Here is a 550,846-nt window from a genome sequence, read left to right on the forward strand (position 1 = left end):
CATAGTTTAAAAGAGGTCAAACAAGCTGCAAAGACAAGCATACCAGTGGTCAATGAAATGAAGTTACAACTCCAGATATTGTAAAGAAAATACACAAAGAAGCACTGGTGAATCGTCAAATGAAAGTGTGCAAGCTAGCAGCCATTGTAGGCATTTCAAAAAGGGCTGTACAGGCCCTATCAAAAAAAAGTTTGGATAAGAGAAAACTGTTTAAATAATGGGTCTCGCATTTGCTCACAATTGAGATAAACAAGCTTATAAAGAAGTTTCAATGGAGTTTTTGTCTAAATTTTACGAAGTAAAGCATTATTTTTAATGTGTATAGGGCTGTCGAAAAATGAACCCTTTTTTTTTGTTGGTTGGAGTACTTCTTGGTATTTGTATTATGTGAAATTAAAAAATGAGGCCTCCACAGACATACTGGGTGGTCCATTGAAATCTGAATAAATAAAGGTTAAGTGATGAAATTTAATTCATATTTCGATATATTGAAGCATAAACAATTAGTTACAAAACAAACAAAAAAATCCTGAGTTCTCTAGCTTACGTACAAGTCGAGAAAATGACCGGTGAACGTGATCAACGAATTTACATGCAAGCACTCAAAACAGTTGGGTGTCTCCAGGACCACCATCTACGCCGTCAGCAAGTCCGAAACGTTTGAGAGGAAGAAATCCTTTGTCAAAAAAGCCACGCTGGCCTAGGAGGAGTTAAATAAAACAGCCACGTCAATCCCCTCAAGTTCCTCAGGGACCATGACAGCGATCTTGTGGTTTCACACAAGACTGCCCACATCTATCAAAAAGTGGGTGGAAAGAGCCTTGTGAGGGTAGAAAGAAACCCATCTTTGACAACTTTTAGATTTGATTGAGTCTTTTGACACTTTTGGCCTCCCTACAGCCCTGACACCGACCCCGCCGACTACACTATATATGTGCATGTCGAGGGGAAGGCCTATAGTGTCGTCATTCAAAAACCAAGGCCCTCAAAGCTACTGCCTGCCACCAATGGGACGCCATAACAGATAACTTCATCCACAGCGGGTGCCAGGCCTTCCGCCTCCGCTTGGAAGCCATCTTTGCTGCTAAGGGCTACATTAATGATTAAGAGAGGTCAGACACTCATCTATTGATAGTATTAATTTTGTTGAATTTCTATTGTTGATTAATAAATTATATCTTGTTGAAGTTTAAAATTCAAAGTTTCAGATTTTAATGGACCACTTGGTTCACTGTTTTATTAATAAAGTTAGCCTGTCAAAATTTAACCCTAGTTTAAGTGATAGTTATTAAATAACAAGGAGTAACGTTCTATATCATAAAACAGGGGGAAACTGGGGCAGTCTAATATATGTATGTTTTGGGTAGGGTAGCAAGACATGAACTGTTAATTAATGTTTATTTGGTAATTTGTAATTTAGTGATAATTTTTTGATATTCTGTTTCCAAAGTCTTTTTACATAAAGAAAGCTATACCAATCATTTAGTCATATTATTATCTTGAGTGAGCAACAAACAAAAAGAAAGTGTATCTCAGATCTCCTAGATGCTGGAGTTGATGTGATACATATTACGGACATTGTTAACTGTTCTAGGAGCCTGGCTTTAAGTTAAGCAAGATGAAAAAACAAACGGAGAAGACCTCTCCAGGATGTCAGAAATCGGAGGGCATAATTGAAAGAGGGATACAAAGTTCTTCTTAAGTTTGGAGAAGAATATGAAGGAACATCCCATTAAGTTGATGAATCGCGTTGCCTACGACTTCTCTGTGACTCCTAGGATCATCAGGATGGTTATAAACCACAACTTGGGATTAGTTTCTTTCACAAGGACCCCATGCCACCTTCTGACAGAGGGTATCAAAGCCAGTAGGCTCTAGAGGTGAAAGAAAATTCTCGCATGGATCAAGGCAAATGAGGGTTGATTGTGAAAATTTTCTCGGACAAAAAGATTTTCACACCTGATCAATTTCACAACCACCGAAACGATCGCTGGTAATGCGGGAAAAAAGGAGAGCCAAGAAATTGACCACACCAAACAATGTTCCTCGGCGTTGTGGCCTCGGATAGAAAGAAGATACCTCATTTCTTTTTCAAGGCTGGACAGAAAATCGGCAAGGAGGCCTACCATAAGGTGCTTACGTACACGATCTTTCCATGGCTGGAGACCAACTACCCGGAGGGTAACTACGTGTAAACTCAGGACTGTGCTCCCCCTCCCACGACGTCCGCCAAGTACCAAAAGAACTGCGGAGATAACATGGCTCTATTCATGTCCAAAGAGATATGGCCCCCTTCCTCACCAGATTTGAACCCACTGGACTTTTCTAAATGGGACACATTGGGAAGGAAAACTAACAAGATTTCACACCCAATGTGGACTCACTAAAGTACTCCATAGTGGCTGCATGGGACAACTTGTCAGATGAGTTTGTCATCAACTCCTGCATGCCCTACATACGAGGAGTAAAGGCTGTGATTGATAATGAAGGTGGCCATATATAGTTTTGCAATGCCTTGTCTACAGCTTTTGTCAACATTTTTGAAAATATAAAATTATTGATGCATTTCTAAATCCATCTCTCGAGCCCATGTTTTGCTGCTCTAGTAGACTCTAACCTTTTTCTCATAATAAAGTGCAACAATTCAAAGGAATTTGCATTATTGCTTACAGCAAAAATATATTTTGTGAGATATAAGAAATTTTCATATCTCGCGTTGATAGACACAGAGTTTATTTTTTTATTTGGTATGTAACCATACGTACATTGTACACTCTGTTTTAGGGTGTCCCAAGGCATATAAATAATAAAAAAATCTTGAAAATCTGACATGAATACCTCTTATTTTCTGCATGTTTGATATCGACTATGCAAAAATGAAAACACAATTTCAAATAAAAGAATGCTCATCCGAATGAGGAACTGCAATACTTTATACTCAAATACAAAAGAAACTCTTTACACTTTATTCAATTACTCAAAGATAATTTTGATAATACAGAGATATTAAAGTTTTACAAAAGAAATTTACATCCCCTTAGGTGTCAATCCAATTAAACGACACCTATAATTTGATATTTTTGAGCATGAAAATGTCCATGTTCCTTCTATGCTCAAATCATAATTGAAATTTATGCTCAAGTTGAGTTATAATCCAAATTTTAGAGGAATAATTTTTACCTCCGCAACGAAGTAGATATGTTTTTGTCTCTACTTCGTTGGTTTTTTTAAGACATGGGGGAAATGGGGGGTTTTTTAGGTCAAAAACAGCCTGTTAAAAACCTCAAAGGCAAAAAAAAACAAAAAAACATAGGAACATGCTTGGTTATTTTATACGTCTATTTGCTAAATTTCAGACTGATTTATTCTACCGTCGGGATTCCATTTGGGATATATTAAGGTACAGAGCTCCAATTGGTGTCATCATGTAGGTTAAACAAAGATGGTTCATTTAACCACAAACACAACTGTGGAAAATTTACTATTGACAGAGGTTTGCACTCTACCGAGTGCAAATTTTAGTCTTGATTTTTGTTACCTCCTGAACAAAGTTGAAAGGAGGTTATGTTTTTGCCTCCGTTAGTTTGTTCGTTAGTGACCAGAAATACGGCAAAAGTTGCCAATATACTTTGATGAAACTTCGTACGAAGAATATACATATATGGCCACAGTAAGAGGCCATTAAATTTTGAGAAGTCAAGATCAAGGTAACACATAACGTACAAAGTGCATTATCGACCATAACTTTGGAGCAACTTTTAGATCCTTTGCTCAATTTGATTTTAGGCGGAGGGTTTACAATCTACTGAGTGCTCATTCTAGTTAATATATATGTATATAGTTGATGTCTAAATATAATTACATATTATGTCCCTTAAACGCCGCTTAAAAGCCCCTTACATATTATATTAGTGGACTTTTATAACCCTGTGAAACACAATCACTCTACTTGCAAAAAAAAAAGAAAAAGAAACAGATAAATGTCTTTTGTGACTTTGTTTAGTAGAGAAGAGTCTCTCATTGTGTGAGTCTCTCTTGGGGGATTGTAAATCTACATTATTATGATGACTATTATAATAATCAACTACTACCAACACCCTTAGCGAATAGTGGTGTCTACTAGAAGAGAGTCTTATTGAGTTGTTTCACTCCTTGGATATCTACAAATTAAGAGTGTCAATGATGAAGAAAAAAAATAAAAACTACAATAATACTGCCAATTAACAGATAGTTATTATGTTATAGTTTTTCTATTCATTGTCACCTTTCAAGAAAGAAAACGTTTGTATCTTTGTATTTTTAAAGAAGGACATCCATGGATTGGAAACACAGAGTTCAAACACAATGTAACACGAAATCGTTTTGATTATCTCCGAATTTACGTGGATTTGAGGGATCATTTCCTTTATAACTACATATAAGAAAGGATTCATTTTATGTACTAAATGTGTCATTAATGCATGTGGATAGACAATATGAAATAATTGTAACTGGAATGTGCACTCGTTAGAGTGCAGACCCTCTTCCTAAAATCTAATTATGTATCTTAATATGCTCCAAAACAATTGCCAATTTTGATGCAAAATTGACCTTTGACTTCCCAACATACAATGGCCTCTTCCTGTGACCCTACCAGGTGGTCCATTGAAATCTGAACACTTTCTAATTCAATAATTTATGAAGGTTGAGTGATTGATATTAATTCATATTTTGATATATTAAAGCATAAACAATTAGTTACAAGACAAAACAAACTTGACCTCTTTAGATTACGCACAAGTCGAGAAAATGAGACTTGAACATGATTGACGAATTTTCATTCGTAGACTAAGCAGTTGGGCGTCTCCAGGACCCCCGTCTACGGCGTCAGCAAATCCAAAGAGAGGAAGAAGGTGTCTGTCAAAAAACCCAAACTCGACACGGAAGGTTTAAAGCAAACAGCTTAGGCCAATCCCATCAAGTCCAGGAGGGTCCATGTAAGAGATATCAGGGTTTCATAACAGACTGTCCAGAAGGCTATCAAAATAGTGGGTGGAAATACTCTTGTGAAGGCGGAGAGGGCACTTCTAACACCAGCAATGCAAAAAATCTATCTCCTCCTTTGCACGACTCAGAAAGACTCTTTTGAACTCTTTTTAGACACTTTTTGGGTGAATTATAAATACACAATAACTATATAATTTGAATAGATCAAAATGAGATGATATTTTCAAGTTATACATCGTAATTATAATGACGAATGTTGTAATTAAATTAGACATTCTAATACGATGAAATTGAACTTGTACAATTTACGTATACAAATTACAACTCGTACATACATTGCAACTTGTACACAGTATATTTATTCGTACCAGGGACGTTCACAGGGGTTGGCTGGAGGGTTGGGTTGTATCCCTCTCCCCCCCAAATTAAAGAATTTTTCCCTTTTAGAAGAAAATTTAATATTTGAAATTTTTGAAAAATTTTCTCCAAAAATTTAATTTGCTATTAATAGCAGTAGATTTTTGAGATTTTTGGCGACAAAAATTAATTTTTGGAAAAAATCGATAAACCTAAAATAAATATAATCTTGCGGACGCCCTTGCATACAGCCCAATGTTTTACAGATATGCTTTGGTCAATTACAGGCTTTATAATCAAATTCTTAAGAATATTATTTATAGAATCTTCATTTTATTTATGAGACTTGATTTGGCATCGTTATGCTCATTTTAATAGATTTTGTATCCATTTAAAATTATAATTTATTTTGGCAATGAATTTTGGCTACATTAAGTACAATTTGTGGCGTTTCCGAAGGATGAACCAGTACAATTTGTTGATACAAATAAACTATAACTAATCATTATAGCTTGAATATATTAATTTTGTATATTGTTATAATTAGTCATCTTAGATACATATTTGGTTAACACTATAGCAAGATAGAATGATTTAATAAACTATTCTTCATTTCTTTCAACAAGTTATTCTGCGACACCACAAATTGCAAATTAAAGAAGCCAAAAAAGCATTGTCACAATTAATTTTTAACTAGACATTCATTGATTTTATATAATTAAATGGCAATATTAAGGCCAAAATAAGTATCATTGATCAAATGAAAGCTATTGTTAAAATAGGTAATATTCTTGAGTATTTCAACTCATCTAAGAAATTTGAATAGAAAGATAGAAAGCCTAACTAGGGATCCAGGGTGCACCGTTTATCCCTCTGCAAATATCTTATCTAAGAAAAAAAAAGAAAAAAAAACTCATTCAAGATATCATAAAAAAATGTTAAAAAAATTAATTATATACAGAGTAGTCCATTGAAATCTGAACACCTTGAATTTTAAAATTCAAAAAGATTTACTTTATGAATTTACAATAGAATTTCAACCAAATCAATACAACAAATAGATGTGTGTCTGAGCTCTCTGAATCGTTAATGTTGCCGCCCTTAACGACAATGATGGTTTCCAGGCGGTAGTGGAAGGCCTTGCACCCGCTGTGGATGTAGTCCTCTAACATCACATACCCGTGCTGTCTGACAGTGGCATTGAGGGTCTCGGTGTTTGGATGACGAACACTGCAGGACTTCCCCGTACCATGTACCCAAAAGAATAGGGGGCCAAAATTTCAAATAATAAACCAAAAGAGTCATGCAAAGGATAAGGTGGGATTCTTTCATTGCTGGTGTCAGAGGTGGTCTCTCCGCCCTTGCAAGACTTTTTCCGGCCGCTATTTTGATAGTTATCTGGGCAGTCTAGTGTGAAACTCTGAGATCTCTTGCATGGGCCTTCCTGGACTTGATGGGATTGTCCTGGGCTGTTTGCTTTAACTCCTTCGTGTCTAGTTTGCCCTTTTTGGCAGAGCCCTTCTTGTTCTCTTTGGACTTGCTGACGGAATAGACGGTGGTCCTTGAGACACCAACTACTTGGAGTGCGTGAACGGAAATTCATCGATCAGGTTTTATTGTTATTTTCTCGACTTGTACGTAATCTAAAGAGCTCAGGTATGTTCTGACTTGCAACTAACTCCTTATGCTTTAATATATCGAAATATGAATTAATTTCAAGCACTCAACCTTAATTATTATTGAACTAGTAAGTGCTCAGATTTGGATACCAAAATTACTCCCCCAAGATGAAAATATTGAGAGACACCGATGTAACAAATATAGACATTTTCTCCTTTTCTTGATTTTTATTCGATATTGTTTTTATGTTGATGTACCACGAATGTAAAATCTGACCATAATTACTTCTTCAATCGTCTTTGATACATAACATTATTTCAACAGATACTCTATCAATGAATGTATCACTTTAAGAGTACATCTGCTCTTTATTTTTCCTTCTCTCAACTATTTTTAAACATTCCGGTTCATTGTGCCCTTCAAGAGTTTTAAATGAATTATGAGCCCTCCTTATTATTGTCTTCACAAGGTATTCCCTACAACATACTTACGATAGGTAATACCTACTGATGAAATTGAAAAAAAAGAGCTTGATAAATGGGGGATTTTTAGCATCATGTATGTGCTGTAGTTATTTCAAAGATATTGTTAATGGTTCTCATTAACCGTTTTGACCTTTCTTTTTTGTTTTAGTGGGGAAGAAATGCTAGTGTATTGCATTAATAGATAAATAAGTAAAAAATCATATGGGAGTCACGAAACCTCTTATAAAGGAAGAACGTCCGGGGTATATTGTACCCTATAATAATAGTGTACTGGCTGTATATATATTATAACATATTATGAATATTCATGGTAGATGATAGTCTACTAAAAACAGAGATGAAGCGAGAGAGGCATTTGTCATGGTTCTTAATATCCATGGAAATAATAGTGATTTCAAGCCTTTTCATAAATGAGATATATTATGTGAGTATTATTATTATAACTCAATATCAATGTTACCATAATACGGGAAGGGATTTCTGAATCCCTTGCAACTAATTAATGAATCCTTATTATCACCAATTAAATTTCCTTCAACCTAAATTAGTGTTGGATTCTAGCAGTACTTGAAATCCTGCATAAAACGTCGACTTTACTCAAACCCACAATTTTCAGAAAATAAATAAATTTTATAACTAAAAGCTAATATCTTTTAATTTGTTATAAAATAAATAAATAGGGATTTTAAATAGTTGTAAGTACTGAGAAATTTAAGTAATTTATTTTATGCTTTAAGGGCAAAAACCTCCATTTTAAGATACTCTAAATAAAGATTGTCAATATATTTTGGTTTCTTAAACCATAAATGGTGAAGCTATTTATATTAATAAAGTAAGGTTTGCCTGTTTCTTGTCTGAAGAGGACTTATCCTTTAACATGGAGAATGTGTCACCGATATCTCCGCTCCTCATATTAGAAATGAAAAAAAAGTGCACTATAAAAGAAAAATATGAATGTGACTTTAGATAAGGTTTAGCAATCATCGTGTGTAGCTGCAGATCAGTGCTTCATATAAAAAATAAGAGTACTTATATTTATGGTTGTAAATCCTAAGCATGTTTTTAGCGTGCGATTTTTGTTGTGGTTGGTAATCTGAACAATGGTTTTTTTTCTTTCAAGCTGTTATAAATATTCTCTCATTCTTGAGGAAAGAACATATATGTATTGAGGCACTAAGTGTACTAATTGCTAGTACTAACTAAATATGAATTTGTTTGTTTGTTATAGGTAGAGTTATAAAAAATAAGACCAAACACAAGTGCGATATTTTATTTTGTGGGTAAGCTAAACAGTGTTTTTATTTATGCTCTAAAGCTGTTATTAGTATGCATCTAAGTTCAAAGTGTGAGTTGACAGGAATGACGGAGAGTAAGTAACCTCTCATAAATTATAAATGTAATTTCTTATTGTTCTCAGTGTATAATTGAAGATCAATATTGGAGTCATTCCTGCCTATATCCTAGATTTGTAATTATTTTATTTCATTTAAATGCCATGACAGCTTAGCTACTCTTCTGTCAATCAATATTCAAATTGTCAGGGTTTTTATTCTTCTAAATAATGGCCGGTCATGTGATGTACATTATTGTAGGTGAATCTTCAGTATATGAACTCAACTTTTCATATAACGAGTTACATAAAAGAAGTTTATACTATAATGAAATGCTGTATTTCATGGAAATATCTCGAGAAATTCCGGATGAACTGAACTCTAGGTACTACAAAATAGCTACACTGAGTTATAAAATATATATATATAGGTATAATCCTGCGGACGCCCCTCAATAGTCAATTGAAAGTAAATCAAATAATATTTCTTTTTTTCTTTTTGCTGATCATTCCTCTCACGGACTGGACTCTCTTAGAGCTGCTCATCATAATGAAGTATTTAATGGCCTAAGAGAAATGCACGTCTCTGGCTATGTATGAATGGGCATGGAGTAAACATGAATCAATTACAGAGCATCATTTGCAAAAAAACAACAAAAAAAACTCATAACCATAAACATTTTGGTTATTTCATACATAGAGGTATGTGCATCATACATATATTAGTATTTTACGGAGAGCTCTCGGCAATCTGCATTCATTTGTTTAGTCTTATTATTTTTTGCAGTTATTGAATGACACACTTTTCTTTGTGAGTGTGCGTCTAGCTAGGTATTCATGTAACATTCCTCTCAGAGGATGAGAAGAATGATTTGAGTAATATTTTTAATTAACTAAAACAAGAACAACAATATGTATATATATTTATGAAAGGTTCTACCTATATAAATATTTATACAATTTATTATACCTTCATACAACAAGAGACATACAGAGGTGTTAACCCTCCATTATTCCCCTGGGGTGTTTATCTACCCCAGAGAATTCCTTGTATTACAAGGAATAGACGTCTAATAATTAAGCAGGGTTGTCCTACATGTCCGGTCCTAGTAAAATTTTTCATTCATAGGAAATGTTATTATGGGTCTCTTATGGTAACTAGAGGAGAAAAGATAACTGTCTTACTAACTTTGTATGTCTTTGCACCTTCCAACATAATCTCTTTCAAGAGACAAGATAACTGAAGTTTAAAGTGTGGGTAGAACTTATTATTTTACGTTCTGGCTATCATTTATTATTTTCTTTGTTTTTATATTATTAAATCCTAGCTAGGAGTGAAGAAAACAGTTGTAAAGATAGCTCGGGACCATTGGACAGAGATATTGTTCCTTAGGATTTGTGAATGGTAAAAAGGATTGGACCAAAAAAAAAACAATAACTGGGTATGTTGAATATTTTTTTTTCATTTCAATGAGAGAAGGATATAGGTAAGAACTAGACCAACGTCAGTCCTCAATTCTACTCTGAGTCCAACAAGGATTTACGATGTCAACTCTGCAACAAATCTTCAAATTTACTCACCTTTTTAAGAGCACACACATATGTTTAATCCGGTTTCGTAAGGATCAATGATAGCTAGTGCTTAATAGTAAATGAGGTTCACTTCTCAGGAGTTAAATAATCATCATAACAGCTTAGAAAAGAAAAATCATCAAAAAGGAGAGAGATAAGGCATGCACCCAAATTTCATCACTAATCCTAAGGACCGGTTTTAAGACCGGACCGGAGAGAAGAAGTAAAGACCAACACAACACTACCAGTAGGTCATTTTTTTATACAACTCTATTGTTATATAATATTATAAATTATTACAGGTTTTTGAGGAGACATTTCTATATATATATATATATATGTCAGCGTGTCCCTAAACTCTGTACCTTCGTACTTCCGTCTCCATCTGTCTTTCCCTCCATCCTTTATTGTAATTACCATTAGAGAGAGTTTAATATAATTATTCTTAGGATACCTAATAAAGGGAGGAAGGGAGAGGAAATAACATAGCCCTCCACACTCAGCGAGGAGTGAGAACAAATCTTCACACGAAATTAAAGCCCTTTTTCCGCTACTTAGTCTATGTAATTTCAATTTATAATAATAGAAACATATCCTGTCTACTGAAGGGTAGAGGGACTGAAGACCTAAAAACAACGAGTTTATTAAATTCATCCCCCAACTAGCTTATCAGTCACTAATTACACCTTTACCACGTCCTCACGAAAAGCAACCACTCTCAACTGCATTTTCATAAAGGATCCTGTGGCTTTAGTGGATATATGTAATATATTTGTTATGTACAATACATTTGTTTATTCAAGAAAATAATAATTATTTATTTATGTAGGAACTATTTAAGGTCTTGGTTTTGTTTTTTAAAGCCTTTTGGTTGCATTTTGTATATGTAGTATGTATGTACGATATAGAAGAAGAAAAGAAGAAGAAAAAAAACCTCAGGTTTGCATGACTAAAGAACATCTACTAGAGAAAAGTAGTTAATATATTAATAATAAAAAATTTAATTCGCCAACTTGTGATATTTGTTTAAGAGGAGTAAAGTAGGCAATGTTCTAGAGGGTGCGGTTTTACAATGTAGAATTTTCGAGACCAGGACATAAACCTTTTTATCTCTTAAATTAGTAGATATATATACAAATCCATTTATATACAAACGTAGGGACCCTCTATGAACCTAATCATTCAATCCAACCACACTCAGCCTCAACCACGGCCTCCAACCTGGCTCAGAACCTTCTGGGCACCTTGATCAGGTGATCTTTATTCATATTGTTCATAGCCTCAATAATGGAGGCTCTCAGAGAAGCCAAATTGTTGTGAGCACGCTTGTTGGAAACCTTCTCCAAGATGCCCCACACGAAATAGTCCAAAGGATTGCAGTCCGGGGAGCTAGGGGCTACATTTCCTTGGACTACAAATTGTCCAAAAGCCAATTTTGAACACAAACAGATCTGCCTTCTTCCGTACTGGTGTTCTCATCCCTCCAAACTCCTTGAACTCTTTTACAACATTCTACTCGGTGGCAGAGGACAACTTGAAAAATCGATGATTGCTTTGGGGGCACAGCCTTCACGGACGGCGACAGTGATCGCTGCACGGCGGTCGTACTCGGAGGACATTTTTAAAGGTTTCTAAACAGAATTTATACAAAATTGTCTGCCGAATCTGATCAACTGGTGTTTAAAGCTGTACGACTAAGGATTCCTGTGAAAACCTGGGTTAAAAAACTATTAATTGTAAAACGGCTCCCTGTATACACACATTGTTCATGTTGTTTTTTATGACTGCTTCCAGACGATGTTTGTTCGATTCCACAATCTTCCTGCTTATGTCCAGTGGAATGTTTCTAGACAAAGGTCTGGGTTAGGTTGGTCGGTTTTACTTTCGCCACAAGTTCACGATAGGATTCAAGTCTGGACTTTGACTTCGCCATTCTAGAATGTTGATATTATTATCCTTGAACCATTTCTTCACTACCTTAGCATAGTGTTTTGGATCATTATCCTGTTGGTACGTCCAGTTGTGGCTTTTCATAAAGTATCCTTCTTCATGATTCCTTGGAGCTTGACGAGGTTGCCTGTGCCACTGGAAGAGGCACATGCCCATAGAATTATACAACCACCATGCTTCAAGGTAGGGACAGTGTTCTTCGGCTTGTATGCATCTCCTTTCTTCCTTTAATCATACTGAACATCCATATTGCCAAAAAAAAATAAAAAATCATGAAATCAAAAGTTCTTTGAATTGTGTATTGATATCATTCCATAAACAAACTTGACAAACAGGCATTAGTTTCTTCAAATAGATGAAAAATCACAAAAATTAACAGGGGTATGAATAATTTTGAGGACAACTGTATATATATATATTTTTTTTTTTTGGGGGGGAGGGCTTAGTTTTTGGATTTTTTTTTTTTTAAATAATTCAAACAATCAAAAGCTATTCTGAACAGAATTAAATAATTCATTTTTTGATATTTTTTTGGCAAAAAATTAATATTTGAAACTGTAGTTTTTTGAATTTATTTTTTTTCAAAAAATTTAAGTTTTTGATAATAGTTATGGATTTTTGATATTTTTTTTTTGAGAAAATTTAATATTTGAAATTTTTCTCTTGAAAATTTAATATTTGAAATTTTTCTCTTGAAAATTTAATATTTGAAATTTAATTTTCCAAATATTTTTCCAAAAAATGTTATTTTTTGAATTTTTTTGGAGCGAGTAACGCTCGGAAAGAAAGTCTTACCAATTTTTCAAAAAACTCATAATTGTAGTGTTTTACTGTTTTACAGAAGAAATGGGAGATGCAAGACTTTGTAAGAAAAATTTCCATTGTTAAACGGGCATATAAGATATCATGTTGTAGACCTTTTGGTCTTAAAAAGGGAGCATATTATTCGTCTTATTTGAATGATAAATGTACTTCGACGGCTCACCGTGAGGGATGGATATATTCACTCACAAATCAACTCCTATATATAATATTCATTATGAAAATTAGAGGCTACTAGTTGTAAATTATATATATATATATATACAATAAAGTCCCCACATAGTATTTCACTAATAATTGTTATCAATCGATATATTTAACTATGAGCCCCCTTCCTTGGTTCGTTAATTACAATATTTAATAAGATAATTTTAAAGGATTACTTATTTGTCAAAAACAATGGAGAATTAATGGATTCGTTCAAATATACAATATAGAATATATGAATGTATATTTTTAGTTGTGTTTTTCTTCAAAGGAGGTAAAAGCGTCTTTGAGTCTGATTAAGAAACGCCGAGATGTCTAAGAGATTTCATTTGACCCATATACATATAATAATAATTATTACACACTGATATAATATATGGATGTGTGTAGTAGGGATCTTACAGTCCCAAAATTTTTTACATTCTCTCCTAAAATCTTAAGGAATCATACATAGAACAAGCTTTGACCATATATATCCTCTTGTGACGTCTCAATCCATCTTTTCTAAATGCTTAGAAGAAGAATAAATACCTGAGTTGTTTTGGTTAAATGAATAATAATGGCAAACCATTTTACGTACTTGAAAGATAATTAAAGTTTTACTTAAGTAATTTGATTGACAAAGTGATTTTTTTTAAAACTATAGTATTTGTGAAAAGATGTTTTGTAGAGGGCGCTCTACAATTTGAGTCGTTTAACAAGGAGGGTACCGATTTTAAGTCCTATATGAAGTACTCATACAACCATAGTATCCTTACAGAAGATGAGTATCTGTCGAACGGTTTGAATTTGACTCGAGTCTATATACATTTTGAAGTCATACTTCTCGACTGGGTCTCAAATTGAAAACTCGATACTTAGCTTAAACTCGAAAGCTAAGGCTTTAGATTCGTAAGTAACTCTTTTCCATTGTTTGATTGGATATAAGGTACTCTTTAACATTTATTTATATTTATAAGGAATCGAGTTGGACTTGATGCAAATATTTTAGACTTGCAACTCGGTTTGGACTGTTTGTATCATACGGACTTTTCTCCTACCTCTGGTAGTATCCATGAATATTTAGTGTTAATTTTTGACATTCTGGTTCATACTGTCTTTCTGAATAAATAAACTATAATAAACATTTCGTCAACTCGCCTCCTCCTCCTCCTTAGCCCCAAAAATATTGAGGTCGTTATATAATTTCTTGGATAAATGGGTTTATTATATATATAAATAACAGTGTTCCCCAACTTGTGGGTCGTGAGCCCAACTGGGGTCACCTAATGCCGTCTAAAAAGTTTTTGTAATATACTGAACGTCGTTGTTCTTTATTCTCGTGTTAATATACATATTCTCTGATTATAATAGTCAACTAAACTGAAATATATTTGTAAAATTATAGATTGCCTATGACGTATCGAGAAACAAATATTAGGGAAATAAAATCTAGTCATGAATTTTTAAAGTGTGGATTTACTTTTATAGTTGAAGCAGAAATTGAAAAGCTACAATGTGTCATTTGCAAAGAAATTATGTCAGGCCAATCGATTAAGCCCAACAAGACTATCAAATACCACCAGCAAAATATAACAGTCATTGAAACTTCATAATTGGTGGACCTCAGAATCGACAAAGCCAAGAAATCTCCCACCATTGTCAAGAAGTTTTCTGCAGGTAGGAACCATTAATATTTTCCGAGCTATGTTTGGACTTGAATATGCTAAGAAATTAAATACAATATCATTATCTAATAACACCCTCACTAGTTAGCTCCAAGATTGCAGTGAAGGAGATTCAACTCAACTAATTATGTTTCTTTGGGGTCACCAGAACTTGACAAATGTTATCAAGTGATCACGGAACTAGAAAGGTTCGGAATCGCTGCTATATCTTTTAATAATTTATGGAGGGTTCATAAACTTTAAGGGAAGTCCCAGAGCACTTAATATTAGTGGAAATGATGCCCTGTAGTGAACGCTTTAAAATTCAGAACTTTTTCAAGGACAGATAATAGAAACGAGGCGGGAAGGAGGATTCTAAGTCCATGGAACCATGGAACGGTACAACTATCTATGATGTGGTATCCTCGAATGTTTGTCTATAGATATATAGAAAGGACAAGAAGAAGGCTTCAAGGTGGTGGTTGCGAAGGAGGGATATCTTTGTACCCATGTGAGTAAATTCGTCCCTTTGTTTTACTCTTTGAGAGCCTGTCAATGAAATATGTAGTACATACATTTGTACACATTATGTATGTATCTATGTGTTTCTCTCTCGAGGGGAAAAAGGTATTAAAAAAACCGACATATTTTTGGATTGTTTTACAACGTTTTTTTTTGTTTTTTTTTTAAACAGCGTCGGCTTATAAACTCTATAATCAACACCTTTCCAACTGCCTATTTTTTATTTTATTTTACTATGTATGTATGTATATATGTACCTGATCTCCTTCGGGCAGATCTCTTTCTTTCTATCTCTCCTCCTGAGAAGAAGAAAATAAGGAAAAGAAAGATGGACGTCGACGGAGTTATCTTTTGAGTTAGTAAAAATATCATTAAGTACAACAATGGAAGAAAAGGAAGAGAGTAAAAAAGAAAACTCATTTGTAAAATCGTTGTTGTATACACACATATGTTTAAAGCAAATCTTTTCTTCAATATTCTTCTTATTATTTTGGTTGTATAAAAGTTAATTTATTTGTTGTTGCTGTTTTGAAGAGGATCAGGAGTTATTATTGATGAAATGGCTCCTAATGCAAAGGGACAATCATAACAATAATTTAACTATAATGGCAAAGCAAGAAATGCTCTTTTTTCCTTTTTCTTTTTTAAAAAAAAGGAGAGAGATATATACAATGATAAAAGTGACGTCATTCAATAGAAGAACAAGGACCTCGTGCGCCCCCTAGTCAAAGGGATTATACATAATAAGAATATGATAATAATATAAACAGTTTACACACCTCACAATGCGCGGACGACGAATGAACTCACATAATATGAATAAATAAATAAATAATAATGGACCTCTCGTGGACAACAATAACTCTAAGGAAGGAAGGATGATGATGAACTACTCTCCTTCTTATTCATAGAGGGGACACAAAAGGGAAGAGATATATATACATAGAGCATGTTCACGTGTGACATTAGGATTGTTGATGTCGGCCATTTCGAAGGAGGCATAGACAATGGGAGAAGGAAACTTTTTTTTTCCTCGTTAAGATTGAGGTAAAGGAGTATACTTCTGATTAATTGTAAGAACACAAAATGATATAAATATATAGTGTTTTTTTCGTATGACGTCAAGATTGTTAATGTCAGTCATTTTTGGGATCCTAAAGAATCTGATTTGATAAGAGTAAGGCTCATTTTTTCATTTAGAGGAGGAAAATGAGGAATTCAATGACTGGCATGAATTTGTTACTTTTTAATGAGAGGCAAAGAATCAAGGGGCTCGAGCCTTTACCGTCAATCGAAAATCTATCCCTTTAATGTTTAGTTTTATTTAAATAACAGCCGTCCTTATATTTACTTACTCCCTGGGGACTTTTGTATGAATTCAAAATGTATACAGTTTTTTGTGGGTTAAGTTTTATTTATAGTTCAAATAGTTTTGAATACAAACTGGTAAAAGTCTGTTCTCGTACTTAATGCCCATTGCAGAAGTTTATATATATTTTTTACTAAATTCATTCCTTCAATTTCATTAATATATCATATATTAATATACGTGGTAATCCTGACAATTATATTTGAAATTTAGTTTTTGGAATTATATGTGAATATAAATGGATTTTTAAATTTTTTTTCTCTATGAAATTTAATTTTTGCGAATAGCTATTTAATATTTAAGAAACAAAATTATAAAAAAACTAATTTTTTTGTGAATAACTGTGTATTTAAAAAAAAAATTTAATCATTTTAATTTCTGTTTTTTTAAAAGAAAATCCTAAAACCAATCCCCCAAAAATATAATCCTACGGATGCTCCTGTATGGCCTGTAATTATTCCAATTTAGATTCTCAATTCTATTCCGATTCCAACACAAAGATTTATAACTCCCAAAGCAAAATTACATTCGTAAATGTTCCTTTCTCGAGACTGAAATGATTGTGATAATATCATTGGAGATTCAAATTCCAAACTAAGAAAACCCGCTGACTCTTTCTAAGACATTCGGTCTAGTCGAGTCATAGTACCGTCCCTTGGAGTCTCTCCTCAAAATGTCAATGGTTTATTAAACAAAACAAAATATATGGAATATGTACTAAGGTTATTGCAAATATCTTGCAAAGAAGTTCTTCGTTTTCATTATTATCCAATATAAAATGAACCTATTATGTATATTTTGGTGGTTATATATTTTATTCAATTAAATGACGAAATAATAATAATAATAAAAACCTCACTGACGTCAATTTTACCTTCTTTAAGGACCAACGGATGGGACTAGACCGGACTGCGGTCCTTGGAACTATATAAGAACCAAAGCAACACTACTTACTGGCCTGGGAAAAATTATTATCAATCCCACAGTTGCAAAGCAGATCTTCTATAAAGATATAATCCATGACTTTGCATCAAAGAAAGAAAGCCGATTTAGGCAATAGAGGACAGTTGTGATGTTTATGTGTTTCTTATTTAACGTATTGTATTGCTCCCTTGGGTATTGGGTCCCTTGGGTGGAGGGAGGCAGGGAGGTGAGGCTTATCCAGGGGGTCATAACAATTAGGACCGCCATTTGTCCCAATGTTAGGAACTTACTCAAGGACTGGATTGGACGGAATAAATAAGGACTGACACAAACCAGGGACGTCCACAGAGGTTGAGCTGGAGAGGCTATAAAAAAAAAATTTTTTTTTTTGTTTTTTACTAAAAAAATTAATATTCGATTTCTTTTTTGCAAAATTTAAATATTTGAAATTTATTGTTATTTTGCAAAAAAAAAAAAATTACAAAAAAATAATTTTTCAAATTTTTTTCCCAAAAAAATTTAACTTTTTGTAAACAATTAAAGATTTTTGTAACTTTTCTTCAAAAAATTAAATATTTAAAATTATTTTTCAAAAATTTTAATATTATAACTTTAATTTTTGAAATTTTTTTCAAAAAATTATAATTTTTCTTCACACCCATGGTTTTTTAAATTCTTTTTTATTACTTTATTTTAAAAAAATACAAAAACCAAGCCCCAAGCGCCTGAAAACACTATTTGTGCATAAGAGCATATTGTTTTGTTATTTTCCGTCCTTGTTAAGGAGGAAGAGCGTGCGTCGGAGGGGATGTTTGGCAGGGCGTTATAACCAGGTAGGCCCGAGTCTGGTCCTAATGACCAACAGTATGAAGGACCGAAGGGTTCCAAAGGACTGGATTCGACCGACACAAACACTAGTTGTACATAAATGCTCATTGTTTTTGTTATTTTTCCGGGACCCATAATGATAAATATTGAATTGTAATTAAGTGTAAAAAACAAGAGGATCCATCATTAACCTTGCTGGGGTTAGAAGAACCCATTAAAATATTTGTTCTCACCTATCTTATTAGTGTGTGTGTGTGTGTACTAGGAGCCTTGCTTGCACCCCCATGTACATACAATTGGTTGATGGTTGTAGTAGTGGGTCTTCTTCTCTCCCTCTCCCCTGCTGCTGACTTATAAAATAAATTATTTTAGATTATTTTTCTTTCTTAAAATGTAATGTATCTTTGTCCATATCCTGCAGACTCTGAGACGCGGTGGATTTCAAATGAAAAAAAAGAAAAGAAAAAAACCACAAAAAATGTTTTTCTTTTTTTCACACTAGACACACAGGTGCGAATTTGTAATTAAAAAAAACGAAAGAAGAATTACCTACATAGATAGATAGAAATCCTTTTTTTAGACTATTTATTTTGAGTCCATTCTCTTCATCACTCACCGTCAGATTAAAATTTGACCAAATATTTGATTAGTTTTTAATTTGATCTCCATTCCTCCATACCCTTATCCATAATACATATATACAAGTTACAGCAACATGTACAACAATCATATTGTACATGTTGAAATACATACTAACGTCTTATTTGATTATGCAAGGAACATTATATATATGTACATGTAGAACGTACACTCATTTCCCCCTTCCTCTTTTTTTCTTACCTCAATAAGGGATATTTTTCTATTAGTAGAATAGTTTTGAAATGAAAGAGATAATTAAATTAAAACAATTGTGTAATGAATATTTTAAGGAATTAAATCTGAGATCTGTTTATTTTATAGCGAGTGCTCCAACACTTTTAATTTTAAAAACTTCCTCAAGATATAACTTATTAATCAAACAATAGAATTCTACAAAATTAATCCTATAAATAGATGTGTGTCTGAGCTCTCTTAATCATTAATGTAGCCTCCCATGGTAGCAACAATGGCTTCAAGGCCGCAGCATAAGGCCTGCCACACGCTGCTGATGTAGTCCTCTTTCATGGCGTACCAGTGTTGGCTGACAGTGGCTTTGAGGGGTCCTCGTGTTTGGATGACAGACGCTGTAGGTCTTCCCCTCGACATGCACCTCTGAAAATTGTTGCTGAGGGAGTTGGGAGGATGGCAAAAGTGTCAAAATAGAGTTTAAAAGAACACAGAAGAGTCTTGGAAAAGAGGAGATGGGGTTCTTTCATTGTATGTGTTAAAAGTGGCCTCTCCAACGTCACAAGGCTATTCCCACCCACATTTTTGATAGTTCTCTCTACAGTCTGTCGTGAATCTTGCTTAAGGACTGGAACGAATTGGCCTGGACTGTTTTCTTTTAACTCTTTTGGGTCCATTTCGGCTTTTTTAACAGATCACTTCTAACACTTTAATATTTCGGACTCCTGACAATGTAGACTGTGGTTCTGGAAACGCCCAACTGCTTGGAGTGTGCGAATGGAAATTCGTCAATCACATTCAAGTCTCATTTTCTCGACTTGTATGTAAGCTGGAGATCTCAAGTTTTTTTGAACTAATTGTTTATGCTTTAATCAATCGAGATATGAATTAATTTCAATCATGCAAACTTAATTAGCTATTAAATTAGTCAATATTCTGATTTTAATGGACTAATCAGTAGCTTTTAAAATTAATATTTTGTCAAAAATAATTGTTAAGATTAAAATTTTGCATTATAAAAAATGTTAAACACAATAAATATATTTGGTCCTTATTGTACTCTGATATATTAGTATAGAATTGTTAAAATTACTCATTTAGGAAGAAAAAAAATGTACTCTTTATTCCATGTATTTAGAACAAACAAACACTTTCAGGTCCATTTTGGCCTTTTTGACAGAGCACATCTAACACTTTAATATTTTGGACTGCTGACAAAACATATGTTGTGTTCAAGTTCCAACCCCAAAATGAGATGAATAATTTTGAATGAAGGATTTACAGTTCTTGGATATTGAGGATTCAATTGATGATCAATACAGTGTTGATGTAATTTTGAAATATTTTAATACAAATTACTAAAATATAAGTATTCTGTGGGACAGTATAAAGTTCAAATGTTGAATGTACAAAAGTTATTTGTATATATCAAAATATCATCACTTAATAATTTGTAATTAGAGCGACCAACGTTGTAATTAAAAAATGATTTGTAAGACAAATAAATTCCATCTTGTATATTTTCTCTATACAAGTTGCAAATTGTACACAACAAATATATATATATATTGAGCGTGGAATAGAACAATGGTTCCAAGGCCGCGACTATGAGTTTTTTTAAATGTCAAATTTGACAATTAAAATTGAAATGAAGTGTCAAGTATCTTTTTATTTTTATGAAAGACAAATTTTGTTTTTAGCAAAGGGTGCGAAGGGGGTCATCCTACACCCACGCCCCCGTAATCACGAGCCTCAGTGGTTCTCAAACTCTGATACAATAACTCCTTTTTAGTGGTACGTGGAGCCCGGCTTGGATATACGTATATATATTATAAAAAAAGACGATCCGATTAAATAAATTAAAAATTGGGATATTTGGAGATCTTGATATTTTACCCGGTGATTTACAATGTAAAAAAGTTGGAGTACAACAAAAGGCCTGTAAATTTTGTATTCAAAAATCTTTGTCTCATTTTATAATATTACAGTTAATCCAAAATCCTTTAGTGTCTAATATATATATCCATTGGATATGGCTCTAAATAGGGAAGTACCTACAAAGTAAGCCCTCTGCCCTGCCTATTAGAGGGTGCTATTATTAAAGCTTAAATAAGGATATTTTCAAAAGGAATAATATAAGAACATTTTCTTTTTAGTTAAACCGTGTTTAATTTTACGGTCATGAAAATTGAACACACCCTGTTCAAATGATATATAGGTACTGTGCACGTTGCAGCTTAAAAATGAGATAAATAATTTGAAATGAATAATTTAGAGAATACTTTCGCTGAATGTAATGGAGTAATGGAATATTTTATGGAAGGTTGTTATATAAATAGTGATATTTTGTACTTTTTAAATGAAAATTATCCATTGATAAAGTTTATTCTGTGGCATATTATAATATTCAAACGCCTACAGTATTTATAATTCTCGTAAATTATTAATAACTTAGTTACTATTTTGATACATCAAAATGAAAGGAGGACATCAAATAATAGTTTGTAAATATACAAGGGCGTCCGCAGAAGGTGGGCTGGAGGGGCTGTACCCCTCCCCAATACTAGAACTTTTTTTTTGGTTAGGATAAAAAAAAAAGTATGTGAAAATGAGTAAAAATTTTTGTTGAATGATTCATTTTATTAAAATAAGGTCATTTGGCCCAATTATTTATCTATATATATAATCCAGCTAACGTCTCTGTTACCTATTTGGTCACAGTGGGCTCCAGGTAGAGGGAATTAATTTTAAATAAATAAAAAAGTCTTCAAAGAAAGCTGGGAAATTAAATTTTCTGGAAAAAATATGATGAAACATTAAATTCAAACTTTCAAAACACAAAGAAAGAAAAGGGCCTAGACAATTATCTTTGCCTCATGCCCTACTCACGCTAAAACTGTCTCTGCCCTCAACTATTTTCCTTACCCCTAAAGAAGTTGGGGTTTGAGGCCCGTGCAATCCGTTTTGTAGAGAGCCACGCAATATTTAAGACTGCCCTGCTTACAATTTATAATTTATGTGTACAGTAAACGGCCCCGTGTTCCGGGTAATATTTTTCTCTCCCTGCACAAAGACCCTTTCTGTTGGGGACAATCAAAGAACGGACTTTGGCAATGTTTGATCCCTCTCAGAGCATTTTTGGTTCAGTACAAGCCATATTAGTTTGAAAAAAAAAAAAAAAAAAGAAGATATTTTGTGATCAAAATTGATCATTTTTATGCCAATTTGTACCCGCCCTAGTATGCTCAATGATTTGCAGTTTCCCTGTTTTATCAAATATAACATTATCCTTTATAAAAACTGCAAATCATTGAGCACATCTTAGGCCCTTAAACTGTTTAATGGAAAGACGCACTCGCGAGAAATTATTCTCTTGAACTCAATGTGCGTAGGTTTGCGTCTCGATCCTTCATAGAGAAGTAAATATACGGAATGTATTTGAACGTCAAAAACACTTTCCTAAGGTCGAATGGAGTAAATGCAATTCTATAAAGTTTACTAAAATTTAATCAGTGCAACTCCATCTGACCAATTAAAGGAACACGAAACAAATGACAATGCAAAGTCCTCCTAAACTCGATGTGCGTAGTATTTTGTCTCGGTCGTTACTAGAGAAGGATATTTACTTCGACAATTCCTTTGGTCAGATGGAGTAATGTAACGCTATAATATTTTCTTATACTTAATGAGTGCAACTCTATCTGACCAATCAAAGGAACATTTAAAAAAATTAAAAGATATGGGGACCAATATTTTTAACTGATAAAACAAATACTTAAAAATATAAAGAACACAATTTTTTACACTATTTTTTTCATACTAAAATGCTTTGTACTACGCCAAACATGCCCTGAGAGTCCTGCAACTTTGCCAAAGTCCGTTTTTTGACTGTTTTCAGCAGAAAAGGTCTTTGTGCAGGCGGGGGGATCTTAACCCGAAAACAGTATATAGAGTCTATTGTATATACACAAGATATTTCAAACAATGCTGTTGTCCTCATTTTCACATATTTGACGTTGTCCATGTTGTTTAAATTTTTGTTTTTATTACAAAGTACATAATACACTTTTTATTGCGTCTATTTACTTTTTATTTTTTTACGTGTGTTTATTTGTTTGTTTTTATGTACTTAAATGAGAGGTTTACATAAGCGCACTCTCTAATTGTAACCCAATTTCCCTCTCTTTCGAAGCCTTTTAATTAGAAAGATCCCAAGGCAAAGAAAAACTTTGCTCTACAGTGAACAGGAACGTCAATTTGCAAACAACAGAGTCTGCATGTTATACATATGCCTATGTACTTATGCTCTTATTATTAATTCAAGGCAAGTGTTAAACACATCAAAAGCTTTATTTTTTTCTTTCTTCTTTAAATATCCATCAAAAATAATAATTATTTTGGCTGTTTTTTAAAAACAATATACAAAGCACGCAAACTTTGTTCGTTCTTTTTTACAGGCAATTAGATTAAAACAATGAGCCTTTTGTGAGTCAAAGTGTAAAAAATGTTGTTGAGCAAGAAAAAAATAAAATAAAAAAAGAGGGGAAAAAAATTAATTTCAAAGGCGTTACAGAAAATGACCATTTTTATTTTTTGCCCCCTTGACGAAGAAGTTAAGGTAAAAAAAAAAAAAGAAAAAAAAGATCGTTAAATTGTAATATCGACACTTTAGGAGTGAAAACTACAAAAGAGAGGACGGACGACTTAGAAGAAGAAGAAGAAGAAATAGGGAAGGCAGAGGCAAGAAGCTAGAGTAGTATGTAATTTAATTAACTTTTTTTTTTTGTATGTAATTACTTTTTTTCTTCTTCTTATGTTAAGAAAGAGAGAAGCATATCATACATAGATATATATATGTATATTAGGGTGACCTTCATTTTCCAAAGAAGGTCATTAAAAGCTTAATGATCCATACTTATTCAATGACTCCTAAAAACAACGGATTGTTGTATTGCTTTCGAAATGATGACGTCCACACCAGTCTTAAATTCTAAGTGTCCATGTCCGGATAGGACATACAAATCCACCAATAAAACATTTTTTTTTTTTTTTTTTTTTGTAAAAAGCAACTCGTGGAAATGTATTAAAAGATTTTTAGTGAGAGTAATCAAAATGTTCATAGAAATGACTTTCTCCACAAGTTATCCACAAATATCAACAACAGATAACTTTTGTTTAAAAAAAAAAAAAAATCAAAAAATCGACCAACCATTTCTGAGATGGAACCCAAAAGATACAGAATATCAGCTCTTATTGACATCGGAAGGGGATACTCTGAAATTATTTGTCTCATCTCTTGCTCTCTAGGCCTCGTATCCAAAGTGCAGAGTCTGAATGATGAGCACCAATGGCATGGGAAAAAGTTTGGTTCAGGTGGACACAATCGAAATATGAGTTGGGAGTTCATGAAGGACATCAAGGCTGCAATTCAGAATTATATCATTTTCAGCACAAAGAGTCATCCCAAGAACTTGAGTGTGGACTCAAAGACCATTGGGACAGCTATACGGGGCTTAAGGGTGTTCTCCTAAGTCATTTGATAAAACATACGTCCATCACTGTAAGATCAAAGATGAAGTCTTTTTGTACTTTTTGAAAAACTTTAAGAGGTTGATGATTGGCAAAAATTTCACGATTTACTTCCCCATCACTTAGTGACGTCAGAGTCTTAAGGTTATTCAATTTTTTTGGGGATTTTTGGTTGTTGATTTTTTTGTCACTTTTTCCAAAGTTTCATTGATTTTGTGCCCGGAAGGTCAATATTACACAGCCTACTAAAAAAATGTCAGAATTTATTCTATATCAGACTCACCCTAATGTATGTATGTATATATATTATATGTAGATTGTAGATAAATGTATATATATCTACAACGTAATGATACATAATTTAAATAACATACACCTACTAATTGCTTTGTTTTATGGTTTATAAATAGGCAAAATGCAACTGACTATGAAGAAGAAAGAACTGTCATTAGTGGTTTTACTAATTTTATTTTATTGTATTTATTTTCATTACAAACACATAAATGAAATGTTCATTGTAATTGCAGAGACTGCTATCATTTCATCAGGATTATCATAACTTGAACATTAATGGATTATAAATGTTGTGTGATTGGAGGAAATCCTTTTTTATTAATGGATACTGCAGATTGAGCCGTTAGTATATAGCGCATATTTGCACAAAGGACCTTTCAAAAATTGTGACAATTACCCCCCTTTCTAGGGTTGGTTGTCCTGTCCTGTCCCGTAACACTTATTGGTCCTTGAAAATGTCAAAATTTTATTACTCTAATTTGTTGTCAGCTGTCGATTCCATCTTCTTACTTGATACGTCATGGCTATTTCATAATTATTCTTTTTGATAAAGTAAGCAAGCATTAAGTTATAATAATGTTTATCTATACTCCGTTTCAAGGAGGACAGAAATACAATTTCTTGTTGATTACATATCATCCATTTTATAATTTATAAATTTTATTTGACTCACTACCAGATGATTTCAAGCCTTTCTTCTCTTTATTTTTTGGGTAAGGTTGCGTGTTACACTAAAGACAAGGACGTACATACGTCAGTGTACCAATGAAGTATTAAAAAAATTAGAAATTAATATTATCTGCAAGGTCGTGTGACTGTTTGTAGTTTGGGGCGAGGGTAACCCTAAATTGAATTTATGGTGCAAGATAAATTAAGTTATTTCAAGTTTGTTAAGTTATAATAAATATACAAAATTAATGATTCTGAGAGTATATTATTTAGCGGCAAGAGGGTGCACGTCTCGATCGTTTTGTGAACAAACAATAATAAGTAAATAACGCTTATGTTCATAGCTGAAAATAATATGATTTTGTTTTTATACCAAGAGCAAGGACTCTAATTTAAAAAAAAACCAGAAAATTCAGACTACACCATAATCTAGCGGGTACTTTATGATTAATATTTGGAATGGAACGTTAATGTTTTGGGACAGCGAGAAAGGTATATATATATATAACCAATTGATATTTGAAACATGTCTTCATCTGATAGGTACCCTCTAATTGTCACTCATCCAAGAATGACAACCCCTCATTGTTGGGACATTCCATGTCAAATTGACCAAAATAAATTAAAAATATCACTTGACTCTCTCAAAATTATGAATAGATTAAGGTAGCCAAATTTCAGCAAATAATTTTGAGTCGTTTCTGAGATATGGATACTCGTCTCAGACCAAAATTTTCAACTTTGCTTTAATGTCTTATTACCGAACGCCACTTTTTCTTGTATATTTTTTGATCCAAAAAAGCTAAGCTCTTGAATGTTGGTACATAACTAATTTGAAGTGTGAGGATTCTAAAAATGAAGTCAAAAGTAGAATACAATAACTTCTTATGAGGACAATTTTGATTTAAAAAAAAAATCTGACATACACAGGAATGTACTTGATCAAGGATCAAACAAATTGCCCAACTCTTATAAATATGAAATTTTGCCTACATGTTTTAGGGGTATCAGTGTGCCTGAAATAATGTCTTTAAAGGAAATAAATGTCTTTATTTATTCGGCCGATTGAAGTATTAGAACCAATACTTTCGGACTCTCAGTCCGTAAACTGATTAAAAAAAAGAAGGAATCAAATTGAGTGAAAACATCAAGGACTTGAGGACTGATATGGAAAATAATATATACATTATTTTGCAAACACCCCTGTAAATAAGGATCACCATAAACAAAAGAGCACTTCTTCTAAAAGCACTATATAAATAAATAGAGATTAAAAACCGTTCTTGTTGACCCATGACATGAAGGGTGCTTTAATACACCCTGTATTAAATCGAATTAAATTTATCGTGGTACGTAAAGAAGAAAAAGACTGAGTAAATGATTTATATACACACACAGACTTGGTTTCCATTCTAAAATAATGAAAAAAACTGAGTTTGTATTCCAACTCTTTCTTTCTTATAAAGGAAGAAATCTTCCTTTATAAAAAAGCCTCTAGGCGATTAAATGATAAAAGGAATTTTTATAGGTTTTGTTCGATGGTTACATAGGTACATATTATTATAAGGTCATTATTTTCTCATATAGGTCACTTCCAACATTTGTAAGATTGATCCTATTATGTACTTAGCATGAATGGAACATATTTATAAATAGTGGATGAAGGAAAAACAAAACACTGTGACTATGATTTTTTTTTTTTCTTCCTCCTCTTTTGGATTTAGAATGAAAGAACAAAAAAATATTGTTTCAATTTCACGGACGATTTTCTCGCCTTGGCGCGTGTAAAGCCTATTATTTTATACCAAATAATACATATATAATAATAACAATAAGTTGAGGGGAGTTGATATTAAATTACGTGTGTCGTGCGCCATTTATTTGAAAGTTTTATATTTCTTCTCTGTTTTATAAAATAGAAACGAAAATGATTCATTGAAGTACGCAAAGTACATAGATGTTACATAAATATATTGTTTGATTCATGTGATAAACATAATTTATACAATACGTACGTTGGTTCTCATTTCCCGGGAAGTTCTCCTTTAAATAAATCCCGGTAAATTTTAGGGATAGTTGGTCAATAGTAACCCCTCTGAAATTTTAGTAATTTATATTATATTTTGGAAGATAAATTAATTTGTTCTACTTAGTAATGTCCTTATTTATGACTGGTGACTGCAGTCCGGTCCGGTGCAGTCCTGTAACTGATAAAGTCTATGACGCCACTAAACTATATTTCTCCTTTTTGTAAATCGGTTCTTGTACTCACAGTCAAAAGGACCGATCCCAAGATCTGACAGGACCGATATTAAGACTCGAATCAACTACAATATAACTTTTCCAAATATTAAAAAGCTTATATTGTTCCATAGTATAGCTGGTTACCGTTCTTGGACCCGGATCCTTAGTACCCAGTAAGGGTATAGGTAAATATGTAATATCCAGAAAGATCCAAGACACAAACCGGATTCGGGTACTATAAATTTTACGGATCTTAAAAAAGCTCCAATGGATTTCTCAAATAAACTTACCTAGATAATAAAACGTACCAATTCCATGTTCTGGCAAGTTTTCTTTTAATGAAATCCTAGACAATTTTGTGTATTGATAGTACATAATAACGAATAATGAAATTTAATTAATTTATATAATATTTTGGGAAGACAAATTACTATGTTGTGAGTTCACTTAGTGATGTGTGGATCCTTATTTAGGACTGAAGAATACAGTCCTATCCAGTTCAATCTTCATCCGGTCGGGTATATCAGTCCGGCAACTTATAAAGTTTGGCCCTCGATGACGTTACTGAACTTTATTTCTTCTCTTTTTAGTCGGTTCTCGTACTGACAGTCCAAAGGCCTGATCCCAAGGGCTGATAGGACCGATATTAATACCGGACTGGACGGAATAAATAAGGACAACCACTACAATTTAACTTTTCCGAATCTTAAAAAGCATGTATCTTGAGTTATGATTAAATATTAATTAGTGGGGCCATTTTGATAAAATTGTTTTTTTAAAATGCCTTTTTTTTTTTTTGGGGGGGAAGTACTTTAGAAATATCAGTTTTATATTCTTCGGTGGTTCCATATTGTTACCACAAGAGATGGCAAAAAGTGAACGCATGTGTAAGTGTACGAAGTAACAATTGTACAATAGGACATGAAGAAACCTAAAAATATAAATATTATCCGCAAGGTGGTGAAACAGTCTGTAGCTTGTAGATGCAACATATATTTTTAAGACTCTCAATGTGAGTAAAATGCACCTATATATTATATATAATAATATTATCATTCAGGGAGTTTGTGTATTTTGCCGCAACACGACGCCACTATCTGTGGCTTTGTTTACAAACTAATTTAAGTAAACAGCACTCTTGCCTCATTAAATATTAATTTGTTGGTTTGTACTTCACTGAGCATCATTTTTTGTCAATGTACGTCATTTACATTGTTTTTTTTTATTATTTTTTTTCTTTGGAATTTCTCAAACGAGTAAAAATCCGAAGAAAAACCCTGAAAATAGGTTCTTAGGTTCCTGGAAACCCTATTACGTACTAGTTGGTTGTTTTGGTCTGGTAATCCTAAATTAGTCTAGAACACTTATAATTTTTGATCATATCCTTTTTTAAATAAATATATATATATCCAATTCAATTTACGGTCAACGATTCTAATTTCAAATTTCAATATAGAAGAGACTAGATTAACAGTGAAGTATCCGAGTCGAAAAAAATTGTGATGCCACTCTTAATTGTTTATATATTTAGGAAGTGACTTAAAAATAAATGAAGACAACCTTTTTGCTTAAAAACGACTTTAAAGGAAATAATATAAACAAAAAAATAACTGTTTATAAACTAATTATTGATACATTGTAAAGGGATCCAAAAAAGGGACAAAAACATGACCTTAAAAAATAAATGCCCCTGCCTCTCCCCAACCTCCAGAGAAAAATCCTAGCACCGATCCTGTGTCTTGGACACAGCCCTAACTCTTAGCATTAGTACCTAGCTTGATACTTCATACCATACAATACACAAAATTCTCAGGGTTGAGTCCTCTTTAAAAATAAACATAAATAAATATGGCAGAGAAGGTGAAGGATGATTTGAGATGCATAATATGAGAGTATGAGACCCTCTATCCATCCATACCCTAGTACAACATATAATTACTTGTTTATTCATCAGGAGGAAGACATCAAAAGTGGGAGGGCTTCAAGGGAAATGAATTGATCTGTCAATCATCACACATATGTATGTACACACGCTTCACCTGATCCTGGGTGGCCATGAACACAACAAAAAACAACAACAGCACTCCATAAACAACATCTTAATCCTTTATAAATAGTCAATATTGTACTATATACTCGGTCCTACTTACAAATAGGTGTAATTAACTCTGAATTGTGTCACAAAAGAGAGGGGTAATCAAGTATAAAAAAAAAAAAAAAAAACACTTCGTGGGATGATGAATCAAAACAATCATCTTATTTTCCATATTGTTTCCTTTTCCTTTCCTCCACCTCTTGAGTAGAGATAGGATGGGTCTTGGACCCGGATACAAAGTATCCGGGTATGCTATAATTAAACTTCTATTATCAGAATAGGTAAGAGATATTTTCCGAATCTAAGCAAGCTATTATAATGCTTGATAAAGATAGAATGGGTCTTAAATCCGGCTACATTATTGGTAAATTTGTATTCTATGAGGCCTGATCCGGTTTTGAGTACTATAACTTTTACGGATCTTAAAAAAGATCCAAGGGATTTTCCTAATCTTAAAAAGTTAATAATATTGCTTAATAAAGATAGTACGTGTCTTGAATCCGGATTAAAAGAGCGAAGATACAGTATAGGTAAATTTGTATTTTCGATATCCGAACAGGAATCAGGAGCTTCAACTTTTAGGGATCTTAAAAAAGATCAAAGATATTCCCTGAATCTTAAAAAGTGTTTAGGATTTCTTAATAAAGAAAGGGCCGTTCTTGCTCCAGTAGTACTCGGATACAGAATAGTAGCAAAATGTGTATTATCCGAGATCTGGGATCCAAACAAGCTTCGGTACTCGAATTATAAAAAAGATCTGAGGGATTTTCCAAACCCTCAAACCCTTATAGTACAAGTCTTGGATCTGGAAGTAATCGTGTACGAGACAGGTAAATTTGTATTATGCAAGGATTCGAGAACTTGAAGTTTATACGGATCTTAAAAGTAATTGAGGGATTTTCCCGAATTTTTAAAAACTTATAGTATGGCAAATTAAAGAAAGAACCGGGTCCGAAATACTCAGATACTCAAACTTTTAAGAGGTCTTTAAAAAGACCCAAGGGATCTTCCCAATCTTTAAAAGCTATATACATTGCTGAATACTTCATCCTAGTTTTAAAAATATATATATATCCCTATTGACAGTAGCATTTCTATTTATTTAGAATAGTGCTTGGAACGACATCTACTTAAACAGTTGCACTGGGTAGTTATTACGATGTTATTAAAACAATGATTATAATTATAACTAATAATTACGTTACAATTGGGGTTTTCATTGTTTTTGGTAACGGTAATGCGTAAAAATGTAAACTTAATCCGTATGTTATTTTATTCAGGTCTGAAAACATCGGGTAAAATGATTATAAAGTTTGAAACAAGTATCAGTTCAATTTTGGTTCCTAAGAAGACTGTCATCAAGACCTCCTCCCGTTTCCGAGGTCAAACCGAGACCGTTTTTGACCCCAAAGTATTGAACAACAATATACATACACATTCATCAAGTTTTCATTTAACATTGCTTTTTATTAAAATCGGAGAATTAGTTTAGGAGAAAATCCATTTAAAAAAATGTGTACTGGTTGTTAAATATTGGTTTCATCCTGTAGTATGTAGAATTGAAAGAGATGATAAGATTTGGAAGTCATTCTGCCCCTTGAGTAACATATGACATATATATAATAATAACAATGTTAAACAATAAAAAGAACATAATAACCATTATTAATCAACAATAAGTAATGAACAGAGAATGAGTTGACGATATATATATTTATATATATAACAATACAACCACTATCAATATGTACCATAACCAATAATAAAAATACATACATATTTGTACATTCTAAGAAAATTGTCTTCCGGATACAATCATATATAAAGTGACTCATTAAATTCCAATATATTTTATTTTATTATTAGAGATACAATCAAAAGCATTGCCCAAAGATAGGAGGAGTGAAATGAAAACAAAGGGGGGTTAGTTGGGAGCTGAGGAATACATCTTCCGTCTTTTCTTCTTCTTCTAATAGCCAGTCAACTCTTTAATACTTACTGTAATCGTGACCCATGAGATCATGGATCCAATATAACACCCGTGATGGAAAATAGTGTGGATTATTAAATAGAGAGGGATGTCAATGCTCTGATTTTTATGCAGGGCCGTTTTTTTTTTTTTTTTGGAATTGGTAATCTGAAAAATGAATTTTCTTTTCCTTAGCAGTTTTCACCATTATTTACTTCCTGAGTAGTGAACTTCCTTTTTTTTTATTAAATAGATTTACTTATATTCAAAACCCGATTGAATATTTGTGTTTGCTCATAAAATACCTGATAATTTATTGCAGACATTTATAATTGTAAGTCCTTTTTTCTTTTCTTTTTCTCAGAGTAGTAATTCTAGCAAATACATTGTTTATATTATATCATTTTCTCCTTCCTGCCTTGTCACAGGTAATTGTAGCTGATCTATTGAAACCTTTCCTCTAAAACATTCTTCAAATTGTCAGGGTTACCATGTTGGTTCTTGGTTTCTTTTTGTAACATGCCCATTCTACAAAGGATCTTCATCAGTATTTATAGAACAGTTCCAAAGGCTGTGATTCCTGAGCTAGGAAAGTTTCTTTTGGCGAAGGTTTTTTTTGACAAAAGTATCAGCATTTTGACAGAAAGTTTTTTGAAAGAGTATTTTCTTTTAGAAAAGACAATATTATATGTTCATATCCTTATTTTCTTTTGATCAATGTCAAATTGACCCTTTTTTAAGAAACCAAGACTGACAACATTGGTTTTTTTTTTCGACAAACAAGATTTTAGTCTAGGAGGAGGGAGTATATCATCCCGGAGGTGTATAAAATATCCCTTAGAAAGCGGGGGCGGCTTTTTTTAGCTACCAATGTGAAGTGGTTTTTTTTCTAGGGCCGTTGTCAATATTATTTCATTTTTAAAGAGAGAACCTTTACGCATAAAGTAATAACTGGTGCGTGTACTCATAAAAGACGGGGGCGGGTTTGTTGAGAAGTTATAAGTAAAAGTCATTGTTGGACTCGGAGTAGAATTGCGGATAGACATCGAAGTAATTCCTGCTAATTTCCTAGTTACTAGATACGGGGTGGGATTTGTGTTTATTTCCCTACTATGACGTTTGCTTGCAGCTGAGCTGTTTTCTCCTTCACAACATTCTATAAATTGTCAAGATTACCAGGTTCATTTTGCGGGTCTTGTATTTTTATATAGCGGCAGGCATTATATTACATATATCTAAGAATTCTCTTGATACCCCTCCCTTCTAGTCACGGGCCTTGTGTAAATGTATTATTTTTGGGGAAAAGGGGGCAGAAATCAATTTTCCCTCAAAAAAAAAAAAAAAAAAAAAAAAAAAAAGTTACTTGATGACATTTTTTTTCAAATACTTAAATACAAATTCAAGATGCAGATTCTAATAAAGATTGTATATGTAATTGAAAGACAAAACTAACGCAATAAAGTATGCACCTTACTTATGAAGTTATTTGTTACTACGTCCCCCCCCCCCTAAAGCCTTGGTGTTAAAAACAGACTCACAAAACCTCCCCAGACTTTTGTTCCTCTATTAGTAAAGATATATTAAATATTATAATTCTTTCTTTCATGTCCTAGTATGAAGGGTGGTGTATGTATACAGCAGTCAACTTTATATTAGTTAACGTCAAAAAAAAAAAATTATAAACTCTATGTAAGTCAAATAATTTTTTTATAAAATATGTTTAACGAAATGTTTTATTTATTGTTTATTATGATCCTCAGAAAGTCCAATATGACGCATTGCTGAACACGAACCTGGACTATGAGTGTTCATTGGGAAGCAGGCTTACTTTTCAAACCAAACTTGACAATTTTTGACAGAATGCAGAAATAGGGGCTCGAAAACTCGCAAATATACTTGAGCAATACAATCAAAGACTCACAAATCGATTTGGACTCAAAAGTAATTTTAATTTTTTCCCTTGATATTATAAGCTAAGACGTTTTAAAGTATCTTTTATTTTCACAGAACTTGAACACAACTAGATGAACATATTAAAGGACTTGGTTCAAAGACTGTAGATGTGTCTTGCAGTATAGTGACACTTTTTCCCAGACCCCTGAGAAAATGTCTTATTTTTCGAATGAATCTTTTTTATATATAGAATATAGACTTTTATCGTACTAAACTTCCTTTTTTCCGAAAGGAAACAGAAAAAAAAGGCTTGAAAACAGTTGATACTTAGGTAATTAAGGCCCATTCTTTCCAACTGTTGAATTATGAACTTATCCAATCGTTGTTGGGAATTTAATACGGTTTAAAGAGAGCAAATTTTATTTTTAATAAATGTTCAGAAAACTGAACTTTGTATATTTTTGTGCTAGCGAGGTACTAACAACTAAAATTGACAAAACCTCTGCCTAAAGTCAAACAATTGACAACTGGAATGGTCACTCGATTTTATCTTTTGTATTACTTTGAAATTGACCTTTGACCTCTTGCAAGTTAATAAGTTCGTACTATGACCATATATTATCAAGTTTGAATAAAATGGATTCGTAACTTTTGCCATAATCCTCCTGGTTGAGTGATCATTTAATTCTATATAAAACATCGGAGGGAGTAAATTGGCTTGTTGTACCCACAACTGTATACATAATATGAATTATACAAATGTATAATTTAAACTTGTTATTTCTTAGAAGTAAGTAGAAGGTATTATTCTAACTACAATCAAAAGCTCCCGGTGGTGAAGAACATCCATGCTCAGGTGAATACGTCATAATAATCATATAAATATAATTCTTTTCTGTTTCTCAGCGGGATGATGAATTAGATAATATTTATGAATCATCTGTATTGTATTGTGTATGTATGTATGTATGTACCAACAACTCCTGGGGAAGAACCATGAGGCTACTACTACTTAATCACTACAAGAAATTGGGAAGCAATATTAGTATGAATAGGTTAGTCAGAAATTTAGTGAAAAAATACTTGCATAACAGATAGGGTCGTTGGAACCCCGAATACAAGAATATATTTACTACTTACCAACTACAAGAATATAGGAACCAATCAGGCCGTCCACAGGATTTTGCATTGGGAGGGATGGCTTGATTTTTGGATTTTTTTTTTTTGTAAAAAAATTCAAAAATTTAATTTTTTTTGAAATTTTTTTCAAAAATCCATAGCTATTCAAAAAAAATTCAAAAATTCTCAACTATTCTCAAAAAAGTTATTTTTTGATTGGAAAAAAAAAATCAAAACTTTATAACTGTTTACAAACTGTTTTCAAAAATTTATAGCGATTTACAGAAAATCTTAATTATTTGAAAAACAAATTTAAAAGTTTACAGCTGATTTACACAAAATTAATTTTTTGGGGGAAAAAAATTTTAAAATTTAATTTCAAAAATCCATGCTGTTTGCAAAAAGTTTGGACTGAAAATTGGAACAGCAAATACAGGAATATAACGATGGAGAATAATTAAAAATTAAAATTGTGTTAACAAATAAGGAATCAATGGTAAAAACATATTTAAATCACTACATTTACCCAAACAAATACTCCCAATGACGTCACTATAAAGGAAAAGAGATTGACTAAATAAATCTCCTGTTTTTGCCTCTAATAATCGCAATAGTGATATTCTGCATCATTAAATTGCGGGTTGGGTCTCTATTGGGTTATTTACTCTGACAGTTAGGTTCTGAATAGATCAACATTTACATTTGAGTGGTTCCGAACCGGTTCCGAACCGTTTCCTCACTTAGGTGGAAGATTCAGTTCTGTTTTTATTCTATTTAATGAAAAAAAATTTAAAAAATAGTAGCAATGTAATACCAGGAAGTTGTCTCCCTATCCTCTCTTCGAGGGACCTCATGCCCTGCAAATTTTTATCATAAATGTAAAATTAATATATTTATAAAAATAATTATATTACGGTCCTGATAATTTTTGGCCCCCCCCACATACACCTTGTGATGAAAACAGCAACGTCCCTGATACCAGGGACAAGTAGGAAGGGGCAAGACCGTCCTTATTGATAGAGGTGACCCCAATGGCAACATCGTCACTTGGCATAAAAAACTTCGTCAATTAGTTATTTTTCCCTCTACTTTTTAAGAGGTACATTTTATATTGGGGGCAGTGGTGCCGGAAGCACAGGGTCCAAGGGACCATTGAGCCCCAATCTAACCCTATTTTTAATTTTTTATAGTTGTCACATTAAAATAAAAGTCCTCTGGTATAAAAATTTAAAATGTCATAATTTTGGAAGAAAAAAAAATTGAATTAAGTCTTTACCCAAAATTTTAACCCTAAAAAGTCTTTTTTGTCGTCTTAAAAAAGCAAGAAGCCCAATGGATCTGCCCCCCCCCCATTAACGGGGGCTCCACTGATATACGTATAACCATAATACAACTAGAGATCCATTCTAGGGAGACCAGAAGCCATGGACCACTACTGGTCTTTGATGGGTTTCTATCTTCATTCATTTTATTTGGTTCGTACAAATTCAAGGCTGACGAACCGGTTTATTTTGCAATACGCAATGTTTCTTTTACGTATCTTGAAAAACCCGTTCGCAGATCGCCTGTTTTTATTTAATGAAACAGTTCACGAACCGGTTCAGACCCGTGATCCATCCCATTACTAATCCATACATATATATTGCATTTGTCCTTAGCTACAACACTACTACATAATATTATATATATATTTATATACATGAAAGTTCCGCCAAAAAGATTTTTATCATGTTTTTTTTTTGTTTTTTTTACACTTTTAGAAGAAGTAGACATTCATCGTGGAAGACTATTAATAGATCTTTTATTTCTTTTATTTTATGACCTAACCTGATTTACCGCAATATAATTACAATAATTATTAAATTCATAAATACTACTCAACATTTGCAGAATCAAATGCGATGTTATGTATAATTAATTTTCCTTTAAGACATTCCTTTTAAAAACAACAAAAGCTTTTGTGTGCCATCAATACGTACATACATGCATAGTGACCCACATCCCTCGACCGCCTTGGCATTCCTCTTCTCTCTGTGTGTTTTTTAAAAAGCCAAGACTAAATAAAATTAGCCTTGTTTTTGTTTTGTTTCGTTGGTTTCGTCTCCCTTCGTAATAGATATTTATGTCATAAAAATAAAACATGGCTGCTGCTTTGAAGTCCTATGATTTGTTGTGGGGAGAAGCGAAGAAAAACAAAAGAGAAAGGGAACTGAACATAGAACGAATGAAACAAAGTACCAATTATGATTGCTATGATGATTATACCTTCCCAAATTTTTAAAAGAATTCCTTTATTATACATAAATGCTCGAGTTTTCATGGGGGTTTCTTAAGTTATAAGAAATCAATGGTCTGACGTATGTTTCTCCTTCTTGTCCTCTAATGAGTGTTTAAAAGGTTGACTCGTCGAATTTGAAAAATCCCTTGCTAATCACTTATAGTTGGAAATAATCCTGGATTACGGCAAAAGTTACGGTTCGATTTTGATCAAACTTGACATGCACGTTATATATGGTCACAGTAAGAGGCCATTAATTTTTGAGAAGTCAAGATTAAAGCCAAGGGAATACTAAGCCTCCACAACCAATTAGCTACGCCTGCCCAGTGATCACAGTCCATTTATTGATTTACATTCTATGAAATATGTTTAGTGTGTACTTTGAACTATTGGAGGGATTTATATTCTAGTTTTATTAAGAGTACTAATAAGCTATGTTGATATTTAGTAGCTGTTCTAAATTGTTGAATTCCTAGCAAAGCCGTGTATGTATATTGTCTTTTATGGTAAGTTCCACAGCTGAAATGATCTACATAGTTACTCACTATATTAGCCGTTGGAGTTGATTTGCAACCTCTTTCAAAGAGACAAGAGACCTAAAGCTTAAAGTCTGGGTTGTGTGGCCAGCTATCATTCACTATTTCCTACTAAGAAAACTGCTGGGAGTAAAGATCAACGACTTAACACGGCAACTCCTCATTTTTCTAACAAAACTGTGCACCTCTTTCCTTATCATTGTACTGAGTGTTGATTGGTTGAAATCCAATGAGCATGAGAAAGGTTGCGAGATCCAATAACGTCTCAAATATATTATTTTTCTGTACATATTCTGTATATATTTTTATACTAATACTCCGTAACTTCCTCCCCACGCCCGGAATTCAATTATAAATCTGTTTAAAGGCTGGCTATAGATTGTTGGACATTAATACCTCATTATGAAATTCGACTCGCTTATTATAGAAGTAAAACAGCGCCGTTTTTTTCTTCTCTTTTACATTATTATAATACAAAAAAAGAATATCGTCGCTTGTGTGTACTCTATATGGTCTATGTAATCTCACGGCGCATGTGAGATTAGAAAAGAAAAGAGAAAAAGAATGGATCAGGCGCAAGTCAAAATATTTCAAAACATTTTTTTTTTTTTTTTTTTTTTTTCCCCCCTTTTTTTGAGGAGGATCTCTATATAATAAACATGCTAGATAAATAAATATTTATTTATTTATAAGTTTCCATAAACATTACATATTATTTAGAACATTTTTTCCTCTTCTTCTTTTTAACAAATTAATTTTAGAATTACTTGTACATATATATATACATATTATGCTCTCCAGTACATAATACATCCACATGATAATTGATTTTCTTTCTTCCTTTGGTACGATAAAATCTATTAATAAGTATTACCTATATATGCTGTACAAGTTGGGATTTAGTACAAGTTACAACTTGTACAGTCATATTGTACAAGTTGCTATAAATAAAATGAAAAAATCAAAAATGATGATGCCTTGATTGAAATATTATAAGTCAACTCTGTTTTCAATATATTCAAGCAGAGCCGGCCTTAGGCCACGACAACCTATTCAACTGCATTTCTATGTGGCCTAAAGACGTTGGAACTATTTTCTAACGGAGGGGGTGCACCACAGGTGCTGGAATGTAGTTGTAGACTGGGGAAAGGGGCAAATTATATAATGGTGACGTCATCAGGGGAGCTGTGGTTTTTGTCACAACAATAATTTTATTTATTGCAATAACTATACAAATTCTGAAAGTGTGTTATCAATGGCCCCTTATTTTACCCGAGTTACGTTGGACCACTCCACGTGTTCCTACTTCCGACGTCCCTGGTATTAGAACTTATACCCCTTGCAATAGGGTCTATAAAACCCGGAGGTATGCCTTATATTAAATAATCTATATTTGGTTTAATAAAGTGGCAAATACTAATTAATTTAGTACTTTGTGGCTTATTAGATCCTATGGATAATACCAAGCATGGCTGGAAGTATTTAGGGATTGCCTAAAAGACGCATTTTGCTATAATAATATAGGAAATCACTCTCAATGTTATTTTCCGTTTTTCACGAGCACACTCAAGCGTTACTATTCAATAAGAATTCTTGAGAATGAAAGGATTATAATAATAAGAGATCAGTGCTTTAGTCTTTCGAGCGCTCACCAACACAAATAAAAAAAACATTTTAACATATCAGCCGGGTATTTTTTTGTTTCAAGCCTAACATTTACTGAAAATTCACATGAATAAGACAAACAAAGGATACTAATACCAAAAAAACAAAAAACAGAAACAGTACTCTTGTTATACGGACACGACTGCAATATTTAGTAAATATATATAAATGTATGATATACATCAGGGATCACTATATACAGTGATGCTTTATGCACACTTCTGCAATATTTCATTTATACGACTACATTGTATATAAAACGATTCCAGTGACTTGTTGACATTTATACATACAGACAGACAAACGTTGCTTTATTAATACAGATACGTAATTCAATTAGATGACTTGTTAATAGGTCATACATGCGATAGAATGTATGATACTTGTTTTAAAATGAAATGATAACCTCAATTGATAATAAATATCAAAATTATATTTGATAAATGTGACGTTAAGTGACGTCATAATTGGAGCTTTTATAATATATCACATGTGTATATTGGGGAACAAGTTAGAAAGTTGTCACTTGTACATATTGTATAGGTTGAATTCCCCACATGATATGGAACATTGAAAAAGAAAGATTTTTCACCTACGTGTGACAACAATATTATAATTATTGAAATTGAATTAGCTGGTCGATATAAGAAGGGTGGGAATTTAATGAAATGACTATGTTAATTAATTACTATATTACACTATGTAGTTATAATATCCTCAGTAGTTATATGAATCCGTAATAAACGATAGCATCGGTTAAGAGCTGATAAATAAAATGACCGAATTTATAATATATAATTAGTTATTTATTAGCCATTTGAACAAAATACCTTTTAAATTGGGGAGTTAAATTATATAGCGTTGGTGTTATCAAAAGGAGTTCCTAGTATTTTTTTTTTGGAGCATTGGGCCTTATTGACAATTTTGATAAAACATTTTTTTGTCCTATTTATAAATACCAAATTTAACAAAGTATTATTAATTAGAAGAGATAAACAACTGTTATATTTTAAATTTTAAAGATTTTTTGTCAAAGAGAGATGTTTTTTCCCCCGAAAATGATGACAATTAAAATTTATAAGACAATTTTTTATTGTGATAACTATATATATTTTTTTCCATTAATTTGTTTAACTTACACATATTTGAGTCAAATTTAAGGGATGATAAAAGTTACTTTATTAAATTAAAAAGACGTATATTGACCCGATATCTTCCCTTTTCAACCAAAAGATCTGTCGACTCCTCTTTCTTTCATTACAAAGATCAATTTTGGCTACTTAAAGAATAATTTGTTGATATAAATTGAGAATAATTCGTCAAGGACTAGAAATGACGTAATCAAGACTCAATATCGAGAAAAATGATTACAATTTGCTTTTGTGTTGACGCCCAAGATATGTAGTATAGCTGACGAGCTAGCTAGTAGCTAGCAAGCAAGCAAGAAGCACTCTCTCTTTATTTTTCAGGTAAAACAATAACTTAGTTCCTCCCCTCCCTTTCAACCCCTTATTGGCGGCCATTTTCTTTTCCTACGTGATTACCTTGTTACGTTTTCTACATAATAATAATATATTTATATTGTAACATTAGTGCAGAAAGTCATGCAATACTCAGACATGAGCATTGAACAGCTTCTCCAGCGGGCAGTCATCATTTCCCCATATGCACCCTCCTACATAAATAGGAACTCCTCAGTAACAAATAATAAAAAATAATAACAACATTAAATACTAATAAACAAGCAATTAATTAATGGTCATGATGAAAGCTTAATTGCCTGCTTTGTTTCTATTAGTGCCTAAGTTATAAATCATAGAAGCTGTGCATCAACTAACTAAATACATATTCTGTGTGATTTGTTCATTCCTCTCATAGTAAGGTCCTACTTAATTACAGGATGACTCATTTTAATTAGTAAATTCTATTGTTGGATCGATGTATTCTTCGAACTCGGACTTATTTTCTCAAAAAGACTCAAAAGTTTGCTCAAGTTATGTTTTTTTTTTGAAAGTATGACTTTAATTGACCTCTATTTTAACTATTTAGCAAGCATTAGTGTTGGATTCGAGTAGTATTCGAACTCTTAAAAAAATAGACTTAATTAAAATGAACAATTTTCTGAATATGATTCGAAAGTTTGCCAAAAATACTTATTTATTTTGGGATATTTGTCTTATTTAAATTTGAATAATTATCTAGCAAATATTAGTGTTAGGCTCTAGTATCATTTCAACTCAAAAATTAAATTCTACTAAATTAATGTCAACCATTTTGGGGAAATTACTCGAAAGCTTCCTCGAATATTTATTTTTTGGAAAAATTGAGTTTATATGAACTTTAATAATTATTATTTTATTTTTAATTATATTATTTTCTTATAAAAAGAAAAAAAAATCGCCCGAAATTTATAGTTTTTTTCAAAAATTCGACATTTCTTAAATTGAAAAATTATCTAAAAATAGTAATGTTGGATTCGAGTAGTATCTGAACTCGATAAGAAACTCGGCTGTTCTAAAGTCGACAAATATGTTGTTGTTGTTTTTTTAAAAGAAAATTGCATTTTCATTGAACTCGAATATTTATCAAAACTCAAATTATTAGTTTATTAGAGGAAAACCCAAACAACTCAAGACCTTTATATTTTGGCCGAAGAAAATGTGGCCTCATAGCTCGCTGGATCTAAAACACTTGGACAGCAAATCTTGGGAAGAGAGTCCAATAAACGTGCAAATAAAACTGTTGACTCCTTGCGTGCTTCCATTCTCAAGGCAGTGCCCAATATGGACAAGGAACTACTCATCAAGGCCTGCACCAGGTTGAAGGCTATTGTTAAAGCTGTTGGTTTTAGTGATTGACCTCCCTATGAGCTTGTCATGTATGAGAAAAAGATTATAGCTGAATAGCTGCATTAATTTTGGGGAAATTGATTGTAGTTTACACTATTCTTATATTTTTCAAATTTAAAATCTCCACCCTGTTTATTAATATAATGTTTAGAATAGGATATGTCGGAATTATCCTCATCACAAAAGATTGGAATAATTTATATGAAAATTGCAAATGGTTCCTGATATACTATAACTATGTAACCATACATATAAAATGGAAGATAAGGTAAAATAACTCTCTGCGTCTTCTTCTCCCTCCCTCACCCATTTTGACTTTGGGGAGGTGAGAAATAACAGGATTTAAGTAAAGCAAAATAATAACAGCAACAATGGGGTGGAACGGAGGAGTAAGTCTCACGCAGGCTCTACTCCCTCAAAAGAATAGACCATCAATATAATATTGTTATTATTTTATTATCAGATATGAAATTCTATCACACTGAGAGCTGAGATAGATACCAACACACTGAATTATTCGCCCAAGTACAACGAACGCACACCAACGGATATATGTGGCAGAATATCCAATATCTGGTTCGTATTCGAGAAATTTCTTCAGTTCTTGTTCTATTTTGGGGCTAGACACAGAGTATTCAGACTTACTCAAATGAATGAATCTATTATCATGACCAGGGTATTCTTAATTAATATTCCCACATGAGGGAAGGTGTGATTGCTTGAAAATACGGGGAAAACAGAGTCAACGTCATTTTTTATTCCATTCCCTGAAGAGGGAAAAAAAAAGTCAAAGAAGCTAAGTTGGATGCGTGACATTAGGTCACAAATCCTAGATAAGATTGATTATTTACAAAGGGTTGCTAAGCTTGTCTAATATTAATCACGCTCTTGTTTATAACGGTCATCTATTTAACATTCTTAAACATGGATATCCAATGGAATAACCTCCCCCTGATAACTTTTAATATAACTTTGTATCTCAGGCGTTTACTTTTTCGATCTAGTAAAGCATTAGCCAACATGGGCTAAAACCAGATGATTAAACAAATGTTTCTTAAATTATTATAATCTTATTGTCATATACATATAAGGGCCTAATACAGTGGTTCCCAACCACTGGTCCTTGATACCAATGTCAAGGGGTCATTAATTGATTTTGAACCAAAAGTGTATAAAATACGGGGGAAAACATATTAAGACCGGATTTGATCCCGTATTGAACATGTTTGGTTTCATTCTTGACCCAATAGCATCAACAACCGTATGAAGCGTTGTGGAAGTGTTATTAACTACATCAAACATCATGTTGACCGGCCGGTTTTTTTCTACAACGATGAAAAATTAACGTTCTGTCTAATTACTTTAGGAGTATATAATCGTTAACTCAAAAACTTAACACATGGCAGTTTCTTGTAAAAAAAAAGAACTACTATTAGCATTAAATCATATTTTTAAGAATTGAGGCTCTTCCTAAGTACTTGTTCTAAAATGGGTATGTAGGGGCGTACCCCCTAAGGATTTATTACTCATATCTAGAAAATTGAAAACTGGATTTATTTTCAAAAATTTATATATTTCAAATTTAGTATATTTTTTCAATTTTTTTTTTTCGAAAAAAGTTAATTTACTGTAAATAGCTATAAATTTTTGAAGTTTTTCTTCGACAGATTTTATATTTGAAATTTTTTTCAAATTTTTCTTCGACAGAATTTAAAATAAAAAAAATATTTGAACAGGCGTTGATTTTTGAACATGTTTTTATTTTTTTTTTTATCAATAGCTATGGTTTTTTTGATTTAATATATGAATTTTTTTTTGGACAGTTGTGGGTTTTTGAAATTTGTTTCCAAAAAATATTTTTTTTTTGTGAATAGCTGTGTTATTTTGAATTTTTTTCCATTAAATGCCAATAACCAAGACACCCCCAAATATAATCCTCGGGACGCCCCTGTTATATTCGAAAGGCTGGGAACCACTGACCGAATACAGCTCTCGACACTGAAAAGCTAATAATTATTATTTAGTTTTGATTTTTTTAAAATAGGATATGAATCTTTTGGCATACGACACAAGCCAAGTTTGACAATAGAAAATCTATCCTTACATATTTAATCATTTGTAAAATACGGAAGGTGAAAAGTCATATATATCTCTCGGTCATTTACCAGGGATTACTCTCGGGAGAGGAGTATAAAAGACGTGGGACCGGATCACCAGGGGTTTTCCTACAAGAACAGTCCAATCCAATATTGAATCAAATAAGCTAACATCTTTGGGGTCTCAGTTCGGTCCACGATTTGTCAGAATGAAATACCCTACTACTTAAACACAAATAACCGCAAACTCTTAGGTTTCAAATGGTGATGCTATGATTACAATAATATTGAATAACAGATATCAGATATCATCAACGATATATAATATTCTAATCTTCGGTGTTTGTGTTTGAGTGCTGTTTTCTTGTAGACCCATAATTACGTAAAGAAAACAAAACAATAAATAATAATCATCCAAAAGAATCTTTAAATATTTCCGAAAAAGAATAAATAATCTATTAATAGGGACTGAATGATACACATTTATTTAGGGAACAACAGACTCTTTGGAACCCGACTCATTAATTAGAGAATACTACTCATATAGTTATTCATTTTTTGAAGGAGTTTAATGAAGGAGACATTTTGGAACCTTTGTGTCTTGCTCCCTGTCTATTAAAGAATAAAGTAAGAAATATAATTAAAACTCGGATTTGAATCATTTATAAAAAAATAAAGGAATATATATATATAAAGAAATTCCGCATATAAATTTGTCATTTCCTTTTCCCCCTGTTGTATTAATATGTACGAAAACCATATATGGTATCTATAAAAAAGGAAAAATATAAATAAAGTAAAAAAGACTAGCTCCTACTTGAATGAGTTTGATTATACGTTATTATTATTTATTTTATTATTAATAGCCAATTCCCCAATTTGAATTTCCATTAATTTATATTCATGGTATAAGTACTGTATATTTATATTTTTTGAATATTTCTCAGCAATTATGAGGTGTAAGTGAATATTAATACCTTCAGAGTTACGGGGGTTGGCTGAGCTGTTTTTTACTCAATAAATCACTACTAAATTTTTTCCATCCGTGTTATTTCCGCTAATGAACACTAATATATCATGATAATAACTGTGATTAAAAAGGATTCAATGAAAGGTGCTCGCTACCTCTCTGGTGGTGAAGAGCCTATGATTAAGAGGACTTGGGGAATTGTCGAATCCGTAGTTCATATACAATCTACTAATTATATGTACATTAATTGATAAACACCCCTTCACGGTGAAAGTCAGTTCCTGTTTTGTTCTTTGTTTAATTACAGGCTTTTTCCACCTTGATTGAATTAAAATAAAATTGCTTCTACGGAATCAGCTGATGATGGTTCGGATGGCAGACAAACTGACGTTGATTTTCATTATTATTGTTGTATTTTATCCTTCAGGTAAACAAAATAAGAAAAGGAGGAAAACAGAGAATGAGAGATTGTCGGCATCTTTGTTTGAGAGGGTTATTAGCTCCCCAAGGGTGTCTAAATTCGCTCTTAATAACTCCAGGGGAGACAGAGAGGGAATGAGGGCTGAGGTAGGATTTCCAGCAGACAAGGAGTCTGGGAATTCTAAAATACTTGGAAAAGGCAATTTGTGAGCAATTCAAATTGGACAATACTTATGGTTTTGTTTTTTTAACAAGTCGATTATTCACTGAAATATCTATATAAAGGCTCACCAAAACACTAAACCGGCATCCCCGGGCTACTAAAAGCTAACACTTCAACTCTGATGGGTTATATAACATAATATACTCGAGGAAAGGTCTGTACCCTCAATAAAAACGGGCATTTTCTTGTTGATTAGATAAAATTCCAAAATCCTTATTTTTCACTTACATACAAGAATGGTCCAGTTCCTTTCATTCCGGTCAGTTAAAACCTGAGGAGTGCCTTCCCAAAAGACTACTCGGGATTTACAAATGTATTAATGTGTGGATGGAAATAAGCTTTGATTTTGCTATGTTTGTCAATATATTGTATGTATAATATATTCATATATTTATCACAATAATATCTTATTAATAATGAATAATTTGAAGTACTTAAAAGAGATTAAAAGATTATTAATTGAATACTAATGAAACGGATAATTAAATATAATGATTATAATTTAAATAAAGGATTGTATGATGTATGTATGTATATGTAAGGGCTATGATGCCTTAGATGGATCTGAGGGTTGGACTCCATCTCCAAAGCGAAGAAGAGTTGCTACCGCTACTGCTGCTAGGTGGAGAAATGGATGGTGACAGCCCTTTAAGTAGAAGATCCGGGCTCATTCGAGACGTCCCCGAGGCTTGAACCGTCTCGGAAGACTCCTCTAAAAAAGAATTCTCGAGGGATGGGGATGAGTGTCGTGACGATGAATTGGAGGATGCATTCATGGCAGCTGCTGCAGCTGCGGCAAGAGCAGCTGATTGTTGTAGACTAGCTAAATATGCGGAAGAGGCCAGAAAACTACTGGGATGGCCATAATAGTATGGTGGATGTCCATACGGAGAAAGAGAATGTGCAAATGGGTAAAGTGAAGGATGCTGTTGCTGAAGAATGGGTTGTTGTAGCTGCACATCATCCGTGTCCTCCGTTTCTTCTGGTTCATCCACATTGAGTAGCTCTTCCTCTTCCGGCTCTGTGCCGGACGGCGGTGGTAAGACCAGCAACGGGGGAAGAAGCGCGTCTTCTTCTTCGGGCATGGATGCCTGATCCTCCTCTTCCATGAGGGAATCGATTGTAAAGTTCTTTTTGCGTGGCCTAGGGATTCCACCACCACTGTAAATAGATGATGCGACACTGGTACTGGGGTGTAGCCCAAGTAGACCCATGCTATTTGGCGCATTGGCGTAAAGAATGTGAGATCCAGGAGATGCACTGGATGCAGGGGCTGCAGGGAGAATGGGAGATGTAGTGGTAGATACGGGAGATGCCCCTGCAGTTGCTGTTGCAGTTGGGGCTTTGTTACAATCCTTCTCTCCCAACTTGAATCTTCTTCTCCTACGGAGGAGTGAGCCATTTTCAAACATGGTGATGGCACGGGGGTGGAGTGTCCAATAGGCTCCTTTTCCGGGTCGATCGGGACGACGCGGGATTTTGATGAAACAGTCGTTGAAAGAGAGATTGTGGCGAAGAGAATTTTGCCAGCGCTGTGTGTTTTTACGGTAGTATGGAAAATTGTCCATGATGAACTTGTAGATGTCTGAGAGGGGAAGCATTTTATCTGGGGAGTTGTAGAGAGCCATGGCTGTTAGAGCAATGTAGGAGTAAGGGGGCTTTTGATCCCCATAGGTATCTCGTGTGGGTCGTGGCATCCTTTCTTGTTGAAACTCTGAGAGAGACTAATTGGCGACAGGAGAAAGAAGGTTGAGTAGAAGAAGCTCTTCAAATAAATTAATAAAAGGGAAGAATCATCTCCCGGCCGTCTTTTCATTTCTTCAGGGTCCTTCCCTGACTTAGAAGAAAAGGAAGAAAAGAGAAAAAAAAATATTTGCGTTTCTCTCTCTCTCTTTCCATTCCCTTGTTAAAATATTTGACTTGTTTAAAAGGCAGGGATTGGGCGGAAGGACTCTCTCTCCCTCTATTGGCCGGAGCGTGTTCAAATATTTACGAAATCAGAATAAACAAATAAAATGGAGTCGCGTAGGGGAGCGTATGGGAGTTCTCTCGCTAGAGGGCGCTCCTTCCCTTCCACACCACTCTTATCAATCACGACGAATGCTAATACTAAAATAACCATGGAGTGAAAATAATAAAAACAAAACAAAGGGCATAATATATCCAAGTCAAGAGGTGTACATATTTGTTACTTTTAAGCATATGCATAATAAAGCATGTAAAATAAAACAGGAATAATAAAAAGAAATAGGGGGAATGAATACTTAATAAGCTTAATCGTGGTTTCGTGACCTGCCTCACAAAATAAAATGGGGTTTTCATGTTTTCTCTCCTACATATAATTAATTTATTATTTTATTTTGCTTTTTAATAAATAGTTCTATACATCTAATCCAAAACTGACCTCTTTAGTAATCAGGGGCGTCCCCAGGGGTGTTTGAGCCCACTCAGCCCAAAACAAAGTATCCCCCCCTTGGCATAAAAACTGATGGCTTTCTAGAGAAAATGTCAATTAATTATGATTTAAACCTCAGAATTTAGAAAACAAAAAGCTCCTTCCAACATAAAATCATCCAAATGCCACTCTAAATTCGATGGCACCTAATTGCCAATAACAAATTACTTCTGGGAAGGAAGAAAATGAATGACATTACCATAAGTTTGTTATATAAGCTTGGACACCTTAGCCTAATGATCCCCCCCTCCCCCACCTGTAAATATTTTGATACATTTCAAACTTTTTTTTTTACAAATAATAACTCATCATGCTTCAGCAAAAGGTTATGCCTTGCATTAAAGCGGTCCTGAGGATAAGGGTTCTATGATAATCCAAACAACAGAGGACATGGGCCACAGCAGGGGGCGTCTACAGCCTTTTTTAGGGGGTTTAATATTTTTGGGATGAATCTGAATTGTAAGCAAATGACTTTTTTTTTTAGAAAATAAAACGTAATTATTTTTTTGATAATGACAAAAATCCCATTGATGGATATATACATATATAGGTTAACAATATACCCCCCCATCTCCCAAAATATTTAAATCCGTGTCCCAATAATTTTTAAAGTAATTAGTTTTTATCAGCTCTATTATTCGACAATTATCCTTATTAACCCCAACCCAGTGGTTCCAGAACCATAGGGGTCCCCACTTTTCGGAATTTTTATAGTTATAGAAAAATATATAGACAAAATTAATTTTGCCTAACAAAATTTTAAATGTTATCATTTTGGATAAAAAAACAATCAATTTCCCATATATTTAAGAAAATCTGATTGAAATTTTAACTCGAAAATTATTTGTCATATATAAAAAACTTTATTATTAAAATTGTCATAAATGCCCAACGGCCCAGCCCTCTCCTCTAAGAAGAAAATCATACGGACGTGACAATTATATAATTCCCCCCGCCACTTGCAAATGCTCCCAAATATGATGCCCTGCAATAACAAAGCCACCTTACAGGCAGCACTGAATTCATTGTATGGAATTATACATATAGCTTGTATTGTGTCAGCCCTTAATTAGGACTGAAGAGACCCCAGTTCCGACCATCTCAGTTTCACTCGGGTTGTCATATCTCATGGAACCCGCTCTGAAACTAAAAAATCAGAATCCAGGGTATTACTGTCTACATATTAATAATAAATACGAGATATTTGAAGGACTCTGATAATATCGAGCTACAAAAACTGCATTCAAATTGGTAGAATCTACGTACATATATGTAGATCAGGCCATTAAAATGAAACGTTTGAAAGTGGGACCTCCACCTGCTGTTTATATACAGACGTCAGTTAAGTTTCAATCAGGTAAGTAAGTATATCTATTTATCACATAGGTATAATAGTCCAAAACTCGTACTATATAAATATACATATAGTACTAGTTAAATACTTTAAAACTCTCAAGTGACGGGCCTGTGACTACCAACGGGGAGAGATCATGAAGATCTTCAGATTTCCTAACTAAAATTAACTATTAAAAGCTGTCAAATAATTAAATTTAGATATCAAATTTAATAGATTTAGTTTGCATTATTTGTCATATTCATTGGTTTTGAGCTGAGTTTCGGTCTGGAAATCATATAACGGTTTTTTAAAGTTATATGATGTAATTTTAACCCATTTGTTTTAATTTATTTAATGTTAATATCTAAAATACAAAAAAAAATAAAAATTGGACTATTGAAATGCATTTTATTGTACAAGTTGGGAATCACCATTTTCATAATGAAAGAGTTGCCAAGCTTCATTCTCTCAAGTAAATATTTGAGTTACGACAGTATGGGCTGTTTTTTTTTGTAAAATTTGATCTACAAATAAATCCTTTTTGATCTGATATCACATTTATATACATATATTTTTTAGAAAACGTTAATAAATTTCGATCTAAAATTCTAATTTTTTTTCTGTGTTTAAATTTCGGCGTACACACCATACATTTCGGACTATGGTTTAAATGTCAGTCCAGAGTTAAAATTTCGATTTGAGCCGAAATATCGATCAAAAAGAACAACTTTACGCGTATTTATAGAGGTATGTAACGAACGACATTGAAAAAAAAGTTATCTTATTATAGAAAAAAATCATTCAACAAAATATATATTTATCAAAAATTGTCAAAATATATCAAAATATTTGTCAAAAATATATATAAGAAAGATCCTCTTAGTAACGGCCTGAATGTTTATATAGGGCCCCAAGGAGGGGGTGGGTGAGTGTTTGTTGGATAAGTATGATGTCATCATGAATACATATGTCGATGATGGATGTGCTTGAAAATGATGTTGTTTCATAAAATATACTACTCTAAGGAAAACAGGTGAAAATTACAGAAGCCAAGGAATAAAGTCAAATTATAATGGATGAGGCTTTGAGATTCATATCAAAAAAATATTGTAGTACATTTGTAATCGTTATTTGATCGACCAAACAGTAGAAACTGACACCATAGAAACATTCCTTATTCCTCTGAAGAATTAGACGGCTAGGACCCTCCCCCTGTTCATATTCTCCTTTCAATCCTCTCGAGTCATAAAAATAGAATGAACTTCAAGTATTGATGAACCTTAACTTCTTTTTCAAAAGTAATAAATTTCTTTAACACCTATGATAGGGGATCGATTCTATTATTTTTATTTTTTACTTAAAGCAAAGTAGTAAAACTTAAAATAAAATAAAAGGCTCTAAAAAAAGAAGCCAGAAAAGAATGGATCTGAATAATAGACAAAGGTATTTTATTAAAGTTTATTATTTTACACTGTGTTCCCTTCTCTCACAGAGTCGTTTGTTCAACAACAGCATGGAGGTGTCCTCTCCAAAGAAGAAGTCCAATAAACGATCATTTGTGCCTCATTAGAAGAGCACTTTGAAGCAAGGAACAAACCCTCAGGAGCCTATTTAAGCATTATGAGTGACGTAGGTATGTAGCTAATCAAATTAAAAGACCTCAAATACCGTAATTAGAGGCTAAAGACATCATTTGAGGCTTACAGCTAAAGACGGGGCTATTGGTATGTATGTAATATTATGTACAAAAAATGTCACCTCCAAGGAAGGAATGGTAAATGAAGGGTGGCGAAGCAAAAAAACCAGGGAATGGAAATGTGAAGTATTTTAATTATAGCCTCTTCACAAAAAAAAAAAAAAAAAACGATGAAGGAGGGAGAAAAATAAGAGTCTTCTTCTCATGGCTCTTGAACCACGAACATCACCACTGCCGCCAAGAAGTAGTATCTGACTATCAGTCACCCTTCCGCTTTGTAAGCTTGTGTGAAGAAAATTGAGGACTTGACGGTTCTTGTAAAAAAGAGACAATGCATTGAACATAAAGAATAATGTACTTTATTGTAAGACCTTAAACAATTTTAATTAAGGACTAATTCTCGGACGACAAAAACCTATTCAAACACAAGGAGTTATGAAAACTCAAATTATATTTTGTCACACGGAGTTGTGAAACATTTTTTTATCTCCATTGATATAATATCCCTTTTTCCATAGGGATCCAATAATTATGTATAGCATCATCCTTTTTAGTCATTAATGCTCTCAAGCGATCTGGTAAATAATGATTCTAAACAGAAATTCAAATTATTTTTCGTTAAAGAATGTTTGAAAAAAAAAAAAAAGAATAAATGATTTATAATTTTGTTATTCTTTTTTTTTGGGATGAGTCGGTCCCTATATTTGAGCAATCTCTAGAATCCGACGCAAAGGTACATCATAGAACAATCTTTGCTATATGACGTCATTTTAGATTATAGTGACTATATTTTGACTTCAAAAAAGAATTTGATTTTTGGTCTTTCCATATTTTGAATTCTGGGCTGGAAGTAAAAGGCAAGACATGTTAGAGGGAAGAAATGAAAGTTGGCCACCCTGTCATATACATGAACCAGTGACGTCCATTATCCATCTACCTCCGCAATAGGGTACTGTTAAACGTCCGGGATGAATTGTCTCGCTAGTAACGATGCAAGGCTCCATATGATTTTAAAGGGTAAAAACATTATTAAATGTGAATAATCCAAGCTTAATGAAAAGTTCATACCACAAGGAAAAAATTGAGATGCTGTCCGGATTTGATTCCCTACTGGCTACAGTCCTTATTCGAGTTTTTACTAAAACTAATACTTATAACGCAAAATGATACATCGATTTGAATTAAGTCTTTATTCAGAAGAGTTGGCAATTATTTTTGTGAGTTTTTTTTAAAGTTATTTTTGGAAATAATTCAATAATATTTCCAAAATTAACGAACGCACTTAAGTTTAATCATTGTGATAATTATATTGTGGTTATTTTCAATGATTGTATTGACATATTTGTAATGATAAAACTAGCTTTAAAATTAGAAGAGAAAAGACGGTTATTGCATGAAATCTTTTTTTTTTTTCATTATTGTTGTGGTGTGTTGATGTAAGAGTTTTCACCTATCAAGGGTGTTCATTGTTTTAAATACGCATTCTAAAACAAATATATATTAACTTAAAATTAATTTAAATATATTCCCTGTTCTAATACTATTTTAGATGTATAAAGTTTGTTTCTTTATAGGAGTATTTCATTTTCTCCCCCTAAAATCCTAAAACAGGCAGTTGATATTAACAAAATCTTAATTCTGTACTAACATATGTCTCATTTCCGCTTTGAACTCATTTTTTCCTTACAAAAATGTCTTCTCTAGTCATCAGGGATCCCCTTTTTTGTTGGGGATATGACTAGGTTTTTTGGTTTTTTTTTGACATTTTATCATAAATACCAAATTTGGGACATCATTTTTTCTTATAAATTGTCGAATAATGACTCGTTTGAGTCCATAGGACAGAAATGCATAGTTTTATTCTGACCGTTTCTCCCCCAAAAATCGACCTAATAAATTATTTGTATGTTTGTTATTCATTTTTCCATCATAAGGATCCTATGATGAATAAGAATGAAGATTCAAATTATATTTTGTTAGAGAGATTTTTTATTTAACAGAAAATGATTTGTATTTTCCATATACACGTCATATATAGTATAATTCCTTTTTAGCAGCTACTAGTATATTGAGTGCGTCTATAATAAAGACAACGACTACCACCTCCCATTTTTTCAGTGTACATATTCCAACACTTTTTCCATTTGTATATTATATATGTATATGTACTGATATTCCACCCCCCTCTCTCCTTCCCTCTTTCCAACTTCTGATGATATTATATTTCGATTTCACAGTGTGGAGTCTAATAAAAATACCTTATAATTTTATTGTTATTGTATATAAAATATATGTATACAATAGATATTATAATATAAAACAGTTGAATCAAGAGAGAGAGAGAGAGAATAATAGCAAGCAGCGCCATCTACCAGGGAAAAAATCAAATACATATACATACGAATATAGGGGCGTCCAAAAAAAAATCTTCAATTTTTTTTCCAAAAAATTTAATTTTTGAAATAGCTATAGATTATTGAAATTTTTTTCCAAAAATTTATCATTTGAAATTTTATTCTAAAAAATTTAATAATTAAAATTTTTTCCAAAAAATATAATATTTGATTTTTTTTTTCGAAAAATTTAATAATTAAAATTTTTTTCCAAAAAATTTAGTATAAGAATTTTTTTTTCAAAAAGTTTCAAATATTAAAAATATAAATTGTGAATTTTTTTCCCGAAAATTAAATTTTGGTGAACGGCTGGGGTTTTTTGAATTTTTTTCCAAAAAATATAATATTTAAAATGTTTTTCCAAAAAATTAAATATTATAAAATTAATTTTTGAAATTTTTTGTGAACAGCTGTCGATTTTTGAATTTTTTTTCCAAAAAATTCATATTTGAATTTTTTTTTTTCCAATCTTTCTTTTCGAAATATTTATTTTTTTGTGAAAGGCTATGTATTTTTGGAATTTTTTTCATAAAAATTCTAAAAACAAGCCGCCTTGCCCAAAAAAAAAAAAAAAATATATAGATTTAATTCTGCGAACCCCACTAATATTAGTGTTGGATCGGTCCTTGTCTTGTTTTTCTCTCCCTTTCAGTCATTTTTTTCTAATCACCCATATTTTTTTCACCAATTATCAGCCCTAAGGAACGATAAGTCGATCTTTCAGTCATAGCTATCTTTTTTTTTTTTGCTTCATTTCTAGCTAAGAATGCCGAGAATAAGAAAGAAGAAAAACACTAATGATAGCTAGAACTTAATTCTAGCCACCCAGTCCTTACATTAAACTTTAGCTATTTCGTCTTTATGATAGTGGTTTGATTCAACTTCAACAGCGGAAGATTGGTGTAGTTAGCAAAGTAAATCTATAAAGAACTAGAAGAGCAACGCGTCAGCTGAATGAAAGAAACAAGTAGCAGAAAAGAATTAGAAATTCCATGTACATAAAACTAAGTAGATATTTTGAACATTCATTAATACTTTATAATCAGATGTTGACCCGAATTTCAGTTGTTTAACGCACAAGAAAAGAAGGCCCCCAAATCATTGTAACTTCCTGCATTGTTCTTCTAATTCTATACATATGTTCTTGGGTAGTTAGCAACTACGTCATTCAGCTGTTGTACTTACCATAAAAGACCGATAAAGACCGGTACTTTGTATAACAAAATTAATCAGAAAGGAACAGATGCGATTGCAGTATTTTATTTGTTTTTTTAAACCGATCCAACACTCGTACGGTGTCTAGTACCGCGTTAGCTGACTAACATAAAAATATATGCTGTATTTTGCTGTTAGCTATGAATGTTTCTGTTTCTTTTCCCTGAATCAGTGTTCTCATCCTTGATGAGTTGAATTAGAATGATCTTCTACTCTTTATAATAATTCTATAGTTGAGAAGAATTTGGAAACTACTACTGCCTTTTATTCTGTTTATTTTGGTATTAAACGTGGAAGGGATTGTCATTTTAGACATGTTTTGGAATGCCAGGATTCAAGGAAAATTTTAATGTTATCTCGAAACCCCGGGAGAACCTTCATAAAAGAATATTTGAATATACAAAAAAATCACATTTCCTATTTTGTAATAATTCTAAAATTTAAAAATTTGATATGATCACTTAACGCAGAGACATAATTATTATGCCATCTAGTTTTGCAAAATAAATATATATAAAGATAACATTATTATATATATACATATATGACAAATAGTATAGACTTGAAATAGGCCTTTAAAATCTTAAGCAATCTACACTTTTATGACTTAAACGAGTTCTCCATCTAGTTGACAAATAAACCAACTGTTGAGTAAGTTCTTTCTGATTCTACAGGGATGTTGACGGAATGGTTTCTGAAGTCTGGCGCAAAGGATACAAAGAGCCCCCAAGCTTAAAACAAACACACAACGTGCTGAAAGAGCCCAAGTCAAAAAGTGTCACACTTGTACCTGAGAAGATAAAACTTCTAGTTAAACCTTACACAGGTCACGGGCCATTTCTGGCCCACCTGAGTAAATGGAAACAATATAAAAACAACATGTAATGTCTATATGAAAAAATCTTATAAACAGATGTCCTGCACTCTCGTATAAAAGATATTAAGTAATACAAAAATAAGATAAAAGACTTGTGTTCCTAAAATTGATTTTATTAATAAATAAAAAATGTTGATAACAATTTCAATGCCTAAATACTAATCAGGATCTGATGTAGAAGCACAAATATCCCAATGTGTGGTCGTGTTCGTTATCTTAGTATTTGTATATTCGTTCCACATGTATGTCCACGGTAAACAGCAATAAATTTTAACTAACTAGATGTGAGTTTTTTATATTCTAAATACATGAAAATAATTCGTTTTTCGTAAATCGTAATTTCAGTGGAGACTAGTGTTGAAATTCGATCCATGACCAAATTTTATCTTATTTTGGTTTGAAATGATTTTTTCTACAGCGATTTGGACCGGTAGTTTGGTCCATCAATCACCGAAATTAAGTTGTTTACAAATCACGGTCCAATTTTGGCGGTCTCAATATTATAGATACGAGTAGACCAATTATTTTGCCGCCTTTTCTCCCCATTCCTGATTTATGGGGAAGTTCTGCATTTAACTTTATACAAGGTTATTGGTGGTTGATGTTCACAATTTCAAAATACAACTGACGTCATCAAACATTCTTCAATATAATTTGTCTAGACCGAATTATAAAGGAGACCAATCCTGACCAATTTTTGTTTAGTAGGATTGATCTAGACTAGAATTTTTCTCCAAAAATTGAATGTTTTTAATTTTTTTTCAAAAAATTTTATAATTGAAATTTAATTTTTGAATTTTTTTTACAAAAATTTAACTTTTAGTCAGGGGTTTGGGAATGTTTTTTTGAAAAAAAAACAATTTTTTGTAAAGAGCTGTGGATTTAAATTTTTTTTTTAATTGAACATATTTTTTTTGCGAATAGAACAAAAGATGATTATCCTGATATTTTAACAGTTGTCCTTTGAAGATCAGCGCTAACTGAAAAGGAGGTGAATTATAAAAAAAATGGGCCCATCTTTTGGTGACACCCAAGAATTTTCAGCTCATGTGTTAACTCCAAGGTTGGTAGAAGAATTCAGTGTACTGTGTGTCTGTTTTTAGTGTTCATTTGGGAAAACTAAGCAGAATTTGACCTAATGATTTTTCTAGAAAGAAGAATTTGACCATATTTTCTTTTTTTTCAAAAAGAACTTAAATTTTATAAAATTGGCTACATCCCCTCGAGCCCACCTCTTTTGAACATTCCTCCTTAGTGTGACGACGTAGTTTCAAACCTGATGAATAAAAGGCATCCATGGATCACGAGATCCCGGAAGACAATCCCTAGTACGAACAAATAGATTAAAAAAATATATGTTTCTATAAATGTATGTATACAATATACAAAATGGGAGAGGGGGTCCTCCCCCTTCCCCACAAGAAGACAAATGAACTATATCTAATGAACTAGAAGCCATTTTTACTCTTTTTATATATATATAATTTTTTAATCAAAAATCACTCCCATTTCCATTAAAGGAAAATAAAAGAATCCCGGTTCTGCCTCATTAAGTGACGGTTACATTCATCTATCCATCCATCCCTGGATTTGATACATTTCACATGTCAATTTTTAACATTCTTTTTTCTTTTTCTTATTGTATGCATAACTTGGGAGTTGTCAGCCATTTTAAGAGAGGAAAAAAGAAAGAAGCAGGGATAATTTTCTATTGAATAACTCCCATTTCGCAGTTTTTTAAAATAATTCACTTTAAAAATGTGTTCTTATTCAAAAAGGTCAAAATATATTCTACATACAAATGTACTCATGACGTGTAACTCTTTTCTCTGTTTCTTTTTTTAGACGGATGAGAACATGTTTTGCCTCTACTAATAAATCATTTCTAGATACATAATTTACCTATTATAGTTATTACAATTGTAGAAGAAGAACAATAAAAGGCTAAAATAAAACAAAACAAACCTCTTTCCGTTTCACTCAGTGGAAATGAAGGTGAAAAAACGAAAAATGATTAGATACATATGTAGTACTTACGTACTAGGGTTAGGACTCGGTTCGAAACCGAATTATTTTCGGTAGATACTAATATAAATAATAATGATTTCTGAACAGTCTGGGATTTCCAGAAACCAACTCAATTACTACGTAATTGAGTCAGACTCCTTGTACTTTTTAGTCTCATTTAAAGTTTGGTGTTAAATATGAATTGTTGATGCTGTCCAAATTGTGGACATTGGTAGAATGACGTCATGTGAAATGGAATATAATCGCCAGGTGTGGATGCCTGTGCTTCAAACAACTTTTAATAAGTGTTGTTTATCAGTATATTAATGTTGAGGCATTCAGAGACACTCCCCCCTCCTCCCAACCTCATGATTACGGCACAGTATAAGCTTAAAGTCGTTTATATTGATACAATTTGCGTTACTACATAGAAGGGAAATCAGTCCATGGAGGAAGGAGACTAAAATAATCAAACAACGATTTGAAAACGCTCAAATTTCGATCCAAGGTCAAATAACATTCGTAATGACGAAAAGATCCGTTCAATGCGTTCTCTAATTAATTAATCCCATACGACTAGGGATCTAATACCTAATTTTCAAGGGATTCCGATATCTTTTTTATGAACAATTCCGACCCCGATTCCTAATTATGTACGAATAAAGGAATTTCATAAACAAATAAGAAAATATTTAATGGTTAACTTTGTATTAATTAGGGATAAGGGATACATTTATAAATCATAATTAGTTGTTAATAAATTTAAATAAGTTAAAGGCTATTTTCTATTATTTTACAGCTGTGGCCATCATGAGATCAAATGGTCTAGAGCTGTCTCCAATTCTTAACTGAGTTTTATAGCCTTGCCCTAGAAATTGAAATATGTATAAACACGTGCTTTAATCTGGACTCGTGTGTCTTTTCAATGGACCTAGGATGGATATTGATGACTCGAACTCGACTCAAAATGTATGGACTCGACTTTTGTTCTGTTCTAAACATGATATAACGTACCCAGCCTGCAAAAGCATTAATATTCAACAAACATACAAAGAAGAAATATTTAGTGAAGAAGTGACTGAATGCTTTCAGGGTAAACTGCTCTACCCAAATCCTACCGTACCGCACTTTTTAACCCACTCATGATACAATGCAGATGCTTACATTAACCTTCCGGAAAAGAAATTACTAGGTTGTGAAGGACAAAATATCGGGGACAACATTGTTTTCACTCAAGGGGAGTTCTGTGTCATTGGGCGGCTAAGGACCAAGCCTTTCTGGGAGACAACTTTTGGGACTTTAACATGTGGCTCCCCTCAACCTCAGATACGAACCCATTGGGCGACTCTATCTAGATGGTTATAGAGGAGAGGGCGTGTGCTAATCTTTACATGAGCCATCAGTCCCTAGAGGCTTTTACGAAGAAGGAGTGGACCAATCTCAATTCCGATTACATACTCAAGGTCTGCAGGGATGTAGGCCTCGTATTAAGGCAATTATTAGAGCAGAGGGATATCATATTGATAATTTTTAGTTGTGCCAAACCCTATTATCAAATAAATGTACTCACAAAACCCTTTGTTTCATTTTTAGTCTTGAAAATAATAAAATATATACCAGTAGATAAGATACGATCAACCCTGTAGACCAAATTTAATTGAGTTCGATCCCTACCGATTCAGAACGACTTTTGTTTTGTGGGATCCATCCAGATCGAACTTCTTAAAAGAACCAAATTAGTTTGGTCCACTGAAATCATAATGGTCTCATACGGGTCTAGAATTATCAGACCCAAACCCAACTCTAGTAGAAAACTACGTTTAAATAGCAGTATATACATATTTAATAGGTTATTGGAAATTGAATTTTGAGCTGCCTTAATGAGGAAGAGAGAAAAATAACCTTCTGATTCTTTCCCTTCTTCTTGAGGCAAGGTGTGAAAATAATAATAATAAAAAACAAGAACAACAACACTAAGGGAAAAATATTAATAAGAAAATCAATTTAAAATATTATTATTTTTTCTTCTTTTTCTTGGAGATGAAATAAATATTAATATTAGTATATTGTATAGATATGCACAAAAGCAATGTCTGGGCAATGTACTTACAGGATTGAACGTAGGATTATAATTTTACATCAAACTCAAAAATATAAATTTTTTAGAAAAAAAATTTAAAAAATTACGTTTAATATATTAAATTTTTTGGAAAATGATTTCAAAAATCTACTGTCATTCAAAAAAAACTTCAAAGATTAAACTCTCAAACATTAAATTTTTTTTTTATTACAAAAAGTTAAATTTTTCCTGTAAAAAATTTCAAAATCCATAGCTCTTCACAAAGAAATTCAAAAAATAACGTCTGTTCACAAAAATTTAATTTTTGGGAAAAAATTACGAAAAATTAAAATGGAAAAAAATTACAAAATTAAATATGTCAAATATTAAATTTTTGGAAAAAAATGATATAAATTAAAATTTTAAATATTAATTTTTTGGAAAAAAATTATAAACATTAAAATTTTAAATATTAATTTTTTTGGAAAAAAATTATAAACATTAAATTTTAAATATTAAAGTTTTAGGAATTTTTTTTCGAAATCTATTGCTATTTACAAAAAAGTACATTTTTTTGGGAAAAGAATTTCAAAACCCACAGCTTTTCACAAGAAAGTTAAAAAAATAACGTTTTTTCACAAAAATCTAAACTTTATGGAAAAAAATTACAAAAATTTTAAATATTAAAGTTTTTGAAAAAAAATTCAAAATCTTTGGTTATTTACAAAAAAGTTAAATTTTTTTGAAAATTTTTTCCAAAATCCATAGCTTTCCACAATAAAATTCAAAAAATAACGTCGGTTCTCAAAAATCTAAATTTTTTGGGAAAAAATTACACAAATTTCAATTCCACCCCACCCCTACCAGAAGCCGCTTCCTCGCAATTTATTGTTCAGAATCTCCCTTGTATCTCAAAGTATCCCTGTATTTAGTCTTGTTTCAATAACTGACAACCATCATGTTGCAATTGATGGGTCGCCAACGAATTAATCAAAATAATTTATTAATAAAAATGTTAGATAATAAATTGTCGAATGCATAAATTTTGCAAATAAAATCACACCAACTGGTTTTTATGTTGACGTGCCACATATTCTAATTCATTTTATTTTTCATGTTTTCATTGTCTGGCATTCCCTCTTAATTGGGTCCCTTTAGGAGACACGAGCCCCTTCTTCCTCTGATCATTATAATCATTTTATATAAAAATAATAATAACAAGAGCATCTCGGCCTCATTGTGAGTTGGAGGCAAAGCATAAGCGTGTCTAATACTCCTTTTCTATTTGAGTAGCTGGCATTAAACATTCTCTATGTGGGGAAGATATACAATATACAATGAAAAATGCAATTCATGATTCTCTTTCTTTCTCCATTTTGTTTTGTTTTGTTTCCCCACATTGTTCAACCAGGCAGCCTCATATTTGATATGATATTAAAATTCTTTTGAGATGAAAAGGAAAACAATAATAATAATAAAAGATACTCATAAATATGCCTATTGTTTTATGGAAAACCGCTCGAGGGAACATCTCTTCCAGGGTCCTTTCAGAAGTAGTTTTATATAAAACACTAGACGGATAAGTCACATTTTTCTATAATCCGTAAAAATAATATTTTTTTTTTTACAATCAAGGTAGGGGGGGAGGGGGAGCTACAGGAATACTTTGTATTGTCTTTAGTGAGCTATATCTCACGATTAATAGATTGCATCAAAAAAAGCTTAAAGTATGCTTAAAGGTTAAGCGTACACTTAAAACAAAGTTAATTTCGGTTTTGCGTTTGGTGAAACCAGTTGTGGGTTACACAAATTCGATACGTTCTATAGTATCACTACGATCAAGGGTTAAAAAGCGGAGCAGGCGGCCAATTGTGCTGTTTATGGACATATATAATATCGACTGCAACAGCAAAGCAGTGGTTACAACGATTCCGTTCTGGTAATATGGACGTCAATTAAATGATGTAAATCGTCGAGTTGGATCAGCATGTGAGCACTTTTTCCATTGCCCAGGAACAGAAAAACGTTTGGAACCATCTAAATAGAATGATCCTAATTTTATTGTCCAAATAAAGCAAAAACAAACGCTCAGAACTTTTAACTTCACCTATCATATTTAGTACAGGGTTGTGCACAGGAATGGAAATATACTTTTACCTCATCCAGATCCCCTGACAAAACGCTTTGTGACAATTTTGTATTTTTTTGTTTTATATAATACCATATCCAATTTTCAACATACCCTCCATGGGCCTCAATCACTGACTCAATTTTCAAACGGAGTAACCATTCTACCTGATAAAGAAAAATATCAATATTGCATAAACGGTCCCAGAGTTGGTCATATTGATTTGACTGTCAAATTATGGTTTTAATACCAGTAGATCTTTTGATAATATAAAGTTTTGAATAATAATAAAAAGAAGGTTTGTATCATCTGGTCTAGCTTTCTATTTTTCTCTGTGTTGTACTTTTCTTAGCAAGTAGACACTTTAAGAGAAAAAAAAGATATGAATTTCAAAAATATATCAGAAGGTATGATACCATTTGAAACCGTTGGTATTTTCTGAAATTTTATCCTATCTCAACTCTTACATGTCAATATTTGCATTTATATGAATTGAAAAAGTAAAAACGATTCTAACTATTTTACGTCATAAAGAGTTGATTCTAACCGTAGATATTTCGAATCCTTTGTTGGATTTTTTAAATGAACTTTGTCGATGTTTCATTTTTATCCGATTCTAGTCATCCATAGGGAGAGGGGGAGGATTACTTTCCTTTGGTTCTTACTCTTGGAAAAGATAGAAGTCCACTTAATCCGCACTTATAGATTTTAGAGTGCTTATAGGCCTTAGCAATTGTAAAATTAAAAGCAAATAAAAATTGAAAATTGTAATATATTTTGTATGTATTGTTATAAACTAATATTGTAATATATGAATTGATAGATTCTGAATTGTCCTGAATCTTATATGTAAATGTACAGTATTTGTTCAAGAACATTTTGTGTACTTTTTAGATTTTCAAGGTAATTCAAGGTATTTACAATCTACATAGAATTTTTGTTCAATATAATAAAAATATCAATGACGGTTGAAAATAAATTTGGTCCTTATAATATATGTGACTAAAAAAAGTAGGGTCTTAGAGGAGACTTTAAAGTGATATCGAAAAATCGGTACCAGAAAATTAAAAAAATAGGTACCGAGTTTCACAGCTTGCATTTAAATGGAATGACCTTTTTCGGGATATAATTTCCTTGATTTAGCAGGGGCGTCACAAGGATTATGTTTATATATATATATTTTTTTTTTGTTTGGAAAGGCCTTGTTTTTGGAAAAAAAAAAAATCTAATACAATATTTTGAAAAAAAGAAATTAAAAATTAAATTTTTTGGATAAATAATTCAAAAATCCAGAGATATTCACAAAAATTAGTTTTTTTTGGAAAATAATTTCAAAAATCTATAGCTATTCTCAAAAAATTAAATTTTTAGGAAAAAAAAATCCAAAATTAATCTTCAATATAAATTTTTTTGAAAAAAAAAAAAGAAATTAAAATTTTCGAAAAAATATTTCAAAAATCCACAAAAACTTACAAAAAAAAATTTGAAAAAAAATCCAGAATTTTTTTTTTTTTTTAATAATTCAAAAATCCAGAAATATTACCAAAAATTACTTTTTTGGAAAATAATTTCAAAAATTTATAGCTCTTCTCAAAAAATTAAATTTTTGAAAAAAAAAATCCAAAATTAATCTTCATTATAAAATTTTTTGAAAAAAAGTTGAAATATTAAATTTTCTAGTAAGAATCAAAAATTCCTTAATGGGAGGGGGGTCAACAACTCTCACGTCTTTCAGACACCAACTTTGTTTAGTCACTCCAAAAAACTCCAATGGACGGATATGTTAGAATTATTCAGATTTTTGCAACTATTGCTCACGTTATTCTCATAGTATTGTTTGTTTTTAATAAGAGAGTTCTGGGTCTCTGTTTTGAAACTAAGATGTGCTCTGTACATTAGTTGTTTTTCAACTTTTTTTCGAATTTCGAATTTGGCTAGTTTGAATTATCATAGTCATAGTTCCAAATGACTATGAAAGCTATTTGATCCCAAATAAAGTAAATTATATATTCACTAAGTAAAGAGTGTTACCCTTTATGCATAATTTGATGGAGATGTGGGCCCTATATATGACCTCGGGTGAGAGTGCATATTTACAAAGGTAATTTTCATTGTACAACTTTTCCACAATATCTTTAATCCAGAATGGAAAAGAGTTGAGAGTAAAACCCCTCTCCTCTACATATTTCCCTAATATATGTACGTAATCCAAGGTTTGACTGTATTTAATTAACATAGTAAATGTGAGTATCGAAAAAATAAAAAGAATCAAAACCATTTTTCCTCAATGGTTGTGTGTATTGTATATATATTGCACCTCTCTCTGCCTAGATCTTTATCGACTTGAGTTGTCAGTAATGTGTATGTTGTATGTATATAGAAATAGGGGGAGAAAAAGGCGTTGTGATTAGCTCTGAACCTTTTTTCCTCGATCCCACCAATAGAAAAGCAAGGTCCTCAAACCCCCACAACTATTTATTTCCTTAGACCTCTTCAAGTGGGCGGGTGGATATTATTATGATTTTTTTCACTTAGCATTGACTCAATGCTCTTCCATTCCAATGAGATGAAGAAAAAAAAGAAAAAGAATATCTATTTACATATAAAGTGCTTTTTGTTATTATCTTTAATGATAATGAAGAAAAAAAAACCATTTTCAAGCTTTTCTTGATTGAAAAACCCTCCTCCCAAGTAAGTAACTTAGAAGTTAAAAAAAAAAAAAAAAAAAAAAATCAGGAATGAATCCACTCAAAACAAAATACTTTTCTGTACATTAGGGGCTATCACGGGTACCCAAAAGAAGCTATCACGGATTCAAACATCTCAAAAGTTGCCACTTACAAATATTAATCCTTGCATTTTAATGAACTTTCCTGGAATTATTTCCCAATCCCCTCTTTCTTCCCGAAAGTATTTCTGTTCCAACTAAAAAAAAAAAGATTTCATGACGTAAACTTTTTTATTCTCATTTATAAAAATGACTTTTTGTTTTATTTTATATATTCCTAAAGTTAAATCCCTCACTTCTAAAGCACGATAAACGTAGTGCGTCCCTTCGTATTTGGTAAGAAAATAAATGAATAAAGATATAAATAATTTATGAAAAGGCGAAAATTTAGCTGATATGTTATTTTTTATTCTATGTAAGGACAGTTTGACAACACTGTAACAAGGTTGTATAGGTCCTTAAAATCCCAACCATACCATGGTCCCATTCTGTGAAGGTTTGTCCATATTTTGGTGCTTTAAAACCGTACCATACATTTTAAAGCAGTCCCTAGAAAGCATCATGTCCACTAATATTAGTATCAGGTACCTAATTTTCCAATAAGGCAATCAAAAAAATATATATTAGCCAAAAGAGGTGTGAAAATCTGTAGCTTGTTTAAAAGAATTGGTGTATGATGAGAAGAATTTTCACAACGCCCTCCTATGTGAGTAAAGTAGTCCTATATTTTATATGAAATGCAGTTTTATTCTTTTGCCGCTAGACTGCAGCACTCTATGTAGCTTTGTGTACAAATTAATATGTTTAAACAACAATCTTGCTTCATTAAATTATTTAGTATCATTTTAGGCATCTTTCATGCACGAGAATGATTTGCCATTGTTTTGTATTTAGGCCTAACTGAAGTACATATTTATTATTTTTATACAAATTGGTTGCACGAATATGGATTGTTATTGTTCTGTATTTAGGCCTAATTAAAGTATTTATTATTTTTTTACAAATTTGTTCCTTAATACTCAGGGGCCTCCGCGGGGAAGGGTGGAGAGGCCGTAGCCTCCCCCAATTAAGTAATTTTTTATTCTTTCTGGAAAGGATAATATTTAAAATGGAATTAAATTTTTCAAATTTTTCCTCAAAAAATGTAATGGTCTGGGAATAGCTATGGATTTTTGAAAAAAAATTTAATATTAGATACTTTTTTCCAAAAAAATTCAGTTTGTTCTGAACAGCACTAGATGTCGAATTGTTTTTCAAAAAATTTAATTTTTTGTGATTAACTGGATTTTTTTTCAAAAAAATTTAATTTAATTTTTAAACTTTTTTCCTAGAAATTTAATTTTTGAAATTTTTTTCCTACAAATTAATTTTTTTGTGAACAGTTGTAAAAAATCTAATATTTGAAATTTAATGTTAGAAATTTTTTCACTAAAAATTTCATGTTTTGTAAACAGCTCTGGATTTTGATTTTTTATCCTAAAAATTTAATATTTGATATTTTTTTCCAAAAAAAGATAATTTTTCATTCTTTTCCTTAAAATTTTAACTTTTCGATTTTTTTTTGATAAAAAAAAAGCATTTTGTAAAGCAACCTCTCGAGTCCACATGTAGCTACCAGGCCCTGTGCATTAATCGGCATGAAACTATTCGTATGGGTTTAACACAAATCCCCTCAAAACAAAACATTTTGGGTGTACGTAAATACATGGATATCTAAAACCCCTAATTTTATTTTATTTTGTTTTTTGACTAATGATACAAAAAGTATTTATGGATGTACAGCGTTTCTAAATATAGGGGTGGGAGGTAAATAGATATATAGATATGTGTTATCAAGGATTTCATCTCCAATTCGGGATAGTGTGAAAATAAAATAAAAAATCAGATTTTTGTTAATGAAAAAACATAGATATACACACTCAGACTGACACCAAAGCGTTCTTTACACCTTTTTCTACTCACTCGGGTCAGATGATGATTGATGGTTTTTCTCTCTCCCTAACGTATTTTCCATGTATGAGAGGGGGGTAAAGGAATGTTTTGGTTTTTCCCTTCTCGCAGTCTTTAACTTTTGACTATATACAATATACAATTTATCCAAGACTTGAAGGAATTTAAAAAAAAAAATATTTTAAACCATGATGGAAAGAAAAAGGTAAATTAATAGACAAAATATATTTTATTACAAAATTCGGGATTTGATATCTTCTTCAGTCATTTTTCTTTTTTTATTTATTGTTAATATTACGTCATTTAAGCTGTTTAATAGTTCTATTATCACTGTAAAATAAACTCTCATTTTGATCTTGTGTTATTGGTCGGGCTAATTACAAACTATAAGTAGTTGAAAATCTCATTTAATTTCGATCTATGTATTCCAACTCTGTATTTATGAGTAGTTGGGCATTTAAATATTATAATAGGCCACAGTTAGCGTTGTGTTGCCCCTTATTTTTTCAATCCAGTCCAGTATTAGGGTCCTTCAGACTGTCCGTCTAGGGAACCAGTCATTTCTTTGATTTGTCTTTAAAAATGCTGATGGCTTATTAAGCCAAATTGATATTTATTCGGAGGATTGTACATATTTTGCAAAAAATATTCATGTTTTCATCATAATGCAATATAAAACGAGTATATTGTATTTTTACTAAATTATATATTAAATTAATGACGTCACGAGGGATCGATTTAACTGTCTTTAAGAAATGACATGTAGGAATGGACTGGACCGTGGTCCTTAATAGACACAAAAAAACATTAGTCACAGAATACTTATAGTTTCTCGCAATTTGTATTATAATAGACAAAAAAGACAATATATGGATCATCCATGGAACATTCCATTATTGTCCTATTCTCATCCCAAGTTCTGTAAAACCTTCATTTAAATCATGCATCTCAGTTTTGGGCTGCTACTTGTACAATTTGCTTATACAAGTGACAACTTGTACTAAATCACTGCTTGTTAACAACTTTGAATTATTACATTGTCCTCATCTCAATTTTTTGAAAAAAAAGAAAAATGAAAAAAACAATATCAAAAATCTTCAGCTGTTCACTAAAAATTAATGTTTGTTTGAAATTTTTTATAAATATCCACAGTTATACAAAAAAAAATTAAAAAAATTAAATTTTCAATTAAAAAAAAATTCCTTAAGTTGGGCTGGAGAGGCTACATCACCTCCAGCCGATCCCCTACGGACGCCCCTGCTTATAAGGCATATTTAACGGTGTGTATTGAAGGGCAGTAATTAATATATATTTTTTAATTAGTATTGTTACAGTCCTGATTTACTCAGTCCAATCCAGTCTAAAGATTGGTACGATAAGTCCTTGGGAAGATTTGTCAAGTCTCTCATTCCTTTGGGCTGTATGTAATAGAAAAGATTAAAAAATGTAAAATAAAATTAATAGAATCTCAGACGAAATTGAAATAAGTTTTAAAACTGATATACTGAACTGGATGGCATTGCAGTCCTGAGTCCTAAATAAGAACCAAGGCAAGACTAATCTTATAAACGGTCGTTAAGACCATCAGTCGTACGGACTGTGAGTGGTAGAACTGATAAAAAAATAAAGCTCAGTGACATCATCAAAGACTAAACTTTATAAGTTTTAGAACTGACATGTGGGATTGAATTGGACGGCACTACATGCTTCGGTCCAAAATAAGAACCGACGCAACACTAATTGAATACAAATCAATTCGTCATTTATCAAGTTAAATTATGTTTCTCTATAACTTAATCATTACGTCATTTCAGCTGTTTAAACTAGTCCTCCTTTTATTTAAACTAGAAGGAAAGGAAGAATTCTTCTTGTTTATTCATGATTTAAATTGACCTCATTTTTGATGTTTTTTAAATTATACATTTCCTTCGTCAATCAACATGTTCTTATTATTATCTTCTTGCTCTCAATTGACAAATATTGAATGGGATTATTGGATATAATATATATGTAGAAAAATAAATCTTTTATCTCTCTTGCAACAAGAGTTAATAAAAATAAATAAATAACTCACTCTTTCGTCAGTCGTTTTTATCCTAGCCATAAATCCTAGCCATAAAAGTTGATGATGATAATAAAGAAGGGGATCCCTAATTATTAAAGACGGTGTGAAGGAATGAATTGGATGAAGAGTCCATCATCATTATCATCTTATAAAAGATGCAAATTGCTATAAAAATCAAGTTAATATGTGTGACACGTAAATATAAAAACAACTTTTAAAAAATCAAGAAAATGAGAAAATAGGTCCTTTTGTTTTTGTACTTTGGTGGTTCCAGAAGTACCCAACCCATCAAAGAAATCACAGAAAGGTCTCGGAAGTACTCGCAAAGAAAAAACACAAAAATGTCCCTGAAATACCCTACCTAACACAGAAAAAGCAAAAAGGTCCCTGAAGTATCGGACCCAACAAAACAAAACAAACGTATAAATAATTTATTTATTCGAGGGTTCAACTATAAACAATCTTGTACAAAATTGAATAAAATAGACATATTTTGGATTTCTATTTCAATTGCGGGTATGAATTAAGATACTCAAGAATGTTTACTCTACTTTAGAACTTTCTTTTGATTTATGAGAATGTTTACTTGAGCCCGATATGGCCTTTCAAATACATAAAATCTATTAATTTCTAATTTTAATCTATTGAGGAGATGAATCCTTGCTATTGTTAGCGCAATTTCCGGGGCTTCCAAATGATTAATCAGAAAAAGTTGTTGATAAAAATGGATGTTAATTTATCCGCCAAGGAATACAAATGTATACACTCCGGATTTAATTAAAAAAATATATATATTATAGCTCGTTTTTTGTTAGTTAATGGGCAACTCTATATATCTCTATATCTTTATTTTTATAAAAATTGCATGTATATGTACTCTAGTTTCGTTCTACCAACTAAACTAGTGAACCGATCATAGGGAAATTTATATTAGACTGGGTCTTTTGTAACCAGGCTAATAAATTTATGACATTTTTTCCATAAATTCTTAAAAGATCAATATATGTAAATATATATATATATTTATATTGGGTTAAAATTCTAATTAAATTAAGAATGAAAGAGTGACTACTTATAAATCTAAATAAACCCCTTAACAGATACAAATACCTCCAGGGAGGCTATTAGAGGTCCAAATATCTTATAGGAAAAAAATAATCTATTTTTTATGAAAAAAATAAATTATCATTTCACCATTGCAACATTAACGCATTTTTACTAATACTCAAAATACAATTTGTGACGTTCATAAAGGATTCATCATTAGTGAATATACATGGACTATTCGTCAAAGAGTACAAATAATCTAATCAGTACTCATTTTTGGAGCAAAATCATTCATGTTCAACGTTACCTTGACGGGCCCCATGTCATGTCCCTAAAATATAAATAAAACTCTCACTTGAAAATTGAATACAAATTACTTTTCTATAAAAAAATCCATCAGATTCACTCAATCTGTTTATAGCCTGTTCATTACTTTTTACAAGTTGTGAGTTTAATAAATTGTATATGTTTTCATACTTTATAAATAAATATGTTGTTTTTTAAAATAGTTTTTGTGAGAGTTTTTTTAATTTTTCTCACATGGGTTTATGTACAGATGCAATATCATTATTATTATTGTAGGGCCAGGAATTACCCCCAGTGTGATTTGATTTTTTTATATAGCCATAGTTTTCCATCTTTTTATTTCTATTTTTTTTACAACGCTGAGATGATGCATTCATATGTATATAGTGAGAAGATCTGTCATTTTATTTTAGTGTGTCAAATATTCAAATGCTAATTTTTTATGATTGCCCAATAAAAACATATATAAAAATATTCCTCATCTCACCTCCAAAGCCATAAAGTCATCTTTAATGAACTGAATGAATAAAAAAAATGTATCATATTTATAAATCTACATACATCTACTGTACATGATTTTCATACATCGCTTTTTGTAACTATAAATAGTTGCGAGAGACTCAAAATAGGACACTTTCAATAGAGGTGTGTGGGTATATATGTACAGCTATAACAGAAGGAACACACACACAGACGCAGAACAAAAACACCAAACATAATATTCCACTTGTTTGAAAAATAAAGTTAATTGGTCGTGAAACAAAAGCATATACACAATTATAAACAACCCTGGATTATAAAATACCAAACAGTCTCTTTCTCTCAAAAAAAGAAGTTCACAAATAATATAGGATACAGGGTGAGGAATCCGTCTAAAAACGTCTATCAACTAAAATACGCACTCGGTAGAGAGCACAACCTCCGCTCTAAATCCAAGTGAGTTATGTATCTCAACTTGTACAAAGTTATAGTCGATCATGTATTATTTACGTTTTGTGTCAACTTCATTTCTTAAAATTTAATAGCCTCTTACTGTAATCATATGTTATCTTCGTAGCAAGTTTGATCAAAATCGATCTATAACTTTGGCCGTAATCCTGGCGACTAACGAACAAAAAAGGGTAAAAATATAACCTCTGTTTATCTTCCTTGGCGGAGGTAATGCCAAATCCTGGCAAACTAATCCTGAGTTTCCTATGGCTTTGGCCTGACCTAGCCAAAGACTTAGTGTAGCAGCTATTGTAACAAATGACTCGTGGATTATATTTAATCAATTTAAGTAAAAAGTACTTTTATTGCATTACACAACCTCTCATACGAAAAAAAAAATAACAACGCAAAATCATTTATTAGTTAGCCGATTGTTCCCACATATGAAATTATTTAAAACTTAACAATAGCTAGTTCTAATTAAAGCCATCAACGCCTGGCTATATATTTTGGAGTACCAAATGTTTGACACTTTCATCCTCTTTGAATGACAGCACAGATCAAAGATATCAATATGATCACAAATTTTATTGATCAAGTCCAATATGAGACGGGGAGATAGGGTTGGATCCAGTTTGACCAACACTGGAGACAGGATATGAGGTCCAAAAAATCCTTTGCCTATTGTTTGTGATTTTTTATAAAATATTTATGCCTGAGAATCATTATTCAAAAAAATATTTATGCCATTTTTGTTATATATCTGGTCGATGATACAGTGGCGTAGGAACCACAAGGGCCTGCTCCCAATATTAAAAGCGCAATGGCTCTTTAATTTTTTGCCCCCGTTCCCTTACAATATGAAATCCTTTCCTATGCCCCCTGTGATGTGATCATCTTAAAAAATATTTTATTTAATATGTTAAGATATACACTTAATATAACTTTTTTTTAGAATCATGTGATCATTAAATTGGTTATTCAGAGGCTGCGTCAAAAGTTGAGAGGGTTTCAAACACTCTTTGAAATATGGCACAGCCTCGTGGGAATGAATTATTCTTATCGTTATACAACTTCATTCAGTAGACTGCATATGATGCACCTTGGGTTTGTTGCGTATTAGTAGTTTGTATATGTATTTGTTTGCTACGGTAGCTTACTATATCTGTGCCATCTTGTGGAGATATCTCTAGATTTTTCCGGAACATGGAAACCCTCCCTATCTGTATGCCAATACCCAGGGTGTTTTAGTCATTAATATGGGACATAATATCCATCCCGTCCTTGTTATCGGTACTTTAAAAACGTTCCAAATTTTGGAACGCCCTCTACAAGTCATCATTTTGACTAAATCTGTAGTCATTGTGTTTACCACGAGGAAAACTTTAAGTATCTATCAAGCAATAGAGAAAAATTTGTCATTATTCGTAATTTAGGCCTAGTCAAACTATCTGTTATTCATATAAACATTCGTGAAAATGGATTGATGATGGCTGATATCTGTGAAGACGTTATAAAGCAAATAATGCTCTATGGGAAGGTTTTTGCGTTCGATTCAAACACGTCCTTAGTAGTTTAAGATGGGACCAGATGATATGTCAATATTTGGGCACCGATACATCCTGTAAGTTTTTTTTTTTTTTTTTGACAAGATGCAGATCCTACAGTATAGAAAGGTTGAAACTCTGTTGCAATATCAAAGCCATTTTTATCATTTAAATGAGATCCTTTCAAACAACTGAATTGTTACAATAATTAATCTCCACACCGTAAGTTCAGTACTGAGCTAGGGATGTATTGATCCATAAATTTTGACGTCACACAAACTTTTTACCTACAAAATATTATGTACATATATTGCCCTTACAAATTGTACCTCTGAAGTTTTGCATCCTCCAGCTTTTCCTTAAAATAAAGTAAAACTCTACGATTGTGAGTGTTTGAACAATCCGTATCACTTTGTTTCCGTGAGTTAATATCTCCAAAAACACTAATACGTGAACCACTAAATACCAGATACACTGATTGATATATTCGGATACCTCCCTTCCAGTCTCGTTATAAATCTGAAGGACGTACAAAACGACGCCAAAGACGTAAAAATTATCAATGACGTAATTGTAGATCAAGTTTAATTGGTTTAGTTTATTTAAAATATGATTCCATTTTATAGAGGACGTTTCGGAAATAACTGAGGGACTTATTTTAAAAAGCGATAACACCCAAGGATAATACTGATTTGAAACCCGCCGATATTACATACATATCGGATATCAGGGGAGATTTGCCCCAAAAATTATCAACACCGTAATGTCATTAATTATATAAATAAATTTTTTTTTAGCTTCAGTCCTCTCCCCCAAAGAGGATAGCGATTCACCCGGTACATATATGTACCGGGTAAAAATTTCAAAATTTAGAAAATAGCTTAAACCATATATCAAAGACGATATGTCCGAAATTAATCATTCTTTTTTATTATTTTATATTCATACATTGAAATAACGACTTTATTCAATGTAGCTTCCCTCAGCCTTGATGGGGGCCTAGAATGGTAGAGCACTTCTTTATGAAGTTTACGTACATGGTGCCCACTCATAAATAAGGCATCGATATTGGGATGAAGCCTTTGTACTCAATGTTTAGTAAGAAGACAAATTCCAAATCGAAGAACAATTTTCCCAACGAACATTTCGCTGAAGGACAATTTGGTACATTTTGCCGAAAATTGTTACAAACAAATGTCATTGTATCATATTTGAAAAAATACCGTTAAAAATTCGTTGAAGGAGCCACTAAGTAATTTGTGATGGTTCTCATAACCTGGCTTGAAATCCTTTGGAGGTTTGAAATTAACAGTCATAGTATTCAACTCTGAGGATTCGATTAAAATATGCAATTGAAAATATATATTATATATATTTTCCATGAAATGTCTCAAATTCTAGCTAGGCTAGAACTCGACAGTTATTTATGTTTAATTCAATAAAAACATTAACTAATCTGGATTCTATATTACACTTAAAGATGGGGAAATTACACCTCGTGGCTGTAAATCAAAAAGAAAAGTGTACGTTGTCAACTTTGGTAAACGACCTATCTACAGTATTGCCAGGTGGGTTTGAGGAAAATTGGCTTAAAATCAGCTACTTTTAACTAGAAACGGGTATCAAATCGAAAAATGTATAGTTTATAGCTTGAGGAATTTAATTTATTATGAACTCTTTGATATATCATTCTTTAAAGTTTCAGTAAGACAATTATGCTTCGCAAAAATATAAACAGTTTATATATGTATATTTATAAAAGAAAACACATTTTATTATATAAAATAAATATTTGCAAATATTCTTTAAAGATTATTTCTACCCAAAAGGATTAAATACATTCAAATCCTGGACTAATTTTGACAATATAAAATCAATATATCAACCAAAAAAAAAATATATATAAAGACATTATTTACATGATTGTATTAATTCAAATCCCTCTTTCCCTATTTAACTCTAAAAAAGGCATTTATCAGGTCAAAAATAGGAAGAAAAAAAAAAGAGTGTGTTTCACGTATAAAGCATCCAGCCTTGACTAGATTAACTTGCTAGTATTAGGTTGATCCGACCCGGTGTGTGCTTTTAACTTTTCAATTTGAATGTAATTTACACATCCGAAATATAACCAAGAATTTTTTATTTATATTTCTGACTTTGCTAGAAATCGGCAAAACTATTGCCAAACTCAGCTTAGCTAAATGATGTTTTTCCAGCTGTACAACTGAAAAATCAGGTAGACTGAAGAATATCATAAAATAAAGTTTAGGGTTCCCTACACGCTAATACCTTTGGATTTTCAAAATAGGGAGAAATAATTAATAAAAGCAACAATATCTTCAGATTAACAACAAATACATCTTTTTGAAATGTATGCTTACAAAGATTTGGACAATTTTCACATCCACAATTATTTTCATGACCTTGAAAGGGAAAAAAAAATAAAATATGAGGACTCAAATTGAAATATTAAAAGACTCGGACTCAAAAATGCAATCTTTTCCCCACTTTGCGACTCCTTTTGTTAGATTCTTTCATTCTTTTTAAATACGTAATGTAAATTGTTAAAAAGAGGAACATCATAAAATAAGCTCAGTTCATGGATATAATGAGTTATGAAGTCTATCCCATGATTTTACTTCGTTATAATGTTGGTTGTTAATATTTATACAGTTATTCAAAGAGTAAATAGACTTATAAATCAGACAAATAGTATGATGAATGTTATTTGTCTGTTTGTATCGAGGATCATATAATATTCTTTTCTGTAATTGTATGAACATTTGTATTGTATAGATATATTAATGTGATTGTGTGTACACTCTACGAGGATGTAGAGAAAAGAAAACAATTATTAATTGTGTCTGAATTCAAACTAATAAGATTATTATTATTATTATCATTATAATATAATATAATATAGTTATACGAAGGGGGGAGGAACTTATACAACATAATTATATTTTACAATACTTTCCGTCTGTTTTTCATTCCTTTTAAACAAAAACACTTCTTAAATCATAATAACACGACATATACAACTACAATATAAATATGATGTTTTGCGCCCTCTGCACACACTTGGGTCTCATTTATAGATCGTCATCAAAATCATGATCCTGATAACGCCTTTTATGACTCCCGCTCCCGTAGGCAGAAGATGTGAGAATCGTTGCAAATTGATGTTGAGGCTCCAGGGAGCGATGAGAAGCTCCAGGGGTTGTGGGATGACTTGCTGGTAGTAGATCATGGTGTGAGGTTGTCACTCCTGTCATAATAACAGACTCTTGACCATCAGGGATACTAATTACAAATATCATTATTAATTTATATGCGAAGGAGGAACTTATTCGATGTTCATATATAAGAAATACAAGGTTACACCATAACGCTTTTTCGCCTGATCACCAAGCTTTTTAATAGGCACGTTAATTGTTACTATTAACCAATAATTTCTAGTATTATATGCTGCTAATCTACTGTTGCTATACTCTATGACGTCAAAATCTGTCTGTCTTACTCAGCAGTAGGTACGGTACAGCAAATTGAAAATTCTAGCAAGCCCGATTACATTGATGGTCTAACCTTGTATTTATATTAACAGAGGAACAGTCTTTTTTTGACCAACTTAAGGCTATTTTTATTTGTAAAATCGTTATGAAATGAAGGAAATAATTGAATTAAAAGAAACTTGTAAAGAAGTGGGTTTCAAACTGGGAGATGTATCCCACTTGGGAGACGTGAGAGTTCTTCAAGGGGACGTCGAACCCGAAAATAATTATAAATGTAACCAAGAAAATGTACCAATTGTGGTGGTGTATTTGGGAGGGAGATGGAGGGGCTTCAACCCCCCTCCCACATCAAGGAATTATTGTGGTTAGCACCGAAAAATTTTGGCTTTGTAGGAAAATGAGTTAAAAAAAACTTTTTAAATTCTTTCTTTTAAAAAAAAAAAAAATACTCGTTTGATCAAATTTTTCAAGAGCCAGTCCAAAAATTTGAGCTTTTAAATTTTTAAACTCCCCTCAAAATATAATCCTGCAGATACCCCTTTGTATTTACGGCGGGGAATCAAGTGGGAAGTGGGTTCCTTCACCTAAGCTTTGAAGCCTCCCCCCGTCTGAAGGAATTATAAGATTTTTATTATTAATTACCATTCTGATGACTTAAAATAAATGGATCAACCAAAAAAACTAAAACTAAACTCCTTAGGACATTTATTCCAAGATTGTTTTAATTCAATTTCCTCATTTATTTAATTATCATTCTGCACTCAAAATAGCCCTTTGTTGGTCAATTATGTGCATGCTCAATGAATTAGAGTGCGTTTTCACGTGACGTCATCATTGTTGATGCTGACCATTTTGGTTGCCTAAAAAACTAAGTTTCATAACAACGTAAGTTTTAAGGAAACTAATGAACTATTGGATGTCCAAATGGGATTAACAAATAAAAGGACTCCAACCTTATTGTTTATAAACATTATACCCATCTATTGCCTGGTTTTATTTCATATCTGAGCGTAAAAATGTATAAGCAATATGTTATAACATCGTTATAAAATCTTATTTCCATATTGTAGATAAAAATCAGCTATTAGGATGGTATGAAAAATATGTTTTTCTATAAGGATGTAAAAATCTCACTTTTTTATAGGGATTTTGAATACATATTACTTTTATTTAATTTAAATATCCGTTTTTGATTGAAATAAAGTTTTATAGAATGTAGGTATTTCTTTATTCTTAAGGCTATTTGATGGAGTTTCATCAAGATTTAAAGTAAATTTGTTCATTTTGTTTATTAGAAATATACACTTTCAACTCCATTGATGGCGTCCCCTTTACTTATGATTCAATTTATGACGTCAGTGAAAACGCTCGAAGGAGCCTAATGAGCCTACCTAAGTTTAAGGTCATCTGCGTCTGGCTCTGTTGTGAATTGCCTATAAGTTGGTAAAAAGAAGAAGCAGAGAAGGGGTAAAGAACCTCCTGTGATCCCTGCCTCAACAGCTCTTGCAATCTGTGGGCTAATCCATTTCTCTAAGTAATTTGCTATGAAGTTGTTGATTTCGATCTTGTTTGCAAATTGCTCAAAGATAGGCAAATAGTAAAGGGATTGGGAGAGGGATACGAGGATAAAGTAGCAGATAATGACACCTTCTTCCTTGCACCAAGAGTTGCAGCAATGATGGGTTGAGCATTGAAGGCATCTCCTAGTAAAGGAAAGGACCAATCAAAGGAAGTTAATGTGAGCATAGGCTGTTGATACTATACCTAACAATGAGTCCGATTCCGAGGAAAAGTACAAGGAGAAAGGGCAAACAGAATTGTAAGATGAATATACTAATATCGAAGGTCAAATGCGAAGTAGAATCCTTGCAAATGAACATGTCGGGTATGACCTAAGTACACATATGTGGTAAAATGGCACAATGAATACCTAGTCAGTGGTCGAGTTGTAAAATCATGCAGGGGCATCCTCAGGGGATGGAGGGGTTGTATCCCCACCCCAAAAAAAAAGAAGAAGAATTTTGCCTGTTTAGAAGAAAAATAATCCACAAAATTTCAATTTGTGGATGGAAAAAAATTTAATTTTCTGTCAATAGTTTGGATTTTTAAATTTTTTTTCCAAAAATTTTATATTCCATATTGTATTTCTGAAATTTTTTCAGAATTTTTGAAATTTTTTCAAAATTTTTTGTAATTTTTTCTTAATGTTTGTAACTTTTTCAGAATTTTCGTAATTTGTTTTCAATAAATTTATATTTGAAATTTTTTCCAAAAATTTATTTTTTTTGAAATTTTTTTAAAAAACATTTAATTTTTTGTGAAGAACTGTGAATTTTTAGGGGATGGTTAGCGATAGATTCTGATTATTGGGAATTCAAGTGTTTCTTTCACTAATTTGTTTTTGAAAATACAATTGATTGAAGTGCATTTTGAACGCAATGTGTTTTACAGGGGGGAAGATTTTTCAGCATTTTCATTGAAGGAAGAGTGCATTCCTCCAGCCCCTACAACTCGAGCACTACCTATAGTAATAAAATATACAATTATACCTCAAGAGTATGAGTGAGATGCATTAGTGGAATTGGGCAAGCAACGAGCCCAGCAAGTATCAAAGGAAGTCCTGGTAAAACAATCCCTAGGCAAATGGACTCTCTGGGAAGAAATCCAGTGTTTAGTTTGGAGTGTCTTTGTCCATATACCTTGAGATTCGTATCTGTATGTGGACCTAATGGTTTTGGATTTGAAGGGAGTCAATAAAATAAAATAAATATATACATATGAAGATCATCAAAGAGATTCATTTACATGTAAGCAAACAATGTATGGAGATCCATCGGCATGCAATTTCGTCAATTTTCTACTTTGTACAATGACATATGTAACTCGTCAACACTATGGACAAATTATTAGGTTTAATCCTTTGGAGGGGGTGAGTGGTACTTTTGCCTTAAACTATTTTGCCTCACAGTATTTTGCCTTAAACCATTTCGCCATAAAATCACTTTGTTTCTAGGATATTTTGCCTTGATATATAAATAATTGATATTTATCCGTCGTTTTTAATTGAATTTTTAAATCAAACATTTTGATTACTCTAAAAAAACATTGAATAGTTGTTTTGAAGCAAGAACAGTGGTTTCTACTTTGTTATGATCCAGAATGTGTCAAAAGAAGAGGCGGCTCGCAGTAGTGAGGCAAACCACTGAAAGGATTCGGGAAGGCACTCAAAAGTTGGATCATAATTCACATAATTGATAACAATCAATGATGTCGAACGATAATTGATAACGGATACACTTCTTGCATTCGAATAGCTGTCGTGTTTGTTTCTTTTTCTTATTATATTACCTATTTTATCTCTAGTTCGACATCATTACATAGTGATATTTCAATAGTACGGCTGGAAATTTTGTAACATAATAACATCATTGCTCTTACAGAAACAAACCACTCACTGCCTTTTATTGCATGAACAATACATATTTATATTTAAAAATTTAAAAGGAACACCAATTACAATCAAAAATGTATTTATGTATATATTAAGGCCAAAAGTCCTGAAGCAAAATAGTTTGAGGTAAAAGTACGGGACACCCTTCGGAGGCCTGCAAACCCCACTTACCCTAGCCAAAATTAATCGTCACATTAAAAGCATGACAAAATAATATATTATATTTAACAGGGGCGGGTTTATGTGGGTTAAATTAACCTCACGTGTATTGAACTAGGGATGTCCAACCTTTTAATATACTGGGCACCATTGCCACTTGAAATATTTTGATGGGCCACAGAACCTATTAAATTAAATTTCATGAAAAATGACTTTATAAAACAAAACTATTAAATGCATATTTATCCCAAATTTAAGCTAAACATAAATGTAAATTTTTAAAAATAAAAATAAATCCTTAAAAAGAAATTTACTGTTTTCTCAATGAATTACTTAGGGAATATTTTTCAATGTTTCTACTTATTATGGGCGTTCTACACGTTTTGATGATATTGCTACAATTTTTCTAAATATGCTACTTTAATTGAGAATGATTAGTGGGCCGCACTTAAGCATGAAGTAGGCCGCAATGAACGGATTGAACATCCCTGTTCTAAGCTATAGTTAACATTCATGGACATCCATTTGAGTACAAAGGGTATAATTGACCGAAATAATGGGCTAAAATATTATGTAAAAAAAGAAATTCTACTACTCCGTAATTTTGTTCAATATTGTTTTTTAGGTCAATCAGCATTTATGTAATATGAGCCTTGAACTAACTTGATGAACTCTTTGTAGAATTCCTTTCCATCATAACATTAAGTAGAATGTAAGGAAATGGAGAGTTATGTCATATTCATGCAATGGTAGTTTCTAGTGATGGGACGATTAATTTTTTTTTGATGCCAATAACATTCTAGTTAAAATTCCTAATGCCGATTACAATTCTTTAGTATTTTAAATAATAGATTAAAAATAACATTTTGCTTTCAGGGAAGTCCACAAGATTATATATATATTGGTTTTTAAAATTAATTTTTTTCAAAATCCAAAACAATTCACAAAAAATTAAATTTTTTATAAAAAAATTTCAAAAAAACCATGCCTATTTTCCAAAAAATAATTTTTGTTTTTGAATAATTCACAGTTGTTCATAAATTTTTAATTTTTTTTGGGAAAAAATTTGAAAAATTAACATAAAATTTTGCAGTAAAAAGCAAAAATTCCTTAATTTGGTGTATTTTTTTTCCCCCTTCATAACTTAGAAAAGTAATAAATAAGAATGGAAATCGCAAATTAATCGTTCCATCACTAATAGTTTCCCTCATCTCTTAAAAGAGATATCTTTTTGAGCGGTGAAAGGAATGAATGCATAATATATGCAGGAAGGGGCATTAGATTATTGCTTTATGGTGAGCAGTAGAGCACTTGTAAACGTCCCCATAAAAGTCAGGACAAAAAATGCCGAATAACTTTGTTCACGTTACTTGTAAATGGAAACTTTTTGAATGACATCATTCCCAATTGTGGACTCGGATAGCGAGTAAACATATGAACAGCGAGCGAGACTATAACAAACATTGGATATGCCAATAAGAAATTGTCAACTGCGCATAGAATGTCACAAAGTAGGGGTGCTCCGTCCTGTGAGATATTATGAAAAAGTTACAAAGATTATAAGATCCGGAGATAAGATCCTTACTCTATCTGAGAATGCAGTAAAGTTTTTAAAGTCCTTAAAGGTGTAGTTGAACTTTGTGATGTAGAGAAGAGCAATCGAGAAAATACTTCGAATCACATTTCTAAAGGCTAGGAATGCAATCGCTCGATGAGTGTTGGCAGTTCGAAGGAACCCATTTTTACAAAATGAGCAGAGCATGAGAACATTGAGTATGATAACCAGAACGACAGAGATCCCATAGACACATACCCAAATCCATTCCTCTGTGATTTTATTCGTAAATGAAAAGTGTCCTTCAACTTCCACCGGAAGACTATCTTGTATACTTGTATTGCTGATATTCATTCTAATGCGGATTATCCCCCTAGGATATATATTGCATCGAAGGAATGAAGGGGGCCTGAAAAGAACAGATAAAAATCATCATTTTACTAGGGATTTTTGAGCAATTTTTTAGGGAGAAATCAGTTCAATAAAAAAGCAATAACATTTTGGTTTATATTTATCATTATTTATTGATAAATTTTGCATTATCATATACACAAATCAAGATTGTAGAAAGATTTTCTTCCTTTAATTAACGCCTTCGATTCTTATTGGTAGTTTTAAACCTACTAAAAGAACGTTTAACGTCCACATGACAAGTTGGAACAAATTTAAATTTGGTGTGATCTCGGGAGTCTTGTTAGAAGGAGGCATTTCATCATCACCCCCACTGATTAAACGTCCAACCTTTTGTATAAAAGGAAGATTAGAATTTTCTAATTTGACGTAAAATTATTTTTCCTCAAGGGGGATTATTCAATAGTCAATTTTCAGGCAAATTTCCCCTTCCTCTAATTGGCTTTTGTACGAATCTGGCTCACTACCTTATCCGATTATAATCCAGATTTTATAATATATCTCGGGTTGTCCATTGAAATCTGAAACCTTACTAATTTCTATAACCAATAAGGTTGAGGGATTGAAATTAATTCATATTTCGATATATTAATGCACCATTAATTTAAAAAAAAATGTTAGGTCTCTAGTTTACGTAAAAGTCGAGAAAAGGACACTTGAATGCCAGGTCTTCCGCCTGAAAGCCAACATTGTCGCTAAGAGTGGCTACATTCATTATTAAGAGAGATCAGACACAAATCTATTTACTGTATCAATTGGGTTGAAATTCTATCGTTAATTAATAAATTGTATCTTGTTGAAGTTTAAAATTCAAAGTGTTCAGATTTTAATGGACCACTCCGTAAATATTCTTACCTCTAAAAAGAAAGCCGAATGACCGAGGGTTTTTGTAGGTAGATTTCCCTCAAAAAAAAAAAAAAATCAAATAATCATCCAAACCTGGTGTGCAATCTAACTAGAATCCGAATTTTCTATATTCATTTCGTACCAGTTTAGAAAAATGAGCAATTTTCACGCAAAAAAAAGGCAAAATGTGATTTTTTTTTCTCAAAAAGCCTAAAGTAATAAATTTTTTTTGCGATTGTCACAAATCGTAAGTCTATTCATAATATATGGTGAGCTATAGAGTTTTTCTAGGACTTTCCAAGGTTTTACACCTACGATAAATTCCTCAGAAAAAAAAAAGAATTTTTGCTAAATCTTGCAAATAATTATTTCATAATATTATAGCCTTCCTTTATGGAATTCATTCAATAAAAATTGTAATTGACATGATTGAAGATTCACTTGGAATGAAGTTTTGAAAAAATTTATGCTACAGTTTAATTGGGGTCTAATGAAAAAAAAAAAGTGATGCCCAATTACTAAGGATTTATAACAAAAAAACAAACAACATTTGAACATATATACAATATTATTGATTTTATTAATTAATTTGATATTAATATATTGAATATTTATTTGTCATTTCTAACCTTCTAACAAACTAGGAAGTAAAAATTAATTTTGAATCTTTCAGGAATGTAAGGCCGTAAGATTAGTTTAAAACTGATGTGTTTTTCTTAAAATGTAGATAATGGATTCAAATAGTAAGAGATGTACACAATTAGATTAAGTTTAATTTTTCCCTTATGATAATAACATATCTACAATTAAACCAAATAAAACAGCTGTAATAAACATTTTTCATGATCAGAATTTTGTTATCTCTCTTCCTAACTTATCCAAGCAACCAAGTAAAAAAAAATCCCCTCTAATGATTGATTTATCTATATGACTGTTTGATGTACAAGAATAGACATATACCCAGTTAAAACAGGATCTTAAATTTTAAATATTAAAACTGCTTTTTGTCGAAAAAATTAAAATGTCTTCGTAGCATCATTTTCTTGTGATATAAACTTTTGCTTTGAGCTTGTGATTTTTTCCCATTTGATAATGTTTTCAGTCATAATTATCGGTATAAATCCTATTGAGTTTAGCTTTAGAACTAGTGCCAAAGCGATGAATTATTGATGACGTCAGTTGTGTCTCAAAATAATGAACATTGACAATAACACTGTGTTACCTCACTAACACAAAATTACTATATGTAATATGTTGTCAGCTGTCGATTACCTCGTCCCATTGCATACGTCATGGCCATTTGAAAAATTATAACTTATGGAATACAATTTCTTGTTGATCCCTCGTCGTTTATATACTAATTTATTGGCCATTTTATTATTTATATGAATACTTTTTGGCTATCATATATATATAGATATAGCTAAGCTTTAAAAAAATATTACTAAGCAATATTATAATACAGTATCGGATTGTGAAGAATTAAATAACAATGATAGTCTGGGAATACATAAGGGATGCATAGCAGTTGGTATCATTGACTGATTTGGATCAACACCAGATGATTTCTTGCCTTTATCTGGGTTTGTGGAGGAAAGATTGTGTGATACAATAAAAGTTAGGAGGTCATAGAGAAAGAAGTGTAGATACTATTTAAAGTACGGCAGGACTAGGTATAAGATGCACGGCACTAGTACCACAGCAAAACTAAATATGATTTTAAAAAATTACTATGACCTAAAAGCATTATGAAATATCCAAGATCAAAGCAAATTTTATAAAGAAAATGATGCCACAAAGCCATTTGAAATTTGACTTCCTTTAAATTTTTCAAATATAAGATCCCTTCATGTTTTGATTGGATAGAGGGTGCCCTAGTGGCTAGTCTTTACATCAAACAGTCCAAAAAGAATTGGTCTAGATCTAATTTCAACTGAGACTGATTCAACCCAAATTCATTTTTGGTACTTTTTCAGACCGAATGAGATCATATTGGGTTTTCAGACCAAACCCCAAGACCAAACAGTAAGATACAACAGAGACGTTGATTTTTTTCCAAAAGAAATAATATTTGAAATTTAATTTTTGAATTTTTTTCCCGAAAAATTAATATTTGAAATTTAATTTTTGAATTTTTTTTCCCGAAAAATTAATATTTGAAACGTAATTTTTGAATTTTTTTTTAAGAAAAAAATTAAATTTATGCTAAAAATGCTGTGGTTTTTTGAAATTCTTTTTTTCAAAAAATAATTTTTTCTAAACAGCTGTAGATTTTGAAAGTTTTTTTTTCGAAAAAAATTAGTTTTTGTGTCAACAACTGTGAATTTTGAAATATTTTTCCTAATTTTTTTTGTCAGTAGCTGTGGATGTTTGAACTTTTTTTCAAAATATTTCAATTTTTGGATTTTTATAAAAAAAAATGACATAAACCAGAGCTCCAAAAAAAAAAAAAATGTACGCCCCTGTACAATCATACTCAATTCTAGAGTTATCGATGATGAATAATAATATTACATAGAGTATACTACATATACAGTATACATTTATGTGTATAATTTGCTAAATTATACACATACCTCTGTAGTTTGTGAGCTTTTTTGCAATGTTTTAAATTATAATCAATTATAAACATATACATTATCTATGTCTTTGTAAAATGGTAAATTACAATAATATCTACGAAATGCATTCATCCAAGGACTTCCGTAAAGCTTCAAAATATTATGTATTTCATTTTATATAAAATCATGAGGGCTCTTGAGTTCATAATTTTCTCATAATAATACGTCACAAATCTTTCTCATTAAATAATATGTAATTACATATTATATATGATTATGATTACAATTAGATTTTTTTCTTCATATTTTTTGTCAAATAAATGTCTTAACGCTTCTCAGTGAATGAATTCAAGGCGGAAAACATTAGTACCTTATTGTAACTACTAGTGTTACGAGAGAAATATACGTTTTCGAGTTCGATCTATTTCAAGTTTTTGGAGTTTTTTATCAAGTAGTTTATTTAGGGGAGTCCGCAGGATTATGTATATAAATAATAGTGCTTGGCTTTTTGGATATTTTTTTTAAAGAATATCGAAAATTAAAAAACTTTTTTGGAAAAAATTTGATAAATAAAATTTCCTCGAAATTTATTTTGAAAAAAATTTCAAAATCTATAGCCCTACACAAAAAATTAAATATTTCTTAAAAAAATTTGCAGCTATTCACGAAAAATATAAATTTTTGGAAAAAAATTTCAAAAATTATTCAATAATGTAAAAATGCCTTTAAAAAAATGTTTTTTCTTTCTTTGGGAGGGCGTGTTGGGCTTTTTGACATGCCTTGACAATTATTGAATGTTGTTATATTTTTTGAATGATCTTTTTTTTCGAGAAAAAAAATAATAAATAAAAATGTGAAAATTTCAAATTGTAACCAAAAAATCCCAATTTTGATACAATATATTTGACAAAAACTCAATATTTTTGATTCATTTGTGAACCATATTTTTATTAAGGTCCTCACGGCTTGTGAAGAAAGGGGGAGTTTTTAAAAAAACAAAAAACACACACATATTATTTTTACCAAATAAAAACATGGGATGGGGAAAAAAATACCCAAACCTTGCGTACATACTTTTTATATAGCCTCCAAAGACCATTTTTCTAGAATGATCGTGCTATATATATCTTGAGAATTTGCAAGGACGTCCGCAGGATTTTATTTAGGGGTGGGATTCTTTTAAAAGAAACAAAACACTTTTTGGAAAATATTTTGGAAAGTTAATTTTATATAGTGTTGACGATTAAAAAAATGTTTGAGAGGAGCTACAGGCCTGTGGTCCACCCCCTACTAGTGTGTAGTGTTTAGTGATTTTTGACTAATACTGGAAATTTGACAAATCCTTACTCGAATGTTTTGATTTTATATAATTATTTGAGTTCTTGTAAATTAGTTTTTTTTTCAAATAATAGTTTAGATGAGGGAGTTTGAGTTATTTTTAGAAAATTGTCAAGTAAATAGTAAATTGTATTCTTTTTTCCCGAGTTCGAGTAATAATTGATCCCAACTCTAGTACCTACCATTGTTTGTAAGACTCTCATGTTTTTCTCATTGCTTGCTTAACTACTAGAGTCGTGATGGATAATATATACTCTGAAGGATCGTACGAAGCAAAGAAATTCCTCATACTGCTAATTATTTCGTAGAAGACAAAAAAATACAGAAAAAAAAAGTCTCTCTTTCAAAACTGTCATAACATTTAACACAAACAAAAAAATATGGCGTTGTAAATATCATGAATTCTCACGATTTCTTCACACTAGGATATATCTTAATTAATGTATTTTTTCCCTCTTGTTTTGAGGAGCCAATTATTATGAAGCAGCCTGATGATATTGGAGGCTGAAGGTCGTCTTTTCTTCCCTCTATCTAGTAAAGGAGCGGCAGGGGATATTGAGTCCATGGCTCCAGAATCAAATTTATATAACAGTTTTTATAACATAATATACATGGCTCTTTTTTTATTGTCAAATTTCCAAAATCATCAAAGAAAATATGTTTAACAAATAGGGTTTATAATTCGGGGATTTTTTTTTGTCCAGAGTGGGGTATGAAGCAAGCATAACAAGAGTACCTTAAAACGGGCCTTGCATACCCACTCCCTCCCCCAAAAATGAATATTTTATAGGGTGGCAAATTAGGGGAACAATGTAAGAAATTTTACTAAAAAAGGTAATTAAAAACAAATATGGAAATTCCTTTACCAAAAATAAATATTTTACAAAAAAGCAAATAATAGAAGTTGAATTCAAATTTTTAAAAGTGAAAGAAGGAAAACCCTACAAAGATATACCTTTGCGTAAGGCCCACTCACACTACTACTGACCCTGCTCTTTGGGTCGGGCAAAAATATACTAAAATGGACCCGAGTCAAAGGAGGATCTGAAATTTAGTTTCTAAAACAAATATAATATTTATATAATCCTAACAAATAGTGTATTTGAAAAAAAAATCACTGACTAAGTTGTACATCTGTAGGTTTGGGGCGGTAAAATTAACTTATGGACTCCACTTCCTGTAAAAATCGGACAAAATCGATGGGGTAATTTTATTGCGTGGTAAAATCGTAGTTTATATTATCATTTCAAGACAAAAAAATTCTTGTTAATATCATCGTGAAACAACATCATTGTAAGCATCAAAATCTCCTTCTAATATCCTATAATACACCCAGGTCCACGGGTTTTGTAGGTGAAAAGCTGGACCCCAAGGCTGGTTAAATTCATCACTGCCGTTTACTTGAGCATCAAGGACCCCTTATAATATACTCTGGCTCACAGCAGGTCTTATGCACAACCTGTAGACCGGGGTGTATTATAAGATATTAGAAGGGGGATGCTTAGAAATGCCGGGCGCGGATTTTAAATTGTCTTAGGTCAAAGCACTTTACCTGGACAGCCTGAGGGACGGAGTGTACTTATGGGATATTAGAAAGGGTTCATGCTACTCAGGGAAGCGGCTAAGGCAGGGTATTTTATTATCATTAAATAGTTTGATTGCCCAAATAAGATATAATCCCAATGAATTTACAAACGATATCATTGTCTTGCAATCAAACTTTTCTCAATTAAATTGCTTTAAGATGATATTACCCAGAACAATTTTGTCTACCAATGATAATGCACACCACCATTTTACCACGCAATGCTTTGTCCGCAACCTTTTTACACCAAACATTTTACAGTGAACCTTCATAATGATCAATACTTACTTTAAGGCTATTGTCTCCTTTAACTCTTTTCGAAAGATGGTATGATATGGATAACTTTAAATCTTCTATAACGTACAACAAACACAAAAACTAAATCAATTCTTCACGTCCTTAGCTCTAAAAGGGAAACTAAAATAAAAAAAGGATTCAATTCTAATCAGAATAACACAAACTCTGTTTTACAGTCAGTTCATCAATTTGTCCTCATCATTCTTGCTTCTCTCCACTCTCCCCCTCCCCATTCAATCATCATGATGGACTTGCTGCCTAGATAGTTATATAATTTTGCACTTTATTCACTTCAGAACATGACAATTGAGTTATGCAACAATACAATTATGAATCTTGTTTTGAGGATATAGAAATATAAATAGTTTTAGGAACATACTTATTATATATACATAAAGCCTTGATCTACACATAGTTTTAATCATATGGCCACTCAAGTTACAAATTAAGACTCTACTCTGAGCAGCAGTTTGTTCTAATCAATAACTTGAATTTACATTTTCAAATAGTATTTAGTATCGTATGTAATCATAATGTCCTGTAAATATTATCATATCCATATTTGTTCATATACAATATCCATACGTCATGCATTGTGTTGAACTTGAATATGGATCAATTGAGTACATTTTGGAAGTGTGGCGGTACTTTTAATATATCTCGCAACCTTTCCTCCCAAAAGAGGCTCATAATCACTTGATATTTTAGCAAATCTTCCGAAATATGCAAGGGTGCTCCCCAAGGGATTTAGCCTCCCCCCTAATGAAATAAAGAATCTTTCCTGTTTTCTTTCACATTTATTGGTCAGAATCAAAAAATTGGGCAAATTATGCAGCCGAGAAAAATATGTTATATTTGAAATTTTTTTCAACAAAATTTAATTTTTTGAGAAAAGCCATAGATTTTGAGATTTTTTTTGCAAAAAATTTAATATTTGAAATTAAATTTTTGAATTTTTTTAATTTATAAGAAACACATTTACTATTTTTGAAATATTTTCCAAAAATATTTGAAACTTAATTATTGTACCGTTTGTCCAAAAAATGATATTTTTGTGAACTGTGGATTTTTGAATTTCTTTTCTAAAAATTTTATCTTTTGTGAATAGCTTAGGATTTTTGATATTTTTTTGGACTAAATTTTAACATTTGATATTTTTTGGGACTATATTTTAACATTTGATATTTTTTGGGACTAAATTTTAACATTTGATATTTTTGGGGACTAAATTTTAACATTTGATATTTTTTTTTTAAAATAATTAATTTTTTTTTGAGAACAGCTGTGTATTTTTGTAATTTTTTCTATAAAATTTAATTTTTGTCAACAACAATGGATTTTTGAGATTTTTTTACAAAAATTTTAATTTTTGGATTTTTTTTGTAAAAAAAAAAAAAAAAAAAATAATCCAAAAACCAAGGAGGAGGGGAAGAAGGAAATAAGCAAAGACATTGATAAGAATGACTCTATATCGATTCTCAATTTTACTCTGAGTGCACCAAAGACTTATAATTATAACTCACCATAAATCCTCAGGGTTACGCTCCGTCTTTTATGAGCACACACGAATGTTTAATCATGCTTTCTCAGGAATTAAATAATAATGCCAACTGCTAAGGAAAAGAAAATTCATTCTTCAAATAACCAATTCCAAAAGAACGGGCTAGCTAAAAAAATCACGTGATTTACATCACCATTTGTAACTCGGTTTCGTTTTTGGTTTGTAAGTGAAAAAGTTTAATTTAAAATAGTTTTGGTATTTTAAAAAAGTCATGCAATTCATTTACCATTTTGTGAATGTGATCAAAAAAAATTATTCGTATTTAAGTTGAGGGAGTAAAGAAATTTTAATAAGATTAATGAATTTTGAATTATTTTTGTAACTTTGTTAAAATTAAATATTTTAAATTTCAATGTTCCATTATAGAAACTTTTGATTATATTGATGGATTAAAAAAATTCATTTTTCAACATTACGAGTACTAGTTTTATTCACTTATGATGAGTTCAATGATAATAGTGATTTATATTTAAAATAATATGGATTACTTATTTTATATTATAGGTACGTACGAACTGAACCAATTAAAACGCAAATTTCATGAAAGTATTTAGTCTCACAACCTCTTGAAATCAATTGTGGAAGTTTCTTATTCTATGTCTTATTTTATGTTTTGTTTCTTATCTTTCCTTATTAGTTATTACTTATTACTATTCCTCGACAACTTTTCTCTGTTGAGTTGACACTGACATGCCATGAATATATCTATAGTTGAAGATAAAGTACGTAAAACATTCTAGAAGTAGAATACAATATTTCAAACTTATATTATTTCTGTTCCGCAACAAATATGAAATGAACCACAAAATGTCCGACCCTAAAATCAGCTAAGCTGGATAATCAATTGTAAAAATGATCACCCAACCTTTTAATACTAAAGACGCCATATTTGTTCAAAGTGACCCATGTTTTCCATAATTTTATATCTTCAAGATATACGAAATTACTACTTATTGTGACAACGTTGAATTCATATTCAATGTAGCCCGAATAATACTTTATGTAATGAATATTTTCATCTATGACGTAGTAGATATCACGTGATTTATGTTTACTTGGGTTGGAAGTGACGTAGTGAGTAGAGGTGTGCTGTGTGTGTCGTAGCTGGTATCGTAACTGCTATGTTATTCTAAGGGAAAGAGAAAAAGAAAAAGAAGGAATTAAATATATGAAAAAACTTCCAAATGACTTTTTGTTATAAATAAAAAGAAGAGAAAAAAAAAAAAAAAAAAAAAAGAGGTGAAGAGAAATAAGAAAGAATACTTGGACTTTTTTAACGGAATAAATATGTCTGCCGAAGGGGTTAGTGAAACATTAAGATCCATAAATTACTACTTTTGTCATCATTGTTCTACACACTTTACTTTGGTAAGAATCAAGTTCGCATTTCCAATCTAAGAGACATTAGGTTCATTCGTTTTATGTATTCTGATATCTATGTATGTTACAGAACTCCATTCCAAACGACGATACGACGGCTGTGTGTCCGAGATGTCATATGGGATTCATAGAAGAGCTTCCAGATCCTCCTCCTGCCTCCACGCTTAATTCTCCGCAGGATTTTTTAGAGACTGTAATTTCCATTTTCTTGTGCTAGGCTCATTTTGTGCTGTTTGGGTGGGTGGGTGTTTGGGTAATGGAGGGCATTTCCCACTGGTGACATGACACGTGACATTTCCACACATCTTGATCTTTGGATAGGAAATCATGTCTAGTATTGTACTATGAATCATTTCAATCCTACTGTCAAAGTCTTGTCCATTCTTTTAAACCACTCAATGTATCAATATTTTTGTATTCTTTTTTTTTTGCAAACCTGTCATGTCACATTGGCTCATATATTTGCATCTTATTGCTTAATATATGGTGCCCCCATTTGCTCAAATGCAGGCGAAATGTGCTAACATAGAGAATCAAAATGACTTGTTTTCTTTATAACTATATAAATGTTTGTTTTTTTATCTTTTTCAGATTAACGGTATGATTTTACTTAGATTCTTACGACCATTTGAAAGTAATGTACATAGTATCTTGCCTTCACTTCCCACTCCAAATTTCTTACTTACATTCAATATTAATTTGTTGTCTTTTCATTAGCTGTAGAACATGTTAAGCTTTTATTTTTCTTAGTTTTTACGTATTTAAAAATTATATCTTCATATTCAGTTTTAGCTGAGAGACCTTCCAGGGGAAGTCAAGATGCTCCTTTGGCCTTTATTGGGTTTCCAAATTTTATGCAGGGCCTCACTAACATCCTTTCCAATTTTGATGGGGCTCGTGGTCAACAAATTCATCTCATCCAGCCAAATCCTGGAATGACTATGCACTCCAATCCAGGGGATTACGTTTTTGGTGGAGGTGGAATCGACGCCATTGTCACACAAATTTTAAATCAACCTTTGGACGGGGTTGGTCCTCCACCTTTAGACAAAGAACTAATAAAAGAAATACCCACAGTTAAAATTAGCCGTGAACAAGTTGGTAAGTTCTCTTTATTTAAATATGGGTAATGTCATGTGATTGAGTGATTTTTTTTGCTTCATATCTAATAATTCAAAGTTATTCATGTGACATTGGCAATCAATATTTAACATTTTTTAGTGTTCCTTCCAGTCATCTTATTACTTAATACATTAAAACACATGTAGGGTGCCATCAAAGGTTGTTCAATGTTCATCGTGAAGTTAACCCCCAGACTTTCAATGCAACTTGAGTTTCCTGCCTGAATTGTGAAACGAAGACTTGCTCTATTATTCTAAATTATCTTCTTGGAATTATTATTTGTTTCCTCTACAGTGTTATTTGTATTACTGAAATTGGTAAGGAATACAAGTACAAATAAAGAGATGACTTTAAATATTATCTCATTTGATCATTACCATCTCATAAATAAATAAATATGCAAAACAACATTTTAAATTTTACTGATGCTCTTTGCCAATAAAGTGCCGTTCCTTAATAATGATGTGTAATGATATTATTTTAGGTTCAAGCCTTCAATGTGCCGTTTGCTGGGAGGATTTTGTTCTAGACGAACCTGTTCGAGAGCTAAAATGTGATCACTTTTTTCACGAACAATGTATTATACCTTGGTTAGAGCTTCATGGTACTTGTCCTGTTTGTCGTAAATTTCAACAGGAGGAGCAGAATAAAGAAGATGGTAGCATCACTAACAATGAAACTTCTTCCGGTGATAATACGGAAAACACTTGGGCTCCCTGGACAAATGCAACCGATCTTAATGATGTCATTACATCTGCAATTGAAACAGTCTTTAGGTATGATTCGTGATTTATACGTGATACATGTCGCATGTGCATTCAGTGTTTATAGTATTTATTCATTCTTGATCCTTCATTTTTAATATGCAATATATGTACCATTGTATAATTTCACATTTGATATTCATGAAAATGATGCACCATATTTATGGGACCACTATGTATTCATTTTTTTTAATTTTTATAATGGGTTTTTTACATATGTCACTGCTTGAGTATAAAAATGTTCCTATCTGGTCAAATTTCAAAAATTGTGTAATTACGACAATGTTCAGCTTATCTTGAACAATATGTATAAAAGTACTTTTTAACATACTCTTATTATTGTGGCTTTTATCAATTGTTCTATCTGGCAGATCTTTTATTTATACGAGCAGAAAAATTTACATTCCCTTTCCTGAACAATTTTGAAATGTCCAGATATGACGTTTTTATTATAAATGTGTAAATGAAAGCTATGGATACGTCGATTAAATTGAATACTTGTCTGGCAATATCATTGAATACTTGTCTGGCAATGAAATTAAAATCATTGAATGTATCATTTGTTCCAGGAGTGTTGAGTATACCACATCCCCCCTCTCTGCATCTCAGCCACCATCATCATCAGTCAGTACTAGCAGTACTGGAGGAAACTCTTCATCATCCAATGGTTCTGGAGAAACAAGTTCGGGTACGAATGAACGGGGAACATCCAATTCCGATATTAGTAATTTGGATTATTACGATTTTGATTTGGAGTAAATAAAAGATTATGTACTTCATTGATCTTTAAAAAAAAAATAATGTTATTTATTGCTACTACTATTATTGTCGCTATTACAATTACTATGAAACGCAAAGCTCTATTATAAGAAGATGAATAATTTTTTAATTTGATAAAATTAGATTTAGTCAAATATGATTCATAATTGTATCTGATCAGCGCCTCGACTACTCGTTAAGTTATTGTAAAATATATCAAAAATAACACCATCGACACTGCAATTTTCGTTGAACTTAATTGGATGATGATTAATTTAATGAATAAATTTATCCACAACTCACGACTATTCCGTCTATTTTTTCCAATTAGTCTGATTTGTCTACCCTTTAGTGCTCCTATTTACCGAACATTTTGGGACTACCCTATAGGTTTCAATTCATTAGGAAGAAAAGTTGAAATTATAGTGAAATCCCTCATATAGATCTACATTTTTGGTTTTCTGTTAGACTGTCCTGAATTTTTATATATCTTGTACTTAGTGAAAAAGTGAAGTAACTAACAAAACTATATTTTATAATTTTATCTTACTTTAGAACATGTTTATCACCCGTAAGTTTTCAGACTGATTCTAAGAGTGCAAAATGACGTAACGGCCAGGGTCTCAAAAATCCAATGTGCAAAATGGACTTAAGTTCCTCAATTTTGTACTATCTGCACGGCAAAGCCCAGAAAATATAAAATTTTGTACAAAATTGACGTAATTTTATAAATACAGAGTATAGACCAGGATACAATTTACGACGTAAAAACGTCTCAGTGACTTCTCCAGAAATTATTAACATTTTAACTTTTTGTGTTGGGGACATAATTCCTTATAGACTGATGTTGATTATCTTACTTATGGAGAAAAAAAAACCCTGTCATAACTGATTTCTATATCCATAATACATTAAACCAGGGAACACTGAAATGAATATGGAAGGCATTTTTAATATTTATACCAGAGTGCAAAAGAAAAATTATTTACAAGATTTTACATATGTTTGTCGTTTTGAAGTGTGTACGCGTAGAAGGTGTAACCGATCGTCTCCAACTCGAAGTAAGTAAAAGGAAATGCGAGAACCATAATTAGTATAGTTCAATATATTATTCATTTATAACTCATATTTAACTATTTCAGATAGAATGATTTGCTGTTATCCCGGTCGCGGGATTGGTTTTCCCAAGTCAAAGAAAAATAAACTTTAGGATTTAAAGAGAGAAATCATTCTCTCCATAAATTTTCTAAAGATCCTGAGCTTCTGAAGCAATAAATTATAGCAATTAGAAGCCAAAATTATGAGCCAAGCCATAATTCAAGATTTTGTGGTATACATTTTTCGGAGAAACATTTTATAAATGAAAGAAAAGATACAAATTCTTTTCGAAACCCAAGACGCTCCAGAAAGTTCTTGAAAGATTGTATGTGTACATTAGAAGGACAAATAGGAATATACTACAACTCACAACTATGATTGCACTTAATCTTCTTTTTTTTTCTCTTCTTTTTTTACAGATTTGAGCGAAATAAAAGTCGATTTAATAATCGAATTCACCATTTTTTAAAAGAAGACGTTATCTCAAAAATCAAGGATACTTAGGAGAGGCTGAATAGATCATACTTTCCAAAAGGCATTCATGAAATATCGAATGAAGACACAACTTTTTGCTATATCTAAGGACGATCTTATTCCTACTATTTTATATGGCTGGAAACAAGAAAACAATTTTTCTTCCTCGATTTTCACCAATAGTTCCCCGTTATCTAACATTGAAGTGAGCCATATTTGTTCCTCAAATATCTTGAGTTGTTTATCCGATGTTGATAACATTTTGGTTTATCGGAACTATAGATCAGGTAAACCGAACCCGCATCAAGTTTAAATTATGTCATTAATCTTTTGGAAAACTTTTAATGAGCAAGAATCACATTTCCTCAATCATCTTGGATTCAACTCCATTTATTCTCTGTGATTGTGTGAAGACGAAGATACTCTGCAACATTATTAGGACTTTCAACCCTCTTGCATAATGCCTTATGCCCTGCCTTATACAAAAAAAATTAAGAAGTCTAGACAGATATTCTTACAATCAATAACACATTAACAAGTGTTTTCTCTGTTCGTGAAGGAGTTGAAAATTCTGGCAGAAAGAGTAGTTACCAAAGTTGGCTTTGAACCATTTGCAACAATTGTTGATGCCCATGCATCAAATCGTAAATTCTCTGCTTTTGAACTTGGATATTGAGCTGCTCCCTTATATCTCTTCAACTCTTTTTCATCATCGGAACAAAAAATATTTCTGCTCTTTGATCCCGTACACATCTTTAGAATTTATTACAACAACATAAGACGCTATGGGAAGTTTACTTACCCTTCCTTTGAAGATCAAAATTTGATTCTTGTAGCTGATTATGGAAATGTGAAACCCATCTACAATATTGAACTTGATCATGTACTGAAAATAGCTTACAATCTTAATCATAAAGAGTTTTACCCTCAACCGATCGAAAGGACAAATGTGGATTTGTCAGCGAGGTTTTTCCAAGAATCTACTCTTAACGCCCTTAATCATTATGGTTCACCTTATAGATTTCAAATAAACAACCCTAGTTTGATATATGCTGAAACGTTTTAGGAACTGTGTCAACTTTAACTCTAACTCCATATATATAAAAAGAGAGATGCTTCTTTAAAACCCAAATCTGATAATCAAAGAGTGCAAATCCAATTTTTAATGAATTTTGCTGAATTGATTAAATGCTTGGAGGAACCCTTTAAAAACCATGGAGATTGTCTATCTTCAGAGACGTTTTTTGAATCTTATCAAACTTCAAATGGGCTTATCTAACTATTTGTGCGGTAAAAAGAGGATCAAATTTATTTTTCTTCGTAAAATCAATATGGACCCAATAGAAAAAAAAAATTCCAAGTTGAATTTCTATTGAATTGTGAATTGGCTCCATTTTTTCCTTATATATGTATAAGCTTTGGTTCGTATTTGTCCTTATTTTCAGTGGTAGTATTTATTGGAGTCTATTGTGAGATTGCAAGCTGTACTAGCTATCTTTGATGGGGGTTTGAATTTAAGGACACATAAATTCCACCTCCATAATAATTCTTATAATTCGTGTCCTCAATTAGCTTTAGTTTTTAATTTAAAAAAATTGTTAAAACTAGTTATTTTCCTTTCTAATTAATAAATGAGTAAAGTTCTGCGTCGATCTCAACTCAAATCATGTAAGTACAGTAAGTCGAACAGACTTCAAATAGAACCTTCTACAGTCCTAAATTACTTTATTCAATATCGAGGTCACTAATATTTATATAAAATAAATAAAGTCCTTCACAAAGGAATCGATTTTATTTGGGTTATTTTTTTGGGCAATTTTATTTAAGAATATGATGTCTAAGATGTAATGAATTACTTTTCATTAAGTAAATTATTTGTTTTCAACTCTGGTATAAATAATTGCACGCATCGAAAGGCACTTGCATATTCATTTCAGTGTTCCCTGATTAATCAAACTCGTAATGAAAATAATATATTTTAGATGGAGAAAATGGTGAGTAACGTCACTATTGCACTAAACCCACAGATGTGTGTATGCCTGTTTTTAGATTATATTTCATTCAATTAAATTCTAGGTAAGTAATCATTAAAGTATTCATAGGTGGATTATTAATTAATTAATTACAAAAGGGCAATTCAAAAATAATATTATTCAATAATAATTTGGTTTACACATGAACAATATCTCAGTTGGTGGGTAATTAAAAAAATCATATTCGGGCAATTTGTTCACATACAGGAAAAAGCCAGTTTAGGGTGGTTTGGTCACTAAATGGACAGTGAACAGGTCATCCCTATAATATTATATGTATATTAAACAATCTGATTTATGAAAGGTAGCTGTGGGTGTGTAAGTGTTTGTTTTATCGATTAAACTGGATCGATTTATAATTAATGATTGTAGCTGCAGGTATGTAGTTGTTAGCAGATTGTCAAAATGAAGGTTGCGAGACTATTGTAAATGTTGAAGCTGTATGAAATAAAGCATACACAAGTCACAACCATACACAAACGTTTGTGTAGTAAGAAGTAACTATTCTACACATTTTATTTATTACAGTTAGGGAATGGAGAGGAGGGGCGAGTCATATTTTAATTTCAATTTCTGAAGAATCAGGAGTTAGTTGTTCATGTTGCAATCACAATGTTACTTCTATCACATCTAGTACCATCCAATTCAACTATAAATTAATGATAGCGCTGATTTTTTTCCTGTTCATAGTCTAGAACTTCTTCTAAGTGTCATGTTCGGACAAATTCTTATTTATTTAACATTTTTGGGCCAGCTCACGTTTGGATACCGGACACGGATCTGCAATCTCATGATTGGTGTGGACGAACCCTTTTGGGCAAGACATGGGAAGAACATGTCTCAGATAGAAGAATTAGCTCAAGAGCACGTGAAGGTCCTCAATGAAATATTTACAAAGCAGGTTCTGAATGAGTCTCCCTATGATGACATTGAGTTCCGGCTTCAAAGACTTCAAGTCATGTTTGGAAGCTGCGACTCTTTCGAAAACACGGTGACCAACTGCACTGCACAGCGGGATAACTTTTTGAAGGCGTTTGATCGACATGACTTCAAGGAGTTCTGCCTGGCTTACATGTTTAGTCATCGAGACTTCAGCGGGGGCACTGCGGGATATGCCTCTGTGGGCACCGTTTGTGCTCATAATAGCAACTCTGGTTTTATTACTTCACTCAACTATGGAGTGGATCGCTCCTTGGAGGACTCCACCATTACGTTTGCTCATGAAGTGGGGCATAACTTCGGTGCCAAGCATGACAGTGACTATGATGACTCCGAATGCATCAAAAGGGACTACATCATGAATGAAGTCTATGACGCTACTTTACATCCCGAAGGGGAAAAAGTAGACTATAAAACGCAGTTCTCGGACTGTTCAATAACTTCCATGAAAAAGAAATTAAATGAACTCTCTACGAGGGATAATCTCTGCTTCAAGCCGGAGAGTGAAGTCTCGTATGTATTTTATTTCGATACTTATATAAATATGATATATGATAATACATTATCATTTGTATAATCTTTTAGAGAAGTGGTTGAAACAGCTATTTGTGGAAATTATATTGTTGAACCAGGAGAAGAATGTGATTGTGGTCTTGAGGATCACGATTGCGCGGACTTTTGCTGCTATCCAGCTCACATTTCTGTATATGACCGCTATCAAAACATGAAAGCCGTTCCTTGCACCAGGAACTTTGATCGCTATCATTGCAAATACCCTCCATTGCTCGTTTATGGAATTTATTTTCCATTTGGGTTTATAATTGCATGTACATTCATCATTTTCTTCACACTTCGTTGGGATTGGAGAGGACAAAAAATGTTTTTTCAACATATCAGAGAAAACCAAATTCATATTATAAAGAATTCCTCATGAAAAAAAGCCCCAAAAAACTTTTACTCGCTCAATAGGCATTTATATTTATCAAGATTTTTATTTTTTTTAAATCTATTGACTTTAAATGACAGTTTTCCATATGCTCAAAGTAACAGTCTGTCCTCATCAACTCCGTGCTCCTCCCTCTCAACTTCTAAGTCATTCTTTTCTTTTTAACTAAAACTATTAGACTTAAGATTTTTCAAACTTCAAAATAAAACTCCTTATAAAGAGGAAATAATAGAAGAACGGAATAAAATCTATTCAAGTGCTTAGGATATGTGATATTTTACATTAAATATTTATGTATTATTGATTACTCTATTATATTTTACGGAGTTGCTTAATTCTTTTAAAAACATTACATATATTTCTATATTTACTATATAGTCCTGCCTTTTTAATATTATATCATTTGGCTATAATACATTGATGTATCGTCTCTTCAAATTAGTTTTAATAACATTAATGCTTTAAATACAGTTTGACTTGATTGTTAATTCATCATCAGAATTCGGATTTGTTTAATTTCATTTATTACAATATTTGGCCTATCAACACAAAATCAAGTTAATATGAATTTTCTCAAAATTGTGTCATGATTATTACATTTGTATTCTTTGACAAATAATTACTGTCCATTTCTCGTAAAATAATTATTCTGATAAATCCTTTGGAGTCGATGCAAATCGCAATGAAAATAGCAAAAATGCGTTGTCACAATTAAATAATAAGAAATTGATAGATTTTATTTGAAAAGCCTTATGACCATTACATAAACTTTCTCATAAATCCATTAAAGGCTCTAAATTAGTTATTCAAAATCGGGGATCTGCAGTGCATTGTCCATGGCTCTGCGAGATAGTCAGGGGCATAAATAAACTGTCTTCTAAATAAGCTCATAAAAAAATCACTGATCCAAATATTAGGGAAAATTTGATGTTCCTTAGAAAAAGTACACATATATTAAGTCAAATCCTGATAAAGGAAACTGCTATTTTTCATATTCGAAGTATGTAAAGGAAACAAAAGTATAATTTGTGGATACTTGTGTAAATAAGTAATTTTAAAACTCCCCATTTGGAGGCAATTCGTGTTTGATTCGATTCTGTTTTTGACAGATCATCGAGGATTTTTAGCATATCTTTCAGCAAAAGTGGTTTTTTTTTTTGGGTGGGAGGGGGAACTCATGATATGTATCCGTATTGATTGAAAAGCAATGTAAAATGAATTTAAAAAGAAACATACTGTACAAAAATGTTGACGTCAGCTTACGATTTGTATTTTTAAAAAAGGAAAAATTCTCATGGGAATTCTTCATTCTCAGGAATTCATATGAAGTTGATACCAAAAAAGGGAAGAAAAAGTAGACTTTATTCTGATTTTTTGCTGCATGTTCCTTCTATGGGAAGTGTTTTATCTATTAAAAATTGGTAACCGAAAGCATGTTGACTATGGGCGTTATGAATTTTTATCATATTGGAATTTGACTGTACATATATTAGTTTGGAGGAAAAGTAATTTTGAATTTCCCGCGCCCACTTTTTTAATACTAGGTATATCTTGTTCATTATTGGTCACATCGCGTTATACGATAAGATGTTGTAAAGGTGTGAGGGTATACTACATACGGGTTTGGACAGTATTGCGCTTCGCGGGTTCAGTTGTGAATTATCGTGCGTAGACTATGGAGGTCTCAAAGGAAGAAATTCGCCATATTTTACATTTTTACTATCTGAAAGGAAAAAACGTGTCAAAAGCGAGCAAGAAAATTTGCAATGTTTACGGGCCTGATAATCTCTCGGTTCGTGTTGCACAGCAGTAGTTTGAGGGATTTCTTTTTTCTCCGCTCAATTCTACCCTCTACTGTGAACAATACGACCGTTGAAGTTGGCGATCGAACATAAGCAGCCAGTATTGGTGAATAGAAGACAACACCAGGCTGCACACATATTTGATGACGCACAAGAAGCTCTGGGACACCGGGTGGGAAGTTCTTATGCATCCACCATACAGTCTAAACCTGACATCAAGTGACTCCAGTCCATCCCTGCGTACGCCCCTGATGAAGGATTGGGACTGTATCATTGTATTATACATGGAGTATAAAATAAACTTGAGTATCTCTCCTTTTCTTGATTTCTGTTCAAGATTGTTTTTGTGTTAAATCACTTCATATGTAAATTGTAAGCATAAAATTAAAAGTGTATTTAAATAATTGTTTATCATCCATGGAATGAACAGTCTTATCTCACATTACTTTCTTTTCCAGATATAAAGTGTGTAAAATTAGCAGAAATTCGTAAATGTATGTATATTTGAAACATAAACCCTAAATATGATGTACTTGAATAACTGCAAATGAATGGATTAATGTGCTCATCATTTTATTTATTCATAAGTAGAACTGATTGTCAATGTAGTAGGCTTTTTGGCACATCAAGAGTACCTTAGCCATATGAAAAACATATTTAAGTGTAATAAGTACAGACATCATTAAAAGAAGCATATTTGTAGGGTTTAAAAAAAAATTTTTTTATTGATTATTAAAATAACTAAGTATCAAATTATATTTGTTAAGCTACTAATCCGAGTCCCTTGCATTTTTATAACAATTATAACAAGCTTTTTCACTGTATTTTTTTTAGTGAGACATTATATAATCCTTGAAATTTTAAGAATTTGCTTGTAAGACTATATGCTATGTATGTTTAGCTATAGATTGTTAAGTTCTTCTTTAAAATTATGTTAAGTTTTTACCTATGTATAAAAAGTCGATAACGACATTGACCCGTGTACAGTAGAGCCGGAATATATTTGCGAGTCGGAAGGGGGGAGGGGGTCAAATTATATAATGTTGACGTCATGAGCAGTTATAAAAGCAGTATTTTGGGCATGTTAAAAAAAGAAACCGAAAATTAACATGGTAACCTTGACAATTTAAGGAATGTTTTGTAGGAGATCAGCTACAATCACCTTTGTCACAGGAAGAGGTAGAAAAGGAAATAAACAAGGGTATTCGATATCTATACCCAATTCAACTCTGATTCCAACAAGGACTTACATACATTTATAACTCTCCAACAAATCCTCTGTTTTATCAACACACGAATGTTCCATTAGGATTTTTTTTGCGGGGTGGGGGAGAGGGGTGTAATAGCCGTGACTATGATTTTTCTTTGAGAGGGCTATTGGGGGTTTATCATTACAAAAAATATATACATATATAATACTGCCGACGCCACTGATAAAGCCACTAAAGATGTTTATAGTAGCAAAAAAGGTTTTACTACTAAATAAGATCAACCCTGTATACATGTTCCTATAATGTATCTTGAAGGCCAGAGGTCCTTGGCCCTTTCGCAAATTCTGTCTATTCTTGAGACCCAACTTTTCACCACCTCTTGCTTATTAAAGATATGTTTATAAATGAAAATAAACTCTGAGCAGAATTGAGGATCGACATTGGAGTAAATCCTGCTTACCCCATTGCTAGACACGCTGTGGGGTTTGTGTTTACTACCTTCATCTCATAACTGATCGCACTTAATTTAATGAAAGCGTCATTATGGCAAAATATGCTTTAAATCGTCAGGATTACCATGCTCATTTTCGTTTTTTTAATTTACCGACAGACAGTATTATTTTTATTTAGGCACATCGTTTGTAATGAAAATCTGGTGTATCTTTTAGCTCGCCCGTTTTTTTTTGGAATTGGTAATCTTAAGAATGAATTTTCTTTTCCTCAGCTGTTGTGATTATTATTTAACTCTTGAGAAGTAAACTTCCCTTTCTACTGGATTCAATTATATTCAAAACCCGGTTGAAAATTCGTGTGCCCCTATAAAAGACAGAGAGTAACTTTGACGATTTGTTACTGAGTTCTAATTGTAAGTCTTTGGTGCACTGAGAGTAAAATTGAGAATCGATATGGAGTCATTCTTATCAATGCCCTTTTCCTTCTTCCCCTACTCTTTCGTAGTAGCAGATTGTAGTTGTTTAAATTAAACGTCATGCCAACTAAGTTGCTCTCCTATAAAATATTCTTTAAATTTTCAAGATTACTATTTTTTTTTAACATGCCCAAATTACACCAGATTTTCATCAGTAGACATCTTTTACCCCTGGGTAGATGACGTCTTTGTTAGTTTAGGAACGCTTTGAATATCGAACAAATCTCTGACAAAGATATTGCTCTTAATTAATGTATTCGTAAAAAATTGTCATTTTAGACTTCATTAATGTGTAATCACAGAGGCGTCCGCAGGAGGCGGACTGTAGCCTCCCATAAATATCCAAATTACCCCCAAAATATATCGATTTTTGATTTTTTTCCAAAAAATTTCATTTTTTGTGAACAGCTTTGGGGGTTTTGAATTTTTTTTCCTAAAAAAACTCATTTTTTGTGAATGGTTGTGTATTTTTGAAATTTTTGTCACAAAAATTTTAATATTTGCTATTTTTTTCCCAAAATATTTAATTTGAAATAAAAAAAATATATAATCTTACATAAGCCTCTGAATCAAAAAAGTAAAACTACTAAAGTATGTTTCTATTTGTTTATAAAGAAATTAAATTTGTTGAGGTGAAATTATATCATTTCCGAATTAAGTACCTCGCTATCAATTACATATTACTGTATTGACGATACAATAACGTCAACTATCAAAATGTCCTTCAAAAATAAACAAAATAAATAGTCTACGGACATATTTTACTTTACTTTAAAACAGTATGATATTGTGTATGCATGTACAAATATTTCAACATATTGACTTACCATTTTGGTGATAAGAAAATTGAATATATGTATACGAGAACATTCATATATAAATATGGGACTATGTTGATTCAATATAAATAATATATGTTTGGAAAAAATAAAAAAAGATTAACGGAAGTGAAATAGTATTAAATGAACATGATTGTAATACATGTTTAAAAATGAGTTGCAATGGAAGATATTAAATCAATTATTGCAAAATACTGAGTACATTATGTTGAAAAATATGTACATCATTGGAAAGGAAAAAAGGGCAAGGCAAAAATGGCGAGAGAAAAATAAGGACAACGTCGATTTTCGTCAATCCATGAGTCATGTCCAATATGAATAATCCATCATATTTAATGATATTATAATTGATAACCGAGAATTATATCATTAGCGTTTCTTGTTGTGTTTGTTTATTTTACATTTATCTTAATATATATTACAAGGTGGTCCAGATAAATTGGGAAAATCTTCAAAGGCTTATAACAAACGAACGAGATGGGGTAAACCATTTTTTTTTAATGATTTGAAAGCTATATTTAATAACATTCAATTATTTATAATACAATCCGCTTTGTCCGCTAATCCAGATAGCCATGGCCTAGGATTTGGCTTTATCTATGGAGGAAAAAAGGAAAGATGAAAAACAAGCAAATTTTGCAGCTCTGTCTACTTACAAAGATCGACAACGGCAACCCAAAAAGTAGACTACTAACAAGAGACTGCATCATCCACTGAAACTTAGACGGAAATCCAATAGATGTGGCGTGTCAAATACATCACATCAACCTTTAAATGTCCTGCTAAAAATGAGACGTGTAAGAAATGTAAAAAGTAGGAACATTCAGAGAAAATGTGCTTACATGATGCTAAACCTCTAGTGCAGAACAAGGTCAAGCCAATCAAAACGTCGACGATCCGAGTGAAAACTTTATCCATCAATCACATCAATCTATATTTTGAGGTTGAAGTTTATCCAAGGTCAGGGCAACCTTTTACCAGGAAAGCTCTGCTTGATACAGGAGCTACTGAGTGACTTATTTCACACGACTTCGTATTGGCTTACATAATATTAGTATTGCATTATTATCCGCTGGTAATTTAATGTTTTGTACTAACTATTGATATTATGTGTTAATCCTCTGAATATATTCTGGTATTCGTCGTCTTGGGGGGAATATGTGAGGTCATGGCGTAGAAAGATTAAAACCTGTATGCAAATAATATTAAATGTACCTTTGTATCGAATGTATTTGTGTCAGTATCAATAGAATTGTCTATCACTAGAAAGGTCGTTAGTTGATAACTCAACATTATCCAGGGGTTATTTATGTAAAATAAGAAATCCTATTCTACTTATTTGTCATTTTGGACTTCAAAAACGGTCTTTTAATTCTTAATAAATACGACTCTTTATTTATCCTCGCCTTCACTTTTAGGGTTGATTTGTTTACAAAATTTGATTATCCCTATTTTTCCATTCAAAATTTATCTTCCAGGGTGATAATTTTTCCTTGATCAAAACAAAAATTCCTTGAATTCCGCTCACAGAAGTATTTCTACTTCTTTTTAACGTCGAGGATCGAAACATTGCCATTCAGCCTCTCATCACGGCAAAAATTCCTCAAAGTCAACATTGTCTTTTTGTCTCTTTGACGCTTCAAATTCCCAAAATATCATGTCATACACAAAGGTGTGAGCTTTAAAATAAGTTACAAAAGTCTAAGCTCAAGTTTATGGGAAATAAATACGAGATCGTTACATCAGAGAAAAATTAATACCTAAAGATCATATTTATTTATTTGTGATATCTTTAGCACTAAAATAATCCTAACTTGAGGCAAATTAGAATAATGTTGTTCAAATACTTTTGAAAGATATACTTCTTATCTACAATATTTAATATAATATAAATCCTGTGTATGGATTCAACTCGATAATTTGAAAGGAACAACATTAATATTATTAATTTTTCTTATTATTTTAGAATTTTTCAAATCAAAACACACCCATAAAGAACCTTTTTTAATACTTTTAAAGATTATATTTATGTTTAATGAATAAAATACAAAATATCACTATATAAAATTCGTGTTCCGAAGTAAGTTGTCATCTAAAAGCCCCCCAAAAAATGCTCAATACTCCTTTACTACAAAGAATTAGAGTACCAAGTCCCTTTCCTCCAGGTCTCTGCCTGTACAATTCGGACAATGTCTTCATTCTATTAAAGAAATTCCAATCCATTGGGTTTTTTTATTGCATAAATGAACTCTAGAATTATACTTGACAATAGCATATAACTTATATAAATAGATGAGGTTTGAGCTGTATAAATGGAGAATGAAATCAAAAAAATTGCGCGTAATATGAGGTAGCGAAAGAGTATATTATAAACATATTTACTTGGGACATGTTTAGGACTAAAATACTCATATCGTGAGGCCAATTAGAGGAATGTTGTTCTCATATTATTGAATGATATAGTCATAATCTACAGTACTTAAATTAATAAAAATTCTGTATCTTAATTCAACTCGATAATTTTAAAGGAACAACATGAAAAACCCATCCTTTTTTCGGACGTTTGAAGGTTATTTTCCTTTTTAATAAATAATAGGCAAAATAAAAAATATCATGTGATACCAAATTCCAAACTTTGGTCTTTATTAGACTTAGGATTTGTGATCAATCGCTCAATTACTCAAAAAATTGCTCATTTTGGTCTTTATTCTTTAAAAAATTCCTCATTTTACCTAATTGGTAAGAAATAAATAAAGAAAATTTGAATTCTAGTTGGATTACAGAACAACTTTTCATGATTATTTGATTAGATTTTTCTAGGGAAAATCCCCTTGCAAAAATCCTCTTGCATTAGGCTCTCTTTTTGGAAGAAAACTATCTATATGATGCAAGCAAGGTTATGATAACATGATTGGATATGTAAGGGAGGTAGATTTTGACAACATCCAATTAGAAGAAGGGAAATTTGGACCAAAATTGACTGTATGTAGAATAATCCCCTTAATATCTTCCAACAAAGGAAGGATACCTCCATTTAACAAGATTCCTTAAGATCTTGCCAACTTCAAAATTGCTCCAACTAATAGCGTGGACGTTGAACGGTCTTTAAGTACTTTTATGAATCAAATATGATAAATATAAAACAATACTAATTGCTTTAAATCATCCTTATAAAACTGTATCCTTCTTTCAATAAAAATTGCTCCATTTACATATTCTGAGTGTTACCAAAAAAAAAAAAAAATCGCTTAGAAATCCTAAGTCAAGTCATTACGATACAATCTAAGGTACATACTTTTTTATCTATCTACATATGTAGGTACTAGGAAATGAAAAATAATGTAGAGTAGAGTTCATAATGAATTATTATTACAGAGTTTACATCTTTTCCTCAAGTTTTTTAATGGGTTTATGCTCTTACCAATAATCTTTTTTTTTAAACACAAGGTAGTCTTGTGCCCATTTCTTATTATGTACATAGGAATAATAGGTTAAAAATGTATGTAAGAGAAATATTACACTTTAACCATATGTACTCTATTTGGAATGAAAGAGTGAAATACGGGTCCTTAGATGGATTTTTCTTTGAGGGAGTAATGAAGTTTTTTAGAAAACTTATAAAATTTGGCAATTTTTGGAGAACATTTATTTACAAAAGAGATTATTTTGATAACATTTTTTCAAAACAAAGACATTTAAAAAAATTAGTGGCAATAGCCTGCACTACTTGAAGTAATTAAGCGCCGAAACCCAGTCACACTTTGCTTTAGACCCAGTGCTTTATCTTAGAAAATAAGGATCCCGCACATTATGTATATTGCGAATAAAAGGGGACCTAGGCCATTAACGTCAAAATTTGAAATTATAACATGTCAAAAAGGGAAATTAAAGTCATTTTTTTCAAAAAATAACACATTGTTGCCTTTATTGTAACACGCAATCTTTCATCTGAAAAGAAACTTGAAAAAGGTCAAAAAAATCAATTGGTGGTTAGCCAATTCTTCCTAACTATGGAACTATTGTTCAATAATTGTTTGTAGCTTAAGAATAACTGATTATAATTCAACCAATCAACATTCAGAACACTTACCAGGAGAAAAGAATCAGAAAATCAACAACAGACGACAAAATACACAGTATCTTTTTTGTGGTTTTAACCAAATTGGATAATCTTTCAAATTCCAAAGCTATAAAAAGCAGGAAGTTTGTTAATTCTTACTTCAAAGTGTGGACATTATATTAATAGAACTTTGAAGGTATAATTGATTAATTCAAATAATCACAAAAAATAATCGTTGAAATATATTTGTTCTTTAGCTGGCTATGATAATAAATAACATCAAATATTAATATATACTCGTATAGGTATCTAACTTATAAGAGTGTTGGTTTTAATATTGCAATGTGATGCTGAATGCAAACGATTATATGAATAATGATTTCCATATTTAACTTTGCTACTCTTCAATGTTAAGGCAAAGTATATGTACATTTTTAGTATAGTTATGCTCAACCATGAATTCAAACTTTGCAGCAAAAAATGAGTAATCCCTCGGATGTAGCTGAAGAATGACTCTTTTTTTGCCCTATATTTAAAAATTATAATGAGGAAGGTGACTTCATTTCTTGAGCCAGATTTTATGTTTTTGAGAAATAATCATTTCCGTTTTGAATTACAAACATAACATACTTAGATATTGTTGGGGTAAATTTATTCTTATGCACGCCCGTTTCCGATCCTTGCTGAGTGCCATAATAAATTTTATTAATTAAATACTCAACTCAAACCCAATCAAAATGTCATCAAAGGCGGAACCCCGATTAAACATTCACGAAGTCCCTAAAAAAATATCGCGGATATTTTTTGGTGATCAAGGCTATCAAAGTGATTATCCTTCTCCGAGCTATGGAGCTCCATCCCAATCCCACCATCATCATCGTCAGTTGGATCACTCTCAAGTGGCCACTCTTTACTCCGCAGGACTAGCAGCTTTGATTCTATTTATAATTTTCCTAATTGTAATGATCTTTTTGACCATTGGATGGACCTGCTATCTCTGTTGTTGTACTCGTAGGTCGTCAAAGAGAGAGGAAAAGTCCAAGGAACCACCCATTTTATCAAATTCAACTGAAAGTAGGTACAAAGGGTTAATATTCAATTAACAAAATTCAACTTTCAACCTTTAGATAGGAAATATCCCTCTCATTCCTCTCAACCAGTACGACAAAATCCGGGACAGGATCAACCCCTGCCTGCTCCTCCTAGACCAGCATCTTCAGAGTTATCAAACCCAAGATCCTTTCCATACTATGAAGTACCCTCTAATCAAGTACTACCACCTAGAGTTCCAGCGGATATTACTCAGTTTGAGGATAGTGAGCCCATGGGTCCTACTGCAATGGGCAAATTAGTATAATCATCTTTAGTAGTTGTCTTTTTGTCCATGCTACATACTATCTCATTTGTGAATTTTTATTGAGTTTATAATGTCCATTGATTAAATAATTAACTTATTTTTATAATCAATGGAATCCTTGATTAAGGCTTTAAAGTACACCCAAATATTCGTAACTTAATTATCTTTTTCTCATCCAATATTCTTATAAAGTCAGTTTATTAAAGTGAAAATATCCCTCGGGCATTCTTCATAATGTCATAGACTAAAAATGTAAAAGTTACATTTCATTTGTCTTTCAATACTCACTGTTAATATAATAAATAAATATTTTGAAGAATCATTTGTAGAGTAACTCCTCTCAATCTGACCAATTCCAAACATAGAAGTTGTCTTATTACTATGGGCTTAAACCATTGAGATAAAATACTGAGAGCTGGGACATATAACATGTCCCAGCATTGAATGACGATGCCGAGCAATAAGAATGGTAATTCTTTGATGCCGCGATAGTAGAGAAAGAAAAATTGATAGTTGACCAAAACATTCCAAAACATGGTATTTCACGCTATAAAATTCTTTTTTTTTTTTTCGAAATTAGGGGCATAATTTGTATCTCATTAGGCATTACATCACATCGACGCGTGCATCTTTTAAAACAAGCGTATGTTATTCAAATAAGAGATATATATATATATTAAGTACTTTCCATTTTTTTTGAAAATCAAAAACGGGTAATGTTTGCTTACTGTGTTTTTTTACGTAAAATTTCAAAAATGCAATTTTCAAAAAGATAGGTTAACCCTAAGCTACATCAATTTGACTTTGAAAATTAGAAAAAATACTGTTTTTTCTATATTTCCTAGGTGTGATTTTTTAATATAATTTATAGATATTCATATTAAGGGAATATATATACATTGGCCCTTCATGGGACGGGATAAAAAATGAAGAAGTTTTAATCATTAAATCATTCTAACCTAGTTATTTGTGCACTTTAAAATAGATAAATAAGCAATTATTTCGATACTGTTTTGTTTGGAGAATACTTAGTAACATATACTTTTATTTATTAACCTTAAGATGTATAATGTATTGATGCCATCTTTTATTAGTTTATTTATTTTGATTCTCAATATATAATAAGATAAAATAAATATCACAATCCTGAATAGTTTATTTACAAAAATTTTGTTTCATTAAATGATGAAAATATTTAAATTACATTTTAATCAACTTTTTCTTTCAGTATATATTTCTTATAATTTATTTAATTTTAGAAGGTTATAGAGGTCTTGCATGGAGTCATTCTTTGATATCTCTCTCCTGCTAGCCTCCTAGTTCCTAATTGCTCCATCTCTATTTTCTTTTGAGAAGTATTGTGAAGAAGCATTTAAAAAAATATTTCACAACTTTGTATATGGCATGGCCATTTCAACACTTTCATTGGTGTTTGGATAGAGTTTTTAAACTCAGAAATTGTTAAGGAGCAGTTAAGATGTGGCTCTGACACTCCTTCTGACCAGTTGATCAGGTCAATGATGCTAGAAGCCCCAATGTTTATAGCTGGCGTTTTTCTGATGCTGACAGAAAGGCTACCCGGTTGTCCATTTGGTCCACTTTCTACCCTGATAGCCAGGATTCGTTCTACCCCTATGATTATCTCCTTCTGGTCATCAAAGTAAACTAGAGTTTGAAGAACATTTAACTTTAAGCATACCGAAAGATCTTTTCACTGTTGGCATCACGAGTTCACGCACCTATTTTTTCTGAGACTTGAGACTATTAAGTTGAAATATGACGTGCCTTGGCAATTCTATCTAACAGTACTTCACCTTGGTATTGAACCAAGATGGATAATACATACGAATTATAAACTTAACTATGAATTGCAGATTTTTCTAGATTTCCCCCTTCAGTACATTCTTTGATACCCATAGTTACAGAACTATCATATAACTGTAGTATTAATCTGTACACAAATATTGAATGACCTCATCACAAAGTTTTTCTTTTGGTGTGGCAATAGAGATTTGGGAAAAGTTTGAATTGATATCCTACCCTGTAATTGAGTCTAGCAGCTTTCTTATTGGTCCAGATAATATATTATCTGAGAGAGATGGGCCATGAAGCTCAATAGTTAGACGGCGTAATGGAAACTCCTAAGTATGCAGACTACACACCAACCAGACCAGTTTCCAACTCAAGTTTTCACATAACTCGACTATTTACATTAGTGTTCAAATTTGTCGAGACCGCTTTGAACGCTATGACTGCTTTATCAAAACCCCTCTTCTTTAACCATTTAAATATAAACTTTGCAATTTTTGAAGTGTGTGATTCTTCCTTAGTTTACTTTCTCTGGTATAAAGTGAAACAAGTAATTACTCACAGTCTCAATGAAAACACTATAGTGATTTTGCTTGATCGAAACCATAAATGACTGTTCAGTACCCATTGCTTCCATTACCACATTAGTGTAGTTGATTATTCCGTCAGAGGATACACGAGATTGGCTTCTTTTCTCTACACCTCATCAAAAACTCGTATATCATCTCTTTCATCAACTCCTCCTCCACTCTTCTAATCATATTTTTGTCAATTATTTACGTTTACGTTCTATTAAATTAATTCATGACTCTGTTATTATGTGTGTTAACTAATATTAAGTAGATGTAAATTATGTAGATATTGATTTTAGTTATGGATTTATAAAATATTTAAAAGTTAACTTCAACTACCAATTGGGTTAGATTATGACTTTGATATCTACACTAAGTATAACATCATCAAATCTTAAACTTACTTAACTTCATGTTAAGCTATGATTAAAATTTCTTCATATTTGAACTCTTCCCATCAAGGGCAATACATATATGATCATTCCCTTAATATGAATATCTATAAATTATATTTATATATAAAAAACCAGCACTGAAAAATATAGTAAAAAAACAGTATTTTCTCTAATTTTCAAAGTGAAGTCGATGTAGATTAGGGTTATAAAAAAACAAAAGTAAAAAACATAACCGGTTTTATATTGATTTTCAAAAAAATGGAAAGTACTACCCAACTTAATATATATAGTCCTAAGACCAGCTTCTTAATTTTTTTATACTATTGACTCTTGAATTGAATTAGATTCAGAATGATCTCAAAAATCCATTGTTAATATTTCTAAATGCTAAATAAAATTATATTTAAATATTAATATACTTCATTAAATAATCTGTTCAAAAATACTTTATTAACCTATTGCCATCTCTAAATTTATATAATTATGGTAATATATTATTATTATTATAATAAACATTTAAAAATAATAAAGGTATTTGATGCACCACCTATATTTTTAAAATACCTAATTAACTATTATAATTTGAATGTTTCTGTAAAAATATTTTTTCTTTTTTGACGGGGTCAACTACTTCTTCACATCCTCACTCGATGTATTATATCTTTATGGCTAAAACGTTTGGAAATGAATTAGAAATCTAAGAAACAAACGTAAACTCACCATTATACGGAACTATTAACGAATGAAAAATACAAATCACAAAACCTCTCAGTTCTAATATGAAGACCGGAACCTTATCCATTAATATTATGAAGGGTTCACTGTAAAATGATTATGGTAAAAAGGTTGTGGACAAAAACTTTGTGGTAATATCGTTGCGGGTAATATCGTTGTGTTCATTATCATTGTGAAACAAAAATGTTGTCAGTAACATAATCGTGAAGCAATATAATTGTGAGTAATTTCGTTGCAAGACAATAATATTGAGTGCAATTTATATTATATTCGGAAGATAAAACTATAGAGTGATGAAGAAACATGCCAGGATAGAACCTTTCTGACATTCTATAATATACTTCGGCCCACAGGCTGTATAGGTGAAGTACTGGGCTCCAAGGCAGGTTGAATTTGCCACTTCCCTGATCATCAAGGATGCGTCTAATATCCCAAAATACACCTGGCCCCAGGTTATACAGGTGAAGTGTTGGGCTCCGAGGCAAGTTGCATTTATCTGCTGTGGCTTCCTTGAGCATCAATGTACCCTTCTTATATCCCAAAATACACCCCGGCCTACAGGTTGTACAGGTGAAGTGTTGGACCCCATAGCAGTTTAAATTCCAACGCTGCCGCGTTTATAAGCACCAAGGAACCTTTCTAACATGCTATAATATACGCTGGCCCACAGGTTGTGTTGGTGAAATCTGAAAATCAATATGAAGTACTTTGGTCACGAGATTGCTGCTTGTAAGTACTTATAGATAATATGAGTCAGTTACAATTTCTAGAAGATTAAATCTATGAAAATAAGCTTCTTTAATATCTTTTCCAGAAACTTTTGTAGTTTTACAAAATGGAACTACGCAAGGGCTCTAGATTTTTAAATAAAAGTACTGTTATTATAAAATAAATTTAGAAGATTTATACACATATTTATAGTCAGACCCGTTGCAATACCTCAGTCATAAGTTGAGGGGGTTTCCTACATACCTGTGGGCCAGGGTATATTATAGCATGTGAAAAGTGCCCCTTGAAGCTTAGAAACGTAGCGGTTGTAGAGTTTAAACTGCCGGGGTTTATTTTGGGATATTAGAAGGGTACCTTTGATGTTCTTGCCTCGAGGAAGTAGTGGCAGAATGTATTATAGATAAATTCAATTCAATAGTTTTATTGCCTCGATATTAGACCCAAGAAGTTCACCTACACAACCTGTTGGCCAGAGTGTATTATAGATTAGGAGGGTTTTATACTGGCATGTTTCTTTATCAATAGTTTTATTGTCTGAGGCCACTGATGGGAAGCCATGTATATTCATTCATGACCAATATTGTCCAAGATTTTTGGGAGAAAATGTGCTGAATTTTTGGCCTCCATTCTATTAGATAGCCAACAGCCCGGACCTCAATCCCTGTTATTTTTATCTGTGAGGCAGGGTGGAGAGGATCACCTCCATGAATAAGTATGCCTCAGTTCAGACTTTGAAGACCTTCATCGTCAAGAATATGAAGGACCTGGATCTGCATGAGGTAGCAAGGGAATGCCAGGCATTTAGGCGCCGTGTAAAGATCAAGATAAAGAACGAAGGCATTGAATAATTATTTTACAATTAATGTGGGTATCAAAGGAATAAAAATAATCTTTTTATCTCTTATACGAGTCTCATAATTAGCGTTAAAGTTATATTGTATCCCTTTTATGATTTCTATGAACAAATTTTGCCTATCATAAACAAATACAAATATATTGTTACTTTTTTAATAAAGTATCAAATACAACAACTACCTAGGATTTTTATATTATAAAATAAACAAAAAATTCAGTCGGTTTACTTATTTTGCTAAATACCAGATAACTTTTAGCCTTGTTCTGTTCCTTTAGGAGGAAATTTATTGTGATACATTAAGTGTAATGACATTGATGTGAGAAGGTAACTTAATCAAAATATCACGTGACACGTCATTGCCTATATTATATCACGCACCCTTTCATAAAAAAACTAAACAGAAAAAAAAGGCCCGAAAACAGTTGGTAGTTTGCGAATTATGGGCCAATTTTTCAAATTCTATGGAGAGTAATAATATTCTTTATAGCATGTCGATGATATGGCCAACTATTTCGATTTTGTATGGATAGTTGTCATCTGCTAAAGGAGGAAAAATCGACACAAGCCTGACTTGTACTTTTTCGAGGTACTTTATCAAATAGTTTCGCGAAGGATTTTAGATCTCAGATCCGTACATTAAAATCGGAAGAACATAAAGTTTCACCATGAACGAAGGGTTTCGTGTTTTGAAACTTCTTTTAGTTATTCCCACCAATAATACGGCCCGACACGGATTGTGACGTCATTGGATTTAAAATATCAATTATAGTATACTACTAGTAGGTTGATGTTTTGCAAGAATTATGGGATGTAAGGGTTTATATATCCAACTGTAGAGGTAATAATTATCATAATTTACGATAATGGCGACAAGGGTTTATGTACCTTTAACGAGTCAGACCGTTGCTTAGTAGAAGGAGTAATTTCTGAGGATATCCAAGCCTAGATAATCAAAGTTTATATAGGTAATTGACAAATTTATTAGTTTTTATCTCCGTAATCAGTTTATACATAGTTTTTCGTGAATATTAGTTATTCTAATTTTTGGAAATACAAAAAAGAACAAGCTAAATTAAAGGAGTTTTATTAATAACATTTCCTAACCAAGAGAGTCATACAGAGTTTTAGGAATTAAAGGTTTTTTATTATAACAAAAAAAAATTAAATATTATGGGATCATTTCTTTAATTTTTTACAAATTTCATTTTTTTTTTTGATAATTTATACTAATATTCAGGGCCTTAATTCTTATAATTGTTCTTAGACGAACGTACTTTCTAATAATATCTTTGTGGAAATCTGGAGCAGCTGAACTTTGAAGAATTGATATTAAAGTCTCAATAACATTAGGTTGGCTCGATATTTCTGTCCATGATATGCTTCAAAGATTGCAACAAATTTTTATATCTGAGTGAGGAAGGAATTTCTTGATTTTGTCAATCCTCTTTTGGATAATGCTGATATCCAGGGTGTCATATCTGAATCACAAAAGGATACTCTCTAGTCTTGAAACCGATTTCAGGATATTTCAAAGAAAACTTCTTGGCCAAGTATGCAGTGATATAACCCAATCCTTGAAGTCTACAATCATAGGCTGAGGAGGAAGAATTTGACGGTGCTTCAAATTCCAGATCCGGATTTATAGCCAACTCGGCAGCTAAAAGTGAAACATCTTCATATTCTTCCTAATCTATTTCCGTTTCTTTATTTTCCGGTTCTATGTCCTTAATTAAACAACCAAGAAAGTTATCCATTGATGAGGTTTCTACCTCTTCTATTCGAACTGATTTTTACCCAGTCGGTCGGCTTGGCCAAGAACAACTAGTCTTAGTCTTTTGATACAATCAACACTAGTTGGGTGGTCGTTGGATACTCCTAAGGCTCTCAAGCGCGAGAAAACGTTTTTGAGACAATCTTGATTTAACCTAGTATTTGATTATAGATGCTTTTTTCAGGTCATTGAATAAGTTTTCCAAAGAGGCAAGGGAAATCAAAATTCCACGCTTTAAAGGAATGATTTTATTTCCTTTACTAATTCCCAGAATATATTTAATTGTCTCTTTCATCTTTTTAAGAGCCTCTTCCTGTTCTTTCATATGATTATCAAATCCACACAAGTTTATTTTGGAGTCAAAAGGCTTCTTATTATTGAAGACGTCGAACCATGAATCTACTGTTTTGATAAAATCCGCTTGAGGCTTCTTTTCAGGAAATAGATATTGCAGCGCAGAGGCAGTTGAATGGCTCAATAGTTGTGTTGCTAGATAAACACGTTGTCTCTGACTATTTTGCCGTTCTAAATGAATAATATCTTTAATCTTATAAGCCATTTTTAGTTCGTTTGAATCTTTTGCCATCAATGCTAGAAAATCATTCTATCTATCTGTACTGACACATTTATGTTTTGTTGTGGTATTACATGCTCTTCAATAGTCCCCAAGGAGACATCCAAAGAAGGCTTTAAATATTCAAATGATCCTTCCATAGCATCAGAGCATTCTTCAGGTGCCTTATCAACTTTCAAGCTTCCTTGTTTCTTAGTAGTGAGAAGTTCATTGATATTTTTTTTGTGTTCCTGGAGGAGAGCCTAGGATAAATATAAGGATGATCATGAATATGTATAAAATAGATCTGCTTAATTTCTTATGCATATAGTTATTTATTCTATCAATTACCTTTTTTTCCTTTTAATATTTGATTTCTCTGTCTCCGCAGCTCGAATAGAGCTTTCAGGAACCAAGTATAAAATAGGAAAAAACATTCGATTTCAAAGTTTCCGATCCTTGCTACTATAAGTCCTTCCGTAGTTAGACATGAGTTCGGCCTTTAGATTTCTCTAAAAGCAGTCTTCCTCAAAATGTCTAGAACAAACTCTGGCAGATTTGGGATTGAATGGGTCTTGTCTATGACAAGCTTGGATCAATTTTACACGAATGTCATTGGCTTTGGGAAATCTATGGTAAGAATCACCTTCACCAGAGTTCACATGAGGGGAGTAGCCAATTGACACAGCACAAGGTAAAAGATTTCTCTTCAGAGTGTTCATTTTGAAACTATTAGGAAAGTCGTAGAGGCTAGACTTTTAAAGTAAAAGATGCTAATATAAATATTAATTATATTTTGAAATTGTTCATTTGTTATCAATTATTTTAAATCCAATGACGTCAGATGAGTGTTCATTTTGAAACTATTAGGAAAGTCGTAGAGGCTAGACTTTTAAAGTAAAAGATGCTAATATAAATATTATTTATATTTTGAAATTGTTCATCTGTTATCAATTATTTTAAATCCAATGACGTCAGATGTCACGCGCTCTTTTCAATAACAAATCAAAAACATTTCAGAAGATCATACTTGATTATATATAACTTGGTTATTCCCAAGTTTCGATTGGTTCTCCTTATAATGTAGAGTATATGCTTCTTAAATCGAAGATTACAAGAGAATCTACCACCTTAGGACTTGGGTGGATGAACTCTTTTTTGGAGATAGAGAGCAGGGCACATTTACTAGCATTGATCGTCATTCTCCAAGTAACGCAGCAGTTAAGAAATTTAGTATGAACATCACCGACGAAGTTTAAATCAGAAGAAGTAATTATCTTATCATCTGCGTATAAAAATATATATGCCCAAAAATAATCAATTAAATCGTTAATATAAAGTCAAAGAACGTAGGTCCAAGTACACTGCCTTGCAGAGTAGATGAAGAGACGTCACAGGGTTTAGAGACAGTATAATTGATCCATACATAATGTATCCTATTCGCCAACGAGGAACTAAGCCACTGTGACAACCGACTCTTTATGCCGATGTTGAACTATTTAAGGAGGAGTTCCCTGGAAGGGACTTTATGGAAGGCCTAGGTGAAATCCAAGTATATTACAACACAGTGAACATTACAGTTACAACGATTGACAATAACATCCCAGAAATAAATTAGATTCGAAACGCACGATATTGTAGGACAGAACCCGTGTCGCTTGATAGAAATAAGTAATAATAACGCTCAAGGAATAATTGTGGCTTCTTGTTAACGATCCACTTCATTATTTTCCCGACATGGTTAGTATGTAATTAGAAGGATCAAGATGATCTCTCTTCCTGAAAATGAGAACAACATTGGCCATAACCACATTGAAAAGAACGATTAAAGTGCATAGATAGAGTTAAGGCAACACTTTTATCAAGAAAAAGGTCTTAATTCTGACTGGTTCAGTGAAGAAAAAGCAACGGATATTTACAATTACACTACAAACTTCTTCAGTAGAAAAGAACCACTCAGAAACATTCAATTTGAGTTGACAGACCAATGCAAAAGATACATCATTTGGGCCACAACATAAATTGGTTGGATATTATGTGAGTTTATACATAAGATATATAAAAATCAAAGTAAGGAAATTTAATAGACAGAGTTAAATGTATTTATAAGCAGCCTAGATTTTTTTTGCTTTTTGATAACAAAAAATGCTGTAATTGAAAAGAGACATTTCATTATAGATTACTCTTTTCAGTCTAGCCTTTAAGCCCAAGATAATTAATTAATAGAGAACATGCATTGATATCCAATAACTTTTATATTATGTGCCCACTTATATATAGTTATATTTTTGCAATCTTGCAAAAAAAAAAAAAAAAAAAAAGAAAGTAAAAAATAACATGGAATTTAATCAACTAATTTTCAAAAGCAATATTCTCTTTATGAAAAGATTTCCTTTAAAAAATACAAAAACGAAGTTCATTAATTAATTTAAATTAACTGTTGTAAAAAATAGAGAAAACTTTAGCTTTTACTCAATATGTCCATTCAGTTTGAAAACATTCCTTTTTACTTTGAATCAATGATTATATTTTAAAGCCAATGGTATGAGATACAGTAATCCCTCAGTTTAAGAGAAAACTGTTTTTGAAAGTGTATGTGCCTCTACCTTTTTTCTCTTAGTTTAAATGATGGATGGGGTTTACCATAGGGAATGAGCAGTGAGCATTTTGGGCAATTAAAAAAAAAAAAAAAAAAAACGAGAATCAACATAGTAAGCCTGATAATTTAAAGAATGTTGTTTCGTATTCATACATATGTAAAACAAGTCTGTGTTATTTCGATCCAGTCCAGTTTTAGGACCGATCATTGCGATCGGTCCTTAGGACTGTCGGTTCTTGGAATTTTTCATAAAAATATCGGTGTTTTATTAAGCCAAATACGATATATGGAATATATATTAAGATTATTGCATATATCTAGCAAAAAAGATTATTTTTTTTCATTATAATATGTACAATATATAATACGAACATATTATATTGTTAATTAGTTATATAATTTATTATAGTATATAACGGAAATATTAAAAAAGAAAAAGAATCTCATTGACGTTACGAGGAATCGATTTTTTCCTCTGTGAAAAGGAAAGTTCACTCCTCAGAAATTAAATGATAAGGATATCAGCTTAGGAAAAGAAAATTCACTCTTAGATTGCCAACTCAACACCCCCCCTCCCTATAAAACAAACAAAGAAAAACCCGGGAAATTTAAATAATATAGCTTATTATCATCAGCTTACCGAGTAGAGGGAATTTCTCGATTGTAAGCTTGTATGTATATAGGTATATTCAGAGGTTAGCAAAAATATGAAATTCTTTTTGTAATTGCTACCTGGAAATAATTTTTTAGCACTCAACTGTCAGTAGAATTGAGGGTCCACATCGGAAATATGTAAGCTTCACCTTTCCCAAATATTCTTCATAGTGGTATTTTGATCTATGGTATATAATCACAACCATTATTTGGCAGCTTCAGCATAATTATAAAATCTCAAAAAATGTGATAGTTCTGATCTCGGCTGTTGTACAGTTACTGTATTTAAGTTTAACAATTATAATCATAATTTAAGAAATCAATAAATATTTGCAGCGTTTATATTGATAATAAAAATATGTAGTTAAATATTAAATTATATTGAAGAGTTATTTTGTTAAATAAACATTTGCAACAATATAGAATAAATACAATTGACAAAACACTTGCTTTACAAGTGTTTTAGACCTTCAAACCATGTGACATAGTTGTTACACATCACTGTATTATGAGGGATTAGTACTACGTTTCTTCCTTTGATCATTTTTAACTGGCCAAAATGAACTGACTTTTAATCAAGACAGTAATATGAGAGTCATTTCAGCTTCTTGTTCATAACAAAACAATCTTTCATACTATTTAAATCTCTGTATATATTTATTATTTGTAAATTCAAAGTCATATTTAAAAATAAATTAAAAAGGAATACCCCTTTTAATATATTTATGTTGGAACCCAAAAAAACGGACTATGTCCTATAAGTAAAAAAAATCCCCCGCATTACTGCATCACAGTAATCAGTTACTCAAACCATAGAGGACACGACACGTATGAAACCGCAATTCAGTTTTTTTGTGTGTGACTACGTTTGGCGTGAAGATTGAGCTGGACATGAGGCTTTTTATGTTCTCTGTTCATTTGAGCGCCTGAAGGGTGGTAAAAAGTTGAACAATTAATGGAGACAAATCTTTTAACGATTTTATTTAGTAAATCATTTCTTCATTATTTTTTAGTCTTCTCTGAAAACATATCTTATTCCAGGACCAAAGATAAACCAAGTGGGAAAAGGATGAACATGTGACTATTTTTTTTCAAAATTTAAGTATCAAGTATCACTTCTTTAACACAGGTGTTGTTCGTAATCAGAGATATTACTGTATTTAACTCAATAACTAATGTCTTTATGCAATTTTGCTCAAAAATAATAAAAGTTGACGCAAGATATTCTGCATTTTTTTTTTTGAAATAAAAATGGATTGAATTGAATTGTTGCCCCTGTTTTATATGTATATACTAATAGAAAATCAATTATATATAAAGTACCAACAAAATATTGCACTTACGAATAAAGAATTTCTAATAAGTTTCTCAATGGTTTTAAGAAACTACGATTTGATGAAGACCATGAAGAAAGGGGACTTTATTAAATTATATATATATATATATCTAGAATCCATGTTATAAAATGTTAAAAATACAGAAATATACATATATTCATTCGATGAGTATACTTAAATTTGCTTTCAAGTGTTGTAGAAAATATACATATGTATGTATTTTATGCTAAATAGGTTATCTAAATCATAGTTTCAACTATTTAAACGTGTTTGCTCCATTAACAACCTTTTAGGATGAGGATTTTAAAGCATTTGTTGCTATATAAACATGTATGTATATTCCTTATTTAAAATAATTCAAGCAACACAAATGAAATATTTTTTTTTTACATTAAAATCTTGTTGAAAAAAGAATTTGATGTAGAAGATTTAACAACATCATATGGATTGAAAGGATGCTCAATTGGTGGTTCAAATCCGAACTTTTAGAGTGTTGTAGTTGGACTTCAGACCTTTAGGAGTAGATAATATACTCGTAGTTGAATAAGGGTAGATTAAAGCTTTAAACCAAGTACCGAAACGGGAGTGTTAGCCTGAAGAGATACAATAGTGCAGTGTTTTAACACTTTTCTGCAAGATGTCGCTTTTCATATGAGTTAACTAACTGACGTAGTCTGGGATATAATAAGAGGATGATGGATGACGCACTAAAACAAGGTTAGGCAACCAGAAAATGTGTGGTCAAGCACATCAGATTTATTAAATAAATCTCTCTCTTTCTGTTTCCGGTGACGTCATTGGACGAGTCTTGGTTATTTATACAACATAAATTTAAAAAAGTGAAATTTGTGGTGAATTGAAATTTCTTAAGCGATATTTTACTAAATATAATGCCAAAAGTCAGTTTATACTTTTCACAAAGTACACATGTTAAAAAATAATATGTTATAATATTTGTAATTTTTCATAGTTTTAATTTATTTAAGCAAATAAAACTGAAAGAGTTTGTGGAGTGACTACTTGTAAAAACTCAAAAGGCGTTTTCCCCAAAGACCTTGCAAGGGGGAAGGCTTGGATTTTGGCATATTGAAGAAAATACGAATTCAAAACTCATGAAGCCTGGACTCGTGCTCATGATTATTGATCCTTTGTGTTTGATAATTTAGGAAATTTAAAAACTTACTTTTGATATTATATTTAGTAAACAATTGCTAAAAAAATATAGAATAAATTTTTACTTTTTCAAATTTATGAAGTATCAATAACAAAGACACGTTCAAATGACGTCACCATAAATAAAAAGAGAGATAGATTTATTTAATAATCCTGCTATGCTTCCCCAGCCATTTTCTTGTTTCCTAACCTTGTTTTTGTAACATTACGCCTCACACTCTAAAATTGCTGTGGGGGAAAGAAGGAATTATTAAATATTCTCTGAATTTTTCTTTTTTGAATGCCCCACCAAGGAGAAGAGGATTTTTCTATTATACATTTATGATTTATTAATTGTTATTATAATAATTACTCGTTTAATAATAAATGTAATTTAAGATACAATGGTCATTTATTGTTGGAGGTGGGAACTTGGACTAGAGACTTGACATGGCCTCCGCAGTTTAATTATAACATATATATTTTTACATTAATGAAATATGAAAAAATAACGTAGAATAAAGAAATTAGTGATTTAACAAAACTCCATATTGTAAAAATATTCTCTAGCCAAGCTAAGTCTGTCTTCTGGACCTCGAATGAGTATCTTCTAAAGAGTAAAATTTATTAAATAACATCATAACTCCTAATTACATGTCTAAATAGTATCTCGAGTAGAGAAAAAAAGTTTCTGTGCACCAATTCATTTTTCAGGTATTGATCACATGGGTTCTCGTTTCACTAATTGATTTGAAGCTTTAGGGTACATTGCATAAGTTGACCTGTACGTCATCCCTTCTCTTTCTATCTCAAAATTGGAGACAGCAGATAGTTGAAATTCAATTATTGCAACCCTTTAATAATAAAAAAATTAATTTACTAAGTGCAACGAAGCAACACTTTGCATAAACGAAGAATATATTAATTTCAACTATCCACTGTCGCTGTTTCAAATTTTGAGATAGTATGACGTGCGGTCAAACTTATACATTTTTATTGATAAATAGTACAAACGTACTGGGGAGGGGGGGGGGATTACTTAATGGTGACGACAAAGTCATGCAACTTTACAGGTTTATTTTATAATTACTAACTACACTTTTTCTAGAAAAGTGGGGCAATTGGTCTTGGTTGCATATTTCCAGACCTATGTATATATTGGAACTTGTCTAAGTAGAAATTAGCTCATTATAATTTAGTACAACCCGGTCAGTGTCGGTATCACAGTTTTGTTATTGGGGGGAGGGGGCTGGTTGAAAAATGTGTTGCAACCCCAGGCAGCGCAGGACCCTCGTGATTAGGGTCCTGTCTGTTATAGAGTTTTGATCCATCCACACTAAACTTTCCTGTGTTTTGGTTAATAATCCCTTTGCCCTACTAAAATTCTGTGCTGGTAACAATGCAAAAATTATCTTTGGCAAGGTTTGAGTTCTCTCTGGCCATTTTTGGAAGTGGTACAGGGTATTATAACTTCAAAATTGCTATAAAGATAATTTCATTAAATCTCTTTGCATTTTTTAATTTTTTTTTGACACATGATCGTTGTTTATTTATTAGTGATGGGCGATTCCAAAAAAAAAAAATCCCAATACCGATTCCGATGCGATTCTAGTAAAAAAATCCCGATGCCAATTCTTTAATATTTTAAAGAATAGTTCAAAAAATACCATTTTACTATAAATTTCTAAGAATTACAATTGATAAAATAAGCCTCCTTCCTTTTATTTAATTTAAATAATATTTATAGGTATGTGGTGAGACTTGAATTTTGCTACAAGCGTATTTTTGAGTTTCTTAAAAAAAAAAAAAACACTCGAGGAATTATGAGCTTGACTCGTTACTCATTTGAATACTCGTTAATCACTTGAATACTCTTTACGCCCCTGAATACTTTATACTCACCCTAACACTTTTGTTCGCAAAAAACTCGCGAGACAAAAAAAAATCATGTTTTTTTAGAATTATTGAAACTTGTAATTTAAAAATTGTTTTCGTAATTTGTTTTAGATTAACTTAAAAAATAATTAAACTAATTTAAATCATGGTGCTTTGTTAACTGCTTAATTGGAAGCAATGTCGATTACTCCCATTTAAATTAAATAAGTAAAGTAAGATAGACGTTTAAAATATATATTCATAATAACAAGCAAATTTTTTCTATAGCACTTATAGTGCAGATAGCTCAATAATAAGTTCCAAAATGTGATTAAAAACTTATTCCTTTGAGAATATATTTCGCCACATATATTCTGGGAGATAGGTGGAAAGATATCTCTTAAAGTGTTGAAAACACGTAGCTTACGTATCTTGCCCTTGACTCGACTCGCCAAAGACTCAATAGTCTGAGTATGAGACCAGTCAAGGGGTTCACATAATTTCCCTTGTTCATCACAGTAATGTGTTGCATACCTAAGGAATGTAACCTCCTATAAGACGCCCAATCGTTGACATGATAGTAGTTCCGGTTAATACTTTTTTTCCAACAAAGCCGCTGTTCGGTTTTCAACGATGAAAAATTTTATTTTCTGTGAATAGCAAATAGATTTTTAATTTTTTTCCATCAAAAACTATATTGAAAATATTTGAAATTTTTTAACAATGGATTTTTGAGATCATTCTGAATCTAATTCAATTCAAGAATCAATAATTATAAAAAAATTAAGAAGCTGGTCTTAGACTTATATATATTAAGTGAGGTCGTATTTTCCACTTTTTGGAAAATCAATAACCGCTAGTGTTTTTTTTTTTTTTTTTTTTGATAACCTTAAGCTACATCGATTTCACTTTGAAAATTAGAGAAAATACTGTCTTTTTCTATATTTTTCAGTGCTGGCTTCTTTAATATAACTTATAGATATTCATATTAAGGGAATGTATATGTATCGCCCTTGATGGGAAGAGTTCAAATATGAAGAAATTTTAATCATAACTTAACATGAAGTTAAGTAAGTTTAAGATTTAATGATGTTATCTTAGTGTAGATATCAAAGTCATAATCGAACCCAATTGGTAGTTTAAGTTAACTTTTAAATATTTTATAAATACATAGCCAAAATCTATATCTACATAATTTAAATCTGTACTTAATATTAGTTAACACACATAATAACAGAGTCATGAATTAATTTAATAGATAGTTAACGTAAATAATTGACAAACATATGATTAGAAGCAATGGGCACTGAAAAGTCATTTATGGTTTCGATCAAGCAAGAACACTATAGTGTTTTTATTGAGACTGTGAGTAATTACTTGTTCCACTTTATATCTAGTTACCAGAGAAAGAAAACTAAGGAAGAATCACACACTTCAAAAAAATTGAAAAGTTTATATTTAAATGGTTAAATAAGAGGGTTCTTGATAAAGCAGTCATAGGGTTCAAAGCGGTCTATACAAATTTGAACACTAATGTAAATAGTGGAGTTATGTAAAAACTTGAATTGAAAACTGGTCTGGTTGGTGTGTAGTCTGTATACTTAGGAGTTTCCATTCCGCCGTCTAATTTGTTGCAATAACATGGAAACATGGGTAAAATACTTCTTCTAAATATGCGAAATTTATGAAAACGTATTTTTATTATTGCTATAATTTATATTAATACAAAAAACTATAAATTCCTTAGGAGCCGTGTTTATTAAGGTTAACTGACCCTGAAAAAATCGGCTATTTGGTAACACTGATCATAAAAGATACTTAGACGTCGGGACGTGAAAATTATTTTTAAGAAAAGTGTATAATTATTCACGTTGCGAAAATAACAAAAAAAAAAAAGAAAATTTAGCTGATTCAAAAAACAAGCATCCCCAATGGTAATATATTATTGATTTTAAAAGAAGATTTAATATTAAATGGTGTTTTTTTACAAATAATTTTATATTTGAAATTTAATTTAATATTTTCGAATTTAAAAATTTAAACCTATAAAAACTTTATATGAATAACTTGTCAGGAGAGTTTTTCAGTGGTTAAATATTGTATTTGACTCTTTAAAAAATCCTCTTCAGTGAAGAAACTTATCATCAATTTTTCTCTGCTTCATCAAAATAAAAAAAAATAAAAAATCCCAGCGTGCTGTTTTGTTATCACCACACTTATATAATCGTGAGACGCCCTTGGCATATAAAAAATGCAAAATTATGAATGTGACTTTTAGATTAGGTTTAGCAACGAGCGTGTGTTGGCTTAGCGTGTCATATTAAAAAAGGAAAAAAGGAGAGGACATTTATTTAGGCGTGTAAATCCAAAGTCTTTTTTAGGGAACGACTTTTGTTGTTGGCAACCTGAACAATGTTTTCATTTTCTCAAGCTGTTCTCATTATTTTTTCATTCTTGAAGAGAAAATATCTATAAATAGTAATTGACTATAGTTTGTCGAATAATGTAAATCCAATCCTTAGTGAGAAAAGTCATTACTTTTGTGTTGACGGGCCACATATGTACAGGGCGTTAAGACCAAATCGGCACTTACGCGCGCCTGCGATTTTGTTCTGATGCAGCTGTCTGATGGTTTTTTTTTACTGGTAAAAACGTTGTTGTATCAACCAAGGTTAATAGAAATACAAGGTTATACCATAACGCGTGTACGACCGATGTTTGACTTGCACCACGCTTTTAATATTGATGTCAAAGTAGATGAGTGGTTGCATGTTTTGTCAACCTCTATTTTTCTTGCCCCACAGTTGGTACGATACATTAAATTGAAAGTTCTAGCAATAGTGACGTCATAGACTATGAGTGGTTGCGTGTTTTGTTAAAATCTGCCTGTCTTGCCCAGCAGTCGGTACAATACATCAGATTGAAAATTCTAGCAAACCCGATTACATGATGGTCTAACCTTGTATTTCTATTAACCTTGGTATCAACAAACTTTAGTGACGGCTGATCTAGAAGTAAAGAATATTGAAGTTACAGAACATGAACAGTATTATGTAATGACGATGATTGTTGTCCACAACAACATGGAGATGTCAGATCAGGAGCTCTCAAATGTGACTGGGTTCTCCATCTGGACTGTGCAATAGATTTATAAGATTTTTTTAGAGACGGATAATCCCACTTCCGCCATCAGTCGCAAAGAAGTCGACTAAGAAAGTCAGGCATAACGAATTCATCAAAAAAAAAAACAGACCTTGATCGATGATGACACATCCAGAAGCCTTCCGTTCTTTTGGAGTTGGGGACTAGCAATGTGACCGTAAGATCCTTCATCCTTATTTTAGCAATAACCTGATTTTTAGTGCCCCATCCATTTGAAGTGTATTATGATTTATGAGTCGTGCAAAAAGTCTACATCGGTAGGAGTTGGATTACGCGGTTTATCTGAAATCATTCTGTACCTTCTTCACTAAATATTTCTTTTCTGTATGTGCGTTAAGCAATTTCGTTTATACCAGAACTAAAGTCAAGTCCATATTTTCTGAGCCATGTTCAAGTCATCAGTATTCGTCCAGTGTCCATTATAAAAGATACACGTTTGGATTCGAGCACTGTTTTATACATATTTCAATTCCTGGGAAAAACAGATAAAACTCAGTTAGGAACTGGAGACAGTTCAAGACCACTTGATCTCATGGAGGCCGAACCAGTAAAATAATAGAAAATAGACTATTGTCAGTGTTGCAAGTATTTTTGAAGTTAGTGAGGCGGTTGAAATTAGATCAGAGGCCAAGGGACGACGATGCTGACTTTAAATATCTGACAAAGGAGGAGTGTCAAATTCCCTAATAAGAGCCAGCCAGAAATTAATTGACTCCGAAGCACACAGAGTAATTTTAAAATTTAAATTTATTAATAACCAATTATGATATTTATGTATGTATTTGAAAAAAAAGTTGAAATTAAAAACAGTAAACAATTTTGTAATTTGTTTATGAAATTCCTTTATACATAATAAGGAATTGGTATCGGAATCGTCCATGAAGATGGTATCGAAATAGGAGCCTGAATCAGCTGAAAATTTGGTATCGGTACATCCCTAATTATTTTGTCTGGGTCTACGTTGAATCTAAAAATAATGCCATCAAAGAGACAATGACCAAAATACTAAGAAAATACATCGTCAACGCCTCCTCCTGCTTCCGGTACAGGATCTAGGCCGTGATTAATGCTGGAGCTAAATACATCAAATAAGTTCTTTTATAACATTCATATGAACAATTCAAGTAAATTATTACGTAAAACCACGGAAATTTTTTTTGCCTTACTGACAGACTAAAAATTTTCTAATAATGCACCGATTTGATCTTAACAGCCTATATTTTCATAAATGTCCTTAATTCCTTCATTTTCAATCTGATTTATCAGAAAAAATAAAGTGTTGCGTAAGAGATCTAGTTACAAAGATACATTTTTTATATTGCTCATAAAGTTGGAATATAGGGTTTTTATAGACACTGTCTGTGGTTGTGATAAAATGACAATAAAATGGGAGGGATGACTTTTTTCATTACACACTTCCAAAAGCCTTTGTCTCAAGAACTAGTCTCATATTTTCAATTACATACATTTAAATAAAAGTAGTATAGGAAAGTATACTTCATTTTCAGTTCTTTTCAAGATTATAATCAATAATTTATTCATTATTTATTATGAGTATGAATGCAATGTACAAAGATGTAAATACAAAACACTTTCGTTATGTATATAAAAAAATAAATAGAAACCGAAATTAATAATTTTCAGAAGGAGAGCAGTTTAGCTGTCATGGCGTTGTATAGATCAGCTGCCAGCTACTATGAGAGGAAGGAAATAAAGAAAAATCCCATTCCGTATATATCAAGGGTATAAAGGCTGAAATGACTATGATGACGAATCTAAATTATACTCTTTAAGTGCAAGAAGGACTTATACATGAAACAAGGATTCAAATTATGAGAGCTCTAAGTATGTAAAAATGATAGAAACATAAAATATAAGGGTACTCCTGACAATTTTGAGTTGTTTGAAAAGGAGAGCAGCTTGGCTAACTTAAAATTTCTTTGGATCAGCTGCAAGGAACAGTGAGAAGAAAAAAAACATTCACCAAACTTCGTTTCTACAATTATATGTCTTTTGACAGGAATGATTCCGATTTCCATCTTCAATTTTATTCTAAGTCAAATAAGGGGATTCAGGGCCGTGACTAGGGGGAGGGATATGGAGTGTAAACCCTGTGACTCAAATATTGTTGTCAAATTTGTCGTAAAAGGAATGTATAAATGTTATCAAATCTTTTTCTTTTTGTCACAATTCGAAATAAAGAAGATTTTTTTTGTAAATTAACTACAAAATTACGTTCAAACACAAGTACAGAACTCACCATGTTCGGTAATGCTATGAAAGGTGACCTTATTGGATAATAAAAAAGAATTAAACCATTCCCACCCTGAACAAAAATGAGAAAGGAGCCATGACACAACTGATCAAGCTCCAAAGAGACAGAGTGATAGTCATTAAACCTGCTGATTAAACCTCGGACTTTGAAGAATACTTTTACTCGGAGCAGGTTTGACGTTGAAACTAGTGTTGAGAATCGATCTGAGTTCTATTTTTTTCCATTTCGGTGTAAATGATATTTTTGAAGACTGATTTGGACCGATATTTCACTCAGGATGGAGGTTTGAGACTGTCAATCATCTTCAAAATATGAACCAATTTCCTGCCCTACTAGTTATACATGTTATATACAAATTATGTCATTACACCAACACTCACAATTTAGAACCACAACATGGTGCCATGAACAAATAATCTATAAATTTTAGATGAGACCCATCTAGACAAAATTTATCTTTGGTATTTATCTAAGTCGATTTGTTCTATGTGAGCGATCAGGATCGAACTTTTTAAAGAACTGAATTAGTTCAATACCCATCGTTCTTAAGAACGGATATTTCACTCTGTATGATCAAAAGTAATCAATTTATATTGATTCATTACATACATAACTTTTAATAGTGAAAATGCCAAGATACAAATTGCTTTAGGTCAGGAAATTGAATAGTCAGTAACAGTTAACAATAATACAGATTGCTACGTAACAACCCTCTCAGTATGTTGCTAGACCAAATTTATGATGAATAATTTTTTGATTTTTTTTGTTGATATTTCTTGTTATTTGTAATTATAAATAAAAAGTTTGTTGAATTAGAATGTATTATAATAATCTTTGCTTACTAATATTATGTAATTTAAACCCTGTTCAATCCAATCTTACTAAACTAACCAACTTGCCTTTTCACAAATTTAGACCAAAGTGAAGATCGCTTAATACATATGTACACCAATTACATCTTCTTTCGTACCTCTCGGTACAACTGGAAGTATTTGTCACCACCAAATAAAACTATTTTACCTCCAAAGGAATTAGTAACTTGCTTTCTACCCCCTATTATAAGATACAAATCAACTGGTTAATGCAATCATCCCTTCACTTCGAATTTTTAATTGTAGAGTGTTGTACAAAAATGTTGCTACCTGAAAAAACTGAACAACAGCAGGCAAAGGAAGAGAAAGATTCAAAAGTATATTTTTGTATATATAAATATTATGAGGAGAAGTGTTGCTCTCACAAAAAAACTACCTTTAATCATTTATATATAAATACCTATACCGGGTAGTCCATTGCTATCTGAACACTTACTAATTCAATAATCAATAAAAGTTGAGGGATTGAAGTTCATTCATATTTCGATATATTAAAGTATAAACAATTAGTTAGAAAAAAAATATAAACTTGGGCTCTCTAACTTACTTACTTAAAATGACACTTTAACATGATCGAGAAACTTCCATTCCTGTACTCCAACCACGTGGGCGTCTCGAGGACCACCGTCTACGCTGTTAGAAAGTCCAAAACGTTAGAAAGGAATAAATGATATGTCAAAAAGGGCAAACTGTACCAAGCCAATGCCCTCAAGTCTATGAGGGCCCATGCAAGAGATCCATGTGCTTCTCACCAGACTGTTCAGAGAGCTATATAAAAAAAGAAAGGTTAGAAATAGCTTTGTGAAGGTGGAAAAATCACTTTTGACACCAGTGATGAAAGAAACCCATATCCACTGTTGCAAGACTTTTTTGAATAAGTCTTTTGAACTCCTTTTTGATACTTTGGGCACCCTACAGCCCTGATGCCAACCACCTCAAATATACCTTTTGGGTGCATGTTAAGAGGAAGGCCTGCAGTCTCTGTTCCGAGTTCCACAAAGCCAATGTCAGACAGCACTGGGAGCTAAGATAGAGGACTACATCTGCAGAGGATACCAGGCCTTCTGCCACTTCCTGGAAGCCATCATTACTGTTAAGAGTGACTACAGAATTGATTCAGAGAGCTCAGACAAACATCTATTTAAAGTATTAATTTTATTTAAATTCTATTATTAATTAATAAATTGCATCTTGTTGAAGTTTAAAATTCAAAGTGCTCAGATTTTATTGTACCACTCGGTATGTACACTTCGATGTGCGATGTATATGTGGTATCCCATCATAAGTACAGTGTATTGATATCTCTACATACGAAGCTCTATCCAATCAACCCTTTTTTAATTCTTTTATTGTTATATTGTGAAAAGTATAAATTACACTCAATTATTCTGCTTTTCATATATATTTCAGTATATATCATCCTCTATGTACGGATGAAAAATATTATATTTAGTGTGAATTACACATAGAGTCTAAATATATGTCTAAATTATGTAGAGTGGCACCGCATAAAAATGTCTTGCTGGTATCTAAAAATTAAGGAAACCGAAGAATAATATATTTATCCTGAGAATTTGAATAATATTTGGGAGGAGAGGAACATGGCTGTCATGCTGTTTAATTAGCTGTGAGATGAAGTAACAAATATCAAATCCCACTCTGGTTATAGCAAACCATAGGTAGGAATTAATTCTAAAACAATCATCAATTCTACTCTGAGTCCAACAAGAACTGAGGCTTATAACTAATGATGATAGTGTATTTTTTAGCCTGCCCGTTTTTATTTGTAATTTGTAATCTGAAGAATGAATTTTCTTCTCCTGAGCAGTTATCCTTATTATTTAATTCCTGAGTAGTGAAGATTCTTTTATAAATAGATTCAATTATATTCAAAACCTGATGAAACGTTCGTGTGTGCTCATAAAAGACGGAGCAGAACCCTTAGGATTTGTTGATGAGTTATAGTTGTAAGTCCTTGTTGGACTCGAGTAGAATTGGGGATCGACAACGGAGTAATTCTAGCAAATATCCTTGTTTATATCCTTTTCTCCTTCCTCTCTTGTCACGACTGATTGTAGCTGATCTAATGAAACCTCATGAGCATCATTCGTTCTCTCTTCCTAAATACTCTTCGAATTGTCGTACAGACAAACTTTCCATAAAAAATATGGAATATAAGTATCCTAAAAATCTTTAGTGTTACTCCCCGTTTTTTCATGGACATCCTCACGAGCAGTTACTCAATACATCTCTATTAATAAAAGACAGTTGCACTCCAGGGTAATTATAATAGCATCAGCTCTTGCTTCTTTCAATCTAAAAGGATATTCAATGAGGGAATTTCATTATGTGACCATAAAATACAATTTGAAGAGTAAGTGAGTTGATATAATTAGACTGAATTGAGTAAAAGATATGTTCTTTCGCTAAAAATATTGCAAAAGGTCGTGAAAAAGTCTTTAAGAAAATAATATTGATTCAACTTAAGAGCCATGTAGCCGGTCAAAACAGTTTATGAATGTATAAAAAGACATCACGGGGTGCACTGTTTATAGTACTCCCTTATTCATAAAGAAAAAAAGGGAGTATAATATTCAGGGAGCACTGCATAAAATGAAAGATTTCTTACAGGCGTTTAGTTCAACTCATATTAAAAAATCTGGAAGTACTTTATATAAAATTAAAAAAAAAGTGAGTGTGCCTTTAGATGAGGTTTAGCAACGAGCTAAAGTACTTCCTCGCTCATCAAATCTTATATATTTTTTCTCTCAATCTGTTATTATTATTATTTTTTTATTATTGAGGAGAGAATGTCTAAGTAGGAGTGAGTTTGTCCATGAAAAACGGAGGGAACACCAAAGATTTGTTGGTGTATTATATTCTATATTATTAAAACAAAATTTGTACGTTCGTCGACGCCTAAAACTCCGCTAGTTGATGATATATTTTCTATCTTGAATAGCTTTAGAAAATAATAATAAAATGACATTATGACTGATGAGCCATGGAGTACTTTAGCCTTTATAGTGAAGGGGTCTATATCCTTTTTCCTCTGAGAAGTACTTTCAAAATTAAAATGGCTAGGAGCTACTCATGTTTTGTAACATTTATTAGGTTTCTTTTCATTTAAAATATATACCTGTTCACATCTCACAATCTGTTTTAAAACATCACAAAACTATGATTATTATTACTACCAATACATCTATATTGTTACTTATTCACTTATCAATGTTATATATCCCATATAATTACTCACCCTTCACAAAAACTACTTGCATACATTAAGACATCTGAAAATGAAATGATATCATGGGTCACTTACAATTACAATTTCTATTTCAAGAATAAAAAACTTTACCTTGTACAACCTTTTAAATAAACAATTATCAGTATATTCTAAATCATGAAATCCACATAAAGAAAATAATTGCATTTTCTATAAAAAACAGATCAGTTCAGTTCAATAAAGGTGTGTTTGATTGCAGCTTTTTAGCTATTGAGATGACTGACACTACAAGGAGTCAACAAGAGGTGTGTGCTAAGTGTATTAACTTAAGTTTACTCTTATGGAGTCATGTATATGTTGATCTGTCAGTCTCGTTCTGGTTCATGTCAGAAAAGCTGACTCACAGAGGTTTGTAGATCCAAACAAAGGAGACATTTTCAGGGCTGTATGATGAATATTTTCATAGTTGTCAAGCTCTACCTAGCTCCAGAAAAGCTGCTAATGCTGCTGATACTTCAACTGCACATGCTTTTGAAGGTTAAAAGCCTCCATTTTCATTTCCACAGGATCAACTCAAAAAAGTTTATTCATATGTCCTGAAATCTCACCTATGTCCACATCCATGAAAGGGTTGGTCATAAATGTCACACCCGGGTTCATGTTTATTAAAGTCACTGAATCTGTCAGCAAACTCCTGTACAAGACTTGATAAGATGTCACAATACCTGGACAAATTTTAAAAGCTGGCTTCACCTGTGTGTGATTGCCCAGCATCTTCAAGACAAAGGGGAAGTGCTGATATCCTTCGTTTTTCACTTGCTGAATGTACAATGAAATTTTTGTACTGAACGTCTTGACAGCATTGATCATGTCACATATTTTTTTTACCATTGTGTGGTAGCTATAAGTTCAGTCGGTTGATTGTCTCACTGAATCGGTCAGGAAAGCAAGATCAAGTAGCCACTTTGAGTCACATAATAGGCTGGTTTCCTTGTCCCTCGTTTCCATGAATGCCTTGATTTTACCCTGCAAGAAAAAAACCTGCTGAAGTATTTTCTCCCTAATTAGCCATATGACCTCAGCGTGGATGGGGAGACCCCCATACTCTGCAGAGAATTCCTGAAGGAACAGCTTGAAGCTCCTGTATTTCTTTGCTTTTTCTCGAATGGAATTGACGATCCTTATAACAGGCGTCATGACATAGTCAAATCCCATAACTTGTACGCATATAGCCTGTTGGTGAATGATACAATGATAGTTCGCAATCTAAAGTGAAAGCCTATTATTGCAAGTGTTCCGTCAGTTGTTAAAAACACCTGCTTTTGAAAAGGGATCTTCTTTTCTACAAGGTAATCCTTTATTGTGTTATAAATATCAACTCCCTGATTGTAGTTTTCAGTGGGAGTAAGTTCAAAAACTACTTTTGGGGGGAAAAGTTGTGAAACACCATCCGAATGAAAACAGCTCACTGGGCTGTATCACTGCATTCTACAGACTCATAGCACAGGATAGAGAACCATTTGCACCTATTTATGTCAGAGTCTAGCTGTTTTGACACATACGTAGACAGCGCATACACTCTACTCTCTATAGTATTGCCAATAAGCTGTGAATCGGTGATCAAAGACAAAATGTGTCCTTACTTTTGAAATCCATGAAAAGCGTTTCAGCCACCACGGGGATGACCTCCTTTAATATCCCACTATGGTGAAGTGCTTTTTCGCTACGTTAAAATGTGCACCACTTTAAACGAAACCTCTTTTGCTGAATTGACCTTCTTCGCCGGTTTGGTAAACAGAGACTGTTGCCGTTGAAGCATTGTCTTCAGCTCTGCTATCTTTTTTTTTTTTTGTAGATTTCTACCCGCAGGAAAGTCCCATTAAAAGGTGCCATGGACTTTGTTGAAATGACGCTCCACATTACACTTTTTATCGACTCACACGCTGACCAAACAGATTAAACACACACACTTGTCGCTAACGTTGGTAAACAAAATTCTAACTCCCACTCTTTTTGAAAATAGTACATTTTAATCTGCTTCTTAGTTTACAAACTTAACTCCATTTTAACACATTAAGGCCGAATAATAAATACTCTAGTACTGAAATGCTTCAAATGCTAGTGGAATGGGGATTATGTATTAGCTTAAATCTCAAGGGATATGTCATGTGAATGAGTAAGTAGTAGAGGGAAAATCAAATTTAACCGTTCAAATTTATGTTTAATAATGGCCCCTCCCTCATACATTTGGAGATATTAATTTATAGGAAAAATGCTAATTATTCAATGAGTGATTTGTTTTCTGCGTATTTTGTGATATTTTTTCTATACCAGATGAAATATTTATAGATGAGAAGAGAAAAACATCATCCAGGTAGTCGTCACACAATTTTGTTCTCAAAATACTTTTAGTGTACTTCATATTGGAAAAAAGTTGTACAATTATATAATACAGTTACATCATCAGTTTTGCGTTATTCATAATATTTGATATTTTCCATATGGTAATATATATTTCCTATAGAAGTCAGAAGTCGATTCGACGAATCCAAAGATTAATTACATTGCAGTTCAATTAATTTCAACTGATATTCTTCTGGTACTTCCTCCAGATCTGTTTTGTAATGAGCACCAAATAATTGAAATATAATTTTATATTTCCAGAAGTCAGCAAAGTGAGAGGAAATCGCTTTTCTCAAATCATGAAGAGAGCTCAAGAAGATGACTCAGTGAGACTCGGGAAATGAGAGTAGTTTCCTTTTTGAAGCTGTGATTCCTAATGTAAAAGTTTTCTCTCATTGGCAGTAATTTGACCAAACATCTCAAATACAGTATTTTTTTTCCTGGAAGTTCAAGATTCAAGTGTTCATGTGCGTCTTGTTTTCCACTAAAAAAATTAATTTGCCAACCCCCTTTGGATCTCAAAAGTGAGAAATCTTTTGTTCCTCGTTGCTCACTAAAAACATTGATTTCTCTTTTCTCAATGCATATACTCGTTTTAGTATTTTCCCTTTGTGAAATATGTTTGGTTGCTATACTTTGATTTGGTTAGAGCCTATTATTATAGGCTTTAGCGTTCAATAATTATTTTCTTCGTTTTTATATTCTTCAATTCTAGATAGGAGTGAAGGTAAATAAATATAGTTAGGACTGTAGGATTAGGAAATCAGTCCTAGGACCGATTCAAGACTAATGGGCAAGGTTGTGTCCAGTTCAGATTCAGTGGTTCTATCGGTCCCAGTCTAGGCTATTTCATTTCTACGGTTTCGGTCTTGCTTTCGGTTAAGCTTTATCTGTTTCGGTTCCGATGTTCGGTCTCAGTCTTTTTTATACAGGCTCAGTTTAGTAACAGGCACTTAAAACAAGAGGTGTCGTTAGAAAATTCGGGCCCAGGAAATAATATTAGATACAAGCAGGGCCGCAGCTACCTTATACCCAGTGTGCAGTGCCCAAGCTCCAACAGTGGCTCCGAAAACTAAGTTTGCTTAAGAAAAATGGTTTTCAAAAGTGGGCCATGAGGGGAGGTTAGGGGGTGGGTGGGTAACTCAGGAAGATGGTTTGACTTTTTTGGCTAACTACCAGATGATTTCAGTCCTTTTTTCAGTTTCTTTTTTGAGGAAAGGTTGCGTGGTACAATAAAGGTAACAACGTTTTTCATTCACATAAAATTAGGAAGATGTAATATTAAAAGGTTATAAATATACCAAAAAATACGTCAAACAAAAATAAAGACAAGAACCGAGACTGATAAGAAATATATTGGGGTCTCTGTTCAACTTTGTTGGTTCCCGTTTTAGCAGTTCAAGAACAGGAGGCAGTTGAACCGTTGGTACAACTAGACCAATAAAGGCACAGCCATGCTAATGAGTAGTGATGAAAATCGAGTGTACTTTCGTCATGTTAAAAAAAAAGAAACGAAAATCAACATGATAAACCCTTACATTTTGAAAAATGTTTTGGAGAAGAGCAGATAAAATCAGCTGTGACAGGAGAGGAGGGGGAGAAGTAAATAAGTGAGGAGATTGCCAAGAATTACTCAAACCTGGATCCCCAATTCTACTCTGGGTCCAACAAAAACTTACAATTATAACTCTGAAAACAATCTTCAAGGTTACGTTACGTCTTTTATGATCACACACACGAACTTTCAATCAGGGTTTGAATATAATTGAATTTATTTAGGAAAAGATGTTCAGTACTCAGGAATGAAATAATAACGACAACTGCTAAGGCAAAGAAAAATCACTCTTCATATTTCCATTTCCAAAAAAGTGGACCAGCTAAAAAGTACACACGATTTACATCACTACGTGTATGCCCCTATTAAACTGGTCATGAAGTGTTATTTTAATCTGCTACCATTGAAGATAAATATGCCCAATGCTTAGACTTCATTGATGTTCTGTCAAATTAAATTATGTAGAAATCAGGATGGATATATCTTGTAAATACATATTATGTTAGCATATCTATTTACTATATAGATTTATAAATATGTATGTATACATATATTGAAAACATCTTTGAATAGAGATGAAGTATATAGCTAGGCTTTCAATATCTATATATATGTATAGATATGATGTACAATTTTCATATGAATATTTATATCATGATTATAAATTGAGAAAAAAACGAAGAAAGGTTTTTTCTTCATCTTCATTCTTGTAAAGGCCATACATTTTAAATATTTATTATTTTAATGAAATTTCATATTATGTAATTTTTATAAACAAGGATTTGAATAAAATTATACGCTCCTCTGCTCAATGGGGAGCAACAAAGTAAGATAAAGAATTAGCAATGTCTTAAATTAAACTAAAGAACAGTATTTTCGCCCGCCGGCTGAAACCTACATTTATCTTTGTTATTTAAGCCATAGAACAAGAAAACGACGATTAAAACTTTTAAACGCAAAAAGTTTGGGCATTAACATATTTTTAAAATCACGTTTTTAAAGTATAAGTTCGATTGAGCCGCATATTTTGAAATAAAAATTATCTACTTATCTACACTGCACCAAAATCTGAACAAATATTATGACAACAATATTTGATCATATATTTCAAGAACAATAAGCGACCGAAATTTGAAATTTAATTTAATAAATCATCATATAATTAAGTTATGATTTATACAATATGATTCCCAGTAGCTACCCAACAGCCTTCAAACAGGATCTAAAGACAGATGAAGTCTTCCTGATGTGGCCTTAATATATTTATTCTTACCACTTCTGTAGAGTATATTTTGGTTTCCCAATCCACAACACTCGATATTCTGTAATACAAAGGATTCAGATCTGGTGATTATGAGGGCCCAGGGGCGTCTGCAGAGGGGCACGGAGGTGCTGTATCCCCCCCCCCAAGTCAAAGAACTTTCAAGGTCGAAGATTAATGCTCCAACAACTCGCTGGGGTCTTGGTTCTACACACATGGAAGGTATGTGGAAGTCGCTGAATCTCTTGTGGTTAAAACGACTCAGAAACTCTGGTGATTTGTGGGCAATTAAAAAAACCAAAATTCTACCAACGGATTGGTTTTAAATTTGCTGAACGGATCTGTATAGGTCCATCTGAAACGTTTGGAGTGATGAAAAGATCGGGTCATCATTCAAGGAATTGTGCTCAGTATGTACCTATATCATAAAAAATGTCCTCCCCTTACTAGGGTCAAACGAACCACTAAACTATAATCCTCGACTGAACAGTAGGAGTGAGTTCCTTATTATTACAGGGATTACTTCTGCAGGCCAATATTTTTCAGACAGAAGCCCCGTGTTGAATAAATTCTTTTTATCCCATAAAACACGCTCTATGTTCTCTGGACGCGATTTCAAAAGTAATTATCTCGGTCCTCCGCTCCTTGCATTTATTGCATTAGAAGTTGTTCCTAACAAAAATGATAAGGCAAGCGTGGATTGTCAATATTGGTCGTGAAGAGAAGGACCCTTCATCAATCACAAGGTGAAGGTTCGAACGGCTTGATATTAGCGTTGGTATGAAACATGCAGATCCAAATGTAATTTTGATGAATCCGTTCACTGATACACGTCGAAAATGGTTGAGATAAACGTTAGGAACATCTTGCATTTTCACAATCGGATAATGGCAAGATCCTAATGAAAGAAATTTTTATTTTTGGACATAACGAGTTGGATACTTCATTTGATTTATTTTAGAATTGTAAATAAATTACAACGATCTTTGAGAGGGTTGAGGAAAGGATCTGGATTAACTTTGAGGCGAGACTGAGTACCTCAGATTGGCGCATTGTAACGTCTTCACGATATAAGGATAGGTGGAAGATTGAGTGGCTCATCTCTAAAGTACTAATCATAATATACGCAGTAAGCAAAAGAATCAAGAGCTCCTTCATGGCTCCATGTTTATGTCTCTCCGGCAATTATAATCCTCAACTCTCTCTCTATCGACGGTAAATACTAATACACAGTATTTTAGAACGTTTACAAATAATTATTTGTTCAGAACTAGCTCAAGATCTTATTTTCATTCCTTTATATAATTTATTTTTAGATCTCTGGATTTGCTAGTTTTCTTTTTTTTATCCTTGTGTAGTTGACTTTTATTCTAAACATCCAAGTGTTGTTTCTTCATTGTAAAAAAAAAAAAAAAAATTTTATCAAAAAATTCCAAATATTAAGGCACCCCCAAAAAATGGATGCTGGCCAAAAATCACATAAATTGCACTCAAGCCAAGCCTTGCAGTTTAAGACTTCAAGTTGACCCAATTGCCTCAAATCTGTCCGTAATTGCATGTACAGCGATGAGGAGCACCCCCAACTCCAGGACAATGTTCCTGGGCTTTATTTCTGCTGTGTTGAGAAAAATCAGGATGTTGTTTCGCTTTGTTTGTTCCATGATTTAAATCAAAGGAAAATAATAAAAAAATAATCTCAATTTTTTTTTCTTGGCCCAGGGTTAGGGCGGGTTATTGTCCTCAATGTAAACACCATCTAAAACAAACAAATACTCAAAATAACCAGCATATAGATGTTTAAAATAACAAACTATAAAATGCCTACTTAAAATATTTACAAATCTAAAACTAGTTTATCATTTAAAATAGACCATTCATAATCAATAAAACTTCCATCCAGAGCTTTTGATTCCTTTTCAATCGATTCTATAAACTGTAGACACAAATTTTAAGATAATAATATTAGCTATCATTACCATGTGTAATGGGATATCAGAGGGCATTGAATACTTTTTAAAATGACCTTGTCACATTTGTTGATCCCCCATTTCTTCCTAAATTTTTCGACAAGCCTCAAGCCAGAAGAGGTTCGTGGAGTTATTTAGTTCTTGATCCTCTCCTTCGAAACACTCCTTATTGATTGGAAAAACGGATTTCACAGGTCTTTCAGGACAAACCAACGATGCATTTCTTTTAAATACATTTATCAAAATGAGCCCATCATTTGGTATAGTCTCTAATTTTATATCCCCGCCACGCTTCATCCTCTTTGGGTCACTTTCCTCCGATCGTGTTTTCCAAAGATCCGCAATACTCTTGGTTTTTGAACTAGAGGTTCCGCTCCTTTCATACCCAATAAAACATTTTCAAATAACTTCGAACATGCAGCGCCTATACAACTCCAAAGGCTTCCCTTGATTTTAAATAATTTAATAAGGTCAGCATGACCATATTCAGTATGGTCATGAAGATTATAACCATATATTCTTTTCATATCCACCTTTATGATGCTTGTTTCGGTTTGTTTGTTCCATGATTTAAATCAAAGCAAAATAATAAAAAATTACGCTCAAATTTTCTTCATAAAATCTCAGTGTATCAAACTTGTATCTTTACTTATTTTTCTCCATTTTCAACCTTTTATGCATGTTCAAATTTCGGTTACACACCCTACAGATGAAAATTTAAGATAATGCCAATTAATAGCATACTTTCAAAGGATAAAATATTTATCAAATTTTCTTGAATACAGTTCCTACAAAATTTGTCCAATCATACAAAAATCCAGTAAAATAATATATGGATTCTAATATTTTTTTCAATTGCTATATATTGTAGCTAAAACTGAAGAATACACTTTATATAGCAACGTCAAAAGATTTACTTTCAAAAAACAGTTTGATTTTGATCGATTTTTTTTCAGTTTAACTTTTAATTTTTGTATAGAATATTTAATGAATAAGCAATCTAAGTTTGAGTGAAAATGTTTTGAAATTAAATATAATTAAGTCAATTTTTTGACTAATTGTAATAAGTTATTAATATTTAAAAGGCAGGAAAATTCAAATCAATTTAAATATATTTTACATCAAATGTTTTAGGTTCGTAATTATACAGATTAACTCATCTAATTTACTTATTAATATATAACTTCTGAAATTTTCCTGCCTTTGAAATATTAATAACTTTTTATAATTTGTAAAATAATTAGCATAATTATATTCAATTTCAAAACATTTTCATGCAACTTTAATTGCTTTTTTATTAACTATTCTATAAGACAGTTAACAGTGGAACTGAATAAATATATTCATATTTAACACTTTTTTCAGTCAAATCTTTTTATGGTTGTAATATAAGTCTATCCACTAGTTTTAGCTATAATGTTATGCATTAAAAAAAATAGTATTTGCTTACAAATAGAACAGTTCATTTTACTAGATTTTGTTATCATTAGACCCATTTTGTAGAAGCTGTATTCAAGATAACTTAATAAATAATTCATCTATTGAATACTGGATTATTTTTATCAATTGTAAATACTTTAGGTTTTCATTTACATGGTTCATTTCATTTCGAAATATGATCCTGAATCAAAATGATGCAGTAAAAACGTGATTGAAAAAAAACCTTTAGTGGCCAATCCTACTGTAATTGAAAATTTAAAATGTCATTTTTGTATTCAATGGCTTCACTAATAATAAAAAATGTAGGTTTTAATCGGCGGGAGTTCCAAGACCTGAATTTTGTTGCATAGTGTTACGGTTAAGTAACCTTTGTTAGATGTGGGTCGGATCAAGGGTTCAATTTATTTTTTGGCGCTTAAACTGATTATTTCTTGAGGAAATAACAACATATCACATATTTTTTTTGCATATGTTTAGTATTTAAATCAAAGTTGATTTGAAAAATTAGGTTCTTAGTCTATTCGCTGAAATCATTTATGTCAAAGGACATTTTGACAAATGTCAATTTGCTGAGCGTGTATTTCGCCTAAGAACCATTTGAAGTATTTGACAGCAGAATAATATTTTATAATAAAAAATAATGATATTTACAAATAGTCTTACTAATTTACCATGGATCAGTTAATATTATATTAGTTCATTATCATTATACAAACGCAATATTGTAGCATGGGGTATGAATGTAGTTTGATTCCATTACCGTTGTAGTACTTTTAAATAAATAAATAAAATATCTCCACAGTTATTTTTCAATTACTAGCATCTTCATTTTTAAGACCACTGCACTCCCCCGGATATTGTATATTTGTGGATCCGGAATATAGGGACCATAGGCCCGCATTTTCTTAAACCAAGTGTATTTTATATAATACAATTGCAAAATTGCGTAACTATGACGTCAAAGTTATATAATCGTTCCACTCAATTAGATTCTGATTAAGATTACAATAGGAATCAAACTACATGTTACTGTACTGTGTTTATTTAACGATTATCCATATTCATAAATAAAAGTTTGTCTATCTGCAATAATTTAAGTACAGTTTTGTGTATGAATAATCACATCAACTCTCGCTTCCTTCAATCTTAAAGGATGTTCTATTAAAGAAATTAGAGGATATCATTATGGAACCACGGGCTACAATTTGAGTTTTCAGTAATGTTTGAGTTAGTTTATTAAAATATCAGTTCTTTTCCTAAAAATCTTGGTATTTATCGTTCAAAAGTAACAATGATTCAACTTTAAACATCATTTAGTGAGTAAAAATAAGATTTATGTATTTAATCCATAAAGTAATTTTTGAATAAAGAAATAAAAATGTAGTCATATGAATAAAATCTCGCAGGTTTTTTGTATCTATAATCATGTGTCAAGAGAAAATCTATGTATTGAGTAACTACGCTTCAGTGTCCTCATAAAAAACGGAGAGTAATACTAAGGATTTGTTGAGGAGTTATTTTCTATATTGTTTAATCAAAGTTTGTCTGTTCGTCGACGTCAAATAACTCCAGCAATTTTCCAGAAGCCTTGTGACCTGGACAGCGGCCAAAATCGTCCGAAATCCTGTTTTTTTAAAGGAAATAAATAACATCAAAATGAAAAGAATCCCTCGAAGCATCGAACTAGCGTCCTGTTCAACTGTCCATCATGTCATCAACAAATACATACGGTCCCCAGCTATGCACGTTTCAAGGGACAGCTTGTACCCTTGTCAAACAGGAAGAAAAGGGTAATCTGAATCAATGCTTTGATCAAGCTCAAACAGAAGCCTCGTGTCAAGAATCTTGTCTGGTTCTTCTCTGGTGAGAAAAAATTTCTGTTAAAGCCAGAAGCATAACTCGAGGAACAATACAGGGTTGGAAAAAGTCCTTACAATGTCCCTAGGATCATGAAGGCAAAGGAGCCACAGCAAGTTATGGTTCTAGACGTTGTTAGCAGGGAGGGTGACTTTATGCCACCCTTCATCTTCGAGAAGGACCTGAAGGTTAACAATAGTGTTCTGTGCACCATAGTCTTCCCCTAGATTCGTAGCATCCTGAAAGACCGACTTTGGATCTGGCAGTAAGACAGGCTACCCTGTCACACCAGGAAACATACACACAATTTTTATTGATTCTGAGTATGTGATGTACGTCTCACCGGAATTGAGCCCTTTATACTATTTTGTCTGGGGCAATATTGAACGGGTTTTCAATAAAGATTCCCACTGCACCACAATATTACTAATAGATGAGATAAGGAAGACACTCCGTACTTTACCCAATAGGACGGGCAAGCAAGCAGTGGGAAGTTTCCGGGGACGTTGTGAAGGTGCAATCCAGGCTAATGGCGATTTCATTGATTCAATGTAAAATTCATGTCATAATTTTAATTTTGGTAAATGTTAATAAAATCAGTTATGAAATAAAGTCATAGCAGTTTTGTACGTTTTTTTCTCAGCCAGTGTAAACAACGATACTTTAAATTAAAAAAATCTAAAAACTGTGAGAAGAAACATATATCTCAAAGTTTTAATAATCTTAACCGTTACTTTTTTGTATAATTTTTTTTTCACATTTAAAATTCTTTCCAATTCTAAAGATAAATTTTTGATGACGTCATGTAGGTTTTTAAATGGTGAAAATTTGGCACAACACCGTCATAAAAAGTTAAATGCCTTGCAAAAATCAAATTTTGTAACTCATTTCATAATAGACAGAGACTGAAAAAAATGCCTCTATATATTGAGACCGGAAAATTGGTCAAGGATTTGAAAATAATTACATTTCGTTCTATACTTTAAGGTTGCAGTCTATACCCACATATCAGACCAGATGGTTCTACTTAAAACCGAACCAAAAAAATATTTTGGTCCTTGGAAGGGTCTCAACAACTTTCGTTACTCCTTTTTGTACACAATTATTTTTCCAGCAAATCAAACACAATCAAAAACAATAATCAACTTCCAATGAAATGGGTAATTTAACTTTAAGCTATGTGAGAACCTTCTATTTACACAGGGAATTGAAATTTGAGCTTCTTTAGAACCAACTATTTACCTGAGTATTTGAATACCAGCTAATTTACTCATAAGTGATAGGACCCCGGCAAAGGGAGCCAAAGTGCCATTGCTCAACCTTCTTTTTTGAGAGACAATAATAATGAAAAGTTGTGGGATATTTTTGGTAATGTATATGACGTCATTTTCACTTAAATTGTCTGCAGCTCTTCAATTTTGATTTGGCTTCCAATGCCCTGTTTTAAAAGTGAGAGCACAGGAAACAAAGTATTATATGTTCCAAGTAATACTGTTGTAATTGAAATCAACCCTCAATTGGAATATGTACAATACAAATTCTCAGATAAAGATGGGTAAATGAATAAAGTTCCGAATACTTTTCGAATAATTACAAAATCCATCCACTCAAAAATATTTTGACTATTACCTTTGTTGGGATATCTGGAATAGGCATCACTTCTGCTCACCTTGTAAAACAATCCTTAATGGCAATGCCCCTGAATTAATGGAATTAACCAATTATGTCTTGGTGGCTGAAGGAAAGTCTTTCAGATGGCCGATCAAAGAACGATGTTGGTTTGATGTCAGGAAAGGTTTGGCCTGCTGACACATTAGACACACTTTACTGAAGTTTCTGACGTCGGTTCGAAAATTAGGCCAAACATAAAAATTTCAAACTCTTCTCAAAGATTCCTTGAAAATCGGATGTCTGTTCTTGTGTAGAGAATGCACGATTCTTTGATGCAACCTTGGAGATGAATGCGTCAACATTGGCAAGACCAGCTAGTAGGTTTCCAGAAACGTATTTAAACATGTGTCGATTTTAAAATTAAATAAATTAGGATCATATTTCTTTTAATCTTCAACTATATCTTCAAGGAAGGTCAGGCCTATTGTTATGCTAGTTATACATATGGAAATAATATTTGCGGTAAAGTTTAATCTTTGAGAAATGTGTTGAATTCTGCCCTAAATGTGAAATTGCGGAACTGTCTAGGTGTCCAAGAAGGATAGCGAATGCCAATCACAGTGATTAAAGGCTTGTGGTCTTTGAATACATTAAAAATCAAACAATATCAAAAAACCAAAGCTATAGAAAAATAACTAAATTTTTTCAGAAGTGAAAAATCCATAACTTTTCTCAAATATTAAATTTTTGGAAAAAAATTTCAAATATCAAATTTTTATAAAAAAATCCTTAACTTTTTCCCTGCGGACGCCCCAGGCATATGTGTCTACAGTCCAAAGTCTTGATTCCCATTTGCCATCAGTTGTACAAATATGCTTTTTAAAATAATTTCTTTTTGGCAAATATTTTATAACTTTTTTAATCAGACACAAAATCCCTTATGCTCCTCTATTATCTTAGAAAAGGGATATGTTAAAAGTACTCTATTCTATTAAGTAGGTGTAGGCCTTGATATTTTTTTGCATTTATAGGATTATGTATTCATTAATAACAATTACCTAATAATATTTGTTTGTTTCAAAAATCATTTAAGTTTCTCACTCAACAACTTAACATACAACCTTGGACATATCAATACATGCAAATTACAATTAACAATTGACATGATATCGATAAATATATACATAATTAAATATGTAGGGTGGCACTAAAAAAATACACTTTCTAAGCATGAGTTATGTACAAGATTTACAAGTAATTACATAACTAATTATATTAGCATATTCCTAAATGATTGAGACAGGTTTGTTTGAAGGGACAGGCTAAAGAGTCAGCTACAAAATTCATCCAACATCAATTTTCTCATGCATTTTATAGTTGAAAAGCTTTCTATAGTTATTCAGATACTAAATAGCTAATGTCTACATAACACATTTTCACATATTTCTGATAGTATTTGAATGAGGTCAGAGATAACTCACTGTACCCATGAATCCTCAAAAGAATGGTGTATCCGAAAGAATGAATAGAACATTAATACAGGTAGTGCGTTCAATGTTATCTGGGCTGAATTATTGATAACTGCTGCTTAAATTCATAATCGATGTCCTACTAAAGCAGTTGAAGGGAAGACCCCTTATGAAGTTTGAAACGGCAAGAAGCCTGATTTGGCACATCTAAGAAGAGTTGGGTGTTGAACCTTGAGGATTTTCAGATTCTGATTGAGCTGAAGATCATGACGATAGGAAGTTAACAAGTGGTTATATTTTCCTATACAATGAAGGACCTATATATTAGAAAAATCAGTCGGTTGCGTTATGGACTGTAGAAGCCGAATATATGGCTCTTTCTGTTGCAACACAAGAACAATTTTGGATTCGAAATTTATTGAGTTATATTGAAAGACGTTGTGCATTGCGCTTCAGTGATTTTTGAAGACAATCAATCGACCATAAGCTTGACTATGAACCCCAATATTATGGTAGAGCTAAGTAGGTTGATATAAGAACTCATTTCACCATAGAACTAGTGGAGGCAAAAAAGATTATACTTGTCTACAGTCGGAGTGAAGAAATTGTTCAAGCTTATATGAATTATTAATTTGAATGATCTGCATTGAAGTGGAGGTGTTAGTATAATTATTGTTATGTCAATACTGTTTTGTCTATAAATGTTTAGAGTTTTATATAATAAGTTGTGCGTGTTTATATTATATCTCGTGTTGCTACCTGCTCAGCGTATATGTATGTGATAACTTTATTGTCTTAGTTGATTAAAGAACGTGTCAGTAAGAACAATTATTCTCCCAATATCTTTTTATATTATCAATATCCAACAGTTTATACATTCGTCGCTGAATATGGAGACTCCCAATTCTCCCTCGTACTTTTTGATATGCTACAAACTGGGCAATGCAGTGTCTGAGATCTACACCGACCTCACTATCGTTCACCCTGATGCCTGCCCTAGTCGTTCAACCATCTTTCGATGGGCTGGTGAGATCTGGGATGGTACTTTTAAGCTCAAGAAAGTTGTTTCATCAGGACGTCCCCGGGAGACAAGGACACCCAACAACATCGCCCAAGTCAAGGACATGGTAAAGAACAAACCCTGGGCGACAGGAAAGTGGTTTTCCAGCCTAAATGAGATCAAAAATCATCTGAAGGATCGTCTCGTTATGTGGGACAACGCAGGTCCCACATAGCCAAGGCAGTTCTTAACGCGGAGAAAGGTGGAAACGATCAAACAAAGTCCCTACAGGCCAGATCTCAATCTCTTTTACCGATTTCTTTTCCGTAAGCTGAAGTACCTGCTCCGGGATTACGATATTTAGCCATTAAGGCCTCATACGTGGTGTTACTGGGTAATCAAGTTATTAAACGAAGTGGACCTCTACAGGCAGTTGTGGGAGTTGGAAAACCATTGTGACGTCGTTATCCGAGCCGGAGGAGACTATGTGACAAGATTGAGTACTTTTTTTAAACTTTTGAATGTAATTTCTTGTCTTACTGAGACAGTCTCAATCACTTTGGAACAACCTAATACATAACTTGAAGTACCCAACCTTTCAGCATTTAATTAGAATTTGAGGGCACTTCATTTTAGTTACGATGTTTGCAAACAAACGACAGCTGAAACAAATACAAACAAGACTGCAGAAAACATTGGCATTTCTATCTACATACACTGTCTACAATATCGTAGAGTCCATTAAAGTCCTTACAGCCGAAAAGTAACAAAAATTCTTCTGCGATAATTTGACTGACTTCTGGCCTGCCTTCATGTGGGTCAGCTCCAGCCTTATCTCAAACCCCAGGACATTGCAGTTTGGGGGTGTCTTGGAGAATAATGTTTGGTGCACCTATAATGCACATTTAGATTTGCTCTGAACTGACATCATGACAGCGTGGCACGCACTTGACACCGTCTTTATCATCAAGAGCTGTCTATCTGTTCGCCAGCGTGTCAAAGCAGATATAAAAATAAAACAAAAAACGTAAAAAAAAGTAAACAACTGAACTTGCCGTTATCAAAATTTGAAAAAAGTTGAAAGAAAAACCACAATTCTGCTTTAAAGTACCTGAAAAGTTACTCCACGCATGATACAACTTCTTTTGATTTGATCAATATCTACTCTTTGGCTTACTATTTGAAGGGTTAATTTATCACTTTTTTTTTTTGTATTGTATTCCCTACATTAGGCTTAACTTTGTAATTTTGTTATTAGATACTTTTCTTATGCACCTAATATTTTTAAATTCAATTTTTATTTCTTCATATGAAAGTTATTGTAAGCATAGGAGTTTATATAACAATTTAAAACAAATGGTTTTCTAGAAAGATCTAATATAAAGTAACAGGGGAACCAATGTACCTGGACATGAATAAGGATTTTTTCTTATTCATATAGATACTAAATTTCTCTATATTTTAGAAACAGTACAAATTAAGAGGACTTAAATAAAGTATTAAAACGTATTGCAAATATATTGCAATTTATGGAGATAAATTATATAAATTTATGTCTTATTTTAACTCAGGTGTAAATGATAAATGGGACATAAATATAATTGAATGAATTAAGGATTTTTGAGGAACAAAGTTAGACTACTATATCCAACATGCAATTACACTAGAGTGTATACCATTCTATTATAGGGTGTCTAGAAGTTAATAGTAAAAGCTTTTTGCCTAGTTCTTTTTTGAGTAAAATAAAAGTTCTAATATTTTTGATGGTATTTAAACTTGTAGTTTCAAAACACTTTGCTTTGATTTTATTTCTCATGTCCCTTTCTTTGATTGACTTAAATACAACATCGGCTTGTTCCTCTCCTGTCCCAGATGAAAGTTTGTCCCCTGATAATAGTTATGAAAGTCCTTTTCCTGCAAATGACACCGGTAATAGAACAATTTTTTCTGTTCGATTAAAATTTGGAAACATTTTTTCGTCCTAATGTATGACAAGAGGAAATTTTCCATTAAAACTTTCTTTGATATTAAATGGATTTTTGAGTCTATGCTTTGTCTCGTTTTGACAAATTGTTTTTTTTTAATCTGAAAGTTCTTCCACATTCTCTAAAAATATACAACTGATTCACAATTTTAAAAAATCGGAAAATATTTTATATATCTTTCCGTGAAAAGATCATAAAAAGGCCATTAAGGTCTTGTTAATTAAAAATTTACATTTTTTCGCTGAATTTAGTTTTAATTAAACGTACTTGTAAAATTTGATATTTATCAGTCAAATATTTGGGCTGTGATATGCATTGAAAGTAAAAGAGGGGCTACGAGCTAAATTTCAAATGACGTTATTTTGTTAATTAAAATGAGATCCGCCCCTCTTGATAACCTCGAATGCACGGTGCCAGAAGCGCAGGTGGACCAGGGCCACCTCGTGCAGGCCCAGCTTTGCCAAAAATCCAGGTCAATCAAAAGTGAAGACATATTGTGGTTCCGGACATCCTCCATTTTTATAGCTTTGTGAGTCGGTGCAATGTTTTTTGTTGAAGGTTGAAGAGTAGGTTGAATTTCTTCCTTGGAGGCTTCTCCATCTATCCAGGAAAGGTAAATATAAAGTGCAGAACTAGAATCAGTACAATACCAAGGCCTGATCTGCACCCGGTTGCCCGGGCCTGCCAAAACTTCTTTCTCGAGAGATCGACTTTCGATCAAACTGGAAGTAACCTTATGGATCTTTGCGGAACAAAACAAATAAATAAAGATTACTCAAACTGAGTTACTTGTGTTGGAAATTACTACAAGCTACTTTAGTAAATGACACTCAAATGTAGGGTAAATTTCAGTTTAATTTTCCCATAGGCAAATTTCCACATCGGTATTTTTCCTCCCAAGCAATTGTCCTAAAACCAAAATCTATCTAACCGGGGGTAGCATTATTCAGCTCGGCTTTATAAGATTACTAGAGTTGTACCCATATTCTAAGTAATGCTGATATGTACATAAGTGAACTCTATTATGACATGGTAATCTTAACAATTTAAATAATGGTTGGGAAGAGAAAAGTTTATATGTTATGACCCTTATATTAGACAAGCTACAAGCAGCCATCTATAAATGAAGAGCAAATCTATCAAGGACATGGATAGGAACTTTTCTTTTTTACATTAAAAACATAAATTTTATTTACGAAAAATAAACAATATGATTTAAAAGTAGAACTCACCATATACTCATCTTGTAATAATTTCATAGATAATAAAACAATATTTAACATTTTAACTAACAATAAAATTTGTAGGACCAGTATTTAAAAGTTTTAATGAAATACAAAAAGTTTAAAACACAAATTTCAACACATTAATTTTACATCCTTTTCTGTTGTACCTCCTTTCATTCGGGAGACGAGTTGCTCTTCTAATTCTTAATATATATATATATTTATTGAGTAGTCAATTTTCCTCAAAGCTTTCCATAGTTGACATTAATCTCCTGATCAACTTCTCCATCCATTGAAGTATTGTCTTATTATTTGTTCTTGCCGTATACATGACTGTCTAAATGTTTGCCTTGAATGCTTCTATTTAGAACATTTCTGGATGACTTGACGCATACACATCACCAGCTAATTTCCTGGAAATTGATGTCTTCAATCCCATCAATCACGGAATCGCGAACAAACGCTTCACAAACTATGAAGTTCGAATTAAGACCAATCACATCGTCTTCCGCATTAAAGAATCCAGCATCAGGAGGCCTTACAGCGATTTTGAATGACTAATAAAAACGAATTAGAAAGGGATTTCAAAAATGTTATCCCTTCACTTCCTAGTAAAGCCATCAAGCGTCAACTCTGATTTAAAAGTGATGATTGATTGTATATATATAAAGAGTCATTTATTAAATTTTGGAGATCCTCACTACAAGCGTTCATCAATGAAATTACTGGACATCCCATAGCTCAGAACGAAATATGTTTACATATGTTTCTACAAGATCAAGAAATCGATTGAAATTATATAGCTGGTAAAATTTGAAAACCATAAAGTTATCTGGGTTTCGATTATTACCTTCATACCACAAAAAATTAAGTTCTTAGGACTAAAACTCATAAATTCATTGATATTGCTTGTTGTCAAACATTTGTAGGATGATACAAATTATGTGAAGACGTATTTTTTTGCCCCTTTTAATTGTATTTTGCTACTTTGTTATTATTCAAAAATAATGCTATATCATTTTCAAAATGACTTATTTATTCATAATAATAATGGAGCTAATATATGATTTGTAAAATCCTTTAAAAAAAAGAACATTTCTGGGGACTGGACACCGATTCAGTTCTACTCTGAGTCCAATAAGGACTTACATATATAAATTCCCAAAAATTCATTTGTGTTACTCACTGTTATTTATGTATCAAATGTACGTACACAAGTAAAGATGTGGGGAGGGATTTCAAAATGGCAAATACAAATGCAGTAATCACATAAATTTGTAAATAGGTTAGTTTGATTACACACACTCTAAAGGGTAGGCTTCATGTTGATTTGTTTGGAGTGTACCTACAGGAATAATAAATATGGAAATGAAATAAATAAAAACTTATAATAGAATAGTATACTTTGTCAACAGGTGAAATATATGTATTTAGTTTAATTACTATGATTTAAGTTAATGGCCTGCTGAGGAAAAAAAATGAAGAAAAATGCATCAAATTAAGTTATTTTTTGGGAATTTGCATAATAAGTAACAAAGCCTTGAGTTTATTTTTCTTTCTCCATGCATCAGTTACAATATTATAAACGGAAATGTGTCAGATGGATATTGATGAATGTCGGTTGTATTTTTTAACTTGCCTTTTTTTGGAGTTGGTAAACTAAAGAGTACATTTTCTGCTCTTAAACGTTTGTCATTAGTAAAAAAATTCATAAGGAGGGAACTTCCTCAGTAATTGCATTCAAAATGGTTGAAAACTTGATTGAACATCTTTGTGTGCCGGAAAGTTTTTTTGAAGAATTGTTATATATCGAAGTATTTGTTAAACTTGGGAAATAATTGAGGATCGACTACTAAGTAATTATTGCTTATGTATTTGTATATTTCCACTCAATAATATTTGGATTTATCCAACAGATGCATGTTCTTTCGGGGGAGGGTAGGGATAAATAGCGTGAAACAAGGTGCCCCAAGCCAAAGTTGTTAACGGTCCTTACACAGATATATTTAGAAAATAAATATCATGCACCAAATTTTAAAATGAACAAATGACGTTATTAAAAAATCAAAATAATCAAATCTGAAAACTTGACGTTGCAATGCCTCAAAATAAATTTAAAAAGGTCAGACTTTTCCAAGTCATGACTAAATTTTATCAACTCATATATATGTACATAAATACAAATTCAATCTCAGAGAAGCAATATCAACTGATTAAAAACAAAACTTCTCTGAGCATGTAAGGGCCCCTTTAAATATTCAATCAAATCCTAATTGGAGCTTGATTTTGTATGCATGAATTTACAATTACTTTCATTACTCTCATAAATTAATAAAACATTACCCATTTTGTATGAACATCATGTCACGTAGGTACCTATTAACAACACATTTGACGCCCAATTGCCACGTCATAGGAATAAAATTAACTATCCGCGATTAAATGTAAATATTTTCATTTTTAGCCTGACCAGGTGAAAAAGAGGCACCCATGCAAAATTAATTATATATTTACTGATTATATCAACTTTGAGACCTTGAAATGGCATTTCCCTCAATTACAATGTAATTTAATAAGTCTTCTACATATCTTCATCTCAACATGGGGCAAGAACAAATAATCAAGAGGATTATCATCTGGGCTATAGGGTGGCCACTTTCACGTCTCCCAATGTTATTTCATGTCTGAGTTGGGAAAACCCCCTAAAAACTGGGAAGGCCTTTTGATAAAAAAATTACAAAAAGTATATCATGAAAGTCTCTTTATGACATGAAAAGGTGTATTTATTATTTGTAGCTGTGAAAAATGAGATGTAAGTAGGAAAATTTGACGGGAATATTCAACATCCTTTCAAAGAAAATTACTAGCCCCAGCCTTTTTTTAGCCAGAAATGATTACGTAAATCTCTGTTTAATGTTGTTGTTGAGATTAGGCATTTTTAATATTACCAACAAGCCTGTGACTGTTATGTTGACACAATCGTGAGATAAACGTTTACAGCTGATATTTTAAAGAAACTATATAATTTTTGAAATCAGTAATTTATCAGTCACTCTGAGTTTTGAATTGTAAAGTGCGTATATTTTTGGTTTACACTATGTAATATGAAATTACATGTTTTTTTTCTTCGGAAGCAAACAACAGTTTTAATGATCCTATTAATAAATAAATGTTATATAACAGTATTAAAATGAGTCTAATTGTGTACGAACATAGGTACCTATAAAATAACACACTATTGCATATTTTATGAATGTATTATTGCAAAAACATAAACATATAGCTACTTAGATCTGTTTATGTATAATAAAAAAAAAATATGAAATGATTATAAAAGTCAATCAAACGAAGACTTATATACTCGTACATAACAAGGGAGGCAAAAGTCCCACTACCATTTTGATATCCAATAACTTTGTTGAAAGAAAAGATATGTAAGCTTGATTTTCATAAAAAGTTTATTTGACTTTTACATTTTTTTTTTGTTATAATTGGAAAATTATAACGGCTGAATGGTGACCGCGATTCGCTATGCATTTTTCGGCTATTTTTAAGGCATTTTTCATGACATCCTGCAGAATCTCAGGCCGAATTTCTTCAATTTTGTGACAAATATCGTCTTTAAGATGTTGAAACGTTTAGGGCTTATTCACATAAAATTTTGATTTGAAAAAACCCCATAAGAAAAAGCCTGGTGCTCCTAAATCCGTAGATCTGGCTGGCCATGCTAAATCGCCATTTTGCAAAATTAGTCTTCGTGGAAAACGTCATTCAATAATTGAATTGTTGAAGGGGTTGTGTGTGCTGTGGCCCCATTTTGCTGAAATCACACTGGTGGCCACTGAGAAGAAAATGGGCTTCATCACTCATTATCAATTTAGACAAAACATCTTCAATTTCAATTTCAATTAGGGTTACATTACTGTACTCAACTCGTTGATCATGATCACTCGGTAGCAATCTATGGACTAATTGAATATTGTACGAGAACAGTTTCAAATCAGTTCTCAAAATTCGCCTTAAACTGCTTGCAGAAATGTGTAACTGGGAAGTACGTCTCCGAATTGATGTTTCTTGAGACTCTACAACACTGTCGGGTACCAAAGTCACATTGTCAGCGTTACAAGACGTCCCTTGTCTGACAGGTCTGTCTGCATTCGCATGTAAACGATAAATTGTGGTTTTGTGAGGCACTGGACGATTAGGATATTTTTGACGAAATTTCTGCTGAGTGGCAATAATGGAACGATTATTTTCAATAAATATTGTCACTATTTCTGCTCATTCTTGTGGCGTATAGTTATCCATTATAAAATTTAGATTCTACACAACGGAGCTAAACGTCACATAAACAAGATGGAGTTCAATCAAAATGGTAGCGGGACTTTCGCCCACCCATTACATACATAGTTTAGTGTAGTAGTTTAATACTATACAATTGGATATTACAACTGGTACTTTCTGAGCCGTTACGCTATACAAAATTTTCCCGCCAATTATGTAATCTCTCAAATTTATGAATCAAAAATTATCCAGCATAAAACAAGATGAAGTAAAAAGATTTTAACGTTTATTCACTTTATTTTGACAATCAAATTAACAAAGTAGGATTTTCCGATTTAGATGGTTCCAAAGTGTTTTCAACAATTACCATTATTTTATCAATATTTTTGACGTCCATAATACCAGAATGGAATTGCGGGAACCACCTCTTTCTTGCTGTATTCGAGACTGTATTGGGTAAATAAACAGCATAATTTTTTTTAGCCGCCTGCACTCCCCTTTCACCTTGGTCGTAGTAATACTGAAAAACGTATCACATTTTCTCTTTTTTCCTTCTATTTTGGAACCCAGTAACACACAACTGACTTCCCCAAACACAAAACTGTAAATAAACTTTTTTTAAATGTACGCTTAACCTTTAATCCTAATTTAGCTTTTTTCTTTTAAATGCAATCTATTAATCGTCAGATATGGCTCCCTAAATACATTTAGCAAAAAACGCTCAGAACTTTTTCTTAACGGATTATGAAAGTTGTCTCTTGTAACGTCATCAAATTACTAAACTAGTCAATTCCCAGCAGATGGGCTAGTACGCAATTTATTACCTGAAACAAAAATCCTGATGACTCACATGGAATTAGTGTAATTAGTTATAGAGTAATTTGTTGCACCCTCAATGCCCCTAACAAACGAAAAAATAGTCTAAATTCGGCAGAATTTTATGACGTAGTCATCATTTGCCATTTGGTTTTTAGCTTTGATACAGTCTATTACCATAAGGTTCTGTAATTTTGGGACTTAAACGTGATTAAAAATGAAGTTATATTGTGTTTAAATAAGTATCCATAAAAGAGAGAAAAATCTCTGACAATTTTATAGAAAACAACTTATAATTTTGTGAAATTGATCTTCAATGTTATTTTTTAGGTCATGAACTAGGTACAAATACATTTTGGGTTTTTGTAATCGGAGTTTAATTTGACAAAATATGGAGTTCTATTTATTTATATACTTTTTTTTAATGTAAAAACCAGAATATATATACGAAATTGTCTCTTATAACGTCTTCAAATGAATCATCTAGCTCATTCGCCAAATGGGCTGTAAATTGCTCTTAAAAATATATATTTGTAGTCAAAAAGTATCGAAGTATTGAGACCCATTTTGGGTAACAGAACCAGTGAGAAAAAATTGGTATTGTGACAACACGTACTGTTTGATTTTATAACCGAATTTCTTATTAGAAACTTAGTAATAATAGATAATAATTAAGTTTGAAAGTGGATTTGACTTAAAGGGAATCATTGTTTTATAAGTCAATTTAGTTTAAATGATGATAAAAATATCATTTTCTTATTTATAAAAAGCTGACTAAGTATTTGTAATCTAAAGATAAATTTAGATTTGAGTAAAAAATGTGTTTACATTTTTTACGTTGCACAATAGCCTTTTCTATCGAATTATTGTAGGCCATATAATACCGATTGATTTATTTTACAACATCAGCAAAAAAAAGAAGAAGATAATTTCAAATAATGCAATAAAAAATAGTTGTAAACATCTAATTGAAATAAATACAATCTTTGATTTTAATCAAAAAAAGTTTTATCTTTTTTGCAAACCAAAATTTGCTTCTATATACAACTTATATCATTAACTTAATTGTAAAAGAAAAATATATTTACACGATAAAATAAATAAATGCAATCAAATTGAAGAAAGTTGCAAAAATACATTTTAATCTGATTCTTAAGCCTTGGTCAAATTTTGCAAAAGCCTTCTTTCGTATTTATGTCTGTACATATTGTTCACTCTTTGGAAATAGATACGGTTAAAAGTTATAAGCCTATTCATTTTAAGTTGGGATTTATGGGTGTCAAATTTTTTAAGTTTCACTCTAAATACTATAATTATATCCTAATCAGAATCAAAAACTGTCCTTAGAACACTCTTTTCTTAATGATACCATCATCTATATCAGTCTGTGACGTCATTCTACATCAATCTCCACTAATTTTAGAAGAATAAAAAAATACTCTAAATAGACATAAATTATGAAAAATAGCAAACTATTCTGGTGCTTGAAAGATTCTTAATGTCTTACTAAAGTAATTCTATTGATAAACTGAGGTAATTTAAAGTCATATTGTAGAACATTTTGTCTTTAAAATTTTGAGTGTTTACCTAGGTACCATATTAGAGACATGACATGACGTGGTATGGAATCAATTTTACAATCCTAGTTTTAGCAGAGAACTCCCCTCTCCCTTCCCCGCATGATGCCAGATGTGACGTTACTTTTTCTTCGTGACGTATGAAATTTATCTTCCCTTTCCAAAATTCATCACGTCAATTCGATTAAAAAGGGGGGAATTCATGAATGTTGCTTAATTAGATATAAAATTATTCATTGCCCTTAGTTAACAATCAACACAATTAAAAAAAATATCAGGAGTTTTTACTAAATTAATCGTCTAATTTTAATAAAAATTAAAGCCCAATAAAAAATAAATAATTATTGATTAACATAATTACTTTGGGCATCAATAACAGAAACGGTAGCATGTCTTAATGACGGTTTCTTTTGACATATTCCGGAATTATGCCCGTATCTTAGACATCAACTCAAATTTTATGTTGCAGGAGGATCTGTCGGTATTTCACTCAACAGTGCCCTATACAAAGTCCATGGAGTTGAGGTCCAGTGAGCTTGGAGGGCATACACTTGGTCTAACAAAGTTAAACAAATTCTGATATCCAAGTCAATGTTTTCTTTGTAAGTTGCCATTAAAATTACCTCCAGACACTTCCAGTTCCTTTCTTATTCTACAAACTGAGAACTTGTCCATGGTGAAGAAGTTTGTCATCTTAAGATTGTCTCGTTCTGCGGGATTGCACAAAGGATACTCTGTCTCTTCCAAGATTCTTGAATGAATATTTAGCTGATTAATACTATTTTTACTTAACTAACAACAAACACTTATGGTTTACTGAAAAAAGAACAAAGAACACACACCTGCGCAGCTATCACAAGTGTTAACAGTTTTGTTGCCAAACAACGGCTGCACACTGTATATATCTCACATATACTATTTGGGTTAATCAACCATGTACATTTTTAGGGAAATGTCAAAAGGGCGACAATTAAAGACCGGTCCGAATACTAGACTGTACCAAATAGATACTGATTGACAAAAATACCGCTAACAACATGGAATAAAAGATACAACAGGGTTCATACGTAAAATTTATTTGCATTTTTACTACGCATACATAAATAGAAATAAAAATCGGAAAAATAACATATGAGTAGAATTAAAAAATACAAGATTTCAATAAATTAGTAGTACAATTGAATAGCTATTTATATATATATTAATAGACTTATAAATGTTATGTACATATATACTATGACGCACAGAATTGTGCTTATCACTGAAGTCTTTGTAAGCAAGGGGAATTGTGTTTGGAAGAGACCCATATCATGAGGAGTGCTCCTATTAAAATTTGAAAATGATGTTTGGATGGATAAATACAGCAATGTGAGGATTGTGATGAAGTAGTGTGAATGGCTGCTGGCTGAGAATCGTCTGAAATGAACAAATAGGAAATTATTGATATTATGTAATATAAATAAACAATTTCAGTGACATTACATTTTTTCAAAAGAAAATTAAAAAATCTATATTTATTCACACAGAATTATTTTTTTTGGGAAAAAGTTTGTAAAATTAAATTTTTTGAAAAAAATTTGGAAAATTTAATTTAAAATATTAGATGAATGGTAAAAAAAAAAATCAAAATCTATAGGTAAAAAAACTAAATTAATTTTGTTCGAAAAAAAATTCCAAAAAATAATTTTTTTACGAAAAAAATTTCAAAAAATTAAATTTTCTGAATTTTTTTCAGAAATCCACATGTATACACAAAATAATGTTCACTATTCAAATTTATAGAAAACAAATCTCATAAAAAGCAAAAGTTCCTTAATTTGGGGCTACAGCCCTCCCCTATGGACGCCCAAAATTAAGTTTTTTTTAGACCAACTTCGAGCACTTTTTTCATTATTTCTATTAGTAGAATTGCTATTAAATAAAACAATCTTTGAGTGAACGTCTTAAGAAATTAAAAGAATAAAAGCTCTTATGTATTATTTTGATAATATAAAATAAATAGATGAACCAAAAAAAAAAACATTACATGATTATTTGAGTTCAATTTAACCGTATAAACTCTGTTCAATGATGAATGATAATTAAAAAATGAAATAAAGAATATCCTATCAATATATTCGAATATGCAGGACTATTATTCTTAAGATGGCAATTTACCTTTTAGGTATTTAATCCTCAGTAATATAGAGTGTGGACCCAAACCTTGCAGTATATTTAATTACAATTTTGTACCTGCTATTTTTTTAATGACAAGGTTTAATTATGCAACCAAACGATAGGTTAAAGAAAAGTAAAAAAGTTTGGTTTTTATTCTATGCGTGCAATCTCCCTGCGCCGGTACCGTGAAGGCTCTAGAGACTGGTGTCATCTCCATCCTGCCTACGACATCTATAGGTCCATTATAGTCGAGATAGCTTCTGCTGCCACAATATGACGGACTTCTGGGTTACCTAGTTGTAACCCTCCTCCACCCTTTACTTAAACCCCTTAGACTTTGCAGTTTAGGGCGTCTTAAAGAAAATAATGTCTGTTTTACCTTTCATCCAAATTTGATATGGATCTGAGCCGCCATCTTGACAGCGTCGTACGCCATTGACACATCCAGAACCGTCAAGAACTGCCAATTTGTTCACTGGCGTGTATAAGCTGTTATTGATTGTAAGGGAGGACTTATCACAAATTGTTTTGAACTGCCTTTTATTTACTCAATAAAAATATGGATGTATATAGTCATATTACTATGATAAGTTTTTAAGTCTAAATAATCTGATATTAAGATTGTGAATGGTTCTAGTGCAAATACCCATAGAGAAAATCCACCTCGTACAAAATCCTACTGATGAACCAAAACACAGCCAACTACATTCAGATCATTCTTTGGCATTCACAGCGAATGAAAATGACTGATTTTATATTATAAAGTTTGAATTTCTATGTACGGATTTAATTTAAAACCAATTTATTGATCAAACCGTAGAAATATGATTATATTTAATACATAATATATTCAAATGATAACTGGATATATCCTTCTCCTAATATTTACGCCCCTGTTGTAGATGGAAACTATTATTCCGGTTAAGAGTTTCTAATCGTAAAAAATATCATTGAAAAGTATTTAAATAGGGCAGAGGATCTTAAAATGCTGTTAAAAAAAAGTCCGGTTATGATTACCCAAATTAAACCCATCGCATGATAGCACCCATTATCGCCATCCACATAAGTGGAGGTTTTTGTATTGATATAATTTTGCCAATTTTTAAATATGAAAATGAAGTAAAAAATCGTTTTTTGTATCTTATAATTTAAAGGAAGTAAATATTTTTCGTAAATTACAACAATAAAAACTCAGAAGCTAAATTTTAGTTTGTTTAATTTTTTAATGGAAAAAGTTCAAATTAGTAAAACTTATTAAATTTCATACAATTAATTAAAGAATCCTATTTATTTTGATCAAATGTACTCAAATTTTAGATATGGACTTATATAATTGAACATATAATAACTACTAATAGACTTTCCATATAGCAAAAGTCGTATTTATATGTTTTAAATGTAAAAAAAAAAATTCAAGATAAATAAGTACATATTTTAAGAGGGTTAAAAAACAAAAGATAAATACATATTTTAATTTTTCATATTACTATATAGCTAACAGGCAAAATAAAATATAAGATAAAGTAGGGCATGATTTTTCCTCCAGGTAAAAATTAAGGTCAACTAAAAAAACAAACAAAAAAACCAAATCCATAAATAAGTACAATATAAAATTAATTAAAGGTAAATTAATTATAATATATTTTTATTTTTGAAAAGTACTTTATTAATCTAAAGTTATCTAAACTTCATTTATTTATGAATAGTTTCAGCAAGAATGGGCAAATTTTGGTATACTATATTGAACTTTTGTTGCAAGTACCATCAAATTAGAGTCTAGGTCAAAGATCGTAGGATAATTTAATTTTTAAACCACCCTTATGCATATTTGACTTCCCAATGTTATTTTAATCTTAATGTATTTTTGGAAAGTTCCTTGTGCTTTTAGTTTGAAAAAAGACAAATCAATTTTTGGGTCAAAATTTCTCCATTTAATTGTTCGTTCAATTTTTAGCTATATAGTAGATTTTTTGTGAGAGTTTTTTAAGCTATTGTCTACATAGAAATTTTTTTAGAGCTAAATAAATTGGTCAACGTATTATTTCTGATGCTCAATTGAAAATTTCAAGGATATCTGTCAAATAAAAGAGTTATTTTGAGCAAAATACAAATGTTTTCATATTTCATTATTCTTTAATCGATTATAAAAATTCAAAATCGTGTTACAACTTTAGTTAAAACTGTATAGTTTTTAATTTGATTTATAAAAAAAACTAAATAAGGCTTAAAGTCCATAAAGTTCAGTTGCCAGCATAAGTTGTTTTGAACAAAATTTGTTAACAGATTATAAAAATTCAAAATCATCTTCAACTCTAACTGGATAATTCTAATTTTATAAAAAGAAATAACTCATTGGGTTGCGGACAAACAAGGAACCCTAAACATTCTATATTTTGTCTCGGGACATTTCGACTTCAGCCATTTTGCCTTAAAGGCATTTCAGCTTAATATATAAATAAATGAGGTATATATGTCGTTATTGTTTATTTTTGTCGAAATTGATGTTCGCTTTGAATGTTCTAAACCAAAATATTTATTACTATAACATGCATTAAATGTTTGTTTTCTTTTGAAATAGTGATGAAATTAAGCTTAGCACAATAATAATTAATAACTAACTAGTGATTAGCACTTCTTCCATTCAAATCGTTGTCCTGCTGGTTTTTTTTCTTATTATATTAATTTCATTACCTACTTTGCCTTTCGTTTGAATTCAAACATAGCATTGAAATTTAGGTGCATGATTCCACAATCTTCAAACAGAATACAGCAATTTAATTAATTTCATAGTAATACAAATTACATATTAGAATTATAAAATCCAAAGGATCAACTATTAAAAAAATAAATAACATAAACGACTTTTAAATCTTATTTATTTAAATATTAAGACGGAATATCTTTAAGGCAAAATGTTCTGATGCAAAATTACATAGCGTCCTTGTAAGGACGGATCTTGGAGTTTTGAACTCAGGGGTTGTGCATTAATTATTTTACTACATAAAAGTGGTAAAATCTGTCTGTGTGGACAGGGAGGGGCATTATGGGAGTTACTTAAAATCTGAGGGGGACATCCCCTTTTCATCTACCCTTTAACAGCGGCAATGTATATTTATATTATTGAGTACATTCAAAGGATTATTAAATACATCAGATATATTCCATAGCACAAGTTGATAATTTTGTAAGAAAAAAAAAGGAGTAAGCAGTGAAGGCGGGAGTGAGAAATATGGTACTACTGAGTCAATACCCTTGTTAATATCAGCTGCTTATTGTATGATTTTTGTAGGAGAAAATGAATGATTGCTCAATGAGGAGAACCTATTTAAAATAGTATAAGTAGGGAGAAAATATTATAATTATATTTAAACACTTATATTGTTATTTTATTATGCATTATTAAAACAATTGTCACCAAAAATAGGCGAGAATGCTTACTCCAGGGGGAGGAGTTAACGCCACGAGGATCTATTTAATATAGAACAAAAAAAAAAAAGGAAAAGTACATGCAACAACCGTTTTTCCTTTTCTAATTTATAAACCTAGTTTGTTCATTACAAAAATGTCAACTATATCCATAAAATTATAGACACATGTAATAATCACGCATGCTGCTTAGCTTTTTTTCCTTTGTTTACTCTCTTGAAAAAAAATGTGATTGACTCTTTCTTCATTTTTTAAATATCTTTTGTTTTATTCTCATTTACAACTTTGGAGAGTATATGTATTGCATACTCTACATCGAAACAAATCTTTCATGAAGTTTATTTTAATAAATATTCAATTACGTAGCTGTGTCGAAAAGTTTTTACTATTATTACATAAGTACACATTGATATCTATCTACACAGATATGCATTTCGAGGAGACAAATGAGAGTTGTATCATGATTGCAGCAGTATCTTTGTCTCAAGCATAGAAAATAGTTACTAGTTGGTCCATTGAAATCAGAACACAATAATTAATTGCAATTAATTCATATTTCGATATATTAAAGCATAAACAATTAGTTACAAAACAAAATGAAGTTAAGCTCTCTAGCTGACGTACAAGTCAAAAAATATCGAAAAGGCCAAACTGGACCTAGAGGGGTTAAAGAAAACAGCCCAAGGCAATCCTCTCAAGTCCATGTGGGACCATGCAAGAGATCTCAGAATTTCAAATCATGCTGAGCAGAGAGATATATGTATATATATAAAAAGGGAGATACCACTTTTGATATCAACAATCAACGAATCTCATCTTCTCAGTTGGAAGACTGAATTGAACGAGTCTTTTGAACAATTTTTTTTGGACACTTTTGGCCCCCCTACAGGCCTGATGCCAACACTCTCGACTATACCTTTTCGGTGCATGTCGAGGGGAAGGTCTGTAGTGTCCTTCATCCAAACACCCAGGCCCTCGAATCCCCTGTCCTCCAGCACTGGGACACCATGACTACATCATCAAAGGGTACAGGTGCTTTATTTAGCTACTGCGTTGCCAAAATCGGCCAATTGGGCGATCGAAAGGGAAGAAGGTTGTCTACAGAAGTTATTTCATCAAAGTGATATTCATACTCTCAAAAGACCAAGGAGACAACTTGGGGGAGGGTTAGTTCAGTTAGGTCAGTTCTACCTAAAATGTACAGAAAGATTATACTTAATTTATCCTTTAATCCCAGTCATCCATGCATTTGCAAGATGCCCAGCATTATCTGGTCTTCGATTTGAATATTGATCTTTTTCATTGGAGTGACTACCTTCCCATGTACTCGTTTGCCTACATTCTTTTTGGAATGCCCAAGTGGCAGGAAAAGGCGACCTCAGAAACTAGGACTATCTGCTTTGCTTTAGTTAGCTCTAAAGCATACATAGCTAGCTGCCTCACTTCGGGTGCCGAATAAGCTTTCACTCTCTCAGGAAAATTTTGATTGCATCTGTAGGAAGATACGCAGCCTTTTCCTTAAGGATCCTTCGTTACCAAGATAAATAATGGGATTACGCTGCAGACATTGTTTAATTTTCCCCACAATGTTCGTGTAAGTTCTACTCAAACCTTAAACGTTTAGTAAGAAGATACCTGATTATGAGGATAACCTCATCGAATTGTGGTTATTTTTTGTTTGTCTGTTTTAATTTAATCATTTTATGTACGCATATTTTGTAGTGGTAGACCTTAGTATATCTTTATATAAGTCTGTAATAAACATAAATTGTTAATATTAACGGGTTGGGCTAATTTTAAAGTATAACGTTTATCAATGATTAATTTTATCGTACTCCCTCTTGATGTATTTTATTATTATTTCAATCTTTATATTATTGTTTTAAATTTTTAATAAAAGCCCAATAAAAAAAATAATTACAAATGTATGTACAATACATTTGTAGCTCCGTTGATTCGCGAAAAATGAAACATCACGCATGTGAGACTCATTTATTAACTTTTAGTATACATTTACTCTTCATCTAAGCATATGCCTGTAAATGCAGAGTCCAAGGTTTGCCTGTGACCTTCTTCCTTCTTCGCATACTTACCTTCAATCCATTTCAGACAAGGGATATTTTGATTTTTCCTTCGTTTTCTTCGACGGCCTACACTTTTGCACTTGTTATCTTCCTTTATGATAAATAATTCTGGTAATATAATTTTTACAAAAAATAAAAGAGTGTAGAATATGACTTTACTTCCGATCTATTCGGCCAGGGTAATAGTTGGGAAGAAATAAATATTGTTATATAGCTAGTGTGTTTTTTTTTTGTTTTTTTTTTGACACTGAAAGGCTCGACAACTGTTGTTTGTTCACATAATAAGTAATAACAATGATAGTAGGTTATCTATGATTAAAGTAGGTGAATAAACATATTTTTAAAACAGTGATAAGAAGAACACGAAATACGTTCTACCTACGCAGCCATTCTTTTTCTATTTCTTTCATCCAGAATGATTCATTTGGTCACACTCTTTAGTCGTCAAGGAAAAGTGCGACTCTGCAAATTCTACAATGCTAATTTGGCTAAATCAGAAAAAGACAAAACAAAAATCATCAAGGAAATGATTTCCAATATACTCAGTCGCACTGCTAGCATGAGTTGCTTTATAGAATGGCGGGATCATACCATTGTTTACAAACGCTACGCATCTCTTTACTTTCTTTTTGTGGTTGACAAGTATGGTAAGAGTTAGTTTTCGTTATTATGATCATAATTCATCTAAAAGTGATACTTATAGGTGTGGACAATGAACTAATCATTCTTGAATTAATTCATAGATATGTTGAGGTATGATCGGAAGTTTTTATTTATTTGTAAAAACACGCAACCTACCCATATTTATTTTGTAAATATTTCGTACTTTAGGTACTGGATCAGTACTTTGGAGCAGTTTGCGAATTGGATATTATTTATAACTTTGAAAAGGCTCACTTCCTTCTGGATGAAATGATTATGTCGGGAGAGATCATGGAACCTTCACGGAAGGCTGTGGTCAAATATGTACATTTCTCTGATCAATTTCAGGAAGATGAAATACTCTTTCATGCTGTTTCGGAGACATCTACACTCTGAACAAATATTTACCTACTTTACAGACTTGGGACAATTTGATTACTCCCATTAATTAGTTATGATTATGTTTTCCCTACACCACATCAAGCTTTCCATGGCTGAAGAAAATGAATATTAATCCACATTAAAATGTATATTTTATAGATACAACAATATGTATTATTCATGTACAGCTTGGGATTTGTAGAATTTCATATGTACGTAGCTTGTACAAGTTGCCATTTGTATTTCAACAACTTATTCAGCCATGACAACAGTTACGAACCAAATAAATTTTTTTTTTTTCACTTGTTAATATTATCTATTGTTTAATATCTACATATATAAAAGATCCCATCTAGAATTTTCAAATTTGTTATAAAGGAACACTTATAAATCTATCATTTTAATCATACAAGTTAAAAATATAGTCCCTCTCGGGACAGTCTGCAAATGCACAGGGCTAGTGTTGCCGGAAAACACAATGAAATTTTATAAAATAATCACGACTGAAAACACAATGAAATTTGTAAAATCATCCAGGGTCTGAGCATGGTCTATATAGCAAAAAATGATTCCTCCGAGCAATTTGAATTTTTCTACAAAAATTCGACTTCCTCTTAGTCTGTAAAGTGTGAGATCTTCTCCGGCTTGGACTGAATGTAGGGCACCCTTGTGACTATTTTTGTACATCAAACAGTACCTATAGTTGATTAAACTCAGTCCTTTTTACTCCATCTTGCGCACCTAAATGTTTTTTTAAAATTTTGGTTATGTCCTATTCAAGCCAAAAGGATAAATCAGGTTCAATGTACCATTTTTGAAAGTGGGGAAGACGGCAAGAGCAAAAGTGGATATTTTCAAGTGGATGGACAAATGATAAAATAATGGTGACGTTGAAAAGTTTTAGAGTTCAAATTCCATTATGGTATCGTCGCCACTTTGTAGTGGCAGTAACTATAGTGAAAATAAATCACGAAGTTTTGGTTCCTATATCATAATTTTAAATTCTCAAAAGTGAGGAGGCCATGTCCTCCCTGTTGTGCGGCATCTGGTCACAGATTCAAAATAACATTAATTTACAATTTATCTATAATTAGTAAAGAAAAACAAGGTTCATCATTTTCGAAAAATAAGAAAACTCAAATTGCAAGGGAACAAATTATATTTTGCCTATAGCTGAAAAAATACACAAACAGGACCTGCATAGGTATAAAATGCTTAGTGCTTATACCCCCATTTTTTAAAGCTCATAATTAAATTTATAGTCTGTCTATAAAATGAAACTACAAAAGAATTGAAATTATTTTAATCTTCATAGATATAAATTGAACGTAATGCTCCATAACTTAATAATTAAATTTGAAATCTGAGCACATATTGGCTCAATTTTGTAGTTGAATGTCTAGTAATGATTTTATCAATTTCCTTGGATTATTATTTGTCATAGAATGATTAGCTACAAAGTTTGATGTGCATTAATCGTCTGCAAATTAATGCACATTAGGGTGCATCAAACACCTTGGGGTTTTTGGATTTTGTACATATTTTCTGAAATGTAACACCTGGCATGTGAACGTTTTTGTAAAAAGTGAAAGAAAAATGAGGCGCTCCTGGATGACCACCGATCACTTTTATATATGTAGTCACGGTTCTAACAAATTAATCAATTAACATTTTTTACCCTTCATTAGTGAACTGGGATTTTCAGTACCCCAAATTGATTATACCGCTTCTTCTTCCTAGCTACATTTTAACTCCGGAACTTTTTAGTATTCCTGAAACGCACAGTCAGCATATAAAAAAGTTTTTTGTTTTTTAATAATGACAGTTTTATGATTTATTCGGATATTTTGCAATTTTTAATAAAGTTTTGGTTACTTTCATTAATTTATTCGCTTCTAGGTCGTTCATTAAATTTAAATTTGTGATACACGCTATTTTGTAAAACAAGTTGTTTCATGGACATATTCACCTAACTTTATCAAAATAAGTGAGAAGATATTTGGCGAACAAAATTCCTAAGAAATATTGAGCATTTATTTTATATTCAAATTGTATAGTTTTGGCTCATATTTGGGTTTGATAGTAATTTCGCCCTTTAGTCATAAGAAGAGGTATCTTACATTTATTTTTTGAATACATATGACTATGATCAGAACTATCATTATAATCCATGAGCCACTTTAATTGTTATGGTGACAACATTTACTTTAGTACCTGGTGGTCCATTGAAATGTGAACACTAACTAATTCAATAATTAATGAAGGTTGAGTAATTGAAATTAATTCATATTTCCATATATAAAAAGCATGAACAATTTGTAGCTAAACAAAACATACTTGAGCTCTCTACTTTACGTTTAAGTCAAGAAATGACCCAACAAAGTGATCGACGAGTTTCCTTTCGTGCACTGTAAGCAGTCGGCCAGTTGCAAGACCCTCAAGTCCATGTGTGCCAATGCAAGGGACCTCAGGGTTTCACACCAGACTATCCAGAGAGAAAATATTGAGCCTTGTGACGGTGGAAAGGTCACTTTTGACACAAGTAATAAAAAAAAACCAAAAAAAAAAAAACCCATCTCCTTTCTTGCAAGATTCTTTTGAATAAGTATTTTAAACTCTTTTTTGACAATTTTGGGCCCCACAATAACCCTAATGCCCACCTCTTCGACTACATTTTTTTAGATACATATCTAGGGGTAGGTGTCCGTCATCCAAACACTGATGCCCTCAAAGCCACTATCAGCCAGTATTAGAACGCTATGATAGACGAATACATCTGTAGTGGGTGCCAGGCATCTGCCACCAACTGGAAGCCATCATTCTCGCTTAAGGGGATACATTAATGATTATGAGAGCTCAGGCACAAGTTTATTTAAAGCATTAAGTTTGTTGAAACTCTAATTAAAAAATTATATATTATTGAAGTATAAAATTCAAAGATTTCAGATTTTAATGGACCACTCTGTAATTAATTTCAGCCCTTCTGAATTGATTTTTGATATGTTTGTAAGTCTGTTTTCGGTTTTATAACACACAAAATACAAAAAGGTCCAACGTATTTGTCTTTATAAACGTATAAAATAAGGGAGAATGCCATTTAAGCCATTTTTTGGGTTCTTTGAGGTCATTAAGAGGCTGTTTATGACCGAAATAAATCCTCATTTCCCTTCTCTCTTTCTTTACCTCTGTCCCACCCCCTTCTGTCTCTTTCAACATCCCTCTCTCTTTCTCTTTTCTTCTACCTTCATTCTTTGTTTCTATTCCCTCTATTCAGCCCTGCAATGCGGGTATCCCCTGTTAGTAATTTATAAAGTTGACAAGTGTCTAAGAAATATAATGCCTCTCCTACATCAAAATATTTATTTATATCTGTATCATACATTTGTATTCAAGCCATCGTTTGATTCTTTCATTTGTATATCCTTGGTTTTTATTAGATGATCAGTTTTCATCACCTTCATTAAGAATGATGGATAAATGTATAGAAAACGAGATATCATTCGATTCATATGTTGGTAGTAATGTATTTACTTGAGAAACATATGTGTTTGTATCAAGGATGAAACCTCTTTTGTTGGTACAAACGATGCACGACTAATATCTCTTAAATAGTTAGTCTCTGTTGTAGTATTCCATGCTTTTAGAATAAAATATATGATATATTACAGCCCATTCATTTGACCTAGCCACATGTTTATCATAACCACATGCATTGGTGCTGTAGTCAGTACTAGGGATTCTGTCACGAGATCCGGGGATTCCGTACTTAATTTTTTCATTTCATAAGCTTAATTAATATTAGCAACACGCTACTAAATGATGTCCAACAAAGTAACTAAACATTTTAAAGGATGATTTTACTAGAACAACAATCTTATGTATAAAGCAGGGGTGTGTGTAAAGAACAACTAAGAATTACGATTAGAAAAAAAAAAAAAAAACAGTTGTTGTGTGTGCTCTTTTTTTTTTTTTTTCATTATCTAATATATCGTATTAATATATCCCTTTAAAGGAAGAATTCTTACTTAAATTGGGTGTAAACTGTTTTAAAAACGCATAGTAAAATAAATATATGAATTAAAATAAAATTATAATAGTTTCTCCGGACTAAAGCTTTTTTAAATGTGAAAGGTTCTCCTCTTTATAACAGTATTTTTTTCTCCCTTCAAAATAATATACAGACAGCCAGTGTTAACAAAGGCCTTAATTCAGGAATACCATATGTCTCGCTCGCGTCTTCTCCTCGCGTTCTTAAACAAATCCATCTCTTCTTATACCACGGCGTTACTTCGATAACAGAAAAATGCCCAATGTATTTTGTTATCAGATGTCAATATGTTCGTCTCACGTCATGGATATTTGATTATATTGGCCATCTATGAAGAAATTTTGGTTATCATGTACAAATATAAATATATGTCTCTGCCTTTAATCAAATATAACGAGCAATATTGTAATAAGACCCTATGCCGAATTTTAATAAAATAAAATATTGGTATGATATGTAGGTATTTTTTCTGTTTCTTTTTGGGAAAGGCTGCATCATGAAATAAAAGTGACGTCATAATAGATATATAAGTTCCTATTCTATTTTTATATCCCATACATAAAGAAACATACGGTGTTTCTTTGCCTGAAGGTGAAGGTTGCCTGATCCAATAAAGGTAACGATGTGATACCCGTACATCATATGATGACACGGCACTACCTCTATTTTATCATGCAGCCTTTATCACACACAAAAACACAGAAAGAGAGGCCAAAAATTCAGTTGGTACTTGGCCAATCCTTCCCAACTATTCAATAATTGTTGATAAGTGTTCACAGCTTAGCATGAACTAATTCTAATTCAACCAATCAACCCTCAGAAAAATAAGCAGAGATATTGACAGTTGACCACAAAAACCAACGTATATGTTTGATTTAGTAAAGTAATACCATGATGGAAGTAGGAAATAAGGACTAGGAATCAGCCCCCAAATAGCACTCAATAAAGTGTTCAATTTTGTTAGCAAGGGTAAAGTTTTTGCCCCTGTCTTTTCTTTGGTCACCAAGACTACGGCAAAGGTAACAGATTGTTTTTGTTCAAAATAAAAACAAAGATTATATATTGTGACAGTTAGTGCTCATTAAATTTTGAGAGGTCAAGGGCCAAAGTAAACCAAAACGTTCAAAATGCATAATTGACCATAACTTTGAAACAAATTGAGATACATAGCAACTCAATTTGATTTTGGGGGCCGTTTTGCGCTTTACCATGTACCCATTCTCGTCAGTTATGAGTCAGTAAAGGATTTTTATTTTGCAAACTCTTCCATATTAGCACTAACGTTCTAAAAGTTTTTTTGTAGCAGGAGGGATCGGCTTAAGAAATTTAAAATAGTGTACTATTAGAGATTATAAAGACAATGAGAATTCAGAATATATATAGTTAGGACTACATCCTGACATTTAGAGATATATCCACAGGATCCCGCTTGAAGACAATTTCCCGGAAGACATTCTTGTGAGTACTTACACGTTGTTATTTGCATACATGTAACTCCACAAATACTTATATGATAAAAACAGGTTTTTTTTTGGTTTTTTTCATTCTGTACTCAACATAACTTAATCTATAAAAAAATACAACCAATTTACATATGTACTTTAAAGACGATTATGAGGAGAAAAGGATAGCAAAGTAAGTGTACTCTGGTGAATTTCAAAGTGGAAGAAGGACTGTTATTAGATTTATATTATCACTTGGTTATTTGAATGTGTATAATGTAATTTAACTTCTGCGTAGGATTTCAATTCATTAAGGATAGTTTTAGAGCTCTTTTTCTTCTTAATCAAATTCTTTTTGGATGATGAACAGTTGTAAAGTAAGGGGGAATTGTATTCAAACTATCCCTCTCTCGGCTCTCCTCACTACAGACATTAATAAAATCATCTTTTAGTATTTCCCCCTCTTTCTAGCCAACATGGAACAATATTATATTCCCTCTATCAACATTTTGAAGAGGTATTTATTATTGAAAGGTTCAACAAATTGATGTCTGCTCTCTTTTCTTTTCATTTTTCTCATCTTGAAGATGAACAAAAGAGACTTTTCCTTATTCACTCATCTAATAAAATAAAGAAAGGGAATAGGGGTCGCAGTCTCACATAATTCATTTAAATTGTTCATGGATAGATGGGAAGGGGATGGAGGTGACCCAAATGCTTGCTAGCAATTCTAATAGTTCCTTAAATACACTAAGGGATCTCAAATTATTTCGACGTGAGGTCATCGTTATTATGATGTCATTCAACTAGAATCTCAAGTTTTTAAAGCACTTCTACCAAATGAAGAACAACAGTACATACAAAAAAAATCTTGAGCGGACCATTTTTGCCGACCAAACATTTCGCTGAAGGGCCACAAAATGTATCTAAATACAAATTAAGCACACAAAATGTTAGTGTAGTATGTATATATAAAAAGAAGGACTAGTAATGAAAATCGTGTGTATTTTGGGCATGTTAAAAAATTATAGAAATTAAAAATCGACATTTTAACCCGGGTGATTTAAAGAAGGATTTGGAGGAGAGCAGCTGCAATCAGCTATTGCAAGGGAGTAGGGAGAGAAGGGAGTAAAAAAGGACATTGGTAAGAACTACTCGGATGTCAATCCCCAATTCTACTCTGAGCCCCATCAAGGTAAACTTCACAACAAAACCTCAAGGTTACGCTCTTCTTTTATGAGTACACACGAATGTTCCATCGGGGTTTGAATGTTATTGAACCTAGTAGGAAAGGAAGTTCACTACTCAGGAATTAAATAATAATGACAACTGCTATGAAAAAGAGAATTCATTCTTCAGATTACCAATTCAAAAAAAAAAAGGGTTGCCTAGAAAATACTTTGGATTTACATATCCATGTATGTCTCAAGTTGAATAAAAGGAAAAAAGTTTCCATGTATCTATAATTCCATGCTTGAGATATTTATGAAGAGATTGGGTGGCTCCCATGTAAAACATTGTGATTCTAAATCACCCATTTATACTGTCCTTATTGATGATAGAAGTAACAAAATATGTGTGAGAAATACCATGTGTTGCGTGTGAGCTTTACATAGGGTAGAAAAGTGTGATACTTGAGATCCCTAATGTATAATTTATTGTGTTGAATTATGAAGATTCTCTTGATATATTTTCATATTTATATAAATCTAGTGGGTTTCAAAATTTATAATTATGTTTTTCAAATTTAAACCACATTTTATAAAAAAAGTATTATCCCAATTAAACATTCTTCAAATTGTCAGAGGGCCACATCATTTTTATCATAATACTAGCCGGTTCTATTTTGTAATACCCTATTTGTAATCCCTGGCAGGTTGTATTCAAATGCAATTGGGGAATGATCTGTAAAAGTCAGATTTTGGTTTAAATTCTGCCCTTTATATGTCCAACCAGCTCCAGATAATTGAGTCAAACGCAATAAGTATTGATAGTTTACCTGCTTTCTTACCTTGTAAATTATATTTTTGACAAATTTGCTCTCACTAAATTTTTACAACTTAATTTTTTTACTATATGCAATATTTTTGTGTCTTTTAAAAAACTTGGCTATATAGTTGTTTGCCTCAAAAAAGGTAATCAAGGTGAAGATAATCAAAATTGGGACTTTTTTTTTTGTTAATCTAATTTTTACAGCTTAATTTTTTTACTATATGCAATATTTTTGTGTCTTTTAAAAAACTTGGCTAATAGTTGTTGCCTCAAAAAAGGTAATATGAAAGATAATCAAAATTGGGACTTTTTTTTTTGTTAATCTAAGTAAAACAATGTTTGTAGATATCAGAAGCCACTCATTGGTTGTAATACGAAGTTGAACATACGGATAGGCAAAAAGCCTATCCTTAATTGAAATATTATTAAGGTTCTTTTTGGCATGGCAAAAAATGATTTATCATAGAAATTTATAAAAACTTTTGGCAGAACTGTAACTAACAAAAAAAATTTAATTTTTCTAACAAGAATTAATGTGTAGTATACAAATGATATTAAAACCAAATCACGTTTGTTCTCAAAAATATGTAAAATTTCAATGCTTTAGGGCCGTTGAGCTACCTTTAAATATTCATAGAAATATTAGTTCAAACTTAGTTAATTGTATTTTTTATCAAAAGGAACGCATTGAACCCTCAATTTTTTACTTTTTCACAGAAAGTGTTTGAATTGGCACTCCAATGTATATATGTTAAATAATTAAAAAAAAACGATTTTAATTCTATATTAATTTGTTCGACATATAGGATCACAAATTATGGGTCATGTCAGGTTCATAAAATTTCTTCAAATGATAGTTGAAACATTTAAGTATATCATAAAATTAAACAAAAGAAAATTCTTTAAAAAATGATACTTCATATTATTTCAATCTTCCCTTTCTTTCACAAGTAAAAAAAAAAAAAAATTTAAAAGGCCCTCCATGTCATTAACATACCTATTCATATGCATATTCTATTGACTTATTTACTCATAAAGATTATGTTCACCTGTTTTGGTTGAGAATAAATAATAATAACAATAAAAAGCGGTTATTAGGAACAACTATGTACATCAGCGTTCCAATAAATTCCTTGACCTTGTGATTCCTTTGATGATAAATGCTCATAAAAAACATAACGACATTAACCATAAAAGCTTTTATATTCAATAAAAAAATAATATTAAATGATGGGAAATAAAAAATGCATGGAAAGCAATGCAGGACATTTATCTGAACATATATGTAAATAAATATATATAAGCATACATACACTTCTATGACAAATTTCTAATTGAATAATAAAAGAACGACTCAATGGGTTTTATAAACTGCATCTGCAAAAAACAACTAAGAAAAATCCCATTCCCTTTACAAATGTAACTTAAATAATTTTTCTACTGAGCCCTCATTAGAATTAGAATTGTAGAATATATGATATATATGACATTTTTTTTCTTATTAGTAAACAGGGTTACATACTTAGATTTGTAAAAATATAGTATGCCGTGTTATACTGTATAATAACGTGTTAACACTGAGAATTTGGATAATCTTTTGAAAGGAGAGGAATTTAGTCGACAGAATTAGAAATACTTGGCTTCTCACTCCATTATGAGTAATGATGAGAAATGTAAAAATTAAAATAATATTGACTATCAGACATTTTAAATAAAATTGTAAAGCCGTATTCTGCAATATATTTGTGTTTGAAGTTGTAGAAAATATGACTTGCCGGTATGTAAGGATAAAATAAACCGTAAAATGATATGTTAATCCTGACAAAATTAAATAATGTTTGGGAAAAGTGCAGCTTCGCTGTCGTGACCTTTTATTAGATTAACACCAAGCAGTCAAGGTTAATAGAAGTAAAATGTTATACCTAAACGCATGTACAACTGATGTTTGACTTCCAAAACTCCTTTTAATATTGACGTCAAAGTTTATGAGTGGTTCCATGATTTGTCAAAATCCGTCTTTGTTCCCCAGTAGTCGGCGAAATACATTAATTTGAAAATTCTAGCAATAGTGACGTTATAGACTCTGATTGCTTATGTTTTTTTCCCTACCAAATCTGCCTGACTTGCCCAGCAGTCGGTACGATACATTGAGTTGAAAATTCTAGCAAGCCCGATTAAGTTATCCTTGTATTGCAACCTTGTCTTTCGGTTAACCTTGCAAGTAGTTATGAGAGGATGGAAATAAATAAAAATCCCCTCTTTATTTGTTAATCCTCCATTGTACTCTAATTTCAAAAAAATCCTTACTCCTATAACTCTCTAAAAAGGGGTTGTCCTTCATTAGTAGACACACTTTATACTTAAATGTTCTAACATCAAGAATTAAAGACTAATGAGAATTGATTTGGAAAATAAAAAGCGCTTTTTAGGTTGCCAACTACAAAAAGTATAGTGCAGAGTCTTTTTATACTATTTTCTTAAACGATATTTATTTACTGCAAAGATGTAATCATTATTATGTAATTCTTGAAGAGAGAAACTCGAACACACCGTTACCTTTAACACAAAAATCATTTGGCAGCAGTTAGCCCATTCTTACCAACTATGGAGATATATATAAATGATTGTCACAGCTTAATAAGATCGAAATCTAATTAAATCAATCAACGTTTAAAATCTCGATAAATGATAAATAAGTAGAATAATCGATATTTGGTCACAAAATATAGTTCATCTGTGATATCATAAAGAGCAACATTTTTCGTAGGGAAAATATATCACAATGATCACATGAAAGATACATATCTTTTCTATCTAACAAGTTTATTTTGCTATTTTGTTTTAAAGCTTTAAGTGAGGTTAGACCGTGCTAAGTATAAAGTAATCATTTTGTGCGTGTGCTTGTTCCTGAAAGACGGAGATATGTAAGTTTAATCCCTTGTTTGGCTTACAGTATAATTGATAAACGATATTGTTGTAATAATTCCTGTCTAAGTGAAATGTGTGATTATTGCCTTCATCTAATAGCAGCTTGCAGATGATTTAATAAAACGCTTGATTGTTTTCTTTCGAAATATTCTTCTAATTGTCATGACCAACTTTCGGTTGCTTTTAAAAAAAAATACCAACAGGTCAAAGGATTTGCAATTCTAGCCATTATACAATCATTTATATAAAACTGCAGTTACTAAGAATTGAAACAGAGTCTTACCTTTCAGTACGTGGACAACAATTGTTTTTGAGTCTGAGTTTGATGGAATACATGAGTAGGTTCCGGAGTCTTGACGAGAGTTGACTTTGTCAATCCAGAGAGAAGAGCTTGTGATACCTGGGAATACATTTTTGAGAAAGGTAATGAGGACTTTTCTTCCAGAGGAGGCATTTTGCGAATCAATAGAGCCGGGTTTTATGGGTTCCAAGGGATTTTCGTCCGTGACTTCCACCAACTATGGATTAAAAAGGTAAATAAATAATGTAGTCAATATATAGAGTAACATCCTTTTTCTTACAGACATATACCTATATAGTGATATTCAACAAAAAATGGGATTAAGTTTTAGTATTGATAGCTATTGCACAACAAAATAAATTTTTCCTCTGATTTGATAATATTTGAACCCCATTGATAGATATGTAAAAATTGATGAAATCCCGGCAAGTATAAAAAAAAAATATTTTTTGCCAACCGGTAGAACCTCTGTTCTTTTATTAATTATTCCTTTAAAAAAAAAAAAAAAAAAAAATCTTACGTTATTAGAATGTAAGGAGCAAAACAATAATATTTGCCGCCAGAAATTTTGTCTGGTATAGTTAAAATACAATTTATGACATTTTCTCAGGCGTGGTTTTAACGTTGACATAAATCCCAGCAGTTTCTACATTTCTTTACATCAAGAGAAACTCCTCCGTATTTTTATTTGCATATTAACATATAGCAAATGTCTTGAATGACTTCAGGTGTGTTTTTTATTTGAATTTAAAAATATTTTAATACTAAAGATGTTAACTTATTTTTATTTTGGCCGAATCAAAAATAAATTAATCAATTACTTCCCACACGTTCATATATCTACGTTAAAATTATCTTCATTGAAATTATGAGATAGCTACAAACAGTACTTGAAGCATCCGTTTCTTTGATCGTAACTAAACATGACGACCACCTCAACAATAATTATTATTTCATTTAAGTCTTTTATAGTTTCTAGATCTTTGCATTATGGATCTTTCTAGAGCAAGGTCGAACTTTCTGAGCTTAAAAAGGATTAGGCATACACCTTATTATTGATTTTAATGTTTTAAAATGAGGGATTGACATGTGCCTAATACATGAATTATTTTTGCTACAGTTTTATTTTATAATTATAATTATTTAATTATGTCTAAATTTCGTTCGTACATGTATGTGGGAAATATCTTATTTTTCCTACATACTTTTGCAAACGTTTTCATTTTTGAAGTGTATCTAAAGAAACCTTAACATCAATTAATTAACATCGATGTTGAAATTAATTATACTTAATAATTATAGAAATTAAAATTTAAATCTTCGACAGATTCTTTCACTTTTAGAGAATGTCCCTTCAGAGGTATCTACAAGTGTGTATGTAATTCCATTCAAAGATCCTTATGAACAAACCGAAGAAAATAGGGATAACGAAGAAGCAATTGAAAAGGATCCCAATTGTCTTGGAAAAGGTTTGTTGAATCCCGATACTGAGCTTATACGAAAATGATGTATATCACATTTATTTTTTTCTATTTGTAGACAAATAGAACGAGAAAACCATCATTCAACTGATAGTCAAAAGTAAAAACGAATTAAAAATGTTATGGGAAAACAGTCCCTGTCCAAATATCGCAATCCAAAGTAAGATTCCACCATATAAAAATTCAATATTCTACTGTAACACATTTGTCCAACAACAACTATCCCAATCTTTTCGATCTCCTTTGAAAAGCTTCAATTCTCTTTGAAACCATAAACGGAAAAAATAAGTGGGAACGTCTGAATATATTTGTGTGGATGAATCGATGGTAATGTATTTTCGACCCCAAAGTATGAAAAAATATCCCAAATCAAAGTCAACACAATTTGGGTGTAAGATTTAGACTTTAGCTTCATCTTCCGGTGAGCTTCTACATTGCATTCCTTATGGGGGAGCCAAAACACAATAAAATGGTTTGAATTGGGACAAGGGAGGAATGTTGTTTATGGACGAATTGAAAAAGAATAGATATCCAAGGATTATAAGATGGTCAGTGATTAGTTTTGATCTTCTAGACAACTTGGGGGGAAAAAAAAGTTGAGTGACTAGGTACTGTTAGATCCAATATACTCCATTCAGTTTCAATAGTATCAAAAAAGAATCAATGAATATGAAAAGGAGGGGGGAGTGCACTTATTACAATACTGATAAAGTAATCATTGTTTGAAAGGACAACAGACCAGTTAATATTGCAAACAATTTTATTGAAAAAGATTAACTTAAGAAGGAAAAAGTAAAATAAATCAGCCTTATCTCTGCAAAATTCACATCAACTCTATGGAGGGTTGACCTATTGGATTATTTGGTTTCAAACTATGCAATACGTTTACGAAGAAAAAAAATGGTATTGTTGATTTTATAATTGGTTTTTACATATGCAAATGGTTCAAACATGGCGTGTTTATAGAAATAGTGGTGTAATTTTAAATTCAATGGAGAAAAAAATATTTAAAGAATTTATTTTAGACGAGTATGTATAAAATCCTAGGTAATCAATCATGGTGAAAATTTCCACACTACTATTTGCCAAACTTATATGTACATAAAACATATATTTTTTCTGAAAATTACGATAATGTAGGGGATCTAATTGTCAAAACAAATAAACAAAATGCATAGATGCAAAAAGTCTGACGCAGGTTTTTGTGCTAATTGTTTTGAAAATCCCGTATTCAACACTTGTAAATAATATGTATCAATATATTTTTTATTATATTACTAGAACACAATTCCCTGATAATTATGTGCAAATTATTGGTAGATAATATTATTCCCTTTTGTTAAGTTTTAGGTGTGAGTTAACATCCTCAATAAACATAAATAATTCATGATACAATACATTGAAATACTGAGTGGTCCATTCAAATCTGAACAATTTGAATTTTAAACTTCAACATTGTATAATTGATTAATTAACAATACAATTTTTTTTAAAAATAAGAAAAAATAAACAATGTGTGCGTCTGAGCTCTCTTAATCATTAATGTAGATGCCATTAGCAACAATGATGGCTTCCAGGGGGTGGAGGAAGGCCTGTCACCCTCTGCAGATGGACCCCTCTGTCATGGCGTCCCAGTGCTAGCTGACAGTAACATTTTAGGGATCAATGACGTACATTGCAGACAAAAAGAAATCCAAAGTTTTCAAAATACTTATTGAAAAGAGTCTTACAACGCAGGAGATATTTTCTTTCATTGCTGATGTCAAAAGTGGCCTCTCCACCCTCACAAGTCTCTTTCCACCTACTTTTTTGAATGTTCACTGGACAGTCTGGCGAGAAACTACGAGATGTCTTCCATGGGGCCTCATGGACTTGCAAGGGATTGGTCTAGGCTGTTTTCTTCAACTCCTCTGGATCCAGTTTGCCCTTATTGACAGAACCATTCTTCCTTTCGAACGTTTTGGCTTGCTCACGGCGTAGACAGTGATCCTAGATACGCAAATGGAAAATTTTCGGTCACGTTCAAGTGTCATTTTCTCAACTTTTACGTAAGCTAAAGAACTCAAGTTTGATGTGTTTTATAACTAATTGCTTATGCTTTAATATATCGAAATATGAATGAACTTTAATGACGTAACGTTCAATGATAATTGAACTAGTAAGTGTTCCGATTTCCATTGACACCCCGGTATAGTTGAAATTATATCAAATGCTCATTGCAACTTTTCAATGGTGAGACACATTTAAATAGTATTTTAAATGTAATAATTTTTTGAATGACAAACTATATTTTTTATTTTTTAAAGTAGAAAATCAATGTGATTTGATCTTTTAATATATTTATTGAAACATACAATGGGCCTCATCCATGACTATGAATTAACCATTAGTCAGGTATTGACAACTGATGATTGCATCCTTGATAAACGATATTTAATTATATTAGGATATTCAATACATATATGAGCTAGTACATTATTATTTTGTGGTTAGTTTTTATGTTGTTATGTATAGTAGACATGACATTTGTTCATTTTTATCAATAAACAAATTAATTCGAGCAATACAAAATGTATATTTTATAGAGTATCTCCAAGTATTCAAAGTATCAATCGTGCAAGCCAAATTTCCTTGGAGAAAATTGTGAGTCATTTAAAAAAACTTCAAGCTGGATTATTTATCAATTTCAAAAGGATACCAAATTGCATTTGTTTTTATGTTGAATTCAAAAACGCAAAGATGGATAAAAAAATGTTTTGTTTCTTTGTTAGATATCTGCACAAAAAAGATATCTTCTATGAACTTTTGTATTCTAATATTGTTCTTAAAGTTACATTTTCCTCCTTCAAATTGAGCTAGCTAAAATATATTACAAAATATAAATAATATCTTTAAAAAATATAGTCATATTAAAGAATGAAGGAAAAAACATAGAAATACGTCTTTTATAGTTTCATAATATGAGGTATTTATTGGAAAATCATAGATATACTATAATTTCAAATATATCAGTCGATCTAAGAAAATAAAGTCAAACTAATATCTGCAAGATGGGAATTTTTTGAAAAAAAAAGAAGAAAAGAAAACAAATGCGTAAAGCACGTAACCACTTAGACAAAAAATGATGTTACATTATCAACCTCGGTACTTTTATTGTATCACGCACCCTTTCATCCAAAAAGAAACAAAAAAAGAAAAGAACCTAAATCATCTGTTAGTTAGCCAAATATGTCGATCATACCAACTGCTGTATATCTCTGATGTAATCCCAGACTATTCGTGTCCACAATTCTTAAAATGAATTACATATATTTATATATATGTTTCAGGGCATTTCAATGACAATAGTAAGACCATCCTGGACAGGTAAATTGTTCTGTTGGATAGGTTAATATAATGTATGATGCTGTCTGAACGGACATGTGATCCCCATTCAAACAAACTATGTTCGTTTTCACATATGGTACAGTTTTATTATAGTATAATAATTGGATCTTGTTTTATTTTAAAAAAATTACATCGACAGCTATTATTTCCAGCTTATAATTCTTGGGTATGTGTAAAGCAATATATCCTGCAACTGTACAATGCGTATTAAATGTGCAGTTCGGATCATCAAACTATAAAACCGGTTACATCTTTTCCTAACCTGTCTTGCAGAACAGGCCAGGGACAGGTTATGTAAAGCCCTGTTAATAATATTAAAGTCCTACAGTGTATATTATACGATACAGTATTATAATATTGTTCCGTAATATTTCATTAAAAGCGTAGATACATTTGAATATGATAGCCAAAATTTATACTACATGGAAATAACAAGATGCTCAATGTATATATATATAAAGGGAGCGAGGATCAAATTGTCGCCAAAATATTTTTCTACAAAAAACAACACAAAATATACATTTTTTAACATTTTTATTGAAAATCAAAACTATGACGAGCATATAGGTATAGTGTAGCCATTCATTCGATATATTTGCCGTTGGCATCAATACAGTCTCTGAACCGGCCGCAGGCTCTTCTGACCATCTCATGTTGCGGAACTCCTCCTCGATGGAGTCCGTCAGGCTGGCCTTGGCACTATGGGCATGTCTGATGTCTCTTGACATAGCCCCACACAAAATAGTCCAAAGGATTAAGGTTGGGAGAGATAGGAGGCCACAAATCCTTGGTTACGACGTCATAACAGTTCTCGGTTAACTACTGCATGGAGATTTTGGACACATGGCAGGGTGCTGAGTCCTGTTGCCACACCCAGGGCCTGTTTCCGGCCTTCATGGACCTGGAAGGGTCATCCTCAACCGTCTTCTTCACCTTGTCGACAAAGTCGGTGTCCCTGACCTTCTTCTAGGCGCCCTCCTCCTTGGGTGCCCTCTTTATGGTGGCATCAACATCCCAGGTGTCCTCTAGCTTCTTACAGATACGCTGAACAGTCCGTAAATTCACTCCTAAGGTTGAAGCAATCGTTGAATTGGAGATTTCATCTCCATTATTAACCTATGCCATGACTACGGCGGACCTCGAAAGCTCCTCGTTCCACTTATAGCTCTTTATCTCCTCATATGATGACGGCATGATGCTAACTGAACTACGTATCGTCAGCTGACAAGAATAGCTTTCCTATTTGGGTAACTGGTTTTTTATTTGATAATGTAGTCTTCAAGTTATCAAGGTTTAAAGTAGGCGATAATTTGATCCCCGCTCCCTGTATATGCGAAGAGGGATCAACAAGGAATTGTATTTTTCTTTCCTTTTGGAAAGGAATCATATGTATGATTTAACTTATTTATCAAAGAAAATAGATTATTAAATAGTCTAGACGTATCAAGTGAGAATAAGGAATTGGCACCTGACAACAAAATATATATTGTATTTTTGTGTTAGAAGGTAACGCCGTATATAGAAGTAACACTTAAAACTACATTGAAGGCTAGATCAAATCATCTCATAATAAAATGCAATGTTGGACCCTTTTGAAACTAATTAATGCGTGCTTATTGTTTATATTTTGAAGTATTATCAAATCTCTAATTTGTTTAGTAAATGAGAATGCCCATTATTTATAACTCTTTAACGAAGAAAAAACCAATTATCTAATGAAAGCAAAATGTACAATACAATCATATCATGTGAGAAATATATGTATATTAATGTAAATCCTCATTAATATTCTTCAGATAAAACCAAAAATTATAGTTCATAGAAATGACATTTACTAATTTATGTTTTTCAGTACGTTTTGTATAAATATAAGATGATACGATAGGAGTACGTTTATTTAATAAATATATAGGGGTATAGATAAATTGTGGCATATATTGTAAGGGTACTAGGAAAATTGACAGAGGCGTAATATTCTCACCCTAAAAGCATCATTTTTAGTTGGCTTTGAACAAACGACATCAGTAATAACTAAACCTATGAAAGTACCTGTGGAATCATTTGGAGGCATTCTAGGAATTTTGAAGTACCTAAGTAAGTTTAGAAAGATTTTTTTTTTAATCAAAGCTATGAAATTCAAAAAAAAAAAATGTTTTTAATATAATTAATATATGATTTTATTGGAAATTGCCGAACAATTTAGTTTTTTGAACGATTTCCTATGTTAAACCAAAAAATATTAAAATTGGAACAAGTAACTCTCAATTATTTATACAGAGTCAAAATATTAAATTATGGAGAAATACATTTTTGGGAACACAAAAATGTTTATAATAAGAGTGCTTGGAACAAAAGAAAAAATATGAAATAAAGGTATATTTGTTTTAAAAAAACAAATATATCTCTGTTTTTTTTCAAAATCCATTAACAGATAAAGTTTATATGCTCCGCCTCGGGCCATTCTCCAAATACCAGGGGCGTCCGCAGGATTATATATATATTTATTTTGGTGGGGTGGAGGAACTTGTTTTTTTTTGCGGATATTTTGGAAATATATATAAAAAAATAAATTGCTAAAATATTTCAAAAATCGACAGTTATTCACAAAACAAGTGAAAAATTATACACAAAAAATTATTTTTTTTTTCAAAAATCCATATTTGTCCATAAAAATAATTTTTTTTCGAGAAAAATGTCTAAAATTGAAAAAAAAAACAACTCAAATATCAAATTTTTTGTAGAAAAATTTCAAAAATCTATAGCTATTTAGAGACAATTAAATTTTTTGTAAAAAATTTGAAAAAGGATATAAGAATCTAAATATAAAATTTTAGTTTTTATACAAGACTAGTTTCAAATTCTTTTAATCCATGTTTTTCAATAGCAAAATATTGCGGAAAATACTTCTAACCATTATGCCTCTCACAAACAAACGAAACATATGATATTGCGGAAACAATAAATATATGTTTGTGACGAGTGTACTAAGATAAAAAAATCACCCATACCAAATATACCTTACCCCCAATATTGGAAAAGTCACCTAACTTTATAAACACACATCGTATTTGTAAATAGACCCAAGTTAAGTTAAAAGTTTACCGCGTCATCAAACAAACAAAGAAAGAATATCCTTCGGATTTGATTTAGTTTTACATGTCTTGAAATGTTTTGTTTTGTGTACATTGTACATGCAGTAAAAAGTTTTTTGGAAATTATTTGGACTCTCATAAAAATGTTTGTACTTAAGTAAGTATTATACATGTATTTTAAGAATACCACTAATATCATTATTTGACAAATTATAATTCATTTCATATTTAATGATTTTTTTTTTACATATAAACTATTTATGGACAAACGTAATTGTGCTTTTGTATTAAAAAATTATTTATAAAAATATGGCACGAAACAAGATAACTTATTGGTTTTTAATTTACTGAGCACGTGGTTGAAATTCCAAGCACTTTAAACTAAGATGAGAACAAGTTAGCTAAGAAATGTATGAGTAGAGTTGATGTTAAAAGAAAAATAAGAGTTGGTTGTATTACTTTAACAAAATATTTTTTTCATACATTAAATGACCAAGTTGTGAAAATTTATAAGAAATAATTGAAACTTGATATTTTTTAACTCTCTGTTAGTGAAAATTCTTTTTATAACACGGTAAAAAAGAAACCACAAAATATATAAAATATTTAAATAAATCATAAATAGTTGAACGAATATATTAATTATGTAATTTACTTAATGTATTATTTTCTGAACTATTTCATTCATTTTGCATTCTAAAATATCAATTAAAATAAAAATAAAAATCAAACAAAATCACTATGAAAAAATAAATGATTATTTTAAAATAATTTAACAACCAGATTTTGTAGTTTTATTAATATATAATCTTATATTCTTATAGTAAGAAATAAAAAATTCTATGAAATATTCATTACTTGTAGCAAATAATGGGAATCAATTGTGGATCCCTGGACAGTGGACATACGTTAGAGGGTGAGGAAAGAGTGGGTACTGATGAATAATGTTTACTATTGAAAGTCAGCTGCCTCGTATATTATGATTTGGAATATATAATATAAAGTGTTTCTGTTCTAGAATAGAAAGTCTACTATACCTCAAATACAATTAGATTTTGTTTGACATATATCCCTAATAATAGTATATTAATTACTAGCAGAAAGTACCCACGTTGCAGAGAAAAATAGAGAGAAGTAGAAACAATGAATGAAGGTAAAAGAAAAGAGACAGAGAGACAGATACAGAAAGAGATAGAGGAGGAAGAGGAGAGGGAACGTTGGGCTCTGTCAAAAAGTCCACACAGGCAGATCCTGTTAAATAAGGAGTTAAATAAAACTGCCAAGGCCAATTCCCTCAAGTCCATGAGGGTCCATGGAAGAGATCTTGATGATTCTCACCAGACTGTCCAGCGAGCATTCAAAAAAGTAGGTGGAAAGAGCCTTGTAAGGGTGGACAGGCCAATTTTGACATTAGCAACGAAAGAAACCCATCTCCTGCGTTGTAAAACTCTTTTCAATGAGTCTTTTGAAAACTTTAGACATCTTTTTTTGACACTTTGACCCCCTACAGCCCTGATGCCTGCCCCCTGTCCACAACTTTTGGGTGTATGTCGAGGGGAAGGTCTGCAGTGTTTGTCATCCTATTGAAGCCTAAAACCCCACTGTCAGCTAGCATTGAGACGCCCAAAGTGGTTGCCAGGCCTTCTGCTGCCGTCTGGAACCCATCATTGCCATTAAAGGTGGTTACATTAGTGATAAAGGGAGCTCAAACATATATCTATTCATAGTATTTATTTAATTGACCTTTTATTGTTAATTAATAAATAATATCTTTTTGAAGTTTAATTTTTCAGATGTTAATCGACCAATTGGTAAGATATTTCACAAAGATAAGTGGCAAATTATGAATTGTATATTAGAGGGAGATGCTATTGCAACAATGATTTGGTAATTAAGAAAATAATAATAATAATAAAAAACAGAATACAAATCAACATCTTTTTCCTTTGATAAAAGTTATTTATCAAAGTTAGCGAGTAAACGTATAAAATATCCAAGAATGTTCCTATGACAACTGAAAGGCTGTTTTTGATATAAATGAAATGTTTTTATTTTCTTTTCTCTTTTTGAAGTGTGAAAATATATGACTCCTAGAAAGAGGAGAACCTTATATATCTTAAAACTGCACTTTTCTCTACACTATGCCCATCCCCATTAATGCATATATTGAAATACATATTTTGGAATAGTGATTGTTAATCTAAATTCCCTTGCAATAATTTATCATAAATAAACCATTACTTCAGTTTTGATTACTTTATAACGGGCAATATCTTCATTTTCTGTCTTTTATAACCAATATATATATGATATATAGAGACATTAATACCATACCAGGTTTTTGATCCTACATATCTATGCACGGGAAGGAAGACTGATGCATAGTGTATGAGAGATACATAATTCTTCATTTAAATATGCAATAAAAATACTGCTTTTATTCTCTCAAAATTATATAGAAATAATATGTCTCATTTTATGAACACACAACTTTAAATGAGTTTTACCATACACACATATATTTTATTATGTTCATATAATTATTTCACAGTGTACACCATTATTTTGAATAGGTTTTTTTTTTGGTATGGAAATACTATCTAACATGGGTAGAAGCCTACCATGTAAGATTCAAAGTCAATTTCGTTTCTTATACATATTTTAGGGAATTTTTAATAGTTCATTAATGAATTTGAAAGCATTCTCCTCTTCCTTGAAACAGCAAAAGACAATTAAAACACTATTTTGTGTACGTTGAAGAGAGTCACTTACAAATAAATAGAGTAACTTCAAGCTTTTCTTATAAAATTAAAGATATCTACAGATTCATGATTTTAAATCTGAATGGATATGACAATTTATTTCCATTAAATTAATTCAGCAAGTCTCAAAACTTACATGACAGGTCCATAGTGTTGTCAATCACTCAAACCAACCATCTTCAGCTTCAACCACATCCTCCAACCTGGCCCTAAACTTGGACAGTCCTTAATAGATATCTCCTTATCCATGTTGGCGACAACCTCGAGAAGGGAAGCCCGCAAGGAGTCAATAGTAATTTTTGGTGCACGTTTATTCGAATATTTCTCACATAGTAGTCCAAGGGATTCAGACTCAGTTAGCTAGGAAACTACATTTTCTTTACTCAAAACATCTCCAAATTGTGTGAACAGAAGTTTATGACAATTTTTTAATTTTGTACCTCAGGTCACAGTGGACAGCGGTGTTGGTTACACGTGCATCCAGCCAGTTAGGTTCTCATGTAGATGTTGGGTCCTTCAGGAAGTTTGCAGTACGATTTTTTGCTCTCAGAACGATCATGAGTCTTCTTGTCAGGTGTTCCCGACTCACCAAACTCCTTGAAAGCCTTGGCAACATCATAAACAGTTGAAATGCCCATCTTTGTACACTTAATTGTCTCCTTGTATGTGTATTGGGTACAGAGACATACAATTATGACCACATGGCTTTCGTATACGGAGGACATCATCAGTAAAAAAAAATTCTGATTCAGTTTTCATAGCTAAATCTGATGTGCACACTTTTATGTATATAAATATCAGGGTTGCCAAGATATTGAGGTTCCGAATTTAAAATATCCACCCCCTATATTTGTATGTAGAAGAAACTTGGGACAGTTGCAAACCACATTAAATGTTGCACCTGTTCACGTTTTCATGGATGGTTTAAACTAGTGTTTTGTCAGTCTTTATTTATTCGGTCCAGTCTTAGGATCGGTCATATCGTTCCTTATGACTCTCGGTCTTTAATAGTCAGTATCTGGACTTTTTTCTAAAAATATCGATGGTTTACCAAGCCAAATAAGATATATAAGTTATGGTCTAAGAATAGACCAGATACCTTTAAAAAATATTCATTTTGTCATCGCAATACAACATAATACGAACATATTATATTGTTACTTAATTATTGTATTTATTCTACTATTTAGCGGAATAATTAAAAAAAGGAGAAATACTCTCAATAACGTCTTTCAATATCAATTTTTACTTTTTGTGGGGACCGATAAGAAAGATTGGACTGGATCCTCTGTCCTAAATAAGGACCGACACATTACAATTTTCATCAGTTTAAGAAGATTTGTAGTTGAGTTATAAATGAAAAGGTTAAGAATGAATAATATTTTTCGATGAATAAATAATTGAACCTCGTAAGGCGTTTCAATTATTATCTACTATAATATTAGTTATAGCATATTAGGTTATTATACAATATATATTAACATCATATTTATAATTCATCAGTAAAATATTTAGAATAAAAATCCATATGCATAATATATTGAGGGACCTGCCCTGATTAGCAAACATGCTTGTTGCAAAGCCTAAATACAGGGTGTAGCAACAAGGCAATAAAATATATATATATTTGCAATCAGAAAAGTTTTATTTGCATTTTATAATGACTGGTACATATTTAAAATCTTGTATCATATCAGATACTCCATTTATCTTACACACACAGAATAAATCAAACTTTTTTTTCATTTTTTGTATCTCTTTAAATAACTTTTCATTAACAAGATATAGCGGGACAGTTATTTTATTAAAAAAGATGCAAAATTTAATCAATAAGGTATTTAATGTGATAACAGTGGATTTTATTCAAACATATATTGTCTCCCACTCTACTTTAAACGGGGAAATACAAATTAATGAATAAAATAATGGAAACATTCATAAAGACTTCCTCGTTGGGATGATCTTCGTTTTTTGAACTTTTTATGTCAGGTGTTACTGGGAAATTGAAAACCTTTGTAAAGTCGTTGTGTCCATAAAAAAGTAAAATCTTCGTAGATCTATGGGCTTTATTCGAAGATCCATTTTACAAACCATAACGTATATTTTACTTGTGCTCAAAAGATTTCTTCGGATAGCCATTCTTCTGCCTAATATGACAGGTCTCAAAGCCGAAGGCTGCAACTTTTCCTCCAAATTCTAACTCTCTATAATCTTTATCCCAAGCCTTCTAAAGTCCATTGTTCTCACGTAATCCATAAGAAAGATGTGTGTCTGGTTTGCCACATTTACAGGAACATAACTTTTCTTCCAGAAATTTTCCAATAAAATAGTTTCACAATAAAAACTTCCTGTTGATATGGGTCTATGAATTTCTACAAATTCCCTCCCTAACATTTTTTTTATATATATAAAAATGTTTAAGATATTTCCTCTCCCTCTTTCTCCCTCAAGCCGATACAATGCATTTATTAAAAAAAAATGATATAATTCAGTTCTAAATTTGTAAAGACTTCTATAGTGGATGATTAGTTGATTAAGTAATTAGTTATTAGAACATTTTTCTATGAAATATAATACTATAACTTAACATCAATTCTTTGTACTTCTTTAGGAGAGACTAGAACAGTTTAAATACATTTTATTCAATTTTTTGGAGATTATTCAAGTTAAAGAGTGGGGAAGAAAAACTTGCAGTAGAATGACTTAATTATGAAAAAAAGTAACATTTATTAAAAACAACTCTAAAACAATTTTTGATATGTTCAAAAACTATTTTTATCTATATTTTATTCATTATGTCCTCCTTTAAAAGATATAATAGCTTTAACACGCCGGCGAACAGATGAACAGTCTTGGCTATGGCGGTTAACGCTGTCATGATTTCATTTTGGAGAGAGTCCAAATTTTGATGAGAGATGTGTTTGACATTTTTCTGCAGAACACCTTAAATTACAATGCCTGAGGGATTAAGTTCAGGGCTGGAGGAGGGCCACATGAAGGCAGGCCATAAGTCAACCATATTTTTGTTGCATAATTTTTGGTTGTTCTTGGCTTGATGGGGTCTTAATTGAATTCTTGATGTTGTAGGCAGTCCGGATGGAGATTACGCACGTAGTATTTTTTTAGTTGTTTTTACAAATAGAGACATAGGAATAAAACAAATCTTGTTTATTTTTGTTTAAGCTGTTGTTATTTACATAGTGAAACCTTTTAGTTAAATATGGCGGAGATAAAATCGCAATCAAATGCTCCTTCGATTAATTAAAAGACAGTAACAGTAAGTACTTTTTCTTCAATGTACATTGCAACCACCAACAGATTTTAGGCCTTTTTATAGTTTACATTCTGAGTAAAGGTTGCATGCTACAATAAAGAAAATGACAAGGCCTAGCTAGACAACATACAAATGTAATCTATACATGCATTTACTTAAAATACAAAATCTACAAAAGAACCGAGTTTTGTGTGTCAACAATATTTCATTTCATCTCATGTAAACGAACCCCTAAGTTTTTATTCAAACAAAGAACATATAAATATCGATGTGCATGAGAATTAAACATGTATATTTGCATAACCAGATGAAACATGCATAACCCTTACAGGGTACCTTGCTTTCTTCTGCAAACAAACAAAAATAACAAGGGTCCATCGATTAAAATTATTATTCATAGTCGTTGTATGGGAAGATTTACATATGAATAAAATAACTGCATACTTCAGTTGACATTTGAAATGGAATATATTTTTTATGAGACTCGGCTTATTAATTAAATTAATTGTATATTTAGACATGGTGTTCTTATACATGGCCTCGCAACCTTTTTAGTGATGTACCAATTTTAAAATATTAATTAAACCAAAGTCCCCGGAAGCATTTTTAGCTTCAGTAAGAAGGAGGCATCCGCGTAATTATATGGAAATATATATTTAAGGGGCCTTAGTTTTTGCATTAAAGAAAAAAATCCAAAAATAAAATTTTTGGGAAATTTTTTTACAAAATTTCAAAAAAGAAAAAAAATAGGTTTTTTTGAAAGCCAAATTCAAAATTTACATCTGTTCAGAAAATTAAATTTTTTTTTTTGGATAGAAATTTCAATGATAAAATTTTTTGTAAAAAAATTTAAAAGTCCATTGCTATTGACAAAAAATTAAATAAAATTTCAAGTATTAAAATTTGGTGTTAAAACATTTAAATATTAAATATTCTTTCAAAATCTCTAGTGGCCCTTAGAGTGTCTCCACGTACACCCATTTGGGTACCACTTTTCTAGTTGTTAGGTTCATACTATATCGTGTCTTAGTTTGAAACAAATTTTAAAACTTCATAACTCAGTGAATACTAGAATGATTTGATTATTTTTTCCTTCTACAGAGATCCTGGAGTGTTTTCGTTTTACTTACGTTCAATTTAAAATATAATAACATGACAAGAAAAACAAAGGCCAAAGACTGCAACCTTGCTTGCCACCGGAATGCCCCCAAAAGCATAATTGTGGCCAAATATGGTTCAAAGGTAATTATTTACCGTGTCAAGAAGCGCCTCTATAAGGGATATGATTGCGGAGACGCCCCTGGAGAGATCGTACAAGAAAATCATCATATTTAAATTCCCTACTAGATGATAGTATCTGAGTCATATCAAAGAGAGTCAAACCAAAACTTTTAACATCAGATATTGAGAAAATCCAAATTATTAAAGCAGTTTTTTAAGAAATCTTGCTCTCCCCAATCACATCTTTCATTGTAGATGATAGTATCTGGCTAAGTAGAGTCCAGGACTCCCCTACACAAATAAAAGCCTTCTAAACTCTGTCCTGTCAGTCCAGCAAAAAACCTGATACCACCTAAAAGTCGTTTTTGTTGCCAATGGTGGTCATGTTCCAGGTTAATATTAACTTCATATAATTATTATAAATTATATTAATGATTTTTTTATATATTAAATGTATACAATATCTTACAAAATTGTTTAATTCGTTCATTTTAGTCTTTAAACTTTTGCACGGGCTGTTATATGATGTAGGGAGTTAACCGAAAAACAGTCTAATAAAGAATAGGAGAAATGTTCCATTTATACTGATTTAAATCATAGTTTTTATGAACAAATTCTGGGCAGTTATAGGCTCTGTATTAAAATGTCGAGGAATGTGATCTATAGTTTAGAACAACCATTTAAACTATGCTACCTAATTTGGACCCGATGTGGCCTTTCAAATAAAATCTATCAATATATAATATTATATCAATTGTATGGTTTAATTGCAAAAAGTGTATATTCTAGCAAATACATTATAGAGGTATACCCATTGGCATACATAGAACATGGGTAACTCACATAACTCATATTTACCTTATAATTTAATTTATACCCCTCTTACATCGTTGTTTGGCATCAATATACTAAGAAAACAAAATAGAACCGCAAAATATAACTATTGACACAAGTTATAAAATCATGTTGTATGAAGTATTTTTTGTTGTTCTATGTTTGCTTAGTTGCTAAATATTTTCATATTCTATTAAGTCTTAGTCTTAGAATGCTTTGTTCTCATAGGGATTTGTAAAGTTAGTGGTACACAATATGTACCAGCTGTGGAAAAAGTACTGATACCTGCTTCTAAATAGTCATTAAAATACTCATAATTGATCAGGATGATGTTGTACATAGAAAAATTTATTTTATAATATTTTTACAATAACAATTTACATTCAGCCTCAATAACACACTCCAACTGCCTCCGAAACCCTTTGCACACATCGGCAACGTTGTTCTTTTTCATGATTCTCCACTGCTGGTTAACATAAGTCTTCAGGTCATCAATATTCGGATGGCGAACTTTGGCGGCCTTCTTCTCAATGGGCCACCGAATGGAGGGATCTAGTGGATTCAAATCTAGGGTCTGAGGGGACCAAAGGTTCTTGGACAAGATTTTCATGTTGCTACCCATCCACCCCAGTACAATATTAGCAGTATGGGGCAGAGCTTCGTCCTGCTGAAATATGTACGTGGTCTTTTTGGACTTCTTCATGGTCTTGGTGGTCTATGGGACCACATTTTTCTTCAACACCATCAAGTATCGTCCGCGGGTAACCGGTATCCAACAGGAAACCAAATTGGAGGCATTTTTTTCCAGTTGATGCCACATCCCCAACATCATCATAGAGTCCTTATGTTTGGTCTAGGCGACTGTTCAGACGCTGTTGTCAGCCTTGACAAATTGCTTGTTGTAGACAATGGTAAAGGTCTTTATATGAGAGATCAAAAATTATCCAGTTGCTGTTGTGCTTCAGATCATTCAAGAGTTGTTGACATCGCTGAAGACGGAGCTCTTTTCGACCTTGGACAGGAGTGGCCTCTCAATTCTTCTAAGCGACCTTCTTCTAGCCTTTTGGATGGCCTTGCTCACGGTAGACGGATGCACATTCTTCTTCTTGGCGTACTCTTACATCTTCATCGTTGGGTTGACCTTAAAGGCCTCCATGATGTCTTCAGGTTTCACTTTGGTGGGTGTTCCACTCTTGGATTTGTCCTTAATGTTGTCCCCATCAGCCAAACGATTTCTGATCCGACATACTGTATACTTGCTGAAGGTTAACGCCTTTATGATGTCTGTGGCAGTACTCACAACGCAGATTAAATTGCTTTTGATGACTCTTCTTGCCTCCATCGTGAAATATACAGAGTTTTTGTTAACAATAATTACATCAATCAAAGGCTTAGAATCTAAGCTATTCAAAAATAATTGGAGCTTTCAGATTGAATCAACAACACCTATACAAAACTTTATTTTTAAGAAGATCTCATTACTTTTTCTACAGCCGCTATATGTACATCCCGCACAAATATAGTGACAAGATCCAAAAATGGCATGGCCTTCAGATTTCACGTCATTATGTCATAGCTCATTTGCAATGACGGGAAAATGAGAGCATTCGATGGGTCATTTTACAGTGTGCGGGATAAAATTGTGGATTTTTGGATAACAAGCAAATAGGATAAATATTTTTGCAAGTATTGCTAGAGGAGTACAACATTATTCCTTTATCAATTAATTTTTTATTGATATATTTGATATATATTTTTTTTTTTTTTGGAATCATTGCACGATTAAAAATGCTCTAGAAAAAATGGCTAGAAATGTAAAAATTGCACAGATCTCGGCTATTATACAATGAAAATAAAAGTATGGGTTGGTATTTTGCAATATATTTGTGCTTAGTGTTGTAGGAAATATGACTTTCCGCTATGTAAAAATAAAAATTAAACCGAAAAATGACAATTTAACCCTGACAAATTAAGAAATGTTTGGGAAAATAACAGCTTCGATGTTGTGACCTTTCATTAAAATAGCTAGGAGAGGGAGAAAATAAACATAAAACCCACTCCGTATCTTGCAAAAATATTGGCAACAATTACTCCAAATCGATCCTCAATTCTATAGTCTGAGTAGGGGGGGGGGCGTCAAAATCAAATTCAATTTTAACTCTACTTTTCTGATGCGAGAACATTTTTTAATTACTCCAGAAAAAATAACTATGTATTTAGAATAATATCTCAAGGATTTATTGTTTTCAAATCTATTCCTTTATTTTAAGAACTAATTCAATGTATCAATTGAATTAGAGGATGTTACTAATTATAAGAAAGTACAGTGGCTCTGATTGTTTGAGTATCTAAACTATTTCTTTGGGCTAAAATTTGATTTTCTTCAAAATGGAAAAAAACAAAAAAAAAACAGAAGAAGAAGATTATATTCTTATGTATCACTTGAGAAAAGGAACATTAATGAAGTTTTTGAAATTCAACAAAATAACTTTAAAATTCAAAGTTCTTAATCCCTTTATAAAGAGAATTCGTTAAATAAATCATTTTAAAATAGCTATAAAGGTCAAAAAACGCCTTTTGAAGACTCTAACTTTACAAACATAACTTTTTCAATAAAATACAATAAAAGATCCAATTATCAGGTCACCTTAAAAATTGTCTAGTACACACATTAAAAAGAAAAAAAAAGTTTACTTTTTTTTTACCTTTGACCTTCCAAAAATCTTAAAACTGTACTTTATTAATTTAAAATGTTATTTAAATATTGCTTTAAGCATAAAAAAGTTCTAATGATAAAGACATTTGCATAATTTTCTTATTACTTTATATTGGTTATTTCTTCAAGAATGAAAAAATAATGATGGCATCTAGGCAAAATAAATACAGATTAGCAACTTCAAAAATTATCTTGCACGCGTGTAAGTCATACATATTTTATACTGCTCTATTTGTGCTAATATAAACAATTCCTTTTTGAAAACTCCAACTTCATTAGATTTTAAGTGATCCCTGTCATCAAATATGTCGTTTCTTAGAATTGCCATTTTTTTAATCATAGCGTAGTTTGTACGGTCACCAAGATTCTAATAATTTCTAATCAAAACGCATTTCTTACTTTTACATATACTTAATTAATTAAATTCAAGTACAATTTGACCATAAAAACCAATAGTTTGCTTTAAAAAATATGATTAGTACTACCATTGTTCGTCATGGATCAACTGTTTTATTCAGTGTAAGCTAAGTCATAGCTATATCCGAGCAATATTTAGCCATAATTTGACTCCTTTTATTTTCATAGGTAGGACATTCAATTTTTTACAGATCACTACTAGTTTTTTTGCTCAAAATTTGAGCTGAGCATAATAGATATCAATAAACTCGTGGATGAAAAGGTGATCAAAAACTTACAAGTACTTGCAGGCTGTATGAAAATTATCGAAAACATAATCTTAATTTATTCTAGAAGTGTCCTTATTAACAAAATGGAAGAATTAGACATAGTCAATATTTCTGAATTGTTCATGAGGGGAGGGTATTTATTGGTATTTGGTCTTAACAATAATATGGTTATGGGACTTTTGGCCGAATGTACATTTTTCCAGAAGACAATTTGGGACACATGGTCAAAAAATATATTTAATATATGCAATTGTATGTTTTAATTACGTTAAAAATGATAGTATGATAAATATGTAGGGCTTATATTCTAAATATGTCATATAGGTAAATTAATAAGAGTTATTTTGCAAAAAAATATATTTATTTATGAATTATATTCATTAATGATCATTGTATAAGCACAACAATGTGGTTCAAATTTTGTAGAGGCACTCCAAGGTCTACGTCATGCATACTTTTGCGTAATCTTTGCACAAAAAATAAAGATTACAAAGAGACAAATACCATCATTCCATCATCCGATTCCAGATGGCTTCAACTGTACTAAGCTTTGAAGTTTTTCTCGCTTATGCCTCTCATTTACTCGTATGCTCCTACGAATCGGCCTAGGAGTGCCTCAACAACATTTGAGTCACATTGTTGGGTTTTTACAATGATAATTAATGAATATAATAAGAAAAAAAACATTTTTCTGTAACATGACGTTAATCCGTTTAATAAATGTCCCACATTGTCCTTCTTCGAAATCCCCAAAGTGTCCAGTACCATCATCTACGCTGGCAGCAAGTCCGAAAAGTTGGAGAGGAAGAAGGGCTCTGTCAAAAAGACAAAACTGGACACAGAAGATTTGAAGAAAACAGGCCCGGACACCAGACTGTCCAGAGAGCTATCAAAAAAGTGGTTGGAAAGAGAGCCTTGTGAGGGTGGAAAGGTTACTTTTGACACCATCAATGAAAGAAGCTCATGTCCTCTGTTGAAATACTCTTTCGAATGAGTCTTTTGAGTTCTTCAGAACTCTTTTTTGGGACTTTTGGGTCCCCTACAGCCCTGATGTCAACCTCCTCAACTAAAACTTTTAGGGACATCTCGAGAGGAAGGCCGGCAGTGTTCCAGCCAGTGCCAGTACCTGGACGCCATGACTACATTCACTGAGGATTCCAGGCCTTCTGCTATCTGGAACCCATCATTGCACTAAGGACGGCTACATTAATTATTAAGAGAGCTTAGACAAACATCTATTTATAGTATTAATTTTGTTGAAATTCTAATATTAACTAATAAATTATATCTTGTTAAAGTTTGAAACTCAAAGTGTTCAGATTTTAATGCACTTCTCGGTAAAATGTTTAAGGAGTAATCTTGATCAGGATCTAGTTGCAGGGAACTAATTTTATAATGTGTACGTCATAATCACACAACCTTACAACGTTGCTATTTTATTATTACAATTAGTCGATAAAAACGGGAGTAAATGTTCTCTTGGCCCTATTGTAACTTTTATACGATATCAGGGGGCGTGCGCTGTTCTTTAAATGCAAAAGCTAGTAATGGGGGAATAACTATAATAAAAAAACAACTAGGTTTTTCCTAGAGAAAGAAATATACTTAATCTATATGACTTCAAAGAAGATTCCTAGGTCAGATGGGGTAAATGTAATTCTAAAATGTTCCCTTATACTTAATCAGTGCAACTCCATCAAACCAATTAAAGGAAAATTCATAATAAATATATATATACTTTGAAAATCCCAAAAATGATACGATTTATAAAATTAAATATTTTTTGGATCGATTATGTACGAAAAATGTAGGGAAGTAAAATATAAATATCTTATTCCTTCAATTGTAAGAATTTATTTGCATCTACAACTGGGAAATATGATTATATAAAGATCTAATAACATAACTTATGAGAACAAATTGGGGTCAGACTAGGCAATAGAGGGATAACATTTTGATAGAAAGTAAGGTTTGAGTCCTTTTATTTGTTGGTCTCATTTTGAAATCCATTAGTTCACTATTTTCCTAAATATTAATGTTAAAAGGGGGTTCATTGTTATACAAATTCCTTAGGCCACCAAAATTGCGACGTTTTATAAAAACGCTTTAATGTTTGATTGTAAATTATTACAGCTAAGCGACGATGAGGAATACTTGTTTATCAAAGAGTCAATTTATATTAAATTGAAATATGCCATTGCATATAGCAATATATTAACCACTTAGCGGATAGATCTACTTTTTAAAATACGTTTATTTCTTGACCAAACAAATTTTAAGTCGAAGGGACACTTGGTAGGTCGCAAAAAAACAACTTCATACTTCAATTTGATTCAAAGTTATAGTCGATTATATACATATTTTTACGATTGATGTTACTTTGAGATTTACCTCTCAAAAATTAATAACCTCTTACTGTGACCTTATATAATCTTCGTACCAAGTTTGATCAATATCGATCTGTACCTTTTTCCGTAATCCAAGTGACTAATAAACAACCAACAATAACTAACAAACATGGAGAGGCAAAAACGTAACCTCTGCTTAAATTCGTTGTAGAGGTTAGAATAACATTTTTTTTCGAACATATCCACACCTACGTTAATATAAAATTATCCCTGATTCCTGATAGTTAGAAAAGCAGCTGACGATATCTAACCTTTTTTTAGAATGGGACTCATTAGTCTACTGCGAGACCCAGTGATCTCGGGTCCGTAAATTGATCAATGTTCTGTGAAGGCTACACCTTTAAAACTGTGAGCAGACTATTAGTCAAAAATATTTTGTCATAGAACAATTTGCAGAATGAGATTTCACGGAAAGACCATTTCCCGAACGGACATTTCGCAGAAGGACCATTTGGACATTTTGCCGAAAATTAATATTCAATATATTTATGTTTACGATTGGATATTTCAATTCGATTTCAAATGATGATGAATATTTATAATTAATAAAGTGATTATTTTCTGCAAAAAAAAAAAAAAAAAAAAAAACACTCATTAATTTTCTTTATATGACATATAGAGATTCTAAAAAATACTAATTTATCATACTATCATATTTAAATTGAATTAAAATGGAAATAATATATTTATCAATACAGGGTCGATCAAGTAAATATGTACTAAGTTTAACTGCATCCTGATTATTAATGGAAGCAAGGACAGATTTAAAATTATATTTAAAAGTTCTCATAATACAAAAAATAAAATAATTGAATTAGTTTGTATTTTCGGCAATCCTTCGCTGGAAATATGGCCTAAAGGATTTGTAGGACTGGATCACGTCTGCGGGGCATACTTTTCCCCAATAATTGATGATGAAGACATTCAAGGTGTCGATGCTGTTGTGTGAATTGGTAGAGACGTCCTCTTTAACTCCCCCAAAAAGAAGTAATCTATGAGATTTATTAAGAGGAGTTAGAGGTCCAGGTGTCAAAGGGACACCTTTGCTTCTTTAAACAAGCTTTGGTTCATGCAACCCTTGTGAGAGGGGGCCAAGTCTTGTTGAAACAGGAACTTGACACCATTGGCCCCAGCTCTTGTCCAAGGTAGCACTTGGTCAAACAGGAGTTCACAATGCCTGTCGGCACCCACCCTCTCCTTTGACTCATAGACAATGGGGGGGATGCCACCGACGTTGCTCTCGATAACCCCAAGAGTCATGCTACTGGCCAGAAATTTGGAGTTAAAGACGTGAGATACATTAGTATGCTCTGTTGACAAATATCTATCGTTCTGGATATTGTGGGATCTGTGGAGAGCCTATTGTTTCTCTTACGAATAAAATATGATTCGGTTACCTTGGAACTTCAAAGTGGGGGAGGGGGGGGGGTTAAGCAATTTTCTTCTTCCGTTGGCATCCTGGATGGCCTTCATTTTGCGCACGAGAGGATATGCCTTCAGTAGGAGCGGTACGCCTTCAGTGTTTATGTGTCTGGAGTCTGTTTCATGGCTTACACGGCGCTTTTTGCCAAGAGCGTTAATCAGAGTCCAGGAGATGACTTCAAGGAACGTTTCAGACCAACTAGGAATATGGGAGTGCGTTTTTTATCATTCTGGGACTTCAAAGGGGTTTCTCTTATATTCCCCCTTCCAGCAGTTGTAGACTTCATAGACTGTGAAATTCGATGAAAAGCATGAATTGCTCTTTGTTTTCACATAATAACATTTCTGAATACCTGAGGAAATATTATAAAGATAACAAAGCAACTGGTCCGGAAACAAACTTTTCTTTATGTACTGATGATTAGTTTTGGCACTCACATGGAAAGAAAAGGCAGACTTCCTGCTAGACTGACTCGGGGTAGCATATCTTTCATTCCAAAAAAGCGAGATGAGACTAAGATGAGTCATTTGAGACCTTTAACGATTCTTAATTAATCTTATAAATTTTTTGAAGGTGTATTGTCAAAACAAATTGAGCCGATTTTAAATTAAAATTTGGGATCATAGAAGAAAGGAATTCTTAAAAATAGACATATTTCTTGGTATTTCAAGAAAAATATTCAGTCCCCTATAGAGTCAACGAAAAAAAAGGAGAAAAAAAATGGAGCAATAATTAATTGCATTTTAGCAATGCGTTTGACACAGTGTCGTAATTCTATCTTTTCTTCACTGAAGAAATACCTCCCGAAAAGATTATTCCATCTATTCCTTCTTTATAACGGAACTTCTAATATCATATTTGATGAAGAACAGAGTGACCCGATAGTGTTAGTTTTACTTTTAGTTACTGCAATAGAGTATTTAAATTACTCCTTGATACGTAAGCTTGGAGGCTTCGGAATCTATTTAGATGAATAAAGACACTTAATGGATATATACGCGGATGATTTTACTCTAATGGTAAAAGGGAATTCTGAAAGACAACTCGCAAGAAGAATTGAAATACTTTTGTCCTATTTTGACAAATTTTCAACTATTTCAGGACTTAAAATTAATGTGGAAAAACTTTTATTCTCCCGGTAGGTCAGTGGTTTCCTTTACCGTCGGATAAGGTTGGTGGATGCAAGTTTCAAATAAAGTAAATATTTTAAGAATTAAGTGAGAAAAAAAAGGGGCTGCCCTCTCCAGTTGGCAAAAGTTAAACTCCCAGTCTCAAAAATGGTGTCAAACATGGCTACAACTTGTCTAAAAGAATTGATTGATATAGTACTAAATTAATTTCACAAGTATTTTATGTGGCTACATCCATCCCTTCTAGAAATGAAAAAGTATTAAGGAAAGAGAAAACATTGTTGAAGCTGTTATTGTATCATTGTTACATTAATTTCCTAAAGAGGCCTCGCAAACAATAAGAAGATGGATGGGTAATGTTGTCTAATATTCTCTCAAATAGTAGTTACATCAATATTTTTACAAACAATATGGCTAAATCATATTTAGAATGTGAGGAATGGTATTACTGGGACTCTTTTTTTAAATTTCAAATATTATTCGGTTCAGATATATCATTTGATAAAATCATGAATTTCTCTAGAGAATGGGCAGCTACTCTTAGAAAAGTATGGACTCTAATTCGCCAAAAAAACTATAACAAAATATCATTTTTTAAAGAATTAGGGGGATCCAGTCGAGTTGGAAAATATTGCCCATAACGATAACTTTCTAACACACCACAACCTTAATAGTAACTCTGTCTTCAATATGATTATCTATTCTCCCCTTGCGTAGTTTGTCGAACTTGCACTTTCCTCTGGTGCCGTAGTGTCTAAAATTTGACTTTAGAATGACTGAATCGATGGATGCGAAATTAACCTCCAGGACGTATGGAAAAGGTTTGGACCTTCCTTGTTCTGAGAATAAAATAATTATGGGCTCTTAAAAATGGTATTAATGAAAAAGTTTACATCCAAGTTTTAGATATCTTTTCACATTATAAAATTCTTACTGAATATATCATAATGTTATACACATCTTTTTTGACTGCCCTGCGTTAACTGTTCTTAGGGATTTTATATAACTGAACCAGACCTACATAACAGATTTTGAACCAAATTTTGCAGAGGTTCTTTTTCTGTTTGTTATTACCAGTCGCATCGTTCAGAAGGAGAAAAATCCATCAGCGCTGCTTTTGGAAACTGTAAGGCTTTCATAGATCAAGGTATTTCGGAGGATGAAGTGATTGATGGGATATACCTGAGGGCTATTTTAATTCATGGCGCTGCTAGGTATGTAGCTTTTCCTGTGAAAATTCCACAGCTGCATGGTATTTCCTGAAATTAAGCTTTGGATCTAATAAAATGTTACCAGCTTCTTCAATAAGATATGAAAAGTCTTTAAGAAACATCGTAGGTTGACAAGTAGGGATTTTGTATAAAATATTTGTCTCACTATGAGGCTTTTTAACTATAATTTTATAACAGTTTATGTTAGTTACTATGATTTCTGTTGAGTTTTTCTTCTTCTCATATTTGTTAAATCTGTAAGATTTTAGAGATCTAAAGTGAAAATTAATTTTAAGCTATAATGTTTATTTATGTTTTATTCTAAACAAAAAATTTCCTTCATTCATTTTACAAATGTGTACATAGTTTGTTTTTAGTTTGTGTGAGCATGTGTGAATAAATAAATACCTAGTTGAAGAAAAAAAACTAAAAGCAAAAAAAAAATCAAAAATCGACAATAGTGTTCCTCCAGATCTCTTATATCGTAAATACTTGTTTTGAATAAAAAGCTGAACAGCTACCTTATTGCTAAACCTCAATCTCTTACTTTAAAATTGAAATAACTAAGTTCAATGCTTACTTTACATATTGTTCAGGATGTAGTTAAAGGTGGGTCTGGAATTACCTGAAAGACCCCGTATATTAATTATCATTTTTCAGCAAAATGATCCTTCGGCTGAATAAACCTTTTGTTCATCCCCCCCTCCTATCCCCCTTCCCATCGAAGTCATTCAGATCAAGGATCTTAGTCGATCAAAGAGTCCCTGATGTATATGAATTCTCTACCGCTGCGTCGTCCCAACCTAGTTTGTCAACTTGACATATTGAGAATTCTCCTTATTTTCAATCCAATCTTTACAAACTAATTTTCTTTTGGAGGAATCTAATTTGTGTCTAAGCTTGCTAAAGTTATACCTCTTAAATACTAGCTAATCCTTCCTTTCAATACAAGATATCGCGTCTACAGCAGAAAAAGGTATAATTCCAAAACGTGATTTCGAATGTAAAATCCGTTAAAGGGTTAAATATTTTTTTTTGGCCAATTGCCTCAAATTCTTCTTCTGCAACATCCTTGTTGGGCAAATTGTACTTTGGCAAATAGTTAAAGGACTCAATAAACGATCTTTCAATAGGTAGGCATACGTTCACTATTAATTATATGCAAGCATTAAGAATTGAAATGATTGTAGAGTAATTAAGCACTTAAATTAGATTTGAAATATGAGATGGAACAGTGTAGCTCAAACGACAAGACGCACGAGATAAATTATTCTATTGAACTCAATGCACCCCGCTTGTTCCTAGAAATGGAAATATACTTAATGTATATGGATTTCACCAAAAGGTTCATAGATCTGATGGAGTGAATGTAATATCATAATGTTTACTTATAAATACTAGGTCAATGCAACACTCTCTGACCAATTAATGGAACATTAAAAAAAATAATGTGTAAACTATTATTTCAAGTCTTTTGTTTGAGCATTTCCGGAGATATGGAAAGAAATAGTTTACATTCCTAAAATCCGATCTTTACTCTCTGTACTTCATAACTGTGATTTAAAAAAAGTAGTATTGTTGTCTATTTTCCACCCCAACCAAGGGAGGTGTTCCCTTTTTCTGTATACCATAAATTAGAAGCATAAATAAGAGGGAAGACTAATATAGAGTACTCAAGAAATAATAATGATTTACTGTTCCATTGAAAATAATAATAAGAAATTATAATCTCTCATAATAATGTTATATTTTAATAACTGAAAAAACTTTCTACCCCCCCCCCTACTTTCCACACTCTAGACATTAAATCGTGGAACATACTACTCAGTACATTAGACTGTCCTCTTTTCGGTTCATTTTTTAGATTATAAATGCCACTTTGGAAAAGTTTTTGAGGTATCTACGGGTGTTGACCTATAGGGAAAAATAAATTTATAGATAAATATTGCCTATTTGGCTTGTTTTTAAAAAAAGTTAAGGGGTAAAAGATGTTCTAAATGATTTATAGTTTCTTTATTTTATCAAAAACTAGCAGTAGTTCCCAGGATAACTTGGACCTATTAGACGTCGACAAAGAGATAAACTTTGCTTTCTTAATATACGTAGAATATATATTCCTTCATGTTACTCTACTTTTTTTTTTGCACTTTTAAACTCAGACGTAGCTACTCAATTTTTAGTTATTCTCTCCTCAAGAATAAAAAAATAATAATAACAGCTTAAGTAAATTAATTAAAAAACTTTCTTCAGGTTGACAAGAGCAAAAAACTCTCACACTAGGATTTATTAGCCAATAAATACTCAAACCTTGCAGACGAATTTAATTAAGATTTTATTCCCGTTATATTTCATTACAACGTTTCATTACGTGACCAAACAACATCTGAAACAAACATACACAAGGTTTGTTTTTATCACGTGTCTCTAAGTTTAAAAATGTTGGAGGAAAAACAAAAAGGGAACGTATGAACAATCTCTTCTAGTCGTGTGTCAAGACCGAGAAGGCTTTCGAGACTGTTGTCGTCTCCATACGGACAACCTACAACGTCAAGAAGTCCATATAGAATGGGAATAGTGTTGAAAGTCGTATTCTGAATCTAATTATCTTACATTTTTGTAAGTAACATTATGGCTGACATCCGGTTTGCCTCCATGTAACCCTCTTCCATCCCTGACCTCAAACTCTTGGATTTTATAATCTGAGGCGTCCTAGAGAAGAATTTTTCCAAGCCTCTTGCATAAATTTGGTTTCGCTCTGAGCTGTATTCATGACAGTGGGGGGCACAGCCTTCATCGTCCAGAGTAGCCAATCTGGTTGCCGGTGTGTCAAGACTGTTATTTCTTGTAGAATAAAAAATATATATTAAATATAGTATTTTTAAATATCCCCCATTGGGGTTGAGTTATCTTTTTTTGATTCCATAAATATCACAGTTATCGTCATTTTGTCACACTTTGTATGTACTCTCTTTTTCTTTCCTTAGGACGCACTGAGTGTAGGTTACACACGCATATAGTTAAAAATCAGTCCTCTCCCGAAAAAAAACCACAGACATATTACCATTACTTTAAAAATATAGAAGATGTTTCTTCTTTTAGTTCTAGAATTTTCATTTGCAGCAGGTTTAAAATTTGCCATTATACTTCTTTTTATCCTTGATAAAACAGGGAAACCAAGAATAGCTACACATTTTCAGGGGTCTAAGCTGTGATCAATAATTTGTTATTAAAAAAAAAAAAGATGTACAATATTTTTTACAGTTACACAAAATACCCGATGACTATATACAGTATAATTTTTGACTCATAGCATCATATTTGAGAGGGTACCAGAGGCTTAAAAATGAACAATTTTGATCCCATATCCCCTTTTATTTAATTTAAATAGCCTGTACTAGGGCAAAAAATGGACTAAGATGCTTCAAACTTTCTGCAAGTTAGTTTTTTGATTCTTCCCAAGAGAAGAGGTCCTTGTGCCGGGTAAGGAAAATATTAACCCAAAAACGAGACAGTATAATGTAGATACTTCCTTTTCCCTATTGTACATATAATAAACCATTCCAACTCATTTACTGTCATATTAACTAACAACACATGCTCTGAAAAAAAAAATCCAATGTTGTATATATAACAAAAAATCTAATATTCCATTTCGGTTGAAATTCAAATATATAATTTTTTTAATCCTTTTACAACAATTTCCCGTATGAATAATGTACATAAATATTTTTCATATTAGACAATGCTTTAGTATATGAAAAGTCAATACCTTTATTTACTCTTTCTTAGCAAAAGAGCCCTTATAAAATATATTGTAGACAAATACATCAAAAACAATTACTGTTTTGTATTTCATAATGTACGTAATGGGCTGTCTTTCATTTTCAAGGATTTTCCTCTTTTTACTTACGGCTTCAAAAAATCATCCATGCAGTAAAATAAAAGGATGATTAATGAGAGTAGTCTTCTAGAGTATTCCAGAATAAATTTAAAAAGAAAAGGAAATAATGAGAACGTATATTGATTGTCAACTCAATGATCTTATTTTTGCTAGATGGATGGTCTTTTTTAATGGAAGAATAATTAATTGTAGCAATAATAGAAGAAATGAAGTAAAAATTATTCAATCCAATATCTTTTATAGAGTAACCCATTTTATTTTTTAACTTTGACGTACTAGATCTTATTTAGATAACAGAGAAAAACCAACAAAAGTCAAATTAAAAAACAATATTTTGTAATGAATTCAATTATTTATAATTTTTGTTGCATTAGCAGAGATGCATAAAATATGTCCGAGTGAGTGGGAGTGACTTTTTCTAGTTGATAATCGCAACAGGGTTTTTTATTTTCCAAAGCAGGTATCATTATCATTTAATTCTTGAAGATAGACAATTTACAATTCGAAGTCCTTGATGGACTCGGAGTAGAATTGAACACCCGGATCAGAGTAGTTACATCATTTTTTTACAATTTTCTTATGAGAACACATAATAAACCCCCATGAGCGAGAAGAAGATTGAAATATCAATGCTCCTATACAAGAAATTGTTCCATAAGGTCATCGGGGAGTTAGACTTGTACGTAAGCTAGACTGATCATATTTGTCATGTAACTAATTATTTATGCTTTAGTATATCAAAATATTAATTAATTTCAATCACTAAACCTTCATTAATTACTGACTTATTAAGTGCTCAGATTTCAATGGACCACCCCCTGTATAAAAGCTAAATTATTTTTAACTATGTGAAGAAAAATATGTTTAAAAGTAGGATATTCCTTCAAACTTTTCAAAAAATTATGAGCTGAGTAAAATATTAATTCATCCAGCTTTTCCCTATATTATTTGAACATCTCTTTCATAATTGATAAGTGAACACTAAACAAATAAATATTACATGACACTGCCATTTCTGATTTAAACTATGATTTCAAGAAAACAGAGGCTCAATACAAATTTTTTTGTAAGTGTTTCAATTGAATCAAAATGTATGTTAGTTACAAATTATTTTTTTATGTACATATTTACAATAATTTACTTACCTCTGAGTTCTTTTTCCAAAACACGTAGGCTGGTGGATTGGGACTATGAATTACACAAGTCAAATTTAAGCTTGAGTTATGATCCACATAAAGAGTTGATTCACCCAACATCTCTGTTGTTGGCTCTAAAGAAATAATAAATAAAGGCATAGAATTATTTAAATATTTATATTTACATATTAAAAAAAAATCTTATTCATGTAGGTATATGTTTTTTTTTTAATTAATCTTATTTATTAAATTTAAAATTGCATTTATATAAGTACACACATATGTTAGTTTAGCCCGCCGGCTTCGTTTATCACATATGTTATTGTTATATTCATAGTTAATTTTTTTAAATTTCATAATTTTATTTGATTGTTTTATTTCAAAATAAATATATTTTTATTCGTCTATGTTAATATTAAATGAAAAAATTATTATTCGGTAAATAGCCCGAAGCACCAGAAGATTTGGCTCTCTATTTTGATTTAAAATCTAATAAATTTGACATTTCTATGAAATACCTTGTTACCTTTGATGTTTCGTACGACTGCTGGGCAAGAAAGACTGATTTTGAAACAACCTGCAACCACTCATAGACTAGGACCTGAATATTAAAAAGCGTGGTGGAAGTCGAACATCATTCGTACACGCGTTATAGTATGACTTTGTATTTCTATTAAGCTTTGGTACAACAAAGTCAAAAAAATATCTCGTAGTGTGACCTAATCTTGTAATCTGGAAGCTTTCTGTTGATTCACAATCACCTGTAGACTCTTTCAGTGCCTCCTTTAATAAGGAAACTCTGCCTTTTCTACGATTGTGGAAAATAAACTTCATTTGACTGACACCAAACACTTATGGCTAGCCGTCAAAACAACAAACAACACCCTACTTGTGCATGGACTCAAAGTTCGTCGATAAAAAACGACCATACGCTGTATACTGCTCTGTTTATACGTCATGAGGTCCCTTAAGGTCCTGATTACTTAAAACTTTGGTAAAATTTAGTATAAGTCATGCTTAATTTTAAGTGGATTTAAAAAAAATTAAGCATTTATAAAAATAGAAGACTCTGTTAACTCTAATGTTGTTAATTAAAGTTCAAATAGTTCACTAATAATAAAGAACAAAGCCTTTAAAGGGGAATTTGAATAATAGTGAACCAATGATCATATAACTATAATAACTTTACTTATCAAGATGTAAAGACCTTGACTTTTTAGCTAAATATTTCAATGCACAGCTTATATTCTATAGCTAAAATATGACCAATATTTTTTAATATAAAATGAAGTCTCTAAAGTATAGCATAATGTTAAAAAATCTATAATTATGGATGTCCTAGACGCTCTGACGGTTGGGGTAAGAAAAGATACACTTAAGTAATTCATTCAAATTTGTACTTTAAACTTCAACAAGATATAATTTATTAATTAACAATATAATTTTAACAAAATTAATTCTATAAATATATGTACGTCTGAGCTTTCGTAACCATTAATATACAGCCATTAGCGGCAATGATGGCTTTCAGGCGGTGTTGGAAGGATTTGCACCCACAGGAGATGTATTCCTCTGTCATGGTGTCCCAGTGCTGACTGACAGTGGCTCTGAGGACCTCGGTGCTTAGATTGAGGACACGTTGCCTTCCTCTCGGTATGCACCCAAAAGGAGTAATCGAGGGTTTTGGCATCAGGGTTGTAGGGGACCAAAAGTGTCAAACATAATATAAATCTTGCAATGGGTTTCCTTGATTGTTGGTATCAAAAGGGGTCTCTTTACCATCACTAGCCTCTTTTTACTCACTTGTTCTTAGGTCTCTGGATAGTCTGGTCTACAACTCCGAGATCTCTTTCATGGGCCCTCATGGAGTTAGAGGGATTGGCCTGGGATTTTTTCTTTAACTTCTTCGGGTCCAGTTTGACATTTTTGACAGAGCTTTTCTTCATCTCCAACGTTTCTGATTTTTTGACAGTTGTGCCGGTGGTCCTGGAGACATCCGACTGCTAGGAGTGCGCAATTGGAAATTCATCGATCACGTTCAACTGTCATTTTCTTGATTTATACGTAAGGTAGAAAGCTCAGGTTTGTTTATTTTGTAACAAATTGTTTATGCTTTAGTATATCGAAATATGATTTAATTTCCCTATCTTAACCTTAATTAATTATTGATTTAGTTAGTGTTCAGATTTCAATGTACCACCGGGTATACAAGTTAGAAACAAAATAATTTCTAATACTCTTTTGAAGTTCATAATAATATAATAGTTAACTTCTTTAAGATCTTCTTAAAGAAGATTTACTGATACGAGTAAAAAGTTAAAAAAAGTACGTTTTACTCCCATAAGTGAACCGACCTTAAAAAACCATTTGAAGGAAAACTGAACATTTTTAGTGTTCATGATTGATTTTCAAAAGTAGAATATTGCCAAACTAAGTTCTGATCGGTCAATTCGAAGAAGTACAGTTAATTTGTAAACTGGGAAATATCCAAATGGCATAGTCACAAGACAAGAAAGGTCATAGCAACAATGGAAAGTTTAACCTCACATTTCTTCACAAAGGGTGCAGTTGATTTGGATGCATGCACATAAATTTCCATATCAATTCACGATCCTTATTTGATAAAAAGACGGGCATACCAATGACAACAAATCCCAATAATGGTATTTGGACTGCTTTGGCAGATTTTGGTCATAGGAGAAATTCCCATCATTATCCACGGATTTTAATCCAGTAAATATTTATTTTTGGGATAACATTGAGAATACGATAATCTCATTGATTAAAAAAGCTTTCATTGTCCAGGAATGGGCTTTAGTTTATTCTGCCAAATTTGTCAAAACATCCATAAGGTTCCTAACACAACTTGATGTAATTGCGGTCGTAGATAGTGGACAATTTTAATTTTAATTATTGTAGTTTTGGATTAATTATATTAAAAATTTATGATATCGGTTTTAGTGAAAGGATTGATGTGTCAGTATTTTAGGTTTGTGGAAGTTTAGCGTTTGGAAATCTAATTTTCTTTTCTTATACATCAAAAGTTAAGGCAGTGATTCACTCCTTCTCTAATATGTATATAAGACATCCAATTAATTTTTCAAAGAAATTTGGAAGAAATGTTTATTTACAAACAATATAAGTGAAGAAAGATATAATAAAACTATTTGAAAAGTTGAAACCAAGCTTTTAAATATGGCTCTTATGCAAAAAAAAGAAAAAAAAAAGAAGAAGAAATGAGCAGGATAAAAGATTTTTTAATCATTTTAAAGTTTAAAAGCCTTTATCTATAAGATGCATGTTAATTTGAAGCTCAAATTTGTACTCAAACATATGCAACATATTCTGTTAATAATTTAAATGTGATCGCCAACAGTTTTTTGGGCCGTGCCAAAAATGTGAGTGTATAATTTATATATTTAAAATTACATAAAAGGCATGTTCGAGGAGTTTAAGTGGATGAAGTTGATGCATCAATATCTTCACGAGTCCAATGGGCTAGATAAAATATTCACAAATCAGGGGGTAAAGTATCAATTGGTACTTTTCCTTACTTTTTTTTTATAGTAAAATTACTATCCAGGGCGGGAGAGATTCCGTGGCACCCTGTTTTGAATATTTTAAGGATGGTCAAGTTTGCAAAACAATAGAAATTTAACTATAATAAAAAATCACCTTGGAGGAGTAAAATATATTCAAAAAGGGACAACATAATTTCGAGTTTTTCTAATTGAAAGAAGATCTGAAATTTATTTTCTTAAAAAAAAGCAAACATAAGATCCGAAATTCCTTTAAAGGAAGATAGATTTTTCTATATTTAGAATTAAATCGAGTTATTCACATATGTAAACAAGAATGAGGACTGGACAGAGTGGAAACCTCCACCTCAAATATGTTCCCAAAAATTAACATCCGTTTTAGCTATGTAAACTTGACCTTTCAAAATTTTATGACCTCTAATTTTTTAAATAAATAACTTTACTAAAAAGGATCACCAAAATAGATTTGTAACTTTTTCTGCAATCTTGCTTTGATAAAAATAAAATTGTGTGTGACCTTGATTCTCAAAATTTAATGGGCTTTTACTTTTTACACATATATCTTTACTACAATATTTAACCATAAGTTAATATGTAACTTTATTTGTAATTCTTCTTATAAACAAACAAACATAAACTGAGGTGAAAGCATAACCTCCGTTCTACTTTCTTTGTAGAGGTTATCAGTAGCGTAGGGGTAAAAAAATGTATAATTGACCTCTCATGTAAAAGTCGTAACACTCGGCTTATGAGTTCCATTCTAAATGGCATATGTTAGACATTCATGTATATTAATCCAATAAAAACGACTTTGACCAATCATAGAATGTCAATTTTCAAAGTTTTGAGATGAAATTTTTGAATCATATAAAAACACTAAGAACCAATGAAACCGTAGATTTTACTCTTGTTCATTCGTAGACCCCAGAACATAGAGTGTGAAATTTTTAGTAGTTGTCAATGTCAGCTGTTTTTTCTTCACAAAGATGCAATTGGCATTTTAATAATGATTGAGAACATACTATTTATGTAGAAAGTAACTTTCACAATTTTATAGGGAGTTATAAATTAAAGGCACCACATTTATCATGCGTGCACGCGTATATACGTGACTAGGAATATATTTTGAGGAACTTTGGATGTCAGTATCTTCAAACATCATCGATTTGGAAACATTTCGAAAAAAAGAGGTTCAGTGATTTAAAAAAAATGCCTTGTTTGGATGAAAGAATATGTCACATTAATAATTATTATGTCAAGATGCATTTTAAATAACAAACTTTACATTGAAAGGGATAACTTTTGATGTTTGAAGATTATAAAATGCAAAGTTCTTAGAATTACATTCCGTGTATATGAATGATATATGACATATTCTTCAAATTGTCAGGGTTGCCACATCATTTTTTTGGTTTAGTTTGGTTCATTTTTGCTTTCTTTTATTTATCATACAGGCATTTTATATCATTTGAATCTTGTTTAATAATAATAAATGTACTAATTTATAGTTAATATAACGAAACATCTTGACAGCTAAGCTGCATTTCTCTCAGACATTCTACAAATTGTTTTGATTACCATGTCAATTTTAGTTGCAAAACAGAACAAACCTGAGCTCTCGTACTTGAACGTGATCGACAAATTTCCATTTGTGCACTCCAGGACCACCGTCTACACTGTCAACAAGTCCAAAACGTTGAAGAAGAAGAAGGGCATCTTAAAAAAAGGCCAAACTGGACTCGGTGGAGATAAAAAAAACAACCTCGGCTAATTCCCTCAAGTCCATGAGGCCCCATGCAAGAGATCTTGGGGCTTCGCACCAGACTGTCCAGAGAGTCCAGATTATCTTCCGTTGCAAGACTCTTTTGAGTTGTTCTGAACTCTCCTGACACTTTCAGCGCCCCCCTACGACCCTGATACTAACTTCATCCACTACACCTATTGGGTGCATGTCAAGGGGAAGGCCTGCAGTGCCCACCATCTATAGACTTACTCCCTCAAAGCCTCTTTCAGCCAGTACTGGGAAGCCATGACAAAGGAATGCATCTCCATCGGGTTCCTACCCTTCCACCACCACCAGGAAGCCATCATTGCCGCTATGGGCGGCTACATTAATGATTAAGAGAGCTCAGGCACGCATCTATTTATAGTATTAATTTTGTTAAAATTCTAGATTGAATTAATAAATGAAATCTTGTTGAAGTTTAAAACTCAAAGTGTTCAGATTTTAATGGACCACTCCGTTTGTCACAATTTCAAATAGTTATAAAAATACGAGTATAAACGATTAAACTACAATAATAAGTATCACTTATTATGATACGGTCTAGCTATCATATATTATTTTCTTCATTTTTATATTATTTGATCTTAGCTATGAATGAAGAATAACTATAAAGATAGCTAGGACTGTGTGATTTAAAGACCGACATATCGGGTCTTAGGACTTTTGAATGGTATAAAAATCGGACCTATGAAATAAAAGAAGACTTATTTGGAAATCAGTACTGGGACCCATTCAACACTACCGGCAGGGAATGATTTTTACAACTCAATACATTTATTTATGCATTTAAGGATATTGTTAAAATAAGTAAGAGAATTAGCTATCAAGACGTATACTACAGACAATCTACATGTATTCACTGTTCACCTTCCTTTCTCATATTGTGCATATACTTATTAAATTATGTTTTTCATGAATGACCAAGAACAACGAAATAAGATAAATAAGATTAAGTACATTTCTTATATTATACATATCTAAAAAATGAAAATGACACTCAAATAGAGTATATGACCATCTGAATTATCATCAATCAAATGTCAATCAACAATGTTCAAAGGTACATATTACAATCGAGTACATCTGTATATATAAAATAGAGTTTGTGTGTATGTCCTCTATAGGTCCCCACACCATTGGACATACGAGGTTGAAACTTTGCAAGGGTACCTCTTTTGAACCTGGCCAGGCTAGGACAGGGATACTAATTTTTTTGGGAGCGTCATATAAAGGGGGCTTATTATAAATACCCAAAACTCAAAAACTGTTTTTTGCAGCTCAAGTAGACTAGAAATAGGGTTGAGTTATGAATCAAAAATATTTAGGAGTTGACCAAAGCTTACAGTCAAATACCCATGAGTGAAGACTCCATCATTAAAACAGCTATCATTACATCATTTGGATTGCATGAGAATGCCGTTTGGGCTTAAAAATGCGCCACAGTCATTCCAACGACTCATAGATTCTATTTTGAGGGGATTTAAAAATGGCTTCGTTTATCTTGATAATATATTTATTACTTCTTGGACAAGGGGTGAACATTGGCAGTCCATGAATACAGTTTTGTCGCAGCTTAGAGCTTCAGGGTTGGTACTTTCTCTGAAAAAAGGAGAGTTTTTCAGGGACTCAGTTGAGTTCCTTGGACATTCTATTTCACCTCTTAAATTGAAAGTTGAAGCCATTGAAATAATTTAATTTCCAAAATCAAAATATGATTTACAGGGATTTTTTGGCACGGCTCAATTCTATTAACAATTCCTCAAAAATGGATCAAAATGGACGGTGATGTTAAATCCAGTTTTAGAGAAAATTTTAAATTCATTTCGAGTGATGAATGTGAAAGAGCTTTTCTGGGTATAAAACATGGTTTATCCTCAAGTACTCAACTTTTACTCCGGGACAACTCGTTACATTAAGCCCTTGCAGCAGATGCCTCTGATACTAGAATGGGTGCTGTTCCGGAACAGAAAGTTAATGGACTCTGGCAGCCACTAACCTTTTGGTCTAAAGCTTTATCTGAAACGCAAAGGATATATTCAACTTTTGATCGATAATTCCTTAGTAGGAAAGTATTCACAGATCATAAGCCTTTATTGTGGGTAATAGACATCTGCAATACCTTCTAGACTCAAGACAATTCTGTACATTTGCATATGTAGCAGAGTTTAATTACTGGATTGAGCATGTCTCTGGAAAATTAAACACACTGCCGATATTCTTTCAAGAAAAATCAACAACATTCTATTAGGTACCAGTTTTCTTTAAGATGTTATTCACGATTTAAAACTCCATGATCCTAAATTGTTAAAATTTAAAGGTAAACCTTATCTCAAGTGTGTTTCAGAAACTTAACATGTAGGCATCGGAAATGGAAACTTATTTCGTGTCGTAGTGTCCTCTCTAGAACTTCACCGACGATTTATTCATTCAAGTCACAAAAATAATCATCCAGGATTCCAAGAAACTTTAAGAAGGGTCTCACTTTTCTAAGTTTGGTCTAATTATGTTTTGATATTAAAAAAATGACTAAAGAATTTATCGTTTGTCAACAAAGGAAGCCTTTCAGATTAATTATCAAAGCCCACTTCCTCCTTCGATCCACCATCATCGAGACTTGTCTTTGTTGATATAATTGACCCTTTCACACTTGTCAGAGGACAGTGCTATCCCCTAACTATAATGGATCGGTATACAAAGTGGCTGGAAGTGAGCCCAATTCCAAATATTACCTCAAGTACGGTGGCTGGAGCTTTCCTGGACAGTTGAATATCAAGTACCTGGAGTACCTGACATCATTTTCTCAGAACAGGGGGACACAATTCACAAGTACTTTGTGGACAGGCGTTTGCAAGGCACTCGGAATCGCGAATAGGACGAACACATCGCATAACCCTGATTCAAACGGGCTTATGAAACCTATCCACACATCCCTAAAAACAGGGCTATTTGTACGGGGGACTGAGGAATTCAGTACCAATTGAGCAAGGATCTAAATATTATCTCTTCCAGTTACTTACTAGTCACTCATGGTCTTTAGTCTTCTGCGATTCGTTTCCTATTTCTAAGGCAGATGCTGATGTGAGGCGCTTCTTCGGGACAATGGAGAAGGTGACTTCCGTTCCCCCACAAGTAACCCAGAGAAAAACATTCGACAATCGTCTGATCAAAGCTAACTACGTCTTTTTTAAGAATAAGCCAATAAGAAAATCTCTTTTCTCCATCCTACTTGGGTCTTTTTAAAATCCCAAAGAAGAACAAGCATTAATTTAAATTGGACTTGGACGCCAAAGTCGACAATGTCTCCAAAGATAGACTCTGTCCCGTTTTTGGAATCGCCTGGATCCTACCAGAATTTCCAACTATACGCTCTGTACCTGTACAAGATTAGTTTTATAGTTACAGTTTTTTATATTGTTTAATTTTCTTTTGTTTATTTTCTATTAGACGATAAAAAAAAGGAAAAAAATTCCTTTCTTTTTCTCTTGTCTAGGGGGAGTATTGTTGAAGTTTGATTTGATCAAGTTGATCACTTCTCCTTCCTCTCAGTATAATTAATTTAGAATATAAATAGTAGATATTTGAGTATTATTTTACAAATATTCCATTTGAAATGTGATGTTGTTTTATACAATTTCCAATGCATTTATCTAACTAAAATATTTTACTTACAATTAACTATAGCATTTAATCGTATGTTGCATATTTCAAATGTCATATAATAATGTCGTTTCTTTGTTTGCAACACTTACAATGATTATTTTAATTGTATTGACAACATTTATGATTGATTACAAACTATACATACACTTTTTGGTAGGGGAGACGGGAACATTTTTCTCAAAACATCAATTAAACGAGTGTCACATAATTTGAAAATAGTTTTGTCCCCTTTTCTTTGACGTACTGTATAAAAATTGACTTTGAGGGGTAAAATAAGCTTTTTAAAGAAAAAACAGTTTTAAAAAAATGCCGTCCGTTTTTTATTGATTTTGCTGTAATTTATATCATTTGAAATATTGATTTGTTTACAATCAGACAGGGGCAGTATTGGATCGTTCTTCAAAAAAAGATTTTTGTGAATCTTAGGACCTGTCCTTATGAGTCTTTTATGGACACTACAACAGTTGAAGTGATGTAGTAGCAAGGACATAATTTCAGCCGTTGAATTTTTTTACAACCTCTTAACACTTGAGATACTGTTACATTCGACATGAAGGGGGACAATATTTGTATTGTTTATTCTTCTTCATTATTATCCTTGTAACGTCATGGAGAGTGTTTTTTTTTCTTCCAAAAGATGCTGTAAACAAAACATAACCTCAACCCATTAGCAGTGCCATCTCTCGGACTTTTCAGATACTTTTCAAACGACCCTCGTAGATGAAACATAGGATTTGTGACTCCAGATTCCTATGAAAGTTTCAACTCAATTAATGACAAAACAATCGAAAAACAGTAAAATGGAGCAACAAAGTAGTTAAATTGTGAAACTTCTCTCGTCCAGCATGTCTCCCATGGCCTTATCCAAGGAGCTTGTGTGCAGCCGTACCACTGTTTATAGTGCTAGGCACTTATTCACTGCCACCATGGTCTTGAGGATTGTGGCCAACTTAGGGGAAGTCTATCCTTCCATTTTTGTGAAAAATAATTAGTTGCAAATTATAGTTGTTTACATCGAACTTCTAAATAGGAAGTAATACCTTGGACTAGAAAAAAGTTGTTCCACAACTTTTTTTCGCTCATGACAAAGTTCTATTTCATCACCTATGCCTTTCTGAGAGACAAATTTCCAGACTTTTGGGATCTCAACATGTGACTGCCCTCCTCTCCAGACATGAAACCCTTTGACTACTAGGGTGATTCAAAACGAGCGGTTTTTTTCAGTAGGGATTTTTTGACAGGCCCGCCGGAGTGCTGTCAAATTCATACGTCATTTTTACTCAATATTGTTTTACAATTTTTGTGAAAGAAGTTTTTCGCAAATTACGCCCAACTTAGTCGAGGTCTGCAAGGAATTTAGGCCTTTTATTGGATAAATTTTTAGAGCTACGGGCTCACATATTGAATAAAAGTTGGGCCGATCACTATTTTCTGTTGACTTTGTATATTCATTGTCCTCAAAAAATCTCTTGTTTAAATTTTATTCTAGGAAAGTTGAAAATAATATAATGTCTATCAATAGATAAGAACAATCCTGTAATCTTTATTATATGTTAATCTCCGATAGCACATTGAAAATTATTCATTGACAATTTTGAAAGATCTAGGAATGTATTTCTCTAAATACTCCTTCTCTTCTAGACAAGGAAATATAAATTATATTTATATTGGGACTTCAAAGACAATTCCAAAGTCAAATGGAAATATTGTAATACTTTAATATTTACCTTTCCATTATCAGTTTAAGCAACCCTTTCTGATCAATTAAAGGAACATTTAAAAAATAAATAATTCACATACTTAAATGAGATAATACATGAGTGTACTATTAGTGAAAATAATACCATGTCAGGAGTGTCATGGGGGCAGTATACACTGTATCCCCCTCCAAATTAAAGAAATTTTACTTTTTACTTGAAAATTAATTTTTTTGTTCAGTCCTAAAAACTTATAACGTTCAGTCCTTGATTACATCATTAAAACTTTAAATAAATATATTTTTCAATCAATTCTAGCACTGGCAGTACAAAAGACCAGTCCCCGGCTAGACTGGATTAAACAGAATAAAAATAGACCACCACAACACTAGTAATAACCATATTCTCTTTATTATAATCTCATTTTGACCATAAGTAATTTGTACACACATATATTATATAATATATTAAATTACAGTTTGATTAAAATGCTCTATTAAACAGAAAGAGTCTTTTCTCTGCATAATCAATGGGCCATAGGTCCATAAAAACCAAAACTTTGTCACATAAATAACTTTTATGGATTCAATAAAATAAATACAAAAGTAGAAGGGAAAATAACAAGGGCTTTACAAAAAGTGAGGTTATGTTGTGAAAACAAAAAAAATTATATCTTATAATTTCTTTGCCATTTAAAAAAAATATATAAATATATATTGTTTACTCAACTCTCCCCACCACACCACACGATAACGACCATGCAAGTATATATAAAATATATAAAGGCCTATGTCCTTTATATTGTGTGTATGTGGCTTTAGCCACTGTTTTTTTTTTTTTCTCATTCAAATAAAATATATAAATATACAAAGCAGTATTGAAAAAAAAACCCCAACATTAATATTGATTGACCACGGCAAAAAAGGATGAGACAGAATTCGAATTAGTATGATTTTTACTGAAAGGATGATAATACTATATATTATTGAATCTACAAATGGACGTTACCTCATCATCATATATTTTCGGTATTGTTCATAACAACTTTTCCTCCCTTTTTCATTTAATTACCAGGTTCTCTCCTGAAATCTGAATACTAGATTATTGGCAAATTGAGATGTTTTTATGATGAGTTTTTTCAGATACTGACATAAATTAAAATGTAACCATGAGCCTTAATTCATAAATTATAGTTGATAACAGTCAACAAGGGATGTTCTTAAGCTGAGCCATGGAATTCAAGGCACTGAAAATAACAAGGGCGTATGCAGGGAGTTGGCTGGAGGGGCAGTAGCTTCCCTAACAAATATATATATTTTTAAATTTTAACTTTGTAAAGGTTTTGTGAATAGCTATGGAATTTTGGAAATATTTTCGAAAAAATTCAAAAACCAAGACCCCTCAATATTACCCTGTGGACATTCCTGAATATTTATTTTAAAATTAGGAGAGAAAATCAATTGTCTTTTAAGATACTCATTTTCTCCCTTGCTTTCTCATTTACCATATGAATAGGCAAAAAAATTACCGACACCTTGAATAAAGAAAAAAATAATAATTTATAGCTAATTAGACCCAAATATGTGAGGAATAATTACTGCAGCTTTTTAATTACTCTTACTAGACGTAAATCATTAGTGGTATACTATTTTATATTTATCACAGGCAAAACTAGGGTTATATAAACTTTTGTTCATTTAAGTATAAGGGAAAAAATTATGAAATATTCACCAATTATATGTAGTAAATTGAAAATTTCTGTAATTATACATATACAAGGCATAACAGAAAAAAGTTACGAGGGTCAAAATGATTTAAGTGGAGTGAATGTGTTTTTTATAACTTCCGTAAACCCAATTGAAGATGAGACGTAAAGACAAACCCTTTTGTTGAAAGATGACTTAGCTCAAATGAAAAAGGCTTTCGTGTTAAATTATTCAATTGGACTCAATGTTCCTAAGTTTGATTCAAGGTTATTCTTAGAAAAATAAATGTGTACATAGGTGACTCTTTGCAGAACAAAGCGATTACTAGTTTTGTTACTTTGTAACAAATTTGAATTTGTTACAAAGTAGTGATTTTCAATTTTGTTTTAGAAGAATGATCGAGCTTAATGGACCTTAAAAAATGAATACAATGCTTCCACTCTTTATATAAGGAATTTGAATTTGGACAACGATAATGCAGAAGGAGATGTTCTTATAATTAATAAAAGTAATGGACACAAGTAAATGAACAACAATTATTGTATCTTCTACAAGTCGTAGAGAACCATCTCCAACGATTTCTAAATTGGAATAAAACAACCTTTAAAAAAGGCTTTCACCATTAAATACACGGATAGAATGCAGTAGAATACCACTATAAAAACGCACCAATATGAGCTACCTCATGGATAGTGAGGAAATGCGAACTATAATTATTAATTATATTAATACTTAACCACTCATTAAGCTACAGTGTTATAATTACAGATTCTATCTACAACAACAAAAATAACCTTATTTATTAATATACATCTATAATTAATTGAATAGGGAGAAAATTAATAGCCTAAAGTAATACAGTCCCCTTTTGCTTGGACCAGTCTCATGCGCACAAACTTAAAAGATATGTAAATGTTCACTTATACTTAATTTTTCCAACTCTATTTGACAAATGACAGAAAAATTGAAAATAAATAAATAAATAACTCGTAACAATGTTTCAATCCATATAGAAGCATTTTACAAAGAGGGAACTACTCCTTCAAAGGTTGTGAGGTGGAAAGAAACGCCAAATGCGACCGTTGACAATACCAAAAGGAGGCCAATATGGGCATAGATCCTGGCTCTGACAGAAAACCTAATTTGAACAACAATATTATGTTGGAGGATGTCAAGGCCGCCTTATTGTAGATTATGCGAGCCCATGGAGATCATTTCAATGTTTATATGGTTGTTGAGTTTTAAAATAGATAAAAAAAAATGGCTCCTACTGGTTTCAAACCTCAGGATTATGCCTTCTGGCTGAAATTGAGAAGAAAGCATGAAAACGTCCCCACTATAAAAACTGCTCTCTGAAGGACACAGTCAATAAGAAATTTTGTTAAAGGAATTTATCAAGTCGTTATCTGTTAGTTCAGCCAATGGAGGAGTCTATATTGAATGATAAATATTATTATTTTTTAAATGTATATAATATATTCATATAAAAATTGTTATTATCGATTGATTTATTTTAACAACTTGTTGTTCTTAATATAGTCATAGTGAATTTGTTTTTTGTTATAACCCATACTTAAGGAAATTTCTTGTAAACAAAATGAATGATTTAGCAGCATGATTTCCTGAATCAATAATAATAATAGTTCAGATTCTTTGGAAATCTCATAAATTGTATGGTTAGTCACGTTTTTAACCCTTGCAAGAAAAAAACAATAATATGATTTATGAAGGGGTAATTTGAGTTCTTTCTTTTTATAGAAAATAGGAGGGGGGGGGGGAGGAATGATTCCCTTATCATAAATCTAGTTCATATATTATGTACAATTTAAATCATTGATTCATAACTTTAAATGAATAATTGAATTGTGTCTAAAAAGTCATTTAGAAATTATATAAATCCCCAGGCGTTATGAAAGCAAGTTTTAATATTAAATGTGGGGAGACATTTGTAATTTTTAACAAATTACTTCCAATTTCTAGCAACAAAAATTTGTAATCTATTATTTTGAAAAAAAAAAAAAAAAAATCGTAATTTTATTGGAATTTTTATAAAAAAATTCATGGTTATTCACAAAAAATGATTAAAAAAAAAAAAAAAAAAAAAAAAAAAAATGAAATTGTTATTTTTAAATTGTTTGAAAAAAATAGCAAATAATAACTTTTTTTTGGAAAAAAATTCCAAAATTAATGGCTATTTACACAAAAATAGTTTTTTGGAAAAAAAAATCAAATTGAATTTAAAATAATAAGTTTTTTGCAATTTTTTTTCAAAATCCATTGTTATTTACAAACAATTTGCGGTCTCTCCTAATAAAAATATTAGTTGAGATAGTGTGAATAATTAAAATGACATTTCTCAACTTGTTGATTTTTTTAAAGGTAATTCAGTTCATTATTTGAATTATTGACAAGTTGTGTTTTATTGTTTAAAAAAAAAAAAAAATATATATATATATATATATTTCAAGGCTTAGGAGGGTTTCTAGAGAGAATTTCAAAATAAGAAAGAATTTATTTTCGCTGGGATTTTAACACTTTTCAAATCTCTAGTGATAATGATTTATTGTTGAGGACCCCTTAAAATTAGATATTTTTCCAAGTACTGATAACCGAAAAAAGACACATCTATTGGAAACTTTTTTTTCATATATTAGATCAAATAACACATTCGACATTACAACAAAACAAACCTATGGACCCGTACTGATGTACAATGACAAATTTATTTGAAAGGCCCCCAAAAATAACCCTTCATCCAATGATACCAAGTGGTCCATTAAAATCTGAACACTTTGAATGATCAAATTCAACAATATATGATTTATTAATTAACTAAAGAATTTCAAAAATATTAATACTATAAATATAAGTATGTTTGAGCTCTCGTAATCACTAATGTAGCTGTACAGGCGGTGGTGGAAGGCCTGGCACCCTCCAAAGATGTAGTTTTCTGTCATCACGTTCCAGTAATGGCTGACAGTGGCTTTGAGAAGCTTGGTCGTTGGATGAAGGCCACTGTAGGACTTCCATTCGACATGCAACCAAAGGGTGTAGTTGAGGATCTTAGCATCAGGGCTGTAAGGGGGCTAAAAGCGTCAAAAAACAGTTCAAAAGAACGGAAACGACAAATTATAAAGAGTCTTGCAACGGAAGAGATAGGCTTCTTTCATTGCTGGAGGCCTCTCCGCCATCGCAAGGCTCTGTGCAACCACTTTTTGATAGTCTTCCGAACAGTCTGTTGTAAACCATAAGATGGCTTGCATTGTCTCTCATGGACTTGAGGGGATGGGCCTAGGCTGTTTTCTTTACCTCCTCCAGATTGGCCTTTTTGTCTGATCCCTTCTTCCTCCCAACTGTTTGGAGTGCACGAATTGAAATTCGTCGATCACGTCATAGTGTCATTATCTCTCCTTGTACGTAAGCCAGAGAGCTCAGGTTTGTCTTGTAATTAATTATGTATGCTTTAATATATCGAAATATTAATTAATTTCAATCAGTCATCCTTAATTAATTATTCAATTAGTAAGTGTTCTAATTTTAATGGACGACCCGGTATATTCACAAAGTATAATTTATAAAATAGTGTGTAATTTGTAAATTCACGGGCAAATGTAGTGTCTTATGATGTCAAATAATAATATTAGTGAATAATTTAGTAAAAACGATAATAGGGACGGAATGGGAGGGTACTTAAGAATATATACTAAGACAGTGAAAACTGAAAGACTCAAGGGGAAAATGTGTCAGTCAAAAAATCAACAATAATATTATTAATATAAAATTCTTAAATTATATTTGAAACAAAGAGGATTTGATCTTTTATTGAAATATAGTTCATTTAAAAATAAAAACATTCTTTTTGAATGACAAAAAGAAAGAACTTATATTTTATTTTTCATATTAGAAGCGAAAAAAATTGGACATCATTAAGAAAATTTGAAAAAAAAAAATTCAACAATATTCCCAAAGAAAATTCCTAGCCCTACATTTTAAATAGGAAATGTATGACAGCTCACAATTTCAAGGCAATCAGGAAGGATATGTAAAAAACATGTTCTTTTTTTTTTAAATAATGCAAATGTTTACTTTTTTTAATAGAAAAATGCCTGTTTATATAGTTATTTATAAAGGTTGATCCGTACTTTTTTTTTGTTATTATCAGTTCACATACATATATAAATATAAGCATGTAATAGTTTCATGTGAAAATAGAATGTTGCATAGTTCAAAAATTTATGTATTACTTTTCTTGCAAGCCTATTCTATCAATTGTCTTTTATCTTATATTTTTTCCCCCTTAACCCACACATTTTGGTAAAATATTGTTATGAAGGACTTTACCAACCGATTTATCATATCTATAAAATTTGACCATGTAAATATTCTACAAAATTAACATGGTAATCCATACAATCTAAAGCATATTATGGAGGAGAGCAGATTAGTTGTCGTTACATTGATTAGATAAGCTGCAAACAGTCAAGAAAATAAACACAAATCCCACTCCCACATTTAGGCTGAAAGTTCTCTGATCTGGATCCTCAATTTTAATATAAGTTTAACAAGCACTTACACGTATAACCATAGGTTCAAATAATAAAATCTGCGGGTATGTACAAATTATAGAAATGGAATATGAACGTTGTAACCCTGACAATATCAATAATATGAACAGCTTTACTGATGTCACACTGATTAGATCAGCTGCAAGCAGTCGTGAGAGGAAAGGAATGGCCATAAATCTCACTCTGTATCTACCAAGGACAAAGACAGAAATGACTCCTATCGATAATTAATTCTAATCTGAGTCCAACAAGGGCTTTCACTTATAACTCCTGAGAATAAGGTCCTTCTTACTCTCTGGTTTTCATATACAGGACTTTACATGAGTAATTTATATGAATCTTTTTTTGCCTATTTACGCATGTGCCTGAGTCATAAGCAGGAAATAATAGCTGTCGAAATAAATATTTAAGAATAAATGAGAATCCAATGATTATACAATAAAATAACCGTACAAATATCAAGCCGAACGTAGTATCCATTAATTGGGACCATATGCAATTCGGACAGAATATACACTCTAGCATTAACCTGTCCCATAAAACAATTTGCCTGTCATGAGGAGTTGGACAAGTGTTAATGCAACCCTATTTACACGCACTAGTGATTACTTTATACTTATGCTGTATAAACTCTCCAACAAATTTTCAATGATACTCTCCGTCATTTGTGAGTACACACACTCCTGATTAGTTTATATTCAGATGCTTTCTCTTCAAAAATTAAATAGTTATCATCATAACATCGTTGAAAAATATTAGAAACATCCTGTTCAGGTTACAACTAAAAAAAATATCAGACTTGTTTTTGATCATATTTTATGCAACTCTAATAATATATATTATAAAATTTGGACTGACAATCACCGGACATAGCAGTCATGTTGAGTTGATCAATTCTATTTCGAACTTTATTCGATATTTGATTAGGGGTAGAGATTAAAAGTTGCCTTAGGGTATGAATTTTTTTTTTTTTTTAGGAAAAAAAAATCTTTTTTTATTGTCTCTTTTTGCTCCAAGGAGCAGCTTTATATATAAAAAACTTACTAAATCTTTTTTATAAATTAGAATTATGCCAATCAACCTTAATTTATGTAAAATAAGGAATAATGCTGCATTTTAATCTTTGTTCACAAAGTCAAAAACTTTTGTCTCCTCTCAAACTTTAAATTGAAAGTGCCACTTAAAAATGAGATTGTAGAAAAATGATATTTTGCATAGGTTACTTCCCTACTAAAAACCCAGCTTTTCTTACCTACCCCTAATAAAAATTTAAAAAAAGTTGAAAATAAACCATCCCTACAATCTCTAGGGAGGGCTCATACAAATAATTATATAGCTACCACATAAGTTTATTTTTGAACTTGCTTTTAATGCCAACTCTTTATATTTCGATAGACTGTTGAGTACCTAACCTAAAAAAGAGTTGACATGTTATAGACATATAAATCTTCCATTGACGAGTTAATAAATAAAATAATTATATTGCATGCACTTGAGAGTAAAAGTCACTATGACTCGTGTTGTGTCAGTCCCTATTGATTCGGTCCATTCTAATCTTAGAACTGGTCTTATCAGTCTCTCGGACGAGTCTTTTAGACTACCAGTACCCCTGAACTGATAAAAAATAAGAAATTATGTTGATTGACGTACTCAAGGACAAAAGTTTATAAGTTGTAGAACTGATGTGCAGGACTCAACTGGACCAAACCGAGACTGAACTAGACAAAAGAAGGACCGAATCAACACTACCCAGCACTGCCGAGAACGGAAATTTTATCCTTCATTGTATTCTTTTATCCACAATCTTTTAACTTTTGAATTGTTCAAAAACACCAAACCTGGTTTAAGAAGTCATTAAGCAATTACAATGTCAGTTTTACTTGGCTGACCAATTAATACAGATTTGACTATTGGTAAAACATTGTTCAAAAATAATATTTTTCTAAAAATATGAAGAGTATATAGCTTAAGTCATAATTTGTATATTTTATTCAGATTATCATTATACGGGTACAATTTTAATTTAGGGTGCAAGTTTCAAAATGTATAAAATAAAATAGCAATTTTAACTAAAAAAAAGTCAATATGAACCAAAATAGAGCAATTTATCCTAAACAGCTATCATAAATAAATAACCTAAGTGATTTATTCTTCTAGAAAAATGAAAGATATAATATTAATGTACCGAATATTGTTTTGTTTTTTGTCCTTAATGAATAACTTGTGTTCTGTCAGGCCATATTTATTCGGCCTAGTCCAGCCAAGTCTTAGGACTAAAGTCTTAAGTCCTTGGGACCGGGCTTTTTAACTATCAGTACTAGAAATGATTAAAAATAAAAGAAAAAAAGATGAGAGACGTCATCAAGGACCTTACTTTATAAGTTTTTAGGACAGAAAATCCGGCACTAAAACTAAGCTGAACAGTACTGTAGTCTTCAGTCCTAGCTATGGATCGACACATGTTGTTATATCAGTCCTTATTTATTCTGTCCAATCCAGGCTTAGGACTGGTCCTATCAGTCCACGGTACTGGCTCTTAAGACTGTTGGTCATTCGGTTTGAGTACTAGAACTGATTAAAAAATGGTCTCATAATTAAAGTTGAGGGATGTCATCCAAGAAATAACTTTATCTGATTTTAGAACTGATATTCAGGACTGAACTGGACTGGAGCGATACTGAGCTGGACGAAACTGAAGTCTTCAGTCCTTTATAAGTACTGAATCAACACTATCACAACAATATTAGATTTAAATATTGTTCATTATAGCTCAAATTTTATTTTTCTTATATTTTGATCAAAAGTAACATTTTTGAACTATACACCCCCAAAGTTTCGGAACAAACAATATTTTAGGAACCAGTCTAATATATAATATATATACTATAGTAAAATTGAACAATCACCCAAGACAAATATTGGTTCACGAATAATAGAGAAAAATGCTTTCTAATTCATGTCTTTGTTTATTTTTTTATATTTTTTTTGTAAAAAGAAAAAGTTTTATTTGTATATGTTTGTTTAAAATAAATTGATATTAATATTACCTATGTATGTCTCTATAATATTCAAATATGGCAGGGTGGGGTCCGATAGATGTACTTTAGTTTACGGTTTATAACTCTCCAATTTCAAAAGTTATAAAAGTTTTAATTAAAATGTAGTTGTTACTATGGGCCATATAATTTTAGATACATGGAAGGCAATTGATGTCATTTTGTTTTCCTTTTCATTCCCACTTGAGTGAAATATCCTTTTTCTTATACTTATTTTATACACTTACAGTTCTTTGTGTTTAATTTGTATTTTGACACATTTTTGTTGGTTATTCTTTCAAAGCAAACGCATTAACGATATCCGTTTTAAATAGTTAGCTTTTTATTTAAGACTTTTAAAATTAAAACTCCTCTGAAAAATTATTGTTAAGATGAAATTGGGTAATAAAAAAAATGTGGAAGAATAATATTGCCAAAATTCGTAAATATATTTAGTTCCTATTTTACTCAGATAAATTATTATATATAATAAAAGAATAAATGACTCATTTGGGGAAATAAAAAATGCATATTTATTCCAGGTATTGGCTATCAAACTGTATAAGTTTTAATCAAATATGTACAATTGATTATAAGTTTCTTGGGCCATATATGCTTTAAAATATATTAACGGGAAAAATCACCTAAATTTAAGTTCCTGAAACTTATAGAAAAAAAATTAGGGGAACTTTTTGCATAGTCTCATTCCATATATTAAGTAACAGAGTTTCAGGAAATATAAACTTTTCTTCCAATCTAAATGAAGTTACCCAAAGAAATCCCTTTTTTCTAGTCTGGGATTAAACGGGGGTTGTCCAAGAGCCAGAAACTATGTGACTGGCTAGCAGTTTATCTACTAGCCGAGATTAACCCGGGTTACTACAGCATGGTGAAGTGCTTAACTGTGTTTTGGGCTACATAGCTCCGACGGCAGTGCACCCTTTAACTGGTGTAAGGACGTGTTTATCACAAAAATGGGGAAGATGCATGTATAGAATAAAAATTAATTATGGAAAAATTGACTGATTGTACATTTGTTGCATGACAAAGTTAAAGTTGCTGAGTGCATGAAGGACAAATAGAATAACAATGGTTAGACAATAATGTATGAATGACCAATGCTTATATAATGGAAGTAATGTTTCAATTAATGGAGTTGGTAAGCAGGTCCCTAAAATACCAGAATGTTTACAAGAAAGAGATTGATCAAAATCAAAATAAATCTTTTGATGAAATCCATATACATTAAGTATTTTTCTTTCTCAAGGAACCACAAACGCACACATATCCTGTTCAAGAGAATAACTCCCAAACGTGCTGTCAATGAGCAATGGTGATACCATAAAGATATTGCTTTTTCCTTAATATAAAAAAAAATAAGATAAATTCTTCATTAATAGAAAAATGACAATAATTCTTCATTTTTTTTTGATGGACTTCTACAGAAAACGGTAACTTCATTATCACAATTTAGGTAAGAATCTTTATATATCACCCATCACTGATTATTCAAAGGGTATCCATTTTTTTAGTTCCACACATAAAAGTCTAATACAACAATTTGGCCCCACCCATGCTCTCAAATTGGTGAACATGACTTTGCCATTTTTATATTTTTTTTTATCTGAGGCATGTGACGTAGAAACATAAAATTCAAACGTATAGATATAAAGTATTCTGAAAGTTCACGCAGTTTCTCGGTACCAGCTTCCAAACGAAAAAATACCCACAATAAACCCTACCCTACTTTATGCTTATTTTATGCATTATAATTCGGGAATTGACTTTTGTAGAGCATGAGGAAAAGGTTGTTTATTATTATTGCTCAAAATACTTCTTCTTCACAACAGCTGCCCTTTATATTAATAGCAGTGATAAAAATGTATAACTATTCTAGGAAGTTAAATCTCCAACATTTAAAGTGGTATTACTTAAGGGAGAACCTTATCAGTACAGTCAATACTGGTCAAACAACCGTTAGTTTTAAGTTTGCCAACGCATTTAGAGGGCCATATCCATTTTTCAAATTTAGAATTCTAAAAAAAAAAATAAGAAACCTTGTTTAAGAGTTCACCAGCACTTGGCAGCCTCTTTTTCAGTTTCCAGGGCTGACTATTTAAATCAGGTTTGAATATTATTTGGCATCCATTTTTCAAAAAATTTAGCAAATGTATTTAGAATGATCATTTTTTTTCTTTTTGTAAGTGAAAAATTCGAACATTTATAAAAGACTATAATAGCAATGATTTTGTTAACTTCAATTTTTGTTTTTTCGACAATTTCACTCATAGTCTCAGGTCACTCTTCTTTTGGGGATAAATGTTCCCACCACAACGCTCCAATATAGTATAGAATGATAATTATTAAAAAAAAGAAGAATATTAACCTCTGGTTTTACTTTCATAATCCTAAAAACTATATTTTATTATCACAAAAGTCGCATCCCTAAATTTATAATTTAATTACATGCACTTTTATATTCCTTAAATTTGCCCTCTTTAATTCTCTTCAACAAAAAAATAACTTCCTTGATATAAAAGTAAGTAGTCATCATTCTACTCTTATCTACTTAACAAATATGGCCAACCGTGAAGGTTTAAAAAAAATGACGTTGTATTAAAGTTAATGTATCCCATGTTATTTACAAAAAAAAATGTTTTTTTAACGTTTGATTAAATTAATATATTATAATATCAATTGACATATGTTATTCTATTAAATATAATTTAAAAAGTCATATTTTAATGGAATGTATGACGTATGCAGTATCATGGAATTTTAGACACATAGAATAATCACTTATGAAGCTTAACTGGTTTGCAAATGTTGATTCGTTTTTTTTAACTAATCATTCCTTTTATATTCCCCTCATGTGGTGATAAAAATTCTGCATAATTATTCCAAGTCTATATAATTCCACTGTTGTCTATCAATATATTACATGCAAAGGTTTGTTTATGTACGTGAAACACAGTGAAACCAAAGAATGGATTTTGCTAAAAATGTCAAGTAGCTTCTTAATTTTGACAAATAATATGTACACATATATTAGTGAATCGCAGATTAACTACAGGTTAACTTGGGCTGTGTACATTTGTACGTTTGTATATTCAACCATCAGTATTAACAAAAATTAGTACTTACGTCACTTAATATTTTAGTTTTTTTAGACTTTAATAAAAATCAATGTGAGGAACACTATAGATTCTATATGTTTTTGGTGTGTATATATATATATATTTAAAAAAATATATGCTAGGGCTTTAAAAAAGAGGTCAATTATTTGATTGTGAGGGTTTATCTAAATTCAATTCTCTTCATATTTTATGACCCTTTTGTAAAAAAATAAAATATTTCTAGTGCACAAATTTAAAATTCTACCGAGCCCCAATCAAAGCCATAGCCTGGGTCACTTGTCCTTAAGGCCCCCACTAAAATCAGCTCTGGGCATTACCATTCCAGAGCTCTCAAGAGACATCTGAGAACACGGGTCATCTGCTCCATTTATTTATCAAACCCATTCGGAATGCCCTTCTCCCTACATTGGATCGTGTAGATGATTGAGGACAAATAAGCTTTCTATTTTTCTACCATTTGAGTGCCGGCTAGTTTCGCACATTTAGTTTCACTCCGTAATGCACAAAATTCCTCTTTTCCAGGACCTCCCGAACACGTCGAATCTTTGAGCATTTGTAGAACATGAGTCTACTCGTCTCGGTTTCTACGCCCTCTGTAAAGGGCAAATTATCTTCATTGGATCTGAGAGTGACTTATTTATAAATTATTCATTTGACTATAGGTAATTTTTGTAATACATTTCTGAACTTCAATAAAAAACATTTAATTCAAATGTCGAGCAAGAAATAATTAAATGTTGTGTGTATTTCTCAAATTTTTTATAGTAAGCAAAATTAGATAAAATGTTGCAATTCCGACGGGTGACTTAATTCAAAAGATGCAGTGGAGTGAAACTCACTAATACAAATGTAATCAAGTGTATACAGTCAAATTTTTTAATTTATACTAAATAACAGTATATTATTTATATATGATTGCTATTTAATTTCAGAGATAGTCAAGATAAGGTAAGATGTGTAAAATGATGAACTCAATTTGACATGATTTATGAAAACTGGTTTGATCAGATTGATGGATTAACTTTACCATCACTATAATACGTATGTAATATTCAAAGTTTATGATGTTGAAAAAAAACTGATAGTATATTTAAGTAATTAAAGTCAATATTAATAAAGACTTTTGTCAGATTTGATGCATGGAGTATCTTGAATTAATGAATTCGAAAACTCTTTTGTCTTTACATTATCAATTGATTCCTATGTAACTATATTGATTATCATTAGAGTAGTGTAAAATATAATATCCCAGTATGTAAAAAGAATAGAAAAAGAGAAACATAATATGGTAACTTTGATAATTTGAAGAATGTTTGGTAGAAGAGTATCTGAGTTGTACCATCATTTTATTATATACATATGCTGCACAAAGCTATGAAAGGAAGCAAATATGCGCAAATCCCGCTCCGTTTGTGACGAGGACATCGACATGGTTTAATACGAGGTCCATCCTCTATTCTACAGAGTTGATCTTATCTAGTGGTTCACTTTTATCATTTTCAACTTCGCAAGAGTAAAATTTAAACGAGAAGTTTTTTAACAAAGTGCTCAGCACAACTTTTATTCCATATGTGAGCCCTCGGCCCTTATAATTGGCTCAATACGAGGCCTAAATCCCTATGCAGACCTTGAATATGTTGTCATACTCGAGCTTGGTCCACTCCTTCTGTATGAAAGCCTCTACGGACTGGACATTCCTTTGAGGAGTAGCATACACCTCTAATCAAGACATGCCTAGATAAAGTAGTCCAAGGGGTTCGCATGTTGAAGTCCGAAATGTCCAGACAGTTGTCTCACAAGAAGGCATTTGTTTTAGCGGCGTGATGACATGGAGGTTCGTCTTGATTGAGGACAAAGTTGTGCCGAACGTTTCTCTGGACCAAGGTAGGAGTTCCTTATCCATAAGTTTCATGTAAGCATTTGGATGATTGAGTCTCTACTTCCTCTGCACAAATGAGAGGGCAGATTTCGGCTGTAATGCCCACTGTTTTATTTTGTTCTAAAGACATGTTTGACTGAAGCTGAGACATTGTTTCTTGAATTTTAGTTGGCTTTGAGAAAATTTAAAATCTTCTTTGCTCTTTACATCCGTCTCAGCTTACTCTATTCAGAGATAATATGTCTTATTGTCTTCCTTCGTGATTTTGCAACAATGTCATTCCGGATTGAAAAAAAAATAAATGCATACCACTAGATAAGATCAACGTTGTACTCTAAATCAAGCCAGGACTTACATCCAGAACTCCATTACAATTCATTTTTATTACTGTTTGTCATTCAAAAGCACATGCACTTTGAATCTTAAAGTACAAATCTCAAGAATTAAAAAAAATGATAACAGCATTGCAACGACGTAGCTCAATTGACACCGCGCTCAAGGGAAATTATTTCCTTAAGCTCAATGTGCGTAGGTTAGCGTCTTGGTTGTTCCTAGAGAAGGAAATATACTGGTTCTATTTTGACTTCAAACACAATTCCTAGGTCAGATAAAGTAAATGTAATACTATAATAATTACTTATACTTAATCATTGATCCTCCATCTCACTAATTCAAGGATCATTAAAAGATATTTAAGAATGAAAGAATAATGATTACAGCTGACGAACCCCCCTTCCCCTCTTTTTAGATCATATTTTATACATCTCTATTTATTAATATAATATATATTCCTTCGAACGAAAAAAAATACTACAAAAAAGAAAATTCTTACCAAATATCTGTAATTTAAATTTGTGGCTTCTATAAGGGATTGTATTAATTTGGCACTCGTAAACTCCTTCATCTGTATAATCCACACTCTTAATAACCAGGAACCAATCATCCGAATTGGATTCATGAAGAACTTTGAAACGTGGGTCACGAATATACACAAATTTACCAACTGCTAGCAGATTGACATCTCGATGACGGACCCATGATACCTAAAAAACAAAAAAATACACTAGAGTTCAATATATGTAAATACATAGTATATAAAAGGTATTTTTGAATATAAACGCTCGTTTTAATATATTTTAGCCTAAGTTCATGTACTTTAATTTCTTCATTTTTACAACTTCATAAATAACTCAATATATATTTGGTAATATTATTAGAAAAGAAAAACATTTTCTATTTCTAGGTCACAAGTTCTAAACTTCTTTTATAGATGTTCCCAGTTAGGGTTTCAACTTTTGTTAAGTGATTCAGGACACTCGTAATTGCTATATGGTTCCTCTGTTTCATTCTATGAGTTTCTTGTTAATCACAATATATAAATAATTAGCAATGACGATTAAAATAATCAAAGTAATTATGACAACCGTTCTTTTTCATTCTCTTCCTTAGAATCAAATGTACCTCAAATTTTTTAACAAACTAATGGGGAATTCAGAAACCACGTGGTCATTTAAGAGGAGAGAGATCCACGCTCGATTTGGGATCTTAGGCTTCAGAAAAGAATATTGGGAATTCTTTTACTTCATATGAACAAAAGTGGTCCCGATATTAGAAGGCTACACTAATAAACATTATATAAATATTATATGTCCTCAAAAGCGGGAGCGGGTTGTTGCAGTTGGTAATCCTTATAATTGTCATCATTATTTTCTCATTCTTGAGGAGAAAACATATCAAAATTCATGATCATGAATCCTTTATAAATATAATTTATATGTTGGGAATAAATACTGCACTCTCTCTGCCTTGGCAATTGGAAATTCAGAAGCACCTGTTTTTCTTATGTCTGTCCGTGCGGAAATTAATTAACAGCGTGGAAAAGATAGCAAAGAAAAAATGGAACTGCAGAATCACGAAGGGTGATTGATCAGTGTCAACGGTATCAAGTCAAAAAATCAAAAAAATAGATATAGTCAGTTATTCACGCAACAAGGACTAATATTAAGACTATCTGGATGAGAATGGGATACTGATTAAATATATATAAAAAGGAAAGTGTTGAAGTTTGTGTTTTAAACTTATTCTTTATTTCGTTATAGTATTTTAAATTCTGAGTTAATAAACATTTTTATAAGGTGAAGTTTAGAAAAAAAAAATATTGTCTCCTATATTTTGAAATAGCAAACTATTTTATAAACAAATAAAATGTCGATCAGGGGTCTCCAAACTTTTTTCCTCGAGAGCTACTTTTACAAAATAAAATTGACCAAGAGTTATTAATGTTTTGTAACATTTATTCTCATCGCTGTTTTCGAAGAAACAAAATGAATTAACTTTCTTTTCCTGAACATTTACAATATGTTACTGTACACATCTCCCATTCTGTATTAAAACATCACCAAAATATTATTATTATTATTAGCCAAAAATTTAGATATTTAATTAAATATTGCATCATGAGCTCCACCCTCTTTCATAAAGAAATATTTAAATTTTACATAAAAGTAAGGTACTAAAGAGGGCCTCAATAAAGTCATAGGAAAGTTCTTTAAATTTTTATAACAAGGAACCTTATAAAGAGTGGCTAGAATATTGGTACAAAATTAGACACCAAAAGGAGCCAGAATTGTTGGAAATTTCAGAAAAAACAGGATAATAAAGAAGAGGCTCCTATATGGGAGATTTATAATTATCAGACATCAAAAGCCCACTTTGTATTCAGGAACGAAATATGTATAAATAAAAAACCCCATGGTACAACCAAGAGTACTAATAAATGTATCTACTCATAACATTGAATACAAAGATATATCACGCAAATATTAGAAAATGGGTTCAGTGATGATTAATTCAATAGCTCAACTTTGCCTCTGGGGAAGAGAAGATTACTCAAAACTTGGTTATGACTACAAGACCTTTTAAAAGTTTTAGATCAAGGTACAAATATGGCAGAGAAGGGGGGAAGAAGTAATATCAATGGTCTGGTTTTATATTGTAAATATATATATCTAGTAAAGATAAGACTAGGAACAGTGGAGCAATGGTCTACGTAAATCCACATACTAGGAGTCTATGTATAATTATCAAGGGATGTATTAAAACTGCAGAAGGTAATTGAAAGGTCATTTCCAAGTCTAGTAAATGCTGTGATGTTAAAGGGAAATCATGAAAAATTGTCTCAATGTGGCTGTTTGAGCCGCACGGTACCTCCAGAAAAACCAATGTTATTGCCTTTTGTTGCTAGTGAATCGAGTGTCCCTCTAATGAGAAAATGAGTAATTGACATATATACAACATCTCCTTTTAATACATTTCAGCATCAACCTTTACCAAAAGTTGAAGGTACACCAATGAAATACTATTGAAAACATATTATATCCTTAAAGCTATACATACACTGGAAATAGAAAGTGGAAGAATATTTAAAAAAAATCACTATAGGTATGATAGAACATGTACCAATGAGAGAATCAAATGAATGGTGCAACAAAAAGGTAGTAACTAGGAAAAAATGATGGAAATCATAGACGCACAGTGGATTCGTCTGCACTCATTAAGTATTGTAAGAGAGAAACCCATCCCATGAAGTCTCCTTTTCACATGACAAGATCTATTCCTGGAGTCAGAAATCAGGTGTCCTACTATACGAAAAGAAATTCCATTTTTTTAGTAAGATTGTCGACCTTGCTGAGTTCAGAATATCTAATAACCAAGTAGAACCCTTGAAGAATGCATGACCGTGTGATTATCCAGAACCGACACTGACCTCGGCCAACTAGACGAGATAGGCCGGGTAAAGTAGTGGAAGGGATGCTCAATATACAATAATGATAGATGGTTCTCTGAGATTGACAAAAAGGAAGCGGCGTTTTCTAAAGAAACTTGATGACCCATTAAGGAAATCTGATAATAAGGATGATAATAAGGGAATCAATTTTGAATAACAAAGTGCTTGAACAAATTGTGTGACAATGACGATACCCCAGGGAATACTGAAAGGTCGTCCAGAAATAGGAGGAAAAAAAAGTTTTATGAACCTGATAATAGAATATACTTAAGTCAGGGTGAAAGAATGTGATTTTTTTAAAAAAGAGGTTTTTTGTTTTGTATTAAATATTAAGGAGATTAATTGAAGATCTTTTTTAGCATGTACTCTTCTTGAATTACATATATTAGTTGTTCTAAAGGATTGTTATTTGGGTGTATTATGGGAAAGATACATTTATGACATTCGGAAAAAGTACAATTTTTGACGCGGGTCTGTGTTTCTCTAAAACTTGATACTCCCCTCCGATGGGACGTCCTTCATTTTTAAATCCCCTTCTCCCCCCTTCTGTATGCATTTGTAAAATAAATATATTGGTTATAGTGGAGACCACTGATCAGTGGAAGATTATACTTGCGCGGAAAAGGAGGAAGGATTATTTCAAAATTATTTTAAAATTATATTTTTTCTTTCGCAACATAATTGGTTGAATAACTATTCTTTAGTATGGAAATCCTTATCAAAACATTTTCTCATGAAATTTGAATAGTTTAAAACAAAAACTTCTTTGTTTTGGGGGAGATACACCCCTCCAACCCCTGTGGACGCCCCTACTAATTTCCTTGGTATTGAAAAGGTTTTGTTGATCAACGAAATCTCAATCTAGAAGACTCTGAAATATCCCATACCCTCTCTCACCCCTTCATCCTCAAAAGTCTTTAAATTGGTATCCTCTTGATTTGGATTTTCTTATTCAACGTAACCCATGGGTTGAAAAGTATCGGACTCCATACATAGATGCTACTCATTTTTAAATCACCTCAATTTCAATAAGTACCAGCTTTCGAAACACAGCTGTTTTGAAAGCTTGTGAGTGATTGTGCTCTGTCTAACCCTGTTATTTCCAAAACAATGAATCAAAAACATTTTGTGTTTGAATTTTAGACTGCTTTTTGAGGGAAACAAGTACTTTTAAAGCTAAGCAATTGCTTGAAAAGTGTTATGGCAACTCATCTCCATAAAAAGAATTTAAAATAATCAAATTAAAAATCTAATCTTGAACGAAAACCAATGTGTTTTCTTTGTTAAGCCTGGGGCTTTTATGACCATGTGTTATCTAAAGAGATTGTAAGCAGATTTTACGAGTCTTATTACACATGATAATCTTTATTGCAATGCCTATTGAGTCATTCCTACCAACTGTTGCTCAATGATTATCAATTTAATAATAGGGATATTTTTCTGTTTAACAAAATTGAAATCAATGTGGAAAGAAAAATATGTTTGAAACACTAATAAGGATCAATAAACGACAGATCGACAGGTCAACAACTGACCAGAAAGATGTGATAGGAGTTACTGATGTTTTAGGGATTTCAGGAATAGAGAAAGAGAGGGGAAACAACTCGAGGTTCTTGGGAGGAGGCGAATAATATCATCATTTGATTTACGAATGAGTGAAATATAATGACAGAAGAAGGTTTTTAAAATCAACTACTCACAGTTTTTTGCCCATAAAGATTCTTCGCTGTACATTTGAAAGTGGCTTGCCGTCCAAAAGTGGCTGGTGTAAGGGTTGTGTTGTGCGAGGTAACCCTATGTCTATCCATGCCATTGCGATCCATAGACGATGTTACACTTCCTACAGAAAGAATAAATCATATAAAAATATGTGATCATTCATTTGTTTCTATTGTTTAGGGAGGCATGAAGCACTATTCATTTCTTAAGTTACTTACTTTGGGGTACATTACCTTGAAAGGAGAATATAAATTATTGAAAAACATTTTGGGCTAATGCTATTATACTCCATCTTTATTGACATGTGAATAATACTTTTTGTATTGGATGTAATGATAATATAAAGTCATCATTTGGGGGATTTATTTTTAAGGTTTCTTCCTTTAGATATAGGTATTTTAAATAACAAATGAACTTTGATTTATATCAAATGTGTGATTACTCTTCTATTTTCTTTTATTGGAAAAAAATATAATAAAAAAAGTAAGAAACCTCCTTCCACAATGACAATACCAAATTGATTTTTTATATTCAAATCATTTTCAGTTTCTATATTGAAATCAAAATACCTTTATATCCAAATATATATATATGTGTGTAAATAAAGTATTTGCTTAAAAGGTCTCTTAAAGTATACATATAAGTGTTCCATAAACCAATAATAGATTTTTTGACTCACCGTTAGTAAACATTCCTTTTTATAACATATGATATTAAATGAACAATTCTAATAATTACGTCATGGAAATTTTGTATCATTTTTTTAAATACTATTCCATCCATTTTACACTTTTAAATATCAAATATCAATCCTTACTTGTAATAACCCACTACAGGCGATAATTATTTATAACTATTAAAAAATGTAGTTATATTGTACATCTATTTATAACTTGAATAAGAGTATTATAGGCACCACACCACTTTATTTCATCTAATTTTCTCTCCATCAACCGCTGTTATTACATCCAAGAGATCAAATCTTCATGTAACCTCGTTATTTTTAGATACGCTATAAGAGAATGTGAGGTTCACATACTTTTTTTAAAGTCAATTATACCTTCTTATCTTAGATATTGAACATTTTTTTTGGAACTGTCTCTAAAATTTTGTAAGCAATAAGATATTTCCTATAAAAACAATATATTCTTATATATCATAATGCCTAACCAACTAGCGATAAATTAATTTTACGGATGTGACTATTAATCGGAGGGGGAATCAGAGTACTGGTGTTTTTTTTTTTTTTTTGGAATCGGTATCAGGATAAAAATGTTTAATTTGTGATTCCAATTCTTATTTTTCTAGGGTATGAAAAAAAAAATAGACCAACCCCTCGAAAAAAACAACTTTTTGTTGTTTTTTTACTAGAAAATTTAATATTTAAAACTTGATTTAATTTTTCAAATTATTCGTTCCAAACAATAAAGTTTTTCGAATTCTTCTTTCCAAACAATAAAATTTTTCGAATTATTCTTTCCAAACAAATAAAATTCTTTAAAATTTTTTGTAAATAATTATATTCAAAAAATTTTATATTAGGAGTTCAAATTTCGAATTTGTTTTCCATAAAATTAATTTTTTTGAGAACAATTGTGGATTTCTGAATTTTTTTTCAAAATAATTTAACATTTGAAATGTTTTTTTTTTGTAAACAACTGTGGAATTTTGAACTTTTTCTACAAAAAAATAAATATTTTGTGAATAGCAGTGGAGTTTGAAAATTTTCCTATAAAAAATTAAATCTTTTGTGAATAGCAGTGGAAATTTTTTTAGCAAAAAATTTATTCATTGTGTACAATTGGGAATTTTTGAAATTTTTTGTGAATGGTTGTGGATTTTTAAAAACATTATAAATACCAAATTGTATATATATAACTTTTTTTTCAAAAAATTAATTAAATTTGAAATTTTAGGATATGATGTTCACTACTCAGGAATTAAATAATAATAACAACTGCTAACGAAAAGAAAAGTCATTATTTAGACTACCAATCCCAAAGGAACTGGCCAGCTAAAAAATACATCGGATTTTTATCATTAATCACTATTTTCAACTAACAAAGAATTACTTGATGTTTCTCGGACCAAGGAAGGAGCGGGAAATCATATTGATGATCAGAGCTAAAAATAATGCAACCCGCCGGCATGCTTAAAAAAAGACGAAAATATTAACAGGGTAACCCTGACATTTTGAAAAATATGTAAAGAAAAGCAGTATTGCTGTCATGACATCTATTACGTTAGTTGTGATCAGCCCTGAGAGGGTCAGAAAGAAAGTAATCACAAACCTTATTCTCTAATAAAAACATTGGCATGAATTACTTCGGAGTCAATCCGAAACTTTAGTGTTAGTCCGACAAGGATTTTTTATCATAGCCATAATCATAACTTCCCAACTAATGTTACTCAGGTTTATCAGGAGAGACTGATCCAGTCTTGGATATTTTTTGTCTCAAAATTGTAATTTTTTTTTCAATAAAGGTATTGGAAGAGTAGAAGATATGGATTCTTGATATTACAATATTAAATTACCGTGTCCTCTAAATATTGAAATAGATTCTTTACTACAAAATTGTTATTGCCAAGAATCGGATTCAATAATTATGTAGGACGTCAAAGAACAAATCCATTGTCACTATCAAGACACAAAAAAGACAACTCAAATTGTTAAAATCTATAGTTGTGATGGATATTACCGAAATTTGATTAAAAATTGAATAAAAATTATATCAAATTTAAAGATAAAAACTTAATTAATTTGATTGCTTGTAGTCTCTCTTAATCTACGGTAAAATAAAATAAATATTTCCATATGTATAAAATATAATCCGTATATTTGAGGTTGTTAAACTTGTTTAAGAATTTATTCAAGACTCATTGTATCTACAATTCCAATAATACTTACTCTTGTTATTGGAAATTCTAACTTGTTTGAAATTAAATAATATCCATGTAACAAGGAAAATAAATATAATAATTTTATTTTATTTATTTACATTACATTTTATTATATAAAATATAGTTATTAAAAATATTAATTTTATTTATTTTTCTATGAAAGAGAAGAAGTTTATATTTATAACAAGGTTCCAATATTTTTGTCAATCCATTAGAAAAGATTAATTTCAACGGTATAAGAAATGTATATTAATGACAAAAATTGGAATCAAGTCCTGATACTGCTAATTTTATGTCTGAGATGAACAAAATGCATGTCTCCTACAATGTGTCACTTTATATTGAGATTAATCCAAACCCTTGTGAAATTTATGTACCTTTAAACTGGCTAATTCATTCTTTCTTGCTTTGCCATCACAAAGTTAATGTACGTAGGCCTAAAGTAAAGTAGGGTTGTCAAAGATTACGAAATAACTTGTTGGAAATTATAATTTTCTTGCCGTAGATGATACTAGGATCCATAACTCCAGTGTTGATTGGTCATTGATTAGGTTGCCATTATTTAATAAATTTTAAAATATTAAAGTAAATATTAAAGTCACACGTCTCAACAACGTTTTTGTCTCCGATTGCTGGGACAAAAGACTAAAAGTTTTCATTATCGATGGTTCAGTTGAATGTATAAAAGCAGTCAAAACCCATAAACAACATTCTTCAATAAAGCCACAACACATTTTCCTCTAAGATATCATCAATAAAACCTACATATATTAAGATATTTTTAATATTGTACTCGGTTCTACCTATATTCATAATTCTCATTAATTATTTTGCATGTTCTTTATAGATCCTATTCATATCCCATCAATAATTACTCATTCTAAAGCGTAAATAATAAATATTTATATAATTAAAGAAAAGAGTAAAGATACATTCGATCCAATATTTAGAGTTGTGTTTGAATACATCTTTTCAGTGTTCAGGTCAAGTCTGAGTCATCCTCTCCGGGTCTTTCTGGTACCAAGTTCTCATGCACTGGGGCTTTTCTGATTCCGAGTAAAAGTACTCATGCTTTGTGTCTGTGGGAAAATAAATATTGTCCAAATCTTTACTTAGTCTTGTCTAAGGGAAGATATCCTTTCCCATGAGTTCTTCCATTATATTTTATTTTGGGATTCTATTGACTTTCTGAAGACATTTTGAAAATAAATAGATTATAAGAATAAGAAAAGCTTTGCCAAATAAAAACATATACTCAGGCAGGGAGCACTCTCCTTCACTCAAGTAGATTTTTTTTTGTACCTAGGTATAACTGCATCAAGTTTTCTTAATTATACAATAAAGGTACACGAATGGAATAACATGTTAACTCAGGGCAGCGCCCCTCTCATACATATGCCATTTGCCAAAAGAAGTGCGCAGATAACATAGCTCGATTCTGGTTCTAAGATATATTTCCCCCTTCTTCACCAGATTTGAAAACATTGGACTTTTCTATATGGGGCACTTTGGAGAGGAAAACCAACAGGACCTCACACCCTAATGTGAACACACATAAGTTCGTCATAGTGGTTGCATGGGACAACTAGAGAAGTTTGTCATCAACTCCTGCATGGCCTTCAGGGACGTGTAAAGGCTGTGATTGATAATGAAGGTGGCCATATTCAGTTAGAAAAGTTTTGAAAAACCTTGTCGACATGACTTGTTTTTTGCTTATTATTGAAAATATAAAATTATATTTGTATTTCGAAATCCATCTCTGGAATCCAGGTTTTGCTGCCTTACCCTGAATATCCTTTCTCTTGAGTATTTGATTAAGAAGTAATTATGAAACGGGACAAAAGAGTATAAGCGTCAACTTATTATCCCAAAAACTGCATTTTACATTAACAAATGAAAACAAAAAAAAAGTTATGTTGTATGTAATAATCAGTTAGAAATGATTTGAATAGGAGAATAAATGAGGAACAAACGAGTTATCTTATGATGAAAACTATTTTCTTTAAATATAGCGATTATCATTATTTTAGAAGGCAAACCTTATATACTTTTTACTTACATGTTGGCTCCTCTAGATACATATATATGATATTGGAAGACAACCTCAAATGAAAGCTTTACTTAGAAATATATATGGAGAATAAATTTTGTCACAAAGTGGATTAAGACTAAAGCTTTCCTGATTTTTTTTATATAAGTATATTTGGGTAATTCAAATATATATATAAACTTTAAATAAATTTGTCTTACTTTTATATAGAGGTGTGTACTCGGGTTTGACTCCCAAGATCTCGGTATCCCGTTTTCTCAAGATCAATCAGAAATTCTTTGACAACGATATATGGATTTTTTGCAACCATATATTGTTCTTTGAGTTATTCTTTTGGGTTTGTAAGCAATTTTTCTTATAGGGAAAGAACCAGACAAGATCTTTTACGGCAGTCTTCTGTTTTAGTTCTGGTGAACCTTTTCTCCTGTTTGAAGGAGTAAGAAGCCTTCCTTTGCGACCTAAAAAGCTGTGGTACGGTAGTTTATCATGGATACACGATTGATAGTAGCAGGGGACGCTACGCCGATGCTGTCAGCAAGGGCATTGATGGATTGCCCCAACAAAACCGGACTTTGCTCTCACAATTCTGTTTAACAAATTTTCTCAACAAAGCGCACTGTCTATTGTATCATTTATATTGTACAAAATACACAAAAGTGCACCAGGTTTTTGTTCCTAATTAAAAGAAGACGGTGGCATGTTGTAGTAGGGAAGCATAATGAGCATCTAACGTGGTAGTGTGGTATTTGAACTGGACTTATAAACCCGCAGATACACAAAAAAATAATCTCGATCATCATTTTTTTATACAGTAGGTAAAAAAGAGCCCGTGTACTTTTAATAATGATGGAAAGAAAGACTAAATGAATTAGTAATATATTGATTATAATGTATTATTTTATTGAAAATATGTTGATAAATATTTAAATTACACAGAGTATTATTTACAGACGTGTTTTCCCGGGCAATTGCAAAATTTGCCGGGAAATGGAAAATGAAAAACATTATATTGCCTGTACAATCTTCCTCCATAGAGGATTATTTAACACACACCCATCTATCTCATGTTTTATTTATTTATTTAAATATAGGTCCATAAAAATTGTGAATATAGATGAAGTTGGATAATTATCTATATAGTACGTCAATATATCTACCACTTAATGGAAGATATGGATATGGAGAGAGTCTGGTTTTTTTATTACTTTGAAAGAGTTCATTAGCGTTATTCATCTTTTATTATTCAAAATAATGATAATGTTCACTAAAAACAACCCCAAAAAACAAGTTTAGCTCAGGAAGATTACTAAACATCTTGATAGACACTAGCCACGCAACTCCTCCATAGAGCCTTAAAAATTAATAAGAAATAATTATTTCATTAAATAACAATTATAGAATATAAAAATTCATTCTTGTGAAAAAGTGATGAGTAATAAACACGGAGACAGTACTTATAGTATCATCCATTTAAAGGTATCATTTGTAACCTAAGTAATCAATTATGTAATTGCAAATCGTCTATTAAAAGATTTTGTATGAAAATTTTATTTTTCCGATGTGAAACTTAAAAGAGTGCTCAAAAAACAAATATCAAGTATGATTCAATTCTGTCGAAGAAAGAGCTAATTCAAAATTGTGTTTCTGATTTGATTTCTGAGATGATTACATGTTTGTGGTTAATTTTGTATTTGCATACATATAAATAAAGATATCTGTACCTTTAATCTCAGAAATTTGAAACTTATATTACAGACAAGAAACCTAAGTGTAGGTTACTACACATGTTAAGCAGGAATTAGTTACTCTGTTGCTTAATTTAATGCAACAAATCGATATATTGTCGCCGCTATTCAAACTGAAACACTGCACATAATGAAGTTGGGTTGATATTTCCTTAATTTCAAACTGATTTTGATAATTTATTGTGAGTGTAAGTTCAACTTTTACTTCCTAATATATATATTACATTATGGACAGGAAAAGGAGAAAAGAAATGGCCTGATATACATGATATTGAAAATATTTGGTAAAATGTAGGGCAGTACTAAACCACTGAGAATCGAAATATACAAAGAAGGCCTTGAGGACACGGAGAGCACATAATATTTTGAGGAAATCATAGTTTTCCACAAATATCTCATTCTGGAGCTTGATAAAAGCTAAAGCTTCTACCCAATCTACTCTTAATTTTGTAGGTACATAATTGATATCTAACTTATGTTTGAGTTCTGACAAATTTAAAATGTTTATATGTCCATCTAGTTTCTGTTTCTAAATTTTCATGTTTAAATGGAGATTGCAACAAAGTTTTTTAGTACTATAAACGGATTTAGAATGTATATTAACAATAATAATTCTATGTAAAAACTCATAGGATATGACTAAAATAAATATATAGTATTTTTTACCAGGCATCTAATGAATTGGTATAAGTGATTTCCAATTTATTATGAAATTTCCATGTTTGATGTAGGAAATTTAGGCAAAGAAGTTCTTATGTTATTATGTAGGGGCTTTCGAACAATTAAAAATATTAAATGATAAAAAACGCAGCCCTATATTCCCTGAAGGGCTGAAATGTTCCTTCAATTCAACTCCTGGGACCCCTATTAACGTTCTTGACAAAAAGAACCAAGTTAGCCATGCAACACTATCCAGGCCAATAACAGTAATCTGAGAATAAATCCATAAAAACAGCCTCTACAAAAGACATATCCTAACAGATTAAATAAAAGGCACCCAAGCTACACATGGGAGAAAATTTCTGAACGATTAGAAGTCTTATGGTAACCGAATCATCAATTATTCGAATGTGAAACAATAGACTGTCGACAGATCCCACATCATCCAGGACAACAGATGTCTGGCCATAGAAAGAGCTAATTTCCGTTTTGCCTTTAAAACCAAGTTTCTAGCCAGCATCATAACTCTTGGGGTCGTTGGGGGTAATTTGCTTTTGGGCAAAAAGATAGGGTGAGTGCCGACAGGTACTCTGAACTCCTGTCTGACTCATGTGATACCTTAGATGAAATCTGAGGGTAATGGTGTCCAATTTCTGTTTCAACAAGATTTGGCCTCCTCTCACAATGCCCATATGCCCCGAATACTTACAAAAGAAAGATAAGGTGCCATTTTGACACGCCTACACCTAGCCTTTTATGTGACTACCATGGAATAAATCTTTTAGGAGGAGTCCGAAAGGAAGGTTTCTGGCGATACACACAACAGCATGAACTCCTTGAAGGCCTCCATCCTCAAGTACTGGAACAAAGTATCTCCTGTGGAAATCGTCAGAGCCTGCCAATCCTTAAAAGTAATTATCGAGCTAATGATTTGGTGAAAATAGAAACACGCTCAATGAATTTTTTCTTTTGTATCATTTGAACTTGAAAATAAAATTTCAAACCTGGCTGTATTGGGCAGGATGCAGTTAAACGTAGTCTGGATTAACATGAACGACCCTATAGATGATACTCGTGATAGTTGCAATATTGAATGGTTGCGCCGGAAGTCCATATAATAAGGTCTGCGCAGTAGAAAACTCAAAAGTACTTTCTATTAAATGTTTTCCATAAAATCCAAAGAATTTATAAAATGTCTTCAAAATGTTAAAGATTTTAAATTTCAACTATGAAATATGATAAGTCTGGTTTGATAGAGTTGTAGAATTGATCTTTATATGCCATACAGAATTGACATGTTTTGGTCCACACTTTTAATTGAAAAAAATAATATTAAATATATTTATGTTTGAGTATTTTAATCACTTTATTTTTGATGTATTGCATGTTGATTGATGCATTAATTTATTCAATTGTTTGATATTTAATTCATTAAGTTATTATAGCGTTTTGGTATCTAACTACATAGTATATATTGCACACTACAACCAAACTGTCAGTCTCATGCAGTAATCAATCCATCATACAACAAATGATATGTAAAATGTATGTGAAAGTTGCTATGCATTATGACTGGTGGAACATGGTTACTATTGTTCAAAAAAACTGTTTAGTATTTTACAGCCAATTATATTTTTTCAAAAACATGAACCCGTTTTTTTTATCAATAGTTATATTTATTTTTTGATAATTAAATAACGTTTAAGTATGTTGTTTTAGAACTGTTACATCATTTATATTAATTAAGTTAATATTATTATTAGAAGGAAAAATATGATTATATGTACATATAGACAGGCAGATCGGAGTTGAGATAAAACTTTATATATAATGTAGGGAAGACTGGGAAAAAGAGTTGCAATTTTTGTTTAAAAGAACAGTAAGTCATTCCCTAACCATGTTTGTAGAGCGTTTTTACAGCTTTATTTTTACTTTTATTTTTTATATGTTTAATTGTTAGTATAAATTCAATGGCAAGGTTTTTACACAGGTGGCCGAGTTTAATGTTAAAAGCCCTTACCCTTCATTTTTATATGAAAGGCTCATTCCAAGACAAATGAATCATTCAAAAACAACACCATTTTCGATTTTTTTAAAAAATTTGAAACATATTTTAATATCAGTAAATACTCAAAAATCCCAAATTTCAGACTTTTTTGTCTTCCAGTGTAGGCTTCAAAAGCTTCTAAAGTTTCGCCCTCAACGACACCTACCCTATTTTTAAATTTCTATATTTTTTATGTTTTGGAATTATTTTATACTTTTGTTGTACTTCATTGAAGTTTTTACACATAATATCACGAGATCAATATTTCGACCTAAAACAAAATCAAACGTATATTTATATGTTAATTTGTCATACATCATAAAAATATAGAATAAGTTTTTGGAGATCCATAAAATACCACATACTTATTGCATACTAAAAACTTTGCATATATTTTGCAAAAAGTTGAATACAATATTTAGTAAATATATTCAAAAATTTACTTTATCAACGTACACATTTTCATCAGTAGTATTTAAGTGGAATCGAATGCATCTCTAAAAACTCATTTAATTTTTGTGGTAAAAATGATAATAATTTATTATTGATTTATTGTCCACAAAGTTTGGTTATTTTTTTTTTTTTTTGGTTAACATTCATTTATGAGAGAAAAGAGAGTAAACAGAGCCAATAAATTTTTCATTTTGTTAAAGTCGGGCACGCCTCTCAACATTGTCTTCAGTGTGTCTCAAGTTTTCTGTCGAGGCTCTATTCAACTACTCATTCTTTTTTGTGCTTGGGGGGTCAAAACTAACAGCATTGAGCATATGGGCACCATCCTGGAGATAATCCTCTAGCCATGAGCCAATTCTCACTTAAAGTAATATACGTAGACCTTTCAACATGATGGTGCTCACTCTTACATATCAAATATGATGTAAAAGTAGTTTGTGATTCATTTCCTTGGCTTTCAGAACAATAGTTTTTAGCTTTTATTCAGTCCAAATTTGAATCCAATGGATTTTTGAAATCTGGTCCATATTAAGAAGCTTCTTCCTAATTTGGTTGTAATGAATGCCTCCCTAATTAGGGAATGGGGCGCAATTCCCCAGGAAGTGAACTGTGCCTAATGGGGTGTATTGTCCTTTAGCCACAAGACTATAATTTCAGCAAAATTCTGTGAATTCTATTGCAATGATATTTAGTAATATCTATGCAAGTTAATTACTATAAAACAAAATTATTTGTGATTTTTCATTTTTCCACATTTAAGGTCCACTCTGTTTATGCTAGCGTTTAGTATTCAAATGTTTGTAGAGTAGTGTTTTTTTTTCTCAAAAAAATAACACATTTAAATCAGTTTTTATCCAAGAATGGGAAGCAGAGTTGCAAAATTGATTGATTTTTTAGCACAACAACTGTCACTATTTTTGTAGAATTAGAATATTAATTTAGGGTTTGTATTTTCTGGTCCGTTTTACAACTGTTCCTGATCTCCCCTACTTATAATCTATATTCATTTTAAATTCTTCGAAATGGTATACACATATCATTTGTAGGTATTTCGAATATATTTAATAAACAAAATATTTTACTCATCAAAATATAATAATTAGCCTAGGCTTTCACAGAATACTCGCACATATGATTATATATATGTATATCTAATATAACCAAAAGGAAAATGAACAAACATAATCATAAAAAATAGATTTCCAAAACTTTTCTTGTAAATTTTACGTTTTCTTTTTTCTTTTAGATAGTTAAAACAATAATTTAAAGTATAATTGCTGTCATTAGTATGAATTTATTTTTGAAAAAATATAGTATAGGAATGTACCTAAAGCATATCTGAAATATGTATCTATAAAACTTGAAATTATGAATTTGGATAAAGGAAATAACGAGATTTCTTACTACTTTAAGTATTTCTTGGATCCTTTTCTACTTTCTTTAATTCAATTTGGAGATACACTTGTAGAAAAAGAATAATCCATGTAAATCCAGACTTTTCTATTTTCTTTTAGTGGAAGGAAAAAAGGCCGGAAATTACGTGTATTTGCAGCATGAGAAGGTTACAAAAGGCCTTTTTTTGAACAACAAAAATCACAAATGTACATAATACGATGAAAAAATGTATTATTACTATTTTTTTAAATATATGTATATTTTACCGCAATTTAACTGCACTTGAAGCAAGAAAATATTTAAAAATAAGTATAGGATCATTGACATTATAGAAGCGTTTGTATTTCCTTGTTGGCATGTTCCTCTTTTTTTGAGCCATTTATGCCTGGTGTTACTGGCAAATTAAAAAGCTTTCTAAAATCGCTGTCTCCATTTAAAGCAAAGATATTTGTTAAAATAGTCAGCAGGTAATACAGACGAAGACTCTTCACTAGATCTATGAGTTTAATTCGTCTATCCATTTTACTTACCAACATAAATCTTTTAATTTTGCTCAAAAGATTCCTTCCGATAGGTGCCTTCTGCCTCCTTCGATGGGTCCGAAAAGAAATGAACACACTTTTTCCTGCAAATTCAAAATCTCTTTTGTTCCCCAGTCTTCAAAATTCCATTGTTTTTACACGATCCGTAAGAATATGTAATTGTGTGTCCAGTTTTCCAGATTTAAGGGAGAATAACTTTTTTGGACGATTTTTAGATACAATAGTTGCATAATGAAGACTTGCTGTTGATAGAAGTTTGTAAATGTATTCACATTCTATCCCTTAAATTTTTTAAAGATGTAAATATGTATAAAATATTCAGAATATTGTTCAAAATTGCCTTCTTTTCTACAATAGCACTATTAGCGGATCCTAGGATCTTTATCCCTCTTATTTGACACCCAGATTCCTTTTTAAACACCCCCCAAAAAAAAAAAAAAAAAAAAAAAAAAAAAAAACTAACTGCATTCTATTAGTATTGGATGATTGCATATAAAATATCAAGCCATATTTAGGATTAAAATAAAATTTAAGTGAAGAATAAACTAAGCATTAATTTTTTTTCTTATTCAAAAGATTGTTCGAACTTGTTAAAAAGTATGAAAAACTTAAAATATTTAAGTGATTTCTTTTGTGCATTTTTTTTATGCGAAAAAACTAAATACATACTTGTCTTAAGTTTGCCAATTACTATAAAAATCTCTTCATATAAATGTTCGCAAGCTAATACAAAAAAATGTAAAACGCAGTTCTATGATTTTATTTCTTGACGGATTCTACGTATTAAAATTTGCACAAAAATCAACATTTTAACATAAATTTGGAATTTAATTAAGAAAATTGCATTTAGCTCCCAAAACACTTTTATAACGTCCTTGGAAAATCTCACTAATTTCTAGACCGTTCTACTGAGTAAAGTATGGAATGCCTTCCTTATCCCAACTCTCATAGATCTTGTGGTACTCTAGGCACCTTCATTGGAAGACTATTTGACATTTCTCCACAAAAAATACTCTTTATGGTTCGAATCTGGCAAGTTGGGAGGCCAATAACTCAGCGGGAAGTACCTTACGGGGTTAGAAGGTGTTCCTTGTATGTGAATAACTGTGGTACAGCAAGTTTTCATTGAATGTTCGATGAACAGTTGAAAGGACGCTACACCGATGTTGTCAGCGAATGCATTCATCGATTGGCCAGGATTTTTCTAATTATATTGTTGATTTTCTTCAACAAAGCAGGACTTTGATTGGTTTTGGCCACTCCCAGGTCGGGAATCTTCCAGGTAAATTATTGTCCATGGGTCCTCAGAATCCGACTTGACACGTTATCTAATTTTTTTGACGAATGAAGTGGTGCATCCGACGACTTTAGCCAAAAATCAATTGCCTATTTCAACATTTAAATTACACATTTTACACTGAAGTGTACAAAGTTGTTTTTTTCCTGATAAAAAATATATTAAATGATTATTTTTTTATAATAATTATTATATATTGGACCGAATTTATATTATTATGTGTGTTTATGTAGACCGATTTTTTTCGGGGGATGGGAGGGGGCCAGGGAAAATTGGGAAAGTTTAAGAGTGTACCATGTAGAATTGAATATATAATTTCAAAGTTTTTTTGTTCACATGTGTTGTTAATAAATATATATAAAATGAAACATATATAATAAAAAAAAGTTGGTCGAAACTAAACATAACACAGATCTATAATCAAAGACTCAACTTCATTTAAGTTCAATTACACATCGTTGGACGTTCCAAATTGTCGAACATGTAATGGCTATGTTGCAACAATTCTTTAGTAATTAGTATAGTGGACCAATCTTACTAAGTTTAAGTTCAGTAGGTGTCTGTACAAAACTTATTTTTTTAAGCTGCATTTTTGTCATATTTTTTTTCGAAATATTTGCTTTTTGATCATATGAACCAAATAATTGAGAGCAGAATAAAATAACAAAAGATAACTAAATAATCAAATAAATTGCTCCATACTGAATAAAAAATTGTTCAAATAGCTCTTGATGGGAAGGAAGACAGAATGAACAGACGCACGGTGCAACAAATAAAAAGAGAAACCTCCTGCACTCCTCACCCCCAGTGATTAAAATAAAAGTGATGTTATCCATGCATCCAACGCCATCTAGTGAAGGAATATAACGTGTACAATTCTGCCATTTTTTTTCATATATTCCATGTATACTTTCAATATTTGGCTCATGATTAAATCTCTAACAGGATTGTAGCTCTAGCTAAGTATCGTATGGAGTGTCTCCAAGTCCGAGTTGCTTCACTTCAGCTCATCACCTTGGGAAATTATCAACATTTCCTGCTTAAGCATAAATAGCTATTTTGAAATTTTGTGGAGTTGAATCTGGAAGTCATTTGGTTGAACACTTTTTATTAAGAGACAGATATCAGAAAACGGGAGAAGGATCCTATTCAATATTATGCTTCACCTCTTCCAATGGTCTATTACTCGATCAAGGAAATATATTCAAAATAATTAATTCAAATTATAATATTATATTAACTGATTAATATAATTATAAATGAGACAATATAATTGAAATCTTAAATGATCGAAACAATAAGGAATTGAATTTAGTAATAATGGATTGATAAATTGTAAATTGTTAGTTCCTAAATCCTGGAAGAGCCAATAATTTTGTATTCTTAAAAACATGAAGAGCTATCGAGGCGCGAGCAACTTCTTCCAACAAAGTCTAAGATATTGACTGCCTTGATTATTAATATGCCAAACCCAGTCGAACATGAGTCTTCCAATATAATGAGTGAAGAATTTTCTCAAAAAAGAGAATACTTTTGTCTTTGTTCAATGGTAAGGGAAAGATGTCTAATGAAGATAGTAATTATTTTGAAGAAATGAAACCATAGAATATAAAAGTTTGAACATCAACATCACTTATCCTAATACAAATATACAAATGATACCTCTTGATTATTAAAGTTAACAAATGAATTAGAATTGGCGACAATATCTCTCCATAATTGTCGCACCAATTTATCACGATATTATAAATTTTGATATGGAAGAGTCCCAATGAAATATGCAATCGTATTGAAAATGATGATTTAATTTTTTGCTGTTGACGATAGGAGTAATCAAGACTAGAAAAACATAGCACATCCTTGAAAATGGGGATAAGTTCCCAAGGTGATGAGTTGAAGTAACTCGGAGACACTCCATACGATACTTGGCTATAATTACAATCCGGTTAGAGATTTAACCATGAACCAAATATTGGAGGTTTCCATGGAATAAATGATATTATCTTGCCGAACTGGGGTCGTTAAATTCTTTCCAAAGACGGAGTTGGAAGCATGGAAAATATGATATTCTCTTGAATTAAAATGATTGAGAGGGAGGACTAAAAAGTCAGGGAGAGAGGGTTCTCTTTCTAAACCCTTTATCTATTTTATGTACTGTGTGTCTGTTCCTCCCTATCTTTACTCTCATAAAATAATATGAGATCTGCAATCTCAAAGTTTGTCAATCAGGGAGTCTCCTACGTACAAGAGTTAGGTATATATTGAATTTTATTCACAAAAGAAGTAAAATTCAATACAGCTTATGCACTCGTATGTATACTTTTTTATTATTATTTCCTACTTTATGATGTCCAAAATTAAATATAGTAATTACAAATTCGAATTTATGAATTTAGGACGTTTTCTGAATAAGTTTTTAAATCTTTAATAACTTCTTTATTTGATATTCTGATGATAATATTCTGATACATACTTCTTTATAACATAAAATTGAGTCTAAAGGTAACCGTTCCCTTTCAATATTTGCCATATCTATATCGGAAATATTTAACAATTGCTTTTAATTTGCTTTTGAGTAATGTTTATCATAATAATTTTTATTTAGTGACTTAAAATATCAGCTTCTTATATAAAATAATTTTTTATGCCTCCAAAACCTTTTTTGCCTCTTTCAAAAGTAATTATACACCTCCAAAAAGGTTTAAAAAAAAACAAAACATATTTCTTGTTTTTTTTTATAATGGTGAAGTCTGAAAAGATGAAGAAACTTCCATAAAGTACTTGAGGGATCAATAATTCCCTTGAAGTATCTTCCAATTTCTGGCTTCAATCTTATTCAACACTCAACATGACTAAGACCAATTTGTAAAGTGAGGACATCCGTCAGCTTGTATTCAATTGCCAAAATCAAGGTGACGGCTACAAAGAAATTTCCATCAAGTTTTCCATCCCAAAATCCTCTTCCAAAGCATCTTCACCAGAATTCAAAAGAACTGGCCATGTCAATAAATCTTGTTGGACATGTTAGGAAGTCCAAGCTGAGCACAGCACAGGTGAAACTTGCTTTCCGAGTTGTTACCAAGAATATAACAACAATAACTCTCAAATCCAGCCAGCAGGGGTTGAAAAAAAAACAGTAACTTTGGTTGAACGATGAAATGTGCATAGTGTTTTGCACAAGAATGAAATCTGGGGCTGTATGCAGAAAAAGTTTCTAAAGACTTCTTAAATTTTTTTTACAGATTAGGCACATAAAGACCAGGCTGAAGTACGCCAATGATCACAAAGATGATTAACTCAATTTATGACGCACTGTGTTGTGGTCAGATGGGACGAAGGTGGAGTTGTCTGGCCACAACAAGCATTGTCATATTTGGAACCAGAAGGGACAAGCCTTGAACCTCCCAAAAGACTATTGTAACTGTGAAACACGGTGATGGAAGCATCATGATTTGGGTTTTTTTTTGCTGCCAATGGAACTGGAGAACTTCAGAAATGCATCTGCATCAATCCGTAGTGATGCTTAAGCTTGGAAGCCATTTCTGGTTCCAGCAAGACAATGAACCAAAGAACACATACAAAAAAGTTCATGAATAACTCAATAGGTATAAGGTTAGGGCCATTGACTGGCCAGCCCATAATTCTCACCTGAACCCTATGGACAATTTATGGAATACATTGAAAAAAGTGGTTACGAAAAATCATCTAATAAATCTAAATTACCTTTGGAGATTCTTTCAATAAGAGTGGTCCAAAATCGATCCCAGTCTTTGTCTTAACTTTTTAAGGATTGATCACCAGCGTATTCAACATTTGAAAAAAGCCAGAGGCCATGTTACAGAGTATTAAGATATTTTACTCTTTTTGTATGAATACTTATGAAACGCCAAAAATAATATTTGTTAATTCCCTCAGAAAAATGAATAAATTAAAATAGTTTTTTTTAGTGAAGAGTAGTTTTGACTAGGGATATTCTAAATGAAATTGTGGATCAAACATACATATCACTTCATGCTTTCTTTGCATTTTTGTGAGGATACGAATAGTCTTGGGCTCAACTGTGTATGCCAATGTTTTGATTTAAAAAAATCTGGAATATAATACACGTTGTCTATATTCAGTACATGAACATATACTTCTAGCAGTGATGTGTTATAAAATGCAAAACTTACAATAATTATCATTTTAAATTATTTTCATTTATATTTAATTTTGTGAGATACATAACAATAATGATCTTTTCCTTGATTGTACTGTTTTTCTCTTTCATTTTCTACTCTGTTTTATAATTAAAAACATTAACTTTGCATCTTTTTTCTAATATAATGAAAACTAATTTTTGTGCATCTTTCTCCTCAAAATTAAGAAACGATACTTCTATTACGAATAAAAAACTCTACAAAATTAAACATATTTTGGGTGGGTATTTTATATACATAAAATTTAGGCCTAATATATATGACAATTACTTTCCCAAAAAAATAAATTCAGCAATTCACAAATCTTTGGTTCTTACGTGTAGGGATCCCTAATGAAGTCGATAACAAACAAACCACTAGGGGTTTACATCATGGAAGCTGGGATGCCATATTTTTTTTGCCCAAAACATAGATGACCTAAAGATGTTGTTTTGTATTTGAAAAATCCAGTTCCAATAAGCCGATTTAGAAAAATTGTAACAATTTGAAATTTTAGCATAACATAATTAACTAGTGAGTTATTTGCGTACTGAGGCGTGCGCTTGGCACAATGGCACACAATAATAGCCGAATGGCGTTCGTATTTTAAGTCAATCTAAAGGCTTTTATAATTTTTATTAAGCATTTGCGTTACTTAAATCTGATGAGAACACTTTTATAAACAAAGATCTGAAGCTTACCAAAATATTGAGGTTTAAAATTGTTCCAGATTCAAAATTCCCACTTTTTATGTTAGATTCTTTTTAAAGAGAATAATGTAAAAATGTCCATTTAAAGTATAAATGTGGCATGTCCAAAGTTTTCCAAAAAAATCGCCAGAGCCATTAAAAGGTTTCAGCTGATTTTCATATGAGGTTGTAAGAATACGTTGAATTTAGGTACAATATTTGTAATATACATTATCTCTACATTTTCTAATTGTGTTTCTTCATTTTGACGAGAAAGTTGTACAAAAATAAGTTTTCATTGTATTGGTAAAAAAATACAATGTTAATGCTTTTAGTAGTTACAAAAATGTATTTAGCTATTAAAAATATATGATACACTAAACCTCATCAAACAATGATAAGTACTAATTTAATTTCCCAAATTTGTATAAAGTAATGAATCTTTCATAATTTTTTTGTCCCAAATAAAAATTTAATTTTATACTATTAGAATAACAAATAAATACATAATGTATTAAAACCTAAAACTCATGTTGATAAGATTATTTATGGAAAATATTTTATTTTTTCTCGGTGTCTTATATTCATTTTAATTGATATTTACGATCACAAAATGGAATGAATACTGTAAATGATGACACAAAATTTCAATAATGCAATTATTATAACTGTTCAACTGTGTTTATTATGTAATTAAATACGTTTTTTTTAATCCAACTAACTAATTGTATTAAAAAAATAATGTTCATTAAAGGAGAATTAACAGAAAGATAAAATAATCACAACATGAATATACATATTTATAAATATATATTTCTTTTTTGAGAATAAATATTTTATATAAAATACTTTTTCGACTCAGTCATTTATGTAAATCACATTGTACTAAATTTATAAGTACAAAGTTCATGCAAATGTAGGTAACTTAAATGGGAGAAATAAGACAAAACTCGTGACTTTCATCTGCAATTTTTATGCAAATCGTGTTATTTTAAAAATAAAAGCTGAAATACTTTCGCTCCATCTTCCATGTCAATTCATAATTTAACATATAAACAGTAGTTATCTTAAACTTTATAATTTTCTCTGTTCTCATCCCATCCCCCTACAAACCGGTTTGAATACAAAAAGAACAAACTAATGTAGAGTAATTCCGGTACAAATGTCACTCTACCGCATCAGTTGCTAATTATGGTTCCTCACGACAACATACCGCCTTCTTTTTTTAGTCAGGAACACCAACCATGTGCACTTTAGGTTTTTAAATGTGCAATTTAAATGGTTCAATCGACAAAGCTGATTAGAAGACCCGGAACCTGAAGCTGCCAATTGTCTAAAGGTTTGACAAGGAAAATAAACAAAAAAATCGAGCAAAATCCTGGGCAATTGATTAATGCGATCCCTGACAGTATCGACGTAGTGTCATAATCCACTGGCCATTGTATCATCAATGAAGACCTACAGTACTACATACATGTACGTCGTTAGGAACAGCTTCTAACTCCGTCAAACATGGAGAAAAGGATCTCTCGAACCAAGTCTTTGATTAAGCTAAAACAGAAGCCTCCAATCGATCTTCCCTGTATCTTCTTGGATAAGAAATATTTCTTCCAAAGACAAAAGCAAAACTCTAGAAACAATAAATGTTTGTCAAAAATCCTTATAAAGTCCCTATGGTCATGAAAGACCAATTACCTACATCATTTTATGGTTCTTGCCGTTGTTAGTAGCGAGGGTCACACTTAGCCACCCTTCATCTTCAAACAGGGCCTGAAGATCAGCAACAAGGTTTACATCAGTGTTTTGCACACCAAAGTCTTTCCCGGGATCCCCAGCATCATAAAATACCAATTTTTTTTTAGAGACGGGGCACCCTGTCCCACATTCAAAATAACTCTCGATTTTCCTGATTTTGAGAAAATGTTGTACATCCAGTCAGTCCTCTTAAATCGTCAGAATTGAATCCATTAGACTATTTTGTTTGGTGCAATAGACAAATGGGTTTCCAATGAAGGCCTCTACAGAACCACACCATCCCTGAGATCTAGGATCAGGAGGACATTCCGGACTATACACAGTGGGATGGTCAAGAAGGCGGTGGGACGTTTTGAAAGAGTGGTCCGAGCTAATGGCGATTTTATTGGTTGAATGTAAAGTTTATATTGTATATTGTGTTTTTTTTTTGAAAGTTTGAGTAAAATCGGTAAAGTAATAAAGTCACATCAGCTTTCTACTATTTCCTTATTACGGTGCTTCATAAGTATCTGACTTATTTTAGAAATTTTTTAATTAATTGTAAAGGTTTTGAAACAAATTTTATGTGTTTGTATTATTTAATTTACTATGAAGTTGTACTATCTACATTCTACAAAATTTTAAATTAATTTCTCTCACTAATAGTACAGATTACTAATTCACAATTATGTAATATAATGCCAATAAAATATTCCATTTCTTCACCAATGTTTATTATATTTTAACAAATAATTCGAAGCTAACGCTACGATATAATTTGCTAAGTAAGAAGTATTATTGTCAGTGATGCTAATCAGGAGCATTTTGACCATGTTAAAAACAAAACAAAAACATAAAAACCACATAACTATCAATATTGAAGAAAATCTATGTATTTTAGCCATATTTTATAAAAGAAAGAAACTGACAATCAACACTGTAGACCTCACAACTTGAAGAATGTTATGGAGAAGAGTACATTAGCTATGATGAAGTTTCAATAGTCGGCTAGAAGTAGCCTTGAAGAGGACGGGGGAGAAGGAAATTCACCTAGGTCTCAGTCCAACAAGGACATACAGTTATAATTTTACATCTAAGAAGCAAGATTACTCTCCGTATATAATGAGCTCACGCAAATGTTCAATCCAGTTTTCTGCATATTAGTGATATGTTCTATGTAGTTGATATTCCCTCATCTAGAATTTAATAATAATGAAAACTACTTACGAAAGAAAATTTACTCTTGAGTTTGCCAACTCCAAGAAAATAGACGAGCTAAAGAAAAGCAGCACCTGATTTTATTTACAAATTATTTATATCCGCTGGCTAGTGTAAAAAACGGAGTAGAAACAAAACAAAAAAAAACTGCAAACTATATTTGAACGTTGAAATGCTGAGCAAAAAACAACCATCTACTTTCAATATGATAGCAATTGAAATATGAACAGTAATGTAAATTATATGATTTTTTAGCTGGCCCTTTTTTTTTTGCTGTTTTTTGAAATGATTTTTTTAAATAAATTCAATTACATTTAAAACCTGACTTAAAATTCGTGTGTCCTCATAAAATAAAGAGCAAAACCCTGAGGATTTGCTGAGGAGTTATAATTGTGAGCCCTTGTTGGACTCGAGTTGAATTGGGGATTGACATTGGAGTAATTCTTGCCAATGTTCCTTTTATTCCCTTCCCCTCCTATCCCTAGTGACAGCTGATTGTTGTTGATCTTCTTCAAACTGTCAGAGTTACCCTGTTGATTTTTGGTTTTTCTTTTAACATTCCTATTACACACACGATTTTCATCCCTAATTATGAACACATAAAAAATTAGAACAAATAAGAATTAACTCATCACTAAATAACGCTGTCATATAATTGTAGAAGCGCTGTGCAAACATGGTAGAGCATAGCTAAAATCACTTTGTTTTCAACTTGAATTCCGGATGCTGCTTGGAAATGCGGACACATCTATTAGTTCTTATTACTTGAAGTTCTATACACCAACTTCAAGGCTTGAAATTGCGTCATTAACTCATGAGTTTATGTTTATTTTTCTGCATCTCACGTTTGTCTCAGGGTAAAAATGAGCTTCGGAAAAGATGTTCGGATGAAGATCTTTGCACTTATCCGAGAGGGGGGGGGGATTACTCCCACAAATATTTCCGACAAGCTCAAGGTCTTCAAAAAAAAAAGCAGTCTCTCTCGTTAAGCAGGGAAAATGAATAATACGCGAAATCCAAGTCGCTGTGGCTACACTACAGCCTTGACTTGAACCAAGTAGAGTTTACGTGCTGGCCACTCGTGGAGTGAAGTGCCTACAACCTCTGCTAGTAATTGTTCTCTAAGAATGTATGAAGAAAGTTAAAACAGAAAATAATTGCAGCTCTACTAATTTGTTTTAGAAATGATAATTGCAACATCTGGTATAAAAGTCTTTAATGAGTTTATGAACTATGACTTGACGAAATGTATTCATTAACGAATGTTTTTTGCATGACTATTACGAGACGTAGGTTGACAACTAAATGATACATTTATTTTTATTTTTTTGTTTGCCTTAAGTAATTTATTATCTTTCCTTTACGAAATAAGGACGAGGCAAAATTTGAAGAAAACGGGACAAAATGTGGCGAACCATGACAAAATCAACATTGTTATAGGCCAACGTAATATTTGCTGGGTTGATATAGCGTAACTACTATGGCAAAATAAAGTGTTATATTGCTAAATTGCATTATAACACCAAATTCAGATCTTAGAGCGCTTACCGGCTAAAATAAAATATTTATTAATATATTTAAGCCATCAAAATAGGAAGATGATCTGCTAAATTTTTAAATGCAAAAGCTTTCGTCTTTAAAGTCTATTATTAAAAAAGTTAAAGCTTTTAGTATAATTTCGATTTAGAGCCATATTATGAAATGGTTTAAGGTTATAATCATTTTTAATATAGTTCCAACAAAATGAGTCCAATCATTTCAAAAACATGTAAAATGAAGCGTCTTATTTGTAAGTAAATATGTTTTTCATATTTTTTTCAAAAAATGGCTTTAAATCGAAATTTTATTCTAAAAACGTGACTTTAAAAGAATGGCATTGAATCGAAATGTTACTCTTAAAACGTGATTTAAAAAAAGTACTTCAATGTCTACTACTATTGAAAATTTTCATGTTAATTTTCGCATTCTTTGGCTGGAATGACAAAAGTAAATGTGGGGTTTAGCCGACGGCGAAAAATTATGTAGGATAACCCTTGCAAATGTTATCCTTGTGCCTGGTTAAAGCCTCCAGGAATGCACTCATGTTAGGGGTTGAAGAATAATAAAAAAAGTTTAAACAATGAAGGACTTCTAATTCAAGAAACAACACCGTGTTTATATGAATAAAGAATATGCCCAAATAATAATCTTACTTTGAAATATGTGTGTATTGTATACAGCCATACAACCACAGACACATCTAAACGCGCAATAGAAAAATAAACAGTTTATTATATAATTTTCACATTATTTTTAGAGGGCTTAAAGTATTTAGGGAGTAAAATCTAATATTTATTTGTATGTATATATTTTGTAACATAATAAATAAATTTTTCTGGAATCGAGAGCAAATCGATATTTCCCCTCCCTCCAAATTTTAAGCCTTCTATTTAGTAGTTTTGTAGGGATATAATTTATCGAATACCAATGAAGAATATAAAGGTTGCAAGTGCTATGTGCAATTGCTTCATTGCTATTTCATCTATAAATAATACAAAATATTATCATTCTTACCAGCAGAATTAAGAGAAAGCATCATGACACCCAGCCAAAATAATTGAGATAACATTTTTTCTTCTGTTTCTTTCCACACTTCAAAACCACTTTGTCATCTAAGAATACACGTTTATCCCGTTTAAGTTAATCTAAAAGAAAATAAGAAAGGAAAAATTAAAAATAATCATCACAAGAAATTAAATTATCAATTAAAGTTTTCTCTTTTTTCCCCCATGTAGAAACTTCAACCAAACTTTTTCCTTTAAGTGTATATTTAAATTACTTTTTTGTTCACTTGATAATGATTATAAGTATTAGTGTGTGGAGCATCGCTTTTAATCCTGTACTTACCAACATTGCGTTTTATTATCAAACACTAATTACATACTACATAAAAGTAAGGAACTTTTCAATAGCAGTTAAAATTATTTTTTCTAGAGGGCTTTATTTAATTAAATACATAACTCATCATGTAAATATGATCATCATACGATGAAGTTTTAAAGTTAATAAAGGATGTAGGTCATATATTTTGTATATGCTTAAATACATTTTTGGTAAAATATGTCAAACAATAGAAACAAATTAATTCAGCAAATTACTTTTTTTTCGTATTAGATAAAAAGTTAAAATAATATCGATGGAAAATTGATACAACTGATGAGCTGTCATACTGTCTGTTTCACAAAAACCAAGGAAGAAATTCCTCATTTTAAAACAATAATCATATTATTATTCGCCTAATAGAAACGTAGAACAATAGAAAAGAAAGAATGGATTAAAAGAATGAGCATAGAATTGTCTATGCAGCCAGACCCAGGCTATTCAAAAGCTTTTTTTGATACATTATCCTCAGGTATACTGTTTCACTGATATATACTGTTTAGCATAAGCAATTAGTTACAAAACAAAACAACCTTGAGCTCTCTAGTTTGCGTAAAAATTGAGAAAAGGACACTTAACGTGATCGACGAATTTCCATTTGCGCACTCCAAGCAGTTGTGGGTATCCAAGAATACCGTCGTCCCTGTCAGTAATTCCAAAACGTTGGAGAGGAAGAATGAGTCTGTGAAAAAGGCCAAGATGGATCCGGAAGAGTTGAAGAAAACATGTATAGACCAATCTGCTCAAGGGTCCGTGCAAGTGATCTCGTGGTTTCACACCAGATCGTCGAAAGAGCTTTATAAAAGTGGGTGGAAAGAGCCTTTTGAGGATGGAAAGGCCTTTTTTGACACCAGTAACAAAAAAGCCCCTTCTTCTCCCTTGGAAGACCCTTCTGAATGAGTCTTTTGAACTCTTTCGGCCCCTCTAAAGCCATTTTGGATACATGTCAATGGGAATGCCTTCAGTGTCTGTCTTCCAAATACAGAGGCCTGCAAATATACTTTCTGCCAGATAAAGGACCCCATGACAGATAACTACATTCCCTACGGGTGCCCGGTTTTCCACCGATGCTTAAAAACCATACTGCTTAGGGAGGCTACATTAATCATTCAGAGAGGTCCGAACCACAACTATTTGTATTATTCATTTTGTTGAAATTCTATTGTAAATAAATAAATAACCTCTTGTTGAAGTTTAAAATTCAAAATGTTCCGATTTTAATAGACTACTCGATATATTATTGTGTAGTGATAATTTATTTGTAATAGTTATACAATTACTATAGGTATAATTCACCTTATTGTAAATTCTTTTAGGTTGGTATAAGGTGTTGTTAAGCTATTCCTCTTAAATATTATATTTCCGTTGCTAAGTGTATTGCTCCCACTGATACAGTATTTGTGATCTGTCAAAAGAAAAGCAAGCTGAATGGACTTTTTCAAAATTGAGTCTGGATAACATTCGTATTTTTTAACTAATAATTATCGTCGTATAATTAAATTACGTCGTATAAAACAAATGAAGGTTGTAAACTACAGTTACAATTCTTAATGATCTAAGTTCATCCAAGAAAAGTGAATACAAAGGCTATTTTTGACCAAAATTATATAAAAAATATGTTTTATAATTTTTCTTAACCCTTCGATAGCAAACTTGCTAAATTGCTTTAAATCTGTTTAAAATATATTTTAATGCTGGAAATATGAGCTTAAAAAGTGAGGACACTTTGTGGCCAAGACATCCTGCACTTTTTTTGGCATAATGGGACGGTGTACTGTCTTGCTGAAAGGTATAATTTCTTCCTTGGGTTACTCCATCCATCCAAGGAATATAAATTACAAGTGTAAAACTATAAGTAGTACTAATATTATTAGCAAAGTGGCATAACAGTCTGTATTTGTGGAACCCCACATCCATTTTTCATAGCGCCCTCTATGTCAATTAATATACCAATGTGTTATTTTAAATAATATTATCATTCATGGAGTTGAATTATTTTGTCACAAGACTCTCTGCTACTTTGCTTACAAAGTAACATAAGTAAACAACGCTAAGGTCAATTGTCCAGAATTTACTATCGTATTTATTTATAGTACACATCAAGACTGGTCTGTGCAATCCTCATTATCAGATCTATGCGCACATGTGTGAGTTTAGTACGATAATTATTTTCCACAACATTTATTTGAGAAAAAACTACTTGCATCTCTAAGAAATACCATGTTTGTCCGACGTATCCCATAATATTAATGCTGAATTCTTTTGCTGTATATATATATATTGAAAATAATTATTATCTATGTATTTTATGTATGTTTGCACACGTTTTTTAAGGGATATTATAAGGTTTCGAAAAGTAAAAATATTAAAGATGAACTGTCGTTCCCTCAACTTTAATATTGTTCTCAAAAATCCTTAACTTTCCCTTCTTTTTTTCTAATCTAAACATTATAAAAAAAGTGTGGAAAGATCCATACCCGTATGCAGTGACAACAATTTTTAGAGTTTTGAAGGCTTTATTCATGATTTATATGAAGAAGTCGTTTGTTAGTCAAAAAGTTTTTTTTCCAGAAAAATGCTATTTTAACGTTGTTATGGACTTAACAGCAAAAAAAAAAAAATGTTATCACAGCCATTTCTTGAGTTTTAAGAACATATATAAAAAAAATTCCGCAAAATCTATGCATTGGTTTGGCTGTGATTCCCAGACGCACACCCACCTACGCACAAACTTTTGCATTGAACATAAAGGCATAAAAGGAGGAGAGTGAACAAGACAAACTATTTTTAAACAACAGTTGAACTTGAATATTGAATATTTTTTCTTTTTTATACGTTATAATCTTCTTCTCCTTTTTAAATAACAAATGATGTAAACCAACATACAGAGACAATAAGTCTCTCTAAAATTTAACTGTCGTGACTTATATTTTAATATGAAACAGAAGAGTTCTGAATCAATTTTAATTTTTTTAATGTCCCAGGCAACGGCGGGAAAACCTATTCTATATGTTATTAACATAACTTTTGAGGTTTGTATGAAATACAATTACGGGCCACGTCTGGCCTACGGGCCACTGTTAAGAATCCTTGAAATATATACTATTTAAAATAAAGTCTTAAATTTTAATTTTTACATAACTAAAATAACAAAATTGGATGAACCTATTAATAGTTTGTGGACATTTAAAAAAAAATCTTTAGAGTCATTCTCTCGTTTTTGCATATAATTATGTTGCTCCTTTTCAATTCAGTTTTATCATTCAAAATCAGTCGTAATGAAGTATTTACATTTCTACACTCAAACCTCAATCCGAAACAAGGAATTTATTTATAAAAACTCATGGAATGTTAAAAAAAAAAGAAGAAGTTTGGATAAACTATTTGTAGTGTTATAAATCTGTAATTTCTGGAGAATAACAAAATCAATAATGTGTTAACATCAAATAAAGTATGTAAGTGATAAGAGTTTTTTTCTTTTTTGCATTATTCACTTAAAAAAGTTTAACAACGCATTTCTCATTGGATCCTGTTGTAAGTATGAATGTTGGTAGTAACTTTAATTAAACATACATATAGGTATTTTTAAAAAGCAAGCTCTTCTTCAATTTTTGTTTTAGGGCACTTCTCCATCATGGGTGATGTTCATAATCTAAGGTATTATTGTATTAGTTATAATAACGCCTACAACATATTGAAAAAATAATGAGGCTTAGTTAAAAAAAAAAATAAACGAGTATAATTTTCAAAAAACTAGAAGGAATAAATGGAATAGAGAAAAATGCATAAAGTTTAAAAAAAATAATGATGAATGACTAGAAAAACACCACACCTTTTCTGTATTTGGTGACTTGATATGCTGGTCAAAGGATTTATGAGAACCATCCCTCACTAGTATTCTAATCCCTCAAGAAGGCTCATGGATACTCCTATGAAGTTACTCGACAGAAAAATTATTTTGAATTGATGAAATTCATTTTTGCAAATAAACCCTTCAATTTTATGGACTTAAAATCCCTAACCTGTATATATGTACGCATATACAAAACTTGAAAGCTTTTAAAAATAAATTGAACAGGAAAAGATTCTAGCATACATCTGCTCGTTTACGAAAAATGTTTAACATAGATTTTTCTTTAGTTGATTATATTTCTATTCTTCTTTTAAAAACTGTATTACACACAGGAGGTACAAACACCCAACACTTTGATAAAACTGTCAGATATAAACTTATATCTTCAATATCCTCAATATTGGAGGTTATATGAAAACATATCGTGGAAATATATATATTTTTATAACAACATCTATATAAACCCTGAATATTGATTTATACAAAAAAAAAAAAATCTATAAAATGTATGATTATTATTGGTAGTAAGAAATCAAATAAGCACATGTTTTTGAAGGCATTTGTAATCTCTGAATCTATTAATGATTTTCAAAAACAAATGTAATACACAAAAATATATCCTTAATTCCTTGACATATTGGCTATCTGCATGGGCGTCTTTCACTGTATCTCAGGGAGAAAATTCTTATTTAATAAGATCTTTATTCGAATACCTCTATTACTTTACTCACTCCAACAAACTTTTGTTCGCCGATTTGTCCCTCAAAGCTCCTAATTTCATGGCCATGGGTTGAATTTCATTATTTATGAAAACTCATACCTTCAATAATAAACTTTATTGTCTTCATTTACTGTAAAATATGCCTACAAAATCGTCTTTTTATGTAACTGAGCTCAAAATTCACTTTATTTTATGAGCACACAAACTTATGTTAATCATTCAGGGATATCTTCCTTAACGAGTAAGGACGTGGTGAGATATATGCAGCTCGTTATCCATTATTTTGTAAACTAGGACTGACTGAAAGTTTTCTTAATAAAATTATTGAGCTAATATTTGATGTCAATTATTTAGTATCAATATGTTGAGTCATAATAAGTTAAATGGTCCTGGTGTTAATCTTTTAGTCGAAGGTAGTGAATACTCTTTACATAAAAGGTGCTCTCTTTTTTTCCTTCCATTTTTTTTTGACTAACTAATGAATATTTTTCTCTTTTTATGAAATGAAAGTAAAAAAAAAAATGAATAAATAGTCATGTAATTAAAATCTTACAGAATTAAAATTACTTTTTGGTTAATTAACTATTAATCTGATTACATAAAATAAATATGTGAACCCCCAAATAATATTTTAATTTCACTCTTAAATACTTTTTTTTACTCATTTGTAACCTAAGGCTTTTATATATGTAATATTCGATAAAAGTGAGTCTTAATTCAATTTATTTCGCATCTGAAACAACCTTATTGGTAAGTGTGAGTAGATTATAGTATGATCTTGCATCAACAAACACTCTAAGTAGGTAATTATTAAATAGGGAAAAAATCAAAAATCCTTTTTTTCCCGTTAAATTACCTCTATCAAATATCTCATTTTTAAATTATAAAATAAGTATTCAAGGGTTAACACTTTTATTAAATGATTGTTTTGATTTAATTCCTTCTTTCCTTAAGTTTTGAATATACTTGAATTTAGTAGGAAATGAACGAATCAGGAGTTGCTAATGACAACTGCTTACAAATGTGTATTCATTCCTATGATTACAATTTAAAAAAAAAAAAAAAGGTATGTTAAAAATAAACACGATTGACATCATTATTTATAATTCATATAGGGAATAAAAAGTTATCTAGAATTCAATGGTTCAAAGTAGAATTGAAGATCGACAAATGAAGTTCTCCTTGTCTTTGCTAGATATTATGCAGTGAGATTTCTGTATACTTGCTTCTTCTAATAGTTATTTGACGCGAATCTAATTACCCAACGTGACACCTAAGCGTCTCTTTCCCCAAATATCCTGCAAATTTTTGGGTATACTATGTCATTATTCGGTTTCTTTATTTTAGCACACCGGCAAGTCATATTCTATACAACTTTGTCTATTTTATTCCTTTTTTGGTAAAAAAAAAAAAAAAAAAAAAAAAAAAAAAAGGAGAGAAAAATAGTTTGGGTTCGAAAATGTGTCAAAGGTATTTTTGGAGGGAACTTCCTACCAAACTCTGAATTTTGGTTCATAAGGCTCACACTAGGAGGACTTATCGTAGATTGTAGAATGCACCAACTTCCCCTTTTTCTTATTTTTTGCGTGTGATTAATTATTTTTTTCCCTCATGTTTTTTCAAACATGAAAACTTTTATTTATTATTTGTTTAGAAAACGTAAGTTTCAAGTTTGAGAAACTTATATTTTGTATAAACATATACAAATAGATATCCTAGCTCAAAGATTGACTCACATAATATCAGATATATGTGCATAATAAGTATATTATATCAATTTTTTTGTCCACGAAAGAAGCCTCAGGAACTCAACCATCAACATGAACATAATTTAACTGATTGATAAATAATATAGTTATATCCTTATTTTCTTCAATATTCATTATTTTGTGGAACAAATAAATCATATATATGTTATATAATTCATGTATGAAACTCACGTTTTGGGTGCCTGATATAAGATTGAAAAGGGATTGGATCAGTACTTTTGAATAATACTTTCCATTCATAATTTCTATAATACATGCCATTGTAGTATCATGTAAGTAGAACCAGAAATATTTATAAATTACAAGGCGGTGTGCGTAAAATAATAATACAAAAAATCCTTTGAAATCTTCATAGTTCCCTTATTTAAAATTTTGATATCATTAGTCTTGTCGGTAGGTAAAAAAAAAAGAGCAAAAAAAAATTAGTAACAACTCATAACTATTTATATTGATGAGAATCAATGTATTTTGGGCATGTTTTAAAAAAAGTAACAAAAAAATAACATTATAATCCGAACAATTTAGAAGCAATTTAGCTGTCATTTTCATTAGATCAGCTGTGACAAGGGATGAGAAAGAAATAAACAAGGACATGGGCAAGAATGATTCTAATGTCGCTCCTCAATTCTACTCTGGGCCCAACAATGATTTACAACTGTAACTCAGCAACAAATCCTTAAGCTTCCTCTTTGTCTTTTATAATCACACACAAATGTTCAATCAGGTTTTGAATATAATTGAATCTAGTAGGAAAATAACTTCTCAGGAATTTAATAATGATGACAAAAGCTAGAAAAAAGAAAATTTATTCTTTAGATTACCTGCAAAAAAAACCCAACCCAGTTACAAAATAAAAATGTTTTATATGACTAACTATGTAACATATGTTTTGTAATTATTACGTCCTTTAATTGTCTTTTTTGTTTTGTTTTACACACCGGTATTGCATACTTTCTACTTATCACAAGAATAAAACTTTATCCAAGGAGTAAGTACATAAAATATATCATGGTATTCTTACAAAGTGTAAGTTGAGGAATGAAATGTAGTTTTTATTATCAGCCGTAATTATAAGTCATATGATAACACGGTAAATAATGAAAACTTAACTCTAAATTCTAAGAACTCAATAAACCATTCTAATTTTACAAATTGATATTCGGAAGATAATCACTTTGTAAGAAACTAAGGTAAATATATAACCTTTTGAAAATATATAAACTTTTTTATCCCGAAAAATTGGGAAATATATAGAAAAATAACAAATATTAAAAAATAATCATAATTTAGTTTCATGTTTCTTTAGAAAATTAAATAAGATGTTTAATTTATACTTTTGTCTAACAAATACTTAAAAAAATATTTTTAAATTTTTAAAGCTGATGAGGCAGGATATGGAACATATTTCGATCCCTAAATATAATTGTCTAGCCTATCATTCCTTAAAGAATGGATAAACATATCAAAATGCAAAGAAAACATTATTTTGAATTGGTCTAATGTACATAAATCATTATTCATTGCGCATTGATTAGTTTAATAATCGTTGGTTCTGCTATTTTATTGAACTAGTCAAATATTTATCTTGTAGGTAGCATTAATAAACAAGTTTTTTAAAAACTAAAGTTTAATTGCTATTTTTTAATTAAAATATATGTTTACCAATTTTTTTCACACTAATATCAAAGGTATATGATTACTGGAGAAAAGCACATCATATACAATCAATAATGTATACACATAAAATAATTAAATTTTATTAAAAAAATAACAACCACACTAGGAAAAAAAAGTATTTGAAAATCAAATTCATAGATTCGAATTTTCGTTGATTTCTAGACCTGTTTATAGAAACTCATTTTGAAATAATTGTGTAAATAAACAATAGCAAAATAATAACCAATAAACAAACGTCAAATGCACCTCATTACTTTTCCCGGGTAAGAACTTCTTTAAAATTAAATTCACCTACGGATGCCTGGGCAATTTTTCTTCAGATGTGGTATCCCAGAGATACCGTGTTCGCCACCATTGTCGGAAACTTTGCCACTGCTTTGGACGCTATCGTCAAAGCCATATTTTGAGTGTCAGGTAAGAAGCCGCATAGTAGTTCCTGCTGAGTTGGTGCTCTCCCAATATTTTGGAGAATAAACTCTACCAGGACTCCCCCCCCTTTCTTTATTCTTTTGCACTCCCTGAAGTCGTGTTCTAATGTCTGCGTGCCACTACAGTGATAACAGTGGCTCTGCTCATCGTGAAATCCTCTCATCGTGAAGTAGAGGACCGTTGCTATTCTGTACTTCGTATACCTTTGTATCGCTGTTAGTATATGGTCCCATATTATTTTGTCTTTTCATTTCCCATTGCAGCCTTCATAAAAATGTGGATTTCATCCGGACTTGGACCTTGAAAATGCAGAATTCTTTTGATGGAGTGATTTGGGACTTTCATAACCACGTTCAAGGGTTTATGTCTTCTGTTCGGAATGAAGGGACCGCTTCAGCATCGTTATTATTGGGTTAGTAGTTTCATTGCAGTTTAAAACATCAATGACATTATTACGGTCCAAAATCGTTAGTATTTCCATTGATAACGATATTTTTACCTCCGTATTTCCATTGATAACTGTATTTTTACCTCCGTATTTCCTTGAAGTGGTCCACTTGCTCCCATTATCTTCCAATATATATTCTTGATCTTTGTTTCTAGTACAAGTCCTTTCCATGGGGTTTGATTAGTGGAGAACACAAATTTTCTGTTACAGGCCACATACAATGACTTTTTTTCAGGGAAAGTTGACCTGAAATGCCCTCATATAGTAGGAGAACTGAAGAAATATGTGTATATTTGTTTATAAATCTTAATATAACAAAGTTTTTCTGTCTGTTTGCATGTTTAAAAATACACCATTTATGAGTGTGCGTCTTATTTCTTAAAAAAACTGCTTGACTTCTTGTTTTATGAAATATTAATATAAAAATCGGTGTATGCAACTAAAGCTCAACGCGTTATTTAAAATAAATCCAAATTAAAAACAAAAAAATCAAATTCAGTTATAAATTGGATGCTTGGTAGAGAGTAAAGATTTGAAATTTAGAACAAGTTTGGACTTCAATATCTTTGCAAAACTATGTGTATCTTAGTTTGCATAGGTGATATAACTGTATAAGAAGAAATACAATTTTTTTTAGATGTCCTCCGAATACAAACACTGCACTCTATTATTGTGTGCCTAAGTGCTGGGCGCAGGTCCAAATAAATTATTGAGTTTACGAAACTACCCAGATCAACTGTATAAAGTACTGCCATAGTTTTCAAGGAGTCTGATGGATCGCAAACACCTGCATAATCGGGCTGAGAGCATAAAACGCGCTCGGAGAAGGAAATGTGTACTCCTAGCTCGCGGGATCTGAACCCAATGGATACTTTGGGTGTGTTGTCTTGACGAGAGAGGGCTCAGTAAACGTGCACATAAAACTGTTGACTCTTTTAGGGCTACCGTTCTAGAGACACTGGTCAATATGGACAAAGAGTTTTATATATCTTGAACTGTGCTAGGTTCAAGGGTACGTTGGAGACTGTGGTTGAAATTGGAGGTGGTGGTTTGAGTGATTGACTTCACTATGAACCTCATCATGTAAGGGCAAAAAAATTGTGAGTTGCTGAATTGATTTTTGAAAATGAATGGTAATAAACATTATATTAAATTTTCGAAATGTACAATTCCCACCCTGTTTATAAAAAAAAAATATATATAAAATGGGATTATATAGCTTTTATGTTAATCATCTGTGAACAAACTGCAATATTATTCACCTTAAGATTTTTAAAAACGCTTCTGACTCTTGTGAAACAACATGTTATTACCAATTATTTTTAGTATGCTACTAGAATTTAAATGTGAATTGATTCAATTATTTATTAATCTTAATGATACCTTGTTCAGGATTTATTCTTATATTCATCAATTTTTAATCGGGGGTTATTGAATTGGACCGTTTGCTGAAAACCCGGTCCATTGATTAATTGAATTTTTCTACTTTTCAATATGGGTACTGATACGTGACAGAAGTAAATGAAAAATTATAATATCGTCGCTAATATTTTATATACATTTTACATGAAACCTCATCAAAGCTGATGAGTACAAATTTGATTTCCAAAATTCGTATTTAGTAATGATTATTTGAAAAAGCATTTGATTATAAATACAAATTTAATGTTTTTACATAAAAAATAACAAATATATACTGTCGGAAACCTTAACCCATGATGTTTAGATGATTCTAAATTAAGGATTTATATTTTCTTGATATTTTATATTCAAATAAGTTTTTGATGCATTTTAATATATATATTTTCAACTCAATTAAAGTCTCTATATGAGGCTGAAATCGGGGTCAGGCCTTCGTCACCTTGTCACTTGGTATATCCTTAAATTCCTTTTTGATCCAAGTAATAAGATAGTCCTTGGTGTTGCAGGGTGTTCGGTTGGTTTGTCGTTTGATTGCAAGAATCACAAAAATCAATAGGTTTCAGATCTGACGAATTTGGAAGCCAAAAATCTGGCGAAATGAAGTTGTCAAAAATATCATGTAGCCATTTGATATTTTTTTAGCGAGGGTTGGAAATGAGCTGAGTCCTGCTGCCACAAGAATGGTCTCCCATTAGCAATCATATCAATTTAGGACTTCACTCTGGTCTGTAACACGTACAAGGATACATCAGTGTTGACCCTGAGGCCTTGAGGAACACAATGGAAGAGATGACATGGCTTTCAATCTCTGACCTCAGATTGCATTGCTGTTATCTCACAATCACTTTTAGAGGCCTAAAATTCCGTCCTAACCTTGCGAACGAACGTCTCACTGTGTACCAGAGTTTGAGAAATAGTTATGTTGTACTCTTGGTACAGATTCCCAGAAGGACTTTTTTCTAAATGTTTGAAAGAACAAATTTATCAATTGAATTCATTTTTCCAACTCGTGCAAGTTCAAACAAGATATCAAAATAATAATAATTAGCTGCCTTAGTCCCATGTTTGTCCAAAAGAGTACACCATAGTTGCAGCTTTGATATATCATGGACCTTATATAAAGGGCCATAAGTTTAAGAAAATATATTCGAATGACAAAAACTTATTTGAAAAATTATAGGAAGAAAAATTACTTCTTTTATGAGTAAATATTATATTTTTTGAAGTGATTAAATAATGAAAGCTGTATTAAAAATTTATATACATTACATGAATATCTATTTACAAATAAAATGGTGTAAGTTTTTTTTTTTTTTTAATTTGAAGCTCCGATCCTGAATTTGTATTTAATTTAGTAGGTGGAGGGTGGATTGAGTTTTATTTTTGTACAGTTTAAATAACTAACGTTGAATTCAAGTAAAATAAATATTTTGTAAGTAGAACGGAAGGAGAAAAAAAGAGAAAAAAAAGAAGAGAAAATGTACACAATAAAAATATAACATTTTTCTTAAGAAATTGACTTGCCAAAAGTGAAAGCACATGAATGAAAATAAACCTTTATTTTTCTTTATTTGCACATATCATTAATTATATTATAAGGCTCTCATTATCCTTGAATATTTCACTTAAAAATGTCAATATAGCTATGATTGTAAGATCTAAACTCTATCGTTAGTATATACATAGATTTAATTATGTGAATGTTACAAGGACTTGTTTTAAGCCTCTGTTAGTTTTTTTATTATTAGGCATTAATGTATTATTACTATTACAGAGTCATAGTATTAGAAACGTTCAAAAAGTCGACACTACATATACAAATAGGTACATAAAAGAATCAATCAAAAAATCGGATATAAAAGAAACACCTTACTTATAAAATATAATCAAGAATTGGATCTGACAAATAAGTTGAGCTTTTGATTAAACCATTGCAAAATTAGTGAAATAATTATCTAAAAGTACAATTACAGAACACATATTCAAAACAAAATTCATTTGGAGAAGTGTATACTATTGATTTCTTCAAAAATGGAACTTGCAATCATGTTTTGCAATAGATTTGGATATGATTCTGTACGAAAGATCCATTTGGTTAAAAACTTATTTTTTTCTTCTAGAATTCTACAAAATGAGTGAGTCTTTAAATATTATTGTCCTTATTACTTTAAATTGTTTTTGTGGAACAAAACATGGGCGCGCATTATTTTTTCGTTGCACTTTTTGCACGGTGTCTTTTTGTGTATAAAGTACACTCCAAAGCCAACCAAGTATCTCAGGCAGGACTACCGAGCGAACAATGACCTTACATATTGATTTGGCAAACTCCATATATTTTATAGTGTTGCAGAGTGTTTTTTTCTCCCTCCCTCCTTAATGGTTTTTGTTAACATTTAGCGCTACTTTTAGCAGAAGTGGTTTTTCTATTAGCTTGAGGACCCTCCCTTAAATAACATCCTTTTTTATGTAGTTATTGAACTGGTTAAAACATTCCCCAAATATTGAACAAATTTTTATTACATGATACTCAGTTGACATCGACCTTAAGTTATCCTATTTAAATTTGTATTATTTTCTCAACTATATCCTACATTTTGCATTAATAAAATCAGTTAAAATCTATATAAAAACTAATTTTAATGTATTAATTTGAGGTCTAAACCAAATATAATTTGTTATTATTATAGCAAATACATTATAATTTATATTAAAGAAAAACAAAACTATATAAATTTTAGCTCCTTTAAAATAACTTTATGAAAAAAAAGGCAATCATTAATTTTGATGAGATTGATTTTACAATAAATAGCAAAATACAAATTTTGCAAAGCTAATAGGAAAAAGATATTTAACGATATTTTAGCATTAAAAAATGTTTATATCTGAAATTGAAAAGAAGGAAAGAGGAAAATTTGCACAAAACACATTTTATATTCTGTTTGTTTTTTAATTCCCCAAAATTGTCTAAAAAGTACATTTGGAAAAACAAGAACAACTACCTCTTAATCGAAAATGCTCTTAAATCTGATTTGATGAAGAAAATACAATAAATTATCTGTCTCTATGGACATCAAGTACAAATAATATCTAAATATTATTTTCTCAAATTATTTTTTAATTGAAGAAGTGATGATAAGTAGGAAATTTCAAAAACACGTCAATCAGTAGCTGATATAATTCCTCAATGTCCTTCTTTTTCCATAAATAATGGTTGCATTGAATATCTTTTAAATTTAGATATATATTGCAGAGTATATTATTAATAATATCCTTTTCCCTAAACAAATAATTTTCTACTGGGAACAATCCAAAGACTGACTTTGACATTCGTTGATAACCTTTCAAGTCGTTTTTGTTGTGATACAGGCCTTTTTAATTTAAAAGAAAGGGAATGGATCACTCTAAATTGTCAATTTTGAGGCCTCTTATATCGTCCAAAATATGATCATAAAGATAAGTACAATAGCCAAATATAACCTTAACTGAAGTGATAGTTATTGAAAATTAGATGAACATTATCTTTGATAAAATATGGAAACTGCAAGTCATTAAAAATATCTTAGATCTATTAAAATATAGTTAACAAAGAGCCCAATATTTCTACTAATTAAAATGAAAAAGCTCATTTTTTTGAGTCATGACATCACTTTCATATCTTAATACTATAAACTGAATAAAAACTTAGTATTGATCAAAGAATCTTTTATTTTCGAAAAAAAGGATTTCATCAATTAAAAAGCTTTTCAAATTATGCCTTATGGCGTGTTCTAAAAAAATTTAAAAAATAGTAGATATGGCTAATAAGTAGGTATATCAAAACGAAATTGAATCTTTCACTGTGCAATTTTATTTGGAATTAAAAAGAACTGTCTTGAACTTTTATTCATAGAAACAAATGCAAAGACAAAGTAATAAAATTATTCACCCATTCTAGCAATTAAAATGCTTAAAACTTAAAAAATGTATCATATATACTACGTAACGCAGTAAAAGTAAAAAAAAAAAATACTTGACTTGTATAAGCCTTCCATTCCAATTACCTGCTCTGGACCAACTTGACCAGTTTGAAATCCTTAAATGATGAGAAATCAGAGGACAACAATTTTAGCAAGAAAACAAAATTAACTTTAAGGATGTTGGTATTCAAATAACTTTGAAGGTTTCAGAATATCAAAACACTACTTGATGAGTGCTCATGTTTCTTCATCTCGACAACCAACTGAAAATTAAAAACAAACATATGTTTATTGCATTAGTCACCATGTTTGAGTAAGTCGAAAACTCGGACATGATGATCTTATACGGATCTGGATGAAGTCAAATTTTGTTACAATTGTAGTGTACGACCATGTATGGACTGGTCATGTCAACTAATTGCCTGGTGTATTGTAAATATCAAATGCTCATCTTTTTTTTTTCAATTTATGACTTCTTTGGCTATTTTTTTTGTATATACTAATTAAATTATGTATCAAAATTTACATTGGTACAAAGCTAGGCAACACATGTGTGTATTAAAATTTCCATATGCCTTTTTATTTTATTAATGAATCATTTTTCCCTTTATATCCAAAAATAAATAATTAATTCTTTTTTGAAAGTCATTAATTTTGTTGTTATATAAGTTATTTAAATATTAGATTGAAGAAAAAGTAATTCCGTATTTCTTTTTTTAAGTACTTTATTTTAACTAAGTATATCTTGCTTATTACTTGTCACATCAAATCATTCGATAAGTCATTGTAAAGATGTAAGTGTATACTATAAACGTTTTTTGGACAGTATTATGCTTGGTCGGTTCTATCGAGAAATATCGTTTGTCGAGTATGGAGGTCTCAAAGGATGAAGTTTCCCATTTTTTACATTTATACTACCTAGAAGGTAAAAACGCGTCATTTATGAAGCAAATTGTGACTATCGATGAAAAATTGATCACTTACGTCAATGTAAAACGACAGAAATCGTGTTCATATGTCAACAAAGCGGCCCAAACCGTTGCCAAGCAAGCAATGACTGATACGGTTTGTGTGCTTGTGTGTTTGGTAAGATTGACAGGGAATGTTGTACCATGAGCTGATCCTCTTTAGGCAAATGCTCAATTCTGCTCTCTATAGTGAACAACTCTACCATTTGAAACTAGAAACCGAACAGAAGCGGCCAGTATTGGTGAATAAGAGAAGAATCGTATTTCACCAAGATATCGCCAGGCCACATATATCTTTTATGACACGGTAGAAGCTCTGGGAGCTCGGATGGACCGTTCTTATGCATCCACCGTACAGTAGGACCTTGAACCAAGTGTATATTTCCTGTTCCTGTCTATGGACAACGCGCATAGGGGTACAAATTTGGCCTCAATAGAGGCCTGTGAAAATTCCATGTCAAAGTATTTTGCCGAGAGGGATGAGGGCTTCTACGAGAAGGGCATCATGAATTTGGATTCTTGTTGGCAACAAGTAATCAAACAAAACTAGGCTTATGTACTTGGTTGTTACACTTTTATAAAGAATTGAGATTAAGTGAAAAATACGAATTTACTTTTTCCCCAACTTATTATTAGGTATTATATATTAAATATTTCGATACGTGATCTCCTTAGGGTGTAATTTGTATAATAAAGAAATGTTCTTTCTTCAAAATAAGTTAGTTTTTCCTTATATGAGTCTATGTCGAGTTTATATGTACGTCTTGACACTGTATTCATTTCAAGTGCATTATCAAGTATTAATATTCTGTATTTTTCCTGAAAGCTTGAAAGGTATATGGATAAGTAATTATCCATGGTTAAGTAATTTTGTCTTAAACTATTTTGCCTAAAACATTTCACCTTAAAGTCATTTTGTCTGTAGGATATTTCGCCTTTCAAAGTTGTAACTTTGAAATCAAAATTTTAATGTATACTGCTAAACACGAATTAAATGGTTGTTTTTTGTAAGAAAAATGATAGAATCATGCATGAAAATTCTAATGTAAATACCATCAAAATCTCACCAAGGGCAAGGTAGTTTATCAAATTAGTATGATCAGAAAAACAAAAATAAATAAACACAGCAACGATTCGAATGAAATTATTGCGAAAAACTTCTCTTTTAGAAATTAATATTACACATAACGGATTATTCAAATTAGAAAAGACTCATGGATTGTTGAACTAGCAAAATATGAGGCAAGATCATAGTTTCATTATTATTCCAAAATATAAAAAACAACGTGTTATTTGAATAAATACCACACATTTTGATTTATAAAATTCAAAAGAAACATTTATTTCAACCAAGAATCAATACCAACTACATTTAAACAGCCTTTATTTAATATTAAGACGAATTATCCCTGGGCAAAATGGCTCGAAGGTAAAATGTCCTGAGCCAAAAAGGTGTTAGACAAAACTTCTTTATATAAAATAGTAAAAGGCAAATTACCGGACAACGGAATAAAGAGCTTATATCGACACTGTAGTGTTTAATGTTGCCAAATGCATCCCAATGTAAATATATTTTTAAAAATAGATAAATAAAAGAGTGGCAACATTTATTGAGGTATTCAAACGTCCTCATTGGGAATATCTTTTATGTCAGGTGTTACTTGCAAATTAAAATTTATGTATAGCCATTGTGTCCATTAAGAAGCAAAGATCTTTATTGAAATAATTAAAAGATTGTCCATCCAGTTTACAAGTCATAAAAAATCTTTTAATTAGGTTTTAAAGATTTATTCCGATAGCCCCCCTTCCCCTTCAAAACTCCATAACATTTTTAGTGTCAAGCCTTCTAAAGTTTTTGCTCAATCCACAAGAATATGTAATTTTTGTTCAGTTCTCCAATAACTTTTTGTCCAGCAATTTTTCTTTAAAATAGTTAGGCAATAAACTATTTATAAGTTTAGAAATTTCTATACACTTCATATATAACATTTTTTTTTCTTTGTTTAATCCTATTTAAAGATAAAAAATAAATTTTTTAGTTGCTCCTACATAATTTGAAAATTGAAAAATTCCCATTTTTCAAATTTATTTTCAATATTCTGTTTTTTTCTTGACTATTCCAGGGGTTATTATTAATTAATGATGATTGAGGTTTTGTATAAACATAAGTGGGAATTGCATTGTAAATGACCTTGGATTATGAAATTATAAAAAAAGAGAGAAAGACAATAGAAAAAAAAACATACCCATAGGATGTAACGACCAAAAAAACCTCCTCTCAATTTATTATTTTTTTTAATATTCCTTTATATGGACAGATGGAGTTAAAATGATGAAGTATAAGTGGACAATATTAAAATAAGGAATCGTTTGTAAAGTCTACATACATTAAATATATATTTTCATATTTAAAAAGAACCGATACACGAAGTTACAAATATTGAGTAAAAAATAATAATTTCTTCTGAACGCATTCTGCCATTTGTGATTTATTTAACTCTCCCATTCTTTATGAGTTAATCAAATACTGTTTTAAAAAAATATTAATTCATTGATGTAAAAAGCTTTTGTTCCTAATACGTTAAAAATTTTTCGGAAAATAATGAAAAAATCTAATTTAAAAAAAAAAAATTATCCCCAGATATTGTTACTGTCACTTGCTCGAGAGACCGACATAGATTTTTAACAGCAACCTCTACGTGAGTAACATACCTATATTTTAAATAAAATAAAATTATGATTTTCCCCGAATTGTTGTATTTTTTGCAGCAAAACAACACCACTCTCTGTTGCTTTGATTGGAAGCGTAGATAAGTAAACAATACTCATTTACCATTTAAAAAAATGATATTTATATTAACTCGATTTTATCATATAAAGAAGGAAAATAAAAACATTTTCATCGTAAAATAAAATAATATTTGACTTTTTTTTTCAAAAAATTTAACATTTTAAATTAAATTGATTTTTTTACCAAAAAATTTAATTTTCCTAATATTTTTCCATAAAAATTAAATTTTCTGTGAATAGCATGGTGTTTTAACTTCTTTTTTTTCAAAAATAATTAATATTAAAAATTTAAATTTTGAAATTTTTGTCCAAAATATTTAAAATTGTGTGAAGGTTTGTAGATTTTTATTACTTTTTTTGCCAAAAATATAACTTATGGGGAATAAATTTTGATTTTTAAAATTTAAAAATATATATAATTTTAATTAATTTTTTGAATTTCTTTTCCAAAAAATGTAAGAAATACAATTTAATTTTGATTCTTTCTTCTAAAAAACATTAAATATTTGAATTAGATTTATTAAATCAAAAACTTTATTTTTTTTGTAAAACATCGTGAATTCTTGAATTTTTATTTTCAAAAAATGAAATATTTTTATTTTTTTCCAAAGAATTTAATTTTACAAAAATTTTTATTAAAGATTTTGTTTCTTTGGTATGGGAAAAAAATTCCATAAACAACCCCCCCCCCTAAAAAAAGAAATATATTTTTAAAATATTTAATTTGAAGAAAAATTAGAAATTTATTTAAATAATTAAATCTATTAGAAAAAAAATTCAAAAATTAAATCAAATTTTTTTTTGATTTATTTAATCCTTCGGACGCCCTTTTTATCTGTGATCTTTTTGGACAATAAAAGTTTGTTTTATTATATTTAAGGATTTAGGATCTGGGTCAAATACCCTTCCTACCTTTAATCGTAACAACACTAATCTGGTATATTAATCAGGAAAAATTCTTTGAAATATTGTAATCACTTTATGATTTGAAGTAAAATTAATAAAGGATAATTTTACAACTCTATGTACAATCTAGTTATTTGTACGATGAGAAAGGATTTAGATTTATTCTATTTGTCCTCATTGTAGGTAGCAAAATATGTACCTGATAGATGGATACAGCAAAAAAAAAAAAACGGAAAAACTGTCACGTATTATCATAATATGATATTAACATTCTGGCTGCTATTTCTAATTAAATTTTGTGAAACTATCACGTATAAATTAGATTATAAGATAAGAGGAAACAATCCGTAGTAGAAAATTATTTAATCAGTCTATTTTTTGCTATTTTATTTATGTATGTATTTAGTGCATGCTGATCCATGTTAAAAAAACCAGAAAAAAGGTTATTTTTATCATGTCGGATAAAGTTTATAATTTGGAAGTGTTGTATTCTAGGTCAGTGTTACATATTTTAATAGTATATAAATCTCTCATTGAGTCCAACTATATGTCATCTTTGAGAAGAAATATTTACTTTAAAGAGTTGAAACATGTAAGGTGTAATCATGGAAATCAATCAATCAAACATATTCTGGGTTTGGCGGAACAAACTTTCTAATGTAAATGTAATTGTAACTTATGGAAATGAAAAATAGAAAAAAAAACCTTTCTATAAAAAGTAAATAAACTTAGACCTTTAATTTAATACAGGGTTGTCCAGTAGTATTTTCTTATTACAAAAATCATAACATATTACGGTTTGTATAAGAATACTTATCAAAACTTATTGATGAAATGAATACTGTTCTAGAATTCACCATTGGACCAGTGTCTCAATAAAATGTGATACCCCTTGTTATGAACAACTTTGCATATAGGCCTCCTTATTGACATACCGCTAGTGCGCTACAGGGAGTCCCTATGGAGTATAGAAACTGCATTTTTCTTTCCCTGGACTATACCCCACGTTGTAAAGTCAAAGGGGGTAAGATAAGTTAAAAACTGGTTATATGGACGTGAACACCTGGACATTTAGGGTTAGATTTTGTAGAAGGAGGCCAAAAGTGCTCAAAACTGTCTTTACACCATAATTGCACTTGACTTGTAGTGTAGGCTAAAGCTTCTTACTGTTGCTGGTATATTTTTGACTTGGGGGATGAAATCTATGCACCAAAAATACACTTAATTTATCTGGGTGTTGGTTGACAACGAACTTTAAGTGCATGCGCAAGTAGAACGTTCTTTTGTTGTTTCATTGGCTAGCCAGAAATTTTTCCCGTCAGTTAAAAAAAAAATCATCAATCAAAGGATAATTAATTAATTAATGTACAAAAGGCAAAGGGCCCTTGTTCAATACACGCCGAACAAGACAATGCTGAGTTTGCAACCTTTTTAAAGCTGGAGGGGTCATTTGTCTAGATGGTTAGGAAGGAAATACAAGAATCTTGAGGTGTCAGTAAGATTCTGCTCCATGCACCATGCAAAGAAAATTTTAATCTGGTTGTCAGAGTTTTTGAACCTTGACTACTTTGTGAGAGGCGCAGTTGAGCAACGTACCAACGGATCGTCTTGCGACACAAAATATAAGATGATGCCCAGGATCAGAGGGTAATTCCAGAATTCAGCGAAGGAGACTTTCATAAAGGCCTGCTCACGTTGCCGAGGTCGAGTGGGGGTCGTTTGTACTGCCAAGAGCAGTTATATTGTGGGATTTTTTTATTAAGTTTTCAATTGGTGTTGGTTTGAACTGAAATCGAATAATTAGTTTTGGAGTAAAACAGTTTAAAAAAAAATGGTGTTGGCAGTCAAATAAATGTTGTACCATGTAATGTGACCCTTATTACCCTGTATATATACCCAATTACCATATATCGGATTTATGTATTCACAAGTGATAACTTGGTATCAAATTTAAAAAAATTATATTAAACAGAGCCATAATAAATATTTATTTATAGAAAAGGTCCGCGTATAACATTTATACTGCTAGCAAATGCATTAAAATATAACTTTAAGGTTAGTATTTTTTACAAAATGTCGATATTTTTTATCCATTACAAGCATGATCAAAAATAAATTATAGACTAAAACATATGTTGGATCAATATAATGACAGAAAAAACCATCATACTGCAAAAGTATGAAGAAGGATATAAAAGTTCTTTATCATTTTTCGAGTCATTAAGTATCTTCATTTCATCATTCTTTAGGATTAATAATCTTACTACAATATACAGGGTTCTTAATAAGTTTTAAAGGTTCCATAATTAGTGCAATATTTTGATGTGCTTACTCTATCTATATATAATCTGTTTGCCTTAAACTCAATCTATACTTAAATACTTAAAAAATAATGAAAAATATAAATAAATCTCTAAATTCAGTTATCATTCATCTAATTAGTAAGGCCGTTGAAGGTCTTTACAATAAAGGAAAGCCGCTATTGCAAGGATATCAGAGCCTTAGGAACTCAATAAGCCTGATTACTATTTCATATACAACGCAGATGTTTCGTAAGACCAGTAAATGTGATGACAAGCCAAGAAATGGCCGTCCTAGGTCAGCAAGGACCTAGAAGTACATTAAAAAAATATCCGATTAAAGATTTATTGTAATGAATTAAGGATGAAACCTTTTAATTTACGTTACGGTGAAATTTATACCCTTGTAAATAAAAAATTAAACATGGATCCAAAATTTTCCTTCCTTTGTTTAAGGAACATTCCTCTTATAAAAATAAGATCTTATTCGAGGAAGATGGAGCTCCGATTCAAAATGGTCAAAAATGTCAGGCATGACTGAAAAAAAAAAATATGGACTTCTTTGACTACAGATCTCAACCACCTAGATGATTTTGTATTAGGTTATCTTGTGTCTAAGGTTACGTTTTATTCCTATCAAAATTTTGTATCTCTTCTCAATACAGTCGAAGAAGCGTGGGCCTAACTTCTGTAGAAAAATATCATCTATTCAGCATGGAACTCTTTCCAATCTCATTAATCGAATGTCTTGGCTAACAAAAGTTATATTGAATAAGTAATTTATAAAAAATAATTTCAGAAATATAGTCTATAGTTTATATTTTTATCATTTTTTGATGATAAATTATTACTAAAATAATACTTTTAAACCTTATGAATAATCAATATCCAGCATACAGAAATTGTTAAAAAACAAATTTTCCTTGCATCTGCAGGTAGGACGATTTTTTGTAAAGAGGACTAGTCAGAAGTATTTGGCGTCAGTTCGACCAACAAATGAATCGGAAAAAAGGCAGAGTGGCTTTGTTGCAATCCAGGGTTGATGAGACAATATTGACATAGCAAACTTTTTAAGCCTGGACAGGTCCATTGTCTGAAAAATCAGGAAGTGCTATAACTATGGACTTCTTTATTTAGGGTGCAGTTGAGTAAAACACCATCAGATCCTCCTGCAACAAAAAATGTGTGTTGATGTCCAGAATCCGGAGATTAGTCCAAAATTCGACAAAAGAGATCGTTATCAATGCTCCTACCGTTCCGAGGTCTAGACGAAGCCGAAATCGACGTTGAAGGAGAATATTAATCTTTTTTTATTCGGCTTTCCTTTGGCGTTGGTTTAGTAGAAAAACTTTTCTAAAAAGATTGTGTTGGATGTAAAATAAAGGTGGCACACTGTATTTATAAGTTTTATCATTTAATCCTTTTGCATAATCGGCTAATGTTTTATCTATTGGTATTACCTTAATGGATGTAATATGCATCATTTTAATGAAGAATAATATTCGCATTTTATGAAGTATTTACCTTAATTTCCTTTCTATATTCTAATAAAAATATTATACTGCGTAACAATCAACTTATAATAGAAGACAAATTAGGTCAAAGATATTTTTTATAAAAAACAAATAGTTAAGTACACAAGTCAGCACCAAAATAATGTTTTTATAATCAGTATATTTGATTTTAAGTGTAGATAATATTAATTTTTTTGAGTATCTTCTCTACATCAAATTGATTTTGTTATTTAAAAACGTATTTGTAATTTAAAAAAATATTTTAGCAAGAAGAAATTGCAAAATACTTATTCTAATAAAATGAAATATTTATTGTGAAGTTCAATATAATTTCAAATATGTTGGGGGTTATCGATGACAGTTGTTGCACTTTTTGATTCTGCATAAATTCCTTAGACGAGAACTGACTTAGACAAACCAAAATTTAACACAATGTTTTTGCATAAATTTAAAGATTGTATCATTATGTACTCTTGCAACAAATTGCATTTTAATCCAGGCTAAATAATATTGCACCTTTCAAAATTCATTTTTTCAATCAGTCAAAGAAATAATGACTCAATATATTATAATAATATAAATAAATTTTATGGCTATGAGTATTTTGATGTTTTTATAATACGGGCATTCTATTTGTAATTTAATGTGGGATAACTTACCCTGGGGAAACATTATTGTAAAAGTCAAAAAGTCATCATTGTAAAGGTTTTATTCTACAATAGAAATCAACCTATCAAATTATCGATTTTGAAACTGTAAAAACTTCAATAAAGGTTTAAATAACATATCCTTCATTAAAAAGAATATATATGTTTATAGAGGATCTATTTCAAAACAATATTTATTTTATCCTTTATTGTAATAATGGGCTGCTCATTGAACACAAAGGGTTCTTTGGAAAGCGATTCCCACTTACGATTGCGGAGCGACTGTGGATATAATTCATAAGAATCTAGGAAATAATTTTTTTGAAAGAATTAACGTGACCCTGTTCTTTGGAATGGGAGTCACTTAAAAAAAATCAGCTAACAAATCATTATATTGGTGTTGACTGTGTTTTTTTTTTTGTTTTTTTTTACCGGGAAGTTTAAATTTTCTCTCATTAGACATTCCAAGCTACACAATGTGCCCGTTCCTTGGCATTTGAAAATGAATTTTTCTAATTCAGAAGAGGTCTCTGCGTCGTCAAGGTGTGATGAATGGATTAGGGAACTAAATTTATCTCGTAATTGGATGCATAGGATTATGTCTTTGATTTCCCAAATTGCTAATGGAAGAAAATTCAAAGCTCAATTTCAGATAGCCACAGGAATTTTGCTTTTCAGGACTCCATGCAAAGATTGTTGTAAATTATTCAATACTATTAGACACACTTTTTCAGAATATCCACAATTACATATTCTGAGATCACTTATTTGTTTAGAGCTAAAGTGTCTAGAGGACAATAAAGTTAATAAAATAACGGTGATAATTCTATTCGCCATGCCATCAAAAAAGAAACAAAGTACACCTAAAGCTAGATGGATAGGGAATTCTTTATTAAATGTAAAGAATTACCTAGCTAAGAGTATAACTGTAGGAGAACCCGTGGTTGCGGAGTATATTTGTGCTATTTTATTTTCGGCATTGGCAAGGTATGGAACATTTGAGTTGAAGATACCTAACGCGATTGAGGGTACTTCGGACTGGGCCTCTGATATCATTAGATATCATTCATCACATGCATCAAGACATTTTCGGACGTTACAAAAGATACTCAAACTTTTTAGAAAGAGGAAAAAAACAACAACAACGAGCTAGTTGTTGGTTTAAAAGCAAATTTGCTATTAATATTTTATGTTCGTATTTTATTGATTGTAAATGCAAATGTTTTTAGTTTAGATATATGAATATTTTATGTTTGTAGGCCTTTATTCCGTGAAGAAATTTTGAACTATAATGTTTAATTATAGTTTTGTGAATGCATCTTTCTCAGAAAATTTTCAATAACTCTAATTTTTTATAAATTATTTTCTGTCTAAATAAAGGTTAAAAAAAGTATAAAATAATTTTAAATTTGTGAGGAAACGATGTGATAAAGAGACACAAAAAAATATAAAATGCAATACAACTATAACCAGTATTTTGAAAAAGAAAAAAGAGAACAATAATTCTAAATTCTAACTCGTGATTTGGTAAGTGAAATATCAGTAGATCAACAAAAAGTAGTATTGAATAAGCTTGTGGGTCTCTTTTCAGGTTTGCATGTGGAAAAAAGAAAGAAAAAGGGAAGTTAGATAGTATAGAATAACAATAATACGTAGGCTGCTATATATATTTCTGGCCTAGGCTACATTGAGTGTAGCCAGGTGTAATTTTACACTTCCTTTGGTAAGTTTGACTTTGTAGTATAATCGTAACCAGGATTTTTTTTACGTACGACCATCATTCGTGTTGCTTATAGCGACTTGAAAAAATTAATTTGCCAAAAAAATGGAATTAAGTCATGAACATTTTCGTGCAATCATTTTTCACAACTTTCGACATGGATTATCACGACAAGAGTACATTAATGAACTTAAATCTTTTTATGGCTATGCTATGAATCACCACCCTAGATCACTTTGAAAACTAGTTTAATGAATTCAATCTTGGCCGATGCTCGCTCAAAGACAAATTCCGTGAAAGTTGTCCATAAATGGCCGTTTTGACAGAGAACATTGATGGCGTGCGTGAAGTGATAATGTAAGATCGTCATGTGACATACCGTGAGATAGAAGCATCTTTGGGCATTTCTTCCACCAGCATTCATTAGATATTGCATGTACACCTGGCGTTAAAAAAGGTTTGTTCTCGTTGGGTTTTGCACAAATTGACAATTGCTGAAAAGAAGGCTCGTGTCGATTGGCGCAAATAAATGTTGAAAAATACGCTCGTAGTGCTTAAAAAGACGTTAATAAGATCGTTACAGGTGACGAATCATGGATTTATTCGTATGAACCGAAACTGTTTCTTCGTCAAAACTGTTCCTGTGGCGACTGTTTCATCACTTGAGCATCGTAGGACAGTAATTCTGAGTGGTACATCATAATTTGTGTGCCTAAATTCTTCGGAGAAATTCGAAAAACGAACAAGAGAAACGAACCATTGTTCACCATCACAATGCGAGCTCTCCCAAATCAGCTCAAACGAGCGGCTTTTAACCGCCCAAAACGTCGAACTGATGGGTCATCCGGCGTACAACCCTTACTTGGCCCCAATGACTACTTTTTTCACTTCTGCATAACAAGAAAAAGAAGCAGACCTTCCCCTCAACCTCCCAGGCATTGAAGACCCGGTACACCGTGGTCTTGGTTTAGTTAAGAAGCTTGTAGATAGCAGAGGGCTTGTGTCCCGAGCGAGCCAATTCGAGGAGGGCGTCTCTCCTTGCTTGTTCCATGATGACTATTGTTTGTTGTCAAAACAATTGTGGTGGAAGTTATAGTGTATTGTTCACACAACCTTTTATATTAGTATGAATACCCCGAATATCCACATTATGGATCTGGATGTAGTTTAAAGTAGTTCCAATTTATTGTGGACACCCTGTATATCAGCCTACGGTTAATCGAAATAACTTATAGAAGTATTTCATTCAATGCAAATGCCATTCGTTAATATTTAATTTAGACAATGAACGTCATACTATGGTACGTAACATATATAATATATATTGCTTTATTTTTAGAAAATCAATTCATCAATAACTTATCAATGTACATAAATATAGAAGGACACTATTACTTTTGCCAAACAAGTCACTCCCATCATAAGACATTTTTTGAAATAATTTATTTTGGTCTGTCCATTGACCCATTTATAAATAAATGATAAGGTATAGGGGGGAGGGGAATTCGATAAGTCCTCCTATGAAATGTAGCTTTCCCTTCTGAGAATTTGAAATACCAAGATGAAAACAGCTATAACCGGGGCTTTGTAAGACTTGGAGCTGGCGGTAAATTTTACAATTAGTTTGACTGTATAACTATTAATACTATTTGAAGTGAAGACATATAGTAATACAAGAAGTAGAGGGCGCAATTTAACGAGGGACCAAGATTTATTGACTAGCTTGGAGAAGAAGATCAATGAGGACCCCACCAAATTGATTACAATATCTCTGGGCTGCTATGATCATCAGGAGGGCTGTGAAGGGTGACTGGGGATAGTTCTTATACACAAGGATCCCAAACCACTTTCGGACAGGGGTTATGATGGCCAGGAAGCTTGAAAAGTAAAGAGGGAAATAAATGTGACCCTTTCTTTGCCAAATTGTAACCTGCTGGATTTTTCTGTGCGGGGCACTTTGGAGAGTGAAGTCAAAAAAAAAAAAAAAATATTTAATTATTTTAAAGTAACCATTTTTTTTTGGCTTCCCAACTCATGACAAGACATTGAGAAAAAATAAATCCATATTCTTTAAAAACTCTTTAACACACGAGTTTGAGGTTTTAACGAAATATAACTTATTATTCTTATATCAAAATATTTTACGTTTATATACAGTCCAATATTCAAATGCCATATTTCAGAGTGATCATTTCACTCTTTTGTTAGTTGACTCTGAAGAGCGAAACGATCATTTTATTTTATAGAAATTTACTAACGAAATAATATAACTTCATTAACACGACCTCAATCTAGATTTTTTTTTTTCAACTATGATTAATAATTATATAACAAAACAGCAGAAAATGTTCTGAAGAAAAAGGGCGGTCCGGGAATAATAGTTTCGTTTGAGGCCTGTGATTTAAACCAAGGGTTGATATAATGCTTTGATAAATCATTTTGAATTGGTGTCGTTTGGTATACCGGTACAATATTAATAACAGGATACTAGAGCATAAAAACTAGCTCTATACTTAAGATATATGACGTCATCATAAAATTAGTCCACCGATGACGTAAAACCCAAAAATATAAAAATTAATAAAAAAATCCATTAAATTTATAGCTAGCCCCTGACACATAAATAAATTAGTTTGAACGAAAAATATTGGATTCATTGTTCGGGCAAATTCTATGTAGGTAAATACAATAAAAAAATATATATTGAAGGGGCCCTTTACATGGAATTAAACTCTCATAAATCATTCATAATATAAAGATGACCCAAATATAGTATTGCATACTAATATGTTACTTTATATATCGATATTGAGGACACATATGTACTATTGTGACAGGAATGATAACATGGTCATATACATATTATATACAATTAAGAATATAAAATAAGTTGTAACTTCAGACTTGAGACTGTATTTTTACACATACACTCACACAACTGGACGCCTCTAATAGTTTAGCTATTCTTGTAACAACTTCTTAAGAAGTGCTATTATTTATAATGTTGTACCAGTTGTAACCGAAAAAAACAAACATGTAAAGCAATTAAAATTTATAATTTTCCGCATATAATGAGTGTGGACCCAAAACTTGCAAGTATAAACGTAATTTTCATGAAATCAAGAAACGACAACTCAAAACAAATTTGTGATATGTTTAAGCACTATTTCTAATCATAATTTTTATTCAATATGTTCTCCATTACAAGCCCTTACAACCTGGATATGCCAACGAACAGATTGACGTCTCTTTACGATGAATGGAGTATCCATGTTGTACTTAAAGAAAATGCCCATGGTTAAAGTCGATACTTGTAATGAATTTACTGTCGTTTGAGGTTTTATTTGATAAACAGTAAGATATTGCCGAAAAAATTATTCAACATAGAAATCATGGAAAACAATGCAGGTCTGTAATCACTATAGGGATTTGCATACGTATAAAAATATTAGTATTTATATGTTTATTACTTGTGAGTCATCCCTAATCACTTCAACAAACCCTCCATAAACCAAAATGGAAATACCAGCACTGCAATATCTATTTAAAGTCTAATATTAAAATAAATTTAAGTGAATTAAAAAAAATTATTCAAGAGAGAAAAATCTTAAGTCTTCTACAAAATAAAATCAGTCACTATCTTGCGTTGGAGTAATTCATTTCCCGTCGATTTTTTTTGAAAAATAAAATGATTTGACATAATATTAAAAAAAAGTAATTATAATTTAGCCCTTGAGTTTGTATTGTTGAGATTTATGAAAATCAGTTAACTGCTTGAATTTCTAGTTTACAAACAATATTTATTTCAATTCATTTTTATAATTGTAAATTTGCAAAATTATATAAACGCAATACCTTAAAGGATAATACTACTACTACAGAGTTAAAACTGATTTCCATAAAATTTGGTGCCATGTAAAAACTTCAAAAGATATGTTAATCTATATTAAGTAATTATATTTATAACGAAAAAATAATTAAAAACACTGTAAAAAGGAAAATATTAAATGTTTACTATCAATATGAAACAAAAAAAAAGAAGACTTTTCTGATATATGAAACCTGTTTTATTACTCATTAGAAGAAGGAAGTTATCTTGTTTCAGCTCGTAGAAATTGTGTAATTTTTGAATTTAGGTATAAAAATTACTTATTGACGAGTATTTATGGCTCAGTATATGAAACGTAAATGTCTTTAATTCCATCAATAAAAATAAATAATAATACTAATTAAAATAACTCACATGTTAATTAAATTTAACATTATGAAATATACAGATTTGCATTCATAATATGTATGACTGTTCCATATTGTAGTTAAAAATCTGTAAATAAGTTAAATTTTACGTAATTTAGTTCCATTTATTATTTTGCAAGGGTCATTTGCGTAACAACCACGGGATAAAATATTGTAAAAATAGTAAATTAATTATTATAGCCCTTGCTAAATGGTCAAATGTTATGTGTACTTTATTTTTGGCAATAGTACAGTATTAGACCCATAAATAATAATAGTCCAGACAAATACAACGATTCCAAACACATTTGACATTTAGACAAAGCGATTGTCTAAAATGAGTCGTCTTGTTGGTTCGTGTTATGCCTCAATACCTTAAACTTTTTGCAGTTTACCACATGTTGAAATTGACACGTATTTAATAATTCCATTATGTTCAAATATTACAACTATAAGATTGTTAATTTTAAGAATAAATAATATAAAAGATTTTTTTTTTCCGTAATTGACTTAATGATGGAAAATTTTATTGTTTTTACATATTTTTGCAAAATAAAATTGTACTTTTCTTTTGTGTATTTGTAAGAATTCCTGTAATTATATCTTTTTTCTTATAATAAATCCCAAATTGGGATATTGCGATAATAAAATTATATTTTTCTATAATCATATCAAAGCAAGAAAGTAACTCATACCATCTCTATATCTCCTACTTAAATAATAAAAATGTTGTTTTTTTTTAACACAAAACCTGGATTTCTTACTAATTATGTTTTTACAATATTCACGACTTGTTCACAAAAATATGTGACAATATCCTTTCTTATTTTTTTTCAAAAATAGGAAGAGTTAAAGCCATAGTCAACATATATATATATATAATAATCGAGAGCGCCATTGTCGTATATATTTCACACATTATATAAAAACAGCTGCTGGCTATATGAAAAGAGTAGATTTTAATCATATGTCGCATTAAACGTCTGGAGTTTCGTTTGATTTCAAAATTGTTATAACCATTTCTTTTTTTTCAATTTAATTGTTTTCTAACTCCTAATGTGATTTTTTTGTATGTATTACCACCAACGATAACTGTCTTGAAAATCGTATTTGTTATATGTGAGTTTCCCTAAATTGAGCTTTCTGAATGATCTTTAGGATTACAAATAGGGTCAGTTTTAGTGGGTCAGTTGCTCTATGCCCTCTCTTGTATTTTATGAGACAGGGAAACAAAGCCCGTTCTATAAAATATTATAAATAGTTAATTATATATTCTATTGCTACTAAAAAAATCCTTTGTAAAATCTTTGCTCAAGCCCCCATTCAACCTAAACAAACCCTAAGTTGATTCTAGCGATATAACTTACAAGGAAATATCAGTATTTACATAGCTATCCTATGCATCGTAATACCTAGTAAAAGTAAGTTATATAATCAAAATTCAAAGCACTATCCCGATAATTAGGCCAATTCAATTAATATGTGTGTTATAATTTTTATGTATTTTTTTCTCTTGCACGCTGTTTGGCCTTAGTGGCATGTTTTAAATATAATGGAAGCGCGTTGCCGTACTTGTAAATGTACCTGTTGGTACGAAATGGAAAACTTTACAAACTGGAAATATTTTTTCATTAATTTGATGACAAAATTCAAACTTTGCAACTTTTTACTCGTTTTTGCTGCTATCAAAGTAGTCCACATTTGAAGTTCGAACTTAACAAGGCTTTTCAGGTCTACATTAACCTTTATCAAGTCCTGCATGGTCGTCTCAGTGATGTTATTATCCCTAGCAAGCTTTCTAATTCTCTTCATGGGGTCGATTTGAGTTATGGCCTTAATCTTGGACCTGATACGGAGCTCAAACTTTTTTAAAGCTTTCAGAAGTATCATACCTCTTTTCATGTACAAAGAGAAAAGTATTACAGTGGAATTCAATGTTATGGGCAATGTCAACAAATCTATACCTACAGAAAAGCATAGTAAATTTTTTTATTTTATTTTATTTTATAGAATTTAAATAAAATATTTGACAATAGTTATGCTAAAATATTATTCTGTTTGATTAAATTGTAATTTAGCTAAGGCTTTATACATTACACAAAAACCATTATGACACATATTGGTTCTGAATATATAAAATATTAAAGTATTGAGACCAAAGAACAATCTTTGTCACAAATTTTGTGCAAGGTAGATGAAAGTTTTTATCATTTATAAATGTAATTTAATAAGTGTACGGGTTACAAGTATAAAATTACTTTTTCTTTGGAAACAAATAATAACAATAATTGAAAGAAAGGCGATCATTTTTATCACTAACGACAATTAACCAATCCGACCTATGTAGGAAATACTTACTCTATGCACCACAAGTGCTTGAATTCATGCATAATGATTTTCGGAAGTATAATTTCTCATAAGTACATGGTCCATTGAGTTACCCTACCCCAATTAGGGAGTTTTTTTGACTCAGACAAGTTACTAGATTGAAAGTGTATTAATTATTTATGCCTATTATAAATACCAAATTTATAATCTGCATTTACTAAAAAATACACTTCTGCAGGCAAAATATCTTAAATTCAGTGATAAACTGTGCTATCTGGCTTGGAATGTCTGACAAAGCTAATATTTCATGGAGTACTAAATACTTTATTAAGGATAGATATGACAAAACTTAGTATAAATGTTGTTGTAAAAATTAGTACATGTAGCAAGTGCTGTGCTGGTCCTTTTAAAAAATTGACGAATACAGTTTTGTCTAATTCAGTCTTTGGTCGATCCAGTTCCGTCCTGAAAAATTACACATTTTTGCCCTTGATGTGTCCTCAATTTTAATTCTATTATTGACGGTCTATAGGACTGACAGTCTTACATAAAAGTCCGAATTACTGGACCGAATAAATAAAGACCAACACAACACTATATTCAGCTATTGAAAAACAAAAATTGTTATAATTATATCTGTTAAAATCTAAAAATTTAGATTTCACACGATTAAAGCTAATAGTTAGATTTAAATAGTCACTAATTCTTAGAAAAAATACAACACGCACCTTAAATACCCTTGTGAAAGCTACAAGGTATGCTTTCACACAGTATAAATTTGTAGCACGTTGCATTTAGCATATTGTCGCTTTTTAAAAATGGAAGAATATTGCCTTTTGGTAAAAATATTGCAGAATTAAAATATTCATCCATCGTTAGTCCCAAAAAGTTATAAATAACTCATTTTTAAAAGTTTTGCCGGTTAGTATGTTTTTGTAACCGGTCAAAAATTTGCATTATTTGATTCTAGTTATAATCAGGAATGAGCACTCCGTAGAATACAAACTTCAGCCTAAAATCAATCATCTCCCTTGTAAATTTAACCAGAAGTGAGAACTTTAAATTTAATTCGTTATTTGAATTTTTTTTTTGTTTCTTTGAACTCTCCAAATTCAATAAGAGTTATGTACAATTTATTGATAAGATATAGTATCATTTTTTATCAATACACTCAATAAAACAAAAATTTAAAAGTAGGAGTGTACCAATGTATCGGAATTATTGTCAGAATGAGAAAGAATTGGTATTTTTTGAAATAGGAATCGGTTCAATATTGCCGATTCCACCAATGTATAAATATACATAATTTTATATATTATTCAACATAAGAAATATAATTTTATTATTTCAAATAGTCAACCCAAAACAAGAAGTGAGGATTATTATATTATTTAACTTCGTTGTAAGACTAGGGGCTTCTACATGTATGGACCCCGTATAAACTTTTTTTTTGTATTTTTTTCAACATGAAAAACAGCCATAATAATAGTCCTGCATAAAAAAACTCAGATCTGGTCATTGAAAATGAAAGTCTATTCAGTTGCAGACTAAATATATGAGTCAACTAGGATGAAATTGACTGGACAGAGATGAGTTAAATTTGCAAATAAGTCTAATTTGAAATTATTTACAGCTAATTATATTCATAATTATGATTAATATGTTTGTTTCTTTTCTAAAGCACTTATTATTAAAAAGTTACACATTAAAAAGTAAATTATCTTGTCATTTCTTCATGTTTTTCCTTTATATATAATATATATCGTCCATAAAGATGGTATTGGAGGTTGAATTGGAATCGTTTGAAATTTTGGTATTGATACCTCTCCAGTAAAAGGTAGTTCATTTGGGGGGGAAATCATATTTATGGCTTTATTATCGTTAAAGGGTTAAATAACTTTTTAATAAGAATAAATTTAAAGGATATTTACTAGGTCTGGTACGATACAGCGTTGTACTGTAGTTCGGCTCGGTACAAACCTTACAGTTTGGTACGCCTTTACCATCGGTATGGTACGAATATGTAATCACATATTAAATATTTTGATAATTATAAAATTTTACTTATATGTTATATAAAAATATATTTTTGTTAACCAATAGATTTAAATTTTGATGTAACATTTTGATCCATAAGCATCCTCTTATATAAAAATAATTTCTTTATTTTTATGAAAGAAGAGTTAATGATATACAAAATAATTAAATACATCCAAGTTGACAAAAACCAGAATGGTATGGTGGAGGATTAATTTAAAAAAAAGCAACCCTGTAATGTTTCTAAGTTATCTTCACGATACATATGCATCAAGCAAAATAAATTTTTCGACAGGTGCCTGTATTGTGATTGAAAACCGTTCTACATTACTACTAGAAATTTAGACAAGTTTATTTTTTTGCATAAATACTTAAACATTTATGAGTAGCAGTATGATATAACTCGTAAATATTTTATATTACCCTTGGTTTTTTAGATAAATTAAGTATATTTCAGAATATTTTATTTTTATCGAAATTAAGTTAGTAGATAATAAAATATCGAAAAAACATGAAAAATAAATTGATTTTATATAAAAAAACAACAACTTCTACTGTAATAACGTACCAAACTGTGTACCGTGAACGGTCTACTACGGTTCGTACATAACTGTGGGAGTTCATTACCGTACTAGCCATAGTATTTACAATGTCCATATTATTTATATGAATCAGTAAATATTTATGAGATTGATATATGCTTCAAATATTTTTGTAGATATAAAAATTTACTTGAATGATATTTCTGATATCTTTTATTAAATAATTTTTGATTGGATAATTTTTTTCTTTAACGCATAGTTTTACTTACTTTATTTATGTCCGAAAAGTTTTTACTCCATGGTTATAAATAGATCTATATATCCATATATTTGAAAATCATTTTCGTCCCCTTCTTAATGTTGTTAAGTATATGAAGATAGATGTCCTTGTGGAAGTAAAGATAAATGAGAAAATGTAAAAGCCGTTGGCTCACTATCACCTATTACTTTTTCCTTTCTCTTCTTTTTAATAATCCTTTAATTAAAGGTACCGTCAGTTAACATTCAGTTTCCTCTCTTTCTTTACCTGAAAAATTAATTTATAAAAAAAAATATAAGACCTAAATTATAACCAAAAAATTATATTATTCATATTTCTAATAATAGTTTATTCCCCAATTAAAGGAAAAAAAATACTTTTTTTTGGGTTTATATGAGATGAGATAATAATATATTTCTGGTAAAATACACACACTTGCTTTTTACTAATTATTGACAAGATCTAGTGATGTCGTCATTGATATTGGTATTTCGATACATTTTTGATAAAAATATATTCAATGAAACCTTGTCTAAACGTCATTTGATTTAGCCCATCCCAGGCGATAGGTTAATTAATTTACCACTACATATAATTATTAATTTTTCAATCTATTTGCAACATTTATTACTTTATATATGTTTATCTTTGGCTTGTAGTAAAATATGGGCATGGATTATTTACTGGGGATCTGCATTACTCAAGAGCCTAGCTCAAATTGAGAGTGTTGTTCAAATAAAAATAATGGTTTCCAGGAAAAGACAAATATGTCTTCAATGATTGGTAATAGATTTGGATGTTTGTGTGCATTCAGCGTGTAAAAATATTAAAAGTTATTGAAAACGTGTTAACGTTCAATTTATGAATTTTTGTGAAACGTCTGTATTTTCTATAATTATAGTGAATCAACCCCATGAGTTTTTTCAAGCCAGCTTAATAATAAAACTTAGTATATACTTGTATATATTTTCTATAATTATAGTGAATCAACTCTATGAGTTTTTTCAAGTTAGCTTAATAATAAAAATTAGTATATACTCGTATATATGTTTTTCCCTTTGATTTCTCATGGGACATATCCATCATTATCCTTTTAATTTGACGATTAAGACTCTCTTGAATCTCTTCTTACTCTAACATTTAAGATAATCAAGGATAAGGGATGAAAGATAGAAAACAAAAAGTGAGTATCCAATTTTCATAAGACATAGGTTGACATATATACTATGTACACAGTTACTAACACTAATTATCTTACGTAAATTAGACTTTCGATTAGGATTAAGTTCAAATAAAGGTGTTTTGTTTCCTCAAATATAAAGCGTGACCCCGATTATTCAAGTTATTGGGAACCAGAAAAATCTGGATAAAATGAAATTCGCGTTGTAGAGGATCTTTTTTAGTACTAAAGCCCAGTAAATGTGAAAAATTATTTTCAAGGTCCACTTTTCAACACAATAATTCTAAACAGCGAATTATACGGAATCCGCGGTGTTTGTAACACCATAATGGGGCGTAACCCTTCACATATATAAAAAGCTATCCCACATAGAGCAAAACGTGGCCTATTAATTAATGTTAATTTTGTCATTCATACGGGAATGTGTATGGATTATTTTTTAACATTCTGGTTCAACCATCCTGTGTGCATAAACAGACTATAATAAACATTTAGTCATTTCGTTATCATGAGTGAACAAGAAGGCAAAAATAACGCCTAGATACTGAAGTGGAGGTGACAAGGTTGTGGGCATTGTAAAGTGCTTCAAGACCCTGGTTTTCAAGGTGTTCATGATGAAAAATGAAGGAGAAGAAGGATTTAGAATTCCTGCCCAGCTTGGTGAAGAATATCGAGAAGGATCCTACCAAATTGATGAATTGCTTCCTCAACGACTTCTCCGTGACTGCTAGGAGCATCAAGAGGGCCGCGAAGGGTGACTTGGGATTGTTATCATACAATAGGACCCCTGGTGAACCTTACAGAGAGGCCATTTATAAAAGAAAGCCTTGAGAAAGCCAATGTCCGTCTTAATATATAACGAATATATATTTTTTTAGCTTCAACCATATTTATGATTTACATTGGAAATAGTGTCTGCTCATATTAAAATTTCGATTAGTCCACCTAACATTTTGAGTAAATTAATTTAAAGACAACTTTAATATGCATAAATTATGTTGTAACCATGTTTAGACATGGTAGGTGGCAGACCTGGTCGCAAGAGGGACCAGAAGGTGTGAGGTAGTTAATAAAGGAAGATCTATAATAACTAAGTGTGATTACTTATGGTAAATGCCCGAGTAACACAATAATGAGCCTGAAGGTAAGTTTATCTTATAAACAAAGTCATCAAAGACTAATATGGTATAAAAATTAAAGTTTAAAAAATAATTTATGATAGTGGATACTGTAACTCGAGTCCATGAGTCATATCCTCCTATGGCAAAACGCGCCTACACTATCTATTTAGATGAAATATAAACAAAAATATTAGTTTTCATAATGTGGAGTAGTGAATATAGATGTTAAAAGACAACTTTTTTAGAGAAAATGAAGAAATTAAATATAATATTATGGAAAATAACGCTGTTTCTATTAAAATTGATTCCTTTTTGGACAGAACATCCCAAGCAATGGTTAAAACGACTAGAAGCACAATTTCATATCAAAGGCGCAAAAGATCAAAATAACAAATTCTTCCATGTTATATTGGGATTGTCAGATGAAGTATTTGGTCACTTCGACGAATAGGAGCCCAACTGACGCGGAGATGCACCTTATGATAATGTAATATAGTATATTATGCTCTTTCGAAGAACCTCGAATCAATAAATATATTGATTTACTATAAGTTAAAGCAGGACCTCAATAATCAAATATACAAAGTAATTTGATATTCCCATCAAACACATCCACTTGAAGATTTAATCATATCTGCAACAATGAGTGCAGTTGCACGAGAATGCAAACCAATATTAAAATCTCGATTAAGAAAATAATCTAATGATCATTTTATGCACTCTGCCAATAGTTAGATTCCTAGACACATGAATTACCAAAAGTTTGGGTCAACGCTAGTCAAAAGACACTTGATAAAATAAATTCATCACCTCGATATCAATCAAGAAAGAAGAAAAAAGAATGCTTCTATCATCGAAACTTCACATCAGGAGCATGGAAATGTGTCACTCCACATAGATGTCCCCGTTAAAATTTAGAAAGTCAAATATTATTGCCATTGATAGTAATGGTGGTGATTATGTTTTTAAAATAAATGAGTATGATAAATTACTCTGTGTTTTTCTTTTATTTTACAAACAAACAAAATAAAATAAAATATTTATTAGACACAGGTTTTTCTTTTTCCATCTTATAACAACTATCGTCTAAAATAAAGTTTTTTTAGATTATTCGCAACCAATGGGTTTTGAATCCGAAATAAAGGAACTATTGTTTATCCAATTCAAATATTAAAAGGGAAAATCTTCTATACATTTCAAGTTGGAGATGTCAAACATCCTATAGAAGGGTTAATTTTCCTCCAAAGAAACAATATAACCCTTCATATTTCACAAAGTCATTTTGTCATTCAAGGCGGAAGGATACCTCTTGAAAAATCCAGAGAAAAATCTAATCGAATATCTTCAATCTATTTAAATAAAGCTTTAATTGAGGAAGAGTTTCCTAAGCTATGTAGAAACTTTGTCACTTTTAACAAGTTTAATATTGGAAAGAATATATCTCACAGGACTGCACCTACTGGAATACCTGTATGATATACGCCTTGTAGATTAAATAAAGGAAAATTAGAAGCTGCCATAGCAAAGTTCGATAAGTTACTCCATGCGAAAATAATTGAAAGATCCGATAACCCATGGAGTTTGCTTGTTCACATAGTAAAAAAACCTGACGGATCACGGATAATATGTAGAGATTGTAGACTTTTAAATAATCAAACTGGACTTTGAAAAAGCATACCACCAAGTTCCCATGCTTTTTCAAAGTCCAGTTTGATTATTTATATAGGAGCAACATTTAAAAGATACATTGACTCTATAATACAAGGGTTAGACGGAGTTTACGCACATATGGATGATTTATTCATATCTAGTAAAACAGTGAATCATCAACAATTGCTTCGACAGGTATGCAAGCCCCTAGAACAAAACAATCTAGTACTGAACATTAAAAAGTGTAAAGTTGGAAAATAGGCAATACAATATTTGGGATACAATATCAACCGATTTGGAATAGCTCCATCAGGTGAATCGAAGAAGGTACTCGAAACATTTGCTATGGAAATTTTACAGCCTACCTTAAATCACATCCTATAAATTTCTATTAAAGTTGAAAACCCGTTTTTATTGGTAATGGAATCATTTAAAGCCAAGTCTATACAATGTAATGGAGAATATAAGACAATCGGACGAATAAAAGGAAATTGTTTATTAGAGCTTGGAAAAATAAAAATAATTATACGGATCATCAAAGAGGGTAATCATTGTCAAAAACAAAAATAACAAGGCATTAACTTACTCCCTTTAACACTCCAATTACCACATCAGCTAGATTTAAAAACAAAGTGAAAATTGTTGGCCCATTTGAAGAATCAAGTCGAAAAAAACAACAATAACTGTTCACTTGCATTACCAAACTGTTATATACTCAACGTATGCCTAACCAAACTTCACATAAAGTGATTAAATCTTTCATGAAGTGTTGGGTATCAAATTTTGGTGTACCTGACACTATTCACTCGGATAAAAGTTGACAATTTGTTAGTGTGATATGGTTGAACTTTTTCAAACATTTTGGGATCAACCACACGACTATTTTGTCCTACAGATGACAGGCTAATGTATTATTAGAGATAAGACATGGCATACTAAAGGAATTACTTAGAGCAAACGATGGTAAATCGAATGAAATTTTCCATTCTGCTTGTTACAGATGAGAAGCAATCAAATGACCAATAGTAAGTTTACTCCAGCAGAAATGGTATATGGAGTATATTTTCCGTTTGATTAATTATTCGAGATATACCTGATCCTAGAACTAATCATCACAACCTTAGCAAAGTTTGACTTCGAAGGAAATGCGTAAATGTAAGAGAGTTTGGGATGTTAGAATTGGAAAAATTAAAATGTTATATGGGTTCGTATACCGTTCTGCCTTGAGGCAACTCAAAGTATAAATAAAAGGATCTCCAGAAATAATCCTTATCAACTGACTGAAACATGCGTTGAGTTCATCAGAATAAACATAATTTTTATTTTTTGTGTGTCACATGTTTAAATTAAATTAATAATTTTTCGCATTTTTTTGTCATTTATTGTTGGTTGTTTCTGAAAAGTAATAAGTGTGCTTACTTTAATTTCATTTACTAAGTCTCGTAAAGCCCCAAGCACCACATATACATGGGAATTGGGTTGATAATGATAGCAAATGAACATTTCCAAAACTAGTAGTAAGGAAAAGATAAAATTATTTCTTTTTTGTACAAAAATATGCAAAAACATACATTTATCTTTATCCTTTGATTAAGGATTGAACATCCGTAAATTTTTGTGCAAAATATAAAAATAACATATAGATAAAGAATATTTACATATGTGCAATAAACATTCATGTACATGTACATATTTAAAAATAGTCTAAAAAAATAATCCTTAGGTTTCAATACTTATATGTTTTGTAGTCAGAGATTACTCGTTTTTGAAAAATACATATAGTTTTATTTCTTATAATTGATTTTCTTTATCTAAGTTTTGTGTAGCTAATTGATACATGCCTATCATTTCTTTGCTTTACGATATATCACTAATATAAAATTCCCTGAATTAATTATTTCTTCTCTCAGAGTTAGATTCATGTATGGACTCAATTTTTCATTTCTCCTATCAATGATGCCACATAAAAAGTTGAAGTCAAATCCTTTTCCAAATAAATTTTAAAAGGAATTACCCATTGAGATACCGGGTGGAAACTTGAAACTTACAATCTTAGAAACAAAAAAGAAAAAAATCTGGCATCCCACTCCTTGTCGACGACAGTGGCCTTTATGGCTCCAACTTTCAGTAACAGATGCTTCATTTCCTCCTCTCGATGTGCAGACTGGAAAAAATTGGGGGATTGACATCCGTATTGTATGGGGCTCACATTCTCTTGTCCTAGAAAGCGATGTAGTTAGATAAAAAGGTTTGAGTAATTTTGCAGTGCAAGTAGAGGATTCATCTTGCTGAAAAACAAATTTGCCGTCAGGAAATTTTACTGAATCTAGTGGAGCAGATTGACCTTAAAAATAACGATATACATGGCTGCTGTGAGCCTGTAACCCTCTGGGAACCAGATCAGGGGAGTCCTTGAGGGCATCTATTTCACAATGACCTTTTTCCCGAGCTCAAATTACTCTCAATGATCTTATTGTATTCTAGCATATTCTTAACATTATAGATGGTCTTAGAGAATCATTCCCGTGATCCTGGCAACCTCTGTTAGAGTATGAGCCGCGCAAAAAAGAATTGATACCCTAAGATCTGAATCTCGCTGCAATGGTCTTTCTCCTCAGATAAAAAAAAAATGTGCTTGAGATACATAGCTATCTTTACCATTACAAAACTTCTAATTTCCTAACACAGAGCCTCTCTAATCAATATAATACAGGTGTGTAAGTTTCAAATGTCTACTTGGTATATTTTGTGTACAAGTTGCAATGTCTGTACAAGTTGTAACTTGATAAGCAAATTGTAAAACTTGCAATTTCTTCATCTTAAAATCTATAATTTAAGTAAAACATTACTTCAATTGATTACAAACTATGAATGAATACAATCATTTGATTGCGAGCTATTCAAAGTGTATTTGTAAGTAATATAACTGTGGGCATTTGAACCTTATAATATGCCCTATAATAATAGTATTCTAGTAATTTTTATTAAAATAGTCAAATATTACACCACTAATTTTTTAATCATCCATGGAATATTCAATGATTGTATTATCTAGTTGTGTCGTTCCTAATTTAGGACTAAAAACTACAGTCCAGTTCAGTCTCAGTCCGACACAGTTAAGTACTGCAAATATCAATTCAGTAACTCATAAAGTTTGGTGCTTCATGACGTTACTCAACTCTATTTCTTCATTTTAATTTGTTCCAGTACTGACAGTCCAGAGGACTAACAGGCTTAAGGACCAGTTCTAATCCTTACCTGGACTGCAACGAATAATGATGACTGAAATTATACTAATTATCTTTATTCCATGTACTCTAAATATTTTATTTAAAGGAATTATTCTCATTTTTTTGTTTTCAAACAATAATTTTACAAATTACAACTTGTACAGAATTGCAAATGATCACAACATAAATATCATATGTAATGTTGATATTTATTTCTTTTTTATGGTAGTGGGCAATAATTATAATCATAATATTAGAAAAATTATCATAGCTGGGTATTTAGTAAATAGAGTTATTTATTTCAAATTTAATGTAATAACTTCTTTACCCCTGGGAGTTAAAACCTCATGTGTAGATTTTGTTTTTACTTATACTTAATACATTATGCTTCTAATAATAAAAAATTGTACTGTATGTGGAAGTAAACAACATCAATGACAAAAAAATATAAGCCTATCATTTTGTAGAGTTTTAAAAACAAATCATATAGTTGAGTAGGAACTGGGCTTTATGAAGGCATTATGTACATATATGAAGAAAATGGAATGGAATAAAGGAAAGTACTGCAATGGAGTTTGGCATATAAAAATAATAACAATAACACTAGGTGCGATGCTGAAATATGAACTCTAGGTTATTGGTAAATTGAGAGATTATCTTGAGTTTTTCATAGACGGAGACTTTGAATATATCATAACCCACTGTGGAAATTTCATTTGGTTATCTTTTTTTAAGTCATCAAGAAAATGGCGTCTATATGTGACACTTGCGTAAAGATTTACACGCTTCTTGATGTAGGCATTACAATCTGGAGACTCACTTCCTTGCGTGGATTCAAACTTATGTGATTAGATGTGTTCCTGCAAAAAGACGGTACTCCTTCCCACAGTGGCCAAGAAAGATGATTGGGCAATAACATCAATTTCTGGCCAATTCTTTGTGCCACACCTTCTGGTTGCGTGTAGTGTTGTATCAGTCCTTATTTATTCGATCCAGTCCAGCCTTTAGACCCGTCCTATTGGTCATTAAGACTGTCGATCGTTGTTGTCGCTCTTTGGGACCTGCCCTTAACCGTTGGTCCTTGGAATTTTTTTATAAATATCGTTGGTTTATGAAGTCGAATAATATATATGATGTATATATTTTAAGATTTTTGCACATATCTTGCAAAAACTTTAATTTTTTGATTATAATGTAGTACAATACGACTAATCTAGATTTTTTTCTTAGTTATATATGTTATACAGTAGGAATAGACTGGACAGCGGTCCTTGATCCAAAATAACAAACGACACGAGACTGGTTTTGCAAAGAGTCCAGGACCTGTATCCGTAGTTACAGAAATATCATGGCAATGATGGTCACCATAAACAAACCAATTTGTACAAATAATGGATGAAAAGACGTGCCAAACATTCAGGAGGCATCTTTAGGCCATTGTGGATGCAAGAAGGTGCTACATCGAAGATTTAAGGAAAAAATATATCGTTACAGTTAAATGGCTAAGGAAATTTGTCAGTCAAAAGTATTGATTTTTCAGATTTTCATGTCGCACTCGTTATGAAGGAACATACTCAAATGATATGTTCCAATCTTTATATCATGTACAAAAAAACAAACAAGACCCCCCTTCCCCCCCTTAAAAAAAGAATGACAATAAACTACAACTGTTACATCATTATTTCTCAAAAAGGAACAAAATAAGGTAAATCAACTCAAATATGTACGTGTAATAACCACACCGAGTAGAGGACGACTGTAATTGAAGTTTTTTGTAGCTACATACATATGTATAATTAATGAAAACATTTCATTTAAAAAAAATCTTGTACGTTTGTTTATGACCTATAATTTTATTTTTGTTTGCTTTATTTTCTTTACATATTTTAGCAATGCCGTGTTTTTATTATATATTTTTGTAATTGTATTAATAACGTTCTTGAATATGTAAGAACTTTTATTTCTTCTGAAGAAAGGAAAGTTAATGAAACCTTACATATGTACATAGGATAATTGTGCCAATCCTATATAGTACATTCATTTATAGAGTTTTACAAAGGGAGACACCGAAAATGAAAGTAAACACCATGATAATTGATTAATATTTGGACAAAGAGCAGTTTAGATGTCATGACGTTTTATTAGATACACTACAAGCAGTTATGAGACACAATAAACACAAATCCCACATCAATGCCAAGGCCACCAAGGCCTCGAGAATGAAAGTTCCAAAAGAGTCAACAGTGCCATGCATACGTTTATTGGAATTTTGTTCCAAGATGACCAAACATAGCGCTACAAAGGGTCCAGATCTAGAGTGCTAGAAGACCACATTTCCTTTGCCTAAAACATAGGATCTTGAAAATGTTGGTTTTTCTGAAGAAAAAGAAAATTCCAATCACTCAATTTTGACAAACTGCATCAATTTAAGTTCTAGCATGACACCAGAAATGTTATCATTAATTTATGCACCCTATCATCAAAATCTATTGACGTATTTGCGCCCTTGGGAGTGCGGCCAGCACAGAAGCACACAATAAGAGCCACACATTGTTCATATTCAGACATATCAAGGGTTTTGTGTTTATTCTTATAGAGTTTTTGTCAGCTAAATCTGATGAGCACATTTTCATTAACATAGATCCTAGTGCTGCCAAGATGTTGGGCTATTAACTTGTTTTGGATTGAAAATATCTGCCATGTACATACATTATTTAGATGTTGATCCTCAATTCTACTCCGAGTTCAATCAAGCCCCCCCTTTCCAAAATTAAATATATAATCCTCCAGACACCCTTGAATCCCCAATGAATTATTGGTATTACTCTCTATCAATAAATGGGCAATGCAGTTTTATACTTTGATGTTCTCTCTTCTCATATAATAATGATTACAGCTTTAGAAAAACAATAATAATAAAAAAATGTTCAAGTTACAACCATAAAAAATGTCATAATCGTTTTAGATCCTAATTTTTACAACTATTAACATTTTCACTTTTGTAATTGACTTTGAATAAACAAAATTTATGTTTCATGAGCGAAATAATTTTCAAAATCCTTTAATACTAAGCTTTTTATTTCTTTCAAAACCTGGTTGTATTTTTTTAATTGTGTTTCTTCGAGTAGATTTAAAAAAAAATCATTGTTCACAATATAAGATAACCCTAAGCTACATCAACTTCATTTTGAAAATTAGACAAAATGCAGGTTTTTTCCTATAGATTCCAGTACTGTCTTTCTTTATGTAATTTATAGATATTCCATATAAGGGAACGTATATTTATTATCCTTGATGAGAAGAGTTCAAATAGGAAGAAGTTTTAATCATAACTTACATATAAGTTAAATAAATTGACGATTTGATGCAATTTAGTGTACCTATAAAAGTCATGATTGAGCCAATTGGTAGTTTAAGTTAACTCTTTAAATATTTGATAAATCCATAGCCAAAACCTATTTCCACATTATTTACATAGATTTATGTAATAGTAGTTAACACACATAATAATAGAGTCATGAATTAATTTAATAAAACGTGAACGTAAAACATGGACAAAAATAAGATAATAGGATCGCAGAAAGAGCCGAGAGATGAGTCTGAGAAGAGGTGTATAGAAGATGAGCCAATCTCGTGTATTGTCTTTGATGGAAGGAACGACTTGACTAATATTGTGGTGGAAGCAATGATCTGTCAAGAGTCATTTATGGGTAAGATCAAGCAAGAGCACTATAGTGATATTAGTGAACCTGTAATTAATTACTTGTTCCATTTTTACAAGAGAAAGCAAACAAGATAAAATCACACCCTGCACTAATTGCAAAGTTTATATTTAAATGGTTAAAGGAGAGGGGCTTAGATAAAACAGTCATTGCCATTGGAGGAGAATCGACAAATGTGAACACAGGTGTAAATACTGGAGCCATGCATAAAATTGAAATGCAGATTGGGAGAAAACAGGTTTAGTAAGTGTGTAGTCTCCACACTAATGAACTTCTTTATGCAGTCTATTTATTGAGCTTCATGGCTCAACTCTCTCTGATCATAGATTATCTGGACAAATAGGAAAGCTGATAGACTCGGTTACTGGCTTGGATATCAATCCAGACTTTCTCAGAATCTCTATCGACTCGCCATTACTCAAACTGTGTGATGAGGTTATTCTAGATTTATTTACAGATCAACACTATAGCTATATGACAGTGTGTGTTATCAGAGAAGGAGTGTTTCCTGAAAGGATGGATTTCCTGGAGATCGGACCCGTTTAATATAACTGCTGGCTCAAAACTGCTAACCGAATTTTAAGACTCTGAGTTTCAACGCTGGGACTGTACGGGAAAGATCTAAAAATATGAGACTTATAGTTTATTTTTATAATTTCTATGTATTATCCATTTTGTTTCTATACCAAGATGAAAGACTATTAGATAGAAGGGAACGTCATTTTTCAACTTAATTGTCTCAAGTCCCAGAAAAAATAGATGAATGAACTTGTGGTGCACACATTGAAAAGATCTCCTTGGTTTTGCTCAAAATAAAATGACCCTACAAACTCTAGTTTGTTTTGATGACCAGAAGGGGAAACTCATTACCTGATTCAAATATGATCATCAATATTTTTAGCATTCAATCAAACAATTTTTGATGATACGTTTAATAAATAAAAGTATATGCTTCTAAGTTTTCCCCAATCAAAACATTAAAATTACTGCGTATCTGTCTTTTTTAAAATAGTTTATTGGTAAAAATTTCTTCAAATTTGAATTTTTCACATGAAGGACAATACTTATATATTCCCTTAATATGAATATCTATAAATTGCTCATAAAAAACCTATCACTCGAAAATATAGAAAAAAAACCGGATTTTCTTTAATTTTGAAATTGAATTTGATGTAGCTAAAGGCCATTCTATCTTTTTGAAATCTACGTGAAAGAACACTACTGGTTTTTGATTTTTGAAAAATTGAGATGTATAACCAATTTTTATTGCATTATTTTATTGGAAACAACAACCCTTTCTGCTACGTTACTAATTTAAACTGTAATTTGACAATTTAATCGAAAAATATTGGAAGTACATTTTTTAAAGTATAATTTTGTTACACATCCCACGAGAAATGAGTCAATGCAATTGATTTTTCTATAACAAAAAAAACAAACATTGAAAGTTATTCAATTAGTGTAAAATGTTATTTCAAAAATAACATATTTATTAATTCCCAAGGAGAGGCCTTTTGAATTTCTTAGAATCACAAATATTACAAATATCAAACCTTTCTAAAAAATAAAGTTATCATTTTTTTTTGTAAATATAAAAGTCATTCAATGATCAATTATATTTTTAAATACCTCTTTGTATACAATCTTTCTTTTACAAACAAATGCATGTGCGTACAATGAATGAATGCATTATTTCATTGTTTTGTTAGCATTTTAGACAATGTTGTATTAGAAAAGTCTATGAAGGTTATAATTAATTAAAAAGCCTGTGTTGTGTTAACTAACAATGTTTGAAAGAATTCTGTTATCAATTTAAAAAAAAAAGTCAAGGGCAGGGAATTTACTGCCAAATTTCAAGTAACTACAAGTTACATAATATTCAATATTTATTGCAAAAACTGCAATATGGTATTCAATTCAGTTGTCCATGCTTTTGCTGAATGTTCTTTTTTCCTTTTAATAAGAAAGTTTGTTACATTGAACTTAGACGGACATATAAACACCTTGCCAAACCCCATTTCTGTCATAATTCTTTTTCGGCTGCCAAAAAATAAGTTTAAATCGGCTTGGGCACACTGAATTCTAATTTTTGTGACTGCAAAAAAGTTGATCTTTGTATAAGACATTGTACGTTATGGAGTAAGAAGGTTTAGTTACTACACTGCTTCAATATCTATGGCTTTAGATTTGAAAATTATCAAGGATGATGTAAATAGATGTTTCATATAGCAAAGGATATTGTACGGTATTTTCTGTAAAACTTTAAAAAGTTCAACAAATTTTTAAATTTTGTTATCAAGGTCTTCAATAGGCCTATTCTAGTAACACATTTTTTACGTTTTTCTTTGTTTTTTTGGGAATTTTTTTATTAATGGTATGAACAGATAAACTTATAGAATGTTGTATCTTTCATGGATGAGTTATTTTTTTTTCACTGTTTATTTATTGTATAGATATTTAGTTTACTTTTGTTGTTGGGAACTAATATTAAACTCTAATGTTTATTTTATGAAATGAAATGTAATTAGACAATTTCTTATGATGTATTTTTTGAATAATATATTTGGTAAAATAAAGACCTTTAAACAAAAAAAACTGAATAAAAAAATTAAATAAAATTCAGTGTCAGGAACATAACAGTCCAAAATATTAACATCCTATTTTTTTAAACTAAATCTAAAGGGCGCATCTTTTGGACTTGTTGGACACAAGAACAATATCATAGAAATTTACTTTTCTTAATGAAATCATCAAATAAATCAATCAGCCCATAATGAATCTCCCTCCTCTATCCTAAAATTTGTTGCAACAACCAATTAATAGTAATACAAATTATGCTGTTAAAAGGGTTTCTATTTTTTTAATGAACAATAACAGGGCAGGACAATCTCAAGTGTTAAATTAACAAGTTTAATATATATATATATTTTATATTCTTTTAAGTTGTCAGATAGAGATGCACTGATTAAGTTATTAAGGACAAATAGATTAAATAACGTATCACAATATTTGTATAGTTTATTTTTAAGAAAAGAAAAATAATTTATAGAAAAATATGTTATTGATTTAGTGGATTCAATTAGGACAAGTTATATATTCAGATAGGTTCATTTTGTAATTGTATGAACAAAATTTTAGGAAAATAGCTTATATTGTCTGGCATATGTTCATTGCTATTATTTTATAAATGTAATTATAGAAGCAATGATGATGTAGCACAACATTGCATCTGGAATACAAACATTTTGCATTTCTTTTTCATATTTTACGATTTGGAAACGTAATTACTGAGAGGAAAGCCAGATAAGATGGAGGCCATTATTGCCTCTCTAGCTGTGCTTAGCTGCTCCGTCGAAAATACGTATATTTTACAAAATGACCGATATTGTTTCTTTTCCCTGTAAGAAATAAGTTGGAATTGAGCAGCATACTCTTGAGTAATTGGGAGCCCAAGTAAATAATTTATACTTTTATTTTTTATATAGTATCATGATAGCATGAAGTTCAATTTGACGGTGAAAATTTTATATTTTTTTAATTCTTTATAATTGATCTACCATGATAAAAGTTTTATTATATAGGACAATAAGCAGGCTCTTTCATTCTGATAAGCTGATATGCTGTTATTTTATGTGACGAAAAACTAAGTACACATAATTACCAAAAAGACAGTATGTCTTTATGTTTTGGAAATTTAAGTACATTAAAGGGTTGAAAAATACTGTGGACGACGAATAAACATAAAGTATTTGGTAAAAGTTGTAGTTATACTTACAAATTTATACATATATGTAGAGGCATATAGCCTGATTTCGGTTCATAACTCCCAAACAAATTTAATATAAAATTCAGCAATTAATGATACTGTAGATTATAATTCTTACGTTATAATTATAAGAAAATAATATTCATCATATAATGAAAAATTAAAGGTAAATCTTTAAAAATTACAAATATATTATATTTAAAAATCAAAAAAATTGAATTAAATTTTTTGAATATTTATAAATAAGGAAGAATGGATGAAGAAAAATATATTCATCTTTGATTAAAAGTATCTTCAGAGTTTTTTTACATACTTTATCAAGCACAAAAAGGCCCTTTTATTATGTTGATGTGCAAAAGCGCATAGATAAAAATTAATATTGAAAAACGATTAAATTGCACCTAAATTTACTATGTATTCAAAAGACACTTTAAGTATTATAATCTCCTCTTATAAAGTAAAAGTGAGTAAAAATTTTAATACGTTATAAAATTTAATATATACATAATTTACTTTAAACAGACTTCTTTTCCAAAATGGTCATAAAATGAAAACCTATTAATAAAAGAGAGGAGTTTGTTCACCATATTTAACGTTAAGCACCTTATAAAGTATATTGTGTGCAGACCATGATATAAGTAGTTAAACTCCATGACAGAAAATGCTTTATATAAAATTGTGGGTATGAACAAACTATTGAACTGTATTTATAACATTTAAGGTAGATGTGGAAACTACTTTAATTGATAATTTAAAAAATTGTTTGTCACATTCCAGGCTATAAAAAGTAAATTCACATAAATGCTCAAAAAATTTACTCGTATTTCAAACACATTAGAATGAATTAATCAATATTTAATTTTTAAATAATTTGAACTATTTGATTCCTAGCGGGTAAATCTTGTATTGTCTGGAGGTATTTTTTTGAACTAGAATAAAAATGAATTTGTTCATTTGACAAATTCATCTTCTTTCATATTAATCAATAATTATACCCAATTTTAAATTTAAGTATTTATTTCAAATTAAAATTATTTTATCAAAAATAAAAATAATATATAATTCTTAAAAATTATTTAAAACTGGAAAAGTAATAAAAAAAAACTTTTGAACAATAAAATACTTCCTTTTTGAAGTCCAATATTTGCTGGAAAAATGAAATTTGGGTACATAAAAAATGATAATAGTTTAAAAAAAAAATTACATACTTAAGGATGCTAACAACAAAAATATCAGACGCTAGAATATGCTTATAATTTTTACATTTAAGTATAATCATAACAGCTATATATAATACAAAAAAAAGGTAACTAGAAAAAACATGATCAGAAGTTAGATTAATAAGCATTGAACGGGTTGTTAAAGATAATATTGTAAGAGATTATGTAACACATTGGATTAAAATTCTGGAGCTTCACATATAGAAGACTTTTTTTTAAAAGCTCACCACATATACAGTTAGTATCAACATTCAAAAGACAAATTTTGTCCTTTAATGTTATACCCATTCTTGATGGAAAAAAATGCAAATGCTTAAAAAGAGTATGGAGAATCTCTTACATACAGCAAAAAAGTAATAATAATGTTTCTAAAAAAACCTAATTTTCTATAATAAAACTTTCTTTTTTTTGTTAAGCCCAGGACTTTTCTGCCCATGTGTTCCTAACATAATTTTACATATATATGGTAATTTTCTTTTTACAGTAAGTTCAAAAGACTGACTCTTTAAATGACAAAATAAAGTTACAATTCATCTCATCTTCTGAGAACTTAAATTTTTACAACTTTAAATATACTTGTATATCTTCAATTTACTCTTAGGCGACTACCTATTTCTTTTTCTTTTCATGTCAAGAACAAAAATTATAATATGTACCTAGGTGAACAAAGTATTCTGAGTTCATCTCATTGATGTTATACAATGTTTTATTATTTATTTGCAAATGAAAACTTCTTTATTTTGACGATGAAGAGAGTTTTTTCCTTCCTTGTACATAGGCATTAGTCAAGAAAGACAACAACTTATTTTATCAAAGAACATATGTATTCATATTCTATTTAAGCATTTCAAACTTTAAAAAGATAAAAGAAGCCATTATTTGTACACAGCAACCTTCTATTTATTTATAAGGTTGGCAGAAAAATGTGAAGTTTTAATTAGTGTTAATATTCTCGTTAATATATGAAAGTTTAGTGATTATTTTTTGTACTCTTATTCAGCCATACCTTATGACTAAACAACTGAAGTAAACATTTCGTCCGTAATATATCAAAATTTCAACCGACAGAATGTTGAAGGACAAAATGTCGAAAGGACATAACGACACTCGACGACAGAACGTCGATCTGAAAATATTACATTTCAAAGTATAAAAAACAGTTTATACGATATTTACCGCCCTTACATATATCACATTCAGTGACCCTCTCAAACCCCTATTTATGTCTCGAAATTTGGGGCTAATTCGAGTACGAACAGGCCCAAAAGGAGATGAAGTCCGTTACTGTTAATGAAATTAATTTTAAGGGCCCCCTCAACAATCCAATTTATTTTAAGAAAATTAATAGTTATAACGTTATTAAATATTTAATATTCTTATTTATTCTGTTATATTCTTATATATAAAAATAAAATATGATATGTAAAATTATAAATTCTGAAACTGCATTTTGGTGTAGTCATTAGGATGTTAGAATTCTAAAGAAAATGAATGTCTTCGTCGGCACCCTCAAACAGGCCCACAATGGTTGTAAATGGGGGTTTGTGAGGGGCTCTTAATAGTTGCATAAATAGTAGCAGTGGGTTTCATCCCATTTTGGGACACGGCGGTACCCAAAAACTGCCCCAATTAATCGGATTTTATAGGGTGGGGGAGAGGTCCTTACTCATAGTTTTTAAAATAGTGGTGAGGGTATGTTTCAGGAGGGAAATATAATGGGATATATCGCCCCACCATTTGCAAGAGCCCTTTATTTTATAATCTACGGTCGACGTTTTGCCATTCGACATTATATTGTTCGACGTTCTTTTGTTTGACGTTTTGACAGTTGATATTTTGTCCACACATATTCCAGACGATAAGTGAGTTAATTTACCACTACATATAAGTATGTATTTTGTAATCTACCGTTTACATTTATAAATACACTTTTGTTAATCTGTCGTCTGTAGTACTTTGCTTAATAGCATTGTAAAAGAAAATGATAAAATATTTTTGGGGCACTGCACAAAATCAAAAGTATGATTTTCAGATGAAAATTGTGTGTTCCAAGATGATACGAATATTTCGTAATGGATAATGTCTGCACCCTAAGTTCCAATTGAAAAGGTTTTTGTAATCCTTGATGTTGCTCAAAATTAACTTTTATTCATTTCCATTCATTTTTTCCAGCTTTATTCATTTTAAAATATAAACCTTTCATTTCCTAACATCATTTATAAATATAACAAAGATATAGGAAGAGTTGTTCTTTTGGATAGAATAACAGCTCTCTATGGAGGGAAAATTAGATGATAGATGAAAGAAAGAGTGGTAAAGTGATAGACTCTTTTTAACAGGTCAGTAGTACTTCCTTTGTTCAAGCCTTGGCGACTCATGAAAAGTTGGACAAATGATATTTTTCTTGTATATAATTCATCCCTATTCTGCTATACAATTTTTTTTAGAGAAACAATATTAAAGCTTGAAAGGCAAAATGGTAGTTTCCTCAACAGGTTAAGACAGGTTTCCTTAAGACATTAAAAACGTCTAGTGTGTTAGGGAAATGCAAAATTTGGGTGTTTTAGATGCAATATTGTCGAACATCCACATTGTTTCTATAATTATGACAAATAATAGAAATTATACTAGTGTTTATGAAATATTTTTTTTGAAATTTGTTAATCAAAATACATATCTGAATATATTTATTTAATTTTTTTAGAAGGCATCTAATAATTTAATAACAAATAAATATTCAAATAAAACATTTTTTCTAACATCTAAATGCCACTAAAACTGGGATTTTTTTTTGTAATTAACCAGATCCTATCTTTTGACATTTAAACAATAAATAATTCTTATATTTGAGTCATATATATATATAAATTGTATCCAAAAATGGTTTCTATCCATCCTAATTAATTATCGCCTCTAATGGGTTCATATGAGCTCGTTTTCTAAAATGAGTTCTCATACGATACAAAAAAAAAAAAAACTCACGCATATATTTTGTTTATAACGTAGTTATGAGATATCATTTTCATCATGAGAGGCCCTTGATAATAAGAGTCTACCTATTGCCAATGGCTAATTACTTTGATGCACTACTTGGGAAATGTTGAACGGGCATACCTGCGAATATTATTCATTAGCTTGTAAGCAGCTGTAATTTTTCACTGATTTTAATCTATTTCAAGTATTTAAAATATGAACTACACATAAATTAAAAGCATACTTTTGATAGTCTTTGACTGACATGTAAGTTTTCAAAATGGAAGACCCATATCAACATACATTTAAATCCAGTTTGTTTTATAGCTGGTCTGTTAATTTGTATTAGTTAGTATAAAGTATGTATTTGATTTTCCTTAGCAGTTGTTATTATTATTTAATTCCTGAGTAGTTAACCAACGCAAGATAAAGCTTTTTATTATATCACAAATGAAGTCACTTTTTTTTTATTTTCTTTTTCTGTGTCTTGTTTCGTGACCTGTCAACTTTTTCTTCTATTTGCAGAATTGACCTTGTTAATTTCATGAAATGGGTAAGTTCACGGAGGCAGCGTAGTTAATTATGGATTAGTATTCAAAGCTCCAAGGAGCCAAAAAATATGCTGCCACGACCTATAGTCTGTACAAATATTAATCACGTGGTCTTCTTTTCCCCACATGGCTGATAGTTTTAAATTATGATGAGCAGACAAATTTTTCTTTAATAAAAATTATTTATTAAATATTCCATAAGAAAATTAAAAGTTAAACTGAAAAAATCAATTCAAATCAACATTTTTTTAACATCAATTTTTTTGAACCTGTATTCAAAACTTTATTTTTTATTTTTAGCTATAATATAAAGCACTAGAAAAAAAAAAATATATAACAATGGCCATCATTTTACTATATTTTTGTATGACTAAACACATTTTGTAGGAACTTTATCTTGGATAAATTAATAAATAATTTATCAATCGAATATGGGAACGTTTTTTTATCAATTTTTATTACCCTTAATCTTCATTTAAAGCCCCAATTTAATACGGCACCCCATATCTTATCGATTTCTTTTCTAATATAATACGTAGAGATAGCTTATTGTGAGGTAGATTAAGCTATGGTCTACAACTTTTCATAAAGAATAAATTTGAAGAAAATGATTTTGTGTATTGATTAAAAATCACAATATGAAAGACTAAAAAAACTTGATATATTTTTTGAGGTGTCTGCATCTTCGATAAAAACAGTTTATATGTGGTTTCAAAATTTTCGGAGCGACCATATGAGCTCCAAGTGATGTTGAACGTTTTGGACGCCCTGTTGAGGTGACTACTTCAGAATTGATTGATCAAATCCTAGATATGGAGATGGATGACAGATGAGCTAAGGTGCGTAAGAATGTTATTGCTATGGACATCTTGATTTGAATGCCTATTTTAGTTAAGTTTTTGAAAGCAACTGCTGAGGCGTGAGCTAATGGATTGTCGTGATGGAAAATGACTTTTTGTCGGGCAATCGGAAGCGTTTTTCGTGAAGCATGTTTTTCAAATGGTGCAATAACGATGAATAACATAAACTGGTAACAGTTTTACCCTTTTCCAGATAGTCGATGAAGATTATTCCTTGATAATCTACAAAACAGTCGCCATAATCTTTGCAGCCGATTCCTCGATTCAAACAGAAAGAAATAGACCGATCGGCCTGAGCTTGTTATTCGTTATTTTTATTTCAGTATTTAATAATCGGTAGCGAAGATGTTAATTTCTTTTTCTGAAGTAAGCATTATCGTCTATCTTTGTTATAAATTGCTTTAAAAATGCATAATAAATGAATCTATTTGAATTTAAACGTAATTTCATTGTTTTCCCAGTACCAATGCTATTTTAAGTGTCGAACGTTCTCCTCATTATTGTAGTAATTAATTATTTTCCCTCATATATGAACAAGGTTGTTTATTCAGTCGTACCATATGTATATCTCGCTCTTGCCTTCTACTCGCACTCTTTTTTTTGTCAGTATAAAAATCTTCCATGAAATATTTTCTTACTTTGGAAGAAGCGGCTATTTACTAACTTATTTCAAGTCTGATTTTCATTTTAGAGGATACAATAACAAGAAGGGAAGGAATAAAGCACTTCAATAAAAAATCACGTCTACTTAAATAATATTCAGTGATATGTAATAAACGTAAAAATGCATTAAACAAGTAAAATAAGGTTTTTTTCACTACTTTTTGTTATCAACCTCCTATATAAGTATATAAAAAAATGAAAACGATTATTATGTTAAATACATAAAAACAAATATTTGAACATTACATGTATGTATGTTTTTTTATTATTAAATAAAGTCATAAAAATGTATAAACATGTTCATAATATATGTACTTAAATTTAGGTGCATCAAACGATTTTGTTACCTATTCTTCTAGTTATAGAAGTATGCATTCAAAACATAAACTGGATTAGAAATGGTCTCAAGTAATGTTGCTTCGATCCTTATTTATTCGGTTCAGTCAAGTCTAGTGTCAGGACCAGTCCCATTCTGTCGGTTCTTGGGAATGACCCTTAAAATTTCTAATAAAAATATAGTTGAAAATGCCCTCATTGACGTCACGAAGGATCCATTTTACCTTCTTTAAAGACCAACAAATGGTATGGGACTGAAGCATGATCCTCAGTCCTGAATAAGGACCGATACAACACTAGACTCAAATGACCATCGGGTACGTACTTATATAGAGGTTTGTGAGCGTTCAGGGAAAAAATTGAGATCCAATCAAATATTCCGATGTAATCAGATATCTTTTACAGGATTTTAAAGGAAGAAAATGAAGTACAGCTAGATAAAAAAGACATCTCTACATTTAAATTATCTTTAAAACAGATGTATATATAATATCATTATGGATTTAAAAAAAAAACAACATATATATATTAAGACTATGATGATTTATTAATTAATGAACGAAAAATAAAAAAGTACATTTTTACCGCCCGTTTTTCGTTCTCTAAATAGTAAACTGTGTTTTTCTCTACAGAAATCCAATCCTTATATATATTTATATATATATAAATACCAGTCTGCTAAACATCATACATGGTTTGAGATCGAAAAAGACTTATCTTAGTTGAATAGGAGGCCTCTCCATCCAGACTACTCACAATATCAAAAAGTCTATTACTGCCCTATACAACCAATAAGAACCAAAACTTCTGCAGCTACAATATAGCTAACTTATGGCCTGCCTCCTAATGGCCCTCCTCCAACCCTCTCCACAGACCCTTTTAATTTGCAGTTAATGTTGTCTTTGATCTGCTGCATCCATGTGTCATCCAAATTTGGATTTGCGGCGAGTATCTATCATGACAGCAGACAAATCCTTCTTTTTTCAAAAACTACCAATCTGTTCACCGGCATGTCTGGGCTGTCATTGCTGGTGAAAAAGGACATTTTGTATAAAAATATTGTTAAATATATTATCGAAACTTATCGCAAAATAGTTTTGAGTTCTTTTTTCTTGATTCCATATAAATTACATTTTATTTAATTGTGTCATGCTATTGAATGTTTTGGGTCTACACTCTATGTAATTGGCAGCTGAAAGTTTTTAATTCATTAATACTATAAGTCTCGCCACTGTCTTCTCCACGCGCTTTATATGCAAAAATCCCATTTGTAATTATTGGTATACGTCAACTTAGATGAAAATTATTTATTTTTATCACATACTGAGATTACTTAAATTATATTAGGAAGCCGGACAACTGTTCACTATATGGTTACAGATATGTAAATATTAACAACAAGCTTACAGAAATTGTCGTCAATAAAAAGTTGTTCAAGTGGTCGTTTTATGTAAGTAGTAACGATATCTTAGAGATATAGTTTATACATATATTAACTCCTTTTTAAGTCGATCACACACATGCAGCTTTTTCAAAAATCATTTTGCCAAGAAATTATATCTCAAAATATTTGGGGAAACAAACAATTCATCGTCAGTCAATGAAGTTGAAGCTACTTTAACATTTTGGCAAGCCGGCATTTAAATCATTAAATTAATGACTCGAGTCCGAATCGAGTCATTAATATATACTGCTAAACATATACAATGTTTTATTTTTACTTAGTGCTTTTGTAGCCGTTTGGAGATAATTCTGTTTTTTTATGTCTTTTGTGGGTTTGTATGAAAGCCAGATTAGAGTTACTTTCTGTATTTTATTACTTCCTCATGGCTCTTAAAAATATATCTACAACATCTCTTGCCGTTAAAAAACAGCTTTCTAAATAATCTTTATCGTAAATCAATCCTCTATCCACATAATATGCGTACAAATATATTTGTTTTAAAGGTGTAACCAACCAAATAAGCTTTTTTAATTGAGGTATAAGAACAAACACATTATCCATTAGGAAAACAAATAAAAAATAAAGATAATGGTTGAGAGTCTAATTCTACGCCCACTTGGTACATAAGTAATTTTTGGAGTTTTTGAAAATAAGAATCAGAGTTGTACAATCTCTTACGACATCATCCTCACCAATTTTAGACTAAAAATCTGAAATTGGAGGCCTCGACTAGGATTCCGTAAAAGTATGCCCTTTACGAAGGATTCTTGAAACTCATTCTGACATAATTCAACTCTGAGTAAATTGATTTCCAAAATGTTTACTTTAAAATACTCAGTAGAACCATATTTTTTAGATAGAGTATCTGCAAAAAATACCGTGACCATATCGAGAAGTTGATTTTGCCAAATTTTTTGTTAAAGTGTTACCCTTTCTTATACCCTCAGTATGCAAAATATTAGAGTTGAATTTCCATAGAATCATCTTTATATAACCTTATAATTTGAAATAATCATATTTGTCATATTGGTTAATTCCTTATATATATATATTTTTTTTAAAGTATGAAGTTTAACGAGAGAAATTTGGTGGCAATGATCATTTTGATGAAAAATATAGCTTTGTAATTCAGCAAAAAAATTATGTATAAGGTTAAGTTAAAATAAATTCATAATTGCTCATGGATTTAATTTTTTCCCTTAATACTAGTGTCCTTCGAAATCAAAACAATGATAGCATGACGTTTGGACTCAAGCACCTCAATTATTTTAATCACATTTGCGACAACTAGCCTTCCAGGGGTCGTGTATCTTTCATATCGAAATTATCGGAACGGAATTAAGGAAAACAAAATTTTTACGTGATTGACTGTTACAGAATCAAAACCAATAATATCATTCAAATTTTTCAGCCACCTGGCTTATGATTTTGCTTTTGAACACAAATGGGGTGTTTTTTTTTTTTTTTGTTGGTTTGCATCTTTGCCTCATACTTAAACAATTAAGCTGGGTACGAAAGCTCCTCTTTCTGACACCATCTAGCGGAAACTGATCGCACAAAAAAAACGTGAGATAAAAATAATTTATTTTCTTTGACTACACCTATTATTTGAGGGGCACATTCGGAAATATAACAAATATTTTTGATCAAAAATGATCAAAGTCGTCAAAGGCAAGTCATAAATTTTCAAAAAGTATCAACACTTGATAGGAATGCGCCTACTTCACGCCAATTTCTATAAACAATAATCTTGGTTAGAAATTGATAAGTTTATTATTATTCAAACAACTACATTTTCTTTTTTTGCTTATTTTTATTGATATAATAATTTATTTTTTCAAAATCTAAATGTATTTTAGTGATTTCTCTAAAAAAAACCACTGATTTTAGCACTTTTTTAATGTTTTACTACTTTAAAAGATGATCAATAAGAAATTCAATTTTTTTTTCTGTTTAATGACCCATTTTTTATATATTTGCAATTACATCCCTATAATTTCGAAGCCAAAAATTTGCCAAATTGCTCAAATCGAAAATTAAAAAAATAGATATACTTATGGACCTATAATACGATTATGTACGGCTAAATAGCTTATTGCATGACATATATTAAGTATATCAATAAAGGATTATGAATTTTATAAGACGAAATGCGAGATATATTATTTGTTTATTCTTCAATAATCAAGTTGTATTTATATTCGATACAATTAGATTTGATAGTCATGTTTTTCTTTGGAGTGTCTTACAACTTGTGGTTGGTTAATAATGTGGTTATTTATTTAACCCTCTGACAATGTATATACTTTTATAACGGGCTGTGTGAACTGGGGAAAAAAAGAAAGTATTTCTTTACAAGATAAACAGTTGAACTACTATAATGATTACTTGTTTTGAATAAATAAAAATTATGTTCCATGTGAGGGAGATCTTCAAAATCATCTGAAAAATGAGTCCATAATGACATTTTGTGTACAAAATTTATTGATATGGTCAGTTTTAGACTGTAATGACCATTTTATGGTTGAAAATGGTTCGAGAATCCAAGGTATTACTGTTCAGTGTAAACTGTATATACATTGGGTATTTTTTAGGTTTGTATTGTTCTTAAATAAAAAACGTAGTAAATTTTAAAGCACCTTTCGCTGGCCATCATTTTTCAAAAAAATCATTCTAAAAAGTATATTTTATACAAGAAAACAGTTTGCATTTTTTCTTAAAATAAGCAAAATTAAGTGAAAATCCTATTTATAACTTGGAAATTGATCTGGGTAAAATGAAAACCCCAGAAATGAAACATTATTAATAATTACACTAATATCAATATTATGACAAATATATTTCGTGCCCATTTTTTAAAAATTCCATTCATTTTGCATTCATAAATACCAATTAACATGCTAAAATAATTTATATGAATATAGAACGTGGCTTAGAAAATTCACAATACATTTTATATAATTAACAACATGAGTTTGGGTTTGTATTTTTGATAACAAAATTATCTAATACTTATTACTTTGGTATAATTTCGAGAATCAATTCAGTATTGATATATTTTTATAAAGTTGCATGTATTATATAAAAAAACACTACCATAATACATTTTTATTGCAACGGTTGTATTTCTATGACATTGGCAAAACAAATAGAAATATATTAATGTTGACCAAACTTTAAAAGTATCTATAAATCAATATGCTTAATTGCAAAATACGTGCAAAAGCCATTCATAAAATAACAATTTGTCAATATTTATAGATTTTTGATTGAAATACGCTGTCAATAAAATTTACATTTTAAAAAAGGATTAGTTTTATTTTTATATGTAGGAAGGACCAGAGATAGGTACAACATATTTTTTGATTGGTTCAACTAACTAAGCTGGTTAAATTGAGATTTGTCAAATTTTATCACATCATAACTACGTTTATTGGCAATTATTTAAATCTATTTATAGATTACACCAATCGATAGTTTCTCTACAAATAGGATTTGAATGGTATTTGTCAAATGTTATAGCTTCCCCTGCAGCCAAGAACGCTTGTAACAGTACAAAATTGAATTTGATTCAGAAAATAAGAAAATTAGACGAAACAATACTTTTGAATAAAAAAAAATTAGTAGACATTGCAAGATGTAGAATTATTGAATTTTAATGTCATACAGTGCATAAAAAATAAGAAATCCTAATAATAACATATATATGTGTCCAATTTACTCTCAAATTTTTTTGGAGGACATGGTTTTGGCTAAAAAATATATTTATTGTAAATTGTAGTTATATAAAATATTCAAAAAATTCAAAAAAATTGCTAATTTGTTACTATATTACAAATTCATCATCGCTGATTGAGTTTTGAATTACGAAAAAATTAAATCAATAAATAAAGAAAAATAATCCATAATTCAAATACAAGAAGACCAATGAAAAACTGCCTTCGTTGTTAAAAAAATATTCTTCATAATAATTAATTGAATTATTTAAAATCATTTTATAATATTCAATATCAGGCAAATCCGATTTTTAAAAATAATTATATTATATTTATACAGTTCTAGGACACTTTGTTGTATGACAAATTTGCCAAACGGTAGCATTGCTGAATGAACACTGGAGCCAATCGACAGTTTTTTCGAATGAACACTTTGTCCAATGGGTAGTTTGTCGAATGAACACTTTGCCAAAAATAAATAATAAACATATTTTATAATTAGGCATGCTACAATACTACGTAGTTAAGATTTCCATTCATACAACTCCAAGAAAAAAGAATAACTAGTCGCTTCAAATTGTAATGAATAAATATTCATTGGCTTACTATCGTGCCTGACTCTATAATGCATAAAATGGGGTTTTTATTGGACGAAAAACCTGCATTACAAATGGAACACAAGTCCTATTGAAAAGCAATACGAAAAATATTTGTATATGAAATCCAAACATCGAAAGTGGACAATAAAGCTGTTGTGACTTTTTTAATAACGGTACTAATAGCAGTTCCAGCCAACTGTTAAAACGTCCCATTTTTTAGGTGAATCAATTGGTTTTTAATTTATGATGAGTTGATGATTGTATTTGTGGTTATTATTTTTTTTTTTTAAATCTTTTAGTATTGCAGGAACATAAATGGGAAATATAATTACCGAGTGGTCCATTAAAATCTAAACACTTTGAATTTGAAACTTCAACAAGATATATTTCGTAAATTAACAATAGAATTTCAACAAAATTAATTCTTTAGATGTAGGTCTGAGCTCTCTTAATAATAAATTTAGCCCACCTTAGCAGGAATTATGGTTTCAAGTCGGCGGAGGAAGACCTGACCCCCGCTGCAGATGTAGTCCTCTATCATGGTGTCCCAATGCTTGCTGACATTGGCATTGGAAGCCTTGTTCTTTGGATGAATGAACCTATAGGGATTCTCTTAGACATGTACACGACAGGTGTAATCAAGAGGGTTGGCATTAGAGCTGTGGGGCTCGCAAAATGTGTGAAAAAAGAGTTGAAAAAAACTTATTCAAAAGAACTCAAAGGACTCATTTAAAAGAGTCTTGCATTGGATGATATGGGATTGTTTCAATGCTGGTGTCAAGAGTGGACTCTCAAACATTCGTAACGCTCTTTCCATTGCCTTTTGTATAGGTTTTGTAGAGTTTGGTGTGAAACCCAGAGATATACCTTCATGGGCTTGAGGGGATTGACCTGCGCTGTTTTCTTTAACTTTTCTGCATTCAGTTTGTCCTTTTTGAGAGAGCCCTTCTTTCTCTCTAATATTTTCAGACTTGGTGTAGACGGTAGTCCTGGAGATGTCCAGCTGCTTCGAGTGCGCGAATGGAAATTTGTGGATCACGTTCTACTGTCATTTTCTGTACTTGTACTTAAGCTAGAGAACTTTTTTTAAACTAATTTTTTATGATTTAATATATATAGAAATAAGAATTAAGTTATATCACTCAATCTTTATTCATTATAAAATTATTAAGTTTATAGATTGTTATGAACCACACGGTACATAGTATTCCTGCATGAATCAACTAAAAATATATCTTAATTTTTTTGGGGGAATATGTCTGTTCGGTAAAGTGGACATAACGCAAATTTTAAAAATAAAGTGTTTTATGACTCGTAAATGTAGTGCTAATCTCTATGCTTGTCAAACAGAATCAAATGTACCTAAGCATATAATTTTTAAAGAAAACACGCAATAAATAATTATATGTATTCCTTATTTTTTGAATTATGGAAAAGGATTGTGCCACGTATGCTTGAAAAAAAGGAAATCTATGTCTACACAAGCATTAATTTCACTAAATATCTAACATAAATAGTTCTGGAAAAAATATATAAAAAATTTATTATCATTATTGAATGCATACCTAAAAACAAAATGGGGGATATCCTTCTCTGTCGATAATGAATATCTAATAATCTTTATATTGTACACATTCATCAATTCTATCATTGATATTTTTAAGCAATATAGGGAGCACAAATTTTTTTATAAATACCGAGTGGTTCATAAAAATCTGAACACTATGAATTTTAAACTTCAACTAGACATTATTTAACAATATAATTACATATATACGTAATATATACAAAATTAATACATTGAATAGGTTTGTGTCTGAACTCTCTTATTCATTAATGCAACTGCCCATAGCGGCAATGATGGCTCCCAGGGGCGCAGATGTCCATTCACCCGTGTGTATGTAGTGTCAAAGCATCCTAGTGCTAGCTGACAGTGGATTTGAGGGCCTTGGTGTTCCCCTCGACATTCACTCAAAAGGTATATTCCAGGGGTTCAGCATCAGGACTGAAGGGGGCCAAAACTGTGAAAAAGAGTTCAAAAGAACTCAAAATACTCATTTAAAAAGCTCCTGTACCAGAAGAGATGGGGTTATTGCATTGTTGGTGTCAAAAGTGGCCTCTCCAACCTCACAAGGCTCTTAAGATCCACTTTTTTGATAGTGCTCAGGGCAGTCTGGTTTGAAACTCCGAGATCTCTTCTGTAGTATGTCATGAACTTCAGGTGATTGACCTTTAGAAATATCCCTTGTTCCTCTCTAACGTTTTTGCCTCGCTGACGGCATAGACTGTGGTCCTAAAGACGGCCAACTGCTGAAGTGCGCGAATGTAAATTTATCTATCACGTTCCAGAGCCATTTTCTCGAGATGTATGTAAGCTAGAGTGCTCAAATTTGTTTTGTTTTGTAACTTATGTTTTAATATATCGAAATATGAATTAAGTTAAATCCCTCCACCTTAATTAATTCATTCATTAGTAAGTGTTCAGATTTTAATAGAACCCCGGTATAAGGGCATTTACGTCATCTGTTGTACCTAATATGTGAGATCTTGCGAGTGGAGGTGAATGTATTCACGTAGGCAAATAAATTAACTAACGCTAACTGGCTTGTTTAACGAGTTTGTTTCATAGCTATGCTGATTAAATTAATAAGAGTGCGTACTTTAAAAAATATATATATATACTGAGGAGGATTTTAACTATTTCCACATCTCTAATCCTTTCTTAGAAAATGATAACTGTATCGGGTTTTTTTTTTGGAAGTTCCAATTACTATATATTATTATGCTCAATTATATTCTGAATTAATTATTGAAGGAAAATTATTTTTGACAATTTAAAAGAAAAGATATATTGTACATTGGGATTATATTGATTTATTGACATACCATTCGACATATCTACCTATTTATTAAAACAAAAATCCGAGTTTCAACTCTACAAATGTATGCCAAATATAAAAGTTGAGATTTGTAACTCCACTTGCTTTTAATATGGCTCAATAAAACATGTGAAAATCTTGAGTTACATTTACAAATTTAGCAGGTAAATAAAAAAAAGGTAAAAATATGCCTACATTATTTAAATATGTAAATTTGTAATTTACATATGTAAATATAAATAGATACTGTTTATTTTTACTTAACATTAGTTATTTATTAGCTACACATATATAGATATAATATTTTGACACGTCAACACAAAAACAAATTAAAATTGTGTTTTTGTGAAGTTTGGTTTATTTTTTGATTCTTAAAAGAATATTCGTCAATATCTATCAAAAACTTAATCTGATGAATGCTTTGGAGGACATGCAAATTGCATTTAAAGTAGCCAGAATTCATTGTAGCTATCAATAATTAAAAAATGATAGGTTTTATGTGAAGAGTGTTATATTAGGGCTAATTTAATTTTCATGAAAATAATTACGGTTATATAATATAATAAACATAATTGAGTGTCCCAACTCAACCTAAAAATTAAAAAAAACAAAATATTTATATTGTTTTTGAACAGTGGTTTAACTACAAATATTTCAAAAAAATATAATCTACATGACACAAACTTCTATCATATTAAATGTACGACTTAAGAAATAGGGAAACTAGAGGTTTTCTTACTTAATTTATATAAAATATGCTGAACTTTACTCAAGATATAATTTATTTATTCTTCCCCTAGGCCAATATTAATTTAACAGAAATATTATTTCTTAAAAATCAAGTTGAATTTAGAAAAAAAAATTATGGGTTAAGTGATCTTAAATATGAGATTTGTTCAAAAAGTAAGGTGACTTTTCAAATTTCGTGGGCGTGGTTCATTGATATGCTCGATTTTTTATGTTAGCACTCATGCCAAGAACATATATTTACAGTTTCAGCTATATAATATATTATTTTATTTTTGAGTTGCATAAAGGTGAGAAGTATTTTGCGGTTTCGGTAATTTTTTGTTATTGAAGAAAATAAATCAAAAAATTTTCATCATTTTTGATATAAAAAATAATAAAAAGTCTCAAAAATAGTTACAATTTTGACAGTGGCATACATTCTATGCAAAAAAAGAAAAATTATATTTCCTAAAGGGACAATCCATTTCAAGATGGCGGGGAAGATACCAATGACGGTTCTCGCTCTGTACGCCCAAGTACGTTAACAATAGATGAAAAACGTCTAATCACTGTGATAGAAGTTTGCTGAGGATATTGACATATAGGTTGGCTCGTGCCATAAAATTTTTTCAAACTTTGTGAGAGGATTGTCGGTGAAGTTTGTTCTGAAATTGCTAAATTTTGATCTTGGCTTGAGATAGATATTTTGGCCAAAAACAAAACCAGAATTTTGCCAGCCACCATCTGACTTTTTCTTGTTCCTTAAACTAAAGAAAACCTATGAAAGAACGGAGATTTGCAACGATTGAGGAGATAAAGAATGTATCCCTTAAAGAGCTCAAGCCTATACCGAAAAGTGCTTATAAGAAGTGTTTCGAGGATTGAAAAAATCATAAATATTAATTAACAGATAATATTTTTTTGATAAATATATCAATCAATCTTATTTTTTTGAACACACCTGGCATATAAAAAGACAATTTACCGTCTCAAATGGAGAGAACAGTTAAAATAATCTTAAAGTCACCATTTTATTAACATAGTTATATTGTCGGATTAATGTTGTTGTTTATCTTTTAACAAATCAGTAGCGATTGCGGTTTTCCTAAACGACCCAACTAGATAATACATTAAGAATCAAATACTATATTTATCAATATTTCATGTGTATATAACAATTAATCAAAATATCTATTGTTTTTAAAGATTAGATTTTTTAATATTTTATTACACATACTAAAGTAATTAAAACATATCTACTTAATAGAATTGAAAGAGTAGACTTAATTGACTATTGTAGCTTACTGCTTGAGTTTCCAAAAATATTTCATTCTGCTTTTATATTGACATTTCACATATGTGTTATAAACAAAAAATATTTTTTTTTTCGAAATTACAAATTAAGATTGCTTTTGTGTTAACTTATTACCCGTGGCATCGCTAGCCCCCTTTTTTGGAGGGGGATCTTAAGCACCCTTATATTTTTTCTATTTCGACCACACTTTTGAGTGCTTTCAAGGCATGCTTATTAATGAGAAATGGGCCAGTGATAAATTATACCAAGCAAATTTATATACTTTTTTTTAAATATCAAAAATTATAGTTGAGACACAATTATAAGGGGGGAGGGGATTTTGTACAAATAAAGTGATGACAATAAATGAGCGTAGAATTCAAAACTAATCTCAGTTTTTCTCGCACTGATTTGAATTTTGAAATTCTAGGATCATAGTAATTCGGAACTATTATATTTCAGTGTCATTTTTACCCTTAAAACAATCCCAAAATTAGAGTAGGATTTATAAAACTTGTATAAAAGTATTTGTTATAAATAAAAAGTGTTTTTGTTGATACTGTATCTTGTTTTAAACTCAATATCCTTCCATTTTTACGCTAATAAATATTGAAAACGATACTTTTATATAGGCCCTTATAATTTATTAATAATGATGAGGAATATTATAGCTTATATTATAGAAAAATATTTAACGTATAATTTAACAAAAAAAAAAATCTTTTACACAATATGTACCTCCAAGGATTTTTGACATATCGACTTTAATACAAAATCAATATGTTATGTACATAATTACTAAAACCCCAGATATTTCAGAATTCAGATGACTTAGGGAAAAACTGAGATCAGTGTATGATTCTGATTTCAATTATATATTCATTTTTTGGCTTGAATTCATTTATACAAAATGAGTGTTTCCTATGTTATTTATTAAAACACCTTAAAAATTATTATTTTACCTATAATTCAATTTAAAATCTTTGCAATATATTTTGGCATACTTCAGTAGCTTACTTAACAATTTGAATGAAGAAAAGTTGAGTGATTCATAGTTAATTTACTTATTTTAATTGTAGCAAAAATTGCCTTATTTTTTTTTTTCAATTTTCTTATAAAATATTTAATAAATAAGCGTAGTAAGATTGCGTGAAAATATTTCCAAATTAAATATCATTAGGTTAATTATTTTAATAATTGTAAAAAGTAATTAATATTTTAGATGGATAGAAAGTTTAGCTATTAGATATAAATAAGTAAATTAGATTACTTTTGTTATATATAATCAATAAATACTAATCAAATACATTGTATATGAAAAATATTTAAATAATTTATCCTCCTCCCTCTAATTTAATAATTGCCTATTACTAGGGGTGTACCAATGCATTGGAATCTGGATGGATTGGTCTTTTATTTGAAGTGTCAGAATCGGTTTTTTAAAGACATGAGTCCAGATTGGAGCACTGGTGTATACATAATTCGATTTTTAAGGTAAGTATATAAAACTCAGTTAGGAGCTGGAGAAAGTTCAAGTACATATGATCTATTGTTGCCCGAACCACTAAAATAATAGAAAATAGACTATTACCAGTGTCTCAAGTATTTTTTTAGCTGTAAGGCAGTTGAAATAAAAATCAGAGGCCGAAGAACGATGAGGGTGACTTTAAATATCGAAGAAAGGAGTGTAATCAATTTCCCAATTATGAAACAACCATACATATATTAATTGACTCTTTAGCACGGTGAGTAATTAATTTTTTTTAAATTTATATTTATTACCAACTAATTATGATTGATGAATTTTTATATTTTTTCCCTATCTGTAATTAATAAAAAGTTTTTACAGTAAAAATGTAAACAATTTTCTTATTTTCTTATGAAATCCCTTCATCCATAACAAAAAATCGGAACCAAAATCGTCTAAAAATTGGAGATCGTTAACTATTTACTTATTATAATTAGTAATAATTGACATATTTTATTTTATTTTGTAAGATTTTTGTGAATCCATACATTACTTAGACGTTAAGTATATAAGGAAATTGAAAGTTAAACTGAGAAAAATCAATAAAATAGATATTCTTTGGACAGAAAATATTTTAAGGTTGTAATATGGATAAAATTTATTTTATACAAGATTAGCTATAATATAAAGCAATTGAAAAAGTTAAAAAAAAAAAAAAAAAAGATTCCAAATAAGACCCTTGATTATTGCATGACCCATTTATGTAGGAACTGCATTCAAAATAACTTAATAAATAGTTTTATTTCAAAATATGACTCTGAATCAAAATTATACTAAGCACTGTGAATTAAAATAAAGGCTTTAAAGACCATACCTACTACAATGGACAAATTTAATGGTCATTTTCGTGTTTTTTGGCTGAAATAACAAAAATAAATATTGTGCCGGCTCGTGAAAATGCTGTTGTACAGTTTCTAATAATTGCAATTGGATGATTGACAATTTCTTAGAGAAACAAACTTCCCAGTATTGAATTACAGACATGGTCACAAACAGAAAAGCTCTTGTAATCTAAGATGTTATTGAATGTATCCATGACAAGATGTTATGTTTCAAATATATTTAAAAAATAATCATTTTAAGAATAATTCTTCATTTAGGTATAGTGTAAGATTATTCTCCTCCGTTCCAACATTAAAGTATTTATTTTTCATAATATGTTCTTACATAATACACATCAGTATATCCAAAAAAAAAAATTAATTCTTTTGACTAATCAAACGTGTTTAAAAAAATACATGCATAACAAGATGAAAGCAAAGAAACACATAACGTCTGCTTGCAAAAAAAATAAATAAAAAAATAAGATAAGACTTAGTTTCTCTTATTTAGTATATATGTAGTTGTATTTATATGGCACCATTTCACAAAAAAAAAAAAAAACCCCACATATTGTCTTCAAATCTTTACACACATATGCCATATGGAGTGTATCAACATAAAAAACAGTATTGCACCAAAATCTTAATTTAGAGACCATCTCAAATATTTGTAAACATACAGAATAATGTTGTATAGATGTATGTATTTGAGTGAATGACTGATTTACTATTTAATTATTCAAAGTCTTCAGCAATCAATGGACCACATGGTATATTGAGTAGATGTAATCATTATTTGTTATCAGCTCAGATATTTTTACATTAATTTTCAGACCTGGCCAAATGTCTAAGCATGGCAGAAGCCTATCTAATCCTTATTTTTTTCAACACTTGTATTTACTTTATCTGTAAAAATATTGGATCCACAGCAACAATAAAAATAATTGCCACTACTAAGAAATATTATAATACGTTTCCTGAACAATAACAGGTATTACAGTTTACAAGCATTGTTGCAAAGGCTATTATGGTGAATTCATCCAATTCTTTGCCTATCGGAGTTTTTATAATATGAAGATTTGAGATAGAGTCTTTTCTTGATCAATGTTTACCATAATTTGCAAAATTAATATCACACAGTTTGTAAGTTTGTAACAATGTCTTCCATTCGTGCACCAGCTATAAATCATCGCTGTGAGTTATCCCTATTGTATTCTGCAGTGTCTTCATAAGTTTTTCTACAATTACATAGAAAATACTTTCTATTGGGGGTTAATTGGCATCCAATTCTTGATTGATTTTTTAGCTATTCTTTTTTTTTTTTTTTTTTTGGGGGGCGGTATTGTAATCAGTAAAACAACATTTTTATATCATAAAAGGAACCCATCATCACTTTCAATATTTGGGAATTGAAAATGATTTGTAACATATTGAAGCAATGTATCAATCTACTTTTAATCACTGACAATTTCGCAAAAAGTCAAGCAAGAACTTGTATATAATTTTTTCAACTCATACAATGTTTTTAAATTACATTATTAATTAAATTATTAGGGGAACGAGTTTTGAGTGATTATATTATTTAAATGCGTTTTCACTAACGTAACAGATTGCACGACAATTGCTTGTATATTCAATTCATAACTATGGCAATGAGTTTTTTTATTAATATCAAATACATTGATGTAAAGGAGACCGATGACAGTTTCAACCCTTTTTTCTTCTTACTCAATTACTGGGAATTGGTATGACATAGACACGCCAAAATTTAATACGACATATTTGCATATGTCTGTTATTTTTTAAATCAATTTATAAATTTTACTTGTCAGAATTTTTTGTGCAAATTGCAACCGTCAAATATTGTTACTTTCCATGTATCTTTGGGATTGTTACATCAATTCAAATTATTAACCCAAGATTACCATTTACATAAAGGATGATGACTCAAAAAATACATAATTTTAAAAGCTGCACACACTTCTCTATATTTTATTTTGTGATTTTTTTTTGGCAAACTTTTGAACTAAAAGTTGTTAATTAAACAATATTCTATAGTTTTTATTCAAAATGATCACTTCAATACGGGGACGAAGAGAAGTACAGCTGGCCTTGATGAAGTCCAAGGACAAGTTGTTTCACTCCTCCGTGATTAGAGCCTTCAGGGCATGCAAATGTGGGTGAGAAGTCTGGTTTGTCTTGCCCTTAAAGATCCACCAAACAACAAAGTCCAGGGGGTTCACGTCGGGTGAGGACGAAGGAGAGAAGTCTGCTGGCAAAAAGGCAACCATGTCCTCCCTGTAAAAATGATGCACCTTCTTGGACGTGTGTGCCGGGGTACCGCCTTCGGCAAACACAACATTGTCCTTGGTGAACTTACTCTTCAACCATGTTAAGATAAGGTACCTGAGGACCTTGTAGTAGCGTCTGTGTTAACTCTCTTTTGGCCTTGAAGAAGTAGGTATGCATCTTGATGCTGTCAGACGCCACAACGCCAAGGACCATGAACTGAGCTGGATGCTTGGTACTGAAGGTTCTTTCGACCAGAGCTTTTGATTCTCCCAAACAGCGATCATTTCCCTGTTCAGAACAGCGTCCACTGTTCCACTTGTGGGCGGAGGAGAAACAAACTCTCATTTTTGATCGCACTAACAGAAAACAAATATCTAACTCTAGCTTTTTGGCAGCTCCTTCTAATGGTATCAATTAAAAATTGCCCGACTTTTAGAACTAAGGCTTAAAAGCTTCGAAGAAAATTCTAATTTTTAAGTCCTCACCCTGTTATTACAATGAGTAGAGGAGACATTTGAAAAACTCAAATATCCAAAACTGGTTTGACTAGGACACCCCCAAAATTTACAATAACACAATTACATAAGTCAGCCATGGATTAATTCGATTTATAGGCTATATAATTATAAAAATATCGCAAATTTCATTTGATACGCCTGTAAAATGTTGCAAACAAGACTGTAGAAACACTAAAATTTCAGAACGAGTCGAAGTCCCGAGTTCGACTTGAATCTAAAACCGATTCCTTTATCTTAATTGCAACTTAAAATCAAGTCCTGAGTTTAATGGCAATTTCAAGTCAGAATTTAAAAACTGACATATCACCCTCTTGGATATCTTTATGTATCCGTATATTGCAATATGTCTGTCTTGCATTTTTGCTTTTTGTAATATTTAAGAAAAACAACAAACGAGTATTTATATATCCCCGTTTGATCTTAAGAACATGATTGCATTCAGAAATTCAAAGTAAGCGACCTATGTTACTACTTTTTCGTTTCCAAGAAACGTAGCTCTGTAAATAAAAACGAACTATTAATCGCTAGACTAATAGGGTTCTAATGAGTTACAACACTATATTTTATAACACAAACCAGATGGAAGAACTCAAAACTTACATTATATTTAGTCGAGTCCTAAGGAAATATAGCAACCCATGAGTCCACAGGCCTAGTTGTAACTGCTCCCGTGGGGAACAGTTGAGAATATTCAATTCCAGTTTAAAAATAAGAAAAGTTAAAATATTAATATATGTGCTTCATACATAACTAAACTTTTCAATATATTGAATAAAAGCTTTTTGATCCATTATAACACATTAATTAACTCAAAATTTCAGATCGAGAGACGTAAAGAGACACCAAGGAAAGCGGCGACATACTAAATCAGTTGAGGAAAATAATACAATCTATAATTCTGATTGGCTAAAAATAAATAAAGTGCACATTGTTCATCTTTTATTTCACCTCAGTATAAGTGATGGGATTTTTGTAGATAAATGTGACAGCTTTATTATCCTTGCATTCTACAAATTCCCATCTCTAACCCTTTTTTGATCGAGGGTATGTGAATGGGTGAAAATATTTAAGGTACAATATTTTAATTCATCATTATTATCGACTTGTCGCCTCTTACCTTACAGTCTCTATAGATCAACGTAGCTCAGTACAAATAGCGCTCGGGAGAAATCATTCTCTGAAACTGAATGTGTTGAATATATGTCCCTCATTGAAAAGGAAATATACATTGTTTATGTATATATATGATTATATTGGCTAAATTGTGGTGAGCTTTAAAACCAGCTCTTGGATTAAACTGTCCCAATAGTAGTCTGCGTTTTTCTTTGGAAAATAATTGTTCACGGGGCACTTTTTGTTTTAGGCTAAATTACTCTGAGTTGATTGACTTCGACGCATTATATTATAACACAACAATCCTTTATATGTCTTCCATTGATTGAATCCATTACCAGGTTATACATTAAGAAAATGACAGCTCAATATTCAATGATGTACATTTTCCACAATCACGCACATCAATTCACTCAAATAACTATTGCATAAAAACTACGCGTCCAACATGGGTGAAACTTTAATGAGTGGCTGTTAACAGATGCTATATAGATTTGACAAGCTTTTGTAATGCTATCTTCATGTTGAGGTCGGAAACTTTTTGACCACCCTCGTAGATGACTTCAATGTAAATTATAAATGATACTTAGAAATAATATATATATATATGTATTTCGAATGAAAAATATGATTTTATATATTATACAGCCATGATATATTCGTATATTATAAGTATGTGTTTGAATAGAGTATTATGTAGAGATTTGAAGAATGATTAATGTTAAGTTTATGTATGTATAAAATATTATACATATTTTATAGAATAAAATCATATTCCATTCTATTTTTCTCAACATTTTTCTTAAATCATTCAAACTGGACTTAAGATTGAGTAACTTTAAAATTAAACAAAATATAATGTTTTTTTTATTCATAAAAAGAATGTATTTCAAAATTTTTGAAATGCTCAAAATATATTACAGTATATTATAATAGGAACTTAAAAACATATAGACATACACAAATATTAAATAAATAATCAAACATAGTCATATTTAAAATGCAAATATAACTCATGGGCTGAAAAGTTCCGGTTTTATCATAAAAAATATGTTTTTTTCGTTCAACTTTTATTAAAATAATATTTTTTTTTATTTGCTCTATGGAAGAGGTAACACTCATTAAAACAGACCCCTCTCACAGAGAGTGTAAATCTGTCTCTCTTTCTGAACAGCAGAAATCACAATTCAGATTATTTGATAGGTATCCTGATACCACCAGTCTTCCTGTCGCAACTCAATACACGAACCATTTCTCCGATGGTGTGAGGAGATTATTTGCGTAGTGTAAGAACTGGTCCTAATTCTGGAATGAATAAATAAGGACTAACTCAGCACTAGAGTTGAGACATTGACGTTTCTGCGATTTAATATTGATTTCACCAGATCCAATGATTTAACATCTATGTTTTTTACATTACTTTTAAATTGAAGATTATTAAAACTTAGAAGTTTACAACTGCTTTTCATTTGGAACCACATTATCCACTTAAAAGTCAATATTGGAATAAGATTTCAACAGAAACGCTTTAGGTCTCCCAGAAATTCCGTACCATTTCTGAAAAGGGAAGGGGTCACTTCAGTAAATGAATCATTTTGAGGTGTATTTAGTCCGCAAGATAGAATAGTGGAAATAATTTCACAGGTTAGCTACAGATGACGTATCACTAAAGCTTGATCCAGAATTATAGTCTATTAAAAAAATTAAACAACTCACAATCTATGGTTTGTATTTTAATATTGTTAACCCATCAGAAAAACCGGTCAAAAGCTTAGAAAGTTAGACTAACAATTAGTCTATACCCAAACAAAAAATCTGGAGACACCCCTGTAGGTACAATATTTTGCTCAGATTTTTAGTCGAAAAAGTATCAAAAAGTACTGAGACTTATACACTACATCTATCGTTTTTGGTCACCTTCTTCCATACCTCAATTTGCAGAGAAAATCCTGAACTCCTTGACTTGGGTAAAGTTAAGCCGCACTTTAGGATGGGACATTCTTTTTCTAGCCAGCTCTATCGTGGATGGTTTAAAGGAGAAGTTTATGGTTTTTTTCCCTGCACTCTTCCCTTCTTGACAATTCCTTGGCAACCCACAGAACATTATTACCGGAACTGTTAGCAAACTATTGGTATCGTGGCAACGCTAATATGAGCCATGTTTGAATTAGATATTTTCTGAGATTTAAAAAAAATGTAAGATACTACTTTCTTTGTGGCAACATAAAAACCATATGATGTTGGTACTGTTCATCCTCGATAATGAACAAAATCTATGTAAAACAAAAAAATAAAAAATAACAACAACAATTTTATATATCTTGTAATATAAGTATGTATTCCCAAAGGAGCAATGATAATAAATCGATTTTCTTTCTGACGAATTAAATATAAAAATGTACTAACATATTCGCAAGGAAAATGTTCAAAAAATTGTTTGAATAATAAGATACACATGATGTGTTTATATATCACTACATACGAGGGTTGTTTGAAAAGTCCATGCAAAGTCAAAGAGAGCATAATGCGCATATCAAGGTTATTTTTAGTTATTAGAATCCCTTGGAATAACACACACCAAATTTCTGCTAGATCAGTCGTTTTCGTTCTGTTTGGCATTCGTTTGAATCGAGGAAGGTGAGTGATTTTTAAAAAAATTGACAAAAAAGAATTTCCTGTGATGATTAAACATTACTTTATGAAAAAAAAAGAAGCTTGATATATTTTATGGGACTCTGTACCTTCGATTACAAAAGTTTATAAGTGGCTTTAAAATTTTTAGTGCGGCCCTATGGGCACAAGTGACGCTGAACGTTCTGGACGCCCTGTTGAGTTTGCTGCTCCAGAAATCGTCGATAAAATCCATGATATGGTGATGGATGAGAGATGGATGGAGTAAAGGTACGGGATCTTGCTAGTGCTGTGGGCATCTTAAGTAGTAACCCTACTATTTGGTGGGCCTAACTGTTGAAGTGTTAGCTGGTACATTATCGTGATAGAAAGGTACTGTTTTGTGGGCCAACCGTGGGCGTTTTTCTTGCGCCTCGGCTTTCAAATGTTCCGATAATATTCCAGTAATTGTTTTACCCTTTTCCAGATAGTCGATGAGGATCGTTCCTTGCGAATTCAAAAGACAGTCATCATAATATTTCTGGTCGATTTCACCATTCAAACGAATGGCGAACAGAAATAATTAGACCAACCTGGCTCATAGTTAGTGGAGTTCTTCCCAGAGATCCTACTAACAAAACATAACTGAAGATCTTTATAATTTTATATTGGAGCTCTGAACTTCCATTTTTTCTTCAAATAAGCTATTATTGATATATACAAAACTATATTGAACATTTACATGTGCTCATACCAGACGGAAAATTAATTTTGAGGATTGGTTGCAAAGTTAAAATTGTAAGTTCTTAGTAGAATTAGAGGATAGACATCGGAGTCATTCTTGCCTATGTCCTTTTTTATTTCCTTGTCCCCATCCTCACTCGTCACAGCTGATTTTAGCTTTTAATTTTTTGCAAGCAGAGATAATATTATACATCTACTAATATTCTCCACTGGTTGAGAGCAAATGTAGTTACATATCTAAATAGGGGAGAGGAAGGCTAATTTGTTGCGGTTAAGCACTCAAATTTCTAGCGAATAAAAAGTGTTTTACTGCTATGGAATCACTACCAGTTAGAAATACATAAGTTATTACTTTTTGTGGTTGGTTAGCACCCAAATCCTAGGCTGTACAATATTTTTGAATTTATGCACACAACATAATTTTCACTCGTCTAAATGTAACTAGTTTTTCAAAACAGAAAAATGACGATCATTTTAGAATTTTATTCAAATTTGTGTTCCCTGCTCCCTATGACATCACATATGTGACCATGGTATTTTAATCACACTAAGTTCCTACTAGACAAGGAAAATTTCCGCATCAATTGTGATTTCAAGTGCCATCTTAATCCCTTTTCCTATACATGTGTTGCTATTCTTATGCATTGTTTTGAATTGATTAATATCCGACGATAAATGAGTGACCAGGAATAGAAAAGGTTTTAAATCTTCTCGACGCAGATATTGATCCAAAAAGAATTTCAAACATTGTTGGCTTGACCATGAGTACAGTCCAGAACATCAGGGTAGACAAGTAGAGTGGGAAAGGAGAAAAAAGAATGCAAGAATTGGAGAAATGGTTTGAATTGAGATGAAACATTTCTCAAGTCCATGAAGGTCAAGATCAAGGAAAATCGAACAACATCAATGAACCACATTGGAGCTAACGAGTTCAACGTAGACGAAATCACCATCAAAAGACCAGTTCATGATGATTTCGTTCTTAAGAGCTGTGTCAAGCTCAAAGACATCTCCTCGCCGACAGGATTAAGGCCTTAAAAACATGAGAGATGCAAAAAAGTATTTGATTACTTGAAAAGTCATCAGTCGATTGTGAAGATCTTCTTACACAAGAAGATCTTCACACTCGACCAAGTTTTGAACTGCAGAAACGATATATTTATAGCAGCATTACCTGGGGAATTCTAGGGCTGTACCAGAGGCTGTAGGCAACCATATTGAATAATTGTTGCTAAGATTAATTGCTAAAATCGTTTAATAACATTTTTCATAATACTTTTATAATAAAATAATATTGTTTGGGTAGGTTGGAAAATATAAAAAAAGGAGGATTGGTTGTTTGTGGAGAATAGCACCTCAACCTTCAAACTTGAAATGGTTGGAAATTTTGAGTAGACCATCATTCAAAAATAGACTATTTTTTTAATAATTATACAGATAAATACTATAATAAATAATTTCCATTTTTATTTGCCATGGATCAAGTTAATTTTGAAACAATAATCTTAGAAACAAGGTTCTGAAGTTTTCTTAGCAAAGAATATTAATTTCTCTCTACCAGATCTCCCGAGACTTGTTCCTAAAAATAAGGGATGTTTCAAAGTCTGTATCTCAATCATTCTTTATGCGTATTATTTAATTGATTTAAAAAAATGACGTTCGGATCTGCATGTTCCATATCGTCTCGATAACCAAGTCTGTCGCACGTTAGCTTTGTGGTAGACGATAATTCCTTCCTTTCAAGAACACCAATAATACAGGCAGCTTACTTTATCATCTTGTTTTGAATCACTTCTAAGGCAATGGAACCCAGTATTGGAGAACTATTATACAAACATTTAAAGTATCGTCCTGAAAAGATCTTTCGTGTTATATAGGGCATAAAATAGTTATTAAATGTGGGTCGGAATGATGTAACTCAATTGATAACTTGCAAAGGATAAATTTATCTCTTGAAGTCAATGTGCACCCTGGTCGTTCCTAAAGAAGAAAATATACATTATGAAAATGGACTTCAAATGATATTCCTAGGTCAGATAGAGTAAATGCAATACTACTCAATAATGTTTACTTATACTCTCAATCAGTGAAGCTCCATCTGACTAAAAACTAAAAATACGCAAGGCTCCTGTCTGAAGAAGTAATCCCTGAGTTTCGTCAGCTAACTTAATACATATATAGTTTCATGACAGCTAAGCTGTTCTCCTCTTAACATTCTTCAAGGGTTACCATGTCATTTTTCAAATCCTTCTTCTTTTTTTTTTACATATGAAAAATGCTTACGATTTTCAATGTTTGTTTTAATGCTTCTTTCACATAGGCTAACGTTATACCTTGAATTTAACCCGTCATATTATATTTGTAAAGATTTTTTCCCCTTAACCAGAAGAATATACAAAGAAAAATATGTATATGTACATATAATTTGTATATAATAATACAATGTTTAGGATAACCCCCCAAAAAATAATAAGGGGGAGAAAAGCCCACACTTTTTTCCTTGATAATTGGATATTAAATGCTCCATTCAACCTTTCATGAGATCAAAGCTGCTGATGATACATCCATAACAACTTTAATACGTACATTTGTATATATTCCTTCAAATGCTGATTAGAGCATATTATATATGTATATAGTAAATTTCCTTAGATTAGGTCTAATCATGGATATTCAGAACTGCTTTTACTTGTCTTATAGAAAAGTTTAAATACTAAAAAGAGTTACCATATCCTTATTAGTAAAACTAAGTTTGTCTGCTATTCTTTCTGTATGTATAAATAAATGACAACAAGTCATCGGGTACACTGTATGTAGTGCTCCATGATGTATATCATAATCATATTTTGATTTAAGGAATAACAAAATAGTCGTATTAATGTAATATTGCAGGACTGTGCATAATACCTCGAACGTCTATAAAAGGTACATTGTATATATCATACAAACATTTTTTTTTAGGTAAGAAATAAAAATATTGTCGTATTAAATAGATATTGCAGGCGTGTACATGTATAACAAGAGCACTGTATATCATGATTCATGTCCATTTTCAATATAGGTTAAGATTTAAATTAAATATAAACACTGATATATTATAATGAATTTTCTAAGTTTTTTATATTTGAGCATTCTAAGGACTAAAATACTCATTGGTCATCCCAACAAAATTATTTTTTTCATCAAACTTTGTTATTATTCTTGCATTGTTAAGGAGAAAACATGTCATATGCTTTGAGTAGGTTACACTCCAAAAAAATTAATACAAATCTTCGTATTTCTTTGAATTTAAATTTTATCCACAATACTTTTCTGTATGGATTTGAAAATTTGACTTTATAAATTTATTAATGTTCACTAACGGATGGTTTAACGTTTATATAATTACATAAAAAAACCGTGAAAAAAATCTGTTTGTCAATTCATATCGTAGAATTCGGAATAATAAACAATTAGTAAAAAGTTTGACTGTTTAATATAAAATATCAGAGCTGGATTATTTGAAAATATGTTGGGTTTAACATGTCAAGTAAACATAAAAAAGATGTGTCGTAGTTTAACTATTAAGTAATGGAAGGTCACAAATAAACTATTATTTGCTAATTACAGACAACTTTTGTTTATTCCTAGTTTCAATAAGTGAAAAAAGGCCACACATAGGCTCAAACAATCATCTCATTATTATTAGTAGGTATCTAGAGAATTCAACTCTATAGATGATTGATGACTATAGACAGCAAACGTATTATCTGAAATTGGAAATAAAAATAAAGATTTACTTTTACATTGCTCTGAGGGATTTGAATATCTTCTTCATTCACGAAGGTGTTCAATATGTACTGATATCTTCATATACATTCATCACCAAATGACACGTTTTGTAATGAAAAAAATATATAAATATTAAGATACTATGAATACTTTAATTAAGAATAATTAAGATTGATTGAACACTCTGAAATATCCCAATAAATGGATTTAAAGATATATAAAGGTGATAAATAAGTTTGTGAAGATATGATGTTTATAAATTCAATATAAATTTATTAATTAGGATAAATTTTTGTGAAAATAATCAATTTGTGATATAGATTAGTTTCACTTTTTTATTCAAAATAACCACTCTTTGCCCGGATTATATCGCAGAGACGAAGATGTACGGACATTTTATTTAGAGATATTGGTCTATTCCTGGATGAGGGGAAGCTTCAAAGTGTCTGCTATAACCCCTGGCCTGAGAGATGGATAACACTAAAAAGTATATGGGTTATAGGTGAGGGCTGTTAAGAGACCACATAGTATTTTCCCAAAAACCTTTGCGCCGGTCCTATACACATTTGGCAGCATGATAGCTGAAGATGTAAAATGCATCACCATAATCAATGTAATGATCTAGTCTACCTGCATGGCCTTGTAGACGTGTTGGTTGATCTTTTCACCCTTCTCAAGGAAAATGATGGACATTTTCATTAAAAGTAATACCAACCACACTAAAACACTGGACTGCTTCTTCCACCAGGTGATGATGCGTTGCACCTAAGGGATGCTGTACATGATCTTGCCTAAAACACGGTCCTTTTGGGGTCGGGGATGGCCTCAAGGTTTAACAACTTTGTCCGTGCTTCCTCTGCCAAATCAAATTTATCAAACATAAGACAAAATAATATTCTTTTTTAACAATTTTAACATATTAAGTTTGATAAAATGAGGAAACTATAAACCATAAAGCATATTTTAGACCCAAATTATAACAATAGGGTGACGAATGATTTTAATTGAATTTAATTTAATTGGAAGAAGCCTAAGAATATGTAGCTGTTTTTTTCAAACAAAAATTGCTTCTTGTATCATGCCAAAAATGGTCCAAGAGATCTCAACCATTTCCAAAATCATTTTTGTATTGCTTCCAGCAGTAAATGTCATTGTGCTAAGAGAGAAAAATATTACCCCGAAATCGGGACAGTCTACTGAATATACGAATATATATTACATACATCCTTTTCTCATGAATAACTCTTCCATTAATGGGATCATAAATTTTTCAATAGAGTGAATATCCCATCTGCGGAATTAGTGCAGATTTGTCTTTTAATACTTTTAAAGTATGAAAGATTATAATTTTAGTTACTAAAAATAATGAAAGATTTTTTCATTCTTCTTCAATATTTTATACATTAATTCATTACATTCGGAAATAATATTAACTGCATAATATTATCAGACAATTATATAGTACATACATTATCTCTCTCTCTCTACCTTGGATAAATGTTGAGACTATAGTTTTCTTTTAAAAAATCGAACATAATAACTAGATAGGTTACTAATTGTCAAATATTATTAATACCATAACATTATACGTAATATGTGTACCACATAGGGCTGAACAATAGAAATTGTATTGTGCTGATATATATTTTTTCGTATGGGAAAGTCAATGAAAATTACATCATATGTATAATTATAAAAGACGGGGGAAGGAATCTCATCTCTTACATATGTGATTCTCGAACTGTGGTACGTGTACAATTGGTCCTATACGAAATCTCCTTTAGCGCTACAAGAAGGGTTGACTATGGCAGTCGGGAACTTGTTTCAAACGGAAGATCAATAGACATGTCTTCATATATATAATATTTTTAAAAACTTTCATTCCGTTAATAGTCATTTTTATGTAACGCAGTTAATAAATAGGATAACCCCCACCCCCCTTCCTGCAAAAAACATCTTTAAATTTATTATAATTACTTTATAAACAGTGGAACATTGAAAAATATATTACGTTATTTAAATTTTGTATCAATTTTTAAATTATTCCATCCATATTTGCATTAATAAATATCAATAAAAATACTTGTATGCATATCAAACATCAAGAAAAATAAGTTTTTATTTTTTAATAAACTCAAATTTGAGGTTTCATCAAATAATAATGTATTTTTCTTTTAATAAAAACATTCAATTTATATTTTAAAATTCGTTGACATTTTTAATTCGTTAATGCAGCTTTTGGAAATCAAATTGATAACCTTCAGTTTTTGATAAAGTTACCTGTATTATATAAAATTTTCCGTTGTTTTCTTTAGTCCTCCCACTGATAGAATGAAGAATCCCCTAAATCAAAAGGAAAATAAGTTTATTAAATTAACTTAGCCTGGATTAAAAATGGCTAAAAATACTAAAAAATCCTACTTAAGGTTAACTAAAGATCATAAAGTAGTGAATATAGTCAGATTTAATGTTGCATATTGCCAAAGTTTAAACATGTGTGTCAAATATACTGGCAATACATTATAGTTATAATCTTTTTAATTTATATGTAATGTAGATAAAACTTTTTTGTCTGAACTTGTGACTCTTATTTATGAGAAAACCTTCAAAATCATGTATAATTTTCTATTCAGCACTTTGCACTGGAAAATTGACATTATATACCTTCATACTTTTTAAAAACTGACGTGTAATTAATTCATTAACTTACTGGAGTTCATATTCTGCATATTTATATACATGTTATATTTATATGTATGCTGTTTATCTTTTGAAGTATTTGAAATTTTAATACATAAATTTTATATGGGAGACGAAGAAAAAAAAAAGTGATTATTCATCAATTACTTGCTTCTAAACTTTATCAAATAATTTTATCGATATCAATCTAATATTGTTCAAATCGTAGAACGTATGTTTAACTTATAGATATCTACAGTATACAGGGTGACTTTTTGTTAACAAAGAAATATAGTAAAGTTTTACAAGAATCAAAAGGAGTACAACATTGAACCTTTAAAATAATAATTATCTTCAGCTGCGACCATGGCCTAATGGTGCCATAGCACTTCTTGATAAAGGTCTTAGAAATATCTGCCCACTCCTACTCAACTGAGTCCTTGACGTCATCTAAATATGTGTGCGATATATCCCAGGGTTTTAATTGAGGGGGAAACAGATTGTGAACAGATACAAACTGTTGACTCATTATGATCAAACCAATTCATCAATTTCTGGCCTCTCTTGATCCAATTGACCTTGGTTGTAGTTGAAAGCAGTTTCCGATCTCGTCGTACATAAGATACCTTCAGAAAGTCATTCCACACCTTATAACAATGCAATTGCGGACTTTGATAACCTTGGAATGCTGTGTCATCGACTTAGCAGGACTAGAGGTTATCGCAGTGTCCATATACTCCTGGATACTAATTTGCCAGCATCTACGGCTGCCAGGGAATCTCTTAAGGCTCTGACCTGAAGGCACCATGCGATTTTTTCTTGTATACAAGACTCCTGGAGCACCCCATGACCTTAATGATCTCTTTGACATTCCCTTAGGCGTGGAGTAAATCAATCCCCCTTTCCCCTTTCCCGTCCATACTGATAATTTTTGATTTAGAAAGTTTTTTTTTAATTGTTCAATAACTAGAAAAGTTCTCACTTTTAATTATGCAACATAGTAATTTGAATAATTCATTCTAAAGTAATCTCTATTTATATAGAGTCGAGTCTACGATTTTACATACGACAGTATTGGGTTAACTCTTAGATTAAAGGCTTCCAAGACAATGCTGCTCTTAGAGGAAAATACTCCAAATGGCTAGTGGTTTTCTTGGTCTTCCTTTGGAAAAAACACTTCCATCTTAGAAAAAAAAGATGACATTTTGTTGGCTAGTGTAATGAAAGGAATAACAATTAGTTTGGACTCGCCTATTACAACATATTACCCATAATAATAAATTCAATAAACCAAAAAAATAAATATTTAATCAATCTTATTCACATTGACTAGCTATATTTTCTTAGAAGAAGATATTTAAATTACAATAACATTTTTATTTTAAAATGTTTGTATATAATACATATATTAAAGCCTTCTTTTCCTAGAATTATTATTTCTTTGAATAATAAATATGAAGAAAGGCGTATTTATTTGGGCGAAAATGTATTATTATTGATTAATTTAGATATATTATGTATATAAGAAAAATCAATTTTATAGCGAGTTTTTTCTCCAACATATGGGTTTATCCGAGAGTAAACAATTTCACGACTATTTATGTATGTTATCTTTATTTGATTTATCTAAATATGACGTTGAAGTAAATAAATAAAAACATAAGCAATCAAGTAAATATGTATTTTTTTGTTCATAGGACAATACCAAATGGAGCTTGAAATAAATAGGGGGGAAAAATCAGTTATCTAGGAAGAAAAAATATAAAGAAATCCTGATGGCCAGGAAAAAAAATAGTCAATCACATATGTACAAAAATATGTTATAACTGAGTAGAAACGAAAGTATAAACATATATATAATGGGTGCGTAAGAAAAAAATCCCCCTTTGATAAATTAACTTTTTAAAAGATAAAATGAATATCTATATATTAAATGGCAAATGTCTCTGTGTTGTCTGGGATTCACAGGTACACCAATTAATGGATTTTGCTGAACCTTTTTCATATAGATATTTAAAGCTCAAGAAATGGTTCACGTATCGATTTTATTGTGCATTTAAGCCATGACAGCCATTAAATCACATTTTTCTGAAAAACTGTTTTTTGACTAACAAACAGTTCCTTCGAATAAAACAAATTATAAAGACTGTATAATTATAGTAATGATTCTAGCTTCATGTTGCTATGTATCCTTGAAAACTTTTTTTAAAAGAGATTATAATGTCTAGTGAAGAAAAAAAAAATGAAGAGAGATGACGACAAAGACTTTTTGACAATAATATGATAGTTGAGCGAACGACAGTTCAACGGGCAGCCCTTGAATATTTTTTCGTCTCTAAATCTTATAATTTATTTAAAACAAGTTTGAGAGATACCTACCAACAACAAAAATGATTATTAAAATTGGACAGACTTTATTTTATGTTGGAAATGATGCAGAAGATTTCAGTAGCTTCACAATACCAATATTTGGACAGATGTTTCAGTAACAATCGTATTTTGGTAATTTTAGACACTCTTTTGCCTAAAACTATCATACAAATAGGTGATGAATGGCCACACATATGCACTTTCAAATGATTCCAGAAGATTTCATAAATATGGGGTGGTATGTCATCGATGAACCAATTTTATGTATGGCATAATTACTAAGCAAGTACCAATTCCAAAATCAATTTAGTATTGTACCGTTTAATATCTCACGGCATCCCTATAATACATATATACTGCCATTCACTACTTTTAGTTTCAAGTAGTACTTCCTTTGACTCTCTCCGTTTCTAGAGTTTATTTTGTTTTAACAAATAGTTTTGTAGATACATATTATAAATTTTTTGTTGATATATATCAACTATTTAAATGGGAATTTCGTATGTTTGCACTCAATATAAATATATATTTACAAATATAATCAAATAACATTGAAAGGACAGACTCATTTATGGTACACCATTTTTATGTAAATATATATAGATAAAAAGAACATATATAAGCATTAAAAATGACCATAAGTCGAAATATATGGAGTGAGTTAATTTTAGCAGATAGAAAGTATACAAGCTAACCATATTATCATAGAACTGTGATTTATGAGGTATAAAGAAAATATTTTTTGAGGCATTTCAACTATAAGAAAATTTATTGATTTTCTCAAAATATATCGTTTCAATGCAAACAATAAATGTGTTCTAGCTAATTTTGCAGCAAAAAATTTGCCGTGGATAGTTGTGCCGCAAACATTATCGCCTTGGATAATTACGCCTTTCGGAGAACTTGTTAAATGAGATATTCACCAACATTTTAAATTATAGGTTCCTACTTTACTTGATGATAAAGGTGCGATTAGTCAATTAGTTCTTTTAAAATAGACTCATTATCTCTAATTTATGACTTTTTTATTACCTCATTATTTTTCTATTGCTTCAAATCTATAACTCAGCTGATACAACAGTAAGGACTCAAGGTAATGTTATTTACAATATTACAATATTAGTCTCTGCAATCCTTTATATTTATAATAACTTGCAAAAATTTAAATGACGTAATTATTTATATCAGTACCTTTAGTACGTTTTATTTTTTAACCCTCACACTAACCGTGTTACAAAAAAGATGTTCACTAACGCAGGGATTATGGTCTTTGAGTGACCTATAAATATTTTTCTAAACAGATCAAAGTATGAAAATGATATTTTAAGTTCAAAAGTATTATTTTGAAACACTTTGTTGCTTATATTTGGCATATTTATAAAATATGTCCCACTCTAATGGATAGACGGGCGTGGAACTAGAATGAAGATATTTTATTAATAATTGACTCCAAAATCATTTCTCTCTGTGTTTTTGCTGGATGTTTTTTTTTTAAATAATCTAAAAGGAAATTAATACAAAATTGAAGGAATTGAATTCCATTTGATTTTAATGTTGTAATTTGATTCAGTGAGGATACCCACTTACATCAGGAGACTCTGTACATCTGTACACGTTTTTCTTTCCTGTTTCCTAATTTCTAAGCTACTTTAAAATTTACGTATATTATTCTGACTGTTATTTAACAGGGGATATCTAGTTTGTGAACTACCTACACACATATCTATTAATGGATCCCGCTACCAAAAAAAAGCCAAAGCAATTTCATAAGTGACTCTAAGGATAATTAATTATTCTCCAAATTATTTTTTAGCATTTCTATGTACTATAAATAGACATTAATTATACTATAACTTCAAAAATAATAAATATTATTGTTGTAAAGAAATGGATGAAGGTAATAATTGCAATTCCATGATTAATGTTTATCAAAGAAAGACTTTTTTTTTGCCAGATTATTATGACAATTTTTGGCAGTAGTTTATCGTAAATGCAATTTACTTAAGCAAATTGTACCATGCCAATTAGAGGTCATCGTTGCAATTAATCTTTACTTATTAGAAAGAAAAAAGCTTATAAATTTATCAGCTTTCATACACTGTATTGTTAGTTGCAATATGTCGACAAACAAAGCAATGGACAATAAAAAACAAGGGATGGCAAATCTTTTCTGCACCCATAATTTTGTAAAGTAGATTACAAAAGTTTTAAATTGCTCTGTAGAGTTATTGGTATGGTCAGAATACTCATTAAAAATAGTTAGAAAATCTCTGAGAAGAAATAAAGTGGAAGACATAACGCTGAAGACTTCTTAATCGGCGTTGCCTTTGAAATTGAAGCCATGGAGTACCAAGATGTGAAACAAACAAAACTGAATACTTTTTGAGCGGGATGGCCTTTAATATAATATAAGGATTACCTGGGTGTGAAATATATTGTGAAGCACTGGTTGGATGCCAACTAACCCAAAGGGGATCAACAAGACTCTGGTCCTGACCATAAGGCTACAACAAGTCACGCTTCTTGCAAGTAAAACCTATCTTATATCTGGCCTCCTAACTTGTGGTGCTACCTTATGATTGGACTTTTCGCCACTGGACTTTGGAGTATGAAGCTTCTTGGATATGAAGACCTGTAAAGTACCTTATTGCAACGTTGATTCCCTGAATACCTTTATTGAGAATTAGAGGATTATGTAAATAAGTACGTCATCAAGACATGCAAGGCCTTTAGGCCCAAACTGGAGGTTATGGTGGCTCAAAGGGAGGCCATTTTGGAAATTAATTGTTAATATTTTAAAGTCTAATAATTTAAAAAAGATAACTGTTATATCAAATACATGTTGTTATTGATGAAGTTGATTTAAATCTTTCTATCAAAAACTTAGAAAATAAAATAACACCCTAATATAGCGTTGAGTAAATTTCATTTCAATGTGTACATTTATTCTGGACAGAATTTTAATAACTTCACTTTATTTTGATCCCTTTTATCTTGAAAGAGAAAAAGGATGGACTATGTAAACAAAGAATACCTTTTTGAAATACAATATTAATACATAACACCATCAAATAACCGAATGTTCTAAATTTTGTCAATGATATGCATTGAATAATGATTTGTATTTTCATAAACAGTATATGAAAATGTTAATATTATCTTTGATATAGAATCTATCCTCATAAGCAAATAACTTTCTTAATTTTTTGCCCATTAATAACTGCCCCTCATGATAGATATATATTTAAAAATAGACGATCTTGTTTATGCATATAGATATTTGTTTAAAATTGTAAATCCTAAGGGGTTTCCGTTTGTAAAATAAAAAGAAACAGAGAATTTACGTGGTCATTTTCAAAATGCTATCAATTCACATTTTTAGAAAATATAAAAGACACAGTTCAAGTTGACAACCACTAAATTATATTTTTGTTTGTATTTAAAAAAAAAGAAAGAAGAAATGATCTATTACAAAAAATGAATATAACCTTCTCATCAGCACACACTTTTATATCTGGGCTTGAGTGGTATTCAAATAATAGACAGACAAAAAGTAACATAAATATATGAGCTTACTCAGAAATCAAACCCCCAAAAAAAAGTATCTAGGTTAATATAAAAGGCCTTACAAGACCCTGAAAAGTGTCTTGATTTTGAACTCTAGATGTTGACCATAAATGAGGAAAAGTCCAAAAAATTTAAAAAAGAAGATCAATCACCAGTACCATGTTTAGCACAAAGACGGAAAAAAGTCTAACTGACCTTAAACGAACACAAGTAAGATAGCCTAAATACAAGGTATATCAGAAACTATGAACTTAAACATAATTTGGTTAAGGTTATGATTAAAAAAAAAAAAAAAAAGAGTTGTACCCTGTATTTATTTTCAAAAGCTTTTATGAAAACAATATTGAAAAGTACACCTAATTTTATGAAGTAAATGTTATAAATCTTACAAAAAGGACTAAATATGTGGACCGTCAAATGATATTTAACCTTGGATTGAAAAGATATATAAATGTATCTTCCTTATACAAGTTTACATGGGTTGGTAGGAAAAGTGATGACTAATATACGCTATCTCTAAGTATTTTCAACAAAATGGTTAGTTAAAATGTATTCCTATTTACGGTAGACACACATGTGAAAAGAAAATACAAATACTAAGATTAAGAACACAATCATACATTTGGGCATTTCTGCTAGCACAGCAGATCTTGATTCCTATTTAGGCTTGAAATTGTTATCAACAATTTTCTAAACTTTTTTAACATATCATAAATTAATGAACACAATCTTTTTTATTTACTTCTTACATTACTGCATATCTTTCATACGCTAGTGCAGGACACCTGTCTATAAGATTGTCTTCATTCTTCTATTTTTCCATAGAGGTATTGTACGTTGCATATATACTCTTCCATTTACTCCAGTGGGCCAGAAATGGCCCGTCACCTATGTAAACTTTCTCAGTCAGCAAGATGAGTGTATGTTTCATATTTTGGTCTTTTATATATTGATTGCACCAGACTTCGTATTATAATCACATATCACCCACTTAATTAAGTTTTTAACCATTCCAATCTTCTTCGGCTTTTGGTTCTTAGTGTCTTTTTTTTTTGCTAAGTAATCTACAAATTAATTAATATTATATCAGTATGACCTTTGCACCAGTCAAGATATATATTTTTCAAACTTTTTCCTCTATATAATATTGGTTTGTACTTCTTTATTTCCTTAATTGAAGTACGCAGATTGAGAATAGCAGCAATTACTGATTGAGAATCTGATCAACGGGTTAATTAAAAGTTTCTTAAAGTTGGTGATAGCACCCCCCTCCTTGAGGTTTGGCTTTTATGTTAGGGACCGTTAATGCAAAAAGGTCAATTAGGTGGCAGCAGAGCAAGAAATTTTCAATTCCCAAAAAACTATTGGACATAGGGGTTTCATCACTTCAAAACAATATACCAGCGGTTTACGTACTTTCTGCAACATATTTTTGCTGATTGCTATATCTGGTAGGGCTCACAAGATTGGCCAGTAAAAAAAATCAAGCACAAATTATTAAGTCTATGACTCTCAGAAAAAATTAGTTCAAGGAAAAATAGACTAAATGGTTGAAAACAAAGAAGATGAATCATATAACAATCTTGCCGCAACATAATTTCGTTTACATTTAGATGAGTTCATTTTCTTAGGAAATGAATATGTATTTTTTTTTGCTTATCTTGTTTTGTCAAATATGAAAATTTTGTTGAAGAAATCTTATTATAAATACTGCAGGAGACTAGTTATTTGACATCAATGATAATTTTCCCTCCAATGTATGTGACCTTTATGTAGTAATATAAATTTCCTTCGTGTAATTACATTGTTTTTTTTCAATCAAATGAATAAAATTAGATTAAGCTAACTTGATGATGTACGTCTTCCTTTTACTTAGTTTGAACTTGCGTAATTAATGTTCATATCCCTTCACTAAATTCACCCATCCCATTATTTTCACCTAGTAAGAAGAAGTTATATGTGTTAATTGGGAGGAGAAAGAGCTAGAAGCTTATATTAAAGACAAGGTGGGGCCAGTCTGAATTTTTTTTGAAAACCCTGGGTTTTACTAATTTAAGGGTTTTTTTCCGTCTAACTTTTGTAAAAAATGGGGTGAGAGATACAATGCAACCTACATAAATTGGAAACAAAACAAATTGAGTAAATTCTGCTATAGAAATAAAACAGGTTTCATTCCTTTCTATATAGGTGTATAAACCTCCATTCACAAAACAAAAGGATCTAATGGGTTTTTTTTAAATTTATTTTCTAAACAAAAAATAACATTTTTAACCTCATTTCATTGTAGGTTGTTTTCGGTTGGTTATTAGTATCTTTTTGTTTCTCTGAGTGTCTTTTAGCTCCAATATTTCAAATACACTTACATCAAAACACTGAATCCCTCTATTCAAAGAATAAAATAACAATTATGGAAAATAGTAAATATATGATTAATTATAAGTTTCTATATATATATATATACAGTAGAGATGAATAAGTTAAGGTTACTCCATTAATTTGTCCTTGGTCTCTTTCATGTTATAATATAATCAGTTTTTTAAATCAAAGGAGCTATCGTGATTTTTATTTATGTTTTCTATTTAATTTTAAAGTTTAATAGCCGTAAAAATGTTGATAAGCACATACATATGTACTAAAGCCTAAAATAGAAGTTTTAAACTGAACCTTAATTTAACCCCATTACTTTCTTGGAGTTTTTATACTGAAATGTATTGTGTGCATCATATTTTTGTTGTGTCTTGTATAAAAATTTTATTTTATAATATACATACTTTTTTCAATATTTGACAATTGAACTTTATTAGTTCCTCAGTAATTAACTCATGCTAGGAATATTATTGATGTTTCAAAATAAATAATCTTTCTGTTTTTATTTTTGATCTTCCACGAACGATGAATATAAAAAAAGAAAATGAAGGAAATAGTAAAAGATGTTTTATTCTGTATTGAATATATCTTTTTTTTGACAATTATTTATTACTAATAAATATAACAAAATCTATTTTCTTCAGTTTACAAAATTTAATATTATTTTTTGCAACTTCTATTTCTGATTATAAATTCAATTATAATAAAAACATTTTCTAAAAAGGGAATCAAAAAGATTAATAAATCAAAAAGTTTTATTTTGTTTCTTAATGATAGTACACGTTTAAAAGTTTGATTTTACGCAGTTTTCAAAATCATTTTATAAAGGTGAAAATTGAATACCCAGTCATTATATCATTTTTGTTTTGTTTTTCTTTAACAACTGTTCAATGAGAGGTTTTTGAGAAATAATTATTTTTATCATTTAAATAGAAGTAAATCTTATTTTTATTAATGTGGATAATTAATTTTACAAAATATTTAGTAATCTGGGATTTTGTACAGGTCTTTAATATGTTGCTTTTTCCGGAGTAAATACGGTTTGAAATTTCCTGATTTGAACAAATGGCACTGATTTAAAATGCTTATATGACACCAGATCTGATGGAAGCAAATTGATTTCTTTTGGATGGTTGTCTGCGGTGTTTTTTTATGAAAATAAATTGAAAAAAAACATCTATTTTTGTACATTATAATTTGAAGTAATTGACTGATTTTCATCAATCGTATCAATAAAAGCTCCGAAGGTAAATTGTAAGAAATTAAATTTTATTAAATATTATTTTTGCCAATATTTTTTTTTTTGACATTATATGTTTGTTCCCCAATATTCAAATTCATTATCGAAACTGACTGTATTTCCTAGAAAACTGTGAAAACCTCCCTATAGAATGAAACTACTCCAAGCCCACTTCTACTGCCTGATTGCTACAATTTATAAAAAGGAAGTTATGGTGTTGCACCCTCAATAATGATAAGAAAATATTCAACTTTCTAATTATTACGCATTGTATGATACTGTCAACTATAAAGGCTAAACAATGTTTCATACTGCTGAAATATTTATTTTAATAGTGGGGTAACTAAATACTCCCTGAATGTGAACCATCATTGTATAAAGGAAGGTCACAGAGGAATAATAACTTTCAAGTTAGCCAACAAAACAACTGAGATTTTAAGAATAAAAAGTTGTTTAAGATTATTTTCCACATTAATAATTGTAACATTATTTAGAAATAGTAAGGGCATAGAGATATTAACAACACCCTAATGCTGGTATAGCATATATGACTTTAAGTAGAATGATTGATGTATTAATGATGTTGACCAATAAAGTCTTTTGTAATAATCTGTCATTCTTTTTTAATGATACTTTAATTACAAAGATAATATGTGTCAAAAAAGAATTAGTAGGTCAAAACTGACGTATAAGGTTTCTTTTCCGAAGTATATGAACTAATCTTTGTTAGTAAAATAGTAATATTACGACTAAATTGGTTCCCAGGACAACATACTAGACTAAGGTGCTATGGTTTGAATTTAAAGAATAATTTATGCAAGACAAACTATATACTAATTTATCTAGAGATGAGACCTTCAGAACTACCTGAACCTCATGAATTTCAACTATGGATGGTCTAATGTATATAAGAATATCAAATACTTTAATTATATCTAAGGAAATATTTCTTGTGCATCAAAAAATATTTGAGATTTTATTTAACAAATTCAATAAGTAGATTGACGTAGATACTTGGATTTTGTAGAAATATATATAATGGGGATAGCGTATTTAAATTTGAAATGTTTTTGAGAGATCAATAACAGGGAGAGTACATATTTAAGTTCCACTTTAAGTCCAATGTATGACTGTATTTTTATGGCTTTATCCTTTTAGAGATATTAAGATTATATTTGGTTGGGAAAAAGTAATTTCGTATTTTTCGCTTTATTTTAATGCTTTCTAAGAATTTTTACAATCACCCGATTTGGGCCGAGTATGCCTCACTCTGTTCAATGATTTGTTGCAAACAAGAATCCAACTTCATAATGCCCATTTCCTGGAAGCCCTTGTCCTATTGGCAAAACACTTGGACACCCAGTAATGGCAGGCCTCATTGAGGGCATATTTGTAGCCCCAAGCGCGTTGGCCATAGACAGGAACAGGTTGTAGTCACCTGGTGCTATGTCCGGACTGTAGGGTGGATACATACAAACTTCCCATTTAATCTCCCGGAGCTTTTGGGACTTAATCAAATATGTGTGCGCCCTAGTCTTGTCTTAATGAAATGTTTTGCTCTCCTATTCACCAATGCTGGCAACTTCTGTTCGATTGCCAGCTTCAAACGGTCCAGTTGTTCACAGTAGAGGACAGAATTGAGTGGAATTTTTTTTTCTCGAATCAGAGTTTTGCAAAACGAACCGAAAGAGTGTCGGTCCGTTTACATTATAAATTTTATTGGTCGCTTTCGAAGTGTTTTTCCCTTTTAGGTAGAAAAATGTAAATACGGCAAATTTATTTTTGAGACCTCCATACTCGACATACAATAATTCATGACTTAATCAGCCAAGCCCAATATTTTAACATCAGCGTTTGAAGTACACACTCAAACATTAACAACGCTTGATCGTATGATCCTATGTGACCAAAAATGACCAGGAAGTACGAAATTACTTTTTCTTTGCCTATTATATAAATTTACCAGCAGTTTCGAAATTGCTTAAAGCAATTTTTTTTCATGTCCTTATTCTCCATACAAAAGTATATATTTAGAAAAACTGATAAAAAAAATATATATGCTATCAAATGCATAATCATACATGGTAGAACTTTTTAGAAATGCATTTTTCAAAAACTTCCATTTGATAATTATATCTCTTTATATATTTTCAAATGCAGTTTATTTTACCCCCCAAAAGTCTAAATTATTTTTTTCTCCCAGTCATAAATAAGAATATCAACTAGAATATTTAATTTGGCTTTTGTTTTGATTGAAGATATAAGTTCAACTACATGAAAACTATCAAATCATACTTTATAATAGGAAAATCTACCAAAAATCCTTGTGAACAATACTCCAAATGAATATTTTATAATATGATATCTCATAAAAACTACTTGATTTATTGTTTATGAGCGTTTATAACTATGAGTTTCATTTTTCAATATCAGAGATTTTCCATTGCTTTGATATGAAAATAGTAAATAAAACTTGTAATTTTAATTATGACTACACAAATTAAGATGACCAAAATAATTTTAATATTAAATTTAATTATAGCAGGACTTGACGGGTTGATCACAAATCTATTATTGATTTTTTTATTATTAAATTTGATTTTTGATAATTTTTATTTGAATTTTTAATTACACCTTTATTTTTATTTTTTAGGCTGAAGTCAAATTTAATACAAGAAAAAAAATTGCAATCTATTTGCCTGTCTGTATATTTAAAAAAAAATGACAATTATGGGCTTGTTATAACTATCTGACCTCTAAACCTGAGAAAAAAACACTTGAAAGTTAAAAATAATCCCGTGTAGAAAATTGACTTTGGAAATTTGCCATTTCATTAAGCATTTTGGTACCCTTCCTCAATACTTGAAAATAAACCCTGGGCCCATGGGTTGATAAAGGCTACGACAAAAACATCAAGTAGGTTAAAACCATTAGCCCAAGGGTTATTTTGAGATATTTTTAGTGGGCTTGAATCCTTTTTGTAGTGACTGCTTTGGTTTTTAACCTGTATGGTATTCCTGCCGTAGTCTTAAACAACCTACTGGCTCAGGGGTTATTTGGAAGTATTTGGAGAGGGCTTAAATGCTTTGTGAAGTGAATTCGGTGGTTTTTAACCTGCATGATGTCTCTGCCACCGTACAAAATAAGTTTTGGGACGAAGTTTTCTGATTCTGTTAGAAAAAGCCTGGAAATTTTCCCTTTGACAATTTTCTCCAAGATAATTTTCCGTGTACTTAAAAATCATAATATTTTAAGGGTTTCGTTGAAAAAGTAATAGTGCCTTGATTTATCAATAAAATTAAAAATCCTTAATAAAGACAACACTCCCGCCGGTTGAAACAAAGAACATGCAAAATTTCTGAAATCCAGAGTGAAAAATTGCCGAAGAACAGACAGTGTAAACAATTTAACAAGTACCTGCCCTCCTTTCTACTAATGCTCAAATTAATAACATTGCTAATGAAGTCATTAGAAATCAAAAGTTTAAATTATTTAAACGGGGAAAAAATATTTCTGGATCCACCAATATTAAGAGTACCAATTAATTTTTCAAATTAATGAACAAAAATATACACAATGAAACATACAAATAAATATTTGTGTTATGACTTCACCTTCAGAAAAACATCTGACGAATATATATTATAATTTTTGTCTATTTATTACAGAATTCGATAAGTTAATTAAATTTAGGCCTATTTATTATATACAATCTCTCCCCAGACTTTTCTGGGGTCCATAAATTTAGGAACTGATGAACAATTTTCCGTGGACTGAGAACTTGTATTGCATATATCCAAAAAAGTTGACAGTAAATCATTGTATTTTGTACAAAATAAGTCATAAAATTAACGTTTTAAATAATGATACGCTGTCATAAAAATGACGTTATAATAACCACGTCTTAAAAAAACTACATACTTCTTCAATATAAGTATTGGTTCATGAGCTTCAAATGTATATACAAACATAAGGGGCCATGTAAAACAATGTCCCTAATGTGAATATATGTTGAGATACAACCAAGCGTTGGAATTAACTGAAAATCAAATATGTGGAACATCAGCACAAAAACAATATATAATTCTTTTGTCAAAATTCAGTTATCAGCTGTAACTAAAGTAATTGATAATTTTAACTCATCCCATGAGTTTGAATAAAAATGTTTATAAATGAGTCAATATGCTTATGAAATATTGAATTTTATGTATAGATGCCTGGCAGCAAAAGGTGGACTCGAGGGGTTGCTTTTGAAGTACTTCAATATTTTGTTTTTATTAATAAAAAACAAAATATAATAAATTGTACAAAATTTGTAAACAAGGCCTTGACAAACTTGGTCACAAAAATATCTTGTTGTTTTTTTGTTTCTTTTGATTTTCTAGCAAATTTCAAGTCTCCTAGCATTCATGATCGTTGTGAGAAGGTGGTGTGGGGTCCTTGTGTACGAGGACAATACAAGATTGTCCGAGGAGATACGGAAAAGTCTTTGACGACGTTATTCATCGATATGATGGGGTCTTCCTTGATTTTTTTCTCGAACCTGTATAGGCCACTCTGATTCCCTCATTAAATTGTGCTCCCCACTTCTTGCATTCCTGGAGCACTTCAATATGTCCTTAATCCACGCCATCTTAGCTTCAGTATTTAGGATATCTTTGATGTGCTGGCTTTTGGCTTTTTGCTCACACTTTGACAAGAAGACGAAATGTTTATTAAAATTTGTTTATGTACAAAAACGGCTTAACCAGAATGTCAAAAAAAGAATTACTAAACTTTTCTATATTTATAAAGAAATTAACTTAAAATTTTGTCCAAGAATGTTTATGTGTTGTGACAAGAAAATAAAAAAGTAAACAAATATAAGTATATATTTGCACAATACTATTTCTACTAATCGAGTACTTTTAATATATAAATTAGAGTGTGTTTTTAAATATCAAAAGAGGAAACAAATTTCCATTTATAAAAAACTTCAATATATACTTTATACATAAATCAATGAACATAAATATAAATATTAGTAGTAAAGTGTGTGCAGAATTATTAGCTAAATCCACTTTTATGACTTTACCTATTCTAAAGTGTATTATTATTGACCAGTGAACCTAAATGTAGTTCAAGTTGTTAGTAACTATATGCTTGTAGAATTTCAGATGGTCATATTGACAGGGATATGAATATTGATAATTTTGAGGTGAGTGTAATCATCTGCAGGGTGAGCAATCTATCTATCTTACCACTTTGGTTTTTTTCTTTTTAGCAAACGCAGGGATTTAAGCAGCTGATTCTTTGTTAGATAGCTTGTTCTAACGTGCAGCACTTGGAAAAATAGAATCGATTTTCGGATTTTTTGTCCTAAATATATTGAAAAAAACAGAAGGTTGGCCTTTTGTAACAAAGGTGTGCCTATGCAGACGATTTTCCCAGCCCACGTCATGGTATTTGGGGTGGTTAGCTCTGAAAGTCCCGTAAAACTTCCCTATTGTTTTCTGCAAGGCCTCAGGGTGAACAATGATGCCTACTCGGACTGCTAGACACCAAGGCGAAACCTTCGATAGCCATGGTTGACAATGTCAGGACTACAGATATCCATTAATGCCGATCCAATCTCTGTACAGACGAAAAATCACTCAATACAAGACTGAAATTCTTCTCAGATGAGAATTTTTTTATTGTTAATCGATCCAGCAATAAAAAAATAGCCAACAAGAAGGGTGACGTTCCAAACGACTTCATGATAAAGCATTGGCCTCTTTCATAGTCCAGGACATCATCAACAGCAGGGGCAACATTTCCCCAATATGGGCGATTGTGTGAGCACTGAGGTCTACTTGAAGGTCTTAAGGTTGGTGGTGAAACCCTGTATGTTTGATAGCCATATTGAAGGCCCTACCTTTTTCAACAGGATTTTCCACTTGATCAGGAGTCTAAAATATTAAAAGTCTGGCTGAATATAAATGTGGCAGCTTTTTTACACGTAGCCTTCTAACATCTTCGACCTGACTGGTAGTAAATTGAAATAGGATCTCAAATTAATCTGCAAATTCAAAATTTGAGAGCACTGTATCTTAGTCTGACAGAATGACGACACACTAAAATAGAGACTGAAAGGTAGACATTTAACAAAATACATATTTACAGAATAGAATAGACAAATTTCTACATATTATGTTTATCTACACAATGCACCAACAAGTGAATATACATTATTGATATTATTATAAACAATTTTATTCAGCGTAAATGACTTGGAAAACTACACTGAATACTGATATATATTGATGCTAACTTTTCCATTTTTTTTTTACACTTTTCAAGTGCTAATCATTTGCCGATATACATAGATATATAAAAGTTGTTTTAGACGTTTGATGTCTTTCCATACTTCAATGCTCATTTATGTCTGTGTATTATTATGAATGCTCAATTTCTTAATTATTCAAAAAAAAAAAAAAATATCTGACGGTGTTCTCTTTTGAAAAATAATTTTATATTCTTGGAGAGTTTTATCATTTTAAAAAGTTTTTAAAAATGATGAACAATATAATACTCTTTATTGATTTTTTTCCAAATATACAACAAATTATTAAAATATTTTAATGGATAATGAATTATATTAGCTGATATACCGTGTCCTAGTGAATCATGAATGAAACTTTGAAAAAGGTTTAATTGACTTACTAAATAATTTACCAATTTATTTCAAAAATATAAATAAAATAGTATTAAAAAAAAAAAAAACTCTTGTGAAACAAAATACTTAATCAGACCAAGGACTACTAAGTTTTATATAAGATCATGTTCTAAGTGTAAAAAAAGTCGGAGCAACAACAAAAAATAAATGCGGTTATGTTATCTCTTCTGCGCCAGTGTCAGTAACTAGAATGCTGCCAAGTCCATTCAGACTGGCCCATACAGCCAAAAAGAGCCAATATTGTCAATATAATGTCTGCCACACATCTCATCTAAATATGAACGCCATGAACACAAACTTCATTGCCAATGGGTGACAATGTGTTCCCTGGCGTGTCAAGGGTATCTTTTCATGTGAAGGAGTAATAATTAATAGATATACTATTGGTATTGAGTGTCCGTTCTTAATTATCAAAATCAATTTTTTTGTAATGCAAGTTTTAATTCCCACACTCTATAGACTGAATTTTAAATTTCAAATGAGACCAATTCAGATTGATTTTATCTTTAAGCCCGGCTCAGACCTAACTCATTTGAAGGGCTTAATTAGTACGTTCCAACAAAATGTAATGGTTTCAGACCGGTTTCGGACTTTCAGACCGAAAAACAACACTAATCCATTGTAAATAAAATAAATCGTGACTAATAAAAAATTTAATGTCTTTCTAACAGTAATTGGTATTTTAATTTTATTATTCAAACTTTTTATTGTTTTATAATATTTGAAAAACAAGGAATTTATCTCTGAGTAGTATGTATGTCTATATCATTTAATAGTTTTTTGATATAGATAGGAAGGTTAAAGTCACACAAATCTGTTGCCCAGACTATATATGTTTAAATTCCTTCTTTTTAATCATTTTTTGGTCACATCTTCGCATTTGTTGACAAAAATGGACCATTATTATATAAAGAAAAAATATATTTCTTAAATTTGGTATCTCAGAACTTTATAATACCTTATAAATTCGTATTTAGAGGCTCTTTAAGAAAAAAAAAAAAAAAGTAAAAAAAAATTAATTTAATAAATTTATGAAAAGGTACAGTCTTTATTTTATTTTTTTATTAAAAAATAAAAAAAAACTTTTTATTTTTCAAAATAATACTTTTCAATTTGAAAGTTCAGAAAAACATACACAAACATTTTATTTTTTTGAATATTAAGAAAGTTTTTCAAGCTTAAGCTTTTTGTAATTTATTTATCATTATTTAGTCCATAGCGAGTATATGGTATATACTACTTGTTTGACAAAAAAAAATTGGTATATAACAATTTGTAAGGTAGAGTTAGCTGTATTTTACTCCAAGTAATGTGTTGTACAAATTTGCCGAACCTGCTTATTAGGGTGAGTCGTTCCTAAGGAGATTGACTGAAAAGGACAAATTCAAAAATAATTTACTTGATGTTGAATTAATATATTTAGCTATATTTTTTGTTGAATATGTTCTCCTTTTCACACAACAAAAGGCCTTGACAAACTGGTAAATAGTTTGGTGGCTTTTGACGATGAAGGCCGATTCCATGGTTTTCCATCCACTGTCATTATGGCAGCTTGGAGTGAATCCAAATTTTGATGTTAGGGGCGGCAAAAATTCTTCTCAAAGACAAAGCAAACTGCAATGTTCAGGGGTTGAGCTCCAGGCCAAAGAATAACGACAAAGATAATACCATATTTTTTTATAAGCTATGGTTCTTCTTGGCGGCTGTATGGGCCTGTAATAGACTTTTTAAAGTTGTAGGCAGTCCAGATGAAGATATAATCAGTCTAAGCAGTCTTCTCAGCACCGACACTGACTTTTTTGGGAAGAAATTGTGTTAACTTTTTTTTGTTGAAAAAGCTGAATTACCTTTATTTTTAAAAAAAATCCGATAATTTTACATGTTGTTGATTATACAAAAGTTTTGTTTGAGGGGATTAGGGCCCCAACTAATGACTTCTTGCGACGCCCCTGTGAAGTATCGTTTTCTATAGGGATAATGATATATCGGACTACAAAAATGTGTGCATAACTCTAAACCTTGATAAAGGTACAATTTTGATTCTGTTTTGATTTTGTTTTGATTCGTATTTTGTGTTGCATGAGGATCTCTTGTGTGTGTTTCAACTGTGCCATTGCCAACCACAGGCTGCAGCAATGTAAAAAAAAAGGTAGTCAGAAGTGTAGCTCTTCGTATTTTAAATGATTTGCATATTAAATCATCTGCCACGCGTGTCCTGAATTTGCTGTTTATTCATAATCACCTCTAGACTCTCCCCTTCCTGATTCTCCAAAAAAAGAACTTGCCCATGTTGAAGAAGTTTGCATTCAAAACATTATCTCGTCTGGCGTGGTTAACAACAAAGACACCCGGTTTTTTCCACGATTGTAGAATAAATACTTTATAGATCCATGTCAATTTCTTTTACGATTCCCAAACAATTCTGGCTATCCACACTTTGATTTTCGACTCACTCTACTGCTTATTCCATAAATTTATGAAAATATAAAACAACACTAAAGCAATAAATTTATAAATGCTGAATCACAATTTTTTCCCCTATATTATTTATGTAGTTATCTTCTTGTACAATAATATATACATATATATATTTTTTGTATTATAAATAAAAGAAAAATCCTTATGTTATATCTACAAATGCTGAATGAAAATAAACCCAAATAAATCTAACTTAGGATAATAAAAAAATAGATTTATAGATAAGAATATAATGCGAATTTAAAAAAAAAAAATTATATGTATACAAATTTTTTTTGTATCTATAAAAGTCTCAAAAGAATATTTTACTTTTACGTACTTGAGTAGGCCTTTTGAACTCTTGTATATTGTACTTTCTACGTATACTCTTTTTTAAATATAGTTTCTTATGATATATACTAAATCAAGAATGGAATGCATTGATATTAAATTTTTTTCAAATTGGTCTTTTTCAATAGTTTTTTTTTTTTTTCGTTGTTTAATTATTTTTTCAAGTTATGTGTCTGTAAAATGCTTATTTTCTTTTATCCAATCAAACTTGATAATTGATGGATGAGGATGATAGTTGATTTAAAATGTTAAGTAATTAACATATACCATCTGATAAGGTGGTCATTGAATGTACACTAAAGATGATCAAAAAATGAATAGGGATCGTAAAGATATGGTTATTTAGTATTTGGTTTATTCTTCATTTGATGGTTAGGATATTTAATGCTTGACAAAATTTATTTTGTGTTTAATACATCTACAATTAGATTATTAATTCGGTATTTCTTGAAGTTTCTGAGTTACACATTACCCTTGCTCAGCCTTAGTGTCTATATGTTGGTTTCGAAAATACTTTTTGCAAAGCACCTGAGAAGCACCTCACAACAGCCCCCACTGCTGTCAATTAATTGTTATTAATTGAAAATAAAAAAGCCAATTAAAATTTATCTCATTAGCAACCAAAACATGAAAATCGAGCATCTATGAACTAAGTATTTATTCCACGATCATGAAAAAAATAGAGTGTCCCTGTTACGATCCGTTCTGAGCACAACAATTTTGAGATTACAAACTACTCAAACGGAACCTGATGATTTGTCTTGAGTGTCAGAAAATACTTCGATGAGTTTGGAGGTCATTATGACTCTGTTCAACGCCACACTGCAAATAAAACCTTGACATTTTTTTCATAATTTTTTTTTCTTTTGACTTTATGTACATCAAAATTACCGGAACGGAATCGAAGAAACCAAAATTGTCGTAATTGCTGTTACAACAATATCAAGACCATAAACAATCTCCCAATTTTGAGTCACTTGGCGTACGTTGTGGCCTTTATCGAAGAAAAACTGTAAAATTCGGTATATTTAATCATTGCTGGTCTCGTCCATCTTTGACAACTGCTCAAACTCAACGCTTACTGAGGCTGTCTGAAAAGTTATAACAGTAGGAAAAGTGATCTACCTTAAGCCATTCCCACTTGTTTAACGCGAGTTACACAATACTACAGCCATCCATTGGAAAAGTAATAGTTTTAATTTTTTTTGGGAATAAGTATTCCATTAAAAGTTACTAAGCTTAAAAAAAAGCCCCGTTACTCATGAGTAAAGTTAGTTAATTACGGGTAAGAGTGACTAACAAAATTAGTTACCATTATTTGCCTTTGATACTCCAAACTTGTAAAACGATCTAGAATATATAAAAGTCGAATTCTTGGTCAACCATGAAAGTCCAAAATAGGTATGTATGCAAATTAAAGCCACGATGCAGAAAAAGAGTTTTCTTTTTTTCTTTTTTTATTACAAAAAGATAAAATTACTATTTAATGGGAAATAATTTCATTTCAAAGACAATTAAACGCTCTACTCAAGCTTATTTTTACATACTCTTGTATTTACTAGTATATAGGGATCTAATCTTCTTTCTTTTTGTTTAATGGATGCCGTTAGGAAAAGGGATGCTCTATTAAAGGGAAGAGTTAGTGAGAAAAGAGAGAAAGAAAAAAAGTTATTTATAAAAGATTATCGGGAAAATTACATACGAAAATAATTTTTCTTTATCTTTATTTATTTCTAAAAATGAAAATAATTTATTTTTTATTTTTTTGGGATTCAATAAAGATAGAGAGGATAACGGGAGTAAGAGTAAGACAGTTGCTTGGCAGTTCTATATGATTACACACTAAGTCTATAATATGTATAAGTGCTAAACTATGCATGGCTACTCTTCTTTCATATTCATCTCATAACTTTCAACTTTTTATATGTATATAAAAAGTTTTGTAAAGCTGCCAAAGGATCCTTTCGTCGAGTACGACGTCTTTTGACAATATACGTAAATTACTTACATATATGATTATATGAGCTAACACTTGTTATTGGCAAGTCTTTCTTGCCATATTTTAATTATATAAAAATGACACAAGACGAGAAACAAGTAAATGCAATAAGAATTGCTCAAGTAAGAAGAAGTTTTCAAATATTTGTCTTTTTTTTTTTTTTTTTTTTTTGAACATTCACTCTTTCAAAAGTAAAGAAAAGAGATTGCATATGTTTTTATGTTTATTTTCTTTAAGTAAAAACCTTCATCATTTGGAATAGTTAAATTTATCATTTAACTTGTAAAGAAATAAATGAAGTGTCGAAAAGTCAAAAGTAGAGACTTGAATGTTTGTACGTTTGTTAAAAAAAAAAAAGAGTACTTTTTCAAGCAATGTACATCAATACATCCATTCGCTTGTATATACTTGATTTATGAGCATTTTTAACACGTTCTACGTGCCATCATTACCACAAATATGAATTAATAGGACCTAAGCATCAGTTAAACTTTTTCAATAAATCCCCAAGTATCTTTCATGCAAACTAACAGTTTGCAGTTATTATTATTGTAATGTAATTACAAGATAGGTGATGTATATGAAAAATGACGTCACTCAGCAATCATTCTTTCAAGAAATGTTTTGCGAATGATTTCTTAATATTTGGAACAAAACCAAAGGGGATGTTAATATTTTAGAACCGCTGCATCTCCAACTGGAATGGGCACTCAGTAAAGTGCGAACCTTCGTGTAACATCATTTGTCAATCATTTGATTGTTTGCAAAATGAAACATCTTTTATAAACAACAATTTAAGCTCTGTAACTCCATTTCTGTCAAAGTTATGGTCGATTATGTATTTTTGACTAAAATTTTGTGTTACCATGACCATGATCTCCAAAAAATGAAATCACTCCTGCTTTGACCATATTTAATCTTCATACCATGCTTTATCAAAATCGTTCTGTATCATTTACGGTAATCTTGTTAACAAACAAATAACCATAGACAAACACCTAAAATCCGTGCAACATTGTTGCAAAGGTAATTTTTAAGGTTTTTAACTATAAGCATGTTTTTTTATTCCATTAATTATCTTTCCGTAACTTTCTTTCAAATCATAAAGCAAGTACGTTCCTCGGTTGTATTTGTTTTTCAGCAATCCTCGCGTATGATGTTCTCTATCAACTTAAGTCTCTAGAGTGGATAACACCCCAGGAAATTAAAGGAGGGTTAATTTATGCAATAGTTATCAATTTATTAGAATTGTACCTAAGGATGAGGGTATAAACTGCACATTCTGTTACGAGAAGATAAAAACTTCAATAAACATTCTCTACGAGTATGCTAAGATAAGACTATGGCATGGATGTGTGAAATCAAAATAAAAGAAAATTAACTAATTGGGTAGTGGCTATGGATCCGAATCTTCTCAGGGCTTTTAAAGAGGAGGCCATCATTAGCAGAGTGTAGGTGATAATGTACATTTGCAGATGTAACAAATACCCCCAATGAAAAGTTTGGAGTGCGTAATCGAGAAAGAACTCAACGTTTGGGCAAATGTTTCCAAACATGGTCATGAAGACGGACTGGACTTTAAGGTGTATATTTTATACATATAAAAGCAAAAGCTGCGATTTTTAGATTCCTTTTTCCGTTATTGCTTTTTCTTTTACCCTTGTCATGATATGTGTAAGGGTTGTATTATATTAAGTTGGAAATGTTTGATTTCTTGTCATAATTTCAAATAAAGTTATGCCTATTGGGCTTTAAAAAAAAAAAAAATTCAAGAGACGCTGCAAAATTGTTATATCATCTTAACCCTTCATAGAACATTGATATTATAGCCATTAATGACTCTTAATGACTTTGTAGACACGTTGGTAATAATGATTGTTATTGAATGCTATTAATCTAAGCAGCCCATACGTAGGTAGCTTAAGGAAGGACTATTGTAAATCCTTTTTAAATAATTATTCAGACTTAGAATGAGATGTTGGCTCTGGAAAACAAACAAGGGGAAATAAAGTACAGAAATATGTATATAATATGAGCACAAAGATTATCCTAGGGATAAACAAAGAAAATTTTGTAAACAACTATGATAACCACTCAACCACAACGCAAATACATTTCTATAAATGTATGTATTATGAAAAGATATATTATATTATATTTGGGGACATAAATGCCCCACTCAAAAAAAGTAATAAAAAAATAAATTCTTCATATAAACAGCAAGCTTTGTCCAAAAAATATCTAACCCAACAACAACAAAAAATAGTTTAGAACTTTTTTAATTTTATTTCTTACCATCATCTTCGTTCTCCCTTATTCACTTTTTCATATGACGTTCAATATGTTTGATACTCTTTTTATTATAAAAACTGTTTTTTTCCTCAAAATTGACATTAAAGGGTGGAATAACTTCTTTTATGTTCTAATATCTTTCACCATTGAACCACTTTTTCAGTTTGGAAACAGAAAATAATACAAGAGGGATAATTGCAATAACATATCTTCGAACTAGTGCATTGTTTTCATTAAAAATCACTTTTTCTTTTTAAAAATGTAGCCATTTTTACTGGATTTCTTTGCTCAAACGATTCAATAAATTTGCATAATATTCACTGTTAAAAGTTATTTCTTCTGTTTAGATGGTCAATAGGGGGACACAGTTGCCCAAGAATTTAGAAATCCTTTTCAGAATGAGCGCAACCTAATTTTGGTACAATGGCTAGGTAAGTAGAACACATATACAAAATTTTAGCAAATTTAGTTAACGTTTACTTCTAAAAAACTAAAAAGTCTGCAGTCCCATCAATCCTGTCCTAATAAAATTTGTCAGTCTTAGCACAGGTCCTTATTAATCTTTTGTAGAAACTACAACAGCTAAAATTACGTAGTTTCTACTAACTACTTAATTTGAGTTCCAGAACTGACATCATATGTAATAACTACGTTCTAAGAAACAAGATACATGTTGGAGATATGTATCTAAAACTTATTATTATTTGTTCATGACCGATCTAACAGACCTTAGGACCGTTCAAAGGTAACAAAGATCGGACCTATAACAAAAAAGTCTGACTAGGTTATTAGTCCTAGGACTGATCTAATTCTACTCAAAACAAATTTAAAATTTGGTTAAATATTATATTTTTTATTCATTCTTCAAAAGCTATAAGTTTTAATTATGTTTTTTGTATGTTGTAAGCAGTCTGAATCGAGATACCAACGGCCCACCTGCAGCCTTCTCAGCACCGACAACATCCCACACGGCGTACTCAACTTTGATATTTCGGCATATTATATGTAAACCAATTTTTTTAAATTTCAAATTTTACAAAATCTAATGAAAGTATGAAAATGTACTAATTTAGAACAATATCACTTAAATTTGCATAGACTTCACTTAAACCGTAAGAAGAATAAAAATAATTATTTCACAAATAAATAAGTTTAGTATATCCAACAAAATCTAACAGTTTAAAACCTTACTATTATTCAGCTTTTTTTTACTTTTGCCAGTTTTTGGATAAATTAAGGTTAGATGAATAATTAATTCAAATACCAATTTCAAAAGCTTAATAACTCTTCAAATTTTTATAAAAATTCATCCCATTATGACTTGTTTAAAATACTTCAATAAATCAATCTTGTCAAAAGTTTTATGGCTGTCCAACAAATTCATCAAAATACCACTAAATTATTGAAATGTTACTCTAATACATAGTTATACTTTCTTCGTCATTCCAACTTCTATTTATACCTGCAACTTTCATATAGTAAAAAGTTCAAGCTGATCTGACATTTAGAGCTCTGTATAAAATTATTTATATTTAAACTTTTCTTATTTTAAATTGACCCAATCTAACTTTTAACCGGCGATATATATGTACAAGAGTGATTAAATGTAATAAGATTCTTACGAATTAAGTTCGTTTGTATTTGTTAAAATACTTCTAGAAGTTTATTTTTGACTGACTTCTGTTATATACTAAAACAGTTTCCTAGCTAGGTATATCAATCTTTCATCCCTAATGTTAAGTAAGTAATATTTAAAAAGTTGGCTAATGATACTAGATTTTTATTTTTATTTTTTTTTTCATTTTGAAGGAAAATTTGAAGGTTACAATAAAAATGCATTTTTCAACCTACAATACCTTCAATACATTTATATTTAGGGATAAAATGTGTTTTTATGTCATATTTAAGAAAATCAAAAACAAAATGGATACCCAAAAAATTTGAACAATGATCTGAATGAGAGAATATTACCTGTACTAGAGTCTCATTATATCAGCAACAATCATCTTTGACAAGGATAAAAGGGGTGAAGGAAGTAATGAAGGCCATTGGCAAAAATAACTGTTATTTCGTTCCTTAATTCTACTTTAAGTCCAACTACGACTATCAATTATAACTCAGCAACAAATATTCAGGGATACTCTCCGTCCTTTGGGAGTACGCACAAATGTTTAATCAGAGTTTGAATATAATTTAATATAGTAGAAGATGAATTTCATTTGTCTGGAGTTAATAGTAAAAGAAAATATAGATATTCTTTAGATTACTAATTCTGAAGAAACGGATCAGCTAAAAAATACAAACGATATACATCACTTTTAATATTAGAAAACCCGTAGTTTTCCCCGACCTTAAATGACCTCACAGGCTTTGTTTTTTTTTAAAAGCACCTTTGAAATTTTTATAAGAAAGTTTTTTATTTTATATATATATTAAATAAAATTTGATATTAGGGTTATTTAAAAAAAATTGCTCAAAAAGAAGGTAGTGCTGGTCATCAAAATCTGTATTTGTTCATTTATTTAATTAAAAAATGTACGTATATTGAAATTTTGGTGTTTACATGATGTAAATAGTTTATCTGTGATAAACTGACTAATAATCGGATTGACGAAGAGCTATGTTTCATTAAAATATAATTAGTGTTTGTTGAGACAAGTACATATTAATACTAGGTTTTCATAGCAAATTTAAAAAAAATTGAATGGCCCCATTAATTTGATATATGTGTGTTATTTTGACGAAAAAGTTGTACTTTACGTAGAAAACAATATCTGTATTTTTGCACCAACCATATCATTATTTTATTTATTTTAAGTAATAGAATATTAATAATGAACAATCAACTATCGTCAATAGAAACTACTTGACAGTTTTCCATTATACATAAATAAAGAAGCTATATTGTATCCTATGTTTTAATGGCAAAACTGTTATTGTGAGCCCAGTTCTTTTTTTGTTGATAGCATAATACCTCTAAGTCAATAGACAAATATTTGTTATAAATCTTTATAATGGGAATAGTGCAAAACGTGTACAACATTTTTTATCTGGCAATCTTGCCAAAAATGGCACAAAGTAGCAAAAAATTAAGGCAAATAGTGGTTTTTGTGTATTTCAGCAGAAAAGGCCATGCCCAGCCTGTACATCTTTGTTCTAGAGCAAAAGGACATTGCAGGCGATGCAGTGTTTTACTACATGCCAACTAAGTGTGTATCCAAAAAAATTTTAATATTTGGATTCGATTTTCTTTAGTTTTTCATTCTTTCCCATAAGCTTTGCTTTCTCAATCAGAGCATCAATAGTTCTTGGTTAATAGTCAAGTGCTATCAGCATTTCTTTAAGAAACGATTTCCTCGCTCATTTTCATTGCAACAAATGATCAAAATTCTTAAAAACAGACTGTAGGGAATATTCCGACATATGTGGGATGGATGTGATGACGAGGAGAGAATATACGGAATTTTGCCAGTTTTTTTTTGTTATAAATCTTATAGGGGTTTCTGGTCTCCCAAGAAAACTGTGGTATCCAAAAACTGGGTAGATTTTGCAGCAAAATGTTAATGTGCCCTAAACTTTATCTATTAGATACACCCCACTCCATCAGAACTTCATTCGGTATCCGTCGGCAGAGGTTCATCAATGAGTTTCTAACTTTCTTATTGGATAAATTAAAATGAAATAACATATTAAAAATCCTTAATAATTGCTCCTCAATTGATTTTTCTGTTCCACAGTCATTTTTTACATTGTATCAAAATTTAAGACATCCAATTATGAAAAGATTAAACTCCTCAAAATATAGGCTCTTTATAAATTTCGCTTTATATCATGCATTTTGTGATTAATTTTTAAAAATCATATAAAACTGAGGAGCTTTCTTTTTATAAGGGTTTATACATAAAAATTAGTTATGAAAATCGTCGAGGAAAATACATCAACCTTTATCTGCCACTTTGATTATCAATTGTCGGTTCTTTTGGAGTCTAATTAGCTCTTTCAAGGCTTCTTTGTGAAATGTTGGGATGAATACATTTGGGAAGTGGTCCGATGATTGCACCTTTGATTCCAAATAGATATCCTTTGACTTCTTTACCGGTTCCATTCGGAAGATTCGATTTATGTATCTGGAAAACAGATGGCACATACTCATCTTCAGTAATATATTTTCCTTCTTTTTCACGTTTGTTAATGATGAATTCACACCACTTTGTGGACCTTTCAAAATTTTGAAAGTCAACCAGGATCTCAGCAAGGTTTGATTTGGTTTGGGTAATCAAACAAATTAATCCTCTTTCTAGACGCATTTTCATTCCATTTGTTAATTCCAAAGATGATTAATTGTGGATGATTGAAATATTTTCCTTTTTTTTAGCTCTACCATATAAATCAATACACGAATTGTGAACATAATTAAATAAAAAAAGAAAAATTATTGATCTTGAAGCGATACTGAGGTCAAACGTTGGTTCCTTTTTTTTTTTTTTTAAGGAAAATATATTTGATTTGCTAACTTAAAGTGAATACTAAAAAAGTCCTGTTGGACATTTCAATTTTGTTCGAGAAATGCAAAATCAGAGTTTTCGCGCTCAGAAATGTTTGTAATAGCTGGTAAATATACGATCTACCAGATATGACATTATTACAATAATGGCCATAAAAGAATGAGCAATACAAACATTACTATTACAGACTGTAAAGAAAAAATGAACATGAACATAACTCCATGAAATAGATAGGACATTTTTTTTACCAAAGTAATGAAATGTAAATATGTAAACAGTTTCAGTTTTAAAAGGGGACATTGGGTAAATTCCCTTACGAAGCCCATCGCATCTACCCCCGATACATTTCAGTATGCTACTAAAACATTAAATCAGTCTTTATGCTATCCATTATTTTTCTTGATAATGTCTTATCTAAAATTTCTAGCATATTTGGACATTTTTAGTTAAGGTTGAGAGAATTTAATTAACTGTTTTGTCTAATAATCGATCCTTTGTCGTTGTTTTTGATTTCTATTTTCAGATATTTCAGATTCTTTTTGTTTCTTCAATGTGAGGACTGACGCGTACAAGGATATAAATTAATATCTATATACTTTCCACAATTACATATGGTTGGAAAAGTTATGAAATATGCAAAACAAATTAAGTATCTACGTGTAGTGTTTGATGAAGGGTCCCACTTGGACCAAACACCTGAAAGAAAAATCTAAAAAGTGGTCCGTATATGGATCATGGGAAGGCAGTCATATGGCAAAAGTGGAGGTTAACCTAAGATAAAGTTATTTTGCTCAAGTAAGACATGATCAGCCCAATGTGTGTCTTGTATGGGGGCTCACTAATAAGTCAAGGAAATGTGGAATAAGGGAAATAACCACAATTGAGAGAAAATTACTCTTGGGCATGACTCATACCCTCCAATCAACATCAACAACAGGAATAGAGGTAGTGTTGGGCATCAGTCCTCTCTACATAAAAGCGCAAGCATCGAAGTCTAAATGTAGAACGAGTTATTTGCACCAGGGCACTTGGGATGGTATCGGTGATCTTGCAAAGTGTCGTAAGTATCGTCGTTTCCTTTGCGTTAGAATACTTGATCAAGTTGAATTGAATAAAGTAAGTGACTATATTACTGGCCATAATATCTCGATCGACAACCGTCAAGTTGAACACCCTGATAAAATTATTAATACAGACGGATCCAAAGATAAGAAAGGGGACAAAGGTTCAGAATGGGCTATCACTCGAAGTGATAAGTCAATTCATCAATCATCAGCATCATTAAATAACGAAGTATTGGTCTTCCATACAGAAATCGTAGCCATCACACAGTTATTGGTAGCTCTTCTTAAACAAGTCATGCCTTCAAAAAATGTATTGTTTCGATCGGATTATCAAATGGTAACTACTGATATTCCAAATCCGTTCACAAAAAGTGCTAAAAAGTATTAAACATAAGAAAATGCGAAAAAACATATTGATGAAAAGACCACTAAGATATTTCAGGAAACAAATTTGCAAAATGTGGTGGTACTGGAAGTCAACCCCATTTGTGCGTTGCAGCGCCTCCTAGCTATAAAATGAAGGTAGAGGGTGACTTCTTCTTTGAAGTTTGGTGCAACAGATACAGGGAAGATCAAAAATGAAACATACGCATCATACCTTGAAGATATCATAACAAAAAAAGTGTCTAACTGTCGTCTCAAAACATGAATTGACTTGTTCAAGCCTACACAGATCATGTGCCATTTTTGGCCCATTTGAAAAAATAAAATTGGAGTGTGCAAATTTGCTGTGAGATGGGGTCTCTCTTTTTGTCGGCAGAAACGTTGATTTATGAACCAACTTTGCTAAAGCTTTGACCATAATGGTGACAGCTTCTATAGCTACAAAGAAGATTAAATTTACAGAGAAGGAAGATCATTTATAAGTGACGATAAATTTTGTTCACAACAACATGTAGATTTCCAATCAGTAGGTTTAAATGTGAAAAGTGTTCCTATCCGGACCGTGCAAAATATTCTTGAGGGTTTTCTGCAGACTGATCATTCCAGGTTCATCATCAGTTGCAAAAAGTGAGGGTGATATCATTTTCCCCACATATGGCATCGCAGCAGTTTGGATAGATTGTTTTGTTTTGGCCAACATTGAATTTAAAAAAATCAAACATATCATACCATCAAAGACTCTCGGATTACTTCCATCAAGGAGACAAAAATTAACATGGCAAGTAACGACCTCGTCTACGCGTTCCTCTCTTCCAGGCCCTGATGCAGCACTTCCATTGATGCTGGAGGCGGATACATCAAATAATCTCTTTTTCAACATTAATATAGACAATTCAAACTAATTTTCATGTATATTTTTCCGAACAAAGTGGCTTCAGTGACAATTTAAAGATTTTTCAAAAATACACCGATGGGATCTAAACACTCTCTATTTACATGATAAAAACATGAGTCAGTTATTATATACAACTTGATTTTTAATCATACCTTTAGTGGTTTGAAATTAATTTATCGTCAATTCAAAATTTTGTATAATATATTTAAAAAAAAAATAATGCATTTATGGTTAAAAAAAAATTGTTCAATTTAAAAAACCAAACCTATTTTAAATACAAGATTAAAAATATTGTATTTATGTACAAAAACCATTTAAGTCAATGAAGTAAAAACCTAATTAGAAAATCAAAATTAAACTTTTTAATATTGGTTAAAAATTATTTATGTAGTACATAGAAGAGATTGGTTGAGGACAGTTTCCTACAACCCGAATAAACACAGACAATGAAACATCTGATTAGAGTCAAACCTCGGTAAATACACCAGAAATTTTTAACACATAGGCTGAATTATAAAAAACTTTATAAGTATAAATAGGGTAATATGCCCAAAGTAACTGATAAGCAGATGTTTACAAAATATGAAATTTGAACATTGTGCTCTTTTAGTAATGGCTACCTACAAATATATTTTTATATACCAAAGTCGTCATCCTTTTTCTCCAAAATATAACAATAAATATAAAGAATTAATATTTTGTGAAAGACAAAGTGTAAGTCCTTGTTTAAATTGTAGTAGGATTGAGAATCGACACCGCTGTAATTCCTTGAGAGAAATGGAGTTCCGTTTGTGTTTATCCCTTCTCCAAAACATTCTTCAAATTGTCAGAGTTACCATGTGAATTTCAGGATTATTTATTATAATATGTGATATTCACATATATACGAGATCAAAACTATTCATTTTTCAACAATTTCAGAAGATTCTACATATTTTTAAATTTGAAAAAGAGCCCCTTTTACTCTGTCAGAAAGAAACAAAGAGAACGGGGGAGAAAAACGCGGTATGATAGTATAATATCCTATGAGACTTGTATATTTGACTCTTATCTGTGTCTTGTATTTAAAAAAAAATGTAACGATACATATATTCTCTGTTATTTATTTATGGCTGGGGATATATAATGGAGATAAGACCTTACTATATCATCATTGCCAATTCATATATATTTTTTTGGTAATGGTATGTTTTAGCATATTACCCGAACTCTAATACCTACAACTGTAGAGTCTTTATACGTTGATTGATGCACTGTTTGGTTCGTAACTGCATATATGTTTTCCCCAAAGTTGTGTCCTACTTTGATATCAAACTTTAAGAAGAAATGAATTTATAAATATCTTTGGGACAATGTTGCAGATTAGCATTAACTGATGGTCTATACGTCAAAGTTCCTTGTACCCAATTGCAATCTTAACGGTCATAAGGTAACGAAAAAAACACATAAGTTATCTGTCTATAGATTTTTATAATGTTAATTATCATTTAGGACCCTCCTCTTTATAGTGTTTTTGTGTTGATGCTTTAGAAGTAGTAAGAAAGTTTGAGATATCTTTACAATAGGAGATGCAAAATAGAGGTTGCATTAACAAAAAAAAAAGTTTGTATGAACACTAAACTCAGATATTGCTTCAGATATTCATTTGACAGATTGTCTCATTTATAAAATGGATTCTATCTTTTATTTGTCTGTTTTTTGGAACAAACAGTTCAGTAGTGCATTCTTTTGTTCTTTTTGACTGAAATAATATTATACAAGTACTTTTTACTTGTGAAAATGTATGGATACACCTACTTGTATAATACCTTTGAAGGCTTATTTGGAACAACGCAGACATTGATTATTTAGATAATATTAGAAACAGAGGTGTATACTATTTAAAATGTTGGTATAGGAAAAATTAAGAAAAAAAAAACAACTTGCTAACCCTAAGAACTTGAATAATATTGAGAAAGAAAGGGGCTAAGATTTCATGTCGTTTTATTGGATTAGCTGCAATCAGCTATGAAAGGGGAATGAAGAAAATACGTACAAATTCAACTTTGTAACTATTAAGGATATTAACAGGAATTACTCTGATGGTGATCCTCAATTATATTTGTGTCCAACAAGGACTTACACTAAATACCTGTGACGCTAATCTGTGGTATTTTTAAACTTGCATGTTTTTTTTTTGTTTAAGACGGAAACAGAAGTGTTTATTTTTATTTTTTTGAGCTATTATCGTTATTATTAATTTTTGAGGAGTTAGTTTCTTTTTTTACTACCTATAGTTATTTACAAAACAGCATTTGTATGCAATGAAGAATAACTTTGAAGACTTGTTTCAGAGTAATAATTTTAAACAATGAGTAGAATTGAGGAGTAACGTCAGAGTTATTTGTGTACATATCACTATTTATTTCCTTTTTCCATCTCCCCTCATCACAGCTGCTCGTAGCTGATATAATATGACAGCTAAGCTGCTCCACTCCAAAAAATATTCAATTTGTCAATATTATCATGTTGGTATGGGGTACTTTTTTTTAAACTGCTCAAAATCCTTTCGAGGAATATCCCTATTTATAACTTTACCACAAATTCTGACTGTTACTAACTGTGATTACTGAGTACACAAATATTATTTTTAAGTGTTCCTTCTGTCTATTTTGACACGACAAAAAGCCTCACACTCGTTTTAGGTTATATTTTTCAACTTTAATCATTTAGAAAAAATTAGCTTTTTTCTACAGGGTGTCCACGATAAATTGGAACTATCTTAGAATTCAACTTGCTTGATAAAAATGGAATTTGGAGTGTATTTGTTAATATGAAAAAGTTAGCCATGATATTTAACAATAAATTTATTCAACATGTCCCCCCTCAGCAGCCACCATCTTCTCCATCCTACCTCTAAAGGATTTGCATTCCCTGATGACTTCCGCGGAATCGACAGCATTCCACTCCCTCGTAATGGAGCACGGGAACTTTGTGGTGAAGACCGCAGGGACCTCTTCTCTCTCCTTGGCAAGCCACCTGTCATTCTGGACGTTGTAGCTTCTGTCGAAAGTCCAGTTCTTCTCGTCGGAGAAGAAGATGATTCTTCCTCCATGGCTCTTCAGGTCATAGAGGAGACGCTTACACATTGGTGAGCCTGGTGGCCTTCATAGATGCCGTGAGGATATGCTATTTAGCCATTCGGTAAGACCTGTACCCGAGGTCCTCATTCACAGCCTTGGAGACCAGGTGCTTGCTCACTCCACGGTTCTTTGCCAACCTGTACAAGGAAGTCCCCAGCGAAGCCTTGATGGACTTCCGGAGGCCTTCAAGGAAGCGGGGAGTGCGGATTCGGTCACTTCTCATGTTGTGGGCCTTACGGCAGACCTTTCCCTCAACAGCCCAGGCATTGAAGACCCAGTACACCGTGGTCTTTGGGTAGTTAAGAAGCTTGTAGATAGTAGAGGGCTTGTGTCCCGCGCGAGCCAATTCGAGGATGGCGTCTCTTCTTGCTTGTTCCATGAGGACTATTGTTTGTTGTCAATACAATTGTTTTGGTAGTTATAGTGTATTGTTCACACAACCTTTTATATTATAATGACTTAACCCCGAATATCCACATTATGGATCTGGATGAAGCTTAAAGTAATTCCATTTTATCGTGGACACCTTGTATATGGATATAATTAAACAATATATACTCATTCGATGTCTATGATTTATATAAATTAATGTAAAAAAAAAAATCTTCTTAAGAATAACTAATTGTGCACATAATACAACTCATATGACTAATACAAATCATGAAAATTGTTGAAAAAAAGTGTTACTTTGTTCATTTCAAAAAGTTAGTCGTAGTATCCCAACTGGCAAAATAAGATAATGTGACCAATATTAGTCAAAAATAGTGGTCTCTGCGAGTCTTTTTTTATCTGTAAGGGGACTGAAGTATATTTGAAGATTATTTGATAGCTAAATATAACTTCTATTGTTTCACTATTTGAAAATAAAAGTAATAAGGTTTATTGAAATCCCAGACTTGAATAAAAAAATCAAATATTAATAAAAATATAATTTAATAAATGCGAAAACAAGTATTAACATATTTTTGAATATTTATGGCTTCTTTTCTAATTCATTCAATATCCAATTTAAAAATATATATTGAATAATAAATTTACTTAACTTTGATCATTAGTTTATATTTAAACTAACTCAGGGAAGACTTTGTAATCTTAACTTCCTCTGTTATTTCCGAGAATGGCGTAAGCGAGAGGGAGAGGGATCTTGAAGGAAGGAAGAAAATAAAAAATGATAACAAATCAAGATATACAAGGAAACAAACAGAATAGAGCTTGTCTGACTTGTCTTTTCATGCTGATTTATTATTATTTTCAATATCAAATTGTAGATCTCACGTCATTTATTCCTCCAAAATCTCAATAGGAGATATTAAAAAATTCAAAACTAACATCAACAATTATTTTACCAAATTTCATCCTTTTGCAGCCCCTATGATTTCCAATTTGAGCTTTCTGGCCTTGCGCATCTTGATGAAATAGTAATCAAGGTATCACCTCGCTCCTACTCAACACAGGCCCTCATGGAATCAACATTTCAGTAGGGGATTTTTCAAGAATTGCGCTTCACAATGCCCAATATTCCATAGTACAGTACCAAGCAGTCTGATGATGAGGGGGCTGCAATTTTGAAGGCTGGATGCATGTGAGGTTTTCCTTGTACCAAGCTGTAATTGATATGGCCTTATGTCCATTATGTGAGCCTTGTTACCCACAGTAATTCCCATTGGTAAGGCTTATATTTGAAAGGCTAAACCGATCAAAAAGTCTTCAGTGACAATCTTGTCGTATCCTCAACTATTTGTCTTCCGGAAAAGGCTCTTGTCGCTGTTTATGATCCCTATGACCTCACATACAACCTCAATAGAGTAATTAATAATATCTTCAACTTTCTTTACAGAGCGATGTGGGCAAAGAAGATCTGCAATCCGTTCCCTTTTTGACTTTATTGCCGTTGTTTGTGGCCGTATCAAAACTAATAATACTGTATACGGAGACTGATAGATTTCAAAATATTTTTTTTTTATAATCTTACATCAAATGAAAACAATAATGACTTTATGGAGCTTTAATTGACGTGGTCGATTTATTTACGCATAATGAATGTATAGCTATTAATGTGTTCAAAACACAGTCAATCATTAGATTGTTGCATTAAAAATAGGGTTTTAGTGAAAGCTAAGTTTAAAGATGTGAGAATTGGTTAAATCTTGGTAAGTGTAATAACTATAACTGATTTGATGTTATTAAAATATGACAACCTTAAAAGAAAGTATATATATATTGTTATAGCTGGGACCATAAACGTGAGGGACGATGTGTATTTTGGATAATAGTAGGGCTTTGATGCTCAAGGAAGCGGTGTTGGAAAAATTTCAAATGCCTCAGGTACCAGCAACTCATATACACAACCCTTGGGTGGGGTGTACTAGAATACTAAAAGGGATTCATGGTGCTTAGAAATGCAGTGGTAGCAGTTTAAACTTGCCTTGAAGTCCAACCTGTACAACCTGAAAGCCAGGATGTATTTTGGGATACATGAGGTTCTTTAATGCTCTGGAAAGGGGCAGCAGACAAATTTTTCTTGCCTCAGGCACATCAGTTCACCTGCACAACCAGTGGGCTGGGGTGGACAATAAAATATTAGAAAGGTTCTATGGTGTCTGTAGAGTTAAAAAAAATATTTCGGCCTAGCATTTCACCTCTACAATCTGTCAGCAAGGGTGAAATTTGGTATAATATGATGCTTTCTTGATGTTATTGGATGTGGCGTAGAAATTTAACTTAAGTTGGGTCCTGTATTTAACCTGCAAACCCCGTGGGCTTGGGTGAATTATTGCATATTGGAAGGGTTCCTTGGTGCCTAGAAACTCGATGGTGGTAAATTGTGAACTTTATTTTGGCCCAGTACTTCAACTGTACCACCTGAGAGCCGGGGTGTGTATTTTTTGGAAGGTTTCTTATGCTCTGGGAAGAAGCTTCGAGACTTCAAGTTTGGTGTTTGACCCAGAACAAAGCAACCAGTTCCTCATCACGTAAAAAAATCACTCATACTCATAAAACCCATATGAGAATAATTCTTTAATTTTACGTCTTTATTTTTTATTTCGCAGAAGAGTTCTTAATTAATTTTTATTTCTTAATATCCCAAGAACAACAAGAAAACCTACTACTCTATATATATATACTGGTATTTACATAAGTACGCGGACTATTTGTGGCAAATAATTAAATGTGTAATAAAATTCGTATGACGTATTTTTTTTGAGAATTATATAATAGATAATCTATTCTGGTATAAAATTTAATATAATTGCTGAATATAACCGCCATCAGCTGCTATGACACCCTCCAAGCGCCCGCAGAAGGCCTTGCACACATTGATGATGTAATGGTCTTCCATGGCTCCCCATTGCTCATTGACGCTGGCCTTCAATGAGTCCAAATTCGGGTGGTGGGTAGCACAGGCCTTCTTCTCAATCTGCCACCACACAATGTAGTCAAGGGGATTCAAATCAGGTGATTGAGGTGGCCAAATGTTTTTGCTTCAAAATGGCATGTTGGCAGCGAGCCAATCCTGAGTCATACCAGAGGTATAGGCAGGTCTTTCAGATCTTTTCCCCCTTGATAAGCTTCTGGACCTTAAACACAGTAGTCCAGGATAGTCTAGTGTCCTTGATTATCTCCTTGACAGACCTACCGGTGCGGAGGAGAGTGGCAACCATATGACGTTTGGCCTCGTCATTCATCGTAAACGACTTTGTTTGATGCGAGTAAGAAAAACAAAAACAAAGCCAAAAGATTTACCGAGTTATTTATGGTGGAATGTTTTATTTCCAGTTACGGAATCTCGAGATATAAGTGTTTAGAAATTAGTCCGCGTATTTATGCAACTACCGGTATATATTAAATGTAAATGTCTATTTGTGTGGTTGCATCGGGAATTAATCCAAAACCAAATAATTTATTAAAATGGCATTCTTCCTGTATCTTTTCAAGGCTCCAGAAACGGTCTTTGTAACAATTTTTTTGCACTTTAAGACATAGCAGCCTTCAAATAGTCTTTTTCTAAACACAATTTTTGAGAAAAACTAAGGACTATTTGAAATAAAACAAAAAACTAAAGACCGTTAAAATTTTAAGAATTATTTTTGCGGTATCTTAGTATGTATCTTTGTATACTGCTTTTTTTAAAGAAGGTTGAAAAGAAAAGAAAAAAATACAAAAGATTTTTAAAAAATAATATCAAAAATGAGCAAACGACAGATAAGCTAGAATATTTTTTCTTCTCTAAACCTCATTATAAAAAAATATGGTAATATACATAACATGCAACAAGAATTATTATAAGCAGAAGTTCCGGGCACTCTGGGCAAAACTATTCTAGTATTTATTAAGCAAAAAAGATTCTATGCATTAAATGTATACTTTTTTTTTCTTCCTTTCCCTTGTTTTTTACATATTTAGTACTATTTTTTATTAACACTAATCTTAATTAAATAAATATATTTGAATTCCTTGTATTGTGTAAATACTCTGATAATAGGAATACCAATTTTCCTCTCTAATTCTTAATCTACCTTCTTTCCTTCAACTCTGTGTGTATAAAATATGTTTAAAAATTGGGAAGAGGTTTTTTTATATAGTGAATCGAACAAAGTTTTTTTGTGTTAAAAAGCTGTTCCCATAATTATTTAAATTTTGAAAACATATGATCGAAGTATAGTTATGTATGAGTATACGGAGAAGAAACATGAAGGTTTTGATCGGGAGTAATAAGTGTAAATTCTTGGTGGAGGCATCGAGATAATTCCAGCCAATTTGTCCTTGATATATTCAAAGTGGAATTCGCGTTAATTTCTACCCTCTCCCAGCAGCTTGCAGCTCATTAAATAAAACATAATTACAGCTAAGATACTTTCCTCAAAAGATTCTTTTAAAAAGTAAGGCTGACCACATTATTTCTGGACTTTTATTATTATTACTTACCAGGAATATTTTATGCATTACTGATTTGCAGTTTCCTTTGATGCAATTCATACCCACATTTGCACCTGGCAAATACTTTACACAATTACTTATCAATTTCTTTTTGAATAAAATCCTATGATTACAAAACAGTTATTTATTCATTTCATTTCATGCAACAATTTATTGAGTCTCTATACTACATTCAAGACTTTAAATTAAAGATAAAAGTATTTACGCATAAATGTATGTACGTAAGTAGTAGGTTTTATCTTCCGGGATCCTGAGATTTATCCGGTTTTTACACTTAAGGTAAATTGCAAGTAAATTCTTCCCTTTTATTGTTTTACACATTAATTAAGTTAAATTGTAATTAGTTTCACTAACTCACTATATTAAACGTTAACTACATATTGAAGACTAACTCGGTGGGCAGTTTTTATGACTCTAAGCTAACTATAATGCATTTTTATTTATGGCTTGAATTTTTCGAATGGATTTAAAGTACTTCACATTCGAGTTGATATTTGAGTTAGATAATGTGTTTAACATTACTGGTTGCAATCAGGGTTAATAGTATTTCTAATAATCTTGGCTACAATTTATTTTTTAATGTCACCTACATGTCGGGGTTTAGTTAAAAAAATACAATTTATTTTTATGAAAAATACACGAATGATATATATAAAAGTTCAATCATTTATATTTATAAAATGAAAGGCAATATTTCAAAAAGATATTACTGTCAATCATTGGATTTAAATTTGAAGATTTACTCTAAGTTTTAACTATAGTTTAAAACCTCCGTTTTATCTATCTAACTTTATTTTACTAAAATAGTTATATTAAAAATACGATAACATTAAATCAAGCTAGGATACCTCTTTCTCAATATTGCGACAGTATAACAAACGTATCCATTATTATGAGTACTAAAATTTATATTAACTCAACAAAGTAATAAAGTCCTTGGGAGCCACGGTTTGTAAGGTTAGTTCCACCTGATAAATATCGGTTATTTGGTAACACTGATCATAAAAGATACTAAGACGTCATGACGTGAAAATTATTTTTAAAGAAGAGTGAATAAGTATTCTTGTTGCGAGAATAACGAAAAAAAAGGGGCTTAGCTGGTTAAGAACATGCCTGACCAACTGAAATTGATTATATTGGTGATATCAACATTCGATTAAAGTTCCAATACCGAACAATCAGATTGTCTAAATTTGTATATAATATGTTCATGTAACAATTTAAACAAATATCATTTATATATTAACTTCTGGGACAGTTTTTTAGAGATTTAATATTGTATTTGATTCTTTAAAAATTCTCATTTGGTTTTTCATTTAATTAAAAAACTTAAATTACGTTTTCTCTGTTTCATCTAATAAGTTCCAAACTTATTTTTTGTTATTTCCACAAATATACGTACAGGTAGGATGTATGTAGTAACTCCCTTAAGTTATTGTGTTGCAGTTGGATAGGGCTACATAATTTACAATCTTTACCCTATCAGTAATAATGATAATCACTAGCTTAAAATTGCATATTTATTATTAAAATATATACATAAATATTTAAATTTTATGATTTTTATTTTTATCTAAACCTCCAATTTAAAAGGTTATTTTTCGAGATTCTGCCACAGGCATTTTTCCGGGAAATGAGAAATCCTATTAGGTAAGTATTGAGAAGAAGAAAAAAAAAGAAAATGCAAAAAATAGCATTTAGTAATTACATTCATAAATTAGATGTGTGTTGAACGATAATATAGAACTTCTGTTTTTTTCTTATGCTATTTATTAAAGGACTCGAAGCCTCTTGGCATTTTTTCTTACATATCATGCAATCATTAACTCACAAGAAACTGTTAAGGAGAAACAAACAAATAAATAATCATTATTTATGGTTGGTCGTATTTTAATTATAGAATATTATAATCTAAGGGAATGCAATTGAAGTGAGTGAATGTTCATAGCTACGTAAAATATATATTAAAAGGACTGGACATGAACCAAGTTGCTACGTTTGATAACTGAACAAGACACACAAAATGCCCCCCCCCCTCCCCTTCCTTCTCCAAACCACCTCTTTGTTAGGTTTCATAATAACTATATACCATTTATTTTTATTAATAGCATGGAAGAATGGAATAGTAATGAAGCAAACAACTATATAAGCTTAATAAAAATGTGGCAGTCAACACAAATCCATTCTATTTTTTTTTTTTTTTTTTCATAATGGAGTGCGGATTATATTCGTATTCTTTGACAACTTATCGTCCATTTTTATAAACAAATTATTCTCTTTCATTCTTTGATGAGGATGTAAGTTGTACTAGAGTAGTCAAGATTGATTAATTTAATTTGAAGTACTGAATCCGGGCATATATACGTCTCTAAAACTAAATGAAGGTTTTAATCAATAGTAAAAACTCTCTGGTATATTAAATTATCCCACAAATTTAAATAGAAAGACAATAAATGACTCCAATATGGAACTAAAATTATATATTCTACCACTTGTCAGATTTACTTAGGGATTCCATTCTTTTCGATACTTTATTCAGATGAATAAATTATGAGTTACAATGTTTTGAAAACTGGCTTCAATCTTATATGTTTCCTAAATTAATACTAAAGAGCTTACAAGACAATTTTAGTTGTTCAATATGTAAGTATAATAGTGTTTCTTATTTTCCTTAAAGAAACTCTCGAATTATATGTACTTGATAACTGTTTGTAAGACACTTGGTATTGATTCAAAATTGATCACATATATTTTTTATCTATCCTATTTTTTTAGAGAGTACTTTATTAGTTTCTAAATAATGGACAAATTTTGAAATATGTTATGGAAGTTTAAATTAATGTATTGGAGACATTTTTAATATTTGCCTTTGATAAATTGTTTGAAAAAAGGAGATTCTGTACATAAGATGACTACAAAATGTAATATTATTTTCTTTCAGTATTATTTAAGATTATAAATTTACAGATATAAAATTCATTTTAAAAAGTATTCAATTGCTCTACTGATTTTCATACTTTGGTAATATATATGACTACTACTTCCGGCAAATTAGTCTTTATGTTGATAAAATATCAATTTTATTTTGGGGTGGCTAACCACTCCAGAGAACTACTCCCGTTAGGATTTGGAGGAAGTATTGTTACGTGAAAATATTCACTCAATTATAACAAATTATTTTTTATATTAAGTCTTAATGATGTTGAAAATTTAAACTATGGAAATTTTATTCAACAATATTTTTTTTTTTTTAAACAAAAAAATTAATTATTAATATATCAGTGTTCGTCATTGTATATTTCACGAGACATGATGTAATGCACTCTCGACTAAAACCGGAGCCAGAGATCCCTATGCTTTCTTGGCCTTCTTCGGAACGTTTCTTGTGACCAAGGAATACTTTATCGTTGAGCACGATTTCTACACTGGCTTGGTTCTCTTCATCATTTTAGGAACTATTAACTTCAAATTTGGAGCAGGCGTCAATAACTACTTTTCCAGAATTTTTAAGCCGATGTAGACAAATTTCGCTCTATCCGTCAAAAGGAATTTGAAAATTTTCATGAGGTCATCGCAGAGGAAGAAAAGACACAATGGATTGCTTCCAGCTATGAAACTTTAATTAAGGCCAAAAATGAGAGTGTTACTCTTCAATTAAAAACTACCTACAGATCTAGCCTACAAGTGAAGAAGAGGCTTGATTATCAACTCGAAATAGCTAATTTTTACAGACGTATAGAGCAGAAACATATAATCAACTGGAGTCTTGATGGTGTCAAGAAGGCTATCACTAATAAACAAAGGAAAGATGCTCTCAAAAAGGTTATTGCCATCCTAATACTTTAACTGAAAAACAATTATTTATTCCTTAAGTTTCCTTATTTCCCGTATTTAACCACTTTAAAAAAATATTTATATTATATGTATGACGTATAATTCTTTTGTAAATCCATTATTATTTCTAATTTTTCAAAATATCCTTCTTACTGATTCGCAACAAAAATATCAATTATCAACGCTAGAGAATAGTTGGTAAAGGTTGCGAAGCTATTGAAAGGTAGTTTTTATTATTAATATGTATTTTGAACAAAATACTGAGCATTATGTCAGATATATATTTATTTTTTTCAACAGAGTCTCCTTAGAACTCTATACACTTTTCTCAGCGATATTTTCATCTTTGTAGCCCATCCAATCAGTACTCTGCATGTTTCTTTGCAAAACAATCATTCACGTGATTTTGGTTAAATTACTCCGAGTTGAATTGACTTAGACTTGTCAAATTTTGAAACAACAAGCCTCTATAAATATCTTCATGTTTAAATCTATTTAAAGGTTACTGTTTCAAAACAATTATTTAATGATAACTTCATAGTCAATTTGTCTATTTTCAGAAAAATACTCACTCAAACGACTGTTTCATAAGAATTGCAAAGTTTAAAATGGCTAAAACTTTGGTAAGTAACTGTCAACTGATGCTAGAAAGATATGATTAACTTTTATTTTCGAGTGCTTCAATCTTCACGTCGAGTTCGGAAACTTTTAAGACCACCCTCATATTATTATTCATTATATAATAAGGGCATTTAGTGACCCAAAATTATTCTCAAAGACAACAAAATTTGGATAAAAATTAATTACGTGGTCATCGTTTTACAACTATGTTTTTACTTTATTCCACCCCTTGTTTCTGATCACCCAAATATACAAATATTTATCAAAACGACCGGTCATATTTTTTTTATTAAGGTACTTGTTTTGGATATTAATATTTAAAAAAAATGAAATAGATATAATTTTACACATTGTTCAACAACCGACAAAGTCATGCTTAAGGGCTCATTCAAGGTATTTTTTTAATTTTTTGATGAGAAACATGTTAATTAAGACTTACATATTATACATTTCAGCAAATAAGAACACATAATCCAAAAAAATTACATATATGACATGCAAGCCTGACTTCTTTACTCAGACCTTGTGCAATATTCATTAAAATAATTATTACTATTATTAGCAAGGTTATTACATTATTACTCTTGTAAATATGATGGTACATGATGGTAGGTTTATCAAAATGTTTTTGACATGTGACTCTAACTTAATTTCACTATCTACTGACATGAAAATTTGCAGTATTTAAATTAATTATGCTTTATAATAGCTAATGTACACAACAGTAAATGTCTTTTAAGACTTCATTGTCATGAAAATTAAGCCACTTATTTTAAATTAAGAGAAACTATCTTGGGTAGAAAATAGAAACCAAGTTATAAATATCAAAACTATGTAAGAAATACTTTCTTAAATGAAGCACTTACACTTTTGTCCCACAGCCTTTCTTGACCAATAAAGGGTTTTTTTCAATCTTGTTAGGAATTAAAGAGAATATTGTCAATATGTATGGTGGAGATCCCAAACTTGTAGGAGAATCTATTTACCATTTTAAAGCTCCGTTATTTTTTTCAATACGATATTTTGTTGGGCAACCAAATGTAAAACTTGTTTTTTTTTTTATCCCATGTCTCTAAGTGTTAAAACGTTGGAGCAACATTGCAAGGCAACGCGTGTGCTATCTCCTCTTCATAATATCAGTGTTAATAAGACTACAAATATGTCCATTCGGTCTGTATAAATATTAAAAAGTCCGTAACATCCCAATACCGCCAAGAAAAACCGAAAATTGTGCAACAACAATATGTCTCGCTTCTGGCCTGTCTCAATATTCTCTTAATCCAGCCTTGATCTCAACTCTTTGCAGTTTAAGGTGTCATAGAGAAAAATGTCTGCCACACCTCTCATCCAAATTTGGATTCGCTCCGAGCTGCCACAATGACATTGGTGGACGCTAAGGACATCACCTTCAGCGTCAAGATCTGCCAAGATCTTTGTCAGCATGTTGAAATATTTATGGATAGTGAAGGAGAGTGTGTTTAAAAGAAAAAAATATAGTTAAATGTTGTATTTTTAAATATTAGATATTGTTTTTTAGTTGGGGTTTTCTTGATTCTATAAAAAATCACTGTGTTTCATAATTTAGCCATGCTACTGCATGTTTTGGTAGGAACTTTTGTAGTTATCTTAACTGTTTACGGCATTAATTAAACGTTGGTTTTATTTCAATTTTCTATTTTTAAAACACCACGTTCCTTGACCTACTTATCTAAAAATGGTTCGAAAATTTCGATTTTGCGTTTATATTTGCTAGACTTAATTAATGTATGACATTATTTGAATGTCTAAATTTCTTAAATATTCAAAAATGTACTATTTGAAATGCCAATCTTGTCCCGTATTTATTTTCCTTCCATGCAATGGAAAAGTAGTGAATAAATTTATCTTTATTTATAAATTGAAATAAATAGTTTAAAGTTTTTTATTAATATGTATAGAAAATAATAGAATTTCATTTGTCAATTCCAGAATTATCAAATCTGCTCTCTTTTTTTTAATTAATTAATAGTATAATTTTTTATAAAGAAAAAAAATACATTAAAAAAAATAGAAATAATTTAAATACGTTATTCAAATGTGTGCTTATGAAATATTAAAATTCATCTATCAATAACAAGGCATCACATTTATATTCAAACTTTATCCTTTTAAAACAAAGCAAAGTTTGCAAAAAAAAAATACATATTTATTTATATCCCCAATTACCCAATTACTTTACTTACGCAGTAATATCATGGTTTATCGGCAACAAATTTATTAAAAAAATAGCTAAATTTCTCTTTTACCATTGTTTTTTATAGGTGATAAACTATAAAAAAATATCATGGAATGCAACATACCTTTTTGAAACTGAAAATAACTTCTTAAAAATATATTTAGTATCATTCTTTAGCAATTGATACCATCGTAACTACTCCCAAGAAGCAAAACAGACCATGTTTACGCACTTTTCTAGGCCTTGATGAGGTTGTTGATAATTTTCTGAATGACAAAGGAGGAACTTCTTGTTTCCATCACTCATCTCGCAAAGTTAATACTCACTATTCCGTCTTAAAAACACTTGCAAACTAATAATTGTTTCATTTTTTAGGTAACTAATATAAAACGTAATCAATTTTACGATTGTACTTCGAATCACTCATTCAATCACATTTTATTTTACAATCAGAAAAGTAGATGATAAAATTTGAATTAATATAAAATAAAAATGGACAATGGGTACAGCGCCGAATCTCCATCTAAAATCAAATGAGTTATGTATCTCAGTTTGTTACAAAGATATGGTTGATTCAAAGGTTTTATATGGTCACAGTAACCTTGACCCTTGAACTTCTTAAAAATATATGGCTCTTTACTGTGACCATATATAACCTTTGTACCAAGTTTGATCAAAAATAATTGGGTACTTTTTGTGTAATCCTGGTGACCAAAAAAAAACAAGGGCAAAACATAACCTCTGTTTAATTTTGTTGGCATAGGTAATAAATAATTCCCCTTAAATTAAACTGATTATATATTATGATGGAATAAATGATTACCTATAATTACTATAATACTGTATTAAGCTATTTAATAAGCTCATTTTAGGTTAAAAACAAATATTTCCAAAAAAACAATTATGTCCTTAAATCTATAAATATACCAAATTTGATTAACATTTTTTGACGTGCTTTTAATTTTCAAGAAAATACTTTATTTGTGGAAGTTTAATCTTCGGATCTCAAGATATGACTATTTTAAATTTAGTGTGTATCACAGTCTTTTCATAAAGTAAATTCAATCAGATTGAAAAATGATGTCAAAATAAATTTAGTGGCTCTTTGTGAAATAATATATTTTTACAAAATGCCATCTCCATGCTTTAATATTATTTGTTTTTGTAATCCCCAATTTTGGAATGCCAAAATAAGTATATGTCGCTCAAACATCTGCAAGGTATACTTTACAACCTTTGATCAAGAATTTGTAGTTGATCTTCAACAGTTTTTTGGAACATAGTAAGGACAATAATTTATAGAAAAGTGGAAAAAAAAAATAATTGTCGAAACTTTTCACAGTTTTGTTTTTCCTAAAATATTCTATATTAAATCCCTGGAATTCACACAACTTTAAAGTCTCATGTCCTTCCCAAAATATTGTTCCTCCATTTGATCAAAAAATCAAATACTTTTCACTTAAGTTTGTCTTTCATGTTTCATTTCTAAAGATTTGAAGCTGAATTTTTCTGAATAAAGAAAAGTGATTTAATATCATAAATAATAAAAAGTACTACACATCAATACAAATTTGGATTATTTTCCATATTATTCGCAAAGACACATATGTTACATACTTCTGTATGTGCTAAGAGCATATGTAGGTTAGCCTCCAGTAATGCTACAATGAAATAGAAAATATTAGCATAATATCAAATTGGCATGGTAAACCTGACACTTTTAAATAATTTTTTGTTAGAAAAACAGCTTGGCTGTCATGATGTTTTATTTTATTATAGCTGCGAGCAGCTGTGAGGGGAAAGAAGTAAATACAATTATAACTTTGTGTCTAATAAGTAAATAGTTAGTAATTCTTTGTTTTTGATCCTCAATTCTATTGTGAGTCGAACCAAGATGCTTCGAGACATAGGTTCCTAATACCTACAAATCTGCCAAAGTATGATAGAAATGAGGGTGTATGAGTCATCTATTTTTCTAGCTCGCCAGGCACAATGCACGTAGGAAAAATCTAGTTTTACGTAGTTTTTATCTTATATTTGTCCAATTTATACTTATTACGTCACAAATTTGGGCGTGCTTTCATTTTTTTTTCAATGAAAACAGTGTCACTAGATATTTGGAGTCCAACATAGACTTATACTTATAACTAGAAATGAAAATTGAGTGCATTTTTATGCTTGCCTATTCTTTTTGGAGTTGGCCACCTGAACAGTGAATTGTATTTGCTTAAACTGTTGTTATTATTATTTTAATCATGAAGAGATAACTTTCTTTTCTACTATATACAAGCTATCATTAATATAAACGAAAGAGATAGAACATTTGCGTGTGCTCATAAACTACAGAAAGTAACCCTGATGATTTGTTTGGAGTTATAATTGTAAGTCCTGGTTTAATTCAAAGTAGAATTGAGGACCAAAATCGAAGTAATTCCTGTCTATGCCCTTATTTTTTCGCCCCTCTCCCCTCGTCACAGCTCCTTGTAGCTGATCTAATAAAACGTTTTGACAGCTAGGCTGTTTTTCTCCGAAATATTCTGGATATCGCGTATGGCTACCAATTTGATATTAAATATTTTTCCCATCTACAGAAATGCTCCCGATATGTATCACTAATTATAATTCCCCATGAACCATTATGCATAAGCAAATGTCTTTCATGCATTATTATAATTGTTATCCTTTCACTATGCATTTTTTTAAAGATGCACTAAAGTGGAAAGGATATCTTCTTTAAAGGATAAATTTTAATATCACGACGAATCATTAACGAATGAACAAATCATAAAAAAGAACGATAGCAACCATTGTTGTTTTAAATCTACTTGTATAATTGCTATTATTTGTGATAAATATAAAAAAATGTGGATGTGGCCTCATGTGGATGTGGCCTCATATAAAACTGAGGACCTGTAAAATGTCTTAGCAGAGGGATATAGTGAGGGGAATGAGGGGAAGCCATTGTCGCCTCTTTTTCTAGCTGCTTCTAACAAAAATGGAGGGACACTATGTCAATATGATGGATGAATTTTAAAAATGGCAGATATATATTTGTTATAACTTTCATGATTCGCCAGGTTTAAACTGCAGACGCACTACCGAGCTATTAGATATAAACAATCACCCTTTCATTAATTTCATTATCCCTCCATAGACAGCTGTTCTTTCCTTCCAGATTTTACTCTTTCTATGCCCTTGCTATCAGAAAAACTATTACAAAATGTAGGTTCATATACTTTTTTTCAGCTCTATTCCACGTTCTTGCCTTTGAAAATTGAACATCTTGGAAAATATCTCTATAAATTTTCTAAAAGTAAGATATTTCCTATGAAAACAATAACTTTTTATAAATTAGTAGCCTTTCTTGACTGGCAAGAGATTAACTTTTTATCTAACTAATTTCAAAATAATTTAAATATTGATAAATTGAGTAGGAAAGATAAAAGATTAATTTTGAACCACATCAAGGATTACAAAAACATTTATTATTAAAATTTAAGATACAAAAAACTTTTATTTTACAGGATATTTGTCTTTTCTGGTTGCCAACATTCAAACTAAAACAACACTCTTGATCATAGCTTAGCTTTTGAGTAGTATGCCACCAAAGTAAATGATTTATAGCTTCTTTTTATACAATATTTAGTAAATTACTTAGGATGATAGATAAACAAAAACTAATTAATAATTGTTGCATATAGATTACAAGATTCATACTTATATGTAGTTGTAAACAAAATAACTTATCGTTTGTATTTAGATAAACTTATCATTTAACAATAGGTTGATGTTCTAAATACAAGTATAACCCCGAATAATCTATATTAATATGTAATAATTTACATTTACAATACACATATGTTAACTAATATTTACGAAAAGTGTACTAAGTATTACAATTTTAATTTATCTATTTTTTATGTTGTGAAAAACAATTTGTTTTTTATTATTTATTTAAATACATATAGTGAAAGATCCAATGTCTAAAATAGAATATCTCTTGTCTGATGTACACATATAATTTTTACATATTATATACCTATATCTAATTTAAATTCATAAATATAGACACGAAATTGGATTTAATTAAAATAAATGATTTCATTTTCTTTTATAATTAATTATGATACCTCTTATATAAAAATGCAATGTTATATTAAAATTGATTATCCAATTATATTAATATATAACTTTTCTACATAATAAAATCAAAAAATATTCTTTGTCATATTTTATATAGTAAAATTTAGTTTTTTTTTGTCACAGCTATGAAACACGTAAATTCTTATATATATTATAATTTCTATCAAAGTTTATCTTTTTATATTTTTTCCTCAAAGTTTTATGATTTGCATGCAGTTATACGGGTATAATGGAGGCTCGGAAATTTAAAAACGAAAATTCAAGTATCATGTAAAATACAAATTATTTCCTTAAGTTAGTTCGGCAATCTTTTGTTCTTACATGAAAAACTTTTGACCTTCTGGTGTTATTCCAAAAATATTGCCTCGTCGAAAAAATACAAAAACCACATGCTTTTTTTTGTTTTTATAAAATAACAAATTTAATTTTATAGATTTGTTAGCCTAGTTCAGGACTTTTCCAAGGTATTGGGTAGGCAATAATTTACCCTGTTTACCATAGCAAACACATGCTTGCTCACTTAGATACGAAGGGGTTCTCAGAGCTTTAATCCCATTTTGAGTAATTATTGAATAAATCAAGAAATAATTCGTTCATTAACTTTAGAATTCGATTAATATTTTTGCTCGTCACTTATTATTGGTGTATAATTGAGATGGGGAGCAAAAACTATTCTGCCCCTTAGGCTTCTAATTGTTGACTCATTTACATTCATTTATTAAAAAATAAGGAACAATACTTTTGGTATTTGACTTAGATTAATAAATAAAACAATTATTAATTTAAAACCAACCATAAACATATTTTTTTTATGGTTGATTTTGACCAAAAAAAAACATAATTTTTGTTTATGTTAGAAAAAATTTTAAATTAAAAAACTTTCACAACAAATAACCTAGTGTCCGTAATTGTTTTAAATATCAGTTAAATAATACAATATTAACCAAATAGTAAATGGGGTTCTTACTTGCAAATAGCAGGCCAAATAAGTTAGAAAGCTCTTATGTAACATATATGCATGATGATAATTTTAAAACTTGAAAATTTAAGTATGAATATTACAATTTTTTCCCCAAAATTAGTTCAATAATTCACAAATCTTTTTCTGTTATATGACAAGTACATAGTAGTAAATTAAATTTCAGGATTCTCAAGTTTTTGAGGTCTTAAGTTGTTCCTGACTTAAAATCTCCACCCTGTATATATTTCTGAACTAAAAAATTCATTATGATATATATAACAAAACACTAACACTTTGTTAATACCCTAATGCTATTATTTGTGACGTTTTGGAAATCACTGCATTACGTAATTTCCCTTCTTTATACAAATGAATTAACACCAAGGTCAATATTTTACTTTACTATATCATAATGCATATTACCCTATAGTGTTATCACAATACCAGCATTTTTGAACTGGTTCTGGTATCATAATTGGTTTCGAAATTTAATTACTGTTTAACTGAAATATATAAAATAAATGTCGTCTATAGCAATTCACATGTACTAAGAGGTAGTTTCCAGTGGCCAGCACATATTTTTTATTGAGGAAGGAGGCGAGGATCTTATGTCACCGAAATACATTTACTTTTTTTTTCTTATTCGTGACATAGAGTTTCACTAAATAAATATGAGAAGATATCGAAGTATTGCAATAAATCTATCTCACCTAGGAAAAATCTTGAAGTCAAGTAAAATTACATACCATAATTAGAGTTTAATTATTTCAGAGTGATTGGGATTGGAACTCACATATTTCAGATGACCAACTTTCCTAAATGTGTGTCCACTATACTAATTATCAGTAAACCACAGTAAATGAACCATTTTTGCTATCAATTTTGTAAAGCAATAAATAAATGTGCTATTACTGCATTTTAATTAGAGAAACGATATGTCACGTGTTCGAAAAGTTTGAAAACGCTGTAACAATAAAAATTTGAAATGTACTACAGGAATTTCTTTGTAAACATCCCGTTTAATCTTTTTTTGCACGATATTTTTAGAAGAGACGTCATTTTTTAAGCCCAGATTAAAATGGAAACTAAAAAAACCTTGGTTAATATCCCAGTACAAGTCAGACACACCAATACCAACATCATGATTTTGCTCTCAGTCAGAACCAGACGGTCAGGATGATAAGGAAACGACTTGAAGCCAGAAAAGGTATTGAATATAATCCTGGATTTTGTTGACCAATCAAACTAACTCCAGAAGTTGCCCAAATGGCATTTGAAGGCAATTCAAGAATTAAATGACTAATCTGGCCAATAAAAAGACATTGCAATGGCGACAGTGTCAAAAGCCATAAAAATTGTTTGGGGAAGTCCTTAAGGCTTCATAAACTACCTTAATTAGTCAGTTCGAAAAAAAAAAAACTTGTTTGCAGCTCCTTAAGCGCATCTTGAATGATCTAAAGCATCATGGAAACAGAGCCATTTTCTTCATTGATGGAAAAACGTTCACTTTTTATATTATTATTAATTGACAAAAAATTATGGATATACATTACACATATATGAACGTTTGTTATATGAGTTATATTCGAATTCTAAGCATTTAAAAAATAACAAAGCATATAAGATATAATTATTTTTGATGTGTATGAAAATATCAAGAAAAGTAACATGGATAATTAGATATCACTATGTGAAGGTATAAAATCTGACTTTTGAAAGTTCTTTGATATTTTTCACCTTGAATGATGAATTGTTAATAATCTATGATGTCTAGTTCTTTTATCTTGTGTTATTTTAGCTTCTTTGGTAGTTGATGTGACAAATTTTTCCACATTTTGGGAATGGGATGGGATGTCTATTAAACCAAAAGTTTTTCTCTTTCAATGCACTTCAGAAATTCTTCTTTTTTGTATAAAAAGTTAAAGGAGGTTCCATTTTAAAACTATTTGGAATCGATGATTAATCAACTAACTCCAAATACCTTTTTGTATTGAAGTTTAAGTTATCAGTTGGGTGAATATATATTTTCTAACTGATCAAGTTTTTCTTTTTTCTCTGTCTTACATGATTAAATGTACAGCCGTCCTTCTGGTATTTTTGTCCGAGTCAAATAAAGCGCCTAAAAGTATAATTTCTGGGTGTGGAATGAATGACTTAAGTTTGAATGATTTTGCAACTACATTTTGTTCCTCTTTTGTAAGATACTGACGTCGTTGATGCAAAGCAGAGTAATAATGCTGAGAAGCAGATGTAACATGTTGATTATTTTTAATGTTTACGAATATTGGTCCATAAATATTAAAAATGATCACTACCATCTTTTAAGTTTTTTCTGATGGCTTTCTGGTCTGGATGTAGAGTCTCGGAAGTGTGGATGCTGTAGTAATCCATCTAGCATTGTGGACAGTTCCTGGATGTTTTGTGATTGAATGTGGTTCCTTTTGAACATTTGTGCAAATTTCTAAAAAGTACTTTTGATCCCTACTGAGTTTGTTTTTAAAAGAGTCATCGACGTCTGAAACGCATCCTCTGATGGCTTCAAATTTTATTGGATTCATTAGACATGCAAAGTTTGATATAAGCATTCTTAATTCTCCAATAAATGGGTTGGTTCCTATGATAAAATTCAAATTGTTTTTAAACAGTAATTCATCAAAATGGACCATGCAAATAACCCATTGTAAAGGAGTATCTAATTTTTGCTCAAGAAGATTATGATGCCATCTTTGTGCCTTGTATTTATTGTAATTCCATTACATCCAATGGCTCTGATAGAATGAAGACTTCCAGATTCAGAAATTAAAGAAAATAATTCTCTTGGAATGTGTTTTACCTTTCCAGAAATAGGGCGAATAATCATTGATATATTTACCGTAGGTTCTATAATTATGTGTTCCTCAAACATTTCAGATCTTTGATACCAAGGTAATGCTTATGCAAGGGCTTTGCGACTATCAAGATCGATGCAAATGTATTCCTTGTTTTCTTCAACAATTTGATATTTCTTTGCTTGCCTACCCACTTTCGATGTTGAAAGTAAATTTTGGGGAGTAGCTAGCTTCAAATCTCTTAATAATGCATTTCCATATGCGGAAGCAGAATGGACTGAAAGGCCATACCTAATAAGAATTTGGCTAGTTTCTTGGAGTTTGGTATTGTTTCTCTGTACGGCTGGTTGGTATACTTGATCATTTGGCGTATCATAATCATCCAATTTGGTTCTCGAATTTTTTTTGTATAATTTTCTCCATAGGATTTACTTGCCGCCTTGTGAATAGATAAAGCGATCATGAGTTTCTTAAAATTTTTTTGATCCATGTAGAAATGAAATTCATTCTGTGTTATTTTTTTGAAGGAGTGCCATGTACAATTTTTCAATTTGAAATAACTAATTTGCTTATTCGTACGGCAAGAACATATAACAAAATCAAAAAGATCTTACACCTTTTCAAAACCTCAACAGCAACTTCATCACTAGATCGGCTTTGTATATTTATCTTCTTTACATGGTCCCTGATGACAACCCACATTTTTTTTCCATTTTTTGCTTGAGGTATTTGATGTCGTAGGAAAGGATGCCAGCCATCTCCCAAATACTTTTAATTTTCATTGACATTGTTTCGACGATTTCAAGATGTTCTTGTACTGAAAGTCTCACTCCATTGCGATGTTGCTTTTTAAGGTAGAGGTAATATCTTATTAAGTCTAGCTTACTTGGCAAAGCATTGAAGAGGAGATTGTGAGGGCTTCCAAATAAAAAGTGCCCCTGAAGGTTCCTTGTTCCTGAAGCCATGCTAAGTGCAAATAAGTCATATATCTTTGTAGTTCAATAACTTATAGAATAAAAAGATTGATTTTATAAAACAAAGGTTATATTCCTAACTACCCATTGCGTAGTTATGTTCTTTGTTCTTTGAAGTACGCAGTAATTAATAATGACACTGTAAAGAGTAAACAGCCCTACGGACAATATTGTTACTTTCTTTGAAGGTAAAATTAAATTACTTTACACTATATTTCTTTGATAAGGTCCACAAGTGTAGTGAAGAAACTGTTTTTTAAATAAACAAATGGATTTTTGTATAAAATAAAAAATGTTCTTTACATCCATATCACATAATAAAAAAATATTGAGTACGTAGAATCATTTTTGGATAATGTTTATGACTAACCAGAAGTAGACCTTCCTATTTTTGCTGCAGAAAAAAATATTGCAGGACATTCTTACCCATACTAAACCTCAACTCATGGTGGAAACATATTTTGGACTGCTTAAAGTTGGTTTCAAGAGACACCCTCTAATATACAACCCTTGATAAATTCAGAGAAAACGGGATATCGAGAGAAAATCTATTTTCTAACCCTGCAGACTGTCTGGTTGCTGATTGAAAGCATATTCATGATATTGGTGTGACTGGGAGAAAATAGAGAAGTAAACTCCTTTCTTATGGCTTCCATTTTCAATTATAGAGTATTTAATCTGACATAAACAGGTGACCTAATTTCTTAAGCTATTCCCCCATAAAGTTCGAACTGCACGTTCACTAAGAAATGCCTACATAACATCTTGAATATACATTTTTTATTAACATTCCAAAGTTTTTAAACATTGGTATTGTTATATCAATATGAATATGTTTTTAGGCGTGAATGACAGTGATAGAAATAATAAGAATTCAACAAAAGTATAAATTTTTTAATATTTTACGTACATAAAAAATTACCTTTTAATGGAAAAATAAATATTTATATAGGCAGTAAAAATTTTCAAGCTTTGTCGTATGACCTAATCCTAACTACATTTACATTGCTTCATAGACACCGATGTATAATTCATTGCAGTAAAACTACTACATATATGAATATAAGTAACATATGAAAAAAAGAAACTTCTGTATAAAGTAAGCCATTAAGGTTAATATTATGTACTTGCAACTAAATGAAAGACACAATAACAAGGGAAATATATTTTTTTGCATATTAACTATGATTAACTCAAACGGTTTTTTAAAGCTATTAGATAAGCAAAAGTACCATAACTAACAGTAAGACTGATTGCATTTACCTCAATGTGTACACTGTACATTTTATAAGCATGACATGTACAAATATTACTCAAAAAAGTCCAATATTTCTTATCATAATATTTTATCACTTTTTTATCTCAAAAATATATTTCTTGTTGATTTTTGAAGATTTTGTTTGTATTTGTGATTGGATACGATAAAATCAGTATTAAATCGCAAAAAAAGTCAATGTTTTAACTATTCAGGCTGTATGATACACGCAAATAATCTTTTTACACCATCTGAGAAATGATTTATGTATCAAGTTGTGACGAGAGCACTGGATGTATCAGATACTTATAAAATTATCATAATTGTTATTTCTGCAGTTCAGCAAGATAGACAGCTTCACACCTAAACTGAGAGTGTCTAATTTTAAAACCAGTTTACTCTGCAATTTAAGATCTAGTAAATGTCACTTTGGAGACTCATTCAACAGATAGGATATTTTCACACTAGTTTCCAATGATATAATATATCATCACGCAGTGATTGTAAGAAATCAACTATATAGCTACACCACAATTATATCCGACTTCGAGATTTAAAAAAACTACATTGGCATTTTAAAGACATAATGGCTGAGTCCTTGAATATTTCATTAATATTTGTATTTTATTTTCCGATTTGTAATATGTTTCCAGTATTTCAGAAAGATTGAAAAAAAAGAAAAAATAATCAATTGATTTTTGAAGCCTTATGCAAAATATAAATGTCTACAATTTTTTTAGCATAAATTCGAAGTGTAAGATACTTTGATTATTGATTATTTCTGATTTTGAATCAAAAAGTACGTATACTAACAATTGTTTAAAGTTTTGAACGATTAAGTATTAAAAAAGTGGCAAATATTCCAGCAAAAATGTAAGTAAAATTATATCCAGTCTTCTTTTCTACAATTAAGTATTCATTGGTAGATTATGAATTATTTCAGATTAAGATTCCAGGACAATACCACGTAAATATTTCATTGGCATATGGCAAATTACACATTGGTAAATTGAACAGTAAGGTTGGCATCTTGACACATCGCTTTACAACTATACACAAGCGTTATTTAGGTATTAGTTATTTTTTTTTTTTTGATAGTATTATTTTAGCCTTCAATTCGTAGCAAATTATTAGTAGTTTTAGTATAATGCATCATAATTGAAGGAGACACCATTTTCTGGAGATTAAAGGAGATATTTTTACAAGATAACATGAACAATTTTTACAATAAATCATTATAAAACATTCTCATATGGCTTATTTATTATAAAAATACTAAACATTTGCATTGAATACCACTTTGATGCCAATAATAAAAAATGATGCTTAAATTTATCAAAGTAATAAAAATTGAAATGTCAAAATTAGTAACATTTTTTTGATTGATTATGGATGAGAAAAGAAGAGTAATGATTCAAATATATCTTCTCCCCCCCCCCTTTCTTATTGTTATTTGATAAGATTTTAAAACATGTAAAAACAAATTTTAACAGAAAATAGGGTCAAAAATAAAACTAGTCATTGTAGGACAACATTTTTTTAAGACTGTAAGGTGCAAGGCCTTTTATTTTTTAGTCCCATATTAATTACGGAATAAGTCACTATTTTCCTAAATATTAATGAACAAGGTTGTTCATTGTTTTAAAACTTTGTTGTTTAGGCCTCTAAAATGACCGAAAACAACAATGCAGTATTAAAAACGCGGTATCAACTACTTTTCAAAGGCTAGGTATATCTTGCAAGTCCTTTATTATCGTTGATCATTGAATAGTTTATAGGGTACTTTTTAATTAATTAACGGGGGTATTGTCTTTAATTTTACATCAACAGAGGATATTTTGAAGCAAAATGAATACAAAATATGTTTTTCATTGGTATAGAAAATCCTTGGGAAAGGAGGCAATAAATGGTAATAAAAATACTTTCATGTCCTGAATCCCACCACAAATTCCCAGATTAAATAAAGGAATATATCAGTTTCCCCCTTAAAAAAAATCAACAAGAAATTATTTACATTCATTGCCCGGCACGTAAAGATGATGATTTGCCTTCTTTTGCTGATGTGTTTGAAACAAGATATGTTTAAAATCCTAAATTGAAACTGCCGGAGTCTTGGGTTTGGAGTTTTCGAAGAAAAAAAAAGTTAAGTCTCAGTTCCACATTTTGACCGAAGAAAGTGTCTTCTACGATCCCTGTTGGGAAAGTGACAAGTTTAATCTATATTGTGCATGCTTTTGTCGATTGCCCCCTTGTTTTCGTAATTACTTACATTTTATTCTCCTAATGTGGACAGGGAAAATGTGAATCCCTTAATGACAACTATATTGTAAGGCTTGTCGACAAAGCAAAGACGAAAAAGCTATGAAAATCTGGCAATATATTTTGCTTTATCGAGTGCTAAAGCTCTTATTGCCAATTAATTGGAATCTCGGGAGCCAATTCATAGATAATACTTGAAGGCAATATTTTTTTGCAATTTTAATCATAAATGCGAATTCAAGCTTATGTAATGTATTTACTTTTAACAATTCATATTATATTAATTTATGTTTTGTGCATATATTGTGTATAATTTGAATAATGATCAATAATAAAAAAAGTTCTAACCATGGATATTATACAAGTGTTTTTTCATACACCTAAAAAGAGTCAGATAATGTAGCATTTATACGGATTACAATTTAGTTATCTCATAACACCTCATTTAATTACAACATTACTCATTTGAATTAAATTACCAACTAATTAGAATAGATCAATTACATTTATGCAATTTATTATTTCATCTTGTTTTTATGTTGCAACTTGTACAATTTCCTTATACCAGTTAACACTAGTATATATTACAAATTAGAAAAAATAATATACATATTCAACTATAAATAGGTATTTGTTTTTTTATTTTCACAGTTTATTAAATATTCTTTTGTTTGACACTTTTGTCAGCAAAAACTGCAGTTTTATTAAGAATAAAAATTTAAGTGGCCACAAAATTAAATAATGTCAATTTAATTCAATTAATGCCTACCTTATTTTTCAATGTTGCTTCTGAATAACTCCACTTCATCCTTGTCTTTGTTCTTCATAGTTCCAATTGTCTTGATTGAAGATGACTTTAATTAAACTTCCTAATAGGAAATTAATTGTATTCAATCATTAATAAACTAAATATTAACTGAATGTAAATAAAAAAATATCATCAATAAATTAAATATTAACTGAGGGAGAAAAAAAAAGTCACTTATATCGTAGAATATGTAATTCCCTATTCACTAAATATCATTCTCTATAATATATGTATGAATTTTGTAAAAATTATGAGAAAGTGTATTCAATTAAAAAAACAAGACAAAAAACGACAATTCAAATAATAATAAATAGACTTTAAAATTGTATTATTTTGAAGTTGACAAATGAAGATGTTATATTCAAATAATAGTAAAAATATATTTTGAAATATGTTGAAAGATATAATAATACGGTTATACCGAGATTTCTCAGGATCTATCCCCAAGGGAAATCCTGCATTTAATTAGTGTCTTGCTCGTGTCGCTAAGGGTAAAATGTCGGAGGACAATACAAAAAGGCAACATATGTGCAATTTCCTCCACGTCAGTGTCAGTGCCAATGAAAAAAATCAATTGTATTCTTTAGCTGGCCTATTCATTTGGAACTCCTAATATGAAGAAATAATTTTCTTTTCTTTAGTAGCTGTTATTACTATTCAATTCTTGAGTAGTGAACCTTATTTCCTTAATAGACTCAATTATATTCAAATCCTGATTGAACGTTTGAGTGTGCTCATAAAATAAAACCCTGGTGATTTGAGTTATAGTTGTAAGTCTTTGTTGAACTCAGAGTAGAATGAGGGATCGACATCGGACAAATGCCTGAAATATCCTTGTTTATATTTTTTTCTCCTACTTGCCTAGTCACAGCTGATTTTTGCTGATCTAATGAAACATTCCATATATATTTTTTGTAATTATTAATGCTATTACAAGCTTTGTTCTACGTATAATACTTATACATAAGATAACTGATTTTGTCGTAAAAGGAATATTAATAGTATTAATTCATTTGGTATTACCTGTGGTACTCGAAGGGTTTGTTAGAGTGTTATCCTTTTTAATCATAAATAAGAGTACTCTGATAATCTAGAGTATATTGACAGGCTATTGTACTATTTCTTATGGAAATTTAAAAAAAGTTTAAAATGTGTTTCCCAGGAAATGAGAGACCCTAATATCTACAAATACAAGATATTGCATTTAAAACCTATTCTACATTCAATCATTGTTATTACATACATATATTTTCTGCCTACTAGGTAAGTTTATTGAAAGTCTGTCAGTTAAAAAAAAAGTAGATTCGTTTTAACATAAATGAATTCATGTATAAATTTAATTGGAATAAGTATTTTTCCAATTATTCAATATTTAACTCCTTTCATTTAAATTTTAAAATAAGATATACGTCATAAATATAATATAAATAAGACAATGTTTTTAATTAATAGGATTGTATTGGTCCTTACTACTTAACAATTTGCACAATTTTCAAAACAAGGGGAGAGGGGCGTAGCATGTGACAATTTTAGCACTTTTACACTATAGATTTGCAGAAGTCATTTTTTTTATTTAACTTTCAGTTTACTTCTATTACTTTTGGGGTCGTCTCTGAGTATCTTATGTGCAAATCTCAAAAGAAACATAATTTTTTTTATTTATCTAACTCTTAAGGTTATGGAAAAAATCCAGCCATAGAAACCTCAGGGGAAGGATAACAAAAGCAAAATATGACCCAATAGCCCATATTTTAAAATTGATATCTATTCAAAAATCTCTTCAAAAGTATCTAATTTTTTTTCACCATACGCAGAGGACTAACCTAAAGAAAAGTTCCCAAGGATAATTGCCCTCGAGAAAATGGACATTTGGGGAAATTGCTAGTTTGGAAAATTGTCCAGGAGAATATTAATTGCATTTTGTTCAAATGTTATGATGAATAATAAAACATTATAAATTCGCTCAATACTATTGATGACAAATATCTATATATATATATATCCCTAAAGGAAGTACCTTCAAGAGTGAGTAATATCATTGCAATCTGGGAGGGAGGGGGAGGAATATATAACTTAGGGCCTCTTAAAATATGGTTGAATACTCTCCACTCTCAGATTGTCCAGTGCCCCGGGGTTAGTGCAGGATTATTAAAAACCACTGCCATTTCATCCAATACACTCAAAGAACCCCGTCATCACTACAAACTAGTTCAAAGTCCTTGGGGTTTCAGTAGTTCAGGGGATAGTTTGGTATAAGTAAAACCCACAGCCAAAGCATCACATACATCCAAGGAAACTCTCCTATATCAATAAATAGTTACAAGCCCTCAGGTTGTGTGAGGTACTTGAGGGTAACCCTGAATCCTTACATCCTACCACCAAAGGATAATATACTTGTAAGGAAACTCTCTAATATTAAAAAATAATTACAAGCCCTCGGAGTTGTGTGTGTACTCGCGGGTACCTCCTGATCCTTAAAAATCCATTGCTAATGCATTATCTACTTCCAAGAAACGCTCTAATACCCAAAAATAGTTTCAAACCCTCGGGTTTGGCGTAGAAGTCTTAGTAGTGTTAAAAACCAAGTGTAATTTCCCGAATCAACAAGGTGCATGTGTAATATTGCTAAAAAAATCTTATAAGATATGTTATTTCAATGTATACTTCCTGGTACCTTGGATGAATTTGGCCGTGGCTTTTAGCAATCCTACACTAATCCTGGGCTAATCCTAGGGTGGAGGGTATTCAACCATATTTTAAGAGGCCTTAAGCTGTTTATTCCCCACCTTCCTTACCAATCCTCTCGATCCATTTCTTAGAAGATTGGATCGAATTAAAAAAAAATGCTAGAAAGTTGTATTGCAATAATATTACTCACACTTGTAGCTACTCCCTTGGGGGATGGAACAAATAAATATATTTAGATATTTGTTAAAAATACTGCTAAGAAAATTTATACTGGTTTATTATTCGTCATTAAGTTGTACCAATATCCAGGAAATTTTCTCTTTGTATTTACCCACAAGGCCATCTTCCCCGGGCAATTTTCTCAAGGGAAGTTTTCTTAGTTCCAGAATGTTTATATAAATTTAATAAAAAGTTTAATTAATATTTTACAGTTTAATTTTTGTATTTCGAATTACTTATCATGTACATTTTTTACACTTGTAAATGGAGATTATTTCATATGTATCTTAGAACCTTTTCTCTAACAAATGACTTTTAAAAAAAACCCAAAATCACTTGTTCGTGAGAAAGTTCTTCATAAATAATTTTTTTTTATTTCAATAGTTGTTCACGGGTTAACAAAATATATTCATGGTTCAACCAATCAACATTTAAAACACTGATAAGATATCTGGCTCAGTCAATGTACAAAGTAGTAAAGACAAAGACATATCTTCCTAATGTATTATGGCATTTGATTTTGTCGTGGACTCTTTTAATAAACGCAGAAACATTTTGTACTCCCGGACATCGAAGAAAAATTCGTGGGCGAGTATTTATGTAGTAAACAAAAATTAATTTTAGTCTATAAAACTACGTGCTGTTCACAAAATAAACAGTCACTCTTGAATTTCAATACTCATTCAGTAAAACTGTAGGATTTAATGCGTACAAGAGTTAATAAATTGCTTGAAAATCATCCACAAATACATATTAATCGATAGTTTCTTGGAATTTAACAAGTTTTATCAAGTGGATAATCAACACCAGTTTGTACTTTGTGTATACAGTTAAGTAGACTGGAGTAAAGCATATTCTATAAATATTCTTAACCGACTATTATATTTTAATAATATACTATATTACTTATGTATATACTTTTTTTTAAATGATGGCATATTTATGTACTTCATAAATATATATGCTAACTTATCAATATAAAAACTTGAAATTAAATGAAAATACAATCTACATACTGATCAAATGTAAGAAAAGAAAATAATCAAAAATAATTTTTTTTTACATACATACATATTTGTATGGGAGAAATTGAATTTTGTACGATAAATATTTCTTAAACATAATATAAAGTTAAGTAAATTCCATGTCTGTCTTATCAATATACCTTAAATAATGTTTTCGTCTGTTTACAAAAAGTAAAAGTTGTGATTAAAGGACTTTTACATAAACATACGTATATAAAATGATAAAGTGGTTTTTCTATTTTTTTTGTAATTTTTTTTTGAAGAGCATAATAAAAAACAAAGGGAATAGACACAAAGAATGAAGGCAGAGGAACTAAGCTAAGAAAAGGATGCAGAAAGATACATAGGAGAAGAAAAGAGGGGATAGAAATGGAAAATAATAAAAATATAAAAGAGAGAAGGAAAATGAGTTTTTATTTTGGACAAAAAACAGTCCTTTAATAACGTAGTAGTCCTAAAAGAAGTCATAAAAACACGCTTTGTTATTTAGTATTTTTACTTGCTTAATTTCAAACAAATACGTGTAACCATTTTGGTCAACATGTCTGATAACACTAAAAAAAGACATTCAAATACATATAACATATGAATCATTTTATTATTTTTTGAGTAGGTTTTGGCTATAAAATACATTTACTATAAAAATGTTTAGCTACAATTTAAATAAAATAGTAAGGATCATTATTTTAATATAATTGGAATAAAATACTATGTAAGATGTTTTTATTAAGAAACATATTTCTGTAATTTATTTTTAAAATTGTGGATAAATTATGTAGCAACTTTAGTCTGGGAGTAATTTACAAATAAATGAAAGTTTTATATGACTGACTTATTTGGATAGTAACCAACTGATTCCAGGCCTTTTTCTTGATTATTTTTGTAGGAAAGGTTGTACGATAAAATAAAGGTAACAATGTGTTTATTCAAAACGGGAGGGAAACCTGGGACGCGGTAGTATCTTCCGTTTTTGGATCATTACTATTTTCCACAAAAACACAAAGGCCTTTATCGCTGGAGACAACCAAATAGCAAATTTTACTTTCGGTTGTGGCTTTCTATGTTATTTTTGGCGTATTACAACTGAAATTAATTTAGAAAACAAAATCGTTAAGTCCAAATTAGCCATTTATAAGTCTTTCAATCTGTACCAAATCAAATGCCTTATGTCAAACATTGTACTTTTGATATTTTTTAGTTCATTATTCCTAAATTCATTTGTGAATTTGTTTTTTAAACTCTTACAATAGTAGCAGAGGCATATTCTGTTAATTTTAATCCAGTTTTCTTTTGTTGAGAAACGCTCCAAAATGGATTTGAAATGAAGAAATTATTTTACAAGTTTTACTTCTACAAATGTACTCGTATATATAATTAAAAGGTTAATACAAATATCATCTTTTTTTATTAATAAAACAATGATCATAAACAATTTTGTGTTTTAATTTTACACATCTTCTAAGGTTGAAAAAATATATTTTTAGCTAAGGAATGACTTGAAAAATGTATTGGGGACTATGCTCTATATAGAATATAAAAAAACCAATTTTGAACAAAAAATCGTATTTTCTTTGTAAGGGCCGGAACTTTTTAGCTATTATGTTATGTTATTGCAAAAATTCTTATGTTATATTTGGAAAAATTAGAAACATAATATCATTTTTTTGATAAAAATAAGTTTAGAAATAATTCATTAATTATTTATTCATTTCAATAAATGACACATAAAAGAATAAAAAATTAGCAAAATTACCCCATTTTGGATAATTAAAAGTCTAAAAAAGTATTTTGTATAAAAAAGAAAACTGAAAAAAGAGGATGAAATGAAAGTTATGAGGTAAAAATAAAAGGATCTCTCAAAAATAATGATTTGGATTAGATAACCAAAGTTAAATGGGCACAAAAGTGACATTGGACTTCTACCAATGGGTCGTGGCTAGGAGGTTTTAACCTAAAATAATTGCTTTTTATAAAAAAAATATGTGTGTATTTTGCTTTTAAAATGTTTGATAAATTGATAACCTATTTTCATTATACTGACTTTTACTTTAAGATCGAGAAACAAGTTTATTCAAGACTGTGAACTTAATTTATATTATAATTATAAGACAATCATTTCAAAACTATGAACCACCAAATGAATAAAATAGCCATATTTTTGGATAGAACCAAATTCATTTAGCATTCCTGTAAGCCTCTACGGGTTTACACTCTTTTTTGATTTTTTAAAAATTATCTTCCGACACATCTTCTCAGGATAAGGCATACATTATTATCTTAAAAGACTGAGCTAATAAAGTTTTTACACACTTCCATATTAATATTTGAACACTTCTGAGCAGCTAAGTAGTCAAACTTATTGGTATAGTTAAAACCACAAGACTTTCAAGGAAATCAAGTTCGTTTCTGAACATTTATACAAACTTGAGAAGTAGAGAATTTGCAGCTTTCATTATGAGGTTCTCTGCAGAGAGCTTTTAGTTTGAAAGTTGAAACAAAATTAATTTTTAGTTTGTCGTCTTTACGTGTCGTCTTCTGTTCGATGATAGGATATTTAATCCCAGAAAATAATTGACACTTTGTATTGGTAACAGAGTCTAACGTCTTGTACACACTCTGTGTGAGGCTTAGGGGTTTAAAACTCATCTGTACCTGATCATTGTCTTCAAACTTTGGAACCTTAGGAATCTTAAATTCAATTTCAATAGTTTTAGATGATTGTGAAGGTTGAGGTACAACTTTTTCTTCCTCAAGGACTTCCTTCCTCTTAAATTAAACAAGAATCGATCATCCTAAGAGTATAGTAGGTCATGTTAAAAATCTTGCACTTATCCCCATAACAATAATACATTCTTTTTTATTTATTGTCAAACACTCTATGTATTTTACATTTGTGAATCTTATCTCATAGCTTCTGTCTCACTTGTCGATATATATAGAAGGTCTTGAGTTTCTCTTCCCAGATGTCTTCCATTACTGTTCTACATAATTTCTCATATTTCCTCTAGAAAATTCTTGTTTGTCCTTTTTCTTGTAATGAAAGTACTTCGTGGTTAGAGTCAGTGCAAAAAAAAAAGAATTACAAAAGTGACAATTTCTATATTAACTAAATAATTACTATTCATTGACATGTATCCGTACTGTATTAATGAAATGTTAAAATGTTTCAATAAATATCTTAATTATATGGAGTTTTATTTAATAATACGTTAGTAAACTAGGATTTTTTATAACCCTAATCTAATAAAACAATCTTTAATTCCTTTTAAATTACATTTAGATAAATTATACTAATTTCAAATGGGTTTAAATGTAAAAAATATAACTTGTTAATTTAATTATCACATACGACTTCTTTAAAATTGAAAAGTACTTAACAAAATATGGATAAAATGAATAAATATTTTATGAACATTTTTGTAAAGAATGAAAATAAAGTACTTTAATTTTGAATATAAAAGATTAATCTTTTTGAGATCCTAAAACAAAAAATATATTTTTTAGTAGTATCTTGAACTCATACTTATATTTTCAGCATTTTCATTTAATTAACAAGTACAAAATTGATAAAATAATTTTAAAAAAACTGATACAAACATAAATAGTGTAACTATTTGTAAAAATGTACTAGTTATTAACTCTTATTTTTTCAAATAAATTATTTGGTGTTCCTCTTTACAATGCCAATAAATAAAATAACCTTCTTTTTCTACAAAATTAGATAAAAATAGTTTTTTGCAATTTTATTTGTGAATTTCAATTTTTTTCAATTATTTCACAAAAATGAAATATGAACTTCTCATATACAAAAGCTTAAATTTGCTATTTTTAAATTCATTGTAATCTTTATTTACATAAAATAGAGTTATTGTACCCGTGTGTATGTGTTTTTTTAGAAGCCCACATCGGCGTACCTTGGAGACTGAAATTTTGCATAGATGCCTCTTTTGAACTTAACCAAGCTTAATTGCTTCGGTTGCAATTTTGGGGAGGGGGTGTCATATAAGGGGGCTTATGCTATTACCAAATCCCAAAAACCGTTTTTAAGAGTTGGAGGAGACTAGATAGAGGGATGAGTGAATCAAAAAGTGATGGACGTCTCAATTACAACTATTTCAGTAACTATATTTCCTTAATTTATTCAAAATCAAAATAAAATAAATGACCTAAATATTAAATCTGTGAAAATTACAATTTCGTATTTTGTGGGTTTATTAAAGGAACTTCTATTAAAATGTTAGATATGTAATGAAAGTATAGTTTGTAAAATTTGTCTTTAAATTCGTTTGCATATAAATATGACAAATAAAAATGGTTGTTTAACTGAAATATCTGTCATTTCCTGAATAATTTTTGAATATCTTTTAATTAAGATATACTGCATAAATATACTTTTTGTATATAAAACTTTAGATTAAAAAATTTCATATCAAAATATTTTCAATTTCCAGAACATTTTATTTCATAATTTATTTTTTTTTGCATGTACGAATTTTTTTGATAGATTTGATATTGCCAATGAATTCTATTTACTAATTTTTTGCAAAATTAGCACAAAAAAGGTTTTTTCATTTTCCTTCGTGAATTACGATTTGGCTATTTTTTAATCTACTTCTGATCTAGACAATTTTTTTATGGATATATGATGTTGGAATATTATTTGAAGTTTATATCACTATATATATGTATATATTTTTCTTAAACTCATAATAATAATACGTAAAAGGTTATAAGAGCCAAAAATAACAATACGTTCGCCTAAGAAACGCCGGCTTTGGGCATAATTTATTTATATCAATGACATAAAATAAAAACATCAACGACAACAACAAAAAGGAAAAAGAAAAAAATCCCACTTTATCACAGAAAAAAAATTAAAGCTTTTTTATGGTAATTTAATGGAGCAATTTTTGGGTTGATTTATGTATACACAAACATATGTATGTATTCAAGTGTGAAAGGAGAAAATGAGAGGGGAATAATCTTGAATAGGCTATTAGGTTAGGGCCTTTGAATGTTCTACATTTCCCAGTTTTTCTATTCATATAAATACATCTGCGTACAAAAACATTATGTAGTGTACATCAAATTTGTTAGATAAGAAATATATATTGAACAAAGTCCTTAAATTAACCCTCCATTACATCTCTTGGATTATTATTCACACCAAAGACATAAATATCCTCATTATATCTGATTTGTAGTTTCTTTTTTTTTTCATCATTTTTGTAATAAATTATTAAATTTCTAAAATGTTAAAAAAGAAAGTCGTTTGTATTTTTTTAGTATGCGTGTCTTTTTTTAATTAGTAATCTAATTAATAAATTTTCTTTTCTTGAGCTATTGTCACCATTACCTAACTTGTACAAAATAATCTTCCTTTTCTACAACATTCTATTATATTCAAACCCTGAATTAATATTATTGTATGCTCATAAAGCAGGGAGAATAACCTTGTGATTTTTTTATTTTTTTATTGTTTCTTTAATTGGTTCGATGGAGTTGCACAGATTTAGTATAAGTAAACATTATAGTATTACATTTACTCCATCTGATCTAGGAATCTTATTAAAGTCCATATATATATGCATTATATATATTTCCTACTCTAGGAACGACCGGGGTACGAACCTACATACATTGAGCTCAAGAATAAGAATTATCTCAATGTCGTTGCCCATTGAGGAACGTCATTTCATACCTTATCATTTGTTTAATTAATTTTTGTCAATCTCTTTGTAAATTTCCTATAGCTCCTCCTCCATCGTCAAAGCTGATCACAGCTGATGAAACGTCATGACAACTAAAGCTGCTCTCCTACAAAACATTGATCAAATTGTCAAGGTGACCATAATGATTTTCGGTTTCCTATTTTAACATCCCAGAAAAAAACTAAGATTTCCGTAACTTATGACCACAGGTTTTTTACACCAGAGTTAAAATATCTGTAATATGAAGCTCGGTCTGTAATTGCAACTTGAAAATAATGTTTTATTTGACGAAGCTGTCATCATTATTATATGTTTTTGTTTTTTGTTTTGAAGAGAAAACAATGAGTATAAAATAAAAGTAATTCTTGAAAGACGATAAGGTACTCCAATAATTTGCTGTGTAGGAAGGAAATATAGCTGTAATTACTCGGATATCGATCCTTGGATGTACTCCCAAGACCAAAAGACATCCACTTATAACTCCTTAACAAACCTTCATTGTTACTATTCATATTTTATAAGCATCCGTGTTTAATATTACTTTATACATCGATGTTATGTCATCCATTTTAAAAAATAATCACAACAACTTTTTTTTGGAAAATTCTGTTTCGATTATCTGTTAGGAAAATCATCTCCTACTTTTTAGTAAATATTTTATAAACCATTAGTTATTTATAAATTCTACAATAACGTGTTGAGAAGTTCTTGCATTAGGATTTGAAGCAATCTCAATATAGGTCAAAAAAGTTTATTGATATGCTAGCAACTGGAACAAATCAAATTTTGGGTAAAGAATCTTTGGAGACACAAAAATTGCCCTCATAATAAACGAAGAAATGACTTGATTAAACATAACTTTGCAATTACCAACAAAATATAGGAAATACTGATTAAATTATCAGGAATTGCAATCAAATAAATAAGAACAGTCCTCCGTAATACCCAAAATTATTTTACATATCTAACTCCAACAGTATTTGATGCGTTAATTAAGAATATGTATATGGTTTTTGAATAAAATCTGGTTTGAAATTACATTGAAATTATTTTTTTTTTCTCTTTAAGTACATACAAAAACAATTTTCAGATGAACAAAGTTTAGTAAACTTAATAGTTAATAGGAAAGTTTTTATTTATTGCCAAATATATGTGATGTGTATTTCATGTTAAATAATTCAATCCTAAAGAAATCTAATTTAAAGGTGGAAACAACTTTTTAGTTATTATTCATAGTGAATAAAAACATCTATCTTTATTATTTGTTTTGTTTTTGCCGAAGGAATTCAAATACAGCCTGTGTAAGTTCTCATAAATAAATACAAACTTGTATTGGCTTTAAAAAGGTCTATTTCAGGAGTAATACTGATTGTGGTTTGAAAGCGGATTAGAGAGGTTCCCTTCGAAAGCTTAAATATTTTTTATTCTCAATGATAAAATGAGGCGGCATAGGGTCTTCCTGTATGACGAAAATTCAAAGTCGTTATTCACACTGCTCCTAGTGGTCCTATCCGTAACAGAGAAGTCGTTAACGAGGCAATACATCGATTTGGTGGTGTCTTACATGATATTCTTCTCCAAGCCAGATAGGAACACCAAATGCCTCTTTAAATTGTGCCGTCTATTTCCTGCTTTCTTAAAGAGGTCTTCTCCATCATTTGCCATCTCGGCCACCTTGAAAACCAGATTCCTTGAGCACTTCACAATCTCCAAAATCCTCCTCACCTCAACTTCACCATCTTGGGGATTTAAGGTGCTGTACCTTTTGGCTGACTCATGTTAACGAGATGACAAAATACTTACAATAGGCTGTTTATTCACTAAGAATAGTTGAACCAGAATGTCAAAAAATAATAACTGAATCTCCTGATATGAATGAGAGAATTAACATTATTTAACAGTCCACGTTTTGCTGCCAAACCGAGTAAAAGTTAGAATAGTAAAAATGTGTGCATTTTTTAACGTACGGGGATACATTTGTATAGTATACTTGTACGACTATTAATGTTAGGGATGCAAATATTGGTTAAGTTGAGGTGAAACTCCGTCTTTCATGAGCTAGTTATTACTATATTTTGGATGTTTTGTCTTCGTGAATAAAATAAGAATTGCAACACTAATTAAAACCATGGTAGTAACGAACAATACATGAGCGATATGAAGGTAATAAATAAAACATGTCCTGTCGGCATATACATAAAATAAAAAGATAAAACATGAACGTGTTAGTCCTCAGAGTTTGAATAATGTTTGGAAGGAAGTAGCATAGCTGTAGTGACTTTTTTTTCGGTAACCCATTACTGCCCAACGTCCTTAGAGATACGTCAATATATCTTAATTTGATATTTCTATGATGGTGCATACATTACATCTAGAATGTTTTGAATTGGCTTATCTATTTAATAAATGCTATTTCTTTGATTTGATATCTTATTTCGAGTCAACCATTCATTAGTTGCTTCACAGCAAGCGTACGAAGTCGAACAGACTATAGACTTTGGCTTACAATTTTTTTTCTATAAACTTTTCAATACAATGAATTATTTGCCTTAAAAAATGCTCTAAAACTTTTTAACACTTCTCAAAGTAAGTCGGGCATGTCTCATAGCAAAACATAATAACATAAAATATTTGCAGATAACTATAAATATCACACAGTCTATCAGAAATTGAGCCGAGTGTCTTTCTTTGCTCCAGAAGGAATACCTTAACCATACTTTTATCTATGCAATTTAGGGCAAAATTGACTCTGTAAGAGGTCCTAGATTTACTTGAAGAAGGGGACATCAACAAATCTTTGGACTGAGTGACATTTGGTCCATATGAGGGCGACTAGACAACTGATATTGAGGATCAGGATGAGGAGATAGCCGGTCCTATGGACATCGATGTTTTAGGGAGAAAGATTATCAGTCAGCAATGGGAGGTAGTATCTCATACTCGCAAATGTGTCAATCATGAAGATGATAACGACAACTACTACGAGATAGAGAAAATAAATTCTGGAATAGAAAAAGGCGCTAAACGATGTAAAGGGATCACCCTTCTAGTGATCACAAATATGAGGTTCCCTTATTTACCTGATCACTAAACACTAATAGAAACTGTTTCAAAACTGAAAATCACATTAGCAGTAGGGTTCAACCATCTGATTCATCCAATCTGATTCATCTAGAATATTATACTTTCAATCTTGAAGATATAAGGGAGCCATATGATTTCTTTAAGCTCTTCCTCCCTCAAGCAATTTTGCTTTAAAGTTGTTGAAGAAACATTCAATTATCAAATACACTTCATATATGGGATGAGTAGACTTATTGGACAACAACATCTCCAACTATAAGATATCATTGCAAACAAAAAGATGGTACTTGACCATATACAGATGGTCCTTAAATGCCATGATGGTTCAGGCCTGGAAACTTTTTCGAAATGTTGGCAAGTTCAATAAGAACAAAAGAGAGGAGCAGATGAGCCAATTCGACTATATGAGGAAGTGTGTGTCTGCAATGCTTCCCAACCATGTTGTAAGATCCAAAAACAGGACAACCCTAAATACAAATATAGCCATGAACCATGAAAGGTATGATCAGGGCAATCACTTGATTTACTTCAAAAGTTACACAAAAAGTGTAACCAAATGTGCAAGGAGATCCGACTCGGACAAACGCGTACTTATTATCGATGTAGAAGATGCAATTTGGGTATCCATCCACAATGCTTCGAATCTTATCATACTCGGCAAGGAACACAATAAAATTATATTTTCATTTGCAGATTTGAATATATCTAACTATAGAATATGTATTTTCTTTCATTAATTTTGTATCAAAAAATTTCTTGGTTTATTTAAATAATAAACATTGTATACGGGTTGTTCCCATGCGTTGCTTAATGAGTGTTGCTTTAGAGCCCATTGGGTGGGGATGAGGTCCAATTAAAAACCTAATTTACCTTATTCAGGTTCATAAGAATATCTTTGTTAAAAAAAAATTAGCGTCTTAGGACAAGTAACTTTGAGTGGAAGGAAATTAATACAAATTCCACTTTGTATACAATGTGGCCAATTAGAACGGAATTATTCCGTTATTCATCCTCAATTTGACTCCAAGTTCAAAGGACTTAAATTTATAATTCTGGAGCGAAACCCTCATTGTTACTCTCAGCTGTCTTTAATCAGTACAAACACTAGTCATTACTTTATACTTAGATGATCTGTCTTCAAGAATTAAATAATATTAATATAACCTTGGAAATAAAAAACTCTGCTCAAAGTTCGAACTTCAACATTTACCTATTTCTTTTTGTATATATTTATTTTATTCTTTTATACAATTAATTTAATTATCCAGGAACTTATACGTTTTTACCACTTAACCCACGGACAATTTCTGTATCAAAATATTAAAATCAAATAAATCCTGCTAAATGAAACTTTTTAAATGAAAATACTTATTCGTTATAAAAAACACATTACTAAACACCTTTCAAAGTTTACTCTCTCAGGAAGAATAAACATTAAAAACTAAGTCCTTATTCTTTTTCATACAAAAACCTTTTAAAAAAGGTGGTTTTCCTTACCTTCCAATTAATTGTATTTTCTTCAAAATTGGACGTTCATTGGACGTTTTACTATATATCCATACTTCAAATACTGAAAAAAATAGGTGGATTAACATATATTTAGAGGCTACATTTGTCTAACTCAATAGTTTGAAAAAAAAATGATAAAAAAAAGTTCAAATACGGAAACACAATTTAAAAATAGTAGAATAGAATGAAAGAAAGAACTTAAAACTTTTTTTGACAAATTTAGTGACTTAATTATTGAACCGACTGCAGTCACTACTTTTTGAGTTGTTTAAAGTATTAGTTTATTTATAAGGAAGTTAAAGATTTGTATTTAAACATAAAGTTATTAATATGTGTCTTATACTATAATAGAACATGTGATTTAATTTGTATTATGTATCAGTTGCAATGTCTGTAAAAGTTGCAAATTGTAATATAAAATTGAACAAACTTCAATTTATTCGTTTTACAATTCTGGGTGGTTATTTAATTACAGTATTGCTAATTTTAATAACTAATTTTAAATAGGGCATAAGCAAGCTAAAAATATATATATTATCTGCAATGTGGTATTATATGTAGTCTGTAGCTTGTTGTTAAACTGTTGCTTAGTTTTAATTTTCCGAAAAAATTTCAAAAATCCATAGAAATTCACAAATAATTTCAAAAGTTATATTTTTTGCAACTAAAATTTTTACCATTTAATTTTTTGACTAAAATTTCAAAAATTCGTAGATTTTTTGTAAAAAATATAGTTTTTTGGGAAAAAAAAATCATAAAATATTATTATTATGAAGATATTCTTTTTATTAATATTGCAATTTTTTTGTTTGAGTAGACGCCTAATAACTGTGGCTACCACTATTTTATAATCAAATAAAAAGTAAATATGATTCTGTTTAAACTTGTGCTCGAACGATTGAAATTTTTACTAATCCCCCCTCCCCCCAATTTGCTGTTTAAAAATTAACCTTTACAAATCTAATTATAAAAACACAGATAAGTTCAACAAGGTCATTTGAATTATTTATCATCATTATAAATATAAAGTTCGAAAAACTTACACAGACCAAGTATATTCCCTAATATACATTATTAAAACCATCAGTTAATAGTAATAAAAAATGCTTTTGCCACACTGAATCAAAAATTGGGGAGGCTGTTCAATTTTTTATAAATGACGTCATATATTGATAACAACATAACCATTCAAATTTCCAAAGTTAATTAAAGAAAAAAGTGGGACTATGTACACGAATAAGGTTAACAAAATAATCAAAATTATAACTGTTAAAAGTGATTGCTCAAGTCTTAGATTACTTTAAACGGCACAGTAAATAAGATTGTTTTACCTGTAAAAAACCAAGTGACTTAATTTCTGGCTGTATAGCTTACTTAATAATATTCTGCCATAGTTAGTGATAGTGTGAAACCTTTCAGATTACAAATTTTTATTTGATTAAGAGGGCCTAGAAATTTCAAACAGGGACCCTCAAGGGCCATTAGAAAACTCCTATAAGTAGAAAAACCTTTTTTAATGAATTTCGAGCCATTTCTAATTGTTTCAAAAAAGGAGCAAATATAGAATGGTCAATTATAATATGAACACTTTGAATTTTAAACTTTACCAAGATATAATTTATTAATTTACAATAGAATTTCAACAAAAGTAATAATAAAAATTAATGTGTACTCTTAATCATTAATATAGCACAATGCCTGTAACCTGCTGAATATAACGTTCTATAGAATGGTGTCCCAGTGGTAGCTGAGAGTGGCATTGAGAGCCTTGACATGGAACCAAAAGGTATGGTCAAGGGGTTTGTCATCAGGACTGCGGGAGGCAAAAAGGGTCAAATAAGAATTCAATAGAACTCAAAAAGCACATAATAATAAAAAAGAATATTTGAACTTGTTTCAACAGACGTAATTTAATCTTTGAAATTAGCAATATATAACGTATTTTGATAAATGATCAATAAACACTGAAAATGTATATACGAGAGCTTTTTAAGATCCCAAGATATTTAAAGTTCATTCATATTAGAACCTCAGAGTTTTTTCTATACCTTTCAACTTCACTCGTTAATCTTCCGATACGATTTTGTGACCCTATTCCGGGGATTTATTCAATGGGACGTTCTAACAAAAAATTCCATTCGGTTATTTTTCAACTATAACGAAACTCAGTGAACCAATTATTAAGAGAAAAAGAAAACTGATCGATTTACTTGATAAACAATTTTTTTGTGTCTGTTGTTTTATATTTTTGAGTTAAAAGTAATAATTTATTAAAACTCACTCTCCATTTGAACGGTATTAAATCAACACTAATTAAAATATCAGCATAATATTTTCTGTAAGTCATGTTTATTCTCTTACAGATTAAAAAAAATATTGATCATATCCCAATTAATTTTCTATTAATATAATATTAATAATAACTAGGAAAAAGGTACTTTTTATTTCAATTTTCGCTCGTTATTCTTTCGGTAAATAATTCATTGAAAAACAGTTATGTTATCGTATATTACCCCCTTTGTAGCTCAAAATATCAGAACATTTATGGCACTAAATGTAAATACAAAACAACACATATGGATTGATACAACTCATATACATAATAATCACTTGCTTTCTAAATATTTTGTATAGTGCAGTATAAATAATTTATCACCCATGAATCCCAATATTGACAACAGTTTTCCTCCTTTTTAGTGTGTTAACGCAATGCATTTGATAAAAGCACAAAAATATAATGGGTATTCAATGTTTTTTTCCTCCTTACTACAAATCTAAGGTATGTATTTAGGTAGTCTGGATGACTGATACATTTAACAAATATATATTCTATATAGCTTTGAATTTTTTTAATCAAATAAAATGTTTTATTGAAAGTTTTGTAAATTCTGTAACTTGGTGAGTGTCCCTATTTTTTAAAATTTGTAAATAACAGAATTTATTTTCGTTTCCTCAAGTGTTGTAATTATTATTTAACTCCTGAATAGTTAACTTCCCATCTTACTACATTGAATTATATTCAAAACCTCATTGAAAATGCGTGTGTCCACATAAAAGACGGAGAAGTAAGATTGTAGATTTGTTGCAGATTTATAATTGTAAGTCCTTTTTGGACTCTTAGTAGAATCTGGGATGAACATTGTAGTAATTTTTATTACTTTCCTTAATATGTGTTTCTCCTCTTTTATCTTGTCACAACTGATTGAAGCTGATCTCCTACCAACCTTCCTCAAATTGAAAGGATTACCTTGTTGCTTTTAGGATTGCTTCTTTTTTATCATATTCAATACATAAAATTTTCATCACTATCTTCATCATGTATTAGAGGGACAGGAAAATAACTCTTTTATTTATAATGCGTTGTAATCAGGCTATTTCTAGACAAAAATAAACTATTTTTAGATCTTTGCGTAATTGCAAATATCAAATTACTTAATCGATTGGTTACGTTACTATCTGATATAGTTTTAATAAGTACATCTTTAAAAGTGTACTGTTATTATGAAATTAATAACTTTCGAATCATAAAAGTTGCTTAAATTGTCATTTGGAAAATCAAAGTTACGTTGCTTCACCTTGTCAAAGGAAGGAAAACAAATACAGATAAAAATATAATGAATTTAAAATATAAATTTACTTTTGTTGCAAATTTGTAACTTAAGAAACAGGAATGTGTTTTTTTTACATATATAACAGGAAACTTTAATATATGTGTTTTACAATCACGATACAATTTAGATTTACATATAATAATTATTAAACACTTTTATAATAACTTCATTATAGCTTAATAAGCTTAAGGACTGATATAAATGACTGAACTGGACTGAGACTGAAATTGACTAAAACTTAACTGGACTAAGATTGAATTATAGTCTATTGTCTTAAATAACAATCGACACAACCCCAGTTTTTAGGGGCTATCATATGAATAATAAAAATGAGATTCTTAAAAGTTGGATGTGAATAAAAGAAACTTTTGCAAATAAACGAAATTTCATTAATCCTCCCCCCTTACTATCCCGCCCGGTTTTTGCTTAAATGCTTGCGTATGAAGCAACCTTTTTTTGAATAAATAAAATTTAAGAAATTGTGAATAAACATTATTTTTCATATGTAATATCAAGAAAATATTTTTTTATTATTTTTGTTACATTAATACCCTGGCTTCTTTAGAGCAATATTGTTCCTTACTTCATTAGTATAAATAAATTCTGCATAAAAAAGGAATTGAATTGAAAATGTCTAAAATACACAATATTAATTTATCATATATATTTTTACTACTTCCAGTAATTATTATGTTCGATGCACTTCTTTAATACATTTTAGGATAAATACACTCTTGGTGAACGTTGTGTTGGTTTAAGTGCTACGTTATATTTCATTTAAATCAAGCTTACAAGAAATTAACAAATCATTTTATTTTTGGCCAACCCACAGACCTGCATCCGACCATTCTTCTGTCTTCTAAACATATGTTTAAGTTTATGTTAAAAGTGTAGAGTCGCTCAGGAAAATGGATGAGATCTAATGCATACAGTCAAACAGCAGAACTCGTCATTTCTCTTTAGGAAAGCTTCAGTCCCCTGACAATGAACAAATGTAGTGTGACTAGAAAAATATAATGTCAAGATTCTACTGTCAGTCTATTCTCAAAGGATGGTGCTACCAAATAAAATGTGTCGATAGAAAAGTTCCTAGAAGAATGTGATAGCAGTGCCAAAAATCGGTTAAAAAAGATCAAAGCTCGAAACAAATGAATAGTTGTTTTATTTTAAAGCCAGTCTTGACAGTCTATCTTTTATCTTATTATGATCTTGGCCAAATATATATTAACCATGTTTCACAGAAAAGTGGAAAAACTGAATATCAATCAAAAGAAATACTTTTAGTAATAGAAGAACATGAAAGATTTGAGTCATTCATTGTAGTTGTATGTGATGGTTAGAATAAAAACGTTGGGACTTTATCTTGAATCATGAGTAGATTGGAGCTCTCGATTAGAAAACCAATACAACTGTTCATATGCAGTCTATATATGAACTAATTACCCTATAGAGAAATATTTAAATACTTAGATGGACCACAAAAAGGGCCATGAACTTATGAGTGGCCAATAGAAAAGACTATCTACAATGATGTATCAAAAATACCAAAAAGTGAATTCAATTCCATTCAAGGAACAGTAATCTAACAATGAACTAAAAAATTTAAATTGAGGTGAGCACTACCATTATGAAATACTTGAGCAATTAAATCTGTAAAAATTTCATCATGTTTTTATTTATCACACAGTCATTTGGAAACTTACATGAAACAAGTTGGCTTACTAGAGCCAAAATTTTACATATTTGTATCAAAGCCAAGTTTATTTTAAGCTTCTATGCTTCAATGTGGTTCAAGGTAAAATTCAATCTAATATGTGGTAAAAGTACTAAGTATTTTCAATACGCAAATACCATATTAAAAGATTACACAAGAATCTCGTTTGGATTGTCCAAAAAGTATTACAGAAAATTTTGTTTGCCCATTTAAAAAAAAAACAAGCAGCAAAGTACCGGAAGAGGATCGCTATTCTGCTCGAAAATATCACAGAATGCCATGTGGGAGTAGACTGGGGCCTCGAAGAAGACGATTTATAATATGTATTATCCATTAAGATGACGCTGTTGTAAAAGTCCTCTTATAGTACTTTGTGCTTATGGTGGCAACTAGGACAACATTTTTCTTAGCAATCGACAGAGATCTCGTCTACAACATTTTTAAAAATTTTTTTTGTATAAAATGACTTATAACTTTCAAAATTTGAATAATAAAGAAGAATATATATTATAACAGTTGACCGGTTATACATAAATTTAGACTACATACTACAATTTAAATAAAGGAATTTATTTTTAGAGAATTTCCAACTTTTCCATATCATTTCTCCCAAAAATTCTTTCTTTTCACATTGATCTTACTATCCTAAATTTGATTATTTTTTCCCAAGATTTATCGCTATAGTAGATTTATGTATTATAGGTCCGTAAAGACTTTTCAAACAAACTTTTAGTCATTATTTATTTTTTACAAAAGAATGAAAGGAACCCCTTTTTTTGATTAGTTAATCCCTTTCAAATTGATAAAATATTGAAAAATTATGTAAAAAAGTTTTTGCTTTTATTTATTTTTAGTCGAAACCTTGGTGCTCTGGTAACGAAAAAAAGTGATAAATGCAAGCCATTTCTTAAAAAAAATGTACTAATAGGCTTATTAAAGAACATTTGATGGCGTGATTTATAGGTGTCTCACTGGAAAATAAGAATTAAATAACTTTCAAAAAGGACCCTCAAATGATGCAATTTGTTGCAATAGTTGATTTATATATTCAGTAGAAATTTAAAACTTTGTTACAACGACTTTTAAAACACTAGGATTCACTTATAAATAAAGCGGGTATCAACACCACGACGGGTTGGTTACTGAAATATTTTAAGTAGTAAATATATTAATTACAAAAAATGACATTTCTATAATTTAAAAAAGGTGAAGATGTTGACAGACTTAGCTTCAATTTCACTGCATATACCACACTGAGCTTAAAGAATTGGCTACTTCTGCCTGGTTCTGTATGAATTAATGGCAATACCGTTAATTAAACTTTTGAGGTATTCAAAAGTAATTTATTAAAGATACAAGTTTGAGGGAAATTCTGAAGTCCAGTTTCAAATCAAATTTTATACCTGTGATAAAAATTAGAGAATAGTCGGGAGTAATCCCTCAAAAGAATATGCAACTTTTAGTTTTTGTAAAAATGTATTTACTTTGAGTGATTTGTAAATTCTCCTATTATTAATAAGCTTTAGTGAATTTGATTAATTTGTTTGAATTGAAATAATTCTACTGTTTTTTTCAACTTAAGGTATACGTATTACTACTAATTTAGCATTAGCAATTATTTTATATTTTAGGTTTGGGAAAAAGTAATCTCATATTTCCTTCCCAATTTTTTACAAAATAAATCGTGTTCACATGAGATAATACAATACAATTTTGCAAATAGGTGAAAATATACACTTTGCTAAACAGTAATGCACGTTGCCAATTCAGTCGTGAATTATTGTAGTTATTGTAATGTCAAATTCTACATTTTTACTTCCGGAAAGGAAATAACGCGTCGAAGTGACGAATGCAGATACTCTTTTGGTTTGGGTTGACCAACAATGGTTCAGCAATTTTTTTGTTTGCAATATTCCGCCCCTCCCCCCCTCACTATGAAGAATTAAACCGTTTGAAGTAGGCGATTGAATAAAAGTGACCAGTTTTGGTGAAAAGGAGACAATAAGGCATTATAAAACACAAGGCCGCACACATCTTTGGTGAAACTCCAGAAACTTTTAGAGCTTGGATTGGAATTCAACATTCTGGACGTGAAACCAAGTGACTCCCATCTATATTTGCCTAAAGTCAATGTGCTTGAGTGTAAAAATTTGGCCTCCATAGAGGCCGGTGAAAATTGATTGTTCGAGACTTTTACGAAAAAAGGGCATTATGAAATTGGATTCTCGTTGGCAACAAATAATTTAACAGAACTGGGTATACTTGGCCTAAATTGGTTTATGTTAACACTTCTTGAAGTAAAAATAAAAATTACAAATTACATTTTCCCCCAATCTAACAATATCAATGAGTTTTTTCTTATTAACAGTAATAAATATATTTTATAGAAGTTTTATGAAAAATATAAATGTCTATTGAAATGTTTTAACTATAGGAATCACAATTTTTTTTTTGTGATCATGATTTTCTTTATAAACAATATGTTTTTTTACGCATTTTAATTCATATTTACGAGTGTAACAGGAGTAAAATAGTTTAGAAGATATTACAAATTTAAGTTGCATAATTTTGAGTCGATGTTGATTGCGTAGCATGTAATAAAATTAGTTTATATTTTTGAGGTAACGTTGTACCTTAGTTTACTAACCATGTAAAAAAAGGGTTTATGTATGATGAATATAATATGGAAAGATATTAAAAACATATTGCGTTTACATACATGATAAATATGGTATCCCTCCTTAAGACTGGTTTAAAAAAATATTTTTTTTTCTTCAAGTATAAAAAGAAATACTTTGATTGGAAGGTATATATTATGTGGTACACACCACATATATTTTATTGAATAAAATCATACATCATGGATATTACTAATTTTTTATATGATGGTTCTGACCTTTGGTATTACCTTATCATGCAACATATCTTCATTCCAATTTACATGTTCATCATCGATAAAGATTGATTGACAATTTGTTAAAAGTACATGTACGGCTTTGTGTCAGCTTCTGCAAAGAGAACAGATGAATTATTATAGTATTAAAACGGCAACAAATAAAATAAGTAAACTAACATTTAGTAGAATCAAATTACAAATATACATGTTATGTATTAGCCTTTTTCATTTCCAGGGATCCAGAAAATACTATAAATTAGTAAATAGTATAAAACTATGAAAACTAAGTTTTTATTTGTACACTCTTTGAAGAATTAACATACAACTTATACCCATATATTGTCTATTTTCATGTTCTTCATTTTATGTGTCTTGACTTTTATTGTATCACGCAAACTTTTCTTCTAAAAGAAACATATAAAAGGCCCAATATATTCTGGTAGTTATACAAATAAGTCAATCAAACCAACTACTGTTGAAGTCTTAAGTCCACCCAGACTATCATTGTCATGTTATTTATCAACAACTTTTAAAATGAATTTCATTAGCATTTTTCATAATACTCTAATCCTATAAAGTATTTAATTCAATACTGTAATAAATATTTACTCATTTGTATTTTTTTTAATGTATCTATATATTTTTATTTTTGCTATTAGTCATAGGACAGAAAATTCAACTTTATATTTCTACTAGACAGGTGTATATTTTTTATTATGTTTTTTGCAAATGACTTGAACAACCCAGGTTCTTGTTTGTTGGTAACAAACATTTTCCTAATACATGTTTTAGAAGCTCTAACGACGACATCATGAACCTAAAGCGCAGCACTTATCTCTTCATTTCGAAGCTGAAAGACCATTATCACGGCCCTAAAAGAACTCATTGTGTCCAAAGCATCAATCCACTACACGATTGTGAGTTAAAAAGAGACTGGGAGTGGCGATGACAGGCCCAGGAGAGTTTGCCCGATGTCTATAATGACACCAAGGTTGATCACGACAACGAGGTTGTAGATCTACTTCCAAAAAAGAAGCTATGGAATCTACATAGCTAATTGAAAACTTACGCCAAAGAAAATATTCTCTTAAAATCAATGCGCGTAGGTTCACCCCCATTACATATTTTACACAAGATTCCTAGGTTAGGTAGAGTATATGTAATACTATAATGTTTACTTATACTTAATCAGTGAAACTCCATTTAACTAATTAACGAAACATTAAAAAAAAGAAGCACTCCATAAGAAAGATGGCTTATGATGCTGGTGGTCAGGGAGTACTTGAATATGAAGGTTTATTGTCAACAAGAGCGGCAACTTATCAGGGAAGCCACAATGGCTAAGAGTCTGACCAGGAGAAGGTGCTTCTCGTATTCCTTTAATCTTCTACGCACGGTTTAATCGTTTGGACTGACGAGAAAAATGTTTAACGTATAGCTGGCTTTCGACAACCACAAGGAAAATGTACTGGGTCAAAGCACTAAGGACATTCCTCTGAACGAAATCATCTGGTTTAGGAGCCAAAATCTACCTCAGTGATGGTCTGTGTGGCTGTCACCTCTTGCAGGATGAAGAAGCCCTTGATCTGAGTTCCCAAGGGTATGAAGGTCAATCAAAGTCTCCATCTGGATCTGTTACAGTACAAGTACTTCCTTGGATCCAAAAACAGTACAGGAAAGGAGGGTCTTACTGCTTCCCACTGTACAAATCACCTTTACATACTAGAAAGTCGGTATAAGTGTGCTACCTAACCACTTTAGTGCACTTTTGGAGCAAGGACATGTGGCCCCTCCTTCCCCATATCCCAACGTATACGGCTTATGCATATTGTCAATTATGGAAATGGAGGTTAGTGGGATTTCCCATTCAAGGGTCGACAATTTGAAGGCCATTATAGTGTCAGTTAACTTCTTTGCAAAATGCCTAAAGGAGAGGAACAGTCTACCCAAGAAACTAAGGCTTTCTGTTTTAATTGTCACTGAACCATGTATGGCTGCTTCACTTCTGGGCGTCTAATAAACGTTCACTCTCTGAGAAAATAGAGTGTGGAACTAAACAAGACTTTTGTGGAGCAGAAGTCGGCGGCCATGTCCAAGACTTTCATCAAGAAGTACTGTGCCACCTTTTGTGCCAGGTATGAGGCCATGGTACTATCAAAAGGAATTCATTTAGAAAAAAAGAAAGCTATATCAATAATCATGTCCGTCATAAAGCTTTTAACAAATTCAAATTTAACTCATGCAATGTTTAGTAGTTCCCATATAAAATATTTTTTATTAACAGTTGTCACACGGAAATAAAGTACATATGAAAAGATTATTCACGTTTTTTTTCACTTATTAGTGCCATAAAAAAACATACCGAAAATTCAATGCCAGACGCATAGAGGTTAATGACACTTAGGTATTTATTTCCATTTGACGAGTGCCTCAATGCTTGATTTCACTTTTGTAATGGCGCAGTGAATATAAGATTCTAGGTCAATCAGGTAGTTTTTGCAAATTTGATTTTGATCCCAACCATGCTCGAAAACGCCAACATGCACATGTACATGGAGGGAAATACAGCATGTAGTGTGAGTGCCACCACAGTAACGCGAAAGTACTATCGATGCATAGTGGCACATAATGGATTAAGGCTTATCTCTGCTGTGGAGTCATAGAGCAGGTCAAAAGACTGGTCTTCAATGTTTTATGTTTATCTCGAGAAGTTGTCAACTAGAAAGTAGTACAAATTCCCCGTCAACTCTATTATTAGTTTTTAACTTTTGAAGTAGAGAAAATAATGCTGAAACTCGTCTAGCAGTCTGTTGAGGTTGACATTGGATTTGTTCTTGAGAACGTTAACGATACCACCAGCAGTCTCCATGATTCGAAAAATCGTTGCCCTGCGGCTTGTGTCGAGATAGCCACACTTTTTCCCGTGCATTCATAAATATTAGTCCTAAATTAATGTAAGTGCCTTAGGATGAAAAATGGTTCTTAGTTGTTCAAAAATATTTCAGGAAATTTTGAACAGTTTTGAAAAAACTGAGTACGTTCTTAAATAATGTCCATAAACTTCCAAACAAAGTTTTTTGCAAAAATAATAATTTAAGGTTATTAGATATATATAAAATATATATCTTCAATTATTTCAACAAAAATAATATTTTATTTGCTCAAAATAACGTTAATTTAAGTTCGTTGAAATTTAGCTCATGCCCCTTTGTTTATTTCTGCAGCGTAATGCAACCCAATTATTGGACTGATAAATATGAAAATATAAAACTACGTTACAATAACATTAAATTCAATGTTAATAAAATCAATTTATAAATATACCTGGCCTGAGTGACCTTAAAACCTACAATAAAAATGTAGATCACCATAGTCCAATATGGTACCTACAAAAAAAAATAATTATGAGTCTTTTTTTCTTCTTTTACTTTATGATGTATTAAATAAATGAACAAGTAATTACTTTATTTGTATTTAGACACAAGATTTATTCAGTTGAAATTAATAAATTATTTAAAAAAATTTATTTTCAAACCAGTATATTCGTTTTTTTTATAATATCATAGATATCAATAATTTATAACTTCTTACTATAAGTTTTAGACAAATGCAAATGACTTATTGTAAATATTTTCTTATTTGTTTTGGGGTAGATCTTTCGTTGATCTTTCACGACTTGTAGAAGACATGGAAGTTGTGATTCGTCATTTTTTATTAAACCACTATATGCTGTGATAAGTGCAACTCCTCTTTCAGCAAGAGCATTGCTCACGTTGCACGAAGCAACTTTTTCTGATGCCTCCATACCATTCCAAAGTCCTGGGTCAACTTTTAAAATTTTCTTGATTTTTTTTTTTTTCCTTTTTCTTGACAAAGTCTTCAATATTATTTTATTTATAAAAAATTAAGTTATTTTTTTCCCTTCTGTACTTACCTTTGAGAGAGGTAAGCATTTTTCTTTCTATATTTAAATTTACTTTATCATCGAAGAAAGCTGGTGTAACGATTTCCTCCAAAAAACTCCTTATATGTTTGGAAAATTGGTTAGAGGCGAATTTTTAAATATGACAATTAATTGAAGAATATCCGATTAACAACTTGATTAGACTAAGATTGCTCAAAGGAAAATTAGAGGTATGATATCAATTGACTTAAGTTTTTACATATACTCTTGCAATTAAAACACAAACATCACGTAATTATCGTTTTTCACATGGAGTCAATTTGAATTCTGGGTAATATAAATATTGAATTCACTTTTGAAAACCAACAGACATGGTCCATTGCACCAGGGTAACATTAACTTAACTCCACACTCAAGGACATTGCCAAGAAATATACATAATAGTTCACCATTTTCGTCTCCTTAATATCTTTTTTTAAGACTATCTTTTGCAAATTCAATTTTATAGTTGCGTATGCCTTTCAAAAGACTGCCCACATTTTCTTCTGCATTTGCAGAATTTAAGTATATTTTTTGACTGATGACCAATTTCTTTTAATTTTCTGAACAAAGGAATATCTGGTGACGATATGGGACCCGTACACTCTTGTACACTCATTCCTATAACGAATTCCATTATACAGTGTCTTCCAGCAAATAAAAGAAGTTTTTAGCCATTTCATTATTCAACAAGAACCTAAGTTCCATGATTGAGGCTGGTATTTGAACTTATAGTGTCAAAACATAATCGACAATAAAGAACAAGAATGTATATAAAAAATTTTTTTGTTTGTAGGAACAATCTTTGAATATGATTAGATTTTTTTTCTGGTTTCATATGTTAAAATTTAATTAAAATGGTCACTTAGGTGAAAAAGGTCAAAAGGGCCAAGGTAATTTAAAATTTAATTTTTTTCCTTAAATTTAATGTAATTTAAACGTAATTACAAATTTTGATATTTATGAGTCCAATAGTGGGGCTGCTAAATTTTAATCAACTTCAATTTAAGTTATCTTGAAATTAGGAATATTTTTTTGTTGAAGAATATAAAATAAATTTTTTGTAAATTTAATAACCTTGATTTATTGTTTAAAATTTTTTAATTAAAAATATATGGACATTATTAAAGAGAATACTCTATTTTTTCGTTCAAATGTAAATTTTCAAAACTTTATGAACCTTGAGCTACCTCTAAATATTTTTCAAAACGCTTTAAACTTTTCTTGGGTGTTTTTTAAGGTTATAAACCATACTTGAACCTAAGCCATTTACGTTTCAAAAGAAATAGTTATATTGTCACCCTACTTAACATGCCTAGAATATCATTCTAACATACTAAATAAAATACACATTAAAATATATTCATGTATGAGTAATTACTTATAAGGAGAGCTCTGTTATCCACCAGTTTCAACAAGGAGAGACGCGATAGGAATGAGTTAGCAGGGAGAAGCTGTTGAAATATATAATCTGACAGTGTCGTTACGTTTCCCCAAAACATGTCTTACAATACCTCTAACATGTTTGTTTTAAAAAAATCTGTAAATGGCTGTGATTTGAAATTCGGTTGAAAATTTGGAAAAAATGGTTGAAATTGATATGGATGAAATTTGGAAGCAAGGACTCTTCTGTCCAATAATCTCTTGATGTTTTTTTATCATTTTTAAATATTTATTTGTTATATCTACATATCTTGATAGTTTTGATAAAACCCCAATAACGAAATACTCGGAAAAGAGGATCCCAAGAGAGAACCCGTAGCTGATATTGATAAACTATTTTGTAAGACATGGTTATAATGCTCATGAGAGGTAAATAAAAATCGTTGTTTTCTTTATGGTTATTACATAATATTTTTTTACTTGGGGTTGGCATCTTTCAATCCCCTCTACTTTTTGAATGATAAGAGGTGGGGGATGAGTCACCACGTATATATTTTTTTGTTTCCATTTTTTATATTTACTCTGCTTCAAATAAATGCTTACTCTCATACCTACTTGAGGGAATTTTATGCTAATAGAAAGACTAAAGGTAGTTTTTCTTCTTTCTTATGAAAAGGACTTTGTTTTTTAAGTACAATCCTTTTAAGAAAGCTTAAGTAATTAGAGTAATGTTTTAGATATCATTTATACATTGTTATCAGCACCACACACAAAAAACTGTAGGTATATTTATACATATGTATATGCTTAGGAAATTTTTTGTATCCTCTAACGCTTTCCAATAAAGCTATAGCTGCTTCTGAAGAGACAAAAGAAGATATATTTAATTATATGATAATACACACAAAAAATTTCTTTATTTGCTTATATATATAATTGAGTTTATATAAATGCAAATTACTATATCTAAAGAAAATCCCACAGTATAAATATAACTACTATATATTTATATATATTTTGTGAGTAGTTTACAACAGAAGGACAACTCTTTTTAGATGCACGCGTACTCTTTTTTTGCTTGACATTTTTTGGCCGAATACGGGGTTTTTTTAAACAGTAGACTAGTTATTTTTGGAGAAGGAAAGTGAATAAAAATAATTGTTTAATGAATGCCTTAGTCATAAATGAATTGAAGTATAGATATGTCAATTTATTTTTGATAGTAGTTTGACAATGAGTTGTTAATGTCTTTTTGAACATATAGATGGAATTTAATATTTTAGTTGCAATAAAAATATATCGTCGAAATATTAGTTTAAAGAACAAGTATGGACTATTAAACATTTGCCCATTTCATAGGCTAATTTATATATACTGAGTTAGTGGAATTGATTAAATGATTGGATAAAATAATATCCCAATAGGATGAAAAAAATGAACTCCGTATTAAGATCATTCACCCGTGAATATTGTGAGTTTTTTATCTTTTCTAACCCTTATCTGTCATTTTTTTAGTTCATCCATGTTTGTGATTTCCTCAAATTAAGATCAATCTTAATTTGCAATTTGTTGCCTATATATGTAGAAAGTGGGGACCCGCTATTTGTAGTGCCATTTAATTAAGAGGTTTTATGACCCAATCCTACTACACCTGTAAAACAAGATATGCAATTTTTTTTCTATCCAGTGTATATAAGTATAAACTGTCGGAACAATAACAAAAAGGCAATGTCTGTGCCAAGAAAACTAAATAGACCCTTGGCACCTCCATCAGGACATCTAAAAGTTCATTAAGGATCACTCTTCTCTTACAGCTAAGAAAAATCAAATCTCTGCAGCAACAATATAGCTGAATTCTGGTATGGTTCCAAGGGGCCCTCCTCCATCCCTGACCTGAAACACATGGACTTTGCAATTTCAATCGATTTGGAAAAGCATGCCTGATGCACATCTCATCCAAAATAGATAAGCTTTGAGCCGCCATTAGGAAAGTTTGGTATGCCGTGGGCACAACCTTCAAGAGCTCCCAAGCTGTTCACCGGGTATCCAGGCTGTTATTGTTTGTCAAGGAGGACATATTGAATAAAAAATATAACGAAATATCGTATTAAAGATAAAAAAAATTTGTTTACGGTTGTCTTTTCTTCATTCGATACTTTTTTTTAAATTTGAAGTTGTATTTTTTCTCTTTGAAAAAAAAAACAACTATAATTTTCATCAATTTGATCAAAATTGATGAACATATTACACTTTTAAATAATGGTCTATTCTAGTCCTTTTTTTTTCTAACAATGCTTTATATCGGATTCATCAGCAGATGAAGACGTAACTAAAATACTTTTTGTATCGTAATCATGTACTTTTGTTCCATTATTCAGATCCTCTAAGGCAAAAAAATTCAATATATAATAAAAGTATTAAAAAAGTAATAATTTTCAAATAAGGGATTTCTTGGCCAAAATAACCCGAACATTTCTGGGGATATTTTGGTCATGTCTATATTTTTCGAAGTAAATCCCAAAGCCCATTTGAAGGTCATTATCTCAACAATAGGGCAAACTAAGATTCAATGTTTGTCAATTAGTGTTATATAAAAAACTTTTAAATATATAAAGACATTCATTACAGTATTGTTTTAATTAAATTCTATCTTTTATTTCTAATGAGAGTACGTTCTATGTTTTATGATGTGATTATTCTTTGGTGAACCTTTGTTCGTCCTACAAGTCAAATTGACCAGTTTTCACCTTTTAAGTACAAAAAATACCTATTATTGATATTTTTTAAACGTTTGATGTAGTTAGATCTACCTCAACGTCAGGAATAGTACAAAAATATTATTACATATCATAACATTTTTGACAATTATAAATGATATTTTATGTTTTAAAAAGGCATTATAAACAGATACACCTATTGAAATATTCATAGATTTTCTCTCAAAGAACACTTTATGTTGACAAAGATCTAGAATAAAAGCAATAAAATAGGAGAAACAGTACATTGTGCAAGGAAACATCGAGGCCTTAAATGGATAACAGCAGGGTTAATATTTAAACAAAAAAAGGTTCCTTATTAGAATAAGCAGTTTACAAACATGGTGCCTTCATTCAGTTCAGTGCCTTGAGAGGTCCCTTGAAAGCGAAGACGATGGAAAATTTAGGACATGGAAGACTTGGACACTTTTAAGTGCGGCCAAATCGATGAGGGAGCATTCCAAAGCTCTCAATGATAGTGGCTGGGCATTGAAAAAGTATGTGAAGGATTTTGAGAAACTTATTTTGTGCGACGAAAAAAAAAAAACTGCATTCAAGAGCAAACGAGGTCAAAATAGGTTAGTAATGATTGAGTTAGTTATACCATAATTTGTTGACAGTTCAACCTTGTCCTTATACAACTACGTAATTTGGCCCATAGTCGAAAAACCAGCCTGAGCCACCCTTCACTGAGATTTGGATGACATAAAGGCCTCCATCGAGCAACAGAAAAAGGGAATGTACAAAACCTTCATCAAGAAGGGTTGCAGCGCCTCTAGGTCCCGCTTGTAGGCCATGGTAGCTTTCAAATTTATGATATTTCGAAAAATAGAAAAATAAATCAATAAAGAAGTAAATGATAAAGAAACAATATAAAACTCTTTTTTATTCTTGCAAAAATTTATCTTATCTTTGTTATAAAAAGTCCACAATTTGACCTTGCACACAGAAGATTTAGAACTACCAATATATATGTTATGCACTGTTTTTCTACTTGAACATTCCCCAAAACTATTGATCTTTTGGGAAAATATTCTTTAGTTAACTAAAAATACTTCAATTATTCTATTCAATGCCCTATGAATATTGATGTTATCCGATAACCATCAATGACTGAAATCCTTCATTCTTTCCCTCTCTAAAATACAATAGAACTCACAAAGATACAATTTAGTTCCATTAGGAAGAGGTGTAATAAAAGGTATTACTGCTTTTTAAGATGAGAATACTAGTAAAAAAGTTATAAAAAAACCATTATCTATGTAATGGTCATTAAAGCTGCATCAGGGAATTCTTCTCTGAGGATTGAAATATTTGTAGAATGTTTTACAAAATGTTTTACATTAGATATTGATTTTCTAAAGATAATATATGACATCGTTACATTGGTTTCTTTTAAAAGACTTGAAAAAAAAAATAACATTAATATCATTTCTTTGAAAAGGCATTTGTTATTTAAATATAAAACTTAGAATCGAAAGGGGTTCTTTTATTTTGCTTAAAAGCTATTTAAAGGAGATTCAAAACGAGCGGTTTTTTCCAGTAGGGCTTTTTTGACAGGTGCGCGCGAGTTCTGTAAAATTCATACGTCATTTTTACTCACTATTGTTTTACAATTCTTAATGGAAAGATATAAGCCACAACAACGTGTACAAATTGTTCAATTGCACTATGAAAATCAGCGTTCTATGAAAGTAGTTTTTCGCAAATTACGCCCAACTTATGGTCCACATAATCGACAGAATGTATAATTCGCAGAATAATCGAAAAATTTGAAAGGGCAGCAACTTGCTGGGTTGTCCCGTCGTCTGGTAGGTCACGTACATCTTGCAGCGTAGAAAATATTGCGAAGGTAGCCGAGAGTGTACACGTTACTGTCAACGGCAAACGTTATCGAGCCATTGTAACATACTTTTTGGTACCTCAAATTGAAGCACATGGTCTCGACGATATTTGGTTTCAACAAATTCACTTGCCATACAGCGCACGTAACAATGGACTTATTTGGACATCATTTTGGAGAGCAATTATTTTCACGTGTTGGCCCGGTGAATCACACCTTTGGACTTTTTTCTTTGGGGCTACGTAAAAGCAAAAGTCTATGTGAATAAACCAGCGACGATTGAAGCATTGGAAGCAAATATTGAGCAAGTTATTCGTGAGATTCCGGCCACAATGCTCGAACGCGTCATCAAAAATAGGTGCGAAAGAATGTACCATTTAAAGGCCAGTTGCAGCCAACCTATGAAAGGGATTATTTTCTAGAAAAAATTGTAAAGGATTGTTTTTTCGGTTCATAATAAAGTTTTGACCATAATATAATATTTTATTTGTTTTATTTCTACAATCCCAAAACCGCTCGTTTTGAATCACCCTTTCTATAGAAAAAAAAACTAAATTATTTCAATAAATATTATCGAATTTAAAAAATTAAATTTTTTAAACAATGAAAGATGTCTTAATGAAATCCGTCGGTTAAATTATGCATTAATCTTCTGGGAAGGAACTGTGATTTGGAGAAATTAGGAAGACAATTATTCCATCTGCTGCAAGACATGTCGGTTTTTTATTTGTGTATTTCAATGAGAAATTTCTTGGACGAGGACTTCACCTTTGATTTAATTCGATATTTTCCTGTTTAGTCAATTAGACATTACCATCAATTATAGATGTTATATATATATTTATCAATTCAATTTTAGATAGAAAAATGAAAAGGAAAGAATGATATGAAAAACGTCTTTGGGGTATTTTGTTATAATTATTATCATCTGTTTAAGTCTAGTGCAGAACCTTTCAAATAAATTCATATAAAATTTCGGCTTTAGTTGCGAAAAAAACAGTGACAGTGACAATATTCAGTTGATCTTCTATTATTTATCAGACTCACGAAAGCTTCCATTTGAAGTCCTTGAAAAAATCAAAGTCAAAGGGAAACAGTTAGGTCTATTAAACGCCAAGAGTTATGCTTTTCAATTATGCTGAGGAGGATTTTGCACCGGGTCACAAGCTTTACTTGATCCAAAGAGTCCTAACCCTGAGAATGAGTTATCTTGTATGTATGATGGCTTAAGTCTTGCTTCACCAAGTGACGAATGGGGATCTGACAGTTGTCAAATTAACGATCAATTTCATTGACGGTACCATGGTAACTTCTGTCGGAAGGGTACCTTTAACTACCACAACGAGTTATTTTGGCCTTTTTGTCCTTGATCAAGACCTTGTCAAAGCACGTGTCCTAGACACGTAATACCTCATATAGAAGACATGAAGATAAAAAAAATCCTAGTATTTTAAAGATTAATTTGCTTTTTACTCTTCAATGTCGCTAATAATATGTATCCATTTAACAGTGGAATTTTATTTATAAATAAATAAAATTGTCTCATTTTTCACTTGTACCAAATACAATGTACAATATTGTATTTTTAACGTCTTATCCTGAGTCAACTGTTGTATTTATATATAAATTCCACATAAATAACTTTTTATTAATGTATATTATATTCTGTTCATTGAACATAAAATATATCGTCAAGTAATTAAAGAACATTAAATCCATCATTTTCATGACGCAAATGGTAGTCCTTAAAACGAATGTCTAAGCATTGTGAGATATGGGTGGATAAGAATGACTCTTATTTGAAAGAACATTCAGGTGTACAGTTAATAAGGAAACCATGTTAACCAAAGTCCAGAGGTCTAAAGAAGCACCATTATGATTACTTGATATACACATTACATATTTGAAGGATATATTAAAAAAAGAAATCTCCAAATAACTTCAAAATGAAAAGTAAGATGGAGATAATCAGGGAAGCAGTTGAAAACTCCAATCAGAATGCGGAGGATATTATCATTAATGGATACATCATTCCCAGAAATTGAAGCCAAAATCGATAAAACAATTCAAATAAAAAGTCCACTAATATAAATTTAGTATGAAATACAGGGTTGGCCAGCGAAAAATGGACTTGAGAGTATTTTATTGTACATTTCCAGTTTCTCGGATTTCATGACCTCTGTCAGGAGGTGGAATGAGATCCTTTTTCGAGAGGATAATCCTAAGTTTCCCTTCACATCCCTCTTGATGGTCCTATCAGCCACGGAATAGGCGTTGATGGGTTAATTCATCAACGTCCACCTTGCTCTTCTTCTCACAGCTGGACAGGCCACTCCGTATCTATCTATAAATATTACCTCCACTTCTTGCTTTCCACAAGAGATGTTCTCTAGCATTCTTCAACTTGAAAAACTGGATCCTGGAGTACTTCACAATGTACGTAATCTTTAGCACCTTTTCTTTAGCATCTAGAAGATCTGAAATACACTGTCTTTTGCCTCCTCACTCACTCATGTTGACAAAATATTTATTTAAGTTTGTTTATGCATAAAAATACTTGAATCAGACTAGCCTAATATAACTCCTAAATCTTCCTATATTAGTTTTTAAATTAGTATTAATTTACAATCCACGTTTCATGGATGTACAATATTTAACACTTTGTGAATAGTCAACAGTATTAGACGCTCTTGGTCGCTAATCAACCAGTAAATTTGATGTTAGAATATCTACTATTAAGTAATAGTTGCAATTTTGTGGCGGTAAAATACTTACAATTTTAATAGAGTTGCAATTATTTTATAAGATTAATTGAAACTCATTAACATTTGAATAGATAGTCAAAAAAATGTAAATTTTTTTAATATTTGCATAACTAATTGTTTAATAAAATCATTTGCGCTTAGTATCAACATTACGTTGAATAGTTGTCTCATAATAAAAAAAAAAGATAAAGGTAGGAGTCTGAATAGAATTTTGAAGAGAACAAAAAAAAATGGTTTTGTTATAAGACAATACTACAAATTAAATTATAAAGAAACCAGCTTTTCTTTCTTTCTTCCTCTTTTTTATTTTAATTAAATAAATGAAAATTAATGAGTTTCCCTCAGGCGAAAGGAAGGAGGAGTCTTAGTTTCTACTTAATTTTGCACCTTTTTTAGAAGGTTTTTCTTGTTCAAAAACTAAAAAAAAAATCGTACTTACATATTTAAGAATTTATAACCGACGTAAAAGGTTAAAATTATTGTATATATTCCCAGCGATGTAGAAAGTATGTTTTTGTAAACGGGATTGTATTTTCTATATTTAACAGTCTCAACAGTGCTTTTATTTTAAAAATCAAATAATAGATTTGATGTTATTTGATTCAATATTATTACTTATGTTTACAACTAAATTTTATTATTTATTTGGTCAAAACATTAATGAAGTATATTCTTTATATCAAATAATTTTTTTTAAACACTAAATAGAATAAAAGAAAATACAATAATAATTCTAGTTGTTTTTGTTAATCTTACACTGAACCTGATTTTGGATACAAAAAAAATTGCTAACAAATAATTTTGACAACCTTCTTTTTTTATACAAACATGAGTTATGTTATTTATTTTTACTTGATATGGGCACAAGACTCAACTTAAAATTAATAAAAAAACTGAATCACTTGTTTCATTATAGTAATTATATGAGTAGACTCAAAAAAAAAAAAGTTGGGATGTCTCCAGTAATAATTTGACAACTTGACCACCATTGCCGGCAATGAAAGCCTTCAAACGGGTCATGAAGGCTACATACACATTTTAGATGTCGTTTTGGTAATTTTAATAATGACCTCTAAGAAAAATTAAAGATAAATACCATTATTATTTATATTTTGAATCATGATTATTTGATCATATTTAGCTATCCTAAAAAATGATTCATTATTCAAAACCTTTTACTCAATTTTATAGCTAAATTATTTTAAATACTAATTTTAGTCTTTTAATTAGAAAAAAAGGTACACACCTTTTAAAATGAATATTTTTTTCTTTTCCGACAATTTTGTCAATTTAAATATATTTTTTTAAAGACTTAAGTTTGTCATACATTAAGTAAACTAATAAATATCCTTTGTACATGCTTGAGGTACTAAACAAAATTGATTTCTTCTTGGTTGATGATTCAAGAAAAATTATATATTCTAGAGGAAGGAAAATAAGTAGAAAATTGTATTTTTATTAACACTTCTGATAATAATACTGAATGGGATTGCATTTAGCGAATGGAAATAGTGGATGTAACTGATAATTTAAGTCTTAGATGATGATCAAAAGAGGAATGTAGCCCTGAAATTATATTCGAATAAAAAACCAGATACGCTTAGAAAACGCAAACCTATATTTTAGGTTAGAGCTCAAAAAACTAATTTATCTTTTTGGTTCAGATTTCTTTTCTTAGTCATTCTGATTATGGAGTCACATTGGCTTCACGAGCCTGTTGCATCATGGTCAGGGAATGAAGACTCCATAAAAGCAAAAAGAATATATTAATCATATTTGGGTATTAGAAAGAGAGGAATAAAAATGATAACTGACTATTTAAGGATAAGAACTAAATCCCAAACAGAGAGAGTATCTCCTTCAAGGCGTAGAATATTATAGGCAATGATTTGATTGTTTGAATAAAAATGTCTTCAATGAATAAATGGATGATAAAAATAATCACTTTTTTTGTGTTTTTACGTTTTTATTTATAGTCTAAGAAAATTTATAAAATGTATATTATTCTGTTGTGTAAATTGGTATAAAAAATATTTTGAAATAAGAAATTGAGGTAAGTGGTTTTTATCTTTTTCCCAAAGAAAGGCTAAATGTAAGAGAAATAACATTTATAGATGGGAGTATACAAATTTAGTAATGCGGTCCGCGCACCTTGATGTTGTTTTTTATCTTCATTTGGACTGGGCAATCTTGATATTTAGATTATAAGAAATAAAATAAGTAATATTCATAAATGATTTTATTTTAGTTTAATAGCCTTTATGGCATTGAATTGTCTGTTTTATGTATATTATATTTTTCACAAACAACGCAAAATAATCAAAAAAAGACATTTGGAAAAACTGTAAGGCCAATGAATAAGAGTATAGGACATACTTAGATCCCGAAAAAATGATTTTGAGTTATTCACATCTTAAAGCATGGGTGATATGGGGAAAACATATGAAAATTCAAAAAAATATATTTTTGTACAGGTATAATGATAAATTTTTACAGCATAAAAAACTTAAAAGGAAATAAAAATAAAATAATATTTTTTAAATAATTATTGTCTTATTTGCCCAATATTCAAAATATAGTAATTGTTTTTTCTCTTTTATAAATATGACTTTTACCAAAATATAACCCTATTTGAATACATTAAATACATATGTCATAATTGAAGTATAAAACTAGTTTTTTAAAACAGTGAGCGTTAAGGAATAATATTCTAGACAAGAACCATTTCCATTTTTTTTACTGTGGTAGATTGTCTGGAAGTTGACCCTAACCTCCTTGACGATGTATGACATGTCTTGGGCAGCGTGGATCAAAGTTTCAAACTTTAACCTTTTGGGTTGTATTTTTGTTCAGAAGTGATATATATTTTTTCGCAGTATCTACATAGTTTGAAAAATAAAAACAACGATTTTCAGTAACTAATCTTTCCATTTTTCACAGCGCAACTATGTAACTGAAACTCACTTATCCCTCTTTAAAATAGAGTTTAAGAGGTGGTTATTACAAGATGCTCTTTTTATTGTGTAAATACATTTAAAAAAAAGATACAGCTGATTAAAAAATCATGCATGTCCTAAAGGTTTTAGTTTCCTATCCTTGACTGATAAAAGAATGGAAATAGATGCAGTACATCATATACTTAAAACAGATTTTATATCTTAAAAAAGGTAAGACAACATGCCTTCTATAAATAGTTTCAATGCACCAAAATGAATTGGTTAAACCTTATATTTATATGCGTCATGCATTATATAAGAATGTTTTTTATGTGAATATAAATAGAATCAGTAAAAATCTAAAGAATTGAAATATTGAAATAATGGCATTCTTCTTCAAAATCCTTTATAATTCATTGCTTTTTACATGGTGTCTAAAGGTGTCAAATCAGTGTCTTTTCTTAACGAGAGGCACCATTTTCTTTATCAAAGAACTTTTCTTATTTTATGATGATATAGCTTCACTTTATATTTTATAAATGTATATAGTTATATTTGTCTATCTGAGTCTATCCTACGACAGAAACGATTTACTGAACTTTTTTTTACGCAACCCCTGTATGCTGTATATTTGTTAGCCCTCTGTTAGTGAACATCCTTTTTCTAGCACGTCTTGTGAACTGGAACATTTCCAAACTCCAAAATTAAAACGTATTCTATTACGTGAAAAAGAGTTGAACGATAAAAATAATTGCATCATTTAAATTTTGCATTATGATTTTAACTATTCCAACCATTTAGCACTAGTAAATATCAATTAAGATCCTAAAAATATTACTACAAGTTAGTGCAAAAAAGTATATTCTTATTTTAAAATACCCATAAAAACATGAGTTTAGAGTTTAAACAAAATTATAATGTGTTATTCTTACACTAAAAAACATTTTATTATTATTTTTGATAAAAATTTCCTCGAAATAATCATTGTTTAATGCAAATTTTGGCAATGAAACTCGCGATAATCAATTTTGACAAGGTTACGTGTCTTATATAGAATAATAGGTACAATTTATACTTTTATAGCAACCGTGGCACGATATCGTGTTCACATTTAAAAGAAGAAAAATACTAGAATTAGTAGGTTTTAAGAAGGGATAACTACATACACTGCGTTAGTTGAATTAATATTTTGTTATCATTTTTGAAGTTATATCTTGTTTGTGAATTGAAATAACTGGAATTTATACCGGAAGGACAACTATTTGATCCCACTGTTAATGAAATCTCTGTGAACATTGTTAAATACTTTTTATGGTTCTACCCTAAGTATGTAGAGCCTGGTGGTGTTGAGGCTGGCTTTGACATGGAAAGGAAGGCCTGCAATGACGCTAACAGGTAACATGGTAGATACCATCCATCATGACCTCATCAATGATGACCCTGTACATCTCAGAGGAAGATGTCTATAAGAGTCACTCTTGAAAACAAATTAGTGAACGAGGACATTCGCTACATGTAGCACTTGTAGTCTGGGTCTACTCTCTGTTTTGTTAATAGATCGTGGCATCTTAATTTCTTGAATTTTTTGGCCCTAAAAATCTCGATTTATATTCTGTAAGGATAGTTAAATATTTTTAACGTTTTGTTTAGAAATCATATGTACAGACTAAGTATCAAAAATTTATTGTCATAAATACATTATAATTTATACTTATGTTCCAATTTCTTTAATCATTTATAATAACTGTACTCAGCATTAATTATATTTAATTTTGGAGATAAGTGAAATTTGAAGTTTTTTTATTGTAATTTTTAACGTATTTATAATAACTGAAACAGCATATCTCTATTATTTTAGTATTGCAGATAAAATATTATTAATCTTATACCCTTCAGTTCAACCAATATAATCCAAATTATTGAAATAAGCTCATCTATTCAATATATATATATTTTTAATTTTCAATATAAATAAAAATCATTTTTTCGATGGAATCTTTACTACAGTCTAAAAACTTAAAAATACTATACTATTTCCATTAAGAATATATTTTTTAATATACATACATTTTATGTAATTTTTTTTTTTACTCTAGGACAAATGTAACACCTTTTTACTTTTATATTGCTGTAGAAAATGTTTCTTTGGACGTTTCATTGAAAAATAATGAAATATCATCTCAAATATTACGAATAATCTTTAAGTTTGAAATTCTTCTTTAAAGTTTGAATTTCAAAAAAATACAAGACTTATCTTTTGATGACACTTTATTTTAATTTTTTATTATGGATATAGACGATGCAATAATTTATGAATGTAATCTTGAATAGTTTCAAATAAAACAAGTGGACTATTTCGACAACAAACATAGATAATTATCAATGATATTAATGTTTGCACGTACATAAATTTTTCTTACACAATTAAAATAAAATAAAATTGTTAATTGTAGAGTCGAAGGATTAGTTACATATTATCTGTCTTGAAGTTCCTTAATTTCGGTATTTATCAATAAAAACTGATAGAAAATTAGAATATTCCGTAGATACCGACATCTTAGATCAATTGTTCATTGAAATTGTGCCTTACCCGGCCGATTTGCTCGCTTCCTTCGATTAGGTTGTAAACTGTTGGAAGAAGTACTCAAACTAAAAAAATATATATATATATTTTGTAACCCTTCCATGGACTAAAACAAAAAATGAATTCTGCCTCAGGATTGCTACTTAAACCCTTTTAACGAATTAATCAAGAGTTGAAGATACAGAGAGAGACTGCACATTCTGTTGGTCCAGTCTAGAGACTTTAAGGTATCAGTTTTTGAATTACCCGAAAAATAATTTAATAATTCCAAATGACCAGGGAGTTTTTGGAGAAATATTACAAGTAAGCAATAATGATTTGGCATTGGCTTGTAATATCACCACCTACACATATATTTCACTTTAAAATAGAAAACTTGATCACTACAGTGCCATTTTTTCTATTCGTAGTAAGAAGTATACTCTTGTATACTTATTTGTCAGGACAGACTACTCTTAAGACCCCCAAAGTACTGGTGAGGCTCCATATGAATGGACATGGAATGGTGTTATAGTTTTATTTTTGTTATATAGCAGTTTCACGTTCAGATATGTTTATTTTTCATTTACCCATAGTTACTTTTTTGCTTCATCATTTTATAAAAAATGACTGTCATTTTGATTATATTAATTAATTAATATTATTTTGTAATGAAGTTGCAAATGTTTTTTTTTTTTTTTGAATGTATGTATATAAAATTAATGAACTGAGAATATAGTAATTAAAAAAAAACGCTGTTAAAACTCGATAGTTATTAATGATATGTGATAAATTATCTATTTATGAGATATAAGAACACCAACCTTTTACTATAATTATAGGTTAAATGCATTTTTAATTATTTATTCTCTGGTGTGGCCTTTTCTTTTTATGCAGATCCGTTGTGTCAAGGTTAAAAAAGACTTAATTTCATAAATAGCTCATAAAATAACGCGTACACATAGAGTTTGAGATAAATTATATAATACTATATTTATTAACAACATAATAACTAAATTTTCATTTAAGCATGTTGCAATATTTTAAGTAAAATAATTATAATAAAAATATCCGATTTAAATCTTGTTTTAAATAAAAAATATATAATCTTATAAGTTAAAATATGACTTATAACATGATCTATACGAAAAAGATTTTCCATTCTCTGCATTCTAAGATTAGTTGTTGTCCCATTATGAGATATATTGATGACTGTCAATATCAACAACTCAATTTTTCTTGAAGATCATTAATGAAATTATGGTCATATTTGAAATGTCGTTTCAATTTTGTTGGTTTCAATCTTTGGAGTGGTAAATAAACAAAACGGTGAAGGGATGTCCATATTGTCCATGGCATACTAAAAGGATCTAGAAGTAATTGTTTTTAGATCTTAGCGTCTTTTCATTTCCTGTCAAAAACGTCAATTTTATGTTATAGTTGTTGACACAAAGTGTAACTTATAGAAAGAAAAATATATTCTTAGTTGGATGATGAATCAAATTCTGGGCACTACTCTTCAATATAATTTTTTTAATATAAATTTTCGTCAAATTCCTTACAATGAATTATACCCTATTTAATTTTCTTTCGAATTCATCTTTACTTGATTTTAATATTCGATATCATGTTATGAATTAAATCTGCAGCCTCAATGATTTTTTATTCGTATATTTTCTCATCAGTAAAAAAATGTAGTCGTTTCACTAGTTTTTAAACTATGGGCGTTTAGAATAATGCATATGCAAGTTTTTTTAATATTTTTTGGATGAAAGTAGTTTGGGGCAATGTGAATGTACATAAATATTACCTTATAAAAATCTTCATGGTTCTAAATTTACTTCTTTTTTAAATACAGACCTCTTTTCCTGGATTTATATCTACTTAAAATGGTCGTCTTTAGTCTATGTGATAAAAACTATAAAGCATTTTTTGAATTTTTTAAAATTAATACTAATAATAACTGGTTCAAAATGAGCCATATAGGAATTTTTGTACAAGTGTCATTTTTAACAAAAATTAAATGAAGCAAAATAACATAATTTTATTAAAGTATATTTGGAAAAATTAAATAAATTCCATGTCTAAAAAGTATCAATAAGAGGCATTTGGTAGGTTAAACTAACAAAAAGATCAATTTGACACTTAAAACAAGCCCAGGATTGAGATTCAAGAATTGTGTGTTCAAATATAAATATTTTTTTCAAAATTAAAGGATTAAATTCCGATTAAAACTAATAAAAAAAGGTATTTTAAAAAACAGTGTTGTCAAATATGATACCTCGGCCATTATATTGCTATTAATTTCACTTTAAGTTCAAAGTCGTATATATCTTCAAGATTTTGTTATATAAACTGCATCTTCAGATATCTTAACCGCCATGGCTCATTAATAATAGCTCCTTATGATATATCTATTGAAACATAATTTAATATTTTAATCTAAGATTTGACATGAAAAAAACAACAAACATAAATTGAATTATGGCTGTTTTGATTTTTTATTATATTGTACTTTAATTATGCAATGCCTTTCTTTATAAAAAGGATTAGTCAAATCAAATCTGCTTGACCAAATAAACAAAAGGCTTTATGTAATGATTACGATAATCATTTTAAAACAAAAACAAAATCTTAGTATTTTTTCTTTACGGCAAAACAAAAAAAATGCTATTTTTTTCTTATTTAGTAAAGAAGCCCTTTTTTACTTTTAAAAATATGATACAGTATGGTTCAAAATCAGTTGAAAATTAATATTAACTACTGGGCAGTTCAAGGAAATACAAACCACATTTAACTGCAATAAAAGTAGAAAGTAGAGGTTTTAAATTCTATTAACAAATTCAAATAAAAGAAAAGAAAAACATCATTAAATGTGTCCACCATTTTCACCAATCATACATGTCCTAACATATTTGCAAGCCTTGACCACGTCTGTGAAGAATACTTTGTCCCGTAATTGGTGATGAAGGCGTTCAAGGAATCGATACTGTTGTGTAAATTGGCAAATTGTAAATTGGCCTTCCTCTCTAACTTCCCCTATGGAGGTTACATTAAAGACTACAAATGCCAAAATACGTGGCAACATCTTTAAAAGTTGAATTTTTGCAGTTCCCTTAGTTTTTGAAGTTAAACTAATAATAAAAGCTCCAGATTCAAAATGTTTTGTTTTTAACTATGCACGTGCTAAACTAATGGAAATTGAATGCTGGAAGTATATGATTAATTAAGAATTTGAAGTTGGAGTAAAAATATAATACACATGATATTACAAAGATATATCAGTCTTTAGGGTGTATTGACACTCCGGGGACAGAGAACTACGCTGTTATTTGTTGTCAGTCAGTATTTTTCTGTGACGTCGATTATTTGAATTTGAATAAACCGTTGTTAAGATGTGAACAATTCATAAACATATTTTGTACAGTAATTCTATAGTTTAGAATTAACAAATTATTTTTAGGGCTTAATTCTATTATTTTTTTTATATGAGAGAAATATTTATTAAATGTAACGAAGCTTCTCAAAAAAGATTTAATACTCTATGGCATAAGTAAAGATATTTAAAATTAATATATTGAATAGTTATGTGCACAAAATCGATATTTTTTTGCGTGAATTGCAATTTTTTAGAACTCAGCACCACACTGATATTTAAATTCATAATATGAAGATAAAACTAGATTAGGACTAAATTTTGGCTATAGTGAAGAATAATTTCTTCACTATCTTCTAGTGAACATTTTTTCAGATTTGCAAACAGGACAAAGTCATTGTGGGCTAAATTAGGAAATTATCGCGGATAAAAGAACAATTTGTACCCTAATCTATGCAAATTTACCAGCATTTTTAATGTCTTGATGAACCAAAACTTTTTTTTTTCTTCAACTGGGGGTATATTTTCAGGATTTTATCCTTCAAATGCTCCAACGATGCTTTGTAATGATTTTTGTTCATAATTTAGCCTTTTTGAGGTAATCAGTTCATATTAAACCATGCTTTTGATGGATTGTGAGCTCTCACGACACCCACATTGAACATAGCTTTCACATGTTCAACTTTTCAGCCACGCTCCTTTTATATATGTGGAGTTCGACTAGTCACTCAACATTACGATACTTAAAAATTATTTAATCGAATGTTTTGATGATTCCGTCGGTAATTCCCTTTTTCGGACGTTCACTAAATACATTGTTTTCCATCTTTTTAATACTTCAGTCACTCTGCTTTATCACACGAAGCAGTTGTTCGAGAGCAAACAAGCGTGTACACGTATCGTTTAAAGTTACATACTTAATAAAAATCATATAATTTATAATAGTCGTGCTATGTATGTGTCAGTTCGCAAAATTTTCAGCCAAGCTACTTTATACCTATATATAATTGATTGATTCATTATGATTAATATTTTTATCGCCTGGGAAACTATTATAAATAAATTCTTGGAAAATATCAGATTCAATATTATTCATAGTGAATGCAGAATCCTTAAAAGTATTTTGTATTAACGTATGCACACACAACAATGTATGAAGAGGAAAATAAGTTTTTAACAATTTTATACAACAAAACCTTTTTGTAAGTAATCGTAGTTATATAAATTATGTATACAATATATGGGATTATGTTGAATGCATAAATTGTTGGAAGTTGGAAAAATATTAACAAAGTTGCCGTCATTGCACCAATTTAACTTAGATTTAAGACAGCTTACATATAGTGACGTCAAAAGTGTCTTGTTTGGTGATGTACTGCGAGTTTCATTTTGAGGTTCGATTATTATCGAGTTTCTAAAAAAACACTTTAGGAATAACGGGCTTTACTCGTTTATAACCTTTATCCTCGTTAATCGCCTGAATATAAGTTACTCGCTTCAATACTAGTTATTCCCTGATTATTCATTACTCAGTTTAATACTCTGACCTTGTTAACAAACTTGTCAGTCTAAAAATCATATTACTTTTTTTTAAAACATTTATTCCTACACTTCAATGAAAACATAGAATCAGTACGGGGACATGAAAAAATAATTTTAACTTTTGGTGCCCTTGCAATAGGTTGCCAGATTAGGTATCCCACGGCAGTCCGTCATGAGGCAGCCACCAAATATCAAAATTCATTAAAAAACTGTAGAGGCTGGAGACGGAATTTCCTTAAAAAGGTTGAATATTGTCTAAATGCTGTGTCCTCTCAATCATAAATTAAGGGCATTCCTATACAAGATGAAGTGGTTCTTCATCTTTTAACCCACACCCACAACATAGTGGGCTTACTTCATGGTGCATGAGATGATTGTGTTCAATCATATTTTCGAAAGAGTTATTGAAAATCTCTATTTTTAAAATGGATTTCTTTATTTCTAATAATTAACATTATGTTTCCCATTAGTTACAAAAATATTCTTAACCGGATCAAATTACGCAAAATTCTTCCTCTTGCGCAAACGAAATTTTTTAGATATAAAATAGAAAAAATACATTTTGAATATTAAAATAATAAATATACTTAGTGTACATAATTACCGAATCGTAAATTAGTTTTTTCTTTTTTGTTCTGTTGGATTATAGCAATATTTCATTGAAATTATTCAAACATAATTTTTCAACTTTGACATATTTTTGGAGGGAAAAAAAAAGGAATTAACTGAACCCTCTGTAAGTGAACAGCTTGCTTATAATGCAATTAGTGAAATGGGTTAAAAAGAAACTCATAAAATAAAAGCAATTTAATTACTCGATAAACACAATTAAACAGAAAATTATATTTTAAACATTTTCAAATCAAAATTGTATATGAGGGACCATTTTTTTGATCCTTTGATCGTTATTTTATTATTTAAAGGAATATAATTCAATATATAAATATTTGGAGATACCAAATTCGCAACTTTTGTAATAATCTACATATGGAGTATTTATTGAACAATTCAATTAACTATGTAGATTGTTTTTTTATCTTTAGTCTTTTCTATATTATCTTTAGTCGTTATTTTTAACAAAGTTTTTTTAACAATTGACTTTAAACACTCCTTTCCAATGTATTCCCATTGCCTGTTTACATAAAAATACACATAATTATTACTTATTTTGTCACATACGACCCTTCAAAACCAATAATAAAAGGAGTTAAAAAATAAGTGCATTTTTGTGCTTCAAAAGGTAGAAAATGAATGTTTTATGAGGACCAAGGGAGACATCCTACCTTTCAAGTTAGAAAGAAATATGTACTCATAGAATGAAAGGAAAATAATAAAAACAAAAGTACATTAAGTTAAAGTTATAATATTCCGGCAATAATAATTACTTTCATTAGCCAAAACAGGGGTTCTCAAAGATTTGTACCCCCGTCAGGGGAGTTTGCAGGATTTAATTTGTTGTAGGAGTTGCTTGGTTTTTGGAATTTAAAAAAATTCCAAATATTATGATAATTTTTTGTTTAAAATCCATTGCTATTTTCGAAAATTTAATTTTTTGGAAAAAAAAATTCAAAAACCAAGAACCACACCACTCACGGAGAATTTGTGGGAGGATGTTTTAGATATAACCCTTCCCGAGTCTCCAAATAAGGGTTAGACTGGTTTATATAGAATCTTACTCTAGTTTCTAGGCGTCAAACTATTCTTCTCGCACACTGTCGAGCCAGTAATCAGGGATTATTTGAGTCGTACGTATTTTTACAAATTTATACTTACTTTAAATATATTTATGTACGCAATAAATAAAATATTTTAGACATAATTGCGTTTTTTTGTATGTATTTTTCTTAATTTTTCTCTTATGATTTGAAGGGCATTTTTAGAGTTGTAAAAAATATAGGCATAAACGTGTGCAAGATTATTTTGTAGTTTGTAATTTGGATTTCTTTTTTTTTTACATTTTCTAAAACTACTATCATAATTCTTTCATTCTTGATAAGATAACCGGAAAATAAAGAAACAACTTGTGCTAATAAAAGACGGAAATTAACACAGATTGATTTTTGTTGAGTTGAAAGTGTAATTTCTTTCTGGACTCAGAGTAGAATTGACAAGAGACATTGGCTTAATTCTTGATTATATCCTTGCAACATATGGTGTGGGATTTTTGTTTAATTCCTTACCTTCTCTCATAGCCATTCTAGTCTAATCTAATGAAACAAAATGAGAGCTAAAATTGTAACATACCAATTTTGGCTTTCTTTTCTTTACATACCTTCTTGTCATATGATTTCAAACTCTACACATTATCCTTCAGACTCTCCACTTCTACAAACAATGAAGCTGTTAAGTTCCCTCTACAGTTTCACTATTGCTATTTAAAAATAACAGTTTTGATAAACTTTGATAGAACTATGAACAAACGCACACTTTTCGTGTGATATCTGTTTCAAAAGGACTGTTAGTACTCTCCAATGCTGCTCTAACAATCAATAAAATAATAGTAGAAGATCAATAACAGATAAATAAATGTAAATTTTGCTCTAAGATCTTGGCGCCCTCTAACTCAACAATTTTATTATTGCAAAACACTTTTTTATTCACTTTTGCCACTGCAATTCACTCCGTGAACAATGATAAATTTACTCTGAAACTAAGAAGTTTTTTTCTTATTCAAAACAAATTTTCTCTTCATTCATGATATAAATAATCTGGTTTAGAATTAAAAACTTTTCCTCAAAGAGTACCAACGAAATGTCCTTATTAAATTGTATAAATAGCGGTATGTACTTTATAAGTGAATAAACAACACTCCCAAACCCTTTGTTTCTTTTCAGGCTATTTAATTATATTATAATGATTCTTTTAAATTATTTTCTAATTATCTTCTTTTTAAATCTTTGACTAATGGAAATCCAAGTAACAATAGGAACTAACTATTAGCCTCAATTACTTTTTTATAGTAACTAATTAAACTTTATAGTTATATTTCACGAAGAAAAAATTCAAAGAACAAATAACCTTAATGGAATTATATTATATAAAAAAATATTATAATAATTGTACAATAAACTTATTGTTTCTAACTATTCAAGATTTTTTTAGTGTCGTTTTCTTTCTAAAAGCAAGCATGTAATAAAGTGATATTATTACCCCTTCTTCAGTGTCCATCAGAAATTTAATGCACTGTAGTGGAGCTTAAATTGCGGGCAACTCTCTTTTCTTTGTGTTTTTTAACTTAATATAGTTATAACTTCAGTGCATTACTATTTATACAACCATATCAAAGTATTATAGGTTATTGCCAGTTATTGTTAGATTGTGGAAATTGTGATATTTATTTCCTTTCAATAGTTTCTTAACATATTAAAAAGCCATGTAATTTGATTTGAATAAGCCGAATATTTATTATAACAGAAGCATATAAGACCTGTGGTCTTTTTTATGGATTAAAGGGGTAAATTTTGATTATTTTCTAAAGCATTAGACAGGCAACAATTAGGGTATATTTACAAACGAATAGAAGACAATAATGAATCCATGAACAGAGAGTCCATATATGATTCCAATTTTTTTACAAACGAATTGAAGACCATCTTGAATTTTGAACAGAGAGTCCATATATGATTATAGTAACTTTGGGACTATTATTTTTAGAGTTATTTTTTACCCTAAAACAATCTCCCAATTAAAAGTAAAATAAATAAAACTATGTAAAAGTGTTTTGTTTTATTTAAAAGCGTTATTTTAATTTGAATCTAGTTCTGAAGTCGATATATTTTCATTGTCAAGCTAAAAAATGATGAAAAATGATCCTTTTCTTTAGACCCCCTTATAACTTATTCATAATACATAGTGATTAGTAATATTTTAGTTTTATTATAGAAAAATATTAAATATGTCATTTTAAAAAAAAGAAGATCTATTTCAGAAATTGTATCTTAAAAGATTTTCTATCTTTACCTGGTCCCGAAATACACTGAATTTTATAATAAAAAATGTATAAGTTATGTGTGATCTTTTGCCAGAAAGAAAAAAGGTTAATGATAAATTGGCTTAGACTTTCAGCAGTTTGAACAGAAATAATAGTCCCAACTAAATAAAAAAATTAGTTAAGAGCGAACCAAAAACTAAGTCGGTTATGAGTGAGTTACAACAATTGTTATCACATATATCTAAGTATTTTACGGTATATTTGTTAAATTTAAGGGTTATTTTTTCTACAACATTATTTCTCATGACTTTTTAGTGATTAGTATACGTAGGATAAAAAATAGTCGATTTCCTGCTCCATCGTTATGATTATAGCAAGATAATTATAATTATTATTCTCGACAACAACGAAATATTATAATTATAACTATTAGTATAATAGAATAATAGTGTGCATAGAAATATTTTCTGAATAATTTTTCAATTATTTTGAGCAATGCCAATATGATTTCCCCCTCTCTCCTTGATCGAGCAACGCCGGGTAACCCTTTGCTAGTATATTATCAACTAAAGTCTATAAATGTTGCTTAAGAACTTTCTATGAAGAATGATTTGTATAATTGAGTAAATATCTTATTTCACACAAAAACCATAGATTTAAATTATAGATTTATGACATTGGTATATAGAACATATTTACAATCTAATTTACACTCTGCTCATTAAGATACGTCCATAATTTATTTTTACATCGTTAATAATTCTTAGGAAATATTTATCTATAATATATAAATTTTGTCGTTTTTAAAAAAAAATAATTTATTTGATTTATACTTATTTTTGATGAATCATATACATTTGTCAGTTATTTATTTAAGTGCATTAAATGATTCCCTTTCATTTTTGTAGATGTATAATAAATATGAAACTATTATTCTACATGGTATAGTAATATTAAATTATTTACTAACTTCGATATACTATTTTTTTAAATTACTTTGACACTTAAGTAATTTGACTTAGTTTGTAACTTTGCAATAAATCCCCTCGTTCAACCCTCCAAGACCTCTTTGGTTAAGCCCATCCAAAAGGAAACGGCCATATTGGGACTCCGTGAAGAAGGTATTTAATTCCATCCAAATTAGGATTGCAAACATTATTTTAACAGAGTCAACGAACTCATAGTATTTTTTAAAATTACTATCTGCTTTAATTTATGTAAAAAAGTTCTTCGTGCCAATTTCATCACTGGACTTTGTATATGAACAATTTACATATGTTTTATCTAATAACTAAGTTTGTACAAGCTAGAAATTTATAACATTTTGATATAATGTTTTTCCTTTTTTTTTTTTTTGAAATAGGAAAAAGTAAAAATTTATTCCTCTGTAGTTCTATTATTTTTGCCATAAGCAAATTACAAGGAAATATATGTTTTAGTGTAGATACTTGTTCATATACGTATGTTTATATATAATGTATACATATTTTCAACTATACGCATTGTTGTAAAACAAAAATATGAATATATTATAATATATATACTCCTAGGCTGGAATACTGTAAGTTGAAAGTATTTAATGGAAGGAAAAAAAGTATCATTAAAAATGTTGGAATTTAGACGTTCCATGATTAAGATATATATGTATAAAATAATATCTAAGTATATACTTAGATATAGTTTTCTATAATATAAAAAAAATATAGAAATCGCTTTCTGATGCGATAATCATTTCATGTTTCCGACAGAGAAAACTATTAGATAATAAGTATTCATTTTAAAAGGTGCGACAACGTTAGTATACTTTTTATAATGGACGTCAATTTGCGTGTAGAAGTAAAAGGGGGTTCACCTGCGATTGCAATCAAATATAAATATTGAAAAAATATAGTTTGACATAATATTTTATTAAATTAAACGATTTGTACTTTAGCTTCTGTGTTTTATTAGCGCTATTTTTGATAATCAGTTGATTACTTCAATTTCAACAAAAAAAACTAAAAAAAAAATAGTATCTTACAAGCACTTTAAATTGTTGCAGTTTGTTCAAATTGGGTGTTTGCAACAAGATTTTTTTGGGCGAAAACTAACATTTTTAAAATATATATAAAAAGAGTTGCCAATAGTTCAATAGACAAAACTACAAAACTAACTATTTTATGTCTCTTTTTGTATAATGTGACTATTTCTCTAAAAACCAATCCATCCATGACAAGTTATTTAAAGAGAAATAAATATTTGTCACTCTGTATTAAAGTACCAAAGTTGGTTAATCTTTATTTTTTGTAAGAATGATTGATTATCTGATATCTTGTGTAAAACAAAGCCTTCAAATGAACAGGCAGACCGGACCTGAACCCATGTGATTTCTATCTCTGGGGAGGGTCGAACATGAAGTCTGTGCCAAGTATCATTTGTTTGTGAAGGCTTTGTGAATGGCAAAGCTGGATCCACAGGAGGTCGCCCGAGAATGCCAAAGCTTTTGGAGCCGTATGGATCTTATAATCAATAATTATAGGTCATTAAAAGTAGCACTCAAATAATAAACAATTTATGGTTTTACTCTATCTAATCCATTCGTTATAAACGCTTCCAGATATTTCAAATTTATCTAGACCATCCTCGATAATTATTTTGAAACAAAATTAAAACTTATCTGACCTATAACATTTATTTTATTTCCTTTTGGAAAAAAGATGTATATTATGCTGCACCCTGTATAATTTACCTATATGTTTGTAGGTAGGGCCGATTTGACAGGTTCTGAGGAATCTGAGTTGCAAAAAATGGGATGCTACTTATAATGAGAGTCTTTTGAAATAATAAATTAGCTTTTTTTTCAGAAAAAGGACTTTAGAAAATAGATATATATATAATTTTCTAATCAATCAAATATCAATAAAGTCTAAGAAAATATTCTCTAAAAAGGTAAAAAACAGTTCATTGAATAAAACTTAAAAAAAAAGAACCTCATACAAAATTAACCAGAAATGTTAATATTTGGGGAAACAATATAAAGGCACTATAATACATTTTTTTTTAAATCACTTTAAAATTAAAGAATAATAATATTGTGTGACGTAGGGTACTGGACAACGCACAACAGGGTGCGTGGACAAAAATCTGCCGCTTCAAAAAAACAACAACTACAAGCTTATTTATAATATTTATTGATACAATAAAAACGAATATCTTTATTAGGATATAGAGCCGCTATCTATTTAATGAAGCCACCGTCTTCGGCCAAAATCCGCTCAATGCAGCTTTGAAACAGAGAACAGGCATTTTGAATCTGTGCTGCTTCTATTTCACTGAATTTCTCCTTGATGCAGATGATGAGAGACTGCTTTGTGTTATTGGAGGAGCGGTTGGTTATCTTCTCCATGTAAGATCAGACAAAGTAGTCCAACTGGTTCAAATCCACTGATGCGGGAGCCCAACAGGAGAAGGGTACGAACGCAAAAGCATTGCTTTTCAGCCATTCTTGCGTCCGCTTAGCTTTGTGGGCTGGAAACGAGTCCTGCTGACACATCCACGGCCTGTCGCTGACAACAGACTTGATTCACGGCAACACAACGTCCTTCATGACATGACCCTCACTTGACAAGACCCCAAAGACAATGGCAGCGGCTGGACAATCCTGGTGCACTTCTCCTCCTTCTTCTTCCTTTCAACAACGTCCATCGGGTCCGATGACTCCTCCAGCTGCTTCCTGAGACTTCTTACCGTTCTAACTGGTATTGACAGAATACCAGAGATGTCAGCATTGCTTAATTTCATGTGATCACTAAGCATAATCTGAATAGCAGCGCACCTACGATCTCTCTCATTGAACATAATGACATTTCTTGGGCACTTATAATGATCCTATTGCCACAAGTGGTATACAATAACTAAACCCTATGACTCGGGGGAATTTTTAACACAAAAAACCGACAGATCATACATCAGCTGATGGAGGAATGTTGTCTTTAAAATGTGACAGATTTTGTCCACGCACCCTGTATTGTTATTATTTTTTTTAGCTGAATGTGCGTAAATTTGATGTTTGGTAACTTCAACAAAAGGAAATATACACTATGTATAGAGTTTACATTTTTGTAAGGCATAAAAGAGCGTAAAAAGAAAGCAGGAGCGAAACATATGTATAATACCACTGAATAAAGGACCTTGTTAACATCAGCTGCCTTTTATGTGATTTTTAGCAACAAAAATGAAATACTACCATAACGAAAAGAACCTTTTACATTCAAAGTAGCAATAGTGAAGGAACAATATCATAATTTTTTTTAAATGCATCTATGTTTGTTTTATTATGTAATTTGAAAATAATTTTCAGAAAAAATAGACAATTATTCTTACAAGGAAGAAGATAATGGCGCAACGACCTATTAAATAATGAATAAAATAGAGAACAAAGTACAACCAACAATCGTTTATCCTTCGTCCTGATTAAATGTCATCTGATAAATCATGAATTTTTGATATACCTATGCAGAGCCAGTTGTAACTATTGCTGAGCTCTATAAGAAAAGAACTACTCATTGCTGAAATCCCAATTTGGGTTCAAGTGTCAAATGGAGTCATTGTAATACTAAAGTGTTTATAAATACTTTATCAATACAACTCCATGCAAACTATTCAATGATGATTGGAAAAAAATTACAAGCGAAAAGTAAATATAAAAACTATAAAAAAAAAGACCACAGAAAAATCCAATCACTGGTTCAATATTTGTATAGATTAATGTTGAGTAACAACATATTTTTGTATGGCATTTCAAAGAATTGGTTTTAAATCTTGTGTTATGCTTTATACCATTTTGGATCTATTAATAATGTATGTATTTTTGTTTGTTTGTATGTAGTATATACAGTCATGTGTAGGTATGTATGTGTGTACTTTCATATATCAAAAGAAAAATTCAATTCATTGTGTTTTTGTATGTGGCTTTCTTTTATTAAAAAGTGTGGTAAAAACGAGTAGATATTACATATTTGTACATAATAAGTAGCAACTGAAAGTGAATTAAATAATAAATATAAGTACATTAAAAAATTCATAATTAATAAACACTAACAAAATATTCAGGGATTTATTTGGTACGAGCTATAGCTTTCAAATTTATTTAAACATACTTTAGCAAGCAAATAATATTTTAATAAATTTTTTTTCATTTTATTGAAATATAAAGATATTTCGAATATTTAATTTTCTATAAATATCTGATATATTTTATCACTCTTGTGAGGTAGAATAGTACATCTGACTATAATTATGTTGTAAAGAATATCCAAAAACATAGTCATAAGAAATACAGGGGGTTATGATAAAAACGGCGCTTGCATGCAACATGGAATTTTGCTGTGATGGAGGGATTTTACGCTGTCTCTTTTTTTGCTACTTTGTATGCACAAACTTTAGTGAAGTTTTGGGCATCATAGCAATAGTTGCTCAAGATATAAAGAACATTCAATTTACAAAAGAGGAACGTCGTTACACCGTTCACCAGAACATGAAATTTCAAATCAGGGTGGTGTCACAAATATGACTGGGGTCCAAATGTATACAGAAGGCTCTCACGGTCACTCTGATGGTTTCACCATCGTAATAAATGGAGACTGATAATTCTAGATCTATGATCAGCCACAAAAAAGTCGACCAGGAAAATCAGGATGAGCGTATTTATCAAAAAAGTTCATACAGATTGTTATAGATGATGATCGATTCACAAACTTTAGCTCCATTAATTAGGATTTTGAAACCATCAAAGTGACCTGTAATATAAGAACTAACAACTTAAATATAACTTTATTGGGTAGGAAATATGGGCCCAGTGGTATGGATCTTAATCCAATAGATTATTTTGTCTAGGGTTACGCTGAACCTTAAGCGATTCAAACATTTAATGTCATCAAGGACTCTCCAATTACCTTATTCAAGGAGACAATTACCAAAATCCTAAGGAACTACTTCATCAACGCATGCTCCTCCTTCCAGGCCTACATCCTTGAGGAAAACACTTCAAATAAGCTCTTTTTTAACATTCATACTCATTATTCAAGCTAATTTGTAAGTAAATATATACTAAAAATGTGGCCACATTACCAATTTAAAGATTTTTTGAAAACTGCGTCGATTTAGTATTAACACTCTTCATTATGTATTCTTTTTTTAATGGTTTAATAGTCAAATTTTATTTATTCTCCTATCAGAGGGGAGTTTAGAGGGTTGCTTACTATGAAGTAGTATTCTTGTCTGTTTTGTAAAAATGGCACTACTACCATATGGCAACCTCATCCAAATAAACTAATAAATCTGTGGAAGAGAAGAATAAGTAATTTTTTTGTTCATTTAATGGACAATATGGAATTAAAGCATATTGTTATCCCATTTTATAGGATAAGTGGCTGATAATGTATTCACTTGAACATTTGTGAGTGCTTATAAAAGACAAAGCAAAACCCTGAGTATTTGTTATGGAGTTATAATTGTCAGACCTTGTCGGAATAAGAGTAGAACTGGGGATCAATATCGGAGTAGTTCTTACCAGTGTCCTTGTTTATTTTTCTATTCCCCTCTTCTCTTGTCATATCTGATTGCAACTCATCTCTATTGACGTAAATTTGTGAATTTTTTAGATTCCCTTTTTTTTTAATTGGTAATCTGAAGCTTGAATTTTATTGTCCTAAGCAGTTGCCATTATAATTTAATTGCTGAGTAGTGAACTTCCTTTACTAAACGTTAAAATTATTTTTTTAAATCTGATTGAATATTTGTGTGTGTTCATAAAAGAGGGATAATAACCTAATGTTGCTTGATAGACTAAGAGTAACTTTGAGGATAGACATCAGAGTAATCCTTAAGAATATCCTTATTTATTTCATGCCCTCCCCCTTCCCTTGACAGAGCTGATTTTAACTGATCTCCTCCAAAAATTTCTTCAAATTGTCAGGATTACTATATTGATTTTCAGTTTTTATTTATTTAACATGCCCATTCAACAAAAAATTTCCATCACTTCTGTTCTCTGTAATAACTTTCCTTAAAATTTCAGGGCTACAATGGTGATTTTCGGGTTTTTTTCTTCGTGCCCTTTCTACACACAATTTACATAACTATACATTAATTTAAGTAGAATAGTTTCTCCTGAGCGCGTTGCCCATTGAGCTAAGTCGTTCAATCACTCTTGAAATGGTTCATGTCTCCCTAGTCATAAGTGCTAGTGGGACCAACAAACAATATGTAATCATTATGCTCGTCAATATTGATGGGTACAGTACAAATATTCAGGTAAAAACAAATACAAAATCCTTTCATATTTCATGATGATAATTGCTAATATAAATATAAAATATACACTATTTTTTTGTTTTTGTTTTTTTCAGCGGCTCTAACATACATATTATAAAATAACTAACTTCTAACTACGATGCTAAAAAACACAAAAAACTGAATAGATAAAAATTAAGAAGAAAAAAAATTAGCAACATAGTCGTCGCATTGAAGGGATTGCAGGTCCGTCTTTATTCGCAATAATTTAATAATTCGTCGAGAGTCACCTCCGCTATTCTTGGTGAAGGGAAGACACCTCTAAAGTGTGCCGCTAAGATAAGAGTCTGGAGGTTACTTATCACTTTCGACGCCAACCATAGTCCCTTGTTGGTTCCTTCAAAGCCGTATATAAGCTTGTCTGAATAAGGGGTTCTTCCTATTTTCTCTCCTACACCTTTTCCAACATTCTATATTATGCCCTGCAAAGTCCCACAGTCCCGGAATATGTGAGAGATTGTCTTCACTTGATTGCAATCCACAAAGTGGGCTCGAGCGTCATTAAATGTCTCCCAGTAAAGAAGAACCCACCCCGACGATATCTGATATTTCAGTTACATTTCTGTTGGATTGAGGATTGGATCCCAAATTGTCTTTAGATATTGATCTACTTTTTCCATCTTGACTCCTACCCCAACAAACTTATTACTGAAATCATCCTTTGCCAAGTTGAATCTCATCTTTCTATTGGGATGTTATATGGTATCCCTTTCCTCTTAATTGGGTTGAGTGGGTATTCTCCAAGTTAATTTTGAACCATAATTATCAGGGGGTGAGTAGTCTCAGTTTTTAACTCATCGTCTATCGTTCTCAAGACTTAGGGATATCTTAATATTTTCAGGTATTTTATTTTGAGAAGCTCATTCCCATGGATCAAGGCCACCCTTCCTGCCTTGAGCCATCTTTGAGTATGCTTTGAATCTCTCTCCATGGTGAGCATTTAATTTATTTCTCCCCCAAATGCATTATTCTTTGCCACAAAAATATAAGTGAGGTACCCCTCTTTTGCCATGATAGCAACAAGATCCTCCATTGTGTCCCAATATCGATCATACCAAGGCCGCCTAGGCACTTTGGAGTAAATAGTCTTGTCGATTCCGCTGTTTTTGGTAAACAAATAAGTTCCCTCCCTTTCCGCCTCCATATTTGACTCTGTTTTTCGTTAGAAGCCGTGTATCTCAGAATATGTTTCACGATTGAAATGACTATCATGTTCCAACATTTAATTCGCTTTAAAATGGCAAGTCCATCTTTTCTTATTTTTTGAATTAAGCAATCTGTATCTTCATTGACTCTTTTAATATTTTCAGCACCCGTATCTCTAAATGAGATTAAATTTCCCACCACGATGGCTGTCTCCGCTAGTTTGAACGATTTTAAGGTATGAGGTATTGTGGACATATTTGTAATCAAATGAGATTGACTCATATTTATTTTCAGACCTGACTTCTTTTAAAAATTGCCAAGTATATTGTGAAACTTTAAAGTATTCTCAGTGATGTTTTTTCCACTTACTATTACAGAGCAATCATCTGCAAAGAAAATATTAGTCACCTTTTTTCTTCCAACTTTCATCCCTTCAAAACACGTATTCATTGCATTCTGGAGCTGCACAACACATGTAAGAAACAAAAGACAACTTAACAGATCTTCTGTTCGTCATCCACGTTATAATCTTATTCTAGGGGTGTTTTCGATATCAATAATTGAATCAGCATATTTTAATAGTTTGTTCACAGCGGAGCAGAACACAGCAGGAAAGTTGCTCATAGCACATTCTTCAATGATGAAGTTGTGCTCGATCGAACCTAAAGCTTTCTCAAAATCGAGACATATCAGAGTATATCTTATTATTCTACTATTAATTCAATAAATATTTCATACTTAGAATTACTCATAAGTGAAATAAATAGATAATTATTAAGTTACTAAAACCACATATATATATGTATATATAATATCCTATGATCATGGATGACTCTTCTTTTCTCTTTTCAAATAACAAGAGTTCTCTTTCTTTTCTTCTCATCGGCTGACAACTTAAAATGCTCAAAATCAGAGTATCATATTTCTTCAAAAACGGATATTCCTTAATAAATGAAGATCCAAAAACTTTTAGTCGGATTGGTTTATTTGCCAATGAGTCATTATCCTCAGGGTATCTGTTTTCAAGGGCAATATGCATGTGTTGTTGCTTTTTCACTTATGTTCTGGATATAAGTAATACATGGGTTCATTACTAGTTTTTATAACTAAAAAGTTTTGTAAACAATTATATTAAATGATATAATCTTACTTCAAAGGAATGTGTATATACCCAGTAAGAGTAGATAGCACAGGTTAAACAATTTTCAATGGAGCTATGAAATTCAAATAATACTTTTGAAAAAGATAGAGGTACACCTGAGATCCTTGAACATAGAAAAAAAATATATAATTATATAATGTAAGTTAACGGATCAATCAACTTTTTAAACTTCAATTGGACATTACAACCATAGAATTCTTTTTAATTATATGTAGAATGAAAAAATAGAATTCTTTAGTGTCTTAATTTTTCATTCTAAATAAATAATTTACTCATCCAATTAAATTTGACACTTAGAATTCAAAACATTAATTAGAAACGCATTAATAAGTGCGTAATTTGAATCCTAGATTATTAAGTAACTTTATTTTCCTACACTTTTGAGTCCTAGCTAGATATAATTAGGAAAGATACCTTTTAATGTGACATTATTAACCTTTTCCAATTGATGGTTCAAATGATTGTTATTGTTTTCTTCTACTTTTTTATAGTATTGTACCGTATGAAAACTCAACATTTACAATGGAGTGACGTAGCCCAACGGACAACACACTCGGAAGATTTTATTCTCTTAACACATTGTGTGTTCGATACTCGCTCCCTCATAGATAAGTAATTATACATTATGTTTATGGACTTCAAAGATGACTACTAGATCATATAATGCAATTTCATACTATGTTTTCTCATACCTAATCAGTGTAACTCCATCTGACCAATTAAAGTAACATTTAATATAAATATGACCACTCACACCATTCAAAACTTTTAGGTTGTAAGCTCCCCCATTTTAAAAATTGCGAAGCTACAAAGTATCAATGAAATATTAGCTTTCAGCAAACCTTTCATAATATTAATTAAGATAAAATGGCATTATAATTTAGACACAAGACTCAAAATGACAATTTCTACTCAATTTTGAATTTTTGATTTTGATTCATACTCTTACTGAATTCCTAAAGTAATTGGAATGTCCAGGAAAATTGTGTTTATTCCATTACAGATAAGATAAAAATAATTTGGGGATAAAGTTTTCAAAAGATTTTACTTAAATATGATAAAAATTCAAAAGATCCCTAGAACCCCAGTTAATTGGTGACCCTATCATCTGTATCAGTGGTATATAAATATATGAAAAAATATGTAAATTGAATACATTTTGGTTATTAAATTATTTGGTTTAATCTTTAAAAATCTTAGAAACCCTTTAAAGCAGTCTCAAAAGTGTCATTAACATTATGATCTTTTTTATGGGAACAATACATTCTTATAAATGACAACTGGCTGGAGGTTAATTTTTTAACAACTTAATTTCAATTTTATTCAAAATATCATAACTACTAGAATAATTTTCATTATTGTTGATAATTAGCAAGCTATATTAATGATTTGAGCAAGACTCATGAGTAATGTATTACTCTAGTGAGTAATTTATACTTTTATTTTGCATATAATATTAAATAAAGAACTCCAGACGACAGATTAAAAAAAATAATTTATGAATGTTTCATTTAGATTGAAAAAGTCATGCTTATATTTAGTTGTTACTTAATTAATTTATCACCTGAAATAGGTTAATGTAAAAAAAAGAGAAACAATGATGGTTACAAAATAATCTATGAATTCTTGGCTAAAAATATATATTTTTGGAAAAAAGTGAAAGTAGGCATCCTGAAAAGGGTACTAACTTAAAAAAATTTTCTTTTAAATTAAGAAAAGACAAATTTTCAAACAATTGACAACAATAAATATGATTAATTTCAATTTGAGAGAAAATTAATTCATATTTTGACAACATGCTTTGATTTTGTACAAAAAAAATGGGCCTGACACTTCATTGAATTTGCTAATCCTTTTTATTCTTCCTTCTGGCCGAATGTTGAGAAGAAAATCAGGACTTTATTCATTTGTTTTTGCTTAACCTAGAATGGAAAAAGTTGTGCCTCACACATAGGCTAGAGCTATAAGCAGAAAATAATTGTTGTCAATCTAAACTTAATAAAATAAAACCTTAATTAATTATTATAAGATAATATAATTGTGTCATATGTCAAAAATAACTAAGTTTGCATGAATAGAGGGCAATTGTTCTTTTGGACAGCTTATACATTATCCGACACAAGAATTTGTTTCTTCCAGACGGTCGGACATGTGAAAATGCAAAGTCAATAAAAAAACATGTAAAAAATGTCATGTAAGTGATGTTGTTGTCATCGATCGAATTTTAACCAGACTACATCCGATGTGGTTTGTATTTTTCCACAAGTAAAATTACTAACCTAGTACAATCTGATGGTGATATAATTGAACAGTTGAAATGTTAAAAGATAGTTTTGTAAATAACTTTATTGTTCTAACATATATTATCAAAATATAAACGTCATTCAAGAATAATGTGTAAAATATTTTTTTTTTAGTTTCACCCTCGATGTACTGTTTGTTCACGTGGTTAATGTATGCGAAATAAATATACAAAAAACGCACATAACTAAAATGAAACCAAATTGATTATTTTTTTGCAAGTCTATAATATAAATGAATTTTTTGAATATGCGAACATATACACAAAAGTATATTTCAAAACTTCAATTTCTAAGATCTACGTAAATAAAATTTTATTTGTAGATATTTACTATTTTTAAGTAAACAAATCAAAACAAATGGTTCAGGGACTATGCTCGAAACTTTAAATCCAAAAGATGAAACGAAAGATATTATTCTATAATATATGTTTATTTAATTTAATCACTTTTTTTTACTTTGTAATCAGCCATATGAAGCTTACATATATAAGTAAATACTTTTTTTAGTAATCTATAAAGAAAATTCTTCAGAAAAATGAAGGCTTAGATAAAAAAAATGTTAAAAAAATAATTTAGTGAATTTGGTTTTTTTTTTACTAAAAATATATGTAGACAAAATACTTGTTTATTTTTTTTGAAAATTTGTGTACTTTGGAGAAGGTAAAATTATCAATTTAATGCCTTATCCAAAAAATAATAATTGTATTAAACTGGTAGTGTTTATAAAACTCTGACTATAAGCATTTTAGTAATGAAATACTGGTTCAAAAACAAACATGTACAAATTATGCAGGGAAATGTTTTTTATAATATGTTGGCCGTCAACAAAAAAGAATCTGAAAACCTATTTTTTTTTTTAAATGTAATGTGGATTTTTTTTTGTAATTTTGTAAAATAATCGTCAATTTCTATAAACAATTTCCTAATTTTATCCCTTTTGAGGTGCTGGAAATTACACTTGAAAGTAGCCCAAATTGATTTTCACATTAGAATATTAATAAATTAATATATTTTATATAAATAACATATTGGTGTCAATATAAGACTTTTAGAATAAATAAAGGATATAAAATATGGTTAACATTCTTTGGTATCTTAGCTAATCTCACAAATTTGAAAACAAAGCCTATTTTTGACTAAAAGATGCACATAAAATATTGGGCTGTGTTTATTTATAATGTAAAATAATATATTGGATTTTTTCTCTTTCTTAATTTTCTTCAATATCTGTTTTTTGTTGACTCATTAAATATATATTTTGTAGATACCGAATGGTCCATTGAAATCAGAACACTTACTAATTCATGAGTGTTGAGTGATTGAAATTAATTCATATTTTGATATATTAAACTTAAAGCATAAACAATTAGTCATAAAACCAAACAGACTTTAGCTTACGTATAAGTCGAGAAAATTACACTTGAGCGTGATAGACAAATTTCCACTTGCTTACTCTAAGCAATTGGGAGTCTCTAAGACCACCGTCTACGCAATAAGCAAGTCGGAAATGTTGAAGAGGAAGAATACCTCTGTCAAAAAGGCAAAACTGAACCAGGAAGTGTTAAAGAAAACAATCAAGGCCAATCCCCAGAAGTTAATGAGTGCCCATACAAGAGATCTTGGGGTTTCATAACAGACTGTCAAGAAATTTATCAAAAAAGTCGTTCGAAAGAGCCTTTTCAGGGCGAAGAAGTCACTTTTGACACCAGCAATGAAAGAAACTTTGTTGCAAAACTATTTTAATAATGATTGAATTAGTATTAGGAGATCTTTGAAACTCATTTTTGACATTTTTGCCCCCAACTCTATACAGTCCTGATGCAACCCACCTCGACTACACACTAATGGTACATGGTACAGAGAAATGCCTACTGTGTCCTAGACCACAGTTGATCAGTACTATTTCACATGACAGATGACTAAATCTGCAGCTGATACAAGGATTGCAGCATCGCCTAGACGCCATCATTGCTATTAAGGGCAGCTACATTAATGATTAAGAGATCACAGGCACACATCTGTTCTTTATTAATTTTGTTTAAATTCTATTTCTAATTAATCAATTGTCATTTTGAAGTTTCACTTAAATGTATTTAGATTTTAATGGAACATTTGGTTGTAATTGAACATTCCGTTGTATGTAAGTACCTTAAATAATATGATTTGTATTTTAAGTATTTATAGGCACTGAACAGAAAAATTATTTTTTATAGAGATCAAGGGATGTTCCTCGATTGATGTAGATGCCGATGACAATCATTAGACAATAAAGTATGGGAGAAAGAAGAATCAAATACATAATCAATACTATCAATTAACAAATTAGTACGGTATTAGAAAACAATATGTGGCCTGTCAACAAAAAAGAAAACAAGAATGATTCTTTCCAAAAATGAGTTTGTAAAATATAAATATTTTTTGACGAATTATCTTCAATGTTTATCAAAAAATTATAATGATTAAACCTTTAAAGACCCCAGCAAATTGCACTTAACATTTGAAAGGCAATATGGGTAAAGAATTAAGTATTATTCATCAAATGAAGGTCTCAAACTTTACTTGTGGGTATCTCATTGCATTCCAGACATTTCAATGAAAAGCTACTAATCGAACAAAGTATAATATATAAATATATGGTGTAAAAAAATAAATTAAACATTTCTAATTTTTCTTGATTTTTGATCAAGATTATTTTTATGTGAACAACGCACATATAAACCTTTTTTTAACATTCAACAAATTATCTTTTGACACTATATTAAAAAGCAGCGACATTATTTGATTATAATCAACTTCTATACAATTTAATTAATTTAAGAGGAGAATTGAGTTCTATTGTTTTATCGCTCTGCAATCCAATATAAGTTTACAAAAAATAGAGATTAAAGTTTTTTGTTCTTTTAAAATTGAAATAAAACTATATTAACAAGAAATAATCATTATATTTTACATATAAATCTAAAAAAAATTGTTAAATATTTCATTAATTTTTAAATCCTATTAACTGGAATACCTAAAAAAATATATTTTTTTATAAGGATTTGAAATTATTTTTAATCTTTTATTCATTTTAATTATATAATATGTAACTATATTTGTTTGATTGCAACTTACTTTTAAAGAAAAGGCATGAATCTATATCTAAGGGAAGGAAAGGCAGGCACACTTCTCCTTTTATTAAGTAATATAAAAATACTAATCACGAATCAATATTAACACAATATACATATGTTTAATTATGAACCTTCAAATCTTTTTCTCAATTCGAAAAGAATGATATGGAATCCAAAGGCTTACTAAAAGGGGGAAACGTTTTTCTTTTCTTTCGAAAGGTCTTTCATTCCCTCCGAATAGTCTTTTTGGATGCGTGCTATTTGAAGGCGCGCGCTTTTTATGTATTATAACGCAACCTCCATCATTGTGTATGTACATACCATAGACGTTCTCTAAAAGAAACAATGAAGTTAAGTTTAATATAAGTTTTTTATATCATACATTTTATTACATTTATGTAACTTTGTACTGAATAATGTATTTATAATTGTAAAATTAAATTTTGCTAAATTTAGCAGTCATTTAAAAATTGGAATTTTTTTAACGTTCTGATTACCTAATTTACAATAAACTCCAGGTCCTTTTTTGGAAGTACGTCTCTTCTTTCATAAGGTTGAGTGAGAGTCAAATTGTTGGAACTCAAATATTTACATTACAAAATAGTCCTTGATAACTCCATCCTTTTATTATTTATAATGAATTTTTTCAATTTTTATAAAATAATGTATATGAGAAGTTTAATTCAACAGTCTGAATTTCTCAATGTTCTAATTTATATGTTAAACCAACCGTTAGTGAACATAGATATTGTTCACTCCGAAACTTATAAAAAATTCTTTATATTCTTTTGTTTCTATATTTTATTGTCAATAATTTTTAGTTTGCTTCTGAAACAAAAAATAGATTTAATATAATTATTTATTTATCTTGATAATATTTGTATATTTAACAAATTTAATAGAGGTTTAGTTAATTTAATTGACTGTTTGGTTAAAAGTCGTTTTTTCTATTAATATATTGGTTTCTTCTACTTCTTCTTTTAAGTTATTTTATTTGGTTAGATGGAGTTACACGGATTAAGTATAACTAAAGATTATAGCATTACATTTAATCCATCTGACCTACGAATTGTCTTTGAAGTCAATTTGTATAGAGTATATTTCCTTCCTTAGAAATGGCCAGGGCAAGAACCTGTGCATTTTCACTATGAGACCCAAAGGCGGTTATCACATCTATCGTAGTATATATAATAGTACAGGGTGGTCCTGATAAATTAGAAAAAATCTTAAAAGACTTATAACAAACGAACAAAATTGGATATAACCATAATTTTTTTAAATTATTTGAATGTCATAATTTATGAAACTTAAATATTGATAATGAGATTCACCTTTCTTCAATAATCTTGGCCACACGGCACTGGTAGCTTTGGCAGGTACGGGTGGTCTTTTGTGGATCCATTTTTGTCCTTGTCTTTAGCAACATGTGACTGAGGTTATGTAGAGAGACGGATCTCATTACCATTAATTGAATATTGTAATATATAGCTTTCAAATAATGATAAAAAATATGCGTTTTCTCTATTTGTTCGTTCGTTATAAACCTTTAAAGATTTTTCCGATTTATCTGGACCAAATATGAATTTTTGACATGGCCCCTTTTTTCGGAATTGGAATTCTGTAGAATGAATTTTTCTTTCCTTAAGAGATCTAATTATTAATTGATTTCGGAGTAGTGAAATTCCTCTCTTAAATACATTCAATTAAAATTAAAATCTGATTTAACATTCTTATGTGCTTATAAACGACCAAAAGTATACAGAGTATTAATTTTAGGTCCTTCTTGGACTCAAAGTAGAATTGGTGATCGACATCCAGATAATTATTGTCAATGCCCTTTTTATTTGGTTTGTCCCCTCCCTCCTTTTCTCAGCTGATTTTAGCTGATCTACTCAAGAAAAAAATTCAAATTTGACAGGGTTACCATGTTAATTTTCGTTTTCAAATTTTTTTAACATGCCCATTATAAACACGAGTTTGATCAATAATAATAAGCACTTTTTTCTTTAAATATAAATTAGATTCTTTGTCTTCTCTTGTCATCTACTGAGAACAGGTACACCTCCAATCACAGTATCATGTTTCGTCAAACATAAGTTGTTTTGTATCCATTAAATATACCAATGATTATATGGAAGGCACTAAATTGAATATTTACGATTATATTTAATGTTTTTTACGTGAAGTTATATATTTTTTTTATTGAAAATATTTTATTATAGAACCTAGCGTAAGGAGACTAACAGAGTGTAGTAATAAGTTAGAGTGAGACGTAAAAATAAATTTATTTTAGTTACAAGTGAAAAAGTAAATACACATTTGGGATTGAGTTTTTGAGGTATAAACACCTTATAAAACATCAGGAGCTACAGGTTCAACCACTAACGGGCAAGTTTAGACTGCACTTACTGTAATCTGTTAATAGTGATCTGAAAGTTGATTTGTAGCATTTGAACTTACTTTTGTTTTGTTGTGAAGAATTCTTTATTGTCACACAGGTCCAACAAATTAATCAAATCAGATTAATTTTGTTATATGTATCAAATTAAAAAATCCTCTCCTTGGGACCGGCCTTTGGAATTTTTCCTCAAAATATCGATGGTTAATTAAGCCATATAAGATGAAATATGTATCAAGATTATTGCAAATATCTTGCAAAAAATATTATTTTTTTCATTATAATACAATATGATAGGAACATATGATATTGTTACTTGGTTAGATAATGTATTTTATTATGTAACAGAATATTTAAAAAAAAAGGAATACTAGGGGTCGATTATACTTCTTTTTAGGACTTGGTCCATCAAACTATACCATAGTGACGTCATTAGGGGCGCCCACATTACTTTTTTCGGGGGGGAGCCGTTGAGATTTCATTAAATGTTTTTTTTATTTATACAAATTTTGACTAATGCATTTTTTAATAGACTAATTTTTTTCATATTAGATAAATTAAAGAATTTATTTTTACCAAAATTATTTCAATTCAAATTATTTAGTGAACACGAAAATTTGAATTGGGCCAACTATTAAAATTCTTCAAAAATACTCTGGGGGAAATGTTCCCTTGGTCTCTTCAGTTCTTGCACCGCTTGTTCCGCTAACAATCGTTTTTATTTTTTTGTACTTTTTGACATTTTTTCTATGGAAATTATAAGACAACTATGTTTTTAAGAACATTTTAAATGAAATTAGAAGGCGGTCTGTAGGAAATTTGTGTAGAGTAAGGGCTAGAACTTAAATTCAAGAACTTTTCTTTATAAGACACAATTATGGACACTTATGAATTGGAGTGTCTTTTGGCAGCATTATATAAATTCGTCATCAATTAGACACATTTTTTTATAACACAGTGGAAATGATGAAAGTAGTGTTTTGAATAGCTATTTTATTACGTACAGTTTAAAATACGTCAGTACTCCGTTACCACTAAATTACCAATATACCTAGCAACACTAAACAAAAGAGGTAATCTAAGGAATGTGCATGAATAGAAGTAAGTTTATGTATATAATTTTAGCAACGTTGTAAATGTATATACAATAAAGGTTAAAGTTACTCCATGAATAAAAAATAAAAAACCCTTATATATTTTTTACAGATTCATCTGTGTTGTGTTAAAATTTGGCAAGTCTATGTCAAATAAGCTTTTGTTTTATTCAGGCTAAAAGACAAAGAGTTGCAACTATCCCTAGTCTATCTTACTTAGTCTCACCTTACACAACAATTACACATAATAACAACATTTTTTTATAAGCCATCATTTAACTTTTTTTTTTTAAATGACAATTTTAGCTTTGACATATATTTTTCCTCAAGAAAATAATTACTATGTCACTATAAATCTTTTTTTATATATATATTGAATGTATAGTATGAAGGGGAAGAGCTTTCTTCAAAGAAAAGTATAATAAAAAACGTTTTCTATGGTGAAAAATCTTAAAACGTATGACTACATATGAAAAAATATTTTAGATAAAGACAATTTGCATAATTTTTCTTGACTTCCGACCTTTTTATAGAAAAATATATACGGATATGCTTTCCTGATATTAATATTATTATAATGTACTATAATTTCTCTGTTTGTGATTCACTTCGCTAAATATTGATTTTGTCACCTTCTACCAATTTTTAATTTGGATAGTAAGGCATATCTTGAGGTATTGAGGACTCTTTCAAAAAGACTATTGTTTTTTGGGATATTTTTCAGTCAGTTTTGATTACCGACTCTTATTGACAATGTGCAGGATTTTTCGTAATTGGATGTTACGTATAAGCCAAGATATCATTACTTAAACTATCTCCTTAAAAACTATTTAAAATATGCTTTTTCTTTGTAATAAAAATACCCTCAACATGGTAATCAGGGAAGGCCAGTAAAGTAATATTTAAATATTAATTATAAAAGTTAAGGTTTGGAATTGAGCAAACTATAATTAATGGATTTTTGAGGTATATAAAGAAAATATCAAAAGTTAAATCCGATGTTGGTTTTAGGGTGAGTTTAAGGCTAATACAAAATGTACAACTTGTTTTTATTGTAATGTTCTTTTCATTGGTGAGATGGAGTTGTAATGATTTAATATTAGTAATTCATAATCGTATTACAATTACTTCAATTCACCTAGGAATAATCTTTAGAGTCGATGTCCTTTAATTATATCTCCCAGTCTAAGAATGACAGAGACGCACTTGTATATATTATGTTCAAGAAAATAAATTTTTCTGAGTGCGTTCTCCATTGAGCAAGACCGTCAGCTAGAGGGAATGAAGGCCACTCATAAAAAACAGTAATTTTACTTATTATTAATTTATTGTGTCAGGACGAATAATAGGGTAAAATTGTTATTTTGTCAGGTTTATCTTCTTTAAAAGAATCATATTAGCAAATTATGGAGATGAGAAAAAAATTTAATTTTGGAAATTTTTCAGTTAATAGCTACGGACTTTTGAAATTTATTTTCTAAAAATTTAATTTTTCATTTAAAAAAAAATAATATTTTTTGTAAATAGCAATAGATGTTTTAATTTTTTTTCTAAACACCAAGGCTCCATACAAAAATAAATATAACAATACAATCCTGCGGACGGCCCCGTTGAGCAACGTTGTTTCATAACTTTTTTTAAATTATTTTCGTGGGACTTCCATGCTTTTTATTCCTTATTATAGAGCCTAAGATTTATCAAAATTCTTTTTATTCCTATGAAATTTACAATTTATTGCCAAAACTTTTTTGTTTTCTCCCAAAACATTCAATTCGATTATATTCATTTTTGCATTTATCTCGATAATGGCTTCTGTAGGTTTAATTCGTATATTTAGCATTTTTTTTCGAGATTTAGGGGAATTAAATTAAACATTTTAATTATAAAATGTTTTCTCTTTTCATTTTTTTAAATTCTTTTTTTTTCAATGTAACGACTGAGGGCTACCACGACATATAACAAATCATAAATTTGTTGGTATTATTTTGAATAATTCATACAACCTCATCATAAACTAATAGTTACTCATTTGATTCCCAAAGTTCAAATAAAGTATTAACAATTTCATAGAATTTTTTCACAACATTAAAAATTGAGTGTTTTTACTATAAGAAAAAATAAATTATTTATGTAAAAACCAGAAATTAATGTTGTTAAGATAATTAAACATTTTAATTGAGATATATACGAATACATAATGAACAGAAAAGATTATAAAAAATTTAAATGACTACTTGATGATAATTGGTTAAATGTTCCACATGAATTTAAATACTATTAATTTCTGAAGTTTCTTTTTTAACTAGTTTACTAATTTAATAATAAAAACTAACGGAAAAATTATTAAAAAAAAGAAATTTCTGGCTTAATTTAGATATCATTTAACTCAATGCCTTGCATAAAAGATGGGCCCTTTTTATGATCATTTTTTTAATAAAATAAAAATGTTACAGTTTGTAGGATTATCCTTTTTTACATTAATGCATGGGACCGAAGATAAGTGCCCCAATGCTTCCCTAAAACTGGCACAGATAAGTAATGGTGTTTTATATTGAATTTTTCTTTTAAGTTTTGGATTCTTCTTAGGTAATGTTATATACAACGCAGAAATATGTACGAAGGGTGGGGCCTAGGGCAAGTTAATACACTGATAATATGCTGCAATTAATTTGCCTTACAATGCATAATTACATCCTCCTATGGTTCTTTTTTTCATTATTTACAAAAGTAATTTAAAAGTAAGAATAAAAAAGTATTTTTTGTGATAGAAAATGATTGTTCTTTTTGCATAATTAGATATGAATATTCCGGAAGGAGGCAGAGAGTGGATAATTTGATTTATTTCCTTTGGACTCTGTTGTTATTTATTTTTGGTTGTAAATTGTTGTACTAATTATTGTAGAAGGATAAGATAATGACAAGTTAATTGACCTATGTGCAAAGTACACATAATTAGTATTATATACCTGACATAACATATGTTTATATGTTCATCCTACTATTCATCATTATGACTAACACAAACTAATCATAATTATTTAATTATTCTGAGTTAGATTTTCTATGTAGTTTTCTTAATTGTTATTATATCTATGACTGGAGCTTTAAATTGTAAGCATTTTCCTCTGATGAAGTCGCAGTCGTTGTGGTTACATATTTTTTCTATGAGTTGCAAGAGCTACAGAAAGGTTCAAAAAGAAAAACAGACTTTACATACAATTTCATATAACTAGCAATGGTACCTGGTATTGCTCAGAGTAATTAGTCGTAGACTAAAAAAAAATATTTGCTTAATAATACAGAATACAACTCCTTCTCCGTTTTTAACGAGAACACTCACACGTCAATACTCATGTATGTTATCCAACACTGGCGTTCAAGAAGTAAACTTTATCATTTCATATGACTTGTTCTTTCCTCAAGAATGAAAGCATAATAATAAGAATTTGAGGGGAAAAAATAATATTTCGGGATGACTGATGAGTACAAAAATTCAATTTAATATACCAACGTTTATTTTTATTCAAATCTTAGTATATGCTATAAACATTAGAAGCAAATAACAAAATCAAACAGGAAAAGGGTAATATCGTAATATGGAATGAATCCTTACCAAATTAAGACAACGACTGAGATCGATTTTTTCCCACTCTTCTTGACAGAATCTCCAAAGGTAAGGATATTTATTTGATGTCTTTTCCACACTGTTTTTTTCTATTTAACCCATAGATTCTCAATAGGGTTAAGGTCAGGATTTTGGGCTAGTCAGTCTATGACCCTAACCTTTTGCCTATTGAGCCATTCTTGAACTTTTTTGGATATGTGCTTTGGGTCACTGTCTTGCTGGAACTAACAATCTTTTTCGAGCTTAAGCCTCTTTGCTGATTGATGCAGATACATTTCAAGAATCTCGAACTAGTCTTCCTTTTTTATGGTGCCACAAATTTTTTGAAGTTTTCAAATTCCATTGGCAGTAAAACAACCCAAAAATATTATGCTTCCAACACCATGTTTGATAGTTGGGATTGTGTTTTTGTGTTCGAAGGCTTGTCCCTTCTGTCTTCCAAATTGCCGATGCTGGTTGTGACCAAACAACTCCATCTTTGTCTCATATAATCGTAGGACAGTGCGCCAGAAGTTGAGTTCATTATCTTTGCGGTCATTGGCATAACTCAGCTTTGTACTTATATGCAAATTGAGTCTTTCATTGCATACAACCTCGGAACCTATTGCTGTGCTAACCCTTTATAAGGTTGATCGTCCAACTAAAGTTCCTATTGATTTCAACCACTTGTTGAATAGATTAGAGAGTTGTTGTTTGATTCTTGGCAACCTTTCATACTTCATATCTCACTTGTGAAATGCTCAGTTAAGACTTCCGTCCATGTCAGGGAAGATTCTTGACATGGTCAGTTCTTTTGAATTTGATGATGATGCATTGGATAGAGAATTTCGGGATGGAAAACTTTATGAAAGTGCCGTTGTATCTATCACTTTGGTTATGGCAATTGACTTAAAGCTGGAGGAGGTACTCACAGTTCTGCTTAGCCTTGGTCATATTGAGTGTTGAATAAGACTGAAGAAAGAAATTGGTTCATCTTACTTTTATACCTCTGAAGATGGTTCAAAGAAATTTTAGATCTTTTGAGTATTTATATAAGTCTTTTAATCTTTTCAGACGTTACCATGACAAAAAAAGAATAAAGAAGTATTTGTTAATTTTCCCCTTTCGAGGTGTACGAATACTTTTAAAACAATCAAAAATTGTTTTCGAGACATAAAAAAGTAGTATATATAAGAAGTTGTAATTTTTTGTCAATGAATAGTGATTATTATGAAAAACATCACAAGAAAGAAAATTTAAAACAATTGTTAAAGATTCCAAATATACCTATATCAAAGATTGAAAGGGTACGAATACTTTTGGGCTCAACTGTAAATGAACTATATACATTTATGCTTTAAATATGTTCTACAATATTTCATTTATACAACTACATTGCTATTTCTTAGCTAAAAATATGTTTATCTTATGCATAATAAAGAAGTATATACAGGGCACCCAATTACTGCTTTCATATATTCAGACAGTCGTACAAAGAGATGAACTATGTTTTATTAATATGGATGATGTCGCACACACTTTTTACACCCATTGTGAAGATATATTATAATGAAAATCCTTTTATTATAAATCATTTATAATTCCTTAGTAAACTATGAAATATTTATATTCATTAACTGTGGTCTGTCTTTTCAATATGATTATCTTAGAACACGACATTATCCCCATCGAACTACAAAGTTTAAACTTTTTATCGTTAAGTTAAGACCTTTGTGTATAGTATCTTGTACTTGATAAAAAATTTTATTATAGTGTTTCTTTTAATTTTGTTTTTAAATATTTGTTTGATTTTAGCTGCACACGCTCCTTGCTACACTGTTATTCTTTAGATCAACTAGTTAGAGAGTTCTAAAATATTAAGCGACCACTCAAAAATGTTTGGTCGACGAATAAACAAACTTGTATACATTTTATGGAAGATAATTAATTAAAAAAAATGATTATCAAATAATAGTATATTTTTTAAATACGGGGATGAGGCAGGTAAATTAGGATATTTTTATAACAGGGCTCGAGAAGAACTGGGTCTTTAACTCCTCCTAAAAAAGTAGTACATTGGGTTCAAATCATGAGAGTATAGGGCCAAGTCTGCGGGCACCAAAAGTCGAGGATTTTCTTGGGCTTGTGAGCAGTGGCTGAGTCTGCTGGAAGGTGAATCCCTTGGCTCCAATTTTTGCTTTGATCCACGTTATGACTTTGTCCTTCAGCACCTCGCAGTACTTGTCAGCGCTGACTCACTCTTTTTGGTTGAAGAAGATTAGCGACATCTCCTTCCTGTTGGACCTGATGACCTCAACCTCATGACCAGGACCGGAAACTTGGTTTTCTAGACCATAGGGACCTTCTCCTCCTTGTCAGCTAAGAATCTGCCCTTTTGGCTGTTGTATGCCATGTTTACAGTACACTTTTTCGCTTCGCTGAAGAAAGTTACATGACGACGCTTATCCTTGAGGGGGCTCAATAATTTGTGGCTCCTGGTCAACAGGACTTCCTTTATCTTCTATGTCAAGATGTAATTCTTTGAGTGCTTGTAGGAGGTCACCTTCAAGTCTTTCTTTACCGCCCTCTGGAGTCTCCACGTGCTGACTCTTATATGTCTTATTGGAATTCTGATCGGACTGAATCCCTAGTTTCTGATTGTTGTAGATCCTGTAGACCATCGACTTGGGGTACAATAACGTCTTGGCAATTGCGGGAGGCCTATGTCTGCACTATCATTTCGACAACTGCCAACCTTTTCCCTTGTTCCACGTTTGTTTGTTTACCTATTTGAACGAAACTTTTTGTGTTTTAACTAGACACCCAGCCTGCACATTCTGTAGTGAGAAAATATAAATGTCGGCACAGAATTTAATAGGGTGAATCCTTTCGTAAGGATGCTTCAAGTAAAAATAATAGAAAATTACAAGTTTTGACGTCAGGAAATGATTGGGTAGAGGTAACCGATCCAAATCTTCCCAGGGCTTTTAAGGTAGAGGCCATCATCATTAAAGTACAGGTTATAATAGACTCCTGCTGATGCAACAAGAAACCCAACCAACGAATTTGGAGGGTGTAATAGAGAAAGAACTCGACTTTTTAAGTAATTTTTCCGACGATGGTCGTTAATTTGTACTTTTGGGTATTAGAATGGAAGAAAAAAAAGAAAAGAAAAGCTGTTATGTTATTGTCGTTTTTCTAATTATTGTTTTTGCATTATCTCATATCAGTTATGTGTAAGGAGTGTTTTATATTCAGTTAGAATGGGGTTTTTTTTTTTTTCTCAGAATTTTAAATAAAAGACTGCTTATTTTGCTATAAAAAAAACAAAAACTTAGACACCCAACCTCACATTTCTTGTAAAAAAAAATTAAAATTTAATTTTTCTGTTGTAATGCTGTAAAAAAAGTGTCTTAATTTACCCTGAAGCTTATATGTCATAAAAACTCAATTGGATTAAGCATGTAAAAAGTAAGAATTTTCTGACGTATAGATTAATACTGAAAAAAATTGATTTTGAGTTAGTATTTAAAATTAAATGTCGTATGGAATTCAAGTATGTATACACCCATAAGGATGCGCAGGCGTAGACGAGGTAGTTTCTTTTTATGCTGATCATTGTCTCCTTATGGAAGCAATAAGAGAGCCCTTGATGCTATGAGATGTTCGATTTGTATTAGACTAAACTTAGCCACAGACAAAATAATAAATGATTAAAAATCGGACTGTGGGAGAGGAGGCTCATTTTTACTGGTCAACTTTTTGAAGGGAAAGTAAACAAGTAAGCTGATCTCATCCAATACACTATTCCAATTGCCAATATTTTCATGTCCATTTCAGGTTCATTTTTTAACATACAAAAAGTAATTAGAATTAATAACTCTAAACGTACACTACTGATAGAGTTAAACATAAAATACTATTTAGTTTGAATGACTGGGTAGAAGCAAAAGTTGCGCGTACCTAGCCATTATTTTAAATAATTAATTATAGAATTGAAAGTATATAGGTAATTTTAATTCAATTAATTTCATCCTTCTATACATATGTAGGTTAAAGTTTTGAATTGAAATAATTTTAATGCACTTTAATTTCAATTGAATATTTTTTATGCAAACCAAGATGTTAATATTGCTTTAATATGCATCCACAGAAAACTTGATTTAACTTTTGAGAGCAAGTATCAGATAGCCTTTTAATTAATGGAATTGAATAGGAAATTTTACCTAAAACATACATAAGATAAGTTTTTTTTAAAGATATTTATGTATGATATCAAACAATCTAACGGAATGGTATTGTAGTATTCCTGTTATAATTCCTGGCAACATTTAGCATGTATTGTTTGTATAAAATTACATAATTTGATACATGTGTGGGTTGAAGTATCCGGACAATATTTCATTTAAGGTTAAGTAGGAGTTAATGGCCTTTTAGAAAAACATACAGGAAGGGGGGATCAAATTGTCGCCTACTTTAAGCCTTGATAACTTGAAGACGACATTATCAAATAAAACACCGGTTACCAAATAGGAAAGCTATTCTCGTCAGCTGACGATACGTAGTTCAGTTAGCATCATACCGTCATCATATGAGGAGATAAAGAGTTATAAGTGGAACGAAGAGCTTTCGAGGTCCGCCGTAGTCATGGCATTGGTTAATAATGGAGGTGAAATCTCCAATTCAACGATTGCTTCAACCTTAGGAATGAATTTACGGACTGTTCAGCGTATCCGTAAGAAGCTAGAGGACACCTGGGATGTTGCTGCCACCATAAAGAGGGCACCCAAGGAGGAGGGCGCCGACAGGAAGGTCAGGGACACCGACTTTGTCGACAAGGTGAAGAAGATGGTTGAGAATGACCCTACCAGGGTCATTTAAGGCCATGGCGAGGGATCTGGGCTGCTATGAGAAAACAATAAGGGACTGTGTATCTGAGGATTTAAGTTGCAGGAGCTACAAGATGCAGGTGGGCCAGATCTAGACCCTGGGTGTGGCAACAGGACTCAGCATCCTGCCATGTGTCCAAAATCTCCATGCAGTGGTTAACCGAGAACTGCTATGCTGTCGTAACCAAGGATTTGTGGCCTCCTAACTCTCCCGACCTTAATCCTTTGGCCAATTTTGTCTGGGCTATGTCGAGAGACATACCAAATGACATCTCCATAGCAACAAGGCCTGCCTGATGGACTCCCTAAAGGAGGTATTTGGCAACATGAACAATGAGATGGTCAGAAGAGCCTTCAGCCGGTTCAGAGGCCGTATTGAGGCCGTTATTGATGCCAACGGTGATTATATCGCATGAATGGCTACTCTATACCTATATGCTCGTCATAGTTTTGATTTTCAATAAAAAAGTAAAAAAATGAATATTTTGTGTTGTTTTTTGTAGAAAAATATTTTGGCGACAATTTGATCCCCGCTCCTGTATATATCATATGAAATTTAAATTGAGCCTGTTATATCGTTCAATATGATCATCCTCAACATTGATCACCAACAGTAAACTATGGAGACATTTTATTTTATCTCTCTTGTTGGAAAGGCCATGTTCCTTTTCATGCTTACCTTCCTCCTTAGCTCTACCCACAACTAGAAATAATACAGATTCAGATCATGGCTCTTGAAATACCACTAATTAGTTTTGATAACGACGCGGAACTGACAGTCAAGGGAATGCATGAAAGTTTTGTTTACATGAAATGCACTGAGTCTTAGAACCACATGAACCTTGTATCTATAGGGTATGTGGCTTCCAGCATTCTTAATAAGGTCCAAGTACGCTAAGGAGGTCTATTTAAGACCATTATCAAAAAAGTGAGCTGTTATAACTTTTCCGTCACTGATGTACAAACCAAACACCCTTATCTTGGACGGGAACTTGGTCTTCATTCCAAGAAGAACATTACCTCTAACTTCCACCACCCAATGGTAAATCATTGGTTTGTAGCCAACTAAAAATTTCAAGTTTGACTCAACACTGAACGGCATTATGATGCTTGGATTTTACTTACAAATTTGGGCGGAGTTTTATCTCTCTTTTCAACCTGATGTACTTCATTTTCGTAGTAAGAATGTGACGCTTCCCCTGGTGTAGAACTTCAAACCAGTGTCGTCCTTGATGGCCTCGCCACCTTCCTCCTAATTATATAACTTCTACATGCATTAACAGCAATTTAGGTCCATAATTTGTACGGTGGACCTCTTAAGACTAGCCAGAATGTGGTCAGTCTGCTTTCTGGTGCTGTTTGAACCACATTAGGAATGGGAAAACCCCTTACCCAACTTAAGTTACTGGCAGACGTCATAGACGGTGCTCCTGGCATAATTGGTAACTTTTATGATTTCCTTAGCATGGTTGCTGGCCTCAAACAATGTTGAAATGGCTTTACATTTGTACTCTTGCTGCTTCATGGAGAAAAGCAACAGATGAAATATAAAAACAAAAGTTATTTTTTCTAGATAGTACTTACAGGTGAAGCTAGAGGTTATACAGATCAACACTGTAGCCTTTAACACAAGGAAACTTGTGAAGTTCAAATGTTTAAAAAAGGAAAGAAAAAAGAGATGTAGAAAAATCAAAATATATCTTTACATTTAAAATAAACATTGTAACATGACGTCAGTGGTTGACTTCTCTGCTTCTTTTTATCTTATCTGTAATCTATGTACTGATTGGTTGATTCCAAATTGTCTCTTGTAAGTTTTAACACCTAAACTACAAAAATCGATAGTTTGCCAGATTTTTTCTAGCCACAAGTTGATCTTGGGCATCTTTTTCGATGTTTTTTGACAAAAAGGTTTGGAAATTTTAAAGAAATGATGTAAATCCAATTAACTTAACAAATTACTCTATAAACCAGTTGTCAATTTTCTTAAAATATATTTACTCATTGTTAACAGATATAACTTTGAGTATGGTCGAGCATCTCAATCAAATTATAAAAAAAGGCAAACACTCTTTTGTAAGTGAATATATAAAATAAAATAACATTTTTATATATTTTACATTAAATAATTTTGATCGATATATTTTAACCTATAAAGTATACTCAAAATTTCTTTTCTATAATTGTATAATTGTCCAATGGATCAAAAAAGAAATAAAAGCTAGGATATAATTTTTTTTTTATCAAAATGTGTATTACAATTAATAAATGTAAAATTATGATTAATGCAGCATTTTCATCGAAATTAACAAAAAAAAAATGACTTTTGTGTCTATTCAAACTTTGAAATGTATGAGATATTAAAAAATGACATAGTAAGAAATTAAAATCCTACAAAGATTATTTTTCTACAACATGACAACTTTTCCTTACTAGCCGTTTTCGAAATTTTGAAAAAAGTTGAAAAGCAAACCATGATAATATATATACTCTACATACTGGTCATTTTATTATTCATACAAAAAAATTTGGCAATCATATATAAATACCAATGTATAACTAACTTTTGAAAGGAATAGTATTAATCATTTGTATTAAATATTACAAATCAATATAATAAAGTAATACAATATCGATTGATATACTATGTAAGATTTTCATATTATAAAATCTATTGATATTTAATTTATTTAAAAATTGTGGAGAAATAATATTACAATTATAGTCTTGAACTGCCCAAGATATAAATAGCATTTTGGATGAAAGGCTGTGAGATAAAATAAATGTTACGACCTGTGAGGTATGAACAGTTGTGTAAATAAATGACTTGACTTTTTTTCAAAATGATTATTAATTTGTAGTATGGTTAAAATAAACAGACAAATAGGGATTTTTGTTGTCCTTCATTTCACTTATAAATATAATATGATTTTTACCTTTGACTACACACCAATATGTATCATGAAAATACGGCAATGGTCAATTATGAAATAAGATAAAGGAATAAAAATATTAATTTTCAATTTATCATTTAAATTCCCCTACAAAAAAAAAAAAAAAAAAAATTGAGATTTATGTATTTATTTATAATTTTCAAAGGCTGTTTAATACATTATTTTTGAAGTAAGAAGCATTCTAAATCTTTTCAATTATTCACGTTTGATTTTTACATTTTAACTGCACTTACATGTTAGGTTGAGGAAAAAAGTAATTTTGTATTTCCAGCCTCTTTTTTAACTAAGTACATATATCATGCTCATTATTCGTCATCTCGGATCTAAAGATAAAGCGTTGTAAGGATAAAATGTTTACATCAAACACTTCTTAAACAGTATTGTACTGGGTCGGTTCAGTCGTAAATTATGGTGCGTCGAGTATGGAGGACTATAAGGAAGAAATTGACCGTATTTTACATGTTTACTATCTGAAAGGAAAAAACACTTTGAAAATGACAAAAAATAAATAAATAAATAATTATGAATCCACTCTACAATAGTCCGGAACTGGTAGCAAGTAACAATCACGTGATCATGTAAATAACCTACACGCTTGGAAGTACAAATTTGGATTAAATAGAGGTTTGTGAAAATTGGTTGTCTGAGTTTTTTTCCAATAGGGATATGGATTTCCACGAGAATACCATTATAAAGTTGGATTCCAGTTGCCAACAAGTTATTGAAAAAAAAGGAGATATTCGGCTCAAATTGGATGATTGTAACCCTTCTTATAAAGAATGGAAATAAACAAAAAAAAAAAAATTTTTAACTTATTTTTTTTTTTAATTTTTCTAATAGAGCAAAAAGCAAGATCGGATCAATAATTTTGAAAATTTTGGTCCGTAAATGTATCAAATAGAAAAAAAGTATATGGGAGATCGGATAAAGTTGCAAGACTCTTTTTTATTGCCTCAATTATTCGGGGCTGATTTGACTTAAATTGACTCAATTTTAACCCTTAGTTAATGAAATATTATACACTAGAAGATTTATAGAAATGATTTTTAATTCTTCACGAATAAATTTTATCACCAATTCTTTTAGTATGTTCCTACAAAATTAAAATAAATTATATGAAATTCTAAATATATATATATATAACACCTTGTATAGGATTTATTCGAATATTTAGCAATTTCGTATCAAAGTTTAGTAAATGTTTTGATTCAAATTTGTTTTCTGCGTTCTTTTTGATTTTTTCAAAGTAAGAACTGGCCCCTTTAAGGGCATCTCCTACTTCATTGTATTGTAGCTATTATTTTATAAATTACATGCACATTTGTCAAAAAAGATGGTTACTACTTTGATTCAAGAAATTCGTATCAAGAAATGAATATTAAACAAAATTTAAAGGTTTACGATTTATTTTTTCTTTTGTTATATATTCATACAGAATACTTTTAGCATTTCAATTGATATTTATGAGCTCAAAAAGAATAAAATATTTACAAATATGATCCATTATTTAAGTTACATAATTACTGTTATAGTTCAACTGTTTATATTGAAATTAAATACATTTTACAGATTATTTCATATGAATTTTCCGTATAGAATATAACTTTTATGTTTTCTATTATTATAAATTTAAAGAAATACTTACAATGATTACTATTTACCTGATTTTAGCCGTATGTGCAGGAACCTCGTTCTATTGAAAGCAATAATCGGAATGATTTGATTGTTTTGTGATCATGGGAAACTGGGAAGAACTTTTGTTTGCAAAATTATCGAATAATCCCTTGTTAGTCAATTTTTATCTAACAAGGAACAAAATTTGTTTCATTTTGTGAACTTCAAATGAAATAATGCTGAACATTGTCACATTTTAAACGTAAAGTTGTATTAACAAACGATAATCACACAATATTTAGTTCAAAAAATCTCCCAAGGTCTGACATCGATAAAAAACACTATTTAAAAACACTTTTACTTAAAAAAGTAAAGATGGATCCGCTACAGAATTGCTACCTCATCAATTTTTTACGAATAAGTTGAATAGCGAAGATGAGAGTATGAATTTGCACATTATGTAACAAGAAAATAGAAACGTTAGAACATATTTTTTACGAGTGTAATGGGATGAGTCCTTTGGTAAGAATGTGTGAAGTAAAATTAATTGAAAAAGTTACAAGTCAAAACTGATTGGATAGTGGCCACAGATCCAAATATTCCCAGGACTCTTATAGTAAAGGCTCTCATCTGTAAAGTGCAGGTGATAATATATTCTTACAGATGTAGCAAGAAACTGATACCAACAAATTAGGAAAGTGAAATCAAAAAAGAACTCGACATTTCTGCAAATTTCTCCAACAATGGTTGTAAATTTGGACTTTTTGGTACTTGTATAAAAAAATGAAAAAAGTTGTGATTTCTATTATTGTTTTTTCTTTAGCCCATATCCGATATGTGTAGGGATCGTGTTATATTCAGTTAGAGTGTTTGTCTTTGTGTGGCAACCATTGATAAAACAAGGTATGGCTACTGTGCTTTAAAAAAAAAAAAAACAGCGGAGGAATATAAAATTGCAAATACCAAAAATATGGTAAGCCTGACAGTAGACACGATTTACATCACTATTTATATAACAATGAACTGACTGAAATGAAAGTTACAAGCAAAAATGTCCTGATATAAAAATTGGCGGATTGGACAATTTTGCCTCATTTATTAAAAATGCCAGGATATAGATGATCATCGACTAATTACTATCGAACTATTTCAACATTGTATTTGCTTTTGTGATAAAATTGAAATGCACTTCAATATACGTTAGTTTAAACAAAAGGTTTATTAGACGCTTACTTACCGAGATCTTGCAAAATTAATATTTAGTATTTCAACTCTATTGTATTTTTTAGCTGTCATGTGGGTTTTTTTTTAAATAGGTAATCTGAGGAGTAAATATTCTATCATATGTTGTAATTATAATTATTTAACTTCGAGAGTGTGTAGCGAAGTTATAATGTTAAGTCCTTGTTTCGTCTCGGAGTAAAATTGAGTTTCGACATGGGAGTCTTTCTTACCAATGTCTTTCTTTATTTTTTTCCCCCCTTCCCTCGTGATTGTTGATTGTGTCAGATTTAACGAAGCAGACTGACAGATAAGCTGCTCTTCTCCAATAAAATCTTCAAATTATCAGTGTTCCCAATTGATTTTCTGTTGATTTTTTTAACATGGCCAAAATACAAAAAAAATCATCAATGGCGATGAGTGTCTTGCAAAGCTGTCATGACGTTTCATTAGATCAGCTACACGCAATTGTGAATTTGGGGGGGAGGAAGTACACACGGAAATTGGCAAGAAAAAAAACTTTAATTATTATAAATATTTTATTTGATACTGCACGCTATGGTATTTTGAAAGGACTTTCAAATTCTCGACATTAGGAAATACAATGTCAATAGTTTGGATTGTAATTAATGGATGATTTCGTATAACTTGCCCTTTTTACTAAATGACTGACAGTTTTTGACTTTGACGATTTTCCTGGAGGGGAATTTCCTTATTATGATTCATTTGTGTCCTTTTTTATGTATATGATACAATAAAATAATTTCTACTAAGTTCACCTTACTATATTAGGTACTTAACGAAGTAATCATATTTTTCTCGATATCGTGATTATGATGAAGTCTTCTTTTACAAATGTACATTTATATTTATGTACCTTCATAAACATGATTAATGGTGACTTTTTATTATCACTCTTAATTACAATCTTAAAAGTCAGACGTTGCCACTGCATGTAACTTGTTATTTTTTTCTCCTCTCGTCTCATCAACTCTTGTCTAATTGAGGGCAATCATTACAAAATATTAGGAACCTAATACATGCTTTATTATTTGTATATACGTAATAGGGGTTCTTTCCTAAGATCCTGAGATTTCTCCAGGTTTTACACCTACAAAAAATTCGTCGGAAACATTTATTTTTATTATGCTTTTGTATCTTATAAATTTACAGGTGTTCAAATCGAATCAATGCAATCGGTGGTAGACAGTTTAAGGAAGAAAATATTATAAAATTCAATAATTGATAGATGAAAAATGGAAATATGACCTTGGAGTCAACCTGACAATTACACCAATTATTATATTTGAATGTATGAAACAAATGTATATTGTGTTCCCTGTTGTATATCATATACATATTTTGATCTAAGAAATACAATAATTGATACATGAAAAATGGAATTATGAACTTGGAGTCAACCTGACAATTACACCTATTATTAATATAGTAAAGTTTATCTGTTTGAATGTACGTCTGAATAAATGAAACAAATGTAGATGGTGCTCCCTGATGTATATCATATACATATCTTGATCTAGGAAACAATAATGTAGTGGTACTGAATGAAATATTGCAAGCGTGTGCATGCATAGAATTAGAACTGTTTCTGTTTGTTTTGTCTCTAATGTATATCATAATTCATATGCATTTGCAATTAGATGTACAGATTCAAAAAAGCGTATATTAGGAATTTATGTATGGCGCATGAGAGGAGCACTGGTTTGTTTGTTTTTGTTAGGGAGTGTTGTTAAGACTAAAGTACTTATAAGTCATTTCATCATCATATTGATAGTTTTATTTTTCAAACTTTTGTTTTACCATTTCATTCTTCTAAAGAAGAGATGTTAAATGAATTTATAAATGTATTATTTTATTGGATAATTACATGTGCGCATGCTCATGAACAAATAAAAGCAACATCATGGATTTGTTGGGGAGTAATCAGCAATATTAATACTGAAAAATGTGTCTTTTATCCTACGACTAATTAATTCAGGCAATGCCGATTACCACTGCTAGTGATACAATGATAAAGATAACGACGTGTAGAGTGATATTAATATTTACAAATGGACAAAAAAGTGCCACTAGGAACACTATTTTATCCAAATAATGATCACGTGGTTGTATTTTGGCAACTTGGCTAATAGCTTTGGGTAAGACTGATTCATTAATTAATTTAGCTTTTACAAATATGAAAGTAAACTTTTAAATCTTATTCTTTTTATTATTTAAGAACAGGATCCTCATATATTTCTCCAGATCCCGTAGTTTAAATATTTATTTCCCAGGATCTTGCTCGAAGATAATTTAACGGTAAATAAGGAACTTAGTATACATGTAAATGAAAAACAAATGTTATTCCATATAATGGACTCGTTCATTTTCCTTTATGGTTATTTACTTTCTTCTTCTTATACTTGCTTCCCTTCCTTGTTGTGTGGTGATATCAGACTCAGGCATACAAAATAAAACACATACATACATATCGAGGAAAAAAAACTACTACTGAGTTACATTAATAAAAGAAATAAAATATCGTGTGATTGTACTTTTAGTGTGTTTCCTTTTAAATACAGAGGGAAAGGGGCTTTTGTGTGTGTTTATATACATACATATATATTATATGTATGTAGTTTCTTAAAGGAAATCATTCCTAGTCCTGTCAAACGTCTTTATCCTTTACAATATTCATATCTAATAATAGCAAACACCTTATTCTCTATAATTTTCAAAACTATTCACTCGAATCTGGAAAGTATTTGATTACATCTTTGGAAAAAGTACACCTTAGGATGGTGTGGATGTTTTCTACATTGGGAGATCAAAACAATTATCAGGGGTGTCCACAAGATTATATCAATACTTTTTTTTTAGGCAGGGGTAGGGGTTATTTAAATACTAAAATTTAAATTTAAAAAAAAAATTCCAAAATTTTAAACTATTCACAAAATATGTTTTTTTTTTATAGAAAAGTTATCTTACAAAAAAAATTTCAGCTTTGGGTTTGCTTTCTTATCCTTATCAAAAAAAATCTAGTAAATATGAAAATTAAGCTTCACACCCTCTATCCCATCCCTTGCAGGCCCCCATGACTATCAATGCAAAATGAAATAAATTCACCTATTCACTCTATACCAGAGGTTCTCAACGTCTTTTCATTGATGTACCACTCTGGAAATATAGTTTTTCAACCTACTACCCTCATTACCAGTGCAACGTATTTTATTTAATAAAAAAGAAAACGTACGACACTCTATCATCACTTTGTGTTTTATCCAACTTGACAAGTTCTTCTTCTTTGTCTTACATCTTTTTTTTTCGGGAGAGTCAGATCCAAGATCTGTGGCAAGAATACTTTTGGATGAGTACTATTTTATGTATACATTTCAAAATCTAAAGTACCCCTGGAGTGCCTCCAAGTACTCCAAGAGGTTCTAATCACATAAACTTTTGAAAATCCCTTCTCTATATCATAGAAGTACCATTAAACATGTTGTTGTGCTCCAATTAATTAGAAACAAAAAGATAAACTTATCTGTCCCACCCTGGATAATCAATCAAGCTACTTTTTTCAAGAAACAGTACACTCTAATCACAAAACCATCCACCTCTCAAAACCAAAAACATACATCAAGTCTTTTAACTTTACACAATTAGACATCCAATGAAGGATACGTAATATGCCATAGATGTAATTCCGATTCACAGAATCTCAAGTAATAAAATATTTATTTTCCCTATCTTGTCTACTATAGTAAAGGCTATTTTTATCACAACTGATACTTTAGAATCATACTACCTTCAGTAAATTTATAATTTACAAATAATTTTTTTTTTGAATTCCTTTTCATAATTAGAAATTTGCAATAACCTTTGAACTGATATTGATATAGGGAGCTAGAATTGATGTCAGGCAAGAATTTTTTCCTAAAAAGTAATTAAAACCGTATTTATTCCGGGATAGTCAAATTTTTGAAGACTTTTGAATAGTTGTGTACACATACCAAAATTACATTTGATTCTGATATTATCTTTATCAGCAATTATGATGACGTTTCCTTTTAATATTATTTGTAAAGGAATTACATAAACAAATAACAAAATGGTTTACTTTTTTGACAAGAAAACACATAAATATATTCAATTGTAAACAATGTGAAAAAACGTTTTTATAGTTCATTTCTGTGCTCTGGAGTTAAATTATTCATGGTTAGCTTATATAAATTGCCTGCACAACTGAGTAGACTTCCATTTTTAATGGATGGATCTAAAATTATGTTAAATGTAGAAATATTTTATTATTACACTGGTTTAAATAAAAATTAAAGTAAGCTTGTTATTATCCATGGCCCCTACAGCTACAAGCCCCTTATCTTAGTACTAAGCAAGGTGATGCTTTTTATTGGTTTACCAATTGAAATTTTAAAATTAGATTTTTTTTACATTGTTTAATAATCTGTATAGTTAAATAAACGCAGATGTAGGGCGAATCGGCCTTTTTCGAGCATATTCCCAAAAATGATTCCGATACTTAAAAATATACAATTTCTTGTTGATTCAGATCCATTGGTATAACCTTGCTTTCGCAAAATTGAAAATAATTAATTACTGCTAATTTATATGCAACGTTAAAGTCCCGAGAGGCTCTTTCAATATAAAAGAAAATGAACAGGTGACACCTAAAAAAAATTCCTTTTCAGGAACATGAAGCATCCGGCTTAACTGATAATTATCATCAAAAACGTCTACCGAGACTACAGAATCTTCATTTCCAACTTTAGCCAGAGAAACTATCTCAAATTTATCCACACAAACAAATGTACCTGTAAACAGTACCGTATTTGAAAGAGAGGTGAGCATCGAGAACGAAACGGATAACCTATTTTTGATTCATAAGACAAGATCGAATGGCCTCCAAAAAACTGAAAGTCCTCCTGAGTTGGGTTTTGAAGATCCCAATCACACTTCAAGGGACGTGAGCCTGGTAAATCAGAAAAATATATGTAACATTCAAAAAGAATTTACCTCACCGCCAAACAATATTCAGAGGGTTAATCGAAAAGATTAAGCCAAAAGGGGAAGCTATAAGAGTGAGAATCCTCTCCCAATATAGTTGGAATCAAATAAAAAGACCAAGGACCCTATATACGGTAGACCCAAGTCATATTCCCTACCATTACAAGAAACTGAGATATATCCATAAGTTAGTGGTGATATTTTATGTAATCCAAATAGAAAAGAAATATCAAGAGACCAAAGAAAGTAAAGTAAATCCCTGAAGTTAAAACAGATAAAAGATCTTTCCAAAACGGAGAACTGAGAGTTGTTTTGTTTGTCAAGGAGTAGCTAAATCCAATTCTAGTATACGCAGATACAAGGGGTAACTATGTTATTATCGACGACATAGATTTCATAGAAGCTCGAACAAGAATTGTTGCCAGTTATGCCCCAAATGGGCACTCGGAACCCAATTTTAGCGAAATAATAAACAGATGGATGACGGGAGAGCTCGAGATAATAATGTTGGGGGATCTTAACATCACAACGAATCCAATCAGGGATGCATTCAATTACAGCGGCTCTAGAAATATAAAAAATGCACAAGCTCTAGACAAAGTGAGATCAAGTAATTTTCTGGACGATCTCGCCCAGAAAACTACAACCTCAAAACCCAGGCATGACTTTCTTCCCACGGACACTTTCGATAAATCCAATAAGTGACCAACTTGATTAAGTGTTAGCTTCTCCAGCATTGATAAAAATATAATGGATTTCAGTGTCCTTCCTTCTTATCTATCCGATCATTCCCCCATATTACCCAAATTTGCATCACGCTACCTGAGTAAAAAATCTTTTTGCAAACCTAAGGTCTCCCTTCTCAAGTCTGAAAAAATTAAGAAAAAAGTGAATATTAGCATAAATTACAATAAAATAAGGCAAGATATACTCATCTCTTCTAACTCTTGAAAAATTGAAAAACTCGTCAAGACTTATTATAGAATTAGCAAGGGAAGGAGGAGGCAAGGAAAATGAATTTGGTTAAAGCGGAAATTAAAGCGCTCAAGGGATCTGAATAGGAAAAAAACTGAGGAAAATAATGGAATACAAAAACAAGGGTGATATGATAAGAGCAAAAGTGGAGTTAGTTAAAATCAACATATCTGGTACTGGCAATTTTAAAGGGATGGAAAAATACTCTCAAATTAGAATATTAAAAAAGTTAAGTTTACCTGACAGCTGAGTATCCAACAATCCAAAGATTGTTTCAAAACTGACAACCATATTTTTTCGAACTTATATAAATGCAAAGACTGCAACATAGACACCAAATGGAAATTCTGCGAAAGTTGGCGACAAAGTAATTCAAGCTATTGGCGGCAAATTTTCTGGGAGAATAAATACTCTTATTCAGGCAGCCAGACTAAAATAAATTTTGAGGGAATCGATGAGCCAATTAAGTGTAATGAAATTTTAATATACTTATCCACTTATAAAAACAACCATAATCCCCCAGGGTTATTAAGACTCCCAATCCAATTTTATAAGACTTTCGCTTCTGATTTAGCTCTAGTCTTTGAGGGTGCCTACGAGGGGATATTTAATGAAGGTGGTGTTCCGGATTTCATTAGTTTAGGAGCTTTGGTGTTGTTCTGTAAAAAAAGCAAAATATATTTTAGATTAATTATAGACCAATTACTCTACTAAGCTCATCACTTAAAATAATGACACACATACAAAATAAGAGATGGGCAAAAGTGCTCCCAAGTATTATTACGAGGGAAGAGAGGGATTAATAAAATCAAGACTACTGGTGTCAGAGACATTCCTCGCATTACCCAGGATTCCATCAGAGAATTAAAAAATAAGAAAAAAGGCTTTGCTGTATCTATGATAGATTCTGAGAAACAGTTTGACTCTGTTTCTCATGGTTATATACTTCGGCAATTATTCAGAGATACTTCTCTCCCCCCCGTTTCCCATATAATAATTCTCCAGGATACACATAATACAAGAGGCTGTAGGCAAGTGGACTGCTTGTCCCCTTCCTTATTCTTACTGGTGGACAATAGCCTACACAATGAATTAATCAGTAATGACCAGATTAAAAGTCTCAGATATCTAAACAAAGCTCACAAATCATTTTGGTACGGAGACGACCTCACACTGATCCTTGAGGGTACTCCAGAGAGCTTCATACAGTCTCTAACTTTCCAAGCACTAGATAAATTTAAGGAGGACTCAGGGCTAATAATGAATCTTAATAAAACGGATGTCCATACGTCTGATGAGGATGCATTCAGAACTAGTTTTCCACATCTGTAGGTTTCGCAATTCTCCTCTCTTTTAGGCTTAAAGATTGAAATCTCAGGGGGAGATGCTGCTATAGAATGAAACGAGACATAGGTCATTTCAAAATTAAAAGTTCTGAAGAATTTTTGCTCATCTCTCCAGCTGATTCTCATAGGCAAAGCCAAGGTTTGGAATACAATTATTATTCCAAAGGTTATACATCTTTCCCTTTATTTTGCTTGTTATATTCGGAATCAAAATTAAATCTCATCATATAAAAGTCAAAAAATACGAGGATCAATTTACTGCTAACAAATTTATTAAATAGTTTTTAAAAGTGTATTTTGTATAATTTATGGTAAATAAGTTTTTGTTTTTATTGTAATAAAGAATGCACTTTCAAAATGTAGTCACCTTTAATTAAAATATTTTTGAAGTATAGAGTATCTGAATAAAGATATGCAAAATCAAATAATAAGGCCTTGTACACAAAACGTGGACGGTTATTTCACTCTCTGGTTTCTGTTTATTATGAGGAGGTTTTGCTATTTGTTTTGTTTTGAAAATTATGTCGTTGGTCTTTTCTGCATAAAATATATATTTCACTAGTTTTCCTCATGATTGAGCAAGAAGAAAAAGGTAGCCTATCTTTGATCTCATTAACGAATGAATTATTGCGGAAAAGATTATGAGCATTGTGAAATGCTCCAGAAGCCTGTTTTGCAAGATTGTCACTATGAAAAATAATTGAAAATTCATTTTAAGGAAAGGAGGAAGTGAACCACCGAATTTGATGAGATTTTGAGTTCCTGACCAGGCTGGAGAAGAGGATCATGGAAGATCCCATGAAATCCATGAATCGACTCTCCAACAAGATGTTTGTGGTTGAGAGACTATCAGGAGAACTGTGAAGGACAACTTGGGATTACATGAGGGTACCACAACATTTTCTAAGGGAATATTAGAAGGCCAGAAGGCTTGAGAGGGTCAAAAAAGTAATCACAAGGATCAATAACAACAAGTTCACCGTTAAAATTTATAAGACAATAAAATAACATATCCCCTGAGCAGCCATTCACTAACGCATTATCAATCTAAAGTATAATAAAACTCCTTAGGGCATATAACATAACATAAATGGGAGTATCATGGAATTAGTATTTTCTCTTTATATAGAATGAACATTGTATGTAATTGATACATATATTCCCTCTAACAAGTTATAATTATGTTTTTGTACAAGGAACATTGAAAATCTTTGAAGAAAGAAATTCAGAGAAATTCATGCTCCATTTTCAACCTCCTAAATATTTATTGTCAATTTCAATCAATCTTTTTTTTTATAAAATAATAAAAACTTGTAGGATCAGAACCTCCTCAAAATGAAATCCCAACTTTAGTAAGGATAAAGCTAATAATTATTAATTCAGGTCAGGCATGGCATTAGCGTGAGAGGATCCATAAAAAGGTTTTGGGCTCTTTTCCATCCTTCTGTATTAGAAATTTGATTTTTTTAAAGTACCTTCATATTTTTTAATTAAAATACGGAGACATTTTTTAATATACAGGGTATAATAACGAAACCTGGTGCTTCAGATTTGCAGATTTTTCCAGCATATATGACGAAAAATTTGTACAATGCTCAATTCTGTGAAAAAATATACTGTAAGACGAATAATTTAATTCCAAAATCACCGCCATAGAATCAACAGCAAACGATTTCAAACCTATTACATTTTCAGAGGTAGAACACAGGGTCCCTGTTCTGGTTATTTTGGTCCACAAAGATACGTATATTACCAATGTTGAGGTCTCAAAGATTACAACGATTGACAAAAGATAGACTAGAGAGTTGGGAAAGGTAGCTTCTAAAAGACTCAGGATTGAATCCAGGAGAACAGCTACGACAGGGTACCCAGAGTTCCTTCTCTCCACCAACTTGATTCTGATGGCTTATTTTTTCCGTATCTACCTTGAGTGAAAACCAAAAAAAGCCTACAATCGATTCCATCGTCTTGGAATGCTAGAAATTAGGTGGATCTATAAATTCCAAGGCTTCGTACACGGTTCATGACCGGATTTGAGGCGTTAAAAAGTCCAACAGAGGCTGCGTTATGTGATATAGATTCTCAATTATTGTACTCTATGCTCAGTTTTGTTTTTTGAATAAATTTTTAAATTAAGCATCTTATCTTAACTTAATGTAGATAGATCAAAAGCGACAGATTTTGTTGTAATTCCTTGTAAAGTTTTTACAGCACTTTTTTCTTAAAATTATTTAATGACGTTTTTAAAAAAAATTAGGAATGTTTGATTTAATTTTTAAAATGACATTTTTTAAATAAAACCATATTCTATTATATTTCTATTTAGGGAAGTTTTGATATAAAATGTTCCTTTCTATATTAAACAAGACCAATTCTCAAATAACATCTTATTATGAAAACAAATTTCTTAGTTTTCTTAATTACTCATGTATCAGGTACAGCAAAATTTATAATTTATTTGTAAAGCAATACGGCTAAATTTATGCTGATAAAGTGTGTAAACAAATACAGTCTAAATTTCAAACTTTCTAGGCAGGTAAAACTCTTTGGTAGACAGAGGTGAGAAAAAGTCATTATATTGCATATTCAAAGCCTTTGGTGTCGAGTATTCAATCGAGTGTTAATTTGCAAATATAGCACGTCAGTTCTGAAATATGTTCCATGGGTTATTATCGTTGGTTACTTATATTAGTTTGTACGGCGTGGTGTTCAATTAAAATCGAGACACATACAAATTCAATAATTAATTAAGGTGAAGGGATTAAAATTGATTTATATTAAAACATAAAAAACTAGTTGCAAAAGAGAACAAACATGACTTCTGTAGCTTAAGTACCATTCGATAAAATTGAGGTTGGAGGTTTTATCTAATCTGTTTCCATTTTCTACCACTTATCAAAATCTCATATATAATATTGTCTAAAAGAGTTATGTTTATTATTGTTTTTTTAAGCAATTCTTTTGTTCTGTTCCAAACTATTTTAATTTATAAGAGTAAAAATGAATTATTGTCAACTGGAAAAAAATCTGTCGATATATAGTTAAATGAAGAATATTAGTTTATAGTTTTCATAGAACCTTTATAAAAAAGACTTATTTTCAATTTACTGAAATTACATTATATACATAAAATTTCGAAATAACTTTTACTGTCACGTATAAGGCCTATTAAAAGTCAACAGCCGTCACCAACAAGTCCAAAAAAGATTAAACAACAAGTCTTGGCTCTTTCTTCAAGGATCGCACGGAGTGATCCTTCTATCTTTTTTATGAATCCAGTAGAGTGATACCTGTAAGGGAAATCGTGGAACTAAAGATTAGGGACGCACTCGGAATAGAACAAAAAAAAGAAGATTGGCTGGTGGCTATACCATCGAAAGCATGTGCTCACCTACAAGCTGACACCTTCATCAAAAAAGCTATCTGCATTTTATACGTCACCCGTACTGTGGGCTCTATAATAAAAACGACAGGACTCGAGGATTTCATCGACAGACAATTAAACCCTTTTGGACAATGTTGTGGATAAACAAATATTTATGAGAACTGAGTCAAGATCATCTCTTCTCATCAGTTTGCATAGTTGCTTGCCTATCAAATCTACCGGTTTTTATATGTTATATATATTTTTATGTATTGAAGAGGGCAAGGGAGGGATAAATAACTATTTCATATATTGAATGTTAATTATCGTTTTTATTTATGTTAATTATCGTTTTTATTTATGTTAAATTTTCTTTTTAATTGTTTTAAGCGTAATACAACTCAAATAAATCAATATTATGTTTAGAAGAATAAATAGCTAGATAATTTGAAGAAAAACAAAATAAGAAGAGTAAAAATAAATTATTGTCGACTGGAAAAAAAAAATGTATATTTCATTAAATTAAAAATATTAGTTTATACTTTTCAAATAATCTTTATAAAAAGACTTATTTTCAATTTACTGAAATTTCATTTTATTGTGAAAAATTTCGACTTAATTTTTACAGTCAAGAGGCCTATTGAAAGTTCAGAGGGCAGGGGAAAGTAGCCCCTTTCCCCATGAATTTCTAACTTTTGTCTTTAGTATTTTAAGAGGTGCCACATGTAAGACCTATTAAACAAGATCGCATGAATCGAAATTATTTTCTATAAAAAAAACAATCCCGAAATTTTTTTATACCCTAAGGTGTGTAAATATTGTATATATGATAGAAAGCCTCAGTTTAGTTTTATTAAAGAAATTATTAGCTTTATTTATTCTAACAATAAATAGATAATCGGAATTTCCGGTATGGACAAGATAGTTTTTTTAATTAATGAAAATTAAGTATTGTAAGCCTGTTCATAGGAACGGTAAAATTCGTACAATTTTATTCACTCAAGTAGTTGTCAATTTGCAATTTGATTCAGAAAAAAACGAACATATGAACGAACCAACAATATATTTACTATATATATGTATCAAATTTTATTTATAATGTTGGGCTTACAATTTATCATTCTTAAGCCTCTAAGTTATAATAACTTATTTCTAAACAATTGCGTCCATTTATACATTTAAAATAATTACTTCATCAATTGGATTAGGGAAGGGAAATTAATACATATATATGAAGTACCCTTTATCTCTGGCCATATATTTTTTGATTGTTTCACTGAAATGCACTTCATTTCAATATTAATATTTTTTTTTAAACAACCAATAATTCATATCATTTCTTTCTATTTAAAAAACTGATTAATTAAATTTGATTAAGATTTTTTTTGTGTCAAAACTTAGTTTATATTTGAGAACTTTGACCATTGTTCAGCATACTGATTTTCAAATCGATGTAATATATTTTTAAAATTATGTTAGGGACAATGGATTATACCCATCTTGACTAAAATTTTCTAACCAAATTTTGAAAATTTTGTTTCGAAATATGAAATTATTTTGTTATATTGTGTTTTTATACAAAAATAAAATATTACTATACTCTATGTATTTTATAAATAATAAAATTGATTAAAAAATATTTATTGATCATTATATCAAAAATTAAATAATTTGTCAAAAAGTATTCCCTTTGTTTCTTCTTTCCACTTCGTCATACGCATTGGACTTTTGTAACATCTTAACTGAGAGATAAATTTAATAAAATTAAGGCCATTGTCGCCTCATAAGCTTTTGCTTGTTACTCCACTCAAAAATAAATGAAGACTGGGTCAATATGGCTGAGGAACTATACATAAGGTAATATACATTTGTTTTAACTTTCAAAAGGTATGTGGGTTTGAAGAGCAGAAGTCCCATCTAGTTCCAAAATCAAATAAAAATGAATAGATGAATGGAAATAATAGAAAATTGATCCTGAGATTCCAGCTAAATTAATGAGTAATGCAGTCACAAATTTATGTTTTTATTTTGATATAATATTCAGGTACGGTATTCTGGATAACAATTAAGTATAAATTATTAAATAAATATTGTATGTAGATTGAAAAATGACCTATGACCATTAATGGGTCAAATGTATTCAATATTATAATTGTTTTATTTATCGACATCTACATACATATATTTCGATAAATATAAGGATCAATTATAAATAAATTAGTTAAATTGGAACAAAGTAGCCGAATAAACAAAGTTCTCGGAGAAACAATTCCTTTGAACTCAATGTGTGTAGGTTTGCGTCCTGTTCGTTTTAAAAAGAGAAAAATATACTTCACGTAGTTGTATTTCAAGAAGATTATTGGGTCACATAGAGTAAATTTAATTTTATAATATTCACTTATATTTAATCAGTGCAACTCTCTCTGACAAATTGAAGGGAAGATGTTTAAGAGTATGCAAGATAATTATAAGGTTTTAGTTTAATACAGCCTATGTCGTGTGTATTTGATTAATTGGTATTAAAGCAGTATTTACATGAATTAACTTATTAACGTGTGTTTCCTGGATGTAATTAGGTTGGGTTTTTTTTTGCTTTACATCTAAAGATTTTAATACTTTTTAAAAGCTTTGTATAGTTTTGAAGTGTTATATTTAAAAAGTGGTCGGGGAATAGGAACCCTAAATGGGTAATTTGGTAAACTTACGGGGTAATGGGATTGAATATTATTTCGATGCTATAAAGAAACACTTTAACTTCCAGTGTTGAATGAAATAAACAAATAATCGTGTCACAAAAGAGCGGCGGCAGGGGATGAGCTGTAGGGCATGTAGCCCCTCCTCAAAATGGAATTTTTGCTTTGCACTAGAAAATATAATTTTTTTGCACTAGAAAATATAATTTTTTTTTTTTTTCAAAACACTTAATATTTGAAATTTAATTTAATTTGACAATATTTTTTTCAAAAAAATAAGAATATTTTTCAAATTTTTAGAAAAAAGTTAAATTTTTGTAAATATTTATGAGTTTTAGGTTTCGTTCAAAAGTTAAATTTTTTGAAACAGCTTTACATTTTTACTTTTTTTTTCAAATAATTTAATTTTATGTGAACAGTTGAAGATTTTTGAAAAATATAACCAAGAAAGTTTAATTTTTAAAAATAACTATGGATTAAATTTTGTTTTTTGTGAAAACTTTTGATGTTTTAATTTTTTTCCACTAAAAAAATTAATTTTCTAAAAATAACTATAAATTATTGAAATTTTTGGTTAAAAAAATTTTAAATTGAAATTTAATTACTAATTTTTTTTTGTCAAAAGTGTAAATTCTTTCCAAAAAAATTTAATTTTTTAAAAATAATTATGGACTTTGAATTTTTTTATGAAGAATTTTAATTTAATTTATTTTTTGTGAACAGCTGTGGCCAGCTAAAAATTTTCATCTTAAAAATATAGCTTTTAGTCAATAGATGTGGATTTTTGAAATTTGTTCAGAATCCCTTAGATTTTTGAAAACCATTGTTCTTAAGATTTAATATTTGAATTGTAATTTAAAAAAAAATATTTCCCAAAAATTAAACACTTTGTGAAGTGTTATGGATTTTTAAATTTTGGGATATTTTTAATAAAAATTTCAGGAAACAAAAATTTTCCCCCTACAAAAATATATAATTCTGTAAACGCCCTGCATTAGTTAGGCTAAACTAATTTTACTCAAAGTTATTTAAGGGTAATGCTAAAAAAGTCTTCTTTAGGAACACTGCATTGCTTTGATGATAAAGAATAAGAGTTAATATCGTAAATTTTTTCCTTTGACTTACACAATATTAATTCTTTGGAATTTACCTTTTTTCTTTGTTTTTTTGATAATCTTTGTTTTATATTTTTTCTAATACATCTAAGTAGATCAATGAATTAATAATATTAGAAATTTGAAGGACTAAAAGATGAAATATTGGAATTCTAATAAATATTCAACATTTATAAGGCTATATATAGGTATTGTATTTAAAATTTGTCTATTTGTTTGTCGACGTCTACGTATAATAACTCCGAGCAATCCTGAGTACTTCCACTAATTGTTAAAACTTATTATAAAACTATTCTAAAATTATTGAAATAAACTTTAATAAGAAAAAAATATTAGAAAAAAAAATTATCTTAAAATTAAATATTCCCACACTTTTTTTTCATAGACCATTTACATATTTTTTCGTTATCCGTTAGTTTTCTATTGATTTTTTATAAACTTATTAAGTTTAATATATTTTATAGGTTGCACAATGATTTTCAATTTGACAGGGTAATTTTAAAATGAACAACTATATTAAAAAAAATGATACAGTATTTATTGAGAAAATTAATTAAAATACTAAAATGGAACGAAACAATCAAAAATTAAAATATTCTACCTGCATAATATTGCACCAAAATTTTTATTTCATCATTTAAAAAAAAAAAAATTGTACATCGTTTGGAGGGCTCTTTGAACCTGCAAAGTTTTTTAAAAATTTAAACCTTTATAGATTTATCTAACAGGTTCTTTATATAATAATAAAATGAATTTTGAGAGTTGTTTTATTATTAAAATAAGAATGGGCATTTTGTAGAGCCCAAACCTCAGCATATGGTAATTTTTTGGTTTGACTTTGACCTTGACCTCTCAAATTAAATGGACTCTTACTGTGACTATAAATAATCTTTGTACAAAGTTTGATCAAAATATTTTATTATTATATATATTAAAATCAATTATACTAAAAAATTTCATCATTTCGAGGGCTCTACCAATGCTCTAGCTTTTGTAAAAATTTACATTTTTCCATAATTAACTAATTGCCTAAAATAATACATAAATGAATATTGAAAGGTATTTTATTATTAAAAACAATTATCCACAATATAGAAAAATAGTATAAGTAAATTAGAGTAACTCAGAATTTAAACTTATTTTTGTGTCCAAAATTTGGCATTTCTGCTCGAAATTGCAATCTATTTCTTATGAAACCATCTCTACAACCAGCGTTAGGTACACTTTGTGAAGCTTCTGTTACCAGTTTAACATATTTTTCCACTGATTGCGAGTGACAAGGAAGATCAACAAATTCTAATTTCTTATTTTTGGCCATGATTTGAAGGTCCTTTTATATAATTTTGAAGAGCCAGTGGAGCTGTAACTTGAAATTTGTGCCACACAATAAAATCAGTGTTTTTCTTGAGCATAAAAGTTTACTTTTCGTGATTTAAATATTCTACTTTTACTATTCATTTCAGTTTCCTAGCTTTCATTATTCTTCGCATTGCCAATTTGGGAATATGGACCTGCTCATCAAACAACATACTGACAAAGGTTTTTGAGTGCGCAAAAATCATTTTTTTAATAACAGGTCCACTACATAACTAAGATTTTCTGGTAAAAATCTAAAGCAAACAATCAGTTAAGAAAAACCGCATAAGTCCATCCTTAAAAGACATTTTTTGCTTGATTATGAACCACATTGGAGTGTAGACTTTAAGCACGTAGTTGACAATCATTTGATAGTTTTTCAATAGATTATGAGTACTTGTAAAAAGTCTGAGTAAATAATTAGCAGTGGTAAGCGATTTTCCAGGTTTACAGTTTGCCAGCTCATAACTATAGGAAACAGTTGAAAAATCCTGAAATATTTCATATACATATTTTTGATCTACACTTAGTTGATCGACCACATTCTTCGGAAAGTTAGGAAAATTACCAGTCACAGCAGAAAAGAAATGACAGTTTCATTTTCACTGCCACTCAATCGTTTTCTAATTGGTCCAGAATATTCTTTAGGACACAAAGTGTCCTATCTAAACTCAATAATAAATGATGAAGGGGTAACTCATTAGCATGAAGCATACAAATGCGCCATTGCAATGGTCTCTATAAATAATTATCTAAATATTGAATCACACTACCTTTCCACCGGTGTTAGTTGGAGTTCCGTCACATCCAACCTAAATTATACCATCTAAATTCCAACCTTGTCCCTCTAATAAATTTGTAATCCAAGTAAAAATGGCACTACATGTAACACAACTAATCATTGTGTGTCCCTAATAAAATCATCCAGGTTCTGATAAAAATGAGATATGTTCTTCCATAACTTTATTGCAATGGTAACAATCTCCTATTTTCCTATTTATCTGAGTTTTGTTTTTTCGTCCATCAATGTAATTACTTATAATGCCAACTCCTTCAAAAGGCTTTCGAAGTTTTACTCGAGCTTTAGATACAGCTCTGTGAATATTATTTTTATCAATGACCGGAGTTGAATTGTTGACAAAAACTAAGCCAAAATCAGCCAAAACTGCAGAAGCAACAGTAGCAGCATATTGCAGATTATTTTTTAATAAATTAAATATAACAATAAAAGTTAAGGATTGATTTTGATCACACTTGGTACTTAGATTATATATGGTCACAGTAAGAGGCCATTAAATTTTGAGAGGTCTAGGACAAATTCCAAGGTCAAGGTCACAATAAAAATGACCATAGGTAGAGGTTTTGTGCTCTACCAAATGTTCATTCTAGTTTTAATCGTAAAACAAGTCTCAAAATTCATTTTTATATTATTTAAGAGATACAGTTTATATCTGTGAAGACGTAAGTTTTTACAAAACTTTGAAAACCAGTGGAGCCCTCCAAACGATGAACAATTTTTTTACTATTTCTATCATTTGTATAAAATTTTGCAAATTTTGATGCCCCTTGTGATTGCATAGATAAACTAAATACATTAACAAGACATCCTATTGAATGTCACTCTTGAATTAACTTTGCAAACTTCATGACTTTACCCTTAAAACAGAATTAATTAATTCTTGAAAGGGAAGGAAAAGTGGCATACGTCACGAAGAAAATGACATTAAACGTCATGAAGGAACCTTTTGCATTAGGAAAAATAAACAACATAGACCATGAATCGACTTAAGCTAGGGGCCGATTGATCTTTTGATAATACCTTAAATCAACCAAGAGAACCTGTCCGTTATTTTCAATATTAACATAATTTAGAAATAGATTCTTGTAATATTCACGTTTTTTCTTCATTTTTCCAAGAGAAAAAAAAATCCAACTACATGAAAACCGAATGAAAGTAAATAAATAAATCATTTCTATTCAATAATAATTACGTCACTTTTCTGGACGTAAGAGCAAAAAGTACTCTTTACGTGTTGTAAGGGAGTTTATTTTAAAATAATTAATTAAATTTTTTCCCGACCCTCGTATTTTGACAATTTCGGCAGCGAGTCTGTTATATTATATATAAAATTAAGGAACAAAGAAAACATTATTAATAACTATTAAAAAAAATTTTGTTTTGAGAAAAGTAAAGGATAAAAAAAGTTCCTTTTTATTATTAGTATTTAATACAAACAAATAATGGTCTGAAATAAAAGCAAACAGTGTATGGCTTACAATTGTCACACTACTCCGTCCATCAATCTTTTTAATATAACACACATGATCATTAAGTGATTTACCGGTCCTAAATAAATTACGTTTGTTAATATGCACAAAAAATAAGAAAGCTATATAATTGTATGTTTAGATATGCTTCGAAACATACTTTTGTAGAACACACGAAACTGGACTAAGTATATCCATTACCCCAAAAATGTCAATGGAAGCCAATATTAATGTTATAGATAACTAAACAAAAATTAATATTTTTAGTTATAAAAGTGTTTAAATCAGCACTATTTAAAAAAAATATTATTAAATCAAAGTTTAAAACACAAATTTTAACACTTTAATTTTGCATTATTTTCTTTTCCTCCCTTCTTTCATTTGGTTGACGCGTTTCCCTTCTAGATATTTATTTGTTTAGTTAGTATTCCATTTTCATCAAAACTTTCCATCGGTCAAATTGATCTCATGATCATTTTCTCGATCTGTTGAGGTTTTACCTTTTTATTTATTTATTTGTCACGTACATGACTGTCTTAATTTTTCTATCAAGGCTAATATTTTGAACTTTTTCGTGTGACTTGACGCTGGACAAATTATTTTTCTAAAAATTTTTGGGCACAAATTTTTTTCCAAAAAATTATCACGTATATAAGTTTTTTGATCTGACTAATATTTTTTATTGCGATAACTATAAAAATGCCACAAAAGTTAGATTAGAGGCTTATTAGCCCATATGCTTATATTACTAATAGTGTGGCCGATAAAGTAATTATTATTATATAATCGTTGATATAAAAAAAAGTAAAGGTAGCTCTAGGGAAATTTTAGTAGGATAAACAACAGGAAGTCCTAATTTTATATCTTCAATTATTGCCCTATGATACTATTTGGTTGTTTTGTGTTTCTGTGCGTTTTTATTTCATAGTTTTAACTAATTATATAATTCTACTTACATTTTTGCGTTTCTGTGAATATATTGTGTAAAAATTGGAGTTTTGTACCAATTGCAACTGAAAAATGAGATGAATAACATTCAATAAAGTAATGGCAATATTTTGGTGGATGATAATGGAACATTAATTGATGAATAGTGTCATTTTTAACTATTTTAATTCAAATTAATACATTATCAGTCTTTTTTACGGCACATTATAAGGTTCAAATGCCCACAGTTGCCCACTAAATACCCACTAAGTAAAAAGTTATTTGTGTTTGTCTCTATATTTGTTTTGTGAGCCATATATGTAATAATTAATAAATTGCATCAAAAGAACTTGTAAAATGCTTATAGGTTAAGTGCACACTAAAAAAAAGTTCATTTACGGTTTTGTGTTTGGTAAAGCCAATTGTATGTTACAGCGTTCCAAAATGGAAGTAAACAATGAGAAAATTCGGCGCATTCTTCAATATCACTATGATAAATGTGTAAAGCGGAATAGGCAGCCCAAAAAAATTGTTCTATTCATGGACCCAATACAGAGGGAAATGCAACAGCAAAGTGTTGGTTACAAAGATTCCGTTTTGGCAATATGGACATCGAAAATGTTGCTGAAATAATGGGAAATGTTGAGTTGGACCATCATATGAACACTTTTCCATTGGCCAGACCCCAAAAAATAGCTGGAAAACCGCTTAGAGCCATATAAATCGGATAATTACATCTATTGTTATTATGCTCACAACTTTTAACTTTGCCTATAATTCCACATAAATACTTAGTAATAAAGTAACTATAAAGTAAAAAAATTAAATTGAAATAGTTGAAAATTTCTATGAACAATTTTTTAATAAAATATTGAATTTGAAGACAAATAAATTGTATTGATTTATATATTTATAATTTTCACTTTTGTTCAATTTAATTTATTAATCAGCTCTATAAGATTCATCAATCGTTAAAAGAACCAAAAAGAATCAGTTTTACATTCAAAATACGGATATAATTCAGTTTTTTTATTTAAAATTGTAATCGATGAGGGACAGTAAAACTTTTAACATAGTAAATTTTTGTAAACTTCATTTTTAACTAGAATATTACAGAGTATAAAAGTCATCCAAATGCTTTTTATCCCTTTGAATCTGCAATTTATAGCTAATACTTTTCAGTATGTTTATGAAATATTTTAATTTAATGCAATACTCTATTATCTAGTTGATAGTTTTTTTGACTATTAAGTAATCAAATATTTTCATGTTCAATTTTCACAGTATTAAACATCTGACTATATTTTTTATGGACCACTTCAGTTTTTATAGAAGTATAGGATGATTTCATATACGATTTTGAATGATTGATGTATAAATAACTATATTAAACATTGTTTTGGTCAACTAAGTTTTGGCTTTAAAATTTTTGAAATCGTATTTTTCCCTTATTGTAAGCACTCTGTCTGTTTTTTCCCTATATGACTGAGAAGCACAAAAGTGAATACAAAAATATTTTATTTTTTGTAATTATTTTACATTATACATACAAATTATCTAATCCAAAACTGAGGGGTACTCATTTGATTCCCAAAATTCGGATTAATTAATATTTCATATAAATTTTTATCATAAATAAAAATTATAGCATGTATTTTAACATTAAAAAATGATTTTTAGTCTAAGTCTCGAATTCATGTTTTTACGATTATATTGAAATAAGGAGTTATTTTTTCTCGATGTATGTATTACATTCAAACATGTGTTGTTTACGTTTAATTTATATTTATGAATGCAAAATGGATGGAATATGAAAACAGTGATAAAAAATTTATGCGACGTAATTATTAAAATAATCGTTCCACTGTGTTAATCATGTAATAAAATAATTTTTTTTTTAATTTATCTTTTACCCAGTTCATTAACTGATATGAAATTATGGATAACTTTGATTTTATTTATAGTAGTATTACTTATTTAAGGGATTACTATTTACTTCTCCTGTAGGTTAAAAAGTAGAGTTGCTCAATTATGGCAGCAATTGTCAAAACAATTGAAAATGAAAAAATTCTGTAGATAAAAAAAATGTATGTAGTATTGCTAAAATCCTACAGATACATCCGGAGCTCCAGAGACCGGATAAATAATTTTTAAATATGACTACTTCATTTGGGGTACCAGCAGACAGTATTTAAATATATCTCTGAGGGGCTAGAAAGTAAAATAGGTACGTGCTCATTTAATAACTAAAGACCATTAGTTGTAAAAATGATAGGTAAAAGGTAAATTAATGATTCAAAAGATTCGCTACGTCAAATTCATAAAAGTAAATAAAAACAAGAGTGATACATAACACAGATGATTATTTATACGATTAATAATGAAGGTGAACGTATTGAGTTAAAAAAGTTTTGCAAAAACCTGTCAAAATGTTTTGGTATTTTTTTTTTCTCTCTATTATTCAAAATATGAAATTATTGATGTATTTCCAAATCCATCTCTCGAGTCCATGTTTGGCTGATCTATGTACCCAATGAGCTTTTAAATAAACCCATTCATTGTATAATTACATGAAAAAGATGTATATAGGCACAGCTGTTCTTTTCATATTAATATTTTGCGTTAATTGTTTTATATGAAACTTTAAATTACAGTTTGTAAAAATTTGCACAACATAAATATTTTAATATTGGAATAACTTCTCAATAATTTAAATGTAAGATTAGAACAAACTTCACAAATTGGTTCTTTTTAATCGATATTAGTTTTTTGTTAAAGTAGGGTCTAGGTATTTAAGGATTATTTTAAAATATACAATTATATGTAGGTATGTAAATTATAAGCATTTTTTTTGTGCGCTAGTTTCTTAATTGCCAATTTGAAAAATATTTTGTGACGCAGATAAGTTTTTCTCGTTCTTGAGAAGAGTAGAAATGTATAAAATATGATAAGGTTGCGTGTAAGCTTTTTTTAATACCAGCAAAAACAGTTTTTTTTAATTTTTCAAAGCTGTTATAATTATTCTTGAAGAAATAACATCTAAGTATAAAGTAATCGTTGTTGTGTGTGCTCTTGAAAAACGAATATTATGACTGAGGGTTTGTTATGGAGTAATAAGTGGAAGTGTGTGTTGTTATCAAAGTTTTCAACAATCACGTTTATTTTTGTCCATGTCATGCTTATTATAGCGCAGGATTTGTTTTTATGTACCTTGGGGTTTCGCACCTAATCAAATGGAATTTCACTATTCTTAATATGTTCCCCACCAAAAGATTCTTAATACCGATTAAACGACTTAGCTCTTGGAAAACATGCTCAGAAAGAAATTATTTTCTTGAGCTCGATGCGTATAAGTTCGTGTGGATGTAATTTCTAGAAAAGGAAACATACTTTATGTTTATGAACTTCAAAGACAATTCCTAGGTCAGAGGGAGTCATTGTAATACTAGTATGCATAATTATATTTAGTCAGTACAATTCTATCTAACCAATGAAAGGAACAAAGAAAATAAGATAACGACGATACATACCATGTGAAATTTATGTTTTTTATGCTCAATTGGTTGCAATGTATATCTTAAGTTATAGTAATCAATTTTTTCATATTTCATTTGTGTATGAATGTTTTTTACATAAATAGTTACTAGTTTATAAAGACATAATCTATTTTCAATATCTTTTGTTTGTATGCTTTCAAGACAAATGATGGTTATTGACACAATTAAATATATTCATCATTGCAAAAATATAAATGTACCAGTAATAATAGCAATTTTTTTTTGTTTATTCCATCATTACTTATAATGAACTTTTTGGTTCTTTTCGTCGTTGAGAAAAAATGAAATACAAAACAAACAAAAAAATATCAATGTAGTTAAATATATTTCCACCCAACAATGAAAAAATATTCAGTATATTTAAAAAAAGTTGAATTGATAATAATATTTGTTATTCTCAGCATTTAGTTGTTAGTGAAAATGTTAACAGTTGGTAATATGGACAAATTTTTTTATTTCCACAAGTGCTTTTAATATTTTCTAAATCATGAAGACCTTTCTTGAATGGGGATCTGCGCTTGATATAAATTTAAATTAATTTAAGAAGTCATAAATTCTATTTTTAATTATAACTTTTAAACTGAAGTATATTAATAATATCTATCTTCCCTTTGTTTCAGATGGTCATATTATTTCCTTATCATTAAAAGGTTACGAAAATGTTCCATCAACTTTTTGGTGTCAACCACCTGAACTTTTCAATTTGGGGTATCTTGGAGAAGAATGTTTACCATATCTACTATCCAAATTTGAAATTGCTCCGAGCTGTCATCATGACAGCGTAGTACGCTATAGATATAGCCTTCATCATCAAAAGCAGATAATCAGTCCGCCAGCGTCTTGAGGCTATTATTGCTTGTAAAGCATTACATAATGAATAGAAAATATAGTTTTTACCCATTTCACAAATTGGTAATGAGTTGTCTTTTCTTGAAACTATAGAAATACAGTATTTTGTTATTTATTTATGCTACTATTCAAAACTAATTCAAAACAGTTTTGCAACAGAGGAGATGGGTTTCTTTCATTGCTGGTATCAAAAGTGGCCTCTCCATCCTCAAAAGGCTATTTCTACACACTTTTTTGATAGTTCTTTGGACAATCTGGTATTAAGCCCCAAGATCTTTTGTATGGACTCTCATGGACTTGAAGGGATTGGCCTGGATTGTTTTTTTAACTTCTCCGAGTCTAGTTTGGCCTATTTGATAAAACTTTCTTCCTGTCAAACTATTGGACATTCTGACAGCTTAGACTGTTGTCTTGGAGACACCCAACTACTTGGAGTGCAGGAATTGAAATTAGTCAATCATATTCAAGTGTAATTTTCTATACTTGTACGTAATCTAGAGAGCTCAGATTTGAATTGTTTGGTAATTAATTGCTTAGGATTTAAAATATCGAATTACGAACTAATTTTTGATCCCTCAACTTTCATTAATTATTGAATTAGCAAGTGTTCAGCTTTCAATGGAACACCCAGTACTGAAGTTTATAGTCTGTAGGTACAAGATTACTATTTCGGGGATAGGCTCATGATGATGTCACAGGCTGATGTCTACAAAATGGTGTCCTTTTTGTTCTATAAGAAGGATTTTGCTTTGTATGAACCGGACAAAAAAATATTGAAATATATACTCTTCTACCTAATTAATTTTTAGTATTTTACCAGACTTATTATGACATAAACTATGAGATAGACGGGGTGGGGGAGGAGATTGACACTCCTACGATAAGAAAAAGAGGGAAGAAGGAGCAGGGAGATTATACAGACTATATAATCATTTTATTATTTAATTTGATTAAATTCCGCTATGTATCCATGTACATCTCTTATTATGATTTAAGTTTACAATAAGCATAATGTAGTACCAGTACAACATTTATCATTATATCCCCAAAAGAATTAGTTGTTCTTAGACTTCATTTCATTTCCGTTTTTGTTTTTGTTAATAATATGTACTACTCAGAATAAAACGGAGTTTTGCTCCTTAAAAACATTGTAGCAATGCTTATCTCATATATTTATGTACGAACGTACAATGTTCAGTCTCCCCCTCCCCCTCTTTCAATACCCACTAGTACAATAATAAGTATGGTTGTAGAGTTTTAATAATTTTTGCTTTTCCTGTATTCTTCAAACTCTAAGAATGCAGAGTAAGTCCTTTCATATTATGTAGTATGTACTTATTTAAAATAATACTATTCTTTTGTCCTCTTTTTTCATTTGTTACACTACTGTGTATCTTGTTATTTTGATTAGAGAGAAGCCTTTTACATAGAAATATATATAGTATATACAAAAACAGTGCACGTGTATCATAATTCCTATAATGCTAGAAGTTACCAAACTACAAGCCACAGCTCGTATATTCACCCCAAAACTGTTAGACTATTTCTTATTTAAATATCGGTTAAATCCATTCAAATTTGTAACATGAGTACTAGTATGAGACGACCTGTTCCACAGACCAAGGGGGGAGACCTATATGGACACAAAATGCTGGTGGTATATTGTCCATGTTTTCGTATGTCAAATGATTTAAAAATGCAAATAAATAATGTTATTCATAATTTACGTTAGTTTGTTTAAATCGAATGAAAAAGTATCTAATTTATTCCAGAGGAATAATTTAAACAACCGAAAACCCGAATATATTTATCAGTAAAATCCAAGTTAAAAATTTACCGTGGGGGCCTCTTGGGTTTGATAAAAAAAAATTATGTTCCTCAGAACTATTTCTGAACAAGTATTGTGTACGGCGATACTCCTACAGCTAAACCTGCTTTTAACATGACCCAACAAATTAGTACTTACACTTGAACCACTTTAAAAAGTGAAAATGCCAAGATACAAATTAATAAAGTTCTGTAAATCAAATAATCAATAAAATTAAATATTAAACAATCAACAGATTTCTATGTAGCAATCCTCTCAATATGTAGCTAAACCATTTTTGATTTATAAATTTGTTGATTCTTTGTATATCTTTTTTTATCAAAAATAAAAAGTTTATTATAACAACCTTTGTAAATTACCATGGCAATAAACTAACAATAACCACAACAATAACAATAAACCTAACTTCCCTAAAGTGAAAATCGCTTAATAAATGCACCAACCACAAGACAACTTTAAAATTACTTTATCTCCAAATAAATTAGTACCCTGCATAATGTCCAATAGAGTGCTTATTGGCCATAGGTATTTTAAATTATTAATTCTAAAATGTCACTATTTGTGAATATTATTGAACAAATAATTGAATAATTTGAATTGCAGCAATCCAAACGAATTAACTGGCTAATGAAATTTCCTATCGTGTTAAACTTAAAAAAATATTGAAAAGATTGAATTCTCATAAGTTTTCATCCAAGACAAATTAACTCACGGCTGCTTGCAGCTGATATAATAAAATCTTATGACAGCTAAGCTTTCTTTTATTTTATATACGGGCAGTGCAAGTTTTATGAATCACAGCATATCATATCTACAATAAGTATCAGTGAACAAATAATTACTTTTATTTATTATCAAAAATTTAACAAGTGCATTCATAATCTAAAAAAGTAGCCAAAAAATATGTATCAATTTTTTGGGACTGTAAAAAAAGAGTATTTCTAAATTATTGTTATTACACAAAATGTGATTTATGACAAATAAGACATCTTCCATGTCGTTAAATTTATTGTATCTCAAGTCTTCCCTCCAAAAAGAAACAGAAAAAAGGTCCAATATCAGTTGGTACTTGCCAACTTTGCCTAACTATAAATTTTTTTCGTTTTAACTTAACATGAATAAATTCAACTAATCAACGCTCAAAAATTACTGATTTGGGGAAAAGGAGCAAAAACTTCAACAGATAAAAAAATACATATTTTGTAACATTTTGGTTTGCTCTATGTTCTCTTTATCGATGTCATTATTGAGATAAATAAATACTTGGGACACATAATACGTATTTTTCAAAATCTCGATCAAAATTAAATAATTTGGGAATATATGATGCACAAAATATTACAATAATATTTCAACCTTTTGGATGAATCGATACTCTATTAAAATAGAACATGACTAATCGTAGGTAATTGAACATTGATTATTCCAGTATAAAAAGGTAATTACATAATATTTTGATGATATAATTGTGATTTAAATACATTGGTCTAACGTACATGGAGATTTTTCAAAAAAATTAATATTGACTTTTTTTTTTTCACAAAATTTAATATAGGAAACTCATACACAAAATACAGGTTGTTGCACAAAAAAGGTACACACTTGCAATTTAATTTAATGACAACTTACAATTTCTCAATTTATTGACCGATAAAGATACAGCCGCAAAAATCAGCTAATGACGTAAGGAGCCCACAGAAAATATGATGTAGGCTTTTATATTTCTGGTTGCAAAGTCTGCACTTATTTTCATTTCAGATGGGAACAAACTCAAATCTGAGACATGGCAGATCCTGATATTGGAATTGTCATTGTTGCCTTGGGTCCAATAGGTTTTTCAAGATAAGAAATGTATGTTTACTCAAGATAGAACGCCATAACATACCTTAAGATCCAACCAGACTTGGCTTGAAAATAATTTGGATGGATTGTGTAATGCAAAATGTCGACTTTCACTAATACTTCAGATTTTTCACTTAGGTAATTCCGTGAAAAAAATGCATGTTGTATGGATCAGCCAACAATTAACTCATTGAAGGATACATTGATGATAGAATAATATGTTATTCCTCTATATACTAGTGTTACCTACCTAAAAGCTGTTCCAAGCAGATTCAGACAGATTATTGCTGCTAAAGGTGGCCACATTGAGTTAGTGTCTATATGATTATTAGTCTCCTTTAAAGATATAAAATTAAAATTGATTAAATATATTATTCACATTTCATCTCATGATAAAAATGAAGACAATGCAAAGATATATAATGTACTTACGGCTCATGGGCCGTCATTGCTGGTTTACAACCAGCTTCATTGTGCAAATTTTAGTTTGACATGGTCTAAAAGCTTTGGACAAATTAACAAAATCAGGCTCATTTTATATGCCTTTGATCCATTTTTTGGCCTTCTGCTTCAATCCATACTTTTGACAGAGATTTAAAAAAAATCAAATATGCCTTTTTAAATTTGATAAATGGCCCTACGGGTTTAATTAATTTAGAGCATTGGAAATGCTTAAGTCCACGCCAATAAAATTCAATATCCACTAACATTTCGTCTCTCTTACGATATTACATAAAAAATACTTTTATAAAAATTTATTCTTAATTTAAAAAGGCAAAATAATGTTTTTTAAACACCGGGTACATCATTGAACCAAAAATATAAGGGAACATCAATTTCTGAAATATTATGGTTACAAAAAGAAATTTTACTCGTAGCTCATGGACAACGCGCTCGACAGTAATTATTCTCTTGAAATCAATGTCCGTATGTTTGCTCCCCGGTCATTCCTAGAGAAAGAAATATGATTTATGTATTTGGACTTACACAAGATTTCTATGTTAGATGGATTAATTGTAATACTATAATGTTTACATCTAACCAATTACAGAAACATTAAAAATAATTTTTTTTTTTACTTTTTTACACTTGCTCAAACTTCCTATTCCGTTTCAGAGCGAAGTGAGCAAAGTACACCTCACAGGTTGTATGTGATCTCACAAAACAAGACTACATAGAACTGTAAGATAAATGGTGCATATAATTCAGAAAAACCAAATGTTTTTGTTACATATTAAATATTTTTATTAATATAACTCTCGCAAAAATGTTTTCTGAATGCAAACCTTTAAAAATTATAATTTTCTGAATGTGTCTCATTCACTAAAAAGTTAACACAGCCCTATATTCAACAGTTTAAATTTAATAATTCACGCTTAACAAATAAAATTATTTTCAAGAATTATAATAAACCCTTTCTTTTTAATTAGAAATGAAAAAATGTCACGTTATGAAGGTACATTTATGTACCTACAAATGATAGCTACAACAGCTGTTTTGTTAATGAATGACGAAGGACAATTTTTGTATAATAGGTACGGGGATAGAATAAGTAATTTTAAGGTTAAATCATTACGATAAACATGCCACTATTTCGACGTTATTCGATATTTAAATAAATCATAGTACATAAATTTGTATAAAGACACTAAATGCCACTAGTTTAAAAAATGTTATTTAAATACCTTGTAAATATAATTAAGATATAAATAATATATTATATACTGTGCTCCAGGTGAACATACGATGTATAGGCGTGCAATATGTTCATTTTTGTTATTTATTTTTTTTGTATTTTTTTTAATAATATTATCTATTTTATTACAACAGCTATCTTCATAAATATATGTCCACCTAATACATACCTAAAAAAATCATAAAAATATATTTTATCCGTAATTTACAATAACTAATCATTAACCTCACTTATCAGAAATATTATAAGATAAAATAACAGTAAGGGAAAAATAAAGTAAATGCTAGAACCAGAGACGATCTCGAGCCAGTTGAAAAAAAAAGATACAGATAAACATTATTATTCCTTTATCTGCCTTTCAACTAATCCAAAACCATTGTCATTCCTCTTGCATCCAAAATACCAAAAACTATTACGTACATCCTCCCTAGATCTTCCAAATCTCACTGCATAACCCTGAGCCGGAAAACCCTTGCACCAAACAATATTGAGAGTACCTTTAAGATTATTTTCTTCGATCTTAAATCCAACTACCAGCCAATCAGATATGCATTCCAGATCAATGCATTAGTGGCATTCCTTACGTCAGTAATGAATCAGTATTTCAGGAAAAAAATGTTCTTAATTTTACATCTCCTTTTTAAAAAACCCACCACCCTCTTTGTTCTGGCGTTTTTTTTCGACTCATTCCCCAATAAGAACAACGTTGCTAAACGGTACTGAAACCAATTTTCCTTCAGATATATGAAAAAGTTTCCCTGAACGAAATTGGGACTCTTTATCACATCTTTGCTGTATGGAAGTTCCAGGCATTTATAACATTTTTTCACTCAAATATTAGTAGAAGGTACTCCTGGAGTGTTTATCAAAGTTCAACGAACAAATTGGGAGTTTAACCCTTCTAAATGCAGATAGAATGGAGTTGGTGTTCCATAAATTGAATCAAGGGTTACTATTTTTATTTACAATTGGTGAATATCATTACACATTATCCGTTATTCAATTTTATAGTTGACAATCTTATATACAAATTGTGTCGGAACGTATTTGGCTAACGGGTATCGTTCCCTTATACTGTCCTAAAATGTAGGTATGCTCTTTCTTTGTTATCTGTGGTTGAAAAAAGTCCAAATATGAAAACACCATTTCACAAAATATCATTTTCAATAATATTCGGAAAACAGCAGCTATATGTATAGGTAAATACATATACCCAAAACTACTCTTGATATAGTAAGGACATAGTCATCAATTGATCCAATTGATTAGAAGAAAAACTCATGCACGTATTTTCATATTTTATACATCTCTATTCCTCGTTATACATATTTGGAATTCCATGTACGATAATTGTTATCTATTTTTCATTGTTTTTATTTTGATGCTCCCAAAAATATTCGTTGTTTATACATCCAACAAATAGCTGACATAGATTTATGGTGATGTTTTGATACTTATCAGAAAAATCCTACTCTATGGGGTACGTAGACTGCTATATATATTGGTGTAATCATGAAAATGTGAATATTTATCAACATAAATGGTTTTATTGTTTTTCAAAGTATTCTTCAGCATGATTTATACACTTTTGTATGCCCTCAAACCAATTGTCGAAGCTCTTTTTCCACTCCAATTGAGACATGATTTTTTTAAACGCTTCAACAGCATCTTCCGGCGACGAACATCGTTGACCACGCATTTTTTCCTTGAAGTGCAGGAATCAAAAGTAGTCATTAGGGCCAAGTAAGGGTTGTACAGCAGATGACCCATCAATTCGACGTTTTGGCCGGTCAAAAAGGTGCTGGTTTGAGCTGACATGTGAGAGCTCGCATTGTCATGGAGAACAGTGATTCGTCTTCTCTTGTTCGGTTTTAGAACTTCTCCGAAGACTTCATGCAAACAAATTGTGATGTACCACTCAAAATGACCGTTCTACGATGCTCAAGTGAAGCAGTCGCCACATGTTAGTTTTGCCGGAAAAAAACAGGCGACCATTTGCTTCGAAGTGCTTCTTCCACGAACAACTTTCGTTTGATTTGGCTCGTTTTCAAAGACCCACACGGTCAATTGTTCTTTAGTTTCGAGCTCATATGCATAGATCCATGATTCGTCATATGCGACAATTTTATAAACTTATTTTAAAGCACTGCGAGCGTATTCAACATTGTGTGGGATCCAACGAGGACAAGCCTTTTTTTACAGCCAGGTGTACATACAATATCGAATGTATGATGATGGAAGAAATGTCCAAGGATGTTTCTATCTCACAGTATGACACATGACGATGCTACATTATCACTTCACGCACGGCATCAATGTTCTCTGGCACAACAGCCGTTTCTGGAGGACCTTCACATAATTCGTCTTTGAGCAAGCGTTGGCCACGATGGAATTCATTTAACCAGTTTTTCACAGTGCTATAGGATGGTGTTTCATCACCATACAAAGATTTAAGTTCAACAATGCACTCTTGTCGTGATAATCCACGTCGAATGTTGTAAAAAATGATTGCACAATAATGTTTACCACTTTATTCCATTTTTTTGGCAAATCAATTTTTTCAAGGCCCTGTAAACAACACAAATGATGGTTGCACGTCAAAACATTCTGAGTACGATTATGCTACAAAAATGTCAACGTTACTAAAGGATATGTCAAATTGCACCTGGTAACCCTTAGTGTAGCCTAGGACAGAAATATATATAGAAGCTTAAGTAACTTTTGTATCTGATTTCGACTATTTATTTAGATTTAGAACAGGACTATACGGGACATAAGTTGCAATCTTATTCTAGGTAGTTGTAAATTATATACGCTAATGTTTATATACAAAAATGACAGGGATAATCTAAAATAAGATCTTGGAGTACTTGGACTTTGACCAATACAAAAATTGAATAATGTATGATGATATATTTATTTATATATAAATCAAATGCCCACAGTTATTTTAATTGCAAATTTAAAATAGTATATAAATTTTAATATATTAAAATGAAAGAAACAGTTAATAGTTACCAATTAAAATGACTGATGCTGTAATTATATAAAGAGTAAAGGAGACCTACAATTTGATATTTCTGTACAAAATCCATAATTATATATATAATCTCTCAACAGGTTCATAATATTGGAAACAAGAAGATAACCCTTCAAAATCATTTAGTCTTAACAATATTTTGTAGAATATTAAAACACTATTATGAAATAATTACAAATTGTTTAAAAAAATCCTCTCAATGTCGTTATATATTATTAACCCTGAGACTTCAATAATTTAAAGTCTATGAATATGTTATATGAGACATCTGATGAATGTCAGTGTTCCTAATATGAAAAACTTGTCTAATAATTAGTTTTTTGACACCTTAATCGACATTGCTTCAATGAACATGAACTAAACATTATCATAATTATCCCAAATGAGTTTTTTTAATCTGATTATTGAATTCTTTTTCTTTTTAAATATACGTAAAATAAACATGTATTGTTTTTAGATATTATCTCTAGGAATATAAAAGTTTTGACATTTCATCCTAAATTTCGCCAAAATCGAATGAAAAAGGCATCTTCTTAAGTACTCTTTGCTATATGACAAAATCATGAATCAGAAAAGAACAATTTGAATAATGTTTTAATAAGAATAATTTTTACTCCTATATTCAAATACTCTTTTCCTAATTGCTCTGACCACTAAAAACATGAAATGACTAATATAGTTCAAAATTTATATATTTGTGACCTACAGGGAGCAACATTTCCTATACTACTATCAATAAATCTTGATAGCTTAATAAATATACAAAAATGTTTTTGCAAGCAATATATCTTATATAACTTTTAAATTATTTTTATGAAGATTTATGATGATTTTTTTGAAATATTCATTATTTTATGCAAATTTAAGGAATCAAATTAGTACCCATTCATTTTGATGATGTTGCGAATATTATATAAACTACTACCTACAATCTTCATTTCCTCATATTCTAAAAAAGAAAAATCCATGGAGTCAAATGGAACACTTTTAAGCAAACTAAGATTAATTTAATTAAACTTCGAAATAAAGTTACTGAAAACTATAGGCCATTAATAAACATTTTTATAAATATCATAGTGCTTAATATCCCAGTTTACACACGGTGGGTAAATACGTCAAATATATATCTTATATAGTGAAATTCGTCTCTATGAAATAACTAATATCTACAAGAAATGTCGGGTACTACCACTGGTAAATAACATTTGAATGTATATAAGAATAGTAGCCTTGGAATGAATGCCTGGAGGCTACATTTATGTGTTACTGTCCTCTTTGTCCTTTATATGCTAGTAACTAACTATTGTTATTTTTGGCAGGATATTATAGAATTATGACAATATTTCTTCCCCCTTTTACGTACATGAATTGATTGATTGCTCAGGTTGTACGTTTTTTTTCTTGCAAGATACAAAAGAAAAAGTGTAATTAAGTAGCAAATCAAAATAAAATGATAATTCTTTTTTCAATAACAGCAAAATCAGTATCCATTTTTATTTATTCATACTTTCAATCACTTTCTAATCAACTTTCATTCTACAGGGGGGGAATTTTGAATCTGGAACAAGTTTAGTCCTCCATAATCTTGGTAGCCCTGACCTACATGATTATAAAATTGTGCTCATTGGAATTAACTGACAAAACTTTATAAGAAAAAATTTAAAATCTTTAAGATATCCTTCCTAATATGAATACCATGAAGTCTTATTGTGTGCCTCCGTGCCGGGTGTACACCATAGGACGAAATTACTCAGAAGGTAATATGATAGACAAGTTAAATTGATATGAATAGACTGGATGACTTGGTGCTATTTGTCCAGATCGGGAAAATTGGAACCGGATTTTTTGCGGAAAACCAAATATTTTTAAGACCTTACAATTTTTAGAAAAGGAGATGTAGCCTCTTAGTTTTGCCAGTTCTGAACCTTTTGGACTACTATGTGAGGGCCATCTTGGAGAGATGCCCCAATAAACGTTCAAATAGCACAATTAACCTCTACCAGGGCTCTATTCTCGAGACAGAGACCAACAGAGCAAAAAGTTCATCATCAAGGCCTCTACAAGATTCAAGTCCAGGATGTAGGCTACTCTGTTCATGCTGGAAGTGGATGGGTTTGAGTAGTTGACTTGACTATGAGCATCTACATGTAGAAGTACAAGATTCCTGAATTAATTTTGGGAAGTAAATGCATTTAGTAATAATACTAATAATTGCTTAGATTTTTATCGTTTGTTAAATTACAAACGTATATGGTGTTAGTTTCAAGAAACATCATAAGGTACCCTTTTATAAAAGCCATATACATGTTCATGAAGTATTTATTTGTGTTTGCCCAAACAGAGAGGCGCCATAATTTTGCAGATTTGCAGATTGGGAAAATGGATAAAACTAATATAATTTATGATTAAATTTTAGATTTTTTGGTTTTTAATTTGTTAGACTATTTGAACAAAATCGTTGGTTATTATACACCTCTATATTTATAAAAATAGTTGTTATCCTTTTAAATCTGCGTTTAATTGCCAAAAGAAAGTCAAACATTTATTATCCCATTTTCTTTCTTTGACTCTTCATTCTTACTATGTTCTTACAGTTTTTTTTTGACCCAGTTAACCAATTGTGCTATGCAAAGGATATTAAATATGCATACTAGAGTATTTCATTTCTATGAAAATTAAGTTTGTTTGGTATTCTACAAAATATCTCCAGGTTCTATTAGGAAATAATAGCTAGTGTGTAATTAAAGTATTTAACTACAAATTTTAAGAATAAATAATTAATTTATGTAGAGCCAACCAATGCTAGTGTCTTGAATTCCATAGCCTGATATGTTTCACGACACAGGAGATTAATTATTTTTATTATGAATTACCTATTTTTGTATGCAGCTGAGGAGCGTTTAGTTGTGAAATAGAGAACCTGTCCCATGGCTAAAATTTTATAAAATGTCATATCCAATACTTCTTCTAAAACACATATTATATTTTAAAGCACATTCATCTTACTAATATATATAATATTTTATTTTTTGGGTTCATTCATATTGCATATTTCTTTTTTTCAAAGATTAAATTTTAAGCCACGTGGATTTTTTTTTAATATGTATTGAACGGTTCATTAAAATAATTTCATATCATTCAAATTAGTATCTTTTTGAAATAGTTAAATGTAAGATTTCCTAGGAACTACCCATATATGTAAACTTCGAGAAATACAAAACAGGATCTCGAGAGAAATGTTAAAGAACACTCTTGTTGTGATGAATGTTTTGGATTGATAAAGAGCACACTGTGTTATAAAAATGATTCTAAAGCTAAATATAATGGGTACTTCAAACCTGGTTTTAGTTACATTGCAAGAGTAGCATTCTATTACATATATACATATGTACTTCAAAATTACTTTTATAGCAATGTTGTCAGAACTATCTACAAGAAAATTAAATTAAACATGACCAAACCCAAAAAAATATATATTTATTATCCCCAAGGTGTTGTGGCAGTATGTTGTATGGGCATGCAACACAAATAAACTAAAATAGGGCATTCTTTTTATTCATATTTCTTGAGCCCCAAATACAATTTTAGATTTGAGTTTACAAATACAGGGGCGTCTAGGTAAGTCAAGTCCACCCGGGCTGCCTACATATGTATTAAAGTTGCAGATCGATTTGAAGTCCCACAGAATTCGAATGCAACGGCAATGTCATGCCATCCATCTTCTTTGAGCCAAAGGAGAGGTTTGGTGTCAACAGGTACTTTGAACACCTATCTGACAAAGTGATACCTTGGTTGAAACTGAGGTCAATAGTGTCGAGTTCCTACTTAATCAAGACTCGTTTACCTCTCACAAGGGCAACAATGCCCAAAACGTGTTTCAAGAAAAGAAGGTGTCATTTTGACACTCCCATACATGACCCTCTAAGTCCCACTATATGAACAATCTACATTACTTCTTATAGGGGTAGTTAGAGAAAGATATATGTCAGTTTGTACGGCAGTATCGACTCCTTGAAGGCTTCCAGCATCATGTACTTGAACAAAGTCTCCCTTGTGAACGTGATAAAGGCCTGCAAATCCTTTAGGAATCGTGTCAAGGGACTGATTTTGGGAAAATTGCAAACACATTTAATGAATGTTTTCTTTTGTATTGTTCTAACTTTTAAATAAAATTTTGAAACATTTTCTTGGTTCTGTTATTGATTAGGGTACAGTTTAGGTAGTCTGGATTTTCCTGAACGAATTTTGTTTTATTTTGTCACAGTATTCTAAATCGTTTTCTAGATAAAGTATTATAAGTATATTTCCACCATTAATTTAAATTATTGGACAAATAAATTTAAAAAATAATAATTTACAGAGTTATTGGTTTACATAAAAAAAATGGCTGTAAAGTCCTAAGCTTCACACATAGATGGTGCTATTTTTTTTGCCTCATTTTCACATATTACCAACTTTCTAGGGACATCTGTCAAAATTTCATGCGAATCTATTCTTCAGATTGTGAGTTATTATGCTATGTGCGACGCTATTTTGTTATTTTCAAAAAAAACAATTTTGTGTAAATTTTGTAATGCTTCTTGATTGAAAAAAACCCAGAAAAACATTTGAACTAAGCAATGGCTTTAAATGTTTTATGGGGTAGAAGTATTGGCATGTTCAGTAGCTAATTTTAATATTTTGAAATTATGTTTTCAGTATATTTTTGTACAAATACTATTTTCTAATTGATATTCATTAAAGCATTTTTAATTGTTAAGTAGATTTAATAAACCATTTGTGCAATCAACTGTCTCTAGGCTGAGTTTTGTCGCACTTAATAACGAAGTTCACTCTGTAATGTGTTTCTTTAAATACATTGCGGTAACTACACAGAGAAAGAGGGAGAGGAAATTATTTTAAACTTTTTTAGGTTTTCGTAATTTTTTTGGGATGGAGTGTGTAGAAATTTCCAAAATACATATCAAGAGTAGCTCAATATTCTGCAACTATATCATCCAAAATTCCCTAAAGAAAAGTTTTTTGTTTTTTTTTAAATATGGAAAACTGGACACACAATTACATATTTACGGATTGTGTAAAAACAATAGATTTTAGAAGCCTTGGGAAAAGTATTTTAGGAAGTTTTTTTCGGGCTTGTCGAAGGAAAAAGAAAGACAGTTATCGTAAAAATCTGTAGATCCAAATTAAAAGATATAGTATAGTTTGTAGAATAAGAATGGTTTCAAAAGTCAGAGAAAATCTCACTTTTGTTAGAAAAAAAAAATAGATTAAATATTATTTTTGCAGAATAAGTAAGTATATTTATTTATGTTAGAATTGTTAACTTTGAATGTATTATGACAGGTTAAAATATACAAGGTATATAGTTAGAAAAGTGGAATTTACCAATAAACAACTGTCATTGTCGTGACCATCAGACAATGCAATTTCGCCATTTATTTGTTCTGACTAAGAAGATTTTAGGTTCTCGACAATAATAGTTTCATAGAAAATTGATATTCTGTTAACATTTGAAGAAACCTCCTGAAATAACTTATAAGTGGCAAATTTAATGAGAGACACAAAGAACATGAACACTAATGAAAAATTATGAAGACGGCAAAATGCAAGCATTTTTGGTTAGAGATAACACTTAAAATCATTATCCTTCACTTCCGTCATCAGATGTTTCTTAATAAAAATGCCTACCAAAACTGATTTGTCTTTATGATAATGCATCATCACACACAGAAAAACTTGTCAAGGAAACGATTGAGACGTTTGTTTGGGATATTCTATCGCATTAGGCTTCCTCACTCGACAGGACTCCGTCCGATGACCACCTTCATGTATCGATGGGACACATAATAACTAAGCAGCACTTCACTTATCTCAGAGATGTGCAAAAACGGCTCAAACGAGCATCAACTTATTTGTAGTTATATTAAAAAATTGTCAAACAGTAATTGTGGAAAATGTAGTCAGCGATAGGAAATACTTTGAAACAAAATATTCTTCATCATTTTCATGGTATATACTTATTTATAAACCAGGTATATTATAGAATATTAACTGGTATTTGAGATCGAAGAAATTGACGATTACTACTTTATAGTGGCTAAGACACATGCTAGCTATGATACCCAAAAACATAAAATAATAAAAAAAATAAACTGTATAATTTCAACATTTTTAGAAACTGACTCCGTATTATAGAGCCTTACAAAATATCAATTTTTTGCATGAATGAGTGAATTTTGTTAAAAGATATGTAAATTAGTAAATAATTATTGATGTAGGTTAACAATGAAAAAAGAACTCCAATTTAAACATTATTATTCCATCAAAAAATATGCAAAATCTCATTGAATGGTGGAAAAAAAATCATATATCTTTTTTTCACCAAAACCTGCAATATTTTTAAATGTATAGTTAAAATATAAAGTAAAGTTTATAGTTTGAGCATTTTTTGATTTAAGAGAGAAGAAAGCCAAGTCGTAACTATCCAAGTCTCCCCTAGAATGTGAAAAGTATGTAAAAAATACTTATTTTTGTTCACGGATACATTATCATTATCAACAGGAGAAAAACAAAAATAAACTAAAACACAGATCTCCTTTTGCCAATATCAAAAAATCTCCCATAACTTACTTTTATTCATGTTTAGCTGTAATCGTTAATCAAAAAAGAAAAATTACTTTAGACAAAGCGTGTTATGCATATAATTATAAAATTAACATAAAAGACTTCAATGTCTCACAACGTATATTATATATACAGACAAGCAGTTCACCATATTTAATAAACAGTCATGCAATCAATTTTTTCTTCATATTTTAGCAGCTTCTACATATTAGGTTGGGGAAAAAGTAATTTCGTATTTTCCGCCCTTTTTTAAAATTAAGTATATCTTGTTCAAAATTGGTAACATCAGATCTTACCATAATGTATTGTAAAAGTGTTGGTGCATACTACAACGATTTTGGACAGTATTGTGGTTGTCTGGTTCAGTCGTGAATTATCGTGCGTCGAGTATGAAGCTCTCAAAGAAAGAAATTTCCAATATTTTACATTCTTACTACATAAAAGGGTAAAAGAAAAAAAATTTATAATATATACGGAGCCATTACTGTTTTGGTTTCGTGTTGCACATCTGTGGTTCGACACGTGACTTTTTCCCTTGCTCCATTTTTCTCTCTACTGTGAACAACTTGACCTTTTGAAGCTGGTGATTGAACAGAAGTGGCCAATATTGGTGAATAAGAGGCAACAAGACACTATCAACACAACGCATTTTTGATGACGTGTCAGAATCTGCCGAAATTAGATGCCTGTGAAAGTTGAGTGTACGAGTTTTTTTGCAAATAAGGACAAATACTTCTACGAAAAAGGGCAATATGAATATGGATTCTCATTGGCCAAAAGTTATCAAACAGAACAAATTATAGTTTGCTTAAGGTGGATGATTATAACACTTCTTTTAAATCATTGAAATTAAGCGAAAATTACGAAATTACGTTTTTCCCAATCCATTATATTTTATGTTATTCTTTTATCTCATTTTCTCCAATGTAAATGAACAATACATTTAGTTTACTTTTAATATATTAATGATGGTTTTTCTTAAGCATAGGCAATTGCATGTAGTACGTTTTTAAGTATCTTGCATCAAAAAGATTCTATGTTTCTTTCTCCACTATCAGTCATTTGCTAACTTTCCTTCCCTTTATACTTTTTTGATAAATTCGAGAAAGTTTATATATGATTAATAATCAAATCATCGTTTTATCTTTGTATAGCTAAAACTCATGTTCATTAATTCTGTTTTCTTTGGCATTTACTCATTCTTATTTTGATAGGAGTATCAATATAACTTTTATAAGATGCTATTTTTTTATATTAAAGATGTATCCATGGTTTTGCTTTCACTTCAGCCCCCCAAAAAAAAAAAAAAAAAAATTGAACCCGTTTTTATAGAATTTGTTTGTTTGTTTTACTTCCCTTGTTTGTCCCAACTCTACGCCAACCATAACTTTGATACTTTGTGTGTACCTCTACTTATTAAATGGGAAAAATATTTTTTTTAATCTCATATTATGAATAGTAAACAGAAATCCATTATTTGAAATTGATTTTTTTCCAATAATGTGTATTTCCATGACAATCAAAACAGTGCTGGCATGAAGGTAATATTCGACAATTTTCTGTATTTTATCCACATTTTCGATAATAAGATTGCATTTTTGACATCAAGATTACAAAAAGAGTACCGACAAGACCAAAATTGAACGAGATTGACTGCAACAATATCAAGACAATAAACCCTATAACTATTTCAGCCACCTTGTTTGTGTTTGTTCATATTTACAATGAATAAATGCTAACTAATTCAAACCTACATTCCATTAAGATAAAAAAGCAAAGTATATTATTGTTTCCCCAACAATTGGAAAAAAAAGAATTATTCTATTATAACAAAATTTCTTTGTTTATTGGATATTCATCAGTTGTTTTATTCATATATATTTATACAAAAATGAAATCAATATTCTTATGAAAAATTATTTTAAAAGAAAAACACATACATATTGATGAAATTAATATATGAATAGACATATTTTTTGTGTAGTAAATTATATTGCTATATTAAGGTTTATAGTAAAATTCTATAAATTTCGTGCCTAAAGTTAGGGAATCTTTATAAATAAAGAAAAATTTGTCTGAATGTTAGCCATAAAGTCATTTTTGATCGAAATGAAGCAAGAAATGTGTTTTGCTAATGCTGAACGTTCTTTTTTCTTTATTCAAAAAAAAGAAAAAAAAGAGCTTTGTTGCAAAAATCAGCGTGTCAAATTTACAAAAAAAAAAAAAAAAGGTGGTATATAGAAATTATATTAGAGCAAAGGTTACCAATGCCTAATAACTCCGTGCAACATCAGATTTTTCCCCAAATTATATTAAAAAAATCACAGAATGTCATTGTTGCTTTCAATGTATATTATTATTATTATATTTCTTTTATATATATATATATGTGTGTATAAGTATATACACAAACTATAAATTATATAACCTTAACACAAACATCAAGTATCTGAAACTTATCAATTGCAGTTAAATTAATACATCAATATCCATTAAAAATGGCTTATGTCAGATCTATAATTTAAAATTATTAATATTTGTTTAAATATCAATATTCATTTAAATTAACTATAATTAAAAAAGACCAATAGTCTAGTTTCCATGCCTTCAATATTTTTAGTTTATTTCCCCCCCCCCTTTAAATAGGCCTATAACAAGTAAATCTCTCATAAAAATTCTCAGAGATAGAAAAGTCCATATTAACAAACAACACTCTTTGATTATTTGATGTAATTGGTCAACAGTAGGTCAGTAGAGTATCATTAAAAATTATTATGTGGCTATTGATGTACCTTCACCTGAGAAGGAGTACATGATTTTAATCAAGTTGGAAACGCAGCTTTAGATTCCGGGTGGAATCATCCCATTCCTGTGCTTTGCGGTATTAAGCATTTCTTGGAAAGATACATTTTAAATCAGAACTCGATATAAAAAATTTTAATACGTTTTTGATAACGGACTGCCTTTTTCTATCATTTTATTAGTTTTTTAATGTTCCTTAATTGGTCAGATAGAGTTGTATTGATAAAGTAAATATGATAATATTACATTTACTCCAACTGACCTAGTAATCTTGTTTATAGGTGATATTTAAAAAAAAGTATATTTCCTTTTCTAGGAACAACCGGGCGTAAACGTATGTCCAATCTGTTCAAGATAATAATTACTCCCGATTCTCATTTTCATTCAGCTACCTAATAATAATTTTCATTTTTTCATTTTTTGATACTTTGAATAATGAGTCAGAAACTTTAAACAGCACTAAAAAAACAATTTTCTAGACTACAAAAGCAAAAAAAATAAATATTATTCGAGTTATTTGACATAAAAACAAATAATCTAATGTAAAGACTGTCATTTTCCCTTCTGACATGTATTTATCGAACATCAATCCGGGGACTTTTGATAAATTCATGAAATGTCCGGTTTTATGATGGGTAAATGGAACTGTACATAAATTAACTACAATGTATAATAATGATATTTAAATGAAAGAAAGACAAAAATCTTAATTTTTTTTAATAACAAAACCCATAAATATTTCTAAATAAGCAAGATCTGAAAAATATATTTTTTAAATAATAAACAAAATTTGTATAATGTTGTTTTTTTCTCCTAAGTAAAAACAAAACAAAAATCAATAATACATTTTTTTTTAAATTTGTCCCTAGCCAGTAAGCATTAACTGCATATATAGGATACATAAGCAATCTATTAAACTACTTTGGCCCCCTCTCTTATTCAAATGCATGCACTTAGTAAGATGTTTTTTTCTTGATTGATAGACTGTTCAAACTTGCATTCATTAAAAAAAATTGGGATGAAGTCACGAATTAGTTTTTACAAATATTTGGAAAAGGTACGTAGCCCTCCTTGGAATCTGCACCAAAAGCGACAATTGATGTTTCCTTTGAAGTTCTAGAGGCCGAGATAATGGCCTGAATCGACCTGACTGCAAATGGAAGGCCTTACATATTGCAGCAGGTCTCAGCTCTTGGCAACAACTCGAAAAAGTCTCAAATGGCTTCATGACAATTTTGACGACTTCATTTAGCTAAACTTTCCCTTCTAGACTCACCAAATCTGATTCCACTGGATTTTGTGTGGGGAACGAACCGCAAAAATGCACCAAACCCCTGCAACACCAATTAAGAATTTATCAGTCGGATCTACAAGGAATTTCAGGATTTGCCAAGGGAACAAGTTGCAAAGGCCTACTTTTGGTTTCGACCACGTATATAAACTAATTTAGGGTGGAGGTGATTTAATTGAATTATATAAATCAGAATCCATCACACTTTCAAAATCTGGGTTTTTTTCTTCTGAATTTGAACACAAAATCGCATCTAAAAAAATCCTTTTGAGGCATAGATAGATTTTTACACTTCATACATATTGACATATTTTGAAGAAAATAATTTATTATTTTACCCATATTAATATCCATATTTTTTGAAATTGCAGATAGTGGTCTGAACGAGACCTTCCCCGTATATAAATCCCTTCCCTAAGCCATTTAATACTAAACATTATATTCGAAAACTTCTTTTGTTTGGAAATTATAGTATTGATGCACTAAAATAATCATTAATATCCGTTAATAAATAAACGTTCAAATGTTGTTGCATAATGTAGTTATTAACATTTGTGAAACTTATTTGCTTTGCTTAAATAAATAATGAAGAATCGTTCTACTTGTAAAAGAAACTATTTTTAGTTTTGACTCTGGAAATGTATAGGCACATAGTTGAACATAGTGTATCCAAGTAAAATTGAATGTCCATGCATAAATCGTATATTTGCTTTTCATGGTGACTTCATCGGAGTTCATAATTACACTTTAGATCCGAAATAAATGATATATTTGGATACTGATCCTAAAAATGCAAATACATATACATGTACTAATATAGATATTTGGTATTTAGCAGAATTAAAAACTCGGTTCGACGACTATATAAAGATAGAAATCGGAGTTCATAATTACACTTTAGATCTGAAATAAATGATATATTTGGATTCTGATCCAAAAATGCAAATAAGTGTATTTCAAAACTGAATCGAGTCGTGAGTGTGAATATTTCAGGTGAGTTGGAAGACAAAAAAACACCTGAAATCCAATCTTGGTATATCTATAGTTTTCTTAAGGGAGAGCAATGAACAAAATTCTCGCATCGAGAACTGAAAATGATGCAAATTACAATTTTTTTAAATACTTTAAAAAAATGAAACTTTGCGTTTTTAAAATTAAAATCCGAAATCTATTTTTATATACATGGAAAATTCCAGACCAGTCCTCTTAAATTTATTTATTTTTTTATTTTATTCTATTTGAAACCGGAATATAACCGACTATAAAAAATCGGTTTTAGCGACAAGAACAGAACAATTATTCAATTTAGCCCAAAAGTAAAATATTTTTGATTACCGAAATTGTAATTGAAAAAAAAAATGAAACTATGCAGTTCTAAAGTTACCTGAGCTAAGTTTGGAAATGCTTGAAATCATTTAAAAATGGGACCTGGAGAATTAAATATGATTCATTCATCCTACTATTTATTTAAAAATCATATATGTATTAATGGACAAAATGCATTGTTGAGTTACGCATCAAATACGAATTAAATTTATAAAACCTTATAACATTTGTAGTTTTGTACTTTTAGTTTCTATGTTAATGTCGTTATTTATGTATGTACATATTAATGTAAATACAAATGTAAACGTCACTATATCTATCCATATTTCATTAAAATTATTCGTAAGACCTGACATGATATGATCAATCCTTTATAAATGATTAAAAAGTATTGTAAATGTTAAACATTGAATTACTCGTGTAATAAAATTAAAATTTAATTCGTTCTGTATGTATGTATGTTATATACAAGTTACGATGTATGGACAAGTTACAACTTTTATAAGCAAATTCTACAAGTTACAGTTTGTTTAGTTTTAAAATTCCTTATATAAATGCAATATTGGCTGTTCTGATAACCAACTTTACCTTGATAGTATCATTCCATTTTGATCCATTAAAATTAAACGGGTTGTATGTATTTATGAATATTATAACTATGGGCATTTGAACTTTATAATGTTTCACAGTAAATCCTTCATATTATTTTTGTGTCCAACTAGCAAAACTTGCATATACAAGTTGTAGCTTAAATACAACATTTCTACATACACACTACACAGCCCCGTAACAAGATTGTGACTATGGATGAATTACCATAAAAAAGTGATAAATATTAATATTGAAACGAGGGAAATAAATGTTAGTGGTTTGATATTTGATTTTTTAGATGTGCGTATTGTTCTTATCAGTTATTTCCAATTTTGTATAATTTTTCATTTTAATTCAGGTTACTAAAAAGTTTTGCTTTTTATCCTTCCCACATTTTTTGTTGGTTTCTAACAACTTTTGTAAGTGAAAAATAAACTTGGAAATAGAAAAACTTTCAGCGAAATTTATTACAATTGGTAAATATACTTACTATACATTTATAATGACCCATTTTTTGAGAAAAATCAATGCTAAAAACTTCAATTTTTAAGTGCTTTATCCATAGAAGTATAGCACATTGTTAAGTAAAATTATGCATTAAACCTTTCAAAAGATGACTTCTTTCTCCTTTTAGTGGCTTCATGTAGTATAAAAAACTATGATTTTATTCAGATTATATTTTGTTGTAAGTTAACCGAAATTCAATTGTATTTTTCATTATCAAAAATTACTTTAAGCATTCAGATATTATACATGTATTTATAAAAAAATTGACAAATTTGTGATAATATGTCCAATAGGGTCGTATTACCTAATCTAGAAACTGTTTTCGTTCCAAAAAAATAAATTTTACTTAAATTTGTTCTGACTTGTCCTAATTATTATGTTCGTTAGTGTAATTTATTATTTACTTCATATTAACAATTAATTATATTTACTTTTTAATAACCTATATCGTTGCATATAATTTAATCTTTAAGTAACAAGTTACGACAACTTTAAGTAAACTTTAAGAAAATGTACGGACTATGTAAAAGAAAATACGAAAAAATCAAAAATGATACAATACACTTTTAATATTAAAATGTAAAAACATAACCCTAAAAAATAAAATCCTTGAACTAAATATATGGTATATAATTTGTCCTACGTTAATACCTGTCCATACACTTTGACCCTTAAATTTGAGTCAAACTATCATAGTTTTTAATTTGGCAATAAATGGTACCACTTTACTTTGACAAATAACGCATCTCTTAAAGATATAAAAGAGTTCATGTCCTCTTATTAATCATTCTTCACCATTTTGAAAATTCTAAAGGAACAATCGGCAAGGAGCAGAATAATTTATAGTAATCTTTGCAGATCAGGTTTTCTTTTAAAATTTACAAGCCATTGCAATTTCGACAATATATTCATACCTATATATGAGAAATGTAAGGATATATATAAATTGAGTACATATTTTAAATTAATTTTGACATTTATTGATAGTAAATTTTGTTAATTTCAGTTTCAAATAATGACTAATTTATTTTGTTGTACAAAATATGTCCCCATTCAGAAGGAACATCTCAACTTACAAGACGATACATGATAGAACATATTTAATTTCTAGTCATTTATTATCTATTATTTTTATTCGTTTAATGTATTTGTGAAATTGATTTTATAGAAATTTGCTGCTGAAAATTATTGTTTATTTGATGTCAACTCGACAAAAAAAAAAGATATCACCCAATTTTTACAGAATTGTAGATTGGGGTTAGTTTTTGGTGCATAACTCTTCAGTTTCAAACTGACATAAAAATATTATATATTTATTTAAATTTTCCCTATAATATGGGCGATTGAGCTGTATAATCTAAATCAAATTTAATATTTGTTTTAGGAAAATAAATGGATTTAAAAACATATTGACCGAAAAGATCACACAAATAAAAGTTCCTGAAACTCAAAAAAAAAAAAAATTCGGTAGAATTTTCATTATAGGTTAATTCAATACATTAAAATATAAAATTTCAGATATTTTTTCCTTTCTGAATTAGATTACACAAAAAATATATTTTTCCAACGTGGGGTCAAACATTGTTAATATCAATTAAATCAATATATGGCTTCGTCAAACAATAATGTGGTGTGCCTGAAAAATTATTTTATGCAATTAAATTTTTACATCTTTTTCCTCAGCTAAATCCATTACTTTCTTATGCCATTAAAATTACTTGTTTTAAGGGTGACTTTGTTGCAATATGAAGTGTCCGATGCTTATATAATAAAACAAATGAAAAATAAATATATTAAAAAATATTTTTTGTCTAATTTCAAAATCTGTAATTCAATTGGTTTTGCAAAAATTGTCAATGAAAATACGCCATTATCTAAAATGTGTTGATTAACATTACTGTCTGATTTATCAATGAAAAAAGGTAAATTTTTGTGCTCTTTTTGTTTGTTGTAAATCTAAAAATGTTAATAGTGTTATCACGAGAAAGTTTATCAATTAAAAAAAAATTACATCTAAATTCAAATTTGAATTTATTACGTATTTTAAAGTGACATGAAATAGTTTATATTACTTACAAAATATAGAGTGCTTTTTTACTGTTATAAATAATGATTTTATGAGCTTTTTCTCTCCTTATCATAGAAATATTTTATTTTGGACTGATTCCCAGTCCATAGGTGGTAATATTCAATATTTTAAAAATAATAATGTTAGCTTTATAAACCACTACGTATATGAGTAGAACATTCAAAACCTTTGCATTTTTGCTAAAAAGGTGATCATAAGATAGTATGGGATTATCTTTTTACTTTGTTAAATCTAATGAACTATTTGGGAAGGAACAATGAGAAAAATGAGGCTCAATAATCCGTATCTTCTATTAATCTAAGTTAAACAAGATTGTCAAAGGAGGTATTAAGTCAGTGCTTATTGACAATGATTTGTAAATAATCTATATTAGATCTACCTACTTGAATTCAGAGCCTCTTAGATACGTGGGTTTTTACAACAGAGAAACATGCATGAAGCTATCAACACTAGGCCCTAATTAAACTATGGTGTAAAGTGCAATTATGAATCGTGTTGACATGCTGGATAATACTGTATCTAATCATAGAATCACTTTAAGAAGAAAGAAAGCGTGCTTGGCATAGTTTAACATGTCCTTGAGCGTTCAAATCGTAGAAACCTGACACTTTTACAGGAGAGTTGGAATCTTGAACAACGATAGACACCAATCCCAAATTGCACAATTTAAGTTAATTAGTGGCTGTTTCTCATTGATGACATCGCTTCATCTAAGGCCTAAGACCATGCCTTATCACATATCTAGATTATAAAACTAAAGCTGATGGAACATAATAATGGAAACAATGGAAAAAACTGTTGACGTGATTGAGACGAAGTATCTATGTTATAATTGCTAATTAGGCCAAAAAAATGTGTATTATTATCTATATTTAGGTAAAAAGAAAATCCTAATATTGGATTAATGCTGTTTTTCAAATGAAAGGCTTCGCTGGAAGTAATGAGTTAATACCTATATCCGGTATTTACTTGTTTCTTCGGATTAAGATATTTTCTTTTTTCATCGATATAAAATATAAGACAGAAATTATGTATTTTATAAATTTGAAAAGGATTCATTTATTTAAATTTATCTACACAAAGCAGTATCTTTAAACATTATTATCAAAATGTTTGCATGAACAAATAAAATATTTTTTTGTCAAATGGTATCAATTTTTTAGTTAGACACAAATAATGAGATTAAATGTGTGTACCTGACTTTTTTCTTTGATTAAAAGGTTTTATATTATTTTTCAAATACAAGATAATCCTGCCAAAATGAAATTAATGGATAAAAAATGTAATATTTACTTTGAAACATGAAGCATTTGAAATGTTCACATGTTTTTTCGGGAATAATTTACAAGGCAGAAATACACGTGTTAGACATCACCTTCCCTTGTATCTTTATTTAGAAGAAAATAACCATTTTCATATGCATATATAAGTTATTTATGAATAATGTACACTTTATTGACGCCCTTCTTTGGATAAATTTAGATGCGTACATCATTTTTTTTTAAATTTAGAAACCATTGAAGATACCTGAATTGAACTTGCAACCTTTAAAAAAAAAACATAAAAAAGGGATTAAATTGATTTTTTTTTAACAAAAGTATTTTTATGAAATTATTTGATTTATAAAATTAAACATAGTTACATAGACGAAAAATTATGTTGTTTTAAAACATCATTTAATATTGTAATTGGGATATATTCTGCAACATCATTTCATAAACTCGAAACAAAAGTGGTTTCGCATTAAATTTGCTGCAGATTCCTTTTTACAAATAATAAGACCTCTAATTCAATGGAGAAATACTGTACCTTTTGTTAAATCCAAGTAGAGTATTCTCCCCATCTATTCTTAGTTGCATTATGGTGGTAGCCTCTGTAAGGAACCAAAATATTTACTGTTTAGTGCTTTTGGGTTGATGATCTTAAATAGTGACTGGCTGATAATGTTGTACTCTGCTGTGGATACAAATTAGAAGTTGGAGTTTGTAATAACAGACTTCCTACTATCAATTTATGAACATAAACAAAGAAGTAGCTGGCCCATGCCACTCTTAGTAATAACATTTTAATTTTATTACATGACGAACACTCTTTGATGCACTTCGCTTGTTATATTGTTGAATTAATTATATAAAGTTTGTTTTACACACACGTGCAAGCTATGTTGTGCTTTATCTGCTGTCTTTTTCATATTTTTATTTTCAAAAATTATTATAAGATTCTTTCAAATTTAAAATGTGATGATGTTTTAAATTACTATTTAATTTAATTTTAATTGTTATATTCTTACAAAAAATAATAAATAATAATTTTACTAAATCGGAAAAAAAAGTATGTATTTCTAATAATTCATTATTTTAAAACCTCGATATGAACATATTTTTTTTATAACACGGTGAGTGAACAAGATACAAAATCACCCCCCTTAAAAACTTATTTAATTACATGATAACACAGTTAAACAGTATTAACAATTACATCAATTACATTGTATAACAATTTCAAACATTTAGCACTCGTAAATATTTATTAAAATCGAAACATTGAGAAAAAATAAATTTATATGTAGAAATAATCTTAAATATTACATTTTGTAGCTAACGTTGTACGCTCAAGTATTTACATAAAAAAAAAGAATATTTAAATAAAGATAGAGAAAAAAGAAACGACTTTTAAGCAAAACAGATAATCAAATTCACTAAAGCTCGAATATAATTTGAAATATTGTTTTAGAAACATACTAAAATGTAGTGGTTATAAAATGTAGTTTCAAAGGAATAAGAAGCATTGTTATAAATCTTGAGGTTTGTATCGGGCCACCCGATATTATTTAATTATCTCTATTATGGAAATTATGAGAGATTAATTGGCATTTTTTTAACACTGCTTCAAGGAGCAATGTTGTAGAACACTTAACTACCTGTCGATTGCTAAGAAAAACATTGTCTTAGTCGGCACAATGGGCAACTACAATTCTCCCATGGATCAAATTTATTGTTGGCAATTCTCCCTGTGTATTCCAACAAATTGGAGCAACAACCCAGGTCGCAAAGAAAACACAAAAGTGGCTCCATGTCATCATGCACTTCTGGGGCAAATAACTTCAGGCCGCCCCAGAGACCAGACCTCAACCCCTCCAGACTATATCATCTTGGCGCACTTGGAATCCAAGGCCTGCAGGAGAAATCACATCAACACCCGCGCTCTGAAGACCTCTGTCAACAAAGCCTAGACCTCCATGATCCCCCAGTACAGGTGTTAAATAAAAGATTTTGCAAACTGGAAATTTAAAAAAACGTAAAGTCATATAAGGAATATTAGCAAAATATATTTTATTTGTAGGGGTAAGGCAAAAAATGAGTGACATTTGTTTACAATTAATAAAGTTTGCAATTAAAAAATAAAGTACCTCTTTAATAAATGATTGTTATTACATTTATTTGTATATTATACATTTGTTAGATTGTTATTAGACTCATCACTAGAATTTGTTTTCACTGACGTCATAAATTATTTCATAATCGAAGGAAATGCCATTTGGGCCCTTAAAATTGATATTTCTACTACTTGACAAATTTCGAATAAACGCTGATTAAACTCCATCAAATGACTTTTTGAATAATAAAATAAGACTGAACACCAGCATTGATTATTACTTAATGCCTATAATAAAAACGATATTTAAAATTTAATAATAATATTATCAACTAAAAATCGTTGGATTTGTACATTTTTTTTGATAGATTAGGGCAAGGAAATTAAGATACTTAAAGAAAGTTATCAAAGCATTTCCCATATATAAAAATTAATTTGTATCTACAACATATAAATAAGATTGTAAAATTGCGTACTGACATAGTTTTTATAAATTTCAGGGTAATATATTTGATAAAACAAGGAAATAAAGGAAAAATATTTTGATACAGAGTTAGTCACGTCAAAAAGATTTTTGTGATAATTAATTCGACTTACAAAATTTTGTTTTGATAAATATCTTTAGAAAGGAACTAAAAAATAAGTTCTTAATATTTTCAAAATGATGATAAAATACTTATGTAGCTTTTTATATTTGCATTTGAAGAAAACATTATAATGTAATCTTGTTTTTTCACAGCTTTTTATTCTTTTTAAAAATTCTTATTTGAATGAATCGTTACAAAAAAAGAAATTGAAATACATAAACAAGTTATTTTAACGTGCAAATATTATCCTTTTATGTGGTTAGCCCTTTATGAAATATAACATTTTAAAAAATGTTTTTTTTTCTTATCTGCCCTCTTATAGTGAACTAGGATATTTCTGGGCCATCCGTCATTATTAACCCATTTTAACAAAAAAATATTGAAGTCCATTGCAGGAGCCTATGTGAATTAGGCAACACGTTTATAAACTAAAATATTTATTAATTAAAACCCAAATAACATACTTTAGTCATTGCATCCGCCCCCCGAATTGACTCTTCGGATGTACTCGGGGATCGTGGAGGTCTAGGCTTTGTTGACAGAGGTCTTCAGAGCGCGGGTGCTGATATGATTTCTGCTGCAGGCCTTGGATTCCAAGTGCGCCCAGATGAAATTTAAATTACAGTTTCAGTAAGTAAAAAGTCGTTAACAACGCTACTAACTGAGTTTTTACTGTTGTTGTAGAATGAAATGGCTCTCAGTACCATTAACTGACTTTCACCTGCCTTTTTTAACAACTTCCAAACTGTGGACCGTTCTAAATTCATCTTTTTAATGGTGTCCTGGGTGAACTTCATAGCCCAGTTCTTATACAAGGCCTCTCTTATCTTACATGACTTTAAATTGGTTGGACTATCACTCTTAGGCTTGTCCTCAATGGCCAAAATACTTCTGAATAGGAACACAGGGGTAATGCACTTTTTAAGTGTTAACCAAAATAAAATTAAGATATTATCTTGCGGCCAAAACTAATAAAACACAGAAATTAATTTTTAGTAGACATTAAATAATATTTGCATGATAAAAGTTCAAGGTTGAATTTTTTTTTCGAACAAAATACAACTTTGCTCGTGAACTCTGAGCAATCTTTTTGAGTTCGTATTCAGACTGATTTTAGTAATCCTCATTATCTAATTAAGTGCTCATGTGTGCTTACTAAGATAGATATCTGTTTTTTATGACATCTGTTCAAGAGAATTTTTTTTTGATTGATTGTTGGTCAATCAATTTATGCTGCAGTATAGCAACATTTGCATTTTTTTACAAATTAAGGACCCCATTCATTCCATATACTATTGAGCAGAGATAAAAATGGTTAGTTGATAAGTTGAAATACACCATCACAATTGTTAAAGTTTTAAAATCTTTGATCAAATTTTCTGATGAAGCCATTCAATAAAATCAATTTGGTCATCAAGAGAACATGCTTCAAGGTTTCTATCACTTTTGCTTAGAGTTGGAAATTGAAAGTGTTTAAGTGTTTCAAGATCGCTATGGGAAAATAGCAATTTTTACATTGAAAGAACTTCTGTCATTAAGTTAATATATCCTAGCTTTTGCAAAAAAAATTCTCCATATAATTCATACCTTGTCTTCACATGCAGACTAATATTGTCTTTTTCCAATAAATAAGATGTAGCAGTTTCTATCTAAAATTGTTCTTGTGGGCAAAAATATTAATTAAAACGACCATAGCAGTTATTGCAAAGAATGTTTTTGAACTTATTCTATTATACTCATGTCATGATCAAGTTTTTCAGTCTGTTCTGTATTTTGACGTCTGATTCTAAATCTTATGAACTTGTCCGAAACAAGCATAAAATTCATCCCATATAATTTTTTTAAATAATATTAGAATATACATCAGACTGTAAAGTCATCTTCCATTTACCTTGACCGTGAAGGATATGATAATTATTTGAAATATAAGCACTTGAATTAAGGCTCAATTATTCAAAAATAATGATACTTAAATTTTATTCAACTAATTATTTTTGTGAAAGAAAGTACGTTACATTAATATAAAATGGTGCTCTTTAAAGTCTAGGACATTTTCTCGGATAGATAAATGGGACGGAATATAACTGTTTTTTTTACCCACATTAAGGATCGATACAACGCTAACAAAAATGGAAGTGACAAGAAATCAAGGCAAATAAACCAAAGTGTGTGATTTTAATACCTTCTTTCTCAATCCATTTCAGTAATGACCTTTTGAACTTTACTAAGTAACACTTTGTCTTTAAATATTGAAAAGAAATCTTGTTTATAATTTGGACAACAAGATATTAGAAGCAAATTTTCATTTACTTAAGCAACTCAAAAATAATCAATATCATATGCTATTCATCTCACCTCAGAGAAAACTGATCATGTCAATACCCTTCGACCTCTTTTGACTACACATTTTAATACAAACTAAGTTTCTAAACTAGTTAGTGGTTTTGTGAAGTGCTGTACAGAAAGGGACTGGAGGAACATGGATATTGTTTACATAGATTATATTTATGAAGTGGGAAAAGAAAGAGCAAAATGAATTATGACTTTTGATTGATGTGAAGGAGTAGTGAAAGACGATAGTAGATAACTATGTGAAGACAATGATAATTAGGATTTACTTCAATCTCCCAAGTTAACAATAATATCCACTGTTTTCTTTACTACTCACTATTAAATATTTATGAGTATGTCATTACTAATCATATACAACATAAACCGTTTCCATCACTATTCATCTCTAGTGCCTACTGGCAAATAAACCTTCCATATACAGTGTCCAGTATTACCCAAAAACCAATAATTCATTTATAAACATAAATCGTATTACGTCACTAAATATGCAGCTTCAAAATGAGAATAAAATCTCTGTTAATGAATTTTGCATGGAATACTAGAAATTCAATGACACGGAATAAATTTATCGAAAATGCAATTACCAGTCACGATAAATGCCATTGAATAAATATATATTTTATTAATAGAGAGTTAATTGATTTTTGTGAACTTTTTTTTCTGAAATGAATTATGTACCAGGGCATAACTGTTAGCAAATTACTTCCTTTTCTCTTAATCAAAATTTGATATTTCAAAATCTGCACCAGAAATGATCATTCCACAATTGAATTTTTCAGAAACATATGAACATTTAATACATTCGAAATATCGAAATATTTAACTGTAAACTTTGTAAAAAAAAGAAAGATTATTATCTAATGTAACCTATTTTTGTAATTCAAAGTTTGTTGTCTCCCTAAGCATTTTAGTTGGGAAAAAATAGGAATTTTTGTGTAGAAATTATTCATTTTCAGGCCTTTTATATCATTCCAAATTTGATGATATAACTAACAATTCCTGATACTTTCTGAATAGAATGTATTTAAGTGGTTCACCTTTTTGGCTTGTGGTTACAAAATTTTACAAAGTTTAACTTGAGCTAAAGAGGTGTTGCTAAACGAATAAGGAAAACATTGTTGATAAAATATGGTATTTGCAAATAATTTTGTACATCTTCTTTTAAAAAAAAACAAAGTAAACAATATTTATTACTGATAAATCAAATACTAATCTATATATATCAAGGGTCGTTTGAAAAGTACATACCAAGTCCGATAGATGGCACGTATCGAGGTTATGTTTAGCTAGTAGCATCTCTTGGAAGAACACAGACCAACTTTTAGCCAGATCAGTCTATTTCTGTCTGTTGTACATACCTTTGAATTGATGAATTGGCCTGAAAGATTAGGGGAACTGTCTTTTGGATTCGCAAGAAATTATCCTCTTCGACTATTTGAGAAAGGGTAAAATTATTAGAGGTGCATATTCTTCGTTGTTATTGGTCTGTTTGAATACCAAACTGCAAGACCAACGCCCACGATTGGCCACAGAAATGTCATTTTCCATCTAGACAATGCACAATGCATTTTATGTATTTTATCAATTCTTTCTATAGAAGTAACCTCAAAAAAGCGTACAGAACGTTTAGTGTTGTTCGTGCCTATTTGACCACTCAAAAACTTTGAAACCCCTTATAATCTGCTCCAACAGAAAGTGCTGAGACCCCATATTTTCTCTAAAGCTTCTTTTTAGTCTCGTGAAACGTTTTGCATTCCATAATTAATTAACACAAATAATTCTTTTTCGTCCACTTTTTAAAAAATCACTCTACTTCCTCGATTAAGTAAATGCTAAACAGAAAGAAATAGGCCTATCTAACTGAAAGTTGATGTGTGTTCTCCTAAAAGATGCTACTAACAGAACAAAACCTCGATTTGCGCCAGTAGTTCCATCTCTCGGACTTTGCACGAAAATTTTTAAACGACCCTCGTGTTATATTGATTAGTATTTTATTTATCAGAAACAAAAATAGTAAACTATGTTATTTATAATTAAATATGAGTTAGGTGTGCAAAATTATTTGCAGTTATCATGTTTTATCAACAATAATGTTTTCCTTATTGGTTCGAGAACATCAATTTAGCACTTAAGTAAAGCTTTGTAAAATTTTGTAACCATATCCCTAAAAAGGTAAAATACTTAAATACATTCTATCAAGAAAGTACCAGGAATTGTTTATTTAAATTTCCAAGAATGAATGGATTTAAAAACTTGTTTATCTAGATCCGCAGCACTGTTTTTCATTATGATACCAAGTGTGATTGCGATCTGTAGACCAGTTTATTGCAACTGCTGAATAAGCCAGTCTACCTCAATAGTGCTCCACGATTTTTACAATGAACGAAATCATTAAACAAAGAGTTTCCTTCATATTTTGTGTTGCGACCGAAATTTGTGTGTTGACGCAAAAGAAAAAGCTTATGGTGAATCAGTTTTATCAAAAAGCAGTGCATATGAGTAGTACAAAGCGGTCAAGGAGGGCCATGAAATCGTCGGACCCATGCAGCGTTTTGATCTTTGTCCTCTACCACCGAACTGAACATCGACGAATTAAAGAGAATACTATCAGGAGTACTAATTGGGCGTACTAAGGCGTTTGTTAAAGAAATTCCGTCAAAAACGGTCAGACTTAGGGAAGAACAACTCGTGGATTTTACAAAACGTTAACACACCATCGAACAAAGCAAATTCAATGCCAAACACGCTATCAATACCAATGATCAACCACCATATTCACCTCATTTAGCTCTATGGGACTTTTTTTTGTTCTCCGTACTTAAATTGCCGCTCCGTGGAACCCGTTTTGAGTCAATTGAATTCATTAAACAAAATTTGTGGCAGCAGCTAAAGGCCATTCCAAATAGTACTTGTAAAAAATGTTTTGAGGACTGGAAAAAACGTTCACATAGGTGAATTGCATCCAATGGAAATTACTTTGAAGGCTACAAAATAAATTTTATTTATTAAGTGTGAAATTTGTGTTTTATTTAACAATTATCAGTACTTTTTGGGTAGAATGTACATATATTGAATAGATTAAAATTAATTGATATCCCTACTTAGGTAAGTAGTTATAAATAATGCACATTCTAAATGGGTATAGCAATATTTTCCCAAGCTTATTTTATTGTTTCATGACAAAAACGTATAAAATAAAAGTTAGCAACATGCATGCATAGGTATGGAATTAATCAGGAAAAATGGTTTCAATTTGAATAACTTATTTCCATTTTTATTGCAAATACACTTATTTACCATATACATGTACATTAGGGAGGTATGCATTTTTAAATAAGAATTTTTCAAAAATACAGACCCCCTCCATTTTTTTATTTGATCTCAGCTACTCAAATGTGAACAAAAAAAATTATCTAATGCAATGATAACAGGTACAGACGAGAGCTTAAAGTCAATTCGATGACATGGCCGTAGTGTGGACTAGGAAACTTACATTCAAATGAAGATTTAACAAAAAAATACTTATCAAAATATATTTTAACTTGTTTGACTATTAGGAAATATATTCATGGCTGTTGTGTAGAACTTTGGTCTGTCTAATTTGAAGTATTTCCAAGTAATTAAGTATAACGTGCTTGGACTCTCCCCTGTCCATGTGGAATTGCCCTAGCTAATGGACAACGCGCTCGGGGAAGTTAATCACTTGAATTGAGTGTGTGTACGTTCGTGCCCAATTGATTCCTAGAGAAAGAAATAAACCGTATGTGTATGGATGTCACCAAAATATTCCAAGTTTAGATGGATTAAATATAAAACTACAATGTTACTTACTCTTACTCAGTGGAACTCCATCTAACCAATCAAGGGATCATTTAAAAAAATTATCCCCTGTCTACCATAATTTAAAAAAGTGAAGAAGTTAAGTTTGACTTTCAGAAATTATAAATAATATAACTTTTTCATATATTAGGATTATTTTTACTTAATAAAACATAAATTAATGGTATTGGATATATTTTCTTTTAAAAAAATTTATTTTACAGTTAGGATGTATCGTAGTAGAAATTACTTTTGTTCCTGATTCGTTTTAATTAAACCAAAGAAAAATAGTTTTTATGGAACTGATAATATTTAATTTCAATAATTATTTAAGTTGGGCTTTTTCAAAAATGGAGTCAATTATTAATCAAATATTGTAGGAAATAAAAAAAAATATTTAATATTTATAATAGAAAATTACTTTTGAAACTTGTATTTATATAATCAATACCATTACCAGAAAAAATTAAATAAGGATTATTCAAACTTTTAAACTTTTTTTGCCCATGCTAATTAGTCAGGTATTGGCAAAAAGATATACAACAGTTATTGATCATACCATTAAGCTTTCATAATGAAAGTTTATTTTATAATCCATTTTATGTCTTAAGGCGGATTAAACAACACATTAGTCGCCATATTTGTCTTAGTTGATCTTCCACTTCATATTATGAAATCTTATATTAATAGCATTTTTTAATTTCGTGTAAAATTATAAAAGCAGATAAACTAAATGGAAATTATACTAAATTGAAAAAATTTATATTTACAAGAAAATGTAAATTGAAGACAGTGAAAACGGAGAGTTGAAATTCAATTATCACAACATTTTAAAAATATGGAAATAACATTGCAGAGAGTCCAATATATATTTAGAGTAGGAAAAGCTAGATAATACTCAGTCGATCACAATGTCTCAATGAATTTTTTAGTAGGATTTGATAACCAATGAACCTTGTACATTACATTTTTATTTATGTATGTAATATTGTAAATGTATATTTTATTATTAAAACAGATTTGGGTAAATAAAAGTTTTTCTCTTTATGATTTTGTTCACTGAAATATACTATAATTATTCATAGTACATACAAACAAAAACCGCAGTGCTTTATATCAACAGATATGATCTATTTCGGCCTCATTGATCAATCCATAGATCAGATCTGAGTCCCTCCCCTACTCAGGAATACTTCATAAGAGACAAAATTGTAACCTTTCTACATTATTAGATCTTTCATTTACTTTCATAATCCTTCAAAGTGATGATTATCCAAATATGTCGAAAAAGTTGAATTTGAAATTCAAATATGCGCTGTTGCTATCTCCAATATCGTGATAGAATAACAAGTATGAAGTGCTTGCAAATTAATACAATGTATCTGATATCACTCAAATTAAATATTAATAAACTGGAGGTGATATTAATTTACAAATAAATATTCCATGCTTTGAGTATTTGAATTCATTTGAGTTGATACGAAAAAAAAATTGGCGTGGGTTCTAGTAATTTTGTGGAAAATCCTTATCCTTAAAAGGGATGCAGCTTTTTTTGTTTATTTTAAAAGTTAGAATTATGCTTGAATCAAACACCAATACATATATTTACAAGCCTTTTAATTAATAAACTATATCAGATAAGCTAATATAGAAAGTCAAATGAATATTAAAAGTAATATATTTTCTTCAATCATATTTTTAGCATATAATCAATTTAGTAAACGAGTAACGTAGTTTGTTTTTAAAGTAGTTGAGCTCAAGTTTTTTGTTAAAAAGTACATAGGTCATGAGATCAAGGTTCAACCTAACATTTTAATAGAATCCTTTAATTTGGTTATTTGTACTGCTCAAAAGGTTGCATTAATACTACAACAAGAACACTTATAAAGCCATAGCTACTTAAAAATGAAATATTTCAAGGACGTTGGAATTAATTCCAAAATATGAAGACTAGATTTTTTGTCGCATGAAATAATATAATTGCAGCCCTTCCACAGAAACACAATTTCAAGATTTCTTCTAAAAATTGAGTCCTGACTTTAATTAAGAATTCATTTTAGTCAAATTATAATATTTATATGTAGCACGGTCATTTAATTGTCAAATTAAATAAAAATTTGTAAAGATGTAATCCGTGATCTTTTTTGTTTTGATTCATTCGATGTCACCTCTTCCAACATCGATAGTATTTTTAATCCTTACCCTGAATCTTGCTGCAGCCTTGATTATATGATCAACGAAAAATAGCTTTTAAGGTAGCAAAAAATGAATCTTAAAAAAATTATAAATATAAATAATGTATTTTGCTTTATAAACAAATCTTTGCTTAATAAAGTCTCATAAATTAAATGCAGGTGTAAAATATTATAAAAGTTCTTGTGTTTTTCAATTCATCCCATAAGTTTAGCTATAAAAGAATTTAATTGAATGAAAATTTGGCTTATCTTTAGTCAATGTACGAATGGAAAGTTCCTCAAAAAATCTATAGCACATTCGAAGCATTATTATTAATTTTTGAATAATACAATTTTATAAATGCCGTGTGTTGGGGTTCCTTTATGGTTATTCCAATATATAAAACTGATGATTTTTTTTTATCTGCATTAAAAAGTTGATAAATACAGATTTGTAATGCTTTAAATTTTTTGTGATTTGTTTCACATCTTTAATTAATTAGCCCACAAGGTCTCAGAGTATAAATCACATAATAGTATAGCCACTCCCATAAAAATATATGTTGGTACTCCTTTTATATTTTTATATTCTAATAAAAAGTGATGTAAACGTTTGTATTTAGGGCATATTTAAAAAAAGAAACGGAAAATTAAATTTGTAACTCTGACAATTTGAAGAATATCTTGGAGGAAAGGAGTGTATCTATTATGACATTTATTAGGAGCATCTACAATCATCTGTGACAAAGGTGAGGGGGAAAATACGTAGACAAGGACATTGGGAATAATTATTCTAATGTTGCTCCACAATTCTACTCTGAGTCTAACAAGGACTTAATATTTTAACTCAGCAATAAATTCTGAAGGTTTTTATGAATTGGATCAGGTCTCAAATATAATTCAATGCAGTAGGAAAGGAAGGTTACTACTCAGGAGTTAAATAATAATGACAATGAGCTTAGAGAATAAAATTCATTCTTCAGATTACCAATTCTATAAAAATAGGGGCCCGCTAAAAAAACACACGATTTACATCACTACTTATAAATAATATTATATTATTTTTTTAAATCTCATCTTATGAGAAACATCTTTATGTGTTTTTACTATTATAAAATTTACAATTTTGTAAAAAAAATATTTAAAAATAAATAAATAATCTAATATCAAATCAAACTTCCTGTTAATATATATATTTATCAATAGTAAAAAATTGCAAAGAACACCAATAAATGTCTTACTTTTTTACTAGTCATAATCAAAGTAAAAAAGGAAAATATCAGATAATCTTAAAGTATGTCGTGGACATGTGTACCCACATAATCAAAATATAAATTTGAGAATCATATGAGCATTTAATTCCTTTTTTTTTCATAGATATTACCAAATTAATGCACAAATATCCAAAAGTTTTGTAGACCGATCAATTTTTACTACGAAATTTGAGACAAGCTCAAAGGGTTTATAATAGTAATTTGTTGATATTAATTAACTATAATATAAATCTAATCCACCTTTAATTTGGATAAATATTATTCAAGGTTGCTTTTGTGTTGCGAGTCAGAAGTACATCCCAAGCATATATATCTATATATAAATTCAAAAAAACCAAAAAAAAAATTCAAGATTTATTGACTCATTTATAATAATATAAGAAAATCAAAATAATATAAGTCATTTAATTTAATATTTCTTTATACATTATCATAGATCCATTGAATTCTTTTAAGCTTATCTTTTTTAAATTTATTATAGATATTAATATGACAAAAAATGATTACAAATTAATCATTAAAATTAAAAAAAAAAATAACCAAAGATTTTTGCAAAATGCACCTTTCCTCAACCTCTTCTCTTGGAAACAAGTTATTTTCATTATCCAGCTAGTACAGATCAAATATCTTTTTTATTTAAAGCCTCTGTTAGTGAATTTTTTTTATATTACGCGATAAGTGAGCTAGGAAAAAATGAAAACCTTAAAAGAAAACGTTCAATAGCAAAACGATCGTAATATCTACGTCATTTAAATGTTGCATCCTTTTTGTTAACTATTTCACTATATAACAACTGGCATTGCTTTTTTTTAAATGAACCAAGCTACATAAACAAATATATTAATAATTAAAATATTAAATCATTATATTTTATAATATATTTAAATTTAAAAAAAAGTGTTTTGTAGATTTGTTTATTCTCTCTTGCTGGAATGATATTTATTTAAATTAGAACCACAACATATTTGTCAAAATAAATCACTCACCCTTCTAGATTTTTTTTTTGAATACGGATGTGTATTTCAGAAACAAAATTCAAATTGAACAGTCAAAGCAAATAGGTACGTACATAAATACCTTTGGAAGGGTTAATAAATATTAAAATTAAAACATAGAATGTATTAAAGGAAGATCATTTATATTTTCATAATAATGAAATACTTTCTACTCTATATGAAATTCAGGAATCCATTGCATACCCTTTTTTATGAGTTTGCTTGTAGTATATATAATCATACATATAAAATTATAAATTAATAGATACTTAGTACACCTGAGCTCTCACATTGAAAGAAAGAATAGTCTAGAAAAAACAAAAGAAAAAATAAAAAAACCTTTTTTAAGCAAATATGTTAATTAAAACGAATAAACCTGGATTAAAAATTGCTTAAACTACGAATAAATCATAACAAGGCATTATGAATACAAATTTAGAAAATCTGAAAAATGTTGAAGAAGGATACTGAAAATTATTAGTGATGCAATATAGCAATAAAGGAATAAGATTTTTTTTATACATCTCAGAGAGTATCATATTCCAATAATCTAACAACAGGTTAAAATAGGCGAAAAATGAATTATTTTCAAAGACAAAACTACATTTCTCCAGAAAGGTTCCGTTATTTGCATGAATCTGAATTTTAAACCTCTACGATTACTCTCCAGTATTGAGGAAATTACACTTACCAGTTTCAAAATACGTGGGCCCAGTCAAAGAAATAATTTTTGACCAAGTTTTATTTTATGTAACTAAAATAGTTAAGTTAATGAGCCAACGCTTATTATCCATATTTAGTTAGCGCAGTGGGGAATTTCTGGGCGGACAGAAGAACCACTTATTCAAAAACTTCATCAATTTCAACTTTGACCATTTTTTTCAAAATTTTCAACAGAATATCAAATCACTACCAATATATGAGGCACTATAATTAATTTTTGGGTAAAATTGGTAACACTGTTGGATTAGAAATGTCAACAGCATGCCCCTGCAAACTCACTCATGTTGCATCTCTCCTTGGTGTAACAGGTGGGTAACAGAGCTCTCATTATTCAGTCCTTACTCATAGGTATATATATATTCTTATTAATATTTTATTTTGAAATGATATTGTATGTTAAGTGTTAAGATTTATAAATCTTCAGGAAAAAGCAAAGCGAGTTTGATACTGGCTGCTGTTCAACGGCTTGTGCAACGTTTGTAAGAATCAGCAAGAATGGAGATGGCGTCAGCAAAGACCCATTTCTTGACCTAGTGCATGAATCCGCTCCAAAGTCTGTTTTTGCAGAGAAAAGCGTGAATTCTTTCTGGGACACTATGCATGGTAAGTATACTCGCGTTGCTGTGGCAACACTCAGACTTTAGTTTGCATTTCCCTCCAAGTAACTGAGATAGTCGGCGTTTTAGAGCACATTTGAAGTCAAAATCAAACTGTGATACGGAACATTGAGGCACTCGTCGAGGAAAAACAAATTCAAATGTTTTATCAACTTGTATGCATCTAATTAGAGCAGACATACAAAATTGAAAAAATAATATAAGCAATCTTTTTTCTCCTGAACTTTCTTTGATTTAAAATAGTTAATATCAGTAAAAATTATTAATTTTTTAATATTTTTAAATTTAATTAAAAATATCGTTGTTTTTTCTGCAGTAACATTTTTTAATATTGCGAATTATGCTGATATCAAACTAATTAAATTCAAAAATTATTAATTTACTTACCTTATTCGAAATTTAACTCTTAATAGTTTGATTTACATAGTGGTTAATTAATTTGTAACTAGTATTTGCTATAAAGTTGGACAAAGAGTAGGAACTTCAAAAGTGATGACTTTCACCTCGACTAAGACATAAATATTAACATAATTTATATTTCAACAAATAATTTATTTTTGAATTTGCGACCAAAAATATAAACACAAATGGTTATTATAATAATATAAATGTTGTAAAAGTGGTCTTTTCTCCATTAAAAAAATTCAATTATCAATTCACAGAGGTAATATATAAAAATGACATCTCATGTTTCAACTTTAAATAAAGAACTGCTATCAGTAATAAAATTAGAGACCGTTAGAATTATTCTATTCAAACGATTCTGGAAAAAATCATTTGGTTAATCTTGTTTTGTGGTAAAATCATGTCGTATATTATTATTGTGAAACAAATTGTTGTTTGTAGTATCATCTTGAGCAATTTTACTGTAAAGAATATGATTGTTAATCATTTCATTAGAAGACAATATTATTGCCCTTATATTATATGCGAATAGTCTAACTATTTAACGATTAAAACAATTTAACCGCAGCTACTTCTTGGAGCATCAAGGACCTTTTATAATATACCCTAGCCCTCAAGTTGTACAGATGAAGCGTTGGGATCCAATGAAGTTTAAGCTCTATCGATGCAGCGTTTTTAGCATCAAGGAACCCTTGTAATATATTTTAATTAACCCTGGACTATGGTCTGTGAAGGTAAACTGCTGGTCTGGAGGCAGCCTAAATTTATCAGAAGCTGTTTCCCTTTGCATCAAGGGCATTGACTAATATCCAAAAATTATTCCTCGTCTCTCAGGTTGTAGAGGGAAAGTTTTGTCTCGAATTTATTTTACCATGCAATGACGTTACATGAACAATTTTACCATTCAACGACAATACCCGAACTACTTTTTTTCCTCAACCTTTTTATTACAATCATTCTTCAGTA

The 550,846-nt window shown here is 30.6% G+C and overlaps 7 protein-coding genes, 2 long non-coding RNA genes and 1 pseudogene across 18 annotated transcripts; 5 read left to right on the top strand and 5 right to left on the bottom strand.

Moving 5' to 3' along the window:
• Positions 1–46,644: 46,644 nt before the first annotated feature.
• LOC121116702 (uncharacterized) lies at positions 46,645–48,110 on the bottom strand. Its single transcript, XM_040710992.2, has one exon. It carries the CDS (start codon positions 47,987–47,989, stop codon positions 46,847–46,849), a length of 1,143 nt encoding a protein of 380 aa, XP_040566926.1. The 5' UTR covers positions 47,990–48,110; the 3' UTR covers positions 46,645–46,846.
• A 26,652-nt stretch (positions 48,111–74,762) lies between these two features.
• Positions 74,763–89,021, bottom strand: LOC121116530 (uncharacterized). The gene is made up of 8 exons (XM_040710789.2): positions 88,911–89,021; positions 88,738–88,854; positions 81,739–82,117; positions 81,524–81,680; positions 79,093–79,268; positions 78,308–78,435; positions 77,935–78,246; positions 74,763–76,334 (listed from the first exon to the last, which is right to left on the bottom strand). The coding sequence occupies exons 3-8, from the start codon at positions 82,060–82,062 to the stop codon at positions 76,124–76,126; spliced, it is 1,308 nt and encodes a 435-aa protein (XP_040566723.1). The 5' UTR covers positions 82,063–82,117; positions 88,738–88,854; positions 88,911–89,021; the 3' UTR covers positions 74,763–76,123.
• A 2,412-nt stretch (positions 89,022–91,433) lies between these two features.
• Positions 91,434–94,634, top strand: LOC121116531 (E3 ubiquitin-protein ligase RNF126-B). Its single transcript, XM_071887495.1, has 6 exons — positions 91,434–91,675; positions 91,758–91,880; positions 92,279–92,393; positions 92,474–92,788; positions 93,294–93,585; positions 94,143–94,634. Exons 1-6 carry the CDS (start codon positions 91,595–91,597, stop codon positions 94,330–94,332), a joined length of 1,116 nt encoding a protein of 371 aa, XP_071743596.1. The 5' UTR covers positions 91,434–91,594; the 3' UTR covers positions 94,333–94,634.
• Positions 94,635–98,183: 3,549 nt separating this feature from the next.
• On the top strand, positions 98,184–100,323 carry LOC121116533 (disintegrin and metalloproteinase domain-containing protein 10). The gene is made up of 2 exons (XM_040710792.2): positions 98,184–99,389; positions 99,462–100,323. Exons 1-2 carry the CDS (start codon positions 98,650–98,652, stop codon positions 99,808–99,810), a joined length of 1,089 nt encoding a protein of 362 aa, XP_040566726.1. The 5' UTR covers positions 98,184–98,649; the 3' UTR covers positions 99,811–100,323.
• Positions 100,324–104,971: 4,648 nt separating this feature from the next.
• Positions 104,972–107,918, bottom strand: LOC121116303 (uncharacterized). The gene is made up of 3 exons (XR_005863812.2): positions 105,445–107,918; positions 105,259–105,384; positions 104,972–105,199 (listed from the first exon to the last, which is right to left on the bottom strand). It is a non-coding gene; the product is annotated as an uncharacterized lncRNA (long non-coding RNA).
• A 1,134-nt stretch (positions 107,919–109,052) lies between these two features.
• LOC121116741 (uncharacterized) lies at positions 109,053–111,155 on the top strand. Its single transcript, XM_040711033.2, has 2 exons — positions 109,053–109,736; positions 109,790–111,155. Exons 1-2 carry the CDS (start codon positions 109,400–109,402, stop codon positions 110,017–110,019), a joined length of 567 nt encoding a protein of 188 aa, XP_040566967.1. The 5' UTR covers positions 109,053–109,399; the 3' UTR covers positions 110,020–111,155.
• Positions 111,156–131,896: 20,741 nt separating this feature from the next.
• LOC139905117 (uncharacterized) lies at positions 131,897–136,369 on the bottom strand. Its single transcript, XR_011779605.1, has 3 exons — positions 136,238–136,369; positions 132,061–132,133; positions 131,897–131,998 (listed from the first exon to the last, which is right to left on the bottom strand). It is a non-coding gene; the product is annotated as an uncharacterized lncRNA (long non-coding RNA).
• Positions 136,370–160,105: 23,736 nt separating this feature from the next.
• Positions 160,106–468,861, bottom strand: LOC121116534 (kin of IRRE-like protein 3). 9 transcript variants are annotated; one of them, XM_071887591.1, is made up of 13 exons: positions 468,676–468,860; positions 426,593–426,692; positions 418,348–418,420; positions 404,085–404,184; positions 345,579–345,641; positions 298,157–298,235; positions 297,979–298,095; positions 263,081–263,211; positions 239,600–239,739; positions 234,945–235,155; positions 209,118–209,242; positions 178,429–178,663; positions 160,106–160,461 (listed from the first exon to the last, which is right to left on the bottom strand). In XM_071887591.1, exons 8-13 carry the CDS (start codon positions 263,133–263,135, stop codon positions 160,304–160,306), a joined length of 924 nt encoding a protein of 307 aa, XP_071743692.1. In that variant the 5' UTR covers positions 263,136–263,211; positions 297,979–298,095; positions 298,157–298,235; positions 345,579–345,641; positions 404,085–404,184; positions 418,348–418,420; positions 426,593–426,692; positions 468,676–468,860; the 3' UTR covers positions 160,106–160,303. The 9 variants fall into 9 exon arrangements, with proteins under 9 accessions (XP_071743692.1, XP_071743691.1, XP_071743698.1 ...); XM_071887590.1 differs by having other exon boundaries at positions 297,979–298,235; positions 468,676–468,861; XM_071887597.1 differs by lacking the exon at positions 418,348–418,420 and having other exon boundaries at positions 468,676–468,859.
• LOC121116535 (AP-1 complex subunit sigma-1A) lies at positions 166,673–168,229 on the top strand. 2 transcript variants are annotated; one of them, XM_040710795.2, is made up of 4 exons: positions 166,673–166,823; positions 167,127–167,359; positions 167,416–167,465; positions 167,544–168,229. In XM_040710795.2, exons 2-4 carry the CDS (start codon positions 167,128–167,130, stop codon positions 167,748–167,750), a joined length of 489 nt encoding a protein of 162 aa, XP_040566729.1. In that variant the 5' UTR covers positions 166,673–166,823; position 167,127; the 3' UTR covers positions 167,751–168,229. The 2 variants fall into 2 exon arrangements, with proteins under 2 accessions (XP_040566729.1, XP_040566728.1); XM_040710794.2 differs by lacking the exon at positions 166,673–166,823 and having other exon boundaries at positions 166,860–167,359.
• On the top strand, positions 387,542–388,071 carry LOC121116242 (ATP synthase subunit b, mitochondrial-like; annotated as a pseudogene).
• Positions 468,862–550,846: the final 81,985 nt, after the last annotated feature.

This window comes from Lepeophtheirus salmonis, chromosome 4 (genome assembly GCF_016086655.4).
Source record: "Lepeophtheirus salmonis chromosome 4, UVic_Lsal_1.4, whole genome shotgun sequence".
Taxonomy (NCBI): Eukaryota; Metazoa; Arthropoda; class Copepoda; order Siphonostomatoida; family Caligidae; genus Lepeophtheirus; species Lepeophtheirus salmonis.

Coding starts and splice junctions, on each gene's coding strand:
- LOC121116741 (XM_040711033.2), top strand. CDS start 109,400: ATGTCATCAAAGGCGGAACCCCGATTAAACATTCACGAAGTCCCTAAA. Junction 109,737..109,789: donor TTTATCAAATTCAACTGAAA/GTAGGTACAAAG, acceptor TTCAACCTTTAG/ATAGGAAATATCCCTCTCAT.
- LOC121116534 (XM_071887590.1), bottom strand. CDS start 263,135: ATGTTATCTCAATTATTTTGGCTGGGTGTCATGATGCTTTCTCTTAAT. Junction 239,740..263,080: donor GCTTTCTCTTAATTCTGCTG/GTAAGAATGATA, acceptor TTCTTTCTGTAG/GAAGTGTAACATCGTCTATG. Junction 209,243..234,944: donor ATTTAAATTACAGATATTTG/GTAAGAATTTTC, acceptor TTATTTCTTTAG/AGCCAACAACAGAGATGTTG.
- LOC121116531 (XM_071887495.1), top strand. CDS start 91,595: ATGTCTGCCGAAGGGGTTAGTGAAACATTAAGATCCATAAATTACTAC. Junction 91,881..92,278: donor CGCAGGATTTTTTAGAGACT/GTAATTTCCATT, acceptor TATCTTTTTCAG/ATTAACGGTATGATTTTACT. Junction 93,586..94,142: donor GCAATTGAAACAGTCTTTAG/GTATGATTCGTG, acceptor CATTTGTTCCAG/GAGTGTTGAGTATACCACAT.
- LOC121116530 (XM_040710789.2), bottom strand. CDS start 82,062: ATGAATATCAGCAATACAAGTATACAAGATAGTCTTCCGGTGGAAGTT. Junction 81,681..81,738: donor TTACTGCATTCTCAGATAGA/GTAAGGATCTTA, acceptor AATATCTCACAG/GACGGAGCACCCCTACTTTG. Junction 79,269..81,523: donor CAAAAAGTTTCCATTTACAA/GTAACGTGAACA, acceptor CAAAACCATTAG/GTCCACATACAGATACGAAT.
- LOC121116533 (XM_040710792.2), top strand. CDS start 98,650: ATGTTCGGACAAATTCTTATTTATTTAACATTTTTGGGCCAGCTCACG. Junction 99,390..99,461: donor AAGCCGGAGAGTGAAGTCTC/GTATGTATTTTA, acceptor ATAATCTTTTAG/AGAAGTGGTTGAAACAGCTA.
- LOC121116535 (XM_040710795.2), top strand. CDS start 167,128: ATGATTCATTTGGTCACACTCTTTAGTCGTCAAGGAAAAGTGCGACTC. Junction 167,360..167,415: donor TTTTGTGGTTGACAAGTATG/GTAAGAGTTAGT, acceptor TGATACTTATAG/GTGTGGACAATGAACTAATC. Junction 167,466..167,543: donor TAATTCATAGATATGTTGAG/GTATGATCGGAA, acceptor TTCGTACTTTAG/GTACTGGATCAGTACTTTGG.
- LOC121116702 (XM_040710992.2), bottom strand. CDS start 47,989: ATGCCACGACCCACACGAGATACCTATGGGGATCAAAAGCCCCCTTAC.